This window comes from Leptidea sinapis, chromosome 1, assembly GCF_905404315.1.
Source record: "Leptidea sinapis chromosome 1, ilLepSina1.1, whole genome shotgun sequence".
Lineage (NCBI taxonomy): Eukaryota > Metazoa > Arthropoda > Insecta > Lepidoptera > Pieridae > Leptidea > Leptidea sinapis.
In genome coordinates this window covers 23,214,367-23,764,303 of record NC_066265.1, presented here as the reverse complement: position 1 = coordinate 23,764,303, position 549,937 = coordinate 23,214,367, and the positions used below count along the sequence as shown (strand labels likewise).

The 549,937-nt window shown below is 34.1% G+C and overlaps 7 protein-coding genes across 9 annotated transcripts; 1 reads left to right on the top strand and 6 right to left on the bottom strand.

Moving 5' to 3' along the window:
- Positions 1-9,080: 9,080 nt before the first annotated feature.
- On the bottom strand, positions 9,081-9,959 carry LOC126969766 (uncharacterized). Its single transcript, XM_050815328.1, has one exon. The coding sequence runs from the start codon at positions 9,957-9,959 to the stop codon at positions 9,081-9,083; it is 879 nt and encodes a 292-aa protein (XP_050671285.1).
- Positions 9,960-18,299: 8,340 nt separating this feature from the next.
- Positions 18,300-48,737, bottom strand: LOC126969743 (cytochrome P450 4d8-like). Its single transcript, XM_050815307.1, has 10 exons — positions 48,581-48,737; positions 46,897-46,989; positions 38,080-38,190; positions 36,533-36,718; positions 35,191-35,387; positions 32,724-32,778; positions 31,344-31,539; positions 30,222-30,376; positions 28,322-28,498; positions 18,300-20,319 (listed from the first exon to the last, which is right to left on the bottom strand). The coding sequence occupies exons 1-10, from the start codon at positions 48,735-48,737 to the stop codon at positions 20,144-20,146; spliced, it is 1,503 nt and encodes a 500-aa protein (XP_050671264.1). The 3' UTR covers positions 18,300-20,143.
- A 3,639-nt stretch (positions 48,738-52,376) lies between these two features.
- Positions 52,377-57,660, bottom strand: LOC126969967 (lipase 3-like). Its single transcript, XM_050815610.1, has 5 exons — positions 57,433-57,660; positions 54,951-55,152; positions 54,170-54,537; positions 53,195-53,353; positions 52,377-52,779 (listed from the first exon to the last, which is right to left on the bottom strand). Exons 1-5 carry the CDS (start codon positions 57,580-57,582, stop codon positions 52,387-52,389), a joined length of 1,272 nt encoding a protein of 423 aa, XP_050671567.1. The 5' UTR covers positions 57,583-57,660; the 3' UTR covers positions 52,377-52,386.
- Positions 57,661-61,416: 3,756 nt separating this feature from the next.
- On the bottom strand, positions 61,417-88,484 carry LOC126964948 (lipase 3-like). Its single transcript, XM_050808287.1, has 7 exons — positions 88,195-88,484; positions 87,575-88,059; positions 65,186-65,310; positions 63,989-64,190; positions 63,492-63,859; positions 63,214-63,372; positions 61,417-61,809 (listed from the first exon to the last, which is right to left on the bottom strand). Exons 1-7 carry the CDS (start codon positions 88,482-88,484, stop codon positions 61,417-61,419), a joined length of 2,022 nt encoding a protein of 673 aa, XP_050664244.1.
- Positions 88,485-114,886: 26,402 nt separating this feature from the next.
- On the top strand, positions 114,887-115,273 carry LOC126964938 (uncharacterized). Its single transcript, XM_050808274.1, has one exon. The coding sequence runs from the start codon at positions 114,887-114,889 to the stop codon at positions 115,271-115,273; it is 387 nt and encodes a 128-aa protein (XP_050664231.1).
- Positions 115,274-158,446: 43,173 nt separating this feature from the next.
- On the bottom strand, positions 158,447-158,884 carry LOC126964922 (uncharacterized). Its single transcript, XM_050808250.1, has one exon. The coding sequence runs from the start codon at positions 158,882-158,884 to the stop codon at positions 158,447-158,449; it is 438 nt and encodes a 145-aa protein (XP_050664207.1).
- A 5,262-nt stretch (positions 158,885-164,146) lies between these two features.
- Positions 164,147-522,646, bottom strand: LOC126973092 (glutamate receptor-interacting protein 1). 3 transcript variants are annotated; one of them, XM_050820346.1, is made up of 18 exons: positions 522,523-522,646; positions 335,901-336,069; positions 322,267-322,386; positions 210,275-210,484; positions 206,645-206,889; positions 198,995-199,287; positions 196,223-196,398; positions 193,623-193,715; positions 190,647-190,803; positions 188,216-188,442; positions 186,159-186,304; positions 184,037-184,388; positions 183,046-183,201; positions 181,684-181,812; positions 180,566-181,069; positions 179,780-179,979; positions 175,018-175,125; positions 164,147-172,392 (listed from the first exon to the last, which is right to left on the bottom strand). In XM_050820346.1, exons 2-18 carry the CDS (start codon positions 336,001-336,003, stop codon positions 172,321-172,323), a joined length of 3,291 nt encoding a protein of 1,096 aa, XP_050676303.1. In that variant the 5' UTR covers positions 336,004-336,069; positions 522,523-522,646; the 3' UTR covers positions 164,147-172,320. The 3 variants fall into 3 exon arrangements, with proteins under 3 accessions (XP_050676303.1, XP_050676219.1, XP_050676363.1); XM_050820262.1 differs by lacking the exon at positions 522,523-522,646 and adding an exon at positions 375,550-375,673; XM_050820406.1 differs by lacking the exons at positions 322,267-322,386; positions 335,901-336,069; positions 522,523-522,646 and adding an exon at positions 254,442-254,593.
- Between the last annotated feature and the right edge of the window lie 27,291 nt (positions 522,647-549,937).

The following is a 549,937-nucleotide window of genomic DNA, read 5'->3' as shown; positions in this document are numbered from 1 at the left end:
AATGACCTTTCCGACAAAGAATAAGGCAATCATCGTTTTTCCGTGACTTCTACCTTTCTTTACCTTATTTGGCCGATCCTCGAATGGAAACACCCACTGAGCTGATTGTCTTTTGGTTTCGGGTTCGTAGCAATATATCCAGCTTTCATCACCTGTGACGATGACTAATACAGCATTTGACTCACCGCCGTTGAACTTATCTAACATTTGGCGACACCCGTCCATGCAAAGGTGTTTCTGGTCGTCGGTTAAAGTATGGGGAATCCATCTGGTACAAAGATTCCTGACGCCTAAATTTTCGTGTTATTTTTTTTGAACTTGTCTCATACCAATGCCTAGGCTTGCCCGTATCTGCTGATAGGTCACTCTCTCATTTTCTTCTATCATGCGTCACACAGCACTGATGTTATCTTCAGTAGTCGCTGTTAAAGGACGTCCCTCACGCGGATCATCATTGAGATTGCTACGTCCACGCTTAAACTCGTTAAACCAATTGTAAATAGTGGCACGAGATAGGGCTTCATTAAGAAATGCTAATCGCAGCCTATCATTGCTTTGATGTTGAGTAAGCCCACAACGAATGTCATAATAAATCATTGACCGAAAATTTTCTCGCGTTAGGTTCATTTTCACGTGTAACAAGAGTTTTAGATTTGCCAGCAATTCACAAAAACAAATGACAAATGAATGTAATTAGCAGTAAAGTACGATTTACCTAATCGTACTTTACTGCTAATTACCAAAGAGTTCTAAAATTTAAATTCAAAAAGGTTTTCATTAGCAATGTTTCTAACTGGCCAGTTCTAAACATTGTTGCTTGTTTTTCCCGAAGCGAGTCTCTTGGTCACATTTTATAAATTGCTCTAATAGTCCTCTCATAGAGCTCAAACATACAACGAACATTTACAGCATTTTCCCACAATAACAAACAATAGAAGACTATGGAAGTAAACAGAATAGACCAATCGAGCTGTATTCACATCAGTAAACTGTCCCATCTTTCTAACGCCAAAAACTGCAGAATTCAATTTATTTGATGAGTTAATGATCAGTCAACTGCCTGCAATATCTGCAGAACTCGATAAATTAAAGATTCTATGAAATTAATTTTTTAATGTTTCACTGAATGTCCAACATACGATTTGTGCGCATGTAAGCATTATATGTTATTGTTAAGTTTGTATTTCTGTAGTGTTCCTTTATTTACACTAATTTAAAAACCGGATTGACCGAATAGGAATGTGGTTTTCACTGATGTACTTTCGGAAGCTCGAGGTATTATTTAGTTCTTTTTTCATTTTAATTGAGTAACAAATAAAAAAGAAACGTTAATTGAATCGTGGTCCCAAATATATATATGATGACCCCTATTGACTAGTGGCTTGTGACCTTGCCTACTAGACGAGCTAGGTCTACTCTGGTCCCGGGTGCGAATCCCGTTAGGTGCAATCATTTATATGATGAATATGAATGTTTGTTTCAGATTGTATTAAATATATCGTTGTCTTGTGCCCATAGTACAGGCTATGACTAGTTTGGGGCAAGATAATTTGTGTAAGAGTGTGTCAATATTATTATTATTAATATGTTATGCATACGAAAATGTAAGGATAAGGTCGTGTTCAATTATTGTATTCCATCATTAATTACTCTAATTTAAAATAATGCGTAGAAAGAATAATTGCGGAATAAGGAATGTACGCTATTTTTATTATTTCTCTTGTGTTCTTTGAGATGTCTCCATTTATAGTAATTGTGGGTGAACCGCTCTGTCTAAAGTTTATTCTACGTTCAATCGTTAGCAACAAAAGTTTGATGAGTAACCGTAGCAAGATTTGGATAGCAGATAAACTCGTTTTTTATTTGCTCTAACGGCTCTTTCATTGGTCGGTGCAAGATGTGATTTGTGAGCGAAATAAACTATTTGATACTTTTATGTCTATGTTTAAATTGTTTTATTAATATGCTAATGCTAAAGACTTGCTGCCTCATGTTATAGATCATTGATCTTACCATCAGGTAAATTTTTTGCTCGTGTTATACCTTCTTAAGTAAAAATACCACATTCACAGAAATAATACATGTGGTTGTACTTTTAAATTTTACCCGATTACCACACAATCAGTTCAAAAGTTTTGGAAAGGCTCAATTGTTATATTTATTTCTGACATGACAATACCAATGATTCCCACACCTTACAGTCTGCACCATCACGACCGAAGCAGGCCATGCTGTTAAGTGCAGCTTTTTCATATGAATATTTAATAAGCTGGTGACTAATATTTATTGCAGAGTATAAGAAATATACCTAGACTAAGTATCTTATAAGTCCTAGATTACGCATTTTTTTCTAATTAACAACGCAGATTTAAAGAACTTTGCACTCACAATCTCACATCTTTCATACTGTGGCATCCTATTGTTTTGGCTGTAAGTACTCTCAAAGAAAACTTTAAAGAAATAAATATTATGACTGTTCATTACCAGTATATTTATAAAATTTAATAAACGTTCACAAAAATCGTGACCTTTTTGCTCTTAATAGTGATTTTCATTATTATAATACTATAAATAAGTGATTGCTTGTAACTGGATCGGAATACTGGGTCTCGAAATCTCGAGCGAGTGCCAATTCCGTGGCCATCTGGAGGGCAAAGCCAAACTGGCTTCGACGAAGCTGGGCGTCATCAATAGAGCACGGCAATACTTCAAGCCGGCCCACATTCTAGCGCTCTACAAGGCGCAGGTCCGGCCACACATGGAGTATTGATGTCATCGCTGGTCTGGCGCACCCCAGTATCAGCTCATTCATTTGACCGCGTGCAACGCAGAGCAGCTCGAATTGTCGCGGACCCAGTGCTCTGTGAACGGCTGGATCACTTAGCGTTGCTTAGAGACATCGCTTCATTGTGTGTCTTCTACCGTATTTATCACGGGGATTGTTCCGAAGAGCTGTTTAACCTGATTCCTGCCGCTGAATTCCACCTTCGCACGACACGCCACAACTTAGGATATCATCCCCACCATCTGGATGTATGGTGGTCCTCCACAGTGCGGTTTTCAAGGAGCTTTCTCCCTCGTACTAAAAAGCTGTGGAATGAGCTTCCTTGTTCGGTGTTTCCGGAACGATACATGGGTACATTGAATAAAAGCGCGTACACTTTTTTAAAGGACCGGCAACGCTCTTGTGATTCCTCTGGTGTTGCAAGAGAAATGTGAAGAAATATGTAGGCAGCGGGGACCACAACATCAGGTAGTTTTCAACTTCCATAAAAAAGGTGCTTACATTTATATGATGAATATGGACGATGGTTATCGAGTCCTAGATATTTATAATATTTATTTATATATTACAATGTCCATATTCAAGAAATAGAGAAAATTCAAACGAAATTCTTATATCATTTAAAATTTAGGTGTTCCGCTATCGATCAATGTGTTCCTAACTTAATCTCTCTGGAAAAACGTCGTAAGGTAAAGGATCAAACATTTCTGCTAAAATTACTTCATAATATGATTGACTCTCCACTTCTTCTTAATTGCCTTAATTTCCGATGTCCAAGACAATCTTCGCGAATTAAATCTTAATTTAATATACAGTTACATACTACACGCACTTACTATGCACAAAATGCCTTCATTCATCGTTCTTGTTTAGTATACAACAAAGAATTCTGTTCAATTGATTACTTTTCAGGGTCGATACAGAAGTTGATTGAACAATTTAAGAAACTGTCTTTAGTTTTAATTTATTCTCATAATGTTATATTACTAAAATCATCTAAAATTTTCTTTAAATATAATTATATTTTCAATTCAATATATTTAATTAATATTTATTATTTTCATTATAAATAGGTACTTTTAAATTGTAATTATTTTGCTCGCATTTTTCTATGTACTATTTAATTGTGGAAACTTTTATTGGTCAGTGATTTATATTTTAAGTTTAATTTTTTAAGTGTATTAAGTTGTACTGTTTGTTTCCCGAATAAAATAAAATAAGTATTTAAAATAAAATAGTATATTGCATATAATACAGGCTGTGTCATGTTTGTGGCAAGATAATTTCTGTAATAGCGTGTGAATATCTGATATCATATCATCGCCAAACGTGATCCGTCAAAAATTGATCAGGGAGTGAGAGTGAAGACCACGTAGAGGTTAATCCAGGTTATGAATCGAATGGTGATGAAGAAGTTTCTCGTAATTGTAACTTTCAGGCAAGAACAGATACACCTCTCGTACAATCAAGGAAGGATAGCTATGGACCAAATGATTTTCCTTGCAATTCTCAGTTGATTAACACGGCGCTTGGCGGTGAGGGATTATTATGGGATGCTCAACATTTCAAAAATTTTCAACATTCATTTATAAATACTTATATTATTAAGTCAGTATACTTTCTCTACATATAAGTCAGTGTAATTAGATAATTAAATAATACAAATAAATGGTATTCAATAATAGCTAATATTAGTTTAGGAGTAGGCACAGGCTACGTAATAATACTGTACTACTTATGAAAGAATTGAATGTAATCAATACAAAAAATATATATATTAATACCTAAGCCCAAATAATTACTCTTTAAAATTTAAATAAAGATATAGAAAATGAAAAACAGCGTCGGATAAAAAAATAACGTATCCATATAAATACAAAGGTCTTAAAGCTATTATCCAACTGAAGCAGAAATTCCCTCCGAAACCAAAATCGTATCCGCGGTATGTTTTTCAATTTTAGCCATAACTGAATCCGAAATCGAAACTCTTTCAGATATGGTCAAAAATATTGTTTTTTTTTTAATGAAAATAAGGGCCGAGCCGAGCAGGAAGGTCAGCTGATGGGAATTTATACGCCCTGCCCATTACAATGCAATGCTGCTCAGAATTCTTGAAAAACTCAAAAATTTCTGAGCAGCACTACAATAATAATTGCGCTCGTCACTTTGAGACATAAGATGTTAAGTCTCATTTGTTTATTGAAATTTGGCTTATTCAATACACTCATACAGACAATTGAAACTTGAAGCGTGTTAAATATAAGAAAAGCTATAATTTCAGATTGTAAAAAAATAATTATGATGCAACTGCTATAAAATAAGCATAGTTTCAATTCTCGGAACGAAAATATTTCAAATAACTTCACGAAATCTTGAGTACAGCCGAAATTTCGGCCAATTCTCTGCCCAAACCGAAACTGGCGCTAAAGTTAGATTGTTTTGTCGATACTAGTTTGTTGGTCTCTAATTTCGGCAATACTTTTTGAAGTTATACTTCTTTAGATGCGTTATGAAAAACCGATTAGGGTGAAATTTTAAGATGCACGCGCATCACTGTAACACAAAAGTAACAGATTGAAGTTGGTTCCTAAAATTTTCTCACGTTCGCGTCATTCGTAATTTTTTACGGTTTCTTCGTCCATTATAAGGATAGGCGAAGGGGTCAAGCCCATACAGCCGTATTCATTATTTAGTAATTAATTGTCAAAGCCATCTTTGCAAGATTTTTACGAAATTGTTCTTTCTAAAAACGTAGAATAGCACGAGGATTAAATTTTAATGGTTTTTGCTTCGTTAGGCCAAAGAGGTATAACTTCTTGCGTGCATACATAAGTACACCCACACTTTATTTTATACTAACATTGACAACGAAAAAAGCTTAAAGACATCAACAATAAGAAAGCAAACGTGATTATGTGATTACAAGTAATACCTTCATTAAAGTAAAAGTATGTATGTGAGAACTGTTATAATGTCGTTTGACGCGACCTGAGGCCCTTAAATGCAGCTTGGAGTTTTCCATAACCCGATACAATCAAGTTTACTTTTGATAGTTGACACGTCAACCTCGTTCATTTAAATATCGGTCATGGAGGTAGTTTGTCACATGTTTTCTTTAACGAATGAAATGACCCAATGAGTGTTGGAATGAGGATGATGTTTTATATATCTCTAATGAACTGGCAGATCTTCACTTTACGAACACCAAGTGTGTCTCTCTCATTAACTAATCAATATTTTTTGATCATATAAATATTTAAATACATAGAGCGGTCATGCGCAAATTTTCATACAATACTTACTGTAATGGCGCTGTATACATTCCAATAGCTATACCGTTATAAAAAAATATTATTAATACAAAATTAAATTGTACCTAAATTTATGGACGATGCGGGATTCGGACCCGCGCGTCTCAAGTTCCGTCCGATAGTAATTAAATTAAATAATTGATATTATTTAAACATGATTCATATTATTTAGGATACCTAGCTAGTGTAAATACTGGGCAAATGAGACTTAACATCTTATGTCTCAAGGTGACGAGCGCAATTGTAGTGCCGCTCAGAGTGTTTGGGTTTTTCAAGAATCCTGAAAGGCACTGCATTGTAATGGGCAGGACGTATCAATTACCATCAGTTGAACGTCCTGCTCGTCTCGTCCCGTATTGGCATAAAAAAACCTCACAAACTAATTTGTTTTGTATAGTACAGCCATTGTAAAATACTTTATTTGATTGAAAAGAGTGGCAGTTTACCGTATCCATTCACGATTACAATAACCAACCTTAATAAATATTATGGTATTATGTAGCTTACATTCCATATAACCTGTGTAAAACAAAATAACATAGTAATTATCATTTATAATATTATAACATAATAACGCCTTTAGGAAATATTGTTGTGAAAGTATATTTTAAGATACAGCGGTAGAACATTGCTACAATATTTCTACCAGGCGCTTAATTTTACATAATACAATTTGTGCAAATAAACAAAATTTAGAGTCATTTACGTTCATCTATTATCAATATATAATAATGACTGATTAGGGAGGCTGCTGTGGCGGTTGTTGCTATCCTATATGCTATAAACATTACCATATATACGTGCTGTACAAAGATCCACCACTACCAGTGGGAGGCTCCTTTGCACAGGAAGCCGGCTAGATTATGGGTACCACAACGGCGCCTATTTCTGCCGTGAAGCAGTAATGTGTAAGCATTACTGTGTTTCGGTCTGAAGGGCGCCGTATTGTTTTATTAAATTGCTGGGCAAATGAGGCTTAACATCTTATGTCTCAAGGTGACGAGCGCAATTGTAGTGCCGCTCAGAATTTTGGTTCTTTGAGAATCCTGAGCGGTACTGCATTGTAATGGTCATGGCGTATCAATTACCATCAGCTGAACGTCCTGCTCGTCTCGTCCCTTATTATCATAAAAAAAAATCCAACAACATGAGTACCTATCGCGTAGAACATGGTTGATTTCCTTACTTGGTCCATTCCTTAGCCTTTGGTATTTATTTTGTCAACACAAGATGCAGATAAATATATTATAAAGATGTGAACGTCTCAAAATTAAAATAAAAATCTTGTTCGTTTCAAAATTACAAATACATATAACTATTGTATAAATCCTAATATAGAATTGATAAATTGTGTTAAAAATAAATCTATGATTTTCGTTGGCGTATTTTTATCAGAAAAGCATTTGCGTAATTTTTTTTCATTAGCCAAAAGTGGCATATAACATAGATTCGTTAAGGTGACAATATCACTTGATTGAGCTGAATACTGATTCATATTCTAAATCTAAAAAGCGTTCTCATACCCAGTATTTCTTTTAAAATCCGTTGCAAGAAGTTTCATAAAAACTTCACTGTAGTGAAACTCTACACGTCCAGATGATGAAGATTATGTCTTAGTTTGTGGGCTGAGGAACACAGGTGGAATTTAGCAGCGAAACAATAAATATGATGAATGAAGACCCACAAAGGAGCGACGGCTCTACGCAAAGCCATGAAGATCAAATCATTCGCAGCGTACCTACAGAATCACCCACAATTTGCTTTAATAGTTTTAGTAATAAAAAGTAATTAAGTAAAGTAATTAATTAAGGTTTATCGGATTTTTTCAAAATATCCTTCGCTGTAAGTCCTTATGAACTGCAATTATTTATTTAAATTGCAAAATATACAATCTTAAATTGAGAGCCTTATTTTGACTGGGCTGTTTACGCACGGGCTATTTAACCTCTTGATTTGGACCATTGTCAAACTAGAAATTTCAAGATTGAGGCCGCTATCCCAAGAAATTGCCAAAATAGCGCATAATTAAAACCATTTCTGAACGGTAGTGTAAGCTTTATATAAAGCTTACACTAATAATAATTGTATATCTACATAATATGAGAAGAAACTTCTTTTTTCTTTACATTTCCATTAAGTATAAATAGTGCGAAAAATAATCACCAAAATACCCCTAACTTTTACAGTTGGAGCCATGCTAATCATTTAATCAAGATAAAAATTGTACGAAAATTTATTAATTGTACACCAATACTATTTAAACATGGAATAGTTTTATTAGTTTTGTAAAGAAAATTGCATTATGTTTGTAATAAATTAAAAATGCTTCTAATCCTTAAATAAAATTATGTAGATCTTGTGCGTGAGAGGTAACCTAGTTCCTCTAACTTCCTCAAGGCCGTTGGCTCGGTCCGCAGCCTTAAGGAAATTAAAGTTGAATAAGTAGGCGAGGGAGTTTATAGCCACAGATGAAAGGTTGAATAAAATAGCCATAAATATTTGTATTTTTATTTCATATAAATTTAATTAACTTATGATATATTATTTAACGTATTATTATATATATTTTGGCTTATTTCTTAAATTTCAGCGTTAGTAATATGTAGTTAAATATTAAATTTGTACCAAAGAAATATTCCACATTTCAATAAATTGTTTGTGTGATTTAAAAAAAAATATTATATTTTTTTATCAATTGTATATTAAATATACAAATAAAATGCAGATCTGCATATAGGTAATAATGTACCTTAGGTACGAGTATTTTGTTAGACTGTAACAAGTCTTTTCAAAGTTATAAAACCAATAGAGACATATGGAGTTTAATAAGTGAAAAAAAATTGTTAAAAGCTGTTATTGTTTAAGTTTTTATCAATAAGTTGTATAGTTAGAATTTTAATAGAAATAAGAATAGTAAGGGTAGCGACTAACGTTAATTAATTCGTCAATAAATGACTTTTTATTACTATAAAATTAGGTGTAACCTACACGTTAACAACAATTTGTAACATATCAACTCCGCGTCTTTTCCTTTCGTTGTCATTCCATGATGATGTTTCACACATCATCAAATCTTCATCTGTATTCTCTCTTTCTGTAGCAATTTTAACGTTTTGTTTAACTTTACTTGGCAATGTTTCAGCTTCACCTGTACTAGACTGTTCGGAATTTGTGCTTTCAAGGTTAATTTCTTGATTTATATTAAAAATATTATTCGGTACTTCAAATGTGTCATTGTTATTTTTTTGTCTTTCTAATCGAATATCACTTTCTTTGTGACTTACAGAACCCCTGAAGTTTACAATTACCGTGGGTTTGACAACCATTTGGGACTCACGATTCCCAATTTGACTTTGGCCCGCCAATGAATTCATATAAGGTTTATCTTTGACTTGGTTTTGTTCTTCATCGTCATTTATTTTTAGTATATTCTTATCTTTAGTTGCTATAGGCTTTGGTCGTTTAGTATTTTTCGGTTTTTTAGTAGTAGATGATGTAGAATCGTTTGGTGTATTGACGTACAATACTATTTCTTCTTTGGCTTCTTTAGTTTCATTAAAATCTAAGTGTTTTGGAAGGCGAAAGTTTCTTGTCGGCATTTCAACTCTGTCATTTCGCCTCGGTATGAATTCAACGTCCCTTGGTTGTTGAAGTGAATCGTTATCGAGGTATATTTCATAACTGTGTTCAAGTTTATTCTCATCGTTTGAGAACTCCTCAGGAATTTGTACTTTTAATCTGAGTGACTCAATAACATCATGGAAAAGAGAGCGTCTTTCATACTTTTTGGATGATTCTCGATTGATTGATGGATAAGCGCTGCACGTAATTATCAAATACATAATACATAAGAAACACTGCATCTGTGAACACAAAAATATTCGAATAAATAATGCAAGTTGAAGAAAGGATGAGTTGTTTCATTTATTGTATTACATATATTTCCAGTCAATGGATGATATAACAGAGGTAATTTTTTTAATGAAAATAAGGGAAGAGACAAGCAGCACGCAGCTCATGAAAATTGATACGCCCTACCCATTACTTCTTCTTGAAAAAGACAAGATTTCTGTGTGGCACTACAATTGTGCTCGTCACCTTGAGACATAAGATATTAAATCTTATTTGCCCAGTAATTTCACTTGTTTACATATTTATGTTTACATATTACTGCTTCACGGCAGGAACAGGCGATGTTGTGATAATACCCATAATTAAGTTGTGGAGCCTCCTACCTACTGGTAATTTAAATGAAGTTTTTCATATCCGAATACATTATAAAATAGAAATACTGCCGATCACTTTATTTCATATTCAAGCTCTGGGGAGAAAAACTATAACAGCTGCTTTAGTACAATTAAGGGCAGCCCTGTTTCACTGCGATCAATATGATCTATTGTTGATAGCCAATGTTAATATTAATTAACTAGCTGACCCGGCAAACGTTGGTTTGTAAAGTATAATTCACGCGATAGTTTTATAAGTAATAAAATATTGCCTTTATTATAGCCTGTACATCATTTTGTTCTATTGTCAATAGTTTTTGCAGCGCACGCAAAAATAGGTTTTCGATTTTACACCTTGTGTTACAAAATAGCAATTTTATTACGGATCCCTAATTTTGAAAAAAAAACAAAGCCTTCCTCGATAAATGGACTACCCAACACTGAAAGAATCATTCAAATCGGAACAGTAGTACCAGAGATTAGCGCGTGACCGTTATATCATTTGCAGTGACCCGACGTATTTCAAGTGGTAGAAGAATTTGTCTTCCGAAAGACCGCTACGTTTACGCATTACAGTACCACATTCAGAGAGGCTGTTGTGTCGCGGTGTTCCAAGTATGTACTCATTTGTTTTAAAATTTGTACTGAATCATCAAAATTTTCATGTTATTTATAACATATTAACGATATTATTCCATCAACATTTACAAATTTATTGTTTCACAAATTATTTGAATTACAATTAATAATAAAATGAATGTACACGAGTTCGTAAAAAAATAATTTAAATTTATAAAAAAAATCACAAATAATATTGAGTACAGTAAATGCATCAATCCACATACGCTGTAAATATATTATAAAGCTATTGAGCGTGCATTAAGTTATAACGATCATATAATATATATTATATACCTAGTCTTGCCATAAATACTGAAACAAAGAAAAATAAAAATTTCTATTGCAAATAACATTTACCTATTACTTTTACAGTGTGTTAGTTTAATACATAAATGTAAAACAATTTTAAATATAAAAAGCTTTCTCGAAGTGGTCTCCATTGGCTGCAATACAGTCCTTTAAACGTTGGGGCCAGTTTTCAATAGAAGCGCGCAGTCTTTTCATGGGAAAATTCTTCACTGCGTATCATACGGATTGTTTTAGGGACTCCAAATTATTATGGCGTGTAGAGCATAATAATCATAATCCAGCGGACTAGTATCGTTCATTTAACATTTAACGTTCATTTCCAACCAAGACTGCGTAGACCGTGAATTATAACCCGGCGCCGAGTCTTGCTGGAAGGACCATTCTAAGGTATTGAACATGGTGTTGTTAAGAGGCTTCACTACCTTCCCAAGAATGGTATCTTGATACACCTGTGCCGATGTTTTGATACCTTTAATAGGTACAAACATTTTACTAATACCAAGCGTATGGAGAGTTTTAAAAATTGCATTTGGCTCCATACCTACTTTGTATAATGCAAATATAGCGATTCGGTTCTGTTTATCATCCCTCTCCATTTTTATATTACAAAATATTGTACAATGTATTGGCGCCAAAATAAGAATTTCAATGAATTTTATATAATTAAAAATGACAGATTCCAAATTCAAATATAATATTTTGTTTTTTTTTTTTTAATTGTAACAGTATTTATGGCCAGACTAAGTACATATTATTTTGGCTATGAATATATAAGAAAACTTTAATTTTTACAACATGAAGCAGAATTTCCGATGATAGGATCAACCAGCCGCTACAATTAGGTAACGTCACATAAAATTACGAACATGACGCATGGACTAGTCATCGGCCATCGCCTCCCTTGACCATATTTTATTTATGAGAAGGACTGAAGGAAAGATGATGACAAACCCGTCTCTATAAATAACATTTAAGCGATACAAATTTCAAACCATCAAGCTATTATACAAAATCTTTTTATGAAAAATAAAATAAAATTTAAATCCTTTAATAATATTTAATGCATTTTTTAAAAAATCAGTAAAATATTGTATGTTGTACGATATTATCATGTATTTGAATTAAATTCACCTTTTATTTGCTATCATAAAATATTTTTTTACTGTACATGCTGGGTGAATTGGTTTAGCCATATATACCTAGATCACGCCAAATTGATCAGTAGAAGAAATGATAAAGTAGCAGATACCATTACTGTTCGCACTACTTTTGCTGAACGACAGTTTAGCTGTCAATCAGTGTTCTTATATAATAAAATAAATCGTGTCCTAAATATATATCCTATGACATAACATCTATGCAGAAAAGCTTTAATTAATTGGCTAACTTGTCTTGCTTATGATGAAGTGGAAAATCTTCTGATCAGACTGACATGATAAACACACGCATTGTATAGATGGACCCAATCAAAGGTCCAATTCAAACCCACATCCACACACTCACTCACTCACTCACACACACACAGACACACACACACACATACACACACACACACACACAAACACACACAATTAATTGTAAATTGTATTATTTGGTTTTTAATCATTTCTGTTTATTTCTATATTGTTTACTAAATAAAAAGTTATCTGCTAAGGAAGTTGCGAGATATTCCCAATACAAGTGTCCTAAGACAACTTACTGGGAAGTCTCAACCACTAAAAATGTATATGTAATCTTTGAAATAAACGAAATGTATTTATTTATATACCTACTGCTTATGAACAATGTAATGCAAACACCATTATATTCAGCTAAAGATGTAATTAGCATAAATATACGAAATTACGAAACATATTAAAATAATACTAGCTCTATATTGTGACTTACGAGATAGACTGTAACATATTTAACAGCACGCAATTAATAAAATAATTTTCCCCTAATTTATAATATTAATGAACTTTTAATAAACTAATATAAAACGTACCCTGTAGATGTTCAGAGACTAGGAGATCAGAAACACTACTGTGTACTATTATTCTAGATCGGGAAAGCATAGGGTTGATTGAACTTCTATGAACTGAAGCAGGTGTGTGCAACATACTAATGTGTTTAAAAATCGTCCTAATGTATCATATAAAAATAGCAAGAAGTCTGCATTATAATATTATATAAAACGTTTATCCCTAAAATTTTTAGAAATACTCAGCTAATAATATATTAGATAATGACATATTATCGCATTGATGATGTGAGAAAAGAGCTCACTAAAACGTCGCTTATTAAAATGTCAGAAGGAGGAAAAGTAATAAAATAAAATAATAATGTCTAATCCCAATATTAGCACTGTGCTTGAATTAAGAAATCTGTACGTTACTTATGTATGAATGAAGACTAATCTTATCTTAATCTTATCTAATCTTATATGATCTTATCTGATTGAGCTAAACACGCTTTTGCAATAGATGTTTGCATTGATTTGAATGACAATATAAGAGTCTTTAGTTATGAAATTGACTATTTTATAATTCTTTCTTTTCAATTTTTATAAAAATAATACTTTTGATGCATCGTCGGCGGAGAAGTAGCAGTTATGCAGTTATTGATACCGTTACTGAAGAAATCAGTAATTAGACGGAAGGCAACAAATTGTTCAAACATATTCAAATGGGGATTTAAAAGAGATTTAAGAGGTGAAGAACTATCACCCGTCCGAAGTAGTGTGCCTCAGACCTGATAAAAACGGGCGCAAGAAACTCAGCGGGCTTTTCTTTTAAATAAAACTTCGTTCGAATTTAATATAGTACAATTTTAATAATTAGTATAACCGTATTGATTTTTTTTCTCTACAAAAGTTTGTTTCAATTCTGGAAATTTAGGCAAGTACACTAAAAGACAGAGAGCTTCCATCCCTAACAGACGTTGACCAAAGGTTCTCGATAACTGTGTTCAGCCAATCAGACGTCTCCTGTAAAGTTCATCCCGTTTTTTTAGAAGCTATTATGAAACATACTCACGCTATACTGCCAAAACAGTGTCCATCTCTTTACTAAAGTCATTTTTTAAATTAGGGCCTTGGTAAGAGGCTGAACGGGGACTTAATTGAATTGCTGAGTGCTTATGATTGTCATATAGAATCCATCATTCGTAGCATGTAAGTAATAATAACACTAGTCAAAATATCCAAATATCCCTCCTCCCAAAAACTTCTATGGCTGTTGAGCAAAGCAAGCGCTGGCAGTCTTTTAAATTCATTTATTTATTTTCAAACTTTTTTCCTTTCTAGCTTGTGAAACATGTACAAATTTTGTTTTGATGGTAACGTCGAAATCTGCTGTATTTTAGCCATCGATTTAGCTAACATCATCAATTAGTAGGTGTCACAATCGCCACTATTTCGTTATATCGACTAGAGTTTATGAACGACCTCGGGGTACATTTTGTCCGATCAGAAGAGGGAAACCAATTTCAAGCTAAGCATCCGACAGCAATGATCGCTCAGTATACGTGGATATTGCGTGCCGTTTTTGTCGCATTGCTGACATTCCATATTTAATTAAAATATTCAACGAATGTATTTAAGTATTCAAATGTGAGAAAAGATAACGCTAATAAAAGAAGGATGAAAGGGATTTTGGAGAATGAACTGCAGGAGTTTAAAAATAAATGGTTTTATTGGAAATTAAAATATAATTTGATAAAAAAATATTTATTTTGAATTCTATTAATAATTTCTATTTGAAATGGTGCTGTAACTTACCTATTATTTGAACGATAAGCACGACTTGGAAGAGTATTTTTGACTTTTGAGCGCTTCAAACACTAGTGGCCTCTTCACGAATATTTTCCTATAAACCAAAAATAGATAAATCACAAGCAACCTTACTAGATATTTTTAAAATAATATTTATTATTACTTCGCAAAGGTTTCGCTTCTCTGAAGTAATTACAAGACTGGACAGGTTGTCTAAATAAGGAAATGGAATGATCGGGAATATTGTACTTATATACAATGTATAATTACTATTACTTTAATGGAAATGCAATTCCATCTGGTTAAAAGTGAGAGAGAACTTATTCTAAATTTATTATTTAGATAACTTATCATAAACATTAACGTCATGGTTAGAAATAAATCCTACTTATCCACAGCTGAATATCTTCTTTAGTTCGATGCGAAATAGATGCCATTTGCCATTCCCATAATTGTAATAGTTATGAAGTGATAAAAAATTTACAAAGTTTGGCCCAGTAGTTTTCATTTTATGAAAATTGAAAAAACGTGGATGACAATGTAATTGTTTTTTGTGTACGTTTTTTTAGGAGGTTTCATTTCGGTTGATTATATATTAATTTAATTAACTGACACTAAAAAGTATAAAAAAACTATGTTTAAAAAAACTGAAAAGTATCAAATAACTATAAATTTAATTTAATATTAGTCAATCCATTAGTCAATGAAGCATAAAATAATGACTTTCAACAATAATTTTTATTTCAGTGATAAATATTACGCAGATAATTTTACGCATTTAAACCAAAAACCTAACTTAATATGTATGAACTTAATTATAACGACAACCGAGTGGAATAACCTACCTAATTATACTTACTTTTTCATGAATTATTATTTGACCTATAAAATCTTAATATAAATAAATTTGTGTGAAGTATGACATGAATAATTGAAATTAACCTTTTAAATATTAATGTTAGAATTTCGTTTTCATCTGATTCACCTTTCATTTTATCATGATATAACTAGCGCCATCTATCAATTAAGGTCCGCACTCCGATAGCCAAACACATTACCGATCTTGATGTCTCATTATCATCCAGCGGGCCAACACATAGAGGGCGATGTAGGAGAAACAGTTTAACCACAGAGTTGGGACTAGGGAATAGGGATGCATACTTAGGTACTTATGGATACTTAAGTGGAATAAATGAACAGTAACAATGTACAATATAGAATTCATATTGGAAAAACTGCACAAGGAAATGAAACGCTCTGTTATCGTTTATGAAATGCTCATTATCAGCAATTCTACGATTTTTGACATTTCTTCTGGTTATAATATTTAAAAAAAAAACACGAAAGTTAGGTATAAGGGGATGGCGGGCATGGCTCGCCTGTCCGATTCGGGAGACAAGTCTGAAGCTCTCTTCGCTTGCTTTTACGTCCTAAGTTCTTCTCGTGGCGTCACTTACCTATTGTCATTTCACGGAACCAACCCGGGCATTTGATCAATTCACTAGATTTGTTTAGAGAAATGATAAAATCGTGTTATTCTTTAAACATACTTTCTGATTTGATCAAATCATTTAGGCAACTGACCAAATCTCTGTTATTATCATTTCCCTGCGACTATATTCTATTGAAATCTAAAATATCTCTTGTCAATTATAAAATGTTCTCTTTGTACCATTGCATGATTAGTTATGGCAGTGGTCGGCAAACTTATTAGCCAAAGACCCAATTATGAACATTACAACAATAAAAAAAAAATTGGGAGAAAAATCTGATTTTAATTTACTAAATAAGTAGTACTCTAAATAAAACTAAACGTGGTTGCATCTCTTAGGAAAGTATGAGTAAGTCAGGTTTGTATGTTGTTGTTTTTAATGTTAGGTACCTAAGCATGATTCTAAGTTCTCATCAATAAGACGACTTCTCAGCTAACTCTTGATAATGTTCATGCTTGATAAAGATTGTTTGCATATATATGTAGTACCGAAAAGGGAAAGAACAGCAAACAGCTTTTTCAGCTTATAGTAAGAGCCAATAAGACTATTCCCAGCGCTGAAAATGATCATGTCTTCTTCTGCAAGTCATTCAAACCAGACCACTAGTGTTATGAACTAAGATCACATTTTTCCGTCTCCAATATTTCCGATTCAACATAAAGCTACTATTGTGCCAGAGCCGCACTTGAGGAGCCAAAAAGCCACATGCGGCCCTGGACCCGCACTTTGCCGACCACTGAGTTAAGGTGTGAAAGCATTATTAAACAAATAAAGAATCCATGTAATACTTACTCGACTAAGTTAACTAATATAATATTAGGAAGTGTCTATTCATCCGATTAATGATATAAATCATACGATTATCGTATCAATAACTATTATTTATTTGTCTGAAATTTTTTAAAATTAATAAATTTTCAGACAAAATTAGGAGAATTAGAAGAGAAGAGGTTAGAATTTTTTTCGTTATTTTCTTGAAAACTGCATTACCTTGTAATAAGATTAGTATCACTATAATCGTGGACTAAAGCTCTATAAAATTACAATTCATAAAAATTGGTCAGGTTATGTTAGAACAGTTAAATCAACGAATTGTAAAAACAAACGCCAGAAACGAATTGTAGGCGTTTCCCTTCCCTTTCTCCACATAAAAATGTCCCAACCTTTAAAAATGTCATAATTTGTGGTTAGGTTATAATGCTTTTTTCTCTGGAACGGTGCATTACCTTGTAATAAGAGTGGTAACATTATAATCGTGGACTCTAGTATTACAATATTTTTACCTCATAATTTGTGCTTCAGGATACTAAGTTTAAACCTAAAAATTGTCGGTCAAATAATTATTTATTAGTCATACGACGATCGAATGACTAATAACAGCGATAATATTATTGGTTATACCGATCGCAGTATACTAAGGTAAGCCTAGAAGTATTGCTGCTAATTCCACAGTTTCCACGTGAGCTTCCCGTATTTCCATGTTTGCGTTACTTGTAATCTATGGACGCCAATTATCATTTTCGAATGAATTGTTATCGTGTGAACTTTCTTTTTTAAAAACTGCTTGTCCTTTGAACTTATTTTCGGCACATGGACCTTCAAAAAAGTGCATACACCTTTCTATAAAGCCGGCAACGCTCCTGTGATCCCTCTGGCGCTGCAAGTATGTGGGCGGCGGTTATCACTTAACTCCAGACAAATGAGCCCATTTTTTTCTGCAAAAAGAACATATTATTTTGTTTCTTTACTTTTGTGAATCGATAATATTATGGTAGATGTGCTGAATAATAAAAGATGTAATATGTTAAAAACGATTTATTCAAGTACATAAGTAATAAGTTAATAATAATTAATTTTAGTGCGTATTATTAAATTAAAATAATATTTCATTTTAACTTAATCATTTTTATTTTTAATAAACGAAACAGTTTAATTCGTTACTAAACTAAATCTTTTTACAAAATTTTATAGTGAACACAAGCTAATGAGAAATACAAAACTCTTAAGATTATTCATGCTTCATTGTTACTAGTGTGCAAAAAAAGACGGGTTGCACTCCGGGAGTGCCGGCAGAAGTGAAAACTTTAACATTAACCTAGTGCATTTTTGAATATCTTGGAATGGTGAGGAAATAATTTCGTAGGAATTACTTTATTTATGTATATATTCATTTATCGCGCTATCGTATACAAAAATGACAATTTATATTACATAAAAAATTTAACACTTCGAAACTAATACAATTATTTTAAATTAAAAAGTTTATCTTTCATAAAAATCAACTTTCATCCGTAATTTCAACGGCTTACGAATTTTTGATCAGATCACGTGTCCTGACGCGAATTTAACATTTTATACTCACCCCGAGGAAAGTACTCAACGCCGCCAAAGAAGTTTTCACTTTAAAAACTAAAAAAAAACTACTAATGTCTAATAACGGTAGGTAATAGGAAATCATCCTGGTAGAATATACGTGGCTTATAAGAGTCTCATTTTACCCTGCAAAATATAATGGTTCAAAGGTTAGGACTGGCAGGGTTTTGCTGTCATCTAGGTGTTTGTAGTCGAAGAAGAATGTTGAAACAGATGCGGAAAAATTGTGGAATTAGGAGGCATTCGTAGTACAGTTCATCCAATTAGTAAGTGACCATACGCTGCCCATACTCCAAGTATTTGGAATTCGAGAAATTAATTCTCTAAAATTAATTACTCGAGCGTTGTAGTTCTTTTAGATGGATGAAGATGTTTCTTTTGAAAGTACCCGCGTGTCATTAAATATCAGTCAAGGCAGTTCATATACAATTCAGAAATTCCTTTGAAACCGCCACATAACGAGATGCTGAAGATGATGGCTGATGTTGACGTGGTGGATGATCTTGTTACCGGGAGGTCTGCTTGATGTGTTTTTTATTATTATTACTTCCTTTAAAGTTAAAGTTATTATATATTTTATGAAATGCTCACATAATGCCTCTATTTATTTACGATATGTGTGGATTGATGCATCTACTATACTCAATAACTCTTGTGTTTATAAGTATTAATTTACTTTTTTTTTTCTTTTTTCGACTTACTCGTGTAAGCCTTTCAGTTTTTGACATTTGAGTATTTTTGTTGCGTCACTTTGCATATATTGTAATTGAAATGATTTGTAAAACAATTAAAATGTACATCTCGACTTAAAAGAGTGGCAATGAGTTTAGCATTAGCTGAACCCTTTACGAAGTAGCGGTAAATTCAATAAGAAACAATATTTTTATTTATTTTTTCACATTCATAAGTGTCATTTCCGTGACCTACATGAATAAAGTGTTTTTGAATTTGATATTAATGAAGCGTGTTTTGTATATGGATCAATTTTAGGAACAGGGTTAAGTTAAACTCTTCAGAACACTCTTGGTGATAAATGCAGTACAAACAGGGTACAAGCCACACAATCAAGCGACGTTTCTTTACAAGGCAAAGTGATCGAGCTGTCGATTCGAGTACTCGATAAGAGAGAGATAAGATCGAGTTAACAATTCCAGTAGTAATTCTATGTTGCAAACGTTTGAATATAATATTATATTACATTTGAATATCTATATTTTTCGTCGTCGTTAATTTATATCTGTCCAAATCATTATCTCGGTCAATAATCAAGATTACAGATGTCTTGGTTCTAGCCTCACTTCAAAATCGTCTACAGGTTTCATCATTGTGCTAAATTTGACTCTCAGTGGCCTTTTCAAATTATCAGTTTCCTCTGCGGGTAGAATTTTGAAACGCGCTATTATTGTTGCTATCGCTGTGACCATAGACATCATGGCGTATTTGTATCCTGCAAAAAAAATATTTGTAAATGAAATCCTTTTTAGTATAATAAATTAAACAAATACTCTGTACGCATGCATTTAGAAGGAAAAGATGCCCAAGGAATTTGCGAGTGATGTATAACCTGGTTACATTATCCCTGGACATAGCCACGATGACGTCACATCGTCGCTTTGTTACGGTGTACATATCAAGGTTCACTACGTTATTACGAATAAATAAATAAAAAGATTTATTTTGTCCGTATTATAGTTTCATGTAACGGTGTTGGGTTGTGGTGATGATTAGCAGTATTGTTATTGTAATGATGAAAAATCAATGAATAAATCCGGGTGGAATAAAAAAAGGTTTTATTTTTCTGGTAGAACTATTATAGTTACATAGAACAACAGAAAATACAGAACTATTAAGAACAAAAGTCAAATCGTAACAATGAACACTTCAAAAACAAAGCAGTGGTAACACGAAAATATCATGTACGTAACGATAATGAAACTGCGAACCGTACTGACGCAACAGGATAAGCGCGAGGGGTAAAAGGGGAACGGGAGGGGGCGTCACGTTCCTGCGAGGTCCAAAGATGATATTGTGACCGTTTATTACAAAATCAATACTTTTTTTATGAAAATAAGGGACGACACGAGCAGGACGTACAGCTGTTGGCAATTGATACGCCCTGCCCATTACAATGTAGTGCCGCTCAGGATTATTGACAAACCCAAAATTTTCTGAGCGGCACTACAACTGCTCTCGTCACGTTGATATATAAAATGTTAAGTAATTTCACTAGCTACGGCGCCCTTCAGACCGAAACACAGTAACGTTTACACATTACTGCTTCACGGCAGAAATAGGCGCCGTTGTGGCACCCATAATCTAGCCGGCTTCCAGTGCAAAGGAGCCTCCCACTGGTAAATGTATCTACTGTGTCTATGCTTACTAGTGTGTATTATTCAGTTATATGCCATGAAATATAACCGTAGTGTACAATATCCGGTAATTCATCGAATGTACTAGTGCAATGAAGTGAAGCTCGCCGAGAATTGGGTGTCACGGCGTAATGTTGATTTTTAGGGTTCCGTAGCCAAATGGCAAAAAACCGGACCCTTATGGATTCGTGATGTCTGCCTGTCTGTCCGTCCGTATGTCACAGCCACTTTTTTCCTAAACTATACGAACTATACTGATGAAACTTGGTAATTAGATGTATTCTTTGAACCGCATTAAGATTTTCACAAAAATAGAAAAAAAACAATAAACTTAGGGGGTTCCCTTTAGACCCATACGTTTGTCTATAGATAGGTCTTCAATCATTTATTTCTTAACTGGATTATTTTTCGCGAGAGGCACTTCCAAAGTGGTAAAGTGAGTGTTAACCTGTAACTTCTAAAATAAAAGAATGATAAAACTATAAAAAAAAATATATGATGTACATTACCATGCAATCTTCCACCGAAAATTGGTTTGAACGAGATCCAGTAAGTAATTTTTTTTAATATGTCATAAATCGTAAGCCGCATTTTACCTTTAATAGGTACCTAATTATAATGTTTACTTATCAATAGCTTAATTAAAAAAAATACACTATTATTAAAACATCGATCAAAGTTACAACGAACTACAAGAACTTTTATATTATGTTACTTGCTGCTACGGAACCCTGGGCGAGTCCAACTCGCACTTGGCTACTTTTTAGATCATTTAGTGAAGTCTATGCACATTTAAATACATGGGAATAAGTGAAAAATATCATATCCCCACCTCATGAAACGTATTAAGACAGATATAATAAATTACAATTAAGATTTTTTTTGCTAGTTGATATTTATACAAATCTGTTAATTTTATCAGTTTAACTAACAAAATGGTTTTCGTTGTAGTCCTGTAATTAAATCCAGCAGTTGGTGTCCGCTTACACTACAAATGCCAAGAAGATACCCTGGAAAAGATTTCTACGTCTCAAAGACAAAATTTAACAAATAAAAAAATAAAAAAAATTCAGGGTTAAGTGCTTTAACTTATTAGATTCAAATACATTTTGAGGAGAGGAGGATTTAAGGAGTAACAAATATATGCACAAACAAATAAATAAACATACAATCTTTCGCTTTTATCGTATGAGTGTGATTTTTGATTAAAAACGTTAAAAACCTGCGACTGAACATATCTTGATTAGAAAATAGGCACAGACTGACAAACGTAAAACTTATAACCCTCTTTTTCGTCTGGATTTAAAAAATACCAAACTGCTACTCCACTAATGTCACTGTGCAAAATGGGTTCTAAATTCAAAATACGCAGCTTAAACTGAAAAAGTATTTACATTGCTGTCTATTGACTAATAATATTTTAAGCAACTGGAGTAAACGCAGAATTGTATAGACATAGCAGTCGAAGCTTATAAGCTTGACTTAATAACTAATTACTTAACTTAATTTATAAATTATGGTATCATTTGTGGCATGTTCCATATTATTTCGGCTTTAATTTTGTATGACGTGCCGCGTGCGTAGTCTATAATATGTTAAGAACGTCATAGTTACATAATAAGAAAAATATACTATCTATCATAATAATACTATTGTTATGTCTTACTATTAAAATACTCTATTCATATCAATTATAATCTTAATTATCATTAATTGTAGTAATTATTAAATTGTTATTGTTTACATCACAACACACGTACTGGGTCGCGCCAGTCATAAACTTATCAATATTTTTAATCCTTTTAACAAATTATATTAAATAACTATTGTTTTTTTTGTCTCCCATAAAATCATGACAAATCGTAATGTCCAAAGAGAATGTAAATACTACAAATTCAAATTAAAAGAGTTTAATTCTCAAAATAGGATAACTGCATCACTTTTTGAAGTCACAAGAAAATGTATACATATTAGAATTATTAATAGTTTAAACTTTTACAATTGTAGATTGCAAATTTCTTCAGAGATTTTATGATAAAAATGGACACATTGTCCCCTGAATGAAACGTTTGAAATGAAATGTTTTTCAAAACGATTTATGTTTTTATGCACAAATATTAGGTTTTCAAATATGTATTGACATGGTACTGTTAATTTGTTGATCTCCTTAAATTTATCTCTCAATGAATGTCTACTGAATGGATTGTAGATTGCTCGAACAGCTCTTTTCTGCAGCACAAAAATCGTTTGAATATCAGCAACGTGTCCCCTCAGTAATATACTGTAGGACGTAGTTTACAAATAATTAAAATATACGACACGTGCCATGTCTTCGTTTGAGAGGTGGCTAATTTTCCTTATAGCAAATGCTGCAGAACTAAGTCTATTCATCAAACCACCTATATGGTCGCGCCATTGAAGTTCTGCGTCTAAAGTAATACCCAAAAAAACTGTGGTATCTACAAGTTCCTAGTACTCCCCATTCACAAGTACATTTGAATTCGCCTTACTGGCATTTGGCGTTATGAATTTAATACATTTAGTTTTCTTACTATTCAAAAGGAAATTATTAGCATTGAACCAATGAATAATTTTGGACAAAGCATTGTTTACATCATCAAAGACTGATTCACGTCTCTTAATCTTAAATAAAAGGGATGTGTCATCAGCGAATAAAACAATTTCATGATGTTGCTAAATGCAGTGATGAAGTGAAGGGCACCATCTTCAGGGCATACTGCCAGTGTTTCTATACCTGCCAGTTACCATGGTACCGATACAAGAGAGCGTCCTTCAGCACCATAAGGGTGCAATATAATGATGCATATCGCATTCTTATGAAGTTACCGCGGTACTGCAGCGCGTCGGGCATGTTTGCCGAGGCAGGAATGCCCGATTTCTTTGCTGTCATCAGAGCTCGTATATATTCCTTCTGGGAAAGATTGCGTAGCTCGTGTAACAACATCCTCCAGGTGGTGGGCCAGGACTTGCGTAGTCCAATGATAGCCCATTGGCTATCGACACATCGGGAAGCAAATAGAAAATAGCTTTGGACACAAAGCTGTTTTCTTTTTGCTTTTATCTGACTGAGATAAATAATTAATGTAAAAAAATTATAATTGTATTGTATACTATTTTATTTGTACCTATACTATTTGTATTGTTTTTGTATACTATTTTATTTGTATGACTCAATATTGTGTATGGGATTTTATGCCTGTAATAAAGAATTATTATTATTATTATTATGATTATCCCAACATATGGCACATCATTTATATACATCAAAAATAGAAACGGACCAAGAATTGAGCCCTATTCACTCATTTTTATGGTTGATCCAAGGGCACGCTTTCCATTGATATCAACAGTCTGAATGCTTCTCCATGTGGTTTTTATTTTATCATATCACTTCAAAAACGAGATTTAGCTGTATTATATATGTGTATTATATGTATATGTGTATGATGTAAAAACATACTAAGTATTTTTAATATTTTGGAATATTTTTTAACATAACTAATGAATTTAACACTTGTGTTAAATTTTTTCTCATTATATAATTCATACAGTCGATTTCTACTTCTATGGATGCCTACAGTAGCCCAGTCACTAAAGCATGGCCTTTTATTTATAAAAATATTCTTGGGTGTAAATACTGAGTTATATTCTTCACTAACAATTTAAAAAAATGCACTATAATGTGTATTATGGTTTTCATGTACTTTAAATAATGGTAGTTATAACATCAAGTTATCTTTAAGCATTTCAATGCGTTTTGTGGGTTCTGTTATATAAGTACATTCTGCTTTACACTTTTTTATAATAACAAGAAGTCATTCACATCTGAAGATTTTTTTGTTTTCATTACAAATCATTGACAGAGCTTTCTCCATTACATTTTCAAAACTGTCATAGTGCTGCAGGTGGTCTGTATATGCTCATAACAATTAATTGCTCCAATTCAACACAAGCTATTTCAATAATCCTTTCTATTGAGAGTCTGACAATGTCTTTCCGCCCTTATATTTCAGTTCATTACTAATCAGTATTAAAGAACCGCCTGTTCTCTAATGAATGAACTACCAATCTTATGACTATTCAAATTAAATATTAACTGATGACTTTTAAGCCAATGTTCTGTAATGCACAGTATATCTATGTTGTCACAGTTAATGAATAACTCTATGTCCAAATCTTTACCTAGCATACCCTGTATATTTTGGTGTACTAAGTTTATAAATTTAACATTTTTTTGTATTTTGTTTCACATTTGAATGTGAGAATAATTATTTAATAAAAAGTCTGAGCTAGTGGCATTCTCTATTGACCACATAACTAAAAAAATTGCTTGGAATGCTTTCCAAAGTCTTAAAACTATTTGAAACTGTTTTCTTATTATTTCAAGCTTATGTCAAATCACTGCACGTTTTTCATGCTAAACAAAAAAATCAATTCTTACTTAGACAGTACCGCCTCTTATAACGTAGTATTTACATCATATTTGGTCCGTAATAACATTGTCAGAATATCCTATTTCCTTGAAATTTATTTAAGTCTTGATACCCTTATTTAGCGGTCTCTAAAATGGTTGATAGAACGATAAGAGCGAGCAACATTATAGCACTACTCGAGAAAAGGTGTGGTCAATGTATAACTATAGTTATGGGACACATAGCACTGACTACACTGCAGTTAGTCCTTCAGAGGACTTGAAGAAAACCATACAAAGAAGCTCAATATGACCGCTTCCTGGTAAAAGCATTGAGAATTCGCAAATCTTTCTATGTCGACCTCAAAAAGACTAGAGAAAGTGAGAGGTATGCAAACCAGCTTGTGGACTGGCACAAGGAGGCTTCTCGCTGCCAAAATATGCAGTTGCCGTCCAGCCCGTGGCCCTAAATTACTAGTTGATACTTAGCTTCGCTCGAAATAGTACGACGTAGGCTCAAGAGGACTGGGGTAGAGTTTTATTCTAGGATAAAGCTAGAATATCACTATATGGTGAGGACCGACGTCGGCGAATACTGCGAAGCAGAAGGGGGCGTTTCGTAGAAATGTTTGCTTTAATAAACCCTTATGGTGGATGCTCAGTTATGTTTTCATGAATCGCTTTATTGGAGAGCCAGGAAGTATTGGAGGGTTCGTCATAGAAAACGGCACTTTGAATACACACCGGTACATGTCAGAAGTCCTAATTCCTTACGTACAATCCGCATTAACGGTTCTTGGAGAAAATTTGATTTTTGTGGTTGATAACGCTCGCGCTCACCGTTCTGGTGATGTAGAAGCGTATATTAAAGAGGTAGGGATTCGTCTTTTTGATTGGCCAGCTCGAAGTCCCGACCTCAATCCCATTGAGCACGTTTGGGATATTCTAAAAGGAAGAGTAAGATCAGTGCAGCCCGCTCCGCAAAACATCAGGGAGCTATGGAATGTAATTTATTTATTACAATTATAAGTAGTTTAAAGTATGGGACAGTTATTGTGAACATAAAAATTACAAAAAATACTCCCTTATTACTTCTGAAAATTTAACTTATTCTATTTTATAAGACATTTAAATTATTCTTATTTTCTCTTTGAATAAAATGAGAAAATAATAATAACCTAAGTACAATTGCCTTGTTCTCACATTTGCAAGTCACAACCAAAGAGGGTGTAAATACTCCGTACTATTGGTAATTTTTGCAAAGGCATCATTAAAACGAGGTTGCTTGTAATTGAGTCGAGTTTTATTGAGATTATGAGAGCGTTTATATAAAATTATTTTAGCCTGAGGTAATGATCGTAGATTATCTCTCTTATCTCCATAAATAACGATTTACGTCCGTTAATGAGCTAAGTTTTTGTTTCGTTTTTTCGTTCTTTATTTAGTTTTTGTATTTCGATGGTTGAACAATAAACAACTAAAGTGAATATTTTTCGGCCCGAAATTTTAAAGGTACTCTTTATATATAAAAATTTCGTGTCACGTTAATTGTCCGCGATGAACTCCAAAACTAATAAACCAATTTTAATCAAATTTTACACACTGTGTGTTGTTTGGTTCAACTTGAGAGATAGCACAGTTTTTATTTGATTCGTGATCGTTAGTAATTATTTAATTTCAATTTTACTTTTGTATAAATGCTGATTATAGAACAGGGAGATACGAAATAAATTATTGTTGTAATGATTCAACTACAAATTTCGTAATCAACAAAAAAGATTTTAATTTAATTAAATTCTGTATAATGTGTATAATATTTTTTTATGGAAAAGGAAGACACAGACAGACATCTGGTCATCAGACAGGTCATCTGGTGTTAAGTAACCGGCGCCCAAGTTTTCTTGCAACGCCAGGGGAATCACAGGAGCGCTGCCGGCCTTTAAGGAAGGTGTACAAGTTTTTTTAAAGGTACCCTAGTACCGTCCCGGAAACATTGCACAAGGAAGCTCATTCCACAGCTTTGTAGTACGTGAAAGAAAGCTCCTAGAAAACCGCACTGTGGAGGTATGGTGGGGATGATATCCATTATATCTATTATCATATTATTATGTATATATATGCATTCATTTAGGTTAGGTTTCAATTTCAGAATTCATATTGGCTGGTTCTTATACTATCATAGTTCATATACTATATAATATATAATGAAAATGGTCTTTGTTTGAGGCTAAATCACGCCTAAACCACTGATCGTATCGACATGAAACTACAACCATTCGATGCGAAATTTATCGTATATGGCTACTTATTTTTTTCAATTGTATTTTTAATAATAATAGGGCGCCGAAGTTAGTGAAATTACTGGGCAAATTAGACTTGACATCTCATGTCTCAAGGTGACGAGCGCGATTGTAGTGCCGCTCAGAATTTGTGGGTTTTTCAATAATCTTGAGCGGCACTGCATTGTAATGGACAGGGCGTATCAATTACCATCAGCTGAACGTCCTGCTCGTCTCGTCACTTATTTTCATAAAAAAAATAAGATGAATAAAGTTTAATTAATTTCCATTTTAAAATTCGTCCAGCGGAGCGGGCGGGAACGGCTAATTTTAATTATATTATAATCAAATGTGATAAGTAAATCTTACCTAGACAATTTCTTGGTCCAACGCTGAATGGAGCAAATGCACCACTTGGTACTGATCCATTTAAAAATCTCTCAGGAATAAATGACTCCACATCGTCACCCCACAATTTTGGATTGTGGTGCATCCCCCAGATACTTAGTATTACTTCGGTATTTTGGGGTATTGTTATAGATGAAGCTATAAGAAAATAATGTTGTTTAATATACACTCATAGTATTTTATGTAACAGTTGTATAATGAGGATCAAAAATCACGATAGGCGTTTTTTGACGTATTTATACGACGTGTCTAAAACAATATTTTTTCAACGACTAGGTGTTTTTAAATAAAACCAAAATTCTACAAACAAATATCACAAGTTGTTGTAAGTGGCCGATTTAATGGGCGGGAAATGTATTGTATTCAATACTTATATCTGTTGAGTGGTTTAATGTTTCCTTCAAGGAATGGCAAAGGTACACTTATACAGCCAACGCGGGAATATTGAAAATTACAAAATATACCTAGCAGCATGTTGGCAAATTATATTAACAAGTTTTTTTCTTAAGTTGACATTAAAGTGTTTAGTCTAATGATTTAAATATGAAAATATTATGTATTTTAAATATTTCCTAATATTTCTATGAACCCACGATACCTAACCAGGATTTTGTTGACTGTGGCACCAAAACAACTACCTACCATGAAGTCTTATTGCGATTCAATTGACAACCTAAAATGAAATGCTTTGCTATTTCGTACCACGACGTGATTAGAGCTATCTAATTTAGGTTGACGTCAAATCAACTGATTAAATCGCAATGATGTCAATTGACATTCAATTGAATGTCAAAAATTATATCAATTGAATCGCAAACTGATTTAGTTCGTTCATTCTTTCGTACCATGAGGTAATATTTCAACCTAAACTGGATAGCTTATGTGTCATAGTCATTCAGTAGAAGGCAGTTAATGGTACGAAGCTTAGCGATTCAGTTAAGGTACCTAAACTGAACTGTATCGGAATCGCATCGCTTATTAAAAGTTGATGGTAGGCCCTCTGTGCTTTTTTGGCGACATTAAAGTACGGAAAGGTGACGGTAAGCAATTTGCTTTTTAGACCATAGAGTATAGACTTTTTCAAAGACTCAATAAAGTATGTACTTATATTACTGATTGTGGCTGTATAAATGACAGAATATTAAAACCACTATTTAAAGTAGAGGAGTAGAAAAATAAATAAAAAATACAATTACGTGTATAGTTTATCTATTAATAAAATAATGTGAAAATTTTGATTAAGTTGCACTAAATCCTCTCCACGGTCGAACAGATGGGATTAATTAAATAACAGATATCCTGTTTTTCATAATAGAATATAATAAGATAATATGTCTGTTGCATTGAAAAAGTTCCATTGAAAAAGTTATAGGAAGATTTTACGTTGTCCACAAAACAATGATAATTTCACGAAGAATTGATTTAAATTTGATAAAGCCAAGAAATAGCATCCAGTGTTGATAATATTATAATCATAAGTGTATTTTGTACACAATTAGGGATGAACCGAGCAGGTCGTTCAGCTGATGGTAATTGATACGCCCTGCCGAAAAATTCTGAGCGGCACTACAATTGCGCTCGTCACCTTGATACAAAAGATGGTAAGTCGAATTTGCTCAGTAATTTCAATGGCTACGGCGGCCTTCAACCCGAAACACAATAATGCTTCACGGCAGAAATAGCCGTTGTGGTACCCATAATCTAGCAGGCATCCTGTGGAGCCTCCCACTGGTATATGGATCATCAGTATTATGTTATGTTAACAATAAAAAAAAAATAAGAACAAAATCTGTTATTAATAACTAAAGCTAACATTTTGTTCTACCATGCATTAACATAATGTTTTTTCTTTTAAACTTACGTAAGAGCACATCTTTTTCTACCGCTCGTCCAATGATTGGAACTGGAGGATATAACCTTAAAGTTTCTTTTACAACTGCATGCAAGTACTTCAATTTCGGTAAGTCAGTATGAAGTATAGGCCTTCTCAAGTCGTCACCAAGAACCTCTGTTAGTCTAAAAATTAATTGCAAATAAAATTTAATTTAACATTGTAATTTTCGGCACTATAAGTCTTCTCTTTAGTAATTATATAACATTAAAATTGTAATTTTTAGACTGTTTGATGCCAAAATAAAATAAAATAAAATATAACGTGATATTTTAGTTTATTTTTGAAGTTATACTTCTTTAGGCGCGTTATGAAAAAATGATGAGAGTGAAATTTTAAGATGCGCGCGCATCACTGTAACACAAAAGTAACAGGGTGAAGTTGGTTCCTAAAAATTTTCTGACATTTGCGACATTTGGTATTTTTTTTGTTTCTTCGTCCAGTATTAGGATAGCCAATAGGTTCAAGCCTGAACAGCCTAATTCGTTATTTAATAATTAATTGTCAAAGCCATCGTTGCAAGATTTTTACTATATTGTTCTTTCTACAAACGTAGAATAGCACGAGGAATAAATAATTTTCAGGATTTTTGCTTTGTTAGGCCAAAGAAGTATAACTTGTTGCGCGCATACACTCACACACTCTTTCTTACAAATTGAAAAAATGCATTACCTTATATTAATTCTACAGGACCAATTTATGGGTAACGACCCATACATCTAATTGATTACCAGCCAGATACTCAGCTTGTAAATTTGGGTATTTTTGGTGTTTGTAATTTTAATCTACTATATTATGGGTCGGTAATAGTAACGATGATGAAATAAATAAATAAGGAATCGCCCTAAACAGTACATAACTATTGTATGTTTTGGCCTAAATTTGAAATTTCCCGAAGAAAGCTTTTAGAAATAACTCAGTCGGTAGAGAAAATTCCTAGAGGCCTCGTAGAGGCTCAACACGTGTCGAATTGTTTGATGAAAAATATTGGCGGAATTAACACTAAAGAAAACTCAAAACATTAGGATAACTCAGTTGATGGCATATTAAAGTACGTAGCTTGTCAATGGAGGGCTGAAAAAAAAAACTTACTCTTCATAGACTTTCATTTGAACGTCAGGGTACTTTGACAGCATGACACATGTGAAGCCTGCACCAACCGCTGACGTGTCAGTTCCCGCGAGAAGTAACACGAGCATTTCTTCAATTAGGTAATGATTTGTAAATTTAACTCCATCTGCCGATTCTAGTAGTAAATCCAGAAAACTTTCCGTAGATTCCACTCCAGCTAATAAGAATAATAATATGATGTCAATCAAAATTAATAAGCATTACTTACTGATATTTTTAGTAACGATAAGTTTTGTCTCTAAAGTTGACTGCAGCTGGGGAAGCTCTTACATCGGACAAACAAAACAAACTAATTCTCAACACGTTAAGGAACACATCAGCGCAATCAAAAATAACGATCCTAAAAAATCTGCAATAGCCGAACACTTGCTTAAAGCCGGTATCAACCATTGGATCGAGCTGCACAACCTACGAGTGATTTCTGCTGAACGCCAATACATCCTACGGCTTGTTAGAGAAGCTATAGAAATTAAAAAGCATCCTAACAATTTTAATAGAGAGGATGGTTTTAGGCTAACGCAAACATGGAATCCCGTGGTCTCTCTCTGCAGTACGAATGCAACAAAAAGATCCGAAAGTATGTACGTCGTCAGTAGTGTGTGTCGTAAATTAGGGAATCAAAGACCAAAACGAATTAGGCACCAAGTGGACAGATTGTTGTATTATTATTGTCAAGTGTCAATGTGTCAAGTGTTTCTCGCCGCCTCCGCAGTTCCGTCGTGACCACGATTCATGCAATTGGATCGAAATACATTACAAGTTTTGTCTCTTCTAAATAATTGCTCTACAATCCGTTTTGCAAAAGATGACTGATAATAACTTACTTTACAAACCTTGTGAATTACCGACATGTAACTTTAATCTAAGATTTTAATTATTTGATTGTAAATAATATGAGATAAGCACATTAGTAAATTTTTTAGAAACTGTAATAATTATATGATAACATCAGGAAAAACGTAAACTTGTTATGCCTTGGCTAAGTCGAGTTAGTAATTTTTGGTTGGGCGATGTTTCTTTTGAACATGATCCCTTAAAATGTATAAAACAATTGTGTTATGCAATCAAAAAGAACCGATAAAATGCTTTTGAAGTAAAGATTACTAAACATTAATTATTAATACCAATTTGGGAATTGAACGAATGCCCTGTGTATATTAATTAATAAATTTTATTGTAATGGAATTGTATAATTCGGATTAAGATGCCCGCTGAGTTTCTTCAGCCCGATCGTAGTAGGTCTGAGGCAAGCCCTTATTGTATAAAAATATATGAATTTGAATAAAGTCTTGATAAAAACAACAAATTCTTAAAATTAACGTTTTATAATTCATAACTTACATGAAGCCTCCTTACTTTTTGTGCGTTTGATATCTTCACGCTTTTTTTCAATGATCTGAAAATAATATATTTAAATGTATAATTATTAATAAATTCTTCTTAATTATCGTAATCAAAATACAAAAAGAACATATTTTGATCGTATATCACACATCAAGTCGGGGATAAATAAAAGGTTTTGCATAAATGTTTTTCTTAAAAACGTGGTGATTAAGACCACGTTTGTTTCGTTCATCTTATTTTATCAATATTGTTGATCGAAGGCGCCATGTTAAGATTAAGCCTACGAAACACGACATATTATCGGTTGCGGATCTTTCGCAGCGGACGCCCTTACATTTTATTGCATGTAAGTGACTAACCCCCTTATTCATAATAGTCTGCTAACTTAAAGCATTGCTAATTTTCACTCTGTCCTTTTCTATTGACCTAAGTCAGAATGAGAAAAAACACTCCTAAGCGGCTTTTTAAAGTTAGCGGACCATAATGAATAAGGGGGTAAGAAATCGACAATTACAACGCGGGTGATTGGTCGATCCATCGGCGCATCGCAAGTTGTTTTCGTGTATTCAGTTCTCCTCGCATCGATCAAGGTATGTATTTTATATATTATTCATCGCGCAACATTTTGAAGGATATCTCGCAGCAACGGCGCTGGTGCATGAAGCTTGAAACCGAATGATTTAGAGCTGATTTCAACATTGAAGTAAAACGTGGTTAAACCAGTTTGGTTTAAACCAAATTCGACCAAACGTTGTTAATTTTGCGCCTGCAAATGAGTTTATAGATTAAATTCGCACTTCATCAATACTAACTGAACGCTATTATTGACACACTTTTTACACAAAATATCTTGCCCCAAGTTAAGCATATATAGCCTGTGTTATGGGTTACAAGACAATGATATTTTAATACAATATACTTACTTAAACATACATAAATTCATACAAACATACATATAAACATACATAAATACATTTAAACATCCATGACTCGGAAACAAACATCCATATTCATCATATAAATACTTGCACCTATCGGGATTCGAACCCGGGACCTCTAGCTTAGTAGGATCGCTAACCACTCGGCTATACATTATAGTTGTAGCATAAACGCGATTAAGTGCAAAACGCCGAATTTTGGACGTCTAACATATTTTATCGCTTTCGAGAACTGTCACTGTCATTTTTGTAACAGAAACGTGGACATATAAGAATTATGATTTTGTTGATACTTCATTTTGGAGTATTGTTGTTCTGTAATATGGTATCCTCACTACCACATATGCAATAGTAGATTATTATAACTCCAAAAACGTTTTATATGGCGTCTTTTTTATCAATTCAATCTATGGAATCTATTACAAAACTATTCCGGACGTTTGCAGTATTTTAAGATGCACACACTCTCTGATAGGAAGAATATATTGGATTGTCTCTTTTTATATAAAATTGATAAGGGTGTAATTGACTGCCCTGATATTCTCTCATTTATTAATGTATCCGCTCTCATGAGGCTCCCGAGACTTCAGCAGACGCGATACTAGGGTCGATAGGTCTCTTTCATACTCTCAATAGAATTGTTCGCACTTAGTTACAATTAGCCTTCCCGAAAGTTGATCGAAGTATACACACTTTTAATGATAAGTTCTCTGCTTTTCGGTATAAACTTCGGAAATTGATATGTTGCAGAGAGGAATATAATTTGCTGTTCCACAAAGGTTCAAATTTAAGATTTGCTAAATTTAATTAATTTTCACTGTATAGAAACTAATTATGTAATTGTATTGTATCTTAGTTCCAGTTCTTATGTGACACAATTAAAATTCAAAAATTATGTATGAGTATATTATAGTTTAGACAGTTTTAATAGCTTTTTGATATATTCAATTGTTTATGACATGCAAACTCCGTTTTCGCGAATGGGCTTGAAATGCTTTAGTGAAATCTCTTTATCTTACAATAGAAGTAGTTTAAGTATGTTTCAGTATTCAAATTGAGTTTTATTAAACTCAGTTTGAATTGAAATGAAATGTCAATTGTGTTACAAAACCGAGAACTCTTTTATTTGGTCTAAGTAGATGCACGCAATATTAACACTTTTAAAGCTTTAAAAATTGCTTTGCTTCATTTCTCTCTCTATTAAAAATGGTAGTCGATCGAATCCGCAAATTAATTTAGTAAAATTTACCGCCGAAGCTCGGCTACAGATGTACCGCAACGGAAATTCGGTGACGTATTTTCCGTATAGTGTGGCAAAGGCCTTACTTCCAGCTAAATGAGTTGAAACGTTACTCCAAATCTCCTCTACAAAAGACTTCAATAATATTTTGTACACTTAAAATATATTTCTTGATGCTTTCGATTACCAAATTAATTTGAATTCCGTTTATATTTTTGTTTGAATTCTTTTATCAGTTATTTATGACTAAATAGTTAACAGTGCCATAAAATTCTGAAATACTTACATTTGAAACAAATTCCCAAATAGTTTTTTTGGTCCTTCTCAAAATCTGGGAATCCGGGTGCAATTTGTAAATAGCTTTAATATAAAGCCAAGGTTTAAATATCCGTGACGATCCAACAGTTAAATACTCGTTAAGAGCTTTAAGGAATGGTTGTTCCTTATCCGTTTGGGCATGAATTTGTATTCCTAATACAGTCTCTGTAAACATTTTTTGATTAAATATTTTAATTAAAACAATAAGTTTATTACCACATAAGCAATGGAGTATCTATATTTCTTCATTGTGTGTCTTCTAGCGCATTTTTCATGGGGAGTGTTCCGAAGAGCTGTTACACCTGATTCCTGCCACCGAATTCCACCTTCGCACGACACGCCACAATTTAGGATATCATCCCCACCATTTGAATGTGTGGCGGTCTTCCACAGTCAAGTGTTCAAGGAGCTTTCTTCCACGTAAAAGCTGTGGAATGAACTTCCTTGTGCGTTGTTTCCGGGACTATACGACGTGGGTACCTTCAAAAATAGCGCGTACACCTTCCTTAAAGGCCGACAACCCTCCTGTGATTCCTCTGGTGTTATTCTTTAATGATGATAAGAAGTCGCAAGATTCGCATTATCCCTTTTATGAATCAAAAGATTAGATAATACAATCAAAACTACAAAGAAATGTGTAGTCATATCTTTTAGCTTATAGCTTTTAGTGTTTGCTTTATTGAAATAGTTTTGAAAACATGTTTTTACTACTCAAGTCAGTAATTGCATTAAAATTCGATACGGGAATATTATATCGCGTATAAGACTGAAAACTTATCAACAAAATCTGAATTGAGAGTTGTAATGATCTTTTTCCGTAAATATTCGAAGAAGTTATAAAAGTCTTATCATTATTTGGTGAAGGTTGTTAAGATGGATTCTACCTTACTAGATTAGATTACTAGTGGGAGGCTCCTTTGCACAGGAAGCCGGCTAGATTATGGGTACCACAACGGCGCCTATTTCTGCCGTGAATCAGTAATGTGTAAACATTTCTATGTTTCGGTCTGAAGGGCGCCGTGGCTAGTGAAATTACTGGACAAATGAGACTTAACATCTTATGTCTCAAGGTGACGAGCGCAATTGTAGTGCCGCTCAGAATTTTGGGTTTTTCAAGAATCCTGAGCGGCACAGCATTGTAATGGATAGGGGGTATCAATTACCATCAGCTGAACGTCCAGCTCGTCTTGTCCCTTATTTTCATTTAAAAAAAAGAATATATAACTTTCCCAAAGCCCAGATCACTGCAGCGTATCTTAAAAAAGATGGCTAGCTATAAAATAACCAAAACCTAAATTTCTAATACATACCACAAACGGAATCCATAGTATATGTTGTTATAAACGGCCACATAGAAAATTTGTCAGATGTTAATGTACTTTGTAATCTTTCAACAAGTATCAGGCTCTGTTGCGAAAATATATTGCAGAAATTATTTAAATTTTTCGTTGAAAACGTCGGTGCCAAATGTTTTCGTTTAGGTCTCCAAATATCAACTGCAAAAATATTTATCGTTCAAAATATGTTTTCGTTAAAGGAAGAAAATGACTGATAGATAATAAAGCATACCTCAAATTAACATAATTTGATAATTGTATTATGTAGAAGTAAAAGTACAAACAATTCAGTGATTCTTTGTTTGTAAGTATAGGATTTTTTTTCTTTGGGGATATTAAGGGTAAAGTTTACGACACCAACCCAGCAACTCTTGACGAATTAAAGGATCGTATTCGCACAGAAATCCAAAACATATCAACAGAAACATGTAAAACTGTTATCGAAAATTTCCGCTCTAGATTGCAGCAATGCCAGAATAATGAAGAATTGCATATGGATAATGTGATTTTTAAAAAATAAATGCCCCTTTTGTTTACTATCGAAAAAATAAAAAATTTTGATCCACTGTAATTAGTTATTTTTTAATCATCATTCCAGTTATAAACGGACTTTTGGTCCACCCTGTAGTTTGTAATGTATAAAGTATACACATTTACTCTAAAAGCTATGATGTATCTTAAGAAGCCTACTAGAATTAGTTACAAGCAATCCCTTATGTACTAGACAGACAGTTACAATAATGAAAATCACTATTAAGAGCAAAAGTGTCGTTTGAGTAATTATAATAATTATTTAGTGAGTACAAAGGAAACTTGAGTTAATTTAATGATAATGACGTCAGTGGCTCAATAGGTAAAATAGTTGACTTTCAATACGGTGCCCCAGGTTTCACGGTTTTAGTATTCGAATTCATATCTACGTTTAATTGAATCATTGTAAGGTCAATAATGCTCTTGTAGTTCATCTGGATAAGATTATAAGAGATTATGTGTTATGCTGTGATCACATACCTACCATCAGAAATCACTCTCCATGAAAATAATATAAAATAGTATTTTTCTGGAATAATAATATGTTAACAATTTGTAATGTTTTGAAAGTGATAACCCTCACTTGTGGGATTAATTACACAAATAAAACTGAAAACAAAATTTTATGAACGATGCGGGACTCGAACCCGCGACTTTACTTAATATGCAAATATTGGGGATCAACTGTAATGTAGATCCCGTAGATGAAGCCACAAACTGAGAGTTGAACAAAGCATACAAGATTTTATAAACGATACGTCACTCGAACGGTTGCCTCAGTTGGAAAGAGCGCTCGCACGGAACGCGAGAGGTCGCGGGTTCGAGCCCCAAATCGTTCATAAACGTTATTTTTCAGTTTTATTTGTGTAAGAATATGTACCTATTCTGTGATTTTAATGGTGGTATGACACTAGTGGAGATTTTTTGGAAATAAATATTATGTTGTGACAATTAACGCGAATAAAAATCTCACATTCAAAAGTACTTACCAGGTGCAAATATTGATCCATTGCCTATGAGCGATCTTGCAAATTTCGCGAATCTCGTTTTCTCTAAGCATTCCTTGGAGAACAACTCAAATAAATTTGGTTCTACGACAACTGTAATAAAAAATAATCATGCTAATCAACCTTAGTATTAAATTAATTACTTAATTTATTTTATTTTAGTAAGTGATAAGCATATTAATATCGTATCATAATTATGTATCAGTAAAAGATACACATGTCTATATATCAAGGATAACGTCCAATAATGGTGAAGATCGATTCACAAGTCGGGGCTGTTTCACTGCTAGTTTTGCTATCATTGTTCGGATTTTGGCACAGTTGACATCTGCCGTTATTTCTTGACCAGATCGGAGAAAACTATAGTGAATAACACCATGCTGAGAGCACCAAACAGTTAACATTACCTTTTTATTGGTAAGCTCTGTTTTAGGGCAATGTTACGGCGTTTGACCTGGGATCAGCCATTGTATTTTTCCCTTATGGTTATCATAAAGAATCCACTTTTCATCGCATGTCACAATTCGATCCACTATTCCTTCATTTCTGTATCGATTTAACAAGGCAACACAAGTTTCAACACGCGTTTTTTTTTTCGCAGATCAGTCTAGTCATGAGGTAACCATTTTACATATTTTTTCTAACCGACTTCCAAAACGAGGAGGTTCTCAATTCGATCGGTATTTTTTTTATGTATGTACACCGACTACTCTGAGATTTATATTCTGATTTACATAATTCTTCTTTAGTGCGATGCGAAATAGATGCCATTTGGTACCATAAGAATTTTACATAGTTTTCATTTTATGAAGATTTTTTAGAAATTTTTTTAAGATCTGAGAATCGGCCAGCATCTACTTTTCATACCCTTTACTGATAATACTGCTGGTGGTACCCTAGGGGTCGGTACCCCTAACTATTTTTTTTTCACATTTTTTTTTATTTTATAATGTTTCAGCATTGAAAAAAAAATGTAACTGAAAGTCCTTCTACGATCTACAACTATTTTTGTATCCCGATTTTAATACTATTCTGGTCCTTCCACAAATCCGCCATAGGGCTGCAAGATGGCAATGGAATATAATGATTATTGAAGTACGATAAATTTTATGTACGATAGGTCTGAAAATAGGTCGTTATATATTTTTTATACCCCAAAAATTTTAATTATTTATTACTTTATATGACAATACAACTTTTGCTGGGTCAGCTAGTCATATAGATAATAGTAATATAGTATAGCATAGTAATATAAAATTGACTTTTCTTTGCTTACAACATTTGAATGACTCGAACTCTTCTTCTCCCCCCCCCAGCCGAATATCGCACACGCTGCCTATCTAAATCTTGTAAGTCTATAGATATATAATATAATGCTAAAGATCAATCGCAATAAAATCGCCAGCCAATTAATTATACATCTCGCTATGAATAAATAACAATCATTTTAAATTATGACAAGCAACAATTATGACTTCATGCAATCGAGTTAATTATATAGACAGAGATATATACATATACAGAGATATCATATGTATATATCTATATCAGTACCATTTTTTTCTTTATACGAAGATACTTAATGCTTGATTACTAGCTTTTTCATAATATATTTAATTACAATACTTTTAAAGTGGATTGTGTGATATTTTTTATCTACACCCATGCTTTAAATCCTCTTATTGCCAACATTAAAACACCCAATGTTCTAATAACCATTACATCATCCAAACGAGTGTTGTAATGTTGTACTGAATTTCATAACAACACTCCTATATTTTTTTTTCGATATCCTTCACGCGCAAAGAGTTTCAACAGACAGCCACATTCTTATTGCTCGATGCGTGGTATCCGTATGAATTTCAAAAAAAGAACATTTTAGTTTACGCGCGTTCCACACAACCAAAACGTCGCGCGTTATTCGAATCCCCGCCACTTTTCTTCGATAATTTTATTGTTTTGTTTACAAAAAATGAGCGATTCATTTTAAACGCTGCAAAAGAACATCATATTCGAGTGAATTTTAATTATTGAACTTTACAAAATGTAAATTACTACTAAAATAAATAATTGTTTCATTAATACTTAGTTTATTTGTGTATAATCAGTAATGGATGATATTAGGTTACTACTAGGACTGGTGTTTTAATGTTAGCAGTAAGCTGTTTCAGAATCTTTTAGACGATTCATATTCTGGGTGTAGATAAAGTCTTGTATGCAACTGTTGATAATTAGGTATTAAAACACTCATGTTATACTATTATCTATATACTATTATCTAGATAAATCCACATTCGTGTTTAATTACCCCTTATTACACAACAGTTGCATAAATAGCTAATAATAAACTCCCAAATGATATTAAAATATTACCAATTAAAAAATTCAATGTATCGTAAAAAATAAATTAACATGTAAGGCCTATTATAATGTGAAAATTATTTGAATGATAAAGATAGTTGGTATTAATGTTCTAAATTTTGTTAATGAATATTGTTATACTTATTTGAATATTATTGTAACTTTTGTACTTCATCCTGACTTGCACTAAATAACTTATAAAGTTTTACAGTGAATAAAGATTTTTTTACATTTTGACTTTTGATTATAAACAGATTTTATAATTATTCAATCACAATCCTAAAGTGACAAACCGAGATTTATATTGAAATCCATTTCTTGCTGTTGGCCTAGGTCACTTTCGTACTTTTGGAGTATTATTTCTAAAATGGCATGAAAAGCATTTATTTTCTCAAAATTGATTCCTTTAGAATTCTTTTTGATGTAATTTCTAACTGCACCCGATTTGGAAACAACAAAATACTCTGAGAGAGACGAAGCGGCGCAAGAAAATCTCCCAATATTAATTTTTTACGCTCTTTTTAATATATTATACAATATTGTACATTGTTATTGCTATAAAATAATCATAATCTAGTCCCTGGCGGTCTGATCACTTAGATATTCAGCTGTGGCACCGACTTTAAGCTCTGTTCAAACTGAGGCGAATAACGCGCGGGACGCGGGTCGCGTTTTAGAGCAATTCGCTCGCTCGCTTAGGCTAGGGTTACTATGGATGCGAGTTCTGACGAAAATTTGTTCTGACGAGGATTTCGGACATACTCGCTTACACTGTGCGCGTCTTCTGTTATTGTGATAGTCAGTTCGTTTCTGCCATCCAGCGAAGATGGACGAATTTGATGAATTTGATTTGGCATCTATAAAGAAGGTCTTACTTCCGTTGATATTCCCGAGGTGGACTTTGAGTCCCTACACAATGTGCCAGTTTCACGGAGATATAATCACTACGGAAGAAGCGCGAATGAGACTAGAGAAACCTTGAAAAATTATTTTGTTAGTCCAGCAGGTGAAATTCCGTTTCAATACAACCTACTGTAATAATCTATAGCTCTACAAGTCATGTTCTTGATAGATAAAATGTAAACATTAATTCTAATTGCTCATGTACCTAATTATTGTAAACCCCATATCAAAATTAAATTTATATTTATAATATATATTTAAATTAAATTAATAAAAAATTGTACTTCTTGCTAGTGTTGAGTTCTGTAGCAACTTTCTGCCACTTTTGCCGAGAAATATCTCTGTTGTGATAATTTTTGTATCTCAAATCCCACAAACACCTGTTCTCGTACACGAGACTGAGAAATTCGCAGACACAGGTCGTGCGAAAAAATCAAACTCGTTTGAACGCTCGAGTGGTTCTGACGACGTCGTGCATGTTCTGACGCGTTCGTCGTTGCCAGTGTAAACACTGTCATTGGATACCAGGCGTTTGTTTCTTCTGACGAATCCGTCAGAACTCGCATCCATAGTAACCCTAGCCTTAGCTTCTCAAACTGACGCGACTTCCCGCGTTCTTTTTTGGTTCTTCATTGGAGAAACATCATGTATTGTGAGACTAAACAGTCACGCTTTTGTTTCGCTTCAACTTGATCTCGCGTCAATTTGAACACGTCCATACAAGTTAGCTGACACAATCGGCGCGAGCGACTTCCGTCCCGCGTCCCTCGCGTTATTCGCCTCAGTTTGAACAGAGCTTAAAACTTATTATTAGATAGCACATATAAATACTAGTATTTTATTAATGTTAAAGGTTTGCATTATAGGTGTATTAAATTAAATCTTTATTGAGTTATTTCATACTTTTTAGTTTTTGAAGTCGGTTTTATTAAACGTAGTTTTGTTTTATTATATTTTATTGAGTTGACCCAAATGATTCAATGTTTGTGGTAAGGTAACGTTTAACCATGCCGCTAATTCCTGGGTAGATTGGCTCGGATTGGCTTCCACCATTTCTTTCAAGTCATTGTTATTCACCTATGTGGGTGGTCTTCCACGTGGTTCAATCTTCAAATAAAAGTTTCCATCAAGAAAGCGTTTCAGCAAAAATCGCATGGTGTGTTCAGCAGCAGCAATCCCATCTCCAAACGCAACATTGATACTGCGAGCTGGTACTGCGAGCTGATTCTGCCTCGTTAGTTCCACGTCGGAACTCGTATTCAAAAATCACTCGAAGTATTCATATTTCTTGTCCAAGCTAAATAAAACAACTGAAAGTCGATAGTCGAATGTTGCATAATTTTTAAATGAAGATCTTCTTAGGTACCATGTGTAAAAAATTTCACTCAAAAATCTCAAAACATGATGGGTCTATGTCAATTCGATGTACCTATTACAATAAAACGGCAATTTTATACTTTAACCCCAATTATTATAGAGTAGTCTGAAAAGAGCGTAACGCCCAAACCAAAAAAAAAAATTGGGCTCGCAACACTGAAAATTATGTAGATAACAGTTTTGATACTTTGTTTATAATAAATATATATATACTCAGGTTACCATGTGAAAAAACTTTCACTCGAAAATCTCAAACAATGAAGGTGCTACTCGTAGTACTTATTATAATAAAACTGCAATTTCCTACTTTAACCCCTATCATTATAAGAGAAGTCTGAAAACAGCTTAACGCTCCGACCAAAAACTCGTTGAACAAAGAATTCGTAACATGACTTTTATTAAAAGTGATTCATTTAGTTTAATCGTTTTTGCTCCTATCAAGACGCTCATTACGGTTACAGTAATGAATGTGACCGTATAGCGTAACAAAAATATACCTGCTATTAAGCTATGATAGTGTATAAAAATAGCATCCGGAATTACAATTGACGTAAATACTACTAGCATAATAATTATCCGTTTTTTAAAAGACTAATTATGTAAGCATTATTCTCTTCGCATGTCAGCAAATTTTTGTACTTTTTTAATAAATTGTTTATTTAGAGTCTGGCCAGCGAGTCGTGGCAGACGAAATAAGCGGGAAATAAAATAAGAATTGGGATCGCAACACTGAAAATTAAGTTTTGATACTTTATCTATTATATATATATATTTATGTACTGTGAAGTAACAGTAAAACACAATGTCTCTGGAAGTAACTAATATTAAAATACAGGCCCGACTTAGTATAATGCTAGTTTGATATTTTAAACATAAAAAGGCATAAAAGGCATTTATTTTTTCAAAATTGATTCCATTATAATTCTTTTTGATGTCATTTCTGATAACTACTAGATACTACTACCGCTTCGGAAACAAATGGCGCTCTGAGAGAGAAGAAGCGGCGCATGAAACTCTCCCAGAATTTTTTTTGCGCTCTTTTTAATAAAAATATACAATATTGTACAGTCATTTTTATCGCTATAAAATAATCACAATCTCGTCACAGGCTATCCGATCATTTAGATATTCAGCAGTGGAGTAATAGGATTTACGACGGAGCCATTATTTTATAAAACATTTAAATTTATTTATAGATAATGCCTGAACAGTGGCTGGGACTTTATTATAGAAGTGTATACATTTACCCTTAAAGCTATAATTTATCTTATGAAGCCCACTAGAATTAGTTACAAGCAATCCCTTATTTCTAGTGAATGATTTTTGTGAACGTATATTAAATTTTCATAAATGTACTGACAATAAACAGTCATAATATTTATGATATAATATTGATTTCTTTAAATTTTTCTTTGAGAGACTGTCTATAACCAAGTTGATATATAGCACGAACAGCTCTCTTTTGCAGAGCAAACACTATATCAATGTCAGCAGGATGACCCCATAGTAAAATACCGTACGTCATGATGCTGTGAAAATAACTGAAGTACACTAATCTAGCGGTCGCAACATTCGTGTACTCTCTAATCTTTCTAACTGCATATGCCGCAGAGCTGAGTCCATCTGCTATATGGGCAATATGTGGACCCCACTGAAGCTTTCTATCTAACGTGATACCCAAGAAGACCGTAGCGTCCACAAGTTCCAATCTCTGGTCATTAATAAGTACGTTGGTTTGTACCTCCGCTGTGTTTGGTATAATGTGTATAAACCGTATTTGTTTTTTTTACTGTTTACGTGCAGATTATTCGTCTCAAACCAACGCACTATCTTTGAGATTGCATTGTTTACCTCGTTATCAATATCTGCACGTCGCTTCACTTTAAAAATAAGTGAAGTATCATCAGCAAATAATACAATCTCATGGCTATCATCTGCCACAAATGATAGATCGTTAATATATATAACAAACAAGAAAGGACCGAGAATAGAACCCTGTGGAACACCTATTCCCACAGGTTTACCCGAAGACCGTTTGCCATTTACATCGACTATCTGAATTCTTTCGCTTAAATATGATTTGAATAGATTTAGGGCTCTATTTTTCACTCCATAATGCTTTAGTTTAGGAGTAAAGTTTCATGGTGGACGCAGTCAAGACGCAGTCATATAGGCTTTTTCAGTAATGACTTTTCACATATTTTTAATAAATTGCTTTTTCCTTGATCGTCATCAACACTATATATGTAAATAAATGACAATGGTGCTTGAATCAATAGAACTTGAATAATTAGTGGGTAGTAATTTGAAAATTTATTGAAGTAGGCCTTACTTTGCGGAAATCCATAATTATCCAAATGATTTGAGTTTTCTTTAGTGTTAATTCCGCCAATATTTGTCATTAAACAATTCGACACGTGTTTCGCTTACACGAGGCATCCTCAGGACGTGTCATTATTCCATATGTGGCTGGACATGCGCTTTGAAGAGCGCTAGAATGTGGGCCTGCTTGAAGTATTGCCGTGCTCTATTTATGAAGCCCAGCTTCTTTGAAGCCAATTTTCGATAAGCCGACCGACTATCGTAAAAGCCGTACTACCAAGAGCTGGGGCTTAATTATACTCTCCATGACTTTGGAGAGCAGGCAGGTAATAGCAATAGGCCTCTAGTTTGCTGGATCCGAACTGTCTCCTTTTTTTAATCGGATTGATAAGGGCTGACTTCCATGAGTCGGGCACTACGCCTTTTGAGTAAGAGTGCCGGAATAAACCCGTTAGCACGGGCGTCAACTTCTAAGCTCGATTGGAGATATGCCATCCGGCCCACTCGACTTCTAGACATCCAACGAAAACAGAGCTCGCCCACCAGTTTTCTTTCTGAACTGTACTTCAGGCATAGAGCTCAGAAACCGCGTAATGGTCGGCGGTGTTTTTCCTTCATGGACAAGCGTTGAGTTGCAGGCAAAAAGAGCGCACAGCAGATCGGCTTTCTCTTTAGCCATATGGGCCAGAGTTGCCATCAGGGCCAACTGTGAATTGATTTATTCACAGCTTCAATTTTAACTTGAAACCTCCAAGCGTTCCCGAGGTAAGGGGTTTTGACAGACAGAATTCAAACGTTTCGAATTAATTGACTAAGTTAAAATGTGTGTAGTTAAATGACCTAAGTAATTAAATCTCAAAAAAGCTATTAAGTACAATAGGTCCATCCAACTACGTTGTATCAACATTTAAATTATTTAAAAAAATAAAAAAGCATCACGCTTTTAATACTAATACGTTAATAACAGCATAGTTCGCCATTACAGGTTCGATAAGTTACACAAAGCAGCAACCTCTCGCGTACATGGACCAGAACGACCCGCCCCACGACACAGTCCTTCGAAGATTTTTGAATTATCGAATCGAATTGAGATATTAAACGGATGAACAATATTCATACATGTTACTGTCCTATGACTTTTCCACTCAAACAAAAAGAAATCAAATAATATATATCATTATAAATAAAATGATAGAGGTTTTCATTTATGCACGCATCATGGAAAAACTATTGGATAGATTTTAATAATTATAGTTTTATTCCTTAGACATTTAGCCCTGATCTAGAAAAAAATATTGTTATAACTTCATTTAATTTACAACTAATAATTTTTTTGAAACAAAGACACTTTTTCATGTGTGCACTCGGACAAAGTCGCGGGTATCGGCTAGTTACTACGATTTTAAACTTATGTCGAATCACTGCACGTTTCATACTAAAGTAAATTTCCATTTTTACTTAGGCAATCCCGCCTCTTATTACGTAATATTTACATCCTCTTTGATTAAACTAATATAAAATCACAATCACGTGATATTTTTCAAATCAATAAAAAAATATATTTCACTTTCACTATTTTAAATTAATTCCAATAAGTCCATTTATTATATCACGTGTTATCATTAAAATATTTCTTTATAAGTTACTCCTCAAGTTTAAGTAATTAACATGGAGCCGTGACGGTCCAAAGTGACAGAAAATGTGACTCAAGATGGCGTCGGAAACTGTGACGATTTTTGTTAACACTGCAATAAGACTTAACCTATACGTCAACAAAGACGTTTCAATTCAAAAATAATCGAATTAGTTTTAAGCAAATAAAAGATGAATACATACCTGTATAATGATCCATGCCAAGCCAAAAAGATGTCATGTTGTAGTTGTTCTTCATTGCTTCCTTAGAAAACATTTTGAAAACGTTCATATGACCTGAAATATTTAGACCATAAACACAGTGTTGGTTAATATTTAACACAAGAAGCTGGAGTATTTTATATAAATACTAGCGGAACCGAAACACGTTGTCCTGTACACACACATCTTAAATTTATAAAATCCAGCCAGTTCGGCCGTTATGTGGAGTTCACTACCATACACATGAGCAGGAGAATTATATATGGACTGAATTGAGAATCTAAACCACAAAAAGATCATCAAAATTGGTGCTACTTAGAAGCTAGTTCAATTGTGAATCTAAACAATCCTCGAATCCACTTGAACACACACAGAAAATTTCATTCAAATCGGTCCAGCCGCTTAGGAGGAGTTCACTGTCAACACACGTCCAGAAGAATTATATTTATAAAGATGTGTCGAGATGAGCAAGACATACACCCTGTGGGACACCCTGCCTAATAAAGTGCAAAGCAATAAAAAAAATAAGGAAATGATAAAAAAAAATACTAAGTTTTCTCAGTGTCTTGAAAAAGGTAACGTACAAGTGACCGTAGTAAAATATATAAAGTAATAATGATAAAATTTGAGAATTTCAAAAATTAGAGATTTGTTAAAATTAAGAAGTTCCACTTCCACTTCTTGTCGTTTATTTCCCGAGAGAGACATGTATGGCCGGTATAAACGGCATCTGCAGTACTGTCATATGATCTGCGTAAACATGAATGCTGAAGGCATACTACATATTATTGATAGACAGAAGAAACAGTGTAGGAGCTAGCACATAGATTTCAAGAACTCCAACTTTCACGTGTTTCGGTTTTTTTCGTAGTGCCCTACACTATTGAAGGCCTTCGCATTAGTCAGATACTTTTGAAAGACGCCAACCGTTTATGTATATGGTATACCAGAAGATCTCTTCTCGGTTGACCTTGGAGAATGCCATACTATCGATCGTTGATCAACTGGCGACTCTCTGGTTATACCAAGAGCTGGCTGTTAATTATTTTTCCATCATTTTGGAGAGCAATTGGGTAATAGCAATAGGGTTATAGTTATCCGGATCAGAGCTCTAATATTTTATAGCTTTTGTGTGGACAAAAGTTGAGCCCCATGAGTACGGGACTGCTTTCCTTTTGAATATGACTTTGGCAATAAATGAATTAGCACCAATGTTCACCTCAGAAATATACGATCTGAGCACGATTGTTCACTTCTACCAACACTGCTCTTAATCTTAATTTACTTAATCAATTGGGACGCGGTTCTTGACAATTACCTATGCGAAAACATCTTGCAAATCAAACAACATCCCAATCGTGAAAAGCCCACCCTAGTAGATATATGAGACATTGCAAAAAATAGATTTTACTTGTAACTTGAACTGAAATAAAATCACCACCACCTTTGTTGGAGGAGACCATTTTGTTTTGTGGATATTTATGATAACAATACATTTAGTACTCTACAGTAAGACACAAATTAATCACAAAGCTGACACGTAGATAAAATTAATGTGCTGACTATACACGATTAATTGAAACACAGATGGTTCAATGGACAAACACATAAAATAAACACATGAGTACATTTATAGATAAAATTTAAAAAAAAAAAATTCACATACGTTCATTATCACCCACAAACAAGTACGAATGTCCCAAAAAAGGAATAGCTATGTACTTGTTCCTTAGTTTTCGCGTTGCAGTTATTATAGTTTTTATTTTCCATATCTTTGAGAAATACCACAGTAACAACAAAACTACCAGCAATTGCCACAGCATGCTTGATAATGAATGAATTAAATCTAAGATCAAACTGCTGAGTACGCAACTTATATGGTTAAATACTATGTAAGAATTGAGTCATAATTAAAAACAAAATGATTAGGTTAAAGTTCTCAACTGTTTTACATAAATTACTCAGATTCCGTTAATGTTAATTTGTATATTATATCACAACTGCAGAGACAGCGTCTGGGATTATGATTATTTTCAGAAACAAATTAGACAGGCATAAAAATAGTGATTTTTTTAAATTAGAACTGTATTGACCTGTTTTGAATTCCCGACACAAAATCTCTACTAATATTATAAATGTGAATGTAAGTTTGTTTGTTACGCTTTCACGCCTAAACCACTGAACCTGTTTTGTTGAAATTTAGTTTTGAGATAGAATACAGCTTTGAAAAAGAAATAGGGGATGAAAGTTTGTATGGAAAATCGTCATTATCGAAGATCTCACCATAAAATTTTGTATTTTGGCACTTGATAAGAAGATTTACTTGTAATAATATTTTGTTTCTCATTTTTAAAATAATTTAGACCTGTGTAAAGATGTAATAGGGGATGAAAATTCGTATGGAGGTCCGAACAACGCCACGCTTTCACACCTAACTCCGAAATCGATTTTGATTATATTTGGTACAAAAATAGACTAGACCTTGATAAAGGACATAAGTTACATTTTTTTTTTAAAAAGGGCATAAACAGGTAAAAATAAGGGAGATAAAACCATGAAACTTTTTCTTTAGGTACTTCATAAGAAGTAGTTTATAAGTGTTTGTTCGAGTATATTTGAAACTTTGAGCTACATGGATCCCCATGTAGCCTAAATTTTTCAATGAAAACATGAAATAGGAGATTAAAGTTCACAGGGAAATACTATTAAAGAGACAAGGAATATACGCTGTATTGTAGAAGAGCGCTGAGCGGGCGTAAAGTGCAATTTGTGTGTGTATTATTTGCAAAGTATTCTATCAAATCAAAAATGCTGCCCATCGTAACTATTCGTCACGGACAAATTCGCAGGTAACAGCTAGTAGGGTTATAAAGTGATAAGTCTAACTTGTATATCTTTGTGTGTCTGTTTATAGCATCATAGTATTCTGGTTATGGGTATATTAATACCCATAACTAGAAAACCCAAGAGGGTTACGAGTATTTCTGCAAGTACTCTACAGTAGACTATTTAGTCTGAATACTTTACTGGTTTCAAACTCTTTTTGAGCCAATACTTTAGTACTATATTTGGTGTTGCGAAATCATGGTCGGTGTCCTTCGCTTCCCTAAAATATGATCGAATGATTAAGTGCATTTGGCGTGCGCGTACACCAGGCGATTGCAGGTATTTTTTGCTCCCAGACAGAGGAGAAAGTGCTACTCCCCGGGATAACGATGGCAGGGACATGGTCAATGCTTATAGATATCAACGCAGCCGGCTGCGTTGGTTATGTGGGACGCACATGAAATGTACGTGCCTACCCACTTAACACCACCTGACGTTGGCTTTGGGCAAGTGCCCGCTAAGCCTTCATTGGAGGTGACTTTCTCTTGGGGGGAGATAATATAGCCCAGAAGGTCGTATCCAATTGGGACTAGTGACACCAGAAGGATGATCACAAACGGGAGGCGACTCGACATGTGTCTGGTTATTCAAGGATGCCGACATGCAGGTAAGGGTCAAACAATCATATTATTACCTGGACAAAGTAAAAAGCAATAAAACAATGGAGTAACTCGGCCTTTGGTCCATAAATGATAATATTGTGATTAGGTTGAATAATATACTGATTATGGCGATACAAATTAACATTTTTACACATTGTTTCTTATGTTATGGATTTCTTTATCACATATTAATGAGATGCTTCTACGGATGGTGATGCTAATGACCTTATTATATCAATTGGCTCCACTTTTTTGTTCATTTTGATTACTCTGATGACAGCCTGCAGTCTTTTGTTACACATTATGTTGTTGTTTCTGTCATATCATGACCATGACATTTACCAGTGGGAGGATCCTTTGCGCCAGAGGCCGGCTAGATTATGGATACCACAACGGCGCCTATTTCTGCCGTGAAGCAGTAATGTGTAAGCATTACTGTGTTTCGGCCTGAAGGGTGCCGTCGCTAGTGAAACTACTGGGAAAAACAGGCTTGTCATCTTTTGTGTCAAGGTAACGAGTGCTGTTGCAGTGCTGCTCAGAATTTTTGGGATTTTCAATAATTTTGAGCGGCGCTGCATTGTAATGGTCAGGGCGTATCAATTACCATCAGTTGAACGTCCTGCCCGTCTTGTCCCTTATTTTCATTAAAAAAAATACATATTAATTAAAGCTTAAATAATTTATGCAACTAAATTGTCTAAGAATTAAAGCTGAGATTGGTCACCTCTGTGCTCCAACTAGATAGCGCACTACCTACGAACAATAGATTTTTGTTATTAGATGCTTGGGTGCGTGGCATCTCAATGGCATCTTTCTAATTTTGTAACATACGCTTCGTGCTATTTTATTTATTTATTTAGTTCAGAGAAATCTCCATATATATTAGTAACAATATTTCGTCTTTCTATTTTAGTATTATTAGTCAAATGTATTTATAAACCTATTTACATTGAAGTTAATAAAATACAAAATACTTACTTATGAATTATGTGATCCCAGTGCTTTTCTTATTTCTTGTAGTATTATTTTTACAAAGTTTTATCCCGCAACCCAACATTTTAGTTTCAATTATTAGCAATTGGTTGGTTAGTATTAGTTGCTACACTTTGCGACTACGCCTGCGGTATCTAGTTGGAGCTCGGCGGACACCAATCCTTAATCTAAGTATCTAAGAATTAAAGTTTAAAAATATTAAAACAACGCCCTTCTTTATCTTTTGTAATAATAATTTAATGCCATCTAGATTTGCATTTATGGAATAATTTATGATTGTTTTTCTTCTTCTCAAAGCAATTATTTCATACTATGTAAACTTAATTTGTTTGTCACAATTATAATAACTGTAGAGAGAAAAACCGATTACTGTTAGAAATATCCATAATATGTTGGTAATGTTATTTTGACCTTGACCCTGTAAATATTAAAAAAAAACTGATTTGTTTTTATATTTTTATCAATTTTATTAATTAGTGTATGTAGCTTGAAGTTCTCAAGTTTTGCATATTACCATCTGTGGTTGACGGTGCTAGTTGTACATTTCGTATCAATTATTAATGTTGTATTAGTTAGTAAGGTCTAAAATATGATATACCAGTGGAAGGCTTCTATGCACAGGTTTGCGGCTAGATTATGGGTACCACAACGGCGCCTATTTCTACCGTGAAACAATTACAGATAGTAAGCATTATTGTGTTTACTGGGCAAATGAGACATAATATCTTATGTCTCAAGGTGACGAATGCTGTTGTAGTGCTGCTCAGAATTTTTGGGTTTTTCAGTAATTTTGAGCGGCACTACATTGTAATGGGCAGAGTGTATCAATTACCATCAGCTAAACGTCCTGCTCTCTTCGTCCCTTATTGTCATAAAAAATCACTATTTGTGGACCCTAATGAATAAAATTTGTTAAAAATATAGATTAAAGTGAGCCATCTGGTATCTTTGTCATAATAGCTATTAAAATGAAACAAAAAATTTAGTAAAATCATATATTGTTAATTTCGAATCCTTTCATTATTTCTATAACACGATCAAATACTAATTCTTTTGCATCAATACCCCACATGAAGTCTACATGACTAAAAGTATCGTACGGTACTCTGATCTTTTGTACTGGTCCTCCAATCTCCGAATAGAGTCTGTCAACATCTCTAAGATCAGCCAATGGATCAGATAATGAATAATGCAAGAATACAGGAGCTGTTAACTGAGATAGGTTATACTTCGGAGGTATAACACTACCATATCTCAGGATATTGGTAATGGTTCCATGATCAAAACGTCTAAAATCTTTGTCAACGATACTTTGAGCGTAGTGGACGAGTTGGTTCATCGCACAGCCTCCAGGTACATGCCCGAGTTTAGCTGGGAACATTGTCTGAAAAGATTATCGCATTATTATTCGATCATTTCTTTACTTCAAAATGTGTATGTGTACTTAAGTATGCACGCAAGAAGTTGTACTTCTTTGGCCTAACAAAGTAAAAATCATTAAAATGATTTATTCCTCGTGCTATTGTACGTTTTTAGAAAGAACAATTTTGTAAAAATGCTGTATGGGCTTGAACCCTTTGCCTGTTCTAACAATGGACGAAGAAACCAAAAAAAAAAATAACGAATGACGCAAACGTCAGAAAATTTTAGGAACCGACTTCAACCTGTTAGTTTTGTGTTACAGTGATGCGCGCGCATCTTAAAATTCCACTCTCATCATTTTTGCATAACGCGCCTAGAGAAGTATAACTTCAACAGGAAAAAATCACTTTATGGTTTATATTGAAGAAAAAACTTACAGAGTTCATTTGGCTTGGGTTCCATCCTGCTATGGAGAAAATGAGAGCAGAACAGAGAGGCTGGAATGGTGCACCATCACGGCAAAACGTCATTCCAATCAACGTGAACACCATATGATTAGGTAGTATTTCTTTCATTCCCAAGATCGAAAGTATTCGCTGAAAAATTATAAAAGATTAAGGATTAAAAGAAAATTTCTTAATATCAGATAACAGGTCAAAGTAAAATGTAACGTAAAGGAACTTCTGGGCCCATTGACTATAATAGTTATTTTATTCGATTTCGGCGAAGGCCCAAGAGGGTAGCGATTTTATCTCAATTGTTCTTTTGTTAGCATCAACGAATGAGCATGGGTCACTTTATGTTACACCCAAACCCATAAAATTATTTAATAATGCGCCACCTATAGATTTTTGGCTAAAATTTTCTCTTGATCTCCATAAATACAGCACAGAAGGTTTAACAGGTTTACAGATGAAAATAATATATATCTATATTTTATTTTTCATATATGTTTTATTGTTGAATAGCTATTTATAATGCATCATCGGATTAAACAATTCAAACACCATTTTAAGCCTTATTTAAGGTAAATAATTAGTTTTTAAGGCCTCAAATAATTTAACTTTGATTCTATACAATCCGGACCTTGTGATTTTTTTTATCTGAAAATTAAAATCCGATAAAAGGTGCACGATTTTGGAGTCCTGAAGAGGCGATGAATGCATTCCAAGAGTCCATTCAAATCGAAGAAGTGTTAATATATTTAAAAAATAATAATAAATATATCGCAAACAAATTGTGGCATTATTAAAGAGAATTCAGAAGCATGCCGTTTGACATATGATCAGATATACAATACGACGTACTATGTCATAATAATTTATACTGATTTGCTTGTACGAATTTTTAACAACATTTTATGAATCAATATGGAAGCCTTTTTGCAGTTATTAAAATAAGTTTTAACCTACCGAAATTGTTTCAGCATGTGGGGCGAGTAATTTAAATAGAGGAGTCCTGACGTGTGCCATGTAAGCAACGGGGGCTAAAGCATGCATTGACGTTATTTTTCTGCTATAATCCGGTCTTAATGATCCCATTACAAAGAAAGATGTAGTTCCTTGTGACATGCCTATATAATGTATACTCGGTAAACGAGTCCGAAGTAGAATATAGTCAATCATAGCTGGAAGATCCAGGTTTCCTATTTCATCCCATGAGAAATCCCAAAAGGATCCTCTCCGATCGTTTGGGTTAAGTAGAATATGTCTTCTTGAGTAATGACTACCACGAGCATTTCCAAGCCATACATCAAAGCCTTCTTCTGCCAGTATATAAGCTAAAAACCGGAACATTCTTGTTAATTTTCTTGAAATTGTAACTTTTACCAAATAATATCGCGTTATAGGTGTATTCTGTCTACACGAGATTATTTTTTTATTGAAAATAAGGAACGAGACGAGCAGGACGTTCAGCTGATGGCAATTGATACACCATGCCCATTACAATGCAGTGCCGCTCAGGACTTTTCAAACACCCAAAAATTCTGAGCGGCACTATAGTTGCGCTCGTCACCTTGAGACGATAGATTTTAAGTCTCATTTGCCCAGTAATTTTACTAGCTATGGCACCCTTCAGACCGAAACACAGTACAGTTTACACATTACTGCTTTGCGGCAGAAATAGGCATCCTGTGCAAAGGAGCCAGCTTAAGACAGCTGTCTATAATTGGCATAAACATTTATTTCATACCTAATGCATTCCCTGGTCCCATGATTATAAAATCGGCGGAGGTGGACAGCAATCCGTGCATGACAAGTACGGCAGGTCTTGGGCCAGGGATGTTATTCCTATCGCGGCCATGCGGTATGCGATGTAATCCCAAAACATAACCATCTTGGGTTGGTACAAAATGTTCTTCAAATGGATAACCATATTTTCTCGCCAAGCCTCCCTGGAAATATATTGATTTATGAAGTATTTTTATATGAATCGTTTAATTTTAATTCAGATTCAATAGGGTAAGATAAAAAAACGTTTATAAACTCTATCTAGTTATAGTCATTTATCAGGTAGGTTTACTAACCATCAAATAAATATGCTACTTAGTCTTTCCTATAATTTATTTGGAGGTATGTTTGCTGGTTAGCAATTTCGATGAATTAGTATCAAACGCAATCGATATCTTTATTCGATAGATAATTCGCAAGTAGCCAAGTCGAAATTTTATTTGTCTATAATGTGAAGCAGATCCTACGTATGACAAGTTATATAATATTTATATAACACTACCAAGGCTATTGAATATAATAATAGTGATGACTTTCGGTATGCAGACGTGGTCGCTAACTATGGCCTTATGAGGAAGAGGGCCTCAGAGGGCGATGGAGAGGGCTATGCTCGGCTTTCCTGCGAGATCGAATCAGTAATGAGGAGATACGCAAGAGAACCAAAGTCACTAAATGCCCAAATGATTGCGAAACTGAAATGGCAGTGGGCAGGGCACATAGTTCGACGGACAGATGGCCGGTGGAGCAGAAAAGTCCTCAAATGACGACCACGTACCGGAAGACGCAATGTTGGAAGGTCTCCACAAGACTAATAATCGTGGAAATCTTTGAGGGAGACCTTTGTCCAGCAGTGGACGTCTTCTGGCTGATATGATGATGAAGGTGACGATAACCGTCCTGCTGTTAGTTGATCTTTTCAAAGAGTCAAAAAGCATCATTTTTGTGAAAAGTCTGACTCGAAGTCAACGTAATGCACTTGATTAGTGCTGAAGATTGGCATTTATATAAAGACAGACAGAAGGATTCATCCCTTTGGATTAAACATTTTGGTCCGTTTTAGAGGCAAAGTCTTGAGAAATAAGTCATATAAAAAATAAAATAAGCTGTTACATAGATACACTCCATAAATGCAAATACTCGGGAGTGAACTGTACTATGACATGCCGAGAAGTGCTTTTTATTTATAGTGATTTTTTATTTATTTATAGTGAATACTGCTGATATAAGTATTTTGCAGTTTACTTTTACTTTTTTTTATTCATAAAAAAGTTGCATTATTAGTAAGAAAACTTATGGCTGGAAATTTTATAATTCAAATCAAATGAGAAACATGTGTGGGGAAAAATTTTTGAATTTAAACTTTATTACTTGTTTATTTTCATAAGAAATACATATTATAGGAATGTAAACTACGAATTTACTCTTTTTGATAGAAGAAGACCACAAACGAGCACACATACGGCTCGCGTAATGGTATGTAATTGTAACTCTCTTGTGACACTATAGGAATCATATGAATTCGACATCCGAAATCCGGTAGGCGGGGATCGTACCGAGCTGGCATTATATTGACAGCTTACGGCCTACTGCGTCAACCGATGCCTTAAAGTTTCTCATTCTAATTATGATCTATGTATTCATACTGGCGGTTTTTTGCGAGCAAGTGTCCTTGAGGATTCGGGATTTTGGCCCAGCCCCTAGCCTCGCCTACTTGCTCCCAGCGCAATTCACAAGTGAGCGGTGAGAAGTATAACTATTTGCATTCGGCTAGCGCGTAGCGATCGCGATAAGTCGATGGCATAAAACTCCTGAAGGCTTCCCAGAGAAGAAAAAGAGGAAGAGGGGGACTTGCATGCGTACGGGTAATTTGATGTGAAGTGATCATTGCCACACACACCCACTTTTTTAACACTAGAGGATTCAAAAATGCGTTCACAGCCTTTTAGGAACCCATGTCGTATTCGCCTGGAAACATAGCGCAAAGAACCTCATTTCACAGTTTGGTTTTCTGAGGCAGAAAAATCCTAGGGACACAGTATTAGTAAAGTAGAGTTTTTTTAAAGACGGATGATACTTTAAATGGTTTTTTTTTATTTTCACGTTTTAATGACATTATAATACGGGAGCAAAATTCTGTTCTGCTAAAAACACTTTTTTTTCAAATCCACTTATTACACCGCTGGTATGTGCATACTGTGCTTTTTCCAACTGTGTGAATTTCTTAAATATAGTCTGACTTTAAACATGCTTATCACAGGACGAATAAAACGGACACAGTTTTATTTATTGATTGTTTGTAACTATAACAGTTTCAGTAAGTACATGTGAACTTATCTGCAAATAAAGTCGTAGACTAACAAAATTAATTTCAACAACTATTAATAATTAAAAAAATATATAAAGTTAAAATATTTAAGACCTTACAAAAGAAATTTTTAACTTACTGCATCAAGGAAAGCATCTTCTATCAGATTATCCGAAAACCTTGACCCAAAATCCGTATCTTTTATTAAGTCCTCGACATATTCTGCATTTGGCGATTGTCCTCCCACAACCAATGTTACTAAACAAAATAATAGCAAAATTTGGTACATTGCTAATAATTAGTTCGTAACAATTGATTACAGTCCGTTATTTATAAGGAATTACATTTTATCTTCGATGACATTAATGATGATTGATAAAAATTTAAATCAATGTAAGTTTTGATAAAAATCGATGTTTATCTGCAAATATGAATATAATCAGATCTTGTAATTGACCCTTCCTCCGATAGGAAATAAAGGATGTACAACTTATAAGCTAATACACATATTTAAATACTATCAAAATTTATGGACGATGTGTACATCAAATGCGCATCTTTGGAGACTATGTGAACAACGTTTATAACCCAACGTAACTTGAGGGTCGACAAGCATAAGAAAGTTTTATTGAGGGTGAATTAACGGAATAGGATTACAAGTTAGGGTCATCTCTATACAGGATGCCGGCTAGGTGGGTACCAGAGCGGCTCCTTATTCTAACATCAAGCAAGTAATGGAAGCATTATTGCTGTTCGGTTTGAATGGCACCGTACCTATTGATATTCGAGGGCTAAAGAGGTGTATTGCAGTTCAATGAGTGGCATCAGGTAACCATCATGATGCCGGCTAGATTATTGCTTATTTCAGAACGAGTTTCAATACCCAAGTTCGATATGCCTGTTGTTTGCAAAAGACTTATGTCCTTTTGTGTTTCATCATTTCCTCCGACTGCACAAGCACTAAGAAGAAGGGAAACAAACTCTACCGCAATGGTTGGTTGCGTATATGGAACGCATCATTTCCAAATCTGCTGACTTGTAGTGCCAAGCGTTGTTGTGGTTGGTGCTATGCAACATATGCGTTTGATGCGCAATTCACTTCTGACTAGACAATTGTTGGCTTCCACAAATGGGGTGTCGGGGTAACGTATCGGGGTATCTAACTGCCTACTTTGGAGCTGCTTAAGAGACTCGTAGAATTGCGAGAGTAATATGATGACCAGCTCCGTCATCTCAAGGTGACAGTGGATAGTTAAGTTGGTGGTTAAGACTCCATCTCCTGATGTTCCAAAAGTCCACGTAAACTGTGGAAAGGTTTTTCAGTGTATTGTTTGCCTAGTTTATCCTCGGCGATAACAAATGCTGTGCCCTCTCCAGAATACGACGGATAACCCCAGCGAGTATGCCCGTTGAGGTATTGTCCATTGACTCATGAGTCAAAGTCATTTCGGGAACGGCTGTCATATTATGGTGGAGCAATGAAGGTGACACCAAGGGCTAACTTAGCTTTTGGAGAGGGTTACGAAGAGATTTTCGACCCGATTTTGCCACTAAATTCCGATCGTTTCGCAGGGAACATTCCTCCATGTGTAATGAAGCTCTGTTATGAATTTTCTTGTACTTAAAACAATATTAATTCATAAATTAAGTTATTAGTCATATTCCAAACAAAGTGATTATTATTGATTGTAAACATGATAATTTGAATCCGTACTGCGATAACATCAACAGCAAGCACTTCGTGAACGGCTGTATCTCGTAGTATTGTTAGGACATTGTTTCATTGGATTTATTACTTACTTTAGAGGAAGTTCTCCGGAACAGCTCCCGTCTTGTAGTCAAGAAGTCTTCATCTTGAATTTTCTTCCCCACATTATTATTTATCTAGCGCACTACATGACTCGTCTCACTTTCGTGCAATAAAATTAAAGAAAATCGTTGCATCGGTAATAACTGTATATATCTGTGAAATTGTGACATAATATTATTGATTAATAATCATAATCTCGTCTGTTGTCTTCGTGCTGTTGCATGACTCATATTTTCAAAAACAAGATAAGAAATTATTAATTCATTGTTATTTAATATAATGATAAGATTTAACACTTGATTCATACAACTGATAAGGAGACGACTGTAAAATTGTGGTTTTTATTATATCTAGAGATTAAGATAATCCAAAAGTCATTTTAGGCATTAAATCATTAAAAAATTATGTTCTTTCTATCAAACTTGTTATTAAGCTTGCAATGTTTTTATTCTAAGGTCAAATCTTGCAAGCTGAATTATTGGTACCTTTTCTCTTTATCCTGCTTAGTTTTATCTAAGATTAAATTGCCTCTAAGATTTTTACAGATCACAGCATAGAGGACAGTATTTCTATTCCCAGTCATCATCGCTAAAATCACAAAAATTTCCCATTCAGTTTAAATTGTGAGCAGTTTCTGCTCAGCTTATGTTACGCAATGACCGTAAAGATGCCAAAGACTTTTCGTATTTATCATAAAAATAACATCTTTGCGCACATATCTGGATAAAAGACTTTTGTTGGTCTTGGTATACAGAGATTATGGGTATTGTTGAATCAAGTCTATAATGTTGCCTATTCACAAATACCATATTAATGGTATAAATTGTGATACAAACGAACAAGCAAACCCATGCTGCATTAATTAATTTTAAACATACTGAGATAAAGATGTATCCATAAGTTATTATATATAATATCTGGACGACCGAACCTTGCTCGAATTTAAGCATGTACAAAACTTGAAAAAAAAAAGAAAATGGAAAGCAGAAGATGCTTTCAGGATCACCCAATGTCCCATCTGAGCTATTATAGTCTTGTATATAGTGGCAAAATTTACCTTTGTATTCTGATGTTATTGTAGCTGTTTCTGGTTAAAACGCGGATAAAACTACATTTTTTAAAATTGAAATCTAGCTAGATCGCTTTCTCGCCCCCGAAACTACCCGTACACTAAATTTCATTAAAATCGTTGGAGCCGTTTCCGAGATTCAGATTATATATTATACAAGAATCGCTCGTTTAAAGATATAAGACAATGGATAAGTTCACCTTATCAAAGTGCTGTTGCGTAAAAAAAATGCGGTTTTTTCACACTGTTTCTCATATAGTATGTTAATGTTGCTCTAAATGCTTTTCTGTTAAAAAACACTAAGCGACAAGTAACGTTTTTTTTTCAATTTACTTCAAAATAACGCAATATTTAATATTTATTTTAAAAACTATTTCCACTTAATGTTCTTTGACAATTTTTGTTTGACTGAAAAAGATTTTAACTGTCAAAGTATATTATTATCAAAAGTTGTAGAAGTGTTATGTATCTAAGTTGTTTTACTTAGGCTTATAGCTTTTGATCGATTGTGAGCTAAAGGGATTATGTTCAGTACCTTCTCCACGCCGATGCCCAGTTTAATTTAATAATGTATCACATGAGAACCTCAAAAATATTCGATTGAATAAAAAAAAATTTTACTGTATCTTTTTTATCAATACTACTGATTCTGAATGCTTAAGAGTACTTTGGAAACAATCGCCAAGTGATTGACGTACATAGATAACACGTACTTTGTTCTTACAGATATTCTTATAGATTAGATTTAGGCTGGAAAGAGCCTCAAACAAAGACCATTTTCATTATATATAATATACAGATAGCCTAGCCGTTCCCGACCGCTGGGCGAATTTTAAAACGAAATAAATGTAATTTTATTCATAATTTTTATTTATTTATTTATATTGATATTGTTATTATTCTCCTTTTTTATTTTTTTATTCATATTTTAATTATTATTTTTTCCTTTATGTTTTTAAGTATATTTTTTTTTAATTTTAAACATTCTTCAAAGAAGAGTCAAATTAACTTATTGATATAATTTATTGATATAACAACTTATTATTATTATAATAGAACTAAATGTTGATAAACAATCAAACAAAGAATAAATTGAAAAAAATATTAATGGTACGATAAAATTCGGTGTAATTCATTGAGAAATTGGTGTTAATGTGTAATGTCGAATGATATTTTGACGATTCATTACCTTACTAATTGGCGAGTAGTTATAGTATATGTTTAAAGTAAAACAAACTTTATTATCAGGTATCATTTAATTCAAATCTCTTCATTATGTCTAAAACATGATCAAAAAGCAATTCCTTTGCATCGAGACCCCACATAAAATCGATATGACTAAACTGATCATGTGGTACTTTTATCATTTCCGCGGGACCCCCAAGCTCTGCATAAAGTCTTTCAACATCAACAATATTAGATAGTGGATCAGCGGTTGAGTAGTGGAGAATCACTGGTGCAGTGATCTGCGATAAGTTATATTTCGGAGGTGTAGCTTGACCATACTTTTTGATGTTGCTAATAGATCCATAATCGAAACGTCTGAAGTCCTTTTTATTGATGCTTTGAGCGTAGTGGACAAATTGGTTAATTGCACACCCAGCTGGGGCATGTCCGAGCTTTGCTGGGAACATTGTCTGTAAATTCAAATTCAAATGATTTAATTCAAAATAGGATACAATATCAATTATTGAAAGTCAAAAATTACCACCCGTTCGAAAAATTTAGCCTGAGAAGAACGGGCGCATGAAACTCAGCGGGCTTCTTTTTTTGTCATAAAAATATGGTTGCAATATAATATTGTAACATAAAATTTATTATTCAATAGCCTGAGGCTGGTCACTCCATTCCTAATCTGCGGTATCATAAACAAAGTAAATTATGTTACCACACAATTTTTTTTAACAATTATTCTTTTGAATTTCGTATTTCATTTTTCTGAGATTTTGTTGTAAGAGCATGTACATAGGCCACAAGACTTACCAACTCGATTTAGCCGAGTAGTAGGCATAGTAAATTTGTGGCTGTTCCTGGTGTTAACATTATGGTTATCACAGTTTCTAGTAAATTTACTTATGTGCTTATGTACATACATAACATTATCAAGAATAAATTAACCAACTCTATGAAAACAGAAAAAAAATGTGCCTCTGGATTATATTGCAAATCAGGTCATAGGTGCAGATTGAGTTGTAACTGTGAAACTGGAATTCGCTATCTTGGTTTTTACAAGAAAAATGAAGGATCTTATCGAAAGCTAGCAAATAGCCACGTTTTCCCAGTTTCCTGGATTTTCCCCCACAAACCAGATGTATTAGTTTTAAGCATAATAAAGTTTTATCCCTCAACACGTAGATGTATGTAAGGATGTAGAAATAGGTTTCTGAGACCTACATAATTATATAGGGGTTAACATTTATTTGCTATAATAAGATTAAATATAGATTATAAGTAATTTTGTATATATTTAAATGGTAAATACAGAAATTTGAAATATATATTTTTTTTAAGGATCTTATCACAGACTTACAATATACTAGAGTTCAACAAACAAAGCGTGCATGAGACTAAAACATCTCTGACGGAGATACAGCAAGATAGAAAAGAAAAGCGAATCTATTGTTACTGTAACCGATTTTGATTGATAAGTCACAAACAGTCAGCCACGCTTGTAATCATCAGCTCCATAGTATTTTGAATCACTCATAAACATAACAAAATTGGTCACCTTATTTGGCTCTCAGATCGTTTATACGATATTGTATCTACATGAAGTGTATATGGATCTAATAAATATACTATACATGAATAAAAACAATTATATAGTTGTATTACTATTGCAGCTTCTGAGAGCAACCGCTGGCAGATAGAAAAAAGGGACGGGATGACAGACCGACCGAAGGACCGTGAAAGCCTATAGGTTTCTCAAAATGTCAAGTTGCATAAGATTTCAGTAGGTTAAAACTCAAAAAAATTGCTTTACCCTTAAGGCCAAACTTCTTCTAGGATTATTAATATAAGTTATATTACGCTATACTTACGGAATTGAATTGGTTCGGGCTCCACCCAACTATGGAGAATAAAAGTGCTGAGCAGAATGGTTGTAATGGGGAACCGTCGTGACATAAAACTATTCCAAGCCATGTAAACACAATGTTATTTGGCAGCATTTCTTTCATTCCCAAGAATGACAATACTCTCTAGAAAATAACAGAAGTTGAAAAAATAAGAAGGTACATCTCATTAAGTTAAGAAAATATTAAAATAATAATGTATCATTGAGAAATTTCGGAAGAAAATAGACAAGAGAAATTCTTACCGCAATAGTTTTGGCATGTGGAGATATTAAACGGAAAACTAAAGATTTGGTATTGGCCATGTAAGCAACAGGTGCTAAAGCATGCATTGATGTGATTTTCTTATTATAATCTGGTCTCATTGATCCCATAACGAAGAAAGATGTAGTTCCTTGTGACATGCCTATGTAGTGAATACTTGGTAGCCGGGTTACGGACAGAATGTAGTCAATTATAGCTGGCAGATCCAAATCTCCTATTTCATCCCACGAAAAGTCCCAAAATGATTGACTTCGATTATTCGGATTAAGAAAAGTATGTCTTCGAGAGTAGTAATTCCCACGAGCATTGCCAAGCCATACATCAAAACCTTCCTCTGCGAGAATATAAGCTGTAAAATATTAAACAATCTTTGTCAAGAATATTTTGATCGAATTTAACAAAAGTGTATAATATGTACTTCATTTATAATCATATATATCAATGTCTTATAAATATGAATTTGATGACTGTGCCAAACCTAAAGCATTTCCTGGACCCATGATCATAAAGTCAGCTGACGACGAAAGCAGACCATGCATCACAAGTACTGCTGGCCTTTCACCAGGGATATTATTTTTGTCACGACCATGCGGAATACGATGCAATCCCAAAATATACCCATCTTCAGTAACTACGGAATGCTCCTCGAATGGATAACCATATTTGCTTGCTAAGCCATTCTGTAAATGAAACAGATATTGGACGATCTAACAATTAATAAACACTAATATTAGTGTGTATAAATCCAGAAATCACTAGATTGTTTTAAACAATCATTAAAACACATATGATTACAATGTTCAATATTTAGTATCATCTCATTTTTAAATAATATATAAAGAGACTAGACAGACCACATTAACAGTTAAATAATGATATTATTGAATACTTTTGTGGGATGAGTAATGTTTGTTTCAGAGTGGATGACCGAACCGACGCTGTTCAGTCAATAGAAAAAAAAAATATGTAAGAACCCAATGATATATCATTGGTAAGTACCTAAGTATTCGGGAATAATGTTGTATAAGGCCTTTACCGCTTTAAAATTATTACTAATTTTTAAATTATTAAAATGGATATAGTATGTTATCCCTAAGAGATAGACATATGCCGTCGTGGACTTTTCTGTGGAACTATATAAGATACACAATTCCACAATACATTATTTTGTTATACCTCAATGGGTTTAGACAGCGTTTTCGCTGAAAGCTTCCAGACGGCTTTTTATTACGACACTAATATCTAAACAATTTTTTTTTTTAAGTGATGACCCTCACTTCCAGGATTAATACACAAATAAAATTTGAAAAACAAAATTTTATGAACGATGCGGGATACGAACCCACGACCTCCGGCGTTCCATGCAGGTGCTCTAAACCACTGAGCTAACCGTTCGATTACACGGAACGCCGGAGGTCGTGGGTTCGTATCCCGCATCGTTCATAAAATTTTGTTTTTCAAATTTTATTTGTGACACTAATATCGTTAATGTATGCAAAATATATTCATAAACTAAACAAATTATACACTAAAACCTTTCTCGAGAATAAAGCTATCTATCGGTGAAAACAACATAGCAATCGGTGCAGTAGTTTTTGAGTTTTATCGCGAACAGACTGACAGAACATCGGGGGAGGACTTTGTTTTATATTATTTCAGATATGAATACACTTACTGCGTCAAGGAAAGCATCTTCTAGTAAATTGTCTGAAAACCTCGAACCAAAATCAGTTTCTTTTATTAACTGCTCGACATATTCTGCATTTGGTGACCGTCTAGCAACAGCTAATGTTACGTAACCTAGCAATAACAAGATTCGATACATTGTAAACGATGACTGACCTAACACATTAAGGGTACTCCTATAAAAGGTGTTTGAATATATCAGTAACCTTTGATTATGGTTAAGATATCTGATGATAATCATAATACTAACTGGCTGTATCGATTAATCCTTTCAATGAAGTTACAATGTATTTTACCTATTGTTTCCGGTTCCGGCAGTAGTTGTTATATTTATTATGTAGTTCGATTATTACATATTATATTTTATTATGTTAATGGTTGTTTATCGTGAGAAATGTGGAGGAGTGTTGGTATTTCTTATCGTTACAGCAATAATAAAATAACATCAAAAAGGTACACATAATGTACCTGTTTTGCTTTTATGTCAACGTAATGTTGCAGTTATAAGCCTATTTAGGTACGATTTAAATATTCGTTTATTGTATTTTGGTTTGGTTTGGCCTTGTTAGCAATGCTCTAAATAAATAAAATAAACAATCAATTTAATTTGTCAGAAATGTGTCAAATGTCAATAATAGTTCTATGTACATATTAGAAAAATATAAATGAACAGAATCCAAACAAAAAAAATTATATTATCTGGTTTATGGGCGTTGGTGTCAATTAGTTTGAGGAGTTCCGTCAATCGCTCTTCAATTCCACAATGAAATCTGATTTGTTTTACAATGGCACCAATTCGAAAGTATTCTTCTAATATCTAGTCCAGTGTTACCCTGTTATTTTGTTCATGCAAGAGAATGTTTTCTTTTTAAATTTAAAAGTAAGTACCGCGAACTGAGACGTACATACTTCATGAGTAAACCCCGAAGCTCTAAAAGAAACGATAAAAAAAAACGAGTAATATAATGAAAGTAAGGACAAAACTAAATTATTTGCCCGTATTATGATGTTTAGATTATTATGATAAAGGTTGATTAACTGTAGATAGATAATAATCTGAAGGTTTCAGAGACCCATATAAGGGTGTGTGGATAGATAAAATGTATTGTGCAACAAAGTATTAAAATAAGGATTATAATTAACATTGTAGATACGAAACTTATTAAGTAATCTTTATTGAATATGTAGAAACTAGTAACGATCAATTATTTACATATTTCTTTGACACATTCTTCGCTTATATTAGATGAGTTATAGACTGCTGTCAATCCGCAGTTATCGCCGTGCGTGCGTAAATGCCTTCCGCATAATGGCAATTGGCATGGGTCGTGTACCGTAGACTAAGAAAGGCCATCTGTGAATAATAAGGCATTAATATATAATCTGTTTTAAAAATGGGTGATGTCAAATGTGCGTACGGGACACCGGAATAACAGGAATCATTGTCAGCCAGGATTGTCCGTCTTTTAGGAAGATGGAAGCATTTTCATTCCTCAGTTTAGTTGTATTTTTTTATGAAAATAAGGGACGGGACGAGCTGGAAGTTCAGCTGATGGTAATTGATACCCCATGCCCATTACAATGCAGTGCTGCTCAGGATTGTATAAAAACCCAAAATTTCTGAGCGGCACATTTGCGCTCATCGCCTTTAGACAATACTGTCATAAGAAGTTAAGTCTCGTTTGCCCAGTAATTTCACTAGCTACAGACTCAGACCGAAACACTATAATGTTTTCACATTTCTGCTTCACGGCAGAAATTGGCGCCGTTGTGGTACCTACCCATAATCTAGCTGGCATCCTGTGCAAAGAAGCCTCTCATTGGTAAAATGTGTGTCACATTTCTCCCATATGAATGTGATAGAATGATGGAAAGCGCTGTGTTGCGAAAATGGACGCAAAGAGAAGAATATTGTGTATGATTAACAAAATATCCAAAAAAATAAAAAATGCTGTCCAAAGTTACTATTCCATGCGGACGAAGTCGCGGTTAAAAGCTAGTTTTATATAAGTAAACAAAATAATATTAGGAAGTAAGTTAATAATATCTTTATTAAAGTTCTCACAATTAGTATAGTTAAAAAACTCGGTTAGATATTGGGATAGATATAAAAGCATTGAAAAACAATTTTTTTTAAGGTATCTCTTATCTAAAGAAGGTGTCTCTTTTTTTTACTATGATTCGGGATATGACTATACATTTTTATTGCCATGTGGCGAGAGCTTGATGACAATTTTTTATTGTTTCCTTTGTTACTATATTATATGGTTGGATATAAGATCGAATGTTTCAAATTTTAGTTAGAATTTTGTGTTTTATAACCAATACAGGAATCCAATCCATCTGATAAATATTTTCTTCAATTATTTTTTTAATAGATTAAAAAACATGCAGTGTATGCAAAAAAAAAATGAAAAATTAGTTTTTTTACAATTTAATTTCCGACTTCCTTAAAAATTTTCCAAATCAAGTGAATATTTTAAATATTTAATAATATACATGTAAGAATCGAATTCTTGTCTTTGGGCCTTTGATCGAGGATTGAATTAAGTATTTCTTAAAATAGATGTCTATTTTTAAAATATCGTTCTATTTAAATAGAAATAGTGGTTTTTTTTCGATGAAAAGGACAGCAAACGGGCACGAGCCTTACATGATGGAAAGAGATCACTGCCGCACATGGAAAACTGTACCATCCGAGGGCTTGCAGATGCGTTAGTGGCCTTTCAGGAAAGGGTGTGGGGAAGGAAAGCGGAGTGGGCCTACGGGGCTCTGGGGGTGGAAAAGGGAATAGACATACGGGACTCGCACTGACCAAACGAAACGAGACAACACAGCTGCCACTTGACGCCGGCTTTCTGTGTGGAGCCCCGTAAAGAGTGGCTCTTTACGGGGCGCGGGGGTCAATGTCGACAATCGGCAATGTATGAATCAGTTTCGAAAGTAAAAAGCCAATTTATAGTTTATAGTATTCCGATACTAGGCTTTAAGGGAGGTGTTGTGGAAGAGCGGTGATACGACAAATGGGCTTTTTTTGTGGTAAACGCGCAAACTTGAGTCTTCTGGGGGTTAAATTGGACAACTTTGTCCATGTTATTTTCCCTCATTCCATGACCTTCTCAAGAGAGGACTCGATAGAAGACAAAAGTTTCATCCGGCACTGATCTACGATTTCCCGAGAGAGTCCTGCATGGCCCTTTGTATACGGCATCACCAGTACTTTCGTCTGCATAGCAATGTATGTTGAAGGTGGATAACATACTTGGGGCACTCCAGCGTTCAGGGTCTTCGGTTTCGAGCAATAGCCGTCGACAACGACCTGTTTGCTGAACCCAGTCAGAAGCTGGAGGTCCACTTGCATAAATTCTCGGGAGGCCCAAATGATGAACAGTATTACAGTCATAGAATAATAACGCTTAGAACGTGAGCGAAGCGTGAAGCGCGTAAGCGAAATGAAGCATTCAGTCAACTTCCAGGACCATCAGTGCGCGAAATTTAATTGAAAAACAACTAACTGTTCAGTGAAAGGGTGTCACTAAGCGTCTTATAATAAAATTATGATGAGATAATCACATTTCACACCTAAATACTATTTCACAACTTTTAATTTTAGCTTATACATTCGTCAAAACAGCAAAATATCTTGTAAACAAAACAGACGCCATGGAAAAAGTATGTTGCGAGCTATAAAAGTACTATATACCCCGAGTTCCTCCGCTGGGATAGTGTTTTGTGTTTATTGGTAGATATTGAAAAGAGGCTATAATGTACGACGCCACATGATGTTATAAGTATTCAAAGTCAAAGTCAAATAATCTTAATTCTATTAGGCTTAAACTAAGCGCTTTGAATAGTCACTATAAATATTTCTCTTAAATTACTGAATTTCCCCTTATGTTTGGAAAAAGTTGAGATAATGAGAACATTAACGGCCACTCTTTTTAACCGACTTCAAAAAACGAGGAGGATCTCAATACGTCGGTATGTTTTTGAAGTGAAACTTCTTTATCGATGTATGAGAGAAATTTTATAGCAAATCGTCACCAGTTTCGGTTACGCGCCATTTTATTGCTTTTTAATCCAAGATGTCGGCCGCGCGAATTAAGATCTCAACAATATTGATATCGAATCCGAGGTTCTCAAGGGTGCAGAGAACGAATTTGGGATCATTTTTGAAATCCAAGATGGTCGCCGTGCAAAATAATAATTTCAAATATTATCCCAAATTCGTTATCTGCACTCTAGAAAACCTGGGATATAGCTGGGAACGGCGCCTCTATCGTCTCGTTTTTTCGATCGAGTTTCAAATACCAACGATTCAAAAGAACTTCTTTACTTACACTTCAAAAATTGATGCAACAATAATTAAATACGTGATGTTTTTATTAAATTTTTTATTTTTATTTTATTTCTTCTTTCTTATTTCACATAATCTAGTATTTCTTATAATTTACTGATGTAGGGAAATGTCTAGCCCAGAGAAAAAATATTCGCCGTCTTTGCCTTGAAAATGCTCAAAAACCGCGCAATATCTAGGTCACTCACTTTGCTTACATTACAAAATAGAAAATCATCGGTGCGTTCTAAGTGGGTGGTCAATTTCTTTAAACCCTGTTTAATCTAGGGCACGTTGCAACTCGCGCTGAATGAACAGACTCATTGTCCTGCAAAAACAGAACACCACTTCACGCACTTTTATCAACAATGCGACATAATAATCCCCATTCAAGTTTTTTAGGAATGTAATCTTATCGATTAATATAGATTAATAAAAATCCCTACACAATACCAAAAAACATTTGCGATTTTTCGATTTCGAACATCCGTGGCGGTTTTCCCCCCTTATGTATCCACTGCAATGATTCTGTTTTAACTCCGGATCAGACTGTCGGATCTATGTTTCATCATCAGTATTATCGCCACAGATGTCGAAAAACTTTAACGAACCATTAAAACTGTGTAATATATCTTATTATAACATTATTGTTTTTAATAGATAAATATATAATAGTGAATAATTTTAACCAAATTTCGTTCTAAAGCTATTTTCGTAAGTCTTAATTAAAGAAATCACGAAATCATGAAAACGAGTTTTGTAAAAAGTAAATGTATATTATCTCACTACTTTAATTTTTTTTATAGTTTACAATGTAATTTAATGATTTTAATAGAACCAATAGTCCCGAAATTGTAATAATCAACTGTATGCATACGGAATAACTTCCAAATTAGAACAGCTAGAAATAAATTAGTTTTTGCATTTTCGAGCACGTCAAGACGATGTTTCTGGACATAAAAACTGTACTTAATTATTTTTTGCCATTATTGAGTTCTTGCTGTAAACCGACAATATTATTCTGTTATTCTAGTTTTTGGGCGGAGGCAATTAAACGCAATAAATCAAAAGCCATAGAAGTATTTTTTCGCAGTAATAAATGAAAATGAATTTAAAAATTCAGAGCATAACCTGAAAAGATTTGTTCTTGATGATCATAAAATATAAATAGGTAACTACCTACTTTTATAAATATCTTTCTGGTAGAATAAGTAAGACATGAATTGCAACATAATATGAAAAAAATAATGTGCCCCGAATTATGATTGTAAAATAAGCGGGAAAGACGAATCAATACCCAGTAATATATCATAGCCATTCATTGTACCTACCTACCTATCAAACAAAAAAATTATTTATTTCTTGTTACAAGAATGTTAAAGAAAAAACCTAAGAGCCCTATTCCATAAATATCGATAGGGACCTAGAAATTTTATTTATCAGATAGTTTTGCCGCTGAACCCTTGATCAATAAGACCTAATAATAATAGACGAATAAACCAATTTATTGTTTTTATTCTCTGATTGTTTACACCTTAATTATTATTTATTTGAAAATGTGTACATTTCTCTTTAATACCATCTAGTGCAAGGTCTTGTAACTACACAATTAGATAGCTGTTAGCTGCTTCGCTGTCATGACATATCTCACCTAAGTTTTACAGTATTGCAACAGATGGCGCTAATAGCAAACTTCAGGACAGTTTATTAAAATTATTTAAAATTTATAAAATATCTTATCTATCTTGATATTATGCTCGAAAACTCTTCAAGTTTTGAATTCGACCGGTTATCACTTACGCCGCTCCAGTTTTCGCTCTTGCGAAACCCAGAATTATAGATAAACTCCAAACAGTCCAATCCAATTTCTGCCGTAAGGCTATCAATGCTCACTGGTGCGTCAGGAACGCAGATCTTCACCGTGACTTAGAGCACCCAACCCTACCATCCATCAACACCTAAAGTGCTTGTCTTAAACTTTCTTTAAGTCCTGAGACAATCACCCCAATCCTATGATTAAGGAGGCAGCGGATTACACCCCTCGCTCCTTCACGTCATCAAGTCTGGAGGCCTAGAAAGGCCCTCACCGATCCCACTAACCAACTCACGTCTGACCTAGATCGCCTCTTGGCATCGGGGGATAATCAGACGCATTTAGATTCACCTCTAGTTTGTGATCATCCGTCTGATGTCACTAGTCCAAATTAGATAGCACCTTCTGTGCTATATCTCAGCGGTTACACGGGATTTGCCGCTTGCGCCTCTCTCTCCCCAAGAGAAGGTTGCCTTCGATGAAGGCTCAAGGGTTAGAGGGCACTTGCCCAAAGCCAACCTGAAGATGTTTTTAGTGGGTAGGCATTTGGGTTTTACGTGAGTCCCACATAACCAACGCAGACTTAGGTTGGTATGCATGAGCGTTCACTACCTCCCTCCCGTCGTTATCCCGGAGGGTAACCCTTTCCCTTTGTCTGGGCGCAAAAAAAAGCACGATAATAATTATAACAGATAAACCAAAACAAAATTCGTCAAATATAGAAAACTGATGTTAATTGTATTCAAATTCAAATATTTTTATTCAAAATAGGATTTAAAATCACTTATTGAGCGTCAAAATCTACCACTACTAGAGAATAGGTATTATAATTAGTACCTATTCGTTGTAATACTTAGGTATATTATTTCACTCATCACGCTGGTGTGTGAATGTGCAAATTTTATGGGATGAGTAGGAACAAAGTAGATTTATGATTTGAAATTAAATACGCAATAAATACATAAATTTTATTTATCAGAATTCAGAATTCCATATTCAAATTATCTAAACGAACAGAGGTTTTGTTTAGGATGGCTCGTGAGATGCCTGAGGCAGGCACCGTGCAGCATGGCCATGTTGGCAAACCTGAATAATATTATCTTCTGTGTTTCCAGTTTGAGGACAATAGCGTCATCTGTGGTTCGCTGTTTTAATTTTTCGCTCCGTCATTTTGGATTGATATTCAATGTGAGTCTTACTATGCGGTAAGCAGTAATTCACCGAGTTGATCACAGAGAATAAAATAACATCTGTATTTTGGTCGACATAATGTTGTCAATCGAAGAAGGAATTCAACATATATAATAAAGATCATCCTTCTCCATGAAGTCAGCCAGCATCTGGCCTCGGGCGTTCCGATTTCACAAGACAACGTTGACAACGTTGAAGTTGGCCTTAGGAGTGTATGGCTGTCTAGATATATATACATATCCTCCACCTCCTCGTCTGAATATGTCGAAGTCGGAACGTAAGCCTGAATGACCTCCAACGAATACCGTTCAGTAATTCTGAGTATTAGGTACTCCACCCTGGTCGATACACTCCCCACTTCAGTGAAGTTGCTGACGAGAGACTTATGAACGAGGAACCCTACACCACCCTGGGACAGTTGGTCGCCCTCCCGGAAAAAAGAATACTATCAGAGTTACTAGGGTGCCATTTCCTCTGTTTGAAAGCGCCTTTGTTTTAGAGCAAAGGTAGAAATAAGTAGGTAATATATGACTTTTCAACTTTTTAAAATTAAATTTACATGCATACATACATGCACTATCGCCCTATTTTCCCGTCAGAGTAGACAGAGACAACAGAACGCCACTTGCTTCTATCCTTACAAACCTCACGCGCTTCCTCTACAGTCTACATTCATTACTCTTTTCTTACATGCTCGCTCGTTCCGGATGCTTCGGACTTCGTCGACGTGAAGTTTTTGAAAATTATTTTGAATAGTCTGAAGCTTTCTGTAACCAAAACGTCGTTAGTTCATAGAATTTTTGTCTGTTGGTCTGTAGGTATGTATGCCCGGGGAAATTCTCGCTACATAAAAGTCATATCATTTTTGCTGTTAAAAGCGTTCACGCAGACGATGACGCGCAGCAGCCCGTAATTAATATAAATAATCTAAACAATTTGTTATTTTTTAAAGTGATAACCCTCACTTCTGGGATTAATTACACAAACAAAACTGAAAACAAAATTTTATAAACGTTGCGGGACTCAACCCGTGACCTCTCGCGTTCCGTGCGAGCGCTCTTTCCAACTGAGTCAACCGTTCGAGTGATGTATCGTTTATAAAACCTTGTACGCTTAGTTCAACTCTCAGGTTGTGGTTTTATCTACAGAACCAACTTAACAGTTTATCACCTGCTCAACCCTAATATTTGCATCATAGGAAATTAACTGGTGATATCGCTCTTGCAAATCTAAATAATTTGTTATGTTTTTAATGTGATAACCCTCCCTTCTGGGATTAATAACACAAATAAAACGGAAAACAAAAAGCTCAGTTGGAAAGAGCGCTCACACGGAACGCGAGAAGTCACGGGTTCGAGTCCTGTATCGTTCATAAAATTTTGTTTTCAGATTTATTTGTGTAATATAAATAATGGTACAAAATAAATTCGATACCATTCTGTATAAATATAAGGTTCTTACGTGAAATGTATAAATATATACATATAAATAAAATTGGAGTGTCTGTTTGTAATATTGAAATAACCGCTTTTTACTACATGTATATGGATATATATACATACACCAAAATAACATTTCTTCCAGTGTTTGTCTGTCTGTGTGTCTGTTTGTTCCGGCTAATCTCTGAAATGGCTAGACCGATTTTGACGGGACTTTTATTGGCAGGTATTTTTATTTTAGAAAAAATCTTTAATTTTAGAAAAATAAAGTAATGTTGCAATGTCCAAAAAACGGTCTATCTCTAAAAATAATTATATGGCCGAGCAACGTTTGCCGGGTGAGCTAGTTATAAATATAATTTAAATGTTCTTTTTGTGCAATTTCAACGCTGTGGTGCATTTTCAACAAACGGATTACTTACAGCTTAATAGATTTCAGTGTTCATTCTATCTTCATCATTCTTGCAGGTACGAACGTAACCGTATATAACAACGGGATAAAAACTAGTCCGCTTCAGTAACATTGGTCATTACGTGTGACCCTCCACTTTTTGCCCCCACCGTGTCGACAGACACGTGCTCGGCATCTTGAATATCCTCCTTCCACCGCTTTTCTTCTAATTTAGACTCTATTCCAGCGTTATAGAGTTACATTCAAATCTTCGTGGTGTCGAACCATTTTGCAACAATAAACAGGTAGTGCTTAAGATTAAGTGAAAATCGTGGTAACGGGGAATTCTCGAAATATGAAGTTGAATTTTAACTATAACTATTATGGCTGATTCTCTGATTATTTTCAATGCTTACTCAATATTTTATATTAATCGTTTTTTATGAAATATTAATTAAACCTAAACATTTTTTTAAATTTTTCTTGAAGTGAATTCACTTCTGGGATTAATTACATTTATGAACGATGCGTGACTCGAACCCGCGACCTCTCACATTCGGTGCGAGCGCTCTTTCCACTAAGCCAACCGCATAGTTTAGTTAGTTCATAGTTAATAAATTTTGTTTTCAAAATTAATTTGTGTAATTAATTAAACATCTTAGATACTACAGCGATAAATTTAATCTTTATACAATATGCATAATATAATATATACTTGTAATCTGAAAGATTTAGTATACTAGCAAAATCTGACCACGCCTAATTGTGGCTTATTCTTTGAAAATTGAAGAAGTGTCCAAGTAAACTATCAACTCCTACTTCACTTCATTTCTACAGAGTTTACTCTAATTCACGATTGTACATTTTTCCTATGCCGTGAGAGGAGATAAAAGATCACCGCATGGGCTATTCATATTTGTGGTAACAATATCGAACAAAGACAAATCTGGACTCAATTCCGTCGAAATTATACCATCTATTTCCTCGGCCCAATCAAATTGTATGCATGAGGTAATCCTCGATTTCAACCAACGCGCGTGAATTTAGCAACGTGTGAGACCAAATATGTGTAATTTTGTAATGAAAAACCCAAAAATTTTGAGCGGCAGTACTATTGCGCTCGTCACCTTGAGACAAGATGTTAAGTCTCATTTGCCTAGTAATTTCACTAGCTACGGACACATATACATCGAAACACAATAATGCTTACACATTATTCCTTCACGGCAGAAATAGGCGCCGTTGTGGTACCTATAATCTAGCCGGCATCCTGTGCAAAGGAGACTGCCACTGGTTAGAATAGCTCACGAAACCGCGAAATGATGGTGTGTTGACTGCGTTGAATTATTATATTATTAGGTAAGATACGTACAGAAATATATATTAATTTTTTATTTGATTCGGCTGTAGTAACAATTCATTCATTCAATTCATAAATTTTAATCCAGAATGAGTACTGATGTTCATAATGAATGAACATGTGGAACGATATGGTTGTTTAATGTTTATGCAAAATCCGCCTTATCCACTGACCTGTATAAATGTCACTGGACGGGCTGTTCCATATGTTTGACAGCAAATTTTTTGTGCCAAAAATGGCGAATATCAAACAGACACAAAATCACTTTGATAGCCGCCAGTGCAGTGATATATAGCAGAGGTAAGGTGTCTTATCCTTTCTAGAAAAATTGCGGGAACGTCGAACGCGTGTATCGTCGATAGACTCTAAATTGTTATTTCTTTGAATCACTATTTCTTGAGTCACTGTGCGGTCTCAAATTATGATTCCAGTAACATCGTTAACAATAGGCGCATTGAATTCAAATTCAAATATTTTTATTCAAAATCGCTTATTGAACGTCAAATATTCAAATAGACTGCTTCAGACCTGAGAAGAACGGGCGCAAGAAACTCAGCGGGATTTTTGTTATAAAAATATGGATTTAAATGTAATATCGTACAATAAATATTTATAATTAAAGAGCCTGAGGTTGTTCGCTTCATTCCCAGTCTGCGGTATCATTAAGAAAATCGTTTATCCTATAGTAACCTTTCCGACATATACGTTTTTTAACAATTCTTTTAAATTTCGTAACACATTTGTTTTGTTTCATTTTTCATTCATTTTCTGGGATCATATTGTGGAAGCATATTCATCGCCCAATAAAAGATTTACTAACTCAACTTAAAGCGAGTAGTAGGCATAATATGTTTATGTATGTTCCTCGTGTTAACATTATGATTGTCACAAAATCTATCCACATGATCTTCCGCTGGTGGTTTGTTTTGATGCAATTCGTCCATGTGTGATTTGAAGAATACCAATAATTAACTATCATCAATCAATAGGGTCACAGAACGCGTCTGACTTTGAGCAGATTCTGGTTATTGCAGCCGCAACTTGAGTCCACATACACGATTGGCGAGTCGTGTTCGGGGTCTACACAATTGATGTCCTCACAACCCATGAAGTGTATTTGTAATATGTGATAATGTTGATATTCGTAGCAATGAGCACACTTGGTAATTGATTTTGAACGGCGAATTGAATTGTTGATCATTTTCCCCAGTATTATGAATTATTTCACTCATATGATACTTAACACCGTGACAGGAGATTTTTATATAATACTAGCTGACCCAGCAAACGTTGTATTGCCATATTATAAAGTAATAAGAAAATTAATAATTAAAATTTTTGGGGTATAAAAAATAGATGACGACCAATTCTCAGACTATATAATATTTAGGTTATATAGTTATTTTATAATTATCTAGGCTAATCATTTACGGGTGTGCAAAATAGATGTCATCGGGAAACAGCTGTTATATTTCTGAATGTTGGCCAAGAAGTACTTAGTATAATTTAGAAAGAAAGATATATAAAATCTAATTAGTTTTTATTTTAAATTATTCTTTCGGTTTGATTTCTGAACGACGGGGGACACATCAAAGGAAAACAAAATTTTTGTTTATATTAATTTTTATCCGAGAATTTTCATATTTATTCACCTTTTAAACCTTTCCTGGACAAATAATTCAACACCAAAATAAGCCAAATCAGTCTAGCCGGTCTAGAGTTTTAGCGAGACTAACGAACAGCTATTCATTTTTATATGTATAGATAATGTCTGTGTATTTGAAGACGGTATTATTAGTCTATTTAACACATTATACTATTTTTAATATAAATGTATTAAGAATATTTTTAGTGTTTAGTAAATTTTTATGCTATTATGTTTTGTTAAGTTTTCAGTTCAAACGTTGTATGGAATGCTACGTACGAACCTTGCTATTGCACGTTTTGTTTATCATAAATATAACTAGTGGGAGGCTTCTTTGCACAGGATGCCGGCTAGATTATGGGTACCACAATGGCGCCTATTTCTGTCGACAAGCAGTAATATGTAAACATTACTGTGTTTCGGTCTGAAGGGCGCCGTGGCTAGTGAAATTACTGGGCAAATGAGACTTAACCTCTTATGTCTGAAGGTGAACCCAATTGTAAAGTCGCTCAGAATTTTTGAGCTGTTCAAGAATCCTTGAAATGGGCAGGGCGTATGAATGACCGTCAGCTGAAGGCCCTGCTTGTCTCGTACCGTATTATCATTAAAAAAAAATACGTATTATTTAAAAAAAAATGAGTTTTTAATAAGTAAAGCGTGGTGTGTAAACAATTATAAACTACAAAATGAAATATATATAAAACAGTTTTTATTAGCATTGTGTAAATGTAGCACAGAATAAGGAAAGTACTAATACTTGTAGTCTCACGGTATCTCTAAAATTGTGTCGCTTGAATTTCAAACGAATCGGTTCTAAACGGCGTGCACATTCTAGTCCCTAATTGTATGTGCTTACACTTATGCTCCGACGTAATGGAGCAGTTCGAGTACATTTTTATTGCATAAAACTCTAAATTTAACGGGTATATTTTTTTGTTAAGTGATATTTTCTAGCAAAGCTTGGTAATCATGAAATTGCCATGATACACTAAGGCATATCGTTAAAAGTAAGAAATCAATGGGTTATAAAAAAACTTGAACTTAAAATTTGATTGAGAATATTTTAAACTGGTGCCAGATCAAATAGCTACAATAGCTTTTACATGTAATGGATTTGGAACTATGAAATATGACGTTTGCAAGTAGATCTTTCTTTTTCTTATCATAATATTATTCAGTCTGTCATTATATGAGATAGACGAGTAGACTTAATTAGCACTTTGACAACCCTAATTTCCTGCCATGACATCTTCGGTAGTGAACGTGATAGATTAGAGATTAGATAGAGGTAATTTTATAATTTACTTAACAAATAAGATAGTACATAGATTAAATAGAATTAACAACACGAGCTCTTTATAAATCTTATCTGTGTTTTTCTTTGTAAATCTTAGCCGCTCAATTTGTAATTAAAATAACACCAAAAAAGGATGTCCTTTCCTTTACGTTTACTACATCATAGTTTGAAAGTTTAATAAAAAAACAAATTAAAATAATTTATCAAGTAAACGTTATGAATAACACATTTGTGTATAAGTGAACTAGTTAGCTAGCTTCAGATAAAATTATATTATGGATGGATTTTATAATTTTTCCAATGATGACACACTTGTTTTAAATATATAATTTTTAAAGCTTTATGGGAATGTCGTATATAATGTATAGAGGAATAGCGTAATTGTTTGATCTGGTAAGAATATTTGTAGTTTTGGGTAAATTAAATGAAATTTACGTGCTGGATCGTACTAAGTTATTTATTTATTCAGACTATAGCTAAGAACTATTCTAAAAGGACATATTAATATTTCAATTCAATTTCCTTTGAATTAAGCCGATGATTTTTTTTTTCATTTTTTTAATAATTGTATTGACACATTTTTACACAAATAACCTTGCCCCATATTATGCATAGCCTGCGCTATGGGTTGCGAGACAACGATATATTTAATACTATATACTTACTTAAACATATTACATAAATACATAAAAACATCCATGACTCGGAAAAAAACATCCATATTCATCATATAAATAATAATATGTTTGATCCTACCGGGATTTGAACCCGTGACCTCTAGCTTAGTAGATAGGGTCGCTAATCACTCGTCTGAATCCTGAATTCTGTTTACTAAACACAAAACTTAATAAATACAAAACAAAAGCAACAGACTTTTCAAAGGACAATCGTTGCAGGTAAAATATGGACTTTGTAAAGTTTTCTTTGCATATATAATATTGAATTCAAGTTTCATCGTAAACTCCGGACATAATTCCACTAAACATAACATACGCAATAATTATTTACTCTTTAAATAAACATCACACAAACACACTGCAAGTATTTATGTTAAGATACCAATTTTCACGTCTTTTAGCCCCGTGGGAAATAACTAGTAAGGTTTTACAGTGTTTCTGCAAAACTGTTATTTCTTTGTTCCTTTCATTTGTGTTTAGTACACCCAAGATATCTTGATGGTACAAGCCCGATACAATATTGTTTTCATATCTTGATAAGCCTGGAAACTCATAACTAACACAATTTAGAATTATTGAAACTGTTTTATTTTATGAAAATAAGGGAATAGACGAGCAGGACGTTCAGCTGATGGTAATTGATACGCCCTACCCCCATAACAATACAATGCCACTCAGGATTATTGAAAAACCCAAAAATTCTGAGCGGCCCTACAACTGCGTTCGTAACCTTGTGACATAAGATGTCAAGTCTCATTTGCCCAGTAATTTCACTAGCTACGGCGCCCTTCAGATCGAAACACAGGAATGCTGCACTACTATATACATCACTGCTTCAGCGCAGAAATAGGCGCCGTTGTGGTACCCATAATCTAGCCAGCATCCGGTAGTACTAGCCTCCCAGGAGTCTGTTTTCATTTTGGGGTGCTTTCTGTCATAATCGCCACGCTTGGCAGGCGGGTAGGCGATTGCAGTGGATGTAGGTGCTTCTCGGAAAGATGCTGCTACCCATCCACCGTTCTTTGAATCCCTTAGTCGCCTCTTACGACACCCAAGGGAGGAGATCGGGTGGTGCTATTCTAGTGTTTATTTGTCAACCAATTTTAAATCCGCGATTAATATAATGTACAAAAGTTATTTTTTCATAAATCTATACATATAAATAAAATTGGAGAGTCTGTTTGTAATATTGAATTAACTGTTTCTTGCTACATGTATATGATACACCAAAATAACATTTTTTTTTTAATTTTTGTCTGTCTGTGTGTTTGTGCCGGCTAATCTCTGAAATGGCTGGACTGATTTTGACGGGACTTTTATTGGCAGGTAGCTGATCAAGCTAAGGAGTAAGTTAGTCTACGTTTATTTTAGAAAAATTCTTTTATTTTAGAAAAATAAAGTAATGTTGCAATGTCCAAGAAACGGTTTAACTCTATACATAATTTATATGGCAAAACAACGTTTGCCGGGTCAGCTAGTATAATATAAATTACTGAACTCATTACTTAAGTAAAATTAAAATTCGTATTTTTCAACTTTTTAGAAAACATACTTATTTCAACGGTTAGTTGGTTCAAAACAATGTTACCAGCAAGTTGATGTGATAGCAAAAGCCACCTTATAATGTATTCAGTACAAGTAAATTAATTCAGAGAAGTGAATTAAGTAAATTATCTAGGAACGTTTGTTGAATTAAATGCTGCAAAGATAAGCAACAAGCTTTGTGTTTCGTTGAGGGTGGTGTAATATGTTAATCAGGTAATACCTTATCATTATGACAATTTGAGTAAAATTTGTACAGGAAAGGTGATATGAGCGACCTTCAAGATCCCACGCGTAGATTTCATTTACGTGCCAATTTGAACTTCTCATGACTCTTGATAACTGATGCCAATTTTCGTATCGATACCTACTGAGGTGAGGTTTGGAACTGCAAAAGAGTAACATTTATTCAGAAAAGCGTTCCAAAAGAAAACAACTTGAATTGTTACAGTATGGAACGAAAATATTCTAGACTCATGAAAAAAAAAAATATTGGAAGTAACAACTAAATTGTATCCACTTAACGACTTGTTTCTCCGTGGAAATGGTGGTTTATCATATTTTATAGAACAATTTTTCAAACTTATTGAATTTCAGAAGAGTGACTTGTTATATTGTGGAACTGAGGTATCTATTTTAAAACTTCGTTCGTAATTTCAAGGATTTTTTTTTTACAGGAACTTTATTCATCGATACAAATAGTGTGTAATTAATATATAGAATAATAATCTAAGTAGGTAAATTTATTTATATACTTATATATTTTATGTTCAGCAGAAATCATACGGCTAAGCGGAGTTCTTTTGTGATTGTTAAAATGCTGAACATCCAGCATGTGTACCAGAAACAACCGGAACAAAACCGCGATATCTCTGCCAACTGCCATTTGAAACCAATCATGTGTGGCCACGAAAACCGCAGCTGACAAGCGCGAATGACCCATATAGAAGATATGATACGTTAGACGGTGCTGGATACATACAAGGCAAAAATTTTTAAAACTTTCATCAATAGTAATATATTTTTAAAAAATTTTTAACCCTCTCTAGTGTAGTTTGGGTTTTTATTTATTCTCCAAAGCTTTGGTGAAATAATTCAAAATCTAATTCCATTATTTTTTTATAAAGTTCTGTATTTTATGACTAAGTTTTTATATCCTACGTTACTTGGATGTAAAAGCGATTGTTTGACAAAATGAATAAAGAAAAATATTAATAATAATAAACCATACAGACTGGCGCCGTAACGCGTTACGTTACGAAGCGGTGTACCTTCCCATATGAAGTTATTAATTCAATAAATTTATACAGCCGCGTGTTTAATGGCCCAGTATTACCTAGATATGTAATCGCCGCTATCGTATACCACTAGCTTTGTGGTTTATTCACGCACTTTAACAGACGTTGGCTGATCTATACTGTTTTATGTATCTTGCAATGGTTTGCTTGCTTATTACAGAACCTTCACGTTTGGGCGTACCCAATAGTGGGAAATACTTCATAAATTCCGTTGCATCCGATAATGCATTGAGTTTGGTAGAAAGGCTGAGAGTTATGCTCACAATCAGTGTTTTGCTACCAGATCACTACAGAAGCTACGGTTATCAATACTTTAATAGTTTTTTGCATGCATTGCGCTTAAGTATGTTCAATATGGCCTTAAATCAAAATATGAACGTTTAGTCGCAAAAAATCGTATATAACAATTATATTGTGCATATATATGATGTAATAAGCACATAGTCAGAAAGATAAATGATTGTTGAACTTATTAAACAAATAGATCGATTAATTGCTATTTTTACATAAAAAAGTGGATTTAATGGCTAATAGTATGGATTTAGAGACCGCATGGCGGGGAAAACACAATAACTTCTGAAAATTTTTTTTTTATTCTCTTGGTTTTTTTTTATGAAAATAAGGGACGAGACGAGCAGGACGTTCAGCTGATGTTAATTCATACGTCCTGCCCATTACAATGCAGTGCCGCTCAGGATTCATGAAAAACCCCAAACACTCTGAGCGGCACTACAACTGCGCTCGTCACCTTGAGACATAAGATGTTAAGTCTCATTTGCCCAGTAATTTCACTAGCTACGGCACCCTTCAGACCGAAACTCAGTAATGCTTACACATTACTGCTTCGCGTCAGAAATAGGCGCCGTTGTGGTACCCATAATCTAGCCGGCATCCTGTGCAAAGGAGCCTACCACTAGTATGTATGAAGCCATTAAGTGTAAAAGGCATTATAATTTTGTTTTGTATGGTTATAATTATTTTAAATTTGTAATAGCCACTGCAGTCAAACTACGCAAAATGTCCATACTTACAATAATAGTATATCTTGAAATACATTGGCCATTGTTGATGTTGAATTATTCTAGAGTTTTATTGAAAAACTTACCAGAAACTTGTCACAATGTTAAAACGTTTGTGAATGTTCAAAAAGTAAAATTGCTTGAACCTTCGCCAAGACGCTTTATTTATATTGCATTAGTTTTCAATATTGTTATTTTGTTTAAGTATTTTTCATTTTAGTTTTTGCATTTCTAACCTTCTAGACAATTAAATAAGTTTTCTTACGAAAACGTAGAGCTGCTGGAATTATAATGTGGTGGCTATATAGATCTTGGCACAGTGTAGGGTTGGATACTTCTGCATATCTTGACGATATTATTATTTTCACTATTTTCATTGTAGATGTTATTTTGAATGAAAATAGAACCATTTCTTTCTTTTTTTATGACAGTAGGGGACAAGACGAACAGGACGTTCAGCTGATGGTAATTGATACGCTCAGTGCCCAGATTCTTGAACGCGAGAGGTCGCTCAAGATTCTTGAACGCGAGAGGTCATAAAAAATTTAAAATTCTATCGCTGCCATGCCTATACATTTATGAGATAAGCCTATTTGTTCAAAAACATATGTGTGATTTCTATACAAAAAAAAATCCAGAAGGTTTAAGCACAACGTATCCAAATAAACTCATAATGCCCTTCTGTAGAACTGCATCTTTTAGTAGAAATTGTTACAGCATGTCTGTGAAAATATATAATAAATTGCCCAATGAATTGAAAGATTTACCTTTCAAAGTTTTTAAAAGAAGACTGCATCAGTGGTTAATAAATAAGTGCTTCTATAGTTTAAATGAATTTTTCATTACAAAATGAATTAGTCTGTTTGATAATAATAATATATGTAAATTAATATACTTTTATGACATTGAATTTGTTAGCATTATACGTAGGTAATAAATGTTTTTTTTTTATATTTATTATTCAAACAAAACAAATCTTATAACTATATTTACAATTCTACGATTACATAAAATTAAAAATATCATTACGTGGAAGCGTACCAAGAATACTGGCAGCATTGCCGCGTTGGATAGCAAGGCTGATCCGTTGACTGAAATAGCTGCCAGCGCTTCGGTTTCCAGTAGCCTTATTGAGGCGTGAAGATAGTATTTTGAACATTCTCCGCGCCTCTGGGCCCCACGGGCCAAGTATCTCGACACCAAACGGCACAAAGAGGTATGACTCACTGAGACCAACATATTTGCGACGCTTGCTGTCTTCGGCAGTCGAAGCAGCAGCCCCAGCACCAACTGACGTAACTTGGACATGAGAAGGAGCCAGAGTATCGACGCAAGTAGCATCCCACACCAGCGCCCTTAGGTAATACCATTTGGTTCTAAAACAGCTGGTATATTAAGAGTGGCAAATGCCCTGCGGATGACTTCATTAATGCTGGCGTGTCGACTGATACGGCCTGCCGATTTTAGGCAGGATAACCCGTGGCATCCAAGAGCATCTACCTGAACGCCACATCTACATTGATGTGGTTCATTCAGTTTTATACCTAGCCGGAGTGATACGCATATTGGCAATGTCATATTGTCAAGTAGCGTTCCAATCGGCGCAGAAGGCAAGGCTTGTAACCAAAAGCCCGACTCATTTTGTGTCACGGCCAAAAGACGAGCACGCTCTGTTATGTCAGTAGATGAGATCAAAAGATCATCAAAGGCTGACTTACAAAGAAGTGCGTCCCATGCTTTTTGACACTTTAAATCGTCTGGGAAATTTTGAATGTTTGCAATATTTAGCCAAGCATTGTTAGCTTCGTTCAAATACACAATCTCTGAGTTACCTGGTACATGATTTACAATTCTAGTAACCAAAGGCTGGGCACTATGAACTGAAGATAGAAATGCTGGTAAGGCAACGCCCGAAACTTTGCGAGTACCCAAACCACCAAACCGTATCGGTAAAGAGGCTTGAGACCATGCACGATCTATAAATTAAATAATAATTAAATTATTTACGTCTCATATTATAATATCTTTAAATTTTAATTTTATACATATTAATGATAGCATTGTGAAATCCACATATTTTGGTTTAACAGTAGTGTTTAGACAATTTTGTAACATATTTTGCATGTCAATTAACGAGAGATATTGGATTATAAATAATATGATGTTAACATATTAAGTACAATGTTTCCTGCAAATAAAATTTCATTTCATATTTTTATTTGGCGGGTTCGAGTCCCGCATCGTTCATAAATTTTGTTTTCAATTTTTATTTATGTAATGAATCCCAGAAGTGACGTTAGTAACTTTAAAACATAACAAATTGTTTATATTTTAATCTAAGTTAAAATATAAAAAGCATATAAATATTAATTTAATATAAAATATAATAAATATATATAAAATTAAAATTAATCCTAATATTAAGGCTTGTCAATTTATTGGCAAAAATGAAACTATACTAACTATACTAAAAACAAACCAAAGTATTTTTAGTAATACAGGAATATTTTTATAAAATGTTCATCCAATTTGCAGTTACGGCGGCAGACGCAATTTATACGGAGATGCTCTTGTAAAATATGTATTGAATATGAAAAATTCAAAGATAATTGTCACCAAAATATATATTGGATTAGCGTCTCCAGCTTGATGGATTGTTATCATATACGAGGCGAGCGTCGCTCAATCCATAAGCTTGTTGGCAAAATATCGAGATTTTATTACATTACTTACATTAAAGTGAACATTTTCATATTTACATTTGAATACTTATTACATTGACTTAAGTCAAGAGTATTGAGTTATAAAGTGGTATTTGACACGTTATAAAAATATAAGACTTTATTGTTTTCATTCTAAAATTTATTTAATCAAAATCAAATCAAAAGAAAATCTTGAAAGTAGGTATATAAAATACACTTTTTAACGTCTTAAAAATACAATAGAATAATTTAAACAATTAAAAATAAATGTTAATAATATGAATATAAAAGTCGCTGATGCTATGTTTATTTGGTATTGGTAAAGGGCTCCTGTTTCCGCAATTAGACCGCTTAATTGGGTCCATTTTGCGTGCAGTGTTGGCTAGTCATTCCAACCAGCCCAGCTCCTTCCAGAAGTTCAGAACACTCCTGGGGTGTTCGCAGACTTCCTGGAGCGTCCTTATATTTACTAAGGTTGTGCCCGTTGGTTGGCCACCCCAGCACATTTCAGGATTACATGAGTGACCGTTTCATCTTCGGTTACACAGCCCCTGCACTTAGGACTGTCCATAACGCCGATTGCAAATAGGTGTTTGTTCAGTGATGTGTGACGCGTTAGGGTGCCGACCATAATTCGGATGTCGTGTCTGTTTAGGCTAATAAGTCGACGTATCAGTTTGGGCGATAGTGCAGGAATCGCCTCTTTCGACTGTCTGCAGCCTCAGACATTTGTCCATCGGGTTCTGTGTAGGTTGTTGGTGAGAGAGCGTATCCATGACCGCATTTGGCTGAAGGGTAGCGGCGTTTCCGACCCCCGCCTTGCAAGTTCATCCGCTGCATCGTTCCCCAACGAACCGCTGTGTCCTTTGATCCATTGCAGAGTTACCCAGTTGTTAGAGGCAGTTCGTTCTAAGGATCGGTGACACTCGTATATCAGCGCTGAGTTATAGGTGTTGCTCCCCAGCGCAGTCAGCACTGCCATACTATCGGATAGAATACGGATATAATATCCATGTATTTTCCTTCTTAGTATCGCGTCTGCAGCTTCCTTGATGGCTATGCATTCGCATTGGAATATGGAGCTGTGTGTGCCTAAGGGTATAGAGGTGTGTATATTCAGTTCCTGTGAGAAGATGCCAGCTCCAGTTCAGGCTGCCATTTTGGAACCGTCTGTGTAAATTCTGAGTTCATTTACACCTGACTGGTCGGCTCCCACTTCAAACAGTTGAATGCGGTAATTCTTTTGAAAGATGTGTGTTTTGGGTATTCTATCACAGGGTGCCTCACAGAGTGGGAAATCCTTCCTTACTCTGTTCCAGAGGTTTCCTGTGAGGCAGTCATCATTCTTGCATACACTCATCAGCTTCAGGCGGAGAACCGACATTGTCGCCTCATGTTGGATATGTATATCAAGCGGTGTGAGCCCTAGAATAGTTTCTAGGGCAGACGTTGGCGTAGTGCGCATGCAACCAGTTATGGCTGTGAAGGCCAGCCGTTGGAATCGCTGCAGCTTGGTTTGTACGGTTGTTAGCTCTGTCCTGGGCCACCAAGCTATTGCTCCGTAGGTGATAATTGGTCTAATAACTGCTGTATATAGCCATTTACATATCTTTGGAGCAAGACCCCAGGTTCTCCTTACGAGTCTTCTACACTGCCAAAATATTATACATGCTTTTTCCAGCTTGTGGTCTTTGTGTTTATTCCAAAGCAGCTTACTGTCCAGTATGACCCCCAGGTTTTTAACTTCTTTAGTAAGGCTTATTTCGGTATTGAACAACTTTGGTAATGTAAGATTGCCAAAATTGCATGTGTTAGTGAAAAGTATTAGCTCAGTCTTTGATGGATTAGCGGTTAGCCGATATTGTGTGCACCATTCTTCGATTATCTGAAAAGCAGATATCATGAGATTACATAGGACATTCTCGAATGGACCTGTTATTAGAATGGCGAGATCGTCCGCATAGCCTACTGTGTATAGTTTATTTCTGTTTAGCTCCGCGATGAGCTCGTCCACCACAAGGTTCCAAGGTGCCACCACACATCTTGTGCTGGTGTTCACAGTAAAACGTATCACTCTGTGCCTCAACATGTTGTCTATCCACCCGGCAATTGTAGGATCGACATTGTGTTCAGCTAACGCTCGGCCTATGCACCTAAAGTTGATTGTTTACGTGATAGACCTTTACCTACAAGTGATGTTACGCAGTAGCAGGGTAGATTCAGTTGATTTGCCTTGACTATTGGCATGTTGGTTGATATGTAGTGGTTTGTGTAGGAGAGCATTTTACCTAATATCCCTATCGCAAAGTCTTTCTAAAGTCTTCATCAGAAAGGATGTGAGACTTATTGGTCTGAACGATTTGGGATTCGTGTAGTCACTGTTGCCGGGCTTAGGGATAAATACTACTTTCACCTCCTCCCTCCATTGGAGTGGCACGTATCGGTGTGCTAGACAGGCCCTGTATATAGCTGTGAGATGCAGGGCCAGCACCCCGGTGTCTCCCCTTTGTAGCAGCCCCGGAAAAATACCGTCAAGGCCACCTGTTTTAAATGGAAGAAAGCTATTGATTGCCCACATTACCTTATCTGTCTACCACTCTGTGAGCTGTAGTCCAACCAGTCCGGTCCGGTGTGCTACTCTGCCACGCCTCATTCCACGAATGGTTGTTGGTGATGCGGGAAAGTGAGTTTAAGTGAGTGAGAAAGAGAGCCAGGGAAGTGAGTTTTCAGGAGCAATTCGCAGGTCTCGGTGTCGGATTTGGTGTGCGTTCCATCAGATTTTTTCAGGCAACCTAAGTCTCGCTCTGGGTCGCGTGAGAGTATGTTTTTAAGTTTAGCCGCTTGATTAGTGGATTCTATACTGGTGCAGAAGCGTCTCCATCCTTCCCTCTTCCTATATGCTATGTTTATTACAGAAATGCTATTTTTTCTCTACTTATCTTTTAGCTGCTTTGCTTTTTTGATATTATGCGTTTAGTGACAATCTTAATCTTACTTAGACTTACGGCCGTCGTCAATATACTATCTACAGATAGAGATAAATAATTACTTTCTACTGTCAGTTATTAGCTGTCAATAATCTGAAGCTGAAGTCATTCGACTTATCGGGTATATTGGGATAAGATCGATATAAGGCGATAAGAATTTATCGCCTTATATCGCGTGAATTGCAATTTCCATAGAAACTTTATATTGCCGGTAAGCTATACGTCGTCCCATTGATAGACAGCGTGAACGGATAAGGTGAGTTACCGTCGATAAGTTTATTGGGACAGAAAGTCCACGATCGTTGCGATTTTTATTTCAAGTAAGGGATAGACTGAATATTAGGCACGGCCGTAAGACTTCTAATATTTTCTGTTAATTTATTATAACATTTAATAGGCCTATAAAAGCGTTATTAACTCTAGCTAAACTGTACTTAGGATATTCTAATTTATATTTGTTTCATGTAAACTCTCTCTCTTGAACGTTCATAATAAATAATTCTAATTGCCCGTTTTTTGCAGCATAAACATAGACGGTATATTATCAGCTGCTCGACCCCTTAACAGTATTCCATATAATATGTCAGAATGCTGTGGAAGTAACTAAAATAAACAATACGAGCTACTGAGAATACATCAGAAAGCTGTCTTATTTTTCTGACTGCGTAAGCAGCTGAAAATTCACAGTTTGGAAAAAGACTTGAATTGGGAAGACTGCATTGAAATCTGGTATACAATCTTATGCCCAGGAAAACTGTTTATTTTAAAACATCTAGATACGTTAATCTAGAGCGAGTTTTTTCGCGAGTAATTCTATTCGTAAGCCATTGATGAACATGTTTCAGTACACTATTTACTTTGTCATAGTTCGGATTTTATTATCAACCTAAAAAAAATAGAAGTAACGTCTACTATATCCCATACAAAGCGGTGAATCATTAATGTACACTTAAAACAAAAAATGACCTAAAACGAATCCCTGCGCTACTCCCATTTTAATAAAGGAACCTTGCCAATTAGCTTCTTTGATCGCTACCTTTCGAATTCGGTTTTTAAGGTTGGATTTCAACACATCATTACGTGCTTTATCTTTTATTCCGCAGTATTCTAGATTCTAAAGCAAAGTATCATGAGATACACAGTGTAATGCCTTAGATAAGTCACAAAATATTGCAATACCTAATATTTTTAGATTTCTCCCAAACCTGAAAAATATCGTGCAAAAGCACAGAACCGGGATCGATAGTGCTGCGACCCTCAGTGAAGCCATGATGTTTATTATCTATTTATGTAACGATATGTAATGGCTCTGAATATTGTTTTCAAAAATTTTGCTTAGAATTGAAAGCGCGGTCGTTCGTTTACCTATAAAAAATATGTTATTTCTATAGTTAAAGGAAACATCAAACTAGTGTAAACTGAAAGCATAATTTTTCAGATAACGCAATAAATTCAAACAGCATGAAATTATCATAGCATTCGTACTCCGGACATGTGCGGTCTCAAGCGAGATGTAGTTTCTCATGATTTATGTTGCCTTGGTCACTATTCTGCATTCTTGATTTCACACGCCAAGACTTGAAGTTAACATAGTTAGAGATGCAATAAATAACATTCATATCAGTTTACTACATATATCGTTCATTGTAGTAATATCGTTTAATGTATCTATTTTATATTGAAATGTAGCAACACTTAAAATTAATATACTATAATACAATGATATTATTTATACTCAAAAGAAAAGGATATGTTATAAGCTTGTAGACAGCAAAAACTGATTAATGGTACTGATATGGTAGTTGCAGCTACGGAATTGAGAATCGGGCTTAATTAAGGAAAGGATTTTTCTATTGCAAACTGACCAATAACCGAACCTTCTTTAAACGGCTTACAAAAATCAAACTAAAAAAATAAGGTATTTTACATTGCCATAGTTCTCTTCTTCTGTGACTTTTTATTACCTTTTATTTTAACAAAATTTAGCTATGCAACAGAAAACAAAAAATTAATTTGACAGACTATTTTAAAATAATTTATAATTAATTAATAGGCAGATTAAAACTATATTATTTATTATTAAATATAATGATTTAATGACTGAGTAGTGACTGAAGTAACTGAGAATACACTTACTGCCGTTCCCTATATACTATCTACAGAAAGCGATAAATTACTACCTTCTACTGTCAGTAATTGGTTGTCAATAATCTGAAGCTGTCCCAACATATCCGATATGTCATTCTTATCGCCTTATATTGGGACGCGTGAATTGAAATTTTGCTATACGTTGTCCCATTGACAGACGGTAACTCACCTTATCCGTACACGCTGTACGGATAAGGTGAGTTACCGTCGATAAGTTTATTGGGACAGAAAAGTCAACGATAACAACAACGATTTGTGTTTGTGTCTGTTTGTGGAGTGTGTTTGTGATTGTGTAAGCGGTGTATGTCAGTCCGTCAGTCAGTCCGTGTGTGAGTGTGAGTGGAGTGAAACGATCAAGGAGCCAAAGTAGAGTGCCGTATCGTCAGCGTACTGAGCGAGCTGGACACTCGGAAACTTGGGAATGTCGCTCGTGAAGAGCGAGAAAAGAGTGGGAGAGAGGACTGAACCCTGTGGCACGCCAGGCCTCATCGGTCTGGGTGAGGATAATGTGCCCTCTACTCGATATCGGAAGGAGCGATCAGTAAGGTAGGCTCGTATGATGCGCATGAGCCTGTCTGGCACTCCCAGTTGATACAGCTTGAATACAAAGCCGTTGTGCCATACCTTGTCGAAGGCCTCCGCGACATCGAGAAACACGGCTGCCGTGGTAGCGTAAGATTGAGGCCGTATGAGAATGTACTCGGAGAGTCGGTGAGCCTACTGGGGACACGAGTGAGCGGTTCTGAATCCGAACTGTATGTCGGGTATCAGGTTAAGCTCCGCGATGTAATGATTAAGGATAGATACCAAACTCTTTGACGAGCACTCATATTTATATTTTGCTCAGACTTAACTTACGTAAAACTTAGGTGAGTGTGATAAAACGCGAACTTGGCTTTTGTATTGGGCTGTCTGTGCTTTAGCTCAGCTTAATTTCAGCTGTCAAATAACTATAAAAACGAAATCTAAGATGATGCTAGGCATTATCCAACCAGCTAAGTTTTACGTAAGTACAGTCTGAGCCAAGTTTAAGATATAGATATATAGATCTCAGCCTTAGTTCTGCTGCATAGACAGTAAAAAAAAGTGTGTGCGTGTAATCTTTACGCGCGATTTAAGAATAACTTAATTATTGAGTATAAGAAGTTGAAGGTAAGATTAGCACCTGTCAGTTTAATGAATAATATTGAAATAACTGTCAGAAAAAACAACATGGCGCGTAAACGAAAATCGTGACGACATTGCTATAAAATTTCTCTCATACGTCGATAAAGAAGTTTCACTACAATGATACGTTCCCTAACAAACATTGAAACTGCAATTAAATAAAAATAAGTTTTGATAGACTAATTTGCAGTTTCAATGTTTATTTGTGTTGTAAGAATATTATTTTGGGGCATATTAATTATTATGCTGCAAAAATTAAACTATAAACATTCATAAATGTCATTTCCTTGATCTATAGGAATAACGTGACTTTGATTTACAGTGATTAGAATGTTATAAACTATTAAGGAGAAACCGAAATAGAGAAGTTTAATGAGCATACAATAGAAGGAGGAGGAGGAGGACTAGGACTGTCTAAAAAAATTCTATAAAATTTACTCTTTGAGTGGCAATGAGAAACTTTATTAAATACTATAAAATATTGAGAATTTATCTCATGTACATCTTTATATGAAGCCAAAGATAAGGATATTGGGATAAAATCGAGTGCGTCAGATTTTGAAATCCCCTAGGGGTTCGGATAGCTCATTAAACTGACCGTTTGCAGACCGTATTAAATGGCTGAATATAAATTACATGAGCGCATCAGATTTTAAAACAGAATGTTAAGTGAACCTATTCAAGATCCTTTTTGAAAGACTGACGATTCGAGAATATGGTGAAGGATTCGAAACATTACACACATTTACAAATATCATAAGAGTCCATACCTAATTGATTAGCTTAGCAAATTTCGATGAATAATAATTATTGGTGATCCGTGGAAAACTTTGTACTTAGTTGGTTGCTAGGAAATCTCCACATAAATTACTGAGGCGTCAACAGATTTCAGCTCACTAATTTGTGGTTAATCGCGAGGAAAATAGAAATTATGTGCAGCCTCTGGCAACGAGAAAACTTAGCAATATGAAATATTCCTTCGCCAAACTTCGCTCTAATTTTAAAACGGGCCACATGATTAATCTGATTTTATCAAAGTAATTTTTTTAAAAGTTAATCATCTTCGCGATAAATAGGCGAAATAAGTGCTAAAAGGTGGGGCGATAGGTAGAGGATTCTTGCGGTGATCACTAACGGCGTGATCACTAACACTACAGCGTGTACGGATAAGGTGAGTTACCGTCGATAAGTTTATTGGGACAGAAAAGTCAACGATAGTTACGATTTTTATCTCAAGTAAGAGATAGACTGAATTTTGGGAAAGGTCAAAGCCCAGCCCAGCTCATTTAACTAAAACTAAAACTACAACTTTTCTATCTATTTCGTTTTTTCCTTAATAGTTCTAACATTCTTGAAATTAGGTATATAAAATACACTTTTAAATGTCTTAAAAATACAAAAGAATAATTTAAACATTTATAAATAAATGTAATATAGTATGTGTATTACAGATAATATGTTAATTCTTTCTATTTATTTAGATTTGCCACTAATACAATAATTACTCTTCTAAATAATCTTCTTTTTTTGATAGTATTCGTTTAATGATAATCTTTATCTTATTTAGTTCTCTTAAAAGACACAAAACTTTAATACCTGATCCTTCTTACCTTCTGAAAAGGAGAAAACATGTTATTAATAAGACAACTATTAATGAAAAACTCAAGATCTATACGCTTCATAAAGTGAAATGTAGACTTAGTGTAAGCACTTGGTTGAAATCTATGAATTATGAGGAGATGGAAGAGCTATTTAACTACACGGAGTAAATTTTAGGTATACCTCTTGATAGTACAATAAGTAGTGTTTTACGAAAAGTAAAAATGACACACACCACACATACGCACACATGTGTCATGTCATTTTCCCATTTTCCGATGCCAAAAGTTACAAAATTGACGTAAAGCAATAATAATATGTATCCTTTATAAATTATTTTATTTTATATTACAATATTAACTTAATTAATGTACCGAATATAAATCACTTATTCATATCTGAATATGTTTAAATCAAATATTATATTTCCATTTTATCAATGGACTCCACGAGAGTATAAATCCTCATACGAAATATCTATTTTCAGTTTGTTGAAATAAAGGACCACCAAAAACCAATCTCAACCATTCTACCCCTTTGGTCTGTTCCCGGTCGCCTGGGGATTTATTCAACCCTTTTCGTATTTATTACTTAAAATTATTATCGTTGAATGAATTTATACTTTTGTTTCAACATTTTGATTATCAGTGAATAAATATTTGTCCAGAAAATATTTTACTAGATACTTAAATATAATTAATGTTTTTATAGTGTGCATGTGATCGTTACAGTTTTCTCATTGTTGTTGGGGTTGTCGATACACTACAAGTAAGTACAACCATGTAGGCATAGAGGCGAGCCCAAGCCTAGAACCTGTAAAGGAAACGTAAACGTATTCGCCCAAACCGAACCTGGTGGTAGACGAAGCGAAATGGTTCAGAAAACCTGGAGCGATTGACACGTTTATTTTCAAGTCAAATACTTGGACTTACATAAGTGGCCCACTTTAAAAAACTTGTTGTTTGTTTTCTTTATATGCTAATAATATAACATAACTTGTTGTTACATAAACAATGTATTTACGTTTATTATTTCTTGTATATTATTTGTAACAACATGTTCGAAATCATTTGAGAATAATCCTTAGAGGTGTATGTTCATATATGAAGCACTTAATTAATTAATTCGAATCGATCATAGATCATAGAAAACAATCAGGGAAATATCTCGCTGTAAGCAAGCGATACAATTGCTGGAACAGGCTACTGGGACGTGTAATAAATGATTTGCGGAATTATACTGCTGTTTTCCGAACCCTGTAGTCCTGAGACTAACCTAAAACAACTCCGAGTGATTTGATTTGAAAAATTATTTCCATCCATTTGAGTTTAGTTATTGTATGAATCTCAGATGTTTGAAAATTAGACATAAAAGAGCGGAAATTTTCCTGGTGAATGAATACTTAATCCACTATTAATGAACAGTTGAGCTTCATCGAGTTTTGCCTATATTACCGGAAAGGTTTTTCGATCGAGACTGCAATTAGAATTTTATTTCTAATTTTATCAATTTAATAATAAAGATAACATAAGACCTTAGATTTTTAAGGGTACATACACTATGGAACTAAATTACCAAAACTCGCAATCATAATATGCGTCAATAGTTAGACAGCTGAAATATCTTCAGAGCACTTGGCGAATGGTAAAATGGCCGTTATTTAAATTAAAAAAAATAAATCTCTTACAAATTACATCAATGTGTTAAATCTTGCACGATGGCAGAGAACCCTACATGATCGACTCATATTTGACAGGCTTATACTTTCCCGTTTCAACCCCTCGCTCTCGTCCTGTTGCGTCAGTACAGTGTGCAGTTTCATGACTGTTAGGTATAAGTCCTGACATTTTCTTGCTATAGGTATGCTTTGTTTTCGAAGTTTTTATTTTTACGTTTTGACTTTTGTTGTTTATAGTTCTGTAGTTTCTGTTGTTCTGTGTTGCTATAATAGTACTGACATAAAAATAAATACTTTTTTTACTTAACGTAGATTTTTTCATTGAATTTTGATCATTATTATTATTATCTAAATGTTTTGAGTTTTCTTTATTGTTAATTCCGCCAATGTTTGTCTTTAAAGAATTTACACGTGTTTCGCCTCTACACGAGGCATCCTCAGGACATGTCGGCTCGCCAAGCTCTGGCACGAGACTGAATTAATTGAGTTTTTTTTTTTTTTTTTTGCGCCCAATCAAGGGAATGGGCTACCCTCCGGGATAACGACGGGAGGGAGGTGGTGAATGCTCATGCATACCAACGCAGCCTAAGTCTGCGTTGGTTATGTGGGACTCACGTGAAAACCTAGGTGCCTACCCACTAAACACCACCTGCAGTTGGCTTTGGGCAGATGCCCTCTAAGCCTACATCGAAGGCGACCTTCTCTTGGGGAGAGAGAGGCGCAAGCGGCACTCCCTATGGAGTTTCCGCTGGGATAGGAATTAATTAAGCCGGAAACCGCTCTTTTAGACCCGAATTGTTTATAGACACGTATTGGCGGAATTAACACTAAAGAAAACTCAAAACATTTGGATAATTATGGATACCCGCAAAGTAACGCCCGCTTCAATTAATCATAACTATTATAATCAGCATCACAACACCTTTATATCATTTTATAATAGTGAAAAAAAAAATAGTTCTTTCTTCATTAATAATAATATCCTAGTGATGCTTGTTCTGCACACCGTAACAAAGCGACGATGTGACCTCATCCACGTCAGATCCAGAGATAATTTAACCGGCTACTTGAGAGAAACATTTATGACAACACTTAAAAAAAACATTTAAAACGCTAACAAAATATGTGAATACATCAATAGTTCGTGATTAATTAGCACCTCGTCTTAATATTGACACGTTCAACACGCAAAGGAAATGCTTTAATCTAATCAACACATTATTCTGCTCCGGTTGCCCAAGACTAGATTATGTTTGTATCGATTAACCTGTGTGGGTTTTACAAACACGGCTTATTCAACAAACTCCACTTAAAGAATCCTATACTCGAGATTAATTTATGATTAACCTCAATTGCTAATCCCAAGGATAATTAATTATACAAGATAAATGCAATGTTGCTTAAATTATCAAAATTATATTAATACTAGTTGTTACTCGCAACTTCATCCGCATTTACTAGTATAACCAAAGTATATGTAATAGTACAAGTACAGAGACTCACTGCGCAAAATCAATTAAAGAAATAGGAACTCTTGCAGCCATACAATAAGGTGTAACTTAGATCACACACCTACATTTTTATTCATCTAGAAGTTGCCTCACTTTCTATTGCGTGACCACAACATATTCAACATAGTTCATTTCTTCTAAAATTAGTAACTATCTAAATAGGTAGTTACCTACATACTACTAGAATTATGAAGTGTGCTAGACTTGCACACGTCCTCTTAGGTATTAAATTAACAATAAAAAATAACTTGTTTGTGGTCGGCTGTTGTTATAAGTACGTAAAACACAGCCATTGAACCTACTTAGTATAGATATTAGATAGGTCATAGATAATAACAATATAAGTTGGTGTTCCATTGCTGCCACATGTTATAATATACATATATACAAAACAATCATAATATATCTCTCATCATTAAGAAGCATTTTTGTTCGTAATTTGCATCTCCGACTAGCACGAAAAATAATTAAATATTTTCGGGATAATATATATCTATATAATGAAAATGGTCTTTGTTTGAGGCTCAATCACGCCTAAACCACTGATCGTATCGACATGAAATTACCATCATTCGATGCAAAATTTATCCTAGATGATATATATTTTTATGGTATTTGTTATAAGATGAATAAAATTTAATTTATTACCTTTTAAAATTTGCGCAGCGAAGCGGGCGGAAACGGCTAGTATTGGTATAAAAACAAACCTGATATCCATATCCTGCTATGGGTAGGTTGGTTTTGTTTTGTTTTTGCAACTAATAATTTGCAAGTGAATGAATAGCGCTTGGCCGTATAAATAACACAAGTATTCACATTTTAAATAAAGTTTAAGTAAACTCACTAAAGTATAATTTTGTGTTCCACAAACTATACCAAAACGCTCTGGCAAAGCAACGCAACTTTCTCAACATTTATTTCAACCTTTTAAGCTGACTTAAAGCGGAAGATACATTTCCCTAGTTCCGTTGGAAAATTAAAAAGGTTCCTAATAGACAAGTCATTTAAAGTTATTTATTATTTTGCCGGACTATTATTAGGGTTCACAGGAGCTTAGACAGTAGATTTATTGTCACAAGGTCTCAGAGCCTCTTAAAATTAGAGATTCTTTTAAAATTTTCTTTTAATCTTGAATCTAAGAGATATATTGTGTGTTACTTTGTTGATAGTGCTTTTTTTGTAATATTATAGAAATTAAGAAGTGACATGTATAAATGTGTTGCAAATTTATATGATTGCCATTTATAATAATATATAAACATTTTATATATTACTAGCCGTACCCTGCGCGTATTTCCTCGCCTACTGGTTTGTATACTTGTATGCCTTCAGTACGTCACGGCAATATATGAAATTCATAGGAATTATAGTAGAGCAGATGAGCACATAAATACATAACAGTTTGTGACCGCAGCGGCCCATGCGCCCATACTCTTTCGTGACACCAATGAAATCACAGGGCCATTGCCGATCTTATAAAGCGTCGAACGTACATATTTTTAGGTCTTAGAATAAAACGTCTTCTTCACAACAAACAGATCCATACTCATTACTAACCACTGGCCATTAAACAGCAGAGTGGGAGGAGATGCTTTTTCCACGGGTAGAATACCCGTGGAGGCAGTTCTGTTTTTCGCTGGGTGATCCAGATGTCGTTGCTGACGCTGTTGCTGACATAATCTTGCAGTACTACATGGTACTGCAAGGTATGGAACTCTTCATTCCATGCTCCTCTGTGCCTATCATGCCATTTTGCAGGAGCGGTCAAACCATGGTTTGACCGCTCCTGCAAAATGGCCTTTCGCCGAAAGCAGGAGTGCTATTAGGCTTGGGTCAATGCGGTGGTATCTGAGGATGTGAATTCCAGCGAACTTAAAAAACACTTCAATCATGCCTTCAGGTCCTTCAAGAGAGTTATTGCTGACGCGAAGTCGAAGCACATTGGCAGAGACGAGAGACTTGCACGCCTTTCCTCGGGAACTCGTGCGTTCTGGTCGCTCACTAAGGGTGTCCAAGGAAACTTCTGCCACCCAGCCATTCCGCCACTGCACAGGGATGATGACTCGCTGGCCCATGACGCGAAAGAGAAAGGTGATCTCCTGGGCTACCTCTTCGCGTCAGACTCGACTCTGGATGACCAAGGTGCACCACCCGGTGGTGGCATATTCCGCGGTGTCCGTGAGGACCCAACATGGCACTACCACTCCAAAAATCTATAAAAATCATTCACGACTCGTGGTCACACCAGTTTGTCACACCAGTGTGACTACGAGTAATTTTTATTCCTCGTGGTCACACCAAGGGTTTTACTACACCCTGTTGGTAATTGATATAAGTGATGTGTCAATTTCAATTCTCATGATATCGACATTCTCGATAGTTTAGATAACGAATGATTAAGGATAGAAATTGTTTTTTCCTCGTCTTCACACCACGGTTTTAACAACACTATTTTATTAAGATGTAAAATTAGTTAAAACGTTAGTGCTGTAATAAGTACCATATGTCGAAATAGGCAAAGATGTTTAACTTTTGTACATAGGTATATAATTAACGAAGTATTTCCATAAAATGGCCTAAAGAAATATTATTATTAATAAGTTTCGTTTGGGTGTTAATGATCAAATTATCTTTCTCAATTTGTCTCTTTTTCCTTGGGCTTTTTTCAATGACTATTTCCATATCCTCATTTAAGTTAATAATAATAATAAGTTAATAATTTATTAACTGTCTCATAATTTTTGTTAAGTGAATAGTGCCAACTTTGGCAAACATTATTTGTTCTATGTCGTTACGTTTGACCGTAAACGTTCCATTCTGTAATGAAACTTTCATGTTTGAGCCAGTATTTCTTCATGTACTCTAAAAAGTCTTTTACTTTGCCAAATGAGGCACCCAAATCTTTGGCTTCATTTTTTCCAGCGCTTTAACCGACTTCAAGAAACGGAGGAGGTTCTTAATTCGTCGGTTTGTTTGTTGTTGAGTTTGAAATATAATGCTACTTATCAGTTACCTTCATTTGACTAACGTATACTTAAATAGAATATAATTAAGCTTGTGGCCGTTATTTTATTTTGAGTAGTATATAACTTACATTCAAAAATGAATTCCTACTCTGCGTGCCTCTATACCTCGTTTTATCGTGAGCATTATCGGTTATAATGAGCATGAGGGCATCATGAATGCACATACGTATATTCTCAACGAACCATTGTGCTACATACTAAACGTAAAATCTTTGAAAAATCATCCTTTAGCCACGAGGTAAGCTATAATAATATATGAGCCCTCAGTTGAACACAGATTTTTTCTGAATATTTGCAAATATTTAAGGTACCTGAGTTTTTTTCAGTTTGAAATTATGTCTGTAATTTCGCTACTTAAGAAATAGTTACGGAAATGTTAAAGTTAAAGTAGTAAAAACGGTCTATACTGCATTAGCTTCCTTCTGCAGTCTTAGAAGAATATTTTTTTTAAAAAGAGAAGATATTTTGTATCTTTAATTATATTTTTTTAAATGTTCTTACATAATATTGTTGTTACTTTTGATTGACTATGGGTTCTGTATGGTACTTGCTGATTTTATTAGTAATCATGATGGTAGATCTTGGTTGATCGCAAATGCCTACATAAACACATTCATTCAACGAGCCAAAAACCAGCGACCCTATAGGAAACCTTATTACAGTCCCAGACATTATTTCTTGATCCGAACAGATTCTGTACACTTTAAAATTGATAATTGTATAATTTATTTTTTTATTATTTTAGATATATATATGTAATATGGTTTTTTAGGTTCACTTTGATATCATTAGATAATATGATGATTAGCTATTCTTTATATTATAACAATTTATGCAGGGATCTATATTTTTTTATAAAAATTCAGCCGATTTTACTGAGTGGAAACACGGTCCATTGATGAAAGAATTTTTAAAATTAGTCAATGTTATCATACTGTTACATATGTCAAAGTAGACATATGTAACAGTATGGAAACTACCTACAAACGTTCGAAATGACACACTCACACAAACATGCGCATTGACGAGGCTCCTAAGCGGTTTTCGCGGTGTTGCAGTAGCGAGTCTCGCATCAAGACGAGTGTCAAGTTGTTATTTGTTTCCGCGATATTTTTAAAAATGCCAGCGTATTGCGTGGTATACGGGTGTTTGAACTCGGCCCCATCAAAACCGGAGCTATGGTTTTTTTTAAACTATAAAGTAGTTTATTATATTATGAATGATTTATTGATATATTATAATTATTCCTAGGTATTTAATTTAAAAATCCGTGAGATCGATTGTAATAAATTCGTGAACATAATTCAAAATGGCGGCTGCAATATTTATTATCAAGTTTTTTTTTATAATTGTGGTTTTCGAGGATGTTTTTTTTTTATATTTATTTACTTTCTACAATAAAAAGTTATGTACATGTTTGTTTTGCCATGGTTTACGTGGGCGTTGAAACCAATAGCTAGTGCTGTCAAAATGAAAATTCAAGAAGGGGGCTGCAAAAAATTGTAAATTTTTGCATCATGGGTGTAGTGTCATGGTTTTCGTAGGCGCTGAAATAGATAGTGCTGTCAAAATATAAATCCAAGATGGTGGCTGCATGAAATCGCCAATATTTGCGTCATAGGTGTCGTTTTCATGGTTTTCGAGGGTGCTGAAATAGATAGTGCTGTCATAATTTAAATCCAAGATGGCGGCTGCATGAAATTGACAACATTTTTGTCATGAGTGTCGTTTTCATAGTTTTTGAGGATGTTGAAACGTAAAGTGCTGTCACTTGAAATTATCAACTTTTTCACTATGGGTGTTGTTTTCATGATTCTCGAGGGTGTTGAAGCCGATAATGCTGGTCTTTTGAAATAAAATTGTGTGTTTACTTTCGTCCGAGTTGTAAGAAATTGAACACGAGATTGAACTTTTTGTTTATGCAAACAAACACCTTTTCTGATGAAAATGACGAAGGGAATATTTTGTTATCTCTTTCGCACTTTCGCAATGGCTTCGTTTTAAAGTCACATCCGCCATCTTGGGTCTCGAAATGGGTGTTATATTTGTAATTGACACTCCCGAAAATCTCGAAAATGACACTCATATTGATTTCATTGAAAAAGCGACATCCGCCGTCTTAGATCTCAAACTTGATGTCATATTCGTTATTGACACTCCCGAAAACCTCGAAAATGATACCCATATTGATTTTATTGAAAAAGTCATATCCACCATCTTGTATCTCGAAATAGATTGTTAATTGTTCTTAATTGACACTCACGAAAACGATAATTGCCCCGTCTCGACATCTTCGTGCCTCGTGGGATGACTGTAGGGAAGAGTTTCTTAAGACTGTGGTATATGTGAAACTTCAACGGACAAAGTTTAAAAACAAATATTTCAAAGTTTCCCATCAATATTCCAAATAAAATATTTATACGTAAATTTGAAAAAAAAAAAATCCTCGAAAAACATTCAATAAAATGTTGTTTAAAAATATTAGATAATTGCATTCATCATGTAGACTATAATATTACATTAAACGCTGTACAGCCGTTACACATAGACTATGACTATATACTATATTTTGTCTGTTTTATGCATAGTAATGACGAGATAGAAACGAAACGTAATATTATAATAAAGACAAACATAACCTTAGAGTTTTTAATATAGATTTCAGTGTTATGCCTTAACATTTTATAAGATCAAGCATCTTAACAGAGAGACAGTAAAGTCTATCCGTCAATAATTATGTTTCAAAATCAAAAATAAAAATTTAAACTGAAAGAATATTGATTCAAAAAACTACGAGTTCGTGACATATTTCCTTAAATATAATATTTGAATAAAAATAGTTATTTCTGTCGCTTCACTATATAGTTTAAAACAAAGTCCCTTCCCTATGTTTGCTTAGATCTTTCAACTACGGAATGGATTTTGATTGAAAAGTTTGCGACTATATATACCTATCTCTTAGGGATAACCAACACTAAGCATTTTTTATCCTTTACTTTTTACGTGAAATAATGGCTTATTTACAAAGCGATTGCAATACAGCATTAATCCTTACTCAATTAAATACCTAATATCCGGACGACCGAGCCTTGCTCGGATTTTTAAGAATGTACAAAACTTGAACAAAAAAAAAACTAATAGGACATCTGGATTCGAACCGGGGTCTTCTGCTTTCCGGATCACCCAATGTCCCATCTGAGCTATAATAGTCTTGTATATAGTGGCGAAATTTACCTTTGTATTCTAATGTTATTGTAGCTGTTTCTCATACAAACATGGATAAAACCATTTTTTTTAAATTGAAACCTAGCTAGTTCTATTTATCACCCCCGAAATCCCCTGCATACTAAATTTTATGAAAATCGTTAGAGCCGTTTCCGAGATTCAGACTATATTTATATACAAGAATTGCTCGTTTAAAGATATAAGATAATGCATTGTGAATTTAATATAGCATTTAATATAACATGGCCCTATACAGCATGTAATTAAAATGAATATTTTCTAAAATATTACAGATTTAAAATGCATGTTGAGATATAACGGGATCTATTTAATTTTTACTATTGCCCTCTGACATAACGAAGTCTGTCGGGGTAGCTAGTATTTAACTACAGTGCGTTCACAGTTATTTTACCTCTAGCTTTTAGGTTAGCTAACCTGAGCGTTATATTTCCATATTTAGTTTCTATGACTCCCTCAAACGACAAGTTAAATTTTACGGTATTGATGATATTTTTTTCTTACAATAAAATGATTTGAACGTAAAGTTTGTAATAAGATCTTTTGTTATCGGGACGGTTGAACGCGTTTAAATTTATATTGGACATTACAGAAATTTGCTTACCAAATTTTAAATTGGTAAGTGTAAAGGTTAATTTTCAATAATAATTACGTCAGTGTGATATATTTATTATTATAGTCTATTTTTCCTAGCTTCTTAACAAATGTGGCGTACAGAGAACAAGCTCGTACCAAGAGATAATTCGTACAGATGGGGATCATTGTACGCATGAACGACTAAAATTAATGGTTTTTATGTAGTGAATGAAAAGTAATAAAAAATATACCTATCTTATAATATTATTCATACCTATCTTATCATATTAATTTCCGTTCGCTTTGTTATTAATGTAAGACTATACCTTTGTATATCTTTAGGAATATATATGCCTATCTAATAATATTATTTTAAATAAAAAACAAATAAGTGATCGGGAGATATCCGTCAGGAGCGAAGTTCGTTATTCCAATTTAATAAAATGTTCAGTAAGATACGAAATGATAATAGTTACAATATGAAAATAACTCAAAAAATATGTGTAAGCTTATCAAAAGTATTTAACTAGTACCAAAGAATTACCTAACCATTTATGAGTTGCTACTTTTTATCCTAAAAAAGCACGTTTAGTGTATTAATTGTAAGCTGTCACTTGTTATTGTATTAGTTAGTTACACAGTAATAACCATAATATATTCATCCGGATAATTATCTTAATCGAAAATAAAGTAATCTATTTGCGTTTCAGGCTACTTGTCATTCATCAGCTATCAAACGTTTTTTACGATATTTCACTTTCTCACAAGAAATTGTGAAATAGAGTTTCGCACAGCATTTTTTCGTAGGTAGGTATAATTTTCCATAATGTAGTACAACCTCCACAAAAATTTATATCATTTTTTAACTCTGCTAAGAGTTTCCCCAAAGTCGGTACCTCCTTTCTGACGGTATACATTTCAAGAGTTTTATTTCGAACTGCACACAGATCAAAATCATCCAAAATATTTTTTTTCTTGGATGCGTTGTTTTCTGGGCGTAGAAAATTTTTGAGAAGTGGATGCAGCAACTTCGCCTTCTTTAGTTATGGTGCTTACGGTTTTATCAGATATTCCTGAAACAGGAAAAAAGTTTTATTTTATAAAGCCTATTTAATTTTAAATTAAAAATAGCTGTGTATGTATATGTACAGCTATTTCTTACCAATAATGTTCCTATTTACATTTTTACCTAATCGTATCAAATGCTACCAAACGAAAATTGTAGTTCTAACTAAAAAAAAAATAGAGGTCAGCTTGGCATTTATATTATTAATTTATTCAAATTAAAACCACTCAAGGCGAGTTATACTAATTGCCAATGATTACTCTATTAAATTATGAAATTGTATAATATATTAAAAAGACAAATATAAAGAACATAGAACTTGTATATCAAATTGAAGCAAATGATTGATTATATTACTATAAAAATAAAACATACAAAAACATCACAAGATAGTTACTGTACTCGCAGGAACAACAACAAGCAGTCTAACATTTATGGTGAGAGAAAATCAAAGTTGACTCGACAGAAATTATGTACTGATGGCGGTAACGCTAGGACATCAAATTCCACTAAAATTGGGAAAAATACTAAAGACAGGTAACCCTAATTTACATGCCGATCATGGCGGCAACTCGTTGACGAACATTTCCAAATGGAATTAAAGGAGCATTATTTTCTTTTTCTCTCTCACAGAAATCACGCACCGATAGTATAATATTTCTTTCGCTACTTCTTCTTTACGAATACTTTTCGGCATGCTAACAGATGAAATATCACAACATGAAAGAAAAACGCTAGGAACTTCACAGAACGACTCGACAGGAACACCAACATAAAGAAAACATATAATGACTTCTGTCAGAGGTAAAATAACTGTGAACGGACTGTAATTGATACTGACTTAATACTCATTCATATTATACATAGCATCTCTATTCAGACAAGATAATCCCAGGTACCAATCGATAAGGGTCAGTGGGGATATACATTATACAATCAACATCAAACCTAATCGGTGGTCGACCCCCAATAACTGTCCAGCCCACTGCTGCCAAATTCAGTTGCTTCCACGAGGGGAATTAGAGGTGCGTATTATATATTATGTTACTAATATGACAAAGATAAAGTATTAATGCGCAGATAATCCTTCAATGAAATACTTTCGTGGTATGTCTTTCTATAACTGTGCTTAGTTGAGAATGATGTTTGTTTGGAGAATGTTTTTTTTAAGACAGAAAGGGACCAGACGAGCAGGACGTTCTGCTGATGGTAATTCCCATTACAATGCAGTGCCGCTTAGGATTATTAAAGCACCCAAAAATTCTGAGCGGCACTACAATTGCACTCGTCACCTTGAGACATAAGATGTTAAGTCTGATTTGCCCAGTAAATTTACTAGCTAAGGCGCTCTTCAGGCCGAAACACAATAATACTGCTTCACGGCAGAAATAGGCACCGTTGTGGTACCCTTTATCTAGCCTCAAGAAGAAGCCTCCCATAGTTATGATATGGTAGAGAATGATGAAATTTGAATAAAATCAAGTATTGAAGTATGCAATTTACACTTGTGTTAGTAGCTCGAAATGATTTTTTTGATGATGCAGATGGCGACGGAATATTTAGCAATTCCACAGCGCTTCGTTGGATCTTTCAAATATGAGCTGTATATTAAATATGCTACTGAATAAGCAGCTAGTTACTCTGTTAGTATGAATCATTTGTGTATTATCTCTAGGCTATCTATATAATTCGGATTAAGTTTGTGTTCTTACTCAATCTCCCAACCCAGGTCCCCTCCTAATACTATGCTAGTTTCATTATGGCAATCAAAACAAATCCTATAATTATATTGACTATACTACCTATGATTACTGCAAAATTAATTAAAATAAAATAATATTACATTAAAACAAAACTATCATTACGGGGAAGTGTACCAAGAATACTGGCAGCGTTGGATAGCTAGGCTGATCCGTTGCCCGAAATAGCTGTCAGCGCTAGGATTTCCAGTAGCCTTATTGAGGCGCAAAGATAGTACCTACTTTGACTAGCTTCTCTGGGCCCCACGGGCCAAGTGTCTCGACAACAAACGGCACATAGGTGTAGGACTCGATGAAGATGTCGAGTTATATGTAATATATGGTAATGAACCTTCTAATATATTAATATAATGGTGTTATAATGTTTATTATATAGAAGACCGAGCGTTGCTTGGTGTTTGTGGATTTTCCCATGAGAATTCTTAATGATGAGATTAGATATTAATGGCGATACTAAATGCCATCAACCTTGAGCGAATGGGGAGTTGCTAGCGTCCCCGTGACCACACAACGTACCTCAGCAATACTCATATTATTAATTCCATTAAGCTAATGAAACTTCTATTAACATTTAATGATATTAAGATTATTAAATGAGTACTAACTCATGCAACTATGATTAGGTCACTCTCTTATCTTCCTCTATCATGCGTCGCACAGCACTGATGTTATCTTCAGTAGTCACTGTTAAAGGACGTCCCTCACGTGGATTATCATTGAGATTGCGACGTCCACGCTTACTCGTTGGTTCGTTAAACCAATTGTAAATTGTAAATTGTGGCACGAGATGGGCTTCATTAAGAAATGCTAATCGCAGCCTATCATAACTTTGTTGTTGAGTAAGCCCACAACGAAAGTCATAATAAATCATTGACGAAAATATTCTCGCGTTAGGTTTCACATGTAACAAGAGTTTTAGATTTTCCGCCAATTCACAAAAACAAATGACAAATGAATGCAATATACTAAATTAGGTTACCAAAGAGGTCTAAAATTGAAATCTAAAAAAGTTTTTAGTAGCAATATTTCTGACAGGCCAGTTCTAAACATTTTCAGTGTTACCCACGTATTAAGTTTTTTTATACTTTTTAGTTTTAAGGTCGGTTTTTTACATACTTTCTTTTTCTTTAACATGTGTGACATCATGATGACTGTTTGAGTTGTAAGAAATGAAAGTTTTACAAGGAAAAGTCTCACGTTCGCATATTTTATATATATTAATTAACTTTTTTTCGTGAATGTCATTTGTACCGTATTTGTGTTGTTTTTATCTGTAAAGTATTACTGATACTCACGACGAAATTTAATTCCTGAGTCCTATCAACAAAATTTAACAATAACGATTTGTTACTTAAAGGTTTTTTTAAACGCTTCTTTTTCAGGAAACACTCCGTATAAAAAAATACTTTTAAAAGCAGTTTTCCTCAATACAAAATTTGATGCAAATAACTAGAGCCATTTCTGAGATGTGCAAAAATTTATTATTCCCTTTATAAGCAGATTTTTTTTGCATATAAAATTAAATTACACATTAAAATATTAAAATGCTTAGGTATTGTAACATTTTTTCGCGTATGCGTGTTGAATGGTAATTTTAGAAAATAACTATGCAATAGTTTTGGATTAATAAATCGCTATTATCTTTCCCAACCTAAAGCATATATATCAGGATTTTGTCCACCAACAAATGTCCGCAAGATTTACAACCGTTGCCTGCATTAATTGAGGCATTCAATTATTCAATCTCTACATGAGTCTGAATCCTCAAATAATTGGAACCCAAGTCCAATCTGAAGTGAGCTTACGTGTTCATTGTTCCCTAATTTGTACGTATCGCCATTGCAATACGAGTATTCTTGAAGTAGCCAGTGCTACAGTATTCTTTATTTTATCGGGAAATAAATTGTTCTATATAAGTCCTAGTAAATTAGGGTACCTACTTTACCCTTTACACACAACAGCCAACTTTCTGTGAGGACAAGTAAGTAAGTAGTAAATTATGATTCCAATCCATTAATATTGAGGATTATATTGCGTATATTTTGGGGGGGAACTACAAGGCATTCAGAAACAGGGAAATCTTTTTTGTGACATTCTTCGATGTCGGCATACCGTGACTCGGATACCTATCTACTGATACCTTATCGATATTTTCGGTTAATTACCAATTTAAATTTTACTTAAGTATATCAAAACTAATTGAGATAAATGGTAATAAATTATGCTCATGTGTATATATTATGCATAACATAAGTAGCTTGAATAAATATAAACGCAATAAAGATGTTATGAATTGTTTTTCTTTTTTGTTTTAGTTTTAAAAACTTAATATTACTTTGAAATCTACGGTAATGCATACAATTGATTTAAACTCCATTGCTATACTAGTTAATTAATTTAGTTTTTATATTTTTGGAAAATTACTGCATTGCTCTATAGTTTCAGTTGAATTCACCTGAAAACAATGCAAAGAGTGTTGCGCAGAAGCTTTTGTCCTCCTGCAACCAAACTATGGTTTAAGCTTTTAAAAGGCATATATTTTCTATATATTCATTCATAATAATATATTATGAATAGTTTATAATAAAATGAATTAATACATTCAAAATAAAGATATTCATACCATCAATACAAGAAATAACAAAAAAAAAAACTATTTGCCTAAAAAAAACAAATAATATTACATGTCTAACACCTTCTTAATTAAAAAAATATATAAAGAATCGCCTCATTTAAAAAGCCTACTATACTTTAATATAATTATAGAGGATAATTAAATAAGTATGGAAAATAGATGCTCCTGGTCCACCTAATAATAATTATTCATATTAAGATTCACGGACTAGTAAAAAAAGGACTCCGCGCCGTGATATAAGCAAGTGAAGCAACTTTATGCTAGGATGTGTGCGGTTACGGGGTATACCAGTTACACAATTTTTTCTCCCTTTAATAATCATATATCCACTAATACTTTTATAGTATTGTTTTTACACTTTTTCACAACGCACGATGGCATTTTTAAAATATTTTATTGCGATGGAAACTGATCTGTCACAGACGATGGCAATATCGTAATGGCGGCTGATCGGCTTATTTTAGTGTAAGTGAGTGCGTGGAGCTATGTATTTACACGTTTACCGGCTTGTTTTGGTGCCTCACTGTTATGTAAGGTGACACGGAGTTCTTATTTTTTACTCGTCCGTGATTACGATTGTATAATCTTATGAATGTAACATGAATATAATATATTCTCTTGGTTGATAATAGAATCCAATGTTATTGCATTACATAGAAACATTAATGGGCTTGCATTGTGAGCATTAATTTTGTAGTTATCACGCATGATAACATAGTTCGTCATCTTGATCTCACTGAAATTGCATTGCTTGCGGCAGGGTCGTGTGTCGGGTCGTCTCCATATCTCAAATATGTGCGAAGGGAACCATGGCAGGTCCATGCGTCAACTCGTGAATGGGTGCTGCTTGTGGTGCCAGGTCGACCTGTTATAGTTAATAAATTATTGTATTTATTGGATGCAAATACTAACACAAACAATTAATTCAAGCTCTAAAGATTGATGCATCCAATATACGATAATTTATATTATTTAAACACGATTCACATATTGGATGCAGTACTTTACAAAGTAATTTGTTTTGTATATTACAGCCATTTTAAAATACTCTATTTGATTGAAAAGAGTGGCCGTTAATTTTCTTGTATGATCTTCTCACGATCTCTCAATTTTTTTAGAACATAATATGGTAGAATCAATAATTAAAAAAAAATATAGTGACAATTCAAAAGCGCTTGATTTAAGCCTCATTGAATAAAGTTTATTTGATTTTGACTTGTATCGAAGTCGACATAAGTACTAATAGCCAGTATAATTTGCTGAACCAACTGGGGATATTGAGTATTGTGAATAAAATAAATAACCACGCCCCTTATGTTATACTAAAGAGATTAAACTCAGGAATAGTGCGGTAGCTCACTTAAAAGAGTTTTGAACCATATGGCTCTGTTATCTGAGACTACATTAAATATTTATTCCACTGTAGGTATGATTTTTTTTGAAGTGAAAACTTCTTTAGCATCGTTGTGAAAGTAGATGAAACGAAAAAGCGAGACAGTAAAAATGGTCATAAATACATAAGATTTCGTGGAAGAAAATAAGATTGGAAACATGCATGTGTTTTAGCACCAGGCGATCATGGTTGAAGAAGAGATTGACTTATGATGAAATACTCGTCATATAAAGGTATACTTACCTTTATATATTCTGACGTCATGCGCACGACGTATTACTACATAGACGCAGGAGAACATAATTATGGTAGCGGTGATAGTTATGTCTTTCATCAGTGTTTGAAATCAAGTGTCATCCTAGCAACATGTACCAAGACTTCATATGCAGTTTAGTGTAAATTTTGCATTTAATACAGCGATAAATTTTACGCCAAATTTAATTTGAAAATGTGTAGCGGTCGTACTTTATCAAGAACAAGATCAAAAACAGTAATTGATGCAGTATTTCATAGATATATTGAGCATATTCAGATTAAAGTTTTTATTTCATACTTTAGTTACCATACGCCTCTTGTATCATTTATCGAAATGTAAGCTCTGAGTCTGAATAAATCTCTAAAAGAATTATCAATCATTGTATCATTAAGATCCTAAACTAAAACCTACAATTATCCTCTTCCCGAAATTTTTAATTTGACTCATTATCTTGAAGCCAAAATTATTGAAGGTTTCACTTCTACAGCAAATGAATTGAACGTATGTCTGAGAAATGAGTAATATTGACTATATTACTCATTTCCGAAAATACCAACATGAGAAAGTATCCATTGAATGAGCAGGTCAACCCTATTAAGTATCAATTTATAGATATACATTTAATAATATGGTAAACTTCTCGTTTAAATCCACCTAACCCTTGGTGCAGCCTAGCCGCAATCCGTAAAAATGGTAGTAGATGTAGAGTGACTCCAGAGAGACCAGTGCTTTACACGAGGTTATTTATTATTTTCCTATCATTAGTTTATACAGTAAATATTAAGCCCATGATAATTAATAATATTAATATTAATCAGGTATTACGTAGGGCCGTTGCATGCGATCAAATGATAAACATGTGTTTTTGCATTTGGAAATAAAATACAACTCTATCACAAGCTCATAAGGATACAAATCTGCCACAAGGTTGATGAGTGAATATTTTCCAAATCGCATCCTTAAGTTTGCCTCGTCGTTGCCAGAGGCTGCACAAATTTTCCATTTTCTGCACGATTTACCGCAAATTAATGCCCCAAATCCGTCGACGCCTCGGCAATTTATGAGGGGATTTGCATCTAACCAACTTAGTACTAAGTTTTTCACGAATCACCAATCATAATATAGCATTGTTATTATATGCCAAATAACCTTTGCTCAAAATTTAAATGATTTTGAAGTAATTCTTCATTTTTATATCTACTATGCTGTATATAATTTTTGATCGTTGTTGTTATAGAGGTAGGCAGGTAGGTATAATAAAAAAATAGGTTTTTTTACATCTGTAATAGCAACAGTAATATAATATTTTTATTTTACACTAGCTGACCCGACAGACGTTGTTCTGTATATAATAAAATAAAATAAAATAAAATAAAATAAAATAAAATAAAATAAAATAAAATAAAATAAAATAAAATAAAATAAAATAAAATAAAATAAAATAAAATAAAATAAAATAAAATAAAATAAAATAAAATAAAATAAAATAAAATAAAATAAAATAAAATAAAATAAAATAAAATAAAATAAAATAAAATAAAATAAAATAAAATAAAATAAAATAAAATAAAATAAAATAAAATAAAATAAAATAAAATAAAATAAAATAAAATAAAATAAAATAAAATAAAATAAAATAAAATAAAATAAAATAAAATAAAATAAAATAAAATAAAATAAAATAAAATAAAATAAAATAAAATAAAATAAAATAAAATAAAATAAAATAAAATAAAATAAAATAAAATAAAATAAAATAAAATAAAATAAAATAAAATAAAATAAAATAAAATAAAATAAAATAAAATAAAATAAAATAAAATAAAATAAAATAAAATAAAATAAAATAAAATAAAATAAAATAAAATAATGTTTTTATATGAATTTGTCAATAATATATCAAAACATCAAAAATTACTTCGTTAAATATGCACCCTGCTGTCGTAATGAAATTGTTTCACAGCAGAACTGTCAAACCGTGCGTCAATCAATTCTCTCATAGAAATTATGTAGGTCATCAAAGGAAAAACAAATTTGTTGTTTTTATTTAATTTAGCAGCATTTTCCTATTTATTCACCTTTTAAACCTTCCCTGGACTTCCACAAATAATTCAAGACCTAAATTGGCCAAATCGGTCCAGCCGTTCTCGAGTTTTAGCGAGACTAACGAACAGCAATTCATTTTTATATATATAGATAAAATATTATTTTAATGTCAAGAAAGTCATTGCAAATACTACCTACTATTTTAAAAAAAATAATAAGATTAAGAATTAACAAAACTCTGTTACTAAGCTTAGATATCACGAATGCTATGTCCGTCCACTTAAATCAGGGGCTTAAAAATCTCCATTCGAATAGCCGAGAGGTAGAAATTGGAGGATAATGGGGAATCACCGTTCTTGCGAATTAATTCTTAATCCAGGAATAATTAACAATTGTGCTATAACGAGTTTTATCCATTTAACTAAAAAGATTTCTTCTAATTTAATGGCGTTAATATTTAATAGTATTAGAAACTTAATTGATGCTTAATTGTTTGTTTTATTTTGTTGATGAAATAAAAGTAGATATGCTGGTAGAATAATTTGTACCTTTTTAGGGTTCCGTAGCCAAATGGCAAATAACGGAACCCTTATAGATTCGTCATGTTTGTCTGTCTGTCCATGTATGTCACAGCCACTTTTTCCAAAACTTTAAGAACTATACTGTTGAAACTTACTAAGTAGATGCATTCTGTGAACCGCATTAACGTTTTCACACAAAAATAGTAAAAAAAAACTATAAATTTTGGAGGTTTCCCATAGGTACTAAGAATGAAACTCAAAATTTTTTTTTCATCAAACCCATACGTGTGGGGTATCTATGGATAACAGAACATCTTCAAAAATTATATTGAGGCTTCTAATATCATGTGTGTCCAGTGTATAAAACTAAAAAATACATAACCATGCAAACTTCCACCGAAAATTGATTTGAACGGGTTTTTTTAATACGTATAAATGATGAGAGTTCATTTACTCCGTATGATTTTGAGCAAAGATTTTTGCCTTTTCCATTCAAATAATTTAATATCATTTTCCTTTCTATATAACTTTTATACTAAGTAACTTGCTGCTACGGAACCCTTTATGGGCGAGTCAATCTCGCACTTGGCCACTTTTTTTTGACGTATTATATTTTTGCAAAGTGATAGTGTAGAAATTAAAGAATTGCAGAAGGCTCAACATTAATTAAATCAAACATTTCAAAGTATGACTTAAAATATACTAGCGTATAGATGACCTGACAGCCCGATAATGCGTGACCAATTTTGATTAGTCAATGTGTGCGTTAGTGTAGTGCGTGGTTTAATATTCAAAATATTAAAAAGCTGTGGCTGACTATTTACGACCTGTCAACCAAAATTGGTTAAATTAACAGTAGATTCGCTTTGATTTTCTATCTTGCTGTATCTCCTTTAGAGTTCTTCTGTTTTGCACGCTTTGTTGATTCTAGTAATAGTCTATATTGTACGTGTATGCATATATATATAAAAGGCATAAAAGGCATTTATTTTCCAAAAAATTTATTCCTTTAGAATTTTTTCTGATGTCTTGAGAGAAGAATGGGTGCGTTTCTTACTCTCCCATCATTCAAAAATACTTTGAACTATGACAACTATACTGGTTTCGTATTCGAATTGAATATTTAGAATTTGAGGATGTTTTCCATGTAAACTATAGCATATCAATTATGATTTGACAATTATCTACATAATTTGTTATATTTTAAAGTGATAACCCTAAATTCTGGGATTAATTTCACAAATTAAATTTGAAAACAAAATTTTATGAAGGATGGGGAATCGAACCCGCGACACTCACGTTCCGTGCTAGCACTCTTTCCAATTGAGCCAACTGTTCGAGTCTCTACGTCAATGGCTGATTGAGGAAATGAAGAGCACGAAGATCAGCTGCCATATAGGGAACGTTTGCGTGAATAACCTAAGCTATGCGGATGACATGGTGCTCCTCAGCCCCTCGATCAAGGGGTTAAGGAAGCTGCTTTCGGTCTGTGAGCACCATGGGAATGCGCACGAACTGAAATACAACGTTTCTAAAACTGAAATGATGGTGTTTGAGGCAAGACATCCTCCGGAGAGAGTACCCAGTGTGTTTTTGTACGACACGGTGGTTGGTGTAGTTAAGCAGTTTAGGTACCTAGGACATTTGTTGACGGAACTGTTGTATGACGATGATGACATTGAGCGCGAGCGGAGGTCCTTGCAGTCAGAGGCAACATGCTCGCTCGACGATTTGCAAAATGCAGTAAGGATATAGAAACAAGGCATACTGTTTAGGCATGTACACCTGCCAGCTTTGGATAACGTTTTAGCAGTAAGCTACGAGCAGAATAAGAGTCCAGTACAATGACGCGTTCCGGGCTCTTATGCGGCTCCCGCGGTGCTGCAGCGCGTCAGGCATGTTCATGCAGACGCTGAGGTCCCCGACTTTTTCGCGATAATTCGGTCTCGCGTTGCCTCTTTCTGGCGGAGACTGCGACGATCCGACAACAAAATACGCGTGGCTGTCTCTGACGACATCAGGAATCCAGTGTTTAAGCGCTGGATCTCTGTTCACATGAACAAGAACAAAAAATTACTGCACAAATATGTGCAATATGTACATAGTCTAAGTTACTCTAATTTTAATTTTAACTTGGCACCCCTTACAGTGTCTAAAATATTTTGTAACTATGGGTTTTAGTATGCCTGAAATAAATACCTTTTATTTATTTATTAATTATTTAATGGCAATGCCAAAAGGATGTCTATAATCTCTTCTGACCTTTTCTTCTTAGGGTGACATACCAAGAACAGATTTCATAGGAAAGGTCATCTACATATTCCAACCTTTTCAGTATAAAGTGTGAATGGTCCTGTATGTCAATCGGTGTCATACAGTTCTGATTTTCCGTACTCAACATGACTCCATCCCTATCTGAGCCATACAGCTACATATCAACAAATACGATTATAATGCTAGACGAAAAGATGTAACCAGAAACAATGCACGATTAGATGATTTATTAAATATGAACAATAAATATAGGAGATATCTCCGTTCAGGCGAGATAATAAATATTAGAATATATCATATCTTTGGGGGAGACCTTTGTCTAGTAGTGGACGTATTCCGGCTGATATGATGAGAATATATTATCATACTTTAAAGAAGGTAATTTAATAACAAACATAACGCATATGGCGTTGCGAATGAAAAAGAAGAACAATTATTCGGGAAAAGGTTTAGGGGAAGGAGAAGAAAAATTAAAAAAAATAATGGTGTTAGCTGATTTCATAAATTAATATTAAAATATATAGTTGGCAGGTCAGTTAAAGTCCTCGATTGGCGACCACGTACTGGAAGACCGACGTTCTGTTCATGATCGCCGGAAAACATTGGATGAGGGCAGGACCGATCGTCGTGGAAATCTTTGGGGGAGGCCTTTGTCCAGCAGTGGAACAAAGACTGGGAAATATATTTTAACTATTACATGTTTTGAATAACAATTCATTTTTTTACGGCTAGGAGTTGATTATAAAGTATCTTATTTATTAACTAGCAAAAGACATTACTTTGAAATAGCAAGACAAATTGTAAAAAAAATCCATTTAATTAATGTATAACACAGTCATTGATGTAATTATTCCTAAATCCCTGGCCCTTAACGTTTATGTTCAACCACGGGTATAATTGAATGGCCGAAATCGCGAACGAAGAATAAATTCGAAGCTTATAAAGATTCGCCGAAAACCTCATTGTTCGATATTGTGGCCATTTCAGTTTGACACCGAAATGAGCTTAAAATATAATAATTTTAATTCTGAACTATGATAAAAAAGCGTTTGGCTGGGGATTTGGTGGACACTATTATATTAATTTATATCTGGAAATCATTAGGCTCAGTGTTCTTCAGAAGATGTAATAAGGATGGCTTACCAGTGGGAGGCTCATTTGCAGAGGATGCTGGCTAGATTATGGGTAGGTACCACAGCACACAATTTCTGCCGTGAAGCAGTAAACAATAAATGTATAAACTTTACTGTGTTTCGGCTGAAGGGCGACGTAGCTAGTGAAATTACAGGGTAAATTAGACTTAACATCTTATGTCTCAAGGTTTGGATTTTTCTATAATCCTGAACGGCACTGCATTGTATTGGGCAGGGCGTATCAATTACCATCAGTTGAACGTCCTGCTCGTCTTGTCCCTTCTTTTTTTTTTAAATTGTATCTATACACGTATTGGAGTCGCGTGTGTGTGTCTTAACCAATTGAGTCAGACCAAGTGTATATTGCAGATCGTCACATTTTGTATAAGGTCCACGACTGAAGAAATTCGGTATTATGACCACCTCAAAAGCCGGCATCGCGTCTTTTGACCCCTGGTGTTGCGGATGTCCATAAGCGGTTGCCTCAATAGTCCCCAAGCTGCCTGTTCCAAGAAAAAACAAACGCTTCTATAAAAAAAAGGCGTGTGCGTGTAATCTTTACGCGCGGTCTAAGTAAACCTTAATAATAATTAAAAGATATATTAATAAATAACATTAAATAAAGCCTTGTTACTAAATAAGCACTTATTACTGAGGAGCTTTGTTAGATTTTTGCTATTTTTTTCTCGGAAACGCTAACGATATTACTTCATCTTTTGGGCAAAGTTGGCATTTTCTCTACCTAAAATAAAAGAATGGCCTTACAATAAAAATATTATTTAATCTAGTGATATTTTATATATTTTACAAAGAATGATATAATGTTATATTTTGATATTATTATTCATCAGAAAATAAACACTTAAACTTTTTACAGGTGAGGTCATTATCAGGTTCTTGATTTTCTCTTTTATGCTTATTTATTGATGAAAGAGTAAAATGTTCCTCGGATTCCGTCATTTTATTTGACTAATTATTATTTTCATTTTATATTCAATTTATAGTTACTTAAAAATTCTGATAACTTATATATTATTTATTACAAAAGTAATAATAATTAAACAAATTTTGACTTTTTGGAAAACTTGGAGATTTTGAAAAAATATTACTGAGCATATTGATATGTTTTTTTTAAATACATAAAATTATAACGGCTTAAAAATTGTTTCAATAATTTTTTTACTGAGCTTTACTTTTGTCATAAAAAATTTCTAAGTTCTCCCCAAGTTGTGCCTAAAGAAGTTTTACTTCAAAAACTAAAAATTATTAGCCGTCCATTTAATGATACGTCTCTGGATAACTTTCAGTGTAATTTTTAAAAGGTTTTTTAGTAGTACGTGACAATATATTTAAATTATTTATTTATTATATACTGACATTTTATCACATCATATTTGGTCCCTACATTAGGCGTAGCCTGTCCTGTAGGCAACCAATTTACATCAGATGGTTAACAATTTGAACCGAAAGGTCATAAAGTGCACTCTGTATATGTGTGTGTGTGTGTGTGTGTGTGTGTGAGTGAGTGTCAGTATCTGATTAATCATGTTACAAAGTATTAGCATTATATGAATGCTAAGCTATCACTTTAAGAATAGCTTCCATGTCTGAATAAGTGAGTGTGTGTAACCATTTCTGTATTTTAAATTTGACCTGATGGACCGAGCAATTTTTAATAGAACATTTTAAATTTACCTTGTTGTATATATATGTATGTAAGAATGGGCTAAATCCACTTGCAAATGTTGTATTTATTATTGGTGTTGGAATCTTGTACGAACGGCTATCTAGTAGGTTTTTCTAATTAGGCAAATTCAAGACCTCCTTATGCATGCTTGTCATAACACGCAAGATTAATATACCTCGGACATAAAGAAGTTCTAAGTCTTTATATAGTTTATGTGTTGGGTTTCTAATAGGTTTTTTAAAAATCACTTTAAGGACAGCTCTCTGTGCTCTTTCTAAGAGTATCATGTGTGATGTAGCCGCCCCTCCCCATACGGTGATACAATAAGATAATACAGATTGACCGATTGCAAAATAAATGGTTTTTAGCAGATTTAAAGATGCCGAAGCGCGTAAGTTCTTAAAAATATAGATCAGCTTGCGGACTCTTTTCGCTGTTGCATTAAGATGTTGCTTAAAGTTTAAGTTTTCGCCCATAACGACTCCTAAGTATTTTATATGAGTAGTTCTACTTATACTATTGCAAGAGCAAAGGCCAGATAGCAACAAGACATGTGTGGACTTTAATATCAAAAATGTGGGAAGGGGATGAAGTTTTCGTTTTATGGAATTAGATGTACTATGTTTTAGTGAGATTTAAGGTGAGAAGATTGTTTTGTAGCCAAGTTGCAATATTCCTCATTCCTTGTTCCGCTGTGTGTAGTGCAGTATCCCAGTTTTTCCCGTAAAATAAAAGAGCTGCATCATCGGCATAACAGATGATTATATAACAACTTAACAGATGATATTATATTATAATAAGAAGAAAAAAGTAATAAATTTTCGTACGATTCTAAAAGATATAAGTTTGCAGAGTTACGCGCCGGTGTAATAGGACCTCCTTTGTAACGTTAAACGAGATCGGTGTTAAAGTAATGGAGGATCTACCCGAAATAATTGATTCCGAATTAATTTCGGTCACCAATAAAACTCTTGCGTTAATCGGATTTGTGAATTTTGACGAACAGGGGCGTTAGTGTTGTACTGTAATGTTCTTACGAAAGGAATTAAAATTATATTAATTAGATTGATTTCTTTTAATAAAACTTTTTGATAAATCAATCAAAAAGGAATATCTAAAACAAACCATGTAAATGAACATAAGCTCTCTTACGGCCGTTCCCAATTTCAGTCTATCTGCGGTTATGGCCTACTTGAGAAAAAAATCGTAACTATATTTGACTTTTCTGTTTCAATACACTTATCGACGGTAACTCACCTTATCCGTACACGCTGTCTGTCAATGGGAGGACGAAGTTTGTATGGAAATTGAAAATTCACGCGTCCCAATATAAGGCGATAGGAATAACTTATCGGGTATTATTGGGACACCTTCAGATTATTGACAGCTAATTACTGACAGTAGAAGGTAGTAATTTATCTGTATCTGTAGATAGTATATTGAGAATGACCGTTAGTCAATTATAGTTCGACCACGGTGTTTTATGTCCTTTAAGATACACGATAATAAAGACAACATAAGAAAAATTCGACATTGGTGAAAAAATTTCTAGTAGCAATGAAACACACGGTCAAACAACTTCTACCGAAGCGAATTTAACAAATAAATCAATCAAAACTTTATAATATTATGAAAAAGACTATTGTACGTAAGATAAATATTATATTGTGCAAACATAATATGTGTCAGTTGCAATCTCAAAGCAATGAGTGTAATAAATGTTATGCATTCAGAATTTTGGATTTTTCAAGTCGGTACTGCATTGTAATGGGCGTATCATCATCAGGTGAAAAGTTGTACGTCTCGTCACTTTTTCTCATAAATAAAGTTAACCAACTTCTTAGATCACATATTAACTACCTAAATGCTTCTGAAACTTCGTAAATAAAGATTCACAACATTCATTTCAATGTTTTAAGCTGACTTAAATCAGAAGACACATTTCCTTAGTTCCGCTGGAAAATTAAAAAGGTTAATAGACATGTAATTTCAAGTTATTTATCGTTGTGGCGGTCTATTATTAAGGTTCACTGGGGGTTGGCCCGGGGATTCATTTCCACAAGGCCTCGTAGCCTGTTATCTTTGAATAGGCGATTATTTTTAAAAGATCTTTTTATCTGGACTTTACGAGGTAAATATTTTAATAAATATATATATATATAAATAGACGTAATCGTCTAAGTCTTTCATAGTGGGATGATTTAGACGTCAGATATTTATAATGTGACCTTTTTCTTATGGAGATTTCCTTCTAGTTACTTTTAGCAACAACAATTATCTAGGAACGATATGGTTAAGAGATATGTAAAGTGGCTTCAGCCAATAGCTGTCTATGCGGCCATTTTGATATATTGTCGATATTATGTGAAGATTTGATGCCTTCCAGTCATCGTTTGTATCGTTCCCGGATATCTGACGTTTTCAAACAGTTGAAGAATGGGTCTTCCCAAAGAGATTAGTTTATATAGTTAGTTTATTTACTTATTAAAGAACCACATCTGCAGCCTACTGGGATTGAAATTTCTTTATTTAGAATGCAGTGCTTGCTCGAGTCTTAGTTAGGATGTGAACGTACTTAACATTAATGCCTGCAAGCAGACTTTATGAGGGTTATTTAAGATTTTGCAGTGGGTTTTTTTGAGAGTCTTGGTCCAGAGTTTAATGAATTCTTGCGAACATTGTATAGTGTTAAGAGTTGATTTGACAATACTCCTTCAACCACCATAAAAGCGTTCAGGGCCAAATTGAGTGATATTAGCACCAATTCTTGCAAATTCGTAAAAGCATTCATTGCCCTAAATCCCTGCATGCTCATCGTAAAATAACTATCGTCTCAAGACAGTCCAGATCCAGTAGATAGGTTGTCTGTGAGGATATTAATACATTGTCCGAAGTATTCCTTGTAAAGGCTACACCTTTATAAGGAATGCCTACCTCACCCGCATCATGTTGACGTCTGGCGTTCTATAACCGGGCCTTTTAAGAGGAGGTGCTTGCCGTGCACGGCTACTTTCTGGAATTTATTACCAGATACCGTTTGCCTATTCGATATGACTTAAGGATCTTCAAGATAAGAGCATACTCCCAACTTAAAGGCCGGCAAGGCATCTCTTAAACTTTGGTGTTGCGGATGTCCATGTATGGTTGCTTTACCACTTTCCATCACGTGTGCCTCTTGCCCCTACTAATGTAAAATCACGTCCGATTGGCAGAAGTAAGCATTCTAAAATGTAAAGATTTTCCAAATTTACTGGTCTGTCTCTCCTTTTGCAGATGTGAGTGCATAGGCGATAGGTTCATAAGTATTATTACACTTCGCTTTCTGTCATTACATTCGGTGTCATCGTCATTGCATCCATGAATGATGGATAATAGATGAAAGTTCACACACGTCTTTGATGAAAATGTCATTACTGTGACATATAAGAAAAAAAGAAATAAAGGTTAAAATTTCGGCGATTACTCCAAATAAGACCAAATTAAAAAAGTTTCATTTCTATTACATGTCATTCAATCAACGTGAATCCTAATATTTGTTCGAAATATTTCCTCATCCATCTTTTAATATAAAATGCATGGAATTTTATACTGTTACCACATACAAGTAACAACGACTTGTATTATTATTATTATATATTCAATCTGATTTAATAAATAAATAAAAATAAAATAGCCTTTATTATTACTAGTGACTTAATTTTTTTTCTTATAAATAAAACTTAAATTATCTTAACTAGTAATTTGTCTCTCGACAAAGGCCTCCTCTAAAGACTTCCACCTTATTCGGTCTCTGGCTACTCTCATCCAGTCCGGTCCTGCTATTCTTTTAAAATCGTCCTCCCACCTTCTAATCTGTCTACCTTTCCTTCGTTTCCCGTCTCTTGGATACCATTCTGTAACGGTTTTTGTCCATTTCTCTTTCTCTTCCCTCAGAATGTGTCCAGTCCATTTCCACTTTTGCTTTTGACAGAGCTTGTGTGCGTTTTTGAATTTTGTCTGACTCTTTATGTTTTCTAACGTAACTTTGTCTCGTCTCCGAACTCCAATTACGCTTCTTTCTATGGAGTTTTGGCACACTTTTACTTTTTCCGAGAGATGGTCTGTTAGAGCCCAAGTTTGACATCCATATGTTAGACATGGGAGTATACACGTGTTATAGACTTTTCTTTTTATTCCTATAGGTATTTCGGGGTTTTTCATGATTTCAATCAAAGACCTGTATCTTTTCCATGTATTACAAATGCGTCTGTCTATTTCTTGCTTCATGTTATTTCTAGGGGTTATTAACTGTCCTAAATAGATATATTCTGTGACATATTCTACTGTTTCATTGTAAACTACTATCGAACCAGTTGGGCCGGATGAGTTGGTCAAGATTTTCGTTTTGGACGCATTTATTTGCAAGCCGGCTTTAGCACTTTCATTTGCAAGTTGTTGCAATATTTGCTCTAGGTAGTTTTCACTCTCCGAAAATAGAATGATGTCATCTGCGAATCGTAAATGGTTCAATTTTTCGCCGTTTATATTTAGGCCAAAACATTCCCACTCTAGGTTCCTGAAAATCATCTCTAGGACTGCTGTGAAGAGCTTAGGAGAAATAGGATCGCCTTGACGGACACTCCTCTCGATGCGGAACTCTTCTCCGGCTGTCTCCAGTTTGACCTGTGCAGTACTGTTCAGGTATACATTTTGGAGAAGACGAATGTACTTGTTGTTTACTCCTTGTTTTCGCAGTGCATCCCAAATGTAATCATGTTCCAGAGAATCAAATGCTTTATTAAAGTCGATAAATCCTATGAAATATATTTTGTTGTACTCATTATATTTTTGTAAAACCTGTCTTAATATAAAACGTGTATATGATCTGCAGTTGAAAAATTACTCCGGAAGCCTGCTTGTTCTTTAGGTTGATTTTCTTTTAAAATGGGTGAGATACGATTTAATAATAGTTTCGAGAAAATTTTGTAAATATTGGACATAAGGCTTATAGGACGGTAGTTCCCAATATCTTCTTTGTCTCCTTTTTTGTGCAACAAAATTATTGTAGATTTCGTCCAATCGGCCGGTATCATTTCAGTTTCCATTATATTGTTAAAAATATCTGTCAGGTGTGGTGTAATAACTGGTGATATGGTTTTAAGGAGCTCATTAGTTATTTGATCTGGCCCTGGAGCTTTTTCTAATTTCTGGCTTTTAATAGCATTTGTTACTTCTTTCTGAAGAATGCTAGGCACTGGTTCTGTGATTGTAAAGTCTTCGAAGCAACGATCACGTTTTGCATTTTGGTTGCTGGTATAAAGTTTCCGGTAGTAATCCGTAGCGATTCTCAGGATATCTGGTCTCTTGCTAGTAAGATTTCCGTTCATTTTTTTTAAACTTGACATCCAATCCTTTTTATTGTTCAGTTCTTTGAAAGCCTTCTTTACTCCACCATTCTTTTCAATATATTTTGTTAAGGTTGTTTCTCTTCTCACCTTTCTATCTTTTCGTATCCTCTCATTAATCTTTTTGCTCAACTCAGTTATTTTTTTCTTATTGTCTTTCTTGTTTACTAATAAGGTTTTCCTTTCATCCAACAATTCTTTTGTTTTATCCGAAATTACTGTCTTCTTTTCTTTATTTGTTTTAAAAGTTTCAGTTTTAATTAATTTTACCAAATGATCATATTTATCTTCTGTATTAATGCCTTGAGCTAATAGATTATTTAAATTTTTAAGAAGGTTATTGGCGATACCCGTCCAATTTAAGCTTGTTGCTTCTTTCTGGTATCTTCTTTTCTTTCTTATATATGTGCAAGATATAGCACCTCTAACCATTCTGTGGTCTGTATTAAAGTTTAATTCATTAATAACTGAGATATTTTTAAAAACTTTGACGTTATTTGTAATTATAAAATCAATCTCATTTCTGTAGCTTCCATCAGGAGAATGCCATGTCCACTTTTTATTCTCCTTCTTTTTATAAAAACTATTTAAGATGCTTAATTTGTTTTGCATGCAGAATGTAACGAGTCTTTCTCCATTTTTAGAGCGTTTACCCATCCCGTGTTCTCCTACTGTATATTGCTCTCCTAAATGTCTCTGTCCAATTTGTCCATTAAAGTCACCCATTAAAACAATATTCTTATGTGAAGTTTCTAAGACATCTTGTAAATCTTTATAAAATATATCTATCTTTGCGACATCATCTTTTCTGTATGACTCGGTTGGTGAATAGACCTGTATTATGGACCACATGCTATATTTCTCATTTTGCAGTGGTAATTTTATATTTAAGATAGCAATTCGCTCCGTAACACCTTTTATTTCTTCTATGCCTCTTGCAAGTTTCTTTTTAACTAAGAATCCTACTCCATACATTCCTGCAGTTTCTCCTTTATGATGTAGAATATAGTCACCATAATCTTGTATACTTTCACTAAATCTTCTAACTTCGCTTAAACCTATGATGTCCCATTTTAAATATTTTGTTGCTTCTTCTAATCTATAAGTTTTTCTGGCGTTCTTAGGGATCTTACATTTAATGTTGCAATAAACAGGTTGTTTCTTGTTTTATTTTTTGTCTCTGTGAACTTATTTGTCTTTAGAGGGTCTTGGTCTTTTTCCCCCACGAGGACCAGTCGGCTTGGGGGAGGATTTTGTTTTTTTAATGTGCTTTCTGTTTGTGTGTCTATTTCCATTTTCCGATTTCCGGTAGTTAGTTGCTATTGGTTATTTGATGATATGATCTTCGGAAGAGAGTTAGATCTACCCTTCATCATGCTATCTAGGACATTCGACCTTTTTGTTGAAACGGATTGTTGTTTTCTAGGCTCAGTCTTTGGCGAAGTAGTTGCCTCCCGGTTTCTTTTATCCCTACTGGAAATATTTTCTTTGACAATAAGTTTATCGTACTTTAAATATGCTATGTTTCCTTTGTCCCTTTCTTGTTGTAGTCTTGGCTGTAGTTCCTTTCTCTTTTGTAATACTTCTTTTGAATAGTCCTCCACAATATATATTTCCTTCAACTTCTTCTTGTTTTTCATTATTTCGATTTTCTTCCATTTACTTACTAATGACAGAAGCGTTGGTCTTGGTTTGCCGTTTTTAGTATTTTTTCCAATGCGGTAGGCACTATTTATGTCTAATAAGGAAATACTTAAATCCCTGTGAAAGGTCGACTTCAATTTTTTGATGAGCTCATAGGTGGAATTTTCTTCTTCTTTTAGGCCAAATACCACTACATTTTTCTTTTTGTATCCTAATTTCAAATGCTCAATCTCGCCCTCTAATTTTTCTATTTTTGTTTTCATATATTTATTTTCTTCTAATAGTGGCTTTAATTTTTCGTCTAAGGTAGACATTATTTTTTTCGTTATACTGTCGGTTACCTCCGTGGATTGAATTTTCATTTCATTTTTTAATTTATCAAAAAGTTGTTGAAATTGTTCGTCCATATTCAGCGACGTTAATAATTCAAACGCTTTTCTTTATACTTAGCGTAGACTGAGTACTCCCTCTACGATCGTTAGGTGTTATTTGTAGTGGCAACACAATGACAGCTAATGTCGTCTATGTATACAAGTTTATCTGTGGCTTGAGCTTGTCATTGCTAACATTGACAATTTAATAATGACAATCAATATTCTGAAGCCTACTAAAATCTATTTGTGTTTACTAAAATCACTAACCTCCAAATGTTGTTGTTACAATTCTTCTTTTATTTCGGTAATTTCGGGGAAATATGTGAAACTAATTTAGTAGATCTCTTCGCTGCACTAATGTACACTTTGTGAAACATGTGATATTATCACACGCAATCGTTATTTATTTTAAATATGATATACTTTACGGAGTGACAAGAATTCGATGTTTACTGTTGTAATACCGGAACCGGAAAAAATCTGATTCATCGACCACTAAAAAAACTTAAATTATTAGCCGCATTTTTAATTTAATATGATTTAAATTGAATTAGTTGATATCGAATCTTCATTGTTGTATATTAATATTTCTTAATTTATATATACATACAGTATGGACAATGCTAACCTATCGGTGACATCCCTTCAAATATTCCAATACCAAAATAAGAATCAATACGTTCAAATAGATGGATTGGAAAGGAGACCACTATATTATAGTGGTCTCTGTCTGGTGTGTAACTTATTCGGGTTCAGTTATTTGAAACTAAAAACTTCAAAATTTAAAACATTGAAAAGTTGGTTACTGAAATGCTAAAAGCAGCAAATGCACTTAAATATTAGTCTCGGATTGCTAAGTTGGGATTACAATTAAATATGTTAAATATTTAAATGTAATTCCCAATCAGCTGCAAGCGGATCAACGAATTGAGCTTTTAAGAGTTACCTAAGAAGAAATTCCCGAAGTTTAGGTCAATGAAAACAAAAAAATAATATCACACCAAATCAAATAAAAACCCTGATGAATTCAAAAGCCGTGAAGTTCTCAGATGCCCAATAGAAAAAAGTAACCAAGCAGCGAATCGGACTCACACAAGAAAATGTATTCTATATCATACCAACAGCCAATATAAATCACAGGAGTATAACTGATATTTTAGGTAGGTGTATGCCTTACCCTGTTTCGTAAGCCGGGGATGATAAAAATCGCATATGAAAATCTTGGTATGATTTCAAATCTTTTGTCTAGCAAACAGGGCTACACCAATATAGAATCCTCGGCCAAATAAATGGCTACTTTAAATATCGTACTCTGGGGAGGTTTAAAATGTGGCAACATTGAAAAAAGACAACAAACGAAACGTCTACCTTTTAAAATAAGAGAACTGATCTGGTGTTTGTATTTTTATCCTAATATTCTTTATTCATTGATATTACTTGAAATTTTGGTTTTGTAGTTTCTCATTGTGTCCTAAGCACTAACATAACTAACTAGTCTGGCCATATAGTTGCATATCTTAAGGTTTTTATAAATCAAAAATTTTAATCCGTTTATTATGTTAAACTACAAATTTTTTCGAGGCAAATATTAAATCGAATTATTTGAAATGTGTGCTTACAAAAACAGAATTATAGTGATTGTCTAGCAAAAACTGTATATGGATTCGTCGGTCTAGAACACTTGAAAAGATAGGTATCGGATGTATATCGTATATTTATACTATCGGTAAATATACCAACACATCCACTGTTGCAGACCAAACAGCAACGGGGCGACAACATACTGTTAAAAATAAGAAGGCTGTTAATAAAGCTTTTGCCAGAATTCAGAGACCTTTAAGAAAAGAAAATTCACTATCGCCCAGAATGAAGATTCCTTCCTCTCACTCATTCGCATGTAATCAACGAAGACCTGAAGGCTTGATGTTTATCGCCGATACACAGGATATGCCCAAAAGAAAATCGATATTATAAGTTTTCGATACTGTAATGAAATGGTCTTAAAATACGCATATCATAAATAAACACAATATTTGAAACCAGAGTACGCGAACATTTAAAATAATATTGTATTTAGAACTACTAATAAGATATTTGCCAAAGTGGCTAGTTTGACAGAACGCCAACTTTCTATTAAAGGACGTAAAATTATTATGAAATAACTGTAAAGGCTGCCATTTAAAATGTATGCAATAAATTGGTTTTTCTCTTCTTTGTCAGTAACAAAAAAAATTGTATATTTTGTGTAAATAAATTACAAAGGACCCACTTTACAATCTGAAGCATATGTCAGGATTTTATCCAGTTACAAATGTCCACAAGATTTATAACCGTTGCCTCCATTTGAATTGAGGCAATACATTACTCAATCTCTACATCAGTCCGAATCCTCAAATAATTGGAACCCAAGTCCAATCTGAAGTGAGCTTAATTGTTCATTGTTCCCTAATTTGTTCGTGTCGCCACTGTCCCAAGAGTGCCACTGGACATTAGTTCTAACAAACTTATTCATGTAGGTAATATTTGTAAATTAATCCTTAATCCGTTAGCAATAAAGATATTCTGGCTATTTATACATTTGGTTTATACATTAATTTATAAATTATATTCAAAATAAATAAATTGACTGATTGTTCTTTCAAACTTTGCTTCATGTAGATACATGTATGCATCGATTTCCGTACTATCTTACGAGATTACTGATTACGTACTCACTTAGTAAATACCTAATGTTGTAAAGGAACTCTTTTTATTTGACGGGTGGCCATTTAAACTCATATAATAATAATTAAATACTGACACACTTTTACACAATAAATAATCTTGCCCCATTCTAGGCATAGTACTATGGGTACAAGACAACTATATATTTAATACAATATACTTACTTACCTACCGGAATTCGAACCCGGGACCTCTAGCTCAGTAGGCAGGGTAAGACCCTGTGACCAAGTGACCACTGGGCTATATATTTTGGAATTTGACAATCCTGGTTGAAGTTTCAAATAAATTTCAGTTCTATAACAATTGCGTTTCATGAAATACAGCCCGTTGACAGATGGACGGATGGATACAAGAATCTCAATTAAAAGGCTTAATTTAGTAACCTTTAAGATACGATAACCTAAAAGATATTCAACACATCATGGATAAATAAATAATACCATAATGTATAATGGATGCGGAAGGCACATCCGGTAATTAAGACGAGTGTGGGGGAGGTCGTATGTCAATCAGTGAAGTTTTTGGGCTGGCATAATGATGATGATACTTGTATGATTGTTCAAAAATTTTGATTGTACGACTAATTAAAAAATCCTTGACTGTATAAGTGGGTATAAGCGCAATACAGTAATAGAACATTCATACTAGAGCGCCGGAATCGACGCACGCACACATACACATAATTTACATGGCCGCTAAGCAATCTTGGCGGAACAAAACTATTAAGTGCCATGCCGTGCGCTGCCGAGAATGTCGCTGTCCGACTTAAATGAGCTGCGCTGCGTCCTCCGCATAGTCAAACTTTTTGTATGTACCAACCGTAGCATAGCGCTCCGCCCAGGCGTAGGTATAAATTTTAAGGAGAACAGTAGCGTGACACAGTGGGAATTACGCTACTATTCTATACTTTTACCAATAAGTGTATAAACAAAACAATTAGCAACTTTAACAAATTTTGATATTGAACACAAAATAAATAACTAAAAGAATATTTGAGCGACTTGCTCATAAAATGGAGATAACCGCTTTGCAATACGAGAAATCTCAAAGGAACCTATCCAGCCTTCGATGATAGGTTAGCTTAACTTAAAGTTTCCTAAGTTGTCAGCTGTGCCAACAAAGTTCATGAACAAATCTCGAAATGCCAGATCTTAATTTAGTATGGATGAAATTTTTCGATTATAACGGGATTTCCATTAGGTTACTGGTAATAAATTATTAAAATATGATTATTTAAGTATAAATATATATTTAAAATATCAGATTTGGACATATTTAGGAACATTGCATCGATTTTATAGCTTAAAATAAAAATACATTTAATTAAATATTTATGTACATGTCTTTGTTTTTCTTTACTTTATAAAGTAATTAATTTAGTAAGTAAACAAGGTAATCATTTTTCTTAAATATTGTTATTAAGTACTTGTTACTTAATTAACTGCATGCCGAGTAACCCCGTAAATGGGGTAAGTATATATGGGCACAAATCGTAACCTACCGTCAATTGTTTGCAACTATTGATATTTATGTTTTAGTTTATCGTTAAAATGAATATATTATTATTGATATATTTGAAATATATAAGATTTATTATATTTATGGTGTTGCCTTCTGTGTTGGCTAATATCCCAATATGGTTGATGATGGTGTATGATTTAAATACAAATAGGTATTTGTAAACATTTGTAAACATAAAACTGTTATTTATTAAGGTCTAACTAATTTAATAGACACTGTTTTGACTGTTTGAATTGTTTGAAGATGTTTGATGTTTCATTTATTGTTAACATACTTAATTGAATGTGTAAATGTTCAAATTTATTTGTATTAGAATTAATATAGTTATTCTGTATCAAACTTTATTATTTTATGCAATAGCGCCATCTTCTTATTTCGTAATATTTGTTCAAATTTAATGAACAAACTATTATATAAATCATTTGAAGTTATATAAATTCACTAAAACATTTATTGAGCTTTATTTACGAATTATTTTACAATACGTAATTTTATTTGTGTTTTAAAAGAAGTTGTATCTACTCTGTTTCATCTATTGTACGGAAGCTATAAAAGCGATTGTTTTATGTAAAGATGGTTCATATCTATACTATCAGTTGTGCTTCAATAAACTGAGAAATTCTTAGTGTTGAAATACAACACTCATTCATGATGGACCCTGATCAAGGAAACCCTGGCGTAACGCCGACTTATAAGATGTTATATTATATAAGTTTATCCACATGATTTGAGTTTTCTTTAGTGTTGATTCCGCCAATATTTCTCTTTAAACAATTCGAGACTGGAGTCTCGTGCCAGATTTTGGCGAGACAACACGTCCTGAGGATGCCTCGTGTGGAGGCGAAACACGTGTCGAATCGTTTAAAGATAAATATTGGCGGAATTAACACTAAAGAAAACTCAAATCATTTATATAGGATAGTTATGGAATTCCGCAAAGTAACGCCTACTTCAATAAATTTAATATAAGTTTAATTTATCATGAGGCAATGATTTGTTTTATTACTATTTATGAAATAATAATAATAATTTGTTTTGTATAATTAATATTACAGCCATGTAAAAATACTCTATTTGATTGAAAAGAGTGGTCGTCGAGTTTCTTGTATGTTCTTCTTACGAGCTAAACTTTCTCGAAAGATTTAAATTAAGTAATTTAAAAAAAAATATATATTGATGATTCAAATACGCTTAATTTGAGAATAATTGAATAAAGTTTATAAGACTTTGACTTTGAAACAAATAAAAATCCTACTTAAGGTATGAAATTATATATAAACAGAACAGCTATTAAAGTAAGGTATATTTGTAATACTAAATCTGAGTATTGTATGGAGCGAACCTCTACCGTCTAAAATCACATGTTGAGGCTTTTGATGTCTCAAGTAACCCCAATTGCCCCGTAATTTTACCAAGTCTAACGCCCCTTCAACCAGGGCATAATAATTAAGGATTTATCTATACTCGTATTCAAGACAAAATTGGTTGTAACGCAAGAATATTTTCATTTCAATTACTGTACCAATGTAAAGTAATTCAAATAAACTGCCTTATTCTGCTTTATATATTACAATCAGTCAAAAAATCCGGAGTCTAGCGTTTGTGGTCTATGAGATGCGCTGATAAACAGACAGATAGATTACATATAGTGTACATATTAGTATTGAGACCCTTTGTCAAAAGTTAAAAATAAAATAAATTGTTCAAATAGGCTAAAACTAAGTGCTCTTGAATCGTCATTAATTTAAATTTCTGTATCTACCATATTATGTTAGGAAAACAAACAAGAAACTCAGCGGCCATTCTTGAAATTAATGAGAATTTTACAATAGCAGTAATAAAACTAATACATTAGTTTGTAAGGTGCTGCATCCAATATATGCATCGCGTTTATAGTTTAAAGGGTTTTAAATATTTCGTAAAAACTAATAAAAAAATAACTATTTTTATATTAATTGGTAGTGGATACATCAACCTTTAAATTGAATCCAATGCTTGTGTAAGAATGCTTCGTGACTGTGATGTGTACGGAAAAGTCGTTGTCCAAAATATAATAACAGAAATACATCAAAATATACTTTAGCAAATTACATCTGCGTCTTATAAAAGGTCCCATTAATTCGTCATAACATCAATCTTCCTATAGAATCCCAAACAACCTTCCATTAAATAATCATTTGTAAATTACAATAATATTACGCAAAAGAACTAGCCTTGCCTTTATAAATATACTCGTAACTATATTTATTCAGATCATTTCGCTTACAGAATACAATTATACTTAAAGAATATCTTACTTTAAAAAGATAAATTAAGTACCTACTAAAATTGTATTTAGAAGAAGTTAATATTTTTCAAAATGTAATAAAAGAGAGCTTTCAACATGATACGGGTGGATTTTCGCATTTTGACGTAATATCCGGTGGTGGAATTCGAATACTGGTATCAATTCAAACAACTCAACGAACTCCACATCTCCACCTTCCACCATCTCCAAGTTACTTAATCCAGATGTGTACCAGCACTACATGAGTAAATAAAACCACGCGAAATGGTTGCACTACAGCATCGGCGGAACTAGTTATAACCACTGATTGTCACCTTACGAGGGAACTCCTTACTTGCCAACTTCAAAAAAGCAGGTGATTCTCAATTCATCAGTATGTTTTTTATGTTTGTTACCTCAAAACTTTGGACTGCGTGAACCGATTTTGATAATTCTTAGGAGCAAATTAAAGATACAAGGCCGAATTTTTTTATGCTATTTATGTCTGTAATAAAATTGCAATGCGCTTACGTTCATTGCTGCATTGCAAAATTTAATAAATCTACACATATCTAGACAAATTATTAGTTAGTGTACTTCAGATTCACTAAAGATCTAAAAATAAATATTTATTTTAACAATAAAACAACCGCCTTCAAAAACACTATTCCAAAACAAAATTAAATTCTTAGTTAGTGTAGGTACTTCAGATTCACTAAAAATCTAAAAATAAAAAAAAATTAGAAAAAAGACAACCCACTTCAAAACACTATTCCAAAACAATAGATATGCACTAAAAAGTATGTAAGTATAAATCATTGCGTATTTTTATACAATCTAATTATACAATTAATTATCGTAAAGTCATTAGTAGCAAGGACGCGAACGTAACTATTATTTAATACCGATGATAAGACTCAATAAAAAAACTAACAAAAAATATTTTGTTTAATTTCTCTTAACTTTTTGTGACAAACATACCAAAATAGGTAAAATTTCGCCCGTTCTAAGAAGATTTCCTCTGTACTTACTTACTCATGCGCCAGGACGGAGTAATTAAAGGCAGCAATAGCTAAGAAAGGTAAGCAAGGATAAAAATACTCCAAGAGGACGATATTTGTAAATAGGTACACAACAAAAAATAATATTAATTGAGTTTTACTGGATGAAACCTTGAAACTTCCAAAAAATCTCCAGTCAAAAATCTGATAAAAAGTCCCTTCTAATCCAGTGCGTTCTACTCTGCAGACATCTGGGGAATATGAACTCCCGAAAGCTGAAAAGTTCATAATAGCAATGGATCTGGCGAAACTTCTCGAGCATTTCTGGGCAAAGGAGATTATACGGTAGATTAGATTAGATCGCCAGGATTGTAAATAATTTTCTCCTCTTGGAACTAAAAAATTTGAAATAAATTGTTATAATTTATTTCGTATTTCTTTATACGTAAATAACAAAAGTCATCTAAGTTTCTACCCGCCTAAGCCTATTGCTTCAGGGCCTTCAAAGATATACCAAGAAATTTACTCAAGAAAATTAAGGTTTCTTTAATATTAACCGTGTTTAACGGGGCCAATTTATCGGCATATTCGCTCCTCAATGCTTTGTCTTCGTCCTTTGAGAGTGTTTGGAGGGTAACTTAATTAACTTGCTTGAAAATTGTCTGGCTCAGCCGCGACTTTTCATTGTCAATTGACGCGGTATTTAAGGAAAAGTTGAATAAGGCTTGTTATACACTGTTTTAATAAAAAAAATCTTAGTAAGGTAATTAGTGAAGGCTTGATACAGATTGCGATAAAATGAGTAGCATCGACGATAATGTACCTCTCTTTTCTTTTTTTTTTCTACATCGTGGCAGTCTGTTCTTTGAAACAATAAGCTACTGTTTTGGCTGCATATATCTGCTCAAAAAGGCATCGTCGAGAGACCGAAATTGATGTATAATTACTTTACATCAAACTATCCATTTGTTGTTATTGAAATATTCTACTTTCATTTTTGACGACATGTCTCTTCCTCCTCCTCGCGTCGTTTTCCTCATTACTGAGGGTCGTGACTCCCTCGCTGCACCAGTTTCTCACGTACGATTTTCCTCCATCTGCTGCGATCCTTAGCTTCATGAAGAGCATTGTGGAAGTTAATGTTCAGAGAAGATCGTATTTGGTCCGACCATCTCGTAGGCCTTTGTCCTCTGGGATGTCTACTAGATGGCACAATCTACCTTGCCTGATCACTTTCAGTTGTTCAAGTTTGTGACCCTTTTTAAATTTTTCATGATAATATAATGCTAGCTCATTTACATGGGTTGGCAGTTTCTCTTGGTATTTCAGGCTAACCTGGGCTATTTCTTTGCGGATTGTTTTAACACCGAGGTCTAGGTACACGTTTTTATTACTAATACACTGCGGGATACAAAACATGGTTGCCAATTTTTTGCTCTCAAATCCAAATCTAGTATTTCGATATTACGGGCAGTTCCCCACAGTCTTTTGGAAATGTGAAAGTAAATATCTGTTAAAAGCCTGCATGCCGTACATACAAACTAAAGCAGTTTGATTGATACGAAGCGAATCCATTTAATCAACCGCTACCACTCCAATAGACGATTTAAATACTTATTACTAAGGCCGAATTAATCAGAACGCGCTTTTGATGTTTCTGTATGTTGACGATTTGTATGGGCTTTTGGTTAGTAAGCACCTGCCAAGGCTTATTAATCAATATCAGATAATTTATTCCTATATGTCTGATAAAGATAGAGTTATTTTTAATTCATTAAATTATCACCACCACTGACATTAAAGATTAAAGTTCTTATATCTTAACCTTCTGTCCGCTGTTGCCATATGGCAACGGCATGAGACCACCGTTTAGTACTCTGTTATTTGTTTAGCACACAAGACATTAATGATGACGCCAAATTTTATTGTTACTAACCTAAACTATTGCTTAGTGATTGTATTACAATTTTGTCACTAATACGATAGTTTATGTACCATAGCTTAACGTTATTTTTGCTTCTTTTATTTTGGGAATTATTTAATATCTTTTTTTTGGCATTCAAAATAAAAATTATTATTAATTAAACATTGGAGCATGAACCATAATGACGGCACTCGAAATAGAATGTCACTCATTACAGTCTCGAATATTCAGTACATTTGGAGCAAATGAAATATTCAGGTTATATTTTTTCTGTTCAAACCAGCTGACAAAATTTACACTGCTCTTGGTTGCTTCTCATTGTTTTTAAATGATTGTTTGAAGTAATGCATGAGATGTTGCAATTAATTTTATTGACGATGTTACTTCATTTTTATTTAAAATCATCTGTATTTTTTTTAGTTGCTATGTTGTAAATAATTAATTGAAGCAAATAAGAAATCCAGTGCCTATTTCTGCCGTGAAGCAGTAATGTGTAAGCATTACTGTGTTTCGGTCTAAAGGGCGCCGTAGTTAGTTAAATTACTGGGCAAATGAGACTTGACTCAAGATTTGTGTCTCAAGGTGACGAGTGCAGTATTTTGGTTTTTTTTGTGCCGTGCGAAGGTGGAATTCAGCGGCAGGAATCAGGTTAAACAGCTCTTCGGAACACTCCCCGTGATAAGTGCGGTAGAAGACACACAACGAAGCGACGTCTCTACGCAACGCCAAGTGATCCAGCCGTTTGAAGAGCACTGGGTACCCGACAATTCGAGCTGCTCTGCGTTGCACGCTTTCAAATGGATCGAGCTGATACTGGGGTGCGCCAGACCAGAGATGACAGCAATACTCCATGTGTGGCCGGACCTGCGCTTTGTAGAGCGCTAGAATGTGGGCCAGCTTGAAGTATTGCCGTGCTCTATTGATGACGCCCAGCTTCGTCGAAGCTAATTTGGCCTTGCCCTCTAGATGGCCACGAAATTGGCAATCGCTCGAGATTTCGAGATCCAGTATTCCGATACTAGGCAAGGCTTTAAGGGAAGTGTTGTCGAAGAGCGGTGATACGACAAATGGGTTTTTTTAATTGGTAAACGCGCAAACTTGAGTCTTCTGGGGGTGAAATTGGACAAGGTTCAATTTACCCCCTTCTGCGACCTTCTCGAGAGAGGACTCGATAGAAGACACAAGTTTCTCCCGGCACTGGTCGACGATTTCCCGTAAGAGACCTTCATGGCCCGTGTATACGGCATCACCAGTGCTGTCGTCTGCATAGCAATGTATGTTGGAGGTGTCCAACATACCATTGATATGCAGAAGAAACAGCGTGGGAGATAGCACGCAGCCTTGGGGCACTCCAGCATTCACGGGCTTCGGGTTCGAGCAAAATCCGTCGAAATCGACATGTATGCTGCGCCCAGTGAGGAAGCTAGAGGTCCACTTGCACAAGCTCTCGGGAAGCCCAAATGATGGAAGTTTTGAGAGGAGCGCCTTGTGCCATACACGATCAAAGGCCTTCGATATATCCAGGCTTTCTGCCAGGCCTTCCCCCTTACTTTTTCAATAATCTTGAGCGGCACTGCATTGTAATGTGCAGGGCGTATTAATTACCATCAACTGAACGTCTTGCTAGTTGCATAGTTACTGTCATTATAGAAGTAACATTATAATTAATGTGTGCGTGATCGTCACGTACTTACAATCGCCGACACGCATACAGACAGCCAAATAATGTTGCAAGTGAATAGACATTTCCCTAAATCAGTAAATTCTGACAAATAGTAAATTATACGTAGTAAGAAAGAAGAAATAAAATATAAAGGAGCATAGCGAGAATGGACCCACATAATTTAAAAATTAAGGAAGCATCGTACAAGCACACGTTTATATTTATTATAAACATAAGTTTATACGATGTTTATATAAAAGTTATTGAGGCGCTAAGATATGGGAGTCAAAAGAAATAAATTATATATTATTATAATTTATTAAAAAACAAGTCATCTGGCACTAACGGAACGTTTTGCGCAATTGACACCTACCTACATTATTTTAACATGACAGCCCTTGTCATTATTTATTTGGATGGTTCCGACACCATCGAACTATCGATACCTACTTAGGTCATTAGTAAGTCACATAAGATTCAATAAGATTATTATCGTTTTTTGATACTTAAATGAGTATGTAACTTCTTTAACCTTAATACCTGCTTGAAAAAAGAATGAATTGTGAATCCTGAATTATTAGCACTTTTTACTAATAACCTTAAATATCCCACTGCTAGCCAACTTTCCACATATTATATATATATATATTTATATATTATCTTTTAAACAATTTGTCTTTTTTTTAAAGTGATAACCCTCACTTCTAGGATTAATACACAAATAAAATTTGGCGTTCCGTGCTATAATAAGATATAACAGACATAAGATACAAATTATCGTTTAATAATTTAAGGTTATATTTTACTTTTATATCTTTTTTCTCTCACTTTTTAGACTGACTTACGATTTGTTTTTTTCTTAGTTTTGTTGCGTTTTACAATTAATAAGTTTCCATGATGTAAGCCACTTCTTACAGTGGGTCCCAAAATACATGTATACTTGCCATCCTCCTGTAGGCAATGGTACACGCTCAGTCTGGCGTCAGTTCAGTCTATCAGTTTGGTCCGGCTAAGACTGATGCCAGAATGATGGATGAAAAACACGGTTACCCGCTCAGTCTGGAATGACAGCAGACTGATAAAACTTACGTTAGTAACCATTCGTAAAGTGAAGACGACAGTCAAGTGAGTCACCAGATCCTGCCTAGCCATGGATATTCTGAGAAAAAAAAGAGCCTGTGCTATTATAATTATCGCTTTACTGCTACAGAAACGCGTAAAATTAGGATTAGGACGCGTAAGATTTAATAAAAACAACACGTATAATTGTTTTGTAACAATTTTTGAAGTGAAACTTCTCTAGAATCGTTGTGATTTGAAACTCTATGAAACAAAAGGTCTTTTGCTTCCGCGGTATTAGTGATTCTTGGATTCATGGCAAGACGGTCTATTATTCGAATACCAACTAGGATAGTTGAGAGAGTGTTATCTAAGAGCGTTATTCTATTGTTGTATGTTATACAGTCGTATTGTTTAGATGTATTACAACAAAAAAAACAAACATTTCTGCTAAAAAGTATATTAACGCCAAATTATCTATGTAAAAATTAATATTCAAATTAAAAAAAATGTTCATGCTAAGGCAGATTGTAAAATTGTAGTTGGTTATTCACACTATAGCAAATAACATTATTGTTGCTATAAAATTTATTTTCATTATTGAGAACACATTTAGTATGCAGTGTTTTAATCACGTTTTTGATCAAAAGTCTCATAATGGAATTATCGTGTCGAGCGTGTGGTTTTATATTAAATTAATACAGTTTGGTACAGGTACGTGAGAATTTCAAATAATGCATTTATCGCTAAGTACCAATAAAGTCTATCATATTTACAAAGTAAGTTAGTACGTTATTGATTCAAAAATATGCAGATGGAAAATGTGAAGTAGATTTTGGAGCGAAGCTTTTATACTGACGTTGAGGCCGACGCCACGCGGTCGGTTTATTCCAGTTTACCGTCAGACTTAGCGTTACACGAAATCATCAGATTTATTTTCGTTACACGATGTATATAAGTATACAGATTACAGAGTGGCAGATGCCGTTTTCTCCCCAAAACCAAAACGTAAACAGTATTTAGTATGGAATAACGGTTTTGAAAACTATTTATTTTAAATACTAAATATTTTTTATTTTACAGTGTTAAATACCTTAGTGATATTCTTATTTCTTCACGTAGCTGTTAAGTAATTAATAATTATTAAGTAAAAACTGGTAATCATGAAAATTATATTTTGTTGCCGCGTCAAAATTTAGTTTAACATTCCTACCGAGATATATCATATGACGGATCATTGCCATGACGGATCATTGCCATGACGGAATTTATTAGTTAAACTTTTCGATCACCTGAAATGACATAGGTAAGTTTCTTTTTTCTGTCAATAATAGACCACGAGAATATGACTCAATAAATCCAAAATAATGACAAGCGTCATAGCCTACCCATAGCAGTGTCGTAACACAATAAAAAACAACGTAAATGCTTGCACCTAAGCAGATGTCGCTTTTAACAATTGTAATTATTTTAGTTAGTTATAATTTGAATGTGTATTTAATCTTTTGTTTCTATTTTTGTCTCCAATAAAGTAAATAAATAAAAAAATAAACTTAAGGAACAATATATTAATATATAACCCCGATAACATCACACTACGCCCGTCAGTGTAAGTCTACATAATATAACTAAATAACATAATAATCAGACACATATAGCAATATAAGGGCAATATAAGTGTTGATAAAAATTTTCTTAGGAAAGGTAAATTGCGGTTTAGTATTTATGACGTATTAAAAAGAACTGATCTCGTTCAAACCAACTTTCTGTGGAAGTTTGTATGGTAATGTACATCATATATTTTTTTAGTATTATCATTCTCTTATTTTAGAACTTACAGGGGCAGAGACACTTTTTACCACTTTGGAAGTGTCTCAGAAACCTCAATATCATTTCTGAAGACCTATGCATAGATACCTCACACGTATGGGTTTGATGAAAAAAAAAGTTTGAGTTTCTGTTCTAAGTATGGAGAATCCCCAAAATTTGTTGTTTTTTTTTTATATTTTTGTGAGAAAATCTCAATGCGGTTCACAGAATACTTAATATCTACTTACCAAGTTTCAACAGTATAGTTCTTATAGTTTCGGGAAAAAGTGGCTGTGGCATACGGACGGATAGACAGACAGACATGACAAATCCATAAGGGTTCCATTTTTTTGCCATTTGGCTATGGAATGTTAATAAACTATCTAGCGATACATCAAAATTTGGAGCTCCTCTATATTTTACAAAGCTTCGATACTTTCGGGCGTCCCTATTTTTGTTATATTATATTTTAAGTAATATTTAAAAGCTTTTATGTTCTAAATAAATAGATCAACTTGGCCGTCACATGAAAACACAGTGTATCTTTTTTGCTTATTTTTTTTTAAAACACAACGTATCTCACAGTTAACACATAATATTATCTATATATATGTATGGCTGGACCGATTTTGACGGGAAAAAAATAATTTATATGGCAAAACAAAATTTGCTGGGTCACCTAGTATTAAATAAGATTGCTAAGTGCTATGGCCAAGTCAATATAAAAGTGCACGAAAAATACTGGCATCATTTCCGCGTTGGATAGCTAGGCAGAATTGCTGGCCAACATAGCTGTCAGCTCTTGGGTTTGCAGTATTGAAGGCTTCGGAAGTCGAAGCAGCAGCCCCAGCACCAACTGAGACGTAAATTGGACATGAGAAGGAGCCAGACTGTCGACGCAAGTTGCGTACCGCTTAATTTTGAACGTTTTTTAGACAATATAAATGCATAAGTATATCCACTGCTGGATAGTTGTACAAAATTTCTAACCCTTTTAAGGCTCACTCTTGATTTCTCAGAAATTCTTCTTCTTTATGGTGTATATGGATGATGCACTACTGTCCTCAATAACTTTTGTATTAATTTACATTTACTTTTTTGACTTACTCGTGTAAGACATTGATTATTTGACGTTTGAGTGTGTTTGTTGTATCATTTTACATTTTACATATTATATTGTAATTGAAAGGATCTGTAAATCTTGATATAAACGAGTGGCAACGAGTTTCCTTCTACTTCTTCTCAATAGCTCAACCCTTTACGAAGTAGCGGTAGATTCAATAAGAAAAAATTTTTTTTTTGACAGTCATAAGTGTCATTTGCGTGACCTGCGTGAATAAACTGATTTTGATTTTTGATTTTTAAGTGCCTCTTAAGTCATCAAAGTTGGATGTCAACTTTTTAAATCCGTCCTAACCACTGGCGAGGCGGAACAGTTGTTTGAAGAAGATGGACAAGTCAGTATTTAAATCGAATTAAGCAAATATGCAAAGCATTTAAAATTTTACCACGACAAAATTTAACGTCATTAAGTTTGATCGTCACCAAAAATGGGTGTGAAACCTGGATATATACTTTGAACCTAAAAAATCTTCCTTTGAATGAACCGTAACTTTAAAAGATTTAGCCTTTAGATTTTAGATGTAGCCTACTAAAGTTAAAAAAGTAAAAGAAGAAAATGGGTGCTTTCTTTTGGAAAAATCGACATATAAAAATCATAGGACCTTATTACCTGTCCTTTATACTGTCCGTGTGTGTTGATACAGACAAACGTCCTCGCAGGAAGTCATTCTTCAACACAACATTGATTTTTGAAGGCTCTAAATATGGAACTGATAACGCATCAACCATTAGGTCCGGATGTGGCAACTCAGGATCTTTTTTTTAAATTAAAAATAAACGGCGCTGAATGAGTTCCATCGGCCATTCAAGACGTTTCTCAGGATGACTGGAAAACCCGATTTATGCAATGATTCCAAAGAATGCATAATAGTGAAGCAATATACTTAGAGAAATAGTAAATATATCAAAAACAAATATGTGGCATTAGAAATGAGAATCCATGAACTTTGAGTGTCACCTAAGTATTATGTTCAACTTTGATTTGGCTACAATTTGATGGTAATATGCTGTTGTTTATGGACTTAAATTTACACAATTAAATAGATTTTTCATTTTGACAGTTATAAATACAGCTTGTGAAGTTTCCTGCGATAGCGGCAAAATTGAGGAAAACAAAAAAAACACACCTATAATCTGAGGCATTTAAAGTATTAACTTTAACCGTGATTTTCACCCACTTCGGATTGCAGTGAAACTTCGCACAATCATCAAGCACTGATGACGGTAGCGGAATCATTCAACGTTTTTTCGACCCCTTCAAAAAAAGCGGGTAAATATGAAACTTCACACACTTAACATGAATCGATGAAATTTCAATAATTAATATAGTTTTTCCCATTTTTCTTACCAGAAGGTTCAAGATTTTCGTAAGTCTTGTAGCCGCTCGTATCTTTGTGACAAAACCAAGGTCCGTGCCAGTACACCACCAAAAATAGTGATACAATTTTATCATCGTTTTAAGACTTAAATATTAAAACTTAATAATAGTTAAAAATTAAAAAAAAATGATTTAATAGAAATCCAAACTAAATATAGAAAAGAAATATCACCCTCTTCCTAAATTAAACATATTGAAAATTGCTTTTTACTTCCTAGTTCGGCCTATTTCTATTTAAAAAAATGTATTGCTTACTTATTATCAATATTTTGTATATTTTTATCAATATAATTAAATCGGTTAATTACAAATTTAACTTTGAATTTCACTGTGGAACACCGATATGAAAAATATTATAGTGGCAGTACTGCCCCGGACGAACACTGCAAAAACATTAATATTGGTATCAATATGATCGAGTTTGAGATTTTATATACTTCACACTAATGACGTCATGGCAATCGCAAGGCGTATGTTGCAGGCTTTAACCTATACAGCAATAATTAGTGTCCGGTTACTTATACCAGGCAAATAACTGAAAGAGAACAATGGAGATAAAGAGAACATAAGAAAGTTATATCACAGTTTGTTCCCAATAGCCACAAACTTCCACCTAAGCAACGTTTGATCACAAAAGTAGGGATTAGATTTGCTACCGCGATGCTTGCGTTTTGAGTCTGTAAGGCTTACGATACACTAAGTCTGTTTTCTTGTCAATGATTGACTATATTATTCAATCTTATTTGCACATAATTGATTGACCTGAGGCACCTGCTTTTGCACTTAGGTGCTTTCATAGATATATATCTAAGCTAAAGGGTCTCTATGCGTGCTATGTATCTATATGTTAGGGATAAAAAAATCTATTGAGCATTCTAAATTGTATCAACTACGTAGTAAGCATTCAGCTTAAATAAAAAAAAAAAACATGAGTTATATAATTGTTATAATTATAAGAACCAACAATTATAAAATTGGAAAATAATTGCCGTACATGGCAAATCGCACAATGTTAATCGGGTTTCATTTTGTTTTCGTGTCGGATGTTACATATCCATTATTGTTTCCACAGAATACAATACGGATAACTAGTACAATACGATACGACTTAGGGATCTTCAAGAAAAGACAAGAAAAGGAGTATGCTACTCCTACCTTAAAGGCTGGCTACGCATCTCTTGACACCTGTTGTTGCCTCACCACTCCGCCTTCGTTTTATATATCATAAATATAACAAAAGTATCGGATATGGCATTACCGACTTCACTGACTCAATTATTAGTCTAAAAATAATTAATTTTTACTCTGCTATTCTGTTTACCTATAGAAAGCATAGATAAATAGCGAGAGCATGGTTTAATACTATTATTTATATTTCAGTTTATACTTCAGGTTAAACTAAGTTCTATTCTATTGTTTATAGGTGAGGAATTAGTACTCACTGTCGAATTTCAAAATAATCTTGAAAACTTGCAAAATCTGCTAGGAGGTTCATTCATTCATATTCAGCTAAAGTAGTAAAATCTCATAGAAGAAATTGCAATTCCTGCTTCATCATCAGATCTACAATATGAAGATACTCCTGATACATCGAAGCCAATTGATGAAATTCAATACCATAGGAACTGTGAAAATAATTCAGTAGAAATAGTTTCCAGAATGTATTCACCACTTAGACAATATTTTGCACTATCCTTAAACGCATTGTGAATTTAGAACTCTCAATTTCACACTCGAGTAGAAAGATTTAACATCCATTTTGTCACCGCAACAATTTTTATAAAAGATAAGGTAGTTGAAGACAATATAATGAATGATCCGTATGAAAGCAAATGCCGATTAAAGTACAATGAACGCAATGGGCCATCATATAAGGATCAATATCGAATTTCAAAATATTTTTGGCTCTTAGGTGAGAAAAAACAGTTGGGATTCTGTCACTAAACGACACAAAAAATGAAATCTCTCATCATATTACTGAGGTGATACAGCATGATAGGTAAAATACATTCCAATACTTTATACCGGATGCTTAAAAATGCAGTGACGGTCTGCAAAAAGGTTTAAAAAGATTTATAATGTGTTTCTTGCTGCTTTTCTCAAATAAGCCTGCTATCCCAAGAAACTGCCAAATAAGCGAAGCATAATTGAAACCATTTCTTGACGGTTTATATTAAGCTTATATAAAAAAAATATCTCTACCTATGTAATCTAATCTACAGAACATGAGAAGAAAATTCATTTTTTCTTTACATTTCTATTTTTACATACATTGCGAAAAAAATCACCAAAACAACTCTAGCTTTTACAGTTGCAGATTTTTATTAAAATTGTACGAATATTTAATAATTGTACACCAATACTATTTAACCTTACATCGTTTTGTAAAGAATATTGTATTGTGTTTGTTATAAATTAAAAATGCTTTTACTTCTGAATTAAAACTATGGCGATCTTGTGCGAGAGAGGTAACTTAGCTCCGCTCGATTCCTCTGTTCCATTTGCTCGGTCCCCAGCCTTAAGATCAACATTTCCGAAGTGGTGGTAAATCGTAAATGAAAACCTTTGAAGTTCATTTGTCAAAATTTGACTTAGAGTACATGATATGACATACTATAACTTTTGATTCAATCTGATTTGACAGTATTACTTTAGCATAATATGTATTACAAAGTACTAGTATGTAAGTACTAGTCTTCTCATTTAAGATCAACTTTTTCGAAGCGTTAACAAGTTACCTTTGTATGAATCCACATCCAATATAAATGAGGATGAAATGTATTATTACAATTATTTTAAATTAAACCTTAATCAAATATTGCGAAATTATTTCTTTTATGTATAGAATTTGTAGTAAAAATGTAGCAAAAGTTGAGGCTGTTCTGGATATTGGGAAATAATTTCCCACTAGATTATATTTTGCTTTGAAATACTTTGAAATGATGCTGGGAAATAATTTTCCACCGCAAACCCCCATTTCCCCCCTCTTTATAGAAAAAGGAGCCTTTTTTCGGAATCTCCATAATCAAGTGACATAAAAACCTTTACCAGTTTCCAATCTTCTCAAATAAAAATATTTTTGATTAAGGGTTAAAATATGCCGATTTTGTTTCGATTCAATAATATATGGCTATTAAGCCATTTTATTCATATTTGAACTTTAACGGGTGTAATAGAAGCAACACTTTTTAACTTACTACATTGTTGTGCATCTTTGATTCAAGGGATAAGTTCAATCAAATATATTTTATGTTTAGTTTTCAGTTCGTCTGCAGTTGCCTTAAATTTATAGAAAGACCAATTTTAAACTTGTTCAACCTCTTGTTAGCTCTTTCTGCGTTCTCAAGAAACTAACTTGCTTTGTGATCGTTGTATAAAAGTTACCTCAATTTGTATTGTCACTTCTATAGTTAAATAAGTTTAAGCGGAGGATAAGAATTATGGTTTAACTTAATGGATAACATTTTAGAGTTTTTTTAATTGCAGAATTGATTTATGAAATACTAGCCGTTCCCGCCCGCTACGCTGGACGAATTTCAAAAGGAAATAAATTAATGAATGAACGTTGGAAATCGAAAAATCGTAAAAGTAGCCATAAACCATCTAGGATAAATTTCGCATCGAATGGTGCTAGTTTCATGTCGATGCGATCAGTGGTTAAGTCGTGATGGAGCCTCAAATAAAGACCATTTTCATTATAATATATATATAGAAGATAAACAAAATAAAAGGTTTTAGTGGTGACTCTGGCTGGAGTTCTGATTTTTAAATATTTTTACTCACGGTTAAAAAAAACAAATCTAACACTATTAGGTACTTACTTTGGAAGCATGGAAGATAATCTTATAAATTTAAAAACCTGAATGTATGAAATTCATAAAAAAACTTTTTAGTTACATCCATCCATTTGAGTAAAATGTGTGAAAGGTCCTATGAATATGTCCAAGAAAATTAAATTTTTTATAAGTGGAACGGGAAGAAGAACTATTGTTAACCATTTATAACCACATAACATTAAAAACAACACAATATTTACATTTAGTAAATCTCGTTGTATAATTAATGTGACTTATTTAAATAACAACTTACTTGCTAATTTGCGCTCGGTAAACTTCTTGAATAAGTTATTGCTAAATCTTGTTTAAAAAGCGTAGCTTTTGTAAGAGTTTATTCAGATGGTTTTAAAAATCTTATATATTTAGAATTCAAGATAAAAAAGTTTAGTAGCACTGATTACTGCCATCTCACAATCGAAGCGGCAGTGAACGAACGATCTTTTAGCGTTCCATAAGTTCATAATTATATACCAATTCGAGGATCAAACATGACACCACTGGTACATATGGCCCAGCGACGAATTCCACATGACCTCGTTCGATTTCTCGCCTTATTTTGTTACAAGGAAAGGGCATTTTTGCTTTGAAATTATAATAGAATAATAGTACGTTAAATTCTGTATGAATAAGAACAAAGACAATGGGATGTTGGCATACAAAAGTTAACGGAAACATGGGGCGGAGAGTTAGAGTCTTTATCAGTATTAAGTGCGCAGAATTTTTTTTTGTCGAAGTTTTCCCAATATTTGGTAAGTTGTTATTTTTATTATACATCTAGATTATATTTCCAAGTCATAAGAATAATAATAATAAAATATGATTCATAGTTTTTATTGATATAAATTCGGCTTTAGATAGCGTCCATTCAAATTTAATAAGGACTCTGAAGCGTCATTTGCTTTGTCTGTTTTTTATTATTTATTTTGGAATGTGTTGAAACATGTTTACTTTACTTGAAAAACTATCGTAAAATACATTTCAGTAGTTATATTTGTTCAAAAATATCACAGACAAGAGATGTCGCACTTCAAGGTCAATCAAGGTCAAGGGATTCTTTTTAGTCTTTCGGAATGAATATCTTAAATTATTACTATGAAAGCATGTATATTTTATGTAAAGGTAATTATAAAACCATAAACACTAACAAATAAAAACCATTTTTTTCATTGAAAATACTCATTCTAAAATACATATAACGGTTTTCAACTTTGTATCGTATGTATAAAGTAATATAAAACACTAATAACTAATAATTTATGCATTTGTAATGTGCTTTTAACTTAATGAGACTGAACATCTTATATCACAAAGTGCTGCTCAGAATTCGGGTCGGAATGAATGAATGAATGAAAATGATAATATTAACTTTATTGCACTAAAACTACATAAAGTTACAATTGTATATAACAGTTATGTTAGCACAATTAGGCGAACTTATTTATATTCAGCGATCTCTTCCTGATAGCCTAAAGATGTTGGAGGTTCCTTACTTTTTCTTATAAAAACTGATGCAAGATTTGTATGCAATGCCTAATGCCATATCGAGCGTTCGCGATATCCAAACTAGCTACTGAAACATTTCGCTTGCTTTCTATCACCGCCCATCTATGTTTTTATGAATATTATATAAACTTTGGCAAAGTGCCAATTTTATTAATGTAAGCATTTCATGTAAAGGGAAGGTTAAGACGAAGGTGTTCAACCTGTGTGTGTTGCCAGTGATGACTTACGGTACGCAGACGTTGTCGCTATCTGTTGGCCTTATGAGAAAGCTTTTATGGTTGCTCAGAGGGCAATGGAGAGGGCTATGTTCGGAGTCTCCCTGCTAGATCGAATCAGAAATGAGGAGATCCGTAGGAGAACCAAAGCTACCGACATAGTCCAAATTATTGCGAAACTGTACTAGCAATAGGCAGGGTACATAGTTCGACGGACAGATGGCCGTTAGGGCAGAAAAGTCCTCGAATGGCGACCACGTACTGAAAGACGCAGTGTTGTTAGGCCCCTCAGAAGATGGATCGACGATCTGGTCAAGATCACCGGAATACGTTGGATGAGGGCAGCGCAGGACCGATCATCGTGGAAATCTTTGGGGGAGGCCTTTGTCTAGCAGTGGACGTCTTCCAGCTGATGATGGACAAGCACTTAATAAACTATTACACATAAAATAAATTTTGTATTTTCATTCCGTACAACACTAGTAAGCCAGCAAACACATTAAACTTCTCGAAACTATACAGCCTGGGATGCGAAAATGAGCCCGTAAATAATAATAACGTGCTCAGAACCATCAGTAACTACAAAGCATGCAAACTCAAACAATGAACCGTCCCACTAATGTTTATTACGTCTATTAATTAAACTATTTGCGTCATTATGTATTACTCTGGCAGGGATTAAAGTCTAAATAGATGTGATTAATTAAGTATGTTCAAATTTAAAGCATCGAGAGAGAGAGGTAACTTTAACAAAAGTAATGGGTGGATACGCGTTACGTAAGTCCTGAAGACGTACATATCGTTACATAAGTCTGTCTTGTATAAGTTTGTTTCAAATGAACAGCACTTTAATATGCAGGTCACTTTCTTAGATAATGGTTGTACAAGATGAAGATATGTAAAGATCTCCAAAGTCATCGGAATATATTATGGGATTTTCAAAGAAAAAATATATTATTAGGATGTTTTACAAATAATATAAGAAGAGTACTTCGATTTAATAATACAATATGCTGTTATTATTAGGCTCTCAATTACATATTATGATGAAAAAATTCGGTTACATAACAGAATCGCTGTCCTTCTAAATGTGTTTTAAAGACAACTATTCATTAATTATCTTCTCAAGGGATACTCTTTATTTTTGATATAATTGATTATTTACTTTGATTATGTAGTGAGGGTTCGATGACACTAGTGCCATCGTTGTCCGAATTTAAGTTATTTCTCTTGTATGTTGGCTACAATTATTTGGTCATTAGTATCTATTTAGTTAAAACCATATAAAAAATTAAATTGATTTAATGTAAGGGCACCGATACAGTGTTCCTATATAACATACGGTGTTTCTGTAATAAATTAAATATTTTGACCGATAATGGTGATAACCTCTATTTTAAGACATTTCGAAAGTGAGGGTGATCTCTCAAAAATATAACCTCGTATTTAATTGTAGAATACTGCAGACAGCCAGTTGATTCAAAATAATAATGCCTTGAAAATTATCAGCAGTTTCACAAATCTTAAATATCCACACACATACGAGTCGAATTATTATAATTCTTAGAATGGTTACGCACTACGTCCGTTTAGAGTCCGATCCGTATCCAAAAAAAACATGGTCCAAAATAGTTGTAGAACTATTTCTACGGTTGATGGAAAGAAATCGGATGACGCAAGCCGGATCAAGTGCGTAAAGTACCATAGAAATAGCTCTACGACGACTCCAGATCCTGTTTTAACGAATACGGATCGGACCCTGATCGGACGTAATGCGAAAGCGCTCTAAGAGTCAAACAATAAACTTACTGAAGAACCATTTTGCTAATTGATTTGCTTGTCTTGTTTGCAAGGGAAATGGTATGAAAAACATAAAATTAGCAGCCAGTTATTTGTAATATTAGTGAATTAAATTTGATTGAGAAACATTGAACTATATTTCACAAAATGAAATGATATTGGCATAAGTTGTGAGTCGAAAGATTTCGTCGAGGACGTCATAAGTTCATTTAGTTTAAAGGTGATCATTTTAAATGAGTTGCTGGCTTGACCTTTAAATAATTTAATAACAGGTGTTACACTCGAGTTAAGATTCGCTTGACACAAATCTATCAAATAATTTAAAAAAAAAAGCAAACCAGGATTGTTGTAAAAATTAATACTTCTTTGATTATTATTAAGATGGGAATTGATTATTCCCCGTGCGTAGTTTTAAACGATATTGAAAGTTGCTAAAAATCAATACAGTTTTATTATTTTATTTGATACTTTTTTAATAATTAGATAATTTTTTTGAAATGTTTCATGTAATTGCTTTTCTTTTTCTTTAATAAAGTTATATATTATATTATACTTAAGTTCTTTATATTATACCTTACACACATTGCCGTTGTAAGACAATTTATTTTAATTTTGAACATTTACACAGTGCAGTTGGAGTACACCAAAAATATAACAAAGAAAAACTCAAACATGATCAAATTAAGCTTCGTATGTCACTTCCGTGAATACGTACACTCCAACAGACAAAACTTTAATTTTCGTAAGAGAACCCCCAGGTTGAAACTTCTGCTTGCTATAAACTATTACTTTCCGATATGAACAGGAGAGTTCGGCTTGGTTAAACGCTGCTTAAATGAAGTTGCAAACTACCTTGCAGTTTCAACAACTCGGTACGACGTATAGTGAAAAAGTTTTCTGTAGCCACAATCGATTTGGAACTTGCTGAAGTGTTCATAAAAGGGGAAATATCCAGTTTTTTTTCGTTTAGGTGCCTTCCATTTAGATGGAGGAAAAGGTTATCTGGAACTCCCTCACCAGACCCACTCAAAACGTCAAACCGGTTCGGTGGATTGACTGTTGATCTAACTATAGACTAAGAACAACCATTGCCAACTAAAAAGCCTGATAAACCACCACCCATAATCTTACATGGTACAGAGGATGGGAACAAGGAAAAATCCCAATTTACATAAAAAAAATATTATTAAAAATCAACGCAAAATTACTATTGCAAATATTGAAGTGTACAAAAATGCTATATCAACAATTAATGAAAAGGGATTAATTGGGCATACCTTTATTCGAAAGGTTAAAAGACGCTGCAGAATTGTAATAAGAAACCTTTATTACACAACCCCGCATAGCTCAATAAGAGAAGCTATAGAGGAAACGGGTAATACTATAGAAGGCGAAATAATAAATGCTAGGTATGGAAAAAAGCCTACATCAACACATTTTTTTGTCAATTTTTCCCCGGGATCCAACAATAAGGCAGTGAAGAATATTAAAGTGATCTACCACCAAGAAGTTGTTATAGAAGATCCGTGAAAAAGAAACACAGTTGTGCAATGCCAAAGATACCAACAATATGGACATAGCACACATAACTTCTGAATGCACAAAAAAAGATTGGAACTCCTCTAACATGTGCCTTGTGCTTGGGTCCACATCCAGCTAATTATAAGGGGTGTGAAGTGTACAAGGAGATACTTGTTCGATAAACGGTCAAATTAGCCTCATCCCGATTTTTCAAAAGCAAATATAAGCCAATTAATGGTATAGAAAAAGCTGAAATTCAGACAGAAATGATTCACAGATATTAACTCCGACTCCCTCATTGAAATTATATTGGATGTGGGACGGAACTCCAGACTGTCACTAGAAAATAAGACCATCTTGAGGCCAATATAGATCTATGGAATTCAACCGTGGGGCTCGGCAAGTGACTCCAATACCAGTATAAAACAACGATGTCAGAACTACATCCTGAAACAAATCTCAAATGCACGATGGTTTCTAAGAGTCTCTGAAATCGATAGCAACCTAAATATCAATACAGTAAAAGAGGAAATAAGTAACACCAAAATTAAATACAAAAACAAACTGAGGGCCCACCCAAACCAACTTGCTGTGCAATTAACACTTCCTGACGTAATGTGCAGGCTGAAAAGACGGCATACACTGGACAGCCATGATTAAATATAGGGAAATTCCTAATGAGGAAATTACTCTGATCGCCAATAATCTCAGAACACATCTGTTCATAGTCTCTTGACTGATTGCATGATAATTATTTTTTTATATTTTGTTCTTACTAGCGTAACTTTTTAATGGCCTTAGTACTAAACAATGCAATACCCAGTTATTTATATAGACTAAGAAATCACATTAAAACATTACATGAAAAAGGTACTAAAACTTTGTTTCCCGCAAATATTCACTAGAGAATAACAATTGCACTTATATAATAAAGGAACCGATCGAGTTACTAAGCCCGTTACAAGAGAAGTACCTATTATTAAATTATACTTAATTTACACCAAAAAGTTTTGAATCTACCCTCCGCACTTATTCTAAAAACTATATTGCGGCAAATTATAAATATAAAAAAAATCTAGATGTCTTTTATATCTCCTACTGGTAAAAATGTGCCTCGATGCTAGATTAACTCGTTAAATTTTAACGTTCCCCTTGCCTTCGCAGTACTCGCCAACATAGGCCCTCACCATAATTTTGTGATACTCTGGCTTCATCCGAGAATAATCTCTACACGTCCTCTTGAGTTCACGTCGCACAATGTCGAGCGAAGCTAAGTCTAGACATTCTATGCTCGCGGAGTAATTTAAGGCCACGGGATGGACGGCGACTGAATATAATTGAAAATTAAAGAATTACTCACATTGATACTTTTCAACTCAGAATCCTTCACTTTTATATCAATTATAAAAATAAAAATAAAAGTTATAATTCTAGCACTTTTTTTTAAATAATTAAATGCATTTCAAGATGTAAATAATGTGCTCCTGAATTTTTTTTTGCACCGAAGTATGAAAAGTAGACGACGATAGTATATCTAATACAGTTTCAGATGCAAGACAAATCTTTATAGCAATTGAAAAATATATCTTTTAATCTTTATCTGATAATATGAAAAAAAATATCAAAGATTAAGGAAATAAAAGCATAATTCTTATGTAAGGCTAATAATATAATAAAGGCACATAGCACTTAGTGTGCAAAATTTTATTTCAAGCCTTACAGTACTTGTGGAGTTCATCCTGAGATGAAATATGAAAAAAAAAAATTAAACGCCTAAGATATAATGCATTAAGTATTTCGTGCAATTTTAATGCTATAAACTCGAAACACTAAATTAAGGAACACAATCCTACAACACTATCAAGTATTGCACTCGAAAGACGCAAGATACTAGATCTCACAAATCAAAACATAAAGCATGACATACGATCTAGTTCCGATATTCGTGGCACGTGTTCTCCTACTTAATAGATGCGGTTCGTCTTATCTCCGAGTTACTCATACCGTGAACAAAGATACGTGACTATCGATACAATTATTCACAGTTCAAATGTTTTATTATATTATGTCCATAAGATATTATTTGTTTATTTATCATAAACGGGCGAACCCTTTTTACAAAATAACCACCACGACCACGACCACGTACTGGACGACATATTATTATTATAATAAACCGGACGTGTTGGTTGGACCCCCACAAGATGGACCGACGATCTGGTTAAGATCGCCAGAATAGGTTGGATGAGGGCAGCGCAGGACCGATCGTTATGGCAATCTTTGAGGGAGGCCTTTGTCCAGCAGTGGACGTCTTCCGGCTGAAATGATGCTTGATGAAATGAGGCTTCCGGCAAGATGATGATGATGAAGTAATTAAGTATTATAAACATACATGGTTTTAGTGTGTCTGGCCACAGATAGTAAACTAGAATTATATAAATCAATCTAGTTTATCTGGTTGTTGGTAGCTTCGCTGAGCCTATAAATAGGAGAGTGATGATATAAATCTATTTCCAACTATTAAGTAGAAAAGTAAGTGTCGTGTTCTTTCTCAAGATTTTACTAGAAACAGAAAAAAATATCAAATGTAATTTTTGATTACAATCAATATTACTTGATAAAGTTATAATGTAAAAAAATATCATTTTATACACCAGTATCGTCAAGAGCATTGAAAGAATGATGTCTTATAAAAATGGTAAATTAAAATTGTAAAACATAATTTTATAATTTGGAAATGAAAATATCATCAGGTGGTGCCAATACAAAAACAAACGACACTTGAATCTTTCAGTGTTCTGTGGCGCGCTGGGTATCATGACTGGCCCGGCACTCACGTAGTGTTCGCCGGCAGATGCGATTCACGCCGAAGACTCAAAAACTACTTTGCCCGACGAATTTGCACTATTATTAATTATTACTTATAGTTACATTATCGCACATGCCGAGTCAGAGAGAGCCTACTAGTTATAAATAGAGCCAGAAATATTTTTCTCTTTTCCGAGAGATGTAACAGATATAGATTACTTTATTTATTTACTTCAGGTGGATATATCAAATCTATCGTATCTTATTAAAGTGAAACTTTTATTACATCGTCTCAAACTTTTTCGTCTGTGTGTTGCATGTCGCGTGACGATCGGGCGGCGCCTATAGTTCGCAGCCGCTGACCGTGTAGTGTTATAGACTATTACTCATTTGTGCCAGTGCTCCACGATATTTTGTTTGTTTTTGTCTGTGTTTAATGTAAATGTTGTTATTTATTAATATGTGTATATAATCTAAATAATTGTTAAGTATTATGTATGTCGTACTCTCCCTGATTAAAAATATTGATTGAAAAGTATTGGGAATCGGTCTCCCCATGTAAACTATACATCTATAGATACATGAAAAAGAATTGAAAGTATTCAAAAGTATTTAAATTTCACAATTTTTAATTCTTTTTAATCAATATTTTTAACCAGGGCTAAGACACAGAGTTCAATAAAAATATTAGTTGGAGACTTAGTCTACTCTTATTACGTCCCATTATCATTCCAATTTTCCAAGTATAAAATTAAGATTGATAATTTTAATGACTTTTATACCCTTAATGGAATATTATTCCAAAAATTTTTAGTTAAAAGTCTATAATAATTTTCATAAAACCACACAATCCTTTATTATATAATAATATATCTTATATTTGTGATTTTAAAAATCCATAGCCCGGGAGTCAACGCATTAATTTGGGAATCATAATATTTTGTAGAAATAATATAATATTTTGATAAATTGTTTGAATTTGACACTATAACTTAATAATAAATAATATTATTCAAATTAAGTCAGTAGAAATATTTATAAATGTCATTGTGATTTTGTTGTATAAGTAGGTAAGTTTTCATGTTATAATTTAATGATTTATTCATACCTTTTTATTAAACAGTCACTATGTCCTTAATAAAAAGGGCATTAAAGAGTTACCGAAGTTTACGTGTATCTTATAAATTTGATGTTAGCGAGGCTACGAGTAAAAAGATCGATTGAAGATTAATAATTTGTTTAGCAATATCCTTACTCGCATCTCGAGCTAAAACCATAGCGCACCTTACTTTGCACATAATATACAGAATTTATTGAGCAAACAGATCTGAAGGTTTATTTAATGTGAATAATGAAAACCAGTGTGGATGTAGATATTACTTCAGTATCAGTTAATAGAAATGATTTCACTCTAAAATTTATTTTTTTATAATTAAGTTTTGTTAAAAACCAGTTTTTATGGGATAGGAGGACAAATTAGCATGCCGTTCACCTGATGAAAGGTCGTCCAATCACCTTCATCATTAATGATCTCTTGCAACACCACAAGAATCTGTGGATAGTGGCTTTCGTGATTTCAAGGGTTATGTCGTATCAATTAGAATACGTTGCGAACTAAATCTACATGTATGGCACAAGGCGCTCCTCTCCAAACTTCCATCATTTGGGCTTCCCGAGAGCTTGTGCAAGTGGACCTCCAGCTTCCTCACTGGGCGCAGCATACAGGTCGTTGTCGACGGATATTGCTCGAACCCGAAGCCCGTGAATGCCGGAGTGCCCCAAGGCTGTGTGCTGTCTCCCACGCTGTTTCTTCTGCATATCAATGATATGTTGGACACCTCCAACATTCATTGCTATGCGGATGGCAGCACTGGTGATGCCGTATACACGGGCCATGCAGGTCTCTCTCGGGAAATCGTCGACCAGTGCCGGGAGAAACTTGTGTCTTCTATCGAGTCCTCTCTTGAGAAGGTCGCGGAATGGGGAAAATTTAACCTTGTCAAATTTAACCCCCAGAAGACTCAAGTTTGCGCGTTTACCACTAAAAAAACCCCATTTGTCGTGTCACCGCTCTTCGACAACACTTGCCTCAAAGCCTCGCCTAGTATCGGAATACTGGGTCTCGAAATCTCGAGCGATTGCCAATTTCGTGGTCATCTGGAAGGCAAAGCCAAATTGGCTCCAAAGAAACTGGGCGTCATTAATAGAGCACGGCAATACTTCAAGCCGGCCCACATACTAGCGCTCTACAAAGCGCAGGTCCGGCCACACATGGAGTATTGCTGTCATCTCTGGTCTGGCGCACCCCAGTATCAGCTCGATCCATTTGACCGCGTGCAACGCAGAGCAGCTCGAATTGTCAGGGACCCAGTGGTCTGTGAACGGCTGGATCACTTGGCGTTGCGTAGAGACGTCGCTTCATTGTGTGTCTTCTACCGCATTTATCACGGGGAGTGTTCCGAAGAGCTGTTTAACCTGATTGCTGCCGCCGAATTCCACCTTCGCACGACACGCCACAAGTTAGGATATCATCCTCACCATCTGGATGTGTGGCGGTCCTCCACAGTGCGGTTTTCAAGGAGCTTTCTTCCACGTACTACAAAGCTGTGGAATGAGCTTCCTTGTGCGGTGTTTCAGGGACGATACGACATGGGTACCTTCAAAAAAAGCGCGTACACCTTCCTTAAAGGCCGGCAACGCTCCTGTGATTCCTCTGGTGTTGCAAGAGATTGTGGGCGGCGGTGATCACTTAACAACAGGTGACCCGTACGCACGTTTGTCCTCCTATTCCATAAAAAAAAAATCTACATATTTTGATATACGTCGAAGAAAGTTACTGGAAAGGATTTCGTAGAAAGAATAACATCTATAATAAGTCATGTCACGTTTATTAGTTTATTTTCATGGAGTATAAAAGACCGTGCAGATCATTTGATGGTATGAGATCATCTCCGCGAAGACTCAAGGGAAACAATTGCTCAGAATCACACGAGCGATGCTTGCCTTTTAGATTTATATCTCGTGGACCTGGTAACATCACGCAGGGATTTTTAAACCAAAGTTTGGCTGCATGTATAATAATTTTCCTCTTTGGAACACTCCCAGTGATAAATGGTTTAGAAGACAAACAATGAAATGACTTGTCCAGGCAACGCAAAGCGATCTAGCCGCTTACAGAATTGGATCCTAAACAATTACAGCAGATCTTCTACGCGGAATAAATGTTTTGAGACAATACTGCGGTGTCGGTGATGAGTACAATATAATATGTTACTGGACTTACGCCTATCTTAGCTATTAGGGGCTGAGACTTGGATACTAAAGAAGTATGACAGAGATTGGATTGATGTCTTTAAGATGTGGTGCTGGAGGAAGATGCTTCAAATCCCTTGGACAGCATTCCGCACCAACCGATCCATCCTTCACACTCTAGGTATAAAAACCAGACTCTCATCCAATCACGGATCCGAAAAGCAGAAGACCCCGGTTCGAATCCAGGTGACCTATTTGTTTTTTTTTGTCCAAGTTTAGTACTTCTTCTTCCTCCTAGACCTTTTTCCCATTTACTCGGGGTCGGTCTTCCTTGTCCTTTTTTTTTCCATTCGGCACGGTTTTGCGCCATGTCAGCTATTAAATGAGCTTCTTTCAAGTCTCTTTGGACCGTCGTCAACCAGGTGGCGGTTAGTCTTCCACGCGTACGCTTCTTTATTGCCGTGTCTAGGGCAAGCTTCACCATATGATCGTCTGGGCGCCTTTGAATGTGACCGAACCACCTTAAGCGTTTCTCTTTGACCTTCTCGACTATTGGCGCAACATTAAAACTTCCTCTGATGTACTCATTTCGGATTTTGTCTAGAAGTGTGACACCCGCAGACCAGCGCAGCATGCGCATTTCTGTCGTGTGCAGTTTATGTAGGTGTTGGTCGCCCAATACTCAGATACGAACAACAGCAGGTCTTATAGCTGTTTTGTAGCGGCATCTTTCCATCACACATAACGCCTGTGAGTTGTCTCCACTTCATCCATCCAGTTGTTGTTCTGTGAGTGACATCTTTATCAATTTTTCCTTCGTTACTGATAATAGATCCTAAATATTTAAAATGTTTTAGACTGGGCAGTACCATACTTCCTATAGAAATATGTATACTGTCTGCATCTGTAACGTCATCAAAAACGCACGACATGTGTTCTGTCCTGCTTCTACTAATTTTGGGGCCGTTTGTCTCGAGTGCAACTATCCAGGAGTTGAAATTATTGTAGAGCTCGTTTATATTATCTGAGATCAAACCACATCGTCTGCATAAAGAATATTCCACGGCAGAACCCTTTGACAGTGCTCTGTGAGATAATCTATAGTTGTGTTGAAAAGCAATGGGCTAGGTGTAGATCCCTGATGAATCCCGGCTTCAAGTTCAAATGCTTCGCCTTTTCCTGCTGGGCTCAGGACTTGAGTGGAAACAGATTTGTACATGTCTTGTATGAGATAAATGTAATGTTCAGGCACATATTGTTGCCTCAGTGATTCCCAGATGAGGTCACGTGGGACATGATCAAATGCCTTTTCAAGGTCTATAAAAACCATATGGAGATTAGATTTATTAGATTTAGCCTTTTCAAGTAGTATCCGAACCGTTTGAATAGCATCTGGGGAGCTTCTCTCTGTCACAAAACCACATTGATTTGGCGTTACATTTATTAAATGTTTCAATCTATTGTTCATCACTCTTTCCCAAATTTTTAGTGATTGTGACATTAGTTTTATGGCCCGATAGTTACTGTATTCTCTAACATCTCCCTTCCACTTTTAAAATGTATGTATGAGATAGCTATTACGCCACGAGTCTGGCATGGGGTATCCCCGAATCAGCTTGTTAAATAGTTGTTGTAGCCAAACTACTCCATTATCTCAGCTTCTTCCAGACTTCTACTAGTATTTTATATGGACCTGGAGCTTTGTTATTTTTTATTTGCTGTACTGCCAACTTTACCTCTACGGCTGATATTTCTAGAGGGGGCCCTTGTACTGTTTCAGGCCTGCTGTAGTTGTAATTAGGATTGGATACGTTATACGGATAATCACTTTTTGTAATACTCTGTCCATCTATTGCTAATGTCTCTGTCTTCTGTAAGCATTTTGTTATGACTATCGTTAATGTATTTAACATTACAAATATTTTTTGTATTGTTGTGACGTGTTTTAGCTATTTTTGTTTATGTCTAATTCTGACTTGGCAGATTGTAATTGGTTGTAAAAGTGAGAGTTTGTTTATGCTATTGTTCAAGTTTAGTACATTGCTAAAAATCCGAGCAAGGCTCGGTCGTCCAGATATTGGAAATAAATCAATAACTTAGAAGAAATCATTTCCTTATTCAACAATTTGTAATTATTGCATGAGTGTTTGGATTAGGTAACAATAATTTTACATGAAGCTGAGCAGCAACAGAAATAACAATTACAGTCACGTAGTGACTCGGTTCAAGTGTCGCGAATTAATTTCGTTCAGTATGCAAGACGCGCTCTCTAGGTACACTAATAAGATGTTGACGTGTCTGTACATTCTGATGGATTTGTTTGTTTTACATGATTATTGTAGAATACACTGGTAGGTCACGTTTGAGGCGAATTAGCATTTTAGTCACACTATATAGTTTTAACTTCGATTTATAATTAGTAAGATTCGCCACAAATTAGGATCCAAATGATTTAAGTTTTCTTAAGTTTTTCTTTACAAGACAAAGATGTATTGTGCTAGAGTTTGGAGAGGCACCATGTCCTGAGGATGCCCGGTGTAGAGAACATTAGCGGAATTAACACTTAAGAAAACTTAAAACATTTGGATAATTATGGATTTCCGCGAAGTAACTTAGGATTTCATTCCCTAACCTAACCTAACCTATCATCCCCTCCATGTGGATGTGTAGCGGACATCCAAAGTGTTCAACGAGCTTCCTTCTACGTACTACGAAGCTGTGGAATGAGCTTCCTTGCATGGTGTTCGATACGACATGGGTACCTTCATAAAAAGTGTGTACACCTTCCTTATTCTTATTGACTTACTCGTGTAAGGCATTGACTATTTGACGTTTGAGTATGTTTGTTGCATCAGTTTACATATTATATTGTAATTGAAATGATTTGTAAAACAATCAAAATATAAATCTGGATTGAAAAGAGTGGCTATGAATTTCTTGCTACTTCTTCTCATTAGCCCTTTACGATGTAGCGGTAGATTCAATAAGAAAAAATATTTTTTTTTGACATTCATAAGTGTCATTTCCTTGACACACATGAATAAAGTGATTTTGATTTGAGTTTACTTAAAGGCCACGCTCTTGTGATTCCTCTGGTGTTGCAAGAGAATGTGGGCGACGGTGACCACTAATACCAGGTGACCCGTACGCTCATTTGTCCTCCTTTTCCATAGAAAATGTTTTGTATATTCATGTGTTTGGAGCAGTTGTTATTTGCATGTTTTTATAATTAATGTTTTCTAGTTTAAGGGCCCTTCTTCCAGATTAACGTTACCTCAGTTTGACAGATTTGATTGAAATATAACTATAATACGTAAAATATCAATTTTACGTATCTTCGATCAAATATTATGTACGATAAGGTATACGATGAGCAAGTAAAGCCACTTTGCAACTTAAAGCCAGGGTCCCGTAGCCATTTTAGATAAAAAAAGTCCGAACTTTTCCGCGGCTATTATCTGATAAAAAAAAAGTATTGAATCAAAAAACTACATGGATAAAAAATTACAGGTAAAAATTCTAAAGAATTTGTTAGCTATTATACCTTGAATTCAATTGAAATGTTCACAATATAATTCAAAACCATCTTTAGGATACTACAGTTACCAGAAACTGACTTACGAATATATTTCTCGCGGCTGTTAAAAGCGGATTAAAATATATAAAATTTAGTGCAACAAAGCCGGCTTCTGGGAAAATATTTATTATTTCATCACAACGTTTTAATTATTTTTAATTGTACTTTTATCTAAATTACAATGCTATATTTACGATATTGTCGTTTCATGTCAAAATATTTGGAAAGTTGTTAGTCGACATAAAATTTGGTACGAGACGGTTATCAACAAAATAAGGTGTTTTATCGGCGGACGGCCAGCCAGCCTCTCCCGAGGGTCCTGACCTAAATTGAAATAACTTGACTCTGTGTTGCCATTCACGAATAATATCGAATTGGAATTGCCAAATTCAGAGCCAATTTCCACATACTTCTGCGTTTTTGAAAATTGTTTTTATTAAGTATTTAAATTGAGATTATGGTCCAGTTTATTACTTTAGTGTGCGTAACATCGTACGTCTTACACCCACGATATGTATGCTCGTGAACGGGCCCTACTTGTGGTGGCTTGATGCTCTTGTTACCGGGAGGTCTGCTTCATGTTTTTTTTATTACTTTTATTTAATAATCGTAAAATTGAAGTTATTATATATTTAATTTATTAAAATGCTCATAATGCCTTTATTTATTTACGGTATGTGTGGATTGATGTATTTACTGTACTCAACAACTCTTGTGTTTATAATTATTAATTTACTTTTTTTTACTTACTTTTAAGCCATTTAGTTTTTGATGTTTGAGTATTTCTGTTGTATCACTTTGCATATTATATTGTAAATAAAAATGATTTGTAAATTACATAAAAACTAAGAACTTTTAATACCTATTCTGTTTTGAAAAGAGCAACCTTAGACTTTCTTGCTCATTCTTCTCTTATGAAATTTAGCTTCCACATGAGCTGTAAGAAAAAAAAGACATATTTAAAGTGTAATTTACGTATGAAATAAAAAAATATTCTTATTTTTGATTTGATTTGTACGTCACTTTGTGTTAATGCGTGCGTGCATTGCCCAAAATAGAGGTTAAGTCAGTCAACTTAAATTTTTTTCGACGTTTTCACAGCTGTTACAGTCTATCTAGATCACTGACCTGTATAAAGACCACTGTACAGGCTGTTACATATGTATGACAGCAAATTTTTTGTGCCTATTTGAAGCGCCACTAGAAAGTGTCCAGAGAACTAATTTTGACGCATAATACAAATGGCTGCAAAGGAATGTACAATACTTTGAAGTATTTTTACATATTTAATTAATTTCGTTCCTTTTCCATGTTATTTATACTTCAAAAATCAAAATCAAATTAAATCAAACGTAATAAAGTACACATTTTTTTTGTAGATAGTTTCCCACCATCTATCAATGTTTGCTGAGGTTGTCTTTAATAGTCTTAGTACTGCAGAATCTCGCTACATAGCCAACAGCGCCACAATGGCGAATATCAAACAGGCACAAAAGCACTTTGACAGCCGCTAGACCAGTTATATTGGAGGTCAGTGATGTAGATGTATAAATTGCTATAAATGATCTAAGGTGACAGGGACATAAATTATTTGCCTTTGATAGAAGGAGAAACAAGATTTACCTATTACATTTTAAATAACATCTGAAGTTTAAGCTTGGAATGGCTTAGAACGGTTCATTACTCGGTATTCAAAAGTTCTGCGCAAACTCTTCAAACATTGCACAATTTGTACGATCGTATTGACGATCGACTAACTACATTGGAACTGAAAATAGAACCGAGGCTAAAATCGTGTGGTACATAATAATAAGTGGTTGTCAGCAAGCATAGACATTATTTGTAAAATTTTAATTCACTTTATTTGCAAAACTACAAATGCTAATTTAACAATAAAAGTGCTTGCTAAACTGATAATTTTTTTTTTAGTTGGTGGCCCATAGCTTAGTTTGAAAAATGGAGGTTAACAATTTTAATTTAACTTTTTTTTTGAGAATTTGTGGACTTTTTTAAGAAGTTGTATAAAATATTATAAATTGCAAAATTTTAAGGTTTGTAAATTGCAAAATTTGTATGATATTGTAATTCCAATGTAATAAATATCATTCATATCAGAATGAAAATGGCGGCCAAACGCAATAGAATCGTGTTACTCTTAAGCGGTTGGACCACAAAGCGTATTGGAGATTGGTCCCACCAAAAAAACTGGATTCATCCTGTTATAGAACTTTTAAAATATTGCCTAATTATTTCTATTGTTGTGTTTTAAATATTGGCTTCTTAATTCCATATAGCTTCTTGTTCAATTTGAAGAACAAATAGGTACTTCACTGTCGGCAGTGCAACTCAAACAAACAAACTCATATATCAAACTCATCAAAACTCACGCGCCAAGCAAACTTAATCGCCAGTTCGAACTTCGAACAAACAAGATGGCGACTAGCCGTGAAGCGGACCATGTGAGATGCATTCATACGCCGCGCCGTCGCCACGCTTGTATTTTTGTAGCGCAGAAGTGCGTACAAACACAAGCGGTTGCGTAAACTGGAAAAGTGAATAGCCACACTTCCAGTTAACTGTGTGAGAGCGCCGCTAGGACACTGAAAAATAAAAAAACATGTGCGTCTCGGAACGCCCCACAGAAGTGATAAGTTTAATATTGAAATTGTTTAACTTGAGAAAAGATTAAGTTATTACTTAAACCTTTATGTATATTAATGTGATAATGTAATGAAAGGTTATTTATGATGAGATGAAACTCATTGGACATGGAAGAGGGTTTCATCCTACTATTGTTTTTTACACTTTTTATCATTTTTAAAGTCTTGTCTATATAGACGCGCTGACTTTATAAAAATTAAGTATGATTTTCTTGAATAATCGTGTTTTTATGTTTTGGAAATGTTGGATCAATAAAAAGCAGTTAGACTAAAAAATTCGCCTTTTTTTGAACGACAAACATATTTCTATTTGACAGGTTTTTGAAGACAGTTTATTTAAACTGGTTTTTCAAATATTAATAATACTTTTTTTTCGCAGTGATTTTTAAGATAAAAGAGATAAAATAATAAGGAGTATATAATATAATAAGGAGTATATAGGAGTAAATATTATTTGCACATAATATTTAGGTTAGTATAAGCAATAAAACTATTTTTTCTCACGCATATCAATTTATTAATCAGTAGCTGGGCTTCTTAAGCTTATATTAACATTAATTGACTATATAAACATAAATTTTGAATTAAAATTAATAAAAGTAGCTTTCTCCAACCAAATGTATGACTATGAAAATATAAGAAACGGTATATATATGTGTTAGGCGTTTAACAAAGACTCACATCTGAAACGTAGTCTAAGTCAATTTATAATTGATTTTAAAGGTTATATAAAGCTGCCTTGATTAATTAAAAGGAAAAATATTACATTCAAGATATAAAGTAATAGTTATTTATGCAACTGTTGTGTAATAAGGGGTATTAAAACACGAATGTGGGTTTGTCACACGAGGCGAAGCCGAATGTGGTAATAGTATCACATGAGTGTTTTAATACCTAATTATCAACAGTTGCATACAAAACTTTATCTACACCCAATTTTCTTATAACCATTACATGATCCAAACGAGTGTTGTAATGAAATTCAGTACAAAATTACAACACTCGTTTGGATGATGTAATGGTTAATAGGACAGGCTTTTTTAATGTTGGAAATAAGCTTACTGTTTTAGAATCTTTAATAGAAGATTTAAAGCATGAGTGTAGATTAATTAAATAAAACCATACCAAGCTACTTTTCATTTCACAATTCAAATTTTGAATGATAATATGGTATAAATATTTTATATTTACCATTAACTAAAATAAGAATGAATCTATTATTCACATATTTGCAATTCGTAAATCGCAATTTTAACATAATATGATGATTATTTATTTTTTTCAGCCCATATAAAAACTTGCAATTAATGCTATTTAAACCTAATAATGATACTTAATTATTACTTATAGTTAAATTTTCATGCTATTTACCTTAATCTCTCTATCAAGGTAAAAATCTTTGGGTTATGCCATCATAAATAACACTAAACAATACTAACTAGTATATTTATCTATAAACATAAAAATAAGTACATAGATATAAATAGTTTGAATTCCGCCTCCACAAATTTCTAGATTTCAACAATTGCCAAATATCTATAATATTAATATATCTCGTTATATTCAATTGTTAGTCTAAACACACAAATATATCTATTTTTACAGAATCCACATCTAACCATTTTATAAACTGAAGCCACTAGAGTAAGCATTTTTTTTTATAACATTACAATAATTTACAATTAAATTCTTGTTAGAATAAATTCAATGGATTTTATCATTCAATCTTATAAACAATTTATTTTAACATTTATATACCAAGCCTAGTATTAATCATTTTAGTTATTATATAAGCAGTTTTAACAGCGAATTCAGTAAACAATAAATCTTATACATATAAACGAGTAAAAAGAAAACATTAAATTACTCATCAAAAACTACTAACAATTCTAATCCACGCATTATTATGAGTTACAAAACGCGCAAATATTAGGAATCAAGATGAAACTTATGGGTATTTTAAAAATCCTATCAGTCTGTTAACAATTCCACTAAATTATTTAGCACTATGCATATTTAGTCTTATTGGAAAGCTGCTAAGGTTAAAATTATTATATACGAACTTTGACTTGCCAACGATATATTATTTTTCATTAAAAAAAATGGAGTACAATTCAAACTAATAACAGAAAAATTACTGTAGCTGAGGGATTTTTAAACATGCTTCATTGTGACGGGGTATTCTTAAGTAAGTGGTTGGTAGGTAGGACTAGTGTCACAGCAAGCAAACGAGTCAGCCTGGCGAGTAACAGCACTGTAATAAGTCGCAGTGTTAGGACGTAACTTACGAATATCTCGTATTTCTGATTTGAACAGCGTATTATACATCATCGACATCATTTGGACGCGCTCGGCGCAGCTCGCCTTTGTGAGCTGAATAGTGGAGTGCCTAACCTGTGTTCTTTGTGTGCTATCTCTCTATATTCTTGCATCCCTTCTCTTTCTTTTGGAGAATTTTTCTCTTTTTTTTTCCGTTTTTTTTCAATCAATATAAAACAACAACTATATATCATGTACAGTGAGCGCGCGAATTGAATGCAGTCGGGGCCTGGCACTAAGAGCGGGAGGATCTCCCGCCGCTGTCCTAAAGAATCATTAAGAGAAAAATTTAAAGAAATAAACATTTTGACTGTCGCTTCTGAATACATTTTTGATAATGTTTTGTATGCTCATAAGCACATTGAGGAATTTTCTAGAAACTGTGACATTCATAATGTTAACACGAGGAGCAAACATAAACTTGTTGTGCCTACTACTCGGTTGGGTCGAGTTAGTAAGTCTTTTGTTGGGCGATGTATATGCTTCTACAATATGATCCCAGAAAATGTACAAATCAAATGTGTTACGAAATTTAAAAGAATTGTTAAAAAACGTTTGTGTGGGAAAGGTTATTATAGCATAAACGATTTTCTTAATGACACCACGGACTGGGAATAAAGCGAACACCCTCAGGCTCTTTAATTATAAATGTTTATTGTACGATATTACATTGTAATCCACATTTTATATTAAAAAAAAGAAAGCCCGCTGACTTTCTTGTGCCCATTCTTCTCAGGTCTGAGGCAGTCTCTTTTGAATGGGTGGTAGATTTTGACGTTCAATAAGTGATTTTAAATCCTATTTTGAATAAAAATATTTGAATTTGAATTTGAATTTGAATTTGTCCACCTATAATATAGTCTTGTACCGTTGTCGTCCGTTATCGTACCGTGTTATATCGTTGATACTAAATATGCGATCCTGTGTTATTTTTTTGAGTTTAGTAATAACTGATCTGAGTCCATCTGGTTCCATTCCAAAAAAAACGAGTTTATATTCATCGCCAAGCACGAGAAATAGCAAAAAATGTTTTAGACATGTGCGTTGAAGAAAGCCAGAAAAAATTTGTGATTTAAATGAGGTTAAAATGATGAAATTTTTTTTTATCATTTTATCCTAGTTTATAATGGTAAACTTGAAGCATTGCCTAAATTTATTGACACACTCATGATTATGTCGTGATGCACAAATACTCGTTCTACATGATGTTCCAAAACTGACTAAATATAATAAAAGTTGTGTATATAATTGTGTTTGTGTTTATAATAAGTTACCGAGTAGCATTAAAAATTTAAATTCTATATTATTTAATAATAAGAATGAAATTCTGATATTCATTGTAGTTAAATATTTGCATGCTAGGAATAGTGCTTGCAAAACATAAGCTCATTATTATAATATTTAAACACCATTGTATACTATGCTTTTTGCAAATAAATATATTATTATTATGGTCATCAATTATAATAAGATCACATCACTATCGCAATCCTGCACTCTGCATTCAACTCGCGCGATATCTGTACATAGTTCAGGCTCTGATTCGACTCAACTGTATGCTAATAGTCTTAAAAATCGTGATAGTTACAAAACTAATAATGGAGTGTTAGAATGGAAGCAATTGTGCACATAAACACAAATGATTGAAATCACTAAATATTTATATAGAATGATTACGTTGCTTACAATTAATAATTGTTATATTAAGTTAATCTTTACCGAAATAATATGTACCGAAATTGTAAAATATTTTTTTTAGCTATGCAAACATTCAAGTCTCACAATTATTTTTAAACATATCACAAGTTGAAATTGTTACAAGTTGCATAACATGATACATATAACCAAATAAAGACTGAAATTAAATCTTATTTTTATATGTTGCATTCGATGAGATTCATCAAGATGGGATATATTTAATTACCCCATACACTAACTTTAATCAGAAACAAATTTAGACGATATTATTTATATGAATATTTTGACAATACCATTAATGTTATTTGTATAATAATTATGACGCAAAAAAATTGTAGACATAAAAACGAGACTGGTCAAAAAGTAACAAAAGAATTTGGTACGGTTTTTGCTACCATTTCATCGGTGTCTTGTTTATTATTTGCTTCAAATACAATATTTAAATATCTATATATGTATATACATAATATATAATATAACAGTAATGAAATGCATTTACAATCGCGTGTGTTGTGCGTTGATGCCTCAATTAAATCTTGATTTAAAAAATGTAATACATAAGTCTATGTTCAACAACAAACTAATGTTAATTAATATTCAACAACAAGCGTTACAATATTATAAAATCTAACTTCATATCAATAAACTATTTATCAATTATTACAAATACATTAATTACAACTGTTTTTTTTTTCATAATAGACATAAGAATTACATGTTATTTAAAATGTCTTATTTAATTTATTATTTTATCTACACTAAATTGCTATATTACTAGTACGGAAGAGGACATTAAACGGAAATCACACAAATAAGTATTTTCCATGAATATATCGAATATCTGCAAAGTTGACGCTACAAATTGTAAAACAAACACTTCGATTATCTTTTATGTTTTGACTGTGCTATGGGACATAAGATAATATAGTGTGAGTCAATAAACAAATGAATCCAAAATGTCGGCTTTTACTTCGATTGATAGTTACGGTCAGTAAAACAAAAGTTTTATATTCCACAATGTTTTTTTTAATGACAAGTTTGGTATTTTTTTCTGCATACTCTACTCACGCATGTGTATTAGAGGGAAAGAGTGGTGCAAGTGAGATAGAATGATTACCTGCGCCATTTTGAATTCGTTTTCTTAATGATTCGGGAAATACTCATTAATATAGTTTAAAACAAAATCTTACATTGTCATTGTAATATAAAATTTCTTTTTATTTATAAATATCTAAAGATTTTTTATGTGTAACATTTCAACAATTTGCAAGGAAGTTATATTTATAAAGACAGAAAGCTCACGACTCAGCACAATGTCATGGATGACAATTTCGATTTGATTCAAATACTTATAAATTTAGAAGGAAGAGTTTTTTTTTTACTTCCGATCCATAGTTACGTCATCTAGTCAAAAATAACAGTATATTAATCAAATTTATGTTCCAAGTAAATATTCAAATTTATTTAGAGAAAAGTTATATATTATATAGATACAAAGTTCAGAGGGACACAAGACAATTTATCAATTAAATCATAATTATTTACGTTGTATTGAACATACTAAATCCCGATAAATTGAATTTCTAGCATTTTTCACTGCATTTAAAGACTATCGATTAAACTTAGTATAATTCATGCAACTTACAAATATTCAACTTATTCTATTATTTTCACAAAATGATTTAATATATATATTTTTTTAATAATTTGAAAAGATTTAAATAATTCACAAATGAAATTTTCCCACTGCACACAACTCACAAGCAATATAAAAAGCATGAACGAAGTTTTTGAAATAAGTCAACGTCAAACATTCATATAATATTCAAAAGCAAATGTGTTACGTTACCTAAATTTGGCTGCCAGCTTCTATTTTAAAATATTGCACAACAAAATTTAAAATGCTATATTTTTGGTAGATTTTAGTAGTAAAGATAACGCTTGGCGTTTATCCAAACCAAAATGCACTCGACGATATCTGGCGGACCTAATTTACAAAATGTATTATTTTATACATTTCACGTTGTATGCCATTATTTTTAAGTTTTTACTGCGTTCTCTTGCAACACCATAGGAATCACAGGAGCGTTGCCGGCCTTTAAGGATGCTGGACATGCTTTTTTTGAAGGCACCCATGTTGTATCGTGCCGGAAATACCGCATAAGGAAGTTCATTCCACAACTTTGTAGTACGTGGCAGAAAGTTCCTTGAAAACCGCACTGTGGACACATCCAGATGGTGGGGATGATATCCTAATTTGTGGCGTGTCGTGCTAAGGTGGAATTGGGTGGCAGGAATCAGGTGAAACAGCTATTTGGAACACGATATTCCCCCGTCAAGACAACTGAGAGACAAGATAAGTGATAGATAAGATAAGTGATACATAAGTGTAGGTCTTATTTGAAAGTTTGATTGCTTGTGCTACTTCATCATTATTATCATTTCAACCGGAAGACATACACTACTGGACAAAGGCTCCCAAAGATATCTACGATGATCGGTCCTGCGCTGCACTCATCCAACCTATTCCTACAATCCAGAACAGATTCGTCCATCTTGTGGGGACCTTAACTCTTACCAACATTGCGTCTTCCAGTAGGTTGCCATTCGAAAACTTTACTGCCCCAATGGTCATCTGTCTATCGAACTACGTATCCTGCCCATTGCCACTTCAGCTTAGAAATAATTCGGGCTACGTCGGTGACTTTGGTTCTTCTACGGATCTCCCCATTTCTGATTCGATCTCGCAGGTAAACTCCGAAACTATGCATAGCCCTCTCCGTTGCCACCTGTCAACCGTGAGCTTTCATATCAGGCCCATAGTTAGCAACCACGACTGGCCAAGAGTATGTCCCGCATATTATCGAGTAAATATCCACCAGTAAGCTTTGTACAAAAAGGTCACCTCATAAAATTAAGGTGATTTCCAAACGTATTGTAATGAACCTCATTGCCAATAATTGTTAATTATCTGTATGCATGCCGTTATTTCAAGTTAAGTCTTGGTTGTATCAAATGTATTTTCGTATTTATTTGACAACTGAGCCAGCAGACGTGTGTGTGCGTGGGTCGTTCCCTTACTTAAAATATGGTCGAGAGAAGCGATGGCTGGTTCATGCATGCATCATGTTCTTGGACGGTTGCTTCTTGTGGTTGGATGATCCCCTCATTAAAAATCTCGATTTTGTTGTTGAATTTAAAGTTATATTGATTTAAATAGTGCCAATGTGTTCCTTGGCACTCCTTATTATTTCAGCTCATCCAACACCCAGTTTCTAATAACCATTACATCATCCAAACGAGTGTTGTAATGAAATTCATTACAAAATTACATCATCCGTCTTCATAATAACACTCCTTTGGATGATATTATGGTTACTAGGACTGGCTTTTTAATGTTAGCAGTAAACTAACTGTTTCAGAATATTTTAAAGAGGATTCATATTATGGGTGTAGATAAAGTCTTGTATGCAACTGTTGATAAACCCACATTCGTGTTTTAATACCCCATTATATAACAGTTGCATAAATAACTATAAAATAATAATAATTTACACAGACTTTCTTACAAACAGCAGACGCTTTTATTCCAATTAAAAGTACCAAGTAAAACAACACTTATAACATATGCTGTCGCGACACTTTGTAAATAATGATGTGTTCTGCAGAGTCGTGGTAAATTATTTTAATCTATCATCAATATTTTCGCAGCGCATGGTAATTTTTTTACACCTTGGATCACATTATTGGAGTTTAAGTAATGATTATAATTTTTTTTGAAAATATAATATAGCCTATATCACCCGGAGATAGTGTAGCTTCTCAACAGTGAAAGAATTTTTCAAATCGGTTCAGTAGCTTCGGAACCTAGTCAATGCAAACAAACAAAAAATTAAATCTTTCCTCTTTAAAATATTAGTATAGACGAAGTTATAACTTTCTACAAATTAATTTGAAAACAAAATTTATGAACGATGTGGGATTCAAACCCGCCATCTCTCGCGTTCCGTACGAGCGCTCTTCCTTTGAGCTAACCGTTCGAAAGACGTAATGTTCACAAATCTTTGTTCAACTCTCAGATTGTGTCTTCATCTACAGGATCTACTTTACAGTTGATAACCTGCTCAAACCCAATATTTGCATATTAGGAAATCGACTTTAATATGAAAAAAAAACTATCCAGTTAGTCTTTTAATGTATTCGTGGAAAGTGTTAGACACTGGTTTACATTGAGTATAATTAAAGGGCCTAAGAATGTTAAGTACAATTTCCAATAGTCAGTTGACGTCACTTCTAACACTTAAAGTTAAATGTGCGAATCATTGGTATGCACAAACCATCTGATTTTTTTTACAGTGTTTAACATATTATGTCTAGACAAACAGGCGCACATATATATTATAGTAAATTATATTATAGTATATCAACATACCTATTCTTATTAACAGTTTATAATGAAGTCGTAAATTCGACAATCAAGCACAATAAAATATTACTAGAAAACGTCTCAACGTATGTATTTTACATACGATTTTCTTCAAATTAGGTTTGAGAAATTATTAGTCCCGTTAAAATATGATCTAACACTATTCACATGAGCATTCCAATCACACACATTGTTTGTAGGTAGCACTACAGTCGTGTTAAGCACTAAATAGTTTTTGTCACTATGCTAATGTCACTTGGGCTTGAAGTATCCTCCACGCGGTGGTTTTTAAGGTCCTGGAACAAAATCAAATTTTAATTTATTTATGCGCTGTAGATAAAAATTTAAAGAAATAGATATTTTTACTGTTGCTTCTCTATATATTCTTGATAATATTCTATATGTTTATAAGCAGATTAATGAAATCGCTAGAAACTGTGACAATCATAATGTTAACACGAGGAACAAAGATAAACTTGTTATATTCGGTCGAGTTAGTAAGTCTTTTATTGGGCGATTTATATGCTTTTACAATATGATGCCGGGAAATGTACAAAATAAATGTGTTACGAAATTTAAAAGAATTGTTAAAAAACCTTTGTGTGGGTAAGCTTATTATAACATAAAAGATGTTCTTAATGATACCAGAGACTGAAAATGAAGCGGAAACCCTTAGGCACACATTGTAATCTATATTTTTTATAAAAAAATACAGCTTAGTTTCTTGTGCTCGTTCTTCTCAGGTCTGAGGCAGTCTATTTTGAATGGGTGGTAGGAATTTTTGACGTTCAATAAGTGATTTTGAATACTATTCTGAATAAAAATATTTGAATTTCAGAGGTATGAGACATGTTTATTTCTCTTTGGAACGGAGGTATCGCATAGTACCAAAAACAAAAGATGTATGAAAACTTTGATGCTAGCGGAAGAAGACGGTCACTCCCCATCACCCCCACTATCTGGCTATGTGGTGTTCTTACAGAGTATGGTTTTCAAGGAACTTTCTTACACATACCACCAAGGTGTGGAATCAGCTGTCTTGTGTGGTTTTCCAGGACGATACAACATTGGTAACTTCAAAAAAGAGCTCGCTGGTATCAATCCTGTGATAATGGTATAGCAAACCTACAGAATATGGGTGACGGTGATCACTTAACATCAGCTGACCTGTAAGTTCGATTGTCCTCCCCTCCATACAAAAAAGGGACGTGGGAAACTGAAACCTTAATCTGCCTATCCCTCTGGGAGACAGCATTTGTGTAATCAGAGCAGAAATGGTATTAATTCTTCATTGGTATTGGGGTAACTCGTTGCTAATGATGATCCAAGAGGGAATTTCATTTTAACCTTAACAACTATATAGTTTATATAGTTGCCACAGTTTCGATTTTTGACATCAAGGGTATTAAGCCGGTAATATTAATATTTATTTTAAACAATATTAATTGCATTCGAGCCACTACGAATAGATTAAAGTTTTGACAGATATAGATAATACAATTATAAACTGATCAGTGTTATATTAGTATTTTCTTTTATTAACGCGAGTGTTACACATTTAAATAAAGAAGTCCTCCTGAAAACGAGATCTGGAAAGGTCATGAAACGTCGGGTTAACTAAGATAATAATAAAAATGTAACTTTTACGCAAAAATCTAATATAAAATCACAGTTAATTGTACGCGTTTTAATCCTTTAACAGTGTTATATTTAAAAAAACATGGAATCTTTAGTATATAAAACGTAGATTCAAATTAAATTTTATAGTATTGCTAATCTTAAAAGCTATTAAAATTATCACCTGAATGAATGATATGTAATAATTAAAGAATGAGCATAAGATTTGAATTTTGAATACAAAGTTATTAATTATAATATATTTATGAAATACTGTTTCACGAATGTTACTTAATTTTGCACGCCTTCTAAATCCCCAAAGAGAATTAATACACGGTCCCAGAAATTCAAAGAGATACAAGTATTATATTCGTTGCTTAGTAAGGCTTTTAAATGGATTAAGATTTGATGTTGGTTTTCTATACAACTTTGAAGGTAATAGAATCGTATGCGGAAAGTTTAATATTATAGATGTATTTGTGAAGTTTTCTCAACTTGCAAGATTATCCATCTTAATAAAACAAATTATTGGTTTTGTTCATCCAAATCAGTTGACATGATTTCTCTATAAAATATAATACTTATGATTTTGACTATTGACTGACATTGTCAGTACAGAAAAATCAAAATTTTCTATGAACCATCATGAATTATTATTAATCCGTAAAAATAAGATGTTCATGCGACAGGTTTCGGAAAAGTTCTTATTTAAATCTGTCCGAAAAGGTTTCAGTCTATCTCGAAATAAAGGCATTAACGGCGTTTATCTTTCTCAAAATTGTTTTCTTTAATCCTTTTTGATGTCAGTTCAAACCAGCGCCTCGGAAGGATATGGTGCTCTGAGAGAAAAAACGGCGCAAAAAACTCTGCCAGCATTCTTTTTTACGCTGTTTTAATTGAATAAAATATACAATAATTGTTATTGCTATAAAATAATCGTAAACTAGTCCTACGCTCTCCGACCGCATAGATATTATGATATAAGCGATGGAGTGGTAAGATTTATGACAAAGCCATTTTTTTATTAAAAATAAAATAGTAGAAATAGTAAAATGGCTATAAATAATACTTAGTATGTTATGGATTTACTCAAATAACATAAACTTATGTTTCCAGTATACTTTAAGGCTATACAGAGAGCTATACGCTGATAACAATGATTTATTCCCACATACGCCTGTTATGGAAGGATATAATTAAAAAATATCACTTGACCAAAGATTGAAAAGCAAAAAGAGCGGGAACCCAAAAATACTATTTAAAGGTCTCAAACAAAAAACTATTATATTATTTACATTCCTTACCCTTGAAGTGGCAAGCCGCTGAACAACAATTTCCAACCTCTCGCCAGCTGAAGCGATCAAAGGCACCGTCAAGCAACAGTCATAGTCAACAGTCCGCGTTCCATTTACCTAAAAACATTGTGTATTACCAGTTTTGTTCTTTGAAATAAAATAAGACCAAAAAACAAAGCTTTCTTATGGGTCATATGTTATATAGAACTGCTTTTCAGGTTGAATTTTCGAATATAATACATTGGTCGAATATAATCTGTCTTAATATTACTTGGTCGTCAATGTATAGATGAATAGGACACGTATTAACACAACAGCGTTACATCTGTATAAAAAAAATCTTTTTATTTAATGCTTTTGATACTACAAATTCTCAGCATGTGACAACCGGGCTGAAAAAGCGTCATTTATTACGTACATAATATGCGGGCGGAAATGTTGTAGAACCATAATATGTTGTAGTACCAGTGGGAGGCTCCTTTGCACAGGACGCCGGTTAGATTATGGGTACCGCAACGGCGCCTATTTCTGCCGTCAAACAATAATGTGTAAAAATTACTGTGTTTCGGTCTAAAGGTAGCTAGTGAAATTACTGGGCAAATGAGACTTAACATTTTATATAGGTGAATTTTTCTTGACGATTTTTTATGATGATGACACGCACGTATGGCGATCGAGCGCTCGTTCGGTCAGCGTCACACTGAACGCACAAATTTATCGCCATAGTGCGGCAGCGCACTGACATACACAAGAGCGTAGAGCTCGACCGACGATTCTCATCGGCGCGACGTAGCTATACGCGCGTAGTAATTCATCAGCGCTGGATTGAACGCGTTCTTATGTTTTCACAGTTATAGCTACGCTTGACCCACCCCAGCGCCGATTATCAGTGGAGCACTAAATGCAGCATAAAAATTGCTATTTGCGTTATCTACTAACTAATATATTTTATTCGCTACAATGAAAATGATTACTTTACTTATTTTCCTCAAAGTTTATTTTACGTAACACATGAAGGGAATACGATTCCCCAAAATGGTTGTAGTCAAGCCCTTCTCTTCGCATATATCCTCCACCGTCTTAAGAATTGATAGCATCCTCCAAGTAGTGGTGGAGTCTGATCAAATGCCATATAATATAATAAAATTAAAGATTAATGTAAACTATATTCTTAAAGAGGTGAATATTATTGTTGTAATAGAGAATTCAAATTTCAAAGGCACCTTTCGAACAAAGAACATAACTTCAACGATATTCCAATCTAAAGCTATATTTCGAGTTTGTTTGCGAAACGACAAAGGATGGTAGTTTATATTGTTCTAAGAATTGCTCATTTACTATTATACTTTGACTTACTACTCAATTGTTCTCAATACGAGCTTTTATTTTTATAACGCGTTTCTTGTAGAATTTGTCGATGTCATAATGTAGTATTATTTTAATAGTACCTATCGATCCTCAGTGTGAGTCCAGTATTAGTATTCTACTCATTATCACTGTTATTGTACTTGAGGGTGTGATTTTAGTAGAGCCGAACTCCGACTAAGTTAGGGTAGCTTAATCCCTATGGATTGCCTCAACTATCACACCTCTAAGAAGAAGTAAATATCAAGGCGGGTACTAATGATTTTATAATAATAGTAAAAAACAAGCGTGCCTTAGCCCACACGATTGAAGTAAATGAAAATATTGATTTAAAAATTTGTTCAAGAGTGAATTGAAATTACGAATTAATCGAATCGTGTGCTGGGACACATGTAGAAGAGAAACTTCAGCGGACAAGTTTATGAACAAAGTTTCCCCTCAATATTTAAAAACAAATAAGTATTTAAAAAAAATATTCAATAAAATGCTTGAAAAAAGTTTCAAATTAAATTATTTCGAAAAACCTCCCAAAACATATTTAATAAAAAAATGTTTCAAAATTTTTTTTAAATAAAAATAGGTTAAAAAAACTCAACTTCTTTAACCTCGTCTGATGACACTTTCGTCACGCATTCACCACTAGGTCTACTCTCATTCAACGAAAAACGAAGTTTCGATTGAAGTTTCGGATGTTTCCAACTACGGTTCCATTCGTTTCGAAGTTTCGTCCCGAACGTCATTGCATGACATTTCGAATTTATAAGCCTACTCTAATTCATTTACATTCCGATCGAATATGAAGATTACAGCTGTTTGTCGAATCTGTTTGTTTAACGACAATTTGACGAAACCAAAGATGGATTTCAAGAATGATTTTCGTTTGTGTGTAAGTATTTTGTTGCAAATTGGCTTGAAATGGTTTCAAGAATTCTATTAATTGAGGCTGCTCTACGTGAAGAACATAGAAAAAACCGACGCCGCTTATGCAATAAATTTAATATTAGTGAAATTCCCTACTTAAGAGTTTGTAGGAAATTACAGAATAAAATTAATGTTACATAAGTTTTGTATCAGGGGTGGTATTAGTATTCCCGAGTTCACAGAGGATGAACTCCAATGTGAAAGAAGCAGGCAGGTTCCCTTTTAATCAGTTCCATCTTGACGTCAAGCTCTACAGGCATATCGAAGGCCATGAACTGCAGTAGTACAACTGTTAGAAATCATAAAGGTAAAACTTACTTATTCCTTTCTAACAGAGTGGTATTCCTATCTTAAGTGATATTTTAAAATAAGTTTCATTTTTGTTATTGATAAAAGAACAATTTTTTTTTTCTATTTTATTATAAAGGGAAAACTAACTTACTGCTAATTCAGAGTAGGTGCTCAGGCATATAAATTAAAAGGTATAACTTCATCATCGTATGTACACCCATTTGAAAATTGTTATCTTTAAAAGGATGGCTATATGTAGAACCAGTATTTTTTGTGAAAAAAACAAGTATATAACTGATATTTACTTGAAACTTTATGATGCACATATTGTGTTGATGAAGCTATATTTTTTATTTTATATGTCTGAGTAGATAGGTACTATTTGTTAACTGTAAGTTTTCCTGTTATAATAATATAAAATAAAAAATAATTTTGTTCTTTCATTAACAATATAAATGAAATTTATATTAAAGATAGGAATATCACTACTGTTAGAAAGGAATAAGTAAGATAAAGTTCTACCTTTATCCTTTCTAACAGTTGTACTAATGCAGTTCATGCCCTTCGACCTGCCTGTAGAGCTTGAGATGAAGACACAGCTGATTAAAAGAGGGAACCCGCCTGCTTCATTCACTTTGGAATTCACCCTCGGTGAACTCGGGAATATTAATACCACCCTTGATACATAAGTTACGTAAAACATAGCATTCTATAATTTATTTTATTGTGTAATTTCCTACAAACTCTAAGTCAGGAATAATATTAAATTGTTTGCATAAGCGGCGTCGGTTACTTCTATGTTCTTCACGTAGAGCAAGCCAATTTGCAACAAAATACATACAAACGAAAATCAAAAGGTATGACGTTCGGGTCGAAACGAATAGAACCGTAGTAGGAAACATCCGAAACTTCGTTTTTCGTTGAATTTGAGTAGAAGTTCTAATTTGACATGTTTACATTGCGTCTGTAATACAGATATTTTTGGTTGTCATTAGTTACTACCCAACGTTGGCATAAAATAGAACTATTCAAATTAGTTGGATTAAAATAATGTTCATTTCAATCGTTCACCATTCGTTCACAAATATTGTCTATAGTTCTGAAGTACGTTGATGTATCCGAAAACAAAATAGAGTAGGGTTACTCCCGAAGCTTCGTTTAAATTTCGTTCGTTTACGAAGTGTCGATTCGGAGAAAGAGAGTAGGCCCCCAGCTTACTTCCCAAGTCAAGCGTGTGTACAGAAGTTTCACTTCAATTAATCTATTAATAACTATTAAACAATAACAAAATGCTGTAACTTTGTTAATTTAATATAAAAAAATTGAAGCCAAAAATCCCACAAGCACTTTAGAGGTTTCTTTATCTCAGCCCACATAATGCGGTTAAGAGGATTTTCTATTTTTGTGATGCCATTTCGAAGACTAAATCCCTTTTTGTTGGAACAGGTAATTTTGTTCGCAAATATTTTTATGAAAGTACTGTAGCTGAGCCCAGCCATGGCTAATTTTATTAGCAAATATAGTACAAATTACTTCTTATGCTTTTATCATTCGAATTTAACTTTTATCCCTATCGGAAGAACAGTACTGCAGCGCATTAAGTATGAGCAAACAATTAGATTCAATTTTTAAAGTAAAACTTTGTTAAGCCCGGCTTGGGAAAGAACGCTCAGTACTTTCCGCAGTAATAGTCAGTTAAACGATTTTTTAACTGTTAAATTTAACCTTTTTTTTTAAATTGTTATATTTTGTTTATAAAAAATAAATTGATTTTTGAATATGTGCAAGTGTGTTTGTTTATTTATTACTACTTTTGTAATAAATAATAAATAAAAGTATTTGCTGACATTTGCGAGATTTCTTAAACTAACAATTTTGGTTTGTTCGTCCATTTTTAGGACAGGCAGAGGGTTCGAGCCCATATTCGTTAATATTTACGTAATAACAACGGAATATTGACATGAGCTAATATCTAACCTTTAATTTCTTATTCTCAATTATTTTATATGATGAGTGAAAATTTTTAAAATGTGAATGTCGTCGAATATTAAATGAAAATAATAATCAGATAAATTAAATGTCGGAGTCCCAGAAACATTTTGTAAGGTTTTACTTCAATCGCGCGTAAAGATGACACGCACTCACTTTTTTATGTAGTATTATGTTCGTCAGATCAGAAATAATTAATACAAACCTGTAATATTCTGTCAAAAGGCCTCAACAGTCCGACAATATCAGCAGGACCACCTTTTCGTATCCTATTTATGTACACGCCTCGCTCATACAAGCCGTCAGACACAGAGAAGCCGTAGTCATCATAGATTGCGTCTTTGTAAAGAATGACGTGATGTACGGAACCTCTTGCTGGAGATAGTGTATCACTGTTGTATAACCCTGAAATATTCAGAGCTATTTAATTCCAGAATATGGATGACTTAGCACTCGATGCAGTAATTGTGATTTCATTTCAACTATCTAAAGATATGTAGATGGAGCTACAACCTGTTGAACAAGATATACCAAAATTTACGCCACATGCGTTCTCGAACGGTTGGCTCAGTTGGAAAGAGAGTTCCGCCGGTCCCCGATAGGTCACGGTTTCGAGTACCGCATCGTTCATAAATTTGGTTACAAATTTAATTTGTATCATAAACCCCAGAAGTGTGGGATCACTTTAAAAATAACAAGTTGTTCAGATTTGAAAGAGGGCATCTTAAGTCAATTTCCTAATATGCAATAATTGGGGTTGAGCAGGTTATTAACAGTAAAGTAGATCCTGTAGGTGTAGATGGAGCCACAAACGGAGTGTTGAACAAGATATACCAAAATTAACGACCCATGCGTACTCGAACGGTTGACTCAGTTGGAAAGAGCGCTCAGACAGAATCCAAGAGCTTGCGGGTTCGAGTCTCGCAATGTTCATACATTTGGTTACAACTATAATTTGTAAAATTAAAGATAAATAAAAAAAAAATAATACCTTGAACATCATTTTCGTAAATAGGACTTGCGGAAAACTGAAAACTAGTTCCGGCAACGTTTGCATTCAATGGCGGCTTCTGTGGATTTGTGACGGTATAAATTCCATTGTTTAAATATTCACCATCCCAATTAAGCCACTTGCTTTTCGGAGAGACTATCCCGTATGGACCCATCTGTACGTAGTCACATTTACAGGAAGATTTTTCTGTGTTATGTAACTGACAGTCCTTCATATTACTTGTTAGTATTTCAATTTGCTGTACATCGTCTTCTCTCGTAGCACTTTTATTCTTTAACGTTGCATCAGGAATTATACATGTATTCTCGTAGTGAAATGTCTTGAGGGAATTATTGAGTGAATAATTTGGCAAGGGTAGGTCGTGTACGTTGTAGGCATTGAAGTTCGATGCCATAAGTTTATCCTCGTCTGTTGGTGAGTACGGTTGCTTATCTATTATTCGGCTCTTGTCGGGCACGGCGTATTCTATTACCTCAGAATTGCCTGAAAATTGGACGCATGAATGAAAAATGATGCAGGCTCTGAACGTGGAAAAAATATAAAGTTTTACATGAAGATCAGTTTCTATGGATTGTTTGGTTTTATTTAGCAAAAGCCCAGAAAAAATAAAACTACACAGTATAAAGTGTAGGTTCATTCTTATATGACATTAATTTTTATTTTTTACCATCTTTAAAACAAGAAGAGATTAGGTATATTTTTTGTAAGTTACCGTCAGTTGCCATTTATGAATAGATTAAAATAAATGTATTGCATGTACTCAATATGAATGTAATAAGTAATGCAATAGTACTATTGCCTTAAATATTAGAGAATACATCAGTGATTACAATATATTGTCATGTAACCACAAAGAACAGTGAACCCAATTCAACAAATACTTGATTCATGTAGCTGTGTGTGAGTGGCTAGTGCTGCGAAATGACTTAGAATTACTGAGTTTGATTCCCAGACGTAAATGATATTGTATCAAATATATCGTTATGCCGTATCCATAGTTACAGGCTATGCCTAACTTGAAGCAAGAAATAATATAATATTTAGGGTGATGACTGTCCTCTCTTACGAATGAGTTACAGATTATTTGAAAACCTTACCACAATTGGCACTAGTTCTGATAGGTGTGTTCTGGTCCCATGATTCCACAGCGCTGTCATTAGAAAGACCTGGGCTTGACGTTGAATGACTTGAGTCTCTTATGCTTGACTCGGCGCAATCGAAGTTTCCTGGTAATTTTACATTTTTATTATTTTCATGCAAATCTCATTACATATGATTTTTTTTAGTTATATGCTATTCAAAGTAATAATAATGTACAAGAATAAAAGACTAAATATTATATTAAACATCCACGATAACGGTTAGAAAATAATCTTACTAAAAATTGGTGGGGTACCCTTTTTATTTAGCTATATGGAATTTAGCTTCAGTAGCCACTAGATACTTTTAGTATGTTTTATTTATTTTTTTGTGTAATTCTTGCTTATTCCAAGTTGAAAATGTTTTAGTCCACTCAGTCTTCAAAAAGTTTTGAGTCACTGTTATCCATTAATCAAATGCCTATCGAGTTGCAATGGTATTTTAGTGTTTTCGTTGTAAGTAATAAAACGTTAATTAATAATTTTGTTTGAATATTTAATTTTAACTTCTCATAACATAAATAAGATAAAATAATCAATTAATTTTAATGGTCAATAACAAGTTTAAGAAGATGGATGTGCTTTTATTTTAAATTAATCGAATATAATTATTATTTATTTTTATACAACATTCTTAAGTATCTTAATATCCAGTGTCCTGATGTTTGTTTCCAGTGAACTAATGAACGGATTTAAATGGGGATAACTTGTGTGTGTGCGCTTTAGTCCAACTTGAGAGATAGGATAGTTTTTATCCCGATTTAGGATTTGACCTATATTTATTTTTATTTCCAATATTTGTTTTGTTTGGACATATTTTCTATCAGAGAGTTTCGTGACGCACGGTTTGACAGTTCTGCTGTGAAACAATTTCATTATATCAACAGGGAGCATATTTTACAATATGATTATTGATATATTATTGACAAATTCATAAAAACAGTATTTTTTATTATTATGTGCAGAACAACGTCTGTCGGATCTGCTAGTCTATACTTTTATAGTAATATTATAAAGAGGAAAGATTTGATTGTTCGTTCGTTTGCATTGACTAGGCTCCGAAACTACTGAACCGATTTGAAAAATTCTTTCACTTTTAGGAAGCTACACTATCCCCGGGTGACATAGGCTATGCTATATTTTATATTTTTTGTTAAATTGTTAAATACCCGTGCGAAGCCGGGGTAAACTTCTAGTATTTTATATTTCTTCATCTTTCAATAGTATACACCTCTTTATTAGTATCTGTATTTTCCAACAGAATATTAATTTAAAATTTAAATAGATATAAAAAGATCAATAGATATTTTTAGGCCTTACCAGTGAGTTTTCGACACACTTGGATCTGAACTCGCTGTCCACTCTGCTGCAGTAACTTTATAGCTTCAGACAGAGGTTTGTTCAATACACTTTCACCATTAATGCTAAGCAGCTCATCCCCTATTGCAAGTTTACCGCTTTTTTCAGCTAGACCACCTAAAAGTCACACAATCGAGAATTCAAAAGTTTTAGCAGCTATAACTTGTCTTGACATGATTTTATTCTAAGTTTACTTTTAATTAATATAATATCCACATACAAGTTTTTTTATGATAATAAGGGACGAGACGAGCAGGACGTTCAGCTGATAGTGATTGATACGCCCTGGCCATAACAATGCAGTGCCGCTTAGAATTCTCAAAAAACCCAAAAATTCTGAGCGGCAGTACTATTGCGCTCGTCACCTTGAGACAAGATGTTAAGTCTCATTTGCCCAGTAATTTCACTAGCTACGGTGCCCTTCAGACCGAAACACAGTAATGCTTACTCATTACTGCTTCACGGCAGAAATAGGTGCCGTTGTGGTAACCATAAACTAGCCGGCATCCTGTGCAAAGGAGTCTCCCAATGGTGAAGTTTCTGTGTTCCTTATTTCTTACGTCATTAAAGAAACTTTTTGTTTCAGAAGCTTTTATCAATACGTCCAGTAATTAGGAATTCAAGTGTGAATTCATGCATGTGTTCAAAATCTTTCCATATTGCATTGTGATGTGCAGAGCGTATCACTAACCATCTCGTGAACGGCATGTACTATTTTCTCATCAAAAAATGCAGCTATGATTCAAATTAAAACAAATGTTAAAATCATTTGATAAAGATGTTTCACTAATTTATAAAAACATTTTATTGATTTTAATTTCTTATATCTCTCGGTAATTTAATATAACTATGTAGTTCTAATAAGTTTTATGTATGTACTCATACTATTTTATAATATATTTAAACTCCTAACACTATATCTTAGGGTAGCTTAGATTTCTAAAAAAATTACCTTGAACAAGTCCACTTAGTAAAATAGGTTGATTTACGTCCTCACTTCCTGCTATCGTTAAGCCTAATGGCCCATTCTCTTGCCTTATTATTTCTATCATAAAAACAGCTGTATTGTCACTCCCATGACTTCTTTCACTTTCCTTAGTACTATTATTAGGACTATCAGTATGATGCCCAGAATCTTCTCCGCTGTGTACAACTGCCTTAGTTTCAATGCTACTAAAGCTTTGTAATGTGAGTTTAGCATTGTGCTTGTGGATGTTTGACCAGTCTTCTGTCAGATCACGTTTTCGTATTTTTAATGTGATTATATCTTCGGAAGAGTTTTGGAGTATGTTGAAAGCTGTATCCTAGAAAATATATATTTTTCAACAAAATCAAGTTCAAACATCTCAAAATCAAAAAAATCAAAATCAAAAATTTATTTATTTAGCATTTTAGTAAATAGTATTTGAAGGACTTCCTTTTAAGATCGCAGAACCTGTGTTAGGGAAGACCGCTCTTTCCAACGGATAAGAATGCTTACACATTTAACAAAAACATAAATTATACTTAAATAAACCAATCTTAGGCATCAAACATCTGCGTTTGTAAAACATTTATATAATAACCATTTACAGAAAACATTACACATCAGATTAAAGTCATATCTGCAAATACTAATAGTTAAAAATATTGAAAGACTTTGCACAAATAACCTTACCCCAAGCTAGGTCTAGCTTGTGCTATGGGATGCAAGACAACGTTATCTTTATATAATTTGCTTACTTAAACGTACATATATAAGAATAGACAGCTATGACTCAGAAACAAACATTCAAACTCATACTCAATCCATACTGGGGTTCAAACCCCCTCTGGCTCAGTAGGCAGGATCACTAACCACCAGGCTTAGTATCAGTCGTTGTTAAAACGATAAACATAAAATAAATAATATAGACACGAAAAAATATGCATTAAAGAAATAAACACCTCAAAATACACGTATACCCTCAAATATTTGGTAATTCATTACTGACGTCAGTTTTAATTATCCAAGTTGTACATCGAGTCGAGTGTCACGTTTGATAAAATATTTACCAATTTAATTATGCAACAACGCCTGTCGATTAATGACAAGCAAGAGCGGAGGTAACGGGTCATAACCCAACGTACTTAGGGCAGTTTTGTGGAATTAGGTCAGTGTATAATGCAAATAGAAATATAATAAAATCATATCACATTGTTAATACACAAAACTTTAACGGCCTTACAAATAAGCTTGGTATAAGTAATAACTGATAATAAACCAAGAATATGCAAAATGTTTACAATTAGACATTTTGCTTTGCGATTGGTTTATTTGGACGTATCACGTTTCCCAAGTTTATTTGCAAGGCTGCCTGATATTCGGAGAACTTCAAAATTATCATTGTATTGACAGTGTTGTCAGCCATATAGCGAACTGCTAATATTTTGCATATTCTTGTTTTATTCTTAGGTATAGCATATTACTAATTATTTTAATTGTAAAAACGTCAAAATTTACCAAACACCTTCACTTGTCTTCTAAATGATTTGAATATTAATAATATTTACAATCATGAAGTCTCGGTTATTTTACAGCTACAGTTAATCTAAAGAAAGCAAAAATAGTGCAGCTATGTGAATATTTAATTGCCACAATGTTAATTCCACAGTTGTACTCCATTTATAAAGCCATCAGTTTTGTACTATTAATACTATTTTATTATAAATTACATTAAAATTATAATTTTGATGAATAATCAATGTACTGATATATGTAGTCGATTAAGTAAATTGTTGAATGTCATTCGTAATTCCTATCAAAACAAACAATTGTTTTTATTATAAAACTTTTAGCTAGATCAAAAAATATATTGTTTTATCACGAGTAGTCACATATAAGCTTACATAGAGCGAGCGAAACGTCTACATACATAATATTCGTTATCGAAATAATTCATTTTAAAATTCAGTAATAGGTGTTTCAATACTTTTGAATAGTTATATTTTATAACATATATGCAGATCTCTTATGAGACATCACAATAATTAACCTCACAGTTGCTTTAACTCTCTCAATTTGCCCTTTTATCTGTAATATCTTCAATATTTACCAATGATAAGTTATGAAGCGGCTGCCCGTTGATAGCTAGTAGCTGGTCTCCAGGGGCGAGGGCTCCACTCCGATGAGCCACCGAGCCCGGCTTGATATCAGATATCACCATCGGCTCTTCGTTACTTAGTAGCTTCTGCTTACATCCTATTCAATTATCGTTATTGAGAATGATACCTCTTAAGCTATTGTCAAACAGATGGCGAACGGAACGCGTGGCGAAGCGATTTCATTTTGTTACAATATATAGTATCGTTTGAATCTAGTCACATAGAAGAGCGAAATCAAACCGAATACGTGGCGAACCGAACGGCGTGCCACGCCAGGACAAACGAGACGCGAAACGAGGTGTGAGCGAGATAGTTGTATTCGATGGCTTTGTATCCATCACGACAAACAGAGAGCGAACGCGAGACGCGAATCGCGACGGTTGTGTTTATTTACAAAACTTTGACACGAGTGGCGTCTCGCAAAGCTTCTTAGTTTGCTATGCCAACTTTGTAGTTTGACGTCTCCGCTACGGTTCCCATTCTCCATGCTTTCAGTTCGGTTCGGTTCGCATTTATGTGTTTGACAATACCTTTAGATACACTTTCAGCATTAGCACGATAAATAATTATTGCTTTATTAATCGCGAAATTAATTGACGTCTGACCGACACTCATTAATTATTTTTATTAATTAAATTATGCAACGATCTCAAGCAATTATTTTCCTGGCAGTTTTTTGCATTCCCACCTATAAAAATCTCTAAGATAGTAGTAATTTTATACATTATTTTTTTGTCTTCAATAGATGAGCTGGTAGAATTAGTTTATTTATATCGAGATTTTTTGAGAGCTAAGAAACTCACAAAAACATTGGTTGAAACAAATATATATAACTTTATCTTTGATGATTTTTCTTGTCAACCAAATGACGGCTACTGGAGCCCCTTAAGTTCACCACGACACAAAGTCAGCTTTTGTGACTTGATCATCCAGTGTTCTCTTGTTGCCTTCACCTGGTTGTGACGTAAACATTCTTTCCATCCGAAAAGTAACTAAAGTAAGGAAGGGAAATCTCAAATTTGTGCATTACCACAGATATAGAGCTTGGAAAAGGACATAGGCTACTTTTTATTGCGGAAAAATAAATGGAGGGGCTGAGATAGGGGATGGAAGTTTGTATAGAAGTCGGTCATTATCGAAGATGACACAATAAAACTTTGTATTTAGGCACTTGATAAGAAGTAATTTATAAGTATTTGTTCGAGTATTTTTGAAACTTTTTACATGGGTGTGAAATAGAAGATTTAAGTTGAAATGCAGGGAAATACTATTAAAGAGACTGTCCACACGGACAAGGGATATACTCTGTTTCGTTGAAGCGCCGCCGTCAGCAACGGGAAGAGCAGTTTGTATGACGTGTATTATTTGCAAAGTATCCCACAAAATAAAAAAATCTGCCCAAAGTAACTATGCCATGCGGACTAAATCACGGGTAAATGCTAGTAAATATATGAAATAAGTGTAAAGTTTTTGAATGCAAAAGAATTTTATAAAAAAATATTAAAACTCTACTTATAAAGGACAGATTGTAATATTTAAGACCCAATTCCAAAGTAAAATAAAAAAAAGTGTGTGAAGTTATACTTCTTCTGTCAAGAAGTTATACTTCTTTGGCCTAACAAAGCAAAAATCCTTAAAATTATTTAATCCTCGTGCTATTCTACGTTTGTAAAAATAACAATATTGTAAAAATCTTGCAATGATGGCTTTGACAATTAATTATTAAATAACGAATACGGCTGTACGGGCTTGAACCCTTTACTATCCTAATAATGGACGAAGAAACCAAAAAAATTATAATTAATGTCGCAAACGTCAGAAAATTTTAGGAACCAACTTCAGCCTGTTACTTTTGTGTTACAGTGATGCGCACGCATCTTAAAATTTAACTCTCATAACTTTTTCATAACGTGCCATAAGAAGTATAACTTCAATAATTTCATTTCATTTCAAAACTCTTTTACATTGACCTTCCCGGTATTCACATATTAATAATACAACTTATTACCTGTGATTGTGATTCCAAGACCAGCAGTGGTCTTCGCCAATTTTACATTAAAAACTCCGCTCGACGCCTCAATGGTGTTGGGCATGCTAAATTCGACGTTAAGTGTTAAATATTTTGGATGTTGCGAGTCGTTTCTTCTTTGTAGTATTTCATTAGCTACATCCAGGCTTAAATTTTCGTGTCCATTTATAGACATAACTCGATCTCTTACTTGCAAACAGCCAGACCTGTTAAATCAGTAAAATTTTATCGGCGGGAAAATGGGGGTTGTGATCGTGGATTGTCCAACGATCAATGTGTTACGCTTAGATTAAGGATTGGTCTCCGCTTAGCTCCAACTAGATACCGTAGGCATAGTTGCAAAGTGCGGCAACTTTTACTACGCCCAAATGGTACGTACTCGAGCCAATGAAATATAGGACGGTAATGTATTTCTCTGTGATAAGCCTGACCTAAGGCTCATCTGTTTATAATTCATTTTTTTTATATATTAGAGGGGGCAAACGGGCAAGAGGCTCACAGGATGGCAGTGGTGAGGCAACTGCCCATGGACATCCGCAACAACAGATGTCAAGAGATGTTGCTGGCCTTTAAAGTAGGGTAATGCTCTTTTCTTGAAGGTCCTCAAGTCGTATCGGTTCGAGAAATCAGCAGCTGGTATTTGATTCCACAAAGTGGCTGTGCGAGGCAAGAAATTTCTTGCAAAACGCGCGGTTGTGGAATGCCAGACATCAACGCGATGTCATAAAATGGTTATAAACTTATGATATTATTATCGTTTTAACACTGAAATATTATGTTAATATCATTTATAGGGAATATATTCTATGAAACAACTTCAATTTATGCGTAAACGTAATAGGCCAATACGCTTTTATTAATATGGACTAAAAATTAGCATAATCAATACAATTTGCAGTATTGAATATAAAACTTAATTAACCACATCAATGTAGATGTGGCGTTCAGGTAGATGCTCTTGGTCGTCACGGGCTGTCCTGCCTAAAGTCGTCACGCCAGTATCAATGAATTCATCGGCAGGGCATTTGCCGCTCTTAATATACCAGCTGTTTTAGAGCCAAATGGTATTTATTACTCGCTGCGATGGCAAGCGTCCTGGTGGCTGGGCACGGGGAAGGGCGCTGGTGTGGGACGCTACTTGCGTCGACACTCTGGCTCCTTCTCATGTTCAAGTTACATCAGTTGGTGCTGGGGCTGCTGCTTCGACGTGACGGTCTCAGTGAGTCTTACATCTTTGTGCCGTTTGTGTCGAGACAATTGGCCCTTGGGGCCCAGAGGCGCAGAGAATATACAAAGTACTATCTTCTGGCCTCAATAGGGCTACTGGCAAACCAAGCGCTGGCAGCTATTTCGGTCAAAGGATCAGCCTAGCTATCCAACATAGAAATGCTGCTAGTATTCTTGGTACGCCTCCCCGTAACGATTGTTTTAATTTAATGTAATTATAGTATTGTAAATATAGTTATAAGATTTGTTTTGTTTGAATATACATACAATTGCTGTATTAACTCAAATTATATGTCCTGAGGCTAGCAATGCTGTGCATTGTCGATGTATCCTCTAAGGATTACTCACTATTATAGTTTTAGGGACTTGATCAAAAATAGAATGGCCTCTATAAATCGGATTCTTTAACCGTAAAGATGATGCTAGGATTAGTTATAGGAAAATTTATAAGAGTAATTTATACACAGTTATACTATATGTTTTTAATGTTATTTACTTTATGAATACAAACGAAAAAATAATTATATTTCGTAATATTAACCTCGCCTGTGTTAATTAGGGAGGCTGTTTTTTGTCGTATGTATTAAATTTTGTTTCAAATTACATCACTATTCCTCATTAATCTAGCTATCATACAAGTGATTCTTTTATTTATTATGTCGAGCCACGAGCGAGTATGAAGATGTTTTCGGTACTCGTCTTGGCACGGGTGTAATTGGCGTGCGGTGCAAGTGCGGTCGAGATCTGGCGCCGGGCGAGCGCCGAGCGGGCAGTCAGGAAAGAGCTCCCGAGCGGGGCGGTTGAGTCGCATGCGCTTGCCGGAAATGCCACGTTAATTATTACATAGTCATAAGTCTTTGTGAAGTGTAACTATCATTAAGATTTTAACGATTATAAGACTGTGTTTTACTTGCTGTCGTGTTAAGTGCCTAAAGTAATGGAGAACTACGAAGATCCAAACCATATCACTGGCATGCCACCGTCATATATTTATTTATATTTATCTACCGAAGATACTCAAGAAACGTTAAAAATACCACAAACGTGGCAAATATATTTTTAGTTCATTTCATCAGTTGAAGAGTTTTTGTATGTACTCCAAGTCGTAAAATTCACAAAACGACAATAGTGCTCCCGTTAATATAAATATTACAACTAGAAAACAAAGGAACAATAGTCATACCGATATGAGGGCGACTGGGGCGCAATATGTGATATAACGAGACTGGAATTGTCCTCGTGAACAAGCAACCCACTGCTATGGCCCGGAGGCACTTCCAGTTGAATGTTCAGGGACTCGGTTCTACACACACCCATACTCATATAGTTCTGTTGGTTATCTGCAATATAAAAACATATTGAATTAAACTGAAAATTTAGGGCTACTCATGCATTTTTTTACTTTATATCTAATTAAACTATTTAAAATAAAAGGATTAAAATCACTTAGTAAATAAACTTCCAAAACAATCACATTCGAAAATGCCTACCTCAGACCTTAGATTTATTAAATTATTAATTAATAATGGGCGGTCGCGCCATTACCAATCTGTAGCACCATTAAGAAAACTATATATTGCTCAGTTATCAAGCTCCTTAAAAGTGAATAAATTTGGCAAATCATAAAAAGGTTCAAATTTTTATGCAATTTACTTCATATAGCTATGAATTATTGTAAATTATTATAAGTAAAACATTATAATAATATAAACAAAATACTCTCTTTCACACAAATTTTATAGTCCCAAACCATGTAATATGGGTGCCAGATATAATATATAATTTTGTCGCGTAGCAACGCTTCGACGTATATGAAGAAGATAGAAGAGACTTAGTGTTCGGTGCGGTGTGACGCGTTGAAGGTACCGCTCGCGCCGCCCACAAGAGGAACAGCGGCAAACCGGCGAAGTGCAAGTTCAGAAAAAGTGAACGCAAATAAAGACTCGTTCCTATAAGCGGAGTATTATTTCCAATCCCTGACCCACTCTTGTGTCAATATAACATAACTACTTTATAATGCTACACATATAAACATCCATGACTGAGAAACAAAATACTGGAATTCGAATCCTAACTACTTAATATTATTAGGCTTTTTGATTAGGTACATTATGTTTTGAATAATTTACTGACCGATATACTTTTTAATACCGTTGCGTATTAAGAAAATATCCTGTAACTGACAATAAAGCAATAAATACAAAGTAAACACAAGCGATTCATGAGCGGATATTTGTACCGAATTCTGTACCTCCGCTTAAAAGATCAACAAACAAAATTCTTTAGCAAATATATTTAAACGAAATACGCTTTAAAAAAACGCTTTAATTGTTCGCAAAATTACACAGTTTTATTTGTTTATCTTTGTAATAAATTTTATCAGGTCCCGGTTTTCCTTATTTTTATTATGATTTATATACACAGATACAGTTTACGCTGGAGCTTGCGAGGTAAATTATTTTCTGTTACCTTAGCGCATACTAAGCGTGGCGGACTTTTTGGCTTAACAAAACAAGTTATAAATCATTTTCATAAGTCAAGACTTTTAATACAGTATAATTACTTATAATAGAGACTTTAATATTTAATTTTATTATACGGGACTTTCGAATATACGTAGAAAAGAAAACGTTTATTAAAAATTTGCTTAGCAATCTGATTGAATAAAAATTAATTGGTTTAAAAGTTAGTTTTAACTTCTATTAAATAAGACATTATAATTCAAATATTATTAAAATTACAAAATATTTTCAGAGATACTTCATCACCTTTATTTATTTAATGACCATTGATATTATTAGAACCTAGAATAAGGATTGGTCTCCGCTGCGCTCTTATTACGCCTAAAAGGTCGTACTCGAGCCATTCTCGAACAATGTGTGACGTTGACGTGCCAATAATTGCTGATAATTGAAACTAAAATGCCAGGTTGCGTAGTAAAACTTTGTAAAAAGAATACTACAAGAAATAAAGAAGACACTGGAATGACATATCATCAGTATTAATTTTGTATTTTATTAATTTCAATGTAAAATAGCACGAAGCGTATGTTACATAATTTGAAAGATGCCATTGAGTTTCAAGATGTCACGCACACAAGCATCTAATAGTTAAGCCGCAATAAAGAAGCTATTGTGCTGGGGTAGTGAGGTATCTAGTTGTAGCGCAGTGGAGACCAACCCTTAGTTTAAGTTTAACACATTGTTGAATTTCCTTTCATTATTTGTCTCTTCTTTAGTTTGATGCCGATTGTTTGCCATTTGGTCACATAAAAATTTGACATAGTTTGGCACACTACCTTTATTTTTATGAATATTTTTGTTTACGTGGATGATGTTCATATAGTTTGTGTTTTACCTGTTATTTTAGGAGTTTTGATTTATTTTGGTTATATATTATTATTATTATTAACTCGTTTGTCGAAAAGTGGGTCTTAGGCTACCTAGCATTGTCATAGCTAACAAACGTTCTTCACGATATTTCAGTGTCTCACAAAAACGTGAAATAGGGGATCTATGTTGATTATGGCACCCGGAACCGTTCGTAGGCCTATCCATAGCTACTTAAAATAATTACTATTTATTGTATGACAATAAAAAGTAACGAAAAATGTATAGTTTACCTGATTAAATGACACTAAAAAATAATGATAAACAAAAACTAGGTTTAAAAAAACCGACATCAAAAAGTGAAAGTCGGTGCCAAGCCAAATGTAATAGCAGGTACCTACACTCGCCACGCGTGACTTTGAGCTTTCGTATAGCTCGTCCAGAACCAAAGAACTCAAGCGGGCAAGCACCGACTTAAACGCTATCAATAGGTAGCACATAGAAATATTAGTATTTTATTAATATTAGGAGTATAATATTTGCATAAGAGGTGTATTAAATTAAATCATTATTAAATTATTTTATACCTTTGAGTTTATGAAGTCGGTTTTTTTAAAGGTATTTTTTTTATCCAGTAAATTCCTATAAAGGATGTTACATAGAATTCAAACAATGTATTCAACCAACCAAGGTGAGCGGGCGCTCACAACATATTGTCAGATAATACAATATGGTTAGCAATTTCTAATGGCTACTTTTGTTGTTCGGTTCCTAATTTGGTATTGGAAGCATTCAACCTTTTTTAGGCATTAGTATAATCGAGAACATACCATAATCATCCGGCATCCCAAGTTTCGGCATTGAACTTTGTCTAAATCTTTGACGGTATTTCTTGCTATTCAAAGTACCGGAAATGGAGTTTTCTAAAAATTAAACATAATAAGTTATTCGTAGTACACAAAAACATACTAGATATTAATGTAGATAAGATACTATATATTTACACGAGTAGGTATAGGAAGATACTTCTCCAAAAGAATTCATTTGTATTTGTAAATTTGAATTAATTAATAATTTTATAAAGTATGTAATAAAACATGAAAAACAAAATTAAATTAAAATGAAAACCTAGGAGAAAAAATAGAAGTGATAATTTATATCACTTAATTTTTTTTTTAAATTTTTGAAATACTGAGTCTACAAATAGAGAATTTCACATTGGCTACATAACAAATTAGTTTGTAAAGTGCTACAACATACATGAATAGTGTTTAAAGTGATAAAATTTAATTATTATTTTTTATCTTCAAGGGACTCCAGGCGTTGTATTAAGCCTACAATATATTAGCTAGTGAATTACTCATTAAATAATATTTCTGTCTGTACACAAAACCAGATTAATCTAAATAGCAATTCCACAGCAATTATGAACCAGTAAGCTAACTTATTTAATGGATGCCGATAATAACACAATCGTAGTGGTCATGTTCTGAACATAACATATTGCTAGTTCCCCAAGTTTCATGCCCTTGGGGTTTCAGTAGAATAGAACACGAGTTAATAATCCACAGAGGAAATAGTTTGCAATGCGATGGACTCAAATGCGGCGATATAAACTTTATTTGGTTATCTGCGACGGGTGGCTGTGGGAATCACATAATGGTGGCAGAAATTTGAGAGTGCTCAGGATTCGTTTTTTTGAATTTAGAAAACCAAAAACATTATTTCATGAAACATTAAAATCAGTCCACACGTTTCCACAAAATACGTACCTGAGTGCAGAAAAATGTTACGACCAAATTAACGCATTTTCGAAGTGAAAATTTCTTAACGCGACTCCAGTCGACTAAGGAAGCGCGATGAGTCAGAGGAAAATTTATTAGAAAAATTTATACAAATTTCTTTAATAGTTATTCTTACATCAGATTACTAATAATAAGATATAAATTGTAATTGTGATTTGTGTCATAATGACAAATAGTCACCTAACTCAGACACTAGACCGAGTTACGAGGGAGTACCTGCACCGTCAGCAGTCGCACCGATTCGTTCCATTGCAAATCCGTACTCGTATTTAGACGTACACAATATCTGCTGTGAGCTTTTGGTATTATTGTACCAGAATACGCTTATTCTATTTTGTGAAATTAATTATCAAATTTGTATCTACTTTTTATCTATTTAAATAAAATGATAGAGGTTTTCATTTTCTGGCGTACAAATAAAATACTGGATAGATTTTAATTAAGTCTTCTAAGTTTTAAACAAGGGCCAACCCTTATCAAAAAAAATATGCGCGGTATTTCCATTTAATATAAAGTTATTAAAGTTTTAGGTAAAAGGCTCCTTCTAGTGCTAGTTTAGTCTGTGTTTACGAAGACAACGTTGCGGGTTTCAGCTAGGTTTAAATATACCTACCACCTGTGCTGCAAATGGTTGAGCATCAACACGTTAGCAAGTTTTCGTGACGACTTTTGCATATTTTCAGTGACTCATTCACCTAAAGGAAAGGTTTAATATAGTCCGTACATTGAACCTTTATTCCAGCCAGCGATCGGGTGATTAGTAAAATTACCTTTGCTGCAGTATTCAGTGGAACAATATCGTCCGACATTGTACGAGTGAGGGTTCTCCAATAAATTTACATAATACCTACAAAGGGTGCCTGAAGAACGCTGGCTTTAAATTGTGATGTTTTATTTATCGACTGCGATTTCATTTAAATATTTCTTAATAGACATGTTGTAGTACATTTCCTATTCATGTTTGGAATTAGCACAATTATAGTTAACTGCAATGAGACGCTTTATAATTGCACTGCTTTACTACTTAATGACAAGTTGCCATTGTAGATGTAACATTTTTTCACTAAATCAAATAAAAATGGCGACTTAATATGCACACACACTTAATATGTGCATGCAGTTGCACCACAATTTTTTATTCTCTTTGTTGTAATTTTTTGGTATGGCAAACTATAGTGCAGATAGTTCCTGTAGAAAAAGAGAGATACCTGTAGATAACAGACGCATTGGTACCTGATTGGCTAATCTCATGCCAATTAATTAATCGCGCCGGTTAATAACCAATTGTCACCGAGCACCCGCACAGTCGAAAACATATTCATTATTAATTCATCAGTGGTCAACGGCGTATTCCCATCACATCAAAGTACTCGGTGTAACGCTATTCATTCACAAAACGCCGAGCGAACACAGTAACACACACCTTAGCTCCAGGAGTTCCTAGAGCATTAGCGGGCCTCCAGCTGTAGACAATCTCTTCCTCGAAAACTCAGGTATGTCTGTCTATTTTTCGCCATACTAATTTTCACTTTTAATATCATATATTTTCCTACGCACGCGCACCCGCATATACAATGTACATAATATATTTTGAAACAATATAATAATAATTTCCACCCCTTTACCTCTTGGAAATCTTCCTCCATGTGATAAAATATGCCTCGGTGCGACGTGCAGCCTTGTAAATCCCGGTTCACAGTTTTCTAAATAACACATTACTTCTTCAGCTGTATAGTTATTACCATCTATAACGTGATCATCGAATGCAAGAAGCTGATCCCCGGGATGAAGTGCACCACATCTGCAAATATAAAAGCAAAATTTCTGTTAAGTTTAGATTCCTTGACAATTCTTTAGCTCTTTTTAAGCTTTCTGAAGCTCTTAGAGAGGAGGAACAGCGCAAGAAACTCTCTCGGTGAATGCTGGAGTTTTTTTCGATCTTTATAAAATATACAATTGTACTGTGTCATGGCTGCAGCACTAAAACATTATCCAAGATACAATCATACAGTCCACAACGAACAAATTGAAATCCGATCGAAGAAAGAAAATAAAAGTTTAGGTTCGATTTAAGATTATTATAATTTGAACTAATGAGATATTTAGTATTTATTGTGGTGAAAATTGCATGGAAAGGAGAATAAACACAGTGTGGCTTCTTAGACGGAAGTTGAATTTCTTATTATTCAATCCTAGCTATGCTTTTTGCGTTGTTTAGCGAGCTATCTATATTAATATATAATGTACTGAATTTATGTCGTAGGTATATTGTCAAAGCCGTGATATTAGAATTTCACTAGTGATATTATAATAAAACCGTAGATTGTCAACCGAATTCATACAATTTAACCGCCTGGTTTTAGTGACATTGTTATATCACGGGTACACTATAGTCATCTATATATAAATGAATTGCTGTTCGAATACATAACTTCTATGAGAGAATTTATTGACGCACGTTTTGACAGTTCTGCTGTGAAACAATTTCAAGTAATTTTTGATGTTATGATATATTGTTGACAAATTCATATAAAAACATTATTTTATTTTTTATAAGCAGAACAACGTCTGTCGGGTCAGCTAGTATTATAATAAATCTAGGTATATTACAAATGAAGTTAGCAGTGTGGGACGTCGAGCGTTCTGATTGGTCATATTTTTTATACGTAATTTGCAAAACAATACTTGCCCGTTTGTTATACTTTCCGTTCTTTAAAAAAAAGTTCCAGTGCTGGTATGAGAAAAAGTTTTTAGTGAAACCCGCGACTGTGGAATGTTAGACATCAGCGTGATGCGGATGGAATTTCTCATTTAACTAAAATTTTCAGCTTAGCTTCGCGTAAATCATTCAATTAGGAATTTTTGGTCAATATCGAAGTAGGACTAACCTAATTCGGAAGGCCAAGCTAAGCGTCAATATTTTTTTCAAATTTTGGAGATTAATGGCGTGCATTAACGTCTTTGTCTTTAGTTGAATTTTCAAGCAATTGAATGCTGTAATTGCTTTTAAACACGAAACGATTGCCAACGAGACAGTCCTTTAACAAAATTAAAGCAATAAATTAAAGAGTGTCGACTTTGGTACAACAATCGCAATACCCCTTGTCAATACACCCGCAGATGTCGAATAGAAATTCATAGACGAGAACGTACGTGATTTAGATGTAGCAGTGATTGATTGCAAGCAGATTCAACTTCTTTTATCTGAATAGATTGTACAAATTAATATTGTTCCATGGTTAACAAACAATATAAATTATGTTTCTTCATTGGAATGAATACAGCCTTATTCAGCCTAGCAAAACTCTGCAGACATTGACGGCTATAATCTTGCAGAAAAAGGAGATAACAGAAATCTACTACGATTGAAGCAACTTATTGCTTTCAGACTTAGCTGGATATTGATACTGTAGTTACAACTATTTCAAACTTATTTTAAATCACTGCACGTTTTATACAAAACTAAATTTCAATTTTTACTTGGCAGTCGTGCCTCTTATTACGTAGTATTTACATCCTCTTTGGGTTTACCATCAACCTAGTATATAACAACCCTTGTTTTTAAATGTAAATAGAGAATCGATTTTTCCAAATTGAATCCAAAAAATCTCCTGAATTGAGGTCCAGCGATTTTACTAAGCATTTCTCCAAATTCAATTGAAAATTATCTCACAGTTCTAATATTTTTTTAAACATCATAAACAACGTTCCTCGCATAGAAAATTTTGTGCTGCAATATCGCATAGTTTAAGTCCTAACAAATGAAATTGGTATATTATATGATAACTGGGAATTACGTAACTGAATTAAATAATTTCGATGGTTTTTCATGGCAGTTAGTTTTTACTATTTCGCCAAATGCAATGCTATAACCAAAAAAATGAAAGCACTAAAACTAAACATTGATTTATTTTTAACTTTTTGCTTTACGTCCTGTTTGATTTCTACCTATTTCTGTAACACTGGTGCCACCACGAATTTTGGTTCGTGAATCGTTGTTCGTAAAGAGCATGATATTTAACCTCAAGCCTTCTACAAACGATATCAAGGTAATCCCAATTGGGTGGGAGGCTCCTTTGCACAGGATGCCGGCTAGATTATGGTTACCACAACGGCGCCTATTTCTGCCGTGAAGCAGTAATGTGTAAACATAATTATGTTTCGGTCTGAAGGGTGCCGTAGCTAGTGAAATAACTGGGCAAATGAGACGAGCGCAACTGTAGTGCCGTTTAGAATTTTTGGGATTTTCAAGAATCCTGATCAGCATTGCATTGCAATGGACAGGGCGTATTAATTACCAGCGGCTGAACTACCTGCTCGTCTCGCCCCTTGCTTTCGTAAAAAAAATATATTGTTACAAAGTTTACCTCTCTATCATTATATCAGTTAGTATTTACCTGTCGCTTATACTTGCTGGCAGTATACTGTCTATATATATGGCGTTGCATGTTCCCACTCGTTGATATGTATCTGAGCCAGAACTGTACACGTCATCAGTAAACCGTTGATTGCTCAAAAATAGGCCCAGATCCTCGTTGCAGGGCCGCTCGATTTCTATGAGAAGGGGCCCCGTCGCTAATTTCACCGATTCCATTATCGATACATCGTATTCTATTGTGAGACTGGTGACTTGTGGGCAGTTTTGAAGAATCTGATGGACTTCCGAGAGCGTTTTGTTCGTTAGAGAAATCTGCAAAATTAAAACAAATTAGCACATTTTTTTGGAGCTGATATTTTATTAAAAGGCATAAATGGCATTTATTTTCTCCAAATTGATTCCTTTAGAATTCTTTTTGATGTCAGTTCTACTATACTAGACAATACTACCGCGTCAGAAACAAATGGCGCTCTGAGAGAAGCGGCGCAAGAAACTCTCGCAGCATTTTTATGCGCTCTTTTTAATCAAATAAACAAAATTGTATTGTCATTTCTATTGCTATAAAATAATCATAATTTAGTCCCAGGCTGTCGGATCACTTAGATATTCTGCTCTGGAGTAGTAGGATTTACGACAGACATTTTTTATTTAGAATCGATCACTGGGTTAACGTTTCAAGTGCTGCTAGGGATAAATAACTAACTTAAGTTTTATCATATTCATAAGCTAATTTTAAACGAAGTTTGACGGACAATAGTATTAATATATAAAATTTTGTTACACAGTACACTAAAAAAGATAATTAACATTTGCAAATACATATACATAGTATTGATCTTTTCATCAATAAATATAATATAGTAGTAACGCTTCAGATTAGCCGTAAATGTAGTAAGAATCTACTAGGCTCCGTAAAATTGCCAAATCTTTTAAAGTGGATTGTGCTACATTTTATAATAAACTCCCAAATGAAATTAAAATATTACCTATTAAAAAATTTAAATGTGTCATAAAAAATAAATTAACATCTAAGGCCTATTATAATGTGAAAGATTATTTGAATGATAAAGATAGTTGGAATTAATGTTCTAAATTTTGTTAATGAATATTGTTATAGTCATTTGAATGCTATTGTAACTTTTTTACTTTATCCTGACTTGCACTAAGTAACTTATAAAGTTTTACAGTGAATAAAAATTTTTTTGAATTTGACATTGACTTTGAATGTAAGTACCTACTTGAGCTACAATAATAATAATTATTATTTATTTAAAGACTAAAAGTCACAGTAACAAAGATGCGGACAGAATAAAAACGTAACCAAAAATTCTATAACTGTTGACATTTTTCTTCTCAACGAAGTACAAGCTTTTCGATGTTCAGGAGATATAGATGGTTGGATTGGGAAACGATTACTGTATCCAGAGATAACGGCAAAGGTAACATAAATCAAGTCAGGTTTTCCGAGGAAATTGTTTCAAGATTAAGACTGCCCCTTTGGATACCGAACCGAGTGGAAGCTGTTTAATTTATTTAGTCACAAGCCGTTTCGAATAATAAAAATTCGAAGAAGGAAAATAAGAATTCTCTTCTAACGTAATAAAGAAATGGGGAAGCAATTATACTGTAAAACGAATTAAAATGTAAGATAATGAACGAATTTCAGCAACAGATATTTTCATTTATGTCAGCCATCAACGCTTGTTAGTATATGGTTGTTGGCTGTTTATGGTAAGATCGTCGGAATGAGGATAAAAAACAGAAACTGAAACACGAAAAAATCACTTTTATTTATAACTATGGTTCATCATCCCAAGAAAATAAAATAAAAATCAAACATGTGGAACATATTCAAAAAAAGGAACAAAACACTAGATTTAAAAATAGCGCAATGACGCCAGTGGAAATGGAAACTGTATCTTTTGATACAGTTTTCTTGAGATAAGGAAGCAATTTATTGCTTCCTTTGTGTATCGCAAAAGTTATAATAATGATAATAATAATACAATTACAATTAAAGTTCTGGAAAACCGCCGTGCCAAGCTCTACTGGAACCGTTCTGTCATCACGGACACTACTATCATTGCTAATAAGACTGATTTTGTGTTGGTAGATCGGTTAGAGCGTCGGGCATATATTTTGATATCACCGTTCCGTGTGATGATAACCTCGTGAAAGTTGAGATAGACAAATTGTCGAAGTACCTAGACCTAGCACACGAGGTTACTGATATTTGGGATGTTGAATCAACAATAATTGTTCCGACAGTCGTTTCCGTAACCGGTCTTATAGCAAAGAACCTCGACCATTATCACAACAGACTCTCACTAAATAACTGGATAAAGAAGGTAGCTATTTTGGGAACGACACGCATCGTGCGGAAGTACGTCTGTTTGTCATCCTAACCTCCGGCGGAATTGTCGTGAACCTACGCCGGTTGGACTCAATTTTTTATATTCATAACATTGTTTTTTATAAATATGTTGTATATAAATGTTGGAAATAAGAAGACAATTGACATTAAGGAGTGTGATAGAATCTATGCTTAAATAACACTAAAATAAATATGTATAAATTTTAAGTATTGATTCAGTGAGGTTTCAGTGCTCCAGATAATAGGAGAGCCCAAGCGGGGATTTCGGGATTTACTAAAGTGCGGCAGATTAATATACAGGGCGATACCTTGTACCCGGTTAAGTACCTCCACCAAACAAGAGGCCCATATATAAGGCCGTCCGTGAAGGATATAGGATCAGATTAGAAAAAAAAAATTACCATCAGAAATTCTCGAGCGCGTCCGATTAAGGTAGGGTGAGTTAATTACATCCTAAAAAGTGTATATTCCACTAATCTGACAATTTGAGAGTGACGTGAAGAAAGGGGAGGGCGGCAAAGTTGTAAAAAAAACGTCATCTCGACATTCTCGAGCGTAGCTATATTTTTTTTTTATTTTGAAGGAAATAATTTAAGACTAATGAAAAATATATAATCTGACGATTTCCGCAAGCCGAAATAGCAAAAATTCGTCGATAAAGTAAAATGCGTGCAGCTGCGTGATGCCTACATTTCCTTCTCCGCGTTTCTATTCCTCTCTCACTCTTTCTCTATCTATTACTCTCTCACTTATGAGAATTAAAGTTTATAAATATTTAATATGAGTGATATTAATTTAAAATTTGTATGTTGTGGTAAAAGTAGCTTAACAAAAACAATTAAATTTACCGAAGAAACATTAAAAAAATGTGTAAATATTTTGGAATATCGTCGGACCAAGCCGGTTATCCGAAAGTCTCGAGGAACATATTATAATAACCTCGAATTGTCGATGGAATCATCATTAAATGATTTACATCACGCACAGTGCTATAAATATTTTTTTTTGAAAGATTTTTTTTTTGGAATAACTTTCAAACGGCTTTATCGATCAACTTCAAAAACTAATCCGCCTTTGAGCTTGAAAAATCACGTCGATCGCCACCAAGCTGGTCAATCGGTTGATTCGTTCGAGAGATATCGTGAACGAAAGAAACCCGAAAAAGTGTATTTTCGGGATTACTCCGAAATTTTTGGCTCGATCAATTATAACTAAAACATTACATGAGGATGATAAAACTGAATGCCGCAAACCGCGTGAAAATTGCTTGATCCATTCAAAAGATATTGCGGTTTGAAAATTCCAAAAATAGTGTTCTATGAAACTTCTATCAGACTTTCGAGATGGGAGAGCTCAAATGCATAAAAATATTATTTCTTTTAACTTAGCGAGCTAAAATATAATTTATAATTTGAGCTCAAAAATGTCATAAGTACAATTTTAAGCGCCCAGGAATGGAATTAGCGGGAAGTTGCGGGAAGGGTGAACCGTTTTTCTAATTTTTTTTTGTCAGATCAGGCGAATCCCTCTAAATAATCGTCAGATTATGAGACAGTACGTTTAGAACATAAAGATAAACCATATAATATATCTTAATCTGACGGGCTTGAGTATTTCAAAATGGCGATTTTTTTTTGCACATTATGAAAATGGCCGCGTGTTTGCGTCCCACAGAAATCGTCAGATTAGTGAATGAGAGCTTTTTTTGGTCCACTTAACACTCCCTTAGAAAATCTGACGCGCTCTTTCGTGACGTGCTTTTTCATTTACAACCTTTACACACAACCACCCGCATCATGCAAACGATCAGATTAACATACGTACATTATTAAAAATACGTAGGGCATTGATGCTATCAATATCTGACGTGCTCGAAGATGTCCATGCAAGAGTTTTATTTACATATTTAAAAATCTATAGCCGCTTCCCCAACCAATGAAATCATATAACATTTTTTTCTTCTTATCATCTAAGCTTTGCAACCCAATAGGTCTCTACGACGCTCAAGTAAATCCCCATTTAGCATCGTGGGCTCCCCTACTAAGATGTCGGATAGGTCGCAGCGCGTCCGATTTGTATTTCCGCCATGAAGTAGTGATATGCAGAATTATTGTTTTTCAGTTTGAAGACTACCATAGCAAGTGATTACTGGGCTATTGAGATTTTACATCTTGTGTTCAATAAATAATCCTACATTACATCGTGATGGGCAGAACGTTATTTGTTCGTTTCGTGCCGTTGTCACAATGAAAAATCATTTGAGCTTTTGAACAGGTGTAATATTATTAACAGTGCCACTAACTTGTAATATACTTTATCTACCCATGCTTTAAATCCTCTATTAAAGATTCTGAAACAGTTAGCTTATTGCCAACATTAAAACACCCAATGTTCTAATAACCATTACATCATCCAAAAGAGTGTTGTAATGTTGTACTGAATTTCATAACAACACTCCTATGTTTTTTTTAATCCCTTCATGCGCAAAGAGTTTCAACAGACAGCCACATTCTTATTACTCGATGCGTGTTATCTGTATGATTTTCAAAAAAAGAACATTTTCGTTTACGCGCGTTCCACACTACTAGAACGTCACGCACCGTAAAAAAAAAGTAGGTTATTCGAATCCCCGCCATTTTTCTTCGATATTTTTATTGTTTTGTTTACAAAAAATGTGCGATTCATTTTAAACACTGCAAAAGAACATTAAATTCGAGTGAATTTTAATTATTGCACTATACTAAATGTAAATTACTACTAAAATAAATAATTTTTTCATTAATACTTAGTTTATTTGTTTATAATCAGTAATGAACGATATTAGGTTACTACTAGGACTGGTGTTTTAATGTTAGCAGTAAGCTAAATGTTCCATCTTTTAGAGGATTCATATTCTAGGTAGATAAAGTCTTGTATGCAACTGTTGATAATTAGGTATTAAAACACTCATGTGATACTATTATCACACTCGGCTTCGCCTCGTGTGATAAATCCACATTCGTGTTTTGATACCCCTTATTACACTTATACAATTACTTATACAAATACAACTTCGAGAGAAATCGAACTCGGACGGTTGGATCAGTTGGTAAGAGCGCTCGGACAGAACCCGAGCGGCGTGGGTGTAAATTTGTGGGTAAGTGAACACTTCAAAATAACAAACTGTTTACACTATTACTTCATCATCATCAGCCGGAAGACATCCGGTTGATTATCTTACTGACACCATAACATATTTAAAAATACTTTTTTATAAAACTTGTTATACAACGCAAGGTCTATCCAATCTGTTTGGTAGACTCGCATACCACCTAATGAAATGAAATTTGATAACATACAACAAAGAGTTTCGTGTCTAAAATATCACATCATGTTGTTCACAATAAAAATATAATATGCATATATATTTCATCTTATTTTTAAATGTTTTTATAGTAATTATATTTGCTAAATTTTTTTCCATATTTTCTAATTCTACCCGATACAAGTCAAAAAGATAAAGATTTTTTTTCATAAAATAGGGGCGAGACGAGCAGGACGTTCACCTGATCGTAATTAATACGCTCTACCTATTACAATGCAGTGCCGCTCAGGATTCTTGAAAAACTCATAATTCTGAGCTTCACTACAATTGTGCTCGTCACCCTGAGACATAAGATTTTAAGTCTCATTTACCCAGTAATTTCAATAGCTACGGCGCCCTTCAGATCGAAACACAGTAATGTTTACACATTACTGCTTCACGGCAGAAATAGGCGCTGTTATGGTACCCATAACCTAGCCGGCTTCCTGTGCAAAGGAGCCTTAATGTTTTTTTTTTTATGATAATAAGGGACGAGACGAGCAGGACGTTCAGCTGATGTTAATTGATACGCCATGCCCATTACAATGCAGTGCCGCTCAGGATTCTCAAAAAACCCAAAAATTCTGAGTGGCACTACAATTGCGCTCGTCACCTTGAGACATAAGATGTTAAGCCTCATTTGCCCAGTAATTTCACTAGCAATTATTTGCATATTGATTACAATTATTAATTTACGACATAGAATATTAATACGAATAAAATAGACACTCAAATTATATTGACGAGTAATGTTAGCTAAACGTTAATCAAGCTATTATATAGGATTTATTTATCCGGTTACTTTTTACTACGCGTTAATTTTTTCGTACCAAAGTACGAATATACTAAATAACAGGTAGCGCTTTCTTTTTTAGCATCTTTATGTACATAAAATAGAAGGATCTTAAAGATGAACACTATTCAATTAGCTCAAAAATCGTGGAAAATTCATTTAAAACTCTTTAAAGGTTTTTGAGACAACTGAAAATATATTTGTTTTGTTATCAAATGCGTTATTGTTTAAAATAGTTGCGAATGTAATTTAATTAACATTGAATAAAACAAAAAATAATAGCTCTTTTAATGGTATCATATAGATCAAAAACGGGATCCATCATATTACACCTTTGATCCATCAATCCGTTTGGGAATCTCCCTTACTGGTCTAATGAATTGAAATTTGATCTTTTTCGACAAAAAATTTCGATTTATTGCAGAAATACAGGGGTTCCGCATTTATTAAAATGTTGCGTAAAAGTTTTTATAGATGGCAATTGGGCAAGGGGTCTATGTATAAAACACAGTCTTGCAGTAGTTAATGACCACGTATATCTAAGTCCTTCTAGTATTACACACGCGTTGCCATATGATTGGCCTTATCAACCACTCGCTCTGTTCGAAGATTTTTAAGAATGAGTGGAAAAATACTGCTTGCTTTGTGTTTTAAGCAAGATATATGCATGTGATACTTGAATGTTGATGCCACGTCTTGAAATAAAAATTATTATTTTATTTTATTGATCTTACAAACAGTATTTTACTAATGTGGTTGCAATATATTAGTGCCATATAAGCCTAGCCTTGATAATCCTCTTTGTCAAAATCTGGTAGACATCTAATTGTACATGTCACGTTACCCGCTAAAAAAGGAATGTTTTTTTTTTCATATCTGCGTTTGTAAAGCTTTTCGAGAATTATCCTGCTTGCAAAAATATTAAGTTGATAATTAATTAGTAAAGCAGTTAACCAAACCATCAATAACAAATATTAGGAATTAAGTTCAAATTGCACGTCTTATTTTGTGGATCTTCTCGGTTTTAAAAAAGCATTTAGAATGTGCGTTCGTAGGCAATCAGCGTTCGTGATTAAAATAAGTTTTGTTGGCAAATATGCATGCAGATTAATCAATGAACAATTTAATCAGCAAATACAATAATTAACAAACAACTTACATGATCAACTTTCAACAGTCTGTCACCAGGTTTGATTCTAGAAGTGTTATAAGCAGCACCTCCAGGTCTTACATGGGTGATGACCAGGGGTAGGGCATCAAGAGACCTGCTATTGAGAACCAAGTCTGCGCTAGCTATGCAGTTCTCAGGCTGTCCACCTCTAATCGTGACCCCTAGAGAGCCATTTATTTTCTCAACAGGAACTTCTGCTAGCTTTGTTGTGATGTACAAAGAGTTTTGGGAGGCTAAAAGAAATAAAACAAGTTAGTGAAATTAGATAAAATCATCAGTTTAAATAATATGTAAATTACTAGCGGACCCAACCGACGTTGTCCTGTACACATATTGTGTTAAAATTAAAAAATCGGTCCAGACGTAAGGAGGAGTCAGTAACATACGTAAGAGAATTATATGTCGACTGTATTGAGAATCTAAACAAATCTCAAATTCACTGGAACACTCTAAATAAAATTATCAAAATCGGTCCAGACATTTCCTGGAATCCACTTGAACACACACAGAAAATTTCATTCAAATCTGTCCCGCCGTTTGGGAGGAGTTCACTGTCAACACACGTACAGAAGAATTATATATATAAAGATATTAAAACTAGCCCACAATTTTGTGTGCATGGACGTCAGTGCTAGGTACAATGATGTCCTCTCACGCTTGGAGAATGATTTCTAAAACTGATTGCTTCCTGAAATATGGATCTTTCTATAGACATGAGAATGACCAAGCCTTTAGGCATGTGTCTACTCCCTCTGTGCTCTACCACGAATTCAAAGATTTAATGAATTCAAATAAATGTCGGTTGCACTAAACGTGTTCTGCCAGAGTGATCATTGCTTCTAGCATGTGTGGCGGTGATGAAGACGGTGCTGTATCTTGGAAACAGATCAATATCTTCCAAATCCAAAGGCATCTCTAACAATGACTATTGAGTATGCTACGCGATTTATAAAGGCATGGCTGCATACACTATGCTGAACCCTTTTCAAAATGTCTGCTATATTCAATATTCAGCGCAACTTACATATTGAGGTTATATATTTACACACCACCTTTACCATTTACATACACCATAAGCATAACCGTTTATTTGTTTTTTAATTTAGTCATAATTTTTTTTAGGTTACATTTTCTAACGATGCCTATCATCGTGTAAACATTTGTAATATTCAATTGGTACTATCTCAACATTCCTACAGTCAAATGAATTAATTTTATACATTTGAAGATATATTCAATGTGAAAAATAATAATATAAGACTTTATTCAAATAGTAGAATTTACATATATATTACATCCTATCTACAAACTATGTGTTTGTCTATTGACAAACTCTTCCAACTTCTCCCACTCTATTCTATCTGTAGCTATCCTAGACCATGTCTTGCCTGCTATCGTCCTTAGTTCATCTGTCCTACCCGTTTCTTTTTTAGGTTTTTGGGACACCAATACCAATAACTAAATACCTTATAGAGACATCCCCATAAAAGTTTTGAAGTATAATGAACATAATAAATCAACGACAACATGCCCCATGGATGTGGCATACATCATGGTGGAAAGTAAAAAAAAGCAATCAAAGTATCTGCGATACCAGTTTTTGGGACATAACTGTGAACTTGAAAGTCTTGAGTTGTACAACACTACTATAGACTGTGAAAAGAAATGATGATCTTGGTTAAATGCAATTTTGCTGCAGGTATCAAACTGAACATTTGTTCGTAACACTCCCCGAAACATACAAGCTATGCGATAGAAGATACAGACACTAATGTCATCTCGGTGAAATGCATTTTTGCTGCTGGTATCAAACTGGACATTTTTTCGTAACACTCCCCGAAACATATAAGCTATGCGATAGAAGATAGACACACATACTAAAAACTTTACGCATTACTAGGCTAAGACTTAATCGTCGAGGATTTTAGTTGCTCTAATAATAATATAAAAGTTAAATGTTCACAATACAATTAATAATAATAATAAATGTTATCTCAGACATACATCCATATTGCATAAGTTTACAGAGTCACATTTACAACTTTTACAATTACTTAAGAATTACAATTATTTAAGATTATTAAAATATTAAATTGAATTAAGAAGATTCTTTGAAACTAACGTTAAAAATTTAAACTATGTTTTTCAAATAAAACATGAAATAATTTTTGTGCGTGATAATCAGTCATGATAGAAATAGTAATAAAATCGTTAACATAATCCGATGAACTTAAACCACAATGCTTACATAATAATAACATCCTAGACTCATTGTAAACTTTCCGATTCTCGTTTTCATACGATGTCGGTTTATGTGGTTTGAAACTTACAGGCGGGATGAAATAAGGTTTTTTCCGGACGCGTTGTGGTTTTTATTGGTCCCAACAATGTTCGCAACGTTAACTTTTAACATTGGTACGGAATACTAAATGATCTCGTAACCATTCTCTATGTTAATGCTTAACACTAAACTTTTAATATGTTACGCTCATATAAATGAAATATTATCACCTTAATATATCTTAGTATGCTTGTCAACTTAACTTATTTATTTATTCCGGTTCTTTTCTTTGTATTTAGATTTATCAAAAGCTTGTATCAATTCAATATAATTACAATTATTTCTTATGTCAAAAGAACAAGGTATGGTGTAAGGATTTGACTCGTTTTTAGGCCAATTACTTTTATTTACATGAATTTCGTAAAAAAAATGCCTGATGGTTACTTTATGTTATTATAAAATACTGAAATACAGCCCTTTTGATAGAAATTGATGATTTTAAAAGGAAATCAAAACACACTCTAATATTGAAACTTTACATTGATTATTCAATTTGAATAACTAGTTATTAACAATTCTACCCACGTATTCTCAAACTCAGAGCAGCACCGAGGGAGCATACATTTTGATATTTACATTTCAGGCTATTGTCCGATAGATTGACATTTCTCTGACATTTGTCAATTGTCAATCCAAAGCGTAAAGTTCTAGAATGGAAATTAGGACTCAAGATATTGAATATTAGAATTGTTTTCAGAATAGTTGTAATTAAAAATGTTACAGGGAAGCTTATCATTGCAAAGACTTATTTTATTTCATTGGAAAAGTAGATAGTGAACCTTGATTGTTTATATTAGGTAAATTTATATACTCCTTTCTATGGACTTAAATATATAGAAATATACTCCATGATTTTGGCAAGCAGGAATGTCCCATAATTAGTTCGATCTGAGCTATTCATATTTAATGAGTTTGACAGTTGCACGCTGATTTAGAAAACAGGAAGAGCTATCGTCTCTTAACATATTGACATCACGTCATATAAAAACAAAGGCGAAATATGGAACGTGCCCAAAACGTGCCAAAAATTACACCAAAATTAACTTTGAATGCTACATTGTCGCATTCAGTCGAGTTGCTTAACATATTCATGGTCTATAAGCACCAATGTAAAGCACCAGTGACAGTTGACACACGACTAAGGAGAAAAGTGTGCTTACATTGTCTTTAAGTACACTTTTGCTGTTCCGCTATCAGACTGCGAATGATATGTCCTAATATTATGCGTACAGAACGTCATTGTTCTTCACACAAATAATTATTAATTTTATATTTACCATAATTCGGCATATAGTATTCCACTTCCAAGGTAGCCCTCTCCTCCACATTGTCCAGCAGTCGTAAGACTTCATCGTTTGTAAGCCTTGCCGTAGAAATGCCATTGACGCTACAAATCCTGTCACCTGGAGCCAGACGGTCTGATTCATGTGCCACCGAGTCCTTCGTGAAGCCTATTATTGATGGTATTACTCCCGGTTCGGAACGACCTGTGGACAAAAAAAAACGGTTGTATTTATCATACACAAAAATATTGTCGTGCAAGTAGAGTGTACAAGCATTGTCCTGCCAACACATTGTTAAATTATTTCATAATCATTATCATTTCAGCCGGAAGATGATTACTGCTGGACAAAGGCCTCCCCCAAAGATCGCCATGGCGATCGGATCTGAGCTGCCCTCATCCAATCTATTCCGGCGATCTTGATCAGATCGTCGGTCGATCTTGGGGGTATACCAACACCACGTCTAAATTATTTTTTGTAATAGTATTAGGAAGAGAGACATATTTTCGTATATACTTTATTTTTCAATAATTAAACTGAGTTATCACTTGACCGATCTTAATAATGATTTCACTAGTAGATTGGTAAATTATCACCAAGGAACATTTTAGTTCAAAAAACTAGTTGATCCCTATTTTCATGATTACAATGGTATTATACTAAGCTACTATAATGTAAAAATAGGTATACCGGATTGATAGTTTATATTGCATTGTAACACAGCAAGGAAAGGTTGAACGAAGTTGGGTAAGAATGAGCGACTAGTAGCAAATAAAAGTAAAACTCGTAAATTATACCAGTGGGAGGCTCCTTTGCACAGGATGCCGCCTAGATTATGGGTACCACAGATGATTCCACTACCCTTGGGATGATTATTCGTATGATTCCTACACCATGCATGAAGACATTTTAATTGAAATTTTTTTATTTAGTTTGTTTTCAAAATCTCGACTGACAGGGATTTAATCGCACTCACTCACCTAACCAAACTGATCCGTGTGCCGGGACAGTTTCTAAGACCAGAGGGCCTACCATCAACTTTTAATAAGCGATGCGATTCCGATGCAGCTCAGTCTAGGTACCTAAACTGAATCGCTAAAATTCGTACCATGAAGTATCTTTTACTGAATAATGTGTGGATCGCTTATGAAGAATGAACGAAATATATTTGTCTGTGGTCCGCGGTGTGAGAAAGAGATGACGCTCTACAGTCGTTGCATAAGTTTGTCGCTCTTACTCGAACCATATGCGTTGCGTTTCGAAACCTAAAATGATATGATTTTAGCAGTGTTTTTGTGAAGAAAATACTAAAAATATATAAAATATATTTTTAGTATTTTCACTTTATAGCGTCAAATTATAAAGCATTAAGCCCTTTTTTGTACTTATTAAATAAGAGTAATATAAATTAATATAGTTCTTTGAATTACAAATTAAATGTTTGCTTTAGTATTTTCGTAAAAATAACGAATTTGAACGTTGATGATGATAACCTCCATTGATGTTGGATTTGACAGGAACACAGAGTACATTTTTTTTTATTCGTTCTTGCAAACAGGCTATAGCCCTGGACGTTACTGCCTCGTCTTTAGTATTTTCACTGTCGGTATTTATTTTCAGTATTTTGTTTTACAAAAAAGTATTCTCAACTCATCTTTCATCAATTAAATTTTCCTTTTCTGTATGTTTTCACTATTTTTTAAAAGTTATAACGACACGATTCACTTTCCTCTAAGGAAGTAGCAACATTTTTCGAATCGCTCACTATGACAAATAAGCTAAGTTTAGGTTGAAATATTACCTCATGGTACGAATGAATGAACGAACTAAATCAGTTTGCGATTCAATGGACATAATTTTTGACATTCAATTGACATCATTGCGATTTAATCAGTTGATTTGACGTCAACCTAAATTAGATAGCTCTAATCATGTCGTGGTACGAAATAGCAAAGCAGTTCGTTTTAGGTTGTCAATTGAATTGCAATAAGAGTTCATGGTAGGCCCGCAGGCCACTACGGGATGGGGGTCAGAAATGCTTCCATGTAATATAATTATGCATTCACTGATGAAAATACATGGATTCTTCAGAATTAGGCTTACTTTTTCAACAATTAAGATGATATATAATTTTGATACATATCTACTATGCATTAATGAATACAGCCTCTCACAGTTCATTTGATAAATGATGTGCCGGTAAATTATGATACAAACAGGTGCTGAGTTCACATATGATTAATTCCCTGTTTGTTTTAATTAGCGGAAACATTTTGTATGTACGGTTAGCATAAAAATATGTTTGCTATGCCATACGATTAATGGTTTGAATGGTATTGAAAATAAGAGTATTTCTCTGCTTATATTATAATCAGTATGCTATACAATTACAAACGCTAATACATACGAAATACAGATGGAATTAGATTAACGAAATTTAATGTTTCCAAGATTTGATAATTCAAAGTTGACACAGAATAATATAATTAATGTGATGCGTGGTCAATGTTTTTTTTTTATGGAAGAGAAGGACAAACTTGATGTTAAGTGATCACAACATTCTCTTGCAACACACGAGGATATTAATATGAAATAAGTATAATATAATTTACACCAGTTTGAAAACGTTTCTCAGTGTGAACTTTGCGTGAATCCATTCAACCACAGCTCCTGTTAATGTAATACAATAAAAACTATCATTGATTCCATTATCGTGTAAAGTGTAAAAACGCCTTAATTACGTAACAATTCTAGTCCATTGTCTTTCATAGCAAAACTTGATAATATAAAGAGTTACCGTATCCGTACAAAACAATGGAACAAAAGAAAGTTTGCTTAGGTTCATGAACGAGTCAACGACAGTTATTGCATGGGAGCTGTAGTGAAGTTTCTTGCTAAATTATGTCTATAATACTAAGATTTTCTCGAGCACTGTATTGTGAACAACTTCCAAATAACGGAAAGTAACGCATCTTGTAACCATCATCTTATATACATATTATTAAAATTGTAGTGCTTTGTACGTTACTGTACCGTTCCCAATATTCAGTCTATCTCTTACTTGAGATAAAAATCGTAACTATCGTTGACTTTTTTGTCCCAATAAATTTATCGACGGTAACTCAACTTATCCGTACACGTTGTCTGTCAATGGGACGCGACGTATAGCTTACCAGCGATAGAAGTTTGTATGGAAATAGCAATTCACGCGTCCCAATATAAGGCGATAAGAATGACTTATCGGGTATATTGGGACGGCTTCAGATTATTCACAGCTAATTACAGACAGTAGAAGGTAGTAGTATATCTCTATCTGTAGATAGTATATTGGGAACGGCTGTAAATAATTAAATTTTAGTTCACCTGTCCGAAACAACAGCACATAATATCTTGACGAGCCTTTCACGGCCATCAGATTATATACTTATAAGGACTGAGTAAGAATGAGTTAAAAAAATCCGTACAAAGTGTGGGTACCACAACGGCGCCTATTTCTGCCGTGAAACAGTAATGTGTAAGCATTACTGTGTTTCGGTCTGAAGGGCGCCGTAGCTAGTAATTGTAATTACTGGGCAAATGAGACTTAACATCTTATGTCTCAAGGTGACGAGCGCAATTGTAGTGCCGCTCAGTTTTTGGGTTTTTCAAGAATCCTGAAAGGCACTGCATTGTAATGGGCAGGGCGTATCAATTACCATCAGTTGAGCGTCCTGCTCGTCTAGTTCCGTATTGGCATAAAAAAAAAGTCGTACATTATGAAATCTACGCAAACGAAAACATAAAAAAACAAGTGTAAGAAAAATCAGTATTTGCTTAAGCAAATACTGATTTTTCTTACACTTGTATATGACCAATGTGATTTCGTCAAGGTGAGGGTAATATTACGAATGTTGTTTTGATATTCATAATGTAATAAAATTAACAATAAATATATACTGGGTTCCCCATAATATACTACCCATTTCATATTATTACTTCTAAGACAGTCAAATCAGGTGGTCTCCTGTCATTTAATGATTGGGCAACAGCTGGCATTCATAGGAGCAGACAAAGGCTATATGAACTATATAGTGAGAGATCATTGTATAATCATGATGCATCTTTTCTTGAGTATGTTAAAAAATACTCTAAATTATTTAAAAGTGTTTGTTCTATTGCAAAGTCTATGCATATCAGACAAATAATTAAAAATGCACCAAATAAAATAAAGATGACCTGGAATGTTATGAACTGGGAATCTGGAAGATTGAAATACCGCAACATTGAATATAATCTATCAATAAACAATAAATCAATCTCAAACGATAATTCAATCTCAGCAGGAAGTTGCTACTGCTTTTGAGAATTTTTTTTTCTGAGATTCCAGTTTTTGTCACAAACGCTCTTGTCTCCTCCACCAGTATAGCTGAGTCACTTCTTCTGGAAAATGTTAAAGGATGTCAACAAAGTTTCAATTTTAGTTTTGTTAGTCCTGGAGAAATAATTAAAACTTTTAAATCTCTAGACATGAAAAAAACTGCTGATATATGGGGCATTTCTTTTAAAATAATAAATTCAATAATTGATGTCATAGCACCATATGCAAAAGTCTTTAATAATTGTATAAATAATGGCGTGTTTCCTGACCTTCTGAAACATAGTAAAATTACACCAATATTTAAATCGGGATGCTCTTCTGACCCGAATAACTATCGTCCTGTGTTGGTTTTGCCGACCCTTAGTAAAATTTTTGAAAAAATAATTTTAAGACAAATGCTAACTTGGCTTTACTAGGGGACGTTCAACAACGGATGCAGGTGTTGAGCTTATCAAGAATATTTTTGATGCCTGGGAGGAATAGCAGAATGCACTTGGCATCTTCTGTGATTTATCTAAGGCTTTTGATTGTGTTCAACATTCAACGCCGCGCTGGTCAGGAAGCTATGTCACTATGGCATAAAGGGAACTGCGCTCGATCTTCTGATTTCATATTTAAACAATAGAATTCAGAATCGTGAATGGAGGAGGAGATCTCCTGGGACTCCTCTCAGTATGGCGGTACCACAATGTCTATTCTCGGACCGTTCCTCTTCCTTATCTATATAAATGATCTTCCTAATCTTATAGAGAAAAAACATAAGGTAGTATTGTTTGCGGACGACATTTCACTGATTTTCAAAGTGAAAAGAAACCAAGCTATGTATGACGAAGTGAACGATATTCTATCTGACATCGTGTACTGGTTTAGCGCTAATAACCTGTTGTTACATAGCAAGAAAACGAAATATATAAAATTTACCGTACCAAATGTAAAAAATGTTGATGCAAGTGTTTTGTTAAACGGAGAGGTGATAAAATCGGTGGAATCTGCTAAATTTCTTGGCATTACTCTGGATTCCAAATTACAATGGGGCCCCCATATTGAAGGATTGGCGAACAGACTTAGTTCTGCAGTATACGCGGTTAAAAAGATTAGACAATTAACTGACATAGATACGGCGCGACTTGTACACTTTAGTTACTTCCATAGTATTATGTCCTATGGTATATTGCTGTGGGGTAGCGGTGCCGATATTAATACAATATTTGTACTGCAGAAGAGGGCTATTCGCGCTATTTATAACCTAGGCCCTAAGGAATCATTGAGAGCAAAATTCAAAGAAATTAACATCTTGACTGTTGCTTATTAATATATTCTCGATAATGTAATGTATGTTCATAGGCACATAAGTGAATTTGCAAGAAACTGTGATAACCATAATGTTAACACTAGTAACAGACATAAGCTTATAATGCATTCTACTCGACTAAGTCGAGTAAGCAAGTCTTTTGTAGGGCGATGTAAATGCTTTTACAACAGGATCCCAGAAAATGTTCAAAACAAAAGTATTACGTTATTCAAAAGAATTGTTAAAAAACGCTTGTGTGGTAAAGGTTACTATAACATAAATGACTTTCTTAATGATACCACAGATTGGGAATGGAGCGACCGCCCTCAGGCTGTTAAATAATAAGTTTAATTGTACAATGTTACTTTAATTATTGTAAAACATATTTTTGATGAAAAAAAAAGCCCGAATAGGTGGTAGTTTTCTGACTTTCAATAAGTGATGTCACATCCTATTTTGAATAAAAATATTTGAATGTGAATTTGAATTTGAATTAATAATTGTTTCTTATGTAAGTTTCTACACAAAAGACACGTTGTTGGACTGAGTAATCCATGATAGTTCAAACGGATGTTGAAATAATTTCTCAATGCAAAAATTTTAATAATTATTGATGGAAAGTATCAAAGTTATCGTTGAAAAATGACGTTGCATGAAATTATTAAAAATTAAAATTTATTTATGACAGGCACCTACTTGATTAAATGTTACTTAAATCCCAAAGACTACAGAAGATAATCCCACGGAGAACAATCTAAGTAGTTATCTGGTAGGGAATTTATGAATAATATAAAATGGGTAGTCTATTATGGGGAACCCAGTATTGGCGTATAAAATACTTTGTTAAATCTTTCTCTGCCTAAATGCAAACTACCCGCATCATGTTGACGTCTGGCATACTACAACCGCGCGTTTTGTTAATCTATTGCTAATCAAATCACTGAAGACGGTATGAGGTTCAGATTAGTAAACACCTACCACTTTAATGTAGGCTATGCTATATTTTTTAATCTGTGTATTTTTTAACTATTTAAATTTTTGGATTATCATAAGTAAAATATTGTGTTTATATTAATTTGAAACCATTGTATAAAAGCAATTATATACCGTATACCGTATATCGTTTGCAGAACTTAAGAGTCACAGATTGATTTATGTTATCATAGATTTATGATTTATTAGATTTACCAGTGGTTGGCTCCTTTGCACAGGATGCTGGCTAGATAATGGATACCACAACTGCACCTATTTCTGTCGTAAAGCAGGCATCCTGAGCAAATGTCTTCAAACGAATTAATCCAATATTCTTTCTTTCTCTCGAGGTTCTGCATTATTTATTGGAACGTATTCAACATGTTTTAATCAAACCACTAAAGTGTAATCAGCGTAACCAGACGTAGCTCGTTCGGTATGTAAATGCGATGCTGGATTTGAATATGTTGAAAGTGAACATTTATGAGTTTGTAATGCGGTTCTATAAAGCATTTTGTACTACGAATGTATAAACAATGCCTTACATTTTTTTATAGAAAAGGAGGACAAACGAGTGTACGAGTCACCTGGTGTTAAGTGATCACCGTCACGCACATTCTCTTGCAACACCAGAGGAATCACAGGAGCGTTGCCGGCCTTGAACGGCGAAAAAGGTGTACGCGCTTTTTTAAAGTACTCATGTCGTATCGTCTCGGTAACACCGCCCATGGAAGCTCATTCCACAGCTTTGTAGTACGTGGAAGAAAGCTCCTTAAAAACCGCACTTTGGAAGACCGCCGCACATCCAGATAGTGGGGATGATATCATAACTTGTCACTTAACCTGTGAAGGTGGAATTCGGCCGCAGGAATCAGGTGAAACATTTGTTACATAGCATCATATCAACAAAACAGCGTCGCCTTCTTCTACCGCCAGGCAGTATTTATTGCGTTAGCATTGTTCGTGCTTTGGTTCGAAGAGCATCGTATATTTAATGAGCTCATGAGATTTATCTCGAATCTCTCGAAGTAGCGATAGTGCAATTGCAAGTGCAATAACGTGGCTGCACAGAATTTGGGTAGCAAATAACTTTCACAAACAACAAAAATTAGAGTATTAAGAATATATCCATTAATCAGAAATAAAGTGTGTGTGTATGTATGCACGCAAGAAGTTATACTTCTTTGGCCTAACAAAGCAAACATCCTTAAAATTATTTATTCCTTGTGCTATTCTACGTTTGTAGACAGAACAATATTGTAAAAATCTTGCAACGATGGATTTGACAAATTGATTGTTAAATAACGAATAGGGCTGTATGGGCTTTAACCCTTTGGCTATCATAATAACGGACAAGGAATGCAAAAAATTAACGAATGTAGCAAACGTCAGAAAATTTTATGAACCAACTTCACCCTGTTACTATTGTGTCACAGTGATGCGCGCGCATCTTAAAACGTCACTCTCATCATTTTTCATAACGCGCCTAAAGAAGTATAACTTCAAAAATTAAAAATGTTTGCCTAAAATAACTGTTTGTTACAAAATATGTTTGGTGTCAATATATAACTGTACTTATGACGACCCGCTCATCTGTAACGTGTTTCTTGCCCTACATGCATGACCTTATGATGTATGGGTTAACATATTTTTTCTCATAAAGAATTGTTACTATTCACTTACATGTGAACTTAAAATCTAAATCATATTTATTATTCACATAGGCTGAGAAACGTACAAAACAAGATTGTAACACAATAATATATCAGTAAGTGCTGATAAAAGTATTTTTATTTTAATTTATCTACATTTTGCAGATTTCTGTCTACTGCAGTTACTCCTTATTACATCAGCTACCTGCCATTAAAATTTCCGTCAAAATTGGTCCAGCCATTTCAGAGATTAGCCGGAACAAACAGACAGACAGACAAAAATAATGTTATTTTGGTTTATATATATTCATAAACATGTAGTAAAAAACTGTTATTTCAATATTACAAAACAGACACTACAATTTTATTTATATGTATAGAAGATAGACTAGCTGACCTGACAGACGCTGGTCTATTAGACCTAAGTCATCGAAAATATGTAATAAAGATTTCTGAATGATTTTATACTAAGCAGTAATAAGGATTAATATCGTATTTCAGACAAGTGTCGATAGTTTTTGAAACCAATAAAAGTAATAATAGCGTGAAATCCATTGGAAATGGAAGAGAATATAACAAAAATGAAAGAAAAAATAAATTAATCAAAAAGTAAAAAATCTTGTGAAGTGGAAAAGGATGGGGTCACCCCCCATCCTTTACTTCAGGGTAAAAAACGGTTATCTCGATTTCCGGCAAAACTGCAAGTCCTATGGAAATAAGTCAAATGGCAAAGTTGTAGGTAATATAAAGATCTACAACTTTTGTTTTTACAATTTTTTCACATAACCTCAAAATTTATGGAAAAAATTCAAAAACCAAGATTTTGGCATTTTTATTTTTATCTTTTCCAAAATCAAAAATTGATTTTATACTAAACAGTAATAAGGATTAATATCGTATTTCAGACCAGTGTCGATAATTTTTGAAACCAAAAAAAGTAATAGTAGGGTGAAATCCTTTGGAAATGGAAGAGAATATAACTAAAATGAAAGAAAAAAGAAATTAATCAAAAAGTAAAAAATCTTGTGAAGTGGAAAAGGATGGGGTCATCCCCCATCCTTTACTTCAGGGTAAAAAACGGTTATCTCGATTTCCGGCAAAACTGCAAGTCCTATGGAAATAAGTCAAATGGCAAAGTTGTAGGTAATATAAAGACTTCTGTTTTTACAATTTTTTCACATAACCTCAAAATTTATTGAAAAATTCAAAAACCAAGTTTTTGGCATTTTTAATTTTATCTTTTCCAAAATCACTTTTTATTGAGTTGTTTGTGGAATGTTAATGTTTGAAGATATTTATTTAATTCCATGCCCGACGTTCAAATATACATATTTTAATGTGTAGTATCTACAAAAGTACAACACACTACAAGAACCTAAGCCGAGTTAAGCCGAAACGCTGAGTTTGTTGCGCCCATTCTTCTCAGGCCTGAAGTCTTCAATAAGTGATGTTACATCCTATATTTAATAAAAATATTTGAATTTGAATTTGAACTTTTGCCAACTTTTTTAACGTTTCAGGAAACACTAAGATAGAAACTGGGGAAAGATTTATTTTTATAATTATCAATATAATGGTTGAAAAGACATGCACTTGCGAATAAATTAATGTTATCGTAACAAGTAACAAGCACTCTATACTATTCTTATGGAAAACTCTCACGGGAAAACTTTATTCGTATTTCTTTAGAAAAGACATGGGGGGCATGAGATATGTCTACATTCCTGTTATACTCCAACCATGTATTTTCTTCTTATAGATAGACGTAGACGTGGCTTGTCTGCACAAATATTAAAAAAAAGAACTCATAACGGTTGTACAAATATAAACGAGTCTAAAAAGAAGTTTTTAGAATTTTGTCTCTTTATTTGTTCACGATAATTTCAGACAGTGCTAAACAAATTTTTGAATGTGGTTTTCACCAATGTACTCCCCGTAACATATTATTTTAGTGCACTTATAAGCCGGAACAAATATTAAAAAATTCATAAGCTCTTTGAAAAAGTTACTTTTGGCAAAAAAGTTAATATTCTATTAATGAATACTTATAGGAAAAAAATATTTGAATGTATGCCCGTCTGTTGTACTTTGCTATGCCTTACGAGGTGCATGTGATAATTAGTTAGTACTACTCATTTGTAAGTAACTAAGTCGTATGTAATGCAAATTTAACAAATAAGCTACTAGTATCTTTAAATGTGAAAATACCAATTTCAACACAAAATGATAAAATATACTACGAATTTTGCAGCGTCTATCGAATTAAAAAGCATTTAACGGTTCGTTTGAAGCTACGTGATCTATCTTTAATTCAAAAGATCCACTCAATGTTTGAAACACTTTTAAAGCGCTCCGGAGCGAACTATATGCTGCTGCATACAACTTTTTAAGTAGGAACCTATTGCATAAGCACGATAGCTTGAATAAATTAGTTTTGACATGAATGTCTTAGTGATAGTGTTTTAGAATGTATTAGTTTGAAAACTAATAGAAATCGTGTTTAGCGTGACGGTTGATATATGTATATAGATAGATAGATAGATAGTCAGGTAGTCGCCAGTGGGAGGCTCATTTGCACAGGATGCCGGCTAGATTATGGGTACTACAACGGCGCCTTTTTCTTCCGTGAAGCAGTAATGTGTAAGCATTAATGTGTTTCGGTCTGAAGTGCGCCGTAGCTAGTGAAATTACTGGGCAAATGAGACTTAACATCTTATGCCTCAAGGTGACGAGCGCAGTTGTAGTGCTGCTCAGAATTTTTGGATTTTTCAAGAATTCTGAGCGGCACACTATTATAATGGGCAGGTCGTATCAATTACCATCAGCTGAACGAACGATATGGATCGTCGATTTGATGATGCTGTCAATTGTAATTGGAGAAATATAACCTTTCCGCTTAGGACTTGATCTGCCTATATGTTACTATATTTATAATATATATAAGCACCCAACCCCAACTTTTCTCGCTTTGTTTCCATTTAAACTGATTACGTACATAATTTTATAGGATAAAATATTTTTAAATAAAATTATTAACAACACATAGTTTGTTAATAACGAATGGGAAACTCCAGTCGGGAACAAAGTTCGTCACCCTTTTTCTTCCACTACGCTTTAAACTTGAAAAGTTTGATATATTTTCAATATTTATAAAATTATCGTGACATAAGAAAAAGGCACTAATTGTGAGTTTCTCTCTCTCTCACACCCTTTGACTCTGAAATGTGCAAATTTCTTATTTCAATTCTGTATTTTTTTTTTCAACATAGTAAATCAAAGTAACGAATAAAATCAAAGAGTTCAATTTTATATTTTATTAATTATTATCTTTATAATTATTTTATTTGACGGATATTATCTTTAAATTGAATTACTAAATCAACATCAGAATATAATTCCTCTTTGATCAGAACACATTAATTAAAACTTGCAAAAGTAGCACTCAAAGCAGCTTATTGGATTAAAATTTAGACAAGTTAAATATAATTTCGTATCAGATTTAGGTTTTGTTTGGATTAAAGTCATATCTAATTAGCAAATTATTTAGTTAATGGAACATATAGAAATATAGTGTCAATTTGAAAGAGTATTGGATCTCTTTTCATTAGAGTTAACTTCTTTTACTTGTTGTTGACACGTATAACAATATAGTAGTTAAAAAAACGCTTTTTATAGAAAACCGAAATGTCCAGAAAACTTTTTATTTTGTTTATTTATAAAAGTGTGACTTTTTTAGTTTTTTTTAAACTATTTCTTGCATTGTTGAATAAAAAATTCTCGTTGGTATTCGAAAATTACCTTAGTATTAGATAAATCAGTGAATGATAATGGTTGAAATTAAAAATAAACATCAATTCCAGCCTTATAAACGATAGATGAAAATTATATAAATTAACAAAAATCTTATTTTGCAAATTGGAATAATGTTATCAAATTAATGTTTTGTCATCGGTCCTCGATAAATCTACGAAGTTTGAACGAAATCGGGCCGTTTAAAGTAGGTCAAAATCACGCCTAAATGAGTCGGTTACAAACAAACACACATACAGGTGAAGCTAATAAAAAGCGTGTAAAAATAGAAATGTTTCGTTATCTGACAGATAGAAAAATAGTGTAGTAATTAAAGAGTATAACATCTCTGTTAATTATAGAGTAAATTATTTCATTAAATATAGTGTACACGTACAGAAAAAATTTTAGGTGGTTTGGACTTCCAACTGATGGAAAAATTTTATTTTTCTAGAAATAACATCTCTGTTAATTATACAGAAAATTTCTTCAACTAAATATAGTACAGACACGTATAGAAGTATTTAGGTGGTTTGATATTTTAATAGATAGCAAAAAAGTCTAATTATTTGAAACAATTATGGCTGTGTTACTTACAGAGTCTTATCTTTTAGATATTATAGTTTACATATGTATAGAAATCGAAGTATTTCAGTGTATCGTCTTCTGATAGATAGAAAAAAACAGTGTGATTATTAAATAGTTCTTACTGGCTCTCTATTAATTAAAGATTTTTTAAATAAAACACTTTTGAAGGATTAAAACTGGCGTAATTTTAACTATGTTTTTACATTAGATTTTTGCGTAAAAGTTACATTTTTATTTTTATTTTAGTTAGCCCGATGTTTCAACATCCCCTAATGCAAAAATCTAATGTTTAATCAAACTTAATATTATTTATTATTTGTATGTGTAACACTCGCGTTAATCAAAGAAAATACAATTATAGATTTCACCTAATTTTCTCAATAGAATAATATAAGGTCCAACCGTTTCCAAGGTTACTGGAATCATTAATATATGGTTTCTCCTTTAGTATAACAATAACCGTTACATTATCAATATGAATTAGGTTAGCATTGTAAGTAAAACAGTAACCTTAATTTTTTATATCGATCTATGAATTTAGGTGTTGCAATATTAAATGAAAAGAGTTAAAGATATTAATAGCCAATTAAGTAACGAGGCCTTCAATTTATTAAGCCTAGTGAAAATTCTTGTAATTATAAGCGTCAGGGAATTTCAAATGATTTTTTAAATCGCCACCTCTTTGCTTCAGTGAAAAGAGTAATGAATTATTCAATTTATAAGAGCTGTGAATTTTGTAATAAAAGTTCAATCAATGGTTAAATTGCATCCATATTAAGACTTTAAAATTTTAATAAAATTTTGCACAAGGAATTTTAACGTCCTCCCATTTTCATATCAATTAGTTAATATACGAACCTTAGTTACCGCGGGTGAAGCCACGACTGACATGTAGCATTAAAATAATTTTATTGACTGTCGCATATTGAAGAAATATAATTTTCAAAGTAACAAGTAAAACATTATTTTGAACCTTATAATTAATGTGTTTATTACTAACTAAGAATCCATTTTGAATCGATTTCTAATATTCGATAAAAATACATTCTCGAACTTTATGGTCAATTTACGTACGGTGTAGTTGGCGTTACCCATAAGAAGTTAAATAACTTTTTATTTTGTTTTTCAATTCTAGGGTGAAATAAATGTTGATAAAAAAACACGTAAACCTATAAAGTAAACCTATAAAAATAACATATTGTTTAATCTTTACATTAATTATCACGTCCTTAACGTCACGTCCGGCATTTAAGGTTACATAATTATTACATTTAAACATAATATATATTAATACCGGAACCTCTTTTTTAGTTATTGGGCTTTTGGCTTGAAATATGAAAGTAAAAGAAATGATTGATAAAGATTGAAATATACAAAGTAATTAAGATAATTCGAATTGTATAAAAAAAGAATCGGATATTTGATGCTCATTTCTCTAAGTTTTGGTGACTTACAAGTAACGATCAGACTTCAATTAAACATCTCAAAAAAATGTCATAGTTCATCTTTCAACAGATAAAACTATTATTAATTAATACAGAATATCAATCATAATAATAGATAACCATATAGATTTTTTTTTACTGATTTATTTATTATTTATGACTTTTATTGGACATTTCACGTATTAAATTGTGGATTAAATTCGAATCGTGGTTAGATTGGCAGATAATATATGAAAAATATGTGCGTACAGGCTGTACGCAGATATTTATATTGTCATATAGAAGAGTGAACGTTAGTTTTAAACGTATCGTAATTTAAATTGTATAAATACAATTTAAATTATTGTTCTTAGCTATTTTAATGATCTCTTAAAATGGAAAAATATCCGATAATTTCCATGCAATATGTATATCTCTAGTAACTGTGTCTTTCAATTTTTTCTTTTTTGATATTTTGTAAGTAGCTAGTAAGCTGGGCTACTTCAAACAGTGTTTTTAATTGCTTAATCAAATAGGCCAAAATAAAATTTATGTTACGACTGATTAAGTTTTGAAATAGAAAAAATTGTGTGCAAACAAAGTATACAATTACACATGTCAGAAGTAAAAACCTGCATTTTGCATGAACCTCTAAACTGTATGTGAAGTCCTGGTACATGTTGATAGGATGACGCATGATTTCAACCACTGTGAAAGACATTACTATCACTGCTACCATACTTATGTCACAGTAGACATATGTCTACTGTGCTTATGTCTCCTGGTGTCTTTGTAATACGTCGTGCGCATGACGTCAGAATATATTAAGGTATACTCGCGTTATACATAAAACAATCTCTTCTTCAACTATGATCACCTGGTACCAAAACAATGTTTAATGCTTCCTTTTTCATTTCCTCCCACGTTAAATCGTATGTGTCTGTCTCTTTTTACTGTCTCGCTTTTTCTTTTCATCGACTTTGAAATCACAAGGATGCTTAAGAAGTTCTCACTTTAAAAACGTCGAGACTAACCCACAATTTTTCAGTTTTTACTGTCATGATGGGATGACCAGGAGCTACAATAGTCCTAATTCGTCTCGCACTTACTACATAATATATTACTTTAGAATTCTTAAATAAGATAAAGACCTTAACTAGGTTAAGTCTTAAAAACTAGGTAATGCACTTATGTTGCAGCTAAATACAAAAACTTAGTAAACATAAGTTTTACCAATTAATTCTGCACTTCATTGCTAATAGCTATCGTACTAGTATGAACGAATAGGGCTAGATCTAAAAGGGGTGAGTTTGCGTGATTTCCGGTGATACTCAATCAACAGAATTAGCTACGGGAAATATTTGAGTCACACCCGTATAGGTAAATATTAACTGAACTAATTGAGAATGAAACACGATTTTAACGTTAATTATATTATGTTACTAATACATACATTAAATTTCTATAAAGTAAAGTTATTACATCCTTTAAAGTTGTCTATTGAGAAAGCTTGTTGCACAAATGCTACATTTTGAATAGTCTATAGTTTATAATTCACATTGTAGTGTCAGATATGATACCGAACATAATCTTTATAAATATCATAATCCTTATGTGCGTGTGTATGTCACTGAACTCCTTCTAAACGGCTGGGCATTGATTTTTATGAATTTTTTTATGTGTCTTGTAATTGTTTTTTTGTATATCTTGTGACGTTATGCAATCCTAAAAGAATTAATATGTATTTATTTATTGTAAACATTCCGCAAAAAATTAAGAAGGTATTGGAAATTGAGAAGATTCACACAAATTAAATTTATAAACAAAAATTATGAATGATGCAGGACTCGGACCCGCGACCTTTCGCTTTCCGTGCGAGTGCTCTTCCACGGAGCCAATAGTTCGAGTGACGTATCGTTGATAAATCTTGTATATGTCATGTTCAAAGCTCAGATTATGGCTTCATCTACAAGATCTACTTTACAGTTGATAACTTTACGAGTTTTGGCTTTATTGCGTAATATAGGATTTCCGCACTCTTTCTTTAGAAAAAATAATTTTTTTATAACATAATTTCAGAAATGTTATATCAAAAATGAAAACTCGAGTCATGAAATTTCTTTTATATCACCTTATTCGATATCTACTTACTTTGTAAACAAAAAATAGGGATTCATTTGATAATATTTCACTTTAAAGTATTTCTTAAATAAAATCTAGAGTCTACTAAGTTTTATTATTACGGCCTTAGAAATAAACTTGGTATAAAGTTATAACTGATGATAAAGAAAGAAAATGCAAAATGTTTACATTATCGTTGACAACACTGTCAATACAATGATAATTCCTACGTTTTCCTAATGACAAGCTGCCTTGCAAATAAACGCGGGAAACGTTATACGTCCGAACAAACCATTCGTAAGCAAAATGTATATTTGTAAACATTTTACATATTCTTGGTTTATGCTTAATTATAACTTTATGCCAATTTTATTTGTAATGACGTTAGAGTTTCATTTCGCTACTATATTTAAGTCTTGGGTCATTTATACGTCTGGATAGACTATGACAGCTGTGAAAATAGCGAAAAAATTGAGCTTAGTGTTAACTGCACGCACACTAACACAAAGTGACACACAAATCGTGGGTGTACGACGCAGCTTGTACGCCGCACACTAAAGTATGAATCCTGGCCTGTTTTATCGGTTGTCTAACAGCAGGCGACTCTATCTAGACATATAAATTATAAAAGATTTAAATTAAATACAAAATATTGTCTTGGATTCTGCTCAAAGAACTACTTTGCTAATTAATTTGGGTAAACTGAGTATTATTTCATTTAAATTCTCGCTAGAACTGAACTTACAGTCCGAAATTTTATTTGTTAACCTTTTGAAAGTTTTCAGTTATAATACTAATTTGACTATTTTCGTAGTCAAATCAAGAAGCCCCCTTGACGATGGTTTTTGATTCTGTGACTGTTGTGGTTGATATTAATTGATGACAGTTTTCATAATTACGTTCTATCGGATTAATGGATACATCCAATGACAACTATACATATTATTTTAACTGTGTGAGATACATAATATGCATATTTCTCTCTTCATGTGCTTCTCGATTACTTGAGGTTAGCTGTCAGCTCAACAAAATTCCTCCCATTTTATACAAAACAAAACTTGTCTTTCTTATGAAAATAAGGGACAAGACGAGCAAGGCGTTCAGCTGATGGTAATTGATACGCTCCGCCCATTACATTGGAGTGCCGCTCAAGATTCTTGAAAAACCCCAAAATTCTGAGCGGCACTGCAATTGCGCTCGTCAGCTGCTTCGCGACAGAAATAGGTGCCGTTGTGGTACCCGTTATCCAGCCGGCATTCTGTGCAAAGGATCCTCCCACTAGTCTTCCACTCTGTTAATGATGGTCCAATCCTGGATATTTTGCAACCATGATTTCTTTATTCTTCCACAGCTTGGTTATCGTGCTTTATAGTTTTAATGTTCTTTTTGTTTTCCAAATAAAGTAAAATAAAACAATGAATTCAGCCTTTGGTAACTGACAAAAAATTGTAAGTACTCAATCACTTTTCTCTTTGTTGGCACATATAAAGGAAATACGTGAACAATAACTCTGCTCGTGAAAGTGAATGTCGATATAAAATAAAAATGCATTCTTTTGAAAGTATGAAATGAGGCCGAGTCAATAATTGCAATTATTGAAGCAAACAGTAGTGACTTATAAAAGCTCTTTAGTGACGTCAGTAAAGTTGATTGTTGACCTGTTTCAATAGAAATGTAATTGATAGCCTTCTAGTAGACGTGCCGTTTCTGTTTTCCTGCTTTTAATGTCGGATAATCTTTTAAATATTTACTTGACTAAAACTTTTTGATCTCGACTTTGGCTAAACCAGATGAGGTCATCAGTCGCGAATTATATTTCATCAAAAAGCCAATTAAGAGGAGAGGACAATATTTATTTAATTTACTCACAAGAAAATTAAAACAGCTGATATAGGTGCAACGCTATATTTGAAATCATATCGACCTAATTGAATAAAAGTGATATATGTAGCTCATAGGTTATTAAAAGGTTTCACATTTATAAAAGACGAAAAATAACTGCTTGGAAGTAATGTGTTGAAGAGCTGTTTCACCTGATTCCTGCTGTCGAATTTCACCTTCGCACGACACGCCACAAATTAGGATATCATCCTCACCATCTGGATGTGTGGCGGTCCTCCACAGTGCGGTTTTCAAGGAGCTTTCGTCCTCGTACTACAAAGTTGTGGAATGAGCTTCCTTGTGCGGTGTTTCCGGGATGACACGACATTGGTACCTTTAAAACAAAGTGCGTACACCTTCCTTAAGGGCTGGCAACGCTCCTGTGATTCCTATTGTGTTGGAAGAGAATGTGGGCGGTGGTGATCACTTAACACCAGATGACCCGTACGCTCGTTTGTCCTCCCTTTTCATACAAAAAATGTGTGCAACACTCCAATAATGAGGGACTTGTGCATGAATGGTGTGCAAAATGATGGTTACACGATTAAATTATAAATCTCACATTGAAATATATAATATTATTAGGTATAGGTATAGATAAGTATTGCTTATGTTTAACATCAGCCGTTCTGATTAATTCTAAATCACTAATTACTCGCTGATGATTCATAATTTGCCTCTCTTTATTCTATGAGTCGTCCTCATTATTTTTCTATGAGTACTTTATTATACTTTAGTATTTATTATTGATCATTAAATTCAGCGTGTTTTAAAATTTCGCGGTACAAGTACAGGAGACTATTGTCATTTGTTGTTATATGCCAAATCCGATGATTTTTCAGTATAGCTCACACACGAAGGGTTTCTTGTTAGACACACACACACACACACACACGTGATAGGCATTCCCATTTTTAACAGTCTTGATACGCTTGGTATCTCCCAATAGCATAAAACCTTTCAGATTATATTATGTAGGTATTATACAATAAATTACTTTTTTGAACAGTTTTGTAAAAAAAAATTGGTTTGGATAACAATAAGTAAAAAAGTGTTTTTTTGGAATTGGCTATCTTGTTTATCATTATCTGTTATAGCGGTAAAACGAACATAAAGTAAAAATTTCAGATAAATATCAGATATAGGCCTATAGGCCGCAATCTTACTATTGCGGCCAATAGGCCTATATCTGATATTGTAACGCATGAGTCGTCCCTCACACGCGGGGTATAATCAAACAATCTTATACTCTTAAATGTTAAACATTCATTTTAACTTAATACATCTTTAATTATATTTTATATTGCGCCGAAGGCCAACCGTTCTTACTTTTCTTCATTCTCCAATCTCTCTTTCGAATATTTACTCATTCGCGTCAATATTCAAATTTAAAATAAAATCTAATTCTTTAGCTTGACGGCCAACCTAATATGCGGATAAGAACTCCGTTTTACAATATACAGCCTGATACATACTGTCAGACTAACAGAGACGTATGGACAGTGAAACTAAACTTCTATACACATACTTGCAAAGCATATATGTAAACTTCAAATTATATTATATTCAGCATTCCTAGTCACTCCAATTTTGTTTACGACATAACATTTAGTTCGGAAATAATATGTTTTAGTAAAGTTAAATAAACTTCAAGAAATAAGAACAGTGTGTTTCCAATTTCTGCAGAAAAGCCAACATAAAATATTTTTAGTTATTCGCGTAAAATTGTATTTTATAAAATCTAAGTTTGGAGTCGATTCCACCATGCGAAGGTAACTGTTATTCGCTGAATAACTTTGAAACAATGGCTTATATATAACAATTAAACTGTCTGAACGCTAACGTTAGTTCAGGAGAACTTTAGGAGATAAATATTATGTGAAGATGGAAAAGTCAAGAATTGAATATAAAGAATATGAAAATTGTTATACATTCTGTTACTTTTGTCTTTCTTTAGTAATTGCTATTGTTTTTTTCTGTATGCATTACAATAAATTTGCAAATCGGCACTATATAAGGCAATCTATAATAAGTACCTAAATAAACTCTTCCCCTTGCGTTATGGTATTCTAATTTAGAGTAGCCCTAGAAGAGAATGTTGCAATGATTGACAAGTATTTGCAAAAAATATCACAGAAATATAGAGACACCCAGTTTATCCCCAATTCTATGGTTTTTAAGAATATCAATATGAAGTAAAACGTATATAAATTAACCATTCTCGTTTTCCAAAAACCTTTGAAAATGCATTATAGGCTTATTGATAATCATAAAGTTCTGTTGACAATAATTATGTAATTTTTCACTTTATGTCAATCTGCATATCAACGAGTTAACTCAAACACCAAAAGATGGAGAAAGTTATCAGTTGGTATGGGTAAGCAAATAAATAACCTCGATGAATTGTTATCGGTGTCAATCTCACTTCTTAAAAGAAAACACGGCTTAATTCCTGCCCAAATGTAGGTATACTTACACATAATCACATATTTTGTTATTGCAAAAAATAAAATTCATTCACTTTAATGTAGATTATTAATTCTCACCTTATCATGAAACTTACAATAAAATCTTTAATGCTGTATTGATCTCGGTATAATGCATAAGATTCTTGGAGTCTTTCTTCTTGAGATTACTATCGCAGTCTCACTCTTGAAGTGGTTATCTATAAGCTCATTTCCACGACGTTAGCGTAATTGAACCTTGATTTTCACCTTCTGAGCGTGAAAGCTTTGAATATATTAAGAACACTGTTTTCAGAAAACAATTCTTATTTTGTTTAACTATATCTTTTGAAAACAGACTTGTTTCTTTTTAAATAGTTCACCCAATTTTAAGCACAGAATGCATTATTTTAGCAAAATTATTTGATTTGATTTTGAAGGTAAATTATTGTGTTAATCTTAAATGAATGTGTATTTCTTGTAATAATTTCAAACTTCAGTATTAATATTATATTACTGCTAGATAATGTGTTGGGTCTTAATAAAATCTATAAACTCGTTAAATAATCACAACGCTATCATGTATACACTGCGACAGCTTTCTAACTTTGAGCGAGAGCGCCGATTTTGATCCTTTATATGTAATTTATTATTGTATTTACTAACATAGGTTAACACTGTTTCAGTAACATTTATGTATGGACCATTTTTTTTCTGAAATAAATAAATACAAATTTTCAAGCAACCGAATAAAACCGTTAAAATTTTCCCCAATAAAAGCATAACTAATAATTTAAACGTGCAAATACGAAATCAAGTGGAAATGTAACATCTTTATAAACGAGTTTCATCCGCACTTCTAACGTTAAAGCTAACCTATTTCTCGTCTGAAAATTTATTTGCCTCAGAAATTTCATTCCGCGGAACCCTAAATTAGATTCCTTTACGACTGCTCCAATAATCAAATGAATAATCCATTTAGAGTAGCTGTGGAGGTGTCCGCGCGAATCAGCGGGAAAAAACCTTGGCAATATTCAACTTCGGTACGGAGTAAATCGTGTTTTTGTATTTACTACGCGACAGTCCATTAAGGCAGGTGGAATCGTGAAGAATCTTTAATAAACTCCAAAGTATATTCTGTCCGTGACTGTACTTGCATAATGTCTTGGATGGATATTCAAAAATATATTTTTTATTAAAACATTGCTGTATAAGTATAAAATATGCAGATGTAGTCGGAAGCTATATTTTATAGAGTTGAGAGGATCAAGGCATATAGATATAGTTATTTTTTATGTTATTGTCAGAGATGTGACCACAGGACAGTTAAAAGATTTTAGAATGGCCTTGTGGGCGGGGCAGGCGTGCCGCGTATAAGAGCGACGGACCATATTTCAACGAAATTAGCTTCACCGGCTGACAGTCGCGCACTTAATATATTAAACTCCGCGGAAACAATAACGCGTCCAAAAAAAGCCTGGTGTGTGTAAAGTCCAAATACCTTCAAATACAAGAGATATTAGTAATTATTAATTATATCAAAGTTGTAATCCATGCGTATCGATAGGGTTGTACCTAATTGTAAACAATGTCGATATTAAGTATGTGTATACATCTGTACTTACACGGAATAGGTAAAAAAGGCTGAAAGGGTAATGTGGGCGTAAAAGCCGCGCCGTCTCTATGATTAACCAATCATACTTTAACCAGGTTCGATGCGTCAGTTAAAGCAGCATCTGACTGCAAAAAACAGGCGTATCGAACTTGGGTTGCGGCGCTGGGCACAAAGGATCCGAACTGCAAAGTTCTTAAGAGGAAATATAACCGTGCCTCCAGATTTTTTAAGCGGCAAATCACCCGTGCGAAGTCAAAGCACGTCGTCAAAATCGGCGAGCAGCTTTCCAGTTACCTGACCGGAACACGCAAGTTCTGGTCGTTGTCGAAAGCTGCCCTCGGTAACTTCAACCAGCCGTCCATGCCGCCGTTGCACATGAGGAATGACACCCTGGCCCATACGGCAAAAGAGAAAGCCGATCTCCTGTACGCTCTTTTCGCCTCCAACTCGACTCTTGACGACAACGGAAAAACACCGCCGACCATCCCGCGGTGTCAGAGCTCTATGCCTGAAGTACAGTTCAGACAGAAAACTGTTAGGCGAGCTCTGTTTTCGTTGGACGTCAGGAAGTCGAGCGGGACCGGATGGCATTTCTCCAATCGTGCTTAGAACGTGTGCCCCTGAGTTGACGCCGGTGCTAACGCGTTTATTCCGGCACTCTTATTCCAAAGGCGTAGTCCCTGACTCATGGAAGTCAGCCCTTGTCCATCCGATCCAAAAAAAGGAGACAGTTCGGATCCGGCAAACTACAGGCCTATTGCTATAACCTCCCTGCTCTCCAACTTCTGGTATACCTAGAGGGTCACCAGTTGATCAACGACCGACAATACGGCTTTCGCCATGGTCGGTCGGCAGGTGTTCTTCTGGTATACGTAACACATAGATGGGCGGCGGCTATTGAAAGCAAGGGGGAAGGCCTGGCAGTTAGCCTGAATATAGCGAAGGCCTTTGATCGTGTATGGCACAAGACGCTCCTCTTAAAACTTCCATCATTTGGGCTTCCCGAGAGCTTATGCAAGAGGACCTCCAGCTTCCTCACTGGGCGCAGCATACAAGCCGTTGTCGACGGTTTTTGCTCGAATCCCAAGCCCGTGAACGCTGGAGTGCCCCAAGGCTGTGTGCTATCTCCCACGCTGTTTCTTCTGCATATCAATGATATGTTCGACACCTCCAACATACATTGCTATGCAGACGACAGCACTGGTGATGCCGTATACACGGGCCATGCACGTCTCTCTCGGGAAATCGACGACCAGTGCCGGGAGAAACTTGTGTTTTCTATCGAGTCCTCTCTTGAGAAGGTCGCGGAATGGGGTAAATTGAACCTTGTCCAATTTAACCCCCAGAAGACTCAAGTTTGCGCGTTTACCACTAAAAAAACCCCATTTGTCGCATCACCGCTCTTCGACAACACTTCCCTAAAAGCCTCGCCTAGTATCGGAAAACTGGGTCTTGAAATCTCAAGCGATTGCCAATTCCGTGGCCATCTAGAGGGCAAAACCAAATTGGCTTCAAAGAAACTGGGCGTCATTAATAGAGCACGGCAGTACTTCAAGCCGGCCCACATTCTAGCGCTGTACAAAGAGCAGGACCGGCCACACATGGAGTATTGCTGTCATCTCTGGTCTGGCGCACCCCAGTATCAGCTCGATCCATTTGACCGCGTGCAACGCAGAGCAGCTCGAATTGTCGCGGACCCAGTGCTCTGTGAACGGCTGGATCACTTGGCGTTGCGTAGAGACGTCGCTTCATTTCGTGTCTTCTACCGCATTTATCACGGGGAGTGTTCCGAAGAGCTGTTCAACCTGATTCCTGCCGCCAAATTCCACCTTCGCACGCCACGCCACAAATGAGGATATCATCCCCACCATCTGGATGTGTGGCGGTCCTATGTCCTTATATTATGTATATGCTAATAAGACTTTAACTGAGTCAAATCTGTACACTAAATATGTTTGGAAAATGTTACTGTAATCTTCGAATTCAGTATGTCAAAAAGGTTGTTACCCGTTAAAATTCACCAGTGACACTTTAACTTAACAAAAATATATAACAACAATACATTGCCATAAAATTAGGTTTAAGTTCTTTTAAATGAGGGTGTTAATAATGTTACCTGCTAAGTAAAGTATTTTTATGTTATTAACAAATATTATATAACTAGTTTTAATACATTGATCTAAATTATCGACAAAGATATCGGTAGTATTTTTTTATTTGTCAACCACTATGGACTGACAAATATAGTTTGATAATTTTGACAATTCACTATGTATGGGGGGTATAATATCACTTATATTAGATTATTATGACTTACCATAGAATATTACTTAGATTAGAATTATTAATTAGATTCGAATATTACTTAGCTTACAATATTATTAAGATTAGAATAATACTTAGATTATATATATTGTACGAATCCTTACATTGTTTGCAATAAAGGCTTATTCATTCATTCATAGTTACTGAATAATCGCAACTGGGTACACTTAACGATTACATCCTGTATAAATATTATCTGTAAACAGATGTAAGTGCACTTATTATTCAGTTCATTTTTAATTCCACTAAGTAGTCCATAGCCAGTGCAGATAACCTAGATAGCTACAATTCATATCCCGGTTTGTGAAGTATCTGGACAGAAATTGCTGGCTCCATTACCATCAGCCCAATTACATAATTGAGCCACTTTTGGCGTTTCAAAAGCGTTTTATTTATTTCATAAAAAGCAATCAAAATAGTGACAACCCTAAACAAATAACAGTTTAATGATCATTAAATTAAATACCCGTAAATTTTTGAACATTCGTTTTGCGATAAAACGGACAAGATATTAATGTCAGCAATATTTATAATATTGATTACTTCATGTGTAAGCGCTACCAACGCCATGAACTGCCAAAATGACAATTGACATTTTTGACATTATAAGTTCACGATATATTAAGATTGATTAGATTAGATTGGACATCCCAATTAATAACATTTATTTAACTACTTACTGTGTTAGTACCTACTGTTTTATATAATTATAACTATCACCACAATTATACCTATACCAGAGCGCTCAGTTCGAGTGAAAATCCCAGCGGAAACTCCATAGGGAGTGCCGCTTGCGCCTCTCTCTCCCCAAGAGAAGGTCGCCTTCGATGTAGGCTTAGAGGGCACCTGCCCAAAGCCAACTGCAGGTGGTGTTTAGTGGGTAGGCACCTAGGTTTTCACGTGAGTCCCACATAACCAACGCAGACTAAGACTTGCTTGGGCGCAAAAAAAAAAAAAAATTGGAGTGAACATTACTTATTGTGAATTGTAAGTGGTAACGCTGCCCAAATTGTATTGAATTATTATAAATTATTAGTGGAAAGTGTAAAATACAGATATTTCAATTTGAAGGGCGTTTAAATTACCCTTACCCTTTACTACATTACCCTTCTACATTATATAGATAAGGTAAAAGATTCTTTTGTACCCCTTGACGAAATCTTTTTACAAAGTCAGATTCTTATTTGAAAATATAATTATATTATACCCATTTTTGAATTGTGTCTCAATTAGATTCTAAGGTGATATAAAACAACAAAAAAGGTATAAAAATTAATTAAAACTTCACATTTCCTTTCGCGAGTTATTTGACATTAACGCGGGATGACGTGTTGTCATGATGCCATGTTGTCATGTAAAACAGAATGAGGTAATATTGGATTATCGCAATTTACCCCTTGCCACGTGTTATTCTTGTGTTAGATTCCTTCTAGAACATCATATGATTTAATGACAATTATAAAGCAGCATTTATCACAGTTTTAATTATATTTTCTAGTAAGTGTGTTAGTAAATAAAAGTGAGTTAGGCGACAGGACCGATAAAGTCTTAACATGTCGTTACTAAGCAATTTTTTATGTTTTAATGTGATAACCCTCACTTCTGAGATTAATTCCGCAAATTTCATAATTTTTCGTATTTGGAGCAAATAATTTTCCGACCATAAAAAAGTTCGTTTACGGAGTCGTCTTTCATAATAATGACTTTATTTTATTTCAGTTTTCAGATGACCCATATAGCCGAATGGTTAGTGACCCTGACTACTAAGCTAGAGGTCCCAGGTTCGAATCCTGGTAGGTGTAATCATTTATATGACTAAAATTGATGTTTGTTTCCGAGTCATGGATGTTTATATGAATTTTAAAAGTTTAAGTAAGTATATTGTATTAAATATATCGATGTATTCTACCCATAGTAAAGGCTATGCCTAGTTTGGGGCAAGACAATTTGTGTAAGAGTGTGTCAATATTATTATTATAGTTGTAATAATTAAGTTAGTTATGTTACGTTATAATAAAAGCACCAAGGTAGCAGAAATTGATCACTTGACATATTATGTTTGTTTACAATTTACGTGACGATTCGTTGTAATATCATGACGGCTACGATTTTTATGAGAAAATAACATTGATAAGAAAATAACTTGGAATAGAATGATAAAAATTGTTATCTTATTTCAAAAACTAGTATTAACACTTTGCGACTGCTTATTTTCTAGATTTTCCAAATTACCTATCTGTATCTTAATTTTTTTCTATTATGCAGTACTATACCCAATTCTAGTTACAATAAAGCTTTATTATTTCTTCAGGATATCTTCAAAAACAAAAACTTGCTGGCGCTTCAAAAATCACACGCAACCTTCATTGAAGATGCGCGACGTATATATTACTTGCAAGGTGTATTACAGACAGGAGGCGTGGAGGACGCACGTATACAAAACGATCCATTTTTCAGCTATCAATAGTTATGCATTTTATGAATGCATGTACCCACCCTTTTTTAGACATTAAACATATCTAAAAGCCTCTAACATTTATCCAATTATACAATGTCTTAGTGAAGTCCAGAACAGCAATGCCACTTCAACTTTGGGCATAACAGAGACGTAATATAATGTGTATGACTTCCTATCTGGTTTTCATCATATTGATTCGTTATTCGTTATTCTACTTTTTTTTATTAGCCTATCGGATCCTACAGCTTGGTAAAGGCCTCCAACAGTACTCCATTTATTGCCAGCCAGTTCTGTGCCAGCTCCGAGTTGGACTTATTACAGGCATCCAGATCGTCATGCCATCGTTTTTTGGGTCTGCCTCGAAGTCTTTTCCCGTTCTGAGACACCAATGCAATACATGTCTAGTACAGTTCCACTTTAGCATGGCGTTTTTTTCTCCCACATCAGCAATACAAGTTCTGGAGTGCAGTGGAACTGCATTCGATATTTCTAATGCGATCGATTCGCTTGACTCCCAGAATACTGCACTCCATAGCTTGTCAGCGAGAACCTGGCGTATGGACTTTTGATTTTCTGTAAGTAACCATCATTTCAGTTCAACATGATGGGCAAGGAAGTAATGGAGGTAACGACATGTGATGGGACGATTAAAAAAATCCTGGCAACTGAACATAGTATTCCGTCTCACGTGCGAAGGAGTCGCTGGTGAGAGAAACGTATTCAAAAATTGACGTTCAACCGTTATGTCTGAGGAGTTACTTAAATATAAAGAATCATTAACAATATCACGATTGTACGTTTAAAAACAGATAAAGTAGCGCCGATAAATTAAACAATGCAATACAATTACAGCCACTATTGCGTAGTAAATAAAACTTAAATTACAATTCTTTCCAATTAATATTTTCAGCCGTAAACGTTTTTAGGGTTTGTCTGTAATTGGCTTTAGAGTAGCTCGATTTTCCTCAAGGTGTCGACGTGATAACACGGGTTATGATAAAAATTTATTCAAGTTTATTCCCTTAGAATCTCACGTCCCTGTTTAGTCATTCGTAACGGACGCCAGCAGGTCAAATGGCGGGCTTGGGTGACCTCACGTCTGTCGCCTCCGATTTTATTCGCGCGGAAATCTAGTTTGGGATTCTATGTGCCTTTTCTATTTCTAGTTCGTTTTAACATTTATTTTAGAAATAAATACCCAATATATTTTATAAGCAAACCATTGGATATGCTCTCGTCTCTCTGGAGTTCACTGTGCCACTATTTTATGTGAAATTATCTTAATACAACAATGTATTCTTATAGATGTAATCAAAATTCAATGTTGAGATTAATATTATGACATAGAAACGTCACTAATTGTAGAACTGTATAAAACATGATTTGAAGTGTATATCTGGGGCATTATTCTCGTATTCTCGCTGCAAAATTACAGTGACCCCAGTGTCTACTATATGTACGAACCGGTAACTTTCAACAACTTTCTAACCAGAAAGATCTGAGTTTCAGTGTATTTACAGGTACGTAAGACATTTTTATCTTTCATACCCTGAGAATCGAGTGATCGCAGGGCTATTGAAATGTAATACAATGCCGTTTTGCTCAGATAATGAAATAAGGCAATAATTTATCAATTATCTAGATGCTAACTCTGATAAATACCTAAGTTAAAAGTTTCCACTTTCACGGTTGAATTTGAATTAAAAATTCATGTTTACCATAGAGTATCGGACACAATTTGACCGGAATTGTATCGTGGAGTGACGTTCCCGCTAAACATCTGTTGGTTAATCTGCTAGTGACGTCATATTATGTCCGAAATTGTGTTTGTTTGGCAAACAAATAATTTGTCTGATTTGAAATACCTTAATCTACTTTCAAAACATGAAGGAAATGCAACTTCATAAGGATGACTGTATTAATATAAAAACCACAATTTTATATTATTTTGTATTCACAAACGTAGCAAAATTTACCAGAGTAACCCTACTCTGGTAAATTTACCCAAATTAATAAATAATTTATAGTAAGTAGTAAATTTAGTAGAGTGAGAGAGAAGTTTTGGATTTATCAAGAATTCTGAGCGGTATTGCTTTGTAATGGGCGGGGCGTATCAATAACCATCACCTGAACGTCCTGCTAATCTCGTCCCATATTATAATAAAAAAATAAGTTATTCATACATGATTAGATTCAAGCCGATTTTACCCGAACGTTTCAAAGCCGAGCGTGACAGATCAGTCTCATTCAATACCAACAAAATAACGTGCTCAGCGCGTATAAAGAAGTTTTCATCTCAAAACAATTATCTGTCCATTGTTGTACTCTGAGATACAATACCTACAGATGACTGACAAAAGTAGATTAAAAATGACTGAATATTAAGTTTAGATCATTTATACATCTAGATAGACTTTGACAGCTGCGAAAACGTCGAAAAAAATTAAGTATAGAGTTAACCACTATTTTGAGCAATGCACAACACAAAGTGTTATACAAATCGCTTGTGTAAGACGTAGCTGGTCCAAGCACACTCGGGTATTAAAACTGGCCTGTTTTCATCAAATCAAATCACATTATTCATGTAGTTCACGGAAATGAATGAGGAACACTTATGAATGTCATAAAAATATATTTTTCTTATTAAATCTACCGCTACTTCGTAAATGGTTGATCTAATGAGAAGAAGTAGCAATAAACTCATTGCCACTCTTTTAAATCAATCATCGGTTGTCTAACAGCAAGAGACTCTATCTAGACGTATGAATTATCTATGATATAAAGTTATATTTGCCTCTATCCTAAGAAAAAACAGTTATAAATAATATTTCAACACTTAACAAAAATATAATGCTGCCGAGGACAGTGCCAAGTGCGTCACATCATAAATATGTTTCCACACTTCTTTCAAGGGACTGTCGAGTAGCTTCCTGTGTTTTGCTTCGGTATAATTAGGGTCAAACTAGTCTCACAAACATTTGGAGTTAAAAAGTTATAATTGTGAAGTCATTATATTCTCGTGAGTTTGTTGGGCTGTGGTTGAGCTTTTATTTACACTGCGTTATATTGTTAAAATTCTTAGTATATTTTTTTTAATTCTCTCTTTCGGTTATGTGTATAAATATTGCTTAACAGATATTGAAGAAATTTTACGTGTTACGTTTACGTCATCATCATCATCATCAGCCGGAAGAAGTCCACTGCTGGACAAAGGCCTCATCCAAAGATTTCCACGACGATCGGTCCAGCGCTGCCGTCATTCAACGTATTCCGGCGATCTCGACCAGATCGTCGGTCCGTCTTGTGGGGGACTACCAACATGTTACGTACTGTGCACAAAATGTTGCTGAAGTCGGAGCGTCACTTTTACTGAAGTGTTCAAAACAACATATTTTTTGTCAATCAAAAACTCTTAATGTTACAACGATGGAAACAGTGATTATTAAATCTTTTGATAAGGTGTGCTATTTCTTTAAATCCTCTTTTTAACCAACTTCAAAAAAGGAGGAAACGACTCAGAACTTTCTACTGGGTGATTTTGATAATTCTTTTTTTATTTGTTAAGCTGGTGCTTCCCGTGTGGTCCCATTGCAATTTGGTCCAAATCTAACAATGGAATTCAAGAGAAAACCATAAAAGTCTTAAATTTGCTATAAATAGGTGCGCGGCGAATGGACGAATAGCTGAATATTGCGCCAACCGATTTCGATGATTCTTTTTTATTCGAAAGGATATACTCCAAGGTAGTTTGGTGAGAGTTTTGTTAGGTTCTGATTATGGGACCCATGACAAAGTAACGGAACTCTTCAATTCATAGAAGCAAATTAACGATACTTAGCCGAATATTTTTCATTCTATCCGGATATATGCGTCACCTACCGTAACGTCGTTATGATCAAGTAATTGTCATTGTAGGATATGATGATGAATAGAACTCCTTAACGACTTACAGTAAGGATGCAGTCTACGGTAGATTTTCTGTCTGTAATCAAATTGCAATTTGCTTACGTTCATTGCTGCATTGCAAAATTTTGTGGGACACATATTTAGCCAAATTATTAGTAAGTGTACTTCAGATTCACTTAAAATTAACAAAAAAGCAGTTTATAGTCGGATAAAAATAGTTTTTTTGAAGTCGGTTGTTTTTTTGTTAATTTTTTTAATAAAAGGTAGGTGCACAAAAAAGCTAGGAATTTGGGTGCCACACGATCTCATTGAAAGTAACCTATTGATTCGTGTAATAATTTGCGGTTCTTTATTAAGACTTAATGAAATCGAACCGTCTTTGCAGAGATCGATAACTGGAGATGAAAGTGGATGACGTAGTTACGACAAAAACGTCCGAAATGGGTCGGCCAGGATTTACAGACTGACAAAAAACCTGCGTCAACTCCCATTTCGATGATGATATGTGTATAGTGGTCGTGGGTATATTATGGAAATGGTTTATTATCAGCTTTTAACGCCGAGCCGAACAATCAATTTTTAATCTGTACTACCAACAACTGATTTAAAAAAGCAGAAAATTGAAAATGAGCCGTTTTTTGCCCATTTTAAAATTACGCATGAGTTTTTTCGTAAATGAAACTGTTGTTTGAGCGCAAAAAGTTTACTTGTCGCACGCAAATTATACTTGGCACACGCAAATTTCGCAATATCAAAACTGAATTGAGGTTTGTGATAGTTTTTTTTGTTATTTTTTTTTTAAATTAAGGGATTTGCCTCTGGACCCACATAAATCGAGCAACTCGTGTGACGTTATCGATTGCCAACGAAAGCGAAGTTGAACGCACTAGCGAAGGAAGTGCGGTCATTCGCTTGAGTTGCACAATATACTATTTCCCAATCTATTATACACTTACATTTGTGAATATAATTACTTTCAATTAGGTCTGTGGATCATATAGAGGCATTAAGTTCTCATGCGTATATCACATGTATCTTCGATTTTCCCAAGCATCAAATGAAACCAAAATTTATTACCTACAGACCCTTCAAAAATATTGATAGAATTAGTTTTCAACAATCACTGGACAGCATTACATGGGACAAATTATTATTAATGAATAACGTAAGTGATATAGTTCTCAATTTTACTAGTATTATTACATCTTTGTTTGATTTTTATGCACCTAATACAACACGATTTACTCGAGATACTCAATACCCTTGGATTACGTATAATATAAAATTGATCATGAAAAGGCGGGATGAAGCATTTAAAAGAGCTCGTAAAACTAATAATGTAGCACATGTACAGTTTTATAAGGACTTGAAACGTTATGTTCCTCAAGCACTGCGTCGTGAAAAACAAGTATACTTTAACACATATATAAACTCCAATATTAAAAAACCGAAAATATTGTGGAAGCATATTAAGGACCACATTAGGCTAAAACATAAAATTTGTAATTTACCTCATCATCTTAATGATCCAAATAAAATCAATTCCCACTTCTTTCAAATTCCAGGCACTGGCCATGTGACATTATCAACTCTGACTTACTATGAATTTCACAGACACAGTAATACAACATTTGAATTTAAAACGATTGATGATATTATAGTACGTAAAGCTCTTTTTGAACTTAAATCGCAAGCGATTGGTATTGACGATATTTCACTTGACATGTTACTACTGACAATGCCTAAAATACTATCCGTACTAACACATATAATAAATGTCTCCTTCCAAACTAACTCATTTCCAAACTTATGGCGTCATGCTATTATCCGTCCTGTGCCAAAAAAAGACAACCCCGATGACTTTAAAGACCTCCGACCCGTTAGTGTTCTTCCTTGTCCTTCTAAAATAATTGAAAAAATTGTCTATAAGCAATTAATAAATTATTTAGAAACCCATAAAATTTTACCAGAACATCAATCCGGGTTCAGAAAGAAAAGAGGTACCATGACTGCACTCTTAGACGTAGTTGACAACATTCTAGCAGCTCAGGATGTGGGTAAAGTAACCATTTTAGTATTGCTTGATTATTCTCGTGCTTTTGACACCTTAAATTTAACTCTATTACTATCAAAATTAGCCTACTATGGACTCAGTGAAAATGCTATACAATGGTTTCATAGTTACCTCAGTCATAGAACTCAGAAAGTTGTAACCACAGAAGAAGATGGTAAAGTTCGCTATTCAGACTGTAGTAACATGAAAAGAGGAGTTCCACAGGGTTCTATATTAGGCCCTCTTTTATTTATTTTGTATAGTGCGGACATATTGCAAAATATAAAGCACTGTAAGTATCAAATGTATGCAGATGACATTCAACTATATTTATCTTTCAATTCTCACGACATAGTTGATGCAATCAATTTAATTAATTCAGATTTAAACGAAATTTACAAATGGTCAGAGAAAAACTCATTAATTCTCAACCCAGCTAAAACAAAATATATGATTTTCGGTACACAGAATGGTTTAAATACAATTGAGCGATACAATCTTGAGGCTTGGACAGCATAAAGCTTTGAATATGGATACGAGGTCAGCTTTTCGTATATTAGCTATTCCTAGCCACCGAACTGCTGCGTTTCGGGGAAGTTTTAGATATCAAGCCACCAAGTGCTGGAATGATTTGCCACCTCCACTTCAACTTAGTAATACCATTCAAAATTTCAAAATAAAAACTAAAGATTACCTACTTAATGATATTTATAAACCTGTTTAACTGCTTGTACCTCTTTTAAATTTAATATTATAATATTAACATTTATACTAACCATAATATATATTAAAACATATTTATTATGAATAACCTCATTTTTTATGATTTTTCCGTCGTTAAGATCTACATGATCTTCTTTTAACGTTAAAAAAATTTTTTTTTTTTTTAATTTATATATATTTTTTTAAGAGTTAAATTAAAAAATTAGATCTATACTGCATTTATTTATTTATATTCATAATTATAATTTAAAAATTACTAGTCGCTGCTACTCCCAGACTCAATAATGTTGGGGCTACTGAAAACCAGTGCTACATTGGCACCACGCTATTGCAGCTTTTTACTGAGTTAGCTCCATTTGGTGACATTCACTGCCGCACAGTACCTTTTTCGTTTTAAGCTATAAATTGTATTATTTAATTTGTTTTATTTGTTAGTTCTAAGAAATTATTACTTATTTTGGTTTGTGTCATTTTAATAATTGTGTGGTGGTGGTTTTTGTTATCAATAAATTTTTATTCTATTCTATTCTATTCTATTCTATTCAATTATTATTTTAGCACACCTGGGTGAAACCATCTTACTCGTTTTGAAAACTTGGAAAAAGCCATCCCTGTGATAAGACCTAAACAGTTTTTTCTCCCCAAAAAAACCGCCATGTAGTAGATTACATAAGCAGCGTTAGAACAATTTTTGACACAAAAATAAATATACTCGTTTAAAGTATCTATAAAATTATCGAATGTAAGTACTCGTATCGCTCCAAATACAAGTGCTTGTAAAAGTCCCAAAGACGTGAATATAAATCGTAAATCTCGAGCTATCTGAAAAACATGCCAAAGGTTGATAGCATCTGATCTAAATTTAGGTAACCCTCCATGCGTAATCGATCTGACAGCTACTGGCCAGCCAGTAATGGAGAACGTGGTTTCTTTCATGTTACAGAAGTGGTTTCAGATTTGAAAGACATCGTTAACGTACATATTTGAAATCACTGCGATATTACAATAAATATGGTTATGTCTGAACTGAAATATCTGAACCACTTCATCGGAAAATTTCTCTTTTATGTTAAGATATAATCTTACGTCAATTTTGTATTCAATCCATAATTATATATTGATTCAAATAAGATTATATTAATTACTTATAATTACACACATCAAAAGATACGTTAATACATCTATATATACATAAATGAATTGCTGTTCGTTAGTCTCGCTAAAACTCGAGAACGGCTGGACCGATTTGCCTAATTTTGGTCTTGAATTATTTGTCCAGAGAAGGTTTAAAAGGTAAATAAATATGAAAATGCTTGGAATTAAATAAAAACAACAATTTCGTTTTTCCTTTGATGTGTCGTTCATAAATCAAATTGAAATAATAGTTTAAAATGAATAACTAATTAGAATAATAATATTTAACTATATCTCTCTAACTTTCTCAGGAGGTAAAAAACAAACTATAATTTAATTATTGATTTTTTATTATTACTATATAAGGCAATACAACGTTTGTTGGGTCAGCTAGTACGTTATAAAATAATATCACAATGTTTAATGTTATATCCAATGACGTTTGCCCATATAATCTCTATAGGTAATAAGTAGCCTTCATAAAATTTAGTATACAGGGGATTTCGCGGGCGATAAACGATAGGTTTCAATTAAAAAAAAAAAATAGATTTATCCGTGTTTTAATGAGAAACAGCTACAATAACATTATAATACAAAGGTAAATTTCGCCACTATATACAATACTATAATAGCTCAGATTGGGTGATCCGGAAAGCAGAAGACCCCGGTTTGAATCCAGATGTCCTATTAGTTTTTTTTTTTGTTAAAATTTTGTAGTAGTGAAGCAGTAATGTATATACATTACTGTGTTTGGGTCTGAAGGGCGCCGTAGCTAGTGGAATTACTGGGCAAATGAGACTTAACGACTTACGTCTCAAGGTGACGAGCGCAATTGTGGTGCTGCTAAGATTTTATTGATTTTTCAAGAATCCTGAGCGGCACTGCGTTTTAATGGGCAGGGCGTATCAATAACCATCAGCTGAACGTCTTGCTCGTCTCGTCCTTTATTTTCATAAAAAAAGTTGGAATTCTCAATGTACATAGATTACATTTAATAATTTGGTATCGATTTTACTAAAACAATAAGTTAAATTAAAAAAATAAACGACACTTCCTTCTGCAGTGCTTTTTTGGTGTTGAAGAATTCGCCATTCAAATGCGAGACGGAACAGTTGTTTGATTGAGGTAATCCTAGTCCATTCCCGGATCTGTAGCCAGGATTTCATTCGACGGCCAGTGCATCTCTTCCCTCAACCTTGCTCATTGCGATAAGCTGAAACATTTCAACAGGGGATTCATAATATCCCGTTTAAAGGGTCGTCGGGCACTTGGGAATGAGTATCTTTTTGATAAAGATAATTAGGGAATAAAGATCAGTGATTTTCCGTTGCTTCCTGTATCAGATCTTTTAAAGGATATTCAGTCCTAAGATTGCTAATTCTTAATATGCCTATCTGGAACCATTATTAGGGCAGGTTAAGTTGACAATACGCCGCATAATGTTGTGTTCCGTTCTCCCCTTATTATCTCGTTTTTTCCTCAAGCTAATAACTACATGACATAAAAAAGTACAACAACAATAAAAAACTCTGAGCTTAAATAACAGACACAATAATCACCGAAAAGAGACACATTTTATAATACGTTATTATTTCTTAAGCAGTCACCGTGAAATTCATTCGTTTTAACATGAATTTTCTTTGAATTAATCCTTCCTTTGTAATAATTACGTGATGTTTACACATGCGAAAATAATGTAATGAGAAATGTTAATATTGATGTCGAAACAATATGTTTAATGAAATGATTTTTTGTACTTTTTACCTACTCATTCTTCATAAAATTTGCCATTTTGCTTTGATGAATCAAATTTGCACAAGTTGATGATAACGAACAATATTGTATATTTTTTCATTATTTTTGTTTAAGTTTACAGAAAATAATACAGCTAGCATCAGAATACCAAAGGTTTGTATTATATGCTAACGAAGAGTTCAATTACGGGACAATCGAAAAATCGACAACAGTTTAAATTTACCAAATAGAGCACTTCGAGAGACTATGTATAAGTTTTACAATCCCAACTTAAAACGTAATATAGGGGCAACAGTGTCTCCTACTGCAACAAATGAATAGCAGGTGTCATCCCCACTAAGGTAAAATTATCTCGCTCATGTTATATTTTATAAGTGGAGGGGAGGAACTCAAAACCAAAGATTATGGGGAATAAGATTCATTAGACTGATATTTCTCTGAACTGCTATACCTTTTCCCGACAACAGAAATAAAAAGCAGAGAAAGACATTGTTCTAAATAACAACGAACAACATAAAGGAAGTTAATGTTCAAACGCAGTTGATTCGGCAGCAAGTGATATTTCTAAGAAACAAGTAAGTTTGTATTCATCTGTCAAAACACACAAGATGGCGCACGTGGCGACTTCAATAAAATCTTGTTTACAAATACACACTATTTATATCGCGCCGTATAAATTCCTTTAAGTTTGTGTTAGTTACATGAAAGGTCGTTGGGCTTCTGTTTTCATACATACGCAATCGGAATTAGTACTAAATCCATACATGGATTTTCTCAACTTTTTTATCGGTTAACGAATTTTACAACGATACGAGTCAAATTGTGTATAATCGATCATTTATTTTTCGATTTTATGCTAAGCCATAAAATGTTATGAAAACATGAAATATGCTGATCGTATTTAAAATCCTTTCTCGTTAGTCGAAAATTTTATTATGTGTCTATCTATGGGTTTTGCTTAGTTATTCTAGTAGCAGTAAGTTGTGTTGTAAGTAAGTTTGGTTGGCAATAAATAGGATAAATTTATAGCAATCAATTCTATTGGAGAGTTCTTTATATTACCAAATCATTATATAATATGTGTAATCATTATAAAAATAGTTCGTGAAAATTTTTAGAACGCATTTATAGAGAAAAAAACTTATATTTTAAGGCGGGGATGCATCAACTTACTTTAACAATAACAACCATTTTAAAGTAGCGGTTAAGCATGTCTTGCACCATTTGGTAATTTTTAGATGACGAACTTTAACTATTAACCGTAGCCGTCCAATCTTCGCTGTTGTAAGCTTTTGTAAATGTTAAATTGCTAAATAGCGACCTGTCAAAGTTTTAAATAAATATTCGATATTGATTTGATATCTCAATTTTTAACTTTAATTATGACAAGCAATACGATGGTGCAACACATTCCATAGTCTATGTTAAGGTCAGCGTTACTGTTAACGTTTAATTTGACTTAAACCTAAACTATAACAGCTTATATGATTCAACTCAGCCTAAGTGTTGTATATTGTTTTTTTTAATTGATACTTTACAGAAGCCGGACCAAAAGATCTTACCAGTGGGAGGTTGCTTTGCACAGGATGCCGGTTAGATTATGGGTACCACAAAGGCGCCTATTTCTGCCGTGAAGCAGTAATGTGTAAGCATTACTGTGTTTCGGTCTGATAGGCGCCGTAGCTAGTGAAATTACTGGGCAAATGAGACTTAACATCTTATGTCTCAAGGTGACGAGCGCAGTTGTAGTACCGCTCAGAATTTTTGGGGTGTTTCAAGAATCCTGAGCGGCACTGCATTGGAATGGGCAGGGCGTCGTCTCATCCCTTATTTTCATAAAAAACTCTTATCTGTGTTTTTGTCATTTACCTATGTATTTTTAGCCATTTCACCATGTAAAACGTACCTATGATAAATTTCACTCACCGCCATAAACATCTTCTAATTATATACGAGTACAAGCTTAATGTCTAACAGATTATAAACTTTCTTTGACATTATCGTTTCTTGGATGATCGATGAGTTAGTAATCTGTTTCTGTATTAGAGTGATATGTTCTATAATGATCAATTATACATTAATGCCACTGATCAAAATGAATTTTCCCTCCAAAATGGAATACAAAGTTTTAAAATTTGTAATCACGAAGATTTCAGACAAAAACTAGAGAAAGTCTTTCACATAAATGATTCAATTTAAATTGTAAAATGTTGTTTTGAAATTTATAGAGTATTTTAACTCTTTTTCTTTCATTTGAAGAAAACTTCATTCTAACAGTTTAGTTAACATATATAATAATAATAATAGGTAATAAAACAAACATAATAAATAGTATCTATGAGTCATTAATCTTTTAATTTGTATTAGTGTGATATGTTCTATAATGATCAATACTGCTCTTAATGAAATTTCCCTTCGAAATTGGTTACAAAGGCTTAAAATTTGTTAAATCAAATCAAATCAAAATAACTTTATTGATGTAGGTCACGGAAATGACACTTATGAATGTCAAAAAAATATTTTTCTTATTGAATCTACCGCTACTTCGTAAAGCGTTGAGGTAATGAGAAGAAGTAGCAAGAAACTCATTGCCACTCTTTTATATCAATATTTACATTTCCATCGATTTACAAATCATTTCAATTACAATATAATATATAAAATGATGTAACAAACATACTCAAACGTCAAATAGTCAATGCGTTACACGAGTAAGTCAAAAAGGTAAATTAATACAAAAGTTATTGAGTACAGTAGCTGAATCATCCACACACACCGTAAATAAATAAAGGTATTCTGTGAGTATTTTAGAAGCTATTTATTATAAATAATATGTATACATATTATGTTATCACGAAGAGTTCAGACAAAACTAGTGGAAGTCTTACAAATAAGAGATTTAATTTGTTAAATGTTGTTTTGAATTTGTAGAGTATCATAATGCTTTTTATTTTAGTTGGTGAAAACAAACACTAAGTTTGAAATTCATACGATGTGGATGTAGTGAATTACAATAGATACACTTCTATATTTTTGTGTGTATATTTAGAACCCCTTGTATTCTGATATTTAACTAATGATTTATTTCTCAAACAGTAAAAGATAACAATACGATAAAGTGTTTCACGTTTTGTTTATCCAATTCGCATTTAACAGGTCTGAAGTCGAATCAATTTGATAGAGATTAATTTGCTTATTTCGGATACCAGCTGATACATCGTTAGTGACGCCATTTTGTGTAGGGTTACCATAACAAATGATAAATATTGAATAAACCACAAATGCGTTAATTAGTATATATAATTGCATTTTGACGTGCAGTATATTACATTATTCACGTAGTATTGAGACTAGTTAAGTTAGTTAGTCGGCTAATTATCTCTTTAACAGTCGGATATAGGTAATTATATTACTGTTAATTTGAAAGTCAAGAAAGACTTCAAATGATGGTAGTACTTCCACCCCTTGATTATACACTTATAATCTTACAACCATAGGTAAATGAATGCAAATGTATAATTCGGCGGATGGTATCACAGATCAAATAACTCTTCGGAACACTCTCTGTGAAAAATGTGGTAAAAATATTACTAAGTACTTCCAAATTTTAATATTTCCGAGGGCATGTTTTTTAAATAATGTTAAGATTTAAGATTTCACCAAAGAAAAAATATCTAGAAAATCAAATTAAAAAAGCTCAAAAAGTAAAAATTTTAACAGACTTTGATGTAAACGGTACGTGAAACCACTATTTTTATCCGTTGAAATCGCTTTTTTATGCTCACCCGAATCCGCGTTGACAACGAAAATAAACCACGACATGTCAGAAACAAAGTATATTCATTTTACAGCTCTTGGAAAAGGCTTGTGTTATAACAATCAGTTTCTATAATTACTAGAACAAACAGTGACTTGTTATTTATATGATTACAACTCTGTTTTTTTAATGATTAGGACATTGCGTTCAGTACATTTTCATCGTGACTTATGGGTCTAATGCAACAAGGCTCACTATAATTTTCAAGTAAAAACTTCTTTCACAGCGTTGGGTTAATTTATAGTAGGGGAAAATTTTATGATTTCACGCCACCGACAGACTCATGACTGGCGCACGCGAAAAATAATAAAAAAGTAAATATTAATATATATAGTTGGAAACTTTTTAGATGGGTATAATCTCGTGAGTTTGCGTTACCCAAATACTTATAGCAGTATATCTGTAATCCGTATTGTGCAACAGTGCTGTGTATATCTTTCAGTGAAATTGAATGGATTTAGTTAAAGTTCAATGTGTATTTACTGAGTATTGTTGAAATAGTGTTTTTGTTAAATTAATATATTTTTAAACATACATTTATATTAATAATTTAATTGTTTTAGGCATTATGAAATTTCAAATTTTAATACAATAAGTTCTAATTGTTCACTTCTATTGGCAGTCCATCTAACAGAATTTGTTAAGTGACAATTTTTTTGTTGCGGTGAGCATTTATTTGTGTGGGTTTTTGAATGAGACTGATTTGTCACGCTATTTAACGCTGGTTATGGTAAAATCGTTTCGAATCTACTAAAAGAAAATCCCTCAGTGAGCATACTAGTTAGACGTTTTTCGCATTATTAAATTAATTTTTGAAGTGAAAAGTTCCTTAGGCGATACTACGAATGAGATAGAGCTGTCACGCTTGACTATGTTATGTTCGTTAGGATAAAGTCGGTTGAATCCACGAAAGGTCACTCGCTTGGTCACCACAGTTGTTAGTCGTATTAAGTAACCGTTAACAATTATTATTGTTTAAGGTCACAGTGAGGTAACGCTACGTATATGTGGAAGTAATACGTTCGTTGCTTCTCTTTCTGTAGTTTCTATTAAACTTCTATTAAAAATCTAAAAAGCAATTTAATCCCTTAATACAAGGTAATTACTTCACTAAGGAGCATTATAATTTAATTAGAATAATATCCAAACTACATGTTTTCGTTAAAGTACACCTTACATTTTCAAAATTAATATTTGTGTAAAGTAATAAGAAGGTAACAACTCACTGCTTTCGCTATAAACTTGGTGTCTCCTGGAGCACAGTATTTTAACTAACACATTTGTTTTTGTTATTAAATATTTTTATGGCAAAGGACGCAAACGAGCGTACGGGTCACCTGGTGTTAAGTGATCACCGCCGCCCACATTCTATTGCAACACCAGAGGAATCACAAGAGCGTTGCCGGCCTTTCAGGAAGGTGTACGCGCTTTTTTTGAAGGTATCCATGTCGTATCGTCCCGAAAACACCGCACAAGGAAGCTCATACCACAGCTTTGTAGTATGTGGAAGAAAGATCCTTGAAAAACGAACTTTGAAGGAACGCCACACATCCAGATAGTGGGGATGTTATCCTAATTTGTGGCGTGTGGTGCAAAGGTAAAATTTATTAATACCATCGTCATAGTATCAAAAAACATCCACTGTTGGACATACATCTCCATCAAAATCCTCAACAACGCTTTGATATCAAGCTTTTGCAACCTTAACAAATTATCTCTCCATGTTATGGGACGTCTGCCAACACTCCGCCTTCCGGTACGTGGATGTTACTTCGGTACCTTCCGGCCTTTTCAGCCATTGGATCTACGAGCCGATTAATTATAGAATTGTTTTTATATGAGAAAAATCTACTCTTCGCAAATCCTTCTTAGGCACGGTATCCACGAAAGCGGAGAGGAGACGAGATGTATTTTGATAACCAATTAGATATTTTTGTTTCCACATCTCCTTTCCGCTTTGTTTCAGTGGAAATGGATCAAGCAGAGAGGAGAGATATATAATTTTGTGCTTTTCGAGCGATTAAGCGGCGCGGCAGAGCGGAGATGCGTGCGTAGACATCACATGACTGATTTCAAGCTATCACAGCTCACATCTGTACTATGCACAGCTCAAATGTCTCCGCATTGGTGGAAATAATATGACAGCTTCGCGGCTTATCTCCTCTCGTGTCCTCTCCTTTCCACTTTGATGGATACCGGCCCTTCTTTGATGAGAACTTTTTTGAGAACTGTTGATGCTTGTGGTGCCAGGTCGATGTTATAGTAAATAAATCTATGTATTTGATGGATGCGATTACTAACTATGACAGTAATCACGACCATCATGTTCACGAAGCATGAATTGCAAATGCACAAACAATGAATTCAAGCTGTAAGTTTCTTGTATGTTTTTTCTAACGAGCTCTACATTTTCCGAACATTTATATTAGATTTAGTAATTTAAAAGAAATATTTAAAGTGTCGATTCAAAAGAGATTAGTTTAAGCCTTTTGAGTAAAGTTTAACTTAACTTTGACAGTTCAAGTACAGTAGTAACAGATATATCGTCTAAAATTCTTACCAATACAACAAAACACCAATGTAGTATTTATAATCACTTCCTCATAAGTCGATGAAACTGCTAAGTATTTTACTTTTAAATTTTACAATTAATAAAAGATCTTTCATAGAACTCACCGCTTAATGAACTTTGTAATTAGTAAACATTTTACAAAAAATATTATGATTTTTAGTTACATCATTCTCTGAAGCGATTGGGATGTATAAAATATTATTTCAATGCTTTAGATTTTCGTTTCACTATTTAATAATTTAACACTTTTTAAATTTAACTATAATTTGAGATTCCTTGCTGTCGCAAATTTAATGACTCTTTATAATAATATAATAATGAGAAGTATCCTATAGATTTAAATTCACTTTTTATATTTATGAGGAGAGAAAATAAGCATAATAACTTTATGGTTATCAACCACCGCTTCCCATATTTTCTGCAACACTAGATTATGTTATCTCTTTTGTAAACCATACAAAAAATTATATGAAAGTTCAAATTATTTTTACCGTTAGTGTACTGAATACAACATATTAATCTAAAACCACAACGTTCAATACAAGTCAATGAAAAAATCAATATAAACCATCTCTAGCTAATATTTTTTTAAGTATATAATATTATTAATTTCGAAAAACCTGAACTGTTAAAAGACCGAAAAGTTATAAAAACATTTTAATCCAAAAGCCCAGTTCTAATAATAATCATTTTGCTTTGTTTTGTTTTCATAATAAAAGCCAAAGATATACTTAAAAAATATATATATCTAATATCTTTAAATGAGCAATTCTTGTATATATATATATATATATATAAATATAATATATTCTGAATCTCGGAAACGGCTGCAACGATTTTAATAAAATTTAGTATACAGGTAGTTTCGGGGGCGAGAATTCGACCTAGCTAGGTTTCAATATTAAAAAATGTAATTTATCCGTGTTTTATTTATATATATATATATATATATATATATATATTATATACACAAGACTATAATAGCTCAGATGGGACATTGGGTGATCTGGAAAGCAGAAGACCCTGGTTCGAATCCAGATGTCCTATAGTATTTTTTTTTTCAAGTTTTGTACATTCTTAAAAATCCGAGCAAGGCTCGGTCGTCCAGATATTAATTATTTATACATCAAAATTTTTAAGAAAGTGATTAGAAATTTTACATCCCAACTTACCCAATTTCATATTTAATCTGTACTGACGTTAATACAAAACCGTAAAGGGATTCCATTAACCTAATCCTAAGTTGATACGGAGCTCATTAAGCTGTGTTTATCCGAAACTTACGTCTTTGATGTTTTGCTGGATTCCTCGGGGGCTTGGATTTAGCACTATAACAATACACATCCTTCTCCTTATGTTTTAATCTGAAGTTAAACATCTCACAGACACAGGGCCATTCTATCGAATGCGTCCGCACACACGACGCGCGCGCTCTCTCTGTCGTTCACAAGACAAATATAGATTGTCTATACGTCTTACGTCCGCTATTAATAAACAAGTTATGTTTTGTTGCTAGTTTTTAGGGTTTATTAAAGGGAGCAATGTGTTTTCTTGCGTGTAATAAAGTTTTGTTTAAATAAATACTACATCTGTCGCATAAATATTAGAATATGCATGTTATATGTAGGCTTATAAAAATAGGATAAGCTTTACGATACCCTTTCATTTCTGATATCCTAGTACTATAGATTGTTTCATGTATCATGAATAAATTGTTTTATTTTAATTTAAATAAAAAAATCCCGCTTCTATTTAAGATATTATATATTTAATATTATAAATATTAATAAAAAAATCTTTTATAAATAAATATTTTATTAAAAATAACCTAAAGTGATGTATTGAATATACTGCTATTTTTCTATTTCATATGATTTTAAATACACACGAGGATACTAACTTAAACGAATTCAAAATATAAACAAATAAAAATATTGTTTTTCGTTTCGCCGCCAAATACTACAATGCTACTGCGCTGGAGTATCTTTTTGGAACATAACATATTATTAAAAATTTAAAACTACCACTAAAGTTTTTATAGTAAAACTCAATTGGACGTAATTCCAGAAAAACGTTCAAACCACAATCATGTCGAAATTGAGTTAGGAACACAAAACTAGTCACGTGAAAAATGGCAGCCCACATGTATGGAATCCATTAATATTTATTAAACTTTATACACGAATTCCTTAAAATGTGATGTTAGTGGCTTGGTACGTTTTTCAGGAACTACGTTCAATAGTATTCGACGGTGTTCTGAAATTGATTCAACATAGCAGTTCTTAAAACAGAGGCGAAAAAACAAAATTGTAGCACTATAAAAAAAGGGCTTAAAAAACCGACTTCAAAAACTGAAAAGTATACAATAACTTAATAAAAATTTAATTTCATGCACCTCTGAAGAAAATCTAATACCCTTAATATTAATAAAATACTACCTATAAAAATGCTGGTCGAAACTCTATTTTACGTACTTGTGAGACACTGAAATATTGTGACAAATTTTTGATAGCTTACAATGACAGGTAGCCTAAGACCCATTTATCGAGAAGCGGGTTTATACTTAATAATAATATATAATCAAACTACATGAAAACTCCTTCAAAATATTCATAAAATGAAAAGAACTGGGCCAAATAATATCAAATTTGGGGGGACTTATGGGACCAAATGGTAAACATTCTGCATCAGACTAAAGGAGAATCATGAAAATCGGGTAAAAAAAAATCTGATCGAATTGAAAACCTCCTACTCTTGAAGTCGGTTAAAAAAGCAGGCAAACTCTTCCTCTTGATTTCTTTGTTAGTGTAACACGCCACAGGGATCTACTCAAACTCAAATTACCTTCTCTCAAATTAATTTGAACCGGCTTAAACTGATTATAATTTTAACTTCATTTACTGAAGTCAGTTTGTCATAAATACTGTGAGAATAAATAACTTGTTTCTCTCTAAATCATTAAATTTCAGGCACCGTGTTTCGTTCATATACCTACTTAGATATACCAAATATTATGCCTCGTGTTAGCAACAAAAAATACTTAAACGCGAAATATGAAGAATTTTAATGTGTGATATATATATATATATATATATACTACTATAGAATATGTAACTAGTGTGTATATATAGTTTCTCACTCCTTTCTGTAAATATGTAATAACTGCTATCCTTTAAACCTTAAGAAGCATGGAAATCCCTTAAAGGTTCGGTTTATTCTGTCCTTAAAATATCCTCATAAATTCACCGATCAATCACTTTTATTGACATGCCACAGTCACTTCAGGAGAAGAGATTTTTCAATTCTATTTTAATAATAATATGTAAAACATAATTCTGTTCTATCTTGTTTATTTATACGGTCTTTAGTTCGATGCGGTATGTACCATTTAGTCCCCCCTTGGGGTGCGAAGCCAAATTTAAAAGCAGGTAAGTACCTACACTCGCCACGCGTGACTTTGAGCGGGATAGCTTCGACTAGAACAAAATAGCCCAAACGGGCAGGCAACGACTTAAATCCTATCAATAGGTTGTATTTTATTGTCTAATATTAAAGTTATTTTTTACTTTTCAGTTTTTCAATTCGGTTATTTTAAACGTACTTTTTTTATATTATTACAATTTTGTTCTTTTCGCCTCTGTTTTTAGAACTGATTTTAGAATTCTTCGCTTCGTTAGTGTAGTTAGTTCGTCGTAACGACCCCTCTCTCACTACGGATTCGCACTCGTAATGCGGTGTTTTACGTTGATGACGTGCATGGAACCACTGAAACTTTTTTGTCACTACTGACGTTCAAAGGTGCACAAACTGTACTCACAATGTCCACTACGTAATCATCGGCACTTTGGGTCTTACTCCAAGATACGCTTAAAAACACGGGTTTCCAGGGACCACCCTTTGTCTCTATTAAAATTAGGCTGCCAGTTGACTTCAATGGCTTCAAAAAGCTAGCGACACAAAGTTCTTATCGCGGGCCAATACTTTCACCTTGTCGAACATAAAATAATGTGAGGTATCGGAATTGAGGGCATGCCGACCGCGCCGAGGTGCTCTTGCCTATTTTGCGCTTCGGATGTGCTCGGTGAGATTTTATGTTGCATCCCATTTCTCCAATGTTGCTTTTGCCGCACTCGCAGGATAATTTTGAGATGCCAGGGCTATCAGGGGTACTTGCATTATATTATGAATAATTGCCAAAATTTTAATAATTTTGTAATTTACAAATGATCTCCTAAACTTCTTTAAATTATGAACGGTGGGGAGTTTGAACTAGTGAACGCAACTAAGCCAACCGTGTGAGTGACGCATATTCCATAAATCTTGGTTTTTTCACCTCTCGAATTGTGGCGCCATCTAATTGATCTATCTTAGGGATATATTTAACCGGAATACCACGTTATCGCAACCAGTCGCCGCTACTAACAAAATATATACAGCTCCATAGGGGGTTGCGCAACCAATTTGGTGGCGTGACCAGCTCGGACGCGTCAGGACTCTGGTGTCTGTATAGTATCTAGTTTGGTAGCTTACGGACTCCATGGTGAATTATAGGCCAAACAGTTGATAACTCACTTAAAGGTTTAACTTCACGACGTTATATTCGTAAATGTTGTTAAGGAAAAAAAGCATGCACTGTTCTTTCTTCACACTCTGGCAAACTATATTTTTTTTATAAAAATACGGGACGAGACCAGCAGGACATGCAGATAATGGTAATTGATACGCCCTGCCCATTACAATGCAGTGCCGCTTAGGATTCTTGAAAAGCCCAAAAATTCTGAGCGGTACTACAATGTACAACTACGGTTGCGCTCGCCACCGTGAGATATAAGATGTTAAGTCTCATTTGCCCAGTAATTTCATTAGCTACGGCGCCCTTCAGATCGAAATAACTAATATAATATCTAACGAATTAATTATTTTTACTTAAATAATAACATAGCGCTTTTATACCACTTTAATAACTCAATTTAATAAAAGATGTTATTTTATCACGAGTATAATATATTATTTATATTATAAAATATATTTTATGATGTTAAATCTAAAATATATATCTGTTTGTGTAATTATGTGTATGTAAATATCTGTGTAAAAGTTCTCTACACAAACAAACATATTAACAGAAAATCAAACACTTATTTCAAAGCCTCATCACTCCACGCAAAACGTAAACAACCGCCAGAAAACCACATTACTTTAAAACTCGGTCAAGTTGATTTGTGTCGAAATAAAATCCAATTTAAATTACCCAAACCCTCTGAAGAGGAATGATTCACTCAGGAAACGTACAAGAATAGACTCAAGAAGTCTATGCTCAGACTGATGCGCGAATAGATGAAACTTATGGAACACTAGCTATTACCCGCGACTTCGTCCGCTTTGCATTACTTTAGGGTTGTTTTTTTTTTAGCAGACTTTTCAAATAATACATACAAATTGCTCTTTCCGCTGCTGGCAGCGCTCTTCTATCATACAGCGCATATCCCTTGTCATTGTAGACAGTCTCTTTAAAAGTTTTTCCCTGTGAACTTTAATCCCCTTTCATCCCCATTTAGGTCAAAGTTTCAAAAATGCTTTAACAAATGCTTATAAAATATTTCTTATCAAGTGCCTAAATACAAATTTTCATGGTTTCTCCAATAATGACGAATTTCCATTCAAACTGCCATCCCCTATTTCATCCCCTCCATTTATGTTTTTTAATAAAAGGTAAGCCAAAGAGTAAAAGCCAATGTCCTTTTTCAAGCTGTAGCCTATCTCTCTACAAAATTTTATCAAAAGCGGTTCGGTGGTTTAGGCGTGAAAGCGTAACAAACAAACTTACATTCGCATTTATATCAGTAGGGATGTTATCAACGCCGTAAAATAATGACAAATACTTTTTACTTAACGCTGCACTTGTAGGAAAGAATAACACAGATGGAACAACACAGGAATGACTGATTTGAGAAAACAGACTTAAAAATAATTGAAGAGCCAGTTACATTCAATAACGTGCACTAAACTATATTTCATATGACTATTACAGTTTGTATACAATTGTAATGCTTTTGCCTTAGATTATGGATTGGTCTTCGCTGCGCTCCAACTAGGTACCGCAGGCGTAGTCACAAACTGCGGCAACTAATACTACGCCCAAGTAGACGTACTCGAGGCAGTCTCGAACAATGTGTGACGTTGACAAGCCACATATTTTGTTAAACTTCGCTTATAATTGAAACTAAAATGCCGGGTTGCGTAGTAAAACTTTGTAAAAATAATACTACAAGAAATGAGAAAGATACTGGTATCACCGATCATCAGTTAGTATTTTGTATTTTATTAATTTCAATGTAAAATAACACGAAGCGTATGTCACAAAATTTGAAAGATTCCATTGAGTGAGCAGCCGTGTTTGGTCTCGTTATAAATATTAAAAGTACACTTTATATGAGCTTAAATTTCATTTCTCTGTTGTAGTAGACAAATATTTGTCTGACGTCATAATTACTATTTGTTTTGGTTGGTAACCCGATGCTAAGTTTTCACCGCTGCCTACATTATCTTTAAACAGAGAAATCACAGTATCGTTGCCCACCTTTTAAAACGGTGTATGCGCTTTTTGAAGGTATCCAAGTCGACGACTGTCTTACGAATTTTCGATCAGGTCACGTGCCCTGACGCAAGTTTAACATTTTATACCCATCCCAAGAAAAGTGCTCAGCGCCGCTAAAGAAATTTTCACTTCAAAAATTTGAACGCAACAACGAACACTTTAATGTATATTAAAGTAAAGACCATGTTTCGTTAACATAGCTTAGATAACCGTCACATACTTCTTGCATAAAAATCACCATTTTCCTGAGCATATCTCCAGTGTTAATGTATAAATTTATATGCGTACTATAAAGCCGCAACGCTTCCTAGATACCAGCAGCGGTTGAGTGCGTAATTAAAGTCTGCCCCAGTCCGTCTATTCACTGTCCCAAAACACTAACGCTAAGGCCCCAACTGTGAAAACATAGGTATCTTTATAGTGTACGCTCATGTAGTTGAGAATATAAACTGGCTAATGAGATTGAATTCATGCAACGCGTGAAATAATGACACATATTATCTCTGGATAGCAAATAAATTATTTCACATTTTCAATTTTTAGAATCATTATCTTTTGTGTCTTTATAATTCTGGATTCTTTTAGTTATAGTTCATTTCCATCTTATATACATCTGGTGTATTTTTGAAAATCATCATCAGCTGGAAGACGTCCATTGCTGGACAAAGGCCTCCCCCAAAGATCTCCATGACGATCGTTTCTGCGCTGCCCTCATCCAAGGTATTCCGGCGATCTTGACCAGATCGTCGGCCCATTTTGTGGGGGCCTACCAAAACTGCGTCGAAGACTTTTCTGTCCCATCGGCCATCTGTCCGTCGAACTATGTGCCCTGCCCACTGCCACTTCTGTTATTATAAATGTCGACTAGGAAAAAAAATCATAGCAAAATCATAGCAACATAATAAACATGTAATAGGCGAGTTGTTACCGAGTGGTCGACTCACCCAACGCACTTGGACAGATTGCGAATGCTTCGATCCGTTGCACTAAGAAACAAGAACAATATTCCAAATTCGTTCTCTGCACCCTCGAGAACCTCGGATACGATATACATATCATATTTTTGAGCGGCGGCCATTTTGGATTTCAAAATAATCCCAAATTCATTCTCTGCACCCTCGAGAACCTCGGATAGGATATCCATATTGTTGAAATCATAATTTGGCCCGGCGGCGAAAATAATAGTCTTATAAATAATAGGTGGCGACGGCGCCTCTATCGTCTCGTTTTTTCGTTTCATCGAGTACATACCTACGACGTATCAATCCCAGTATGCAGCATTCCCGAATCAATTCAAGCTTAGAGCATTATCCCACCTAAAAGTCGGTCACCTCAATCAATCTGCTATTAGGGCTGACAATGCTTTTTCATTTATCATTAAATAAGCCGCTCGTACGTTTGTTCGTCTTATTTAAAAATTATTTCACGTAACTCCTGCTACTTGTACTGTAACGTGGAATAGGCTGGCCTAAGATAGACATGAATGGAAAAGGTTAGAAGAGTATTTGAGTAGAACATATTATTAAAATTAGTTTAGCTACAAAAATATATTTGTGTATCTATCTTTACTCATACTTTTTATTTCTTAATACTTTGTTAATAGATACTAAGTTGGTCTGAATGAAGCTTTGTTTTTTTTTTATTTCAAAATAATAAATATTGTAAAATGAAACATCTTCAACATCTCAAACATCTATGAAAAGTGTCCTCCACTACTAATTCTACCATTTCAAGCAACTCTTTGTTTACAATAAGCTTACAATAAGCTGAAATATTATATTCTATTGTGCCCCTAAAACTTAAAAGTGGCGATAAAGATCATCCCTATGTTTTCAGACGAGGGCCATACCTGTTCGGTAGTTATTACGTAACATCAACCACGACTGCGAACCGTCGTGTTACGGGCAATAAAGGCTTTTATGGCCCGTACTGTTCTCGTCAACTTTGTACCTCTATGGGTTAAATGATACGGTGTAACGATCTTGACTAATGGCAGCTTACTCTGAGGTTAGGACGTGTTACGGAAACGACTATATCATAAGGCAGCAAACCGGTGCGCATATAGGACTAATAATGTAATTCGAACTGGGTAACCCTTGATTCACAGGTTTAATTTGTCATAAATGAACTGCCACAGGATTTGCTAAAAGATGCTTAAAAATCACCATAAACAAATTCTCACAAAACATTATCCCTCACTGTGCCCATGAAATGTATTTAATATAAGTTTATTTAATATTTAATTTATAATTTTAACTTTACTGTTCCGTGTTAATTTACAAATACGAAATAAGTTTAATGCTGTACATTAGGTTTAATAATAATTTTAGGTTAATACTGTAAATTTAGTTTTACTGTGAGTAGTATAGTTAGTATTATAGTTATTATTGTTAGTATTATCTTTGCACGAGCGCTGCTGCCGACATACTACTAATGTAGTTTGGCAGACTGTACTCATGATATTTGTAAAGGCTACTGCAATAAATGTATTAAAAAAAAATGAAATACGTTGTTTTAATTTTATAAAGACCTTCATTTTTTAATAGGAGGACACACAAGCTACCAGTGGGAGGTGCCTTTGCACAGGACGCCGACTAGATTATGTGTACCATATCGGCGTCTATTTCTGCCGTGAGGCAGTAATGTGTAAAACTGTGTTTCGGTCAGAAAGGCGCCGTAGCTTGTGAAATTACTGGGCAAATAAGACTTAACATCTTTTGTCTCAAGGTGACTAGCGCAATTGTGGTGCCGCTCAGAATTTTTGGGTTTTTCAAAAGTCCTGAGCGGCACTGCATTGTAATGGGCAAGACGTATCAATTACCGTCAGCTGAATGTCCTTCTCGTCTCATCCCTTATTTTTATTAAAAAAAAAGCACCCAATTTCACATGGAATGTCGATACCTATTACTCTACTCGATACTGAGGAATTAAAGGAGAGGATTTTTTAAAAATACGATTATACGCCAAAAACGGCACCAACTATTTTCGTATATCTTCAGCCGATTGATAAATCTCTTTTAATTTCTCTGGCTGTACATTCCGTTCAATGTTCTTTATGGTTTTGGTGAGCCGGTAGACGTATTTTTAGGGTTTCGTAGCCAAATGGCAAAAAACGAAACCCTTATAGATTCGTCATGTCTGTCTGTCCGTAAGTCACAGCCACTTTTTTCCAAAACTTTAAGAACTATACTGTTGAAACTTGGTAAGTAGATGTATTCTGTGAACCGAATTAACATTTTCACACAAAAATAGAAAAAAAACAATAAATTTTAGGGGTTCCCCATACTCAGGACTGAAATTCAACATTTTTTTTTCATCAAAAATTATATTGAGGTTTCTAATATAATTTTTTCCTAAACTGAATAGTTTGCACGGGAGACACTTTCAAAGTGGTAAAATGTGTGCTGTAAGTATTAAAACAAGAAAAATTATAAAACTAAAAAATATATGAATATAAAAAAATATTAATGAATAAAAAAAAATATGATGTAAACAGCCACCGAAAATGGGTTTGAACAAGATCTAGTAAGTAGTTTTTCTTTAATACGTATAAATGATGAGGGCTCATATGCACTGTATGATTGTGAGCAAAGATTTTTTGCCTTTTCCATTTAAATAATTTAATATCATTTTCCTTTCTATTTATCTTTTATATTGTGTTACTTGTTGCTACGGAACCCTTTATGTGCGAGTCCGACTCGCACTTGGCCGCTTTTCATAATATTTTCCCGAAGAAAATAATTAAATAAATACTGTTCATAAAACGGCGCAATTTCCCCCTTTTACATAAACTATCACACTTTATTCTTATGAGTCAGTATTTACAATATTTCAGCAAAAATGTTCTACTGTTATCACTAAGAAACTCAGACTAATGAATTAGCATAGACAGATCGCACAAACATTTATTTAAGACATGATAAAGCAAAATATATTTTTGATATTGTTAATTTGTCACCATAATATTCAAAATATTATAGAAAATATTAATTTATTTATTTTTAGTAATAGCGTTTTAAATATTATATTTTACACTTAAAGTTACGAATATGAAATGTTTCTATATAAATATTTGATTTCGGTATTTTTTTTGGATTTTTTTGATTTTATTAAAATATTATTTTATCAAGATTCATTAAATATATAAAAGGATTGCTGATATTTATGTGCTTGTTTACATTATAAGTTGTTCTAAGGGTAGGATGTAGAAATTAAATGAACGTGAAGTATTCAATAAGTAGATCAGGTTAATCTGCAATTAGTAAGCAGGACAGGTGAGGAATACATTACCAGGAGCATGAACGAAGCGACTAGGGTTGGAGGTAATACTTTATATATAAGTATACTAGCTGACCCGACAGGCGTTGTTCTGTACATAATAAATAAAATACTGTATTTTTAATGAATTTGTCAGTAATATTTCTTAACATCAAGAATTATTTCGTAAAATATGCCCCCTGTTCTTGTAATGAAATAGTGTCACAGCAGAACTGTCAAACTGGGCGCAATAAATTCTCTCATAGAAATGAATATGTCCATACAAAACAAATATTGGAAATAAAAATATTAATGGGCTCTAAATAGAAATAAAAACTGTCCTATTTCTCAAATTGGACTAAACTGCACTTCATGAAGTAATCCCCATTAAAATCCGTTCCTTACTTTAGGAGTTCATAGGGAACATCAGGACACTGGATTTATACATATTAAGATTATGTACATGAGTCCTTAGCATTTGGAAATATGTCAGAATCCTGTACGGAGAAGTTATATTGTAAACTTTCTTTATGGTTAATGGTTGTAGGTTATGTTTTTGGAATCGAAAAGTTGGAATGTTGTACTCAGTAATTGTTCAGATGTGTTTTCTATTACTGTTCATGATATTCACGGATCAAGCAAAGGATTAATTATCAAAGCCTACCTTTTAATATCTGGCTTAAAGTTTTGATTTTTAGTTAACTAATATTGATTGCATTATTTTGTTACTCTCTACTAAAGAAATGTCTTCTCTCATCGAGCGTCAAACTCTATCTATCGTAATATTTTGGTCTATGCTTTTGTTAGGAAGCAGAGTGAAATATTCGGAGATGTGTGTAATGGAAATGGTTTTTTACTGTTTGTTTTTGTCTTTGGAGAAAATAAAGGTTCTATTTCAATAAAAAGTATTTAACTAATTAATAACATGAATACCAAAGTATTCTTATAAAAATAGAAATCTATAACTAGGATTGTTTTTAAAATTTTTGATACTTATATTATTTTCTTATACATTTGATTAATAAAAAATAAAAATAAAAAACATAATTTTAATTTAAAATACAGTAGTGATCACACTACTGAAAATCAATTAGGGATGGTGAATGAAAATATTATAGTTAGTAAAGTTATAGGTATGAAGGGCACTGTCTTTTAAGCAAGCAATAATTTACCATAGTGCCCTTTGTTGAGAAGAATGAGGTATCAATGGTAGAATTAAATGGAGGTAAAAATCACAGCACGTACATACGGAGTGTAGAAATGTGGTCGAATAATGTACAGTTTTTCCAATTACCAGCAACGCTCCCGGAAACTTGGTGCAGTCTAAATAGCCTGCCAACTTTATGGCAAGCCTGGTCTGATTTAAGTAAGGATATAAATTGTCACGGGCAGTCACCCAATTAATAGGCCAAGTGCGAAAATAGCTCAGTTTAAACTATAACTAGATATTCATAATGTCTGGAGCCGACTTGGATGCATCTTACATACATTCAGAATAATACTTTTATACGATAAAATCAATTTTATGTTACTTAATCTCACTATTTGTAGTTTATGCTTAAAAAAATATTTTAAGCATTTTTACTTTGGTTTTTGCGTAAAAATAATAAATTTATTAATTTAAATTTTCTCTATTTCTTGGGCTTTTTTCAATGTCAATGTCCACGTCCTCTTTAAGGACAGTTAATAGTTTATTAACTATCACACAATTTTTGTTAATTATATTGTTTAGTGGGGAGTGCCTGCAATGAAAATTCCATGTTTGAGCCAGTTAAACGTTAAAACGAAACTTATTAATAATTATATATCTTTAGGTCATTTTACGTAAATACTACTTTAATTAAAATGCAGTAAAACCCTTGGTGTGAAGATGAGGAAAAATACATTTTCTGTCCATAGTCATTCGTTATCTAAACTATCGAGAATGTTGAGATCATGAGAATAGAAATTGACACATCACTTATAATATCAATTACTAACAGGGTGTAGTAAAACCCTTGGTGTGACCACGAGGAAAAAAAAATACTCGTAGTCACACTGGTGTGACCACGAGTCGTGAATCCAACAGACTGTTTGAATTATTATACTGTCATCGGTCCAAAGTTTCAAGTGTGCAAAGTTTCAATTCAATCCAACATTTAAAAGTGGGTGAAAATCATATTCAAAGTTTCCGTTACACTTATTATATACATACGTATGAATCTAACAAAAGCATGTTTAAGTATATGCTAGCTGTACTTATTACCAATTTAGGTAAATTTGAGGAAAAATCAAAATAAAATTGATACCATTGATAAAATCATTATAGGTACGTGTTTGAATATCTTTTTTTCATTTAAAATAACCATCAAGGATATTGAAACTGTAAAAGATTTCATTTTGTCTCAGTAGGGTTCTGAACACGTACTCAATTTCTTCCTGCATCAGACTTTTCTAACAAGTTGTCTGATTCTTAGTACTACCTTGTGTCCAGTCAGTATATTTCCGACCTAAGTGAAGAATGTACTCCGAATTTTTTTGCAGGCAATCTACTTTCGTCTATACATGAAAAAACCCTCGCAGCATATTTTTCTTACAAGCGACTGTTCCCAAATTTCATTGTTTCTTAATCTATTAATGAGATTTCCTTCTCACTAAGGTAAACAAAAATAAGCTGAATTTAATCGAAATAGCTTTAGATCTTCTGAACATATTTTAAACATAATCCATTCGTATTTCGTCATAATATCGTAAATTCCGTATGTGATCGTAGTCCGATATTTATCTGCATATTCGTTCTGAAACAGACCATAAAAGTGACGTCATATTTCCATTCAAATATTAACATCGTTATATCACAGAGAGGCCGTAAATTTGCGAAATTCCCCTTTACTAAAGCGATGAAAAAACTTCTTGTTCTTCATGTTGAATTTATTAAGACAATAAACGAACTCGAGTTGTTTTAACCTATACTTGTGTAGATTTTATGTAGTTGTTTACTGATATAATTCTCATTTGCTGATTTATCTGATAGAACAAATCTACACAAATATACTGAACACTTTTGAAATAAAAAAATCTTAGGTGCTCTGAACACCTACGGCCTTACAAATACCGTGATGTAGTCTCTTCCCATACTCAAAAGGATCATACAAATATAAATATAATCAAATATTTACTTACCTAATATAGACCATGGGATAGTCAACATAATAATATGATATTTTTATTTTTTCTAGTTTTATTTCTGCATACAATACAGTAATCAACCATATTAATGATATTATTATATCACTTTCTTTGTTAAAATATTCATGATTGTAATTAATAAAACAATACGTGTGTCGCGCTAACTCTTGTCAAAGTTTCGCCTCGTAGGTGACAATCGCCCAGTGGACACTCACACATGCCCCGGATCATTGTAGAAGTGCAACCGTTTCGCGTGGTTGTTTGAAGCTTAGTCTCTGTACTTATTTACTCGTGTAGCGATATAGTCGGTATGATACTATTTTCAGTTTATTTGTAAGCATTTTGCATATTCTTGTTTTATTCTCAAGTATAACTTTATACCACGTTTATTTGTAAGGCCGCTAATGTTTTGGGCATAGAATTAGACTGAACTGTCACTCGACTATGTCACGCTCGTTCAGCTATAGTCAGCTCAAGTCAACCAAAGTTTAAAACAAATCATTAATACATACTTGCGATAACGTATTATATTTTAAATGTTATTTGATATAACTCTATGGAACCAAATAAATTATTAACTCAATATTTATAGCCCCGGCTTGGCCTGATCGCAATCACAATCACAGTGTATTATGTAGCAAGACTTGACAGTAAAGAACATTACAATAGTAGATACAGAAACAAAATAAAAAAAAATAATAACAAATTGTTCAGGTTTAAAAGAGCGACATCTCAAGTCAATTTTCTAATATGTAATTATTGGGGTTGAGCAGGTTATCAACTATAAAGTAGATCCTCTAGATGGAGCCACAATCTGAGAGTTTAACAACATATTATTGCAAAATTTACGACCCATGCGTACTCCAACGGTTGGCCCAGCTGTTATTTGCGGTCGGACGGAACCCGAGAGGTCGCGGGTTCGAGTTCCACATTGTTCATAAATGTTGGTTACAAATTTAATTTATATAATTAATCCCAGAAAGGAGAAATATCACCTTGTTTAAAAATAACAAATTGTTTCATTTTAAAAGAATGACATCTTAAGCCAATTTCCTAATATGCAAATATTGGGGTTGAGCAGATTATCAATTACTATAAAGTAGATCCTGTATATGGAGGTACAACCTGAGAGCTTAACCGGAAAATTTACGGTCCATGCGACGGTTGGCTCAGTTCGTAACGCCCTCGAACGGAACCCGAGAGGTCGCGGGTTCGAGTCCCGCGTAGTTCATCAATTTAATTTATATAATTGTGAAATACGTTCAAACGTGGCTTGGATTATAATTGCATAAACCTGTGATATGATATAATTACCTTATGATTGATATTAATAATATCAATTACGGAAATAATTCTATAATCAAGTTAATTACTACGTACAAGACGAACTAAGATACCTTTGACAATGTGACGACTCGAAAATAGCAAAAATAGTTAAAATTATATACTGTCCTTTTGTAATAAATTACCATATTATTATACATAGTTCTAATAATCTTAGCTTAAGTACGATTTCAGAGTTACTTCAATAATAGTATATTATAATTTAAATAAAACACTTATAAAGGATTAAAACGCGTGTAATTGTAACTGTGGTTTTACATTAGATTTTTGCGTAAAAATTACATTTTTATTATTATTTTGGTTAACCCAACTTTCAATATCTTAACAGATCTATGACAAAATACTATCTTTGACTCATTTCATGTCGACACTCGGCCTCGTGTAGAGGCGAAACACGTGTCGAATTGTTTTGGAAACAAATATTGGCGGAATTAACACTAAAGAAAACTTAAATCATTTGTAGAAGTAGCTAAGATATAGCTTTATTTGAATTATCATTATGAAAATTCAGTTATATTCAATAGGCTTCTATTCTATTCAACAGGTTTCTTTTGTGTTAAATTGATTCAAATCAATATTATTTTATACATTTAGATCAAAGAAATTACACGAATGCCAAATTTAAACATCTAGATAGACAGTAAAAACGTCGAAATAAATTGAGGTTGACAGCTAACTTCTATTCTGAGCAATGCACGCACACTAACATAAATTGACATACAAATCGCAAGGGTAAGACGTAGCTTGTCACGCACACAAAAATAATAAACTTCGCCTGTTTTCATCGGTTTTCTTGCAGCAAGAGGCTCTATCTACCCGTATAAATAATCTAAGATTTTACTATTTAACACCACTTTGGAAAAGGTTGAACTTCAATGACTTACACGAGTAAATAAAATAAAAATTAGTATATTAAAAAAACTTCAAGGGGTATTGAGTACCGAAGATGCATCAATACGCACACATCGTAAATATTAATGGTGTTATGTAGGTGTTATATTAATGCGTGAAACAAACTTGATTAAATCAAATAAAACTATAAGAACTGTGAGAATATGTAACTATATTTTCACATTAAATTTTTGCGTTAAAGACACATTTTAATTATTATTTTAGTCAACCCTACGCTTCAAGATCTTTCCAGATCTCGTTTTCAGGGTGTGTCCACATGAAATGAGTCAAAGATAGTATTTGTCATAGATCTGTTAAGATCTTGAAACGTTGGGTTAACCAAAATAATAATAAAAATGTAATTTTTACGCAAAAATCTAATGTAAAACCACAGTTACAATTACACGCGTTTTAATCCTTTATAAGTGATTTATGTAAATTATAATATACTATTATTGAAGTAACTCTGAAATCGTACTTAAGCTAAGATTATTAGAACTATGTATAATAATATGGTAATTTATTACAAAAGGACAGTATATAATTTTAACTATTTTTGCTATTTTCGAGTCGTCACATTGTCAAAGGTATCTTAGCTCGTCTTGTACGTAGTAATTAACTTGATTATAGAATTATTTGCGTGATTGATATTATTAATATCAATCATAAGGTAATTATATCATATCACAGGTTTATGCAATTATAATCCAAGCCACGTTTGAACGTATTTCACAATTATATAAATTAAATTGATGAACGACGCGGGACTCGAACCCGCGACCTCTCGGGTTCCGTTCGAGGGCGTTACGAACTGAGCCAACCGTCCGAATACGCATGGACCGTAAATTTTCCGGTTAAGCTCTCAGGTTGTACCTCCATATACAGGATCTACTTTATAGTAATTGATAATCTGCTCAACCCCAATATTTGCATATTAGGAAATTGGCTTAAGATGTCATTCTTTTAAAATGAAACAATTTGTTATTTTTAAACAAGGTGATATTTCTCCTTTCTGGGATTAATAATATAAATTAAATTTGTAACCAAAATTTATGAACAATGTGGAACTCGAACCCGCGACCTCTCGGGTTCCGTCCGACCGCAAATAACAGCTGGGCCAACCGTTGGAGTACGCATGGGTCGTAAATTTTGCAATAATATGTTGTTAAACTCTCAGATTGTGGCTCCATCTAGAGGATCTACTTTATAGTTGATAACCTGCTCAACCCCAATAATTACATATTAGAAAATTGACTTGAGATGTCGCTCTTTTAAATCTGAACAATTTGTTATTATTTTTTTTTATTTTTTTTCTGTATCTACTATTGTAATGTTCTTTACTGTCAACTCTATAAACGCCATTATATTGTAAGTCTTGCTACATAATACACTGTGATTGTGATTGCGATCAGGCCAAGCCGGGGCTATAAATATTGAGTTAATAATTTATTTGGTTCCATAGAGTTATATCAAATAACATTTAAAATATAATACGTTATCGCAAGTATGTATTAATGATTTGTTTTAAACTTTGGTTGACTTGAGCTGAGTATAGCTGAACGAGCGTGAAATAGTCGAGTGACAGTTCAGTCTAATGCAATGCCCAAAACATTAGCGGCCTTACAAATAAACGTGGTATAAAGTTATACTTGAGAATAATACAAGAATATATAATTATGGATTTCCGCAAAGTAACGCCTAATTCAATAAATTTTCTTAAGCTACTTCTGTTGATACTTGATTGGGTTTATGTGTTAATGCTCTAAAGGTTAAGTATTCGTCATGTTTTTCATTTATTAATATCAAATTTAAATACAAATAACATTTATTAGAATAGGCTAAGACTTAACTACCTGAAATAATATTTTTATGGATTTGTACCTCTAAAATATAGTAATCTTGAACTTACAACAGACAGCAGGTCTGTGTGGGTGTTCCTTAATCAAGACTTTTTCTCAGAAATATGTTAAAATTTGCTATAAATTAATTACGTTTACAGAATACCTAACTTTTTTCAACTACAATAAGTTAGATTAAGTTAAGTTTCTGCTTGTGGCGGTGACGTGGGGCGATCTTCCCTAATATGGCCGAGGGAGGCGATGGCTGGTCCATGCGTCATGCTCGTGAACGGGCGCTACTTGTGGTGGCTGAATGATTTTGTTACCGGTACCTTACTCCGAGGTCTGCTTCATGTTTTTTTTATTTCGTTTTTTTGATTATCTTAAAATTAAAGTTATTATATATTTTATTTAATAAAATGCTCGAATAATGCCTTTATTTATTTACGTTATGTTTGGATTGATGCATATACTGTACTCAATAACTCTTGTGTTTATAATTATTATTAATTTACTTTTTTTTTGGATTTTAGTTTTTGACGTTTGAGTATTTTGTTGCGTCACTTTGCATAATATATTGTAATTTGAAATGATTTGTAAATTGCATTAAAAATAAGAACTTTTAACACCTAATCTGTTTTGAATAGATCAACCTTAGAGTTTCTTGCTCATTCTTCTCTTAGAAAATCTGCCTTCCGAATGAGCTGTATGAGAAAAACTACATATTTCAAGTGTAATATGATTTATGAAAAAAAAATTTTTTTTTTATTTGATTTGATTTATTATTTATTTCCAGCTATTTAAATCACAACAGATTCTTTAGATAGGGTTTCGACAACCCTAGGACGCGTTATTATTATTAATATTCATGGCGAGAAGACCTCTAAGGTATGTTAAGAATAAGAATAATAATAATAATAAGTATACATTGGTTTTAAGTAAGTAACTTTAATTTTACAAGTATTCTGGCCTCACACTAGGATTCCCTGTGTTGTGAGGTCCAGTTTCTTCCCCTATAATAGTACAAAATAAAAATAAAATTATTTTGCGTGTATGTGTGCGTATGGATGTGTGTGTATGTGTTTGTGTTAAGTAAGAAAAGAAAATTGCTAACTTTGGTATGATAATTTAAATTATTGTTTTTTAGTTTAGTACATTTATAAGTTTTTCTGTATCATTGTAATTTAAAACTTTTAACCAATCAAATATTACTTTTTTACAACTGCGTTTGGTCTTATCTATAGAACTCCTATTTTGTTTATATAATTTACTGTACAGGTAAGGCCCCAGGAAATAATATGTTCTTCGAGCAAAGGAGGAAAACACTCTTGGGCGATCCCATGTTATTATTATTATAAATGAGGATACCATAGTAATTGAACTGTTTTACATTTTTAATAGAATCATGCATATATAATTTGAAGGAACGTATTCTTTGCTAGTTTGTGGTCTTTCCTTGAACAGGAGTTAAAGGTAAAACCTAATCCTCAACACTTGCAGGCGTCTTTGAATCGACTCGAGAAAATGTATGCTGTGTATTATAATATGTATTGTAGTCACCAAACAATGGACATATTGTGGAGCTTAATGAGAATGAGGGATTTATAAAGTAATAGTCAGTTATAAGAATCTCTCTAGTAGCTGTATCTTTATCTCTAATATATAAAATTCTCGTGTCATGGTGTTATACTTTGAACTCCTCCGAAACAGCTTGACCGATTCTCATGAAATTTTGAGTGCATATTGGGTAGGTCTGAGAAACGGACAACATCTATTTTTCATCCCCCTAAATGTTCTTTTAAAATACTATGTTGCTTAAGAAGAGATATTAGTTTTTGGCCATTCTTTCGATTAGCATCATAAAAGTAGGGGTGTTTTTTTTTTTTACATTTCAGTCGGTTCGTATCCCAGACGAGGCAAGTATTTTTTAGAAAATCTTTGAATGCAGAAGTACTAACTAATAATAACATAAAGTCTCCTTTCAGTAAAATAGCCTATTTTCGATATTTAAGCTACTTTCCCTTCATTTCCCAAAACTTTGGGACACCCTGTATATATAATTCTTCTGAAGATGTGTTGACAGTGAACTCCTCCTAAACGGCTGGACCGATTTGAATGAAATTATCTGTGTGTGTTCAAGTGGATTCGATGATGGTTTAGATTCATAAATGAACTACCTTCTAAATGGCTGGACTGATTTTGAAATTTTATTGAGAGTGTTCGAGTGAATTTGAGATTGGTTTAGATTCTCAATACAGTCAACATATAATTCTCCTACGTATGTTAGTATTTTCTTAATGTCTGGACCGATTTTTCAAATTTAACACGTGTTGACAGGACAATGTCTGTTGGGTCCACTAGTATATTATAAAGACAGATAGTTTGATACGTTTCTTAGCCTATTCTTAACAGTATGTTTAAGTTTAAAGGAATCATCAAAATAAATAAGTTTCGCTCAAGTGTCATATAAATTTTATCATCGACAAAAACATGATTATTTACTTGAGCGAATGATATTGACACGAGAGTGGGTCTGGGATAAGAAATAAATACTTCGATTTGATCCTGAACGTACTAGAAATTTCCTTTAATTTTACTAAACTCAAAAAATACCTTAACACTGGTAGGTGTATCGAACCCGGGTCTACAGTGTCTGATGTGATAACTTTTCCGCTGAGCTACGAGTATTGTTGGCGGAGCTGTCGAAATTATTAATGCCTTGAAGTTTGACAACTCTCGTCATGTACGTTGAAGCGTTGCTTCGCGACAGTATATTATAGCAATACTCCATTTATAGCACTACACCAACAACTACAGCGTAAATGTATTATTTGTTTTTAAATCATTAACGTTTAAATCATCGTAAACATTTTATAATTTAATATTTATTTCTATAGAATCTAACCATCCTTATAAAGTAAAAGTCATAGTTCTAAGTTTTGAGCGAGACCAGGAACTACCAATGGGAGGCTCCTTTGCACAGGGTGCCGGCTAGATTATGGGTACCACAACGGCCCCTATTTCTGCTGAAAAAGTAATGTGTAAGCATTACTGTGTTTCGGTCTGAAGGGAGCCGTAGCTAGTAAAATTACTGGGAAAATGAGACTTAACATCACATGTCTCAAGGTGATGAGCGCAGTTATTGTGCCGCTCAGAATGTTTTGGGTTTTTCAAGAATCCTGAGCGGCACTGCAGATGCTGCAGAGACTGCTAATGGGCAGGGCGTATTAATTACCATCAGCTGAACGTCCTGCTCGTCTCGTCCCTTATTTTTCATTAAAAAAAACTATGAAATAATATTAGAAGTGTTACAACAAAAACGCGTATAAAGGTAATAATGTACATCATTTTAAATGTTAAAAGGGGGGGAGGGGGGTGGACACATCTTACCATGTTAGAAGCGTCTCTCGCGCAAGCTATTCAGTTTAGAATTTTTTGAATATCAGTTCTAAGTATGGGGAACCCTCAAATTTTTTTTTCTATTTTTGTGTGAAAATGTTAAGGCGGTCCACAGAATACGACTACTAAACAAGTTTCAACAGTATAGTTCTTATACTTTTGTAAAAAATTATATACACAATATGGACGAAAACACGTGGAAATGAATGATCACCTTCGGTAATGTATATAATGGTATTCCAGTTTAAGTTGCAACTACTATACAACTACTACAACCTTTGCACAGGATGCCGGCTAGTTTATGGATACCACAACGGTACGTTTTTCTGCCGTGAAGCAGTAATGTGTAAGCATTACTGTTTTACAGTCTGAAGGGCGCCGTACAAGTGAAATTACTACGAGCACAGTTGTAGTGCCACTCATAATTATTGGGTTTTTCAAGAATCCCTGGCAGCACTGCATTGTAATGAGCAGGGCGTATCTATTACCATCAGCTGTACGTCCTGCTCGTCTGGTCCCTTATTTTCATAAAAAAAAATATGTCCCTATCTTTTTATTATTGCTTAGCCTTTATCTTTCCACGCATATTTATGTCTGATTTTCTCGAGTATACGTGTATCAAAGACCGATGATAATACAATATATTTATTCCTTCGGTCTTATATCCTAACCAAAATCTCCAGGATAATAAAAATATTGACACAATATGATGTAAAAAGGAATCGAATCTTTTATTTATGAGTACTTTGAAAGTAAATATTATGAAAATAAATTATGCTGAACGCAGTTATGGATTGATCAGAAAGCGTTTGAGACAATTTTTTTTATATTAATATTTTAATTTTTATTTCAATAATGCGAGTACTATAGTTATAAAACTGGATTTTATTTCTTTGTAAAAGAAAAATGCCGATGAAGAATACTGTCTCCAATATTTTCTTAATTCTAAATGCTATACTTAAATGAGCTCAAAATTCACTATTACAGTGAGTAATTTGCATCCATGGGTCAAATATAAAATTAAAGTAACACAAAAAAAAAATCAAATTTCAAAGAATAATAGCGAAGTTTCACACTATAAAATATTTGAAATTGAATGGTAGCGTCTCAAGAACTGACGCGTACTAATTAATTTTCTATAATTTTCTGCATCTACTGACAAAATTCATTTTTAATTTGGAACCGGGATAATGGTGAAATAAATGATTATTTTGTTTGAGTTTTTAGGTTAGATTTTTCTGTTTATTACTTTACCGTTCTAACTATAGTATACTTATCTAGGTATTATATTCTAACATGTTCCAACAACAATAACACTGAATAACACGAATTCCAAAAATCTTTGAGGATAGGAACTAGTAACCATAGGCAAATAGTTAATTAATACCTAATTACTAAACTGTCTACGGTCAACAACTCTGAGTATTATATTATGATAAAATGGAAACTTGTTACTTGATGCAATGGTAATAACAGTTTATTTGCAACAAACCAGAGTTGAGTAATTTTATAAGAGGGAAGTCAAATGCGCAATCCATAGTCGTAGGTAGGTACTTCTAAAGTGTACCGAACCTACGCCCGATTTTAAGGCTCGGGTCGACCTTTAAACTAAGTAATTCCATTTTTATAATCTTAAAAAACTGGTAAAATAAGTACCTAGTTTCCTAATGTCTTTTTCTCAATCCAAGTTCTTATTTTGTAGAAGTAGGTAGCAGTAAATTAAACAAGCAAAATATTTTATTTTGTCTATTGTTATATAAACAGCGTACGTTAGACCAAATCGTGGGGCATATCATAGTCCGGTAATGGAGGATAAAACTTTAGTATGCTTAAAAATCTAATACATATGGTTTGTGGGGGATAATCCAGGAAACTGGGAAAACCTGGCTATTTGCTATCACTTAACCTAACCTAAGACTGATGACTAGATCTTAAAACTAAGGTAAATAAATACATGGGTATGTATACATAGATATATAATATATAAATATAAGAGGGGTGTTGGGGGGGGGATCGTGGGAAAGGAAAGGAGGGAGAGGAAATAGGAGGCCAGTTTTCGCCGTTATTTAATTCTTATAACTAAACCATCAGACCTAGCCAGAACTCTGTGTGCGTGTGTGTGTGTGTGTGTACTCTAGTGTTCTGTGAGCTCTAACCAGTTGTGATGTGGAATAAAAGTAACAGGAAGCTTCTTAGCATAGGATAGCATCATCTGGCGCCAAACAGTAGGATGGAAGCACAATTTTTGTTTCGATTTGAAAAGCGCCGTAGCTATAGAAATTACTGGGCACTGACCGATAACGTTCTATACATTGACATATTATTATTATCATTCGCATCCAGATGGCAGGATCACAAAAGTGTTCTTAAAGACAATGTAAGCATACTTTTCTACTTAGTCATGTGTCAACTGTCACTGTCCGAATCGAACCAAAACTTAATAAATGTTTTACATTGATGCATATTGACAAATGATATATTAAACAACTGGAGTAAATGCGGCAATGTATACACATAGTAAAGGACGCTTACTTTGATGAATTTTGCGGCAAATTCCTTATTTTGGCTTTGTTTTTAATGACGTATTATTGTAAAGAATATTATTGGCACTGACACATAATATCTTTTGGCTCAGAGTGTAACAGTTTTCCTTATAAATCAGCTCGGCAAAGCGTATCTATTATCATAAGTGTTAATAATAGTAATTTTCATTATTATTATAACCCTAGAAAGTAACTAACTAAGGGATTGCTTGAAGCTAATTCTAGTAGGTTTCAAAAGATACATAATAGCTTTAAGGGTAAATGTATACATTTTTATAAGTCCCAGCCACTGTTCAGGCATTATCTATAATTAAATTTGTGTTTTATTAAAAAATTGATCTGTCGTAAATTACTCCACAGCTTAATATTCAAGTGATCGGACAGCCTGGGACTAGATTATGATGATGATGATGATTTTATAGCAATAGCAATGACAGTACAATATTGTGTATTTTTATTGCTGGGAGACTTTCTTGTGCCGCTTCTTCTCTCTCCGAGCGCCATGTGTTTCCGAAGCGGTAGTAGTATCAATTATTATAGTAGTATTAGAAATGACATCAAAAATAATTCTAAAGGAATCAATTTTGAGAAAATAAATGCCGTTTATGCCTTTTAATTCTGTCATAAATAAACCTGCCTTTCAAGTAGTGATATTTGAATTCGGTGCGAATATTGTATATTTTATTTTCACATTTAATTAATAAATTGATCACTAATTTAAGGACTTTGAAGTGCGCATTACACGTTTCGGCATTGCGGCACATTATTATAAATTATTATTCTTCAAGCTTAGGGCGTACTTGGATGGATCTATCTTTAAGTACCTAAGCTTAGTGACCGCCTATTTGTTATACCTTGTCACGCACAATCTTACTCTTAATTTCCGCATTAAAATATTTACAGACGGGAAGATTTGTGCAACCTGGACTACACTGCGGTAACTAATAATTGTCGAAGTTTTAGGTTTATTATTTGAACTATTGCGTCTTATCGCAATTTTTTTTTACTACGGAAGAGGGGAACAATTAAAAGGAGTGTGAAGTAATCACTGCCGCCCACATTCTTTTGTAACATCAGAGGGATCACAGGAGCGTGGCAGGTCTTTTAGAAAAGTGTACGCGTTTTTTGGTTGTAGTTAAAGAAAGTTTCTTGAAAATCGCACTGAATTTAATTTGAGTTAATTTATTTTATTTAATCCTTATTGTTGAATAAATGCCATTCAAATATAATAACCTCGTTCAATAATTAAGTCCATGGCGTCAACTACATAAGATGTAGCAAGTTGCTTATAATTGGAATAGAAACATCTAATTGCACACGCTTCTAATAACATAAAAATTCTTAATGTTTTTCTCGTAAGATACGTTAGGATCTTATAGAAAAATAATATTGAGACAATTGCGCACCAACAATATCACGGATTTTTCCTTAGCTCTTAAGCTATATTATAGTCCTTTAAAAGTAATTAATGGGATAGTAATTAACCAATTACTAAGTCTACTGTTTACTAATGCATAAGTAATAAGTATTTTTATACTTAGAATGTTTTAAAACTTTTGAAATCAAATTAATATACATTTTAGCAGATTTTCTGCTTAACGTGAAACGTATGAGTATAAATAAATAATTAATATTATAAGCAACAAAATATCCTGTTTTTAGATGAACTGTGATGATGAATTATTAATTATACTATAAGCAAAATGGTCAAATTGTACGAGTAAGTAGAAGTATTTAGTGAGTACCATATTGCTTAATATGTTTTAGATTAACTTTATTTTCTTGTTATTTATGTTCTCGTGGCAGGTTTCATCATGTTTGCTTAAATGTTTGTGGCTGCGACGTGGGATGAGTCGTTCTCTTCCCTAAAATATGGTCAAGGGATACGATGGCTGCCCCATGCGTCGTGCTCGTGAACGGGCGCTAATTGTGGTGGCGGGATGATCTTGTAACAAGAGAATCTGTTTCACAGTTTTAAAATTAAGGTAATTATATTTTTTACAATCTCTAATGAAGCTCGCAAATAATTTTCTTTACTTACGGTGTGTGGATTGTTACATCTACTATACTGAATAACTCTTGTTTTTACGTTTTAATTTACATTTACTTTTTTTTTGACTTACTCGTGTAAGGCGTTATGTATTTTAGAGTTAGAGTTAGAGTACTTTTGTTCCATCACGTCTTTACTATATATTGTAATTGAAAAAATTTGTAAAACGATGAAAATTTAAATTATGGTTTAAAAGACTGGCAATGAGTTTCTTTACACTTACTTCTTCTTATTAGCTCAACCCTTTACGAAGTGCCGATGATATTTTTGTCATTCATTAGTGTCATTTACGTGACCTAAATGAATAAAGTGATTTTGATTTGTTTAGATATATGATAAACTTCTTATAGAAACATTAAATTGTATTGAAATCGTACAGAGATATTGAAATTTAACGAAATGTTCGAAAAAATTAAATCAATTCGTTTTGACTCTTGTTGTTAATAGTTCAATAGTTTCTGTTCTGTTCATTGATTTTTATCATTATAATAATAATAATGGGCATCACAACACAACACCATTACATCACTCTAATCTAAATTTATGTTTTAAAGTCAGCTTCAGTACTTGTCATAACTTGAATTACATGCCTCTATTGTTCGTTATGAAAACTATGACAGTAGCGGGAAAATGAATACTTTCCATTAAGTTAGGAACATCTTGTCTGAGCAATTAGTTGAAATTAATACGATCCATTTCACATGCGTTATTAAGTTTCGAAGTTTCGATGTTAGTCCTATTGGTTTCTACCCACGCTTTGAACTCGAAATATTAATTAAAATTTATATATCCATACTTAATATTTTTAGATATATTTATGTAAACTTCATTATTATTTTTTCTGTACCTGAGTTTGTCACTAAACTCCTTCGAACAGCTAGAGTACAGCTACAGAACTCCTTTTGAGTTTTGTGTTATTTTAATGTGTGTTAGGATGTTTAGATATATTATTCTTGAATACAGCTGGCGCTGTGATCGAGTTTTTTATGAAAATATTGATACACCCTACCATTAAAATGCAGTTCCGCTCAGGATTCTTGAAAAACCCAAAACTTCTGTACAAATTCGCTCGTCACCTTGAGACATAAGATGACGCAAGTTCTGGTCGTTGTCGAAAGCTGCTCTTGGTAGCTTCAACCAGCCGTCCATGCCGCCGTTGCACACGTGAGGAATGACACCCTGGCCCATACGGCAAAAGAGAAAGCCGATCTCCTGTGCACTCTTTTTGCCTCCAACTCGACTCTTGACGACAACGGAAAAACACCGCCGACCATCCCGCGGTGTCAGAGCTCCATGCCTGAAGTACAGTTCCGACAGAAAACTGTTAGGCGAGCTCTGTTTTCGTTGGACGTCAGGAAGTCGAGCGGGCCGGATGGCATTTCTCCAATCGTGCTTAGAACGTGTGCCCCTGAGTTGTCGCCGGTGCTAACGCGTTTATTCCGGCACTCTTATTCAAAAGGCGTAGTCCCTGATTCATGGAAGTCAGCCCTTGCCCATCCGATCCCAAAAAAAGGAGACAGTTCGGATCCGGCAAACTACAGGCCTATTGCTATTACCTCCCTACTCTCCAAAATCATGGAGAGCATAATTAACCGCCAGCTCTTGGTATACCTTGAGGGTCACCACTTGATCAACGACCGGCAGTACGGCTTTCGCCATGGTCGGTCGACTGGCGATCTTCTGGTATACCTAACACATAGATGGGCGGCGGCTATTGAAAGCAAGGGGGAAGGCCTGGCAGTTGGTCTGGATATAGCGAAGGCCTTTGATCGTGTATGGCACAAGGTGCTCCTCGCAAAACTTCCATCATTTGGGCTTCCCGAGAGCTTATGCAAGTGGACCTCCAGCTTCCTCACTGGGCGCAGCATACAGGTCGTTATCGACGGTTATTGCTCGAATCCCAAGCCCGTGAACGCTGGAGAGCCCCAAGGCTATGTGCTATCTCCCACGCTGTTTCTTCTGCATTTCAATGATATGTTGGACACCGCCAACATGCATTGCTATGCAGACGACAGCACTGGTGATGCCGTATACACGGGCCATGCAGGTCTCTCTCGGGAAAACGTCGACCAGTGCCGGGAGAAACTTGTGTCTTCTATCGAGTCCTCTCTCGAGAAGATCGCGGAATGGGGTAAGTTGAACCTTGTCCAATTTAACCCCCAAAAGACTCAAGTTTGCGCGTTTACCACTAAAAAAACCCAATTTGCCGTATCACCGCTCTTCGAGAACACTTCCCTTAGAGCCTCGCCTAGTATCGGAATACTGGGTCTTGAAATCTCGAGCCATTGCCAATTCCGTGGCCATCTGGAGGGCAAAGCCAAACTGGCTTCAAAGAAACTGGGCGTCATAAATAGAGCACGGCAATACTTCAAGCCGGCCCACATTCTAGCGCTCTACAAAGCGCAGGTCCGGCCTCACATGGAGTATTGCTGTCATCTCTGGTCTGGTGCACCCCAGTATCAGCTCGATCCATTTGACCGCGTGCAACGCAGAGCAGCTCGAATTGTCGGGGACCCAGTACTCTGGATCACTTGGCGTTGCGTAGAGACGTCGCTTCATTGTGTGTCTTCTACCGCATTTATCACGGGGAGTGTTCCGAAGAGCTGTTCAACCTGATTCCTGCCGCCGAATTTCACCTTCGCACGACACGCCACAAGTTACGATATCATCCCCACCATCTGGATGTGTGGCGGTCCTCCACAGTGCGGTTTTCAAGGAGCTTTCTTCCTCGTACCACGAAGCTGTGGAATGAGCTTCCTTGTGCGGTGTTTCCGGGACGATACGACATGGGTACCTTCAAGAAAAGCGCGTACACCTTCCTTAAAGGCCGGCAACGCTCTTGTGATTCCTCTGGTGTTGCAGGAGAGTGTGGGCGGCGGTGATCACTTAACACCAGGTGACCCGTACGCTCGTTTGTCCTCCTATTCCAAAAAAAAAAGTCTCATTTGCCCAGTGATTTCACTAGCTACGCCGTAGTTAGTTAGTGTAGAGTTGTAGTATTATTTCAACAATTATTTTAATAAAAAATATATTTATTCAGACATCATCTAACAGATCCTCAAAATATTAATTATTTATTAATTGCTCATTTGACCTTAGCCCTAGAATAAGATATAAATAATATTATGTAGTTTAATCCTATCTCAGATAACACACTTTTGTGCTATTGAGTCTGCGGCACACATAATGTCTGCATTGCGCGCAAATGTCTTTGGCAGATATTACACAGACTCAACGCACACTTTCGGTCACTTTGTCGGCAGAACTATAGGGATGTACACGCAATGGAATTGCAGAGATATAAAAAAAAAGAAGAAAAAGAGAATTTTGGGTTCATCCTATTCTTTCATAAAGATGTTTTAATATATCCAAATAAATTTGCTTACTTCATCCCACAATTTTCTTTTTAAATTTCCGTCATGATACTCTGCCAATGATGTTTCATACAGTGCTGGTCTGTTTTCTTGTTTTTGAATCAACATCGATACATCGATGTCTTATGCTATGATACACGTATGCAGTACTGCTTATGATTCTTTAATTATGTTTTAAATTATATTATTAGACTAAAAAGTGCGTCACGGATAGTCTGTCGTCTGCGATAGGCCTTAATTTGATAACAATTTTCGCTTCATATTTCAATCTTTCGTACACAAATACTATAAATCAGTGCCAAGACAGATATGGCTTCTGAAGTTTGCATGACGTAAGTAAATTTAGTTTCGATCCGCTTCTGTTGGATTTCTTACGCGGATCCCGTCAGAAGTTTGGAATGTAATAATTTATATTTTCCCTTATTCTTCCCGATTGCATGCATCAAAACTTGTAACTTTGTGTAGGATATTTATCTGTTTATTATTTCAACTTATTGTTTCTTCAATTCTTTTGAGAAACTTTTCTTATATATAAATGTCAAATTTCGTTAAATCTAGGTAAATTGCGATTGGTTCTAAGGCAATCACATCATTGCCCATAACTTTAATGAACTACCAAAGAATTTGGTTTTATAATTTATTTATATATGCCCATCATAATTAACGTATCTGTTACTATATATATATATAAAGGTATCAAAACATTGGCACAATTGTATCAAGGTAGCAATCTTGAGAATGTAATGAAGGCCCGTAACAACATCATGTTCAATAACCAAGAATGGTCCTTGGAGCAAGACTCGGCACCGGGTCATAAAGCTCGGTCTTGGTAGTAAACGAACGTTTCGGACTTCATCAGAGGTGAAGACTGACCGTTGTCTAGTCCCGATTTTCATTCGTTGAATTATGATTTATGGTTAGTTTTAGAGAGTACGGCTTGCTCTAAACGACATGATAATTTGGAGTTCCTAAAACAATCCGTACATTTGGCAGTGAAGATTTCCCATGGAAAGAGTGCGTACTTCTATTGATAATGGCCTCAACGTTTAAAGGACTGTATTTCAGCTAAATAATAGGAGACCACTACGAATATCCTTTTTATATTTAAAATTGTTTTATATTAATGTATTAAACTAACACAGTGGTAAAGTAATAAATGTTATTTGCAATAATTTATTTTTTCTCTTTGTTTCAGTATTTATGGCAAGACTAGGTATAATATTTGTAAAATATTTTCTTTTATGATTAAAAACAGCATCAAAAATACTGATAATTTAAAGGTTTGATTTCTTCTTGCAGCACATATTATTGTGTGTCGATATTTTTTTAATTAATTCCTGTTCATCTTGGTTTTGATAAAAGGCCAAATTTCTAACGCTTAGCGGACAATTATTGAAATAAAATAAAAGGGTTATTTGTACTTATATTCTGTAAAACTTTTTTGTACATAGTGAATCTTTTTCTGTGCTTTACTGTACATTAATACATATTTATTTCTCTTTGTACACTTCAGAACTCTTTTTATTCTAATATATCATAATTTTTTTGTGGCTTGGAAATATATTTTAATGATTTTCCAACCGAGAATAGATCCTTTTTTATTAATAACTCTTATTTGATGTCTCAAAGTTATGCGAGCTCTACAAAGGATTCAACGTCAATATAGTTTAGATTATCCATTCTTTTGTCAAAGCTTATTTGAAACTTCAATTGGCTCAAGTCAATTTTCCAAGGCCCAATTTTCCGAGGAGGTACTCGAGACAGGAACAAAGCATCTCATAGTCCTGTACTCTCCGAGAACCTTATTGAAACTTCTCCTATCTTGCGAAGTTGCCTTTAAGAGGTCCGTTAAATTGCTGACAATCTCAAAGTTAATGCAAATCCTAAACAAGATATCTTTGATATATTCTTTTTTATTTATTTAGAGTGTCTGTTGAGTTTGTTATTAAATTATATGAAAGTTAAAAACCATAAATTATGGCGCGCTTTATTTATTAATATTACTGCAGTATAAATTAGGATAACAATAATTAAAAATATAATCGTAATAATATTAGCATTTCAAATATAAACCATTTCAAATGAAACCCTGAGGCTAAATTATTATAGAATTTAACTTCAGGGTTTATGACAGTAAGGGACGAGATGAGCAGGACGTTCAGCTGATGGAAATTGATACGCCCTGCCCATTACAATGCAATGCCGCTCGGGATTCTTGATAAACCCAATAATTCTGAGTGGCACTGCAATTGTGCTCGTAGTAATTTCACTAGCTACTGCGCCCTTCAGACTGTAACACAGTAATGCTTACACATCACTTCTTCACGGCAGAAATAGGCGCCGTTGGTACCCATAAACTAGCCGGCATCCTGTGCTTAGTAGCCTCCCACTGGTAAAAATCATGTAAGTGATCTGGTGATGCCGCTGGAAATTTGCCTTCGGATCTTCAAATATAAATTTATTTCGATGCCATGTTAAGATTTATTGAAATTGTCACGAGGCGCAATCTTTTTAAATATTAATTCCCTTTCTTTAGAGTTTAGATTGAAATGGTATTATCCCGTGTTACAATTACAGCATGTTTGCGTTACTAATTGTAGTATTCTCGATTATACTTAATTGCCGCAATTTTTTCAATTCAATCAATTTTTAATATTTGTTTTGTATGGACATATTTTCAATGAGAGAATTTAGTGACGCACGGTTTGACAGTTCCGCTGTGAAACAATTTCATTATAACAACAGGGAGCATATTTACGACATAATTCTTGATGTTTTGAAATATTATCGGCAAATTCCTATTAAACAGTATTTTTTTATTAGCCACAGAACAACGTCTGTTGGGCGAGCTAGTTATAATATATATTTTAGTATTGTTATATCACATCATATATGAATTGTATGTATTTTAGTGTTTCACTTAGCTCTAACTTGCATACTTGGACTAAATATTTTATTTGCATAAAGTTCTTCTTTTCTAAATCTCTTCATAACGAGTGCCAAACCAAAAAAACTACATTTCTAGAAATTGTACCGCGAAACTTTCTCTCAGACAAATTCTATTTGGAATTTGTCTCCTGTATTTTTCTCTAACAAAGCATGTTTGGAATAACTCGCAGCTTAAGAGAGCTTTTAAATTAACATTTCTTTGGAGACAATTGAGTAAGGTGCTGTGAACACCCGTCCTTCTTAAGCGTTCACAAAAAGTAATTTAATTAAACAAAGTAAGTTTAACTATATAAGTGTTAACAACTTTCACAATTTTTTACAAAACAGAAAAACTGCTCCTACAATTAATGAAATTGGATACATAAATAAATGAATATATGTCACCGCGAGTTTCCATATAGTACTAATTTTTTTTTATGACAATATGGGATGAGACGAGCAGGACGTTGAAATTGATACGCCGCTATAGTACCGCTCAGGATTCTTGAAAATCCCAAACACTCTGTTAGCACCGCATTTGCGCTCGTCTCCTCCAGACATAAGATGTTAAGTCTCGTTTGCCCAGTAATTTCGCCAGCTACGGCGCCGTTCAGACCGAAACACAATAATGCTTACAGATGACTGCTTCACGGCAAAATCAGACCCCGTTGTGGTACACATAATCTAGCCGCAAAGGAGCCTTCCACTGGTAAAAGTTTAAGATTAGTGTTAAGTGTAAAGATTTAATTTCAAATTATTTAGTATTTGTATTTAAATATTACTCAATGGTTTGAGTCCACTGTTATTAGAATGTCAGTTTCAACTATTATCCCGTCGAGTAGGTTTCGTGTGCATCAAATTTGTAATCGCCATCTGTGTGATTTTATGTGCAACTCACATGCACATAAAATCATTCATATTATTGTCTTCGAAATATATCTGTGTAAAACTTGGATGTTTGATTGCCCTGTCGGTATTTTTATGACTAAGCGTCCAGCGGTGGGTTAAGCGATTGGGAACTCACTTTGGCTCCGGATTTTGAAAGGAAAACATTGTAAATAAAAGCTATGTCGGCTTAACTGAAAACTGTAATTTAACCTTAAATTCCTTTCAATCACTATCTAAAGACTATAGTGTGATATTTGCTTGTCAATACTATTAGTTTAAGCTTCTAAAATTATAATTGGAGTTTACTCTTTAAGAATAGATTTTCATATAAGGCGCCCGGTATGAGAAAAATATGGAGAGTAATCTACTCATCAAATCTCATAATAACGTTTTTGGTGCGCATCATTTCTCGCGCACCTTTCACTGTCTTGAATTTGAAGCTTTATTATATTATTGAAATTGATTTATTATTATACTTTCATAAAGTTAAGTGAAAATTCTATAAATTATGGAAGAATGTGGTGTAAATAATAGTGCCGGAAAATCTGATAAGCACGTAGGTACAAAGTAAGTTACAATTCATACATTACAACACTATGACATGTATTGAATATAAAATAAACATGTGTGCTTTGTATCTATTAAATATTGAATTATTCAATATAGTTCATACAAATTTATAAGAGCTATGCACATAATTAAATGTTTAATTTAACATGGAGAGTATGTATAGTGCATTTCACGCCAAATAGATTTTTGTTTTTTCGCCATTTGAATTTTGAGTTTATAAGTTTGAAAATTATATGGATTGAGATTAAAGTTGTTTTTGAACAAATGTTTCAAGTACATATTATTAAAATAGTATAGTAATAGAGTTCACATTGGATCATGGAGGAGAGACATCTATCTTCTGCCTCTACTGGTGACTCTTAAGAAATATGAAAGTACACAATACATTATCACGTCATTATAATATTATTAGTGATCGTGAAATCGATGTTAAATTTATGCAACATCATAATCTATACAGTGATTGCAATTTCTGTCTTTACCGCTAGATGGCGGTTAAAATGAAAATATCTATATCTAAATTAACCTTTATCGTTAATTTTAATAACAAAATCATTAAAAGAAACTACACGTACCTATTATGGTTATGGAGCTACAATAGGAAAACGAATTAACATATCCTGAAGCTAATAAAAAAGCGGACTCTTATGTCATTTTTGAAGAGTTTAATTTAAATCATATCAATATAAAATTATTTTGTAGAAAATATACGATGAATAATTAATTAAATTAAAATTGTGCTGTGCAATACCTAAATTTTTAACTTTGTAATTTCATATTATTAGGTACTTGTACCTACCTAGAGTGATAAAAACTTAAATATTAGGTTGACCAATTAAATTATTTTGCAAATACCAGATAATATCAGGTCACATAATCTACACAACAAACAGACTTGTATATTTTTGTTGTCATAACTAATATAGATCCAATGGATAGGTTTTACAGACATAACAGGGTGTGTGGTGTTCTTCTTGATTGGTGATTAAGTTTTTTAAGGATCTTTCTTCCTCATACAATCAAACTGTGGAATGGGCTTCCCCGCGTGGTTTCCAGTACCCTCCCTAAAAAGCTGATCCTCTGCTGTATAATTTGGACGGCAGTGATTAACATTATGTCACCTAATCTAGTTCGACTTCCTGTTCATTAATAAAAGAATCTGGTGTCTTTGACCCGTTATAAAATTGAACTTATTATTTAATAGCCTGAGGGCGGTCGCTCCATTCCCAATCTGTGGTATCATTAAGTAGTCATTTATGTTATGTTAACCTTTACCACACAAACGTTTTTTAACAATTCATTTGAATAACGTAATACTTTTGTTTTGAACATTTTCTGGGATCTTGTTGTAAAAGCATATACATCACCCCACAATAGTAGGCATTATAAGCTTATGTCTGTTCCTGGTGATAACTGTGAAACTGTAACCATAATGGTTACAGTTTCTAGCAAATTCACTTATGTGCCTATGAACATACATTACATTATCAAGAATATATTGAGAAGCAACATTCAACCTATTTATTAAAAAAACACGACCCTCGCTTAAGCAATAAGTTAACGTAGACCCATTTCTGGTATCTTATCTTTTTATTACCACAAAGAAAGAAAGATCTAACAGCCCCAACATAAAAGTCAGGCAAATAACATGTTTTGATGTTTACCGCAAGTATACAACGTTAATATACAAAACGGGCGTCATAGCAAACGATCATATCTTTTTACATGCTCATTAAGCACACATGCACACCCCTTCAGTTTTATTTCACATAACTTTAACATCAAAGCCGTTCGTTCGTATTTTACGGTGATACACATAATATTTATAAGAAGCCAACGCTATGTTATTGCGTAACTTCTTTTCAACGTTGGGATTATAACAAAATATAGTAATCTAGTTATGCATGATTGTAGTAACTTTTGGCTGTATACCTGTGGTTATTACAATACAAAGATAAGATACATATTAGTTGTACTAAAATGCTTAAGCGTATCTTTGTAACTATCAAGTTTGCAGAGGCTGGAAATATTGTGTGCGAAAAATAAAACTTAATATAAGATCTATTACACCGAAAGTCAAGGCTGAATAAGAACCAGGAAAAAGTAAATAAACATTACATAGGTGGATAATGTAGCACAGATTATACTTATTCAATTTGCGATCAAGTACTATTATGACAGAGCTTATGTTCATACTCTAAAATTGCAATGTAACATCAAGCAATTAATCTTTTCGTTCGTGATTTTAGGCCAGTATATAATTTAGTAAAGGTTTACCTGCGAAGTTTTAAAATATAAGGTTCAACAGGCGTTAGTAATGGTGTTGCTTTTGTTTGGGGTAGTTTAAAAACTTCATTTTTTATTAAAGCGTACAGAACTTTAATTATTTGTGCATATTTTTAATAATGGTTCATTAGTGTGAATTTAGCAATACACCACCTCTTTGTACGTTATTTCTCTTTTTGTATGATAATAAGGGACGAGACGAGCTGTACGTTCAACTGATGGTAATTGGTACGCCCTGCCCATTACAATGCATTGCCACTCAAGATTATTGATAAACCCAAAAATTTTGAGCGGCACCTTGAGACCTAAGATTTCAAGTCTCATTTACCCAGTAATTTCACTAAGTACGGCGCCCTTTAGACCGAAACACAGTAATATTTACACATTACTGCTTCACGGCAGAAATAGGCGCCGTTGTGATACCCATAATCTAACCGGAAGCCTGTGCAAAGGAGCCTCCCACTGGTAACTCACTAACTACGAGATTGTTTTTTTTAAATCTTACATTTATTCTATTGATATTCAAATATAATTTTAATACCATAAAAACATAACTATATAAACCGTGGTAAATAATAAAATAAATCCTTCTCTTATTTTGAAGGAGAAAAAATTTCAATAGAAGATATATGAATTCAGATTTCTTCAGAAATATTACATTATAAGTTTTGGAAATGAAATGACAGCATCATAACATTCATTTCAAAGATGAAAGAATTTAATATATAAATTTAATCAAACACATGTGGTGTATCATAAATACTTAATGTTACGTTACGTTGTTGCTAGTTTCTTATATATATATAAATATATATATATATATATATGGTAATCGAAACGCAATGCCCATTATAATGCAATATCATCCCCACCATCTGGATGTGTGGCGGTCCTCCACAGTGCGGTTTTCAAGGAGCTTTCTTCCACGTGCTACAAAGCTGTGGAATGAACTTCCTTGTGCTGTGTTTCCGGGACGATACGACATGGGTTCCTTCAAAAAAAGCGCGTACACCTTCCTTAAAGGCCGGCAACGCTCCTGTGATTCCTCTGGTGTTGCAAGAGATTGTGGGCGGCGGTTATCACTTAACAACAGGTAACCCGTACGCTCGTTTGCCCTCCTATTCCATAAAAAAAAAATGCCGCTCAGGATTCTTGGAAAACCCAAAACTTCTGAGTTGCACTATAATCGCATTCGTCACCTATAGACAAAAGATGTTAAGTCTCATTTGCCCAGTAATTTCACTAGCTACGGCGCCCTGCAGACCGAAATCATAATCTATCAGGGTTCCTATGCAAGGAAGCCAGCCTGGTAGAAGTAGAACAAATACACTGTAAAAGTATTTAAAATAATAAATAGCCATTACATATATTTTGGCAAATGAAGTAATATATTTTAAGTAAATTCTATATCGTGGCAGAAGTAGGTATGGTGAGATTACATATGCACATATGATTAGATCTTCCGTCTCTCCAAACATACTCAACCAGACGCGGAAGAAATATTCGAGGTTTTCAGAGGGATTTGAATACACATTTTTTTTTTTATTGAATAGGAGGACAAACGAGCGTACGGGTCACCTGGTGTTAAGTGATCACCGCCGCCCACACTCTCCTGCAACACCAGAGGAATCACAAGAGCGTTGCCGGCCTTTAAGGAAGGTGTACGCGCTTTTCTTGAAGGCACCCATGTCGTATCGTCCCGGAAACACCGCACAAGGAAGCTCATTCCACAGCTTCGTGGTACGAGGAAGAAAGCTCCTTGAAAACCGCACTGTGGAGGACCGCCACACATCCAGATGGTGGGGATGATATCGTAACTTGTGGCATTTATCATTTCTTTTTGTTTTGAGACTTTTGATAAAGTAAGAAAAACTTTACAATTTAATGATAATAATAATAATTAAAAGGTTCATTCGGTTCAAAAAGTTTACAGAAATCTTATAACAAATTTATATATTTATTAATTATTTATTTAGAAATACCAACATTTGTTTAAATTGATGCGTTATATATTTATAATACAGGCTAAATATAATGTACTTTATGTAACAAACAATTACAGGTATCTTCCACATGCTTTAATAATTTTCACAAAGTAAATATTAGTTTAAGAGAAAAAATACTTATATGCTAAAAAGTAATAATTGTTAAATGATTTGCTATTAATCAATTATTATAAAAGACTAAGAAATACAATTATGATGGCTACATTTTTTACACTAAATTTACATACAAATAATTTACGAACTGTATGGACAGAAGACGTGAAATTAATATCGATGTAATCACTATATGTGTATACCATCTTGCATAGCCTAGGAATAGAAGAGTTTGCTCCAAACTACTCTACTAGGGACACGAATTCCGGGAATACTGATAAATTGAAATCCACGAATACTAATAACAATATGGACATTAGAGAACCATAATGGTGTCTAGTCAGCATTATGTTGGGAATTTTACATCTCAACGCTGGTAGTCTCTAGATTGATTTGATTGGTATAAGCAATTTATCATACTTTTAGGAAAATCATATTAAAAATATTTTATTTTTACCTTATTTTATTTTTACAATAACAGACAACAGGATAAAACAATCGTCTAATTACGGGCACAAGACACTTTCTGTGATCCTGAGATCCAATTAAAATTTTACACAGCATTCAAGTCAGACAAGAAAAGTGGACAGAACAGATATTACATAATAATTAAATTTATGTTTGACTAAACATAATAGAACGTTAACTAGCAAATTTTATAAAGACTTTTTTAAAGCAAATGTAAATTTGTATAGAAAATGTCAATCAAACACAGTAAATTCTTCTTCACAATTAAATCAATAAATTCTCGACAAATTATTTTAAATAGGGTTTTAATGCGATAGATAGGCACAGATCGTGTTAATATTATACAATTTATTAAAGTCAAAGTCAAATAAACTTTATTCAATTCTTAAGCTAAGCGCTTGTGAATAGTCACTATAATTATTTCTTATAAATAACTGAATTTACTATATGTTCGGAAAAAGTTGAGCTGGTGAGAAGAACATACAAGAAACTAAACGGCCACTCTTTTCACGCAAGAACCATTCATATTAAACAAATGTCGCACAAATTTAGACTTCCGACCTCTAATTAATAGACTTATGAATTATTTCAATAAAAACTTTGTCTATCTTGATATTGATTTAGATTTTAATATAATCATAATACACAATTTAAAAATATAATAAACAAGAGAATTACTGCAAAACATGATCTATAAAGAAGTTTATACATTCTGTAACATTAGTCTTTTTTTTAATGTTCCTTTTCAGCAATCGTAAGTTAATTAAACTGTCCTTGTCACATTACAAACATTAAATCTTAGTAAGAAATTTCTAAGGAACAATTGTTTGAGCATAATATATAAGAAGCCACTTATTTGTACCTAGATTTTAGATAATTGTTCTGTTTTCTTTCTCCAAATAAAAAAATAGTACACTCAAACAGTCATTTAAATGGATTATAAAATGAATTATCATAATGTATCACGAGTATTATAGAGAATGAAATGTATGTTACGTGAATATGAAGTGAATGAAAATGAATAACTGTAAACATTTAATTAATATAAATAAACGCATGAAAAATATTTCTTCTAAAATTTTGTGAAACAAAATTTTAAGCCCTAGTAATTTTGTTTCGTGAAATTTGAACAATATTCCCGTTGAATTTATAAAAACGCAAACGGCTTTAGAAAACATTTTACAACGTAACTGACGCGGCGACATAAAAATGTTTACAGCTCGTAACATTGAAACGTGCTGAGCGGAATTTTCAGGACACTGTGATAAAATCAATGAAACGTGAACGGTTAGAAGTTTATTCTCAAATTTATTTAATTTTTGTCTTAAGCCCAGGTGAAAAGCCATTTTGTATTATAATTAAGCCCAAGGATTTAATTTTTCAAAATTATTACGATTGATGTTTTTGGTAAGATAAACAAAACAAATAAAAATTACTTGTAACTATTTTCTGGGTTCCATCCACAGTACTGTATGTTCGTCAGTATTTTGACTGAGTGTGTGTTACTGTATTATTATTACGTCCCAAATAGTGTCTGAAGAAGAAGGTTTTCATCCAGTGTGTGTTGCCAGTGATGACTTACGGTACGCAGACGTAGTCGCTAACTATGGGCCTTATGAGAAAGCTCATGGTCGCTCAGAGGACAATGGAGTGGGCTTTGCTCGGAGTTTCCTTGCGAGATCGAATCAGAAATGAGAAGATCCGTAGAAGAACCAAAATCACCGACACAGCCCAAATGATTGCGAAACTTAAGTGGCAGTGGGCAGAGCACATATTTCGACGGACAGGTGGCCGTTGGTGCCCCAACGTATAGTATAGTCCTCGAATGCCGGCCATGTACCGGAAGACGCAATGTTGGTAGGCCCCCCCACAAGATGGACCGACGATCTGGTCAAGACCCGGCCGGAGGCCTCAAAACGTTGGATGAGGGCAGCGCAGGAGCGAGGCCTTTGTCCAGCTGTGGACGTCTCCGGCTGATGTTGATAATGGTGTTAATTAGTATGTGAGGCGAAAGATCTTTTAAATAATATTTATATACTCTGTGACACTATACTCTCTCTATACCACGGACTTAACGGAATATACTAACATATAGACGACCTGACAGCTCGATAATGCGTGAGCAATTTTGTTTATTAATGTGTGCATTAGCTTGTGGTTTTATATTCAAAATACTATGGAGCTAATGCCAAGCGTGGCTGACTGTTTAGGACTGTTAAGTAATAGATTCACTTACCTTTTCTTTCTTGCTTGCTCCGTTAAAGATATATTCTCTCTTGCAGACTTCGTCGTCTTAGCGCTAGTATTTTATACGTACATACACTTTCCAAATTCATATTATTACTAACTCTTTATGTCTCTTTAAGTTCAATCAACCCGCATCAATCAGGTATATCTCAACTCTTGCGCAAGAAACATTAACTTAAGATATACGCTATATGGTTATAATCGGTGGAATGTGTACTCCGCAAGGAAAATATCGTGAGTGTTAATTGTAACTAACAAACTCAGCATTCAGTATGGTATTTCCTACCACAATTACTATTACTGCTATAACAACAATTAATAAAACTATGGTGAATCTAAAAGGCCATAAAAAGTACATAATACAATATTTACATGCTGTATGTTGTTCGATAGTATGTAATCGGTTCTTTGTTAGTAATACACCAAAGATAATCGCTTGATATTATTACGTCATATAATGGTGGCAAAAATATTAGCTCGATGAATAAGTGAAAAGTTTGAAAAAGAAACTATTTTGTGATTTTTAATTGACTTTAAAAAAGGAGGAGGTTCTCAATTCGCCGGATTTTTTTTTTATGTTTGTTACCTCAAAACTTTCGCCTTATTAAAGCTGATGATTCCCGAGTGGTCCCATTGTAATTTGGTCCAGATCTGACAGTGACATCCATGAGAAAACCATAAAAGTCTTAAATTGGAAAGAGAGATTGAAAAGGGTATACTTTAAAGATAGTTTGGTGAGAGTTTGGTTAGGTTCTGATAACGGAATCCATGACAAAGTAACGGAACTCTTCAATTCTTAGGGGCAAATTAACGATACTCGGCCGAATCTTTTTTATGGTATCCGGATAGTTAGGTCATCTACCATAACACAGTTATGGTCAAGTAAATGTCGTAGTCGAATATGATGATCAATGGGACTCCTTAACGACTTTCGGTAAGGGTGCGATCTGTGGCAGAATTTGTTACTGTCTGTAATCAAATTGCAAAGCGCTTACGTTCATTGCTGCATTGAAAATTTTTGTATATCTACACATATTTAGACAAATTGTTAGTAAGTGTACTACAAATTCACTAAAAATCAAAAAATCAAAAAAAAATTAACAAAAAAACAACCGACTTCAAAAACACTATTTCAAAACAATAGATTATAATATGCACTAAAAAGTACAAAAATAATTGCGTATTTTTATACAATGTAATTAATTTATCTAATTCTAGTTCCAATTATTGTAATTTTTGGAGTCAGTGTCATCCAAGATAGGCTTGTAACTACATACATAGTTATAGGTGAGATGTGCTTGAGTCGAGAGGAGGTGAGAGACGAGAGCGGGTCGCGGCGGAAGGACACCGATTCCAAAAATTACAATAATCGTAACTAGAATTAGATTAATTAGATTGTATATTAATTAGATTAGATTGTATAAAAATACGCAATTATTTTTGTACTTTTTAGTGCATATTATATTCTATTGTTTTGAAATAGTGTTTTTGAAGTCGGTTGTTATATAGTAATTTTTTTTTATAAGCAAACATTTTCGGACTTATTTAATGTATGTCCAGCTACCACAATTTTATGTTTTTCTCATAAAGAGTAAGATGATAGGTACGTATATTACATTACGTTTCACATTGCCACAGTATTTAAAACGATTAAATATACTTTCAATGTTATTATTCATCTTTCTCCTGAAAATTGTTTCATAAAATGCTAAAACGTTACAACTGGGCACACTTAAGCGAATTACGAATGTTCGAAAATTGCCATTTTCAGCGATAGATTTCCACAAACACTGTTACTGAATTAACTCAGAGCAAAAATCACTCAAATATTGGCGAAGCTCCAAACCAGTTGAAGCAATCTGAAGTTGTTTCCAAACGTGCCAATACAGGCTCTAGATATTGTTAAAGAGAAATGGAAATATTACGAATTGACTGCGAATATATTATTTACTTAAGGCCCCATTCAGATCTTATGTGGCAATATTTTTATTGCATCACCCGTTATCTGTTAAGATTATATATAAGAGCAATCAACGAGTGAACTTCTCAATTTATATTTGTAGGTATTAGATATATTATTATAACATAATATATTTATCAATGAAATATGTACTTCTACATAAATTATTAATTTATTTCAAATATTTGGGGACACTTGAAACTGTAAACGTAATGTTTAAGTTTGTGAGTTGTTAGAGAAAAAACATAAGGTAGTATTGTTTGCGGACGACACTTCACTGATTTTCAAAGTGAAAAGAAACCAAGCTATGCATGACGAAGTGAACGATATTTTATCTGACATCGTGTACTGGTTTAGCGCTAATAACCTATTGTTAAATAGCAAGAAAACTAAATTCATTAAATTTACCGTACCAAATGTCAAAAATGTAAATGCAAATGTTTTTTTAAACGGAGAGGTGATAGAACCGGTGGAATCTGCTATATTTCTTGGCATAACTCTAGATTCCAAATTACAATGGGGCCCCCATATTGAAGGATTGGCGAACAGACTTAGTTCTGCAGCATACGCGGTTAGAAAAATTAGACAATTAACTGACATAGATACGGCGCGACTAGTATACTTTAGTTATTTCCATAGTATTATGTCCTGTGGTATATTGCTATGGGGCAACGCTGCTGATATTAATACAATATTTGTGCTGCAGAAGAGGGCTATTCGCGCTATTTATAACCTAGGTCCTAGAGAATCATTGAGAGCAAAATTCAAATAAATTAACATCTTGACTGTTGCTTCTCAATATATTCTTGATAATGTAATGTATGTTCATAGACACATAAGTGAATTTGCCAGAAACTGTCATAACCATAATGTTAACACCAGGAACAGACATAAGCTGATGATGCCTACTACTCGGCTTAGTCGAGTTAGTAAGTCTTTTGTGGGGCGATGTATATGCTTTTACAACAAGATCCCAGAAAATGTTCAAAACAAAGGTGTTACGTTATTCAAAAGAATTGTTAAAAAACGTTTGTGTGGTAGAGGTTACTATAACATAAATGACTTTCTTAATGATACCACAGATTGGGAATGGAGCGACCGCCCTCAGGCTATTAAATAATAAGTTTAATTGTACAATGTTACTTTGTAAATGTTACTTTAATTGTAAAACATATTTTTGATGAAAAAAAAAAAGCCCGCTGAGTTTGTTGCGCCCATTCTTCTCAGGTCTGAGGCATTCACTTTGGAATGGGTGGTAGTTTTTTTTTTGACTTTCAATAAGTGATTTCACATCCTATTTTGAATAAAAATATTTGAATTTGAATTTGTAGGAAAAGAGTGGACGTACAAAAGTTTGATTCCAGTTCCGTAGTTATCAAACAAATAAATAAAACATAAAAGTTAGCATTATTATGTGTATAGCTGGCTATATACCGTAAATGTTTCTATTCCAAATTACTCGGTATTCTCTACATAACTTAAGTATAAAGCAAAAACCTCTAGTGTTATAATTAAAATAATTTCTTTGTTAACCTTCCATCAACTACAAAAATATTTTAACACTGACTTTAAAAAGCACTATTCCAAAACAATAGATATAATATGCACTAAAAATTATAAAAATTTTTGCGTATTTTTATACAATCTTATTAAATAATCTAATTCTAGTTACGATTATTGTTAGTTTTGGAATCGGTGCCCTTCCGCCGCGACCCGCTCTCGCCTCTCGCTTCCTCACGACTCAAGCACATCTCACCTATACGTGTAGTTACAAACCTTGGATGACACTGACACCAAACTTCTTGTATTTGTGAACGTAGAGTTAAAATTCTCTTTGCTCATTTGTATGAATGACATCGTAGCAATGCCAATGGCGGTAATTGTTTTTGTATCAATTATTGACATGACAAATTGAGATACTACCTATACTTGATTTCAAATCGAAATTTATTGAATTCAAATATTTTTATTCAAAATAGGATTTAAAATTACTTATTAAACTTTAAAAACAACCACCCATTCACAAATGTATGCCTCAGAGCTGCGAAGAATTGGCTCAAGACTCTTAGCGAGTTTTCTTCTTTTTTTATGAAATTAATTCATCACAATACTTTTTCTTTAATTGTCGCTCCATTCCCTTTACCACGTTCAGTAACGGATTAAGCTTACGCGGGGCCCGTAGTAAATTCTTTCAATGAGCCCTTGGATATATACTGGAAATAGTCAGTTACCGAGTGTCTGACGTGGGTTGTCTCAGCAGGAAAAGTTGTAACGTTTCACGTTTTTACCACATCAAGAAATTAAATATCTTAATGAGTTTCTGTCAAAAAACAAACAGAGATGAGAAACATGGGGGGCCCATATTTACACGGGGCCCGTAGCAATTGCTACACTTGCTATATGACTAATCCGGCACTGACCACGTTAACTTTCTTAACATATCTGTTGAATTTCGCTAAACACTTGTTTTGTACATTTTCAGCATCATGTTGTAAAAGCACATCCATTGCCCAACATAAGACATTCTAAGTCGACTTAAATGGCTGGCACCAAGCAGACTGCCTGCAAGTCGTCCTGAGGGAAGGCGCTTCGCAAGCAGTTGGCAACGAAGACCGCTAGCAAGAGCGCGCCGGCCATAGAGTAGTAGGCATAAAAAAATTATGTTTTTCGAATTTCCGATGAAATGATTCAGGCAAAAATAACAGTCGTGTGCCCCGACACAGCCGCACTCGATATTTCAGTTACATTATTTTATTTTCATTTACCAGAATATCAACCAATTTAAAATAAGCAAAGACATGTGAAGTGTGTCAGACGTTTTCCTGAAAAGAATAAATATAAACGGCGGGTAAAGGCAATTTCGCTACAATTATCGAGGAAGGAATATGCAAATGTAATGAAGATGTATCTGCAAAGAAAAAGGCGATGTTCACGCAATTTAAAATCCTTTTACCGCTTTTTTATCCCTAAATACGATTCCCATGATTGCAGACACCCTCCTTATATCTACATCATCTTCACAGTATATTATTGGCGTAGAAGGTTTTCTTGAAATCGGGTATAATGATTTATTTGTAACAGAATGATTGTAATGTGAATAAAATTTTACTTGCTGCAATTTCATGAAGAGTAATGTTTGTTGTATATGTTACTGGCCAAGCCCGATTTTAGGACCAATAAGCTTTTTCAAGGACAGTGAGGGCAGACAAGTTCATCCCTTAGGCGAGAAGATAATCTGATCTGTAAAATAGGATTTTAAACCGATGGCCAATCCAGAGACGTACTTATTCATGTTCGCTCAACTAGATCAGTTTAGGCTAAACGGGTGTGTAAAGGCCGATAGGAGACTCTAGTTTAACCTAGTCTGTACCGGTTTATCCTATCACCTAAAGAATGAACTGCTTTGGCCGAAGAATAACTAGTCTATCCTTTACTCGGGCTTGGCCGATAACATATTATATAATATTTAATCTGGCCATAAATACTGTTACAATTAAAAATGAACAAAATATTACATTTGAATTTGGAATCTGTCATTTTTATAAGATTGTTCATTGAGTATTCTCATTTTGGCGCCAATACATTGTACAATATTGTGCTATATTAAAATGGAGTGGGGTGACAAAGAAAACCGAATCGCTGTGATTGCATTACAAACAGTAGGTATGTAGCCAAATCGATTAGTAATGATAGTTTATTATTAGTAATAATTAACGATATTATGGGCAATCACCAAAATGATAAAAATACCACAACATCGTCAGCAATAGGTCTGTAGCTCATTCTTAGATAAATTTTATCCATTATATATTTTACAAGCCCAATAAACACCCTCTAAGACTCTTAGATATAAATTAAATTGTTTTACGAAACTAGATTAACAAAAGTACTTGTCCCTCGATTGTGGCTTCCAGATGAAACGTTTATTTGCATTTCAAATTCTAAAACTTTCTATTCAATTAAACTGAGTGCTGGCTGAAAAAATACTAGTCGTACCCAACTTGCTCTTCAAAACATTTGGAGGTTTTGTGGAAAATTAATTCTGAATATTGATTTGAGTTCGTAGTCAAATTATTTCAAAAAGGTCCTTGTTAGCTCAGCCTTAATCGGTGTGGACATTTGAAAAAACACATTTTCCCAGAAATGAGATACAGCCAGATCAGTTACTCACCCACACGAGTACAAGACTGTGTAGTAAATTTTATCTATAAATTCTTATACAAATATAACTGAAAAAAAAAAATTATGAACGATGCGGGACTCGAACCCGCGACCTCTTGCGTTCCGTGCGAGCGCTCATTCCTACTGAGCCAACCGTTCGAGTGACGTATCGTTGATAAAATCTTGTATGCTTTGTTTAACTCTCAGGTCGTGGCAAGCCACCTGAGAGTTGTAGTCGTTCATAAAATTTTGTTTTCAGTTTTATTTGTGTAATTAATCCCAAAAGTGGGTTATCACTTTAAAACATAATAAATCGCATAAATTATTACGTATAAAGAAGGACTAAGAAATATTATTTAATTAATTATTGGGTCTGGTTTAATTCTTATTAAATCACGTGCAGTAATAAAAATGATACGGAGGTTTTTCTGAAACAAAAAAAAAAGATATAGTGTCGTGGGACACCAGGTAGGAACCAAGTTCCTTCGGCTAATGTAGAATCGACACAATTTGTAAAAAAAAATCGTGTTCAATTTTATGTAGGTTTTCTTGATTTTTCTCTTAAATTTGGCAGATTAGTTTTTATTTAAGTACAGGAAAGTATTTAGGAAATTCAGTATTTTAGGAAATAATAAATTACGTAAAATAAAAAAAAATCGTAATCCAAATTTTTAATTAAAATAACAAAATACTTATGTTTTACTCTTTATTTTTGTTTGACAACATAAAATTACATAGAAATAGAAATAATTACAAAATATTATAAACTACTCGCTTGTGTATACGACGGTCGCGCCTGCGCACGTCTCATTTAACGGTTTCATTCCACGGACTTTTTCTTACGGTTTTACTATCACATTTTTTTCAGTTCGGTCCCGCAGCAAAATCCCTATCTCCTCCATGCCTGCCGCAAGGAACTTCGTTCCAATAAAAAAAATATTATGCATTATAACATACTTCGCCGGTTGATTTAACGGAGTTCATTAATGGTGAAAGTTTATTAAGGTTTTATTTTTCAATGTTTGTTTATATCTCTTACTTCGTTTATGGAAAAATTTAATTTATTTTAATTGAAAGGGCACACTTTGAAAAAATCAGATATTTTAATGAATAAAGAAACTTGTCAAATTTTCAACAAAAAAAATCAAGCATTTGAATACGTGAAGTATTTGCTGAAGTGGAACTAATGAAGAAGATCACAACTGGCCGCAGGAATTGTTTCAATCATATTATATTTCTATCTAATAGTATTTTACTATTAGCGATGAGATCATGAATCAACGGTCTGATGCCAGAAGTTGGGTATCGAAACTCATAAACAGAATCATACATCCTAGCCGTTTTTTGGGATTATTGAAATTCTTATGAGTGAGCACTCTTTCTGTATCTAAATTCTGTTATTATAAAAAAAATAATATTATTTTTAAACTAAGAAATCGTTAGCGGTACTTGTACGAGTAATAGATATATTTGGAAATACTTTTGTGTGTGAAATTCAATGACGTTCTGTATTATGTATAAAACTAAATTAAAAGTGTAAAATAAAAAAAATTTAAACAAAAGATAGCGACATCAAATATATGCACATAGCTACTTCGAAAGAAGGTTACTTAAAAATTTGTAAATTCCTCACCATTTAGATGTATTTCCTTTAGAGTGCATTTTTCAATATTTTTTTTACCTACAACCAAATTATACACGTGCTTACTTGCGCAGTGTTTCCAGGACGACATGTGAACCTAAAAAAAGCTCGTACAACTTTTTAAAAGCTCCTATGGTTTCTCTGATATCGTAAAAGTGATGACTTAATATCAGGTAAACCGTAAACTCATCTGTTCACTCTTCCATACAAAAATATATTATTGCTTAAAAAGACAAAAGAAGACACATAACTCTTCAATGTGTAAGTACAAAGTCCATCTATTTTATTTAATAAAACAAATTATTTCTTCATCACCGTGAGAACATCATCGTATGATTCTGTTATAATCTCCTTCATCTCATTACCATTTCCCATTTAAATGCATTCTACAGCGGGCAGTAAGCCGGCGGAAACCCAGCCAGCCTGAATTATATTTAAATAATTTAGATATTATTCAGGACTGTTTGCAAAACTGAGTTGATCTTTTAATTTTTAAAAAAAATATTAGCTGTTAATTTTTAACGTTATTATATCTTTACGAATAGCGAAACGATGAAATATATTGTTTTGTATCTCATATAATTTATTGAATTTCGTTAACAGAATGCATGGCGTATATATATCATTTTCTGACATTAAGTTACAACTGCGACATTAAGTTTTACCAGTGGGAGGCTCCTTTACACAGGATGCCGGCTAGATTATGGGTACCACAACGGAGCCTATTTCTGCCGTGAAGTAGTAATGTGTAAGCATTACTGTGTTTCGGTCTAAAGGGCGTCGTAGCTAGTGAAATTACTGGGAAAATGAGACTTAACTTATGTCTCAAGGTGACGAGCGCAGTTGTAGTGCCGCTCAGAATTTTTGGGCCTTTCAAGAATCCTGAGCGGCACTGCATTGTAATGGGCAGGGCGTATCAATAACCATCAGCTGAACGTCTGGCTCGTCCCTTATTTTCATAAAAAAAACTGCCTCTACGGTATATATAGTTCTCATTATAAAAGCAGCCTACAACACACACACAAAAGATGCTTCTACTTATATACATACCGCAAAATAAATGAAAGAGCTCATTTTAAACAAATTCAGCTGTTACCTTTTTTTCTTTCAGTGTGGTCATTGCCAGAGGATAGAAATTTAAAATTAGAACATAATGTTTTAAATATGAGTGCGCAGCGGATGTAGAAAAAATATTGAGCGTTATTTCGAAGGTACTGGTAATCTAAGTTTTATTGATTAATAAAGACAATATAATAATAATATAATAATTTGAAATGATTTAAAATATGAAGCAGTTTATTAAAATTCTAAATTTTCCTTAACTTTGCCATATGTCATTACTTCCGAGAATTCCATCCATATTAATAATAATTAATATTAATATAATAATATATAATTAATAGTTATAATAATATAAATTTATTATATAATATGAATAAAAATCAACGTAGTTTTCAATTATCCAGTTTTAAATAACATCAAAATCGAGACAAATACTCCTTCAAGTAGCTTTCGCTATTCTTTCGGATTTAGCCATGCACTGCATTAGATGTATTTAAAAATAAATTGTTTGTTTAGCATTTCAAAATAAAACCTAACTGAGGTAGATGTTGCGCATACAAGTTACTATTTACCCCGATTCCCCTGTTACTCTTGTAGCTTGCCGGAATTCTGTTATAACACCAACATTTACAAATAAAATGTAAATAAATTTTAATTTCAGTTTAATCTTACTGGGGTCTCTAGAGACTTCCACAAACTGAAACGACAATAAAGTAACACTTTATTTATGTAACGTTATATTATGTTTTACTGTTATGTTATCTAGGGCACAGTAGTTTCATGAAATGCCAATTTTTTAGTTACTATGCCAATATGAAAAACATAACTTGTACAAAAACCAAGTCTCGCAACTCAGTTCTTCTACCGTAAAAGTTGTGAGATTCAAGTCGTTCAATTTATTTAGTTAAGTTAATCCCTACTTAATTAATTAATCCCTACTTAAGTTCTACCCTCTGTCTTAAGAATAATAATTATATTAAAAAAATAATTATCTAACCTAACAACATCTTATAGTAGCCATATCAATATTGAAAATTTATAGGTCTAGGTAGAGCCTCTTTCTGTTAGGCAGCGCATGAAAACAGGCCAGCTTTATTACGTTAGTGTGTGTAGCAAGCTACGTCTTACACTCGCGATACGTATATAACTTTGTTGTTGCTGAAAATAGAGGCCAGTCTATTTAGACATATAAACTATAGAAGCTTGAGGCACAATAAATTCATATATTGTATCCAATTTAGTTTACTATTGACACCCTTACATTACCCTGAGGCTAAGGGTATGCTAAGACGCAGCACAGCACAGTACAGTTTTTGCAGGGCAGGGCAAGAGAGACGTAGGCAACGAGCGTATGCTGTGACACAGCAAGACACTTTTGCGTCTTATAAAGAATAAAGGTATTCGAGTTGACGAGTAAAATGAGTACATACAATCTACCGTGTGTGACTTGCACACACAGACACACATATTTTTTTTTATTACTTGTGTATTAATTTTTAGGTAAAGGAATGGCTTGTAGACCAGGGTCGATAATTTTTGAAACCAAAAAAGATTACTACTGTAATGGGTTTTATCCTACTGGATAAAACCCATTGGTAAAGGACGAGATATAACAAAAATTAAGGGAAAAATAAATCGTGAAAGTATTTTTTTTTTTGTAAAAGATAAAAATAAAAAACCAAAAACTTGGTTTTTTGAATTTTTCACATAAACTTTGAGGTTATGTGAAAAAAGTGTAAATACAAAAGTTGTAGATCTCTTTATTATCTACAACTTTGCGACTTAACTTTTTGCCATAGAACTTGTAGTTTTGCTGGAAATCGAGATAAACCATTTTTTACCCTAAAACATCCCCCTTTTCCACTTCCCGACCTCAGATCGCCAGTAATTTATTTTTCCCTTAATTTTTGTTATATTCTCATCCTTTTCCAATGGGTTTCATCCTACAATTATTTTGTTTCACTTTTTATCGTTTTCAAAGGCTTCGGCACTGGTCTATTGGTCCAACAATGACATTTCATACATTGCGTAGGTATTCTATAAAATATCTAAATTTTGTTGACTGCCAGTAACATAATATATACCTAGAAACATCATATTCATATTGCGTACATTCAAACAGCAAGCTTGTCACGGACTTTTCACACAGTAAATAAATTTCTGGAATCCTGTGATTGATTTTTAGTTCTATATTTGAATATTGCAGTGATTTTCATCCAGCGACTTTGTCGCTATAAATTTATATTTGAAACGATGTTTTGTTTTCATCGAAACGATTGGTTTTTGTTTATTGGAATATGCCAGAAATACTTGGAAAAGGGTTAGATTTTTAAAATAATTGCATAAGTTATCATTTTCGACAGGTAAGCAAATGCACAATTCATTTATTATAATATAATTATGAGTAGTGTTAAATTTCATTGGAATCCAATCGTTTTATTTAAGGCTGGGGACCGAGCCAACGGCCTTGACGAATCGAGCGGGGCTAGGTTACCTCTCCCGTACTAGATCCTCCATCTTTTTAATTAAAATGATAATAATTATCATGGATATAATTTTCACAACAAACATATCACCCTTATGTTAAATAAAATCATCTGCCCATTACGATGTAACAACACCCGTCATTATAACTACTAAACATAGAATACCTCATGTGCTTTTCATTACATCGGCACGCACATGACTCAAACCGGATAGAAAGAACCAGTATGTCATCTAGACTAAACAACCTAAGTAATAATTTCAACAAAACGAGGTAAAAATACGAAATAAAAATATATTTTTGTTCTTTAGTGATAAAATAATAACGATAACAATATATAGTATTACTAGCTGACCCAGGAGACGTTTTTCTGTACATAATAAATAAAATACTGATTTATTATGAACTAGCGGACCCGAAAGACGTTGTTCTGTTATAAAAAAAACTCTAGCGGATGGAATTTCTTGAAATCCGTTCATAGCTTATCTCTACTCGGCGAAAGGAATATTTCTACCAAATGTCAAGTCTCTACGCCTTATGGTTCCAGAGATATCGTGATGAGTGACTATATACGTGGAAATCTCTTATATAGATAATCATAATATCGATACACAGGGAATATAAGCGTATATTCCCTGTGTTATGGGTTGAAAGACAACGATATATTTAATACAATGTACTTAATTAAACATACATAAATACATATCAACATTTATACATCCATGACTCGGAAATAAACATCCATATTCGTCATATAAATGCTTGCACCTATCGGGATTCGAACCCGGGACCTCTAGCTTAGTAGGTAGGACCGCTAACTACTCGGCTATACAGGTCGTCATATATACACTGGCCTTTAAAAGTAAGTATCACACTTTTAAAATTGGGATAACGTTTTAAGTTCATATATTCATATTTTACGAAATAAAATCAAGAATTATTTCGTAAAATATGCTTCCGGCTGTTATAATAAAATTGTTTCACAGCAGAACTGTCAAACCGTGCGTCAATAAATTCTCTCACAGAAAATATGTACATACAAAACAAATATTGAAAATAAAAAAATTATGGGTTCCAAATCGAAATAAAAACTATACTATCTCTCAAGTTGGACCAAATTGCACTCCATGAAGTAATAATCCCCATTAAGATCCGTTCATTAGTTTAGGAGTCCATCGCGGACAAACAACGTGTCACGTAATTAATATATATTACTAGCTGACCCAACAGACGTTGTTCTGTAGATATTAAAAAAAATACTGCTTTACAGGAACTTACCAATAATATTTCAAAACATCAAGAATTTATTCGTAAAAAATGCTCCCTGTGGTTATAATGAAATTGTTTCACAATGGAACTGTCAAACCATGCGTCACTAAATTCTCTCACAGAAAATATGTCCATACAAAACAAATATTGGAAATAAATATAATTATGGATCCCAAATCGAAATAAAAACTATCCTATCTCTCAAGTTGGACTAAACTGAACCATGCAGTAATCCCTATTAAAATCCGTTGATTAGTTTAGGAGTCCATCGAGGACAAACAACGTGTCACTTATATAAATGATGTAATTTATATATATATGATGATGATATTATAATTATTGTGTATACATTTACTATGGTAATTGTAGCACTGACTGATCCCTGTCAAAAAGTCGACCGGGTAAAGACCCGACCGAGTGTTACAAATGTGAGAGTGGCACGTCAGTCTTATTCAATTAAAAAAAAGTGCTCTGCGTAGCTATTGATGATTTATTTCAAAAAATATATTTTTATCATAACTGATGGATACTACTGTATGCTGCAAGCCACCAAATATTCGCAACCTAACCCAGGGAAAATTTAGAAACTCTAGAAATATACTTAATAATATAAATTGTCTTGAAAAACAAATATATATAAATTAATTTAACGGTACCTTCAAATAGTTCACAGTTGTTCTGATTCGCGTTCTTTGAGATTTCTTACAACACGAAAGTTTATATAGAATAGTGTGAAACATGGCGTCTTTTGAACTTCATCTTCTATAATTACGAGCTTTGTGCCTTTGTATAGCGCTAACTTTTAAATGAGCTAGCACAGAAGAAGAATACTTTTAAAATTTGAGCCTTTGTACTTTAAATTTTTTACGTTATTACTTTAAGTTTTTCTTCTCTACCAATTCATGTTAATTATTACTAGATCAACCATTGGAAATATTCAAACACCTATGCCAAAATGTGTAAAAATAGAAAGTTGGTCCGCCTAATTAATTAATTAAGTCGAAAAGATCTTAGAGCTATGATTTTATATGATTTAAAGAGTTCTCTCTCTCCGCAAGACTGTGGCGCTCGTCTTCAAAATGCTTTTGGGAGAGAAGTACCTTGCTTAAGCACCGTGAGGCGATGGTTTACTGAATTTGAGAGAGGTCAGGTTTCTTTACATGACAAATTTCGTGAAGGGCGGCCTGCAACTGCCGTCAACGAAAATAATGTGGCAACTGTTAAGAGGCTAATTGAATAAAACACGTGGATTATACTTGAGACATTTTGAGGACTATTGGGAATAGGTATGAACCAAATTCGGAAACTTTGTTGTCGTTGGATCCCTCATGAATCATTTTTAAACTTACATGTATTTTGTCATGGTTTTCATTATTGTTGAAACCAATACCAGCTAGTGCTGCCAAAAAGAAAATTCAAGATGGCGGCTGCAAAAAATTATCAAGTTTTTGGTCACTCGTGTCGTTTTCATGGTTTTCGAGGATGCTGAAATAGATAGTGATGTCAGAATGTAAATCCAAGATGGTGGCTGAATGAAATTGACAATTTTTGCATCATGAGTGTCGTTTTCATAGTTTTTGAGGACGTTGAAACTGATAATGCTTTCAAAATGTAAATCCAAGTTGGAGTTACATGAAATTATCAAATTTTATATCATGAGTGTTTTTTTCATGATTCTCGAGGGTGTTGAAGCCGATAATGCTGGACTTACAAGAAACAAAGACTGAAATAAAATTGTGTGTTCACCGACACTCCCCAAAAACCTAAAAGATACCCTTATTTATTTTATCCAAAATATCACATCCGCCATCTTGGATCTTGAAATGGGTGTCATATTTTTAATTCCACTCGCGAAAATGTAGACAATCCTGAAAATCTCGAAAATGATACCCAATTTGATTTTATTGTAAAAGTCACAACCGCCATCTCGGATCTCAAAATAGATGTTCGTTATTGACAATCACAAAAACAATAATTGCCCCATCTAGACATGTTCGTAGGATCACTGCAGGGAAGAGTTTCTTAAGGCTGTGGTAGAAGTGAAACTTCAACGGCCAAGTTTAAAAACACATATTTCAAAGCTTCCTGTCAATATTTCAAATAAAATATTTCAACGAAAATTTAAATAAACATTCCAAGAAATATATTTCCAAGAAAAACATTCAATTAAATGTTGTCTAAAAACATTACATAACAGTCATCATGTAGACTATAATATTGTATTTTACACTGTATAACTCTCATACATACACTATACATAAAAATCTTACGCTTTTTACTTTTTTACGCTCTGCAACGCCCGGAAGTACCCATACGGAAGTTTGTTGTTTGTGGTATTCTTCTACCATTTCTTTACCAAGGGTATTGAAAAAAATTCGTGAAAGACGACCAAAAACCGCGTTCTTCTACATCATGACAACGCTTCTTCACACACGGCCAACAAAACCAAATAATTTTTAGCTTACGAAAAAGTACAACTCGTCACCCATCCTGCACATAGCTCCGACCTAGCACCCTGTAAATTCTGTATTTTCCCCAAAATAAAAGATTTGATGAGAGGTTCCACTTTTACCGATTCCGAAGAGGCAGTGATAGTGCTCAATCAGCACGTAGAAAAGCTGCCATCAGATCTGTGGTCCTCCTGTTTTAAAAAATAGTTCGACCGCCTGAAATAATGTTTAAAATGTAAGGGAGAGTATTTTGAAAAGCAATAAACATAATATTTTTGTTAGATATAACATGTTGTTTTTTTTAAGTTACGCAAAACTTTTAATGTGACCTACGTATAACTAGCTAAAATAACTCTAATAGAAATTAAAGTAGCTAAAAAAGGATAAACAAAGATTGAAGACAAACACATTGAGTTAGGTTCAGGTTGAATCATTTCTAGAGTGTCAGGGTTTATTTAACTGAATTATATAAAAGTCGGGCAATAATTAAAATATAAGATCAATGATGTTATTACTAGTGTGACCATTCATTTTGGACCAAAACCTATAGTACCGGTCATCGAATAAAAACATTGTCATTCTATTGAGAATATCGTACATACGAGTATCATTGATTACTACGGCACCAAAAGAGTGGAACCAATACTTTAGCTGTTATAAGACACTTAAAATTTGATATTCTTCATTGACGTATTATAAACAACAAGAGTCTCAATCGCATAGAAAAAGGTCGTCAAAAATTAACTAACTTTACATATAACATTCATTTAAATTAACACCTTAATTCGTGGCAGTAAAGTTCAAAGTCTGTTGTGTACGATCATTGATTATAGCGCAAAATGTGCGAAAGAGACGTCTCTTTTGCAAATTTCGTAGGTATTTTTGTTTTATTTGTTCAGTTTAAAACTTAGCAAAATGATTAAAAACATTAAGTAAGTTATATTATTTTGTCAATTTTTAGTGACAATTACCTGAAATACGACAGTCTATCCGTTTTAAGTATGGATAGGCTGTTATTTGGACAGCTTTTTGAACACTTTGTCATCGCGTGGCGTTGTATTCAAAGCGCGGTCAAAGCACAACTGAATGAAAATAAACTTAAGACATTTCTACCACAAAAATTAATTCACTGCTCATGGATTATTACAAAAAACTATTTAACCAAGAAAACCGTAAGAATACACAATATATTATGTTGGATTTTATAAACGCATATGCTAAAAGCAAAAATGATTGGCTCAAATAATCTTTCAGGATCATACGTGCTCAGTATTTCAAGCCTCGAAAAACAAACAGAATTGACGACGTGAAAATGAAACGCACAGAGCCTTTGAAATATTACCGCCGAAAGTTTAAACGATTTGCAATTTCTCTTTCGTGGAATTTTATTAAAAAAGCGAATTACCGAGTTGTTTCATTTTGTGTGAAATGTTATACAATTTCCGAAATTTATTGCGGTGCGTTGTTTCTCGAATTTACATGAATCAACGGCCTATTATAATTATACATAATTTAATTTAATGCATTTACCAAGTAGATACAGTACCAAATGGATTTTTTTATTAATTCTACAAATTTTCAGCCATATTTAATAAAAATAAATAAATTATTTATGAATCACGCAAAAGATATAGTTTTGATACATTTTATTCTATATGTTTTTCTTGCCTTTGAATACTTACCAGTGGGAGGGTATATAGAACTGATTAAGAAGACTTCACAGTTGAACAAGGCATCACAGTGGTACCAAACTGGACGGCATCATGTGCAAGGAAGACGTCCACTGGTGGAAACCTCCCACATTTATCCATGAGTCAAAGACAAACATTCATAATATACAATATTCCCCACACAATCAGCTGGGATTCAACTCCGCAACCCCTATATTGTAGCTAGGGTCTAGCGACCACAGGCTAAGAAGTCGTTAAGATAGAAACCAAACAGAAACCTTAATACAACAATTTTTTTATGACAGTAAGGAACGAGACGACCAGGACGTTCAGCTGATTGATACGCCCTGCCCATAACAATGCAATGCCCATCAGGATTCTTGAAAATCCCAAACATTCTGAGCGGCACTACAATTGCGCTCGTCACCTTGATACATACGATGTTAAGTCTCATTTGCCCAATTATTTCACTAGTTACATTACTGCTTCACGGCAGAAATAGACGCCGTAATGGTACCTATTATTTAGTCGGCACCCTGTGCAAATGAGCAACTAATGAAAATATTATTTTTAAGTTTGTATCTAGTAACCATATAATCACAAAACTAGTTCTTAAATGAAACGGCACGTATCCAAAATTTCATCACAAAAAAATACACAAGACATCTGAAACGAATTTGTTCACCGTACCGAAAATAGCCCACTCGAACGCGTTTGATAGTTAAGCTAACGAGACCCGACCTCTAATTAAAGAATGGAAATAAACAAAATAATAAAGATGGCACTTATCAATGTCTAAGAGCGGTGGTTGACATGAATCCGGAGTGGATTTACCAAAACGCTGACGTCAGATGAACCTCTTTATCACGTTGGAGTGACGATGAGGACACTTAGCCACGAGCTCATTATACCTATTGATTATTTTATGGGGGCTTCTCTTTGTCGTATTATACATTGAACAAGATGCCTTCCAAATAATTAACATTTTAAAGGCTCATGTTATGTTACAGTAATATTAACACACTTTTCACACAAATTATCTTGCCCCAAGTTAAGCATATATAGCCTGTGTTATGGATTACAAGACAATGATATATTTAATACAATATACTTACCTAAACATACATAAATTCATATAAACATACATAAATAAATTTAAACATCCATGACTCGGAAACAAACATCCATATTCATCATATAAATGCTTGCACCTACCGGTATTCGAACCCGGGACACCTCTAGCTTAGTAGGTAGGATCTCTAGCCACTGAGCTATACAGGTCGTCAAACAGTGAATATTATTTCACTACTATACGTTAAGGATTCCACACTACCTAAGAACAATAGCTTTTTAATTACGGCAACTATTTGATGCTTGTGTGCGTGGCATCTTGACACTCAATGACATGTTTCAAATTTTGTAACATACGCTTCGTGCTATTTTGAAATTAATAAAATACAAAATACTTTGTATGTGATCGCAGTGCCTTAAAAATTTCTTTTAGTATTATTTTTACGAAGTTTGAACATATTGTGGCACGTCAACGTCACACATTGTTCGGGACTGGCGCTAGTACGGCCACTTGGGCGTTGTATTGGTTGCCGCACTTTGCGACTACACCTGCGATATCTAGTTAAGCGCAGCGGAGACCAATCCATAATCTAAGGGTTATGTGTAATCAATGAAAAATCCGTACGTACATACAAAAGATGAAACTTTTTGTCAGTATGTATGTTACATTATTTAGTTACAGCTATATTATAACCATATATATTACTTAAAGTATAAATCTGACAAGATTTATCTATACTTCGAAAAGTTTTTGATTATGTTACGATATTGGTTAAAAGTTAATAATATTCAATTATGTTCTAACTGCGTTGAATATTGCTAATCAAGATGGCCGAATTGGATTATATTATTATGAATACATTGACAGATTATTGGCAGTTCAGAATTATATTATTGTTATGATGACTGCAACTTGAGATAATAGTAAATTACTTACATAGATTTATGTATTTTTGTAATGAAGCAATTATATTTAATATTCATTATATATTTCTTTACAATATTGTATTTATTTCTTTTTTTTTGTATTGGTAAATAGGATGATAATACTACGTAATAAGTGGCGGGACTGCCTAAGTAAAAATTGAAATTTAGTTTAGTATGAAACGTGCAGTGATTTGACATAAGTTTGAAATAGTAGTAATTACAGTATGGCGATTGGCGACGAGTATAATCAGGCTAAGTTTGAAAGCGAACCGTTGCTTAAAACGTAGTGGATCACCGTTTTTTACAAGATTATACCAGTCATCTGTGAATCTATCAACGACTGCACGTTTCATACAATCGAGTGAATCGCTTTTTTCTTAGAGAGTTTCGCTAGGCTGGAGAACACTACAGAGACTTGTAAATCAATTTTTGAATATAAGTATGGGGTATAGATAAAAACACACACACAGTACACGCGCGCGCGCAACAAACACCCTAAATTATGTATAAAATAGTTATTGTTGTCAAAATTAGTTGCATATTAGCCTCCATTATTAGTTACCTTAAAATATGTTGACGTCACGGACGAGTAAAAAACGAAGGACTCCGCGCCGTGATATCAGCAAGTGAAGCACCGTTATACTAGTGTGTGTGCGGTTACGGGGGATACTAGTTACACAAATTTTTCTCCCTTAAGTAATCATATATGGCCACAAATACTTATATAATATCGTTTTTACATTTTTTCACAACGTACGACGGCATTTTTAAAATATTTTATTGAGACGCAAACTGATCTGTCACAGACGATGACAATTCTCATAATGGCCGCTTACCGGCCTGTAGTAGTGTAAGTGTGTGCGGGGGTCTATGTATTTACACGTTAATCGGCTTGTTTTGGTGCTACATTGTTATGCAAGGTGACACGGACGGAGTCCTTATTTTTTTACTAGTTCGTGGTTGATGTTTGTTATTTTGACATTTTACACTGCACAACTTGGAAGAGACTGACCCCCATGTCCCGGGCTGTCCTAGTCTGGGGGTTGAGGACAAGTTTAAGCAAATTTTTTTTCTTTTTGCAAAAAATAAATATATTATTAATATTATTATTATTTATTATTGGTCTTTCTTTTGATGTTATTTATTTTACTACTAGTTATGCTCGGTATTTCGTCCACTTAAAACTTAAATCTTTCGGCATGTTAATATTAGACAAAACGCAGCATACCTTTGTTTATTCGTTAGTATTAAATCCTACACTGTGTTTTGGTGTTTGTTAATTGGGCACGTTTTGGCTGCATTCGAATATGGCTTGCGTACTTGATGCCGCAAGCAATGCTTAATTTTCAATTGAATTCTGTTGTATAATTTATACGTCTACATCGAGCTTTTTGCTATCCGATAACCGATGAAAACAGGCCATTCGTGATTTGTATGTCAGTATGTGTTATTGTGCGTGCATTGCTCAAAATAGAGGTAAACTGTCAACCTCAATTTTATTCGACGTTTTCACAGCTGCCACAGTCTAGCGTATAAATTGATCTAAGGAATTCCGTCAAGTATACAATTTTGCGTACATATAAAATGTGCTAAAATTAGAGTCGCCTATTCCTGCCGTGAAGCAGTAATGTGTAAGCATTACTGTGTTTCGGTCTGAAGGGCGCCGTAGCTAGTGAAATTACTGGGCAAATGAGGCTTAACATCTTATGTGCCGCTCAGAATTTTTGGGTTTTTTGAGAATCCTGAGGGGCACTGCATTGTAATAGACATGGCGTATCAATTACCATCAGCTAAACGTCCTGCTCGTCTCGTCACTTATTATCATAAAAAAAAAGAGTGTCGCTATATTTTCATACGCAATAATAATAATATTTCATAATTTTAATATATTATAATACATGCCATTTAGTATGCTTAGATAATATATACGTCACCATAGAGCCTCTTGTTGCTAGACAACCAAAGCAAACAGGCCAGGTTTATTACCTACTTTAGTGTGCGTGATAAGCTACGTGATACACTCGCGATTTGTATATAAATTATTGTAAGTGTACGTGCATTGCTCAAAATAGGGGTTAACTGTCAACCTAAATTTTATTCGACGTTTTCACAAATGTCACAGTCGATCTAGACGTATAAAATATGATCTATGTTGGTATGTAATAATATGGGCACTAATAATATACGAATAGTATACTTTGTCAAAGAAAAATGCCTACTTTGGCCTATACTACCCAGAACTTTTTCTTGGCCTATTACTTTCATTACAAAAATGCCACTTAGTTGCATTATTTTTTTTAGAACATTTATTTTGATATCTAATATATAAAATTCTCATGGTCGCGGTGCTTGTAGTTAAACTCCTTAGAAACGGCTTGATCGATTCTCATGAAATTTTGAGTGCATATTGGGTAGGTCTGAGAATCGGACTACATCTTTTTTTCATCCCCCTAAATGTTAAGGGTGGTCCACGCCAAATTATTTTTTTTAATTTTTTTTAAATTTGTTTGTATAAATACATACAACTTCAAAGTTTCACCCATCTACGATCAAGAGTTACTTTTGTATCGCGATTTTAATATCGTCAATACAACGTTTGCTGGGTCAGCTAGTAATCCATAAATATGCAGTGCAGCCAATTTCTTAATTCGATTAAGAGTACATAATTTAATAATTGATTGTTTTTCAAAAAAAAAACTTGTTTTCTAACGCCGTGATTTCTATGTTCTTGAGAGAGCTACGGCCTATTCAATTAAGCTTAATACAAGGGTAAAAAACTATACTTTTTATAAAATGAAAATAAAGGACAAGAAGAGCTGGACGTTCAGCTGATGGATATTGATACGCCTTACCCATTACAATGCAGTGCCGCTCAAGATTCTTGAAAAACCCAAAAATTCTGAGTGGCACTAAAATTGCGCTCGTCAGCTTGAGACATAAGATGTTAAGTCTCATTTGCCCAGAATTTCACTAGCTACGGCACCCTTCAGGCCGAAACACGATAATCTTTACACATTACTGCTTAACGGTAGAAGTAGGCGCCGTTGTGGTACCCATATTCTTTTTTTTTTCATGGAATAGGAGGACAAACGAGCGTACGGGTCACCTGGTGTTAAGTGATCACCGCCGCCCACATTCTCTTGCAACACCAGAGGAATCACAAGAGCGTTGCCGGCTTTTAAGGAAGGTGTACGCGCATTTTTTGAAGGTTTTTTGACCCATGTCGTATCGTCCCGGAAACACTGCACAAGGAAGCTCATTCCACAGCTTAGTAGTACGAGGAAGAAAGCTCCTTGAAAACCGCACTGTGGAGGACCGCCACACATCCAGATGGTGGGGATGATATCTTACTTTGTGGCGTGTCGTGCGAAGGTGGAATTCGGCGGCAGGTAACAGGTTAAACAGCTCTTCGCCGGCCTCCTCCGGCATTCTAGCCGGCATCCTGTGCAAAGAAGCCTCCCACTGGTATAATATACTGGTACTGGCATATTTTCATTTCTTTATACTTCTAAATGTGTTCACCAGAAGTTCAAATGGGTTTGTGCCATGGACATTCCCCTTGACAGCTATTACGGTTTATAATATTGCACAGGGCGTAGATAGACATATGGGCAGACGGACGCGCAGATAAGTCTTAATAGATATATTTTTTTATTTTTAGGGTTAATTTGTAGGACACCACGGAGTATATTTTATAATGCTTAAAGCATTATTATGTCAAATAGTCAAACTGTGTTCGACATACGATTTTAATGCTATTTAGTGAAAATATTTTGCTTTTATACATTTTCGTAACATGTTTTATTCCATATTTTGTGTGTTATCTAATTTTACGTAAACCATTATCATTAAAACGAAAACAAAACTTTGTTCTACATATGCTGCAACGCTATTAAAATTTTGCAAAACATAATTGCATACTAAAAACAACTAACACTAAGTACAGTTGTGCAGAAAAGTGTTGTTAAATGTCCATAAACGTAGCGCGCAGCCACTCTCATTTCACGAGAAACACTGAATATTTTTCCAGCAGTTTTTAAATCTAACTACAAACACACCTCGACAGCTGTGTCGCTTTAAACTCGACATTAAAAATGGAACTGGAAGTGAAATTTTATTTGTGTTACGTAATTATTTTGTGAGAGAACTTATTAGTCACTGTTTATCTTAAAAAGTATTGTTTGTAAAATTAAAATAGTGTTCGAAATTACCTATTAGTATACACACCAAAATAGATAGAATTTTGACCGTCACTTTTGATTGAACATAATTTTAGAATTGATACGTCATATTGAAATAAGGTTGATTATTGAAATCACACTTGCCTTAAAATGTTTTTATTTAAACTGAAACATTTATTACATCGTCTCAAACTTTTTCGTCTGTGTTTTGCATGTCACGTGACGGTCGGGCGGCACCTATAGTTCGCAGTAGCTGACCGTGTAGTGTATAAACTATTACTCATTTGTGCCAGTGCTCCACGCTGTTTTAGTTAAATGTCTATAATGTGAAAAAAAGTTTCACTTTGACCGTGGTTTCATAAAACCACACAATTATTTTTTCGAAATTGTCTGTAATTTTAATTTGCCCTACGATTAAATTATTCTTTTAATAAAAACGACCCAGTTGCAAACCAACCCGGGTCTTTTTATTACTTTTAAACTTCGTTCAGTACTATTATAAGACTAGCTACTAGACGTCCTCCAGACTATTCTTCCAAAGCAGCGATATACTTAGTTTTTCACGACATTATCTTTTAAAATATTATTCCGATAAAGCGTGATGCCATACCAACAGCAAATAATGTAAAACTATGCTCATTTCTAGTTGAAAACACGCATTGATCTCTACAATCCAAACTTCACATCTAGTTAACACTTTATCTGTGTTCTAACCACACATAACTATTTTTACTACCTCCGCTTACAAATTTAGTTTCCCCTTGCGGTCGCGTCGCGATACTAATTGACGCTTTAAATCTATCCTCGCCCTTTCATAGTTTAGACGACGCGTAATGTACTTTAATTTGCGCTTTATGACTTATGTGCGTGAGTGTACAGGTGAGGGTCTTTTTATGTCTGTAAGATATTTTTGTTCGCATGACTCATAATTTGTCGTAGTTAATGTTTGTTGAATTTAGCTTAGTAAAAGCTTCTTATTAAGTTAAATAGACATTATTTTACTTTTACATGCTAAACAACAGACTTATAAAAATATGAAATTTAACGAATAAACCAGAATATAGAATATATCTCTATGAATATCTTTAAGCGAGCGGCTGGCAATCTGTGTTGGTACACAACCCTTTAAATGGATATTTTTACAATTGCATTGGTTTGATTTATCCGCAGAATCCTAATTTATTAACCGACTTCAAAAAAAGGAGGAGGTTCTCAATTCATCGGTATTTTTTTATGTTTGTTACCTCAAAACTTTCGACTGGGTGAACCGATTTTGATAATTCTGTTTTATTTGAAAGCTGGTGCTTCCCGTGTAATTGTAATTTGGTCCAGATCTGATAATGGAATCCATGAGAAAACCATAAAAGTCTTAAATTTTCTATACATAGGTATAGCAAAGTGGATGATAAATTTACGAATAAATTAATATCTCGCCAACCATTTCGATTATTCTTTTTTATTGGAAAGGATATACTTCAAAAATAGTTTAGTGAGAGTTTGGTTAAGTTCTGATTACGGAATCCATGACAAAGTAATGGAACTCTTCAATTCTTAGGAGCAAATTAACGATACTCGGCCGAATCTTTTTTATGCTATCTAGATATCTAAGTCATCTACCATAAAATAGTTATGGTCAAGTAATTGTCGTAGTCGAATATGATGAACAATAAGACTCCTTAACAACTTACAGTAAGGGTGCAATCAGTGGCAGAATTTCTAACTGCCTGTAATCAAATTGCAAAACGATTACATTCATTGCTGCATTGAAAAATTTAGTATCTGTATCTACACAATTTTACACAAATTGTTAGTGTACTTCAAATTCACAAAAAAATTTTTTAACATAAAACAGCTGACTTCAAAAACTCTATTCCAAACAATAGATATTAAAATATGCACTAAAAAGTATAACAATATTTGCGTATTTTTATACAATCTAATTAATTAATCTAATTCTGGTTACGATTATTGTAATTACGTCCTACAACGTGAAACATCAGTGAAAGTTTCTTCTTCTTTCTAATGTTAAAATTTGCAGGTTCATAAATTATAAAAAACTATTATTAATTAAAATCCCACAAACAACTGTATAAGAAAAATAACTACAATATTTGTGTTTGTTTTGTTTCTAATCACATTATGTTTCACCCTTTTTTAAACTCAATGGTAATGACAATTTTATATAAGTGCACAGCTGTTTCTAACTAAGCAGATAACATATTGCTTTACGTCAGCGTCATAATTGCACAACTGTAACTCGTCAACAGCTGCCCTTATGCCAGTTGCCAGCATGGTAATGCGATAATATTATCCAGGAATTGGCGCTAAGAACATTGAGAAACGATATCAATTTGAATTTATGGACGTGTGAAATTATATTTAAAAGTAATTGGAATGTGTTCATGATATTGACATAGAAAATTAATTGTAAGATATTCTTAAGAAGAAATATCTAAGTGATCGGTCAGCCTGTGACTAGATTATGATTATGTTATAGCAATAAAAACGACAATAAAATATTGTATATTTTATTAAAAAGGATGCTGGGAGAGTTTCTTGCGCCGTTTCTTCTCTCGCTGAGCGCCATTTGTGTACGAAGCGGTAGTAGTGTTAGAAATAACATCAAAAACAATTCTAAAGGAATTTTGAGAAAATAAATGCTATTTATGCCTTTTAGGGCTAAATAAAATTACTATGTATACCAAAGATTACTTGTAACACCTGTACCTATTAATTACGAGAAACAAAAACTTTTAGATGTTAATTTTGAACGCTGCCGTTGATGATTTTCTGTGACTATAACTATATATATAAAAAAAATTATCTACTAGTCATTCCCACCAGTTTCACTGGGCGAATAATAGATAATATTAAAAATATCGAAAGATTTTTTTAAATTCTCTAACAATAAATGCTCATGAACACCAAAACTTTAAGCGTAACATTCATCTTATTTTATTAAAATATTATAAAATTAAATATATAAATATTCGCAGTCTCATCCGGGATTTTGATTGACCATTCGTTAACAGACAGCCACGCTTGACTTTATCTCCTTATTATTTTGAATATTAAACCTCTAGCTAATGCACACCGGGCTGTCAAGTTGTATATACCCAAATATATTCTATGTCTATGCATCCTGAACGAAGCGAGAGAGATATATTATAGTCTTGAGTAAAGCGTGGGATTCAAGCCGTCTAAAGCTAAGACAGGCTTTATTCCAGAGGTTAGACAACGCTTCAAACATAAGCATTTATAAAGTGAGGTATTTATTTGTATTTAATTCCTTGGCATGTTTTGTTTATGGATAAGGTAGACAAACGAGCGTACGGGTCACCAGGTGTTAAGTGATCACCGCCGCCCACATTCTCTTGCAACGCCAGAGGAATCACAGGAGCGTTGCCGCTCTTTAAGGTGTGTGAAGGTGCACGCGCTTTTAGCAATAAACTTACAAAAAGCGCGTACACCTTCCATAAAGGCCGGCAACGCTTTTGTGATTCCTCTGGTGTTGCAAGAGAATGGGGGCGGCGGTGATCACTTAACACCAGGTGACCCGTACGCTCGTTTGTCCTCCTATTCCATAAAAAAAACTAATGTACGCAGACATATAACTGGAAACTAAAAAGCAAGAAATAGAACACTTCAGTAGGTGCTACCAGACTAGACTTAACAGTCATAGAAATGAACTTGCTACTACTCAACTTCTGGATCCTGGGAGTTTTAATTTCTCTAGACTGAAGCGCCACAGTATTCAGGGACTAGCAGCAAGATTCGTGGACAAGGATTATGAGACTTCTCACTGGAATAGCCTCTCCAAATACAACACCAAAGTAGAGTCATATTCAGTCAGCATATTGGATCATTGTTGGAAGACAGATTGCCATTGGCATAAAAAAAAGGCATTGATTTTCTCAAAATTGATTCCTTTAGAATTCTTTTTGATGTCATTTCTAATAACTACTAGATACTACTACCGCTTCGGCAACAAATGGCGCTCTGAGAGAGAAGAAGCGGCGCAAGAAACTCTCCCAGCATTCTTTTTTGCGCTCTTTTCAATAAAAATATACAATATTGTACAGTCATTTCTATCGCTATAAAATAATAACAATGGGACTAGCCCAGGCTCTCCGATCATTTAGATATTAAGCAGTGGAGTAATAGGATTTACGACAGAGGCATTTTTTGTATAAAACATTTAAATTTATTTATAGATAATGCCTGAACAGTGGCTCGGACTTTATTATAGAAGTGTATACATTTACCCTTAAAGCTATTATGTATCCTATGAAGCCTACTAGTATTAGTTACAAGCAATCCCTTATTTCTAGTGTTATAATAATGAAAATTACTTTTAAGAGCAAAATTGAAAAAAAATGTTTTTAAATTGACCCATTTGGTTACTCCCCACTGATCTAATCTTCATAAGGCTTAAGTTACATCTACAAATATAAACTCCGGAGTGAAATCATTATCACTAAGCGAAATTTTCGTATCAACGCCACTTCGACTTTTGGTTTATTGGTTTCGCGCTGCTGTGTTATACTTATAGTGCAGTTTCAGGTTAACAAAACAATCTTTTATAGCTAGAATTTTGGTGGCTAGGTCGATATCTGATGCCAGGTTAGTAAAGATTTTGATTTTTGAATAAGACCTCTTTACAAAAACCGTAAATGTGCTAAAATTTTAATAAAAATTTAAAAGTTCCAAATTCAAATCATTTTACTCCCTAGGAATTTTTACCTCTGCGTTTTGAAAGGATATAATGACTTGCTTTATTTTGACATTTCATGACATGCAGTTGAACATTGTCGAGCAGGAGGGATGAAACCGTTATTTTTTTATTTTGTTAAGTTGACACCAATATACTTATATGACCACGTTAAATATTAATTTTTGGATCATTGGGCATTATACAAATGATTTAAGTTTTCTTTAGTGTTGATTCCGTTAGTGTTAATACTAAGAGACTAAGAGTCTCGTGCCAGATTTTGGCGAGACAACACGTCCTGAGGATGCCTCGAGTAGAGGCGAAACACGTGTCAAATTGATTTAAAGACAAATATTGGCGGAATTAACCCTAAAGAAAACTTAAATCATTTGTTAGTTTTGGATTTCCGGAAAGTAACGCCTAATTCAATAAATTTTCATTGGGTATTGATGATAAGATATTTATATGTTCATGAAACAAAGACAAATATACACTTTTTAACCAACAAATTGTATTTATTATCTATTAACAAAAATAATAAACTTATATTATATGTGTTCATGCTTACTTACCAGCTAGTTTAAGTCCGATTCTCTTTCCAGGTGGCTTAGTGATATCTATTTGCGTTCGTCTGAGCCCCCTTTCGGTACATAAGCCAGAGTCCGTTGACAACGATGTTTGTGATTTGAAAACTGAAACAAATACCAGATATTAGTAACTATTTACTGAAGAAGGTAAGTGACGACACCATGATAAGCGATATATTGGCGACTTCCTTTTCTCAGTATGACTACAGAGGTAAGCTAATACTGCCCTGGGTGTGGAATTCCATAGATAAACATTTTATCTGAGAAAACCGGTGATGGAACGAGCTTAACAATGGATTATAATAATAATATTGACACACTTTTACACAAATTATCATGCCCCAAACTAGGCTTAAGGGTACAAGACAAAGATATATGCAACACAATATACATATTTAAACATAAATACATATAAACATCCATGAATCGAAAACAAACATACGAATTCATCATATAAATGTTTTCGCCTACCAGGATTGGAACCCAGGACCTCTAGCTAAGTAGGCAGGGTTACTAACCACTACGCTTCATGGGTCAACAATCTTAATTTATTGTAACGTTTTAAAATACATAATACAAAAAGATGATGTTTTTTTTCACATGCTCTTTCATTTTTCATTTCTAGTGTCGTAAGATTGGAAATACTTATGTAACAGCAAAGAAGTGAGGATTTTTTGACCCACGTAATATTTAGCGGCATCAAGAAACGAACTAAAGCTTTCCGATACGACCCCTATCTCGTCGATATGCGCCCGTCACACGTATTCTTTATTCTACCTTTAATTACATTGACACCGGACATGTACTGGCAGCTTTGACGCGCGACTGAACTTATCTGCTTAAGTCGATAAATTTTACGTGCAAATTTATATACGATATTTATACTAAAAATACTTTGTGACGAGGGTTAACTTTTCGCATAGGCCTCCTCCAACTGTCTCTACTGAGCTCTATCCTTCGCAACCCTCGTCCAATATGGTCCTTAAGGCAGGCGTCCTCCCATCTGATCTTTCGTCTTGTCTTTCTTCTAGTACTATCTCTGCAATATCAAATCACATCAATCAAACTATCTTGCTTCATTTTTGTTGTTGAACTGCGTAGCGTAGGACCACGCGACCGTAGGCGACCAGGAGTTGGAGTGGACATGTGTCCAGTTCAACTCCTGGTCGGCACTGCAACTTATTACGTCGGGACTTCAGTTCTATTTCTTATGCCTGTATTTTTATCTTTTCCCGAAGTCTTAATCCCAAAATACATAACTTTTAATATAACAATGAACAAAAATCATACATTCATATTTTATTAAATATATCGTGTGTATATAATACGCTGCTTATGTATTTGAGAGCACAGATCTTTTTTCGTCACAAACACCGGCGTTTGCTGGCAATCCAACATCTGTATTAACAACCATTTGAAGGCGTGCAATGCAGAACTGCTCAAACTATCGGCGAGCCAGTACTCTGTGATCGGGTACATCACCACCAATAGCCACCTAATTCCACCTTAGCGCGACACGCTTCAAATTACGTTACCATCCCCACCATCGAGATGGTGGCGATGCTCCACAGTGCGGTTTTCAAGGAACTTTCTTCTACGTACAGCTTGCTGTTTGCATACACCTACCTAATAAGCCATGCCATGCTCCTGTAATTCCTCTGGTGTGACTGGAGATTGTGGGCGGCGGTGATCAAATAGCATCAAGTGACTCGTACGCTTTTTGTCCTACGTACAAAATTGTATGCAAAAAAATCTACAGTGACTTTATATAATATCGTCTTAAAGAAGAAAAGTTTAACCGTATCTCATTCACAAATTAAGTTACTCTTTGATATGAATTTAATCCAACCCCTCATATAACATGTAAAATAGATTCAGAAATACCTTTATCTTTTTCTCTTATTTGTAAAGATGTAAAGGTGAATCATTATTGCTTTTACAGCAACAAAACTATAAGTATTTGTTTCCGTTCTATATTTATCACTCACAAATCTCCGCAAACTGCTCGTTAGCGCTGACGTTTACTATAACTGCTGTTGTAAACTCTTATAACAACATCGCTTGTATGAAAGCACTTACTACTATGTGCATTCTCTTTATTTTTGTTAGAATTTAGCAAAATAAAGCTGAAATGTGAAGTACTTCGTTTTGATCGTAAAAATTTAGCACATATAAAAGTTTGATTTTTCCGTTTTACAATTATTAAACATAAATTTAACATTAAACTCATCGAAGTAGGCGTTGCTTTAGCTTTAATAAATAATTAACCAAGTGTTTTGCGTTTTCTTAAGGGTGAATTCCGCCAATATTTGTTCTCTAATATATTGGCGGAAATCAAACACTAAAGAGAACTCAAAACATGGATGGATAGATTTAACATGGAAAATTGCTTTTTGGATAATATCATAGTCTGTAACGTACCTATTCCCGAAATTGCCAATACAAATATTTATTTACCCAATGATGGGTAATTTATTTAATGCTTAAATGCTATTTTACCAACCAACCAATAAAAGGTATTTTATAACAACAACCAATAAAAGTATTTATTGGTATGATTAAATCTATTACAAAATTTGATTAAATGGGACATTGATTTCATGACAATTCATCTTATCATAAAACTCCAGGGATCATGCCGTGGGTTAAAATACAATGTCAGTGAGGTTACAAAGTAAACCTGAGTGGGACACAAAGATGGGATAATCCCGAAAGTCGTAGTTAATTAAATGTTTTATCTTATTAACTGTGGATTACTCCATTGATTTTTAGCTCAAAGGAGTTTTTTTATATTGTGTAATTACTAAGGTGAGTAAAGATTTAAAAAACCCAAATAGTTTTTATTAGGAATATTTAGATTTTAACATAATATATTAAGAAAATAAAGATATAAGGTATGTAGTATTACTCTTTCACAGCATCAGAATCACAGGAGCTATACCGGCCACTTGCTTACGAAAAACTCAATAATCTATAAGTAAGTAGAACATCTTCGTTATGAATAGGCAACACATGTGGGAATGGACGGTGCGGTGGGGGCAGAGGTAGCTCGACAATTATTGCTTTATAGGCTAGATGATAGGACTTGTGGATAGGTGGGAGGCTCCTTTGCACAGGATGCTGGCTAGATTATAGGTACAACAACGGCGCCTATTTCTGACGTGAAGCAGTAATGTGTAAGCATTATTGTGTTTTGGTTTGGAGGGCGTCGTAGCTAGTGAAATTACTGGGCAAATGAGACTTCACATCTTATGTGTCCAGGTGACGAGCGCAATTGAAGTGCCGCTCAGAATATTTGGATTCAATAATCCTGAGCGGAATTTCATTGTAATGGGCGTATCAATTACTATCAGCTGAACGTCATCTCGTCACTTATTCTAATAAAAAAAAAACTACGCCAATCCCGGCAATGTAGTCGGTTTTAGACTATAAGCACTTCTGAGTAAATATATTTTTTTTTAATCATAATAATTTAATAATAAAATATTTTTTTCGATCTGCTTATTAATTATTTATTCATTAATTTCTAATAGATAAGTCAAATGTCATTTTTTAGATGCCAACGTATTTTTTTCTGTAGGTTTTAGTAAATTTTTTTGTAAAACATATTAGTAACTTTAATAAAAAAATATATAAAAAAAATCACAGAAGTTTACTCGCGTGTAATAAAGTTGATGTCTGCAATGAGAAGAAGATAGATTGTAGATGCGACGTAGACACACCTAACAGCGTCAATGCGTGAATCAACCCTAGTAGGAAAGATGTTCTATTTACTCGAGTCTGCGCACTACTTTGCCTACGATATGATAGGGCACCGAATTCCGTGATACACTAACGAACATCCAATTAATTTTCCTAGAGAAAGCGCACATTTACAGGTGGTGAGGATTTCGTATGTCACTTGAAAGCAAAGTCACTTGTAATAATAGCATAAGACACGAAGCGAAAGGCGAGTTGTACAAATAAAACTAAACCATATTTACACACTTGAGAGCAAATTGAAATGAAATGACAGCGGTCGTCGCAGAGTTATAATTAACGTGACATGAATCATATACACATCCGGCCGTACATCTTAAAACGTAATAAAAGTATTTAAATATAGAGAATACGTAAAGATTTGCGCAACATAAACTAATATAATACTCTCATCATTTTTATTCTTCTAGTTTGAAATATTTTAAGGTAATTTTTAATTTTGAAGAAATTATTTAAACTTTTGTGATAACATTAAACCATGTTGCAGAATAAACTAAAGAAAAACTTTTAAATTTTTTGATTTCAGTTTTTATATTTGTGTATTTTGTGTATGTTAGCAACCACAAGCATGATAATATAGTTGCTTAATATAATGTGGAGTAACGTGATTATAATTCAAAATAGGATGTGAAGTCACTTTTTGCAAGTCAAGAACTACCACCCATTCCTAAAAGAAAGTCTCAGACCTGAGAAGTACGGGCGCCCGCTGAGTTTGTTCGGCGGGCGCTTTTTTTTCATAAGAAAAAATATGGGTACAACGTTATATCGTACAATTAAGCTTATTATTTAATAGCCCGAGGGCGGTCGCTCCATTCCCAATCTGTGGTATCATTAAGAAAGTCATTTATGTTATAGTAACCTTTCGTAATACTTTTGTTTTGAACATTTTATTTCTCATCATCAGCCGGACGACGTCCACTACGGGAGAGAGGCCTTCCCAATGATCCCCACGACGATTGATCCTGCGCTGTCCTGATTCAACGTATTCCGGTGATCTGGACCACATCATCGGTCCATCTTGCGGAGGGCCTACCACTACTGCGTCTTCCGGTACGTAGTCGCCATTTGAGGACTTTACTGCTCCAACGGCCTTCTGTCTGTCGAACTATGTACCCTGCCCATTGGCACTTCAATTTCTCAATCATTTGGGCTATGTTGGTGACTTTGATTCTCCTACGGATCTCTCATTTCTTTTTTGCTTTCTTTTTTTTATTCTTGAGGGGAAATAGTCCTCTCCATTGCATTGTATCTGAGACGTAACGCAGCACAAATCAGTGTAGTATGTTACGACCCCAATGACATCACTCTGTTCTTACTTCACACAGACTTTGTTTGTTATGCAGCAGAAATAGGTGTTACGTGAGTTTAAATTACTGCATCAGACGAGTACTGCATAAACAGATAGTGTTTCTACCACAGGTTTCTACTATTGCTACATAAAATATCATAGCCACACCTAACTGTCTCTAATATCTCGAGATTCTACCAAAAGCAGGACGAGATCGGACAGTGGGAAAGTTGGTGACTTGGTTATGATGGAGACACACAGTCATAATCAGGCTTGGAGAATTGATTGATTCATGTAGGTCAGCCTGGGAACGCTTTGAGGAATATTATTTAAAAAGTAGAGTTCGTGGCCTTTTAAAGCTCTCAAAATAAGACAAACTTTTAAATGAAACCATAAAAGAGGATGCTATTCTAGCCCTTATAGCTAATATTTTAACACTCAGTTAACTAAAACCAACACCTTTTCTATTTAAAAATCATAATTTTATTCTTGTATTGTAAATAATGGAGAGTTATTTATTATTTATTTATTTATTTATTTAAGATGTACGAACAATAAGTCAACTTAACATTAACAATTGATTTGCACTTACATACTAATTCTAGGTTGGTTATTCTAATTAGGTACATTCAGCATTTTAATTATGAAAAAATTAAGTAACTTAGTAATAAATCTTTATTCTAGAAACTATACAATGTAAATAATTCTAAAGTGGTAAGTGTGGAATTACAAAAATAAAAGTAAGAATTAATAAGTCATTAACAATCTAATATGAACTATAGAGTTAAAAGTAAGCATCCAAACAAATATAGTTAAATTATTGTTTCTTGACATTACATTTGTATAGATGCCTCTCAACCATACACTAGTCAGCTAAATGATGAATGGATGAAAATATAATAAATTACATTTTCATTCATTCATCGTGTTATGTGTGCAAAAATATATATCAGAAGTGGAATTCGATCGCACTTCTGATATATTCAAAGTATTGTTTCTTGATATTTCATTTGTACGGAACCCTCCCAACCTCACACTTGTCTGCTAAATGATGAATAATTGAAAATATAATAAATTTCATTTTCATTCATTGATCGTGTGATGTGTGCAAAAAAATATTTGTCAGAAGTGGAATTAAATCCCACTTCTGATATATTTACAGCCGCTCCCAATATACTATCTAGAGATAGAGATTAATTACTACCTTCTACTGTCAGTAATTAGCTGTCAATATTCTGAAGCTATCCCAATATACCCGATAAATTATTCTTATCGCCTTATACTGGGACGCGTGAATTACAATTTCCACACAAACTTTATATCGCTGGTAAGCTATACGTCGTCCCATTGATAGACAGCGAGCACGCTGCCGTCGATAAGCTTATTGGGACAGAAAAGTCAACGATAGTTAAGATTTTTATCTCATGTAAGAGATAGGCTGAATATTGGGAACGGCCGTAAGAGAATTGTTTCTTATTATGTCATTTGCACAGAGCCGTCTCTAATGATGAATGATTGGAAATGTATTTAATTACATTTTCATTAATTCATCGTGTGATATTGTGTGCGAAAATATTTGTCAGGAATGGAATTCAATCCCACTTCTGATAGGCGTAACAATAAATGTTCAATATAAATTCATTGCGTTCGATAAATTACAATTAAACAAACATCACCATTCATTCTAATGATATTACAAAACTTCTGCTACATTTCTTTCGTTAACGCGCGGAAAATACATTTAACTGCGAGCATAAATCTTTAACGCATAATTTCAATTTCCATTTTTAATGTTGTTCGCATGATGTAGGCCCTTTTGAAGATAAATTTAGGTGAAAAGGGAATGAGTTTGAACGTTACTTATCTTTTTGGGATATTAAATGAAAATGTTATTTATTAGAATTTACTTCTTAATTTGAATAATTGTAATTTAATATAAATAATAATAAAATATCCACACTTTTAAAAAAAATATCTTGCCGCAAACTAGACAAAGCCTGTGTTCTACGGGTACAAGAAAACTATACTACTATTCATACAATATACTTACTTAAACATACATAAATACTTATAAATATTTAACATAATATAAATGTTGGCAACTATCGGGATTCAAACCCGGGACCTCTAGCTCAATAGAGGGTCACTAACCTCTGAACTGTCATAAATAAACCATTGATCTTTTTAAATTAAAACTATCCCGTGAAAATAACTGCTATCGTACAAAAGTTCTTTGATTGATTGAAAGCGAAAATACTTTGTATCTTGTTTGTACGAAAATGTTTTCCGAGTAAACACTTGTAATGATAATAATGTGAGAGTTGTTATTTTAATGGGTTAAAATTAATGAATGTTATGTTGAAATTCCCATTTTTCATAACATGGTAATTATATAGCCTGAGTCTGGCCGATTTTGTGAAATTGCTATTCATTTTACCTCGTATTTATTACTAACTAGCTGACCCGACAGACTTCGTACTGCATCAATGGATATATAAAAGACCTAAACTATTGTATGAAATAAACTTAAAACAAACAAAGGGAATCCCTTTTTTTATTAAAACAGATAAAAGATGCTCGGTATGAATGAAATTTTATTATTATTTTCGATTAAATACATTTAATTATTATTTATCATTTATTAATTGCTTACTTACAAAACAGAGTTTTCCTGAAATACTAATTATTTATAAGGTTTTGATATTAATACACACACAGTTATGATACAGTCTGTTAATCAATTTAAAGCTAATAAACTATATATTTAATTTGTTTTTCTTTGGTGCGTTTAGTTCAGTTAAATTTTTTGACAAAACTTAAGATTTATCAATCTACATAAAAATAATCTGAGAGATAGTGAACAACTGTAGTTAATCTACCAACTAACTACTCAAAATTAAGTTTATTTTTTACCTCCTGAGAAAGTTAGAAAAAAAAATCTAATTAGTTATTAATTTTAAACTATTATGTTAATTTGATTTCTGAACGACGGGGGACACATCAAAGTAAAATCAAAATCATTGTTTTTAAGGGTAAACTTTTATTACATCGTCCCAAACTTTTTCGTCTGTGTGTTGCATGTCGCGTGACGGTCGGGCGGCGCCTATAGTTCGCAGCAGCTGACCGTGTAGTGTATAAGACTATTACTCATTTGTGCCAGTGCTCCACTATTTTGTTTGTTTTTATCAGTGTTTAATGTAAGTGTTGTTCGTCAGTGTTTAATGTAATCCTTTTAAATCAATATTTTTAACCAGGGCTAAGACACAGAGTTCAATAAAAATATTACTGTGAGACTAAGTCTACTTTTATTATTTCCCATTATTATTCCAATTTTCCAAGTATAAAATCAAGATTGATAAAGTGATTTTTATACCCTTAATGGAATATTATTCCAAAATTTTTTAGTTAAATGTCTATAATGTGAATTTTTTTGATTTATAAGCTAAAATTGATTTAAATACTAACAATACAGCGTTTTTTATAAATGAAAGAGTCTACAGCGGGCTCCATTAAATAACACCAAAAAAAATGGTGTAAATTATCATACTAATGATCAAACAAAGCCATCAAAGCAATCTGTAATTTTTTAAACTGATAACCCTTACTTTTGGAATTAATAATACACATTTAATTTGAAAACATTTATTAACTATGGGAGACTCGAACCGGCGACCTCTCGCGTTCCGTGCGAGCGCTCTTTCCACTGAGCCAACCGTTCCAGTGTCATATCGTTGATAATTCTTGTATTTTTTGTTCAATCCTCAGGTTGTGCCTCCATCTACAGGATCTACCTAAGACTTGAAAGAGCTACATCTTAAGTCAATTTCCTAAAATGCAAATATTGGGGTTGAGCAGGTTATCAACTGTAAAGTAGATCCTGTAGATGGAGCCTCAACCTGAGAGTTGAACAAGACATACAAGATACGTCACTCGAAGTGCAGTCGCACGGAACGCGAGAGGTCGCCTGTTAGAGTCCCGCATCGTTCATAAATTTTGTATTCAAATTTTATATGTGTAAACAAACCCATGTTGTGTTTAATGATAAGGAGGTAGATCTAAATCCTCACTGACAAAGTAACAGGCAGAGCTAGTTATAATTTGAAAGGCTACATTTGATTATAATATTCCAAGCTCAGTTCTAATAAAAAACCCTCATCTGACAATACTGGTTTGCAATGTAAATAACTAATTAAACACGTTTAGTATTCCGAGTGTTAACTTCGAGTCTACAGTGCCTCTTTGTCCTCACAATATTTAAGTAATACAGCTACAAATTCTGGAAGTTTCGCAATGTTTAACTCCTAATTAGGAACGCGGCGCATCAGGGAACATTCTGGATGCAAAGTCAAATTTAGACTTTGTGTTCTACCAGAATCATATATTTAATTTTAGATAGCACTGATTGAAATCCCTTTTTAATTTTTTCAAGTGTTTGCAATGAGGACAAGAAATTTTAAAATTCTTTATCTCCCTTTCGCTGTTCGATTATTTATTTTATGATTAACGGCCACTTTCTATTATATCTGAATCGATTCTCTGTTTTTAGCATTTCAGGAACTGATCGTTATCGCGATAAAATTTTTCAATTCATCTATGAGAGGACTAATATAAAATTTTTATTTGTATAAATTTGAAAGTAACAGATTTTAGATTAAGAAATTAAAAAAAAACAGCGTACGGATCGGCTGATGTTAAGTGGTCACCGCCACTTTCCTGTAATAACAGAGGAGCGTTGCCAGCCATGGAAGGTGTACGCGCTTTTTTGAAGGTACCTAATACCCATGTCGTATCGTCCCGGATAAAACCGCACAAGGAAGCGCATTCCTTAGCTTGTTTTTCCAGATTTCAGACATAATCTGCATTCAAAATAATGAATGAAATTAATTTCGTGATAAATAATAACAATAAAATCGATAAATGTTGTTATTTTAGGAATTTAATGGTATGTTAAAATTCAAATTGCGCCAGAATCTTGGTGGAATTTACACTCAAGAAGGCTCACAACATTTGAATGCTTTGTTTTGAACAATAAATGAAAAAGAAAAAATAACTTCAGCATATTATTAGTATATATGTGTTTTTCAGATAAATAACTAGAGAAATTTATTCAAACAGATTGCTTCTCTGTAGACTTAGTATAAATCCCCTTAAGACGCGCACAATATGAAAATACCAGCGGAATCCATCTAACGAGCAAAAAAGACTGTAGTAATATTTCGCTTTCAAACTTATATAAATTTAAATAAAAAATTGAGATTTTTATTAGTATTCTATGTGTACCTACGCATGAAAATGCTAATATTATGTCCATACTGTTAAAATCAAATAATTTTTTAAGGGTAAAATCTATTTTTTGTCGAAGTACGTAGGTCACACTAAAAGTTTTGCGTAACTTAAAAAACCAACATGTTATAACAAAAATATTATGTTAATTTCTTTTCAAAATACTTTCTTTTACATTTTAAATGTTTTTTTATGCGATCGAACCATATTTTAAAACAGGAGGACCACAGATCTGAAGGCATGTTTTCTACGTGCTGATTGAACGCTATCACTACCTCTTCGGAATTAATTAAGTAAAAGTGAAACCTCTCACCAAATCTTTGATTTTGGGGAAAATATAGAAATTACAAGGTGCTAGGTCAGGTCTATGTGCAGGATTGGTGACGAGTTGTACTTTCTCGGAAGATAAAATTACTTGGTTTTGTTGGCCGTGTGTGAAGAAGCGTTGTGATGATGTAGCAGAACGCGACTTTTTGCTCGTCTTTCGCGAACTTTTTTTAACACCCTGGGTAAAAAAATGATAGAATACCACTCGGCAATAACATTCTTTTGATCTTCAAGTGGAATTGTGCAGATGGAACCCGTAGTTGAGAAAAAAATGCGATCATTTTTTTACCAACGTTTCTCGCATGCCTTAGTATTGTTGTCCTGGTCTCATTTTCAAACACCCATTCGCAAGATTGCTGTTTTTTTCGTGTTTAAAACTATAAATACACATTTCGTCTCCTGCTTCAATGTCATAAACAGCATAAGAATATCCGTGGTCGTACTTCATTAGCATCTGTGAGCACCATTCCACGCGAGCCCGCTTCTGCTCCGCTGTCAGTTCATGAGGGATCCAACGACAACAAAGTTTCCGAACTTTTAATTCTTCATGTAAAATTTTCTGAATATGTCTCATACTAATCCCAAAAGTCCTCAAATTGTCTCATTTTTAATCCATGGGTTTTCTTCAATTAGCCGCTTAACAGTAGCCACATTATTTTCGTTGACGGCAGTTGAAGGCTTTACGAACGTCGTCGTGTAAAGAAACCCGACTTCTCTCAAATTCAGCAAACCATCACCTCATGGTGCTCAAGCAAGGTGCTTCTCTCCCAAAAGCATTATGAAGATAAGCGACACAGTCTTGCGGAGCGAGAGAACTTTTAAATCATAAAAAAATAATTGACAAATGATTTATCGCCAATTTTTTTTTATTGCAATGAAGGTTGCTAGCTAGAAGTGCAAAACTTTTTGTATTTATTAACTCTGGTTATTAATACATTTTTGCATTCTCATGGGGACTTTTGTGGCTCAACTCTGTGAAACTTCACTTAACAAACTCTTTGAAGGCACTTTGAATTGCTTCTTGAGAATAATATTTTTATTATTAAAAATGTCCAAAACGCGGAAAAATGGTTGTGGCAGTTCTAGTAGAGTACGAAGGATGTCGGGATGCTTCTAAATTATATACTGTAAAGTTCAAACAGTTTCTCGAGTTTTATGAAGTCTTGCGTTACCATTTAGCAATAAGGGTGTAGATTGCGAAAGGAGTCGTAGCTGTCTCATTGCGAGTTTTGCTATCATTGTTCGAATTCCAGTACACTTTTTATACCAGTGTGAGACTCCTTTGCACAGGATGCCGGCTAGATTATGGGTACTACAATGGTGCCTATTTCTGCCGTGAAGCAGTAATATGTAAGCATTATTTGTTTTGGTCTGAATGGCGCCGTAGCAAGTGAAATTACTGGGCAAATGAGATTTAACATCTTATGTCTCAAGGTGACGAGTGCAATTGTAGTGCCGCTTATTTTTAGGTTTTTTAAGGATACCGAGCGGCACTGCATTATAATGGGTAAGGCGTATCAATCACCACCAGTTGAACGTCCTGCTCTTATCGTCTCTTATTGTCATAAAAAAAAACAACAGACATCTGTTGGTATTACTTGATAACACCATGAAGTGCCATCATTTTTCTATGGATTAGCTAAGCTATTGTTATTAGGGTATTGTTGTACCATTTGATCTGAAGTCAGCCATTTCGAGGTTCGGCTTCCAGTATGATACAGATTCCTATAATCATCACACGTCATAATATGCTCCTAAATGATATATGTATTGTGGTACACATTTTTCTCAATTTTTATTTTACTGTTTCGATAGAAATGGATCTAACGATTCCGTCAATTCTTTTTCAGTTCAATGTGAATCAGCTTCCACCATCACATTTATTCACAAAAAATATTTCATAAAACACAGGATTATTATTGCGTATTCAAAACTTACATTTAATGTTTCTATCTTTTCATCTAATATTAAATTAAATGAATGTCAAAAAATCCAATATTGTACAATTTTAGTAAAATTTTCACACAGGTTTATTTTTTATGTAAAAAAGTACTAGTACTCCTAAAAGGCAATGTTAAACTGAAGAACTTATTATTATGAATAATAATCATATTGACACACTTTTACACAAATTATCTTGCCCCAAACTAGGCATAGCCTGTACTTTAGGTTGCAACGATATATTTAATTCAATATACTTGCTTAAACACACATAAATACACATAAACATCCATGACTCGGAAACAAACATCAATATTCATCATATAAATGTCTGCACCTACCGGGATTCGAAGCCGTGACCTCTAGCTCAGTAAGTACCCGATCAATATTAATAATGCTAATATTATTATCTACTATTAATAACCGAAACATAGATATGTAATAGTTAATTTTTAACTGCTGCTTTAATAATAATAATTTTATGTAACGACGTTCCTCCACATTGGAGTTTTTCTTCTGCCTAAAACCAAAATGAGCTTAATTGATGGATGTTTTCAGATAGACATGACACGAGTCTTTAAAAGATTCGCGTAGACTTAGTTATACGTTAAAGTTTCGCAACGCTTCTGAGAGTTCTTTGGTGTTGCAAGCAAGTACTGACGGCGATAGCTAGTCACCATCCGATGACCTACAACTTCGATAAATATTTTAACTGACTTCAAAAAAAGAGGAGGTTCTTAATTCAACGGTATTTTTTGTTGAAGAATATGAATTTTTTTTTATTACTTTTAAGTGCATATTATATCATTTTGGAATAGCATTTTTGAAGTCGGTTTTTTGCTATTTATTACAAAAATTTCAAATACAAATACAAGACCAAAAAAGCATCGGCAAAGAGTACCTATTAGTATTTCAGATGTGGAAATATTAATTTAGGCAGTGACAATCGCTTTTTTACTCTTTATACATAATTATTTTTTTATATGTTGAAAATTGCGTGAATGGTAATATTTAAACTTACCATCCAATTCGTATCCTTGTCCATGCCACTGGGGTAGCTCTTGTGGATTGCCCTTTGAGTCAGGTTTCCCAATAGAAATTTTCAGGCTTTTCCACAACTTCATCGTGACGTCATATTCACTTCACATAATCACACTTCACTAACACTTTCACCTACATCAACACAACACCTGAAACAAAAAAAAATAATATATTCAAATTCAAATTCAAATTCAAATATTTTTATTCAAAATAGGATTTAAAATCACTTATTGATCGTTAAAATCTACCACCCATTCAAAAGAGACTGCCTCAGACCTGAGAAGAATGGGCGCAAGAAACTCAGCGGGCTTTTTTTTTTAATATAAAATATGGATTACAATGTAATATCGTACAATAAACATTTATAATTAAAGGGGCTGAGGGTGTTCGCTTTATTCCCAGTCCGTGGTGTCATTAAGAAAATCGTTTATGCTATAATAACCTTTCCCACACAAACGTTTTTTAACAATTCTTTTAAATTTCGTAACACATTTGTTTTGTACATTTTCTGGGATCATATTGTAGAATCATATACATCGCCCAACAAAAGACTTACTAACTCGACCCAACCGAGTAGTAGGCATAACAAGTTTATGTTTGTTCCTCGTGTTAACATTATGAATGTCACAGTTTCTAGAAAATTCCTCAATGTGCTTATGAACATACAAAACATTATCGAAAATGTATTGAGAAGCAACAGTCAAAATGTTTATTTCTTTAAATTTTTCTCTTAATGATTCTTTAGGACCTAGGTTATAAATCGCGCGAATAGCCCTCTTCTGCAGCACAAAGATAGTATTAATATCGGCCGCACTGCCCCATAACAATATACCATAGGACATAATACTATGAAAATAACTAAAGTATACTAATCTCGCCGTATCAATGTCAGTTAACCGTCTAATTTTCTTAACCGCGTATGCTGCAGAACTAAGCCTATTCGCCAATCCTTCAATATGGGGGCCCCACCGCAATTTGCAATTAAGTTTGCAAATAAGTTTTAAATGCCATAAAATAGGTAGGTAATATTATATCTATATGTTATTTAATACCAGCAGCCAAATTCCACAAAATCAATCACGTTGACGTCTGGAATTCTAGAACCGTGCCTTTTGCGAGAAACTTTTTTGTGGAATTAATTATCGGCTGCAGTTTCCCGAATTGATAAGGGACCTTCAAGCTAAAAACATTCTCCCAACTTATAGGTCCGGCAACGGATCTCTTTGACCTAATCAGCTGGTGTTGGCTTCATCACTTCATCACCGGCGCCCATATTCATTTGCAATACCAGCGAAATCATAGGAGCATTGCAAGCCTTTTTTACGCGCTTTTCTGAAGGAACCCATGTCGTATCGATCGGGAAACACCGCACAAGGAAGCTCATTCCACAGCTTGGTTGTAAGTGGGAGATAGTTAGAAACAAGAAAGCACTATGGAGAAACGCCATACATCCAGATGGTGGGGATGATATTCGAAATTGTGGCGTGTCGTGCAATTTCGTTTCCAAAGCACGTACATCTTTCTAAAGGACACAGTTGCCTTAATTGTGATTCCTCTGGTCTTGCAGGAGATTATTTGTTAAGATGATCACTTAACATGCAGCCCGTACACTGATTTATTCTCCTCCTACTTTAAAATAAAATTAGCCAACCATACTCATGATGTTGAATCTCATATTGAATCTTTGAATTTATTGAATCTGCCTTGTAACAGTAAGGAGTTTCACATTTCACAGATGATATGGATGTTATGTCAGTTTCGTGTCGGTTTTAATAATATTAAAAAAAATTGAAAATAAAAAGTCATAAAATACATTTTTGAATTTGTGGATATTTATCAATGATATAAGCACTCTTAGAATATGATAAACTAGTTGACCGAACAGACGTTGTTCTGTTCATAAGAAAAAAAACTGTTGTAAGTGCAATTTCGTAAAATACGTTCTTAGCTGTTATCTGCTAGTCGAAAGGACTATTCCTACCAAATTTCAAGTCTCTACGCCTAATGGTACCAGAGATATCGTGACGAGATAAAAGTGGAAAGACTACCTGACCTTACAGAAGTTGTCTGTTCATAATAAAAAAAAACTGTTGCGGTTGGAAGCGAAACGAATATTCCTACCAGATTTCTACGCCTTACGGTTCCACAGATATGATGATGAGTCGATATATAGGTGGAAATCTCGTATAAATATAGATTGATCTAATTCGTTAAGTATGTAATATTTATTTTTCTTAACATCTTAGTTTTAAATTTCGTCAGCCACATAAAATGGGATTGTTTTTCACATAAAAGTCTACGAGTATAATTGCAACGATTTGTCGTTTATCTGAACTGAGTCATTCTGGATGTGAGCCAGAGTATTGTTAAATATTCCGGCGTACAACTTGGAAATGTTGATAATTCTGTATTCTTGCATTGCGCTAAAATGCGAATTTCCATTATAGTAGCTTATAAGGTCACTTAAGATCGAAACGATAGTAAGAGCTTTAATGTTTTTAGTTGATCATGTTAAAAGTATAGTTATTGTGCTATATATCATCTTAGACTGATTATGATTCATTAAACTTACCAGTGGGAGGCTCCTTTACACAGGATGCCGGCCAGACTATGTATGACTAGGTACCACAACGGCGCCTATTTCTGCCGTGAAGCAGTAATGTGTAGACATAATGTGTTTCGGTCTTAAAACGACCTTAAGACTTAACATCTTATGTCTCAAGGTGATTGATGACACAATTATTATAGTACCGCTCAGAATATTTGGGTTTTTCAAGAATACTGAGCACTTCATTGTAATGGGTAGAGCGTATCAATTACCATCAGCTGAACGTCCTGCTCATCTCGTCCCTTATTTTCATAATAAAACTTCAATAGGAATTTAGCAATTGTCTTTGAATTACTTCAATTTAAAAGTAATTACTAAGATCGAGGATAGCGCTGTAGATAATAACTTCTAAGTATTGTTAATTAATAAATATACTTTCAAGAAAAGTTCAATCCATTGTTCTCTTGTATGTATTTTATTTTAAATTGTTATTGTTACAAGGAATGTAGCGCAATAAAATTATTATTTAGATGATATCTTGAAATTTTCATATAGAATTCTTTCGATTCTGAGAGAGAAATAATATGAGAATAAAAGAAATGCCACTCCGAATCAAAAGGTTTAATAATTACTATTTTCATTGTTGTAAATAGAGTTAGAGACTTTGAGAATGAATGGCGCTACAATCATAAGCCTATTTGGTTGTTATTACGAGTATCTGGTATCGTCTACCCATAACAGTGACAGTATAAGCTAAATGCTTACTATCGCATTTCGCGATTTAAACCACGTACTACGCCCATCCACAGAAAAAAAAAAATAAAGAATTATGATTGAAATTAAATGTATGCCCATTTATTTATACTAGTATACATTTTTTAATAGTAATAAACCAAAATTCTGTTGTGTTTGCAGCAGCGACCGAAGTTGTAAGCCATTGCTTGAAAGAAATACATGGGCTCATCAAATATCACGTGAAGTTCGTCATGGAATTTATTATGCTTTAACAGAAAACTCGTTTACAATTTACATTCGTTCATTCGAAATTTTATGAATTCGTACAATATATAAAAATCCGTGTTTTTGGAAACATTAAGTAATGAGTTCGAATTCATTACGCGTTGTGGCTGTAGTGATTCATTTACATGACAAGAGCGTACAAAATTTCACTGCTTTTCATTAAAATTCGCGCACTTTATAAATATGGCTAAGGGCTAACATTCATAGGACATAATATTGCTAAAAACTTTCTTTAAAACACACATCACAAACAGTGTTTGCTCTGAAAGCTGATGAAAGCCACATCGTATTGTATTTCTTTTTAAAAGAGTTTAACTTATGATCAAAAACTTGCATGAGCTTAATGCATGCAAACTTCTTTGTTCATGGAAAAATTATTCTATTCACAAGAGTACTATCATAGTTACCAGTGGGAGGTTTCTTTTTACAGGATGCTGACTAGATTATGGGTACCACAACGGTGCCTATTTCTGCCGTGAAGCAGTAATGTGTAAGCATTACTGTGTTTCGGTCAGAAGGGCGCCGAAGCTAATGAAATTACTGGAACTAAATGAGACTCAACATCTTATGTCTTAAGGTGACGAGCGCAATTGTAGTGCCGCTCAAAATTTTTGGGCTTTTCAATAATCCTGAGTGGCACTTCATTCTAATGGGCAGGGTGTATCAATTACCATCAGCTGAACGCCTGCTCGTCTCTCCCCTTATTGTCATAAAAAAAATTAAACAAACAATTGAATTTCCTCTTTGTGTGTGTGTAGTTTACTTTAGTTTACACATGCGGAATTAGTTGCAATGTTAGAATAAACAACATGTTTTATAATCACCACGATGTTAAAACGTTGAATGCACTGCAACTATGCAAACTTTCCAAACGCGCTATTCTATGAATTACGTAGTTTATGTTGCTTCGATTACTCTGTAAAGTCTGTTCTTCGACTGTGTTGTTCAACGCATTACGAATTTGCAACATTAAACAGTTATCGAGGTTTCTGTGTAACAGGAATATCTAGAGACTTATGTATTCAATTCTCTGTTACTTTATTTGTATTCTGAAATACATGTATCTTTTTCAAAATATCTTTTTACACGAGAGGAGACACATAATCCAGATTCTACGATCTGTTGCCTCAAAGGCAAATAAACTTTATTCAATCAGGTTTAAACTGAGCGCTTTTGAATCGTCACTAGTAATATTTCTTTTAAATAACTGAATTTACCATATGTACGGAAAAAGCTCGTGAGAAGAACATACAGGAAATTCAGCTTGAACGATAATGATATTTGACGATCAACTAAGGTAAATGTCCCGGGCTCGAATTCCTTAAGTTGAAAACATTGGTTATTATGAATAAGAAAGAAAGAAAAAAAACTTTTATTTGATCACTACCCTACAATTAACACTGCAATAAACCTTAAAATTAATTAAAGCAATCTTCTTATACTGATAAATAAAAAAAGTATACTATATATAGTGTCACGTGTGACAAAATATAGGTTTCCAATAGGAGCCTTAACAAGTTAAGTCAAGGACAACGAGGTATTCACCTACTACAGTATATTGTAAAATAAAATACGCAGATAAGGATTAAACAAATAATTAAAAAAAGACTAATAATTTAAGAAATCTTAGACCTAACATATAATAAAATAAAAAGATGAGAAGAGGTATAATGGAATATTATGTAATCATACAAAATCAGACATAATGATTGTAAAAAATACTAAGTGGAATAATTTTATTATTGCGGCATAAGTGCTGAAACGATAGGTGCTGATCCGAACAGCATAAAACAATTAAGTAATTGGATATATTTTTTGTGTCGTCATTTGTATATCGTCGTCGTGTACTCATAGCTATGCCCTATTAGGGGAAAGATCGATCAGTGGGATCTTTGCACAGGATGCGGGCTAGATCATGGGTACCACAACGGCGCCACTTTCTGCCGTGAAGCAGTAATGTGTAAACATTACTGTCCTTCAGTCTGAAGGGCGCCGTAGCTAGTGAAATTACTGGGCAAATGAGACTTGACATATTATCTCTCAAGGTGGCGAGCGCAGTTGTAGTGCCGCTCAGAATTTTTGGGTTTTACAAGAATCCTGAGCGGCACTGCATTGTAATGGGTAGGCCGTATCAATTACCATCAGCTGAACGTCCTGCTCGTCTCGTCCCTTATTTTCATAAAAAAACAAAAGAAAAATATAATTTGTGTTAAAATTGTGTTAATATAAAAAGTACCTTTAGTAGACACCTTATTATATAAAATATGCACAAATTTCCAAACTACCAACTAGTTTGATATATTTATCAAAGAAACATTGAATATTATTTGCCCATTCTCCTCTTCACAAATAAATTTGGCTAGCAAAAGGAAACTAAAGATAAAATATTAATAATAATAGTTATTTTAATGCATGAAGCAATTATTTGTCCGTTTTAGTATTCGAATTATTCACCCTAACATTGGCATCTTGCCAAGTATATGAATCACGTTCAGAGTCCACGGAATCTTAGTTGATTACAAATAAGTACCAATTATTTAAAGGACGATCGTAGATTTGCTGACAAGTTTGATTACAGTTCTAGCGATTTGTAAGCGGGAGTTAAGCGAATAGTCTTTTTATACTGAATTACAAGACAGTATTTTATTAACTTCGAACTTGTATTTCGAAATACAACTAATTAAAAAGCTTACGAGGGTCGATTAAATTTACTAGGAATTTAAATTATTGGAAATCAAAACACTAAGAAAGCGTATGTCTCTAATCTCATATTTATACCTTCAAATAATATATGTTGTTTAATGGAAAACGTTTAAAAAGAATTACTTATTGTATCTGTGGATATAATATATGATAAAACTTTAAATAACTTTTTAAATGTGTAGTAAGAACCGGCGTCGGTCAAGTTTTAATAGAGAATAACCCCCTTATTCATAATGGTCCGCTAACTTTAAACAGCCGCTTAGGAGTGTTTTTTCTCATTCTGACTTAGGTCAATAGAAGAGGACAGAGTGAGAATTAGCATTAGACTATTATGAATAAGGGGGTAAATGTTAGAACAAATAAACACTGTAACACGTCATCAACATGATTATCAACCTGTAAATGCACCGCTGGGTTAAGGTATACCTTAACCCAGCGGATTTTTAATACAGGCTGATTATAATCAGCCTGTATTAAAAATCCACCGGTAGGTATAGGTATTATCATACTGTATCAATTATTGGCCTGTATTAATGCACCGCTGGGTTTAGGTATTATTAGCTCGTATTTATTTATTTATTCATGTATAGGAAACAAACAGTATTATGATACTTAAATATTAACAAATCTTAAAACTTACACTTTCACCAGTGAAGTTTCCAACAATTTATACGACACTTTTAGTTGAAAGGTAAGCAACGGTAAGTTAAAAACCATAAGACAAAAGTAATACAAATTAACAACTAATTACAAGCTATATAAGTTACACAATACTATAATGAATTAGTTACAAATGAGTTAAGTATTCAGAAACTAATATAAGAATGGGGTTAAAAAAAATCAGTAATAAGTAACCAATTATCTGAAAACATTTAACTTTTCATGAAATATGTCAATATGACTGTATGCTCTATTATAACAGCTACATGCCCGAGTTATAAACCTGTTCTTTCCATGTACTGTTCTCGCAAATATTATTATAATCCATTGCGGGGTTTAGGTATAATCAATCAATAATTCACCGCTATGTATAGGTTTTATCAGCCTGTATTAATTTTCCCTAGATACATGTATAATCAGGCCGTATTAATAATCCACCGTCTGGTATAGTTATAATCATCCTGTATTTATAATAGGGATAGGTATTATATCAGTCTATATTAATACATTGCGGGTATAGTCCTCTCTCGTTGCACGCCAGTAAAACTCTTTCTTCGACTTATCTCATACAGCTGCTGCCCATATGTCTCCACTCAACGTATTGTCAAGTTTATAAATAAATATTGCTTACCTTTAACTTTACCATATCAAAACAAGAGTCAGAATATCAGATTGCCTTTTATACGTTAAAGCAAATGAAAAAAATAAGTACTTAATGATTAAATAGGTCATTTTATCACTATGAGGAATGAAAAAAATATTTACACCCTTTATGAATTTAGGTCGAATTACGATCTATGGGAGCCGTGAATCCGCTTCTACTGCAGCTGATAATAAAAGAGTATTTTTCTGGATGTACAAATATGATATAATTCTAACTGAAATGCAATGGGCTCCCATTACATATAAGCGGCGTGTAGAAAATACATTTCAAGCCTAGTTTGTGAATATCCTGTGCTCAATGTTATATTGAACTCATTCGGTATCTATAATTGCAATATATCATCCTACTATCAATTAACGCCCTAGCTAAGCCTAATATTTGTGAATAACAATATAAAAGGATCCATATTGTCGCGTAGCAACGCTTCGACGTATATGACGAGAGTTGTCAAACTTCAAGACATTGATAATTTCAACAGCTCCGTCAGCAATACTCATAGCTTTAGTGTAAAAGTGTTTACTTTAGACGCTGTAGACCCGGGTTCGATACACCTACCAGTGAATGGAATTTTTTGGGTTTTGTAAAGTTAATGGAAATTTCTAGTAAGTTCAGGATCAAATCGAACAGAAAAAAAGGGATGGAAAATGTGTTAGCAGGATAAAAATAGTTAAAAGAATTTAAATTTAAAGATGGAATGGGAGAATCATTTTGAAAATAGAACAGATCCGGGGGTATATAAGCCGTACTAAGCGTGGCCTACGGCAGTTCTAGTTCTGAGTCGAAAGTGTAAAGAAGACGAAGAAGAAAAGAAGAAGTAGTGAAAAGTGGAAGTGTTCCAAGAAGAAGAAGATAGAAGAGACTTAGTGTTCGGTGCGGTGTGACGCGTTGAAGGTACCGCCGCCCACAGGAGGAACAGCAGCAGACCGGCGAAGTGCAAGTTCAGAAAAAGTGAACGCAAATAAAAACTCGTTCCTATAAGCGGAGTATTATTTCCAATCCCTGACCCACTCTCGTGTCAATATTATAACTATATATATTATTATTTAAACAATATATCCCTACGAGATCGAATCAGAAATGAGGAGATCCGTAGGAGAACCAAAGTCACCGACATAGCCCAAATGATTGCGAAACTGAAGTACTAGTTGGCAGGGCACATAGATCGACGATGGCCGTTGGAGCAGTAAGATCCTCGAATGCCGACCACGTACCGGAAGACGTAGTGTTGGTAGTCCCCCACAAGATGGACCGACGATCTGGTCAAGATTGCCGGATTAGGTTGAATGAGGGCAGCGCAGGACCGACCGTCATGGCGATCTTTGGGGGAGGCCTTTGACCAGCAGTGGACGTCTTTCGCTGAAATGATGATGATGATATATAAGGAAAAAAAAACATTATCAAGAAAGATTAAACACTAGCATGAAAGCTATCTGTAAATTTATTATACAAGAAGTTCACTTATGGTAAAATTAATTTTTTAAAGTTTTCTTCTACAATTGCTGATTATTTGATTACATTTTTAAATTGACTATTGTAATAAGTCACAGTACAGCAGTATCATTCTATTCTGTGAACAATAACAGTAGTAATTTTACTTTTCTTGCATTTAAATACAGTCTAGTTATAAAGGCATGTTTAGAATTAATTCGAAATCCTCACACTATATCTAATCAGTAAAAAAAATAAATTTATCAAACTTATATATTTTTTTATCCACCTAATAGAAAACAGATACTATTTAAGCCACTATTATATTATTATTTTTTTCACCTTGAGACATATGATGTTAAGTCTTATTTGCCCAGTAATTTCACTAGCTACGGCGCCCTTCAGACTGAAACACAGTAATGTTTGCACATTACTGTTTCACGGCAAACATAGGCGCCGGTGTGGTACCCATAATCTAGCAGGCATCCTGTGGAAAGGAGCCTCCTACTGGTGAAATAAAAAAATATTCTAATTTACTTATTTCTTCAATTATAAGTCCAACAATGGCTGGAAAAAGCAGCAATAAAAATCAAAGCAGTGCGCTAGGTACTGTTACCACTGTAGTGACGAGAGTATAACAAGAATAGAGACTTTACATTAAACGATATACCTTTTATAAATGTAATTATAAGGGTTCCTTTTTTGTTTTAAGAGGTAGGGCAACTTTCAAAACAATAGCGTTGAAAACCCGAGAGAAAACGAGCAAAAATAGTATTATCGGAAGCGAGATAATAAATCAGTGACTCTACATTCTAAGGTACTGTAAAAGTGAGTATAATTTCGCTATTAATAAATAATTATGGTACCTGCTATAAAATATCTTCCTTATAATTGAAATCTCATTTAAGAAGTCCTTTATATTATTTCGGACGCTGTTTGCCAAGTATAACAATTACAAGATGATTATTTGCTTAATTATAATTTCGTAAAATAATAACCATTTACCAGTTCATAAGGACGCTTTTAGCATTTATAAAATTATAAATTGACAAAGTCGTTGTTAAAATCAATCATTACAAAGTCCTTAACATTTATATATTCCTCACTAACTTTGTTCTTTTGGGAGGGAGTGGGAGGAGTAGCATAGGATGGCGGCTAGATTATAGGTACCACATCGATGCCTATTTCTGCCGTGAAGCAGCAATGTGTAACCATTACTGTGTTTCGGTCTGAAAGGTGCCGTAGCTAGTCAAATTACTGGGCAAATGAGACTTAACATCTTATGTCTCAGGGTGATGAGCGCAATTGTAGTGCCGCTCAGAATTTTTGAGTTTTTCAAGAATCCTGAGCGGCACTGCATTGTAATAGGCAGGGCGTATCAATTACCATCAGCTGAACATCCTGCTCGTCTCGCCCCTTATAATCATAAAAAAACACCAAACAGCACAAAAATGTAAAACCGACATATTATTTGCGGTAATTAAATAAATTTGAATGAAGACTTATAATTCATTTCAAAATAGATTAAAATTCAAAAGTATTAGGAAAATAATATACAGTAAACCTTGATAACAAAAATAAAGCCAACATAGAATTTCCGTATATAATCGTAACCACATCAATATATTTCAGTATTAAAATGTGGTGAAATTCGTGGTTACATCAGTACAGTACAAATAACTGACATGAATATCACAAAAATAGAGACTGAATAAAAATTATATAACGAGTAACAAACGGACATGCCAATCAGCTGAACATAAGTCAACCTAGAACTTCCAGCCCTTAAGGTTAAGTGATTATGCTTTTGTAAGGAACTGTCATTTCAAATTTTGATTGTACGTCGAAGAACAACCCAAATCAAATTTTCTTAGCATTATCAAAAAGGCTATTTGTATGTTATTTATCTTATTGACTATTCTTTTATTTACTCTTCACATTTTTTTTGTTTATAAGACTGGAACATCTACATTTTATACCTAAAAGTATAAAAGTGGGATTTCGTTTGCTCTACAATCTGGCAAATCTGTTACTATAATATGGAGCTTGTTAGCGAAAGGCGGTTTCTATGTGACAAATGATATGAACAGAGATAAAAGACTAACGGACTGACGCAGTTTGATGTCAAAAAAGTTAATGTGATTGCAGACAGACGCTAAATATTATTTATTTTATTATATAATTTTGTTTATTAATCTATTGCTTGTTAACTGACATAATATACTTAGTCTGGCCATAAATACTGTTACAATTAAAAATAAATAAAATATTACATTTGAATTTGGAATCTGCCATTTTTGTATGATTGTTAATGGAGTTTTCTCATTTTGGCGCCAATCCATTGGACAAAATTTTTTGCAATATTAAAATGTAGTGGGGTGATAAAGAGAACCGAATGTGATTGCATTACACAAAATAGGTATGGAGCCAAATGCAATTTTTAAAACTCTCCATACGCTTGGTAGTAGTAAAATGTTTGAGTACCGGGCTATTATTAGGTACGATGAGACCTTCTCTGTTTGTGACACAAAAAGATCTGGCGGTCAGTCAGTTTCAGAGAGTACGGCTAACTCTAAACGTCATGAAAATTTGGAGTCTCTAAAACAATCCGTACGATTGGCAGTGAAGGATTTTCCCATAGAAAGAGTGCGTGCTTCTATTGATAACTGGCCGCAACGTTTAAAAGACTATTGCAGCCAATGGAGACCACTTCGAATTAACTTTTTATATATTAAATTGGAATAGAAAATTAATTTTTTCTTTGATTCAGTATTTATAGCAAGACTTGGTATAAACCATAGAGGTATTATCATATTCAAAAATTCTTACCTGAAAAAGAAATTGTTTTAAATTTCGTATCACATGTAATTGCACGTTTTGTAGAATCTTTGTTTAAAAACATTTATTAAATGGTGTGGCAGCTCTATAGCTTTTCCAATAAAATCGAGTGTAGGGGTGCCATTAGTGTAATCGTACAGCAATGGGGCATCTCCTGGGAGACCCCAACTTATAAAAGTACACAAAAAAAGACTTACTTCTTGACTTCACCGAGAAGAAGACATATTCATATTTATATTAATTTATTTGCTTTTAAAAAAGGGTGGTACAAATTTGGTTTTACAATAGCTTAAAGTTAATAGAAGATCTCTTTAGCCATTACCAATAGCATACAAACTTGGTCTTGGCGAAATTTTTTTATTACAATATAAATTTTTAACAATAAAAATATTTACACAAATTTATAATTTGATAAAATATAAATATAAATTATTAAAGTCAAGATAAGAATAATCCACTTAGAATGCAAGGTCAAAATGCTTTACTCTTTGTGGTCAAAACACTCTTCTATAGAATAAAATGTGTTTAGAATTAGCCAACTGTGTAAGGATACCTTAAATCTTGAAAAGGGCAACAACTTTGATGAATCAGGGATCTTATTGAAAAATTTTCATGCCCATTCAGAAGCATAACAATTAAATAACAACATAACAAGTTCATGTTTGTTCCTGTTAAATACTATCATAGTTTCTAGAAAATTCTCAAATATGCGCTTGTGCACACATTATACGATATATCACATATATCGCGAATATAATGAAAGGCAACAAATAAACTGTTAATTTCATTAAATTTTAGGAAATACGTTATAAATTGTCCGAATATCTGATTTAACGTCTGATATACTGATCTCATTTGAATACAATCCGGATCCAAGGAATGTTTTAAATAGTTTGTCCACATAACCGTATCATATCATACCCATCATAGGTCTGGCAAAAAATGCTTTCTTTTGAAAATGACATATTGACCTTTTAAACGTTTTTTTCGATGCTTGTATGCACGTCGTCAAAAATTATCGGATGATTTGCTGATGGTAAAATATACTTACAATATGCTAGCGTAATTTATTATAATATAATATATAATACTAGCTGACCCGACGGATGATGTTCTGAAAAATCCTTAAAATTATTTATTCCTCGTGCTATTCTTCGTTTGTAGAAAGAACAATATTGTAACAATCTTGCAACGTTGGCTTTGACAATTGACAATTAATTATTAAATAACGAATACAGCTATACGGGTTTGAAACCTTTGCCTATCCTTATAATGGACGAAGAAACCAAAATAAAATTTCGAGAACGTCAGAAAATTTTAGGAACTTCACCCTGTTACTTTTGTGATACAACGATGCGCGTGCGTCTTCAAATTTCACTCCCATCATTTTTTCATAACGCGCCTAAAGAAGTATTGTTTTAAAAAACTCTTGCGGGTGGAATTTCGTAAAATCCGTTCTTAGCTGACTTCTGCTCGGCAAAAGGAATGTTCCTACCATACCATATTTCAAGTCTCTACGCCTTATAGTCCCAGAGATATCGTGATGAGTCAATATACTCGTATAGGTGGAAATCTCTCATAGATATAAATTATCACTAGTATATTCTAAGTATAGACTTATCTACGTTGTGATGGGCATTGCAGTGTAGGTATTGCTATTACATCCCTCATACATAATAAGGTACACATTCCGTGAAGATTCACAGTGCGGCCATGGTATTGTTAAGCGTAGTGGGCATAGGTTTAACTCCTTAACTAATAAATTAAACATCAGCGGAATATAAATTACGATTTAATGGCCATAACCAATGATGTTATATACACATATAAGGACATATCATTCGCATTCTGATAGCGGAACGGCAAAAGTTTGCTTAAATACAACATAAGCACACTTTTCTCTTTAGCTGTGTGTCACCTGTCAGTGTCCGAATAACATAGAACGTAACCTGATATGAATAATTAATGTTTTACATTGCTGTTAATTGACAAATAATATTTGAAATAACTGGAATAAATGCAGCAATGTATAGATATAGCAGTCGTAGCTAATTATGGTGTAATTTGTCTACAACGTGAACCAGAAAGGGTATAACACCCCTTCAATGGTACGTTATTTGGGTCATATGCAATAGTATGGTGATGTTTAAGTTTTAATATATAAATAAAAAAAAATAAAAAAAATTCCCTGCTAAATAAAAATATTATTTTTCAATTTCTTTTCTTAGACAACCCTAACTTTTTAAGAGACTGCCAGTTTTAGGCGGGTCCTTTGTTTATAAACAGAATGAGGTCACCTACCTATGGACTTAAACATAAACAATAATCTATGATTAAGGAGTATGCACACTACATGAAATGTGGCTTGTGTCTATGTATTTATTCATTTATTTTTTACTTCCTGTTATTGTGAAACAAATAAACAAAATAAGAAATTACATAACATTACACCGTTTCACATCTGTATTCCTGAAGGGTTGAAGGTGTATTTTTTCCACCCACGTTTCACTATGTTTAATTCCCACGTAATAGGGCGCGAGCATCTATATTTCTGAAATATGGGCTGCTAGTGAGAAATTTCCTACGAAAAACTCAATAACTGCCCCATTCCATACCTAGGCCGGGTAGAAAACCCGGTTCGGGAATGGAGTACCAATTATTAATTAACGAGGATGGTCAAAGATATCCATATTTGACAAAAAAAATCCGTGAAGTTCCTATTAGAGTTATCTTTTTTGGATAAAATATTTTTGAATTAAAATGTCAAGTCTCATTTGCCCAGTAATAACAACAGCTACAGTGCCATTCAGACCAAACCATAATAATGCTTACACATTTTTGCTTCACGGCAGAAAAAGGTGCTGTTGTGGTACCCATAATCTACAGTTACAAATTTGGAATTATTTTCAATGTAACTTGAAGAAAACTTCAAATAATTCTACATTGAAGTACTTACGTAATAACTTATCAAAAACGTGAACTCATTTAATTTCGAACATAATAAACAAATCTTGAATTAAAAATGGTGCAGTGTGTAGGGCGCCTTTAGAATAGACATTTACACACACACAGAGCAGTAAATATCGTGTTTCAAAGCACAATTCAAAGAGTATTAACGCAGACAGGCCAATCTTTTCAACCTAACATATTTAAATAAACACAAAATGTAAAAACACAGTTACAATTACACTTGTTTTTATCTTTTAAACGTGTTTTATTTAAATGTGTAACACTCGCGGAAATCAGAGTAAATACTAACATAACATAGTTTCATAATTAGATTAGAATTAACTATCTTTATTGGGTAATACATAACTACAGTAAATACAAATTTAGAAGTATTTTCAATGTCAGCTAAAGCAAATGCACATACAAAATAACTTTGTCTTCATGGCAAAATTAGAACACAAATTGCTTCACAGCTGCAATGAATAGTAGGCATTTTACTATTATCTGATATTATGTCACATCTACATTTTTTATCTGTTTTAGGTCAAAGAGAGTTCAAAAAAACAGCTGATTAGGGCTGACGGAATCATAGTTTTTGCGAAAACTTAGCACTTTAAATATTGTATTAAAATATAATGCTAATTCATTTCTGACTTCACATAGTCATTAGAGATGACCTAAGGAATGTCTGGTTCAAAGCATAGTATACCCATTTAGTTTCACCTTGTATATCTATTGAACGTCATTGGCCATAACCTATCTGCCAATAAACCCTATGCCCAATTGTATATCCCAACGGGTTTTTGTCAACACAAATGCAATTAAAAGTGTTAGTTCTAGGATAAAAGTTTATTAATTAGGCAATAAAATATGAATTATACTATTTAGGAACACAAATAGTATCCACATATCTCACACACATTCGTGTTGTTTATTAAATTAAGTTAATTAATTTAATAAAATGATCTGTACTTACAATTCAATTTAACGCAATGAGGGTTCATTGTTTGCTGATTGAATCACTCAATTAATCACATTAAAAAACACTCTTTATTGCAACAGAGTAAGTGCTACTTTGCCGTGTTTACTGTCTGATACTTACCGTAATAGTGGTTTAAGCTAATTTCTTCTTTACCGTAGCTATGTTTAAAAGCCATGTTACAGTACAGTAGGGGTTCAAATTGTTTATATCATTTTATTGATATAGAGACATCAATTTTATAGAGCGTTTCTTTAATAGCTTCTATTATAATATTATGATGATTTTTGACGTATTGCTACAATCAGTTGGTACTTAAAGAAACATAATATGCATAACGCAAAATAATATTTCTCTTTAAATTATTTTTGCCCCTTCTGTTGGATTTCTTGCGAATTGTTATGAAATTCTAGGGTTGCACCCAATGAGATTCTTATACAAACTATCTTAGATTAAGGATTGGTCTCCGCTGCGCTCCAACAAGACCCCGCAGGCGTAGTCACAAAGTGCGGCAACTAATACAACGCCCAGTTGGGCATACTCGAGCCAGTCTCGAGCAATGTGTGTCGTTGACGTGCCACATGTTCTGTTAAACTTTGCTAATAATTGAAACTAAAATGCCGGGTTGCGTAGTTAATTTACGTAAAAATAATACTACAAGAACTAAGAAAGACACTGGGATCACATATCATCAGAAAGTATTTTATATTTTATTAATTATAATGTAAAATGAAACACGAAGCATATTTTACAAAATTTGAAAGATACAATTGAGTGTCAAGATACCACACACACAAGCATCTAATAGTTGCTCTAATAAAAAATCTATTGTTCTTAGGTAGTGCGGTATCTATTTGGAGCGCAGCGGAGACCAATCCTTTATTCAAGCATAATATGTTATCTATATTATAGATAAATCACGTTGCATAAAAACAATGCGAAAATATGCAACATGCCACAAATTACACCATAATAACCTTCGACTGCCGCATATACTCCAGTTGTTTAAAATATTCTTGATAAATAAGCAATAATGTAAAATATTTATTCAATTCAGTTTTAATTAACAATGACAGCTGACACACGACAGGAGAAAAGTGTGCTTACATCACCGTTTTTGTGTACCGTCATTTAATTGTCGAATAGGTACTTATTCCCATATATTTATTAAATTTTATAGAAATAACTACGGATTAAACTCTCCCATTCAACTCATATGTGAAAGCTATAACAAAATATTTAAATTAGATCATAACATCAATATATTTTCAAATATTAACTTTTATAAAAAACAGGTGTGCTTGTGATTAGAAGGCTTAAATATAGATTAGTAACTATGTACTTAGTATTAGTAGAAAATATTAGATTAATTTAATTTAATAATTTTAATTTAGATATGTAAATAGTAACACTTATTATAGTTAATCTTATTCGTATATGTAAAATTATGTATGTTGTTGGTAAGCCTTAATAAATAAATAAATAAATCACGTAGCAGAAAACTAGTTTTTTCTGTTCTATGGCCTACATTTTTGTTAAGAATAATTATGCCGTTCCTCTATCAGACTGCGAATTATATGTCTTTATATGTGGTTACACCCACTTTGCCAGAGTTTAAATTTGAGACAAATATAGGAACAACGCAATAAAATACAATAAGAGACATTCAAATATCGGTATTTATAGTTTTTTTATTAGTTAGGGCAAAGGGCCTAAGATTGGCGGACAGGTAACCGTTGGGGCAGTAAAGTTGAGGCAGCACAGGACGATCTTCGTGGAAATGTTCTGGGGAAGACTTTGTCCAGCAGTGAATGATGATGATGATATTTTTATGGATATATTTTTAATTTATTATAAGGGACGAGACGAGCAGGACGTTCAACTGATGGTAATTGATTTTGCCCATTTCAATGAAGTGCCACTAAGGATTCTTGAAAAACTCAAAAATTCTGAGCGGCACCACAATTGCGCTCGTCATCTTGAGACATATGATGTTAAGTCTCATTTACCCAGTAATTTCATGCTATGGCACCTTTCAGACCGAAACACAATAATGCTTACACGTTACTCCTTCACGCAGAAATAAACGCCGTTATGGTACCCATAATCTAGCCAGCATCCTGAGCAAAGGAGCCTCCCACTGGTAATATATAAACAAATCAGGTGATTCTATGAAATATCACACAATTTGATAGAAATGTATCAATTCGATTTCGACGAGGAAACCTTCAAGTCACGCGTGCGAGCCTAAATCAAAAGAGATGACGAAATATAAGAATAACTGTTCCTAGAGGTGAAATAATATGTAAGAAAATTGTTTAGTATTAAATTAGGTCGTCCGTTCAGCGTCTATTTCTGCCGTGAAGCAGTAATGTGTAAAAATTATTGTTTCGGTCTGAAGGGCGCCGTAGCAAGTGAAATTACTGGGCAAATGAGATTTAACGTCTTATCTCTCAAGGTGACGGGCGCAATTGTAGTACCGATCAGAACTTTTGGGTTTTTCAAGAATCCTGAGCGGCACTGTACTGTAATGGGCAGGGCGTATTAACTACAATCAGCTGAACGTCCTTCTCGTCTCGTTCCTTATTTTCATAAAAAAAAAACATGGACATACAAATTTTCAATCTAACTTGATGGAAATAAACGATGTCTAACGCAATGAACAATTTTTACAAATTATTTTTGGTTGAGATCCTTATACTTATCCATTAAATCGAGATTCTTTTTTTAATACTCATGGAAATATAATCGAAACGAAAAATCATTAAAACAAAAACAAAATGTAGGAAAAATATAATGTCATGCATTGTTCTTTTTTCTAAATGCTCCTAAACCATTATAATATCATATTTAAAAAATTATAAATCGTTGTTACCAGCAATCATTTATTAAATTAAATCTTAAAATGTTTACAAAATGGAATCAGAAGACAACTCTACATGGTTACAATAATTTCCCGTCCATTTAGCTCCGATACATCGTAAATTTGTAATCCGAACAAATTGCCGGATGTGGCGCGTTGTCCGAGATATCGTCACGCTCAACCGGATATACGGTTTACTTGTTTGGCGAAAACTTTGCCTTTGTCTTTCGCCTTTTCTGAATGAGAGATTACTTTTATGTCCTAAATAAGAGTAAGCCGAAGTTACTTAAGCGGATTTAGGGGTTAGTGATAAAACAGAAAACCTCCAGCTAAAATGACGAGTGCTTTAGGATGGTAAACAGCTTTTTCATGACCATCGTATATTACGAGTACACTAGTGTATTGTTTTACTTCAAGAACAGGTTATTTATTAAATTTATTTGTTGTATTAAGAGCATTTATTTCAAATATAGCATGTTTACTATACTTAAAACGTACTTAGCTTAAAAATTTAAATGTTGTTATGTAAGATAGACTACCTATGAGGAAATTTATGGTCTTTCTAATCAGTATGGTACAAAATATTTAAATATAAATAATCACTTGGCGTTGCGTAGCCACGTCGCTTCATTGTGAGTCTTTTACCGCATTTATCACGGGGTCTGTTCCATAGAGCTGTTTGACTTGATTCCTGTCGCTGAATTCCACCTTCGCACGACACGCTTCAAATCAGGATATCATCCCCACCATCTGGATGTGTAGCGTTCCACCACAGTGCGGTTTTCAAGGAACTTCCTTCCACGTGTGGGAGGCTCCGTTGCACAGGATGCCGGCTAGATTATGGATATCACAAGGGCGCCTATTTCTGCCATGAAGCAGTATGTGTAAGCATTATTTTGTACTGAAGGGCGCCGTAGCTAGTGAAATTACTGGGCAAAAGAGATTTAAGATTATTTGTATCAAGGAGACGAGCGCAACTGTAGTACGGCACAGAATTTTTGGGTTTTTCAAGAATCCTGAGTGACCCTGCATTATAAAGGGCAGGGCCTATCAATGACCATCAACTGAACATCCTGCTCATCTTTTTCCTTATTGTCTTAAAAAGAAACCGTAGAACCAAGCTGTGGAATGAGTTTCTTGAACTGAACCTTGAAGACAAAAACGCGTACACTTTTCTAAAGGGCCGGCAACGCTCATGTGATTCCTCTAAATATAATGTGGTCAGCGGTGATCAGTTAACATCAGGTGACCCGTACGCTCGTTTGTCCTGTCTTCCATAAATATACATATGGTTAGACAAATCCAACCAAATATTGGCTATATCAAAATGAAAGTCAACTTACGGAACCAGGCCTTCAAAGTGATAGAAAGTATCAACCTTAAGCACTTAACCCCGAGGGTAATATTTGCCATAATAATAAATAATAAAAGCACATAAACGATGTCACAAATTCTATTTCATATTGACAATAAAAATTCCTCGACGGTCACTGGAGGGCTCAGAGATATTTGTGTTACGCGATACACTGTTATTGTGTTGCGAAGTGCTTCGCTCATTTCAATTTCAAATCCATTTGCTATAATAATATTCATTAATGCCACAATAACTTGTCATTTTTACCGACTTCGTATTATTTCTTGCGAGTTAATCATACTAAAAAGTTATTAATAACATTGTTGCTACCACTACTATTGGACTATCGTTTTGATGTGACAACAGTGCCGTAACTGAGTCATTTATTCCGTACAAATGTATCTTTTATATCTCATGACAAAATTTAATGTAGCCTCTAAATTATTATACGTTTGAAATTACACATACTATCAATATTGTGTAATCTTCTGTCGCTTTAACGAAATTATTCCAGTTTTATACGAACTTATCTTTGTGTAGTTTAAAAAAAACTAAAAAATACGCTTTGGTTGAAATAATAATGGTTTTTATTTTTATTAAATTTAAAATGAACACCAATTTCTGCCTTTTCTACGATAGATGAAATAATTATATAAATTTACAAAAACCTTATTTTACAAATTGAAAAATGGAATAATTTTATCAAATTAATGTATTATCATCGGTCCTCGATAAATCTACGAAGTTTGAACGAAATCTGGCCGCCAAATGAGTCGGTTATAAACAAACATACATACAGGTGAAGCTTCTTATTTTTACTATGGAGATATGAGGTATGGAGTCTGTTAAAAAAAATTAGGACTTGAAGATGTTACATGCGCTGTATTCAAACAATATTATATCACACTCCCATAATTGAAATCCAAAGATTAAATATACGGGAAATAAGCCCTGGTGTATGAACATTATATATATAGTTTTTAGTTTTGTTAGATGGAAAAGAGTTGGGAGTTCAAGAAAAGTTCTCTTTTATGAAAATGTTATGAAAAAATACCTTAAGTGTTAACTCCTCCAAATTTGCCTCACTCTTTTTCCGAGGCAATAGCGCCTGAGGATGACTCATGCACAGGCAAAAAGGCTGGCAACGCTCTTGTGATTCCTCTGGTGTTGCAAGAGAAAGCGGTGATCACTTAACACCAGGTGACCCGAACGCTCGTTTGTCCTCCTATTCCATAAAAAAAAAGGCAAAAAACTTGTCGAAATGGTTACAACAGGGTTTCACATAACCATTTATTCATAAAATTTAAATAAACCTTGCCATTGAATTAAGGCTTTTGGTTATACGTTAGATAGCGTGGTTTTCTTACACAACTCCAACTAGTCAACAATTTGTGGTTTTGTTTAAAATCTAATCGATAGCTTTAACCATTACTATTTAAATATAAATACTAGTTAAAATAGATGAGTTTTTATCCATCCAAATAAAAACTACTAGTTAACAGCTGAACACGTCTATAAGCAATTTTCACATGTTTGCATAAATTGGTTTTAAACTAACTGAATTGGAATATAAATGGATCACTGGAAACAAAAACTTTCCCTGCAAAATATTTGTTTCATTATTTAGATCTTGATTCCTCATTAAAGTTAGTTTTCGAAATTAACTGTATTTTAATTAATCAACAGTGAATAATGAATAAAACAAAAATTATTATTAATCTAATAAAAGTATTTATTACTTTCATTCTAATTCTAATTCAATTTTATTTTAATAGTTCTTATTTTTTGTATAGAAATATACTTTTTATTTTTAGAAAGAGTTATAAAATTCATACTTAACCCAAATTAAGTGATATTTTTTTCGATTGTACACTGGCCTGCAAAAGTAAGTATCACACTTTTCAAATTAAATTTTTAAGCACATTCTTCAACTGAAAGAGGCATGATAAATAAATGTTATGTGCTTTTTAGCATAAATTTTTAAAACAAGACCCATCGATCTTGAAAAAAATTTAAAACAGAAAGAAAAATGTGAATTGTAAAATTGTAATTCGGAAACGTCCATTTTGAAAAAGGAATGGTTTTGTTTTTGAAGTTTTTTTTCAGCCAATTCTTAAAAGAAGGTTACCGACTATAAAGTTTTTATGTACAAAATTAAATTCTCTTTGGAGTCCTTTTTATTTCGAAAGTATATCTTGTGAACTTAAAATGTTATCCCAATTTTAAAAGTGTGATACTTACTTTTGAAGGCCAGTGTATATCGATATGTGTCTATAAATACCACATGCTTTTAATGTAATATATAAAGATGTACGTCTACATACTTATTTTTATACCATATGCCATGCATCTTCATCATGAACTCGTGTATAATAATTTGTTTGCATGATAAGCCAGTGGGATGCTCAATTGCACAGGATGCCCGCTATATTATGGGTACCACAACGGCGCCTATTTCTGCCGTGATGCAGTAATGTGTAATCATTATTGTGTTTCGGTCTGAAAGGCGCGGTAGCTACTGAAATTACAATGCGGCAAATGAGACTTAACAACCTATGTCTCAAGGTAACGAGCGCAATTGTAGTGCCGCTCAGAATTTTTGGGTCAAGAATCCTGAGTGGCACTGTATTGTAATGGGCAGGATATATCAATTACCATCGGCTCAACGTCCTGCTCGTCTCATCCCTTATTTTCTTAAAAAGCTTTAAGCGCACAAAATATAAGAAAATTTTAGTAAGCATTTTTATACTATGATGATAGACACAATGAGCAAACATATTGTACACGAACTGGGAAAAACATGATAAATTGTATTGTCAAAATACTTTCAAGAGTACGCATACTGAAATCCTAAGCATATTATAAGATTACAAAGCATTTTCCCCTTCAAAGAGTAAGGGAATTTTACTGAATATGTGAAGCATCAAATCTTGTAAATTAAAATTAATTAGCTACCAACATACACATGAGTAAGCGTATTACGAGGAAATGAGGCGAGATTGCATGAACAAATATCCACTTAGTTTAAATTTATGTTAATACTGCTAGAGGCAAATAATGCAAACGTAAGTTTGTATTTGTTTATATACAACATATATTAGTTTTTCTATAAGTTTTTTCTTAGATTTAAGATTGGTCTCCGCTGGGCTCCAACAAGATACTGCAGGTGTAGTCGCAAAGTGCGGATTCTAATACTACGCCTAAATGGGCGTACACGACCCAGTCTCGCAATGACAATGTATGATGTGCCACCTGGTCCGGTAATCTTTAAAACAATACTATAAGAAATAATAAAAAAATATTGGGATCACATGTAATCAGTAAGTATTTTGTATTTCAGCAATTTGTTATGTTTTTAAAGTGATAACCCTCACTTCTAGGATTAAAACACAAATAAAATTTGAAAATAAAATTTGAAGCGTATGTCACAAAATTTGGAAGATGCTATTGAGAGTCAAGATGCCATGCAAACAAGCATCTAATAGTTGCTGTAATAAAAATGTTATTGTTCTTAGTTACTGCGGTATCTAGTTGGAGCGCAACGGAGAGCAATCCTTAATCTAAGAGTTTTTCTCAATTTATTTTGATTTGAAGTTTTATTTTTCCACAAGATGATAATGTAAGTAACTTATTATAAATTAAAATGTAATTTTGTTTATTTTTTGACGGTTTAATAATTGTAATTGAAATGATCTGTAAATCTTGATATAAAAGAGTGGTAATGAGTTTCTTGCTACTTCTTCTCATTAGCTCAACCCTTTACGAAGTAGCGGTAGATTTAATAAGAAAAATGTTTTTTTTTGACATTCATAAGTGTCATTTCCGTGACCTACGTGAAAAAACTGATTTTGATTTGATTTGAATACCTAAACTAGTGAAATGCTCATGATGGAATTGTGTACACATATTCTCAGGTGTAAACGAAAAATACACGTTTAATCAAAAAACAATCAAGATTGCTTCCGAGTGCCAAATAATTGGTCTAAATCAGAGTCTGTCTACTCAAACAGCCGACATTGGGGAATATGAACATTTCCTAATGAAGAATTCACCAGTGGGAGGCTCCTTTGCACAGGATGCCGGCTAGATTATGGGTACCACAATGGAGCCTATTTCTGCCATGAAGCAGTAATGTGGAAAACATTATTTTGTATCGGTCTGAAGGGCGCCGTAGCTAGTGAACGAATTGTAATGCCGATGCCGCTAAGAATTTTCGGGTTGTTCAAGCATCCTGAGCAGCACTACATTGTAATGGGCAGAGCGTATTAATTACCATCAGCTAAACGCCCTGCTTGTCTCGTCTCGCAATTTCCACAAAAAAAATTTACGCCATCTAGCATTGCAATAATTAAATTTAAAAGAGTATTATATTACATTTTTAGAGATTTATATTACATCATTTCAGCAACAGAAACACATCAACAAGTCGATCTCCACGACGCGTGGCCGGTCCTGCATTCATTCAACCTATTTCAGCGATCTTAAGTAGATCGTCGGTCCATCTTAAGGGGGCTACAAACACAGCGTCTCTTAGTCACCATTCATTCAGCCATATCTCCGTCGAGCTATGTGCCCTGCCCACTTATTCTATATAATATATATATATATATATAATGAAAATGGTCTTTGTCTTAGGCTCCATCACGCCTAAACCACTGATCGTACCGTCATGAAACCACCATTATTCGGTGCGAAATTTTTCGAATTCCAACGTTTCTTCCTTTTAAAATTTGCACAGCGAAGCGGGCAAGAATGGCTAGTTTTATAAATATAACTTATTTATTCATCTATGGTCCACATTGAATCAGTGAGCCAATAAAACAACAAAGACACGGAAATGACACACAAAGTAAGAAGAATAATAAATGATCTTTTTTCCCAAGAATAAGAGATTGATGGAACTCATAAGTAACGAACGGAAATAACGAAGCCTCTACGGACCGAAACAAAAGAGGGCTAATCGATTTATTATTTTTTTACTTTGCAGCGAATATTATTGATGACACGTTAACAGACGTTCATTATGAGATTTTTCTCTGTTGAAGGATTACACACAGATCATAATGTTTGGATGTAATATTTTAATGGATAGTTTTCTTTACTTAAGATCATTATTCAAAAAGTCCTTAAAGTTGCCTGCGTTAAATTCAAAACTGGATTCCCGAAATAAGAATTTCTTACTTGTCACATTGTGTGCTACCAATTCTATGGCTTTTTAACTATTGCCAGTTGTTATTGTGTTTGTATTACGGTGTGTCACTAAATGTTTATAACGCGCCAGTTTTTATATCCAGCCGGGCTAGGATGCGCAACGCGAGAGACAAAAGTTGTCGACATCGGTTAATTTCTCGTTTACCCTAACATGCACACTACGAGTAACAAAATTCTCATCGAAGACTTGGCCTTGTCGCGTAGACAAACCGATGTTGCTGTTTAAATCAAAATCAAATCAAATCAAAATCAGTTTATTCACGTAGGTCACGGAAAAAAAAAATCTTATTGAATCTACCGCTACTTCGTAAAAGGTTGAGCTAATGAGTAGATGTAGCAAGAAACTCATTGCCACTCTTTTATATCAGGATTTACATTTACATCGATTTACAAATCATTTCAATTACAATATAATAAGTGAAATGATGCAACAAACACACTCAAACGTTAAATAATCAATGTCTTACACGAGTAAGTCGAAAAAGTAAATGAAATTAATGCAAAAGTTATTGAGTACAGTAGCTGCACCATCCACATACATCATAAATAATAATTATTATTACCATTATTATTAAAATGCCTGACCGATTTGTGTCTAACCTTAGCCGCAATCTCTTTAATTTTCTTCAATATATTGACAGCCATAAAACACACCAAGATACCTTAGCTATATCATGAAATATACTCTATTATATTCTCTATAACATGTTCCTAGTATGTTCTGAATTCGATAAAAAATACTCTTCTCTAGTTCAACTCGTGTATGTGATTTGAATGATTTTTTTACTTTAATTTAATGCATAATAATAACTCTACACTACACTTTAAAATAACATTTAAATAAAATACTTTTTAAAGGATTTAAACGTTTGTTATTATGACTTACATTTGGTTACATTAATTACACGTGTTTTAATCCTTTACAAGGATTTTATTTGAACCTGTTTCACTTGCGCTTATCAAAGAAAATACTATTTAAAATAATACTATAAATAAAAACTCGATATCTTTTTCGCCGAATTCCACCTCCGCACGACACGCCACAAGTTAGGATATCATCCCCACCATCTGGATGTGTGGCGGTCCTCCACAGTGCGGTTTTTTTCAAGGAGCTTTCTTCCACGTACTACAAAGCTGTGGAATGAGCTTTCTTGTGCGGTGTTTCTGGGACGATACGACATGGGTACCTTCAAAAAAAGCGCGTACACCTTCCTTAAAGGCCGGCAACGCTCCTGTGATTCCTCTGGTGTTGCAAGAGATTGTGGGCGGCGGTGATCACTTAACAACAGGTGACCCGTACGCTCGTTTGTCCTCCTATTCCATTAAAAAATATATATATAATAAGGCACTGAACTGTATTGTCTCTGCCTGTTTTTATCGTTATGAGTAATACAAATCAATAGGTCCCGTTTTTTCAAAAAATATATTTTCTTGAGTATACGTTTTCCTACTTTACTTTTTTATGATTGTTTTAGGAGAGATCGTAAATATTCGGACCAGTCAAGGTAAATGATTCGGAACAGAAGGGGCTGTAAAATCCGAGAGTTTTTATTAGAATATTGTTAGTGAATGATAAACTAAGGTATATTATTTATTTTATGGAATACATTATCATTATATTATAAGTTATAAAATAGTTCAGATAGATTCAGCAAAATTCTTTGCTTCATGTTGTTTTATCAGTCGAAGTTCTATGATAAAAATATTCCTCGTAATTGTTTAGATAGTTTGGTATGTTTACGCTTCACACAATACAATAATTTTAAATTATGATAATTAATAAGGTAAATTCATATCCACTGGAGTTCTACAAAAACTATTGCCTAGTCTATACATGTATTATGTAGGATCCTAGAAAGTTTAGCTTGGCTGTCTGAAACAGCTTCAAATATTACCAATTTACACTTTATTGAGTGTAAATTGGTAATGCCCTCTGGGCAACCATGAGTTTTCTCATCCATAGTTAACAACCACGTCTGCGTACCGTAAGTCAACTGGTTGAAAACCTTCGTCTTCAGACACTGTGGTATTTGGGACGAAAATATTTTACGGAGCTTCCCGAACGCTGCCAAACTGAGTTGGATTCGACGAGTGACCTCTTTTTGCTCTTAATATCACCACATATATGAATAAAAAGTTTCTAAAGACTTGTTGTAAAAATAAAACGAAATTCAACGATAAGGTACAAGTCAAAAGCACAACCACATTCAAGGATATCGTCAGCTTGATACGATATAAACGTTAAAAAGTATTGGTATTCCACATAAATCGCTCAAGATTACTTCAAACTCACAAAAGGATTCGAAAGAATTCTCTAAGCCACAACATCAAACCATTTCACTTTCTAAGCACTTTAAAAATCCATTGAAAAGGAATCAACTTTCAAGTAAATCGATTCTTAAAGAGAGGCGATAAGATGTGTTAGAAAGACACGTAATGGCTATTTTTCTAGTAGTATATATTATGTTGTTCTTATCCATTTAATATAAGAACATGAACTTAGATGTCATTTTTGAATCAATAGTTACCGAGTCATCAATTTTATACTTTATTAGTCGCATACTTAGTATTAAAACTAAATTTATATCGATATTGAAAAATATAATAAAGACCAAATTCCAAAAGTAGTGAGCGCATACCAAAAATAGGAATAACAGAGGTTAATGTGAGGAAACATTTGGCAATTTGTTTGTAATAAATAATTTTCAAAGCTTGTTAATTGGAACGAAGTTCCTCACGGCAGGCTTGGAAGGGATAGGGATTTTGCTACGCGACCGAACTGAAAAAAATGTGATAGTGAAACCGTAAGAAAAATCCGTGTAAAAAAAAGTGCGTGGAAAAAAACCGTTAAATGAGACGTGCGCAGGCGCGACAGTCGCATACACAAGCGAGTATTGTGTATGTTATCAATATTATTATATTAATATATGATAACGATTATAGCAATATTAGAACGATTTTTTTGCAATTTGTGTCCATTCTACATTACCCGAAGGAACTTCGGTCCTACCTGGTGTCCCACGACACCGCATCATTTTTTTATGTTTATATGTAACTATTATGCAAAACGTGAAAATATTGTCAAACTAATAACTTTTATATCAATTTACGACCGTTTTCAATAACCTATCTATCCTTAGTTTAAATTACTAGAGGTAGAAAAATCTATCCTTTTACGCTTATTTACATTTCAATAACCTATTGACAGATAGCATTGGAATATAACTATATTGGACATAACTATGGATAGATAAGATTTTATCATTAAACGGTGACAGCAATGTATCCGTAAGTGAAACTAAGTATGGATAGATTATTGAAAACGGCCGTTAGACACCACAGGAAAATTTATTATTACAATTATGTCTTTTTTCGTTTTAAACTTATTTTTTCTTTCACAAACTTTAAAAAATTTATCAAAACAATTTTAATACGCGCATGGCTTGATAAAACTTTTGTAGCCAATCAGAGAATATATAGAGCAATTTTAGCAATAGCTTGAAATGCAAAGTATGTGTACTCAATAATAGTGTAAAGCAAACTATAATATATTTTATTATCATAATGTCTTCAATTTGTATGAGTTGTACAAACAAGTAGCAATTTATCTTACAGACTAACGCAGTGTTCTCGGTCACCAAGACAGATGTTTGTGCTTCCAGATTAATGTAATGCTGGATATGACCAAGCATTGTACATCCCAGTAGATAAAATACACACGAACCATGTGTTGAAGTATTTAGATACACCATGTAGAGCTAAATCAATACAATTTTAGAATTCAAATGACAAATAATAATAATAATAACAATCAAACTTAATGTACTAAATAATATCATTTCAGCCGTCCACAAGTCACTTCCGTTAGATCACGCGAAATTGATCAAAGAAATGATAAAGTAGCTCCCACCGTTACCGTTCGCACTACTTTTGCTGAACGACAGTTTGGTTGTCAATCAGCGTACTTATATCTTTAAACGAGCAATTCTTGTATATATATATATATATATATATATATATATATATATATATATATATATACATAATCTGAATCTCGGAAACGGCTCCAACGATTTTCATAAAATTAAGTATGCAGGGGATTTCGGGGGTGATAAATCGATCTAGCTAGGTTTCAATTTAAAAAAAATGGTTTTATCCATGTTTGAATGAGAAACAGCTGCAATAACATTAGAGTACAAAGGTAAATTTCGCCACTATATACAAGACTATTATAGCTCAGATGGGACATTGGGTGATCCGGAAAGCAGAAGACCCCGGTTCGAATCCAGATGTCCTATTAGTTTTTTTTTTGTTCAAGTTTTGTACATTCTTAAAAATCCGAGCAAGGCTCGGTCGTCCGGATATTAATAAAATAAATCGTGACCTAAATATGTATCCTATGACATTATATCTATGCAGAAAAGCTATAAATTATTCGTTTACTTGTCTTGCTTATGATGAAGTGGAAAATCTTCTGATCAGACTGACGTGACAAGCACGCACACTCTATAGATGGACCCAATTAATGGTCCAAACTCAAACCCATATGCACACACTCACACACACACACAGTTACACAGTTTTCAGACTTGTTTTAATTGTGCGAAAATTGTAAAATTTGGTTTGTATATGTTATCATTGAAATAAACGAAATTTATTAATTTATTAAATTTAGTATTATTATTAAAATAGTCGCTTTTAGAAAGAAAAGTAAAAGTAGTCCGATAACGATTATTATTATTGTATTAGAAACACAGGACCAAAAATTCATTGCAGAAACCGACAAGTCCAAAATCTGGATCTGGATCCATCTGAATGCTTGGCATTCCTCCGCAGTGCGATTTTGACGTACCTACATTACATTAATAGTTACAATTGTAGGAGGTTTCTAAACGCAAGCAAATAGTCGGAAAAGTGAGGTCACTCCGTGAAGCCGAAGCAGCTCCTAGGAATCTGCTCTTCTGGATTAACTTGGCTGGCTGAACTCGCCAAGATTCATCAGGCACATTGGACTTAAAAGAGTCGGAGCATTTGAACAGGATTCCATATTACACTACAAAGATTAATTTCCTTTATAAAAAAAACCGGTGTGAAAAAGCAGAAGTAAAGAAGGTTATTTTAATTAATGTTTGTGTTTCAAATGAACCAAATTTCGTTCATAAAACCTGAAGTAAACTAAGTATTTCATGAAAACATTTCATAATGAAATAGCATATAATGATAGAATAAGAAAACGAGAGCTTCGTGATTCAAAATTAAATTATTCTGGGAGCTTGTAGAATAAATCTCTCAGGAAATCTACGAGAAGTCTTCTATGTAAGTATTTAGATAGTCTAATTCGGTGTTCTGTTTGAATTGAATTCATTGATGTATAACATTAATATTTTATGTATGATTTTTATTAAGAGGTTATATCAGGATTTTCGTTTGCGTAGACTTAAAAAGTGGGTCTTCTGTGATAAGTAATTGCATCAATTACACATGAGTGTAGGATCTGAAATTATTTCAACAAAATCAACTCAAATCAAAATCACTTTATTCATGTAGGTTAAGGAAATGACACTTATGAATATCAAGTTTTCATTTTTTTTTATTTTACCGCCACTTCGCAAAAGGATGAGCTTTTAATGCAAAGAAGTTGCAAGAAACTCATTGCCACTCATTTAAATCAACATTTACAGCTTCATCGTTTTATAAATCATTTCAACCACAATATAATAATATTATATTATGTAAATGAAGTAAATATTATGAAGATGAATGTAGATGTTTAATTCCGAGTCTCGGATATTTATATATATTTATGTATGTTTAAGTAAGTATATCGTATTAAATATGTCGTTGTCTTGCAACCCATAGCACAGGCTATGCCTAGTTCGGGGCAAAATAATTTGTGTAGAAATGTGTCAATATTATATTATACTAAATTATTATATTATACTTAAAAGAGTTTTATGAGAACTATTGTAATGTTCCAGATACTATATCGCCGATAGAAAGATGGAAGGACAGTGGAATATTCCCCAAAAATAGACCCCAATTTTTGAAGTTAAAACTTCTATAGCGGCGTTGATTGATGATGACACGGGGCCTGATCGAAAATTCGTAAGACAGTAATTGAAATTATGGATGAAAGATTTATAATTCTAACTAATAATTAGTTAGAATAGTCCGGATATATTAATCATTGGAACAGTTGTTGAATCATTGCGATTGCGAAGCTGAAAGATCAGAAGAAAAGAAAGAAGTTGGTGTCCAAGTTGTTATTTAATTTAAATAATTTTAATTTAATTTCAGATAATTTATTTTAATATTATAATATTTTAATTACAAATATTTTTGAAATAAAATGAACAACGTTAATGTTCAATTTTTCTTCTGCCGGCACTTCCGGAGTGCAACCCGTATTTTTTTACGCTTCGGTTATGGAACCCTGTAAAGCTTTATTAAAAAAGAAACAAATTGGTTCAAAGTACAGGAGTCCAACTAATACTAGACTTACATTAAATAAACGGTCATTGACAATCCTTTAATCATTCAATGTATTTAATATCAGGACGTTCCAAAATATTATATTATTCATGAAAGGAATTAAGTTCCCCAAAACGATTTTGGCAAATCTACAATTAGCATTAATTTGAGAACAATAACTGTTAACGAATTTTACAATTTGAAATGATTATACAAAAATAACGTCCTTAAGACTGCAATTTGTACCATTGTAACATTGTAATATTTCATAACTTGCTTTGTAAATATCACACCAATTACCAAAATAGCGTAATAAAAGGTATTTCTATATTGTATTAGAAAATATATCTTGGGAATGCTTGTTATTATGTGATTGTTATTGTTTGACAATTATTATTGAAACGATGTTTTGTGGTCTGCTATAATAATAAATTAATTTATTTTCTTTGTAATGTGTATGCTTTTAATGGTGTAGTTAATAGTGATTTTCATTATTATGACACTAGAAATAAGGGATTACTTGTAACTAATTCTAGTAGGCTTCATAAGATACATAATAGCTTTAAAGGTAAATTAATACAATAAATAATAAAGTCATAATTTATAATAAAGTCATAATTTATAATAAAGTCTCAACAGTGGCTGGCATTCTTTTTAAATAAATTTAAATATTTTATTTAAAAATTGCGCTGTCGTAAATCCTACTACTCCACAGCTCAATATCTAAGTGATCGGACGGCCTAGGACTAGATTATGATTATTACTATTTATATATATTATGACAGTACAACATTATATATTTTATCAAACTGAGCGCAAAATAAGAATGCTGGGAGAGTTTCTTGCACCGCTTCTTCTCTCTCAGAGTGCCATTTGTTTCCGAAGCGTTAGTAGTATTAGAAATGACATCCAAAAGAATTCTAAATGTATCAATCATGAGAAAATAAATGGCTTTTATGCCTTTTATGTACAGTCGTGGCACTCATTTTTTTTTTTTTTTATATGGAATAGGAGGACAAACGAGCGTACGGGTCACCTGGTGTTAAGTGATCACCGCCGCCCACACTCTCCTGCAACACCAGAGGAATCACAAGAGCGTTGCCGGCCTTTAAGGAAGGTGTACACGCTTTTCTTGAAGGTACCCATGTCGTATCGTCTCGGAAACACCGCACAAGGAAGCTCATTCCACAGCTTCGTGGTACGAGGAAGAAAGCTCCTTGAAAACCGCACTGTGGAGGACCGCCACACATCCAGATGGTGGGGATGATATCGTAACTTGTGGCGTGTCGTGCGAAGGTGAAATTCGGCGGCAGGAATCAGGTTGAACAGCTCTTCGGAACACTCCCCGTGATAAATGCGGTAGAAGTCACGCAATGAAGCGACGTCTCTACGCAACGCCAAGTGATCCAGCCGTTCACAGAGTACTGGGTCCCCGACAATTCGAGCTGCTCTGCGTTGCACGCGGTCAAATGGATCGAGCTGATACTGGGGTGCGCCAGACCAGAGATGACAGCAATACTCCATGTGAGGCCGGACCTGCGCTTTGTAGAGCGCTAGAATGTGGGCCGGCTTGAAGTATTGCCGTGCTCTATTTATGACGCCCAGTTTCTTTGAAGCCAGTTTGGCTTTGCCCTCCAGATGGCCACGGAATTGGCAATTGCTCGAGATTTCGAGACCCAATATTCCGATACTAGGCGAGGCTTTAAGGGAAGTGTTCTCGAAGAGCGGTGATACGGCAAATGGGGTTTTTTTAGTGGTAAACGCGCAAACTTGAGTCTTCTGGGGGTTAAATTGGACAAGGTTAACTTACCCCATTCCGCGACCTTCTCGAGAGAGGACTCGATAGAAGACACAAGTTTCTCCCGGCACTGGTCGACGTTTTCCCGAGAGAGACCTGCATGGCCCGTGTATACGGCATCACCAGTGCTGTCGTCTGCATAGCAATGCATGTTGGCGGTGTCTAATATATCATTGATATGCAGAAGAAACAGCGTGGGAGATAGCACACAGCCTTGGGGCACTCCAGCGTTCACGGGCTTGGGATTCGAGCAATAACCGTCGATAACGACCTGTATGCTGCGCCCAGTGAGGAAGCTGGAGGTCAACTTGCATAAGCTCTCGGGAAACCCAAATGATGGAAGTTTTGCGAGGAGCACCTTGTGCCATACACGATCAAAGGCCTTCGCTATATCCAGACCAACTGCCAGGCCTTCCCCCTTGGTTTCAATAGCCGCCGCCCATCTATGTGTTAGGTATACCAGAAGATCGCCAGTCGACCGACCATGGCGAAAGCCGTACTGCCGGTCGTTGATCAACTGGTGACCCTCAAGGTATACCAAGAGCTGGCGGTTAATTATGCTCTCCATGATTTTGGAGAGTAGGGAGGTAATAGCAATAGGCCTGTAGTTAGCCGGATCCGAACTATCTCCTTTTTTTGGGATCGGATGGACAAGGGCTGACTTCCATGAATCAGGGACTACGCCTTTTGAATAAGAGTGCCGGAATAAACGCGTTAGCACCGGCGTCAACTCAGGGGCACACGTTCTAAGCACGATTGGAGAAATGCCATCCGGCCCGCTCGACTTGCCGACGTCCAACGAAAACAGAGCTCGCCTAACAGTTTTCTGTCGGAACTGTACTTCAGGCATGGAGCTCTGACACCGCGGGATGGTCGGCGGTGTTTTTCCGTTGTCGTCAAGAGTCGAGTTGGAGGCAAAAAGAGTGCACAGGAGATCGGCTTTCTCTTTTGCAGTATGGGCCAGGGTGTCATTCCTCATGTGCAACGGCGGCATGGACGGCTGGTTGAAGTTACCAAGAGCAGCTTTCGACAACGACCAGAACTTGCGTGTTCCGGTCGGGTAACTGGAAAGCTGCTCGCCAATTTTGACGACGTGCTTCGATTTCGCACGGGCGATTTGCCGCTTAAAAAATCTGGAGGCACGGTTATATTTCCTCTTCAGAACTTTGCAGTTCGGATCCTTTGAGCCCAGCGCCGCAACCCAAGTTCGATACGCCTGTTTTTTGCAGTCAGATGCTGCTTTAACTGACGCATCGAACCAGGGCTGTGATCTGCCACCGATCGGTACTACAGAGCTTGGTATAAAAATATCCATGCCCTGCAGTATCACATCGGCTACTGCAACGGCGCAGGCACTAGGATCATCCGAAGGGAAACAAACCCTGCCCCAAGGGTAGGATGCAAAAAAGGAACGCATCCTATCCCAATCTGCTGACTTGTAGTGCCAAACGCGGCGGGTCGCTGGTGGTCTGAGACGTTGGCGTCGGATAGGCACTACACTCCTGACCACGCAATGGTCGGACGTTCCGAGAGGGGCGTCGACAGAGACCTGGTAACCATCGGGATGTGTAGTCAGCAGAAGATCTAATAAGGACGGCATGTGGCTATCCACATCCGGGAGCCGCGTCGGCGACTCAACCAATTGGGACAGACCATACGCCAATGCAAAATTATGCACAGATCGCCCTGCGTAGTCTGTGGTACGTGATCCAAGCCATACGGCATTGTGCCCGTTGAAATCACCCAAGACTATGATTTCAGCGAAGGGGATCTGAGCAAGCACGTCATCAAATGCCGCTTGAACGCAGCCCATGAGGTGATCCGTTTCTGCATTACCACTATGGGACCTGTAGACACACGCATAGATGCGGACGCGGTCCTCTAAATCTACGCGGAGCCAGAGAGTAGACAGGCCCCCACCCTCAAAATTGCCGAGACGGCGACAGCAGATATCTTCCCTAACGTACACACATACCCCGGCATGAGGCATGAAATTATGCTCAATTTTGTACCCGGGGTACGTTAAATATGACGTATCGCTAGGTCGAGATATCTGCGTCTCCGTAAGGAAACACAAGGCCGGCTGCGCCGTCTCATGGTGGTGGTGGACGGCGTTTAAGTTGGAGTGAATTCCCCGGATGTTACAAAAGTCCACATTAAGCGTGGAGCGGGGCGCCGTGGTGTTGCGGCGCTGTTTGTCCTGTGACATACGCGGTACTGTGCCCTCCCCAGAATACGAGGGGCAGCCCGAGCGCGAATGCTCGGGGAGGGATTCTCCGGCTCTATAAGAGCCGGTACCCTTCTGGGGTAATTTCTTTTTTAGGACCGCTCTCATATTTTGTTGGGGGGGGGGGGGGGGAAAGGACGGGGTGAATGGCCTCCGGTCCTCGACACTAACCTATGCGAAACATAGCGGCACTAGGCCGCTACTTCACGCCGGTATTCTGTGCGAGTGTGGTAAGTAACCCGGACGAGTCTGGCCCGATTGTGCTGACGTCATAAGACAGCAGCGTGACTCTCCCACTTTCAAAAAGCCCGTAGTCGCCTCTTACGACACCCTTGGACCTGGGACTACCCTATTCTTTTTACGCCCCGGGGCAGCACAGGGCAAAACTCATGGATGATCCTCCGAATATCTTCTTTTGAAATTCGCTCCCATTCTTCAATCATCACCGCACTGAGCTGCTGTGGTATTTGAAGTGTAACAGGGCGCTACCGAATGCGCCTGTCATGCAAGTCCTAAATGTATGCAATCGAATTTAGGTCAGGACTCATGGAAGGCCGCTCCATTACATGGACGACATGATGCAGTAAGTAATCTGACATGATGGCCGCAGCTGCATGCTTAGCATTATTTTGCATTATAAGAAATTTGAAGTTCTATGCGCTTGTCCTAAGCCACATCAAAATTTTATATATTAGTGGAATACCGCTGCACTGCATCACGCGCCTGTGTGTCTGTGAGCATGGAGACGACTATCGCAATATCATAGACGGAATCAAAGAGGATGTAAATACTAGGTACGTTACAAGAGACGGGACTGCCTAAGTAAAAATTGAAATTTAGTTTACTATGAAACGTGCAGTCATTTGACATCATTTTGAAATAGTAGTAATTACAGCATGGCGATTGCCGATGAAGTATAATCTGGCTAAGTTTGAAAGCGAACAGTTGCTTAAAACGTAGTTAATGTCTAGATCATACTCTATATAACGAATATAGATAGTTCTGATCTGATATAATGATCTAAGCTTCAATGAATTAAAACAGCCAGAAACTTCAATCTAAATTAGTTGATTATAAATTAAAGAAAATTCAATGGGATCACTTTGCTTTTTGGTGTTTATAGACTCTTGACCACTTTATTGAGAACCAGTAAGAAACTGTTATATTTTTAACTCCTTCAGTTATAATTAAAACCATAAGCAGAAAGTTATGTGTATAGTTATATCCTCCTAATTGATTTACTTATTTATTTATTTCAGAATCAAACGATTAAACAAGAACTTTTTACCATTAATACTTAACATTTACTAAATGAACTAGATTTGCATTTTAAAGTAGTTTAAACAAAACTAACCTCAACAATTTGTCAAAGAATACATACAGTTTTGACCGTATACTAAAATTTAACGATTACCTTGGACCAGGGGGTGGACAAGTTGATGACCACGGACAAATAATTAAATAAATCAGACTCCCTGGACTAAATACAAATAATTGTGATTTATTTATAAACTTCGCAAATATTCGCAAGGATTAAATCGCGTTTTATTGTAACTGTGTTTTTACTAATCTTTATTTTGTGACTGTTAACTAAAAAAAAAATAATAATGTAAGTTTAACGCAAAAGTCTAATGTGAAACCATTAGCTTTTTAAAACATTGACAATTACAAGCGTTATTAATCCTTTTAGAAGTGTTTTATTTAGATCCTTTTTGACTTATAATTTTTATCAACAAATTCAAGTCTCACCATGACCCTCCCCATCTTCCCTTATATTTTTATCAACCGACTTCTACAACAGAGGTTATTTTTTTTTTAATTCCGTACCTCATATTAAGTTTGATACTCAATTTAGACCACAATCTAAAAGAAATTACCCACGATATATCGAGTTTGGATAGATTTTTTTAGAGAGTAATAAATAATTTAAATGACACAAGTTCGATCTGCAGTCATAGGCTGAGATCTATAGAGTGTACTTGGACTTTGCTCAGACTTTACTTACGTAAAACTTAGATCAATGTGAGGTTAAAATTATCTTTGATTTCGTTTTTAACTCACTTAAAAAAGGAGGACGTTCTCAATTCATTGGTATGTTTTTTACTATCGGTGTCAGCCAAGGTAGGTTTGTAACTATGTAGTTAGCACATCTCACCAATGTGACAAATGTACATACATAGTTATTGGTGAGATGTGCTTGAGTCGTACTTGTGCGACGTGACGAGGAGAGAGGAGAGAGCGGGGCTGCGGCACAAGGACACTGATTCCAAAAATAACAATAATCGTTCCTATTATTAATTTAAATTAATTAAATTGTATAAAAATACGCAATTATTTTCATACTTTTTAGTGCATATTATATATATTGTTTTGGATTAGTGTTTTTGAAGTCGGTTGTTTATTTATATATTTTTTTTAATTATTTGACAGCTGAAATTATAGAGTATATAGTATAGAGTCAAGTTCGCGTATCACACCCAGCAAAGTCACACTCTATAGATCTCTGCCTATAGAGATGGGTCGGGTGGACTAATTTTGGGGTGTGTTAAGAAAATTAACTCCATTCCGATTCCGATTCTGATTCTCTTACAGTTTCAGCCTTGTATTCAGTCATTCTAATAGTTGTTAATTAATGTAAAGTAGCAAAATATAATAGACCAGAATTAATTTATTATAATCATTAGCAACACATTATCTGAATAAAGTATCTAAATATAATAAACACAATAAAAATCAATAACAATAATAAAAATAATTTACACGTTGCCTGGACTCCCCTGTCTGTGTGAAAAATGCCAAATTGTATGTATAATGCTGCAATATACACACAGTAACATATCGCTTAATATTGATAAAATTACTAGCTGACCCAGCAAACGTTGTATTGTCATTAAAAAGTAATAAAAAAAAATTGGGGTATAAAAAATAAAACACAACCGATTTTCAGACCTACCAAATATATCGTACACAAAATATATTGTACTACAACAATCATTATATTCGATTGCCATGTTGCAACTCTATTGCGTATCTGTGGATGGAATAGAATATTATTAAAATCGCGATACAAAAATAGTTGTTGATCGTAGACGGGTGAAAATTTGAAGTTTTATGTATTTTTAATGCTGAATATTTGGGGTTTGGTGACCCTTATCATTTAGGGGTATGAGAAATAGATGTTGGCTGATTCTCAGACCTACTCGATATGCACATAAATTTTCAAACAAATTGGTTTAGCCGTTTCGGAGGAGTTTGGTAACAAACACCGGGACACGAGAATTTTATATAATATAAGAACCAGTTTAAGGGACTATGTTATTATTCGACCTAACCATTTTTTTCTATACATCCCGATTTAGGAAAATTGTATTACTGGCTATCAAATTGGTAATGACTTATTGATAAGATATCATACCGGCATAGCAATATTACAGAACCAAGATTCTACTTTATTTACCTACAGTCCTGAGATGTTAAACAGTAAAAAAATTCAATATTTAAATCAAAAATCAAATGGAGAGTGATATTATTTTTGTTATCCTGTTATACCAAATATAATATAACCTACAAACAAAATGACTTTAAAGTAAATCAATTAATATCAAACCCGCAAAAATTACGTATTCGAATTTAAGATTTAAAAAAAAAGCTTGAACTTTTTTTAGGAGCTTCACGAACTTGGCGAAAAATAAATAATTAAATATTTTTATAAAACAACCTGTATAAATTAATGTGTTATTAAGATTCCGAATCTGTCAAAATTAATATAAAGGAACATTTTTAAGGATACGTTATTAACCCATATTATATTTAACTGTAAGTTTGAGAAATTCAGAATATAAAGATTAAAAATCTGTTGTCTCTACGTTTTTATCACATTATCAGTTAAATATGAATAACAGAATAAATATCAAACCTCAATTGAAATCCATTTCACGTATACACAAAATATCCACACTAAAGAATGAACGTCATTTATTTTCGTACTATAAGTTTCAAGCGAGTGCTTAACGTGACGTGCACCCCTCACTACGAACAAAAGCTTACTGAAGCATGTCACGGCAGTACTGAAGTTTGAACTTTAAAAGCATATAGGAATCAGAATTCAGAATACAGAACAAGGAATACTAAGGATGTGAACGATAAAATAATATAGCATTTTGAATGTTGAAATTGTAATAATAGGTAAATGTTAATAAATATAAATGAAATAATATTAAAATTAGAAATACATTATACATTGTTGGTCGAATTTTTTATCATCTTTTTTTATGAAAATAAGGGACGAGACGAGCGGAGCGTTCAGCTGATGATAACTGCTGCCCATCACAATGCAGTGCCGCTCAGGATTCTTAAAAAACCCCGAAAATTCTCAGCAGCACTACAACTGCGCTCGTCACCTTGAGACAAAAGACGTCAAATTTCATTTGCCCAGTATTTAATTAATTAGTAATTTTACTAGCTACGGCGCTCTTCAGGGCGAAACACAATAATGTTTACACATTACTGCTTCACGGCAGAAATAGGCGCCGTGGTGGTATCCATAATTTAGCCGGCTTACTGTGCAAAGGAGCCTCCCACTGGAAAAACTCATATTTACTTTTTATAAAAGTACAGCTAATAATTTATGCTAAGACTTCTGATGGTAAGTTATGACATTCACTTCAGTTCCCTTACAAGAGCAAGAATTAAATTGAACAGAATATATTATTATCCGTACAAGTTTAGTAGAAGGAATACCTAAGTTGAAATCCTTGTAAATTACGTATGATCGTAGCGCGTTAGTTCTGGTGCGGTACGTAGAAGTGCAAATTATTATGTACTATTCATTCAGTCTACAACTTAAAATGATTTTATATTTTTGAAAAAACATTAAAATGGTTTAAGAAAAAGCCAAGTTAAAAATAACAGCTATTTTTTCATATAGTGCTTGGTATACTGCAGGTATATCGCATACGCGATCAGTAATTTAACATATTTCCCATTACTAAATTGTTGTTGTATAAATTAAACTAGTTGAAATTATCAATTTCAGTAATACTGAATTATTTTGCTTCCATTACCTTGATGAGCTTAACTTAATGTGAGATCGCTCTCCAATAGTTCAACGAACTTTAGCGAGAGGGAAGTTTAAAATAGATTATTATTTGCGGAAGAAGACTATTTTTAATAATAATAAAATGCTTCTATCTTTTAATATTATAATTCTATCTTTCCTTTTTAATATAATTAATAAATTGTTTTTTTTTTAAATATAGGTGGGATAGGTTGTTGGTGTTACTCTTATTTAACATTATCTTTTTTTTTTTCCTTTTCGAATTGGACAATGATGAGACCGCATTACCAAAGAGTTATGTAAATTATTAGTAATTTTTGTGTTACAGTTTTGGTATTATTTTGAAATGTATTAGATAGAGGTAGCAATCCTTGGGCCTGAGGTTTTATATTATTACTAGCTTTTACCCGCCACTTTGTCCACGTTGAATAGTTACTTTGGGCATTTCATTTTATTTTTTAGGATACTTTTCAAATAATATACATACAATCTGCTCTTTCCGCTCTTCTATGATACAGCGCCCTTGTCATTGTGGACAGTCTTATTAACAGTACTTTCCTGAGAACTTTAATATCCTATTATATCCCCATGTAGGTCAAAGTTTCAAAAATGCTCGAAAAAATTTTAATAATATATCTCTTATCAAGTGTAAATAAATACAAAGTCCTCTATTTCAACCGCTCCATTATTTTTTTGCAAAAAAAGGTAGCCTATGTCCTTTTTCAAGCTCTTGTCTATCTCTTTACTAAACTTTATCAAAATCGCTTCGGTGGTTTAGGCGTGGAAGCGTAACAAACCAACTAACATTCACATTTACAATATTAGTAGGGATTTGATAATGGAATCGGTGAATAATAATAAAAGAAAGTCCTCAATATTTATAGAAATATAACATATATCATTTTTGTTTTTTTTTTTTTTTTTAAGCAACAAAAATTTCTATAAACTGTAACTGATAAGTTAAGTAAATTTATTATTTCCTTTTTAGTTCATTGTTATAAAGTACATAATATGTACATGTTTGAAGTTGGTAATAGTACCAAGTAAGTAGTAGTATGCATATAGATGCATACTAGCGAAGTTTTAAGAGTTTTTTATATATAATTCTTTAAAGATTTTTAACATTGTTCATTGGTAATTTTATAAAATGTGGAAATAAAAAAATTTAACAAATTGGAATTGGTATTTAAATAACTGTTTTATCCGAGATCAAAACAGTTTAGTTGTTATGAAGATTCTAGAGAATGTTCAAAACAAAGACGTTATTCAAAAGAATTGTTAAAAAACGTTTGTGTGGTAAAGGTTACTATAACATAAATGACTATCTTAATGATACCACAGATTGGGAATGGAGCGACCGCCTTCAGGCTATTAAATAATAAGTTTAATTGTATAATATTACTTAAAACTTAGTAAATATATTTTTTTATGAAAAAAAATCCCGCTGAGTTTGTTGCGCCCATTCTTCTCAGGTCTGAGGCATTCGTTTGGAATTGGTGGTAGTTTTTTTTGGCCTTCAATAAGTGAAGTCACATCCTATTTTGAATAAAAATATTTGAATTTACTGAAATAATTGATTCACAGATACAGGAGTTCAATTAAAAGTCAAAGCAATAAGAAAGCTTTACGCTTAAGGAAATGGTTTTTTATCCGATATATAAAACCTTTTAGGAAATGTCTTTATAAAATATTCAAAAGGTCAGAAGTAATATTCTCTGTGAGGGATCAGACGAATAATGTCAAAGTTGCCAGAGCGAATTTTCAATCTCGATGCCTCATCAAAATGTATTAAGAACTACCTTTATAAGCCTTTGACCCTATATTGGAAAAACACTTTTTAACGCCACCATGTTCAACGCTAGTTGCTTAGTTAATAGTTCTTAGTCAATAGTTCCGTAGTTTACCAGATTTATCTTCTTGAGGCCTCTATCCCAAGAAATCGCGAAAATAGCACATAATTGAAACCATTTCTTGACGGTTAATATAAATCTTATATTTTAACAAAAACTGCCCATTACAATGTAGTGCCGCTCAGGATTCCTAAAAAACCCAAAAATTTCTTTTGAGCAGCTACAACTGCGCTCGTCACCTTGAGACATAAGTTGTCAAGTCTCATTTTCTCAGTAATTTCACTAGCTACGACGCCCGTCAGACCGAAACACAGTAATGCTTACACATTACTGTTTCACGGCAGAAATAGGCGCCGTTGTGGTACCATAATCTAGCCGGCATCCTGTGCAAAGCAGTCTACGAAAGATATAAAGATGTAAAGGCATCCGCAAATATATGAGAACCAATAGCTTTACAATTGATTGAAATCAACTTCCTCGACAATTGTCATTCTCATACATTTTGCGGTTATCGTTTACCGTGAACGCTACTGAACATAATTTTGTCAAAACCTCACAATACGAATTAAAGACTTCAAATGGAACTGATACAATATGTTCTGAATGGTATTACTAAGCTGCAGACTGTTGATTACTACAAATATTACAAATATTTTAATAAAGAATATTATAAATATTTTACGCGTCAATCTATTTTGATACAAAAGTTAAAACGTCAGAATATTTTTTCCTAAATATTGGCAAAAAGTAATGCATACCTTTGTATATTACATCCACATGTTGAAATCTTCCTTCCCTTTTAAGGTTCCATAAAAAACGGAACCCATAAGGATGCGTCATGTCTGTCTGTCCAAAACTATAAGAACTATACAGTTGAAATATGGTAAGTAGATGTATTCTGTAAACCGGATTAACATTTTCATACAAAAATAGAGAAATACAATAAAAGATTTAGGGGGTTACCCATACCAACTGAAACTTTCTGAAACATGTGACATTCCTATATATACTAGATATAAAAACACTTATCCTGAAGATCCCGGTAAAATTGGACAGATTATTATAAATTATTGTATTGGCAACAGTCCTTGATAAGTGAGAAGCGGAGTTTCAATTCAATTGACGTTTTAAGTTGGATGAAAATCACGTTCAAAGATAAATATATATCGAGCTAATAAAAACGTTGTGGGACTCGAACCCGCGACCTCTCGACTCGGTTGGCTCAGTTGGTAAGAGCGCTCGCGATGGAACCTGAGAGGCCGCGGGTTCGAGTCCCTTATCGTTCATAAATTTTATTAATAAATTGAATTTGTATAACTAATCCCAGAAGTTAGGGATTACATAAATCAAAAATTATTGATAAATAACAAATTGTTTGTAATAGAATGTCTATATTATGAAATACGAATAGTGAAATCTGAGAATGAATTTTCTAAAGGTCTAGCACATTAAAAAAAACATCTTCTAACCAACAAAGGCATATTGATAACGATAATTGGATAAGCCACCATCTAAAAGTAATATTCCGAGGTAAATTGTAGTAAATTTGTTTTGAATTTTCATAAGCACCAAACTAAGAAGCTGGATAATTAAGCGAGTTATGAAACTTGACTTAAGTTCACGTCTCGAGTCCTTTGTTTAACTTTCAGGTGTTTAAGGTTGGTGGTCTGTTGGGCTTAAGCGATTAACAGTTTAACTTTTTATTTTTCTGTAATGATATGAAGTGAATACAATTAACCCTTTCTGGTTTACTTGTAATAAGGGTTTTTAATATGTATAATAATATGTCGCATCCGGGTCAATAGTACGAAATATCAACGACACACTAGGGAGGCTCCTTTGCTTCGGATGCCAGCTAGATTATTATTTATATTATACTATATATATTATCACAACGGAGCCTATTTCTGCCGTGAAGCAGTAATGTGTAAGCATTAGTGTGATTCTCTCTGAATCTAGTAAAATTACTGGGCAAACGGGACTTAACATTGTATGTCTCAAGGATATGAGCGCAATTGTAGAGCCGCTCAGAATTTTTGGGTTTTTCTAGAATGCTAGGCGGCAATACATTGTAATGGGCATGGCATATCAATTATCATCAGCTGAACCTCCTGCTCGCTTCGTCCCTTTTTTCATAAAAAAAACCACAACGGTACTTTCGATATTTAATAGTGATTTTAAGAGGGAAAAGTAGCGAATGATCGTGGGGCAAATCACATGTGCCCCAAAATATGTCATTTCATGATGACCAAGACTGCTCTGCCGAGAGTGTCAAGAAAAAAAAAGAAGAAGAAGATTTTAGGAACAATCGGTGTTGGATTTTCTTAAAAGTACTACTACTAACTAAACTATTTCACCTAGCGAAGTACAATTACAAAGTACTTTCAATTTACAAAGCTGACTGCCAACTTTCGCTAGTCGGAGATGCACTGGAGGAAGAAGAAAAAAGTACCTACTACTAATTTATCGAACAGATCCGTGACGAAGCCCACAGTGTGAAGAGAACGAATATCTGACATAATCTCCTTAATATTTAATTTGTAATGCGATTTGAAAAATCACTAAGCGCCTCTGGCGAAGTATTCGAAATGTGAGAGAAAGCAATAAAAAAAAACTACAATTTAACAAATTCATAGTGTGTCGAATCTCCATTTTTTCTATCAAATAAATTGTTAATTTAAATCAGATGTAATCTTTTATAATATAATTGACGGTAATTGTACGAATCATTTTAAGACTACATGATGTTTTGTCTAATGTTCATGGTTTAGGAACGAAAGGTCTGTAATATGCTTTATTCGTACATCATTTATACGAATAGACAGAGAGCTGTGATAAGTCAGAAAAATTGAGGTTGCCAGCTAACCTCTATTTTGAGCATTGCACACACACTATCACAAAATGACAAACAAGTCGCGAGTGCAAGACGTAGCTTGTCACACACAAAAGTAGTAAAACCTGGCCTGTTTTCATCGGTTGTCTAGCAGCAAGAGGCTCTATCTAGACATAAAATTTATCGAAGGTTTATTAAGATATTTAATTTAATATTTTTATTTGAAAAATAAAACAATTAAAACATGACTTTATTTTTATCGAGCAAATATTAACACAACAATTAACACTAATATATTATATAGGAATAAAATACGTGTACTTCAAGATTAATTTTACGTCAAATTGCCCATTTTTTTTTTATGGAATAGGAGGACAAACGAGCGTACGGGTCACCTGTTGTTAAGTGATCACCGCCGCCCACAATCTCTTGCAACACCAGAGGAATCACAGGAGCGTTGTTTGCACAGGAGCCGGCCTTTAAGGAAGGTGTACGCGCTTTTTTTGAAGGTACCCATGTCGTATCGTCCCTGAAACACCGCACAAGGAAGCTCATTCCACAGCTTTGTAGTACGTGGAAGAAAGCTCCTTGAAAACCGCACTGTGGAGGACCGCCACACATTCAGATGTTGAGGATGACTTGTGGCGTGTCGTGCGAAGGTGGAAATGTGGAAGGTGAAAATGGCCCATGTAAATTGTGAAAAAATTTGTGAAACTGGTAAATAAATAATATATATTTCTGTTGATTATATTTAAATTGGATCCTGTTTAAACCAAATCTGACCTGAACGTTTCTTTCTTAGTTTTTTTTAAGGCTCTATAAGCTATCAATCGTCGCCCTATTACTAAAACTTTGGTCTCCGTTCGTCTGTTTATCAGCAGTCAATGAATTGTAAGGTTGGTGAAATTTTGACAGAGTTTTACCACAGAGGAGGGAAAAAAACTTACGTGTATTACTTTTGCCGCTTAAACTTGATTAAATTTAAAAAAATGACATATTTTTTTTCTTTTACGATAGCATCGATTTAAAAATTATATAGTGATTATATTTTGTTTTCAAGTAAAAAAATATCTTGTGTGACCATTAACGATCATTTATGTAATGTTAAATTTAAAATATTAGTAAATGTGTAATGTTTCTGGCAACACTATTGAATACTTAAGTAGGAACACATTTATCGCAGCCATAAGTTAGTGTCAGATGCGGTTGCCAATGCTGATTCAGCGGAATTTTTGTGCTCATGAATGTTATTTAAGCTATTACGTAACGTATATATGGTTTTAGAAGTAACATTCGTTTAAAGGTAGAAACAGTGAGTTTGAGAACTAATTTACTAGTCAAGTAGATTAGCAGAAGACTAAATGAATTTGACCCTTTTCGTCAGAAGAATAATTAATATTAGTATAGAAGTTGAAACAGACAGGATTAATGAAGTCATCTGCAGGGCATTTGCCGCTCTTAATATACTAGCTCTTTAGAGCTGGTATTACCCGCTGCGATGACTAGCGTCCTGATGGAATTACGCTGGTGGCTTGAGCACGGGGAAGGACGCTGGTGTGGGACGCTACTTACGTCGACACTCTGGCTCCTTCTCATGTCCAAGTTACGTCAGTTGGTGCTGGAGCTGCTGCTTGGACTACCAAAGGCAGCAAGCGTCGCAATTATGTTGGTCTCAGTGAGTCATACATCTTTGTGCCGTTTGGTCCCGAGACACTTGGCCCGTTTTGCCCAGTAACATAATATATTTAAATTAAAATTGACTTCAGTTGTAACTAATCGACACAGACATCTTTGCCTAATCAAGCTTTCCTAGCAAAGACCTTATGCATATATTTGCATTATTTTCGATAGTGATCCAGTGGGGTATTCTAGTCCAGGTGGTTCTTACTGTTTTCTTAAAGTTGTCCTCCCATTTCATGAACCGTCTTGGACAAAGGCCTCCCTCAATGATTTCAACGACGACCGGTCCTGCGCTGCCCTCATCCCACGTATTACGGCGATCTTCACCAGAACCATCTTGAGGGAGGCCTACCAACACTGCGTCTTCCGGTACGTGGTCGCCATTCGAGGACATTACTACCCCAACGGCCATCTGTCCGTCGAACTATGTGCCCTGCCCACTGCCACTTCGGTTTTGCAATCATTTGGACTATGTCAGTGACTTTGAATCTACTAAGGATCTCCTCATTTCTGATTCGATCTCGCAGGTTAGCTTTCTCATCAGGCCCATATTTAGCGACTGCGTCTGCGTATTTTGGAAACCAATGAATTATTACTTTGCTCCATTAGTCCATCCATTTTACTTCATTAAAATGTCTTCCATTTTTGTTTGTTTTATTATTTGTAATTTATACTTCATTTTATTTACTTGTTTTTTTACAAACATGCTACTTTCATAGCAGATTATCAGACATAATTATTTTAGATCAGGTTTTGCAAGAGCGTAGGTTAGGCATTCATATGCTTACTCATGAACAATATTTCAATTTTTATGTTTTCCATTATTTCTTCATTATTCTTCATTTTATGAACCGACTTCAAAAAAGGAGGAGGTTCTCAATTCGTCGGTATTTTTTTATGTTTGTTACCTCAAAACTTTCGACTGGGTGAACGAACCGATTTTGAGGATTCTTATTTTACTTGAAAGCTGTTGCTTCCCGTGTGGTCCGGTCCCATTGTAATTTGGTCCAGATCTGACAGTGGCATACATGAAAAAACCATAAAAATCTTAAATTCGCTATACATACGTATAGCAAAGTGCATGATAAATTTACGAATAAATCAATATCGGGCCAACCGATTTCGTTAATTCTGTTTTTATTGGAAATGATATACTTTAAAGATAGTTTGGTTAGGTTCTGATTACGGAATGCATGACAAAGTAACGGAACTCTTCAATTCTTAGGAGCAAATTAACGTTACTCAGCTGAATCTTTTTTATGCTATACGGATATTTAAATCCTACCATGACATTGTTATGGTCAAGTAATTGTCGTAGTCGAATATGATGATCAATGGGACTGCTTAATGACTAATCTAATAATATATATCTAATCTATAATCTAACTAGTCTGTAAGCAATATGCAAAGCACTTACGTACATTTCTGCATTGAAAAGTTTAGTATATATATACATATTTAGACAAATTGTTAGTGAGTGTACTACAAATTCACTAAAAATCATAAAATAAAAAAAAAATAACAAAAAACAACCGACTTCAAAAACACTATTCCAAACCAATAGATAAAGTGCACTAAAAAGTATAAAAATAATTGCGTATTTTTATACAATCTAAGTAATTAATCTAATTCTAGTTACAATTATTGTCATTTTTGGAGTCGGTGTCATCCATGATAGGTTTGCTACTACATATATTATAGGTGAGATGTGCTTCAGTCGTGAGGAGGCGAGAGGCGAGAGCGGGTCGCGGCGGAAGGACACCGATTCCAAAAATATAAATAATCGTTACTAGAATTAGATTAATTAATTAGATTAATTTTTAGTGCACATTATATCTATTGGTTTGGAATAGTGTTTTTGAGGTCGGTTGTTTTTTTGTTAAAGCTTTTTTACTTCTTTGTAACAAACATGCTACTTTCATAGGGGATTGTCAGATATAATTTTTTAAGATCAGGTTTTGTAGGAACTCAGGTTTGGCATTCATAAGTTTACACTTGTACAATATTTTATTATAAATATTAAAATATTGTACAAGTGTAAACTTTTGTGTAAAGATTTTCATTATTTCTTTAAATGATCAGTTCAGTTTCCACGCGTTTCTTGTTCTTATATCTCTTTCTTTTGTAATCAAGTTCACGCGTAAAATTACTTGACCGAGGCATGAATATAGTTGTATTATTATTGTTATCATTTTAGTTTTCTTTCATGTACTCCGATACTCCAACGTCCACTCTACTGTTAGATAGATCTATTAGCATAATATTTTGAATTTGCAAATATTACAACATCGTCTGCGAAAACATTTCCACCATAAATTTCATAAAATTATATATTTTGTGAAACTTTTCTTAATCTGTAACACGTATCTTAAATGATATTTATGATCAAGTAGAAATCCTCCAAAGTTATCTTCTTCACTCACAACACGTGCATAAATCTTAAACTTAGGTAATCGAAATGCGACCCACAAATTAAACTTTTTCAATATTAATAAATTGACATGTTTTGATTTAAAGAAGCATGAGAAAGAGAACCTAAAATCTGAAAAAGTAGACTCAAATGAAATGGAATGAAATTTGACGACATATATAGCCGAGTGGTTAGCGACCCTACCTACTAAGCTAGAGGTCCCGGGTTCGAACCCCGGTAGGTGCAAACATTTATATGATGAATATGGATGTTTGTTTCCAAGTCATGGATATTTATATGTGTTTATATTGTATTGTATTGGATTGTAAGTATATTGTATTAAATATATCGTTGTCTTGCGACCCAATGCACAGACTATGCCTAATTTGGGGCAAGATAATTTGTGCAACAGTGTGTCAATATTATTATTATTATGAAAATAATTATACTACCCGCTATTGCCTACTGTACAAACAAACCCCTTTAAACCCGTTACAATTTAGTTGTTAAATTTTTGATTCCTCTTAATACCAGAAATATTAGCAGAAGCTTTATGCATGCCTTGTATTTCTTGGCATATAAAGCCATGCATTGTGCCAAGACTTACCGTCTTGGAACATGTTAAATAGACTGTTAATCATGCCGATGCATGTAAACATATTACGGAAACCAGAGAGTTAACTGTTTGCCAAAGCCAGGTCATGTTCGAGAAATCCTTTATGGTTCCTGCATTTAATATAGCAGATATTGAGCGCTACGCTAGGCATGTCTAATCATGTCTAACAGTATTAGGTCATACCGAAGTCTGTACCAGTTAAATAGTAGCTGAATGGATACTCTTGGAGGCTTTTAAAATGTTAGCAACCTACTGTTTTTTGCTGGTACTGCAGACACATAACGTACAGGAAGTAGGTACACTTATGCTCGCTCATATCTGGCATGAAATAAATAAGCGTGCTTATGGCGAACTGTATGTTGCCTTACGGCCGTTCTCAATATTCAGTCTATCTCTTACTTGAAATAAAAATCGTAACTATCGTTGACTTTTCTGTCCCAATAACCTTATCGACGTTAACTCACCTTATCCGTACACGCTGTCTGTCAATGGGACGACGTATAGCTTACCATGGATAGAAGTTTGTATGGAAATTGCAATTTACGCGTCCCAATATAAGGCGATAAGAATGAATTATCGGGTATATTCATAGACAGCTTCAGATTATATACAGTTAATTACTGACAGTAGAAGATAGTAATTAATCTCTGTCTGTAGATAGTATATTGGAAACGGCCGTTAATAATATGCAGATAATTTTTTAGCTAAATGAATTGATGATGAATGATTGAAAACGTCAAGTTACTTAAACTATTTTGTTAATTAAAAGGAATATTTACCTGAAAATGAAACTCCACCATTCAAGTTTGGATATACTGTTATTTGGATAGATTTTCTCTGAACACTTTGTCAATACGTGGCGTTATCAAAATGTATTTTATTTTTATTTTATTTATTTATGATTCCTCAGAGCTAACAAAATGTAAAGAGTATATTCCAAATAATACAGAATAGATACGCAAATTAAAAGGAATACTTATAACAGTTCAATAGTATGTAACAAATTTTGTAGCTTAAGACAAAAACGAAAAATACTACATAAAAAATTAAGAAAATCTTACAAGAAAAAATTAAATAGAAAGAAAAGAAGAAATCGTATTCATATTGAGTAACTGAAATGGTGAGTAGGGATTTGATCGAATACAATGTTTAAATTACTATGCGAGGAATCATCAATTATCCTGCATATACTGATGATTAACTTCTGCAATTTAGACAGTTAGTTAAATATCACTTTTAAATATAGAGGTAGGAAGTTCATAGAAGTTTTTTAACTGCTAATGCGATGAGGCACGACTGAGGCTGTATGTATACATATAGTTCCTGCGTACGGTTGTAACGTTTCAAACTGTGTCAACTGCATGTGCCACACAGACTCGTGCGCACCATACGAGCCTACCTTACTGACCGCTCTTCTATATAAAAAAGTTACAGGCTGTAGTAATTTCCACAGATAGATATATTGAGATACACCTCAAAGTTTACACCAACGATAAAAGATCACAACTGTTTCCCTGATATCCCTCCCGTCTATGTTTAAAACAGCATTGTCATTTCTAATATTTAGATGTAGTGAATACCCAACTCAAAAGTCAGTAACGCTCTTAGCAGACGTTGACCGATATATCTATTCCCTCATTGGAATATAGACTTCAATAATATATCGTTGATATTGCAAATAAAGGCATAAAGAGTAGTTATTTTTATTAATTAACAATATAATTCATCGAAAAAAAGCATAACATTACCTACTTACTAATACTGAATATTTTTTCAGCAGTTATTAATTTTCTCAAGAACGTCAATGTTCTTGTGACGTAACTTAATAATAAAAATAATAAAGAACTATCATTGCTAATAAGTCTGATATTGTGTTTGTAGATCGGTTAGAGCGTCGGGCATTTATTGTTGATATCACCGTTCCTTGTGATGATAACCTCGTGAAAGCTGAAATAGACAAATTGTCGAAGTACCTAGACTTAGCACACGAGTTTACTGACATGTGGGATGTTAATTCAACAATAATTGTCCCAATAGTCGTTTCCGTAAACGGTCTTATAGCAAAGAGCCTCGACCATCATCTCAAGAGGCTCTCACTTAATAACTGGATAAAGGGTCAGTTACAGAAAGCAGCTGTTTTGGGAACGGCACGCATCGTGCGGAAGTTCCTCAGTCTGTCGCTCTAACCGCCGCGCCGGCGGAATTTTCGTGAACAAATAACTATAAAGCCGGCGGGACTCCATTTTTTATATTTATATTTGTAATATGGTTTTTTATAAATGTGATATATATATATATATATATATATATATATAAATGTAGAAAATAAGATTAAATTGTAATAAAGAGTGGTATAATTTAAATAATAGTAAAGTAGTAATTAGATATTTACTTCTACCTATATCTTGTATTTTAGGGAAAAGAATAAAAGAAAGAAAAAAAAGAAAATTTTAGATGCGATTTTTCATTATAAAATCAAATTCGCCAAGTTATTAATAACACCAATACACGCATAGACAGACAACTACACGACAATGTAGATATAGCCGTGTAATAATAAAATTTTATCGATCACCATTATTTTCTTTACTCGACAAGCGAGGGTGACGCCGTTCGTGATTACAATTAAAGTTGGGGTGAATAAAATTATCTTCAGATTCTGATAAAAGTATGACTAATACTCAATGTATTTCAAATTATTTTCTTATCAATAGGCATGAGGGTGTCTCGGGTGTTATTTTTTCTGTAAGATTTATTGATCTCAAATATCTAATGCGACGTGCTAGACCATTATATTGAAACGGTGTCACGTCGTCACGCGCTTTTTATTGTAAGACTAAAATATTATATTATATGTTTTTGTAATGTTCTATTTTACGATAACATATATATTTCTACGTCTATATGTCTGAAAATAAAAATATATATTATAATATTTAGTTATTGTCATACTTATTTACTTTTTTTTATTAAAGAGAGTAACGCAATTGAATTTTAAAATTAATGTTGCAAAGTAGAACGCAGTGAAACGAATAATTATATAATATGAAGATAAAATTTTTATTTGTCGTGTGTGTAGGATTATAAAAAATACTCCTGCCAATCATAGAAATTCTTTTTGTACGTATAACTAATATTACAAAAACAATAATTTACTACTATTAATATATTGCTATAGTATAGAATATTATAGTAAATACTAATATAACAATTATAATAATTTGATAAGATCTGAGCTGATACTAGCGACCTTACAAAAAAAATCACCGCTTGGTCGCTAGCAAATCAACAGGATCACTTGCTAGAAAAATCAGAAAATTCCCTAAAAATGTCATCAATTTCCGTCCAGCCGTTTCGTTCCCAACGGAAACATCATTTATTATAATAATATATATAGATTATGAGCTCTATCAATCGCCAAAAAACAACACATACTTTGAATTTCAGTTAACAGCGTTACTAACTAACCACAATGTTCTAAATTGAAGTAAATTCACACACTAACTGGTATTACCCTAGTTATAATAACTGTTTTAAAATCCGCAAGTTAGCCGTCGCAAATCCTGTTTAATTTATGAACCGCAAAACAGCTTTCGCCAACTAATTAGTTTTATATTTCTAAACTAGTTAAGCCTTGTTTAGTTATTCATTAAATATAAACCATATATTTAGAAGGTCCCTTTTGAGTAATAAATATTATTGTTATATGTCTGACCTTAAAAAGGGATCTTAAATTACTGGTTATTGTTACCACTAGATAATTTTATGTGTTAGTTGTTTATTTATTAGGTTTATTTATAATCACTTACAATAACACACACAAATATAAAAAGTAGAATTAAAAACTAGGAAGTAAATGTAGTGATTATTTACAAATAAACACAGCATACACAGAAATAATTAATTTTAGGTATTATATAGAATAAGTTAAGAATTAAACAGTTTTCTTTTAATAATTAATAAATGGGTAGGTTACACAGTTACATTAATTTTCCAATTTTTTTTTATGAAAATAAGGGACGAGACGAGCATGACGTTCAGCTGGTGGTAATTGATACGCCCTACACATTACAATGCAGTGCCGCTCGGGATTCTTGAAAAACCCAAAAATTCTGAGCGGCACTGCAATTGCGCTCGTCACCTTGAGACATAAGATGTTGTCTCATTTGCCCAATAATTTCACTAGCTACGGCGCCCTTCAGACCGAAACACAGTAATGTTTACACATAACTGTTTCATGGTAGAAATAGGCGCCGTTGTGGTACCCATAATATAGCCTGCTTCCTGTGCAAAGGAATGGTAAAAAAAAATATAAAATTATTAAAGATTACCAATGTTAGTGCAACTGGTCTCGCGGAATTTGGCTAAGAATCAGCAAATATTATGTCAATATCAGCTACGCTATAATTCTTATGAATTTAAAATTTTACATAACCGTGGGACTGGGGAATTGGTACGAAGGATCGTTCGACGAAGTGGAGACAAAGTGGAGTAATTATTAATTTTATGTAGAAGACGAAAGGAAATTTTGCTTATTCTATGATTTTTTGTAATCGGTGGAAAATAAACATAAAAATTGCATTAACCTCAAATGAATTAGTAACAAAAATAACACAATATAGTGTGAAGTCTGAAATAGAACATACACAAAGAATTAGATTTCTTAATTATTAGAAGTTAACTATTAAGCGCATAAATATATTCAACTTTCACAATTCAATGAAGTCTTACTTAATAAAAAAGCTAATTCTTAGTTACTTAATAAAGTCTTAATTAATAGTTGAAAGATTTTCTTAAGAATAAATTTTTTTTTTCATATAATAGGGGGAAACGGGAAAGAGGCTCACTGGATGGGAGAGGTGAGGACTTTAAGGTGCTCATAAGAGAGATTTTTCTTGAAGGTCCCTAAGTCATATCTGTAAATAATAAATATTATCTCAGACTGACATCAATATCATTATACATATAAATATTATTAGATGTTATATTATAAATTAAAATGAATGTGCCTATGACAGTATAATTATTGTATGATTGACGTTAATTTAAGTTTGCTTTGGGATGTCTTACTTTTTTAGTATAGTATGTAATTGTAACAGAATTAAAAATGGAACTGAGTTTGTATTGCAGTATTATAAGTTTGCATATCTTATCTATTGCAACGTCCGACCAATGACAGCTGGCAGGTAGTGAAACGTCCCGATGACGCGATTAAGATAATCCGACGGCGAGCGCGAGATTCATCATTATTAAAAGCGATATAATTACATAACAACTGCACTTATGGCTATATAAAAAATACATTCACGTAGTTAAAGGTATAGAAAATCAACGTGTAAAATAATAAATTATGTTTTTGAACCCTAGTTATTTAAATAAAAGGTTAAAGCTCGAGATTATAGGTAGAAATGTGATAAAATTTTCATTATATTAAGTTTTTATGTAAAATATTAGCGCGCACATTAATAAAACTTGATTATTATTGAAATAGACTATATAACCTATTTTTTGATATTAACATGTAATTACTTCGACTTACGGGATTGTTGCATTAAACTAAAATAAAGCACCCATTCTTAGTATATTATTAGGAAATTGACTTGAGATGTCATTTTATTTTTTAAAGTGCTAACACTCACTTCTGCAATTAATTACACAAATTAAATTTGAAAACCAAATTTATGAACGATCCGGGACTCGATCGAGCGGTCCGTGCGAGCACTATTCCAATGAGGCAACCGTACGAGTGACATAAATTTCATAAATCTAGATATGTCTTTGTTCAACTTTGTTCTTTGTTCAGGTTGTGGCTTCATCTACAGGATCTACTTTACAGTTGCTAACCTGCTCAACCCAAATATTTGCATATTAGGCAATTGACTTGAGATGTCATTTTTTCAAATCTAAACAATTCGTTAATTTTTTAAAGTGATAACCCTCACTTCTGGGATTAATTACAAAAATTAAATTTGAAAACAAAATTTGTTCTGATAAGATAATTATTTCTATGACCTTGAGGAAAAACAACGATCCCAATTTTGTCATTTAATGATTTTCAAAAAACGAATAATAAAAATAAATTTCTCGTCTTCTAAGCATATTGTTGGCTGCGTAAAGGTAGTTTTACACAAAAAAGGCTTCGAATTAATAAGTATCACAGAGGGTTCACAAAAACAGTGTCCCAAAGAGCAATCCAATATGTCGAGCGCTAACGTGCATATTAAAGAAAGAGTGATCAAAAGTTTTCTTCCAAATATACAAAGACTTGGCCCATTTAAACACACTTTAACGGGTCATACCCGGTAATTTATAATTAATAATTTTTTATTTGATAACATTGTGTATAAAAGTTGACAAAAATTACAATACGTATCAACACATTATCCAAAAAGGGCCTGCAATTTACATCAGCTCCATGGCATTAAATAACGACAAAATTTTAACGTTACAAAAACATACTTCATGGTTACATCATATTAACATCTACACAAAATATACAATAGGAAGTCTAACGGCCATTCCCAATATTCAGTCTATCTCCGGTTGTGGCCTACATTAGATAGAAAATCGTAACTATCGTTGACTTTTCTGTACCAATAAACTTATCGACGGTAACTCATCTTATTCGTACACGCTGTCTGTCAATTGGACGACGTATAGCTTACCAGCGATAGAAGTTTGTATGGAAATTGCAATTCACGCGTCCCAATATAAGGCGATAAGAATAACTTATCGGGTATATTGGGACAGCTTCAGATTATTGACAGCTAATTACTGACAGTAAAAGGTAGTAATTTATCTCTATCTGCAGATAGTATATTGGGAACGGCCGTAAGTTAATCACAAGATTATAAAAAATCACAAATTTAAAAAGTCACCCATTCATATTGTTGAGTTTTAAAGGGATCAATATTCAACATTTTAATAGCATCGGGATTTAGGTATAAATGTGAATATAATATAATACATTTATATGTATTATGTACCATTCTACACACAAACAACACTAGTACATATTGCAACCATAAATTACTTGGTAAGTGAAATATTTGTTCACTCAAGGCAGAATAGAAATAAATCCTTTATCATACAATCTTTAACATAAGTTAATTTTGGTAACGGTTGATTGCCAGCTGAGCGATGAGATACTGTGACGTCACTTGATTGATCACCATAACTACACAGCTATAATCACATCTGCGCCAAATGGATAACTTTGATGTAACGTACAATCAAATCATGAAATAATATGACTAATAAGATGACATTTACGTGATCTCTTGGATAATATAAACGTATTTTTGTTTTATTTTAGTTCTGATAACACACTGTTGCACGTTAAATTTGGACTTTTAAATAATCTAGGTTTACACACTCGAAAAACAAAACACAAGCGTTTTGAAAACGCGTTGGCGAAACACTTTTCACTATCCCTAAAGAATCCGCTTACCTTGGGCAACCTTGTGTGGTTTTATATAGAATATATAAAACTTCAAGATAGAATTTCACTATAGAATTTCAAGCACTTATCAGTGGATTCTTTGTCCTGGAGTTGTATAAATATAGGACATGTGGTATTACGAGTGGGAGGCTCCTTTGCACAGGATGCCGGCTAGTTTATGGGTACCACAACGGTGCCTATTTCTGCCGTGAAGCAGTAATGTGTAACCATTATTGTGTTTCGGTCTGAAGGGTGCCGAAGCTAGTGAAATTACTGGGCAATTGAGACTTAAGATCTTATGTCTCAAGGTGCCGAGAGCAATTGTAGTGCCGCTCAGAATTTTTGGATTTTTCAAGAATCCTAAGCGGCACTGTATTGTAATGGGCAATGCGTATTAATTACATGGAGTATTGCTGTCATCTCTGGTCTGGCGCACCCCAGTATCAGCTCGATCCATTTGACCGCGTGCAACGTAGAGCAGCTCGAATTATCGGGGATCCAGTGCTCTGTGAACGGCTGGATCACTTGGCGTTTCGTAGAGACGTCGCTTCATTGTGTGTCTTCTACCGCATTTATCACGGGGAGTGTTCCGAAGAGCTTTAACCTGATTCCTGCCGCCGAATTCCTCCTTTGCACGACACGCCACAAGTTAGGTTATCATCCCCACCACCGTATATGTGGCGGTCCTCCACAGTGCGGTTTTCAAAGAGCTTTCTTCCACGTGCTACAAAGTTGTAGAATGAGCTTCCTTGTGCGGTGTTCCCGGGACGTTACGATGTTTATGTGGTCGTCCGGCTGCGTACCTGCGGCTAGCATGATGCTAATATAACCTGATCCACATTGAAATTAATGACTTATTTCGCGTGCGATCGCCCGGGCCGCCGGGCCGTCTAGATTACTGGTTTTGTTTGTTTATAATCCAATTCACTTGAGTCAACAACTTCCTTACTTTTAGTTTTTAATATTGTTTTGTATAACTTGCAATGAGCGATTCTCTCCTAACACAGATTATCTAAATCTACCAGGAGAGTTTCATATGTGATTGTAAATGACTGTGTACAAATAAAGAAATTTTGAATTTTGAATTTTTTTGAATTTTGACGTGGGTACCTTCAAAAAAAGCGCGTACACCGTCCTTAAAGGCCGGCAACGCTCTTGTGATTCCTCTGGTGTTGCAAGAGAATATGGGCGGCGGTGATCACTTAACACCAGGTGACCTGCACGCACGTTTGTCCTCCTATTCCATAAAAAAAAAATTACCATCAGCTGAACGTTTTGCTCGTCTCGTCCCTTACTGTCATAAAAAAAAACATTTTAGACTCACTCACCTTGGGCAACCTCACTGATAAATGCTTGAAATTCTTTGTCTTGTGCTTATTATATATGACATGATAAGTATCATACAGTTAGACCACAGCTCTTGCTTTTCAATTTATTATGTATATATATAATAAAAAAAAATGGTGTATGAACTTTTTTTAAATTTTAATTGATAACCCTTATTTCTAGAATTTAATATTAAAAATTGAGCCAAAATTTATAGTTGTTGCGGGACTCGAACTCGCGCTAACCGAGTTCTGCCCGAGCGCTCTTACTAACCAGACCGTAAAATTTTGGTAAAACTTGTTCAACTCTCAGGTTGTGGCTCCATCTATGTATAGGTGACCTCAACATGCATTTAAATGGACCAGTGAGATAATCCTGTTTGACGAAACACCGATACCGACCGTTTCATCAATATTGTGAGCCTAGTATTACTCCTGGTCTGTTGCACATCAGCTCATTCCACTAGACTGCGTATAATAACACAAACTTGAAATGTCGAAGATCTAACTACCTGAACGTCGTATTGCCTTTCAAGGGGTTGAAGTGATTCTTGCTACTGAAAACATCTCACTGCACGCGAAAAAGTCGGAGCGACCGCATGCAGGTGTGTCGTTATCTCATAAAAAATCGGCCAAGTGCGAGTCAGACTCGCCCATCAAGAGTTCCGTAGCAGCAAGTAACATAGTATAAAAGTTCTTGTAGTTCGTCGTAACTTTGATCGATGTTTTAATAATAGTGTATTTTTTTAATTAAGATATTTAGGACGTATTAAAAAAAAGTAACTAGATCTCGTTCAAACCAATTTTCGGTGGAAGTTTGAAAAAAATTATATTAGAAACCTCAATATCATTTTGGAAGACCTATCCATAAATACATAATACTTATGGGTTTGATGAAAAAAAGTTTTTGAGTTTCAGTTCTAAGTAGGGGGAACCCCATAATTTATTGGTTAATTTCTACTTTTGTGGAAAAATCTTAATGCGGTTCACATAATACCTCTACATAGCAAGTTTCAACAGAATAGTTCTTATAGTTTATGATATAAGTAGCCGTGACATACGGACGGACAGACATGACAAATCCATAAGGGTTCTATTTTAGCCATTTGGGTACGGAACCCTAAAAATTGGCACTATCAAATTAAACGAACCTAAAAAATTAATAAACATCAAGGTGTGACAATTAATTTTTTTGTCAAAAAATGTTAAAGATTTACAGTAATATTTTTTAATAATTTAGAAACAATTAGCCCGTAATGATGAACTAATAATGCATTATAAGACTACACATGATTTAAAAATACATAATTTTACAATTTGGTTTAATATGTCCTAAAAATACGTCCGTAACGTTTACTAACCAACGTTTCACATCGTTTTTTTTCATCAATTCTCTATTTTCGTCAAACATGGTAAATAAGTAGGTGTTACAAATGGTTTTATTTTTCGAACATGTTTTGCTAGTTCATTTATTAGCATGCGAATTAGAGTTTCATTAGAGGCATCGACTTAAGCGATAGGTAGTAAAAAAATGTAGACTGGGGGCCAAGGTATTAAAGGGGGGCCAAGTACATGACAGTAAGTGATCATCACCACCCATCCCACGAGCTCAAGATGATCTCCATTACCTTCGTCTTGTTGCCTCTTTAAGGGTTAAGATGAACAAGGGCTAACAACTCTGAGTCGAAGAGTTATACCTATTGAATAAAAGTGTCAGAGTAAACACATTCACACCAGAATCCACTGAGGCAGTTCTGAGCACGGTGGCACAAACGCAAAAGGTCAAACTTTAAGTAAAACAGAGATCAAGGAATAGCTTTCCATCTAAACTGTACTTCAAGCATAGAGTTCTCTTCTAAATGTATAAAATAAATAAGGCACGGTGGTTGACTGTGACTTTCAATTGTCGTGTGCCGAGTTTGAGACAACGAGATTAATAATTCAGATAATTCTTAAAGGCATCAACTTGTAGGTTTTGGCCAGGTGACAGCTATTTTGACCACGAGTGTCTGAAATAATGGATCTTGATTCGTTAATAGATGTCTATGTACCTTAAAATTTGTTTCAAAATCCAGAACCCCAAAAACAAATACGCAGATGCTAACTTAAGATGCTACTTTTAGAAATCCTCATCATAAATAGGGGAATTATTGCGAAAACAATATTAAAACTTAGTTATCCAACTTTCCAAGTAGAAGATAAATTATTTTATTTGAAAGCACTTAGTATACGAAACTATCGAGGAAACTTTACAGCTATGGAAAGAAGCCATTTCATTATATTTTTGTATGTATACTCTAATTTCTCATCTCTTCGTCTTTGCCGCTTATGGGCTGATATGACTTTTTTTATTACGTAAGATATTAATCTTACTGTAAAATGACTTGATGAAGGAATCTTTGAGTAATTGAGGGAAGTCCACAAATTTTTGCTGCACATAATATAGCGTATTCGGTTTTTTTGACATCAAAGTATTTATCCGAATGCTTCGTCTTAGCTGTCATATTATTATATCGCGTATTCGGTTTTTTCGACATCAAAGTATTTATCCGAATGCTTCATCTTAGCTGTCATATTATTATATCGCGTATTCGGTTTTTTCGACATCTAAGTATTTATCCGAATGCTTCGTCTTAGCTGTCATATAATATCAATTTCACCCATTAATTTATTACTAGTATTTTACGTGTTACACAAGATAACTATGTGACAATAACCAACCATATTGAAAGCTAAAGAAAATAGCCGAACAGCAGATGTGATGATGGCGCCGGAAGGTAGGCATCGGAACCATGTGTCCGAGCCGTGTTTCTTAGATTGTAATGGTACCGCGTTGAAATTACTACTTGTTAGCACTAATTGTAGTATATCAAGTGTAAAATGGTGTAAGGAGGCCTTAGCGGTGAGTTTGGACATAGCGAAGGCCTTCGATCGGGTGTGGCGTAAAGCGCTTATAGCGAAACTGCCATCCTATGGGCTTCCCGAGAAGTTGTGCAAATGGTAACTAGCTTTTTGGCTGATCGGAGCATCAAGGTTGTTATCAACGGTGCATGCTCCGACTTAAAACCCATAAACGCTAGTGTCCCGCAAGGCTGCGTGCTATCCCTTACGCTGTTTCCTCTGCATATCAATGATATGCTGCAAATCAGCAATATTCATTGCTATGCGGACGACAGCACAGGGTATGCTTCCTACACCGGCCGTGCCAACATGTACCGAGATAGCGTCGACGAGAACCGGAGCAAACTTGTGTCTGAAATCGAGACTATGCTTTGCAAAGTCTCGGAATGGGGCCGACAAAATTTAGTCCAATTCAACCCCAAGAAGGTTTGTGCGGTCACCTCTAAAAAGTCTCCCATTGTCGCATCCCCTCGATTCGAGATCACTCCTTTAACTGCCACAGCCTGTATTGGCATACTTCAGTTCCGTGGTCACTTGGAAGAGAAGGCCAAACTGGCCTCAAAAAAGCTTAGTGTACTCGGTAAGGCGAGACAGTACTTCACTAAAAGCCACCGCCTGCAACTTTATGAGGCGCAAATTCGGCCTCACATGGAGTACTGTTCTCACCTCTGGGCGGGTGCTCCCCAGTACCAGCTTCTTCCATGTGACCGCATACAACGAAGAGCGGCTCGAATCATTGACGATCAAGTCATCTCCGATCGGCTTGATTCTCTAGCTTTGCGTAGAGATCTGGGTTCTCTCTGCATCTTCTACCGCATTTACCACGGTGAGTACTCAGAGGAGCTGTTCGGGTTGATTGCAGCGGCCGAATTCCACCACCGTACATTACGTGCAAAGTACCATCCGCATCACGTAGACGTTTGGCATTCCACAACTGCGCGTTTTTTTCGAAATTTCTTGCCTCGCACAGCAACTTTGTGGAATCAACTACCGGCAGTGGTCTTTCCGAACAGATACGACTTAGGGACCTTCAGGAAAAAGCATACTCCCACCTTAAAGGCCGGCAACGCATTTCTTGGCACACCTGTTGTTGCGGATGTCCATGGGCGGTTGCCTCACCTCTTCCCATCCCGTGAGCCTCTTGCCCGTTTGCTCCCTCTCATATAAAAAAAAATCTAAATTCCTAAATCAAATCAAATCAAATCAAATCAAAATCGCTTTATTCATCTAGGTCACGAATGTAGGCTATGAATGTCAAAAAAATATTTTTCTTATTGAATCTACCGCTACTTCCTAAAGGGTTGAGCTAATGAAAACAAGTAGCAAGAAAATCATTGCCACTCTTATAAATCAAGATTTACATTTCCATCGATTTACAAATCATTTCAATTACAATACAATATGTAAAATGATGCAACATATTCATTCGTATATCTGAAATATCATCCAATTCAAAGTTTGCTTATTAAAAATTGTATGATTAAAATATACAAGCAAAGACTCCGATACGATTCTGTAAAGTCTAGATTATGGCGCACTAAATAATATTCAGTGATAATAAAATAGAGACTCAATGCGAACGCTTGTTGTGGAAATTCTCGTTATTTACTGCTCTGTGGGGCGTTCACGTGAATTAACTGAGTAAATTATGGGTATTATTAAGTTTAGCTTCACAATAATTAATATGCACACATTTAGCGCAGTTTGAGGAATTTTTATAGGTCTTTTCTTTAGATGAGTACGATTTGACCTTTTTCATCAATTCTATTTTTAATTCAACTATTAAATTTAGCAAATTATATTCAATATTTTTTAGGCTATCAAAGCAAAGGCTTGGCTTGTCATGGAAAAATGTTGCTCTTGAAATAATCTTATGCATGTATGAAACAAATGGAGAGAGAAACTTATTTATTAAGAAATAAAATCATAAATGATTTCTATAAAAGTTCTGTTTATGCAATATAATAATAAATATACTATTGTGATATAAAACAGTGAAGACATAGTTAGTAGTCAGAATTCAAATATGTTTATTCATAAAACGTTTTAAAATCACTTATTGAACGCCAAAAACTACCACACATTCATAATAATGTGCCTCAGACCTGAAAAGAACGAGCTCAATAAACTCAGCCGGCTTCTTTTTATATTAAAAATATAGATTACAATGTTATATCGTACAATAAACATTTATAATTAAAGAGCCTGAGGGTGTACTCTCCATTCCCAGTCTATGGTATCAGTAATGTGTATTTAATAAAATACGAAATTAGCTTAACAACATAGAAATATCACAGCTAAGTTCATACTGTTTCTTATTGAATCAGAGATCATGTTTCATTACGAACTATACGGACAAATAGGGAAACGTTTGATCAATCGTATGTCAACATAAGTTATGAGTCGATTGCTGGCTCCCAGATAAATAGCCGGTTCGAGACAATGCATACCAATGTGCAAGTTGTTAGAGTAGCTCTATAGCATTAGTATATGGCACAGCTTTTATACTCTAGCCTTTGTTGTAAGAGGAGGAACGGATTTATTTCAAGTTGAGAGTACTATGTAATGGTAGGGCAATGCGAGTTTAGACATTGTCAGATGTTTCTGATCGTGATAAATTCATGTAAAGATTATATTATGAGTGAAAGTATTCCTATTTATAATGTATGTTTATACGATTTATCAATTAAATTCTACTGTGTTATTTTTCTATTAATAAATAAATTTTTAATGAATATCCTCGTGATTCTGATCAGAATATATAACCATAGTATCAAAAAAATTATATTGATTTGGTGCACCATGACTACTGTCGTGAAAGTTACGAGAAAGCGTACCAAGAATACTGGCAGCATTTCCGCGTTCGATAGCTAGGCTAATCCGTTGACCAAAATATCTGCTAGTGCTTGGGTTGCCAGTAGCCCTAATGAGGCGAGAAGATAGTACTTTGTACAGTCTCTGCGCCTCTAGGCCCCACGGGCCAAGTGTCTCGACACCAAACGGCACAAAGATGTAAGACTCACCGAGGACAACATATTTGCGACGTTTGCTGTCTTCGGCAGTCGGAGCAGCAGCCCCAGCACCAACTGACGTAACTTGGACATGAGAAGGAACCAGAGTATCGACGCAAATCGCGTGACCAAGCTACCACGGTCATTCCATCAGGACGCTTGTCATCGCGGCGAGTAATGAATGCCATTTGGCTCTTAAACAGCTGGTATATTAAGAGCGGCAAATGCCCTGCGTATGACTCTATTGATACTAGCATGACGACTATAGGCAGTATCTTGCTATCGCCCGTGACGCCCACGAGCATCTACCTAAATGCCATATCTCCATTGATGTGGTTAAGGGGGCGTCCATAAATTACGTGAGGTGTTTTTTGAAATTTCTGTACCTCCCTCCCCCTCTAGTGAGGTATCGTGAGATTTTATTTAACCCCCTCCCCCATCCCCCAATCTCACGTGAGATTTTTCAAAATTCTTACGTAAACGCGTTGGATTGTTATTGTAAAAAGAAAAAGAAAATTTGCTTCGTGCTTTTATTTACGACTAGTTAAGACTAGTAATCAATATTGCTAAGAGATATAAGTGTAATAAAAATTGAACAATAGAATACTTAAATCGTAACTACTGTGATTAAAAAAATAATATCAACTCTAATTCAGTCCATGAAGAATCATGCACGGTCTCAAGAGAGACTATTGGATCCAACATGTCCATATGATAAAATGGATCAAAATAGCACAATTTTTTTTTGTTTCAATTAGAAAAAAATTGCGTGATATTTGCCGAGACCCCCCCTCTCAGCAACGTAAGATTAGATGAGATTTGACTCGACCCCCTCCCCCCCTTAAACATCTCACGTAATTTATGGACGCCCCCTAATTCAGTTTTATACCTAGCCTGAATGATGTGCAAATTGACAATGTTATCAAGTAGCGTTCCAATCGGCGCAGAAGGCAAGGCTTGTAACCAAAACCCCGACTCATTCTGTGTCTCGGCCAAAAGACGAACACGCTCTGTTCTGTCTGGCTTTTTGTTCTATATTAAAAATATAAAATATATTATTAAATAAATAAATAATTATAATTTATAAGTTCCTCTGGAAACTTTTCAATATCTGATCTGAAACTGATCGCGCTGCGGTCGACTCGAGCAAACTTTATACGAACGAGCATAACATAGGGTCAATTAGCATATTTCAGAATTATTATAATATTACCATTTGTAGCGAATATTTCCGATATTATAAAATTTGAAACTTTAGCTTCTATGCATTTGTTTTTCGCTCAAATCTTTACAGAAATAATATCGTGAATCCAAGAAGGAGCGCCTTGAAAACTTAGTCTGTGTTCTTACATTACCACGAAAATTTTATATTATTTTACGTTCAAGCATAAAGTGAAGGCGTCAAAATACAGGGTAACTTTTAGCATCGCACCAAAGTTTCCAGAATTAAATGAACTTGTATGAATATTGAGGGTATTCAGAGCAATCTCGCATGGACAACTTCCTTGGAAATTGTTATATCAGATCTGACAATCTGTCTTATTTTAATATTAATTAGCTGAGAATTTTATTGAATTAAATTTTATGATCTATTAAGGCTTGGAATATCTTTACCAATACCCAATTCACAATAAAATAGGTTTGTACTTCAATAAAGTAATATTTTTCATAATTTCACTACGATGCGGAGTTGTAGGGTAAAAGATCATAAAAGTAATATCAAAACAAAGTAATCGCTAAACCTGCTGGATTTTTGACTAAAAAACCAATGGGTTAAAAAGTACGTACCAAATTTTGGTAGGTTATACTAAAAACCGTTTTATCAATCTGGCAACGATTACAAGTGACTTTCTTAGTGTAAAAGTGCGTGATATAGGTATATCTTTAAATACAAAATCAACTAATCACAAATATTTTGAAAAACTTAACTTAACTACAAAACAACATTGCATGCAAGTACAATAATTATATGTTTTACTTGCGTTCTTATTTTTAACAAATATCGCAATTGTAAAGGTTAATAATAATTATTTAATATCATAACACTACTGCAAAATTTTTCAAAGTCACGATTCAAGTCACGCCAAACAAGATTCTAGAATCATAACAGATTAATCAAGTTACAAGTAGATTAGTGGAAAATGCTAGATTGAGTTAAAAGCGCTTCGCTGTGAAATTATTTTCAAAACAACAGGAGTTTGTCGATGAAATTATTTTCTCGTTGTATTTGTTATACCATGATTTATCTGGTAATTTTCATCTACAATTTCTCATTTACTAAAATGGATGTCATCCGATTATATTTTGTGTAGGAAATTACCGTAGGCAAATAATATTTTTTAAAGCTTTTCATGAATAGATTGTAAGTTTGTTCTAAATTGTCTTGTAGGTATTTCATTCGTGGAAAATTCGATAACTATTTCAATGTTGCTGTGATTCTTACAAATTTGTTCGATATGCTACTGAAGTTTTAATGCTACATTTGGACTACTAAGAAATCTCGTGTTGACATTTCTCCAAAATAATTATGTATAAGAATGGAAAAGTGAGTATAAATTGGTATATTTGGATGTTAAATGAAAGTTTAAGCTTTGCACCATTATCAAGATTCTCCGACTGTGTTTTGAAAACTCAATATATCGCATGTATAACTTTGCATCATATTCTATTAAGCAATCATTTTTTGTAGGTAGTACATGTATTTGCTGTCGAAGTAGACTGATCTTTTAACTATTTTTCATCACAAATATTTACAAACTCGAGTCTACACACAGTAGTCTAGAGATATATATAGTAGTCTCAGCATCAGTATAGATTTAAAATACCCTTCTTCATTCATCACACCAACTTAAAATACTGCGACATTCCATAGATGGATTGAATACATGCATGCATGATTCAATCCATCTATGAATGCATACCATAACATGTCTATGATTCAAATGGCAAAACTAGGAATATCAATCTTGGATAGCCAAAATAAGATTTCTTTTGAATATAGAACCGGTCGTTACTCGTTACAGATATTGTTTTCATCAGAAGTTTGAAAGTTTCCGCACATTCAACTTTAGCTAAACGACTTAAGGTTCAACATATTTGAAGCAAATAATCTTAATAGAGCATTCAAAGCACGTAGATAAAGCATAGCTCTTCACTGGATACTGCGCTAAATGCTACGGCTCTCCCTATAAAAATAAATAAATGATTTATTTATATTAACTTTATAAGAATAAGAAAAGTTTTCTTCTTTTCTTACTTAATACATCGCTTACAAAGAAAATGTGTAACAACTTTCTGATTCTTACATCAATCTCAAGAGAAAAAATATAACAAATCAGTTTGGTTTTCAAGGATATCGATAATGAAGTAGTATTATGACAGTATTTTATTATATTTTGCCACGTACGTTACGCTGAAGATTTACAATGGGTACGTGCAACAAACAACCATTTACGCTGTATTCAAATCTGAAAAAAGATCTATTTCTTAAAAAAAAATACGGGTTTCACTCTGGGAGTACCGGCAGAAGTGAAAACTTGAACATTAACGTTGTGCATAAATAAATTGTTAAGTTGAAATAGCCAAACTACAATTAGTTAGAAGTATAAATCTTCATCGGATCTTACGAATTTTCGTAGCCACGTGTCCTGATGCGAGTTTAACATTTTATACCCATCATAAGAAAAGTGCTCAGAAGCGCCGTTAAAGAAGTTTTAACTTCAAGAATGGTTAGACTGAGGGCACAACATGAAATCTTTAATAAGAAATAAAATAATTACCTGATAGGCATCTTATATACTTCATTCGTTTAAAATTTATGCCTGTACTAAGACAATTTGGCTTAGCAAACAGTTTTATTGTGCACTACTTTTTCTTAAATTCAAAAATTTTTTTTCAAAATTGGATGTGACCTCACATATTGAAAGTCAAAAACTACCACAAATTCCAAAAAAATGCCTCACAACTGAGAAGAATGGGCGCAACAATCTCAGCGGGCTTTTTTTTTATCAAAAAATATGTTTACAAAGTAATATTTTACAATTATTAAACTTATTATGTTATTAGCCTAGGTCGTAATCTGTGGAGTCATGAAGAAAGTTATCTATGATATAGTAGCCTTTACCACACAAACGTTTTTTGACAATTCTTTTGAATATCGTAATTCTTTTATTTTGAACATTTTCTGGGATCTTGTTGTAAAAGCATATACATCGCCCCACAAAAGACTTACTAACTCGAATTAGCCGAGTAGTAGGCATATCAAGTTTATGTTTGTTCCTCGTGTTAACATTATTATTATCATAGGTTCTAGAAAATTCCTCAATGTGCTTATGAACATATAGAACATTATCAAGAATATATTGAGAACCAACATTCAAAATGTTTACTTCTTAAAATTATTCTCTTAATGATTAAAAAGCTTATCATAACATTAAACCACTAAAAGCAAAAATTACTTAAGTAAGTGTTCCTTTTGCTGTATATTGATAGTGAGATTAATAACACAAGGCGAACCTCCGACCCCGCCTCTCATTTGTAACTTGTTCGTGTCGCTACCTCATTTGTACCGACAAACCATTATTCACTTCAATTTTGCTCCTCGAATACTGTCGATATACTGAAGCGATGAGAAATTGTTACTTTTAAGATTCCGCGTTGATTAGCATCAAAATATTCTTTTATTAATGACTTGTTCAGTTGTGGAGGTTGTTTTTAACAGTAATATTGAAGAAGATAAAGAAGTTGGATTTCTTAATAGAAATGGCTATACTCACGTATAACGCTGTGTAGGTCAAGGTTCAGGGTTAGCAAATATGTTCGCGGGTGTCCCCAGTTTTATATTAAGTGTCTAAGCGTGAGTTTAGCCGTTTAAATTAATTAATTAATAATTGACTGGAGTCAGGGGTCCAACACGACCACATCGATAACAATTTTGCAAAATAACTTTGCTCATTCTGGAAAATCACTAGGTACGGAGTAACATACGCACATGGGGTCCTAAATAACCCCTCAGCCCAATAGATTATTGAAATTATGACCAGTTTTTTGGGCGACAACAATATTGCTCAATTGTTGTTGGATGAAGGTCATGGCACCCGGTATCTCTCAATTAAACCACAGAATCACTCTGTGAGAATAATAATATAAGTGCGATCTGAAAAAGCGGAAAAATTCAACTGTTCCAAAGCTGATGAACCGGGGATATACGAAGACACCAGTTCTTGAAGTTCAAGTGGCGAAGAAGAAAATTATATTTTCATCATCATAATCATTTCAGCCGGAAGACGTCCACTGCTGTACAAAGGCCTCCCCCAATGATCGCCATGACGATCGGTCCTGCGCTGCCCTCATCCATCCAATTCTGGAGATCTTGACCAGATCATCGGTATATCATGTGGGCCTACCAACACTACGTCTTCTGGTACGTGGTCGCTATTCGAGGACTTTACCGCCCCAACGGCCATCTGTCCGTCGCGGTATGTGCGCTCCCCACTACCACTACAGTTTCGCAACCACCTGGGCCACCTTTCAGTGACTTTGGTTCTCCTACATTTCTCCTCATTCTTGAGTCAATCTCGCAGGTAAACTCCGAGCAAAGCCCTCTCCATTGCCCGCTGAGAGACAGTGAGCTTCCTCATAAAGCCCATAGTGAGCGACCACGTCTGTGTTCCGTATGTCATCACTGGCAACTCACATTAAAAACCTTCGTCTGCAGACACTGTGGAATTTTGGACGAGAAGATTTTATGGAGCTTCATGAATGCTAGATATATTTTCAGATATCATGAATATTTACAATGGTTTTATTTTGTGTGTGTGTGGAAAGTAGTAAATCAATAGAAGCGCTCAAAGAAGAAGAAAACACAAATAAAATAATAAACCGTAAGTTGAAACAGAAACACTTAAAAATTCTAACACTTAAAATTTCTCATTATAGATAAATGGATTCTTTTTTTTAAAGAACTTCAAGAAGAGCAAGGTAACATACATATAAATCCCAAAACAGACAGTTGTAGGTAAAGAAGTTGCAATTTATGCGATCGTAAAAATTACCTGAAATATTCTAAAAAGGTTATCGAGTGCTAAGTAAGTTGATCTTACAGAAAGATCCTGTTTTACGTAAGTTCGTTGTAATTTTGTTAATATAAAGAAGCACACCTCAAAAATATTATTAGGTATTTTTGAAGTGAAAACTTGTTTTAGCGGGGTACGCATATTTTTAGTTGAGATAAAAGCTCTGGACTCGCGACACCGTGACGAGACGGACCTATAGTGTATGTACATATCTATTTAGAATGTACCTATTTTAACAGACCGCGAACGCGTCAGTAAATGTAGACATATTATTATTATTTATATTATTCGAATAAAACATTTTTTTTTCGTTTTTATATTCGAATAATACATAATTACATTTTATATTCGAATAATATATAATAACAATTAATTTTAGATTGTAATAGCAATAATATAATAACAATCTAATAAATTTAACGATAATGATGATGATACAAGAGTTATCGAAATTGTTAACGATGATTCACAAAACAATATTAAATCTATATATATAAAAATGAATTGCTGTTCGTTAGTCTCGCTAAAAGTCGAGAACAGCCTAACCGATTTGGCTAATTTTGGTCTTGAATTATTTGTGGAAGTCCAGAGAAGGTTTAAAAGGTGAATAAATAGGAAAATGCTGCTAAGTTAAATAAAAACAACAAATTTGTTTTTCCTTTGATGTGTCCATACATAATTTCTATGAGAGAATTTATTGACGCACGGTTTGACAGTTCTGCTGTGAAACAATTTCATTACGTCAGCAGGGCGCATATTTTTCGAAGTAATTTTTGATGTTATGATATATTATTGACAAATTCATATAAAACATTATTTTATTTATTATATACAGATCAACGTCTGTCGGCTCAGCTAGTGTATTATAAAGTTTGTAATTATTAATAAAATACAATTCATAAATAAAATGCAATTCATAACCCAATAACCCTAGTACCCTTCGGAGAAATTTTACGCGCTTCCACTTCTATCGGCACTCCCGGAATGCAACCCGTATTTTTTTAGTAAATATGAGCTATTAAGTTGCCCTATGCAAAAAAAAATAAAGTTTCTTATGGAACAGGCGTTGCAGCTAAGCATGAAATAACAGTCTCGTTTATACTTTAGAGATTCAAATCTAAGTAAGTTGAGTGTTTACTGTATTTGATGAATGTCGATCAAATAGTTATTAATTATTATTGGTCTGAAATTTGGGTGTATTAATTTCTATTTATTATAGTTAAAACTACTTTAAGCACTCAATTAACTAATGGGAGGCTCCTTTGCAGAGGATGCCGGCTAGAATAGGGGTGTGTAAGCATTACTGTATTTCGGTCTGAAGGGCGCCGTAGCTAGTGAAATTACTGGGCGAATGAGGCTTAACATCTTAATATATCGTTGTAGTGCCACTCAGAATTTTTTGGGGTTTTTCAAGAATCCCGAGCGGCACTGCATTGTAATGGGCAAGGCGTATCCCCTCGTTTACCCAAGTAGGTACTGGTCGCGATTATTTTTGAGGAGACTACACCAAGAAGGGGCCTATCGTTCCTTATTGAATGCTTTAAGAATAGAAGACAGAAGTGGATTCAGAAATTTTGTTAGAATCAGACTAGTAAATTTGGAGAATATGCTTCAAAATGTTGCACCATACTTTTCTTAGCAGATGAATACTGCTGCAGTATCGAGACGCCATCACTCCAGCAGAGTAACAATTTTTTTTATGGAAAATAGGACAAACGAGCGTTGGAACGCACGTTCACCTGGTGATACGTGATCACCACCGCAATTCTCTGTTCCGCAGTCTGTCCGGTAAATGTTTAAAACTTTATCTACCAAGAATGGATAGAGTATAAAACTTGTTTTAAATAAGTATTATACATAAACTTTAATAAAATTAACAATACTTGTTAAAGACATGTATGTTTTATGTTGGTGTGAACGCTATCTATGTATCAGGTTGTATCAAACATGTCTCAGATCTATATGTGAACGCAAATGTGTTTTATACTTGTATAAAAACTTATTGGCAACACAGTGTGGACGCAAGAATGTTTAAGACAATTGCAATACATGTTAAAAACAAATAATTATGTTTTGACAAGTATTCTATAAGTCTTGTATTATACAAGTTGACTTGTTTCTTGGTTTACACCAAGGGACGCTTCGCTTACGCGAGGGGTATCATTTACCATCATACCAGCTGAATGTGTTGCTCGTCACGTCCCTGATTTTCATAAAAAAAAATTGTGGATATTGAATGAGATTGAGATGTCACGCTCGTTTGGATAAAGTTTGCTTGAGTTGAATAAGGGAGGTCGATTACTCACAGCGAATTCCTTACTTCAGCTAGTTACTACTCAATTATATATTTTTTAAGTGCTATTTTTTCTGAATGAGCTGGACAAATGAGCGTACGGGAAACCTGATGTTAAGTGATCGCCGCCACCCACATTCTTTTGCAACACTAGATTAATCAGAGGAGCGTTGCCGGCCTTTAAGAAAGGTGTATGCTCTTTTTTTATGGTAGGCATGTCGTATCATCTCGGAACCATCGCACAAAGACGCTCATTCCACAGCTTGGTTGTACGTGGAAGAAAGTTCCTTGAAAACCGCATTGTGGAGAAACGCTACACATCCAGATGGTGGGGATGATATTCTAATTTGTTGCGTGTCGTGCGACGGTGGAATTCGGCGGCTGGAATCATGTCAAACAGTTCTTCAGAACACTCTCCGTGATAGATACCTACCGTATGTAGGAGACAGACATTACACACTTTTTAATATAGAAAAAAAGAAATATTGTATTTTCTATTATTAACATCGCCATGGTGTAGTTTTCGCTTGTTTGGTCTTAAGCTCTGTTCGTTCATTTTTATTCCGTAATTGATTGTATTTATTTCATAAGATTTAGTTGTCTGCACTTCTTCTCTTTATTAAAATAGCACGACAATAGATACGGCTAAAATCTCTAAGTAGATTTTACAAACACTCAAGGACCCACAGGAACTACTGTGAGATTTTTAATAAAAAGGCTGAAAGCTTTAATGCAGTGAACTCAAAAGAATTAATATAGGAATATTAATTTGCTTCTAAACAATTTGTTATATTTTAAAGTGATAACCCTCACTTCTGGGCTTGATTACACAAACAATAATAAAAACAAAATTTTACGAATGATGCCGGACTGACTACTGATAACCTGGGAGTTGAACAAAGCATACAAGATCTTATCAACGATACTTAACTCGAACGATTGGCTCAGTTGGAAAGAGCGCTGGCACGGAACGCGAAAGGTCGCGAGTTCGAATACCACATCATTCGTAAAATTTTGTTTTTCAGTTTTATTTGTGTAATTAATTTGCCTCTCCACTAGAGATAGATAGATTATTTGCCTCTTTTGAATATTTCATCATTTACTACCGCTTGAGAAACGACGTATGATCTCTGACATTGCTTTCCTCTTGAAAATAGCTCAAAATAAGGTTGATTGTCCAGATCTTCTTTCGACAATTTCATTGAGAACTTCGTCAACTGCACTACGCTATAGCCGTTTATTGTATATACCTCAATCATCTACTAACTACCGGAGCAATAGTTATATCTTGCGAGCTAGCACCACCTGTAATAAACTAAGCAGTGAAATAATTAATTTGGATATTTTTAATACATCTGTCAAAGCAATGAAACAATGTATCATGAAAACGTTTTTTGAATCCTAACCTGTGAACATCAAGTGTGCTTATTATTAGATTATAATTTTACATGTTTACTCTTTATAATTTTGCTTCTTACTACTTCTATTGTCTATTAGTGAATATCTGTGATTAGCTCTAAGTTTCTATTGTATTTTTATTTTGTGTAAATAGCTGTTGATATTCCTTGAAATAAATAAATAAATAAATAAAAATATCTAAATGATTTCCGCAAAATAATGCCTTGTTATTAATAATCTTAATTAACCCTGTAGTTATCACCTGTAACGATTCATGCTATGATTATGGCTATTTCAAGCCGTAGGAATTCATAAACTCGTCCATATGTCCTACTTGATCAAATGTGATCAAACATTTCTAGCTTAGGTATCTTATTATTAAGGGAAACTTTCTAATTTTCCTCCAATATATTTCCAAATAAATTTTATATAAAACGTATTTTAAACCATAAAATTTTCTATGTGTGCATCATCTTACTAGGAAGCTAAAAGTAAGTGGAAACTACAAGAGAAATTCTCGCAACTTAATCGGCTTAAATGTGAGCTAGATAACTAAAGCCGCCTGCACTGCACAGATAATTTCAAATAATATAAAAAACTTACTTTGTATTAGTATAACACAAATGGCTGTCGTAAGTCCTACTATTCCACAGCTGAATATCTAAGTAATACGAGAGCCTCGGACTAGATTATGATTATTTTATAGCAATAGCAATAACAGTACAATATTGTAAATTACATTAAAAAGAGCGCAAAAATAAGAATACTGGAAAAATTTCTTGAGCCGGTTCTTCTCTCTCAGAGCGCCATTTGTTTCCGAAGCGGTAGTAGTGTCTAGTATATTGGAAATTACAAAAATTTACAAATCTTCAAGAAGAATTTGAAAGGAATCCTTTTTAGAAAATAAATGCCGTTTACAGCTTTTTATGTTTTTAATGGAATTATTAAATTTTGTAGGATTCGTGTATAATAAATTATGGAAATCACGATGTTTCATTTTACATTCTTTCAGTTGTATCCTTAATTCCTCAATATAAGTATCATAAATATTACAACAGAATACAATAACCAAATAATAAAATGAGATCGCATTTTCGAATCGACCGCAAATTCATTTGTTAATTTAAGCCATCGAGGCTCCTCTCAAATACGGACCGCTTGAGAGGAGTTGAGTGGCAAAAGTTCTATAAATGATATGACATATGCAATGCAAACTGAACCATCTCTTCAAAAGTCAATGAGTGTTATACTCTTCAAGTTAAACTTAAAAGTTAAACTTCTCTTGGGCACGTGTCGATTGTATTTCATGAATCGAAAAAGAGAACTCGGAACAGACAAGTATATGGAATATGGGATTTTTCGGCTGAGAGGGAATGAGCTTAGATGCATTTCCATATATTTTTCTTGTCCTTTGTCTCCTCTTTGTGCTATTGTTCATAGCATCCCCATTATTCTACTCGACCATTATAGGTATAGCCGAGTTGTTAGCGATCCTACCTACTAAGCTAGAGGTCCCGGGTTCGAATCTCAGTAGGTGCAAGTATTTATATGATGAAAAACATCCATAGTTTGTTTCCGAGTCATGGAAGTTTAAATGTATTTGTGTATGTTTATATGTATTTATGTACGTTTAAGTATATTGTATTAAATATATCGTTGTCTTGCAACCCATAAAACACAGGCTATATTTTCCTAATTTGGGACAAGATCATTTGTGTAAAAAAAGGTGTGTCAATATTATAGATATTATATTATATACGAACCCTTGCGCGGACTCTGCATTCCAAATAGACCAGACTAGTCTACTACACTCTGTATATTCTCGAAATACATGAAGGAGAGAGACAGAGAGAGAGAGAAACGAAAAAATAAAAGAAAAATAGATAATTACTTTCTGGTATATTGGAGTGTCTCTCGCACACTTTTCAAATTTGTTCTCTTTTGTGTTATATCTATTGTCAAATTTATACTTCAATTAGATGTAGAATGGTCCTTCCAAGTCAACAAAGCTTGTTTTAAAAATATTTTTGGAGTGAAATCCAACGCTTTCAAACACAAATGAACTAACAAAACAAATGCAGCAGTTTATCTTGTGGGTATTGCATTAAGACTGAGCTGTCACTCTGCTTGTAACAGTCGTTCCGTTAAAGTTGGCTCGATTCGACTAAGGGAGCGTGATAAGTCATAATTTGTTTTTACCTCAAGTTAATATAAAATAAAAAAGCAGTATTATTAACTTTGCTTTGGTGAATTAAAAAAAAAATATCAAAAAATTTATGATTGTTATTCTCAGTTGAGGGATGATTACATTTTATAGATCCTCGGAAGGAAGTAGCTTCCTGCACCAGACGTCACTAAAATGGCGACGAGTCCCTTTAGACATTTTTGGGTTGTATAAAATATTTTTAGGCCTCGCGGCTATAGCACTTAATACACTGAAAATTTATCAGCTCGAGCAAATGATCACGACTAACGATACTATTTTGCATTCAATTTATTAATATTTATTCAGTAATGAGCATACTCATCCCATTAAATGTGTAGGGTAATAAAAAAACTATATAAAAATGTTTCTAAAGTTTGTTGCTCGGAGTGTAGAAATATTTCTAGAAAATTAATTAATTTGAAATTGAAAGATATTTATCATAGGTTCCTTTTCCAAGAACAGTATCATTATTTTCTCAACTTTTTTTTGTTTTAAGGTACTTATTTACATAACTTATATATATATATATATTAGCAAATCATTTGTAGCTAACTAAATTCTATAAGATCTATGAATTATAGTTATATCATTGATAGGTAATCATTCAAATCAACCACATCATCTACGAGAATTATAATTAATTTAAATTAAAATAAATATATTGCTCGACTCTGAGTCTTGTCATTTTAGTTTGACTACTTTAATTAATGATATTTTAAGTCGTAAATCGTTGCCATTATTTCATTGAGTTGTAATAAAAGTAATTTAAACTAATATCAATATATATTAAGAATAACTAGCTGGTACCCGCGCATCGTCCGCGTACACACATGACTAAGCACGTAGTATTTATAAAAAACTTAGTTTCTTAAAACTTTATTTACTTTATATTAAATGAAGATATCGCAATATTATTTTTTCCACATAAAGGCCAAGTGTCTAAGGAATAAAACTATGAAGACTTAATTAATAAAAGATAATAATAAAATAAAATATAAATAAAAATTTATAATAAAATATATCCAGTAGTTTTTCAAACCTCTATAATTTTGTTTTTATGTTATACTTGGTTGTTTTTTGTTTGAGTGAAAGAGTCATAGGATATTAACAGCTGGTATGAAGATGGTTCTCATCCATTTAATTATTTAATTTTATCGTAAAAGAAAGACAGAAAGCCCGCTAAGTTTCTTGCGCATTCTTCTCAGGTCTGAGGCATAAATTGTCGAATGAGTGGTATTTTTTTTCATTAGTGATCTTGAGTCCTACTTCGAATAACAATAATTGGAATTGAAAACTATAATAATATATAATAGTCAAAACTATGGAAAGCCAGAAAGAAGGTAGGGCTGAGATTTTCACAGGGTTCTAAGATTAAGTTTAGTATGTGTCAGTGAACTTATTTATTATACCTTATAACATTATATTATACTGACCCGTCAGACGTTGTTCTGTTCATAATAAAAAAAACTTTTGCGGATGGAATTTTGGAAAATCCGTTATTAGCTGACCTCTACTTCGGAAAAGAATATTTCTACCAAATTTCAAGTCTTTAGCTCTAATGGTTCCAGAGATATCGTGATGAGTGACTATATACGTGGAAATCTCTTATATATATATATAGATGACCTAAATAAGCTGTCGCTTTCACTCTTTGTCTCAGGTGGAAATGACGTCCGTCACACACAATTGATTAAGTATGAATGACGCTATGCTGGGCTTAGTTTATGTAATGTTTTACTTTCCCGCGGGAACCAAATTTTATGACACAATTTTTGTACCGGCAATATAAGGTGTCAACTTGACAATTTGATACCACTTAATAATAAATAAAAGGTGCACTTTTTAATAAATTAGGTGCATAAGTTATTGTATACTAAGTTATATAAGAAACTATATCTTTTTAACATTTCCACAGGAACTCGTTAATTTTCCAGGATGATAATTAAATTATGTGCACTAAGCTGTATAAGTTACTTAAATTTTGTAACAATTCCACAGTTTGTAACAACTCAAATTTTTCAGTATGAAAGGCATGCGGCAATATATGTATCAACAAGCCAAATTGTACTATTTTAGTTGCATGAGTTGTTGAGCTTTATAAGAAACTATAGTTAATTTAACTTTCCCACGGGAACTCTTTAATTTTCCGGGATAAAAATAATCTAAGATGTTCACCGGCAATATAAGGTGTCAACATGCCAAATTCTATTAATTTATGGGCATAAGTTGTTGTGTACTACGCTATATAAATAACTATATGTTTGTAACTATCCCACGGAAACTGTTTAATTTTACGCGATGAAAAGTATTTAAGATGTTGATCGGGAGATGTAAGGTACCATCATGCAAGATTTCAATCAAATCGGTCCAATAGTATCAGAGATTAGCCCGTACAAACAGGCAAATATACAGAGAAACAAAAAAATTCAAAAAAACCGGGCCTTGTTCCATTTCTCTCCTTACATCCGCCTGACTCGGTATTCCGCATATTTTTTGTACAGAAATTTCATCTCCACAGATTTATCATAAGTAGAAGTTTAGATTAACTCTTGAAATTATAAGTATAATTAACGCTAGAAAATATATTACACCCAATACTATTAGATACACCTTCACTATTAACAAGGAAGTATTTCTTTGGGTAGAGCTTATACGCTATCATGTCTAATTCCATAGATTTAGAGTGATGTAGACGTTGCCTCACAATCAGGTTAAAGCCAGCCCCTCGTTAAGCAGGTGGGAGACACCGTAATCCGGTTATCCGGGTGCCGCTTTCACTAAAGTCTTCAGCATACAAGGAGGGAGTTTCAGGGTGGGAAACTATGGGTGGCGTAAAATTACCTGAATTAATTATCTATATACGATTTTAATTTCTATCTTATATGATCTAATTAAATGTGACCTCAATCTAGAACAAGTTACCTATACTTCATAAGCGATAAACAATTTGTTATGTTTTTAAAGTGATAACCCTTACTTCTAGGATAAATACACAAATAAAATTTGAAAAACAAAATTTTATGAACATAGCGGGGCTCGAACCCACGACCTCTGGCTTTCCGTGCCAGTGCACTCCCAACTGAGCTAACGATTAGCTCAGTCCAGTCCCGCATCGTTCATAAAATTTTGTTTGTTCAATTTTATTTGTTTAAAAGCGCTTTTTAACATCGATGAGAAAGAGCTCTCAATTGTCCTCAAATTGTTTGGATAATCCTGAAAAAATTTAGAAACACAACAATATTTATATATAAACATTAGTTTCATATTTATTTAAGAGGAGAACAAATGAGCTCATTTATGAGTATGTTATTACTTCGTACAAAGGGACCTGCTCTTTGTGGTAAGTCAAGTCATACTCTTGCAACACAAAGCTTTGCCGGCCCTAAAGGTGTAAAGTGCACGCGTTTATGTTGACGGAATCCATGTCATTTTGTCCTAAAAACACAGTGCTACGAAGCTAATCTCAAAAATTTTCTTTTACGTGGAGGCAAGTTCCTTAAAAACTGCACTATCGAGGATGTGGCAATCGAGACGGTGAGTTTGTGGCGTAAAGTATGAATATGAAATTCAGCAGCAAACAAACTGCTCTTCAGAATACTCCTCGTTATAAATGTTGCAGAAATTGATTTGGTTTCTAGTTATGGCTTTGTTGAGGTTAACGTGAAAACTTGAGTCTTCAACTCTATTTCACTTCCTTTTCAAGAGAGATCTGCATGGGCTACGTACACAGTACTGCTTTCAACATAAAAATGCATGTTAGAGGCATCATTAATATCCAGAAGTCACAGTGAAAGCCCACAACATTGGCTAACACCAGCGTTCACAGGCTGTAGGTTCATCAAAAATGTCTATGCTGTTAACCATATTGCATTTCAAATAAAACTGATTTATACAAGTGCGTACACGATATTTCGCATTTGTATTATGGAGTTCCTTTACATGAAGGTTATGAGTAATCTAAGCATAAAAATGTATTGTCATCAAAAATAACCAATATTGTATTTTACAGCTCAAATGCTTGACAACGACAGATCAAAAGATCAATTATTACAAGAAATGACCAGAACAAACATTCCAGCTTTAATATAGATTGTAATAAAATTTAAGCGTTTCTTTACATAAGTATATCGAGAACTATTTGCATATTAAATTTCGCTTATTTAGTAAAACAAACATTATGTTTGCGGCAGAATTAGACAAAAGGCAACGTGTGATATATATGTCTTAGTTCTTTATTTTTTTAAATTGATATAGCATTGACGCGACTCAGATAACATTATGTAAGTTTCCTCACGTTTTCGTAGCACTATCTAATATAAAGGCGCTTTGAGCATTATTGATGAGTGAATTAATTGTGTTATTTGCTACTGAGAGTAAATCTGAGGCTTACTTGACATATTATACATATAAAGACTATTTAATCTAAAATACTATAAGATGTTGTGATAGTATTAAGGTCTTGAATTTATATCTTTTAAAGGGAAATGAACTTGTGACAATTTGCTCAATTCACAAGGGCTCGACTAAATAGCTCACTTCCTATAACACTGCATCTCAAGATACGTAAAATTTTGGGTATAACGGTTTCATTAAATTTTGAGTTATATAAAAGGTTGGGGATAAAGTTTCGGTGCGTTTTATATAATAACTCAAGCTTTATATTCCGCGTATATTTGTATTTAAATACATAATTTGCCATTTTGTTCATTGAATTTTTGCCACATTCCATTGCCGTAGAAATTTTGCGACCACTTATAAAAAAAAAACGTGTCAAGTCAGTCGTTTCTTGATAGTAAACCTTCCACTTCCTAAAGAATTACGAAGAATCCGAAACAGTTGGGAATATGAAAGTCAAGGGCAAGGTCAGAGCCTTATTATGGTGGATGTATTAACACGTATTAGTAAATTCTTTAGTATTTACTGAAAGGCTAAATATGTGTGTGGTCTAGCGTTATCATGATGAAAGACCACACTCCTCCAAAATAGATGAAAAATTGTTAGAAAAAACATTTTACTATTTTTTTTTATTTCTATGAAATATAACTTTTTAATGACATCAAAACTATTCACAGTGGCAGCCACAATCAAAAGCTACTGCTCAATAAAAGCCAATAAAATTTTATGTCAAGTTTTTACGTACTATATACGAAAAGCCTTTTTTTATGGAAATAAGGGATGAGACGAGCTGGACGTACAGCTGATGGTAATGGACACCCTGCCCATTACAATGCAGTGCCGCTCAGGATTCTTGAAAAACCCCAAAAATTCTGAGTGGTACTACAACTGCGCTCGTCACCTTGATACATAAGATGTTAGGTCTCATTTGTCCAGTTAATTTCACTAGCTACGGTGCCCAGACCGAAACACAGTAATGCTAATACATTACTGCTTCACGGCAGAAATAGGCGCCGTTTTGGTACCCATAATCTAGCCGGCATCCTGTGCAAAGGAGGCTCCCACTGGTAAATGGCCTTTTTCCCGACCTATTTTAATCTGTAACTCTTAAATTAATATTACCAATCGTACTGGTAATACTTAGCTTAATATATATAAATTAGGTGAAACGTTGTTTGTTTGTTTGTTTGGACTCCTAAACTAATGAACGGATTTTAATGGGGATTACTCCATGGAATGCAGTTTAGTCCAACTTGAGAGATAGGATAGTTTTTATTTCGATTTGGGAACCACAATTATTTTTATTTTCAATATTTGTTTTGTATGGACATATTTTCTATGAGAGAATTTAGTGACGCACGGTTTGACAGTTCCACTGTGAAACATATCATTATATAAACAGGGAGCATTTTTTACGAAATAATCTTTGATGTGATAAAAAAAAGATGTAATGAAATATTATTGGCAAATTCCTTTAAAACTTGTATTTGTATTTTTTTATTATTATGTACAAAACAACATCTGTCGGGTCAGCTAGTAGTACTATATATTGATATAAGCTCTACAACCAACTCATAAAGATAATGTTAATCCCGCAGCAAATTAAATTTTGGGGAACAAGGCATAAGTTCCGACAAGGGTGGCAACAGTCAAAAATAATCCTTTTAATCGTTCTTACCTAATTTAAAATCCCAACTGCGGGTTTTAGGACACAATAAGCTGGGTACGCAGTAAAATTAAATTTTAATACATACGTGTAATATATGGAAACTGTCCAAAATATGTCTAATATTAATAAGCTTAAAAAGAGACTGAATAATATATAAGGAGAGAGAGAAACAGAATGGCTTTTTTCAATTTCATCCGTTTTTTTCTTGTTAGTACATATACGAAAGTACCTGGCTAAAGTAAAGTTAAAAGTTGAGAGCGTGTAGGCTTGCTATATATGGTTCAATTGAGCCTTTGAGCTATTCCCCAAAAAAAATCTAGTACATTGCACAAGGCTCGTAGGGTTTGGACAGACTACATACATAAACATAGAGTTATCCATCTCAGTATATATTTAATTATTTGCTTGTATTATCTGCCGAACCATCACCAACAAAATAGTACACAAAGAAAGAAAGTACTAATCCGTCAAACACTGCACTAACACTCAAATCCTACATCGAACATAAAATTTTCTAAAACCATAAAACCAAACGCAGACAAAATGGCGGAACAGATACAACTAAATGAACTACTGAGGCTGCAATGGCATTCAGTGGAAGCTATTATTTGTGTTCCGTAAATAAGCTGTCATGGTAACATTTTGTTTGAAGATAAATTAATTGTCATGTGGTTCCTGACCACCGACAGCCGGGCGACGCCTCGTCGCTTCTATTCTAGTCTGTAATATTTGACCTCTTATATTCATCTGTAATATTCATCTCACATAATATTATATTGTATGGAATTGAGTTCATTATGGTTTTGATGTTTAATCAGATTATGGATTACCTCTCATAATAACTATAAATATCTTATCATCAATGCCCAGTGAAAATTTATTAAATTAGGCGTTCCTTTGCGGAAATCCATAATTATCCAAATGTTTTGAGTTTTCTTTAGTTTTAATTCTGCCAATATTTGTCTTTTAGACAATTAGACACGTGTTTCGCTTCTAGACGAGGCATCCTCAGGACATGTTGACTCGCCAAAATCTGGCTCGAGACTGAGGCAAACCGAGGCAGTTGGCAGGCAGAAATATTGGCGGAATTAACACTAAAGAAAACTCAAAACATTTGGGGATATGATCAGGAAGGTAGGTAGGTAGGTTTTACCAGTGGAAGGCTCCTTTGCATAGGATGCCGGCTAGATTATGGGTACCACGACGGCGCCAATCTCTGCCGTGAAGCAGTAATTTATAAGCATTACTGTGTTTCGGTCTCAAGTCACATACATACATGTCCCAATGTGACACGTGCCGCTCAGAATTTTTTGCTTTTTCAAGAATCCTGATTGGCACTGCATTGTAATGGGCAAGGCGTATCAGTTCTCATTAACTGATGGTCCTGCTCGTCTCGTCCCTAATTGTCATAAAAAGGCTGCTAAAGCATTATTTATAGTTTACTTTGGCTGACACGATATCCATTTTTTTTTCTTCAAATATTCGAAACAAGAATTAGATTTAAAACTATTTCGAACGGTATACCAACAAAGTTTCTGTTATCTTTCACTCAGCTGAACATATTGTATAAATAATAAATTCTATTTTATTTATTGACCTAATTAAATGTAATTACCAAATTCTGTTGCCACTTTACAATTGAATAAATTGCTTTGAACCGTTTATTTAATTAGTTGATTGCATGTTCGAAATGAACTGTACGCAATGTTTTCAACCCACTTGAACCAAATATTGAAATAAACCGATACTTTTATAAGAACTCTATATCAAGCTCAATTTATTTTCATTTTTATAAAACTACGTACCGTTTATGTGAAAGCTTATGGTCCCTCAGTGGGCAATTGAGAAGCTATACTCGAAGTTTCCCTGCGAGATCGAATCCGAAATGACGAGATTCGAACAGCAAAGTCATCAACATACACCGAGTGATTCCACAATAGAAAGTAGCAGTGAGAAGAGCATATGGCTCGAAATAAAGATATAGACGACCACGTACTAGTCGACTCAGTGTCGGTAGGCCCCCCATGAGATGGACCGATAATCTGGTCAAGATCACCAGGATTGGTTAGATGAGGACAGCGCAGGGACCATTCTCATGGAGATCTTTGGGGGAGGTCTTTGAAGACGTCTTTCGGCTTAGGTGATAGTGGATTGCATTATAATTCGAAATTTAACAGATGAACACTTTGATCATAAATAATACGCAAAATACCAAAGGTAAGAACGAAATACCAAAGGTACGAAGCGGCTAAATGGCAAGAGAAACATTGGCTCAAATATGTTTATAAGGTTCTTCCCCTCAATATTCCCGGTGACAATCAGACGTTCTAGGTGCGGATAGCACCGCGTCGTGCAATGTGGCCAAAGTATCTCATGATCTGCTGCAGACATGTAGTGGATAGACGTGGACTGCTCCCTATTTTTAGCTGCTTAAGAATCGAGGCGTTAGTAACCGTACTAATGTAACCGTAGTAATGGTTACCGAACCAGTCCATGGTTTCAGGGTCCAAGTTTCAGCTCCATGGAGCGCGATGGGAAAAACAAGAGAGCGGACCAGGTAAATTTTCGTCGGATTGATGATATTTCTGTCCTTCCACACAGTGCTTAGCTCACAGCTTGCCACACAGCAATGACATTGCTGTTTTGGCCATTCCAATTCGCCTCCTTATCTAGATCTCGCAGTTACCTCTGTTTGTGATCACTGAGCCAAGGTAGTTGAACTGATCTACGGTTTAATAGCTCTGTAGGAGATCAGTGCGCGGGATGGCTGCGAAGCGGTCGATGACCATGACCTTGGTTTTGCCATATTTTTTGACAGACCCATCCTGAGGCTGGTGGCCTCTATCTTGTCCAGCAATTATTTCATTTCCACTTCGGATAATGCGAAAAGGGTGGTGTCATCGGCATAGCGGAGGGTCTATATTTTCACTCCACCTATTTTTATGCCACCTTCCCAGTTTTCTAGCGTTTGTCGCAATATCTGTTCTCCTTATATGTTGAATAGGATAGGGGAGATCACGCATCTCTATCGAACACCTTTTTGGTACTTAAATGTGCTCGATGTGACCCTGACTCACAGAGGCTGCGTATTAGCATAACATGATGCACTGGAACACCTAACATTGAGAGTACATGCCACGGTTCTTCCCATTTTACGCAGTCAAAAGCCTGCTGGTAGTTAACAAAGCATATGAAGGTCGGCGTGTTATCTCGTAGCATTTTTCTACTATTAGTCGCAGATTCAGGATTTGCTGTCTCCTTCCTCTGCCAAATGGCATTTTTGTAAATACAAAATCTGCTTGTTCGTATTTGCCAGCCGAGAAAGGATCGCAATCTCGCGTTGATTACATGTAGTAGAATCTTACTAGTATGTGACACCAGGGCGATTGTTCTGTAGTGTTATTACAGTTTCTTACTGAGTCCTTTTTATGAAGAGGGAGTATAGACGAGTGTGTCCAGTCCGAAGGGCAGCGTTCAGTTTGCCATACTGCGTTGCAGATTTTGTGCAGTTGGGTTATTCCGTTGGGTCCCAGGGCCTTTAGAACCTCCGCTGTGATGCAATCTGGTCCCGGAGCGTTGTTGTTTTTCACTTTGCGGATGGCATTTTCAATTTCCGTACGGAGTATTGATGGTTCTGCGTCAACTGGTGTTGCGGATGCCACTGCAGCCCGGTTTGACTGGTTCTGATAAAGTTCTTCGCAAAACTCCCTCAATCTTTCAGCGACGTGCGTGCCATCATGGATTGGATTGCAATCGTTGTTGTCTATTACCCATGACGATGGCTTGAATCTACGGGTTATTTTCTTAATCTTTCTCTCTTCATTCTCGAAATATTGGTTCTTGTCTCTCCTACACTGTCGCTGAATCAGTTTATTGAGTTGTTGAGTTGTTTATTGCTCCCCATATGTGGAAGATGTTCCGCCTTTTTTCATTTCCTTACGCAATTCAATATTTTTCCATGTCTCATCTGATATCCAGTCTTTTCTCAGTTTAGTTTGAGTTGTCATAGTGTTAAGAACATTGATGACTCTTGTTTTGAAAGTTTCCCATTGATCGATAAGGTTAGTTAGTTTCCGTTGTGTCTGGCAGTAGTTCAGGTTCAATCTTGTTCTGGAAGTGTTCATGTTTAGGTTTTGATAGTCTAATGAACCGGTTTCTAGGTTTCTTGGGACAGATTTTAAGCCGCAAGCGTATATCCGCTACTAAGAGCTGGTCTGCAGCACCAAAGCCATATTTTTCTTTTAAACCATTTATAATTAATGATCGCATCGTTCAGTTAACTCAGAAATTCTGTAATCCTTTACTAATCAAAGAGTAAAATCATTTTGGAGTGTTCCATATTTCAGAACCAAGGTATTTGCAGAACATTTGCAATATTAAGCATAATATTTGAATGAATAGCAACTTCCTATATATATATTATTCTTTACCTTATACGACGTTTTGAACTTTTTTTTAATATCACTAAGTCGAATATCAACATGTCAATAATTTCAATCATTGCTTCGAATAAATAATTCAAGATCGCTGTTTAGAGTAACAATCATGCAGCAGAAGGAATGTTACAAGAACCTAGAACGTCAAAGAATTCAAAACACTAAATCTAACTAACCAACGGACATAAGTAGAGCTGAACACTACCTGACTTAGAGCTCTAGAATTAGGTAAAGAAATAGATATTTTTTGTGATTATATCGCCGTCCTTTCTAAGTGTCTAATATCTATAGCTTTTATCTGCAACTTAATAGCAATTAAAAATATCTCACGTTGTAGATGAAAGATTTGAAACATCGCAATGTTCTAATTTCTAAGTAATGAAAACCAAAAAGAAATAAAATATAATATAAAATTATGAATAGGCTATTGAAATGATTGGTATGGAACTAGCATGAACAATGTTATAGTTCCGGATTTTTAAACTCTGATGATAATGATATATATGCACTTGAAATTAAACTTTTTAATAAGTATTCTCTTTACTTTTATAGCTTTCTTGCACCATTATTCGTAATATGTGGACCCGACCGTTTTGCCGTCAGTCAGCGCACACTATCCGCTGAGAGTTTCAGCATTTTGCCCGATAGTCAATAAAGATTTTGTCTTCAATTGCATTTGATCGAGTGTTGATGTGCCTCATTTTAAAGAATATCAATTTATGTCGTATTTATATACCTATACGTTTGAATGTCGAATGGTAAAAATTAAAAAATCATTACCCATGCCGCCCCTGCCTTATTAGTGATGCGATACATCGGGACATCGAGATAAAAAGTACTCAATGCCATTTAACCCTGACAACGTATGTGCTAAATTTCATGGCATAAAAGCATAATAAACAACCTGTCATCTATACATATAAATAAAATTGGAGTGTCTGTTTGTAAAATTGAAAAAACCGTTTTTTACTACATGTATACAAATAAATATGCGGTGGTACATACACCAAAATAACATTTTTTATAATTTTTGTCTGTCTGCCTGTCTGTTTGTTCCGGCTAATTCAGAGGAAATGACTGGACCTATTTTGACGGGACTTTTATTGGCAGGCAGGTGATGTAATAGGAGTAACTTAGGCTCCATTTATTTTACAAAAAATCTTTTATTTTAGAAAAATTAAGTAATGTTGCTATGTCCAAGAAACGGTCTAACTCTAAAAATAATTTATATGGCAAAACAACGTTTGCCGGGTCAGCTAGTAGTATATATAATACTAATAAAGCTTAGTAATGCTATCGTCAACATTTCCTATAGATATAATATCGCCAAATCAAAGCTAAATTCACAAAGCCAAAATGTACGGAATAATCACAAGCATTAACCACAGTAAATTTTAGTTGATTTTCACTGAACTAACACATTTCCACTAAACACAGCTTTTGAGATACGATTTCTCTGTTGTTAGATCAGAAACTACTTCCTTTCAAAAAGTTGTACTTTTCATTGTTTTTAACCGACTTCAAAAAAGGAGGAGGTTATCAATTTGACTGCATTTTTTCGGTGTCATGCACATATAGTTATAGGTGAGATGTGCTTGTGTCGCACGTGCGACAAGACAAGGCGAGTACGGGGCCGCAGCGGGAGGACACCAATTCCAAAAATAACAGTAATTTTAACTGAAATTAGATTTATTAATTAGACTAATCAAATTGTATAAAAATACTTAATATTTTTTTTAGTTTTTAGTGCATATTTATTTATTATTGTTAATTTTTTTAATATATGGTCTATAGTTTTGAATCAGAAATTTGTTCACAATAATTATAAACCTAACAGCATCTATCATTCTATCGCATATTAAACCTGGTCTGCAATTACAAGCTTTCCAAATGTTTATGGATGAAGAACCAAAGAAATCAAAAAATCTCATTCATTAGCAATCCGACAAGCCAGCGGCAAAATTTTTGCTGTCTTCTGTAATGGAGGATTCATAAGTGTGTATTTTTTAGTTCATAAAATGACCGTTGAATGGAACTATTGGAAAAGTTTTTCTTCGATTGGAGGTGTACGCAATAAATTGGTACATGTATTAAGACCACACACCTTTCGAAAATGGTGGTATTACTAATCTACCTGAGAGCCTTTAACATAACATACACATTTTGTGTCGAGATTTTTACGTTTACCTTTGCACCAACTTCAATATGTAATATTAATGTAGTAATTAATTAAAATTTTTAGTTACCGTGTCTTAAAACAAATAATACAAATTCGGTATTTATTTTATCAACCAATATTAGGCGAAATTGTATGTAATAATTATGTTCTAAAAATACAGCCCAGTCTTAATATTATGGTCTTTGTAACTAGCAAGTCAGCTATACTTAATTCGTTAAAAGCTTTCTACTAATGAAGTTCGTTAAAAGGTAATTGTGTTCACTAGCACCTTAAGCTAGACTCTCTTATATAACACTAGACGCTTTTTATTTTAAGCCTTGTGGCTTTATGCACTTAAGTAAGTGAAAATTTAAGTAATGTTTTAATTTAAAAATTAAATTACGTACTTACTAGACTTTCTGTTCTATGCTTGGTACTTGCTTTTGGATTGACTTTTCTCTGAAAGAAAATCTGTAACCTAATGCCTAATGTTATTAAAAAGTATTGAACACCTAATAGGCCTAAGATGTTAATTTATTCTTGCAATACAATTTTTTTTATTGGTAATATTAAAATAGCATTTGGGAGGTTATTAAAAATACAACACGATCCACTTTAAAAGATTTGATAAGTTAATGTTCCAGGTATGAGTAACTATTTTATTAGTGGGAGGCTCCTTTGCACAGGACGTCGGCTAGATTATGGGTATCACAACGGCGCCTATATCTGCCTACATTACTGTGTTTCAGTCTGAAGGTCGAAATGCCGTAGCTAGTGAATTTACTGGGCTAATGAGACTTCAAATGTTATGTATTAAGGTGACGAGCGCAATTGTATTGCCTCTCAGAGTTTTTGGGTTTTTCAAGAATCCTGAGCGGCACTGCATTGTTATGGACAGGGCGAATCATTTACCATCCGCTCTACTTCCTGCTCGACTCTTACTGTCATAAAAAAGACAGTTCTTGGATTATGATCTACAATATGGCACGTTAGGTTACGGTTGGGCATGAATTTAAACCTATGGAAGAATAATCAGCTGATAATCTTCTATATTTAGATGGTAGACGATATTCCACGGATGTCCAGCTCTCACTATGAGATTTGATACACTCAAGATGAGCACTAATGTTGGATACCATGTTCCTAAGGTAATATAATAATTTTAGCTCACTTAGATGATTGGTCTCCGCTGCGCTCTGACTTGATACCTCACTACCTAACAACAGTTTTCAATATTTTTTTTTTTTTTTCTATAAAAGTAAATTATAATATACCTAGAGTTGAACGATCCCCACCATCAACTTTAACTTTTGACAAACATCTTCAATTTGGAAAACCTATAACAATATTCAAAATATTTTTAATTTATATTTGTTGTTCAACTCTTCAACATTACTAGTAAGAACATATACTACAAAGGTATTACTGAAAATAATAAAAGCTTTATTGAATTGATTATTTGAAGATATCTAGAAAACACTAAATTCACTAAAAACTCAAATTCTATGATGGCATATGTTCAACGCTCCCTGGTACGAAATATGGACAAATCAAAGCCCCCTAGTACTCAATCAAAAACGGACACTGACTCAAATGAGACCCTGCAAGATGAGCAAGCAAATAAACAACGATCCAAACGCCTGAGGCCGAATAGCTCCCCAAATAAAAAGTATTTAATTGATGATACAACGCCTGAACTATCTAAAATTAACTTAATGCAATCCTTGTCCACTCAAACTACATTGCTGTCAAAACTAGTCGGAGATATGGATGCCTTGAAGAAACAGAATGCTGAAATTCAAAAATCTAACCAAGATATACATAAAATAAACGAAGAAATTAAGGAATCTATTTCTTTTATGAATGTCCAATTTGAACTCCTAAAAAATGAAGTTGAATATTTGAAAAAAGAGCGGCAACAACAACAACAATATATAACAGTACTAGAGCGTAAACTTCTAGATACTGATCACAAATCTCGCTCGTCTTGTATCGAAATACGTAATATTCCGCCACTTGAACAAGAAAGTGTTGGTAAGCTTAATGATCTCTTATGTAATATTAGTCAAGCAGTCGGATTACCTATTTCCCCAATTGACCTTCGTGATGTGTACCGCCTTCCTGGAAAAACATCCACTACGCGACCTATTATTGTGGAATTTTCCACAGTACTAAGAAAACAGCAGTTGCTATCCTTTGTGCGAAAATTCAATAACCAAAAATTGGCTAATGATAAATTAAACACTAAACTGATTGGCCTCCCCGGGAATCAGAAACCTGTGTACATAGAAGAAAAAATACCATCAAGAACTAAAAAACTTTATCTCCAAGCCAGAGAATTTCGAAAGAAGAACAAATACGCTTTCTGTTGGTGCTCTAATGGCAATATTTTCCTCCGGAAAAAAGAAGGAGATAAACAAATCATAATAAGATCAGAGCAGTGTCTAGTAGATTTGCAGAAAAATATATTGTGACTTTTATTAATTAAATTTCAAACGGACACTTTTAATTTTAAATCTAGTATTTTCAATATTATTAATGTTAAATTGCTACTGCGTAATAATAACTCACACATGCACTACACACACAATATAACATATATCCCACAACTTAATCTACTGACATTCAAAACACACAATCTTAATCTGAAGTTAGGTTATGTAAGGTAAAAAGTCAATATCATTTTATACCAATAAGTTACATGTGTATAACTACACTCCAACTACTCTCACAGATATCACACAACAAAAGCACTCTCATATGCATGTTTATATTATATACTAAAATGGCCACACATAGAACATCAGTGTCTTATGACTACCATTCACAATTAACTCACCATGGATAGTTTAAATAATCTGCACGAATTAGATGAGATACAAACTGCAACCTCAATAAAATGTGATATTCAAGATCTATCTAAAAATGTAAGTAGTTCTCACAATAACTTATATATTATTACTCAAAACATTAGAAATATATACAAGAACATTGATGATATCCAGATAACGTTATCGCAACTTAGCTTTGAAGTTGATATTCTAATCCTAATTGAATGCAGACTAAATTTAGCTAAACCAATCCCTCTTTTGACAAATTATACTTCCTATCATACAGTTAGACTACTTAATCAAAATGATGGAGTGGTGGTTTATGTAAAAAGTAACTTGCAGGTCCAAATACTAGAATTAGCTCTTTGTGAAGCAACTGGACTTCAGATTGTGACCTCTAATTATATTTTACTCAGAATTTATCGATCCCCATCCTACAACAAAGCTGATAACTTTATTTCTTCCCTCAATTCATGTCTTGAATCTATCACGCATCACAGAAATATATTTATTCTAGGCGACATAAATATTGACCTTATACCTACTCAGACTGAAAAAGCCCATGAACGTAGGAATAGGCTTGAATATTTAAATGTACTATCTTTTCATGGTCTCTTACCGGGCCATACTACATCCACGAGAGAGAATAGCTGCATCATTCATGTCATTCTCAAACTAGAAAAGAACGAAAATAAAGCTTATGTAGCTGTACTAAATACTACAGTAACAGACCACAACATGGTAGTGTTGACTATATCGAGCACATATGAAAAAAAGTCAAAACGCAAGATTAAAACTACTACTGATTTTAACAAAGCATATCGCACCCTTATATCCACTGACGTTACTAAATTAAATATATTTAATGACCCTAATTTATTTTCTAATTATTTAATATAAATGATCAAATCTGCTATCCAAGTAAACACTAAACTCTCAGTGATATCGCACACTAAAAGAATATTGAAGCTATGGATAACGCCTGGAGTTTTGCGTTGCATCAAACTTTGAAACAATATGCAAATTAAACTGAGATTAAACCCACAGAGTCTTATTCTAAAATTAACCTACAAACGTTTCCGAAATTATTGCACTAACCTCATAAAGAAGCTTAAAATAAAATACAACAAAGATCAAATAAATAAGTCCCTAAGACACCCTAGAGCTCTCTGGAGTACTATAAATGAAATAACTCATTATAAGCCTCCTAAAACTAAAAACATCGAGCTACTTAATATTACTCCTGACCCACAAAACTCAGTAAACCTGATTAATAGAATCTTTGTTGAAAATGGACAAAAGCTGGCTAAAACAATTATTGAGCAAACTGACTCCTACCAAAGTCCCTCTATACATCATTTTCATTCATCTTCTTTTGTACTACTTGATATTGATACTGAAGAGATCAACAGCATACTTATGAGTCTTGACTCTAGAAGCGCTCCTGGCTAGGACGGAATTTCAACGAAATTTCTAAAGCTCTCTAAAGATTACTTGATCCCACTTATAACAAGATTGGCTAATCTCTGCTTTAAATCAGGTATTTTTCCTTCCTCTCTAAAGCGTTCCATTGTTACTCCTGTGTACAAGAGTGGGACTAAAACTGATGTAAACAATTATAGACCTATCTCTGTATTGTCTGCTATTTCAAAAATAATAGAAAAATTAATTTACAATAGACTTCTTAAATACTTCAATAAATATAATATTATTTTTAATTGTCAATATGGCTTTAGAAAAGGTGTTTCCACACAAGACGCAATTTTAGGATTAACAAAAACTATAGTAAGAGAAGTGGACAAGGGCAATAAATGTCTCGCAGTTTTCCTAGATTTAAAAAAGGCCTTTGACACAGTTTCTATTCCCATTCTTGTGCGCAGGTTGGAGGGCCTGGGCATTCGTGACAAAGCCCTCTCTCTCCTAGACAGCTACCTAAATGACCGAATACAGGAAGTTAAGGTTGACCTATACCACAGCACAATGGAAAATGTGAAATTTGGCGTACCGCAGGGCAGTGTCCTTGGCCCGACACTCTTTTTAATCTATATTAACGACCTATGTAACCTCCAGATCGACGGGGCGAGTATATTCACTTATGCTGACGACACAGCCATTGTTTTCTCTGGTATAGCCGTACAGAGGAAGGCTGAGATGGGCCTTGAAAGAGTCTCGAATTGGCTAAACCAAAATCTATTGTCACTCAATATATCAAAAACAAACTATATATGTTTCTCTCCACATGACAGATACCAGCCCGTTCAAGACTTCTATATCAGAATCCACTCATGCTCCAACCCACACGATTTGAATTGTAATTGTCCCTCCATAGAAAAGGTGAATTGTACCAAATATCTCGGCATCCTGATTGACCAAAGGTTAAGTTGGCATTCCCAAATCGAACTGGTCATAACCAGGTTGAGAAAACTTATGTGGATTTTTAAAACTCTGCGGCACGTTATGAATAGCACAGTCCTTAATAAAATATACATCGCTTTGGCTCAATCAGTGATCACCTACTGCATCCCGGTATGGAGCGGTGCAACTAAGATAAGCCTCTTAGAATTGGAAAGAGCTCAAAGATCACTTCTCAAGGTCATGTACTTCAAACCTTTAAGATTTCCAACTGATTCTCTCTATTTGACTTGTAATCTTTTGACAATTAGGAAACTTTATGTTCTTAACATCATTTCAGCCGTCCACAAGTCACTTCCGCTAGATCACGCCAAATTGATCAGTAGAAGAAATGATAGAGTAGCAGATACCATTACTGTTCGCACTACTTTTGCTGAACGACAGTTTAGCTGTCAATCAGTGTTCTTATATAATAAAATAAATCGTGTCATAAATATATATCCTATGACATTACATCTATGCAGAAAAGCTTTAAATAATTGGCTAACTTTTCTTGCTTATGATGAAGTGGAAAATCTTCTGATCAGACTGACATGATAAACACACGCATTGCATAGATGGACCCAATCAAAGGTCCAATTCAAACCCACATCCACACACTCACTCACTCACTCACACACACACACACACACACACACACATACACACACACACACACAATTAATTGTAAATTGTAATATTAGGTTTTTAATCATTTCTGTATATTTTTATATTGTTTACTAAATAAAAAGTTATCTGCTAAGGAAGTTGCGAGATATTCCCAATACAAGTGTCCTAAGACAACTTACTGGGAAGTCTCAACCACTAAAAAATGTATATGTAATCTTGGAAAAAACAACAACAGCTTTTTTATTACGGCAACTATTAGATGCTTGTGTGCGTGGCATCTGACACTCAATGGCATCTTTCAAATTTTTTAAAATACGCTTCGTGTTATTTTACATTGAATTTAATAAATTACAAAATACTTACCGATGATATGTGATTATAGAGTGAGATATGTGGCACGAGTACGCCCCCTTGGGCGTAATATTAGTTGCCGCACTTTGCGACTACGCCTGCGGTATCTAGTTGGATCACAGCGGAGACCAATCCTTAATCTAAGTTAGCTCATGATGAAATTATATAATACAGATTCTATTTCTTCTTTATTTTACCTGGAAGGTAACAAATATTTCATTAATTGAATTAGATTTCTCCAAATTTTCAGCTGGATTTAGAATTATTTGCAATGTACAAATCTGCCAGTCAAATTATAATATCTAATATAGAGTCCCTTTGTATCGCAGCTCAAGTTTTAGTACTACAGCGTTCATATCCGAGTGTATTGAACTCAGAATTTACATATTTATTAGATGTCAACAGCATCTGGCTAATATCATGTTTAATCGTTTTGACAATTTTTGGAATATTGCTCTCATAATTTGGTGTTTATCATTATGTAAATTATATTTTAATGTGTAAATTAATTTTTATTATTTCTATTAGATATTAATTGTGTTCATATAATTAGCGCGGACTTTATTTAAATAGCTTTTTATCCTGTTTGATACCAAGGTCTGCTTTCCCCACAAGCAAACAGACGGTCCGAGGTTCGTGTCTCCTTAAGAGACGCCCCATGACTGTTGTTGCATATTATTTGCGGCCTGGCCTCCACGGTCCGCGTCTTATGTCGCTGTAAAAGCCTTTAAAGCTTACAGCATAGGCTTTTGGAGACAGATACATGGGCCCTGTGGTCTTCATTACGTTAATGTATTTTCTTCCCCGCCAAAAAAATGTAAAAGCAATGGGGCCCGGCCATTTAATATGTACATTCATAGAAATCAATATAATTAAATATTTGTTCAAGGAATATACGAGGGTAGTGATATAGTTATTACTTAAATAATATTATACACGTGCTGACATAGACACTGAGTGATGATGATGACGAGCGAACAGCAAGCTGTGCGGAGTGATATGCTCCAAATCACGTTTCGCGATTTTATGAGGTTACAGAGGTGCTGAAGTTCGTCAACCATATTCTCCAAGATGAGAGCTGCCGAAATCCTTGATAACTTTCTTGGGTAGCGTCGTGCTGGAATAGGATGAGTAAAGAATAGCATTCTCAAGGCTGCCTCTGACAATATGTTTAAATTTAATCCTATTTTTTAGCCTTTCACCTCATTAATTTAGCTGCAAGTCGTCCACTGCTGGACATAGGCCTCCACCAAAGATCGCCATGACGATTGGTTCTGTGCTGCCCTCACCTAACCTATTCCGGCGATCTTGACGGGATCATCGGTCCATCTAGTGGGGGCCTACCAACACTTTCTCTTCCAGTACTTGATTTCCATTCGAGGACTTTACAACAGCAACGGTCATCTGTCTGTCGAACTATGTGCCCGTGTGCTTTGGTCCTCCTACGGATCTCCTCATTACTGATTCGATCTCGCAGGGAAACCCCGAGCATAGCCCTCTCCATTGCCCTTCCTTGCCCGCAAAAATGAGGTTCCTCGTAAGGATAATTATTAGCGACCACGTCTGCGTTCCATAGACACATGGACGTATACACGTCACATCATATGGACACATCTACCTGGACGGTAACAAAAAAATCGCTGTGCATAATTATTTTAGTACTATAAGTCTTTTAGCTTATGTTTAACATCTTATAATGTACGTTTTTAAAGTTTTTATTATTCTGTCTGTAAAATGGTTCTTACTACACCTATGCTTTAAATCCTTTATTAAAAGATTATAAAACAGTAAGCTTATTGCCAACATTAAAACACCCATATCCAAGTAACCATTTCATCATCCAAACGAGTGTTGTAATGAAATTCAGTTCAACATTATATTATATAATATTATTTATTCATTACTAGTTCTTTTCTTCGAATTATTTACTGTATGTGTATATTTTAATTATATGCATATCGATAACACCACCTTCTGTTATCTTTTCAACTAAAACTTCTTCTGCTCTAAAGCGCCTAGGCCGCCTATTGCTTTTTGTAGTCTCGATTTTTGTTATGTTAAATTATTTTGTGGTGTGCAACAAAGATATATTTCATTTCATTCATTTCATTATATAATCCGTTTTCATAATAACACTCCTTTTGGTGATATTATGGTTAGTAGGACTGGCTTTTTTATTGTAAGCAGTAGCTGTTTCAGAATTTTTTATAGAGGTTTCATATATTGGGTGTAGGTAAAGTCTTGCATGCAACTGTTGATAATTAGGTATTAAAATACTCTTGTGATACTATTATCAACATTCGTGTTTTAATATCCCTTATTACACAACAGTTGCATAAATAACTATTAAATGTGCTTGCAATAAAATTATTACATTTTTTTTATTATGTTACTCACTAACAAAATAAAAACAATACGTAATACCCAAAAGTACAAACAGATACTCCCGTAAGTAATACTCATGAAGCGACATAAAAGAACAATCATAAAAACATAGACCGATAAACATATTAGCGCCTTTGTGTCACGCAGTCGGGTAAAAATAATTTTCACTCCGTAATTTATTTGCTTAGATAATCCGAGGAACAAAATAAAGGTCTTTCCTTAAAATGTTGCGTTATTATGATTTATAAACCGCTGTAACTGGGTCGCTCCATTTATTTTACATATGAACATATTTTTTTCATTCTTGTCGTCTGTGATAGTGGTATTTCTCTAAGTGAGGAAAACTAACAAACATATCTGATACTATCATTGTGCAGCTGTTGTATCCTATATAAATATATTTTTAAGCAACCTCAAAAAGGAGGATGTTCTCAATTCGATCGGTAATTTTTTTATGTATGTACACCGATTACTCTGAGATTTATGATTTGATTTACGTAAGTCTTCTTCAGTTCGATGAGGAATAGATGCCATTTGGTCCCATAAAAAAATTATATAGTTTTAGGAGGACCAGTAGTTTTCAGTTTTTTAAGGCGGTTTTTTAAAAGTAAGTTTTATAAGTAAAACTTCCTATATATTTTGATCATGACCATTACTGAACTATAATTTTGGTCCTGATATACATGGATATATATCACATTGAACAAATATCAACAGGAAAGACCAATTAAATTGATAAAACGTCACGAGACATTATTAATTAATAAGTAAAACAGCAAAATTCACGAACAAATAGGTGAAGGTACTGAGAAGTTGAGTTAGGGGCTGGGCCTTGAAGTCATGTCACTTACCCTATGGAGGGGTCTCAGATAGGTTCAAAACTAGTACCTACTCTGCTTTATACGTAAGTTAAGCCATCTTAATTATTATCAAAGATAATTTTGCCATACATCTGCCAATATATCAGGTAATTACTGTTAGGATTCATCAGGATGAAAACTCATCTCTACATACGCATTGGTATCTAAACTAACATTATAAAGAGGAAACATTTGTGTTTTTGTATGTATGTTTGAAATGTTTTCACACAAAAACTACTGGACCAACTTCAAAAATTATTTTACCATTAGAAACTTGTTACTTCACTGAGTGACATAGGCTATGTTATATTTAAAAAAATATAGGGATCTAAAAAAAAACATAATATAAGCTGTGTGAAAAAATTTGTCATAAAAGATCTATCATCAACGCTGCGGAAACTATTGATGATTGAACAAAAAAATGTTCTACAGTATTATAGAACGTATCAATATCTACAAAAAATTTGTAATACGATATGTCCAATAACTGTATATATGCTTCTAGAACTACTTTTTTACATATTAAAAGTTCATATAAGTCCCGACAATAATCGAATTAATCCGACAATTCAAACCATATTATTCATACCTCTGTAATTTCTATCCTATAAATGATATTTTATAAAAGCCCGTATCAATATGTGTAAAATACTTTTTAAATTATTAAAATTGGACATTTCATTTAAAAGATATAATGAATTAAAAAATGTCAAACTAAAGAAAATAATGCAAAAATAAATCTATAGACCGACTTACTAGAGTTTTCACTACCATGAGATCGGTAACTAAGCGAGTGAAACCGCGGGTCATTGCTATAATATATGAATAATATTTTATTTCAATTTTGATTACATATCAAATAATATATTTGAGATAGATATAAAGACGTAATCCCTTTCGACTTAGTCTTTCCCGAGAAATCCTCCAAGCTCCATCTTCAATCCCACTCGTTATATTAATCCTTCAGCAAATAGAATCAGTTCTTTGAAAGACAAACATCGTTGGCGTCAGCTTGTCACTAGATAGAAGCAATGGCAGTGTAAGTAATAAAATGGATTAAGCGTAGATATTTATTGAGCTAGCACTTTTAAATGGTATAAAACGAAATATAATAAAATGCTTTAATATTATAATTAAGATTTTAAGGTATTCGTATTCATATTATATACGTTTATAAAATGCTTTATAAGGTCGCCAATCCGTTTTTTAATTCCCTTGGCGTTTCAAGGAAGTTTGGGCCGCGGTGATCACAAAATATCCGGTGACCCTTAGTTATGCTCGATTGCTTCTCTTCTATAAAAAAAATATAAAAAGAAACCTGGTCATTACGAAATAATCCTTAGAATTACTTAGGGAATGAACTCTTCATTAAATAGATATTTCTTTTATTTTCATCAAAATAAAAATGAAACTACAATTCCGCAACTGCGCGCAAACTATCTGCTTTCAATCGAGCTGATACGACTAAGGGACCTTTGAGTTTGTTTATTTATTAAAAATGCTTACCAAGTAGATATACTAGCACATATAAATAATAGCATTTTATTAATATTAAAGGTGAAGATGTATAAAACTTTTAGTTATTTGATTCTTTTCAGTTTTTGAAGTCGGTTTTTTTAAACGTAGTTTTTTTTATATTATGACTACGTAAGGTATGTACGACAATTGAGACAACGTAGAGAATATATCTAAAAGGGCGGAAGAGATTCTCTTGACCTCCAATATTGCGGTATTCGACTTGCCCATCTGCGTGTCCATAAATTAAAAAAAGCTTTTCCAAATGTCTTTGTGGTTCGCAAAATATTCTAATTAGGTATTCGGTTAATAAATCCAGATTTATAAAGAATTCGCTATATGAATATGCAAAAGTTTTAAATAAAACAAAAATGAATAGTACAATAAGTTTGCAGACAGATCTTCAGACATATCCCACACATGTTTCTGTCGCAAAACGACCGTATCTGTCAAGCTCATTACATACGCATCCATGAGCCAAACCCTCAGTTTTGCTTTATTATTCTTAACATCAAAAGCTTTCAATCTGATTCCATACTAGACGTTTGTTATCGTGAACATTAATTTGCGAATATAATCTTATTTTTCCTATAACTCACGACTTATGCTGTTATATTTTTAACCAACTTCGAAAGGAGGTGGCAATTTGCAACAGTAAATTAGTTTTATCTTTGTTTCAGTATTTATGAAAATTTATTGAATTAGGCGTTACTTTGCGGAAATCCATAATTATACAAATTATTTAAGTTTTCTTTAGTGTTAATTCCGCCAATATTTGTTTTTAAACACAATTCGACACGTGTTTCGCATATACACGAGGCCTCTTCAGGACGTGTTGTCTCGCCAAAATCTGGCAGGAGACTGAATAAAATGAGCCGCTCTTTTATACCCTCGTCTCATGAAATGACGCGCTGTGATTGGTCGGCTGTTGTGACGTATAACCCCCGGAAGAGACACGTAACAAAGGTGATGGGACTAAATTTGTTTGTTCATTCAACAATGTAAACAAGTTATTTTTGTGTTTTATTATTTCTAATTGCTCTAACACATTTAAGCGAATCACATGTATGTAAAATATTAAAATTATTATTGTTTCCGAGTGAGTGACTCATTCAGTATTTATTCCAAGGCTAGGTATAGGTATACGTATTTTAACTGTAAGACGAACGGAGAATCATTATCTCAAATACAACCGTGAATGAAACTTAATCTTGGTATTGTTGCATGACAGTAATGAGTTGTAATTGGTGTCTCTGTAGTATTTGATTTCACCCTGGAGGTTGGAACGAGGCCAACTATTGTCTATTAGAACTAGAGTCACGTGCGATCATTCATCTCTTCTTTCAGTAGTTCTCTGGCAAACAAGCTTAGAACAAACCATTGCTATTTTTGCTTTGCTTATTCTGAGAAATTAAGTATTGAAAATTTTGTATGTGAAGTTAATTATTGTGTATATATTAAGAGTTCTATTGGAGTGTATCTGAATATTTCAATATACATATGCAGCTATTAATTTCGTAAGATAATTGATATAGTATTATACTCGTGGTTTTACATATTTAATTAGAGCTGCTATTTTGTTAACCGACTTTGAAAAGGAGGATTTTTTCAATTCGATTGGTATTTCTTTTTTATGTATGTACACCAATTACGCTGAGATTTATGATCCGATTTTCGTGATTCTTCTTTAGTTTGATGCGGAATGTTTTCCATTTGGTCCCATAAAAATTTGACATAGTTTGGCTCAGTAGTTTTCATTTTATGAAAATTTTTTATGAATATTTTTGTTTACGTGGATTATAGTTTGTGTACTGCGATAATATATTATTATGAACCCATTTGCCAATAATTGGATCTTAGGCTACCTGTCGTTCATAGCAAACCAACGCTCTTCACGATATTTCAGTGTCTCACAAGAACATGAAATAGGGAATCTATATTGCTTAAGGCACGCGGAAGCTTTCGTAGGCCTACTCATAGCTACTTAAAAAAATTACTTCTTAATATATGACACAAAAAATAAAAACAAAACTACGTTTAAAAAAGCCGACTTCAAAAACTCGAAATTATAAAATATCTAAAAGAGATTTAATTTAATACACCTCTTATGCAAAATTTATATGTTTCATATTATTAATAAAATACTGTGATTTGTATGTGCTACCTATTGATAGGGCTTAAGTCGGTGCTTGCCCGCTTGGGTAATTTGGTTTTACTAACATGAAGTACCTCTCAAGCATATTTCCTAATTATATCGGACTTTCAAATTCCTCAAGCCTAAAGCTATTACTAATGTGGCTCTCACATCCTTTCCTCATAATCTTCTAAAACAATTCAATTCTAATAAAAATCTTAATTTTTAATTTCACACTTATAAATATTCACATTGTATAGTTTCATATTAGAATTAATGTACCTAATTGGAATAACCAACTTAGAACGTATGTAAGTGCAAATCAATTGTTAATGTTAAGTTGAGTTATTGTTGGTACATTTAATAAAATAAATAATAGACTAATAAAACTTAAGTCCGTGCCGGCTCTATTTTTTATTATTTATAGGCAGAGTTTTATTATAATAAGGTTAAAACATGATGCTATATTTAAAACAAAAAAAGTGAAACGACGGTTTCATTTGTCTGCAAACAGTAAGCGTTGGTGCTGAGGCTGCTGCTTCGACTGCCGAAGACGGCAAGCGTCGCAAATATGTTGGTCTCAGTGAGTCATACATCTTTACGCATTTTGGTGTCGAGACACTTGGCCAGTGGGGCCCAGAGGCGCGGAGAATGTTCAAAATACCATCTTCGCGCCTCAATAAGGCTACTGGAAAACCAAGCGCTGGCACCTATCTCGGTCAACGGATCAGCCTAGCTATCCAACGCGAAAATGCTACCAGTATTCTAGGTACGCTTCCACGTAATGATAGTTTTAATTTTATGTAGTGTTAGTATTGTAAATATAGTTATAAGTTGTTTGTTTTGTTTGAATCAAAAAATGATGTTATATTTAATTAAAATGGGGCTGAAAGGAGCAGATATTTTAGCAAGTGTAAAACGTGAATGGAAAATATGTTAATTGGGGCACATATTTGACGGTTAGTAACGGTTGCGTACATAATGTTTGACAGGCGTAAAACATGTTAGAGGTAAAGCTGCCTTCTTTTTTCTTAGATTATAACCACCCAATCGTTATAAAATCGTGCACCATTACTAAATTAAATCATTATTATAATATTCATCATTAAATTACGAAACTAATGAGAGTTAAAAACTTATGTCTCAAGGTGTCGCTAAGAGTTTGAAGTTTTTCAAGAATTCTCACCGACACTGTATTGTAATAAGCATAAAGTATCAATAACCATTAATTCACTTACCAACCATTATTTTAATATAAAACTTTATCTGTATAAAATACGACAGCCGTAAAAATTTTCTGTACCAGTCGATTTAAAAATTCTTTTTTGTATTATCTGTAGTGTTTTAGTACCTATTCTATAACTAATTAGTAACTTTTAAATATATTTAAGTAATTAAAAATTACTACAATCATTAGTAATAATCGAAATGTAATCTGTAGGTAAATCTAAAAAAATCATAACAAATGCGTGACTGCCCTACCCCCCTTTGTTAAATTACGCAGTAGCTCTTGTTTATGTTATTTAACAAAGAGCTAGCTTGTTTAAAAATAATAAGCGTTGACGTATGTTTTGATAAATAAACCCAAACACTTGAAGAGCAATAAATTACTTAAGCAATAAGTTACTAATAATTATGTAATGTCTTACTGGTCTCATAAAAAACATCATTTCATGTGACAATGTTGCCACGAAACATCTTTACACCAGTAACTGGTTATTATATTTATTTATCTTTATATTATTTGGTAAAAACACCACAATTAGGACATTTTTAAACATTTCCATGACAGTTCCTTGCCACAAATTCATAAAATCATCAACATTTTTGACAAGTTAGCATTTTCTTTCTCGTATTCGTCTACGCAAACGCTTTACCTGTTTAAATACCCTACCTGAAATAACATAACCCTTTACACGCTTAAAATGCCTTAGAATTTACGGAATTTGTATGCCATCGAGACCTTCGACAAATTTATTTGCTTCTATCCTTTTTTTTTATGTTCACTGCAAGAAATAACTTTAAATTCTAACTAAATTCTAATGAAAATGCGTAACATCATAAAACTCTAAAATATTCACCTTATTGTGTACAATGTTAACAAATCTAATAAGACGAAACATTTGGCGACACTGTTTCCATCTCGACTAGGAATGTCCATGAAACTTGATTAACAAAAGTGCTTGTTTCTTTAGGCTGGAATTGGGAGATACTTATTAGAATTACAAATGCTACATCCAGTGGAATGAGGTAAACAAATGAATTTTTATGAAACAGAAATGGAAGTCAAAAGTGCTGTGTTCAAGTCCCATGCGTAATTAGAATTGGTAACTAAATGCACAGGCAATATCCTATAGAATGGTGACAGATGGAAAGTGATCGCATTGATTCTGCCATTCTCCTTCTTCTTCGTTACACTCTTGGCAGAGCGTTCGTGGTCATCACGAAGTGAAATCTTTTGGGGCAGATGTGATTTGCCCCACCAGCATTAGCCACTTTTCCCTGCTGGCCGACAGTCTGGTAGTATACCGCTCAATGGACCACCCACAGCAGACTTAATTTGGTCGGTCCATCGCATGGGTGACCTTCCTCGCCCTCTGGTGCCCTCCACTTTGCCTAGCACGACAAGGCGCTCAATGGACTCACTCTCGCGCCGGGAGACGTTTCGTTGTGTTATGCCAAGTTCTTAGAGAATGGAGACGTTGGTGCGTTGGTGGTGTTGATTCTGCCATACATTTGGTTTATTTATGATCAGTGAGGACTTAGTTTGCGTTGTTAGTGTGATGGAGGGCACTGAATTTAACATAAATTAATATATTTTAACTTGTTTATAGTAAAAATTTAATGAGGTGAGTGAACATCCCCAGCCATTCTTTCATGTAGCACAAAAAATCACAGTAGGTTTGCTATAAGGAATTGCCAGTAAGTAGTTTTTTTCGACACCTAATTTACCACACATTTAAATAACTAAAAACTACTCACAAATGATACCACTTTTGAAATTTTGTATTACCAAAATACTGGAAAAAGTGTTTTTTTCAAGAGTCTTGGATAAATTTTTATTTATTTTGTTTTAATCTGTTCCGACGTACCAATGAATAACTTCGCTGTTTGATTCAAGATCAAGAGATATAGTATCAATTTTGATAATTTTATGTGCTGGGCAAAAATTTATATCAATTTATAACATTTTTCCATCCACTTTAATATGCATATTCCTCGAAATTCGGCTTCTATTTTGATACACCGAATCATTATCGATGTTCATTATTCTTGGTTACGGCTTCTTGCATGCAGAACGTTATCAAATCCAAGCTACAACATGCCCAATTAATTAACAAACACCAAAGAAACGACGAAAATTTACATACTAACCGGCAAACAAAGACATGTTTAGTATTTTCTTTAATTACCGCAACATTTAAACACTTTTTAAAGGAAAAGTGTTTCCACTGCAAGATGCGGGTGTCTATAAACTGGACTGACTGACTGTTGCCTGTCTTACATTGGCAAACCAAACGCAATATCTCAAGCTAACTTAAAGATCATATATACAACGTGAATCAAAAAGGGTATACCTTTTTGATTCACGTTGTATATCAAACACAAGACGTCACACTAAGTCAGCTGTATGTGAACACATAACAGATCGTTCTAACCATTACACCCACTTCGATCAACTAAAAGTTTAGGTAAAAGAGAATAGATTTCTCCCAAGACTGGACATGAAGCCATTGAAATAAATAAAAAAAACACCCGAATTTTAATAGAGAAGACGGTCTAACATTATCTAATACCTGGGATCCAATAATCTCTAAATTAAAACCTACAACTATACATACCAAAAAAGAAGAGGACACTCTCGGTAAATTTTGCCAAAAACCATCAGTCTAAGTCTAGGAAATACCACCTCCGAGGCAATAAATGGCGCTAAACTTTAAAACAACTATGACAACTATGACAAATACTATCTTGACTGATTTCAACCGCAGTCATCCTGAAAACATGGTCTGAAAAGGTCTCGAAACGTGGGTATACCTAAAATAATAATAAAATTATAGGTAACTTTTACGCAATATAAAATTACACGCGTTTTAATCCTTTAAAAACAGTTTTATTAAATTATGCTGTTTATTCTTTGTCACAATTTAATCTTTACTTTTTATGAAATATTTGATATTATTTAAACACAATTCATATATTTTATGTAGCATCTTTCAACATTAGTTTTTTATATTACAGACATTATAAAATTCTATATTTAATTGAAAAGAGTGGCCATTAAGTTTCTTCTATGTTCTTCTCCCGAGCTCTACTTTTTCCGAACATATGATAGATTCAGTAATTTAAAAGAAAAATTAACAGTGATGATTTAAAGTGCTTAGTTTAAGACTAATTGAATAAAGTTTTTTTTACTTTGACTTTGAATCTTATTTTTGCATGTCGAAAAAGATTGAAGTCCACGCAGACTAAGTAGAGGGTACAGGTAATATAATTAATAATATAAAACCGTATCCGTAACCGAGTGTAGAATATAGAATAAATCCTTACTGAGTACTCATTTAAAGTATTCTCCCAACCATTTTAATGCCTTTAGTTGTGCCCGTAGTAATAGAAGCACCAAACCATTAATTTAAAAATAGCGCTCAACCATCTCACTATGAGCGCTAGCGAGTGTTAGACCAGTGAAAGCACTAAGCACATTATTATCCACACCAATTTCACAAGGGAAGTCGTTAGGTATGATTCTCGTGAAAGTAATTACCGTGACTGCTTATGATCCAGAAATAGACTTGTTTATGTCTTGCATTTACTTTTAGATATTCATAAATTTTATGGTTTTGTTTGTTCCAGTAACGTATATTTCACACCTAAAATTTATAATTGACTATTATTATAAATTATTTATTTATTTTTGAATGCTATTTATTTATAAAGTAATTTTATGTAAGTTCATGTTATGTCTTAACTATATGCTTATACAAGATGGTTTTTTGAGAAGGGTGGTGATGGACAAATTGGAAACTATGGGACTTAGAGAAAAGTCGTGAAAGGAGTCATGCCCTCGATTTATAAGAAACCAACAACTGCATATATAGTTTTTCAAAATTTCTTGAACTTTTGACGGAAATCGATAAATAAATAAAAAATGGTACATATTTCCTTCCATAGCGGTTGCGGCGGTAACGGCCAGAAAAGAATTAGAATTAGTATAATTATAAAATAGTCTACAAAACTATATTTGTTTACTATTTTTGTATGTTATCATCGCTTATTGTTGAGATATTAAAAACGGAATCAATCAAAAATTACATTATATTTAATTAATTCTTACTATTAATTTTAGACAGAACGAATACTGTCCGTGTAAAAAATAAACAATAATCATTGCTAAGATCAATTGCGTATAATGATCGTTAAAAGCCATGAAAGGCATTTATTTTCTCAAAATAGATTCCTTTAGAATTCTTTTTGATGTCATTTCTAATATACTAGACACTACTACCGCTTCGGAAACAAATATCGCTCTGAGAGAGAAGAAGGGGCGAAAGAAACTCTCCTAGCATTCTTTTTTTTTCGCTCTTTTTATAAAAATATACAATATTGTACTGTCATTGCTATTGCTATAAAATAATCATTATCTAGTCCCAGGCTGTCTGATCACTTAAATATTCAGCTGTGGACTAATAGGATATACGAGAGATCCATTTTTTTATAAAACATTTAAATTAATTTATAGATAATGCCTGAACAGTGGCTGGGACTTTATTATAAAAATGTATACATTTATCCTTAAAGCAATTATGTATCTTATGAAGCCTACAAGAATTAGTTACAAGCAATCCCTTATTTCTAGTGTTATAATAATGAAAATCACTATTAAGAGCAAAAAGGTGATTTTGTGAAAGTTATATCGTCAATTCATTTAATATTATCATCTCAATTCATTTATTATATAATGTGAAAAAAGTAACAATGAAAGAAAACAAAGTAACAAGAGCTGAATTAATTTGTCCAAAAAATTAGGACGCAAATGTAAAGTGAAAATACTCGCCATTCTCTCGAGTGGACACGTGAAATGTATCTCTATTATATTTGTCCCATACCATATAACACTGGATTACTTTTACAGTTTCGTTCTGCAACTGTAGGAATTTTAGCTAAATTAACTTATGATTTATGAATGCATAACAATGTCCAATATACATCTGATGTGTGAGTGAGGAGAAAATGTTTGTGCATTAGTCAAATTGTAAGTAAAGGTATTTGTTTAGTGGGTATTGCATAATATGTGTATCTTACATTTTTTTTTTATGGAATAGGAGGACAAACGAGCGTACGGGTCACCTGGTGTTAAGTGATCACCGCCACCCACATTCTCTTGCAACACCAGAGGAATCACAAGAGCGTTGCCGGCCTTTAAGGAAGGTGTACGCGCTTTTTTTGAAGGTACCCATGTCGTATTGCCCCGGAAACACCGCACAAGGAAGCTCATTCCATAGCTTTGTAGTACGAGAGAGAAAGCTCTCTTCTCCTTGAAAACCGCACTGTAGAGGACCGCCACACATCCAGATGGTGGGGATGAAATCCTAACTTGTGGCGTGTCGTGCGAAGGTGGAATTCGGCGGCAGGAATCAGGTTAAACAGCTCTTCGGAACACTCCCCGTGATAAATGCGGTAGAAGACACACAATGAAGCGACGTCTCTACGCAACGCCAAGAGATCAAGCCGTTCACAGAGCACTGAGTCCCCGACAATTCGAGCTGCTCTACGTTGCACGCGGTCAAATGGATCGAGCAGATACTGGGGTGCGCCAGACCAGAGATAACAGCAATACTCCATGTGTGGCCGGACCTGCACATTGTAGAGCGCTAAAATGTGGGCCGGCTTGAAGTATTGCCGTGCTCTATTGATGACGCCCAGCTTCTTCGAAGCCAATTTTGCTTTGCCCTCCAGATGGCCACGGAATTGGCAATCGCTCGAGATTTCGAGACCCAGTAATCCAAAACTAGGCGCGGCTTTAAGAGAAGTGTTCTCGAAGAGCGGTGATAGGACAAATGGGGTTTTTTAGTGTTAAACGCGCAAACTTGAGTCTTCTGGGGGTTAAATTGGACAAGGTTCAATTTACCCCATTCCGCGACCTTCTCGAGAGAGGACTCGATACAAGACATAAGTTTCTCCCGGCACTGGTCGACGATTTCCCGAGAGAGACCTGCATGGCCCATGTATACGGCATCACCAGTGCTGTCGTCCGCATAGCAATGTATGTTGGAGGTGTCCAACATATCATTGATATGCAGAAGAAACAGCGTAGGAGATAGCACACGGCCTTGGGGCACTCACGCATTCACGGGCTTCGGGTTCGAGCAATATCCGTCGACAACGACGTGTATGCTACGCCCAGTGAGGAAGCTGGAGGTCCACTTGCACAAGCTCTCGGGAAGCCCAAATGATGGAAGTTTTGAGAGGAGCGCCTTGTGCCATACACGATCAAAGGCCTTCGCTATATCCAGGCTAACTGCCAGGCCTTCCCCCGTGCTTTCAATAGCCGCAGCCCATCTATGTGTCAGGTATATCAGAAGATCACCTGCCGACCGACCATGGCGAAACCCGTATTGTCGGTCGTTGATCAACTGGTGACCCTCTAGGTATACTAAAAGCTGGCGGCTAACTATCTCTCCATGATTTTAGAGAGCAGGGAGGTGATAGCAATAGGCCTGTAGTTCGCCGGATCCGAACTGTCTCCTTTTTTTGGATCGGATGGACAAGGGCTGACTTCCATAAGTCAGGGGCTATGCCTTTGGAATAAGAGTGCCGGAATAAACGCGTTAGCACCGGCGTCAACTCAGGGGCACACGTTCTAAGCACGAGTGGAGAAATGCCATCCGGCCCGCTCGACTTCCTGACGTCCAACGAAAACAGAGCTCGCCTAACAGCTTTCTGTCTGAACTGTACTTCAGGCATAGAGCTCTGACACCGCGTGATGGTCGGCGGTGTATTTCCGTTGTCGTCAAGAGTTGAGTTGGAGGCGAAAAGAGCGCACAGGAGCTCGGCTTTCTCTTTTGCCGTATGGGCTAGGGTGTCATTCCTCATGTGCAACGGCGGCATGGACGGCTGGTTGAAGTTACCAAGAGCAGCTTTCGACAACGACCAGAACTTGCGTGTTCCGGTCGGGTAACTGGAAAGCTGCTCGCCGATTTTGACTTCGCACGGGCGATTTGCCGCTTAAAAAATCTGGAGGCACGGTTATATTTCCTCTTAAGAACTTTGCAGTTCGGATCCTTTGTGCCCAGCGCCGCAAACCAAGTTCGATACGCCTGTTTTTTGCAGTCAGATGCTGCTTTAACTGACGCATTGAACCAGGGCTGTGATCTGCCACCGATCGGTACTACAGAGCTTGGTATAAAAATATCCATGCCCTGCAGTATCACATCGACTACTACAACGGCGCAGGCACTAGGATCATCCGAAGGGAAACAAACCTTGCACCAAAGATAGGATGCAAAAAAGGAACGCATCCTATCCCAATCTGCTGACTTTTAGTGCCAAACGCGGCGGGTCGGGTGGTCTGCGACGTTGGCGTCGGATAGGCACTACACTCCTGACCAGGCAATGGTCGGACGTTCCGAGAGGGGCGTCAACAAAGACCTGGTAACCATCGGGATGTGTAGTCAGCAGAAGATCTAATAAGGACGGCATGTGGCTATCCACATCCGGGAGCCGCGTTGGCGACTCAACCAATTGGGACAGACCATACGCCAATGCAAAATTATGCACAGATCGCCCTACGTAGTCTGTGGTACGTGATCTAAGTCATTCGGCATTGTGCCCGTTGAAATCACCCAAGACTACGATTTCAGCGAAGGGGATCTGTGCAAGCACGTCGTCAATTGCCGCTTGAACGCAGCCCATGAGATGATCGGTTTCTGCGTTACCACTATGGGACCTGTAGACACACGCATAGATACGGACGCGGTCCTCTAAATCTACGCCGAGCCAGAGAGTAGACAGGTACTACCCTCAAAATTGCCGAGACGGCGACAGCAGATATCCTCCCTAACGTACACACATACCCCGGCATGAGGCAAAAAATTGTGCGCAATTTTGTACCCGGGGTACGTTAAATATGAGGTATCGCTAGGTCGAGATATCTGCGTCTCCGTAAGGAAACACAAGGCCGGCTGCGCCGTCTCAAGGTGGTGGTGGACGGCGTTTAAATTGGAGTGAATTCCCCTGTTATTGCAAAAGTCCACGTTGAGCGTGGAGTGGGGTGCCGTGGTGTTTCTGCCTCGTTTGTCCTCGGTCATGCGCGGTTTTGTGCCCACCCCCGAATACGAAGGGCAGCCCGAGCGAGAGTGCTCGGACTTCTCCGGCTCAGCCCCCTCAGTATACCCCAGGTACCCTCCTGGGGTAATATCTCTTTATGGACCGCTCTCATATTTTGTTGGGGGGGGGGGAGGGGAAGGGATGGCCACTTGTCCTCGACACTAACCTATGCGAGTGTGGTAATTAACCCGGACGAGTCTGGCCCGATTGTGCTGACGTCATAAGACGGCAGCGTGACTCTCCCACTTCTAAAAAGCCCTTAGTCGCCCCTTACGACACCCATGGGCCTGGGACTCCCCTATTCTTTTTACGCCCCGGGGAAAGTACAGGGCAAAATCACTATTAAGAGCAAATTTTTGTTATTATGTCGAGTTTTTGTGGCTACGTCATGTCTTTTCTTCTGGCGGCGTCATGTGGCAGGTCGTTCCCTTCCCTGTAATATGATCAAGTGATCAATGACAGCCCATAAGTAGCTCTGCTTCATGATGTTAAAAATAAATGTTATTTTTATATTAATACAAAAAGCCTAATTGGAAAGAATTTAATATCTTTAAATTTAGTCATTACTCAATGAATCAATTAATATAGCAATCTATAAATATTTAAAATCATTGTCTCCCCCAAAGATTTCCACAACGATCGGTCCTGCGCTGCCCTCATCCAACGTATTCTGGCGATCTTGACCAGATCGTCGGTCCATCTTGTGGGGGGCCTACCAACACACAAAATCATTGTACTACAATTATATTGTGGTGGTAAAGGGTAAAATGTAGAACTTTAACATTTATAAGTCTAGGTTGCATCATATTAGCTGTAAAAGGATTAAGTCAAATTTAAAGTTAACAATAACGCTAACTTTAACATAGACTGCGGAATGTGTTGCACCATCGTATTACTTGGCATAGTATAAGGTAAAAATGTGAAATATCAGGTCAATATCGAAATTTTATTAGAGACATTGACAGGTTGCTATTTAACATTAACAATTGCTTTAACCAACGAAGATTGGACGGTTATGGTTAACAGTTAAAGTTATGACGTGGACGTTATCTAAAAGTTGTCAAATGGTGCAAATTATTTTTTGATTAACTGATACTTTAACATGTTTGTTATTGTTAAAGTTATTTGGTGCATCCCAGACTTAATGTAATTTTCTTAGCCTTATTGAATACAGTATATTAATTTGATTTATTATAAATAATAATACTTGCTTATCATGAGAAGAAAAGTTTTAAGAACTCGTTAAGATAAATGTAAACAAATCTGTAAGAGACGTAAAACTGCTGGAATGATTATTATTTACTGCTTGGAGAGTTGGTAACTTTTTAATTTATATCTGGAAAAAACGCAAAGTCAGTATGATATGATAGCTTGGAGAAGAATATGAACATTTCATTTTTGTATAAATCATGCGTAATTTTAAAGAACTAAAGTCACCGACATAGCAAATGATTGCTAAACTGAAGTGGCAGCGGGCAGAGCACATAGTTCGACGGACAGATGGCCGTTGGGGTAGAAAAGTCTTCGATTTTTTTTTTTTTTTTGAGAGGAGGAAATACGATTCCGACATATTACGCCCCCGGAACGGGGCGTAATATGTCGGACTCGAGTGTCCCCATACCGACTAAGACCTCCTCTGTGCTGTTAGCAGCCCTGGCTTTCACAGCGAAGTAGGACGTGGGCCGTGGAGGCCGCAAAGACTACGCAACAACAGTCGCGGGGCGTCTCCTAAGGAGACTCGAACCTCAGACCGGCTGTGTGCTTGTGGGAAGGAGAGAGAATGAAAATGAAGATGAAATGAAGATGAAATATGAAAAGGTGATAAGAACACACTCGCCGGCGAGTGTGGTGATGTTTTGTGTAATGTATGTAAGTGTGTATGTATGTGTTTATGATTGTATGTATGTGTGTTTGTATGTATGTACGTAGTGTAAATGTTTGTGTGCATGTATGTTTGTGTCTGTTTGTGGAGTGTGTTTGTGATTGTGTAAGTGGTGTATGTCAGTCCGTCAGTCAGTCCGTGTGTGAGTGAGTGTAGTGAAGCGATTACAGGACGAGGACTAACGTCTCGTCGGGTATCAAAACAATGTGTGGTGTATCTAGGGTGCGGGCCGCTGGCCATCGTCAGAGCGACGAGTGCCAGTGGTTTGCGGTGGTTGACCGCGCCTACGCCTGCGAAGGCAGTGTGTGCGTGTCTGTATCGGTGTTTGTGTGGGTGTCGCGTTCGCGATGGCGATGTCGTCATCCGGGTCTACCGTTACGTATCTGGGACGTCTTATTGGGTTGAGACTATGGTAAAGGGGGGTGTACCCGCATGCCTTCCTAACCAAGATGTTGGGATGGTTAGGCGCCTTGTCAAAGAAGCGTCGCGAGATCTCTTTAAAGTGTTGAGCTATCGTCGGAAGCTCTAGGTCGCGGTGAAGGTCAACGTTTCGTATGAACCACGGGGCTCCGGTTGCCATGCGCGTGAATTTATACTACTAACTAACTAAACTACTTGCAAACGACGTAAGTAGCTAGGTCGGGTGTGCGCGAAAACGAAAGTCTTCGAATGGTGACCACGTAACGTAAGACGCAGTGTTGGTAGGCCCCCCACAAGATGGACCGACGATCTGGTCAAGATTGCCGGAATTCGTTGGATGAGGGCAGCTCAGGACCGATCGTCGTGGAAATCTTTGGGGGATGTCTTTGTCCAGCAGTGGACGTCTTCCGGATGATGATGATAATGATGACGCGTAATTAAAAAAAAAACATTTTGCATAATTATGTTTCCGATGTATTTGCTGAAATAAAGATGATTTGTTTTCAATTTGCCCCGAAGTTGTATCATACAAAATGCAATTTAATGAATATACTGAGTGCCTAATAGCTTCACCCTCGCAACATTCTCCACTTAGTGATACTGTTAAAGTGAATTGTTTTCTGAAAACCACTGACGTTAGAAATTATTAATCGCAAGTTTTGAAGTCGTTCGACCAAATTTTAATTAGTTTCTACTTTTAGCAGTTCGAAAAATTGTTAAAATATAATATTATGTAATGTATTTGATGGCATTAATATATTAAAAGTTATTAATAATATTTCAATATAACAAGAGATATTTATTTTTTATTAATTTAAACCCCTACTCTTCTTATTCTTAAAGTCTTAACAAATAATTCGTAATAAAATGTTTGATATATTATTTATTTAGTTTATAAAAAAAACTTTTTCCTTTATATAAACTTATCTACTATGTAAGAAAGCTATATGTATAATTGTCACTTGTATTTATCTATCATCTCAATTGATGCTTCGTACAAGCTTCCGATAAATTCTGAATGTAAAATGTATGAGTTTAGGTTCTCGTCTGTTTTGAGCTTAACTCTGTTTATGTGCGACAAGTGATTTTATATTTACTAGAAGATCACAACTAGCAGATCTAGTTCTTGAGCCAACAATTTTAATAAATCACTCACGTGTGACTTTAAATTTGATATCTTGTATTACATCCTTAAATCCATGCTTTGCTTTAGCAGGGTTTCACATATTATCTACCCGTATATTGTACCACTATTTTGTATTATTGTGACTTGCAATAATATGTTTTTGAGTTTGAATTTAAAATACCACTACGAGTACACCATTTATGGATAGGATTTCGAGTTTTTATTTATAAATATAAGCATATTTATTGTTCAATTTTATACAAATTTTTAGTACTACGATATGATAGAACTATAGATATTACAGGTGTCTGCATAAGTTCATTGAGGGGATATTTTTTATGAATTAAGATTAGGAGCATTATCCGATTAAGGGGTATATCATATTGACATGTCATTTGCACATTAGCACTTGGAAACACCATAGAAGTAAATTCATTCCCTGATTCGATAGAAAACCCAGAAGGAACCGATGTCTATATAAAAAATAAAAAATAGTAAGCGAAAGCACTAAACGGTTCATAAATTTAAAATTTCTGGATCTTTGATCGTGTAGATCTGCGTGGAGAGTGTCGACTGGCACTATGTGTAAGCTTGAAGCATTAATTTCTCGTTTCATTGATAAGCCCAGTTTGGTGACCATAGACAGACATCCAAAATTAGAAAACCCAGAATTTAGATAGGTAGGGCAATAAAAAGGGGTTTCTCTTATAACAACGATACGGTACTTAAAGTTATTTTAGTAGTTCAAGCAGGAAATTTTATTGACCGACTTCAAAAAAGGATTTTGTTTTATGTTTGTTACCTCAAAACTTTCGACTGGGTGAACCGATTTTGATGATTTTTTTGTTATTTGAAAGCAGATGCTTTCCGTGTGGTCCCATTGTAATATGGTTAAATTTTAAATTAGTCCAGATTTGACAATGGCATCTATGAGAAAACCATAAAAGTCTTAAATTTGCTATATGTATGTAAATGATAAAATTTACGAATAACTCAATATAGCGCAGACCGATTTCGATGATTCTTTTTTTATTGGAAAAGATATACTTCAAAGATAGTTTTGTGAGAGTTTCGTTAGGTTCTCATTATGGAATCCATGACAAAGTAACGTAACTCTTCAATTCTTAGGAGCAAATCAACGATACTCGGCCGAATTTTTTTTTATGCTCTTAGGATGTTTAAGTTTTCTACCATTACATAGTTATGGTCAAGTAATTGTCGAAGTTAAATATAATGATCAATGGGACTCCTTAACGACTAACAGTAATAACGACCTGTGGGAGAATTTCTAACCGTCTATAATCAAATTGCAATGCGCTTACGTTCATTGCTGCATTGAAAAATTTAGTATATCTAAGTAGTTACACATATTTAGATAAATTATTTGTTAGTGTTCTTCTGGAGTCGGTGTCATCCATGATAGGCTTGTAACTACATACATAGTTATAGGTGAGATGTGCTTGAGTCGTGAGGAGGCGAGAGCGAGTCGCGGCGGAAGGACACCGATTCCAAAAATTACAATAATCGTAACTAGAATTAGGTTAAATAATTAGATTGTATAACAATACGCAATCATTTTTATACTTTTTAGTGCATATTATATCTATTGTTTAGGAATAGTCTTTTTGAAGTCGGTTGTTTTTTTGTTAATTTTTTTTTATGTTGAAATAAAATTAATATTATTAAAATTTTAAGTGATTCTAACAAAATTGTCATATTTTGAGGCAGGTACAAGAGAATCGGAACCTACTCGGTATTAACAACTATCTCACGCAAACCCTTAATTGCCCCTTACAATTTCCATGGACCTAGGAGAACCCAGAAAACGAATAGTAATTTTAGTTCAGTTTTTTTCAGATGTGTTTTATTGTGTGTCTTCTACCGCATTTATCATGGGGAGTGTTCCGAAGAGCTGTTTCTCCTCCAAATCTAACGTCGCACGACACGCTACAAATTAGGATATCATCCCCTCCATGATATGTGGAGGCCCTCCACAGTGCGGTTTTCTTCCGCGTACTACAAAGCTGTGCAATGAGCTTCCTTGTGTGGTATTTCTGGGACGATATATACACTGGCCTTCAAAGTAAGTATCACACTTTTAAAATTGGGATAACGTTTTAAGTTCACAAGATATACTAATAAAAACTTTACAGTCGGTAACCTTCTTTTAAGAATTGGCTGAAAAAAAACATCAAAAACAAAACCATTCCTTTTTCAAAGTGGACGTTTCCGAATTACAATTTAACCATTCACATTTTTCTTTCTGTTTTAAATTTTTTTCAAGATCGATGGGTCTTGTTTTAAAAATTTATGCTAAAAAGCACATAACATTTATTTATCATGTCTCTTTCAGTTGAAGAATGTGCTAGGATCATGGCTTTTCTGGAACTAGGCATCAGTATGCGTCGCACTGCAAGAATGGTGGGTGTGACAGTACGAACGGTCCAGAAGGTAAAGCGAAGGTACGAAGAGACTGGACACCATCTGAGGAGACCTTCTAATGGCAGACCCAGGTGTACCAGTGCCCGAGAAGATCGTTATATTATTTCCACTGTGTTAAGAAATCGCCACCAAAATGCAGTTGAAGTCCAGCAACAGCTACTTCAGACCCGGAGGGACTACATTAGTGACAGTACAGTGAGAAGAAGACTTGCTGAAGCAAATTTGAAACCCCGAAGACCAGCGAGTGGCCCAAAACTCGAGAGACAGCATCGAGTAGCGAGACTGCGATACGCCCGTGAACACATGCAGTGGGATGAAGAAGAATGGTCAAGAATTTGTTTGCAGATGAGTCTCGATTCTCCCTTTACACTTCTGATGGAAGGCGAAGTGTTTACAGGCAACCTGGTGAGCGATACCTTCAAGCCTGCATCTCAGAAAGAGTCCAATACGGTGGAGGCAGTGTACATGTATGGGTTGGTATATCTTCAGTAGGTCGCACAGAGCTAGTAGCCATAGAAAATGGCACCCTCACTGGGAAAAGATATGCTCAAGAGATTCTCAATGAGTATGCAAGGCCGTATTTAGCAATTGTGGGTGATGGATCGATGCTGATGCATGATAATGCCCGGCCACATACGGCTCATATCGTACAAGAGTATATTCATGAGGTCGGTATCAGAGTGATGGCTTGGCCATCAAGAAGTCCTGATCTCAACCCGATTGAACACGCCTGTGATGAGCTTGGGAGGCTAGTCAGAAATCGCAAACCACCACCTACTACCCTTAAGGCACTAAAGCAGGCCCTGGTAGAAGAATGGGAGAATATTCCCCAACATCGGCTCCGAAACCTAGTGTTCAGTATGCCAAACCGGCTCGAAGCTGTAATCAGAGCTCGAGGAGGCAATACCAGTTATTAAAAATCAAATAACATGTAATACATTTTAGTTGAATTTTTTTACACTAAACTAAAAATGTCTATTTTCATTGTTTTATCTTTTTTAAGTTAAAAATGTTACTAATGTATAATTTTAGTTTCTAAGAATTTAAGCCTATAAAATTTGCAACAAAACGTTTTTAATTTTAAATCTCTACCTTCTATAGTTAAGAAAAAAAATTAATTTGAAAAGTGTGATACTTACTTTTGCAGGCCAGTGTAGTTTACTAGGAAAAAAACACGTACACCTTCCTTAAAGGCCGGCAACTCTCCTGTGATTCCTCTGGTGTTGCAAGAGAATGTGGGCGGCGGTGATCACTTAACACCGGGTGACGCTCGTTTGTCCTCCTTTTCCATATAGAAAAAGATGAACTAATCATATTTTTCATGTATGAAAGTATTTATAATAATAAGTAAATGTTATATATCCGTTATTCGAGTTATAACAAAAAGGGAATGCAAATCGCTGAACAAACAAATAATTACGAGCTTTGTGCTTTGTGCGTAGCTAACTTTTATATTAACATCTGGCAAAGAACACTAATTATTCCACTACGGCATAAAGTAAGGAATTTCATAAATGTTTTATTGCAATTGTCAAAGAACTCTTACAAAATATTATGAGTAACATTCTTTAACAATTTTCATATTTTACAACAATTTACGCTTTAAATACGATAATATTTTACTTAGAATTTTATCATTTCTAATGAGATTTTTAATGAGTTCAAGCTCTAAAGGTTGATTCATCCAATATATGATAATTATATTCATACAGTTAATTATTTATTACTTTTCAAACATGACTCATATATTGGTTGCAGCACCTTACACCTTAACTAATTTGTTATGTAAAATACTCTATTTGATTGAAAAGAGTGGCCGTTGAGTTTCTTGTGAGTTCTTCTCACGAGCTAAGTTATTTACGAAAATATGGTAAATTCAGTATTTTAGAGGAATTATTAATAGTTACGATTCATATGCGCTTCGTGTAAGCCTAATTTAATAACGTTTATCTGACTTTGACTATATCATTTAGAAGTCAACCCGGGAAACGTTGTGTTGGCATATAAATTAAATTATATATATATTGTATTTATGTTAATATTAATATTATATTAATATTAACTTATAATCAACGCTTATTATTTGACTTCTCACGAAACCGGTTGTATTTATTTGTAACTGATTGCTCATTATATTTTAGCACCGTCTATATATTAGCTATATATTTTATAGTTTTTTTTTTATAAAAACACAATTAGTAGTATATACCTTTAAATTTTGAGAAGTTCTTTATAATTGATTATTATTAAAACGTAAAAATTCTGGAAGTTTTTTTAAATGAGTCCACATCCAAATTTAACCAAAAAGGACGGAGTTCCGTTCGTTTATGAAATGGCACCATCTTTAATATTTACCTTACATTAAAAATACAGTGCCATTAATTATGATAATTTTAAGATTTTTGCTTGCGAAAATATTTAAGATCATTAGGTTTTTAATTAACAGAGGATATAATTTAAGGAAGCTTTAAAGAAAACTCGCAATCACAAGGAATAACCGTAAATAAAATGTAAATAACTTGAGACGAATAAATTGCAAAATAAAATGGAAATGACTGACGCGTTCATTTCTAACGAATTTAAACCAAATGTTATTGGTTTCCTTCGCGTATATTGAGCATTTATGGTTCCTAAATAAATGTGAAATAAATTGTACGAGAAGACGTATTTGAGTTAAAAAAAGGCTATTAAGTTGTCACAACCTTATTAGTATATGTTACATTCGAAATTCTTACCTCTTTTACTTTTATGGCCTTACAAATAAACTTCATATTATGTTATACCTGGGAATAAAAACTAAGACTATGCAAAATGTTTACAAGTAGACATTTTGCGATTGGTTTATTCAGATATATTATAATGTTTCCCGCCATTAGTTGTAAGGCTGCTTGACATTCTTAAACCTCCAGAATTATCATTATATTGACAATTTTGTCAGCGATATAGTCAATAATTTATATGTTCTTAGTTTATTCTTAGGTATAACTTTATACCAAGTTTATTTGTAAGGCCGATAAAGTCTATATTTTTTCCTGTTATGCTGCTTAACAGTTTCACCAGTATATAAGTTATCAAGTAAAGTTAGATTGTGTCTCTGAACTTACAATATTTATTGTTCAGAAAACTTAAAGACTTATAATCCATTAATTACTTTAAAATCAATTGGTCACATATTTTTACCATGTTATATATTTTCCTAAAAAAACGGAATGTAAATACGCTTTTAATGGAAGAGGCTGATAAACGAAAACACAGACGAGTCATCTCACGTTATGTGAATACCGCACCACATCTACTCCACATCACACTCTCTTGGAACACCAGAGGAATCACAAAAGCATTACCGACTTAAGAAACCGTCTTATTAACGTACATATGAATTTGAAAACCGACGTGGTGATCTGGGGCTCCGTGTTAATTAATAATCAAATAAATATTTGATTATTAATTAAATTGATTATAATCAAATAAATTTAACGAATTGATCACCCGCTGCTTTTTTAAGTGTGTTTTGTTTTTTTTTTTTTACTTAACAATAAGGCCATGAATTTTTTTTGACCATTAAATCTTTTACTATTGACAACTGGCCACGATAGCCCTCGTAAATTTCCAGCCATTGAATCAATTTTTTTTAAACTTTATTCAATCTTTGAATCCTATTCATTTTCTGAACTAAACAAACCAAGAAGTGCTTTTAAGTATAACATACCGTCAAAATTGGTCTAGCTTTCGAAGATTAGCTGAAACAGGCAGACGATATATTAATAGATATTTTAAAATTTGGCATTCGAATAATTGGTGTGTGTAAAAAATCACTAAACAGTAAAAGGCTGTGGATATAACAAATGCTTAAATTTATTTAAATATTTATAAATAGGTAAATTTGAATGCATGAAGCATGTATGTTTGCTTGAATTTTATAGTCTACATGTAGTTATAATTATAAAAATGATTATTCCAAGGGACCCAGTTAAAACCTGGGGAATTTGTATGTTTCGCCAGATTATACCCAAATCATTTTCACCAGGCTCATTACAGGATCTGCCGCAGTGATGACAACATTGAGAGTTCGTTTTAATAACGCAACATTGGATAGGATTAATATTCCTACAGCAGAATGCTAAATTAGTTTTGGCTTACATAATATGGGACCTTTGGGATAGATGCTTCCGTACGGAAGCGCTGCTATTTGATAATAAATTCTGGGTTAATCATGATTGTTGTTGATTGGGTTATAAAATTATATTCATTTTATTATTTTAAATTTATAATAAATGATTTTTTAGAATACTAGCTGATCCAGCAAACGTTGTATTGCCATATAAAGTAATAAAAAAACTTCATTTTTTTGAGTTTTAAAAAATAGATGACGACCAATTCTCAGATATACCAAATATAATATTCTTCATAAAATTATTTGTACTACGAATATTGTATTCGATTGTCACCTTGCAACAATATTGCGGATCTGTGGATCGAACAGAATAATATAAAAATGGTGCGTATAAAACAGGGGTTGATCTTATATGGGTGAAAATTTGAAGTTGTATGTATTTTTCAACGCTGAATCATAATAAAATAAAAAAAAATTGTAAAAAAAAAGATAAAGTATGTAGGGATGGGGTCACCCCTATCACTTAGCGGTATGAAACATAGATGTTGGCCGGTTCTCCAGCCATTTCGGAGGAGTTTGGTAACAAAAACCGGGACACGAGAATTTTATATATAACCTAAAATTTTGTTTAAAAGTTAATATATTTTAAATTTTAATTGTATTCCAAAAATGTGTTTTTTTTTCTTATTTTAAAATGTACATCGCTTTGTATAACATTCGGAACACCTGCCTGCCACACGTAAAAGTTGGTTCTCAAGTTTCAAACAAAATATTAACAGACTAAATTAAAAGTTAGGAAGATATGGCAGGAGTTAACAACTTTCTTTAACAATATATTCTTTAACTGGTACCCATTTCCGCATAAAACTTGAACTAGGTTCTTTAACAAAGGTAAACTTCTTCAAATAATTTACCAGACATTACCTTAATTTCACTTCATATTCGACATATTGTATTACCAGTGGAAGGCTCCTTTGCCATGATTCTTACGGTATGTATAGATGCATCTATTATATTGTACTTTAAGTATGTACTCAATAACTATAACTATGTTTTTACTTGTTAATTTACATTTTTTTGACTTACTCGTGTAAGGCATTTAGTAATTGACGTTTGAGTATTTTTTTTTGCATCACTTTGCATATATTGTATTTGAAATTATTTGTAAATTTAATTGAAAATAAGAACTTGTAATACCATTTTGTTTTGAAAAGAGAAACCTTAGAGTTTCTTGCTCGTTTTTCTCTAAGGAAATCTGCCTTCTGAACGAGCTTTATGAAAAAATTACATATTTCAAGTGTAATGCAATTTACCTATGTAATAAAATATTTTTAATTGACTGACGAGCGAAATTGTAGTGCTGAACCTCCTTCTTGTCTCGTCTCATAAAAAATTTAAAACCTTTTTTTTTTGTTTTTATTCTATCTTTACTATGATAAGAAATTTTCAATTACTCTACTGTTAGAAAGATTCCAATTTCGTGCTTTTCATGTAAGGACAGACCTGCATACGGGTAACATTTTTTACGCAAGAGAGGGCTCACGTGATGGAGAGTAGCCAGGCAACCGGCCTTTTACGTAAGTGTATGCGATTTTTCTGATGGTACCTATGCCATGTAATAATTCTGAAAACACGGTGCTAAGAAGTTATACCAGCGGGAGGCTCCTTTGGACCGGATACCGGCTAGATTATGGATACCACAACGGCGCCTATTTCTGCCAAGAAGCAGTAATGTGTAAGCATTACTGTGTTTGGTTCTGAATGGCGTCGTAGCTAGGGAAATTACTGGGCAAATGAGACTTGGCATCTTTTATCTCAAGGTGACGAACGCAGTTGTAGTGCCACTCAGAATTTTTGGGCTTTTCAAGAATCCTGAGCGGCACTGCATTGTGATGGGCAGAGCGTATTAATTACCGTTAGCTGAACGTCCTGCTCGTCTCGTCCCTTATTTTCACAAAGTTCTTCCCAAAATTTAGTAGAACGTTCTAGAAAGGCCTGAAATAGTGGCTTATCGACCTCCCCATTTTTTTCTATCTAATTTGACCGTAACTGCCAGATGACTGCGGAATTAGCAATTCCGATACTAGGCCAGGCATTAATATACTAATTGAACTGAACCGATGTAAAAAGTTTAAATATGGTAATTTAAATATGCGCTACTTCATAATTCATAACATTTTTAATTATTCCTACCTATACCACACTCATGCCATTTCATATTTAATATAGAACAAATTTTCCAGCAACTTTTTGTGTTTATTTTATTCATCTCGCGTTGAACACAGTGGGAATGATTGTTGCAAAAACTTTAGTGATATCAAGGACCTACACAAAGAAAAAAATATATCCCAATGCACCACCCACTCTCCTTATAAATATAGGGCATTGATCAGACATATAAATATTATCTTCAATTTACAAAAATACTAAACATGTAAATTAAATTGTTAAGTCATCAGAATTACAAACGGCTTGTACCAAATATCAGATCCATCGATTAACTAGTATAAGATTTACTACTAAAGGAGAATGACCAGCTGGAGCTTGGGCCACATAGAAATATTATTGTGTATCGATAAATATTAGCATAAAACGAAGCTTGATAATTCATTTTTCATTCATAAAAATCTTTTTTCTGTATGGAATACGAGATTCAGAGAGAAATTTTAAACAATGTTAGGTTAGGTTGGTAAGAAGGTAGCGCTTGTTTGCGTGAACTTTACTGCCAATATAGGTACGTACTAACAGAGTTATCTGAACCATTAAGCAAACATGATTTAAAAGCCACGTATACCTGCAAATAGATTACTTATCGCATAATAAAGTAAGTAAATGCAATACTTCATACTACATGGTTCATTCCAAATAAATAACACTCACTGTAATAGTTTTAGCATATACCGAGGAAAATAATTAGTAATCAATAGGTAGCACATACAGATAATAGTATTTTATTAATATTAAAGGTTTGCATTAGAGGTGTATTAAATTAAATTTTTATTAAGTATATTATAAAATATATTATTGTCTCGCACAACCACGGCCCGTGTATGATCAATCTCCTTTGACCCAAATAAATAAATAAACTAACAAGGCATGCCGTTTATAGGAAGCATAAAGATCACTCGCATCATCGCATTATGTTGACATCTGGTATTCTACAACCGCTCGTATTATGAAGAACCTATTGCCTTGAAAAAAAACTTTGTGGAATAAATTAGTTACCGGTTGAAGTTTTCCCGAACCGATGCGACTAAGGGCCTTTCATGCTTAGAGATTTTTATTTTATGGAATAGGAGGTCAAACGAGCGTACGGGTCACCTGGTGTTAAGTGATCACCGTCGCCCACATTCTCTTGCAACACCAGAGGAATCACAAGAGCGTTGCCGGCCTTTAAGAAAGGAGTTCGCGTTTTTTTTGAAGGTACCCATGTCGTATCGTCCCGGAAACACCGCACAAGGAAGCTCATTCCACAGCTTTGTACTACGTGGAAGAAAGCTCCTTGAAAACCGCACTGTGGAGGACCGCCACACATCCAGATGGTGGGGATGATATTGCTTGTGGAGATTGAGAGATTGTTCTTAATTACTTAAAGGCTGGCAACGCAAGTCTTGACCCCTGGTGTAGACGATAGCCGTGGGCGGTTCACCGGCCTCACCATCTCCCACCACGTGAGCCTCTTTCCCGTTTGCCCCCTTTTATATGAAACAAATAGCAAACTAAAACGAATGAAGATTTAATACAGACTATTAAAAATAACGGGTTGCACTCCGGGAGAAGTGAAAAATTGAACATTAACGTGTGCATTTTTGAATATTTTGGAATGGTAAGGGAATAATTTCGCAAGAATTGCTTTATTTATCAGTATAAAAGTTCTAGTGTTTATATGATTAAATACAATACTCAATTATTGCGCTATCGTACACAACTCGTAAATTACAATTTATAGCACTTACATAAAAAAAATTAACACTTGGGAACTATTACAATTATTCTACATTAAAAAGTTTATGTCTCAGAAAATTAACTTTCCAGAAGTTCAACGACTGGCTTATGAATTTTCGATCAGGCCACGTGTCCTGACGCGAGTTTAACGTTTTATACCCCAATAAAAGTGCTCAATGCCGCTAAAGAAGTTTTCGCTTCAAAAACGCAAACGCTCTTCTTATTTTATAAGTCGATTGAAAGGGATCATATCATAGTGATAATATTTCGTTACTAACGTTCTAAGTTGATATATAATGGGAATAAAATATTATGAACCTACGATATTTATAGGAACGAATGAACCGTATCATACGGATGTTGTGCCACGCTTCAACGACTTGGGTGATTTATTTTTAGCCAAGTTAGTATATATGTCGTAGGTATATTGTCAAAGCCGTGATATTATAATTTCACTAGCGATTTTATAATAAGCCGGTAGATTATCAATCGACTTCATTTCTTACAATTCAACAGCCTGGCTTTAGTGACATTGTAATGTCACGGGTACACTATAGTGATATTGTAATAAATCTAGGTGTTACAAATGAAGTGAGCAGTGTAATGAGACGTTGAGAGTTCTGATTGTTAATTTTTTTTTCATACACAATTTGCAAAACAATAATATTAAACATTGGATCAAGTATGTAATATTCCATGTGAAATTATTGTTGTATGTGTTGAACAAGGGCCGATTCGCTTAGATAACATTTACTTGATTACACTACTGTATATCTACAAAATAATGACTATACAATAAATGCAAGAAACATTCCAATTAGATGTGGCCTTATTAACTAACGACCAGTTCAATTGTCAAAATATAATTGCCTTACAATATCACTATAGTGTACCCGTGACATTACAAAGTCACTAAAACCAGGCCGTTAAATTGTAAGAAATGAAGCCCATAGACCAAAGACAATCTATCTTTTTTTTATAATATCACTAGTGAAACTGTAATATCGCGGCTTTGACAATATACCTACGACGTATACATAGGTTTGTATATTGTACTGACAGTAATAGGTAGATTAGTTAACGAAAAAAATGTTTACTTGTTTGGGCTACAGAGTAAAAGTAATGATCACGTAATTCATCTTACAATTAAATGGAAGTTAAAGAAAACTATGTTTAAAAAACCGACTTCGACAACTGAAAAATATAAAATGCAAATCTTATACCTTTAATATGAATAAAATACTGTTATTTGTATATGCTACCTATCGATAGGTTTGAAGTCGGTGCCTGCCCGCATGGATAACCAAATAGGTTATAGACGAACCTATACCTTTATAAAATGAAAATTACTGGCTCAAACTATGTCAAATTTTTCTGGGACCAAATGGCAAACATTTTGCATCAAACTAAAGAATAATCAGGAAAATCGGATCATAAATCTCAGCGTAATCGGTGTACATACATAAAAAAGAAATACCAATCGAATTGAAAAAAATCCTCCTTTTCAAAGTCGGTTAACAAAATAGCAGCTCTAATTAAATATGTAAAACCACGAGTATAATAATCAATACTATATCAATTATCTTACGAAATTAATAGCTGCATATGTATATTGAAATATTCAGATACACTCCAATAGAACTCTTAATATATACACAATAATTAACTTCACATACAAAATTTTCAATACTTAATTTCTCAGAATAAGCAAAGCAAAAATAGCAATGGTTTGTTCTAAGCTTGTTTGCCAGAGAACTACTGAAAGAAGAGATGAATGATCGCACGTGACTCTAGTTCTAATAGACAATAGTTGGCCTCGTTCCAACCTCCAGGGTGAAATCAAACACTACAGAGACACCAATTACAACTCATTACTGTCATGCAACAATACCAAGATTAAGTTACATTCACGGTTGTATTTGAGATAATGATTCTCCGTTCGTCCAGTTAAAATACGTATATATCTAGTCTTGGAATAAATACTGAAACAAAGAAAAATCTAATTTATTTAGTTTGTTTCATACATTAGTATTAAAAAAATTAAAATATAAAAAGCTTATTTGTAGTGGTCTCCATTGGCTGCAGTACAGTCCTTTAAACATTGAGGCCAGTTAGCAATAGAAGTACGCACTCTTTCCATGGGAAAACTTTTCACTGCCAATTACGGATTTTCACTACAATTACCAAAGTACGGATTGTTTTAGGCACTCCAAATAAAAGTGACCATATATCATAATCTAGCGGATTAAGATCGGGACTAGACGACGGGCAGTCTTCAGCTCTGATGAAGTACGAAACGTTCGTTTCCAACCAAGACTCCGTAGACCGAGCCTTATGACCCGGCGCCGAATCTTGCTGGAAGTACTATTCTTGGTTATTGAACATGTTGTTGTTAAGGGGCTTCAATACCTTCTAAAAAATGGTATCTTGATACACTTGTGCCGATGTTTTGATACCGTTTTCACAAAAATCACTCCTTTATAGCTAATACCTATACCTAGGGTATAAGCTACCGGTATCCGAAAAGCTATTCAACGCAAAAAATAACTAATCAAGGGTCAAATAAGATGTTATAGTATGCATTGGGTTTCTGAAAAGATGATATGCCACTTAGATTTGAAAAATATGTCCTTTAGTAGGTCTGTTAACTTAACTGCAGCAATCTTGCGGCAATCGTATGGTAAATGCTATTTTTGGTAATCGGTGAGTTATTGCGTACGCAAATGCATTTTTATAACAAAGTCAAAAAACATGATAACTCTAAAAGGTGCACTTTTTCATAATGCATGTGGGGGTTAAATTTATCGCCCCTTTATTTATTAGTCACCCCTATCCTAACGTGAATATATCGAAATACCAATAACCCTGTCTAATAAATTTGGTTATATTACAAGTAGGACAAAAGTATATAATATTATCATTATTAAATATTACCGACTAAACACATCGGTTCACATGTAGTGCTATATAAAGCTAGCAAATGAGTGATTGTTGTTTTCTGTAAAGAGTCTTCCCCCGAAGCCAGGCTTCGGGGGAATTCTTAAGTGATGTTAAACTTCCTAAAATTAATTTTCAAAGATCTGTTTTTATTACCAAATATCGCAATATTAGAAATTAAAAAGATTTTTTTTAAAGAAATAAAAAAATCATCCATTTTGAGTTTTGCGCATTTGCGCATTTGCTATGTAGGAATTACCTGGCATTGATATGAAAGGGATTATTCCACGCAAAAGCGTTTTCAATAAATTTTGCATGTTCTTAAACAAAATAATACAATGCTCGCAATCGCTATGATTGAAAATTAATTAAATCTGAAAATTCATAACATATTTATCAGTTCGAAGAATGTAAGTACGTTCCTTGATACATTTATTTATAGATTTGAAGTGAATTGAATGAGCCAATAAAGAGATCAGCGGCCTACATTTGAATTGAATTAATAAGGTCATATAACCAAGATGGCGGACAGTAATTTTCTAAGAATGAATTATTGTCGTCAGTCGTTCAGATAATTAATCAAATATCGCTTTACCAATGATAATTTTAAAACATAATCTTTAATAGTAACCATTTAAAATTGAGCATTTCTCATAAAGTTAACATATTTTGGGTATACATTTGAGTTTTGTAGTTCCTTTGTTTTATTCTCTCTGTTCTCACAAAATAAATTGTAGATAATGTTAAAATTCATTACAACTTATATGAGATGGAAGTGACTTTCCCCAATGTTTGAATTAAAATTTAAATACCTGAGGAATCATTTTCAAGAAAAAATAACTTCGTTTAAAAAAACCGGCTTCAAAAACTGAAAAGTATCAAATAACTAAAAATTTAATTTAACACACATTTACCTTTAATATTAAAAAAATGCTATTATTTATATGTGCGACCTATTGATAGGTTTAAAGTCAGTGCCAAGCCCTAAACAAACTGTCTGTCCGCTTGGGTTGTTTTGTTCTATACGAAGCTATCCCACTCAAAGTCACGCGTGGTGAGTGTAGGTACTTACATTTGGCTTGGCACCGATTTATCAATATGTAGCACATACAAATAATAGAATTTAATTAATATTCAAGGTAAAGGTGTATTAAATTTAATTTTTAGTTATTTGATACTCTCAGTTTTTGAATGTGTTTTTTTTATTTTTTACTTTTAAGTGTCAGTTAATAATTATAATCAACCTGAATGAAAACTCCTAAAAAAGCCGTACCCAAAAAACAATTTAGTATCGAGGTAAACAAAAATTTTCATAAAAAGAGGTCATAAAATGAAAACCAACCAACCAACTCTGCCAACTCTGTAAAATTTTTATGGGACCAAATGGCATCTATTCTGCATAGAAAAAGAAAAATTACGTAAATCGGAACATAAATTTCAGAGTAATCGGTGTACACACATAAAAAAAATAAGATCGAATTGATCCTCCTTTTTGAAGTCTGTTAAAAATGGTATCCATCTGCCAGACCAAGAACCGCACACTTCATTATTATAATTTGGCAAAGCTCCTGTTAGTCCTCTGGTGTTTCAATATGTGGGCAGTGGTGATCACTTAACACTCCACCTATGGGCGCTCGTTTGTTTTCCTCTTGAATAAAAAAATCGTGAGTCGTCACGAGACGGCTGGCAGATGTGAAACATCGAAATTATTTTATTGATCTAATTACGAATAACGCAGATATAAGTATCATATACGGAATGACCACTCCCAAAAACCTCTAAAATGATACCCATACAGTTTTTTATTGAAAAAGTTTCATACGCCATCTTGGATCTCAAAATAGATGTCATATTCACAATCGGCACTCCCGAAAACCTTGAAAATTATACCCATGTTGAGTTTATTGAAAGTCACATCCGCCATCTTGGATTTCGAATAAATGTCATATTCTTAATTGACACTCACGAAAACCTCGAAAACGATGATTTCCCCGTCTAGCTGATGACTGCAGGGAAGATTTTCTTAAGATTGTGGTAGAAGCAAAACTTCAACGGACAAAATGTAAATACTTATTTCAAAGTTTCCCATCAATGTTTCAAAGAAAAAATTAAAAAAAAAAATATTTCCAAAACAACATTCCCTCTGTTTTATATACAATGAAACTATGTAATAAAATATTTTAACCATGAGATAAATGCAAATGCAATTTTGTTAATTAATTAAAAATTGCTTATTACGAATAACGCAGATATAAGTATCATATACGGAATGACCACTCCCAAAAACCTCTAAAATGATACCCATACAGTTTTTTATTGAAAAAGTTTCATACGCCATCTTGGATCTCAAAATAGATGTCATATTCACAATCGGCACTCCCGAAAACCTTGAAAATTATACCCATGTTGAGTTTATTGAAAGTCACATCCGCCATCTTGGATTTCGAATAAATGTCATATTCTTAATTGACACTCACGAAAACCTCGAAAACGATGATTTCCACGTCTAGCTGATGACTGCAGGGAAGATTTTCTTAAGATTGTGGTAGAAGCAAAACTTCAACGGACAAAATATAAATACTTATTTCAAAGTTTCCCATCAATGTTTCAAAGAAAAAATTAAAAAAAAAATATTTCCAAAACAACATTCCCTCTGTTTTATATACAATGAAACTATGTAATAAAATATTTTAACCATGAGATAAATGCAAAATTTTGTTAATTAATTAAAAATTGCTTAAATACTGAAACCCTCAAAATATTACCAACATCCAGAATTGAACAATATTTTTTGTTCATATCTCTGTGGAACTCATAAATTCTTAATCCGGCCAAATTGTCAGTTGCTCGATATGTACCCGTTGCAAAAAATGTCAAAAGATTTATAAACCGCTTTCATTTGTTTTGTTCAACAAGAATGAAGTAGTTAAGGTTTTTCTCCAACACTGTATAATTTGTACGAAGCGATATTATTTTCATAAGAAAATTGCATTGCACTAGGTATAAACCTAGTGTATTTTAAGTTGTGTTTTCAGTATCCATTGATATTTTAACCGACTTCAAAAAAGGAGGAGGTTTTCAATTCGACGGTATTTTTTTATGTTTGTTACCTCAGAACTTTGGACTGGGTGAATCGATCTTGATGAGTCTTTGCTGCTTCCCGTGTGGTCCAGATCTGACGATAGCATTTATGAGAAAACCATAAAAATTTTGCATTTAGTTTGTGCGCGACAAATGGACGAATATCACGCCAATTGATTAGCATTATTCTCTTTGTATTGGAAAGGATGTACTTCAAGGGTAGTTTTAATGAGGGGTTAGTGGGATCCATGACAAAGTAACGGAACTCATCAATTCTTTGGAGCAAATTAACGATACTCAGCCGAATTTTTTATATGCTATCCCACCAAATATTATTTGAGTTACCTACCGTAACGTCGTAAGTATCAAATATGGTGATCAATGGAATTCCTTAACGACTTATAGTAAGGGTGCCAATCTGTGGCAAAATTTCAAAATGTTTGTAGTCAAATTGCAATGTTCTTACGTTCATTGATGCATTGCAAAATTGTGTAGGTCTATACATATTCAGACAAATTAGTTAAGTGTACGTCAGATTTACTAAAAATCAAGAAATAGAAAACAATAATCGTTACAAGAATAAGATTAATTAATTTGAACGTATTATATAACACATTTATTTTTATAATTTTAGTTGCATTTTATATCATAAAGATTTGGAAAAGCTTTTGAAATTGGTTGTTTTTTAGAACTGGCCAGTTAGAAACATTGCTGATGAAAACTTTTTTTAATTTCAATTTTAAAAGTCTTTGGATACCTAATGTAGTATATTGCATTCATTTGTCATTTGTTTTTGTTAATTGGCGGCAAATCTTAAACTTTTGTTACACATGGAAATGATCCTAACGCGAGAAAATTTTTGGTCAGTGATTTATTATGACTTTCGTTGTGGGCTTACTTAACAACAAAGCTATGATAGGCTGCGATTAGCATTTCACAATGAAGCCCTATCTCGTGCAACTATAAACAATTGGTTTAACGAGTTTAAGCGTAGACGTAGCAATCTCAATGATGATCCGCGTGAGGGACGTCCTTTAACAGCGACTACTGAAGATAACATCAGTGCTGTGCGATGCATGGTGATGATCTCTCAGCAGATACGGGCAAGCCTAGGCATTGACATGAGTCAAGTTCAAAAAATATTACACGAATATTTAGGCGTCAGGAAGCTTTGTACCAGATGGATTCCCCATACTTTAACCGACGACCAAAAACACCTTCGCATGGACTGGTGTCGCCTAAAGTTAGATAAGTTCAACGGCGGTGACTCAAATGCTGTATTTGACATCGTCACAGGTGATGAAATCTGGATATGTTGCTACGAACCCGAAAACAAAAGACAATCAGCTCAGTGGGTGTTTCCTGTCAAGGAAAAAAGAAGAAAGCCTCATTCTTTGGTTGGAAAGGTCATGTCGCGACTGTTGTGCTAGAAGATGGAAGGAAAGTTACTGCAGACTGGTATGTCAATCGCTGTTTGCCTGTTGTCTTGGAAAAATATCGACAGCAGCGCCCTCGAAGCAGGATCCTCCTTCACCACGACAATGCTTCAGCGCACTGCGCAAAACGGACTGTTGAATATTTGACTATGGTAGGTGTCTACATAATGACTTTATTTCCAAGAACTAAAGATAAAATTCGAGGTATTCGCTGTACGAGCCTTGAAGACGTGGTGAAAGCATTCGAATATGCCATAGAAGAGACCCCTAAGGAAGAATAGGCCTACTGCTTTTCTTAGTGGTTCCATCGAATGTGACAATGTGTAGAGAGGAACGGAGATTACTTCGAAAAACAATAAAAGTATTGGCAACTTTCTACATTAAGCCGTTTTTCATTTCCTAAACATTTTCAGTGTTACCTAGGTACCATATACTTTTAAACAAATTAGAAATAAAATATGGCTATTATTGTTTGAAAATTCGACTATGGCAAAATCGTTAAGGTATTATTGGTTCTTAATGAAATTAGTAAAGTTTGATGTAAGGAGTTTTACCGATAAGTTCGGATTTTAAGCCAGGAAGGCTTTATTCAACGGAAAATTGATTTCCAAGTAAATTGTTGATAGAGAACTAAATTAGAGCTATTTACAATATTGGTAAACGATGAAATTAAGATGATTAGAGAGAAGATTAATTATATAAAAATGTTTTTTTTTTATGATAATAAGGGACGAGACGAGCAGGACGTTCAGTTGATGGTAATTGATACGCCCTGCCATTACCATTATGAGCGGCACTGCATTGTAATGACAATGCAGTGCCGCTCAGGATTCTTGAAAAACTCAAAAATTCTGAGTGGCACCACAATTGCGCTCGTCACCTTGAGACTAAGATGTTAAGTCTCATTTGCCCAGTAATTTCACTAGCTACGGCGCCCTTCAGACCGAAACACGGTAATGCTTACACATTACTGCTTCACGGCAGAAATAGGCGCCGTTGTGGTACCCATAATCTAGCCGGCATCCGGTGCAAAGGAGCCTCCCACTGGTAAAAATGTATGTGTATGTATTTTTGTAATCACTTAAAAAAGATCAAAATAACTATGTGTAAGTAACCTTTTCATAAAACGCAACCAATATTTTCGTAGAGCAAAACCTCGTAAAATCGACAGTGAGTTTGTTTAATCTCACGGCCGACCGGTTAATACAATATCAATTATACTTAGATAATTAATTATACGTCTAGATAGTGGCTCTTACCCTGCTCCGATAACCGATAAAAACAGGCCAGGAATATTAGTTTAGTATGCGTGACAAGCTACATACACTCGCGATTTGTATATCACTCTTTGTGCGTGTATGCATGCGTGAATTGCTCAAAATAGAGGTTAGTTCTAAACTTAATTTTTTTCGACGTTTTCACAGCTGTCATAGTCTATTTGGATGTTTTAATGATCTAATTAATTATAGTAAATAAAATAATGTTCCGGTTATCATTAAATTTATTGTGATTGGTAGACAAAAATATGTACGATTAGTATATATATATATATAGCCCTGATTAGTATTTATATGTAACATATATCTATAATTCCAGAAAAAATTATAGGATTTATAAAATGAATGAGTACCCAGATAAACCCGTGAGGTTCTCGTGGTACTTATTTGATAAAAATATTACGTATTTGTTCTGCATTGGCCAATAAACTAAAAAAAATTATATACATTGCGATGAGCAGGGCGTATCAATAACCATCACCTGAACGTCCTGCTTGTCGTCCCTTATCATGATAAAAAAACTAAGAAATAAAAATCACAAAATTGTGAGCAAGTCTAAAGAGAGAATGTCGCGTATGGCAACGAGTATTAATAAGATATATTATGTGGAGATAGAGCGTAGAGTTAATAGGTTTATAGAGTAGGTAATATGAGTATGGTAATAACTTGCAAGTCTAACAGCCTTAGCCCTGTTAGGCCAGTGACTTGTCTAGACATATTCGTATTTGAATTTGAAAAATAAATTGGTTTTCTCAAGTTGTTTAGCAGTTACACTAAAGCGAGGTTATATTTATTATTTCGCATACTTTAATATTCAAGATGTAGAAACCTATCATATTCGTTTCACGCAAGGTTACCTTTACTCTTTGGCTTTTTAGATCCTTGCAATAAACCACAAAAAATTGTGTAAGCAGTTTTGATTAATATTTAATTATTAATATGTTTCCGAATTGCTTCCAATTTAAATCAAATTAAAAATATATTATTTTGTCTTAATTACTGTTCATGAAAAAAAAAAAACAGATTTTGTCTAATCATAAAAGCCATATTAATAACTAGCTAAGCAATTTTTATAATATAAACAGTAAAAAAGGTGTGTGAGAACTAAGACAAGGAGTGGTCAAAAATAATACCATTTACAATATATACTTACAGTTATAATTACGAATTACAATTGTAAATTTTGGTCTGACTGATCGAGCTCACTTATAGCCCAAGCACATGGTCGGACTTGGTACGGCTGGACAATCGGACGCGACGGTCCGGTGGGTCTTGCGCCAATTGGTTCGGTCGTACTCGGTATGGTCTGGATGGTAATAATAATAAGATTGTGCGATGGACAATGCGACTTACCATCGAATATGGTCCAATGGGTCGCCTCGCCCCAATTAGTTCGACGTCGTACTCGATATGGTCTAAATGGTAATAATAATAATAATATGGTCCAATGGGTCGCCTCGCCCCAATTAGTTCGACGTCGTACTCGATATGGTCTAAATGGTAAGAATAATAATAATATGGTCCAATGGGTCGCCTCGCCCCAATTAGTTCGACGTCGTACTCGATATGGTCTAAATGGTAATAATAGTAATAATATGGTCCAATGGGTCGCCTCGCCCCAATTAGTTCGACGTCGTACTCGATATGGTCTAAATGGTAATAATAATAATAATTTTGTGCGATGGACAATGCGACATTCCATCGAATATAGTCCGGTGGGACGCCTCGGCCAATTGGTCCGGCGTCGTACTCGCTATGGTCTGGATGGTAATAATAATAATTTTGTGCGATGGACAATGCGACATTCCATCGAATATGGTCCGGTGGGACGCCTCGCGCCAATTGGTCCGGCGTCGTACTCGCTATGGTCTGGATGGTAATAATAATAATTTTGTGCGATGGACAATGCGACATTCCATCGAATATGGTCCGGTGGGACGCCTCGCGCCAATTGGTCCGGCGTCGTACTCGCTATGGTCTGGATGGTAATAATAATAATTTTGTGCGATGGACAATGCGACATTCCATCGAATATGGTCCGGTGGGACGCCTCGCGCCAATTGGTCCGGCGTCGTACTCGCTATGGTCTGGATGGTAATAATAATAATTTTGTGCGATGGACAATGCGACATTCCATCGAATATGGTCCGGTGGGACGCCTCGGCCAATTGGTCCGGCGTCGTACTCGCTATGGTCTGGATGGTAATAATAATAATTTTGTGCGATGGACAATACGACATAACAATGAATATGGTCCCCTACCAGACCACGTCCAATGGTTCGCCCGTTCCAAATCCGATCATCAGTTTACTGATTAGGCAATTAGTCAACTCGGGCCGACTTCACCCGAACGAGCAGTATATATCTGAGCATGACGGCTCAGTCTCATTTAACACCCACTAAATAAAGTGCACAGTCTACCTACAGAACTCTTCACTTCAAAAATCAATATCAAAACCGATATACTTCAGTGCATTTTATAACAAATTGTAGCACTTCTGTCTTCTAAATGGAAAAATATTGAACTGACCAAGCGTGTGATTGCTATGACAGCGTTATTGACGATCTACTGGGAGTAAAGACTGGGGAAACATTTGTAATTATAACTTAAGGTGAAGGATAAGCAGAAAACACTCAAACAAGGTGTTTTTTGGTGAAAATATAGCATTTGGAGCTATGAACACTATTTTATCCTGTTACACATACCCTTAAGTCTTATTTGTAGGTTCCTAATGCTTGCTGTTGGTTATAGTTAACACTCAAGAACTACTTTGAACTACCACTTTTCTTTGCAGTTAAACAAGTTTTTTCTCGGCATGACGCGTTTGTTTAGTGCTCCTCTCAGAAAAGTTCTTATAGCTTGTACTTTTTTTGTGTAGGTACATTAGTTATCAATAATGAAGATTGTAAGCATATAAGCTGTTGGCGCCTGTTACCCTGTTACGATTTCCAATCAAGAATTTTTGAATATTGGCTTTGTTAGATAGATGGCGGGCCGGCAGCCGTGAGCTCATCGCTCAAGGCCGCTGGCATTTAGAACGCTTAAAGAACGATTTTTGGGTGGGTAATGATGATTTTCAATCTACCAATGAAATTATATTACGTTAAAATACATCGATTATTGTAAGTTACAATTTTGTAACGGTTTCTTTATTCAAGATTGAAATTATAATTACTCTCAGTCATTTTAACGAGTTATTTTCTATAATTAGGAAATAAACTAATTATAATATTAGTCGAATCAATAATCTTTAATATTGTCTATTTTTAGGTCATAAAAATAAAGAATAGAAGTACGAGTAGGTACCCTTAGATTAATCTAAAATAATTATCACCAACTTATAAGCGAAACTCTCGATTTTTACACATGTTAGTGAGTCGATATTTTTTCATCCTGGTAATCCATGTAAGGCTGAAAATCGAAGGGGAAAATCACGTTCGAAAATTCATACAAATTCAAATATTTTTATTCAAAATAGGATTTGGGTTTTTTGAGAATTCTGAGCGGCACTGCATTGTCATTACATTACATGGTGCATCAATTACCATCAGCTGAACGTCCTGCTCGTCTCGTCCCTTAAAAAAAATTCGTAACACATTTATTTTGTACATTTTCTGGGATCATGTTTTAAAAGCATATACATGGCCAATTAAAAGACTTACTATAACTCGATATATTTTACTCAATTACATACATACAAAATAAATGTAATGTGTATAAAAATGCGATACTCGTCCGTAGGTAACAGACATAAAAAATATAAAATTACTAGGAAGTATTGAATGGGTATCAATAATTTTCGTAGGACGTATTATATCAAACACCTTTTAATATGTATGTTGAAAGCACCAATGTGGTCTCACAAAGAGATATCTCAGATGACATAAGAGTGACATCGCAAAATGAGACAGGGCATTGTATATCAAACGACACTCCCAAAGGATGTGTACGTATTGTGGACACTGAAACTGTTGAGGCGTGCGTTCCAACCAACTGTGACATGTCTTCTGATTCAACGGTCGCAGGATTTTAAACTTTAAGACGTAGGGAATAAGATTTCTGGAAATTTAATGATTTCTTGACTTGACTAACGCTTTGTAATGTAGTCGATCGGAACGTTTGTAGTTATTTAAGCCGAGACGTTTTATTGCGAAGTTATTGACATTTGGTCTTTGTACTTTTTATTTGGAGGCAATGGCAAAGGTTTACTTTCTAGTACATTAGTATACAATTTAGAAGTTTAATTATGCCATAGAATTGTAACTTGTAGTAAACTAATATTGAATATTTATAATAGAAGGTTTTCGACAATATAAGTTACTAAACTATAATATAACAATAATAAAATCTTTATTGTAATACAAAGATTACAAATGTAAAATGAACAATTAGGATACGCTATGAAACAAAAGGCAAAAGGAAAAGGCTCAGCTTCACCTGACATGGAATCATGGATTTATGTTTCCATGCAGCGCTGTATTTCAGCCATCCCCTCCTCCCTAAGGTGTTGAGTGGGAGTGGATGTATTGTGGCTCCCCGATTACCTACTTAAGCTATTTTTTTTTTATAAAATGTTTTATTAATAAAAAGTGTTCTGATTACCCTTGCAAGTGTATGTAAGTGGGTGTGTGTGTGTGTATGTATGTGAATGTTTGCGTGTGTGCGTGAGTGTGAGCGTATCTTTATGTCAGTACACAAAAAAATGTTTTAGAGAAAGGTATTTCCAGTGGAAGTGGTTCAATTTCTCCGCAGCAAGGTGCTTTTTAATAAAGCAAACCGGTATTTTTTTAAGGAACTCAATACTCAATTAATATGATAAACTAACTATAATATGGTCTGCTGAACCCCAGTATCAGGCCACAACATTTGATTGAATGAAACGCAGAGCTATTCCTATTTTTGAGGACTACAACGTAGTAGAAAAATCTTTATATTGAAGAGAAGGACAAGCGAGCCCATAGTCTCTTGTTACACCATGATTCCTCATCACCAGAGCGTTACTAAATACACAATGAATTCGTAAACTGACTATGTGGTGAGAATCAAGGGTTGTGTCCCCGCTATGTCACACCTTTGTGAGTCTAATATTTTATCTATCTCCTAAACTATTCCAAACAGCTCTTTGACCTGATCTTACGCTACCAATTCTTTCATCAACTGGATTTCAGCATTCATCTGAACCTAATATGCTATTTACGTCACATAAAATATTCTCTCACAATTTTCCATACATAATATTATAGCCAAGAACTATAGGGTACAATTTTTCCTGTCATGTCAGACCTTGCTCATCACGTATATCAAGGTCTATAATTGGAAGTAGGAACTAGATGTCTCTTTTGTTTGGAAACCTAGGTATTACTTTAAAGTTTCATTTTGTAATGGACTTGGAGGTTTACTATTATTCATACGATGTTAAGTGATCACTGCCGCCACAACATCAAAAATTAATTATGTACTTTTTACCTAAGACTAATATATTTCGTATTTACGCTATATTTGTTGAATACTATAAGCATTGAATGGCGTTATTATTATTATACAAGCATCAACTTCAAAAATTTTCGATAAAATATATTTTTAAATTTTTAGTTATCTTATTTTAAATAATGTTTGAATGCGGTATTTTTTCGTAAAGTTTCTTTTACAAGCTTTGAACAATAGGAGTTATATGAAAGGCGGTGAAAACGAAGTTTTATGAAAGTTGAGAAAATAAGACATAAAAAGTAAACCTAAGAATAAATATGAAATCTGTGTAACAGACGTCACATGTGCTTTAGCTTGCTCAAATCAAAGTTTCATGTCTGCGAAAGATTCCCTTCACGTAACTTTGTCAGAACTTTTACAGGAGAACCTTGCATTCACTTATGTGTAACTTATAACAGAGACTCCAACTCACAGTAGAACTTATTGACTCTCGTATGAATTAATTATTAAGTAATGTTATACATGCTTGGAAGAGGCACTTGCAAAGTACTGAGTGGAGTCACAGATGTTCTCATCGCAATGTAGCGTCTTAAAATATACTATTGAAGTTATTAAATAGCATTTATAGTTAATGTAATAAGATTGTTACAGATTGCTTACGATACTGCCGCCGAATTCTACTTTCCCAAGACACACCACATCCCCACCATCTGGATGTGTGGCGTTCCTCCACAGTGCGGTTTTGAAAGAACTTTCTTCGACTACTAAGCTGTGAAATGAGCTTCCTTCTCCGGTGTTTCTAGGATGATACGACATGGGTACCTTTAAAAAAAGCGCGTAGGTATACTTTTTTAAAGGGCTGGCAACCCTCCTGTGATTCCTTGTAATTCCAAGAGAATGTGGGCGGCGGTGATCACTTACGATCATAAGGTACGCTCGTTTGTCCTCTCTTCCGTAGAAAAAATATAGATTTGGCTTTTTTGATATATAATCCTAACGATGAATGCTACGAAAGGATTTGCATACCAGAAGAGCTGATGATTGAAGTATTTACTGACCACTTTAATTCGATTATCTCTTTTTTTTCACCATTTAATCATAATCCCTAGTACATGTTATATATGAATTCTGAAAGAGACTCATCTAGTTAGGAACAATTGTGCAGTTTTTGTTTTGTTTATATTAGAGAGGCAAACGGGCAAGAGGATCACGTAATGGAAAGTCGGGAGTCAACTGCCCATGGAAATCCGCAACATCTGGGGTCAAGAGATGCTTTGCTGGCCTTTATACTGGCAGTATGCTATAATCTTGAAGGTCCCTGAGTTGTGTTTGTTCGTTAAGTTTGTTGTTGCTTAGTTATTTCCTAAGTTACTTGCGTGTTCTTGGCACGAGCTCTGTGGCTGTGAGAGGAGAGATTTCTCTTTAATGAAAATAAGGGACGAGACTAGCAGGAAGTTTAGCTGATGGTTTTTGATACGTCCTGCCCATTACAATGCAGTACCGCTCAGGATTCTTGAAAAACCCAATAATTCTGAGCGGCACTACAATTGAGCTTGTCACTTTGAGATATAAGATGTTACGTCTCATTTCCCCAGTAATTTCACTAGCTACAGCGCGCTTTAGACCAAAACACAATAATGCCTACACATTACTGCTTCACGGCAGAAAAAGGTGCCGTCGTGATACATTGTATAGAACGTCATTGGTCTATTCGGTAAAAGATAATCAGTTAATCAGTCATTAAGTGGTAAGAAGTAAAAAAAAATCACAACTCCCCACGAGAGTAGTCAAAAACGGTTAAAAAGCCGTTTTCTCTTAGTACTAAAAACTATTAATAACCGTTACAAGTCAGACTATTTTGTGGCGTTAAATTTATCTATTATAAGAAAAGCAATATTATCACAATGTTCAACCCTCGAGATGACCCCGTAAGGGTGCTGAGATTGTTATCTTTACAATGTACCGGACAACCCATTGGGCCATAAATATTACGATGGCAACAAATTTCCGAGAACATTGTATTGCGGCGGTGATAAATAATTATGGTTGATACAATTTTGAATATTTTAAATAGAGTTGAATTTGATTATTAGATATAAGGTTCATTTTAACTCGCCTTTAAAACTTTATCAAACAATGTACGGATTTTTTTCTATAACAATCACAATTTTTTTTGGAATACGAGAACAAAAAAGCACGAGATTCACTTCATCTTCTTTAGAAGTGGGAGAGTCACGCTGCCGTCTTTTGACGTCAGCACAATCGGGCCAGACTCGTCCTGGCCGCTACTTTACGCCATGTTTCGCACGGGTTAGTGTCGAGGACCAGTGTCCATCCCCCCCCCCCTCTTCCCCAACAAAGATTATGACAACAACAAGCGGTCCTCAAAGAGATAGTACCCCAGGAGGGTACCGGCTCCACCAAATGAGGCAGTAACACCACGGCACACCGCTCCACACTCAACGTGGACTTATGCAATATCAGGGGAATTCACTCCAACTTAAACGCCGTCTACCACCACCTTGAGATGGCGAAGCCGGCCTTGTGTTTCCTTACGGAGACGCAGATATCTCGACCTAGCGATACGTCATATTTAACGTATCCCGGGTACAAAATTGAGCCGGAGTATATGTGTACGTTAGGGAGGATATCTGCTGTCGCCGTCTCGGCAATTTTGAGGGTAGGGACCTGTCCATACCCTGGTTCCGCGTAGATTTAGAGTGTGTCTACAGGTCCCATAGTGGTAACGCAGAAACCGATCATCTCATGGGCTGCGTTCAAGCGGCAATTGACGACGTGCTTGCACAGATCCCCTTCGCTGAAATCGTAGTCTTAGGTGATTTCAACGTGCACAATGCCGAATGGCTTGGATCACGTACCACAGACTACGCAGGGCAATCTGTGCATAATTTTGCATTGGCGTATGGTCTGTCCCAATTGGTTGAGTCCCGGATGTGGCCACATGCCGTCCTTATTAGGCTTTCTGCTGACTACACATCTCGATGGTTACCAGGTCTTTGTCGACGCCCCTCTCGGAACGTCCGAACATTGCCTGGTCAGGAGTGTAGTGCCTATCCGACGCCCACGTCGCAGACCACCAGCGACCCGCCACGTTTGGCACTACAAGTCAGCAGATTGGGATAGGATGCGTTCCTTTTTTGCATCCTACCCTTGGGGCAGGGTTTGTTTCCCTTCGGATGATCCTAGTGCCTGCGCCGTTGCAGTAGCCGATGTGATACTACAAAGCATGGATATTTTTATACCAAGCTCTAGTACCGATTGGTGGCAGATCAGAGCCCTGGTTCGATGAGTCAGTTATGGCAGCATCTGACTGCAAAAAACAAGCGTATCGAACTTGGGTTGCGGCGCTCGGTTGTCAAAAGCTGCACTTGGTAACTTCAGCCAGCCGTCCATGCCACCGTTGCACATGAGGAATGACACCCTGGCCCATACGGCAAGAGAAAGCCGATCTCCTGTGCGCTTTTTTCGCCTCCAACACGACGCTTGACGACAATGGAAAAACACCGCCGACTATCCCGCGGTGTCAGAGCTCTATGCCTGAAGTACAGTTCAGAAAGGAAACTGTTAGGCGAGCTCTGTTTTCGTTGGACGTCAGGAAGTCGAGCAGGCCGGATGGCATTTCTCCAATCGTGGTTAGAATGTGTGCCCCTGAGTTGACGCCGGTGCTAACGCATTTATTCCGGTACTCTCATTCCAAAGGCGTAGTCCCTGACTCATGTAAGTCAGCCCTTGTCCATCCGATCCAAAAAAAAAGGAGACAGTTCGGACCCGGCAAACTACAGGCCTGTTGCTATTACCTCCCTGCTCTCGAAAGTCATGGAGAGCATAATTAGCCGTCAGCTCTTGGTATACCTAGAGGGTCACCAGTTGATCAACGACCGACAATACGGCTTTCGACATGGTCGGTCGGCAGGTGATCTTCTGGTATACCTAACGTATAGATGGGCTGCGGCTATTGAAAGCAAGGGGAAAGGCCTGGCAGTTAGCCTGTATATAGCGAAGGCCTGATCGTGTATGGCACAAGGCGCTCCTCTCAAAACTTCCATCATTTGGGCTTCCCGAGAGCTTGTGCAAGTGGACCTCCAGCTTCCTCACTGGGCGCAGCATACAGGTCGTTGTTGACGGACATTGCTCGAACCCGAAGCCCGTTAATGCTGGAGTGCCCCAAGGCTGTGTGCTATCTCCTACGTTGTTTCTTCTGCATATCTATGATATGTTGGATACCTCCAACATTCATGATGTTAGAGGTTTACATTTGTGCGTGCATTACGGGATGTATACTTTATAGATTTTAATCAAGTCTTCTAGAATTTCATTCAATAGACACTTGGCCTTTATCTAAAGAAAAATGCGAAATCTTCATTAGATATACAGTTTTAAGTAAAAAAACCAAGATTTTTAAAACCACTCTGCTCAGTCACGTGTACACGCGGACGAAATCGCGGGAATAAGCTAGTTTAAAACATATATAATATAAAAAAATCTAACCTCAGGTATGCTTATGAATAATCTGGGGTAATCATTTACTATATACCTTATATTATCTGAAAGAATTCAATACATTTTAATACATATGTGTTTAGTAAAAACCAGTCAACTCGACAGAACATTGAAAATGTATAAACAAACTAATGGTTTTAAAATGTCGGAATCTTATGTGCTGCTGTTAATAAATGTGGTACCAGAACTTTCTACTCAAACTCAAACCTCCGCATTATCATGCATGGGGATTAGTTTCATCGTTCTTGAATTTATTTTTGTTACGGCTTAATAGATTTAATAACAATTTTTAAATGATATATTATTTGTTCAAACTTGAGAGAAAAGATTGAATGAGAACGGTAATTTTTATTCCCTAATTTTATTTTCGTTAAAATTTATTGGAATTGTTTGTAACGTTTTTTATGCGTTCTCATTATAAAATCAAGATACAGTGTCAAAAATGTTTAAGTAATGATCAATCTTCGACAAATGTCACAATAACAGAGATAAAGTTCATATTAAAAATACACTCAATCCTGAGTTATATAAAAGGAAACGTTTACCCGGTCTAATAAATAATTCAATGATGTGCAAATGCGAAACAGTACTAACAATAATTACTCTTTATCTAAACTGCAGTTTACAGAAACTATTGCTATTAACGGTAACCATAACAGCTTGGTGTTTCGTTCATTATATGTATGTAGTACGGTTATTATTTATTATTTTGCTATGAATTTGTTTATTTTTATTTGTAATTGCTATTTTGTCCTAATTGCAGTAACATCTTTTTAGAATGTTTGTTTTGTGGTCCCCTTAACTTACATTGTATCTTTTTGTACATTATAGACCCTTTTTTCGTTAGCACCGATTTTGATAGTGTAAGATATAATATAATCTTTATTTATTTCGCAAACATTACAATAATTAATAATAGTATTACAAGTTAAAAATGTTTCTCAATTATATTATTAACTATTTGTATTGTATGTAAATAGTTAATAACATAAAGTAAAGACAGCTAAACTAATATGAACTGTGTTTCAGCTGTCAGTGACTTCTCGGTACCAGACATAATTACCTACATAGTCAAATCGAATTATCAAAATCATATAAAATAAAATAAAAATACTGTCTAAATACAAAAGTGAGAATAAAATTAAAATAAAATAAAAGTATAACTTCTAAGAATGAGTGTGTGTGTGTGTGTGTGTGTGTGTGTGTGTGTGTGTGTGTGTGTGTGTGTGTGGGTGTGTGTGTGGGTGTGTGGGTGTAATAGGGTGTGATAATGTTTAGATATGTTATTACGATTTGTATATATTTATTAAGATATTTCATTGTATTCAATTCTCGGTCTCATGGAAATTCATTCCATGGAGCCAGTTTTTGGTTGTTTTCTTGCATTGTAATAAAGTCTCTGGGTTTATGTTTAGTCTTGCGTTGGCTGCATTATATATCTGGTTACTATAAATATACAATTTGCCAGATTTGTTTTATGTGGGGGAATTTAACATACTTCATTTTTGTTTCGTTTCAGGATAGGTCCGACCGTTAAGATAGTCATTTGCAGATAAAGTTGGCGGACCGTAAGTACATCTGATTCTGAATTGACTCAATTAGTGCTATATCTGAGAGGTTTTCTAAGTAAGATTTTAAGAATTCCTCTGTTTCCGCGTTCTAGTTGCATTAATGTACTAATACCGACACCTCCCCATACTGTCACACAATATTTTAATAGGCTTTCAGCTATAGCATAGTAAACTGTAGTTACTGTTTCAAGATCAGCTCCATTTCTAAGCTTACGAAAAATGGGAATTACTTTTCTCAGGCGCAGAGTAACGTTTTGAGTATGTTCTTTCCAATTGAGAAAACGATCTACAGTGAGCCCCAGGTATCTAATGCTCGTTACTGAATGTAGAGATCGGCAATTACAAATATTAGTATTATCAGTGCATGTATGCAATTTTATACTATAATTTTGTTTAGGTAGAGTATGTTGCTGCAACGCCAGGGGCGCCAGCTCTGGGGTACAGATTCGAATGCCGTATCGTCCATATATTTAAAAGAGGACCATAAGATGGTATTAAATATATTAAAATATTAAAATTTATATTATTATACTAAAATCTTCTCGTCCCAAATACTACAGTGTCTGAAGACGAAGGTTTTCAACGTACACTACGTTGCCAGTGATGACTTACGGTACGAAGACGTGGTCGCTAGCTATGGGCCTTATGAGAAAGCTCATGGTCGTTTCCCTGCGAGATCGAATCAGAAATGAGGAGATCCGTAAGGGAACCAAAGTTACCGACATAGTCCAAATGATTGCGAAACTGAAGTGGCAGTGGGCAGGGCACATAGTTTTACGGACAGATGGGCGTTGGGGCAGTAAAGTCCTCGAATGGCGACCACGTTCCGGAAGACGCAGTGTTGGTAGGCCCCCCTACAAGATGGACCGACGATCTGGTCAAGACCGCCGGAATACGTTGGATGAGGGCAGCGAAGGACCGATCGTTGTGGAAATCTTTGGGGGAGGCCTTTGTCCTGCTGTGGACGTCTTCCGGCTGATGATGATGATGATTAAATATATAGTTACACTAGATTGTACCTTTTTGTATACGTTATAAAGATATTATAATATTAAATTTTTATCTAGGCCATCAACTCGTTTGCTGCAACGCCAGGGGCGTTAGCTCTGGGGTACAGATTCGAATGCTGTATCGTCCATATATTTAAAAGAGCACCATATCAAGTCAGTTTCCTAATATAAAATTCGTAGGCCTTAACTATATGGAAATTATTTGGATGCTGTCATAACTAGCGATTGAAACAGAGCATAATTTAAGAAATAAGGTCTGCTACACTAACAGTAACGCCCGTTTGGTCAGAGCGCCAGAGGCGTCAGCTTTGTTGGCACAGGTTCGAAACCCACATCATCAGGACGTCTGCATAGTTTCTGCACTTAGACTTACAAAACTTAGCGGAATTGACACTAAATTATTATTCATAACATTAAAATTATTTAAAACTAATGTCAATGATATTCTGAATAAACCTAAAGAAATAAATAACTCCTATGACTTTTATTTGATGCGAAACTACTTTGCAAATGTCTTTTTTTGTCTTTGAAACAAGGCTGCTATGTAAAGTTATCAGATTTTCTTGTTGCAACGAACTGCCGTCCTCAAATGTAATTTCTATGATGTATGACTTCACCTTATATTTTACATATTAACAGACACTAAGATATCACATAAAACATTACGAGAAAAAAATCACTAGAAAACAATTGTGCTTATATAATAAAACTATTCTCGACTTAAAATAAATATAAAGCCTTCTTAATGAATTAATAAATTGTATTGGACTATATTAATATCAATTTATAATTCATTTTTTTTTGTAAGTAAAACATATTTTTTTTTATCTGTAATTTAATTAATATCAATGTAAACTCAATTATATCATGCATTCTAAGTCTTTAATCATTTGATGGTGGTCAAGGGGTGAAATGCCTGAAATAAATGATTTAGTATTATTATCATTAAGAAGTATTTATAGTGAGAGGATTATTTTAAATTTTCATCATCTACAATCAAGGGAGCTCTAACAATTAAGTCCTCTTAATCGTCACTATAAAACAAATTTTAGCAAAAAAAAACAACCGACTTCAAAAACCCTATTCCAAAACAATAGAATACATTAATAGTATAAACAATAATATGCACTAAAAAGTATAAAAATAATTGCGCATTCTGAGACAATCTAATTAATTAATCTAATTTCGCGTAACTATTATTGTTAATTTTGGAATCGGTGTCCCCCGCCGCGGCCCCGATCTCGCCTCTCTGCTCCTCACGTCGCGCTTGCGACTCAAGCACATCTCACCTATAACTATGTATGTAGTTACAAACCTACCTTGGCTGACCGACTACAAAAATAACAACTATCGTAATTGTAATTAGAAGTACAACGGAAGTACCAGCTTTCAAATAAAAAAAGAATTATCAAAATCGGTTCACCCAGTCGAAAGTTCTGAGGTAACAAAAATAATAAATCATACCGACGAATCGAGCACCTCCTCCTTTTTTTGAAGTCGGTTAAAAAGTACCACCTTTATTTATGATGAAGCAGGTAGTGTAATATTTTGAGTGGATTTCTATTCTGAAACCTATTGCTAGCAAATTTGTCTTTGGTTTTTGTTGCATCTTTGTGAAACTTACAACTGTGAAAAGTCCAGAATATAGTATACACTGAATCAAAAAGTTTTTGCAGCGACCGCATTTTTCACTTCCTTACACTAACGTTGTTTACAACAAACTCTTGAAACTTATGTGGGTACTTTGAAACTTTGATTTGTTCCTTGTTAGATGCTTTTGTAAGTATAAAAGATATTATTTATTTCAATAAATAACAGTGTTGTTTGCATATCAACTTGAAATCTAAACTAAAGTTGAAATTGTGACTTAGATATTTTTGATGTTACTCACGATATAGTATTTTCTTTGATAAACGCGAGTGTTACATATTTAAATTAAAAACTTTTTAATTAATACGCGTGTAATTGTAACTTAGACCCTTGAAATGTGGTGCTAGAGATGACTACTATAATAAAGTTGAATAGCACAACGCACAAATCACCGATTTTAAAAGAATTCTTATCATACAAAGACTTTCTTCGATTATGTATATTCACTTTATTTTTTATACTATATCCATCCATCACCGAGCAATTTATATTTGCTCCAGATTTTCAGCAGTATTCCGCTGCCGTATCTCCGTCCTTGATGAGCTTTTCCGAGGTAATTATTCATTGAAAGCTAATACAAATTTAGTCTTTGATGGACTGGCATAGCCCTTATCCGATGAGTGCTGACTTATTCCGCTACAATGACAATAGTGACGTGATTTTATTTTTATCTTCTTAGAAATTACTGAAGGCTTCTCTTCTGGCACATTTCTTAGTCTTAGCATTGATGAACGGTGATACTGTCTCAAATGAAACATATTGGATATGTTACAGGAGGTTCTCTGTGTGGCATAGTCTAATGGATATTTTTATGACAATAAGACGAGCAGGAGAGCGCCCTGCTGATGGTAATAGATACGCCCTGCCCATTACAATGCAGTGGCGCTCAGGATTCTAGAAAAACCCAAAAATTCTGAGCAGCACTACAACTACGCTTGTCACATTGAGACGTCGACATAAGGTGTTAATTCTTATTTGCCCAATAATTTCACTAGGTACGGCGCCTTTCAGACCGAAACACAGTAATGCTTTAACATTACTGCTTCACGGCAGTAATAGGCGCCCTTGTGGTACCCATAACCTAGCCGGCAACCTGTCCAAAGGAGCATCCCTCCCACTGGTGCTACGTTCTGTTACCTTATGTGTGAGGATACATTCTGTTACAATACTTTAATATTGAGCTTAGATACTTGGAATTCCTTTTAAATTCAAAGAAGGAATTAAAAACCTAAATTCCTATATATATTGTATACCAACGATAAACTTAAGAAATCAAATCAATCTTAAGTGGATCAATACAAATTAAAAACTATTTAAAAGCTTGTGGTAAAAGTGAGATGATTCATAAATTAACAGAGATTTAACAACGTGTATATATCAAGTCATATAAAAATATGCCGAATGAATGAATAAATAATAATTTCGAAACGGAAATCATTCGCAGCCGGTATGATTCTGACTGACAGCTCAGAATCGATCACAAAATCCGTGAGGAATAGTAACCATCGAGCAAGTTTTATATAAAACAGATTGCTCCGAATAGTAATTCAACTATAATCTATATGAAAATATTGATAAAGTTCTAATTGTTTCAAATATCTAATTGTGTTCTAAATAAATAATGATTCTGAGCTAAATGAGTGAAATAATTGCGCATTTTTGGGCTCGAGCTCCTGAGAACATTATTATAGCATCTCTGTCTTTAAAATTAATTGTTTTGTTTACGTTGCGAGATAAAAATGATTTACTTGTACTGAAACCAGTAATTACGGGACTACGTTTGTGTTTGGAAGAAACCGGGTCTCTAGAAAAGTGTGTCGCGAAAAACTTGTCAAATGACTCTGTATTAGCGCGTGTGTAGGAAAGGGTATTATTATATTATTAAAATTGCGAAATCAGTTATGGCTAAATAATAGTACCGTATTCCGAGGCGCAATGGTCTGCAGCTAGGGGCCCCCGCTAGTCCTCTAGGTACTCCTGGTGCTAAGGTGCGTGTTACTTTCTCTCGGCGTGTGTAGGAAAAGGATTTTTGCTTGGCGTTACACCGAGAACTTAAAGATTAGGTCGTTGATCACTGATGAAGTCTTTTAAAGAATTTGCTTATTATATTAAATTTATATTTATGCGTATGTTGCGATTTCCGTGAGATCTGTGTTGCTCGGTGACAATTTGGTTATATATTATGCAACGCAAGAGACAACTGTCATTATGTTAACCTCTTAGATGAAAATGAATCTATTATTGTCTATGGTATTTCTCTATCTACAGGAAACTGTCAGCGCTATAAATTGCCAAAACCAAATTACAAGAAAAGAAATAATTGCGGCACATCCAGACTCTGTTTATTGGACATTGAGTAATAAAATCACCGCTCAGTACTCGCTTTTGAATTGCATTGATTGATTTCAGATAACTAGAAAACATAGACTTTTTTCATTCTTAGGGGCCACTAAACTCCCGATTAGGGATAGTTTGTTTCGCTGGAGTACTGGAGAACTTTTTCTCTTCTTCTCGGTCACGGTATTGTTTTCCACGATTAATCTCTCCCCATCACAGAAAAAAATGACCTCTTTAAGCGATTAGTACCGAGCTCTGCAATTTATCTGAAATTCTGACTGTTGTTTGATATTGCTGAAATAAACGTTAACAATAACTGAACTATTAATTGAATATATTAATTTGTTTCATTTGGATTACAAAAAAACATGTGTGCAATTCACACGTGGTAGAAGTAATATTACCTTCAAAAATTTTGGCTTCAACATAATGAGACGAATGTAAAATTTTGGGAAGATGATAATAGTAGGTTTTAGTAATGATCATAGTGATACGAGGTTTAATAATTTTTCTTCCATTTTATTTGTGTATATATCGAAGATTTATTCAGACTCAGAGCTTACATTTTCGAAGTAAGTAACTAAAGTATGAAATTAATACTTTGGTATATGGTCAATATATCTTTGGAATACCTACTGCATCAATTTCTGTTTATGATTTTGTTGGTGATTCGGTGCGACTGTTGCACATTTTCAAATTAAATTTGGCGTCTAAAAACTCCAATACAGAGATTCCCTTAATCGCTGTATCCGATGCAAAATTTACATCAAACCTTTAAACTGCATATGACGTCCTGGTTCATATTGCTAGGATGACACATGATCAACCGCTATGAAAGACATTACTATCACCGCTTAAATTTATATTCTCATGGTATGTATGTACTAATACGTCGTGCGTATGACGTCAGAATATATTATGATAGTAAGGTATACTCGCGTCATACATAAGACAATCTCTTTTCAACTTTAATCGCCTGGTACCAAAACACTGTATAATGAATATCTATCTACGATAATCTCGAGAAAATGTTATCCCACGTAAAATCTTATGAATATACGTGTCTCTCTCTCTTTACTGTCTCGCTTTTTCGTTTCATCGACTTTCAAATCACGAAGATGCTAAAGAAAGTTTCACTTCTAAAGGATAGAAAACTTATACCAGCAATCCCTTTCTGCAAAGTAGTGTTAGATCAATGAGCTCTTCCTAATGTTAAAAAAAGCGATTTTCAACTTATACGCCATTTAAAAATGCAAAAGCTGAAACCACTTTAAGAAACACAAGTGAGTCGTTGAAAACGTTCATGCTCTTTACTTATCAGGAATGGAGACGATCAAAGTTTTATCTCTGAATCCCGAAGTCGTAAATAAGAATTGCTATCGACATTCCACTTCTGCGATGTAGCCGTATATATTTTGCTTTGACAATCGTACATCTGGAGAGATATCGATAGTATTCGTAGATGTATACTTTATACCTATACGTTGAGATAAAAGCATTTATCTGAAATCGATTCGAATAAATAAAGTGTATCAAACAAGTCCAGTCAAGGTATCTTAAAGTACATTTATTACAAACTTTTCTAAACGTCGAACTGAATTACAATTTTTATCATAGTTGACACTACATCGTCGCTATAAAATCATATAAGTAAATTGTATTATATAAGTGAACAAATTAAGTTCTTTGAACTGAAAAATTCCTTAAACCTGCAGAGTAACTTAATGTATGAGTTTTGACGTAAATTGAGACTATTTAAAAAAGATTTAATAAACTAATAACTGCTCCTGAACAAATGTCATGATAAAAACAACTTGAAAACGCTGAGCTTTTACTAAGAAATACATCATTACGTAAATCAAATATTATAATACGTAATTTTATTGAATAAGAAGTTAAAAAAAGCCAAATTGTGCAAACATTTATATCAAACATATTTGACACAACGTCAATTAACATACAAAAAATCTGAATCCTAGCAGTTAGTAAGGGAGATTACTACCATTAAATATTAGCAAATACCGCCGCGCTGCGATGGACAGAAATTCGGTCAGACAATGAGCTTAATTTCTGGCTTGCCACGCTAAGCGGAATATATCTATCTATGTATATACCTCAGTAATTGTAGTGGATTCTTGCTTGAAACTGTCAAAATATGTAAAGGATTGCATTATTATTAATTCAAAAATACAAAAATATTCGAATAAATAATGTGTATCAAACAAGTCCAGTCAAGGTATCTTAAAGTACATTTATGACAAACTTTTCTAAACGTCGAACTGAATTACAATTTTTATCATAGTTGACACTACATCGTCGCTATAAAATCATATAAGTAAATTGTATTATATAAGTGAACAAATTAGGTTCTTTGAACTGAAAAATTCCTTAAACCTGCAGAGTAACTTAATGTATGAGTTTTGACGTAAAATGAGACAATTTAAAAAAAAAATAAACTAATAACTTCATAGTTTTATCAGTTTTTTATATTCTTTAAACTTTCAGTTTGACCTCGTAGTTATGTTTCACATTATTAACCTAGTCCTGATAAAAATTGTAATTTTTTTTTATTGTACACTATAACACAAAACTTGAAAACGATGAGCTTTTACTAAGAAATACGTCATTACGTAAATCAAATATAATACGTAATTTTATTGAATAAGAAGTAAACAAAAGGCATATTATATTATATGTGCAAACATTTATAAGACATATTTGACACAACGTCAATTAACATACAAAAAAAGTGAAACCTAGCAGTCAGTAAGGGAGATTACTACCATTAAATATTAGCAAATACCGCCGCGCTGCGATGGACAGAAATTCGGTCAGACAAAGAGCTTCATTTCAAGCTTACCACGCTAAGCGGTATATATCTACAGTTCTTACACCATTTACAAAAATCTTAGAGAAGATAATTAATAAAAGACTTATCCTTTATCTTAATAAATACAATATTATATCAGATTATCAATTCGGTTTTAGACAAAATAAATCTACTGAAGATGCAATAACAGCCTTGAGTACGTTATTAGTTGGGCAGCTAGATAAAGGGAATAAATGCCTCACCGTATTCCTTGATCTAAAAAAGGCTTTTGACACAGTCTCTGTCGCTATCCTTGAACATAAACTGGAACATATAGGTATAAGAGGTTCACCTCTTGCACTTTTTAAAGACTACCTATCAAACAGAAAACAGCGTACTAAAGTGGGTTAGTATACAAGTAAGTGCTCTAACATTAGTTTTCGAGTTCCCCAAGGAAGAGTTCTGGGCCCAACACTTTTCCTTATTTATATTAACGACTTACTTAAAATAAAAATCAGAAATGCTAAATTATTTGCGAATGCTGATGACACCGCCATTGTGTTTTCGGGGAAAACATGGGAATCAATTCGTAGTGCCACTCATAAGGGACTTACACAGGTTGATCTCTGGTTAAACCACAACTTACTCACCTTAAATACACAAAATACGAAATATATATGCCACTCTATTAATAAATCTACGCAACCACCTACAGACTTTAAAATATACATACATAAGTACTATTGTACCCTTGACGAATTTTGCTCCTGCCCCACTATTGATAAAACTTTTTCCATAAAATATCTTGGCATATATGTAGACCAACATCTACCTTGGCACCTTAATTTAGAATCAATTAGTAATAGAATTAGGAATCTAACCTGGATATTTAAAAAATTAAGGCATGTTGCTTCTAAGCCTTTGTTTAGTTTAATATATACTTCTCTGGCACAGTCAATTTTAATTTACTGCATTCCTGTCTGGGGTGGTGCCACAAAAACTAAATTCTTAACTGTGGAAAGATCACAGAGAGCCCTTTTAAAAGTGATATTTCTAAAGCCAAGACTCTATTGTACTGAACAATTATATAAAGACTGCGACGTACTATCCGTTAGAAAACTTTATGTCTTCTTACCTTACTTCTTACCTTTTGAAAAGAACAAAACATGTTATTATTAAGCCAACTAGTGTAAAGACCACTTTTGCAATGCGACAGTCTATGAAACAATCAGAACATGTTTATAACCTTATTAATGAAAAACTCAAGATCTATACGCGTAACAAAATGGAATGTACATCAATTTTAACTACACACACACACACACTCAGACATCCTGTTAGTATAATATTTTTTTTATATTTTTAGACTTAATTTGTGATCCCTAGTTTTTGGTACTGTTCATTTTAATTGATATGGAAGAGCGTGGCCTTCTGGCACAGGTGTTTCTCACTTAATAGAAGGTCACATCCACTATTATGTTTGTACCATTTTTGTTACAGAAATAAATATTTTTTAATTTTTTAATTTTTTTGATATCTATCTATGTATATATCTCAGCAATTGTAGTGGATTCTGCTTGAAACTGTCAACATATGTAAAGGTTTGCTTTATATGAATGTGTAAGCTCAGTAGTGAGAGGTTATTGAGAAGGCGATATTGAGTTAGCTTGGTCATGTGGAGAGGAAATACGCAACTAACACAGCCAAAACTTTTTGCGTGTAATTTCTGACAGGTACCATTTTTTGTAACTTTTTTATTTTTACCCCAGTGCACAAACTCTTGCAATACCAGAGGAATCACAGCAGCGTTGACGGTCTTTTAGGTATGTTTATGGGCTTCATATACTACAGACACAAAAGTTCATTTCAAGGATAGTGGTGGTTCTATGTCACTAACACCACACACATTGGTGAAATTGGAAAATCCAAAATTGTAATCAGCTTGAGACGTAGGATATTAAGTCGCAATATTATTTCAGTTATTTCACTTTCTGCGAAACCCTCCGAGCCGAAATTCAAATAGTGATTAGTGATAGCATTGAATTTAAAAGATACCGCTGATAAATCAAGCTTTCATCCTGTTCTACGAAGCCACACAAAAGTCTGTGCCAAAAACACACGCTTTGCTAAAATTTATTTTACTTTAAATAATGACGATTTAATTTAAACATTAAAAAGGCCGCGATTCGTATAATTCGGTAATAATATTCCCATTATCATCTTTCAGTGTATTTGAATCCTCATTTGTACATCAAAATCATTTAAATTTGTACAGCTATACAAAAATTCGGCAAACGCTTTTCCTAATACTTTCATTGGGAATTTAAATCATGGACAATGTAGAATTTGTACAAATAAATAGTGAAATACTATAGTGAAAGAAATAATACGTGTGTTGAGGTCTAATAATTTTTTTTTAAGTAAACGTTATTATGCCTACTTTTCATATAATGTCAAGTTAATAATTAAAAAATAATAATCCTGCTGAGTTGCTTTCGTCTATTCTTTTCAAGTCTGAGGTATATGTTTTCAAAGGAGTGGTATTTTTTGCGGTTCTATAAGTGAATTTAAATCCTATTTTGTATAAACAAATATGAATTTGAATAAATAAATGTGGATTGAAATCAACCTTTTAATTCCACGATTTGCTCCGGATATATATGTGTATGGGTCAGATTAAGAATATCATGAGTAAGAGAGAGCTTTTATGAAAAGGCTTATGCGATTAGAGATAGAAAAAGGCAGATAAGTGAGCCCATACCGTAGAAAACAGACGTTCGTAATCTGTTCAGACTCAGTTCAGCCGTAATTATAATGAATGATAATCACAAAATACACAAATTAAATTTAAAATCAAAATTTATGAATGCTGCGGCACTTGAACTTGTGACCTCTCCCGTTCCGTGCAAGCGCTCTTCCACTGAGCCAACCGTTCGAGTGAGGTAAAGATAAATGTTTTGTTCCACTCTCAGGTTGTGGCTTCATCTACAGGATCTAATTTACAGTTGATAACCTGATCAACCCCAATATTTGTATATTAGGAAATTGACTCGAGATGTCGCTCTTTTAAATCTTAACAATTTGTTATTTTTAATCAAGAATAACAAATTTTCTAAAATTTGCACGTGCTCGCACGGAACGTGATATAGCGCGTTCGAGTCCCGCATTGTTATAATTTTGTTTTCAGTTTTATTTGTGTAATTCATAAAATATAGTAAAATTAAAATCATAAGTTCATGTAGAATGATTATCACTGTCAACGTTATATATAACATCTTTTACTACCACTTCGGGAAAGTTGAACTTCATCTTCATCTATGCAAGGGATGTAATAAAAAAAATCTATTTATTGAGTACATTGTGCCTCAATTCACACATACTCTAAATAAATAAATGTATGTATTATGTATGAGAACATTTAAAACATTTCAAAGTATTCAATGAAAACAAAGCTTTAAATTTAATAACAACAGCAGGGCTCTCCCCGAAAGGATCATTAATACACCACATTTAAAACAATATTATGAAATTAATATAACGAAGTGACTATTTGTAAGGGGTAATGTACGAATCCTACTAATGTTATAAATGTGAAAGTTTGTATGTCTGGATGTATGTTTGAACTTCTTTAACGCAAAATCTACTGCATAGATTTTAATGAAACTTTACAATAATATAGCTTACACACTAGAATAACAAATAGGCTATAATTTATAAAACTAAAGTGTGAATTATACAAAATATAAAAGAAGTGTGATTGTTGCTAATGAATACAACTAGCGCCATCTCTTATCAACTAGCAAGCAAAAGATCAATACAATTTATATGGCAAAACAACGTCTCCGGGTCAGCTAGTACATTATATTTATTCCTACATGTATTCAATTTTTTTTAACTGACGATATATTTCACAGGAATATTGTCAAAGCCGTTATATTATAAGTAACCGGTAGATTGTCAATCGACTTCATTACTTACAATTTAACGGCCTGCTTTTAGTGACATTATAATTTCACGGTTACACTATAGTGATAATGTAAGACTACTGATATTTTGACAATTTTACCGATCGTTAGTTTATAAGGCCGTCGCTGATTGGTCTGTTGTATTTATTGTATAGGCATTATTTTTAGTTATGCATAAGTGTAATCAACATTTTTTTTTTTTCAAATTGGATCACTAGTAGGTCCCAAAAGCAAATTTAAATAACAATAAATTGTTTGTCTAGTACCCGTTTTAATTATTAATATCCGGAAGAAGGAGCCTTGCTCGGATTTTTAAGAATGTACAAAACTTTAACAATAAAACTTAATATTATATTATATAGTCTTGTATATAGTGGCGAATTTACCTTTGTATTTAAATGCTATGTAGCTGTTACTCATTAAAACATTCGATTTATCGCCCCCGAAATCCCATGTATACTAAATTTCCTTAAAATCGTTGGAGCCGTTTCCGAGAGAGAGAATATATATATACAAGAATTGCTCGTCTAAAGATACTACTACTAATAGATATACTGAACTGCATATTATTCTCTTTGCACGCTCAACTCTGTGATTCCAAATTATAAAATGTAGATATGATATTCTCCGTTCATCTTTACAAGACTGGTATAAAAGCATTGTCAAGTTTCGTTGATGGATGAATAAATTCTTTAATGACCCTTATCATGTTCGTGATTGCGTATATTTTGACCTTATTATGATGACAAAGATTAATTAGTACTGGATACTTGATTGCTTTAATTAATGGTACGGAAACGTATATCATTATGCGGTAAGTAATAAATAATATAGCCTAGTTTTATTTCTTCAAATTATGTTTACACAACTAATTTCTGTATGATTGTTTTCGAAGCAAATCCACAGAATAGCACTATAATCTATTTTCCTTCATCATCATCACTTCAAGCAAAATTTGTCAACTACTGGACAAAGGCCTCCCACAAAGATCTCCATAACGATTGTTCCTGCGCTGCCCTCATCCAACCTTACCAAGAGGCTCCTTTACACCGGATGCCGGCTAGATTATGTGTACCACAGCGGCGGCTATATCTGCCGTGAAGCAGTAATGTGTAAGCATTACTGTGGTGCGGTTTGAAGGTATACGGCGTCCGGCTAGTGAAATTACTGGGAAAATGAGACTCGACATCTTATGTCTCAAGGTGACGAGCGCAGTTGTAGTGCCGCTCAGAATTTTTGGGTTTTTCAATAACGTTGAGCGGCACTGCCTTGTAATGGGCAGGGCGTATCAATTACCATATAAAAATCCTGCTCGTCTCGTTCCATATTTTCATTAAAAAAACCATGAAACTTTAATGCAAATGCAAATAAAAGTATTGTTAAAGGGCAAAAAAAAAACCTTTTTTCAAAATGCAAGACAATTTACATGGAAGATAATATACCAATGACCCTCTGGACAGATTAGAGGCATCACGTTTGCAGTTATGATAAATTTACAACATTTTCATTCCCACTTCAGGCTACCAATGGTTTTAGGTATGCTTTAGAACTTAGAACAACAATGCCTGAGAGTTTGATTGCATTAAATGTATGGAATCAAACTTTCAGATTGCATAGGTACGAGGATGCATTAATTCAAAAACTAAATTGGCTAAAGTGCTTAAGCTCGGAAACTAACTGCCGAAAGCGTTCACAATGCCGAGAAGGAAATAGCGACTACAGCTGCATACAATGTTGCCTGTGGTAACATGCAATAAATTAGACCAAGGGACAGTGTTGAATATACTGTTGAGTATAGAAATTTGTTAAAGCAAAGTTTATTTGCTCAAAAGCAAAATTTTAGTATCGATTCACTTATAAAATTTTTGTTTTTACAATTTTTTTTGCGTGTAGAAAACATTGTGCAATACCAAAATTTTGGCGTAGTAAAACGGTTTTTTTTTAGTATACCAGTATTTAGTCGGTCCGTTTTTGGAAGAATTTTGGAATTGTGTCGTTTTACGCCCGTTTTCAGTAACGTATCTCTAGTAACGGATACATTGCTGTCACAGTTTAATGACAAGATCTTATCTATCCATAGTTATGTCCAATATACACTGGCCTGCAAAAGTAAGTATCGCACTTTTCAAATTAATTTTTTTTCTTAAGTATAGAAGGTAGAGATTTATGATTAAAAACGTTTTGTTGCAAATTTTATAGGCTTTAATTCTTAGAAACTAAAATTATACATTAGTAACATTTTTAACTTAAAAAAGATAAAACAATGAAAATAGACATTTTTGATTTAGTGTAAAAAAAATCAACTAAAATGTGTTACATGTTATTTAATTTTTAATTACTGGTATTGCCTCCTCGAGCTCTGATTTCAGCTTCGAGCCCGTTTGGCATACTGAACACTAGGTTTCGGAGCCAATGTTGGGGAATATTCTCCCATTCTTCTACCAGGGCCTGCTTTAGTGCCCTGAGGGTAGTAGGTGGTGGTCTGCGATTTCTGACTAGCCTCCCAAGCTCATACCAGGCGTGTTCAATCGGGTTGAGATCAGGACTTCTTGATGGCCAAGCCATCACGCTGATACCGACCTCCTGAATATACTCTTGTACGATATGAGCCGTGTGTGGCCGGGCATTATAATGCATCAGCATCGATCCATCACCCATATTTGATAAATACAGCCCTGCATACTCATTGAGAATCTCTTGAGCATATCTTTGCCCAGTGAGGGTGCCATTTTCTATGGCTACTAGCTCTGTGTGACCTTCTGAAGATATGCCAGCCCAAACATGTACACTGCCTTCACCGTATTGGACTCTTTCTGAGATGCAGGCTTGAAGGTATCCCTCACCAGGTCGCCTGTAAACACTTCGCCTTCCATCAGAAGTGTAAAGGGAGAGTCGAGACTCATCTGCAAACAAAATTCTTGACCATTCTTCTTCATCCCACTGCATGTGTTCACGGGCGTATCGCAGTCTCGCTACTCGATGCTGTCTCTCGAGTTTTGGGCCACTCGCTGGTCTTCCGGGTTTCAAATTTGCTTCAGCAAGTTTTCTTCTCACTGTACTGTCACTAATGTAGTCCCTCCGGGTCTGAAGTAGCTGTTGCTGGACTGCAACTGCATTTTGGTGGCGATTTCTTAACATAGTGGAAATAATATAACGATCTTCTCGGGCACTGGTACACCTGGGTCTGCCATTACAAGGTCTCCTCAGATGGTGTCCAGTCTCTTCGTACCTTCGCTTTACCTTCTGGACCGTTCGTACCGTCACACCCACCATTCTTGCAGTGCGACGCATACTGATGCCTAGTTCCAGAAAAGCCATGATCCTAGCACATTCTTCAACTGAAATAGGCATGATAAATAAATATTATGTGCTTTTTAGCATAAATTTTTAAAACAAGACCCATCGATCTTGAAAAAAATTTAAAACAGAAAGAAAAATGTGAATGGTAAAATTGTATTTCTGAAACGTCCACTTTGAAAAAGGAATGGTTTTGTTTTTGAAGTTTTTTTTCAGCCAATTCTTAAAAGAATGTTACCGACTATAAAGTTTTATGTACAAAATTAAATTCTCTTTGGAGTCCTTTTTATTTCGAAAGTATATCTTGTGAACTTAAAACATTATCCCAATCTTAAAAGTGTGATACTTACTTTTGAAGGCCAGTGTAGTTATAATGCAATGCCTTATGTCGATAGGTTATTGAAATGTAACTAAGCATAAAAGGATAGATTTGTCTACTTCTAGTAAGTTAAACTAAGGGTAGATAGGTTATTGAAAACGGCCGTTAGACAGCTTTTTGAGATCCGATGGAAAAATCCACCAGTTCCTCTATGATGACTATTTGAATATATATTGCATCATTTTGTGTAGTTTCGTTTAAGAATAAGTATAACGTGAATCCACTGTTAAAGCAACAGTTTATTTTTTTTGGAAGATAAACTAACACGGTCATTACACTTAGACATTTCCACAGTGATTATATTTGCTCTCTACGAGCTCCGAGAAATTCGTCACTCTTGCAACTGTTACGAACACGGATTTTAGTGGTTTCAATCGACTATCTTGTAGGCTGTTCGTCACACATCTTGTCAATTAATAAGCCAATTAATATATTTAATTAAACACGATGCTTATCATTAATGCATACAGTGCATTCTTATCATCGGTACAATACAAAACTAATTATTTATTATTATTTATATTTGAAGTGATCACTTCTATAGCCGCGTTGGGCACTTTTTGGTAAGAAAATTATAGATGCGCGCGTCACCGACTTGCTTATGACTGGCACAAATATAAATAAATAATAAGAAAAATTAATATAAATAAAGTTACGACACTTTTTGGGTGGGTGAAATATTGTGAATTAGTATCACGAAAATGCTTATAGCAACGTATCTGTAGCTAAACAGCTGACGTATAGTGCAACATAAATGCTGTGTATATCTTATAAATAAAATTGAATAGATTCATTGAAAACTTCAAATAAAATAAAAACAAATATCAGTTTATTCACGTAGGTCACGGAAATGACACTTATGAATGTCAAAAAAAAAATCTTATTGAATCTACCGCTACTTCGTAAAGGGTTGAGCTAATGAGAAGAAGTAGCAAGAAACTCATTGCCACTCTTTTATATGAAGATTTACATTTATATCGATTTACAAATCATTTCAATTACAATATAGTATGTAAAATGATGCAACAAACACACTCAAACGTCAAATAGTCAATGCATTACACGAGTAAGTCAAAAAAGTGAATGTAAATTAATACAAAAGTTATTGAGTACAATAGCTGTATCATCCACATACACCAAAAATAAATAAAGGTATTATGTGAGCATTTTATAAGCGATTATAAATAAAATAAATATGTATATATCCATACATATTATATACACACACTAACTTTTAAGAATTTGAAACCGAGTCTCCGGCAACAGGATCATCCTGCCACCACAAGCAGCGCCCGTTCACGAGCATGACGCAGTAGCCAGCCATCGCCTCCCTCAACCATATTTTAGGGAAGGGGACGACCCGTTCCATGTCGCCGCCACAAGCAGTGACATTTAAGCGAACATGACGAAACCTGTTACGAGAACTCAGCAAACAAAAAAACAATCCATATCTACATATCATACAATACTCACCAAATACCTCTACTTACAATTTGACAATTCTGCTTAAACTTGTAATTTATATTATATTTTTACTAACAATAATCAAAAGCTCAATCCTTTAGGGTAATCAAATCAAAATAACCTTATTCAGGCAGGTCAAGGATTCAATATACTGTGCATTGTTGAAATAGCATTTTTGTTTTATTAATAAATTATTGAAAATAAATTGAAATTAATTATTTAATTGTAAACTAATTTATTTAATTGTATAGCTGTAAATTTATATCGGCAGTTTCTTTTTTAATTTTGTAGTTTTTTTTTATGGAATTGGAGGACATACGAGCGTACGGGTCACCTGTTGTTAAGTGATCACCGCCGCCCACAATCTCTTGCAACACCAGAGGAATCTCAGGAGCGTTGCCGGCCTTTAAGGAAGGTGTACGCCCTTTTTTTGAAGGTACCCATGTCGTATCGTCCCGAATACACCGCACAAGGAAGTTCATTCCACAGCTTTCAAGTACGTGGAAGAAAGCTCCTTGAAAACCGCACTGTGGAGGACCGCCACACATCCAGATGGCGAGGATGATATCCTAACGATATGATATGATGATAGTCATCATGCATATTTTATAACACAGTTCGTCATGCTTACTAAAAGGGCATTGCTTGCGGCGTATGTGCGGAGGGAACGATGGCAAGTCGATGCGTCAAATTGTTAACGATTGTGAGTGAAGTGTGAATGAACGTGTTATAGTGAAAAAATCATTGTATTTGTTGGATACGATAACCAATAATAGACGACCTGTATAGCCGAGTCGTTAGCGATCCTACCTACTAAGCTAGAGGTCCCGGGTTCGAATCCCGGTAGGTGCAAGCATTTATATGATGAATATGGATGTTTGTTTCCGAGTCATGGATGTTTGAATGTATTTATGTATGTTTATATGAATTTATGTATGTTTGAGTAAGTATATTGTATTAAATATAGCATTGTCTTGTAACCCATAACACAGGCTATATATGCTTAATTAAGCAAGATGCAAATGGGGCAAGATAATTTGTGTAAAAAAAGTGTGTCAAAGTGTGTCAATAATGATGGCAGTAGTAAAGACCATTATGTTCACGAAGCAATCCTACACAATCAATGAATTCAAGCTCTAAAGGTTAATGTATACAATATAAGGTAATTTATATTTATACAGTTAATACTTTAATACTTTTTATGAAATGTATGTATGTATGTAATATATTTAATCATGAAAGTTACAATTTATTTTTCACCATGCCCCGCAAAACTGCTTACGCAGTTTGACTGCAGGTAATTAATTGACGCTTTACATAAACATAGCTTATAAATTATTAAGTAAGTTATTGATACAATTAATTTACATAAATGGTTATAACGTATTTAACAAATATTTTTTAGTAAACTTTTAAATTTAACAAGTGTAGGCGTCTTATGTCACGTCTTATGTCCTCGGGTAAACTGTTGAGTAAGTATGGAACTCGTTTTTTTAATGTTCTATCTCCATAGTAATTTTAACCATGGGTATTTCAAATTTACCTTTGGACAATGAACTTGTGCCAGTCTTATGTTGCACCAAGTTAGTGAAACGATCCTGTTTACTATAATTGTTTACAAGTAGAAGATATTTATGTTTCAGGCTAGCTGGTAAAATTTTACATATTTTATATAGTTTAGAGTAATCTCCTTTACATTGATTCTTTGTCTTTTTATTTACGAGTAGTTTTAAAAATCTTGTTTGCAATGATTCTATTTTATCTATATATGTTTTAAATGTTAATCCATAGCAATCAAGAGCGTAACTTATTATAGAATCCACTAGTGCAAAATATAAACATTTTAGTATTGGTAAGGGGACTTTAATACTTAAATGATAAAACTTTTCCAGTAATATTCTTAATTTTTTACATACGTATTCTATGTGGGAATCCCAGGAAAAAGAGGTATCTATTTTTACTCCTAGGTAATTTACACAATTAACTTTTTCGATAGGATTACATGTGCAGTTAATTTTCTTATTATAGAAGCAATCAAAGCCGTGTGCAATCAGAGGAGGTGGATTATAAATAGATCGTAAATACGGGGAGTGAATAATTATCATCTTTGTTTTGTCAGCGTTTATTATGATGCCGTTATCATGTGACCATTTAACTACCGCATCCACATCCTCTTGAACCCGGCGACACATTTCCGCGAGGTCGGTACTAGCGCTCAGAGTACAAAGGTCATCGGCAAACATGTGGGCGGAGCAGTGACGTAATACTCCACAGAGACTATTTACGTGCATCAGGTAGCACACGGGCCCACACACGGAACCCTGGGGGACGCCGCAGTTTACTTGTTTCTCCTCGCTAAACGTGTCGCCGACTTTAACACGGTAAGAGCGCGCCCTAAGATAGTCGCTGAACCAAGGGTTCAGCGGCTGGCCCATGCCACACTCCTCCATTCCATTTAAGAGGGTTTCAGTCTGTAGGGTATCAAAAGCCTTTCTAAAATCATAAAAAATAACTACAATATTTTTTTTATTTTCCAAATGTGTATTAATTTCGTCTGTAAAATTTGATAATAAGGTGTTGGTGCTTTTATTTTTCTGGAAGCCATGTTGACATTCCGTTAAGATATTATTTTTTTGTAAAAAAGTTCCTATTTGATTGACAACACATTTTTCCATAATTTTATCAATACTTGATAGTATAGCTATCGGTCTATAATTTGAAAATACTTTACGATCACCTCTATTATATTAGTTAAACACGACTCATATATTGGATGAAGCACCTTACACACTAATTGGTTGTGTATATTACAGCTATAGTAAAATAATATATTTGATTTAAGAGTGGCCGTTGAGTATCTTGTATGTTCTTCTCATGAACATATATGTATGTACCTACGTGTATGAACATATTCTAGTAGGCTTACTAATTAAAATTCTTAAATATTTTTAATGACAATTCAAAAGTACTTAGTTGAAGCCTAATTGAATAAAGTTTATTTGACCTGATCGACATCTAGGTTTTACCATTTAATTCTTTAAACATAAACATTATAAATATTGTGTACATATTTAACTATGATAGCCAGATTTTAAGTGTAATGACATGACCACTGCAAAATAATAATATTTATATCCTAGATTAAGAATTGGTCTCCGCTGCGCTTGAAACTAGATATCGCACTACCTAAGAACAATAGCTTTTTTATTACGGCAAATGTCAGATGCTTGTGTGCGTGGTATCTTGACACTCAATTGCATCTTTAAAAATTTGTAACATACCCTTTTACGTGTTATTTTACACTGAAATTAATAAAATACAAAATACTTACTGATGACTAGTGATCCCAGTGTCTTTCTTAATTCCTGTAGCATTATTTTTACAAAGTTTTACTACACAACCCGGCATTTTAGTTAATAATTGACTAGCAAAATTTAACAGAACATATGGCACGTCTACGTCACATATTGTTCGAGACTGGCTCGAGTACGCACACTTGGGCGTAGTATTAGTTAACGCACTTTGCGACTACGCCTGCGGTATCCAGTCGGAGCGCAGCGGATATCAATCCTTAATCTAGGATTTATAGAATTAGTCATTATTTTCCAAATCCATCGTAACTTAAAATGTTATAAATGATGATTTTTGAAAATAAGTAAATATCAATCACTTTCAATGCATCAACCGCTTCTGAAGATGTGAAGAGACGAAAGTTTAAAGAGAATTTATGAATCTGTAGAATGACTACTAAATTCATTATTATCGTTTATTACATTATAAAAATTGACTGAAATGTGGCCCTTAAGGAGGGCTAACTTCAATGGCTAACGCCACACACATGTTTATGCAACTGCAAAATATGGGTATCAAATAAAATGGTTTTACTAAGAAAAACCTGAAAAAGGACTTTAAAATACTTGATAAAATTGAAAACATTTTATTCTAATTTGAGATCAACCTGGCATCGACTCAATGCATAGATCATTTATACATCTAGATAGACAATGACAGCTGTAAAAACGTCGAAAAATATTGAGCTTAGAACTGAACTCTATTTTCAGGAATTCACGCACACTGACACAAAGTGTCATACAAATCGCGAGAGTAACACTTAACTTGTCCCACACACTAAAGTATTATTCCTGGCCTGTTTGTATCGGTTGTCTAACAGCAAGAGACTCTATCTAGACATTTTAATTACCTATGACTAAATGTAAAAGTATCGCTGCAGTAACCATAATTAAAATTCTTGCTACAATTATTTTGTAAGTCTGTATTTTTTCTATTCAGTAAAAAATGCGCAAGTGCGTAGCTTAAACGTAAACCAATCATACAAAAATACATTTGACTATGTCTAGTTACATTACACCCTTTGTTATTACACGAGGGGATCACTCGCCGATGTTTTCCTTCGGTTCAACGGCTGATAAATATGTATCAACGGCGAAGTTTACTTTGCGAAAAATAGGGTTGTCACTTGTGATATAATGTGGCAACGCCTGAGTAGTGTATGTAATAATATTATGTTGACAATATTACAGAGGAAAAGAATTATATAAAACCATATGTATTCACTACATTATATTATCATATTATTTTGCTGTGGTTTTTTGTCGCTATCTCGCACAAGAATAACATTCTTCTTAATCTTGAATATTTTATGAAATCCACTTCAACGCTATGCATATCTTAATTTTTAATATTATTTTCTATGTCTCGTATTAAAAACATTTACTTTTTATTTTATCATTAGTGGTACAATTTGTTGATATCACCATTGCGATTTGTAACTATTTAAGTTTAGATGTCATCTGATTACTGAGTAGATGACTTTTAAAACAAAAAACAGTTTGAAACCGACCAAAGATGTGTGATTCAAATAACGTGGTCCTGGTAACCACTACACGGGCATTTCTATACAGGCTATTTAATCTTTCTACAGTTTGTTTCTAGCTTGCTTTGTTTCACCACACAATGGAGGCGTACTGTTATATATTCTTATCTATATGCTACATAATATTTTTTATGTAATTGAGTTCCCAATTTAGTATGCGAAAAACCGGCTTGCCAACTAAAAAATTGTTTTTTACTTATTGACTTATTTTATTATATTACTTATTCTTCTGGTGTTGCAAGATAATAAGCCGTACGCTCGTTTAACCTCCTCTTCCATAAAAAAAGCAACGTTAATGTTTTTGTCTTTGTTCGTATACACAAAGATCACATTGAGTATATTATTTAAAAAAAACTTTTTATGTTGTTTTTGAAAATCAATAGTCGTTGTTAATGATTACGGGCGAGTCCTGATAAGGAGGAAAAACTTGGGGAAAAATAAATAATTCTAACCTTACAAATTATATGAACTAAATGTACCTATTGAAATTAATTGTAATTATTTATTAACATTGAAATTTTAACAAAATGTGCTCAATTCACAATTTTAAGTTAAGCAAAATACTACATATAAAATATTGCAATTGAAAACCCTAGTTCTTTCAGACACATACAACGCACACAGCGCCCTTGCTAAGTGATCCCCGAGTATTTGAAGTGTTATGGCCTTTCAATAGTGCCACATTTAGACTTGCTTCAAAACAGAGTTTATTTATACAAATATCATTTCTACCCTGATTAATATCATTTTAAACTATAAATTTCAATATATTCAATACATGTGATTAACAGAAATAAATAAAAAAATTGTACATCTGTCTTGAGATTTTTCATTCTTAGTTGTCATCACGAATACAATTGTTCAAAAATAACTAATTAAGACATTAAAAACTCCCACCATCTTCGACTGCAAAAGGTAAAATTTGGCCTCTCATTTTCTCACCTCTGCACTGACTGTTCCCGAGACCACTTTATTCAATTTTGACAATCTCCGATCGATCGGTTTGATTCTTTGGCGTTGTATCTATACAAGTGGGTTTTTTCTTCTATCATATATATCAAGCGGTCGTTCAGTTTTTCAGGTAAATAGGTACTAACAACTGAATTTCCCCACCGGATATGACGTCAAATTCTACTCGAATAATTTTTATCCATTTCTTTATATATTTTTTTTATTAAAATTAATACGAGTATTAATAAAAAGCCTTTTATTTTCTCAAACTTGATTCCTCTAGAATCGATATTTTTGATATCACTTCTAACAATTCCACCACTTCGAAAACAAATGAAACACTGAAAGAAAATAAGTAGCGCAAGAAACTCTCGTAGCATTATTTTTTGGGCTCCTTTTAATAAAATATACATTGTAGTGACATTCTTATTGCTATAAAATAATCATAAGGTAGTCCCAGGCTGTGTAGTAGTAGGATTTACGAAAGAACCATTTAAAAAAAAATACAGTATTAATTCTAAAGTTCTTTATCTTTTAAGGCAGATACATTATGCAATTATTATGAAGTTTACAAATTATTTATAATATGGTATAATCAATCGAAGTAAACATTAATAAAAACACGTCACACAAACACGCAGTTTGTTATACTAAAATTAAGTTAATTATATTTTGTGAATATTACAATTATTTAATTTAACACTGAATAATTTTATAACGGGATGTTATTTGTGAGTCCCCAAAAGCGTCTAAATGTTTGGTCTAAATAGCAATAAGTTACATAAATATATATGTTTGCTGTATGGGCAACTTTGTGGAATCAACATGGAGGACACTTCCACTATTGGAGTCCAAGATCAGTTGGTTTTCTACTACCCATCAAGCGATCCTCATAGCTGTTTGCCCATCATACGTTAATATGTATAAATCCAGTGTCCCGATTGTTTTAGCTAATGAACGTATTTTAATGGGAATGGAGTGTAGGTTAGTCCAACTTGAGATACAGGAAAGTTTTTATATCGATTTGGGACCCATAATTGGACGTAATTCCTGATAACCGTTCCAAGCCACAAACATCACATTTTAAGGAGTTTATGTTTAAAGTTTAATATATTATATTAGTGTATTCCATGCATGTGGGTTGGGCAACTAAGTAATGATGTCATTTAAAGAGTGACAGTAGGGCTACCATTTTTTGTCAGTCCATTAGTATGAATCATATAACCAGTTTTGTGTTCTTAACTCAATTTCGACATGTTTGTGGTTTGTAACTATGTATTTACTATTACTATATTTACCAATTATTTTTATTGGAATACTAGCGGACCCGACAGACGTTGTTCTTTTAAAAAAAACTCTCGCTGATGTAATTTCGTAAAATCCGCTTCTTAGCCTACCTCTACTCGACGAAAGGAATATTCCTTTCCTCCTAATTTCAAGTCCCTACGCCTTATGGTTCCAGAGATATCGTGATGAGTGACTATTTACGTGGATATCTCTTATATATATATATATATAGATTGACCATGGGAAATGGATTTTCTAGATTCAGACCACAAACTTTCAAGAATTACCCTTGAGATTTTTTAATAGTCATGGCGAATGCAAGACGGATCGGAAATTAAAGATTGGCGGGCTAACTCGACATGCAAAATGTTCATGAAGTAGTTGCTGCAGATCATGAAGAATTGCTATTATCATTGCTGCATTGATCTCTTCATCTCGTTGTTCCTCCATGTTGCCCATGAAATATAATTGTAAAAATTTATGGTGTGCATCATCGAGAGATTGCAATGATCCAATTCGATGGTGAATCTGTCCTTGTATCTATAAAATCAAAAGCAAAGTGCGTATTACTGATTTGTAAACACTTATTTTTAGAATTAGCATACATAATACATTGGAATAAGTATAGTAGGTATGTTATTCTTCTACTGTATTGTGTGTAAGAATATAAATAAATTAATACCCTGAATGTTGGATTAAATCGTCGTTCTTAGATAATGTCTGCCCCAAGTGAGGACATTTGGAAACAAACATTGTATTTTTGAGTGTTTGCTAGAAAACGTCGTGATTCGGTAGTTTCCCACTAAGGCAGCACAATCCTGGCGTTTCTCTGGAAAATACTTGCAAACAACGTTCATTGACCCGATGTGAACGCTAGTATGCAAGCGGTAATCAGTACTGCAATCGTATCGAAACGCTGCTCGATTCAAATCAGTACATCTTCTTGTGCGTTGAAAATTATCTAGTTGTTGATCTCTGAGGTTTACTGGCTGCCTCGCTTTGTTCTTGTGATCCAAAAACACAACGTCGAGCCCATACTAACGCGTTGCTTTTTACCTGCAATTTCTTATTCTTCGTCAGTCCAATTCGCAATGTTTCGAATCCTAAGTGCATTACGTCTATGTCGGGAAAGATGGCACATTAAGCTAATAGAAACTCGAAACAAACACACCCACCAAATGACATACTATACATCTTATGTATAGAATGATATATTACAGCATTGCACCCACCAGTCAACTTGAATAACATGACGTGCACTATCAGTTGTATTTTATTGCTCATATAGCGTGAAACTAACAAAAAACTTCATTAAATTCTTTCTATTCTCAAGATGTGAAAAATGTATGGGAAAATAAGTGTTTTTATAATAATATTTTTTTGTGATTTTTTCGATATTTTATTACTTATTATCCTATTCCGGACTATTATAAATAGTGTAACTAACACGACTTTCTTTTATGTATATAGATTTGTTTTGTATGGACATATTTTTATGACAGATTTTACTGACACACGGTTTGACAGTTCTGCTGTGAAACAATTTCAATAAAACAACAGGGAGCATATTTTACGAAATAATTCTTGATTTTATTAAATATTATTGACAAATTCATAAAAAAAAACAGTGTTTAATTTGTTATGTACAGAACAACCTCTCCCGGGTCAGCTAGTATATTATTAAAAAAAATTTGAACTGTCTTTTAGAGAAGACGGAAGTTGTCAAATTGTGTTTACTTTCAATTAAATTTGACATGGCAAACCTATTAAAGTAAAAAAACGTATTGATCAAGTAATGACTCACATCTAAGGTTTCTAAAATGATAAAACACATCTCTCGATAACTTCCTTTTTTGGGTTATTGAAAACAAAAGAAAATGGCCACCTTTTACTCTTCATTACCAACTGTTCGCTCAATTTAATTAAAAATATTTTAAAAACAGCAAGAAATTTATACGAAACTAAAACTCAACCAAGCTTGGTTTATGCCAAGTTATTGACTCAGCTAGAAAGCTTTTAAACAAATAAATTGGAGTGAGTTTTCCGTCCAGAAACGGTATGGATTTTATTGCAACTCACACTGTTTATCCAAATACCTCTTAGCTAAAGTCCACTAGATACTTACGCAGACTGAAAAGCTAAGCAAAACTTGTAGGTTTATGTTTGTAAGGATATATTGAGCACTATAGATGTAGATTGCATTAGGCTAAGTTAGGCGATGGCTGGTCCATGCATCATGCTCGTGAATGGTTGGTACTTGTGGTGACTGGATGATCCCGTCATCGTTAACCCTACTGTTGTTGCAAATTTAAAGCTATATTTTCTTTAAATAGTCTTCAAGTGTTTATAAAATGTTTTTTACAGTTAAGTCAATGAATAAATGAATGAAAATTCTTTTATACTACGTATATTTTATTATTTTTTTGGCATTCTGAACTCCCTTTTGAATTAACCCGGCTTATTTTGGACTGATTTGGTGTACATACATTGCGAAATGACTTAGCTATAATTTCCATAGGGATTTATTCTTTCACATGTCCAAATGATACCATAATTTATTCAAAGATTGAAATACTAGTGACTTGCCAAAGAGGCATGAAGAGGAGTATGTTGAATATTAATAAAACACAAAGTTCGAAACATAGTTTTAAGAGAGAAAACAAAAATAACTAATGTTACTTATGCTATAAGAAAACTTAAATGGTGCTCGACGGGACACACCCTTCGGGCTATAGAAAATATCCCAGAAACCTAAAAAGGAAGCGGGGAGGACAATACAGGAGATAGTCAGATGAACTAAGGACGACGGCAGGTAAGACATGGTCTAGGATAGCTAAAGATAGAAAGGAGTGAAAGAAGATGGAAGAGGCCTTTGTCAATAGATTAACAGACAGTGATAGATATTTAGTTATGGATAGTAAGTAATATATACGTAAATTCTACTATCTGAATATATACCAGGCTTATATTATTATAATAGTTATTGAGTTATTAACAAAAACTAAAGGCAATCTTTTTTCATCTTTGTTAATAACAATTAAAATTAAAAAAAAATCTTTATGTCATTTTAAATAAAATGAGCCATAGCTCATATTTTTAAGAACTTTATGAAGACTTTACCCGACTTTGAATTTGTTGTCTTGCCTATCCCGACGAGATATATCAAAACTTCAAATTTAGTTCAAAGGCTTATGCCAAGATTACTTAGAAAGTTTTGAAAGTCATAGTCTACAGTTTGAATTCAAAATACCTAGTTTTAACTTCTGATGTTTATGAATAATTGTAAAGTTATGATTACTTTTTGAATATTGTACACTATTTTTATTTAAGGCAATATTGATGGACGATGCAGAATTTGTTTTTCGCGCCATAAACGCAACGGGCGTATCAATAAATAATAGTACATATTATCCTCTATATTAGGCCATATCAACTTGAGTTCAAAATTTAATAAGGTTTACTGATATAATTTAAACCGATATATTGCCAAATCGAGACCTATAAGGAAAAGGGAAAGGAATTCAAAGGAGAATCGGGCCAGGTTGTATACCCTTTCAAAATCGGTAGTACCTCAGGGCACTACATTTTTCAGATACACTAAAACCGAGAGTGCCGTACCGCTCACTATTCCTTCACCAGGGCTGACTCTTAGTTTGTTTATAAGATGGTTTATTTTGCATGGTCTTATAGCTTGTTTCAATAGCTTTCAGATACATTCAAATTATCTTAATTATAAGCTATCTATTAATACACGGAAAATAATAAGTATTGACAAAACGGTGTGCGAGTGCCAAAATCACACCAATCAAATGCATACGGCGCGATCAGAGTTTCCCGGAACCGAAATGATACTAAAACTCAATCATTGGATTTTTGAAAAGGAAACCTTTAGGTGTAGCCCGGCAATTTGTAGAAAAAATAGAATCGTTATTTCTAAAAAAAATGTAGAACCAGTAACAGCATTTTTAAATATAGTAGAAATCGTTAAAGCAAGTCATAAAATAATTTTTATTCACAAGATTTTACAAATGAAAAAATGAATTTATAAACCGACTAGCCGTTACCGCCCCCTTCGCGAATTTTAAAAAGAAATAAATTAAATATTATACATCTTATTACAAATAAAATAAAAAAATAAGTAGCCATAATCATCTAGGATAAATTTCGCACCGAATGGTGGTAGTTTTATGTCGATACGATCAGTGGTTTAGGCGTGAAGGAGCCTCAAACAATGACCATTTTATTTTTATATATATTGATTCTGGCAAAATTCTTAAGTCTTATAGAGTTTGAAATATTTTCATATAAATACTATCAGATTCATAAATATTGATATTCCACTTAACTATATTGATATAAATTATTAAATCCAAAAATATTATCTACATTGCACAGTGTAATAAAATAAGGGTTTCTCCCTACGGGATGAGACGGGAGTCGGGACGAACTGTGAACACGAAGGTCAATACAATAAATTATATCTGATATTACGATGTTACTACGTAATATGATGCTTGTATTATCCCAAACTTACTCTATACAAGCTTTTTCTTCGACTTTTCCTGCATGAAATTATTCAATTTGATTTGTGTGACTGTTCTGTGTGAAATATCAGCATCGAATCAATGTTTTCTAAATTTCTAAATATTGTTTTAATTAATTATAATATGTTAATGTGATCCCAGAAAATTTACAAAATAAATGTGTTACGAATTTTAAAAGAATTGTTAAAAACGTTTGTATTGGAAAGGTTACTCATGTTCATGGATACACGATTTGCCTAATGATACCACAGACTGGGAATGAAGCGAACACCCTCAGGCTCTTTAGTTATAAATGTTTATTGTACGATATTACACTGTAATCCATATTTTAACAATTTATTATAATTGTAAAGTGATAACCCTTACTTCTAGGATTACACATAACATTTAAAATATAACAAATTCTTTAGGTTTAGGTAGGCGACATCTCAAGTCAATTTCCTAATATGGAAATATTGGAGTTGAGCAGATTATCAACTGTAAAGTAGATCCTGTAGATGAAGCCACAACCTGAGAGTTGAACAAATCATACAAGATTTTATGACGAAGCGTCACTCCAACGGTTAGCTCAGTTAGTTAGAGCACTGTCACGAAACGCCAGAGGTCGTGGGTTTGAGTCCCACATTGTTCATAAAATTTTGTTTTTCAAATTTTATTTGCGTATCCATATTTTTATAAAAAAGCTCGCTGAATTTCTAGTCTTCTCAGGTCTGAGGTAGTCTATTTTGAATGGGTGGTAGTTTTTGACGTTCAATAAGTGATTTGAATCCTATTTTGAATAAAAATATGTGAATTTGAATATCTAACCTTTGGTGTTGTAGAGGTGAGAAAGGCGTCTTAATTTTAAAAGGACCACCACGTGACCTAGTCTCCTAGGACACGACGGGTTCCTCGCCGCTGGCTGATGGGCGCTCACTGGTATACTACCGGCGGGTTCGACCTCGCTGAGCGATGGACGCAAGACAACCACGTCCCCACCATCCTGCTGCAGTCTGCAGATCACTCGCAACCAGGATACCGGTCCCAGGTCCCCGGCCCCGCCTGTAGTTGTAGGCGGCAATGCCTTCACTGAAAGGGGTCATTGCCCCGAACAGTCACCGCGAGGCCCGTGCGTAGGCCACGCGCAAGACCCAGGAGGACTAAATTTTGTGCTTCCTTAGATTTATATAACGGATAAAATAAAATAAAAACTAAGAGAAAATATTAGTTGGGCCAACCTAATCTACCCTAGTCATAAATCTAAATAAGCAGTTGCTAGCAGTGATACAACTGCGTTAAACATGTCGCCTAACAGGATACTTATAGACCACTAGTGAATAACTAATAATAATAATAATAATAATAATAATAATAATAATAATAAGGCGTTTTTATTTCCTTAACTAACATAATAATATAAAAAAAATAAGAAATATTTATATACATTGAAATAATATTTTCATAGTTAAGGCCCCTGGTGGGTATAGGCCTCCTCCAACAATTCCCAGGTTGTTCTTGACTTTGCTTTCTGAGTCCAGTTTTCTCCAGCATTTTTTTGATCTCATCAATCCATCCTTAGGGCGTCCTCTGGGTCCCTTGCCACATCAGTTTTTTCATATGTTGAAGGTCATCTATCACTTTCGTTTTATTGCGGATGTTCTCTGATTTTTGCTAGTCCTTCAGCTTTATATTAATGATGCTTCTTTCCATTGCACGCTAGGTCTTGTGTATTTTATCCCTTGTATATTTATTAAATATCCAAATTTGTGAACCGTAAGATAAGCAGGGGAGCAGACACCCATCCATAACTCTCTTCTTCAATTTCAAGGGAAGTTTTGATTTCATTAATTCTTTTAGGCTCCAGAACTTACCCGATGTCATGTTTATTTTTCTGTCAATTTCATCTTTGTTTCTGGATTTGCTAAATGAAATATTTTTGCCTAGTTACATATAGTTATCTACGTATTCTAAGATATTTGAATTCCCAGCTTGAATAGGAGATGGGATTGTGTTAGTCATTAAGTGAATAACTAATAATGTAGTATTAATTGGAAAAGTGAACGTAAAATAACGCATTAATATGGTGTATTTCATTATCTATCTCACTGCAAAGATCTCAAATTCAAATATGAAAAGGCATAAAAGGCATTTATTTTCTCAAAATTGATTCCTTTAGAATTATTTTAGATGTCATTTCTTATATGCTAGATACTACTACCGCGGCTAATAAATGGCGCTCTGGGAGAGAATAAGCGGCGCTACAAACTCTCCCAGCATTAATTTTTTGCGCATGGCATCGGTAAGTCGTTATTAAGTAACTGTTGTTTTTTAAATGAAATATAATAATGAGATCATTTTTCATTATAAAATTCAATTCAATTTATTCGTATTGCGATCTTAGTGCAACCCTTTTCTACACAAGTCTCTCAATATCCCGATCGTTGCAAACGTATGTACATACATATTATATATTTTACAACCAGCTTATATCAACATAAGCTGACTTAATATTAAATTGTAATTAAGTCCTCTAAATAACACAAATTAAATTTGAGAACAAAATTTATGAACGATGCGAGACCGAACTCGCAACCCCTCGCGTTCCGTGCGAGCGCTATTCCACTGAGCCAAACCATTCCAGTGACGTAAAGTTCATAAATCTTGATATTACTTGTGTGACTCTCAGGCTGTGGCTTCATCTACAGGATCTACTTTAAGGTTGAGAACCTGCTCAACTCTTTCAAATCTAAGCAATTTGTTATTTTTTAAAGTGATAACTTCTGGGATTAATTACACAAAATAATTTGAAAACAAATTATATGAACGATGCGGGATCGAACCCGCGACCTCTCGCGTTCCGTGCGGGTGCTCTTGGTCGTTTTCGAGTGAAACTTATCGTTAAGGATTACCAACCATGAAATAAACATTTAGATTGTTCTAAAATTTTGCTGCAAGAGGAGTGCAGTGAACATGTTCTTGCAGTGTTAATTAATATTTATAGCTCTGACACGAGTGAACGATGGTCCGTTGCCGCGGCGGAATTTATTCGTAAACTTTAATAAGAAATAGTAAATGCTTTACTCAAGTGAAGTGAACTGAAGATTACGTAACTTTTACTTTACTAAGTTGATACTCTAAACTGTGTTGAAATATGCTATTCAGTTCTCTATTAATTGAATTTTTTAATTATAAATAGTGCAAAGTTAAGTCAATTTGCACAGTAAAAAAAAATATTTATCATTTTATTATGTATCAATTTATATTAATTTACGGTAAATAAAGTACTTTTGAAGGGATTAAAATGCGTGTAATTATAAACTGAAAACTGTGAAAAGTGTAATTACAATTACACGCGCAATCTTTTAAAAAGTTTTTTTTTTAATGTGTAACACTCGCGTAAATCAAAGTTAACACTACAGTAGGTTAAGTGTAATAATACAATTTACAATAGAAAATTATTTGAAGTTCATATTATGTACTGTAAGTCTACATAGACCTTTATAATTACGACAATGCAACGAAACCGCAATAACATCGCCTGGATGTAATAAAATTGTCACGTTTGTTCGTTCGCAACGTTCTAAATTGGAAAAACTTCGCGATGCTGGAGTTAGTTGGTTGGATTTTGAGCTTTATTTGTTTTGCTGGCTTTTTCTGACAAAATTGATTCATTCACAACGTGAAACTTAGAAATGCATTTTGACATTCAAGTTGAAAACTTCGGTTCACATTTTTGCGATTTATAAAATCAATAATATTGAAACTAGCTTAAAATATGCTTTAAACTTTTATCGCCGCGGAACTTTGACATTGTAATCACTATGACGGGTACTCACGATATATCTATCTATCTATCTATCTATCTATATATATAAAAATGAATTTTCGTTCGTTAGTCTCACTAAAACTCGAGAACGGCTGGACCGATTTTCTGCTAATTTTGGTCTTGAATTATTTGTGGAGGTCCAGAGAAGGTGTAAAGGTGAATAAATACGAAAATGCTCGAAATTAAATAAAAACAACAACTTTGTTTTTCCTTTGATGTGTCCCTTGTCGTGCAGAAATCAAATTGAAACAATAGTTTAAAATGACTAAAACTAATTAGAATCTTTACATTTTTCTCACTTTCTCAGGAGGTAAAAAAACAAACTAAAATTTAATTATTGTTTTTTTCTCATTACTTTATATGGCAATACAACGTTTGCTGGGTCAGCTAGTAGTTTATATATTTGATGCCGATATTTCGATCCAATTGCATGAATCGTGGTCACGACGGAACTGCGGAGACGGCGAGAAATACTTGACACATTGACACTTGACACTAATAGTACATCAATCTGTCCACTTGGCGCCTAGTTCGTTTTGATCTTTGATTCCCTAATTCACGACACACACTACTGACGACGTCCATACTTTCGGATCTTTTTGTTACGTTCTGCAGAGAGAGACCACGAGATTCCATGTTTGCGCTTGCCTAAAACCATCCTCCCTATTAAAATTGTTAGGATGCTTTTTAATTTCTATAGCTTCTCTTACAAGCCGTGGGATGTATTGGCGTTCAGCAGAAATCACTCGTGGGATGTGCAGCTCGATCCAATGGTTGATACCGGCTTTAAGCAAGTGTTCGGCTATTGCAGATATTTTAAGATCGTTATTTTTGACTGCGCTGTTCCTTAACGCGTTGAAAATAGTTTTCGTTTTGTTTGTCCGATATAAGAGCTTCCGCAGCTACAGTCAGTTCCGTCTTGACCACGCTTCATGCAATTGGATCGAAATATCGCCATCAAACTAGCTTAGAATATCATTTATAGGTCTAGATAGACAGCCGTGAAAACGTTGAAAAATATTGAATTTAGAACTAACCTCTATTTTAAGCTATTCACGCACACAAACACAAAGTGTCATACAAACAGAGAGTGTAAGACGTATCTTGTCACGCACACTAAACTATTCCTGGCCTGTTTTCATCGGTTAGCAAGAGAATCTATCTAGACGTATAAAATATTATCTAAGGAAACTAGTATTTTCATTATTTACATTAAATACACGTTAATTGAATAACGAAAGATTTTTGTTTCATAATATCTTTTTGTCGATGTAGCATTGTTATTAAATATAACCGTTCACTTAAACTTTTGTATTCTGTTTTTTTTTTATGGGAAAGAAGGACAAACGAGCGTACGTGTCACCTGGTGTTAAGTGATCACCGCCGCCCACAATCTCTTGCAACATCAGTGGCATCACAGGAGTGTTGCCCGCCTTTCATGAAGCTGTACGCAATTTTTTTAAGGTACCCATCTCGTATCGACCCGTATGTAGTACGTGGAAGAAAGTTCCCTGAAAACCGCGCTGCCGAGGAACGCCACACATCCAGATGTTGGGCATGATATTCAAATTTGTTTGTGGGTGCCGCTGTTATAACAGGGATATGAGACATTTACAACTCTAATGCTCAGGGCAGATGTAACTGCTGTAAGTAGTGACAAAAATCAAATTCATATTTAAATATGGAACACTTATTGTAAGTATCTGGAGTTATTTGCAGAAACTGGTTTAAATAGTAGGAGAAAACCTTTTATAATATTTGACTAACATCTGCTTCTCAGATTTTTTTAACACAATGAAACGATCATCACATGAAACTGAGTCCATCCGCATAATTTTTTTTTTATCAAAATGGCCCATTATTAAAATTACCCATTAGCAAAAAAACTCCATTTTATTTTAATAAAAAAAAGAGAAAATGGTTCTTCACACAGTTTTTCTGTATGTTTACTGCATTAGGATAAAAAAAAAACACTCTTTATATTTATGACTATGTATAAATTACTCGCGTACAGTTTGCTCTAACGGATTACGCTCCCTTATTCGTTATCAGAACGAGCGTTACATAAAAAGGTCGTCAACCAGAATTAAAAAGCCTTCCAATTAAAAAATCACTTAATAAATACTGAAAATAATTAATATTCTGTATGCTAAAGTCAACTTCAAATTCATTTAAAAGATTATAAAACCGTAGGTAATGTAAATCAAATCAAATCATTTATTAATCACAACATTGTAATATGTAAAAAAAAATTACTAAATTAAGAATTCTAAGTATCATTTTAGATAGGTAGGGAAGTACCTAATTCAGGATAATAAAAAATATATATTTTTTACGTATTTAAAAATAAGTGTACCTATATAAGTATTACATGGTCAAATAACTGGCATCTTGTTAAACTCCTCCTAAAATTATGTTTTACTCAGTGTAAAACATATGTTCGAAAAGCCACTTTCGACCTCGTGTCTTAAGTATTTAGTTGTGATTTCAAAATAACATTTGCTTACATTACCTACGGTTTCACCACCTTCATGGTCTTTCTACGTCGCTATTTTTTATTTATGGTAAGCCATGAACAAAATATGTACACATTTGAACAGGAAAAAATATTCTAAGCCTAATATGATTGAGAAATGTTTTTCCAAGAAACAATTATCGGATTGTCAAGAAAAGTTTTTCGAGACATGTGAATACGGAATGAAATGCCCAAGTGAGCGATTATTGTCTGTGGTGAAGGCAACACTACGTGACTCGTTCTGACGTGGGATGACGTGGGAGCTCGCAATAAAACCATATTATATTCTTTCAGCAAAAAGTTGTTAAAGAAAACTAGAACTTATTGTGTGTAGTACATGAATATTTGATACATTTATTGAGTAATTGTAGGTTTCCGTTGCAATCAAAGAACTCTGAAATTTACGTAAGTTAAAGTTGTAATTGGCTTTGAAATATCATCATTATCAGCCGGAAGACGTCCACTGCATGACAAAGGCCTCACCTAATGATTTCTACGACGATCGGTTCTGCGCTGCCCTCATCTAACGTATTCCGGTGATCTTGACCAGATCGTCGGTCCGGTCTACAAACACTGCGTCTTCCGGTACGTGGTCGCCATTAGAGGACTTTACTGCCCTAACGACCATCTGTCCGTCAAACTATGTGCCCTGCCCACTGCCACTTCAGTTTCGCAATCACTTGGGCTATGTCAGTAACTTTGGTTCTCCTACAGATCTCCTCATTTCTGATTCGATCTCGCAGGCTTTGTATGCAATATGCATATATGCAAATGTGCATACACATAATTGTACCAATGAAGTATTAAATAAAATCTGAAAATTTGTTTTAAAGCTACCTCTCCTATACAAATATTGTTGTTGCCTTGTATAATTTTTATAGCCAATTTATGCTCGATCCTTTACAGCTTCAGAAGCGAGATTTATATTTGCTCCCAATTTGGCAAAACTAATGTGATTACAATTATTGCATTCGAAATCTTTAATCGGCCAATATTACTATTGTGTTCTTCAAAAACATATTTCTCAGTTACATAGCTCTGTTGGTACTAGGCTTACTATACCTTCGCTACAATACATAAGGATAATTGAGTATTACAGTCATTTATTTCGATTACTAGAGTGATACGCAAATGGACAATGTCATATTATCAAACGGTACAGAAAGTTTGTACGCAAAAGCTCTACACTTTGTGTATCGCGGTCAGTTATGCTAAGTACGCTCTGCCTTCTCAGTAGATGAGATAATAATTATTATAAATGAAATCTACTTAGTCAAATGAAATCTACTTAGTCTGGCCATACATACTGTAACAATTCAAAATAAACAAAACATTACATTTGAATGTGTAATTTTTATATGATTGTTCATTGTGTTTTCTCATTTTGGCGCCAATACATTGTACCATATACGCAAAGGGAGGTCACAGAAAAATTTTGTTTACGGATGAGTTTTTTTTTACAATTGAGCAAAATTTAACAAAAAAATGACTGTATTTATGCTCAAAACTTTGACGAAGCTTCCCAATTAGTCTGCAAAGTGCAACGTATGCTTTAGTCATGGTTTGGCGGGGTAATGGCTATGAAAGAGTGACCGATGCATACTTTCCTGAAAAACGTATCAAAGCATCGGCACAAGTGTATATACCATTCTTGAGAAGGTAGTTAAGCCCCTCAACAACAGCATGTTCATTAACAAACAATGGTCCTTCCAGCAAGACTCGGCGCTGGGTCATAAAGCTCTGTATACGCAGTCTTGGTTGGAAACTAACGTTTCGGACTTCATCCACTTGATTATGATTTATGATCAGTTTTATTGAGTATGGCTTGCTCTAAAGGCCATGATAATTTGGAGTCCCTAAAACAATCCATACGATTGGCAGTGAAGAAATTTCCCATGGAAAGAGTGCGTGGTTCTATTGATAACTGGCCTCAACGTTTAAAGGACTATATTGCAGCCAATGGAGACCACTTCGAACAAGCCTTTTATATTTTAAATTGTTTTATATTTATGTATTAAACTAACACACAGTAAAAGTACTTAATGTTATTTTCAATACATTTTTTTCTTTGCTTCAGTATTTATGGCAAGACTAGGTATATATAGATAAAAATTTATGTGTCTATCGATTCCCCCCAATACCGTGTAGAATATTTTTGTAGGGTTATTAGGCCTTACCACTTTGCCCTATGCAAGTGGCGTTCTAGAATAACAACTTTTGCACCGTTCTACCAATCACTTTGGAAATTGCCATGTATAAATGTTCTTTTAATAGAGAATATGTATTTGTCTGTTGCAGATCCTCACCGTGTGACGCTGTAGGATACCAACTTCAGTATCGGTTCACCAATAACTATGGAAATTGGTATCCTGCTGTATTTGAACATTTTTTATTTTTGGAATTTTAAGTCAGCTAATATGGATTTAAAAATGGAATGGTTTATTAAAAATAAAATAAAATAAAACTAGAAAACTAGTACACTTTTTTTTGTTAGTCACGAGACGAGAAAGACGTACGCAAGACTGGATAGTAAACGATACGCCCTGCCTATCACAATGCAGTGCCGCTCAGCATTCAGGATGATTGAACTCAAATGCTGAGTGGCATAGCAAGTGTTCGTCACTTTCAGACATAAGATTTAATTTACACCAAATATTAAGGACGACTCGAATTTTGTATATTTATCCCTATATAATAACTTAAAAAAAATAACAATCTAATTAGATGTTTTCTCATAAGCCCAGTAATATCACTAGCTATGGCTTCCTTCAAATCAAAACATAATAATACTAGTAGTGTAAAATGAAGTGGTGTAAAACTAAAATGTACTGGTATCCGAGAGACAGAAAAAGAAAAAGAGGTAGACCACTTAGGAGATGGGTAGACGACATTAAAGTAGTTGCGGGTAGCACATGGACTAGAACAGTCGAAAACAGGAGTCGGTGAAGGCAATTGGAGGAGGCTTATGTCTATAGTAGACAAACAGACAAAACTGTTATGTATATTGTATATTCTCAAATGGAAATATTAATTGTGCATGTAAAAATAAAGATTGAGTATTGTGTCTGAATATGGACTTATTTATTTATTTATATATTATATACTGCTTCAGGGCAAAAAAGTGCCTTATCTTCACGCAAAAATACACATTACTAAATAATGTGTGTGTGAGCGTAAGAATAATTATCCTGTTCTGTAAAAATGCTAGCTTAAACTAATGATTAGTCAGTAATGCTATCACTCATCAAGCGAAACCAACCCTAGTCTACCACATTGCTATGAATAACACAGGAAAAAAAACAAGCTTCAAATAAGGTGGTCGGGCTCAACTCAAGTGGTTCATTATGAATGTGACAAAGTTAACGTGATATTAATTATTGGGGTAACAGTTTTTATCATGTCTCGTCGGCTTCGATAAAAAACGCTCCCCGCTGAGAAGTACTCGACGACCCTTCATTTCGATAACTAAACTAATATTTATTTATGATTATTAATATTATATTTTTCATAGGTTACGGAATACTTATTGTAAAACATTTTATTTTTTAATAATGACATCATTTCTTTTGTAATATATACAATTGAAAATTCTAACGAACAAAAAAAACGCATTCATTTTCCACATGTAATATTTTAATAAATTTTCGTCTGTTTTTGAAACGTTTTTGATGGATATAATTTTTGGTTAAAAATCGTTTGCAATTGGCTTACAAATAAAAAGATATATAAAAAAGATAAATAAACAAATAAATATTTATCCTATGCATAAGTACTCTCTTACATGAAGGGCGAAAGCTCGTTTGAGTATTATTAAGTTTACCAACGATCCTCTAGTGTTACAAGAAAGTATTAGCGGTGGTAATCACTAGCCGGGTACGATTATTTATAAATTTATTTAATACGTACACACAACAGAATTACAAAAATTACATAAATTAAACAAAACTATCAGCTGAATTCAAGATAGCCTGCATCTCCACTGGGGTGTGTACACAGTATATTTAGCAGAAATGAATGGCTATTAAAATACAACAATAAAAGCGATATTATGCGTGAATAGTTATAGTAAGGGTATATAAAGATGCCATAAAGAACTCTTGAAAGGCATGTCATCTTAATATAAATAAATTACGTGTCACGTTGTTTGTCCGCGATAGACTCCTAAACTAATGAACGGATTTTAATGAGGATTACGTCATGGAGTGCAGTTTAGTACAACTTGAGAGATAGGATAGTTTTTATTTCGATTTGGGACCCGTAATTATTTTTATTTTCAATATTTGTTTTGTATGGATATATTTTCTATGAGAGAATCTAGTGACACACGGTTTGACAGTTCCACTGTGAAACATTATAACAACAGGAGCATTTTTAACGAAATTATTATTGGTGTTTTGAAATATTATGGGCAAATTCCTTTAAAACAGTATTTTTTTTATTATCTACAGAACAATGTCTGTCGGGTCAGCTAGTATACATATTATTATAGTATTAAGGCATTATACACAAAATAATGTACATTATGTGTTAATTTAAATTTTCCAATCCAATATAATCTCCTATCAATAATATTATCATAATATTACATTACTAATTTAATGTTACTCGTTATACAATCTTTTTCAGATTGTCGTGACTGCAATGTGTAGAAGACACAGACTTTCAGAATATGGAATATGGAAGTGCATAAGATATGAGATGCACTATGATTGATACTTACTGTGTTATTACAAAAAAGTTAAGTATGATTTGAACAGTTGTTTTAAAAAAGTTTTATTACAAATCTGTGCCTTTCTGTTGTTAAGCGTTCAACAATTTGTAGACATTGTATATATTTAAACACGAGTCGTAGCTTGTCTAAGGTGTGTCTAAACTCTAACGGATAGATTTTTTTATGAAAATAAGGGACGACACGAGCAGGACGTTCAGCTGATGGTAATTGATCCCCATTACAATGCAGTGCCGCTCAAGATTATTGAAAAACCCAAAAATTCTGAGCGGCACTACAATTGCGCTCGTCACATTGAGATATATGATGTCAAGTGTTATATTTATATGGAAGATTTAGATTATATGATGACAACTGTGTTAAATTGCGTTCATTCCTTTAACAATTGTATCTGTATACTTCAGTTTATGTTGTGCTTAACAACGTTTTAGTTGAATACAAGCTAAACACTGTTTTGTAATAGTAAAAGATAAACTCCATTTTAGTCGTCGATATTATTATGTCACTCTCGTTGTTATAGTTAATTCACTGTCTAACAAAACACGTTTCTAAGACATGTTTACATATATTTTTTTAATTACACCTTTATTGTCTGAAACGTAACCTCTTCATTTTAGCGTAGAGACTTTTCATAGTAATATTATCAAACACATTAATGCTGTCTTATAAATAAGTCAACATAATTTAATTTTATAAAACATAAATTTAGTGTTATGGGATAAATTATATAATACTCATTCCACATTAACCAAAACCCGGAAAAAACATCTTGAAATAAATCAATCAGTAACAAGATATACAAAACTAATATAGCCGCATTTTAGTCAATTAACTATATTATAAAATAAAATGTTTAGAAAAATTTGTTGTGATTTAAAATTAAATTTGCTAACTAACCTGTACAAATCCAATTTAGAAACGGCCAAGCGTTGTTGACACCTCACTTACACAATCACATCAATGTTAAGTTTCGTTTGTCACATCAATGAACTTGACACATTTACACTAAGTTACTATGCTCGTAAGTTGAACTACATTTGAAACGTACGACATCCTTCCGCGATGTTCCAATGAAGACTGAAATTAAACACTGAATCTGAATTGAGATTCACTAACCCTGGGATGTATGGTCTGAATAAAAAATGCATTTATGGCTAGTGGCTATATTGTCAGTAAATAAGTAAACAATTTTAATGTATGTAATACTCATAATAGGGTGTAAAGATATTTGATATGAAAATCATTCAAAGTATTTTGTTGTATTTTATTTATATTTATGAAATAATTTATATTATTTAAACACGACTGATGCAGCACCGTACAAAATTGTAAAATGTTCGTTTTGATTGAAAACAGTGTCCGTTGAGTTTCTTGTATGTTCTTCTCATGAGCTCTACTTTTTACGGACATATGGTAAATTCAGTAATTCAAAAGAAATATTTGTAGTGACGATTCAAAAACGCTTAGTTTAAGCCTAGTTGAATAAAGTTTAACTGACTTTGACTTTACTATTTGAAATTCTAACTATATGAACTACTGAACGATTAAAAATATTGCACACATCGCACAAAAATCTTTTTATTTATTTAAACTACTTTTAATTGTACAAAACTGTCAATCTTATTTAATTTCTAGTTATATATTTTCTTCCTACAGCTGTGCACGCAATATTTTATCGGCTGTTAATCGGGTCGAGAGTACTCCTTTAAAGGCAATCACATTCAGCTCTCTTACTCAACGGTTAGAAATGTTGCACCGATCGCACAAAAAAACTACCTTCGTGTAAAAACAATCCTATAATTGATATGAATACTACATAATAAAAATAACAGTTACTAAAAAAAAAAAAAAACAAAGAAAAAAACATTTCAACCGCAGTACCCCTAAAACCGTGCACGTGGAAAGGTCACGAAACGTCGGGTTAACTGAAATAAAAATGTAACTTTTACGCAAATCTAACGTAAAAACAGAGTTACAATAAAACGCGTTTTAATCCTTTAACAATGTGTTTTATTTAAATGTGAAACATTAGCGTTGATCAAAGAAAATACTTAAAAAAATATTGAACATGCAAGGGATAAATCGCAGGAGCGGATGTCTGACCAGCGAGTAACAATTTTTTTAGTTTTAGGAAACTATAAACCCTTTTACCCGTCATAAAATCTATTTAAAGTAGCCCTCACACTGATAGTTCATTGAACTTTATGGCTAGTTAACTCTTTATTGAGCTTTCAAATTTGAAAGTTAATATCGAGACTGAAAGCTTTTAAAATGAACAAAGTTTTAAATTGTTTGACGTGTAGTTGAGTAAGCTGTTGAATGAACGTCAAAATCGAAGTAAGCTCGATGATAAAGACTCTTTTGTATTATGGCTTTCATAACCAGCTTAAATACGAACCTTACACGCGCAGTGAGGTGTATTTTTATAGGTAAATCACACTATTCGACTCCTAGCTTATGAATTCTTCGAACGGCACAGACTTTAAGTTAACTGTTCGTTTAAAAAGTTGTTATTGAGTTTCGCAAGCCCAAAATTGATTTCACTTAACCAAATTTGACACGAAGAATTCAGGACAGACGCCGATATCAATAACATTTTTGTGCTGGAAAAGAGAGCTAATCGTGCTATTTATAACCTAGGTCCTACATAATCATTGAAGCAAAATTTAAAGAAATAAACATCTTGACTGTAGCCTCTCAATATATTGTTGACAATGTTATATATATTTACATGGGCACATCAGGGAATCAGCTAGAAACTGTAATAACTATAATGTTAACACCAGGAACATGAACTTATAATGCCTACTACTCGGCTAAGTCGAGTTAGTAAGTGTAGGGCGTTGCATATGCTTTTACAACAAGGTCCCAGATAATGTTCAAAACATTAGTTAGAATTATATAATATAATTATATTAGTTAGAATGTATATATTCTAACTAAAATATATTTTAGCCCAAGCTCGTTAGTCGCTCGAATTAACCCCAAGCTCGTGAGTCTAAGCAACTATAAATCAGTTCTGTCACGTTTTATTCTTCCTTCTAATTGTTTCTAGAGTCTGTTTTCAGCGGGCTTATAAATGCAAAAAAAAAATGCAAGAGTTGCGCAATCTTTGGGTTTTTCAAGAACCCTGAGCGGCACTGCATATTGATGGATGAAGATTGAAGTGAGCGTCCTTTTCATCCCATCACTCTTTCTGACAACAAATTGTTTGGCTACGAAGAGAGTATATGGAAAGAAAATATGGAAAGTTGTCTTAAGCGTACATTTAACGATCAAAATATGGATATACTGATATGGGATCAAGAATGAAAGGATTGATGCAAATTAAAAAAAAACCAGGGTTAATTTCAGGACCTTGCAAAACGGAGCTCTGTAATATTTTCCGAGATATCTAGTAATTGTTTTATAAAATTAGTAATTGATAGATTTGTAAGCTATGTACGTTAATCAGTGGGAAGAAAATATGTGACAAAGAAAGCGCCATTTTATTGTTCGCTGTCCAAAATAAATGGAATATGTCTTGGGTAAACAAGTGTAAAAATGATTTATTGCGGAATAGTACTTAATACAACCAACAAATAAATTATTATTTGTTGTGGATGGAAGGGGCAAGGCAAAAACCTATTAACTGAACAATAGGGTAAACAATTTAATGTTTTGGGTAAGTTATTGAAGTTCGGGACTATCAATACCAGATTCGCAGAAAGATAAATTAGGTCAGTACACAAGAAACTCTCTGGTCTTGACTGAAGTTCACTAAACTAACAGTTTAACTCCCAAATACGCTGTGTTGAAGTGATTTCAAATAGAGATATATTAAGTTATCAAAAAAATATATAAAATCTTCTAAGAATTGACCATTTTCCATATTTAAAGGATTATCCCACATCCCTAAAATATGGGAAAATCATTAGAGCGTAAAATAATAATTTAAAAAAAGTTGTAACATTATAATATCATCTAATACAATTAAATTGTTTGTAGCATAATAATTTTTTAGTTTTAAATTCTTATAAATTTATTTATTCATAATTAGTTCATATTAACTTTCGTGGATAAACACACGTTAATTGGTTATGTAACGAAATAACTAAAAAAACACGCTTTGATAATAGACGGAGCGATAATTATGGCTTAAAACAATTTATAAATTTTCAGTTGATTAACTTAGATCAATTTAAGGATATTAATATAATGTGTAAGTAATCTGAATATTTAATATATTGTTGATAAAATATCATTTAAGGATATATATTCTCGTTTCTATTTGCCTTAAAGACAGTATTACATATACTCATAAATAGGAGACAGGATTTCTTGTTACGTGAGTTAAAATGTCTAACAAGCAAATATATGGGCAAAAAAGTTATGAAAATAATGATTGTCATCAGACCTTGAATTAATGCCAATTCAAAATTAATTAAAAAAATTGAAATTAATTGCTTCATTTCAAACAATTCTATAATATCTATTAATGAAGTATATCAAAATAGAAGTGCTACTTGTTAACTAGTACCTACTGTCAAACACATAATAATTCATACCTCATTCATAATCAAACTAAAACCTAAATAATATTGAATTCATGTACTAGTCTCATTTTATTGAAGAGAACCTGGGCTGTTGATGTGACAGAACTACCGAAACTAAACGTCAGATTTTCGAACCAGAAGGATAGATATCGTTCACGGGCACAACGTTCAAAATACCTTTTTGCAATGATCGAGATCTTGATAACTGCTATAGAAAGAAAAATTATTTATTTTATTGGGTCAAGGTAGACTGAACAGTCACAGAACTTCAGGGTCCTGGGAGCCTTAAATTCACAAGGCCGAAGCGCCACAGTATTCAGGGACTAGCAGCAAGATTCGCGGACAAGGAATAAGAGACTTCTCACTGGATAAGCCTCTCCAACACCAAAATACATTCAAATTCAGTCAGCATATTGGATCATTGTTGAAAAACAGACTGCCCCGACGCAGAATACAGAAAGAAAAAAAAATTGGTTAAAATGAAATGATAGTTTTAATCTAATGTTTTAATCTAATAGTAGTTATAAATATAGATATTATAAGATTTGTTTAGTTTACATAAGTAAAAAAAATTTTGTCATAATGGCACTTTTGATTTATGAATGTCAAATATTTTACTAACACTTCCGAAAAGTTGAGGTTTAATGAGAAGCAGTGGCAAGAAACTTATTGCATAATTTAAATTTACAGTTTCAGCATTTACATTATATTTTATACAACGTATGTAATTAGATGCACCAAAATTACTCAAACGTTTTGACTTACTTGTGTAAGTTTAAAAAAAGAAAACGAAATGACTAATCATAGAAAATAACTAAAAAGAGTAACGAATGCAGTAAATGTATTAATTTGCATATTCTTTAAATAAGTAAAGATATTATGTGTTAAAATATACATACATACTTATAGTTTGAAATTATATACTATCAGTATTAAAAATAAAATTCCTAAAGACAGGACCGACCAGGCACCGCAAGCAGCGCCCATTCACATGACGCGTGGACCAGCCGTCGCTTCCCTTGTAAATATCTTAAGGAAGGTAACGACCCGCCCTTCGACGCTGCCACGAGCAGTCAGTACTATGTAAACTTTGAATGGTTTATATGTTTGCATAGGTACAAAACTAAGGTAAATTTTTCAAATTCTGTTTATCGTGATAGGAATATGAATCATGCTTAGGTTCTTGCTGTTTCTGCCAGCCCTATCTATTGTCTATGGTCCTACGGCAGTCCTTTGTACGAAAAGATATTACTAACATTTTAAAGTCCTCTCATTGATTACGATAACATCAGATAACTAGAACATTCACACTGATATATAAATTTAAATTTATTTTACTGGTTTCAGGGCTTATCACTTGATACGCCCTGATACCCTGTCGATTGCATTGCAGGGCTGTCAATTGCAATGATTACTCAGAATTTTTAAAAAACACAAAATTTTGAGTGGCATATTAATTGCGCTGGTCAATTTGAGACATAAGATGTTGTTTTATAAGTCCAGTAATTTTACTGGATTTTATTAACTACTACTTGATGACAGAAGACGCATGGAAATAAATCGCCCATTAGTGAAACTGGTACTCATAAAAAGTATGGTATAACAAATAATTTATTCAATGTACCAGTAATCATTAATTAAATGTCATATAATTATTATGGTTATGTGAATTCGGTTAGATTATAAGCATTGTTTAACTAAGTATTATATTTATAGAAAATTATTAAATTTTAGAAATTGGCTCGCTTGCACAATTTGAATTTACTTAAATTTCTCTTTTGTCAATATATATATATATTATAATTATTCTATATATTTTTTGATTTTATATTATGTGGGCTAGAATAAAACTTCCCAATGTTGACAACTTATAAACAATATGTTACTTAAAAATAAATAAGAAAAGAGTAACCCTTTTTTATTAAACGATCGACAGTTGGCAAGTACAAATAACCTCATTTCAAAACCTCTATTATGTTGAGATATTCAACATAAGTTATTACAAGAAAATCATGTTTTCGTCGCTAAGAGCAAAGTCAAAAGTTCAGTAACACGAGAGAGTTTCTTCGACGAAGTTTGGTGATATCTCCTTCAAGCATCTTTAATTCACGTGTTCATTTTTATGCTAAGAGGAAATATGTAATTTAATATCAAGTAAAATGTTTGAAGATATATTTCAGAATATAATCAAATTTTTGGTATCAAAAACGTATAAATACGACATATGGCCGTTGGGGCAGTAAAGTCCTCGAATGGCAACCACGTACCGGAAGACGCAGTGTTGGTAGGCCTCCCAGAAGATGAACCGACGCCATGGAGATCGCCGGTATACGTCGGGTGAGGGCAGCGCAGTACCGATCGTCGTGGAAAACTTTGGGGGACGCCTTTGTCTAGCAGTGGACGTCTTCCGGCTGAAATGATGATTGTGATGATGATAAAACGTATAAAACTCAGTTCAAGTTTAGTCTGAGATCTACAGAGCGTACTTAGACTTTGCTCAGACTTTAGTTACGTAAAACTTAGGTGATTTCAAGCTCATCACAAACTTTGATTTAGTATTTATAGTCATTTGACAGGTGAGATTAGGCTGGGGTTGAGCTAGGGCAAAAATTAATAACATGCGCGTTTCATTACACACAATAGGTTCTAGATTATTCTTAAACATTTTACAAAAGAAAGGATTCTTCATTTATTTAAAATCTCTTCTCTTCTCTTCTTAGTCGGACACTCTTGCCAGAATGATCGTGGTTGGAGAGTGGCTGACGAGGTACATGGTGGGGTGTTCGGTGGGTCAATATCCTTTCTGAGGGTTAGATCTCCTGGCGATGTGCTTCCATTTCTGACGGTTAGAGGCGTTGTGAGTACACTGGACTATGGTGGACTCAGTAGCCTTTGTGATGGCGTCTATCCAGCGGGTTGGCAATCGACCGCGTGCTCTCTTGCCTTCCACCTGGCCCTGAACTACCAGTCTCTCCATCGAGTTCTCATTTCTAGAGACGTGACCAAAGAACTTCAGTATTCTTAGTTGCACAATTATTTAAAATACGAGATCATTAACATTTCATGCATAATCTGAACTCCCAGATACAATTATTGGCATCACTAATTCTCTTATAATACGTATTAAATTAATCTCGTATAATAAGTAATAAATTATATTTTAATCATATTTGTATAAAATAATGTGACTCAGTTACTTGCGCCCGTTTCTCTCAGGTCTGAAACATACTTTTTAGAATAGGTGTTACGTTTTTGACGTTAAATGAGCGATTTCATATCCTATTTTGTATAAAATTATTTGAATATAAGTCGAAAAACAGCCAAAATTAAGTGTAAATTGTATGTTGAATGTATTTGTTGCTTATTATTATAATTACCAAATTATAGTAAATAATCAACAAATATACAGTAAATTTATCAATATTATTTGCTGCTTATCTATACTATAATATTATAAAGCTGCAGTGTTTGTTTGTTTGTTTGAACGCGCTAATCTCTGGTACTACTGGTCCGATTTGAATGATTCTTTCAGTGTTGGGTATTTATCGAGGAAGGCTATAGGCTATGTTTTTTTTTTCAAAATTAGGAATCCGTAATAAAATTGCTATTTTATAACACAAGGTGTAAAATCGAAAACCTATTTTTGCGTGCGCTGCAAAAACTATTGACAATAGAACAAAATGATGTACAGGCTATAATTACTTACTTATTATTACTTATAAAACTATCGCGTGAATTATACTTTATATGGCAAAACAACGTTTGCCGGGTCAGCTAGTTTACTATAATTATCAAATTATAGTAAATAAGCAACAAATATACTATAATTTATCAATATTATTTGTTGCTTATTAACTATAATTACCAAATTATAGTATAAAAATAAATTAATAAAATAGCCTTTATTATTACTCGTGACTTAATTTTTTTCTTATAAATAAAACATAAATTATCTTAAGGCCTCCTCTAAAGACTTCCACCTTATTCGGTCTCTGGCTACTCTCATCCAGTCCGGTCCTGCTATCCTTTTAAAATCGTCCTCCCACCTTCTAATCTGTCTACCTTTCCCTTGTTTCCCGTCTCTTGGATACCATTCTGTAACGGTTTTTGTCCATTTCTCTTTCTTTTCCCTCAGAATGTGTCCAGTCCATTTCCATTTTTGCTTTTGACAGAGCTTGTGTGCGTTTTTGAAAATTTGTCTCTTAATGTTTTCTATCTTAACTTTGTCTCGTCTCCGAACTCCAATTACGCTTCTTTCTATGGAGTTTTGGCACACTTTAACTTTTTCCGAGAGATGGTCTGTTAGAGCCCAAGTTTGACATCCATATGTTAGACATGGGAGTATACACGTGTTATAGACTTTTCTTTTTATTCCTTTAGATATTTCGGGGTTATTCATGATTTCACTCAAAGACTCAGTATCTTTTCCATGTATTACAAATGCGTCTGTTTATTTCTTTCTTCATGTTATTTCTAGGGGTTATTAACTGTCCTAAATAGATATATTCTGTGATATATTCTACTGTTCCATTGTTAACTACTATTGAACCCGTTGTGCCGGATGAGTTTGTCAAGATTTTCGTTTTGGACGCATTTATTTGCAAGCCTGCTTTAGCACTTTCGTTTGCAAGATGTTGCAACATTTGCTCTAGGTAGTTTTCACTCTCCGAAAATAGAATGATGTCATCTGCGAATCGTAAATGGTTCAATTTTTCGCCGTTTATATATTTTTACTTTAGGTTCCTAGGGTAAGCTAGGGTAAGGAAGCTAGGAACCTAGGGTAAGTTTACTCTAGGTTCCTGAAAATCATCTCTAGGACTGCTGTGAAGAGATTAGGAGAAATAGGATCGCCTTGACGGACACCACTCTCGATGCGGAACTCTTCTCCAGCTGTCTCCAGTTTGACCTGTGCAGTACTGTTCAGGTATACATTTTGGAGAAGACGAATATACTTGTAGCTTACTCCCTATTTTCGCAGTGCATCCCAAATGTAATGTAACGTTCCAGAGAATCAAATGCTTTATTGAAGTCGATAAATCCTATGAAATATATTTTGTTGTACTCATGATATTTTTGTAAAACCTGTCTTAATACGTGTATATGATCTGTAGTTGAAAAATTACTGCGGAAGCCTGCTTGTTCTTTAGGTTGATTTTCTTCTAAAATGGGTGAGATACGATTTAATAATAGTTTCGAGAAAATTTTGTAAATATTGGACATAAGGCTTATAGGACGGTAGTTCCCAATATCTTCTTTGTCTCCTTTTTTGTGCTACAAAATTATTGTAGATTTCGTCCAATCGGCAGGTATCATTTCAGTTTCCATTATATTATAAATGTTTATTGTACGATATTACATTGTTATCCATATTTTATATTAAAAAAAAAGCCCGCTGAGTTTCTTGCGCCCATTCTTCTCAGGTCTGATGAGGCAGTCTCTTTTGAATGGGTGGTAGATTTTGACGTTCAATAAGTGATTTTAAATCCTATTTTGAATAAAAATATTTGAATTTGAATTTGAATTTGATTTTGAATTTGAATTTGAATTTGAATTTGAATTTGAATTGTTAAAAATACCTGTTAGGTAGTGGTGTAATAACTGGTGATATGGTTTTAAGGAGCTCATTAGTTATTTGATCTGGCCCTGGAGCTTTTTCTAATTTATATACTATAATTTATCAATATTATTTGTTGCTTATTTAAGTACTATAATTACCAAATTATAGTAAATAAGCAACAAATATACTATAATTTATCAATATTATTTGCTGCTTATTTAAGTACTATAATTACCAAATTATAGTAAATATGCAACAAATATACTATAATTTATCTATATTATTTTCTGTTATTAGTTTTAATGAAATATATGATATTTAAACCACTTTTTACCCTTGAACATGATTCATATATTGGAAGCAACACCTTACCAACTAATATATTGGGTAAGGTAAGGTATATTACAGCTATTGTAAAATACATCTTTCTGCCAATCACTGGATGACAGTCGAACTTAATTTGAATTATTCATGGTTGCGACGCGGTCAAATGGTTTCAACTAATGACATAGAAGGCATTTATTTTCTCAAAATCAATTACTTTAGAATTAATTTTGATGTCATTTCTAATACTACTACCGCTTCGAAAACAAATGACGCTCTGAGAGAGAAGAAGCGACGCAAGAAACTGTCCCAGCATACTTTTTAACGCACTTTTAATAAAATATACAATACTACAGTCATTGTTATTGCTATAAAATAACCATAATCTAGTCCCAGGCTGTCCGATCACTTAAACATTCAGCTATGGAGCAGTAGGATTTACGACAGAACCATTTTTAATAAAACATTATTCTTTGTATTTATGTATTACACAATAACGTAAATTAATAATTGGAGTTCAGCGAATACAATAGAAATAATTGCACCTCCATTCTTAGCTCTTGTTCATTCAAAAAGGGTAGAGATGAGGATAACTTTAATTAAGCTCTAATCAAATGCACTGCTGCTATTACTGGATACTTGGATAGTAAAGCTATTCCGATTTCAAAAATCCTTTGCGCGTTCATTCTAACGACCGTTCTCAAAGGAATCCACCGGCACACTTGTATTTTTATCTTTTGTCTCTATTTAATACTTTATTCCCACTGGTTTTCCAAAGCGGAATATTTTTCAGAATATTTTTTTACGTTATTGTAACAACCTTGTTAGCAAAATAATATATGAAGCCTTTAGTTCTTGCTTTCCAATGTATTCTAGTGCTGATCGTGAAACTTATGGACACATAATAGCTTTATACACTTTTATAATAAAGTGTCAGTCACTGTTCCGGCATTATCAAATATCTCGTTGAATTTCACTATATCTGTGTATCTATGTAAATATTTTTTTTTTATTAAAAATATCTATCGTAAATCCTACTACTCTACAGCTGAATATCTAAGTGATAGGACAGCCTGGGACTAGATTATGATTATTTTGTAGCCAGTACAATGACAGTATAATATCTATTATGTATTTTATTGAAAAGAGCGCAAAAAAGGAATACTGGGAGAGTTCCTTGCGCCGAATCTTCTCTATCAGAGCGCCATTTGTTTTCGAAGCGGTGGTAGTGTTAGAAATGATATCAAAAATAATTCTAAAGGAATCAATTTTGAGAAAATAAATTTCTTTTATGAAATGTAGAAATATTTTTGTGACATTTATTACGCTCCGATAATTAATTTATTTCTGAAGATAAATTGATTTACTAATAATATTATGATTAAATAAATGCTTATAAAATAACTGAAGTTAAAGCTATATAACAAAACAACTTGTAATACAATTTGTATTCGTAATAATTAATCTTTTTTTTATGAAAATAAGGGACGAGTCGAGCAGGACATTCAGCTGTTGGTAATTAATACGACCTGCCCATTGCAGTGCCGCTCAGGATACTTGGAAAACCTAAAAATTCTGAGCGGCACTACAGTTGCGCTCGTCACCTTGAGGTAAGACGTTAAGTCTCATTTTGCCAGTAATTTCACTAGGCTACGGCGTCCTTCAGACCGAAACCCAGTAATACTTACACATTACTGCTTCACGGCAGAAATAGGTGCCGTTGTGGTACCCATCATCTAGCCGGCATCCTGTGCAAAGGCGCATCCCACTGGTAAATATCTCATATCATGTCATAAAAATCGTTTTATGAATATATTTGCTATACGACTGTTCGTTACCACAAACTCAGTTTTTATCCAAATACTTATAAAAAATTATATAATTACCGATGTTATTTTCCTTTCTTTTCAATGGCTAGCTTCATTATTGATGTCACTTTAGCGAACTTCTCTGTCTTCTCAAGCCGGATTACGTAAGACAGATGTCTATAAGCCTAGTACAAAGCCACTCAGCTTTATCAGATAAGAATCCCACTGATGTTCGCTTTAGATTTATTTTCTCACTAACTACATGTAAGAGTTTTAACGCTTGTATAGTATTTAGCCAATTGTACATTCTCCGGATCAGATTTTAATTAAAAAAAAGTGCCGTGCTTATTTTTTAATATGAAAATAAGAGACGAGAAGATTTGATAATAGCTAGCTACGGCGCCCTTCAGACCGAAACACAGTAATATTTACACATTACTGGTTCACGGCAAAAATAAGCGCCGTTATTGTTCCCATAATCCAGCCGGCATCCTGTGCAAAGGAGCCTCTCACTGGTGGCTTAAAAACTCAACAAAAGTGAAAGTGCGATGCTAATAATACGAAATACGACTGTTTTTTGTAATTATATATTCAAAAAGTATCAACATTAACAATAAATATAATTTTAATTGTGAATGAATTTCTTTTGTTAGTTTTATTTGCTAATGAAGAGGTTTATTACTTCGAAACCTGGCCCCATTAAGTTTTAATAATAAGTCCGATTTAACTGTACATGCATTATACCTACTCTGACCTTTTCTGACGTTGTTATGAAAATGGCGTTTTCCGAAATATGGCGTTTATGTGGCGCTGATCAGTCTTGCCATCGATTTATTATTCGGAATAGGACGATTCGATTCCAATCTAATACATCAACATCTAAATTAATTTTTATGTCATACGTAGGTCACACTAAAAGTTTTGCGTAACTTAAAAAAACAACATGTTGTAACCAAAATATTATTTTTATTGCTTTTCAAAATACTCTCCTTTACATTTTTAACATTTTTTCATGCGATTGAACTATTTTTTAAAACAGGAGGGCCACAGATCTGGAGGCATGTTTTCTACGTGCTGATTGAACGCTATTACTGCCTCTTCGGAATTGGTAAAAGTGAAACCTCTCATCAAATCTTTGATTTTGGGGAAAATACAGAAATCTCAGAGTGCTAGGTCGGGGCTATGTGCAGGACGGGTGACGAGTTGTACTTTTTCGGAAGCTAAAATCGGCTCGTTGTTCTGAGGCATACTATTTCGCATAGGTGGTAGTGTTTACGTTTTATGTGTGATTTCGAATCCTATTCTGAATAAAGAATATTTGAATTTGAACTAAGGTATTCGTATTAGTATTATATTGGACGGATTTGTTTTAATGTAATGTATGATGCCAAACCAAATTACCAATGTTGTAGGAAGTTCCTTTCATTTATAAATAAATGCATTATTGGTCCGACATTGATGTGTAGGCTGACGGTACGGCTCCAGCAGTGTCCAAAGCGTGGATGAATGGAATCAGCTCTGTTTTTGAAATGATTAATTAATTTGATTTGTTATGGTTTTTAAATTCTCATATATGCTGAGTAGATAATACATTTATGTGACATTTACTTGTAGTAAATACTTATATAATATTAATCCATTTAATATCTCATTTTGGAAACTAAAAAAATTGTTAGGTATAAGTTGTTTTAATAAAGTCTTATTAAATTTTCCGTTGGTGGCACAATATAATTGGAATAATAATACTTTTATTGTAAGATAAGGAGCCTACAGGGATGGCCAAAAATGAAAGTTGCAAGTGATATGGAGAGACCGTTATATCATGCGACGAACTAAAACCAAATTGGTGACTTCGCTAGTTTTCTCAATATTCAGTTATGGAGCGGAGATCTGGACACTGAAAAAGGCCAACAAAGACCGAATAGACGCCTTTGCAATGTGGAGCTGGAGAAAAATGCTACAGATTCCATGGACCGCCTTTCGCACCAACGTGTCTATTCTGAGAGAGATAGTGTCAAAACTGGACTTTCCACTATATGCTTTCGTAGGGTGCTGGAATTCTTCGGACATATTGCTCGTCAAGAGAATGAAGCTAAGGATCGCAGCAGATGGTGGGAAATCGTACGGGAGAAACTGCAGCGGGGGAATCACTACCCTCAGTAATGAGGAAAACGATGCGAGGAGGAGGATTATTATAAGTTCGTAGTAGTTTAAGTAGTATCTTTTGATAACTAACCTTGCAATATATTTTAGTAACTATTAGTGATCTAATGTTAATGTATATCCCTCCTCCCATAAATAGGCATAACTCGCAATTTTATGCTTTTGATAATTTATTTCCAGCCTTACGCTTAACAAATGTGTCCATATATAAATATTTAGGAACCTCCAGGTCAAGTATGATTTACTGTACTTTATGTTTGTTTATGTATGACTGTATGTGTTCTGAAAATGAAATAATTAAATAAAAAATGATATTTTTCCATTGCTACATATTTTCATTATATATAACAACATACTTATTCTTTTGGTTGCTGCCTTCATTAATCATTGGAATTGTGCACAAACTTATTAATACTGTCATCCATAGAGCGCTTCACGAGAAAAAAACCGAACAGTTTAAGCACTTATTGCTAATTTCCGAAAGCATCAGCGTTGAGCCTAAATTTTTCAATATCCATCTTCTGTAGTGTCAATTACGGAGAAAATGCTTCAATTCTGTGTTATCTGGTGAGAATCATCAGCGTTCTACACATATCCATCAAAATCCGTCTGCTGTAGTGTCCACCCAGAGAAGAAAACTCAACAGCTGAGATACTTATTGCTAACTTCTAAAATCATCGGCGTTGCGCACAAAGTCATCAATACACTTTTCGTCTGCGTTGTTCTTCATACAGAAAAAATAAAAAAGCTACGCAACTTACTGCTAACATCAAGAATAAAAACATTATCAATTTATTCATTGAGATCAAAGCATTAACACTTATGAATGACAAAACTTTTCACTATTTACCACCACACAATAATTAAGTTGAGCTTATATGGCAGAGGTAGCAATAAACACATTGCCATACTTTTAAATCAACAATAAAAGTTTCATTCTTTACAAATTATTTTAATTACAATACATGTAAATTATTGCAAAAAATGCTCAAGATTTTTTTTTTATTAAAACCTCGTTAGTCACAACGTCAACATCATAATTGGATAATATTTTTTATAATTTTGTCTTATAATTTTTGTAGACTTTAATAAAACTTAGCATCATGTATTAAGGTAGAAGTTTGAAATAAATTATTCAAATAAATGGGTTTTAACAAAAGTTTGAAATGTATGCTTTGGGTTAAACTTTAGGTCGCATTCATAACGATTTGTAATTTCAATATAGGGATGTATTATGTGTTCAGTTTACTAAAATTTAACATATTATTAATGCCACACTCTTATTACTTTAATATCGATACTAAATTAAGGAGAGCAAATTATATATTAGGGCAAAATGACACTGATAAATGTCGGATATTCACCACAGCTTTCATAAAAAGAATTCGCAAGAAATTCATAGCCGCTCTTTATATCATAGTTCTATCTATATATATAAGAGATTTCCACGTATATAGTCACTAATCACGATATATCTGGAACCATAAGGCGTAGAGACTTGAAATTTGGTAGGAATATTCCGTTCGCCGAGTGGAGGTCAGCTAAGAAAGGAATTTACGAAATTCTACCCGCAAGAGTTTTTTTATTATAAACAGAACAACGTGTGTCGGGGCAGCTAGTCTCTGTATAATATACTAACATGTTAAGGATTTAACATTATATTTTATACAATATATTAAAGTGTTGCAGCAATATAATTCAATTGTTTTGACTTACTCGTATAAGTCAATAAACCATAATATTATGTAACAGAAGGATCACCAAAACCACCAAGGTTGGACTTATGAGGTGCCTTGTGTTTCCAATATTCCTCTACGGGGCTGAAACCTGGTCCCCAAGACTGCAAGACCACCGCAAAATTGATGCCTTAGAGATATGGTGTTGGAGGCGACTCCTGAAGATCACGGCTTTCCGAACAACAATTCTATCTTAAAAGAACTGAAGTTAAAATAAAGGCTATTGTCAACTTTGCAACTACGAATTCTGAAGTTCTTTGTTCACATCTCCAGAAACGAAAGATTGATTGAGCGGTTGATATTGCAGGGCTAGGTGGAAGTCAAAAGAGCAAGAGGACGCTCACCTCACCTCGCGATTGACGGATCTAATCAAAACAGTGACCCAGACACCTGTGGTGGAGTGCTCCCGCAATGCACAAACCGCCAAAAGTGAAGAAGAATCGCGAGGGAGGTGTGCCCAAAGCTAAAGAGACCAACGGTGACTAATGTCACATCATCTCTGCGACCACGACCACTCTGACAAGAGTGACCGATTGAGAAGCAACCAAATAATATTCAACATTCAGGCAAGATTTCAAGCAGAAGCTGACGGAGTTGTCTCTCTTAGGCCAAATTTTTTCTGGCAGAGTTTCGTTCCAGACCATAAACAACTAACTGAAGGATGCTGGTGGATCTTACGAACCCATCGTCTACACTATAAGTGGAAAAATATTAAATAGGTAACTCACCTGTAGTAAAAATAATAGAAAAAAATGCGTAAGCTTACACACTTTTAATTATTGACCTTACAAAAATATGCTGCTTTTATTTACACATTTTGCGAGCTCATCTATTTTAGGTGTAATTAGTTGTTACGTTGAAATAAATATTTTCTTTATAAATTTCACAAAAAATTTTGGAAAAACGTTTAATGTTAAAAAAGTAACGGTTTGCACTACCGGGCACTACCTACACGGTAGAAGTTAAAACGAAGTTAACTGTCGTTTTCGAACACAAAAATGACAATTTATGTTAAATAAAAAATTTCATTTTAAAACACTTCAGAACTATTACAATTATTTTAGATTAAAATGTAAACATTTTCTCCTCTCAAAAATATCAAATTTCATCCACAATTTCAACATTTTAAACCGATCTTAAGAAAAGTGCTCAACGCCGCTAAAGAAGTTTTCAAAGAGTTTTTCAAAAAATATCACAAACCCTTGAAAGTAAAAAAAAATATGTAGATACTAACACAACTCAAACATAAATAACTAACTCAAAATTTATTATTTTCTTCATAAATTTTATTTAAAAAGACGTTTTTCTATTTATTGTTTGTATACGTGACAGCCCTACTCCTATCCCGAAGTGTGAATCAAGGATTCGTAATGAAGTTTGATTACTGCTCACATGTTCTTCACATGAAAGGGACTGTTGACAATCACTCACGGAGTTGTTAATTAAGTGTTTTGTATTCGCTGTGATTAGCATTTGCACTCTGTGATATTAGTTTAACTCGGCTTATCCAAATTCAAAGGTAAATAAACATTTAAATTGTAATTTATTAGTTTTCAAGGGCTAACAAACGTATATTTTGAACGTAACGTATATTGATTTAGAACTATGAAGAGCAAGTAATACCGACACATACTTAAAGTATAGGGAAAAATCTGAAAACTATGCACTTGTCCGGTTTTTAATTTACTTTTGCAACTTTTAAATCATCTATGACAGGGTCCACAATACCATTCAAAGTATCATCCTAGTAATATTACATTTAGATTTAAATATTTCAATAATAATATAAATCAAAAGAGTTTAAATTTTGACTTTTCCCAGCAGAATTCTCTTGATATTTAGATTTTAACTCCATTCGCCCAGTAATTGCATGCATGGCACTCTTCAAACGGATATACAATACAATGCACATTACTGCTTCACGTAAGAAAAACATGCCGCTGTGGTACTCACCATGCCGGGATCCTCTTTAATAAAGCATTCCACTTGCAATAGTCAAAAGAAGCTTATTACTATTTTTATAATGACAGCAAATAAGTTGCAAAATAAATTTTTGAACAAAAAATACGTTGAATCAATAAGCAAATTTGGTCTCTTCGCCTTTAGTACGTATTTCTTCTGGGGGTAATACGTCACAGCAGCATTTGTATGAGTGAAACCTTCAAATATGTTTATATTTCAAAATCCTTGGCTTACCAATGCTAACATAATAATGTAGGTTAAGCACATGTCTGGTACATGGCAAAACTTTGCAATAAGTGGCCGGTTAAGAGCTTCGTGCTAATGAAATTTTCATTGGACATTGTACTGCACGTTGCAAGTGATGTTAGTGCTGTTATTAAATATTTAATAGTGTCAAAGGCACTTTATTTAAAGGCGCAGTTTATATTTTAAGTTATGAGCTTGTTTACGAAGAGTGAGCTTGGTTATTGCGGCATTCATTTATGATACATAATAGTATGTTAGAACGTTAAGAAACGTACACATATTTATTTATAATAGAAAATACATATTATAAAAGGAAAGTGTATTAAGCTATCTACATGTATCAAACAAAAGGACTGCTTTTGATATTTTATTCCTTAAAAAACCATGGTACAGATCCCCCTAATCAAAGAAAAGCTTAAAATCGTTGATTTTTGATTTCTAGGTGATCAAAGGCTATTCAGGTGAAAATGACGTCTGCTTACTAGAACAGGCGAGAGACACGCGAGAGACGAGTCCGCGATGAAACCCTAAGCTACTGATCCGATTTTAATCAAATTTTACACTCAATTTAAGCGAATGATATTTTTAATTACAAATTTTCTGTCTGTATGAATAATTCTGTGAGAATAGGAATAAGTCTGCTATGACAATATTTCATCACGATATCAGGGAAAAACGAAATAATTAGTGTACCGATTGAACTCATTCTAATTTCGTAATAAAAAAAATATTTAAAATTTTGTATATACGAATTTCTCTACGTGAAGCGAAGCTCACAGATCACCATCTAGTATAATATAATAAAACTGTATTGATCCAAACGTCAAAAAAATGCGCCTAGCAATGTAATATCTGGGAAATTACAATTTTTAACGCCCCTCAATTTTTAATAGAAAATTTTAAAAAATTCGGGAATTTATTGGTTTTACCCCGTTTTTCGAAAATCGAGTTTGCATCCAATCTCGACGTTTTAAGGTCTTAGAAAGCTTCCCTGACTATTCCCGCGATGGTGTCCGTATATCTGTATGTGCGTGTGTGTGTGTGTATGGATGTATGTAAACCTCTTATAACTTTTGAAGAGCTCGGCCGATTTCATCGCGGTTGGCGCCATTTAAAATTGCTTGCCCAAACTTAGATTTTGAATACAATTCGGACCGATTTGGACCGGTAGATCTTATGAAGTTTTTTTAGAATAACTTTTAAACTGCTATACCCATTACTGTCATCAAGGTGTAATAATTAGGCATATAGTTTTTCTAAGTAGTATTGGTAGGCTGACTTAGGCCGTAGCCACAAGACGGACCCACGATCTGGCCAAGATCGGCGGAATATGTTGGATGAGGACAGCGCAGGACCGATCATCATGGAGATGCTTTCAGAAGGCCTTTCTCCAGCAGTGCACCTTTTCCGGCTGATGATGATGATAGTAAAGTTTTTCTTAAAATAATAATTTGTTTTCAAACTTTACATACTCTTATTATTATTCACGCGTTCACAAATTTAATTAAAATGCGACTAACAAAAGCAATTAATATTTGAATTGATGCATTTGCACAAATTTTATATTTAATTAACTCAGTTTAAGCCAAATAATTCATTGATTTAAAAGTAGTGTGTACATATACGACTCAACAGAAGCCGAGAAAAATTTCTTTTTAAAAAGAAAATTATTATGACCTTTGATCATTTATACGTCTTGATAGACTATGACATCGAAAGAATTTTAGTTTAGAACTAATCACTATTTTGAGCAATTCACGCACACTAACTAATATTCCTGGCCTGTTTTCATTGGTTCTCTCACAGCACGAGACTCTATCCAGACGTAAAAATTATCTACGACCCTTACACTATATTCCTTACCTTAACTTAAACCTCTGCAATATGTGTGTGACGAAGACCGTAATAACTTCTCAACAAAATATGTTAATATAAATCCAAATCTGAAGCAAACAAGGCGCGTGAAGTTTGGAAACTGTTTCGTAAAGAGTCACGCACTCTCATCGCCTAATAGATTACGTGCTTCATGAGCGAAATGCAATCGAAACTTTTCAGATGTTTTCATAAGACGTACTGACCCGTAATGGTTACTTATTGCGCAGTACGTCGTTTTGTAAAGACATTTCTTTCAGCAGATATTTGAAGTGATGCTTCTTTAGTCATTTTAATAATACAGTACTCCCCTATAACGCGGTATATTAATCCTCGCGCTTATATTTTAAATCCTCATTTAAAAGGGACATTCTCCCGTATAACGCGGGGATTTCCCACATACATATTTCTGTACTGTGAAATAATGATTTGTACAGTTCACAATTAGCTCCGCATACCTATCGAGGTGTGTCAATTGTGTTATTACATAATTAAATTATTTTTTAAATTTAAAATATTAAAATTCAAAAACTTTAATGAAATAGTAAAACTAGACAAACAATTGGAACTACTTGTTGCGAATTGTGATTAATTAATATTATTACGAATGACGAGGTCGTCAAAACGCGTTAATACCTGTAAAAATGTTTACTTAAGCAAACAGAAAAATATAGGTCACCTTGAAGATAAATGTTAGCGCTTAGTCGGGATATAGTGAAATCATTCAATCAAGCTGTGGCATAAAGAACTTCTGTTCAAGCTTCGAATGGACCGAGAAAATATCTCTTGAGTTACTTACTTTTTGACTTATTGGATCATGAATGTTGCAGTCGACGAAGTAGCATAAAACCTTCGTACAATCACTATGAGATTATTATTTGAAAATAATGATTAACTTTTCTATGGAAGAGGAGGACAAATGAGCGTACGGATCACCCAATACTAAGGGTGACCAGCCTTAGAAGAAGTACGCACTTTAATAGAAAGTATTTGGGTCTACGGTATTCTAACAAATGATTATAAGGCTGCATTTAGCGTAGTTATTTGCTACGCGCGTATAGCTGCGTCGCGCGGACGAGAATCGTCGCCAACTTCGTCGGCCCGGCGTACATCGGTCCGCTGACGCGTCATTATCATCAACAATCGTCAAGAAAAATTCGTGTTCTGGCAATAATTTAAAATATATATTACAAATTTCTCGTTCAATTTGATGCTCTATAATAATTGGGAAAACATGATATCTTTTCCGTCTTTTATTCCGTTCCGCTGGCGTAAGTAATAGGCACATATTCAAAAGAGGTTAAAAATGTAAGCATTTTTCTTCGCAATTGTACGGATATACGGAATACGGATGCACTAAATGCAGCCTTGATCGACAAAAACAAATATTTTAATAGAATAAAATATTTGAATAACACCTTTAGATACTGAACATAAGGCAAAAACTTAGGTAAATATATGGCAAACTTAAGTTTATATTTTGCTTAGGTTCATATTTTCCATAAATTTAGCTTTCTATATGTGTCACACGTTCATTAACACTTCAATTCTTTTAAAAGGTCTTCAGCTAACTCAACACTAGTGAAATAATCATCCATAGTAATATTACGTCCTGTATTTTTGATTGTTTCTGTCAATCGTTTGATGAGACTTTTTGTGTCATTAGGAATATTGTAGGGCCCATCTGGCTGTTTCCCTGCGTAAACTTCAAATTACTGGAGACAGGCAGTCTTAGCACCAACCATTACATAATGCTTTATTACATATTTGCTTAAAATCATAATATTACTCGTCTTTTTATACTTGTCACTTATAGGTGACGTCAGCCTTTGATAATAATTTGACTTTGTACTCCTGTTAAACCGTTAAATTGATTTTGTTGGCGATATTTAAGCGCTTAGTAAAATAAATTCATATAATGTTGAAACTTGTAAAACGTTGTAAAAATAGCGGTGAACTGTGAACCTCTATTTTCAGCAACGCACGCACACTAAACAAATCGCGAGTGTGAGACGTAGCTTGGTATGCACACTAAAGTAATAAACCTGGCCTGTTGTCAAGCATTGCCTAAAAGCAAGAGGCTCTGTCAAGACGTATAAATTATCCAAGTTATATTGTATCAAAAAGTGCCAATAGATAAAAAAAATTGTAAGACAAACACTAGTTGTCATCAGAGAGAAAATTTTAAGATATTTTTACGATCTCTGCAAACAGCATCTCGATTTTCTGACACTATGGAGTTAATGGATATACCCTCTTATATAGTGTGAAGTGATATCTTTATTGAAGTTATACTTCTATAGGCGCGTTATGAAAAAAAATATGAGAGTGAAATTTTAAAATGCGCGCGCATCCCTGTAACACAAAAGTAGCAAGTTCAAGTTCGTTCCTAAAATTTTCTGACGTTTGCGTGATTCGTCCATTATTAGAACAGGCAAAGGGTTCAAGCCCATACAGCCGTATTCTTTTTTTGATAATTGTCAAAGCCATCTTTGCAAGATTTTACAAAATTGTTCTTTCTAAAAACGTAGACTACGACGAGGAAAAAATCATTTTAATGATTTTTGCTTCGTTTGGCCAAAGAAGTATACTTCTTGCGTGCATACATAAGGACACACACACTTTTTTATCTAGCTAATAACACTATTTACACAATAACAACAGGCAACAATAACAAAGACGTCATTAGACTATTAATTATAATACTTCAAACACATTTTAACAATAATTTAATGTTCGTTAACAAGCCCTACAATTGCCAGGATAAAGTCGTTAGCAAAACTCGATGTTTCAACAAAACGAGATATTTCTTTTATTTTCCCCAATTTTAGGGAGAGTACAAAAGTTTTGTCAGCGGGATTCTGTTTTTTGTAATATCTTATTTTGTTAAATGATTAATTACTGTGATAACTGGTAAGAGGATTGGGATTCTAAGCTTGTATTTAATTGAATTTGGACGACAGTCAAAGAAATAACATTACACATAAAAATTCATTTAGGCAACGATTTATGCATTTATACAAGAAATTTTAATTATATTAATGTAAATTAACTAAAATTCTCGCTAATCTAAGCTAAATGCAGCCTTATAATCATTTGTTAGAATACCGAATATTAAGTTGAGTCTCGCACTTTTTGAAAGTAAATACTTTCTATTAAAGCGCGTACTTCTTCTGAGGCTGGTAACGCTTAGTATTGGGTGATCCGTACGCTCATTTGTCCTCCTTTTCCATAGAAAATTTAATCATTATTTTCAAATAATAATCTCATAGTGATTGTACGAAGGTTTTATGCTACTTCGTCGACTGCAACATTCATGCTCCAATAAGTCAAAAAGTAAGTAACTCAAATGATATTTTCTGGGCCCATTCGAAGCTTGAACAGAAGTTCTTTGTGCCACACCTTGATTGAATGATTTCACTATATCCCGACTAAGAGCTAACATTTATCTTCAAGGTGACATATATTCTTCTGTTTACTTAAGTAAACATTTTTTTGTATAATGTGATGGTGATCACAAGACGGTGAAAGACTCTTTCCCATATCATCGCAAAGGCTTGAAGGCTGGTCCTTATCTTTGTGGGAAGCTGTGCTTGGATATTCGCAGTATTAGGTAAGAATTGTCAATAAAAATTTATCATACCTAAGAAGATCCTTTCCTCATTCAAATTCTTCGGCTGTGGGAAGTTCTGGATGGCGCTGACCTTTTCTGGTGTGGGGCGCGTCCCTTCAGCTGTGATCAGGTAACTAAGGTATTCAACTTCTGAAACACCAGTTACACTCTTAGAAGAATTAAAGACAGCACCGTGATTCTATAGGCGTTCTAAAACTTGCTTTAGGTGACATTCGTGCTAATGGTCTAAATAAATCTAGATCCTTAAGAATTTCATCCATAAAACTCTGGAAGGTTTGCATAGCGTTCCGTAAACCAAAACCCATATAAGGAAATTTAAACAGCCCAAATGGAGTTGTAGTGGCTGTTTTTGCTGTGCCTGTTGGATTAACTGGTATTAAATTAAAAGCACGTCCTTTTTTTTTTTTTTTTTTATGGAATAGGAGGACAAACGAGCGTACGGGTCACTTGGTGTTAAGTGATCACCGCCGCCCACACTCTCCTGCAACACCAAGGAATCACAAGAGCGTTGCCGGCCTTTAAGGAAGGTGTACGCGCTTTTCTTGAAGGTACCCATGTCGTATCGTCCCGGAAACACCGCACAAGGAAGCTCATTCCACAGCTTCCTTGTTCCGAGGAAGAAAGCTCCTTGAAAACCGCACTGTGGAGGACCGCCACACATCCAGATGGTGGGGATGATATCGTAACTTGTGGCGTGTCGTGCGAAGGTGAAATTCGGCGGCAGGAATCAGGTTGAACAGCTCTTCGGAACACTCCCCGTGATAAATGCGGTAGAAGACACACAATGAAGCGACGTCTCTACGCAACGCCAAGTGATCCAGCCGTTCACAGAGTACTGGGTCCCCGACAATTCGAGCTGCTCTGCGTTGCACGCGGTCAAATGGATCGAGCTGATACTGGGGTGCGCCAGACCAGAGATGACAGCAATACTCCATCAGAGGCCGGACCTGCGCTTTGTAGAGCGCTAGAATGTGGGCCGGCTTGAAGTATTGCCGTGCTCTATTTATGACGCCCAGTTTCTTTGAAGCCAGTTTGGCTTTGCCCTCCAGATGGCCACGGAATTGGCAATTGCTCGAGATTTCGAGACCCAGTATTCCGATACTAGGCGAGGCTTTAAGGGAAGTGTTCTCGAAGAGCGGTGATACGGCAAATGGGGTTTTTTTAGTGGTAAACGCGCAAACTTGAGTCTTCTGGGGGTTAAATTGGACAAGGTTCAACTTACCCCATTCCGCGACCTTCTCGAGAGAGGACTCGATAGAAGACACAAGTTTCACCCGGCACTGGTCGACGTTTTCCCGAGAGAGACCTGCATGGCCCGTGTATACGGCATCACCAGTGCTGTCGTCTGCATAGCAATGTATGTTGGCGGTGTCCAACATATCATTGATATGCAGAAGAAACAGCGTGGGAGATAGCAAACAGCCTTGGGGCACTCCAGCGTTCACGGGCTTGGGATTCGAGCAATAACCGTCGATAACGACCTGTATGCTGCGCCCAGTGAGGAAGCTGGAGGTCCACTTGCATAAGCTCTCGGGAAGCCCAAATGATGGAAGTTTTGAGAGGAGCGCCTTGTGCCATACACGATCAAAGGCCTTCGCTATATCCAGACCAACTGCCAGGCCTTCCCCCTTGCTTTCAATAGCCGCCGCCCATCTGTGTGTTAGGTATACCAGAAGATCGCCAGTCGACCGACCATGGCGAAAGCCGTACTGCCGGTCGTTGATCAACTGGTGACCCTCAAGGTATACCAAGAGCTGGCGGTTAATTATGCTCTCCATAATTTTGGAGAGTAGGGAGGTAATAGCAATAGGCCTGTAGTTTGCCGGATCCGAACTGTCTCCTTTTTTTGGGATCGGATGGACAAGGGCTGACTTCCATGAATCAGGGACTACGCCTTTTGAATAAGAGTGCCGGAATAAACGCGTTAGCACCGGCGTCAACTCAGGGGCACACGTTCTAAGCACGATTGGAGAAATGCCATCCGACCCGCTCGACTTCCTGACGTCCAACGAAAACAGAGCTCGCCTAACAGTTTTCTGTCGGAACTGTACTTCAGGCATGGAGCTCTGACACCGCGGGATGGTCGGCGGTGTTTTTCCGTTGTCGTCAAGACTCGAGTTGGAGGAAAAAAGAGTGCACAGGAGATCGGCTTTCTCTTTTGCCGTATGGGCTCAGGTGTCATTCCTCATGTGCAACGGCGGCATGGACGGCTGGTTGAAGTTACCAAGAGCAGCTTTCGACAACGACCAGAACTTGCGTGTTCCGGTCGGATAACTGGAAAGCTGCTCGCCAATTTTGACGACGTGCTTCGATTTCGCACGGGCGATTTGCCGCTTAAAAAATCTGGAGGCACGGTTAGATTTCCTCTTCAGAACTTTGCAGTTCGGATCCTTTGAGCCCAGCGCCGCAATCCAAGTTCGATACGCCTGTTTTTTGCAGTCAGATGCTGCTCTAACTGACGCATCGAACCAGGGCTGTGATCTGCCACCGATCGGTACTACAGAGCTTGGTATAAAAATATCCATGCCCTGCAGTATCACATCGGCTACTGCAATGGCGCAGGCACTAGGATCATCTGAAAGGAAACAAACCCTGCCCCAAGGGTAGGATGCAAAAAAGGAACGCATCCTATCCCAATCTGCTGACTTGTAGTGCCAAACGCGGCGGGTCGCTGGTGGTCTGCGACGTTGGCGTCGGATAGGCACTACACTCCTGACCAGGCAATGGTCGGACGTTCCGAGAGGGGCGTCGACAGAGACCTGGTAACCATCGGGATGTGTAGTCAGCAGAAGATCTAATAAGGACGGCATGTGGCTATCCACATCCGGGAGCCGCGTCGGCGACTCAACCAATTGGGACAGACCATACGCCAATGCAAAATTATGCACAGATCGCCCTGCGTAGTCTGTGGTACGTGATCCAAGCCATTCGGCATTGTGCCCGTTGAAATCACCCAAGACTACGATTTCAGCGGAGGGGATCTGAGCAAGCACGTCATCAAATGCCGCTTGAACGCAGCCCATGAGGTGATCCGTTTCTGCGTTACCACTATGGGACCTGTAGACACACGCATAGATGCGGACGCGGTCCTCTAAATCTACGCGGAGCCAGAGAGTAGACAGGCCCCTACCCTCAAAATTGCCGAGACGGCGACAGCAGATATCCTCCCTAACGTACACACATACCCCGGCATGAGGCATGAAATTATGCTCAATTTTGTACCCGGGGTACGTTAAATATGACGTATCCCTAGGTCGAGATATCTGCGTCTCCGTAAGGAAACACAAGGCCGGCTGCGCCGTCTCAAGGTGGTGGTGGACGGCGTTTAAGTTGGAGTGAATTCCCCGGATGTTACAAAAGTCCACATTAAGCGTGGAGCGGGGTGCCGTGGTGTTGCTGCCCTGTTTGTCCTGTGACATACGCGATACTGTTCCCTCCCCAGAATACGAGGGGCAGCCCGAGCGCGAATGCTCGGGGAGGGATTCTCCGGCCCTACAAGAGCCGGTACCCTCCTGGGGTAATTTATTTTTTAGGACCGCTCTCATATTTTGTTGGGGGGGGGGGCTCCGGTCCTCGACACTAACCTATGCGAAACATAGCGGCACTAGGCCGCTACTTCACGCCGGTATTCTGTGCGAGTGTGGTAAGTAACCCGGACGAGTCTGGCCCGATTGTGCTGACGTCATAAGACAGCAAAATTTTTCAATGCTGAATAATAATAAAAGTTAAATAAAAAAAATACGTTTAGGTATGAGTCACCCTTATCATTTAGAGGTATGGAAAATAGATGTTGGCCGATTTTTAGACCTACCCTATATACACATCGGTTCAGCTGCTTCGGAAGAGTTTGGTAATAAACACGAGAATTTCATATATTAGATATAATATCATCTTGCGTTGTTCAATTTGCGTTATCAGACATTAGATAATAACAATTTTGCCTTCGATTTAATGGCGCAATATCTAATCTCTCTACACGTCTAATTAAGCATTGCATGCTCCAAGCAATGTTCTTGCAATTAAAACTTGAATAGTGTCGCTATATTGCAGGATGCAATTTTATATTTTCAATCTAAAAATAACTTTATAGAGCTTGTTTATACAGTGAGTTGGTCCTTAATGAGTTGTGTGGTATTTTTAAAGGAATTCAAATTCAAATATTTTTTCCAAATATTATGTGACATCACTATTGAAAGTCAAAAACCAACCACCCAATCCAAAACGAATGCTTAAGACCTGATAAGAATGGGTGTGCACCAAACTCAGCGGGCTTTTTTTTTCATCGAAAAAATATGTTTACAAAGTAATATTTTACAATTAAACTTACTATTTAATACCCTGAGGGCTGTCGCTCCATTTCCAATCTGTGGTATCATTAAGAAAGTCATTTATGTTATAGTAACCCTTACCACACCAACGCTTTTAGCAATTCTTTTGAATAACGTAATACTTTTGTTTTGAACATTTTCAGGGAT

Coding starts and splice junctions, on each gene's coding strand:
- LOC126969766 (XM_050815328.1), bottom strand. CDS start 9,959: ATGCAGTGTTTCTTATGTATTATGTATTTGATAATTACGTGCAGCGCT.
- LOC126969743 (XM_050815307.1), bottom strand. CDS start 48,737: ATGCTGTGGCAATTGCTGGTAGTTTTGTTGTTACTGTGGTATTTCTCA. Junction 30,377..31,343: donor CAAATGAAAGTCTATGAAGA/GTAAGTTTTTTT, acceptor ATTAATTTTTAG/ACTAACAGAGGTTCTTGGTG. Junction 28,499..30,221: donor AGAAAAAGATGTGCTCTTAC/GTAAGTTTAAAA, acceptor ATTTTCTTATAG/CTTCATCTATAACAATACCC.
- LOC126969967 (XM_050815610.1), bottom strand. CDS start 57,582: ATGTACCAAATTTTGCTATTATTTTGTTTAGTAACATTGGTTGTGGGA. Junction 55,153..57,432: donor AAGATGCTTTCCTTGATGCA/GTAAGTTAAAAA, acceptor ATATATTTCCAG/GGAGGCTTGGCGAGAAAATA. Junction 53,354..54,169: donor CACATGCTGAAACAATTTCG/GTAGGTTAAAAC, acceptor ATAATTTTTCAG/CGAATACTTTCGATCTTGGG.
- LOC126964948 (XM_050808287.1), bottom strand. CDS start 88,484: ATGTGGGCAATCAATAGCTTTCTTCCATTTAAAACAGGTGGCCTTGAC. Junction 63,860..63,988: donor GGGTCCAGGAAATGCTTTAG/GTTTGGCACAGT, acceptor AATATTTTACAG/CTTATATTCTCGCAGAGGAA. Junction 63,373..63,491: donor CACATGCCAAAACTATTGCG/GTAAGAATTTCT, acceptor GTTATTTTCTAG/AGAGTATTGTCATTCTTGGG.
- LOC126964938 (XM_050808274.1), top strand. CDS start 114,887: ATGAAGAGCACGAAGATCAGCTGCCATATAGGGAACGTTTGCGTGAAT.
- LOC126964922 (XM_050808250.1), bottom strand. CDS start 158,884: ATGAACAATAGATTGAAACATTTAATAAATGTAACGCCAAATCAATGT.
- LOC126973092 (XM_050820346.1), bottom strand. CDS start 336,003: ATGAAGTTGTGGAAAAGCCTGAAAATTTCTATTGGGAAACCTGACTCA. Junction 206,890..210,274: donor ATACTATATGCCGAATTATG/GTAAATATAAAA, acceptor TATTTCTTTTAG/CCTCCCAAAACTCTTTGTAC. Junction 193,716..196,222: donor TGGAGGAAGATTTCCAAGAG/GTAAAGGGGTGG, acceptor TTTAATTTTTAG/AAAACTCCATTTCCGGTACT.